This window comes from Mesoplodon mirus (assembly GCF_964341445.2).
Source record: "Mesoplodon mirus genome assembly, chromosome: 12".
Taxonomy (NCBI): Eukaryota; Metazoa; Chordata; class Mammalia; order Artiodactyla; family Ziphiidae; genus Mesoplodon; species Mesoplodon mirus.
Genome location: NC_138988.1, coordinates 38,935,439 through 39,356,985, shown reverse-complemented (window position 1 = coordinate 39,356,985; position 421,547 = coordinate 38,935,439). Strand labels below are relative to the sequence as shown.

At 47.3% G+C, this 421,547-nt stretch overlaps 21 protein-coding genes and 2 pseudogenes across 50 annotated transcripts; 8 read left to right on the top strand and 15 right to left on the bottom strand.

The window, feature by feature from the left end:
* Positions 1 to 10,193: 10,193 nt before the first annotated feature.
* ARIH2 (ariadne RBR E3 ubiquitin protein ligase 2) lies at positions 10,194 to 61,616 on the top strand. Its single transcript, XM_082639249.1, is given in 18 exon segments — positions 10,194 to 12,037; positions 15,363 to 15,421; positions 16,769 to 17,111; positions 31,363 to 31,395; positions 31,397 to 31,408; positions 43,806 to 43,873; positions 46,607 to 46,670; positions 48,150 to 48,300; positions 49,439 to 49,560; positions 50,814 to 50,923; positions 52,295 to 52,412; positions 53,384 to 53,434; positions 53,525 to 53,546; positions 55,951 to 56,102; positions 56,944 to 57,087; positions 57,707 to 57,775; positions 58,918 to 59,001; positions 59,231 to 61,616. Coding segments are annotated over 16 exon segments (1,521 nt in total). The 5' UTR covers positions 10,194 to 12,037; positions 15,363 to 15,421; positions 16,769 to 16,862; the 3' UTR covers positions 59,303 to 61,616.
* Positions 61,617 to 64,650: 3,034 nt separating this feature from the next.
* P4HTM (prolyl 4-hydroxylase, transmembrane) lies at positions 64,651 to 79,696 on the top strand. Its single transcript, XM_082639248.1, has 9 exons — positions 64,651 to 65,365; positions 65,582 to 65,663; positions 74,166 to 74,356; positions 75,189 to 75,285; positions 76,679 to 76,841; positions 77,377 to 77,562; positions 78,304 to 78,394; positions 78,600 to 78,723; positions 79,253 to 79,696. Exons 1-9 carry the CDS (start codon positions 65,000 to 65,002, stop codon positions 79,471 to 79,473), a joined length of 1,521 nt encoding a protein of 506 aa, XP_082495374.1. The 5' UTR covers positions 64,651 to 64,999; the 3' UTR covers positions 79,474 to 79,696.
* A 157-nt stretch (positions 79,697 to 79,853) lies between these two features.
* On the top strand, positions 79,854 to 89,253 carry WDR6 (WD repeat domain 6). The gene is made up of 7 exons (XM_082638819.1): positions 79,854 to 80,077; positions 85,197 to 87,678; positions 87,787 to 87,870; positions 87,963 to 88,079; positions 88,178 to 88,296; positions 88,393 to 88,989; positions 89,121 to 89,253. Exons 1-6 carry the CDS (start codon positions 79,978 to 79,980, stop codon positions 88,851 to 88,853), a joined length of 3,363 nt encoding a protein of 1,120 aa, XP_082494945.1. The 5' UTR covers positions 79,854 to 79,977; the 3' UTR covers positions 88,854 to 88,989; positions 89,121 to 89,253.
* DALRD3 (DALR anticodon binding domain containing 3) lies at positions 89,052 to 92,043 on the bottom strand. Of its 4 annotated transcripts, none has more exons than XM_082638822.1 (12): positions 91,857 to 92,043; positions 91,480 to 91,775; positions 91,099 to 91,355; positions 90,935 to 91,014; positions 90,724 to 90,852; positions 90,343 to 90,413; positions 90,206 to 90,249; positions 89,995 to 90,077; positions 89,721 to 89,903; positions 89,531 to 89,662; positions 89,368 to 89,436; positions 89,052 to 89,285 (listed from the first exon to the last, which is right to left on the bottom strand). In XM_082638822.1, exons 1-12 carry the CDS (start codon positions 92,010 to 92,012, stop codon positions 89,166 to 89,168), a joined length of 1,620 nt encoding a protein of 539 aa, XP_082494948.1. In that variant the 5' UTR covers positions 92,013 to 92,043; the 3' UTR covers positions 89,052 to 89,165. The 4 variants fall into 4 exon arrangements, with proteins under 4 accessions (XP_082494948.1, XP_082494947.1, XP_082494946.1 ...); XM_082638821.1 differs by having other exon boundaries at positions 89,531 to 89,644; positions 90,188 to 90,249; positions 91,857 to 92,042; XM_082638820.1 differs by having other exon boundaries at positions 90,188 to 90,249; positions 90,935 to 91,355.
* A 3,082-nt stretch (positions 92,044 to 95,125) lies between these two features.
* NDUFAF3 (NADH:ubiquinone oxidoreductase complex assembly factor 3) lies at positions 95,126 to 96,303 on the top strand. The gene is made up of 5 exons (XM_082638669.1): positions 95,126 to 95,241; positions 95,328 to 95,520; positions 95,688 to 95,754; positions 95,849 to 95,949; positions 96,028 to 96,303. The coding sequence occupies exons 1-5, from the start codon at positions 95,165 to 95,167 to the stop codon at positions 96,142 to 96,144; spliced, it is 555 nt and encodes a 184-aa protein (XP_082494795.1). The 5' UTR covers positions 95,126 to 95,164; the 3' UTR covers positions 96,145 to 96,303.
* Positions 96,304 to 96,891: 588 nt separating this feature from the next.
* Positions 96,892 to 101,813, bottom strand: IMPDH2 (inosine monophosphate dehydrogenase 2). 3 transcript variants are annotated; one of them, XM_082638666.1, is made up of 15 exons: positions 101,651 to 101,813; positions 101,166 to 101,214; positions 100,848 to 100,949; positions 100,661 to 100,735; positions 100,113 to 100,319; positions 99,521 to 99,608; positions 99,248 to 99,447; positions 99,073 to 99,163; positions 98,878 to 98,973; positions 98,521 to 98,592; positions 97,716 to 97,859; positions 97,485 to 97,629; positions 97,247 to 97,390; positions 97,082 to 97,165; positions 96,892 to 96,979 (listed from the first exon to the last, which is right to left on the bottom strand). In XM_082638666.1, the coding sequence occupies exons 1-15, from the start codon at positions 101,746 to 101,748 to the stop codon at positions 96,958 to 96,960; spliced, it is 1,617 nt and encodes a 538-aa protein (XP_082494792.1). In that variant the 5' UTR covers positions 101,749 to 101,813; the 3' UTR covers positions 96,892 to 96,957. The 3 variants fall into 3 exon arrangements, with proteins under 3 accessions (XP_082494792.1, XP_082494793.1, XP_082494794.1); XM_082638667.1 differs by having other exon boundaries at positions 100,848 to 100,922; XM_082638668.1 differs by lacking the exon at positions 98,521 to 98,592.
* A 485-nt stretch (positions 101,814 to 102,298) lies between these two features.
* Positions 102,299 to 158,468, bottom strand: QRICH1 (glutamine rich 1). 2 transcript variants are annotated; one of them, XM_082638354.1, is made up of 10 exons: positions 158,326 to 158,468; positions 145,818 to 146,147; positions 119,757 to 120,794; positions 113,405 to 113,582; positions 112,640 to 112,794; positions 110,864 to 110,978; positions 105,361 to 105,469; positions 104,850 to 105,001; positions 104,422 to 104,512; positions 102,299 to 103,008 (listed from the first exon to the last, which is right to left on the bottom strand). In XM_082638354.1, the coding sequence occupies exons 2-10, from the start codon at positions 146,124 to 146,126 to the stop codon at positions 102,816 to 102,818; spliced, it is 2,340 nt and encodes a 779-aa protein (XP_082494480.1). In that variant the 5' UTR covers positions 146,127 to 146,147; positions 158,326 to 158,468; the 3' UTR covers positions 102,299 to 102,815. The 2 variants fall into 2 exon arrangements, with proteins under 2 accessions (XP_082494480.1, XP_082494481.1); XM_082638355.1 differs by lacking the exon at positions 158,326 to 158,468 and adding an exon at positions 157,648 to 157,950.
* Positions 158,469 to 159,671: 1,203 nt separating this feature from the next.
* QARS1 (glutaminyl-tRNA synthetase 1) lies at positions 159,672 to 167,392 on the bottom strand. Its single transcript, XM_082639817.1, has 24 exons — positions 167,240 to 167,392; positions 166,947 to 167,094; positions 166,463 to 166,572; positions 166,231 to 166,306; positions 165,729 to 165,793; positions 165,118 to 165,171; positions 164,932 to 164,992; positions 164,523 to 164,594; positions 163,573 to 163,658; positions 163,323 to 163,409; positions 162,796 to 162,895; positions 162,603 to 162,681; positions 162,413 to 162,521; positions 162,185 to 162,315; positions 161,986 to 162,078; positions 161,735 to 161,872; positions 161,561 to 161,648; positions 161,328 to 161,471; positions 161,113 to 161,217; positions 160,828 to 160,920; positions 160,586 to 160,713; positions 160,426 to 160,492; positions 160,226 to 160,351; positions 159,672 to 159,810 (listed from the first exon to the last, which is right to left on the bottom strand). The coding sequence occupies exons 1-24, from the start codon at positions 167,354 to 167,356 to the stop codon at positions 159,760 to 159,762; spliced, it is 2,328 nt and encodes a 775-aa protein (XP_082495943.1). The 5' UTR covers positions 167,357 to 167,392; the 3' UTR covers positions 159,672 to 159,759.
* A 3,312-nt stretch (positions 167,393 to 170,704) lies between these two features.
* USP19 (ubiquitin specific peptidase 19) lies at positions 170,705 to 182,692 on the bottom strand. 6 transcript variants are annotated; one of them, XM_082638817.1, is made up of 27 exons: positions 182,537 to 182,692; positions 180,759 to 181,021; positions 180,457 to 180,495; positions 179,941 to 180,069; positions 179,721 to 179,854; positions 179,345 to 179,647; positions 179,012 to 179,228; positions 178,725 to 178,881; positions 178,539 to 178,610; positions 178,308 to 178,423; positions 177,985 to 178,205; positions 177,708 to 177,903; positions 177,496 to 177,629; positions 177,228 to 177,386; positions 177,033 to 177,143; positions 176,437 to 176,547; positions 176,251 to 176,352; positions 175,346 to 175,486; positions 175,132 to 175,250; positions 174,776 to 174,913; positions 174,356 to 174,663; positions 174,140 to 174,250; positions 173,835 to 174,051; positions 173,599 to 173,751; positions 173,337 to 173,497; positions 173,077 to 173,255; positions 170,705 to 171,196 (listed from the first exon to the last, which is right to left on the bottom strand). In XM_082638817.1, the coding sequence occupies exons 2-27, from the start codon at positions 180,883 to 180,885 to the stop codon at positions 171,080 to 171,082; spliced, it is 3,972 nt and encodes a 1,323-aa protein (XP_082494943.1). In that variant the 5' UTR covers positions 180,886 to 181,021; positions 182,537 to 182,692; the 3' UTR covers positions 170,705 to 171,079. The 6 variants fall into 6 exon arrangements, with proteins under 6 accessions (XP_082494943.1, XP_082494944.1, XP_082494940.1 ...); XM_082638818.1 differs by having other exon boundaries at positions 177,985 to 178,199; XM_082638814.1 differs by lacking the exon at positions 170,705 to 171,196 and adding an exon at positions 171,343 to 171,852 and having other exon boundaries at positions 182,247 to 182,692.
* A 180-nt stretch (positions 182,693 to 182,872) lies between these two features.
* LOC309813621 (laminin subunit beta-2) lies at positions 182,873 to 194,539 on the bottom strand. 2 transcript variants are annotated; one of them, XM_082638664.1, is made up of 33 exons: positions 194,456 to 194,539; positions 194,279 to 194,364; positions 193,989 to 194,161; positions 193,762 to 193,897; positions 193,607 to 193,680; positions 193,013 to 193,201; positions 192,859 to 192,922; positions 192,422 to 192,624; positions 192,212 to 192,332; positions 191,686 to 191,874; positions 191,304 to 191,483; positions 191,070 to 191,182; positions 190,724 to 190,803; positions 190,502 to 190,634; positions 190,147 to 190,305; positions 189,942 to 190,069; positions 188,064 to 188,196; positions 187,704 to 187,896; positions 187,483 to 187,626; positions 187,005 to 187,236; positions 186,758 to 186,921; positions 186,453 to 186,677; positions 186,149 to 186,366; positions 185,949 to 186,045; positions 185,486 to 185,858; positions 185,202 to 185,386; positions 184,887 to 185,128; positions 184,459 to 184,807; positions 183,921 to 184,128; positions 183,702 to 183,843; positions 183,442 to 183,618; positions 183,191 to 183,350; positions 182,873 to 183,120 (listed from the first exon to the last, which is right to left on the bottom strand). In XM_082638664.1, the coding sequence occupies exons 2-33, from the start codon at positions 194,361 to 194,363 to the stop codon at positions 182,984 to 182,986; spliced, it is 5,406 nt and encodes a 1,801-aa protein (XP_082494790.1). In that variant the 5' UTR covers position 194,364; positions 194,456 to 194,539; the 3' UTR covers positions 182,873 to 182,983. The 2 variants fall into 2 exon arrangements, with proteins under 2 accessions (XP_082494790.1, XP_082494791.1); XM_082638665.1 differs by having other exon boundaries at positions 194,451 to 194,511.
* A 1,328-nt stretch (positions 194,540 to 195,867) lies between these two features.
* On the bottom strand, positions 195,868 to 209,767 carry LOC309813106 (laminin subunit beta-2-like; annotated as a pseudogene). Its single transcript has 31 exons — positions 209,762 to 209,767; positions 208,561 to 208,669; positions 208,252 to 208,433; positions 207,942 to 208,068; positions 207,805 to 207,866; positions 207,519 to 207,701; positions 205,776 to 205,968; positions 205,341 to 205,687; positions 205,062 to 205,240; positions 204,819 to 204,931; positions 204,009 to 204,088; positions 203,767 to 203,923; positions 203,286 to 203,400; positions 202,927 to 203,129; positions 202,720 to 202,839; positions 202,302 to 202,424; positions 201,587 to 201,779; positions 201,351 to 201,494; positions 201,034 to 201,265; positions 200,792 to 200,955; positions 200,213 to 200,472; positions 199,098 to 199,468; positions 198,754 to 198,917; positions 198,325 to 198,581; positions 198,040 to 198,117; positions 197,792 to 197,923; positions 197,191 to 197,368; positions 196,967 to 197,107; positions 196,617 to 196,790; positions 196,252 to 196,408; positions 195,868 to 196,001 (listed from the first exon to the last, which is right to left on the bottom strand). The product of its transcript is annotated as a laminin subunit beta-2-like (transcript).
* A 140-nt stretch (positions 209,768 to 209,907) lies between these two features.
* CCDC71 (coiled-coil domain containing 71) lies at positions 209,908 to 213,698 on the bottom strand. The gene is made up of 2 exons (XM_082639141.1): positions 213,630 to 213,698; positions 209,908 to 211,645 (listed from the first exon to the last, which is right to left on the bottom strand). The coding sequence occupies exon 2, from the start codon at positions 211,591 to 211,593 to the stop codon at positions 210,169 to 210,171; it is 1,425 nt and encodes a 474-aa protein (XP_082495267.1). The 5' UTR covers positions 211,594 to 211,645; positions 213,630 to 213,698; the 3' UTR covers positions 209,908 to 210,168.
* A 3,782-nt stretch (positions 213,699 to 217,480) lies between these two features.
* On the top strand, positions 217,481 to 222,908 carry KLHDC8B (kelch domain containing 8B). The gene is made up of 6 exons (XM_082637149.1): positions 217,481 to 218,178; positions 219,122 to 219,631; positions 220,693 to 220,857; positions 221,195 to 221,419; positions 221,518 to 221,619; positions 222,057 to 222,908. The coding sequence occupies exons 2-6, from the start codon at positions 219,256 to 219,258 to the stop codon at positions 222,251 to 222,253; spliced, it is 1,065 nt and encodes a 354-aa protein (XP_082493275.1). The 5' UTR covers positions 217,481 to 218,178; positions 219,122 to 219,255; the 3' UTR covers positions 222,254 to 222,908.
* Positions 222,909 to 223,715: 807 nt separating this feature from the next.
* On the bottom strand, positions 223,716 to 234,947 carry CIMIP7 (ciliary microtubule inner protein 7; the record flags this gene model as incomplete). The annotated part of the gene is given in 7 exon segments (XM_082638285.1): positions 223,716 to 223,839; positions 223,841 to 223,922; positions 223,925 to 223,975; positions 223,978 to 224,128; positions 224,555 to 224,611; positions 232,392 to 232,505; positions 234,921 to 234,947. Coding segments are annotated over 7 exon segments (606 nt in total).
* Positions 234,948 to 247,795: 12,848 nt separating this feature from the next.
* On the top strand, positions 247,796 to 274,966 carry IHO1 (interactor of HORMAD1 1; the record flags this gene model as incomplete). Its single annotated transcript, XM_082638550.1, has 7 exons — positions 247,796 to 247,851; positions 250,362 to 250,536; positions 251,797 to 251,960; positions 266,423 to 266,471; positions 266,665 to 266,752; positions 273,373 to 273,476; positions 273,821 to 274,966. 7 exons carry the CDS (start codon positions 247,796 to 247,798, stop codon positions 274,964 to 274,966), a joined length of 1,782 nt encoding a protein of 593 aa, XP_082494676.1.
* Positions 270,099 to 270,843, top strand: LOC309813566 (ferritin light chain-like; annotated as a pseudogene). Its single transcript has one exon. The product of its transcript is annotated as a ferritin light chain-like (transcript).
* A 4,392-nt stretch (positions 274,967 to 279,358) lies between the features above and the next one.
* On the bottom strand, positions 279,359 to 285,906 carry LOC309813721 (uncharacterized protein C3orf62). Of its 2 annotated transcripts, XM_082638806.1 has the most exons (4): positions 285,198 to 285,906; positions 283,864 to 283,955; positions 282,611 to 282,870; positions 279,359 to 279,524 (listed from the first exon to the last, which is right to left on the bottom strand). In XM_082638806.1, exons 1-3 carry the CDS (start codon positions 285,887 to 285,889, stop codon positions 282,623 to 282,625), a joined length of 1,032 nt encoding a protein of 343 aa, XP_082494932.1. In that variant the 5' UTR covers positions 285,890 to 285,906; the 3' UTR covers positions 279,359 to 279,524; positions 282,611 to 282,622. The 2 variants fall into 2 exon arrangements, with proteins under 2 accessions (XP_082494932.1, XP_082494931.1); XM_082638805.1 differs by lacking the exon at positions 279,359 to 279,524 and having other exon boundaries at positions 282,295 to 282,870.
* A 96-nt stretch (positions 285,907 to 286,002) lies between these two features.
* Positions 286,003 to 337,514, bottom strand: USP4 (ubiquitin specific peptidase 4). 5 transcript variants are annotated; one of them, XM_082638800.1, is made up of 22 exons: positions 337,361 to 337,514; positions 335,402 to 335,529; positions 331,620 to 331,750; positions 330,086 to 330,212; positions 329,314 to 329,459; positions 329,122 to 329,183; positions 310,421 to 310,561; positions 309,474 to 309,591; positions 307,449 to 307,622; positions 305,396 to 305,554; positions 304,315 to 304,539; positions 303,464 to 303,547; positions 301,532 to 301,626; positions 298,983 to 299,174; positions 298,261 to 298,349; positions 294,171 to 294,398; positions 292,464 to 292,534; positions 292,092 to 292,210; positions 291,613 to 291,762; positions 290,495 to 290,598; positions 287,642 to 287,730; positions 286,006 to 287,241 (listed from the first exon to the last, which is right to left on the bottom strand). In XM_082638800.1, exons 1-22 carry the CDS (start codon positions 337,459 to 337,461, stop codon positions 287,083 to 287,085), a joined length of 2,892 nt encoding a protein of 963 aa, XP_082494926.1. In that variant the 5' UTR covers positions 337,462 to 337,514; the 3' UTR covers positions 286,006 to 287,082. The 5 variants fall into 5 exon arrangements, with proteins under 5 accessions (XP_082494930.1, XP_082494928.1, XP_082494926.1 ...); XM_082638802.1 differs by lacking the exon at positions 294,171 to 294,398 and having other exon boundaries at positions 286,004 to 287,241; XM_082638801.1 differs by lacking the exon at positions 310,421 to 310,561.
* A 9,809-nt stretch (positions 337,515 to 347,323) lies between these two features.
* Positions 347,324 to 348,585, bottom strand: GPX1 (glutathione peroxidase 1). 2 transcript variants are annotated; one of them, XM_082637686.1, is made up of 2 exons: positions 348,168 to 348,572; positions 347,324 to 347,888 (listed from the first exon to the last, which is right to left on the bottom strand). In XM_082637686.1, exons 1-2 carry the CDS (start codon positions 348,522 to 348,524, stop codon positions 347,529 to 347,531), a joined length of 717 nt encoding a protein of 238 aa, XP_082493812.1. In that variant the 5' UTR covers positions 348,525 to 348,572; the 3' UTR covers positions 347,324 to 347,528. The 2 variants fall into 2 exon arrangements, with proteins under 2 accessions (XP_082493812.1, XP_082493813.1); XM_082637687.1 differs by having other exon boundaries at positions 347,581 to 347,946; positions 348,168 to 348,585.
* Positions 348,586 to 349,624: 1,039 nt separating this feature from the next.
* RHOA (ras homolog family member A) lies at positions 349,625 to 402,819 on the bottom strand. 3 transcript variants are annotated; one of them, XM_082638110.1, is made up of 6 exons: positions 402,612 to 402,819; positions 398,253 to 398,331; positions 360,140 to 360,297; positions 356,069 to 356,189; positions 351,806 to 351,936; positions 349,625 to 350,887 (listed from the first exon to the last, which is right to left on the bottom strand). In XM_082638110.1, the coding sequence occupies exons 3-6, from the start codon at positions 360,293 to 360,295 to the stop codon at positions 350,714 to 350,716; spliced, it is 582 nt and encodes a 193-aa protein (XP_082494236.1). In that variant the 5' UTR covers positions 360,296 to 360,297; positions 398,253 to 398,331; positions 402,612 to 402,819; the 3' UTR covers positions 349,625 to 350,713. The 3 variants fall into 3 exon arrangements, with proteins under 3 accessions (XP_082494236.1, XP_082494237.1, XP_082494238.1); XM_082638111.1 differs by lacking the exon at positions 398,253 to 398,331; XM_082638112.1 differs by lacking the exons at positions 398,253 to 398,331; positions 402,612 to 402,819 and having other exon boundaries at positions 360,140 to 360,310.
* A 138-nt stretch (positions 402,820 to 402,957) lies between these two features.
* Positions 402,958 to 406,828, top strand: TCTA (T cell leukemia translocation altered). Of its 3 annotated transcripts, none has more exons than XM_082638113.1 (4): positions 402,958 to 403,435; positions 403,742 to 403,844; positions 405,510 to 405,589; positions 406,622 to 406,828. In XM_082638113.1, exons 1-3 carry the CDS (start codon positions 403,213 to 403,215, stop codon positions 405,550 to 405,552), a joined length of 369 nt encoding a protein of 122 aa, XP_082494239.1. In that variant the 5' UTR covers positions 402,958 to 403,212; the 3' UTR covers positions 405,553 to 405,589; positions 406,622 to 406,828. The 3 variants fall into 3 exon arrangements, with proteins under 3 accessions (XP_082494239.1, XP_082494241.1, XP_082494240.1); XM_082638115.1 differs by having other exon boundaries at positions 402,962 to 403,435; positions 406,207 to 406,828; XM_082638114.1 differs by having other exon boundaries at positions 402,972 to 403,435; positions 403,790 to 403,844; positions 406,207 to 406,828.
* A 302-nt stretch (positions 406,829 to 407,130) lies between these two features.
* On the bottom strand, positions 407,131 to 412,194 carry AMT (aminomethyltransferase). Its single transcript, XM_082638708.1, has 9 exons — positions 412,090 to 412,194; positions 411,820 to 411,987; positions 411,222 to 411,302; positions 409,909 to 410,040; positions 409,408 to 409,486; positions 408,973 to 409,118; positions 408,708 to 408,888; positions 408,163 to 408,318; positions 407,131 to 408,060 (listed from the first exon to the last, which is right to left on the bottom strand). Exons 1-9 carry the CDS (start codon positions 412,177 to 412,179, stop codon positions 407,882 to 407,884), a joined length of 1,212 nt encoding a protein of 403 aa, XP_082494834.1. The 5' UTR covers positions 412,180 to 412,194; the 3' UTR covers positions 407,131 to 407,881.
* Positions 412,195 to 412,711: 517 nt separating this feature from the next.
* Positions 412,712 to 417,220, bottom strand: NICN1 (nicolin 1, tubulin polyglutamylase complex subunit). Of its 6 annotated transcripts, none has more exons than XM_082639241.1 (6): positions 416,888 to 417,220; positions 415,419 to 415,510; positions 415,031 to 415,232; positions 414,511 to 414,582; positions 414,091 to 414,195; positions 412,712 to 414,016 (listed from the first exon to the last, which is right to left on the bottom strand). In XM_082639241.1, the coding sequence occupies exons 1-6, from the start codon at positions 417,017 to 417,019 to the stop codon at positions 413,975 to 413,977; spliced, it is 645 nt and encodes a 214-aa protein (XP_082495367.1). In that variant the 5' UTR covers positions 417,020 to 417,220; the 3' UTR covers positions 412,712 to 413,974. The 6 variants fall into 6 exon arrangements, with proteins under 6 accessions (XP_082495367.1, XP_082495364.1, XP_082495366.1 ...); XM_082639238.1 differs by having other exon boundaries at positions 415,419 to 415,570; positions 416,888 to 417,215; XM_082639240.1 differs by having other exon boundaries at positions 415,031 to 415,184; positions 415,419 to 415,570; positions 416,888 to 417,212.
* Between the last annotated feature and the right edge of the window lie 4,327 nt (positions 417,221 to 421,547).

Genomic DNA, 421,547 nt, shown 5'->3' with positions numbered 1-421,547 from the left:
ATTCTGTGGAGCAACTAAACCTGTGCACCACAGCTACTGAGCCTGTGCTCTAGAGCCCGCAAGCCACAACTACTGAGCCCAACTACGTGCCACAACTGCTGAAGCCTGCGCACCTAGAGCCCATGAAGCCACTGCAATGAGAAGCCCGCACACCACAATGAAGAGTAGCCTCCACTCGCTGCAACTAGAGAAAGCCCGTGGCTAGCAATGAAGACCCAACGCAGCCAAAAATAAATAAGTAAATAAATTTATTTTTTTTAAAAAGCTGTGAACAATAAACATACCCCTATCTACAGCAGGAACCTCACTGCCAAGCTAACCTAACAATAGTCCTCCTCTGTAGGCACTCCCAGGCTAGCAGGAAGCCTAGAATAGGGAGAATGGACCATGTATGCTAGGGGTGGAAATATTAGTGACAGGATCGGGATTGGGATCAGGAAGTGAGCGGGCCTGACTGGTGCAGAAGGCACCAGGGGAGTGGAAGGGAAGTGGAAGGGGAGTGGAAGGGGAGTGGAAGGCAAGGAGGCTGGGGCAAGGCCCAAAAGCCTGTTTACTCTGTGTTACAGGCTTTTTCTAGATGGGGATGGGGAACCATGGAAGAATTTTAAGCACAGTGTTGACATGATCAGGTTTGTTTTAGAAAATCTATTTTGGATGGATGAATGTGTCTTGGGAGAGAATGGAAGCAGGGAGACCAGTTAAGGGAAAATTACAGTGGTACAACGAGAGGCAGTAAAGGCATTAACTGAGCCTGGTGCTCATCGCTGGATTGGCGATGGTAATGGGACCATGTTTATTTCACTTGTGACTTGTAGCACTCCGGCTGCAGAAGAGGATCTAATTTAGAGTCAATCTGCAGCTTCAGGAAGAGATGGTGTTTGTTATAGAACCGCCCTCCTGTTAAACCCTCCTGGGAAACCTGATAAATCCTCCTGGTAAACCTCGACACACCTGAATGTGGACTCCACTGAAGCTCACCAGCTTCTATTAAATCCTCATGGGGTAACTGATAATCCACTAAACAAATGGTCTTCCTGCTTCTTCATCTGATAAGCCTTACACACAGCTAGAAAAGTCATTGGAATGGGCTTCCCTGGTGGCTCAGTGGTTGAGAGTCCGCTTGCTGCTGCAGGGGACGTGGGTTCGTGCCCCGGTCCGGGAAGATCCCACATGCCGCAGAGCGGCTAGGCCCATGAACCATGGCCACTGAGCCTGCGCGTCCGGAGCCTGTGCTCTGCAACGAAAGAGGCCACAACAGTGAGAGACCCGCGCACCGCAAAAAAAAAAAAAAAAAGAAAATTCATCTGAAATTTAATCTGACTGTGTCATTCCCTGGCCAAAAAACCTTCTTCAGCTCCTCATTGCATCAGAATAAAATATAAGTGGTTCAGGGGCAGTCAAGGTTTTTCACAATTTCATGCTAGCTTACTTCTTCAAACTTATTTTTCCCTAGACTGTATCTTCCTCTCTGAGCAAACTGAGCTTCTACTGGTTTACCACACAGACCTGTTACTTAACTGACCTCACCTCCCACTGCCGACAGCCAGGCTTTTACATATCCTGTCTCCTTCAGCACAGAGTATCCTTCCTCTCACCACTCCATAACACACTGATGCAGGAGATGGATACCAAGTTGCCCATATGCTAGACATTGTCCAACCTGTGGTTCTTAGTAATTTTGGGGGTGGAGAATTCCTGGCACCCTCTCCCCAGAAAAACGTACGCATGCATATGCACCTCCAGGTTTGCTATCAATTTCATGAGAACCTGAAGCTATCCTTGGACCTCATATAAGAAGCCTTGTTCCTAGACCCTGGGAATCAAACATGAATGAGAGGGGCCTCCCCTTAGGTCACACCCTTCCCAAGACAGCCCACACCCAGTGACTGAGCAAGGTAGGGATTTAATGCCTGACCAGTCTGGTCTGGTATCAGATACTCTGACAGGCAATATTCACTCCAGGGCTTCCCTGGTGGTGCAGTGGTTGAGAGTCCACCTGCCGATGCAGGGGACACGGGTTCGTGCCCCGGTCCAGGAGGATCCCACATGCCGCGGAGCGGCTAGGCCCGTGGGCCATGGCCGCTGAGCCTGCGTATCCGGAGCCTGTGCTCCGCAACGGAAGAGGCCACAGCAGTGAGAGGCCCGCGTACCGCAAAAAAAAAAAAAAAAAAAAAAATTCACTCCAGTGTTCTCTGCTAGGTTGGTGGCAGCTCATTGGGTCTGCAACACAGTTTAACTTCTGCCTTTGCCTAATTCTGCTTCCCAGGCTTCCCTGGTGGCACAGTGGCTAAGAATCCACCTGCCAGCGCAGGGGACACGGGTTCAAGCCCTGGTCTGGGAAGATCCCACACGCTGCGGAGCAACTAAGCCCGTGCGCCACAACTACTGAGCCTGCACTCTAGAGCCTGTGAGCCACAACTACTGAAGCCCATGTGCCACAACTACTGAAGCCCGTGCGCCTAGAGCCCGTGCTCCACAACAAGAGAAGCCACCGCAATGAGAAGCCCGCACACTGCAACAAAGAGTAGCCCCCACTCATCACAACTAAAGAAAGCCCGCACACAGCAGCGAAGATCCAACACACCCAAAAAATAAATAAACAAAATAAATATATGATTCTGCTTCGCTTTACGTATGTTGGTCCCTAATAAATATCTTGCTCCCCAAACTCCATCTCAATATTTGCTTCCAGAAAGTCCAACCTGCAACAGTAGTATTCAACATCATTCCTTACCAAAAACAAAATAAAACCAAAAGCAAAAGAACATAAAACTGTAAACTTAAGATTTGAAGTAGTCCGCTCGGCTACCTACAGCAGAGAATTGAAGAGAAAACTCCCCAGGGCGCTCCTTTGTCTTCTCCGGGAGTGACAACGCTGCTTTCCCAGTTGAACCCCGTCCTCCTTTGCGATCCGCTGAGGGCTGCAGTGAGCATCGCTTATCCTTTGGAGCCCTCTGCCAGGAAGAGCCAGTTGTGTGTGGCCCCTGGTGCCTGGCCATTCCCATCCAGGCTGGATTCTCCAGAGTTCCCCAACCAGGGATCAAACCTGGGCCCTCCACAGTGAAAGCGTGGAGTCCTAACTATTGGACTGCCAGGGAATTCCCCACACATGCACAGATTCTTGTAAGCTCCACACAAACAGGATATGGAACAATCCCCAAACTCCTGCCAAATTCCCTCTTACTGTGCAGGAGGTAGTCACTTTCCTCTCACAAGTAAGCCTGAGTAAGTACCTAGGAACCAGATGTGATAGGTGTATGTTTAACTGCTAAATGTTTCCAGAAGAGCTGTTCTAGTCTGCATTACCACTAGATACAATGTTAGAGCCGTGTGGCTGACAGGGTCTTGGTGCTCCGGCTGGGTGTCAGGCCTGAGCCTCAGAGGTGGGAGAGCTGAGTTCAGGACACTGGACCACCAGACACCTCCCGGCCCCACGTAATATCAACTGGCGAGAGCTCTCCCAGAGATCTCCGTCTCAACGCTAAGACCCAGCTCCACTCAACGACCAGCAAGCTCCAGTGCTGGATACCCCATGCCAAACAACTAGCAAGACAGGAACACAACCCCACCCATTAGCAGAGAGGCGCCTAAAATCATAATAAGCTTACAGACACCCCCAAACTCACCACCAGACTTGATCCTGGCCACCAGAAAGACAAGATCCAGCCTCATCCACCAGAACATAGGCACCAGTCTCCTCCACCAGGAAGCCTACACAAGCCACTGAACCAAATTCACCCACTGGGGGCAGATACCAAAAACAATGGAAACTATGAACGAGCAGCCTGTGAGAAGGAGACCCCAAACACAATAAGTTACACAGCAGATGAAGGAGCAAGGTAAAAACCCACCAGACCTAACAAATGAAGAGGAAATAGGCAGTCTACCTGAAAAAGAATTCAGAGTAATGATAGTAAAGACAATCCAAAATCTTGGAAATAGAATGGAGAAAATACAAGAAATGTTTAACAAAGACCTAGAAGAACTAAAGAGGAAACAAACAATGATGAACACCACAATAAATGAAATTAAAAATTCTCTAGAAGGAATCAATAGCAGAATAACTGAGGCAGAAGAACGGGTAAGTGACCTGGAAGATAAAATAGTGGAAATAACTACTGCAGAGCAAAATAAAGAAAAAAGAATGAAAATAATTGAGAACAGTCTCAGAGACCTCTGGGACAACATTAAGCCCACCAATATTCAAATTATAGGGGTCCAAGAAGAAGAAGAGAAAAAGAAAGGGATTGAGAAAGTATTTGAAGAGATTATAGTTGAAAACTTCCCTAATATGGGAAAGGAAATAGTCAATCAAGTCCAGGAAGCACAGAGAATCCCATACAGGATAAATCCAAGGAGAAAATCGCCAAGACACATATTAATCAAACTATCAAAAATTAAATGCAAAGAAAAAATATTAAAAGCAGCAAGGGAAAAACAACAAATAACATACAAGGGAATACCCATAAGGTTAACAGCTGATCTTTCAGCAGAAACTGTGCAAGCCAGAAGGGAGTGGCAGGACATATTTATTTATTTATTATTTATTATTTATTTTTATTAGCAATTCCTTTTTTTTTGAATTTTTGAATTTTATTTATTTTTTTATACAGCAGGTTCTTATTAGTTATCCATGTTATACATATTAGAGTATACATGTCAATCCCAATCTCCCAATTCATCACCCCCTCACCCCCACCCCCCCGCCACTTTCCCTCCTTGGTGTCCATATGTTTGTTCTCTACATCTGTGTCTCTATTTCTGCCCTGCAAACCAGTTCATCTGTACCATTTTTCTAGGTTCCACATACATGCATTAACATACGATATTTGTTTTTCTCCTTCTGACTTACTTCACTCTGTATGACAGTCTCTAGATCCATCCACGTCTCTACAAATGACCCAATTTTGTTCCTTTTTTTTTTTGCAGTATGAGGGCCTCTCACTGTTGTGGCCTCTCGTGCTGCGGAGCACAGACTCCAGACGCGCAAGCTCAGCGGCCATGGCTCACGGGCCCAGCCGCTCCACAGCACACGGGATCCTCCCAGACTGGGGCACAAACCCGCGTCCCCTGCATTGGCAGGCGAACTCTCAACCACTGTGCCACCAGGGAATCCCCACTTTTGTTCCTTTTTATGGCTAATATTCCATTGTATATATGTACTACATCTTTATCGATTCATCTGTCAATGGGCATTTAGGTTGCTTCCGCTATTGTAAACAGTGCTGCAATGAACATTGGGGTGCATGTGTCTTTTTGAATTATGGTTTTCTTTGGGTAGATGCCCAGTAGTGGGATTGTTGAGTCATATGGTAATTCTATTTTTAGTTTTTTAAGGAACCTCCATACTGCTCTCCATAGTGGCTGTATCAATTTACATTCCCATCAACAGTGCAAGAGGGTTCCCTTTTCTCCACACCCTCTCCAGCATTTGTTTGTAGATTTTCTGATGATGCCCATTCTAACTGGTGTGAGGTGATACCTCATTGTAGTTTTGATTTGCATTTCTCTAATAATTAGTGACGTTGAGCAGCTTTTCATGTACTTCTTGGCCATCTGCATGTCTTCTTCTTCTTTTTTTTTTTTTTCAGGGAAAAGAAAGTAGAGTTTATTGGTGGGCATGGGTAGGGAGGGGGCAGCACCAAGGCTCTCACGAGTGCAGGGCCCGCCATTTGTCCAGGGGGCCACGATAAGGGATGTACTTGACCCCACAGCCAACTGGAATGGGCCGCTTTTCTGCCACCGTTTTCAAATTCATCTGCATTAAACTTAGTAAATCCCCACTTCTTGGAGATGTGGATCTTCTGGCGGCCAGGGAACTTGAACTTGGCCCTGTGGAGGGCCTCAATCACATGCTCTTTGTTCTGCAGCTTGGTGCGGATGGACATTATGACCTGGCCAATGTGGACCCTGGCCACTGTTCCCTGGGGCTTTCTAAAGGCACCACGCATACCTGTCTGGAGCCTAGATTGGGGACAGCATGCCAGTCATTAATGTCCACTGGAAGGGCTGTCTCCAAGGTCCCTTAGGGCAACCCATACAGGCAACAGGCTGCATACACTACCGAGGAGGCTGCTGTTTGCAGCCATTGCGCACCGGGCCCCTGTATGTCTTCTTTGGAGAAATGTCTATTTAGGCCTTCTGCCCATTTTTGGATTGGGTTGTTTGTTTTTTTAATATTGAGCTGCATGAGCTGTTTATATATTTTGGAGATTAATCCTTTGTCTGTTGATTCATTTGCAAATATTTTCTCCATTCTGAGGGTTGTCTTTTCATTTTGTTTGTAGCTTCCTTTGCTTTGCAAAAGCTTTTAAGTTTCATTAGGTCCCATTTGTTTATTTCCATTACTCTAGGAGGTAGATCAAAAAAGATCTTGCTGTGATTTATGTCAAAGAGTGTTCTTCCTATGTTTTCCTCTAACAGTTTTATAGTGTCCGGTCTTACATTTAGGTCTCTAATCCATTTTGAGTTTATTTTTGTGTATGGTGTTAGGGAGTGTTCTAATTTCATTCTTTTACATGTAGCTGTCCAGTTTTCCCAGCACCACTTATTGAAGAGACTGTCTTTTCTCCATTGTGTATCCTTGCCTCCTTTGTCATAGATTAGTTGACCATAGCTGCGTGGGTTTATCTCTGGGCTTTCTATGCTGTTCCATTGATCTATATTTCCATTTTTGTGCCAGTACCATATTGTCTTGATTATTGTAGCTTTGTAGTATCATCTGAAGTCAGGAAGTCTGATCCTTCAGCTCCGTTTTTTTCCCTCAAGACTTCTTTGGCTATTCGGGGTCTTTTGTGTCTCCATACAAATTTAAAAATTTTTTGTTCTAGTTCTGTAAAAAATGTCACTGGTGGGCTTCCCTGGTGGCGCAGTGGTTGAGAGCCCGCCTGCCGATGCAGGGGACACGGGTTCGTGCCCCGGTCCGGGAAGATCCCACATGCCGCAGAGCGGCTGGGCCCGTGAGCCATGGCCGTTGAGCCTGCGCGTCCAGAGCCTGTGCTCCGCAACGGGAGAGGCCACAACAGCGCGAGGCCCACGTACCGCAAAAAAAAAAAAAAAAAAAAAATGTCACTGGTAATTTGATAGGAATTGCATTGAATCTGTAGATTGCTTTGGGTAGTATAGTCACTTTCACAATATTGAGTCTTCCAACAGTGGCAGGACATATTTAAAGTGATGAAAGGGAAGAAACTACAACCAAGATTACTCTACCCAGCAAGGATCTCATTCAGATTTGATGGAGAAATTAAAACCTTTACAGAAAAGCAAATGCTAAGAGAGTTCAGCACCAAACCAGCTTTACAACAAATGCTAAAGGAACTTCTCTAGGCAGGAAACACAAGAGAAGGAAAAGACCTACAATAACAAACCCCAAACAATTAAGAAGATGGTTATAGGAACATACATATTGATAACTACCTTAAGTGTGAATGGATTAAATGCTCCAACCAAAGACACAGGCTTGCTGAATGGATACAAAAACAAGATCCATATATATGCTGTCTACAAGAGACCCACTTCAGACCTAGGGACACATACAGACTGAAAGTGAGGGGATGGAAAAAGATATTCCATGCAAATGGAAATCAAAAGAAGGCTGGAGTAGCAATACTCATATCAGATAAAACAGACTTTAAAATAAAGAATGTTACAAGAGACAAGGAAGGACACTACGTAATGATGAAAGGATCAATCCAAGAAGAAGATATAACAATCATAAATATATATGCACCCAACATAGGAGTTGGTGCATAAGGCATAAGGCAACTGCTAACAGCCATAATACATAAGGCAACTGCTAACAGCCGTAAAAGGGGAAATTGACAGTAACACAATAATAGTAGGGGACTTTAACACCCTACTTTCACCAATGGACAGATCAACTAAAATGAAAATAAATAAGGAAACACAAGCTTTAAATGACACATTAAACAAGATGGACTTAATTGATGTTTATAGGACATTCCATCCAAAAACAACAGAATACACTTTCTTTTCAAGTGTATTTCTTCTCAAGCTCATGGAACATTCTCCAGGATAGATCATATCTTGGGTCACAAATCAAGCCTTGGTAAATTTAAGAAAATTGAAATCGTATCAAGTATCTTTTCCAACCATAACCCTATGAGACTAGATATCAATTACAGGAAACAAAACTGTAAAAAATATAAACACATGGACGCTAAACAATATGCTACTAAATAACCAAGAGATCACTGAAGAAATCAAAGAGGAAATCAAAAAATACCTAGAAACAAATGACAATGAAAACACAGTGGCCCAAAACCTATGGGATGCAGCAAAAGCAGTTTTGACAGGGAAGTTTATAGCAATACAATCCTACCTCAAGAAACAAGAAAAATCTCAAATAAACAACCTAAACTTACACCTAAAGCAATCAGAGAAAGAAGAACAACAAAAAAACCCCCAAAGTTAGCAGAAGGAAAGCAATCATAAAGATCAGATCAGAAATAAATGAAAAAGAAATGAAGGAAACGATAGCAAAGATCAATAAAACTAAAAGCTGGTCCTTTGAGATGATAAACAAAATTGATAAACCATTAGCCAGACTCATCAAGAAAAAAAAAGGAGAAGACTCAGATCAACAGAATTAGAAATGAAAAAGAAGTAACAAGTGACACTGCAGAAATACAAAGGATCATGAGAGATTACTACAAGTAACTATATGCCAATAAAATGTACAACCTAGAAGAAATGGACAAATTCTTAGGCTTACAGCAACCAGAAGTTTAGTCTAGGAGGGAATAAAGTTCTGTTGTTTTAAGCTACTAGGTTTATAGTAATTTGTTATGGCCGTCCTAGGAAACTAATGCAGATATTTATCATTCCAATTTCTCTTCCTTAATTTGTAAAGTTCCAGATTTCACTGTTATCATTTTCCTTTTACTTGAAAAAAAATTAGCATTTATTTTAAAGGCAGTAAATTCTCTTCGTTTTCCTTCACCTAAAAAAAAAAAAAGGGGGCCTCCCTGGGGGCGCAGGGGTTGAGAGTCCGCCTGCCGATGCAGGGGACACAGGTTCATGCCCCGGTCCGGGAAGATTCCACGTGCCGCGGTGCGGCTGGGCCCGTGAGCCATGGCTGCTTAGCCTGCGCGTCCGGAGCCTGTGCTCCACAACGGGAGAGGCCGCAACAGTGAGAGGCTCGCGTACTGCAAAAAAAAAAAAAAAAAAAAAAAAAAGATTTGAAGTAAACACCCTTGTAATAGACAAAAAGTAACTACCTTTTTTTTTAAAAGCAAACTAGTAACTACTATATTTTTCTTTGCAAAATTATTTATTGGTGAAATATTAGAAACTTTCCTATTCATGACAGGAACAAAGGTAAAGATGTTTTTTAATCATGATTACTGCTTAACGTTTTACTGGACATGGTAGCTAATGCAAAAATACCAATAGGGAGGGAGGGAGGGAAGGAAGTAGGAAAGCAAGGAAGAAAAAAAAAAAGAGAAAAGAGGGAGGGGATTAAAGAGGGAGGTGAAAAAAGAGGGAGAAAAGAAAAGGAAGAAAATAAATTTAAAAATTAAAAATTAAGAGTCCAAAATATCCCTATTTTCAAATGATCCAAATGCTCACTTTGAAAATTGAAGACAATCAGTTGAAAATCCACTAAAACTAATAAGCAAGCTAAGTAAGGAGACAGACACAAAAACAATGTTGGAAAGCAATAACGTTTTGATATGTTAACAATCACCAATTAGAAAACATGAAGAAAAAATCCTATTCAGAATAATAGCAAAACCCACAATGTATGCAAGACTAAACCAAAGATCCATGTGAATAAAACTATAACAATTCAAATACATAAAAGAAAAACAAAATAACTGTAAAGAAATACTATATTCCTTGGATGCAAAGACTCAATATTGAGGATATCAGTACTACCCTTAAGTTATTCTTAGAAATTCAACACTCTCCAGTGAATTTTCAAAAGTGAAAACACGTCATTTTGAATCTAAGATTTATACAAAAGAAAAATTGTATGATATTGGCTAGGAAATTTTAGTCTTCTAGCTGAGGCCCCAGACATCAAGGGGCTAAAACAAATCATTCCCACTGTAGCCTGTCCAGATTCCCGTGCCACAGAAACCAAGAGAGACATTATATTTTATATTTATATATCTTATGTGCAAATTTATTTTGAAAACAGAATACTACACACATCATTTCATATCCTATTCATATCACAGATACCTTTCCTTGTTAATAGATGCCTCAGTACAGCCTAATTGTTAATGGTTTTCTTTATTGTATATTTTACCATAATTTAACAAACCTTTACTTTTGGACATATGGGATGCTGCAAACTTTTTCCTATAGAATCACCATTCTAAAGCACATATATGTGCACATAATTTTATCTGTATTTTTAAATGTTTTGGCCAAATTTTTAAATCTTTATTTCCTGGGGAGAAATTGTCACTAGTTAAAAATAATGGTATTAGCGTCAGCCCAATAAACGTCTATTTAATAGAGTAATATTGAAAACAAGGTTGGATCTGTGCCCTTAAGAAACTCAGCTTTAAGAGGGGCAAGACAGGAGAACAAATAAGGATTGTACACTGGATTCCAATATATTGTACATACACCTGTGTACTTGATATGTGAATGACCTCATTCTCTATTTTGCAAAGCAATAATTATACAGAAAAACAGATTGTTCCCTTTTATTCACTGGAGAGGATTTATTACCATTGACCCAAAGTGAAGGCTTCCAATTAAAGAGATTTCATTAGCAGAAGATATATTTTGGGTCCTTTGCTAGTGTCATGATGTAAAGGGATTATATGTTTTGTCATAACAAGTAAGTACATTGGATTATAGATAAGCTTTTACATTGTTAATGCATAAAATTCACAACCCTACAATATGTTACTCATTACTATTAATTTTCACTCCAAATTAATATGGGGCTTTCTAGTATTTGAATGCACCTGACTTGGGTACAGGCTCTGAATTAAACAGGAAGCTGAAAATCAGGTATAAGAAATACACAAATACATGCAAGAAGCAAGAACTAAAAAAAAGAGAGCCCATTACACATCGGTATCTTGAATATCTTGAATATCAGTGTATACATGACTCATGTATGGGTGGAAGTGGTTTGGGTTATCTACGGACTTGCACAGCGAGGAGGCTCCCTAACGTCACTGGCTTCACACAGGCGTTTCCACGTTGTGCAGCAGCAACTTGAGTGGGACTTCACGGCTCTATCTATCCATAATACTTGACAAAAGCCCTAGAAGGTACTGAAAGTCATAATGGCACTTCCTATACTGTTTGAAGAAACTGTGCAACAAGGCAGTTAAGATTCAATCTTGGGTGAATGAGAAGCCAAAGAATTAGGCAGCGAACTAGGCCGCGGAGAGAGCAGCGGAATCCTGGCGTGGTCCTGTGAATCGGCGGCCACCAGGCGACGGCCTCAGAACGTACGCAGAAATTCCCGGCCCTGCGCGCTGACCCGAAGACCTAGCTCTTCTTCGATTAGTTAGCGGCCGGGAAACAACAGTCCTTTATCCACTCCACGAACGTCTGGATGTCTTTTCGGTGCCAGACACCGATTACAAACAGAGAAGTGAGGAGTCCGACAGAAGAACCCTGGTTTAAAGTATCCCGGCGGGCGGCGCTGGTAAGCAAAAGCCGGAAGAGATGCCGTGACCACTCTCCAATAAGTCGAATCCTCTCCTCTGCTGCCTCTCGCAGCCGTCGGCACCGGCTGTGCTCTGGGCCCACTCTGGGTCGCAGCGCTGGGCTGTAGTGAAGTGTCCGCTGAGAGGCGTTACTGCCCAGCGCCTGCCGCGACCCCGGCGACCGCGGGTCGACCCCGGGCCGGAAGTGACGGAACTGCTCTGAGCACTTCCGGAGCTGCTGAGACGGCTTCGCCGGAGGAAGCAGCGCGGGCCTTGACCGGCGTTGGCTTGCCGCCTCCGCCGCCGCCGCTCCTGGACCCGGTTCTTCTGGCCCGGCCCGACCCGGTCTGGCCCGCCCGGGCTCATCGGCCGCGGGGCCACGGCTCCCGGTAAGTGCGCGGTGCGAGTCTAGGCCTTGTTTACCCCGGCGGGCCGGGGGAGGGGGTGGGCTCTCCGCGCGCCTCCCTAGCCCGGCCGGGGCTCCGCCTTCGTCGCTGCCCGCGAGGTCCCGGCGCCCTTGGCAGCTCTTACACTGTTTCAGCGCACTCCGCCACCCGCCGAGGGGCGGCTGAAGGCTGAGGCCAGGGCGAACCGGCGCCTGGCGTCTCTCCGTTATTCCTCCTCCCGTCGTCTGCTCAGCTCGCAGTGAGGTCGGAGGCCAGCGCCTCTGATCGACTGGCGCCGGCGCATCTGGGCCCTCCCCGCCGGGTGCGCCGGCAGACGCGCTGCCTTCGGGGCTCCCCACTCGAGTCATCGTTGGGAGCTTTAGCAGTGCCGCCCGCGCGGTTAGTTAACGCCCGTTGGTGAAGGGTCCCGCAGCGCGTGGGCTCCGTGTCCTCGCGGATATCCCGGCGCCTCGGACGGGACAGGCGGCCCAGGAGCTGCGTCGACGCCTCGCCCGACGCTGCTGTGCTAGCGGCGGCAGAGGCAACCGTGTTCTGGGATGACTTCACCTCAGTACTGACCCTGTCCCATAGAACTTTCTGCCACAATGGTCATATTCTGTATCTTTGCTGTAAGTAGAGTAGCCACTATCCACACGTGGACATTGAGCATTTGACTTACGGTTCGTGCAACTGAAAAAGCAAATGTTAAATTTTATTTAATTTTTAAGTTAAGTTAAATTTAAATAACGACATGTGGTTAGTGGCTACCGTATTAGACAGAGTTCATATTTTTGTATCAAGTAATTTTCTTCGGACTTGTAGACTTAGTAACTGACCCTACAGTGCTAAATATTACGTCTGGAGTAAACGTTGTCAAACCCACAAAAAAGTCTGTGTTTTGTTCTTGTCATCTTTAAACTGAGAAGTCTTCCATTTGAATTCTTTAGCCCAGGGTGGGTGGCAGGTCTTCTGAACACGTGACTTTGGGGGAAGGGGGAGGAGTAATTTCTGTTACTCCTTTTCTGTTTGGGATGTAAGGATAATATTTAATATCCAAAGGAAATCAAAGCGTTATCATCAGTTCTGTTAATATAGTAATAACATACTGGCCCCTTTAAGCAATGTCAGCACTCTTTCAAATAGAATAGGGATATTTAACTTGGAAAAGATTTAAAATTAAGGTTTTATTTAAATTTGGACCTAGAACACCCAGTAAGTATGAAATGACATTCTCCTTTTTGGAAGGCAGCCTGAAGTTTTCCCCTGTTTCTTGAATATTTGGTTGGTGAGAAGGCTATGGGCAACCTGTAAGCCCAAATCCTGGAGAAAAATCTAGAGAAAGTGAAAACGGTGCTTTTTTTTTCTTTTTGCGGTACGCGGGCCTCTCACTGTTGTGGCCTCTCCCGTTGCGGAGCACAGGCTCCGGACGCGCAGGCTCAGCGGCCATGGCTCACGGGCCCAGCCGCTCCGCGGCATGTGGGATCTTCCCGGACCGGGGCACGAACCCGTGTCCCCTGCATCGGCAGGCGGACTCTCAACCACTGCGCCGCCAGGGAAGCCCAAAACGGTGCTTTTTTTATTGTGATTCTGGAGGTAGCTTTGTAGATAGTATTAGGCTCTCTAGGGGGTTGATGGGGCGTTATGAGTCCTCATAGGCCCTGGATCTGGTGAAAGTATTACGCTGGACTCTACTGGTTGGCAGCAGTGTGGTCCTGGGCAAGTTGCTTAATCTTTTTGAACTCTTAGTTTCCTCATTTGTAAGAAGGGGATGATAGCCACTTTGTAGGGTTATAAACATTTAATGAGAATGAGTCTGGCCTGAAGTTGGCTCTCATTAAATGAAAGCTATTATTGGTAGTGATATTTTGTAGATGGGAGCAATATTTATAATGCTCTTTATGCAGATTTGCCTAATAAGCAGTATCGTACATAAAAATGCAGATAAAAGAAAACAATAAAAAAATCAATTATTCGTCTTCTATTTTGGAAATCATCTTCCACAATCATTGTTTGGACTTTGATTTTCATTTAGTTTAAATTTGCCTGTTTGTGTTTGAAGTATTTCTTTGAAAGTTATAAGCTCTGGTTTTCCAAGAAATTCAAAAGTATAAAGAAGTGGACATAAAATTTCTAATTAAGTAAGCAAATAGTACTTATTTAGTCTTGGATAGTGGGATCTGTAGTTCTGAGAAAGTCAGGTAGCCCTTGAGCACGTCAGAAGAGAGGTGGGAAATGGGTGTTAATATTGCCTAGTGGGTATTCTACTGGAGACATTTTTTTTTTCTTTATTGAGCCCAAACCACTGGACCGCCAGGGAATTCCCTCTGTTTTCTCTCTCTCTTTTTTTTTTTTTTTGTTTTTTGTTTTTTGTTTTCTTTTCTTTTGGGGACTTTTTTATTTGAAAATATTTTTTTCATGAATAAAGTGAGATCTGAAATATTGGCAGTATTCTATAAGTGTTAGCGGAGATGACTTCATGGCAAAAGTCCAGTTTAAGTCAGTTATGATTTGCTTTGTCAACCTCTATGTAACATTTAAGATTGAAATTGTGGTAGTTAACTTAGGAAATCTTAACAATAAGAGTGAGGTGTGCCCAACATTGTAAATCAACTGTACTCCAATAAAAATTAAAAAAAAAAATTGAGGTGTGGTGGGCTTTCAAACTGAGGGAGGGAACTGGGTATCCATTTCTCTCACAAGTACCCCAGGTTGAATTATTGTTAGCTGTGTATTTATTTATTTATTTAAGTCTATTTGTTTAAGTCTATTTATTTAAGTCTATTTATTTATTTATGGCTGCGTTGGGTCTTCATTGCTGCCCGCAGGCTTTTCTCTAGTTGCGGTGAGCAGGGGCTACTCTTCATTGCGGCGCACGGGCTTCTCATTACAGTGGCTTCTCTTGTTGTGGAGCACGGGCTCTAGGCACGTGAGCCTCAGCAGTTGTGGCATGCAGGCTCAGTAGCTGTGGCATGTGGGCTTTAGGGTGCAGGCTCAGTAGTTATGGTGCTCGGGCTTAGTTGCTCTGTGGCGTATGGGATCTTACTGGACCAGGGATTGAACCCGTGTCCCCTGCATTGGCAGGTGGATTTTTAACCACTGTGCAACCCGGGAAGTTGTGCTGTTTACTTTCAGTACTTTCTTTTTTTAGAAGGCCATGTAACTCTTGTCAGTATATAATTATGACATATAGATTTCTGTGGGACTTATAAGAAAATAATTTCTGGTCCCTTGCTGCTTGTCGTTTTAAATGTCTTTTTAAAAAATAAATTTGCAAACTCAGGGTACCAATTTTAAAATATATAAATAGAACTATCTCTTTTCATTTTAGATGGAAATTATATAGACTATTTGGGTAACATCTTCCTGAAAGATCTTCAAGAATTACAGGTATTTTTAATTTAATTTAAAGATTAATTTTTTCTCCTAAAGGAAAAATACCATAGTTAAGTTCAGTTGTGATGAGGTGGTTCTAGCATACAAAACAATTTTGTTAAAAGTCAAACTGCAAGTATTACGTTACTGCCCTCTCATTAATGTGACTTATTTTTTAATTTGAGCATTTATAGGTAACATATCAGAGGTAGATTCACTGATATTTTTATAATATCATTAAAATGTGGCTCTATAATCCCTTAGACTGGTTACATATTCAGCACACATTGATTTTTAATCTTTGTTTTAATTTTTTTTTGGGAGAGATTATCTACTTCAAATAGGTTTTAAATTTACCTTAGTATTTAATCCAGATTTGGTTATGTAAATTATTTACATACTGTTCAATCCAAATGCTCTTGCATTTTAAGGTCCTATTATTTTTAGATTTAAATCACTATTTGATACTGTTCCTTGGAAATGATCACTTGAAATAGTTCTTGTGCAGAGAAGTTAATGGGTATTTGCCAAAGTCCTCTCTGAGAAGACGTTAAGACTTGTGACTGTTTTGCTTTCTCAACTAGTATTCTCTTTTCATTTATATGTAATTGAGTAATATTTTGATCTGTGAGGATTTTTCAGTAGCTGGTTACATTTGATCTCTTGTTTCTTTACCCTAAGTAGATTCTAGCCTTGATCCTGCTAAGGCAGAATATCTATAGTTTTCCTTCACTATTGTGTCAGTTTCTTTACCTCTTAAGTTCCTCTTTTAAAGGACTAGTAGAACCCTTTAAAATGGAAAAATCAGTTAACTTTGCAGACTAGAGGAGGATGTTGAAGAGCTATGTGGTTTTTATTTTTTCTTTACTATACTTTACTATTTTTTCTTTTTCCCTAGATATTAGGGAAAGAACTGTGTCCCTATTTATGTACTGTCTGTGTCACCACTCAGTGGAGCATAATTAGCTAAGAGATTTTAAACTTTGGTTGTTTAGCCTTTAGGATGCTCCTTCTGTGGGCAGCCAGCTGTGGGAATGTGCTCCTCTCTTAAGGACCCTGGCAGGAAGGACAAATCTATGGGAATTTAACTCCTTGACATAGAGCAGATAGCCTTACTCTTTCATGCCAGACCCTTCATGTGAAGTTACATTGTTAACTGCTTCTGCCCCTCCAGGAAAGGGTTTCCCTTTGAGAGTCCTGGGCATAGAGATGGTGGTGAGGTTTCTTGTATGAGGGGAGAGTTGGAATAAGCCATAGTGGGGGTAGGACCAGGGCTATGCCATTTTGGTTCTTGAATGGTTTCTGTTACAGCTTCTCATGGTGAAAGTAAGTAACACTTATTTTTTTGTTTTCTTCCCTTAGAAGACAAAAACACTAATGCATTTGAGAAAGTGGTAAAGTTTGTGGGGAGGGGAAAAAACTGCTTTCCTGATCTGCAACTCGTCTGGATGTTAAGATGTCTGTGGACATGAATAGCCAGGGGTCTGACAGCAATGAAGAGGACTATGACCCGAATTGTGAGGAAGAGGAAGAGGATGAGGACCCTGGGGACATAGAGGACTATTATGTGGGCGTAGCAAGCGATGTGGAGCAGCAGGGGGCCGATGCCTTTGATCCTGAGGAGTACCAGTTCACCTGCTTGACCTACAAGGAGTCCGAGGGTGCCCTCAATGAGCACATGACCAGCTTAGCCTCTGTCTTAAAGGTGAGCAGTGTTGTCAATTCCCAAGTGTAATTCCTGCAATTAAATATGAGCTGCTGCTAACGTCTCCTCCAGACTGATCGAATGGCCTGTAGCTTGAAACCAAATATAAGTGTATGTTGCATCATCTGGACACATTTGATGCATTTACTTTGTTTGCTAATATGTGCATATCTACGGTCCTCAGCTTCCCAGACTACTAGGAATTAGAAAGGAAGGGTGGGGTGGATTCAGGAAAAATAGACCAGAAGTACATAGAAAGCAGAACTGCATAGATTAACACTTGTTTCAGAAAGTCTTATGAAACTTCATGAGGTAAGATAGGATAAGCATCAGAATCACCATCTTCAACACAACAGTGTGTGGGTGACTGATAAATGTCTTAAGAGAGGTACCTAGATCTCCTGGTTTGCTGTGAATAATCAGTGCTTCTGGGCTAATGAGCTCATTTGTTTCATATACTGATGACTAATGTCTGATGTTGAAAGAGATTTTAGCAATAACTAAGAATAAACCAAGTTCTCATAGCTTATATTTCATTGATTTTTGGGGGGTGTTAAATTGAAATTTTAAGTAATTAACAAAATTGGTTATTCTAGCAAGCACCTTATTTTTAACACTTAAACTAGCTTACTTTTCAATATCTTGCACCTCAGGCCAGTTACTGTCCTCACTATGTACCTTTTGTACTACGTAATATTACACTAGTACGTAGCATAGCCACGTAGAACACCATGTACTGTGAATGTGAATATTATTATAGTCACTTAGACAATTTCCCAGCATGTTTCTCCTCTAATATTGGCCATTATGTGAAAGTGGGGAAATTTCTCCTACTTTACTGTTTTCCCTGACCTTCCTTTCAGGAACTGTTACATGGATTTCATTGTTTGCTAAAATTGAAGATCAAGAGCACATTGGAATGATTTCAACCAAATAATTTTCATGTTGGTATTTAATGGAAATAACTAAGGTGTGCCATGGGTCATCACTATAAAAGTTGCTTTATCTACTAGTTCAGGCAATTTTTTTTTCCAGGTGATCGGCAAAGGCTAACTAATACCTTGGATTTGGACACTCAGGGCTTTATTAGCAACTAGCTAGAAGCTGAAAGCTAAAGCTTTTTGTGTGACTCACTCCTAGAAGTGTGCACATTTCCTCTCTTGTGCTCAGCATAAAACTCTGAAGAATGGAGACCCATTGGAACCTCTGGGTTTGGGATTTCTCCACCATAACGATAACAAAGCTGCTGGGACCTCTGCTTTCCAAGGGCATTTCCTTCCTCATTATTCATACCTCTCCCTATCTGGTCAACTAGTTTCTTTTACTTTAACCATATTATACATAGTCTTGGTATTTAAAATTACAAAAAAAATTGTCAGGTGTGTGGTTCTGGACGGTATCAATTGACTAAGTTCATCAGGATGTTCCCATCTATGCGTAGGAATTCTCAGTTTGTCCAGCCCCTTGCGCTGACTTCCTGACCTGCTAGAGCGGGGCACAGCTGAGGGGCACAGGCCCTTTCCTCCTTTTTAAATTGTAGTAAAATCCATAAAATTTACCATTTTACGTCCTTCCTTTTTATTAGGCTGTCATATTGTCGGCCCCCTGGAAAACCTTCCCTTCATCTCCTCACCTTTTAGTACCCTCAGGACTCCTTCAGAGTCTACCTTGTGATTTCCCTGAGTGAGCCTCCTCAAGACCGTCTAGAACACAGTGGTTGTTTCTTTTGGTCCCAGTGTCCAAATGTTACAGCCCATTTTTTTTTTTAACATCTTTATTGGAGTATAAGTGCTTTACAATGGTGTCAGCCCATGTTTATTACATCGTATAGTGCAGTCTTCTGACTGCTTCATGTTGTTTTACCTTTTCACATGTTTTTGCATGTTCTCTCCAACTAGATTGTTACTTCCTGGAGGGCAGAAACTACATTTTACCTTCTCGCTCCCATCATCTCTATCACAGTGTTTCATCCATAATAGGTATTGAATAATTTTGAGATACTTGTGGATTTTGTCAAATTTTGATGATGTAGCTGATGTTATTGGTGTGAGCTAGATTCCCTAGTCCCTGCTGTACATTCTCTACTGTCGTAAAAGGGCATTATTCTGTCCCTCAAGATCATGAAGAGTAGAACAAAAAGAACTTGGAACAGAGATGAAGGAACAAAGAGAAATGGAAGAAAGTTGAAACCCCAGGAATTGGTTAAAGAGAAAATGAAGCAAAGAGGAAAATAATCCATGAAATTTTAGATGATGGTAGAAGTAGAAGATGGATTTTTTTTCCCTCCCTCACTGAGGAGCATGTTAACACCATTTCCTTTCTGGGGCTGGGCAGCAAAGGTTCTGGCTTATTTGGTGGCTTGGCTGCACATAAAGGGGCTCACTGCTGTTTTAAGTGGTTCAGGAATTTGACCAAAGACGACAGGCAGAAATAGCTTGGTTAAGAGTAAGGGAGAAGGAATCACACACAGTCTTCCTCTCTCAGGCTGACTAAAAACTAGCATTGGTTTTATTTCTGTATTTAAAATTTTTTTGAGACAGGAGGAAATAATTTAAGTGCTGAGTGTACAGAATGGTGTTCCCAGGTGCTTTGGCTACTGTCACTCCCCTGTTGCATGTGTCTCTGAGAATGGAGCTCAGTAGTCATCACCCAGGTCAGTACTGATTTCCCTCATTGGTCATGGTGCTGTTTGCACAACTCTGTGACTTATTGAGATATTTAATTCTTTCATATGATTTAGGTGTTATTCAACTAGTAGGAAATGTGATATGTACGTAGTTTAAAATTAGAGCCTTATGAGCAGCTGTGTCCATGAACAAAAGCTAAGTTTGAGGAGTGGCATCAGTTTTCCACTGATCTGTGTTACTCATTTTGTTGTGTTCTGGCAGTTGCCTATGGGTGAGCTGTAGCCTAACAAAATTAAGCCTTCTGTTACCTTTTGGGATTTGAAGTCTTTTAAGTAGAAAATTGCCAGTTGCCTGGGACACTGGGCTTTTGGTTTAGTGAGGGCCCTTGGTGTCAGAGGGTCTTCCTGTATGTATTCTGGGACCAGTCCTTGAGTAAGATCATTAATTGAGAAAGGAAAGTGCCCAGAAAATCAGATCCTGGACTGAGGATAGACAACAGAGAAAATGCTTATCTGCTATGGGGTGGTGGCGGGGGGGACTGCTGATGTTCAAATAACGGCAAAACAGAAGCATTGTTTAGAGAATGAGCTATCATCCTATACAAATGGAATAGTCATGAAAGATGAAATGATTGCCAAGTGAGGTGGATTGTGTTTTAAGAGGGGGGAAATCTCTGACGAATATTTTAGTGATATTTCAGTCTTTAAAGAAAACAAAGTTACCTTAGAAATTTTTTTTAAATTTAATTTTATTTATTTTTGGCTGTGTTGAGTCTTCGTTGCTGCGCACAGGCTTTCTCTAGTTGCGGTGAGTGGGGGCTACTCTTCGGTGCGGTGTGCGGGATTCTCATTGTGGTGGCTTCTATTGTTGTGGAGCACGGGCTCTAGGTGTGTGGGCTTCAGTAGTTGAGGCGTGTGGGCTCAGTAGTTGTGGCTCGCAGGCTCTAGAGCGCAGGCTCAGTAGTTGTGGTGCATGGGCTTAGTTGCTCCACAGCATGTGGGATCTTCCTGGACCAGGGCTCAAACCCATATCCCCTGCATTGGCAGGTGGTTTCTTAACCACTGTGCCACCAGGGAAACCCTACATGCTGTATTTTTATATGAAACTTACACAAAGATTATTATTGCTGCTATAGATGAGGGGAGGCCTTTTCTAGTAATAACAGGCATTTTTATTGCAAAATGTGCTATAGTTAACTTAGAATAATTTTGTCATTCAGTGAATCCTGTTGGTACTGTTCCCTGAATTGCATGAGGCATTTGCTGTCAGGCTGCCTAAGAAGGAGATTAGGCATGGTTGAGCCCCAGAGAGAGCCCAGGCTGGGTCTCATTGGTGATGGGCTGGAAGTGTCTCCCACGTTGTGTGCGCCTTCTCTCAGCAGCATGTCAGGGCTGTGGGCGGGAGAGGCAGAGTGTTGCTGCTCAGAGTCCCGCTCATGCTTCAGAAAGGAGAAGAAATAGTACATTTTGGGCTAGATCTAGTCCATGGAGCTACTGTGAGCTATCTGAGCTTTCTGCTGATAGGATAAACTTCAAGATAGGGTGCAACAGCAGTGCAAGTAACCAAAGTCCACGGGTCGGTTAAGCATGGGGATGGGGAAGTTACCTTCTGGGCTGGAGTGGGAGACTAAGATGTATAGGTAAAAAGGAATAAAACGTAGAGGATCATGAATGCAGCCTAAGGTGTCTTTACTGTTGGAGGGAAGAATTTGATTTTTTAAACTTCATTGCTGAACTGTGCTGCTCATTTTCTCAAGCCTGGTTTTCCTCAAATAGGGTTAGAGAAGTAAACTGGTTATTAATGAGTGTTTTTACTACAGTTCTTGCTTTACGAATTGCTGTATTAACTGTAGTAGAGCTGGGAAAATGTTCCCTAGAACACTCTATTCTGCCACCCTCTTGCTTGAATTTGTTTTAAGATCTAGTGCTTGCTATTCAGCAAAATGTGGCTGGAAAATCTCTCAGAGTTCTTTTTCTGTGGATCATTTTTCCCTTTTGTGGATGAATCATGAGTTTTCAGGATTTCTGACTTTAAGTGCAGAAGTCTTTATAGTCCCTTGTTCAAAACAACCTGGTTTCTATGCATTTGTCATTTGTAACATAAGCAGTTAATATTCTTAACAACAAATACCTTATATTTATCCTTTCTCTCAAGTGGCACTAAGTTTTTGTATAATATCTGGAAAAGACTAACTTTATTTATTAAATCAACTTTCTTGTATTCTGGTATAGCTGAATTTTAAGAACATTTACTTTTATTTATACATTCATTAATTAACCAAGTAATGGTTGTTTTCTTGTTACTACTCATGGAAAAGTATCTTTAAGCTGAGCCTAGTAACACTGAATGTTTGTGTGCTGAACAGCCATCTGATTTCTATTTTTATGATCTGATGTCAGGTTTCTTTGCATGCCTGTATCTCAGAATCTAGATTAAATTCCTGTGTTTCAGATAGTTCGTTGTTAGTGGATGTGTTGACGTAATCCACCATGCTTTAGTCTGGAAGTCTGATTTGTGTTTTACTGGTATATAAATTTATTTTTTAAAGGGAGATGAGAAATGTCCAGAGTGACATTGAGAATTGCCTAAGTATAGCTAGTGCTAGAGTTGTCCCTGTCTTGCCAGCTTAGAAAGGTTATTGTTATCATTGACTTTGTGTCCTCACTGTGTACCTGGCATCACACACAACATGCTCACTGCCTTCCAGAAAAGAAGCTCTTCATCAGATTCAAGGCCAGCTTTCATTCTGGTCTTTTCTTGTACTTTCACACTACTTTAGGAACCGTGTAAACCATTTGTAATCAAGGGGTGATTCTAATTCCACAGTTGTCCTAAACCTGAACTTATTTATATTTAAATGTTTATTGTTGAGATGTTACTACAGTTGAAGAATATCATTCATAATTCCATTAATGTAAAATAAAAGTTTTCTTCCTTGCTTATTATCCTTAGGTCTTGTCCCTATTCATAGATAATGTTACTGTGCTGCAATTCATTCATTCATTCAACCAATATTTATTGAGCACCTACTATGTTCCAGGCACTGGGAAAATAGCTGTGAACAAAATAGACAAGAATCCTTGATCTGGGCAACAGTACATTCTAGTAATCATTGTGTACATATATTTATATATTCTATTTTTTTGTGTAAACTTCAAACATTTCCTCTTGTTTATACTTCATCCTCATTAGTTATTTTAGGGATAACATACCATCTTTTTCTTGAACCATAATTTGCTCAAGCTTTCCACATTGGGCATTTAGGTGAGTACTTATGTGTTACAGTTATGGGGACTGGTTATATTGCTGTGAGTATTTTCATGGATGTGGCCTTTGTGTTGTTGAGCCTGGGCTAGTGTCAGATAACTAGGTTCCAGTTCTTTTTCTGCCATTTAATATAACATGACCATGGGCAAGTTTCTCAACATCTCTAAGCTTCAATTTCCTCATCTATAAAATAATGATAATTAATACCTTCTTCACAGCATTAAGTGAGATGATGCATATAAAGTGCCTGGCACATGAGTGTTCAAACATGGTCATGGTAGAAGCAGGGCAAGAGTTGAATGAGGAGAATATTGCTTTCACATGTTTGCTGTGGTTCCTTAAAACATTCTCAGGATTGTGCATTTTGAGTCATAGGGTAGGAGCCACATTGTGGAAGGTTCTGGGTGACGTATTACTGACTGATGCTTCTGAGCGTGCGTGTGGTAGTTGGATCATGTACCTTGGACTCTTTTGCCTTCATCCAAAGCTTCTAGTGTCCTTCTCCTGGGGCCTACTGATAAGAAAAGTAAAAATAACACAAATTGAATTTTGAATTGGGACTAGGAAAAGATTATAGGGGAATGTAGCCTGTCTTGTTCCTACATTTCTGATGAACTGCAGCGGTTGGTCTTGTGCCTGCATTGACAACACTCCTTAATGAAGTGCTTAGCTTAGTTGATTTTGGGATCCTTGTTACTAAGGCACCTCCTTACCTTTTTTTTTCTTCCCATGCCACATGGCATGCAGGAATCTTAGTTCCCCAACCAGGGATCGAACCCTTGCCTCCTGCAGTGGAAGTGTGGAGGCTTAACCACTGGACCGCCAGGGAATTCCCAAGCACCTCCTTACTTTAACTTTTACTCTGTCCCAATATCACTCCCCTGCTGCTCTAGGAAAAATTTAAAGGATTAGAGTTCTCTGCTCGAAAGAGTTGTAGGGGACTTCCCTGGTGGTGCAGTGGTTGAGAGTCCGCCTGCCAATGCAGGGGACATGGGTTCATGCCCCGGTCCGGGAGGATCCCACATGCCGCGGAGCGGCTGGGCCCGTGGGCCATGGCCGCTGAGCCTGCACGTCCGGAGCCTGTGCTCCGCGGCGGGAGAGGCCACAGCAGTGAGAGGCCTGTGTACCGCAAAAAAAAAAAAAAAAAAAAAAAAGAGTTGTAGGAAAGATTTGAGAAAGGTACAGACTGAGATAACAGGAAGCTTCTCATCTTGCTCGTCCTGAAATGTGTCTGGCTGTAGCTTGATTAATTAAACTGTCATGAATTGTCAGAATTTGAAGCTTACGTTGTATTCTCTTTAAACTATCACGAGCCTTTATAAACATGAAATGGTTTTACTGTGATAACCACAAGTTATCAATTATAAATAGAGGAAAGTACAGGCAGGAAGAGTGAGAGGTTTGTTTGGAGATTTTAACAGGAGAACAGAGCTGTTCTTATAATCATGAACAAAGAGTGGTCTCTATCTGAGAATGTTGCTCTCTGTGACGAGCAGTTTCTTTCCTGGCCAGTACATGCTCTACCCACTCATTTCCTTTTTCCGTTGTTTTAGACTTTTACTGGTTTCTTCAATGCTCTCACCATCATTTTCCAGTCTGTATATAGCCTTGCCACGTTTTACAAGAAATATTCCAATGCCATCAAACGTGGCTTTCTGGATTCTCTATCTTAATTGGTGATACCACCATCTACCAAGCTGGAAACTGAGGATTTACCCTTGACTCCCTTCTCCCATGAAGCCCTCTCTGATCTCCACAGTCAGACACTCTTGCCTCTATACAACTTTGTGGTACATGTTTCCTTCTTTTTTAAGTTTATTTATTTATTTTTGCCTGCATTGGGTCTTCGTCATTGAGTCTTTGTTGCTGCGCGTGGGCTTTCTCTAGTTGCGTGAGCAGGGGCTACTCTTCATTGTGGTGTGCGGGCTTCTCATTGCAATGGCTTCTCGTTGTGGAGCACAGGCTCTAGGCGCGCAGGTTTCAGTAGTTGTGACACATGGGCTCAGAAGTTGTGGCATGCGGGCTCTAGAGCTCAGGCTCAGTACTTGTGTCGCACGGGCTTAGTTGCTCCATGGCATGTGGGATTTTCCTGGACCAGGGCTCGAACCCATGTCCCCTGCATTGGCAGGTGGATTCTCAACCACTGCGCCACCAGGGAAGTCCCTGTGCATGTTTCTTGGTATGTACTTATGCTATTTGGAAAATTAGTTGTTTGTAAGCCAGGGATTGAACTCTTTGAGATAGAGGTCCATGTTTTTTCTTTGTATAACAGCACCTAGCAAAAAATGCCAGGTTATGTTTTGTTCTCAGTAAGTGTTGCTTGTTGATCTGACTGTCTGAGCCCAGGCCAATAATTGGAAAAGTTGAGAATCTAGCCCCAAGGCTCTACTCTGTATGCTCATGTTTGTAAATAGAAGACATGCTTGTTGAAGGGCTTCCATGAAGCCAGCTGATTTTTGAGTTCAGATAATATATACCTAGTGGACGTGTGGTTCCCAGCTTGGTGTGCATGTCAGAATTAGTTTTGGCAGTTCTCATACAGAAGACTGAACTTCGTGCAGATGTAATAAAACAGAATCTTCAGAGGTGAGGTGAGGTATTTTACATTATATTCATGTGGAAGTACAAAAAAGTACAAAAAATTATGAAATGATTCAGGTTATCAAAATGAGGAAAGAGGAGTGCATCCTTTCTTTGGCTGCTGAAAAGATATGTCCAACGTTCAGAGTGTACTGTTTTTTTTAACTAGAATGAGAGTAGGATGTAAACTGCCCACCTATACTCACAAATTGGGTAGGTTTCCTGTAATATTTTTGATGTCTAAACATTACTTCATATTTCCTTACCAAAATAAAAGTGGGTTCTTATGTCCATGTTGATAATGAGTAGCTATAAAACTGATTAATAGTATCTGCAATCATAAATACAATGTGAATGTTTTAAAGGGTTTTTATTTTGTGACACTAGTAGAACACCTGAAGTCTTTGCTTCAAGATGATTGGCTGCCCTCACATATGTTTGTCCCTTTTCCATTTGTTTTTGCTTGTTTAGTATTCAAATGTCTGTAACAGTTCATTTACAATAGCCAAAAACTGGAAACAACCCAAATATCCACAAACAGATGAATGAACAAATAGTGGCATACCCATAGAACAGCGTACTGTCATCAATATAAAAAGAGTGGGCTGCTCATATAAACATCATTGATAAATCTCAAAATATGCTGCATGAAGAAACTTGGGAAAAAATAAACAATTTATTATTTTAATCATATACAATGCTAGAAAATGCAAACTTATCTATCGTAAAGGAAAGTGAATTAATGGTTGCCTGGAGAGCTGGGGGGAGGGCAGGAAGAGAGATTATTAAAGAGCATGAGGTAAATATGGAGGTGCTCCTCCATTTTTAAATAACCATGAAGATGAAAGTAAAGGCATATATATGTTATAAACACAGATTAACAAAGAGAACATGTGGGGGGAGCATGTGGGACATCATTGAACATGGGAGCCAGTTTGTCCAACATGTCTTTGAAGAGGTTGTGGGCTCTGATTTGACTGACAAAGACTGGGAAAGATAAGTGTGCTGCAGATGGGGGATTAATTAAAGGTCTCTATGTAGAACAGTCAGCCCTGCTCTCACTTGGTCTCTCGGCAAAATAATCTGGATAATCTGGGGAGAAATAGGGCATTTAGAGAATGTAAGATTTGGTTCTCTTCATTTGTCATTTTGGGAGCCTTTGAGTCTTGAATAATTGCTGCCCTTGATCAGTCACCCTAAAGAAAAGCCTGTCATTTGGCAGGTCTGTTCATATACACAGAGCTAGGATTCATTTCCTAAGGCCCCCTTTTTGAAAATTGTAACATTCACATAAAATTCACCATTTTAAAAGTATACAATTCAGTGGCATTTAGTACACTTACAGTGTTGTGCAACCATCTTCTCCATCTAGTTCCAAAACATTTTCATCACCCCAAAAGGAAACTTGGTACCCATTAAGCAGTTACTTTCCATTCCCCCCATCTCTGGCAGCTGCTAACCTGCTTTCTGTGTCTCTGGATTTACCTATATATGCTATATAAATGGAATCATGCAATATGTGACCTTTTGTGTTGCTTTCTCTTAGCATAATGTTTTTGAGGTTCATCCAAGCTGTAGCATGTATCAGTACTTCATCCCCCTTTTTGGGTGACTCTTCATTTTTTAATGTGAATGGCTAACCAAGAATTACCAGACATTTCAGGAAAGATGCAAAATGAAAGAGAAACAGAAAAATTGACCTTAGCTGAAACAGACCAGCAGGTAATTTTGCTTGTTTTTAAAAGTGCACTATTTAGTATTTGCCAAGATACTCAAGAAGATGTGACATCTATAAAACAGTCAGAGATGCCATCAGGAAGAAAATCAAAGCAAAAAGAACTTGTGGAGGTGAATTATGGGTTTGTCAAGTTAAAAAATATTCTGTAGATAGATCAGAAGATAAAATCAAGAAAATCTCTCAATGTAAAGCCAACATGCAGGCAAAAAATGTATGTGAAAAAACAGACATGAAGGTTCAATCCAGAGATCCAGCATTTACTAGGATTTGTGGGAAGTGAGAACAAAAAATTGAAGGAAAGAAAATATTAAAAAGTATAAGAAGGAAATTTCCAGGAGCCAAAGAGAGGCGAGTCTTCATATTGAAAGGGTCTATTAATTGCCCAGAAGAATAAAGAAAGACCCATTGCCAGAGCTGTCCCTGTGAAATTTCAGAAAAACAAGGATAGACAGAAAACTCTAATAAAAGTTTCCATAAAGATATATCAGGTCTTCTAAAAGAAATGGGAATCAGGTGTCTCAGCAGCAGCAGTGACAACCAGAAGACAATGGAGCAATGGCCTTCAAAGTCCTGAGGGAAAATAGTTTTGAATCTAGAATTCTTTCCTTGAAAAATAAACTCGTTTTCAGATGTGTAAGGACTCCCAAAATTTACATCCCTTGTACCTTTTCTGAAGTAGTTACTTCAAGATGAAAATCAAAAAAGAGAAAAATAAAATTCAAGAAATGATTGAGGACTTATCTGGTGGTGCAGTAGTTAAGAATCCACCTGCCAGTGCAGGGGACACAGGTTCAAGCCCTGGTCTGGGAAGATCCCACATGCCGCAGAGCTACTAAGCCCGTGTGCCACAACTACTGAGCCTGCGCTCTAGAGCCCACGAGCCACAACTACTGAAGCCCGTGCTCCTAGAGCCTGTGCTCCACAACAAAGAGAAGCCACCACAATGAGAAGCCTGTGGGCCGCAAAGAAGAGTAGCCCCTGCCTGCTTCAACTAGAGAAAGCCTGCGTGCAGCAACGAAAGCCCAAAGCAGCCAAAAAATAATTAATTAATTAATTTTAAAAAAGAAAAGAAATGATTGAACTAACCTAGTAGTCCAGTGAAAAGTCTCATGTTCAGCTGTGTAACAGGCCTGGAAAATGGTCAGCCCAGATTGGAACAGAAACTTGGTGCAATCCAAGAAAAATTTCTTCAGGAATAGGAGTGAGGTGGATTCCAGCAATAGATAGAATGAAGAAACCGGAAGATGGTTGGGATGTGGTGAAGAAACCATAGGTCTCTTCACAAGGGGCAAGGGAATTAGAATTCCCATGCAAAGCAGAAAAACTACACACAAAAAAATCACAAGCCAAATAAATATAAAGCAAACCCTCCGTATGGCACAAGTATGAGTGATTGGCAGTGACTAATAATGATAATGTATTTGTGCGTGATGTACGAACATTCTTCTTCGAGTGGGCCAAGGATCATGACATTGGAAGCTCAGAGTAGAAAATGTAATTCTGGTCCTGTAAACAATGTCTTAAAATTACAAAGGCTACATACAGATAGAGGAACTGAAAATAGTGATTTTAATATCAAAAAGTTGGGGCTTGGATGGGAGTGGGTAGGGAGTGGTATAAGTAAGCTAAGTCTGGTAGAGAATTATGGGCCCACTTAGTGATGTTGGTAACAACCAGAAGAACCCAGAGGAATGACTGGGAGAGATTTCTCCTGGATGGGAAGACTGGGAGGATGGGGGTGGGGCGGGACAGAGGGGCAGGTGTTGTTCCTTTTCATCAAAGTGCTTTTTATGAACCATTTGATTTATTTTTTGTTCAGTGGTAATTGGGATAGGTAAAGAATTTGTTGATTCCCAATAAAAGAAGTGTTTCTGAGTGTCTTCTGTTGTCTTAACTTTTAGATAGATGCTAGGAAAGATGGGGAAAGAATAGTTCAACCTCTACCATAAAATAACTTAAAGATCTCTTTGCCTTTAGTTTCTGCCCCCTTCTTTTTTAGAATGGTGAGAAAGAAAGGGGGTATAAACAAATAAAACCTTTTCTACTTCTATTTCATATTTTCTGATATACCCACTAAAAGCACCATTTTATTTTGCTCTCTTGAAAAACTTGAAGTGGTTTCTCCAGATTCCAGCCTGAACTCTTCTTTCCTGTTGCTCCTCTCCCTAATGTTTGATTTTTGCTTCCTCAAACCTCCTGTCAGCATCTCTGCCATTCCTGTCACCCCCAGAAGGCTTCTCAGCCCGCCATTCTTTTTCTTTTTTTTTTAAACCCTTCTGGAGCTGTATCTGGCCTCTCCTGCTAGATTGTGCACCCCCTAAGGGCTTGGAAGGCTTTGGTGCCTGCCTGGGCTCTGGAGGAGCCTGTGGATTTGCAGTGGCTTGAGATTAGACCATAGGAGACTGGCAGAGGGTAGCGTTAGCATATAGGACCTAGTACTGGCACAGGCATTGTTCTAGGTGCTTAGGTATGACAGAGAAGGAAAGTGTTCTTAAAAACCTCTTCCCTCAGAGAGGAGCTTCTATTCTGATGGAGGTTTACATAAACATAAAAGTTATAAAAATGTGATGTATGTTCTGAGCATAGCTAACAACAGCAGGCAGTGGCTCTGTCTCTGAAACATGCTGTTGGTGTTTGTGGCTTTGTCACTAAGATATGCTAGCCTATGAGGTGTCCTCTGGAGAAGAGAGGTGACCTAGCTGGAACTGCCTAGAGGTATTTGGTATTCCCTCTTCTTTGTCTCCTCACAGTAGCAGTAGCTGGAGAAGACAGCATTGTTTGAAATCACTTATGGACAAGATGGGCTTATAGCTGCGGGAATATGGTAGGAGACTTGGCTTTTAGTCCTACTATGTGTAGTTCATTGGCTATCAGCTCCTGTCTGCATTTCTTTTGGTTGTGGTTACTGGATATGACCTTGGTTCACTGAAGTTACAATCATCCTGCCTATGTATGGCCATCCCCCTAGAAAACTGTTAGAATTCTAGAAGGGGCTGTAATCAGCCTTTTGTACTAAGTATTTCCCAGAAGATTGTCATTGAAATGCAAACCTAAAAGATATGCTGGCTGGGGTTTACTTCACAATAATCTAGAGGGTAGGGGATAGGTAGGGTGCAGATACAGTGGACCTGGCCATGAGTTGATGTTGGAGCTGGGTGATGGGTACATGGGTTTCATTAGAGTCTTCACTTATATAGATGCTTGGAATTTTTCATAATAAAAAAATTACCCTCATGGTCAAGAAATGGATGACTTTCGTATGTTTGCTTTATTGTATTTTTCATAAATAACTTTAGTAAGGTCTTTAGGTGTTTTTGGTATTGATTTTAATGATCAGAGACCATAACAGGACTAAATTAAGGATAGACTGGAGAGAAATCTTCAAATTTGTGTTTATTAATCAGAGTTTTTAAAACACTTGTAATACATGGGTGCCTCAATTACAAGTCAGCCCTCCCTCCATGGAGAGAAAGAAAAGGAAGCAAAGTTACAATCAGGTGCCTGAGAGCTGACCTTTTAGAGGCTGAGAGTATGAAGGTGTGAAGTATGGGAGAAGTGAAGGCCCACCACTTAAATTAGACTTTAGGGGTGGGTCTTGGCTAAGGTCAGAGGCACTCTGGGACCCTACTACGACCACCACCACTGCTGATTTTGCCCCATTCTAGGCTGGTGTTCACCTACTCCTTTGTCTCTGTGCTTTAACCTTACTTCTTTCTCTTATTCCTTCAGTACTTTCTTGCCTCACCCTCTACCCTCCAAGACCAAAATCCATCCATCTTGATCTCCTTAGGCTAGTTTTCCTGTATCATGTCCCTTTCTACCCCAGGCCCAGAAGCTAGCCAACAATTCACTCTTTTCCTTCATCTCTGCCTTTTAGTGAATGACCACTAGTGTTTGTTAACAAATGTGATTGGACCATGAAGTGGCTTAACAACAGGCTGAGGCATGGAGACCCATTCATGTAGCCTTAAAAGATTTCAGGCAGTTGGCAAGTAAGAATTCTAAATAAAAATTGAAACTACCACCTGTATTTTTTCAGGCCGTTGATGCTCACTGCCATCAGCTGCATCCTCCCTATGGCACTGGTAAGTGTGGGAAGGGCTGGTGACAGTTTTGGTGGGCTGCTGAATTTCTTTTTTCTGGGGGAAAAAAATCTATCTGCAAGCTGTGTTATTAACTTGTCCCCAAGGGCTGGACAGCTTGAACCAGCTATAGGAGACTAAAAAGATGAAGAAGCAACTGACCATGCTCAGGGGTTTCCTTGGGGAACTGTTGTCAGGAATGGAGGCTATTCAGTATGTGCTTTAATCCTTACATAAAATTAGCATGTCCTGTGCATTATTTTGAATAATAAATATACTGTCCAGGTTCTCTGGGATGTCAAGTAATGACTGTTAAATTTCCTGAAATTCTGAAGACATTTTTCCCAAAGATAGATGTTGGCGATGTATTGAAAGAGTCCAGAATATTGTATGTACTTATCGTTCCCTTCAGTAGCAGGATTTATCTCCCTCTGGTATTTTAAGTTCTTTGTGGTCAGGGGATCAAAAATGTTTGTTCCAATGATTAAGTTATAAAATTCTGATAAAGACTTACTTGAATTTTTATTGGGGAAGGGTTTGGTGGAAACCAGAAAAGAAATGTGTGGCTCTCATTTACTAACAGACTTCAGGTGGACTTGGGGTCCTGTGATTTGAAAAATAATTTCACCACAGTCAGCTTTCTGCTCAGGGACCTAACAGGGAAAATACATACAATGAAATTGAAACATAGAGTGGGGCAGCAAGTCATAGGAATGCTAAAAGAATGCTAAAATATAACCCAATAACCAGATTGCTGCTGGAGTTGCCTTATCTAAGCTCCTGTAATCCTGCATCTGTCTCCTTGTAATGAGTGGGTCAGAGGCCACATAGACCCAGAAGTTTTATCTTATCAAGGTAGTCTCCATTCCAAGTTGACAGGGTGATGTTTACACTATTTCATTTCTCTAGTCTCTCAAGCCCTTAGATCATGGAATAAAAGTGCCTCCAGACAGAATATCTAATGAAATGCTGAGGTTGTAGACTTGTGTGCTGTTAACCATGTCAGGAACTGCTTGCTGATAACAGCAGTTAAAATATTCGTGTATACTTCATTACATCTCTGTGAGAAAATCTTAGCATCATTGGCTCATATCCTGGATTTTCCCCCTCAGGTCTAACTCCTACCCACCCACCCTCCAAAGCCCTGCTTATGAAGCCAGAATAGAATTGTGTGCACGCTTTATATATTCTTTGTTAAAAAACAGAAAGGAGAACTTAACTCCCCAGCAGCTGTCTAGTCCTTTAGGTATCTGTGAACAGGTGGTAACTGCTGAACATGTTTTGAGGGCCTCTATCTGGGAAATACCTTCTTAAGTGTCTCTCCAAACATTATGGAGGATGACAGAAGAAGTTTGCCTGCAACCTTTGGGAAATAGTGATGTCCAGCAGCAAAGTCCTTTTTGACATGCATGTAGCCAAGTGCTTCCTGAAATAAAGATCAGAAAACCATCTAAGGGTGTTGAGATTGTAAATGTAATGGCAAAACAAAGCCAAATAGAATTGGCAATACAGAGCAGTGTCCAGGGTGGATGACAAGAGAGGTGACCCCACAGTCCTTTCAAGCTGGAGAGAAAGCTCCTCAGAGTCTTCTGACCCATTGTGGGTCAGGTTTGAGGGCACAGGGAATGAGGGAAAAAAGGCAGGGAAGATGGGCTACACTTGGCCTCTGTTCTGACCCCATCTTTGACTCTGTGAAAACCTTCTCTACACCACCCAGGGACGTGAGGGCACCCTTCAGTCTTTGATGAACTTTATACCACTACTTGCCCTCCCTTCCCCACTTTGATCAGTCACACTCCCTTCCCCAGCTCCCTGGGGAAAATGAGAGAGACGTTCTTATCTTTGGGGCTTATGTTCACAATGACCAAGGCATAGGCACAAATGCAGTTGCTCAGAGACAGGCCAAGGAGTGAGAGGAAGGCAGGCCTGAGAGCTGTGCCCTGTGGAACAGCAACAGTTTGAGCTGACAGACCGGGAGAAGAGCATCCAATGGAACACTAAGAAGGCTGGGTGTGGAAGGTTTAGAGGGAGCCATAGTGTTGTGAAGTTATTGGCATTACAGACCTATTTATGCTAAAATTCACATTGCCTAATTGGTTAACCTTTGGTCAGAACTATGTTAAAAACTCTGAAGGGAAATTTTTCTGAAGGGAAGTTTTTCATTTCGAAGAGTAAGTAGAAGATCAAAATGAACTATTTGATAAAGTAGTATAAGGGTCAACCCTCCGTTTATTGTGACATTTGTTTATGCAGATGATTACCATTGAATTAAATTTGGCAAACTTTCCCTCCAACTTCATGAAAAATTTAAAATATACAAAGAAGTTTAAAGAATTGTATAGTGGGCATCCATTTACATGCCATCTAGATTATATAGTTGCTAACTTTTTGCTGCATTTATTATATATCTGTATCAATTTTATTTTTAAACAGCTTTATTGAAGTATTACTGACATTCCATTAAATTCATCCATTTTAAAGTGTACCATTAGAAGAGTTTTAGTAAATGTAAACAAATATACAGCCATCACCACAATCCAAGTTATAGAACATTTTCATCACCCAGAAAGTTCCCTTGTATCCATTTGTAGTTGGTCCCCACTCCCAGTCCCACCAAACTACTGATCATCTTACTGTCTGCATAGTTTTGCCTTTTCTAGAAATTTAATATAAACTGAATCATACAATATGTAGTCTTTTGTGCCTGGCTTCTTTCACTTAGCGTAATGTTTTCAAGGTTCATCCATGTTGTATCACATGTCAGTAATGCTTTCCTTTTATTGCCCAATGATGATTTTCCATTGCATAGATATATACCACATTTTGTTTATCCATTCATTCATCAGTTGATGAACATATGGGTTGATTCCAGTTTTTGGCTATTACGAAATATGATGCTGTGATTGTTTATATCCAGGGTTTTATGTGGACATGTTCTCATTTCTCTTGGATAGATATCTAGCAGTGGGATTGCTAGGTCATATGGTAAATGTATGTTTAACATTTTAAGAAAATGCCAAACTATTTTCTGAGATGACTCTACTATTTTACATTCCCACCAGCATTATATAAGTGTTCCAGGTTCTCCACATGCTTGCTAGCACTTAGTATCGTCAGTCTTCTGGATTATAATCATTCTAGTGAGTGTGAAGTAGTATCTTGTAGTTTTAATTTGCATTTCATTTCCCTAATGACTAATAATATTGAGGATCTCTTCTTGTGTGTATCTGCTATTCATACTTTCTTTTGTAAAGTGTCTGTTCAAATCTTTTGCCTATTCTTGAAAAATTGGGGTGTTTGTCTTATTATTGAGTTGTATGAGTTCTTTATATGTTCTGAAATAAGTTCTTTATCAGGTACATGATTTGCAATTATTTTTTCTCCCATTTTGTGGCCCGTCTCTTCCATTTTCTTAATAACATCCTTTGAAGAGTAAACGTTTAATTTTCATGAAGTCCAGTTTCTCAGATTTTTCTTTTAAGGATTGTGCTTTCAGTATCATATCTAAGAAATCTTTGCCTAAAACTAAGGTTGCAAAGATTTTCTTCTGTGTTTTCTTCTAGAAGTTTTATAGTTTTCAGTTTCATTTAAATCTGTGAACTATTTTGAGTTAATTTTTGTGTGACATGAACTAAACATCTACGTTCTGTGTTTTGTATAATGATGTTCAGTTATTCCGGAATCGTTTGTTGAAGACTATCCTATCCTCCAATGAATTACATTGTGGAAATTAACCATAAGTGTATGAGTTTACTTCTGGACTTTATTCTGTTCCATTGATCTATATGTCTGTCCTTAAGCCAGTACCCCACTGTCTTGATTATTGTAGCTTTATAGTAAGTCTTGAAGTCAGATGGTATAAGTCCTCCAACTTTGCTCTTTCAAGATTGCTTTGGGGACTACCTGGCTGTCCAGTGGTTAAACCCCCTGCTTTGATTTTGATTAATTTTTTAAAATAAATTTATTTATTTATTTTTGGCTGTGTTGGGTCTTCTTTGCTGCAGTGGGCCTTCTCTAGTTGTGGTGAGTGGGGGCTACTCTTCGTTGTGGTGCACGTGGTTCTTATTGCGGTGGCTTCTCTTGTTGCGAAGCATAGGCCCTAGAGTGCATGGGCTTCAGTAGTTGTGGCTCACGGGCTCTAGAGCACAGGCTCAGTAGTTGTGGCACATGGGCTTAGTTGCTCTGTGGCATGTGGGATCTTCCTGGACCAGGGCTCGAACCCGTGTCCCTGCATTTAGGCAGATTCTTAACCACTGTGCCACCAGGGAAGTCCCTGATTTTGATTAATTTTTTTTTTTTCGGTACGCAGGCCTCTCACTGTTGTGGCCTCTCCCGTTGCGGAGCACAGGCTCCAGACGCGCAGGCTCAGTGGCCATGGCTCACGGGCCTAGCCACTCCGTGGCATGTGGGATCTTACCGGACTGGGGCATGAACCCATGTCCCCTGCATCGGTAGGCGGACTCTCAACCACTGCGTCACCAGGGAAGCCCTGATTTTGATTAATTTTGATTGCTGTGTTCAGTCTATAGCTATGTTGTCCAGTATGGTAGCTGTGACCACATGTAGCCATTGGGCATTGGATATATGGCTAGTTTGGATTGGTATGTACTATAATTCTGAATACAATGGACTTTGAAGATTTAGATGGAAAAAAGATGTAAAATATAGTTCATTGGTTTCTATGGATTAACATGTTGAAATAATATTTTAGATATATTGGGTTAAATAAAGTATATTTATAAATAAATTTTAGTTTTCATTTGTTTGCTATATAGAAATACTTTTGATTTTTATATATTGGCATTCTATTTTTTTATCTTACTAAATTTATTAGTTCTACTAGTTTTGTAGATTCTTTTAGGATTTTCTGTGTAAATAGTCATTTTATTTAGGAATAGAGACAGATTTGCTGCTTCTTTTTTTAATCTTTTATGTCTTTTTTGTGTCTTTTTTTTTTTTTTTTTTTCCTTTCCTTATTGCCCTGGGTAGGGCTTTCATAATGTTAAGTGAAATGATGAGAGTGGTCATCCCTGCGATGTTCCTGATCTTAACATTCACTATTTCATTATTGAGTATAATGTTTTCCATAGATGCCCTATATTAGATTCAGGCAGTTCCATTTTTCTTCCTAATTTGTAAGAATTTTTGTCTTGAATGGTTATTGAATTTTGTCAGGTGGGTTTTCTTGCATCTACTGAAATGGTCATTTGGGTTTTTTCTGCCTTTATTTTGTTAATTCAGTGAATTGTCTTAGGAGTTTTCACATGTTAAATCAGCCTTTTCTATATTGCTGGATTTAATTTGTTAAAATATTTGGATTGATTTTTGTGTTTTTGTTCATAAGGCTTATTTGTAATTTTCTTTTTATATTTTTGTTAGGTTTTTATATCAGGGTTGTGTTAGTCTCATAAAGTGAGTTTGGAAGAAGTATTCCTTCCTGCTCTAGTTTCTGAAAGTGTTTATTTAAGATTAGTTGTTTTTGGGGGGTTTTTTGCGCTACGCAGGCCTCCCACTGTTGTGGCCTCTTCCATTGCGGAGCAGGCTCCGGAGGCGCAGGCTCAGCGGCCATGGCTCACGGGCCTAGCCGCTCCGCGGCATGTGGGATCTTCCCAGACCGGGGCACGAACCCGTGTCCCCTGCATCGGCAGGTGGACTCTCAACCACTGTGCCACCAGGGAAGCCCTAAGATTAGTTTTGATAGAATTCACCAGTAAAAACTTCTGGGTCTGGCATTTTGTGAGAAAATTTTTTATCATGAATTCAATGTCTTTAATAGATATAGAGCTATTCAGTTTTTCTTTTTGTGTGTGTCAGTTTTGGTAAGTTTTTCAAGGAACTTGTCAATCTCATCTAAGATATCAAATTTATTAGCATTTGATCATTCATATTTTCTTATTTTCCTTTTAATACCTGTAAGATTTGTAGGGATAGTCCCTCTTATCACCCTTGTTATTGGCAATTTGTATTCTCTTTTTTTTCTTAATTGTTCTAGCTAAAGTCTTTATCAACTTTATTGATTTTTTTAAAGAATCAACTTTTGGGGCTTCCCTGGTGGCGCTGTGGTTGAGAGTCCGCCTGCCGATGCAGGGGACACGGGTTCATGCCCCGGTCCAGGAAGATCCCACATGCCGCGGAGCGGCTAGGCCCATGAGCCATGGCTGCTGAGCCTGCGCGTCCAGAGCCTGTGCTCCGCAATGGGAGAGGCCACAACAGTGAGAGGGCTGCATACCGCAAAAAAAAAAAAGAATCAACTTTTGGACTTTATTGATTTTCACTGTTTGTTTTGGATTTTATTTCTGTTTTAATCTTTTTTCTTCTTTTAACTTTGAGTTTTGTCATCTTTTTCTAGCTTCTTAAGGTAGGCCCTTATGTCATTGATTTTTGGACCTTTTATAGTATAAATAATTACGTTTGTAAATTTCCCTCTTGGCATTATATTAGTTGCATCTCACAACTTTTATTATGTGGTATTTTCATTATCATTCGTTCAAAACATTTTCTAATTTTTCTTGTGATTTCTTCCTTGACACGCAGGTTTTATAGAGGTATGTTCTTTAATTTCCAAATATTTGCTGTATAAGAACGACATGCTTGGCAGAGAACAGTCAGGGAGCCTCTTGGGGTTGCTGGAATCATTTGGTCTGTTGCTGGACTCCTCAGGGCAGTGGTTCTGCAGTGGGTCCTAATGACTCTTGACTAACGCTTAAGGTTCATCTTGTCAGTACTGGAGAGCAATGATGGGTTTTAAACAGGTTGGGACTGATCCTGGTAAGACGTGAAAGCTCTAAGAATAGTCTGTTATTGTAATTGTTACATACAGGCTTTAGGAAACTCATCCTGGGGGCTATGGGTGGCGGGGGTGGGGGGTGGCGGGCAGACAATAGACACTGGCATATCAGTATGTAAGATACCTTTCCTTTGTCCAGGTGATAGTGAAGCCCTTCTGATGGAAGTGTTTAGGAGAGGCAGGACTAGAGATTGTGCAGTGGAATGGTGGTGATGGAAGAGCGTGGAGTGGAAAGGAAGAGCGAGACATAGAGGAAAATGCTGATGCAGGTGTAGGAGTGTGATGTCTCCAGTGACAAGATGGGCATTCAGGAGGAAGAGCACATTTAGTGTACCTGAACAGGTTCTGCGAGACTCATCACAGAGACCAAGAGGGGTGTTAGGTTTGTTGAATTTGTCGACAAGGGAGTTTATATTGCCTGGTACATGTTTATAAAGAATAGTATATCCACTATCGGCAATTCTGAATAGATTGAAATTCAGCAATTAAAATCAACATTTTGTCAAACTGTGAACCAAAATTGAATACATATTGGCAGTTATACCCACTGAACTTTCAAAGTATTATATATATTTTCAAGCATGATTCTTGAGAATAGCTCTAACATTTTGGGGAGGAGGTGGGGGGATAGGAAAACATCTTATTTCTGCTCTTGAGAGTCTTTGTTTAAATTCATCCTAACTATTCTTGCCTCATGGTCTTGTGAGTATCCAAAGTGGACACATTCCACCAGCTAAGGGTTTTCAGTTTAGACAGGGGTAATAGTCCCAGGCATGCTGGAAATAGTGACCTATTACTATCGAGAAGGGCCCTCTTTGACCCCTGAGATGGAGAGAATGGTGGACTCTATCTTTGTGGGGAGAAGCTCAGATTAATCTGTAATTACCTTGGGGTTCCAAATTTTGGGGCAAGAACTTCCTAGTTCTTAGTTTCTAGTCTTTTCCTCGATTAGACTCATAAATAAATAAGACTTTTCATCTTCTTATTACATATTGATCTAATAGAACCGCAAATTTGTCTTGAACATGACATGGTCATGTGTGTTCCTTCCTAAGTCATTAGTTTTTTTGGCTGTCAGTGGTTATCACCTTGGACCCATTTTTCTTTTGGAAAAGATTTGACCTTCTCATTGTGAGTCCTTTTTGGGGGAGTTCCCTCGTGGCCTAGTGGTTAGGATTTTGGGCTTTCACCGCCATGGCCTGGGTTCAGTCCCTGGTCAGGGAACTGAGATCTCACAAGCTGTGCGGTGCAGCAAAAAATAAATAAATAAAAGAAAGCTTTAAGTCGTTCTTGATAATATGTAATCCTAACTACTAACAGGTTGTTAGTTGCTTGTCAAAACAGTCCAGCAAGGGTTCGTCTTGGTTCTGCTGGAAGACTTTTGTTCTCCACAATCGGACATATAAGAAGAGTGGAAGACTTTCCCCAGTTGTTAAGTGGTTTTTTTTTAATATATATATAAATTTATTTATTTTATTTATTTTTATTTATGGCTGTGTTGTGTCTTTGTTTCTGCATGCAGGCTTTCTCTAGTTGCGTCTAGCGGGGGCTACTCTTCATTGTGGTGCGCAGGCTTCTCGTTGGAGTGGCTTTCTTGTTGCGGACATGGGCTCTAGGTGCTCAGGCTCAGTAGTTGAGGCACACGGGCTTAGTTGCACCGTGGCATGTGGGGTCTTCCCGAACCAGGGCTCGAACCCATGTGGCCTGCATTGGCAGGCGGATTCTTAACCACTGTGCTACCAGGGAAGTCCTCAGCTGTTAAGTGTTGACTTTAATAGATTCAGGATGGATTGCCAAGCTCTTTGAGCATAACTCAGTAATGCTGTGAATACTCAGGTAGTTCGTTCCTGAGAAAGCTCAGCTGTTTGCACTCTGAGAATGACAGATTTTTATCTTTAATGTTTTAATATCATGCATGAGGTTTGTCTTGGCCCTCTTGCTGAAGGTGGCTTAAGTATTGCCCCACCCCCCTACAATCACCTGATGTCTCTTCCTCTGGGAGACTGCTGGGGGGGCAATGGTGAAGTCAGTTGTCTCTTGTGACCCAAATCAGGGAGGACGTGGCCTGTCTTCCGAGACTACCTTTTAGCATAAATTCTAGGTACTCTTCCTTTTTTTTTTTTTGCGCTACGCAGGCCTCTCACTGTTGTGGCCTCTCCCGTTGCCGAGCACAGGCTCCAGATGCGCAGGCTCAGCGGCCATGGCTCATGGGCCCAGCCACTCCGCGGCATGTGGGATATTCACGGACCGGGGCACGAACCTGTGTCCCCTGCATCGGCAGGCGGACTCTCAACCACTGTGCCACCAGCGAAGCCCCTAGGTACTCTTCCTTTAACCCTGTGCTGCTCTTGCTCAGAGGGCCCTTTGGAACCTGATTTCCCTGTAGATCTTACCTGGTGTTCATTAGTGGGCAAGGTGCCGTCATTCTGCATTTTCCTTCAGGTTCATAATGGATTAATTGAGGAAGAGCCCCTAATAGTTTATGATATACTATGAACATAATATGGGCAATCACAGCGCCTCCTGCAGAAGGCTGGTGGGAGGTGCATACAGCTGATGCATGTGCCTACTGCCTTGTATATATTGATGTATTCTTGGCTGTTGGCTTTAAAGCATAGATTCACATCTCTTCAGTTTTATAAAGTGCTAGATGCATCCTCTCTTCACATTATCAGTCCTCACCAGAGCTCAACTCTACTGGAATATTCTGAGTTGGTCATTAGTGGACTTGTGGTCATCAATAAAGTTTTCAGTTTCAGCACGTAGCTGTGTTGTGTTCATGGATGGATGGGCTGCATCTGGTGCGCCAATTCGGAGACTTTGTTGCTGCTTCTAGTGCTGTTGAGATCAAGGGATCAGACCAGGTATGGTGTGAAAATTCTGTTTCTTTAGGAAGACCAAGAAATTTCATTTTGGGACTTCCCTGGTTGTCCCGTGGTTAGGACTCTGTTTCCACTGCAGGTGGCACAGGTTCGATCCCTGGTCAGGGAACTAAGGTCCCGCGTGCTGTGCGGCCAAAAAAAGAAAAAGAAAAAGAGAAGAAATTTAATTTTGAAAATCCATAAATTAAAGACATAATGTCATTTAATGATCAGCATGTTTCCAGTCCAGTTCTGGGCTCTGTGGATCTGTGAGAGGCAGCCTGATCCCTGTTCTTAGCCAACAGGTTCCTCTAAGCCATCTGTGGTGATAAGAGAAGGTGGCTGCTGGACATAGCCAGGACTCCTCTGGATTTCCTGAGTGGCTCAGTGCCTTTGAGATGACTTGGTAGCCACTTCACAATGAGACATTTAGAAGTCAGGACAGAAAACAGTGGGTGCGTGGCCGACTGGGCCCCACTGGATAAGAGACGACAGAAAAGGTTCCAGCGAGGAGCTCATTTAAACCAGTATCATTTTGTGAATTTCCTGGCGGTCCAGTGGTTAAGATTCAGTGCTCTCACTTCCGAGGGCCCAGGTTCAGTCCCTGGTTGGGGAACTAAGATCCCATGAGCTGCGCGGTGCGGCCAAAAACATTAAAAAATAAAAAAAAAATTAAAACAGTATCATTTTCAGGTTTTAAAAATATATTTGTAGCCAAAAGCTACATTCAAGCAAATTTTAACATTTTAATATTAACATCATTTTTAATAATAATATTTTAAACGAAATGTTTTTTCTCTGTTTTCATTCTGTGACAGTGGTCTCTGTGGATGCATAGTTTTTTTTTTTTTAAGGAACTAATTTTTTAATTTATTTATTTTTGGCTGCATTGGGTCTGCGCATGGGCTTTATCTCTAGTTGCAGCGAGCGGGGGCTACTCTTCTTTGCGGTGTGCAGGCTTCTTACTGCGGTAGCTTCTCTTGTTGCAGAGCACGGGCTCTAGGCACCCTGGCTTCAGTAGTTGTGGCACGTGGGCTCAGTAGTTGTGGCTCGTGGGCTCTAGAGCACAGGCTCAGTAGTTGTGGCACACAGGCTTAGTTGCTCCGTGGCATGTGGGATCTTCCCCGACTAGGGCTCGAACCCGTGTCCCCTGCATTGGCAGGCGGATTCTTAACCACTGCGCCAACAGTTTTTTTATAGAATCATTTAGAAGACATGTCAGCTATAACTAAGGAATCCTAGGCCTGAAGTCTCCATGAGCCTTAATAAGAAAATACTACAGCAACGTGCATGGGTCACATGCCTCTTACCTTGCATGGAAGAAAGTGGGGACCCCCACCCTTAGTGAAGTAAGCTGTCTTGAGTCCTTGGTTTTCTCCAGATGTACCTGGGTTGTAGGACAGGAAAGCACTCACTCACTGATGGTGCACTGAGACATGCTATTGTTTAATAGGGATGTATGTGTCTCCTTTCAGGAGTGATTTGAGCTCTAGGGAGCAGGGACCACATGTTGGTCACTGTGTGTCTTCCCTCCTGCAGTTCTTATTTGTGCACCAGGCATGTACCACGTTATAGGTCCTTGGTTGCTCCTGTATGAAAACTCAGTCCAGTGAGCAGAGTACCAAGGTTCTGTGTGTTCTCTTGGCTCCCTAGGTTGAAGTGTGCTCCTTGTTTTTCCTTGATTCAGTAGCACCCTTGTGTTTTGCAGTACTCTCTCCAAACACATCCTAATCTTCTGACCCCCGAGCCGGACTAGAAGATTAGGCCCCCTGGTGGTCCAGTGGTTAAGATTCTGTGTTTCACTGCTGGAGGCCTGGGTTCAATTCCTGGTCAGGGAACTAAGATCTCACAAGCCTCACGGCCAAAAAGAAAAAGATTGGGAACAGATGTATATGTATGACTGATTCACTTTGTTATAAAGCAGAAACTAATAAAAAAAATATTAAAAAAAAAAAAGAAAAAGATTAGGCCCCCACCCAAGTCTTGATGTTCAGGGTTCTGTTTTGTAACTAGCTTACTTTCCTATTTACATTAAAATTAATATACAAACTGCTTTCTGCGTCAGTAAACTTAGCTATGCAACATCCTTTTCAGGGACTGCGTATTCTGTATCATTTCCTCAGAAAAAATTTACAGAGGTAGAATTGCTAGTTCAGTGCACCTTCTGAGGCTCTTTGATAGCCATGACCGTTGTGCTTTAAAGGAGAATGTAGGGGCCAGAAAGGCTGCCCACGGACTTCTAAATTCTCCTTGCAATTAGGGCTCATTAGTTGCCGGGAATTCAGAGATTTTAAACAGGGGTGTTTTATGTTTGTTTTGTTTTTCTGGGTTTATACAAAGTCCAAGCCTGAGGTTTTCTGCAAGTAACAGGCCTAACTAGAGGTGCACTTACCATGTATAGCCTCCTACAGCAGCTTGAGGAAACAAATCACATTAGGGAACCTAACAGCTCTTTTGCTTAAATTGGATGCTGGGTCGTTATTTACTGTAGATAGGATGGTTTCGCATAAGTTTCAAATCAAACTAATTTCTTTGAAGGGTCATTAATGAAAACAAAGATCGAAAAATCAAGAGATCCAGGAAATCACTAAGACTATGAGAGTCTGAACTTAAAAGATGAAACAGAGAACCAAGAGGAAGAATTTGAAAGTCAAGCCTGGGCCTGCAATAGAGATGAATGTCTGCATTTCTCAACATGCAGAGCACTCTGAAGGGAACTACGTGATAATTTGATCTTTTTCTTTCTTTCTAGGTATCTCATTCAGTTGCTAAACTTATATTAGTTAATTTCCACTGGCAAGTCGCAGAGATAATGGACAGGTAAGGTGTTTGGGGGAGGAAGAAGAGATGGCATTGCCCATAGCTCCTCTCTCTGCCTACCCGCCCAGTGATGATGATTGTTTATGTTTTGGAGAATATCCTTACAGTGTGCAGATTATATTTTTAAAACACTGGATCATAGTGTATAGCCTTTTTTCTCTCAGTATATGGTGAACATTTTCCCATGTTTTCAGCATATTCTTTCTACCCCAGTTTTAATGCTGGCACAGTATTTTATTATATAGATGTTCCATACTTTTCCAAACCCCTGTTGTTGTACAGTGAAGTTAGGTCAAATTTTTATGCCATTGTTAATTTTTAATCAGTACCCTCCTAGATAACACTTGACAGTATCTCCAGTTATTTCTTTCAGACACATAAGTGAGGAATAATACATCATGACATAGTGCGTATTACCTTCAGAGAAAAGGTCAGCTAGTTTACCCCACACCTCCAGAACCAGAGCCCTTGGGGCACACAGCTTGGAGTCTCAGGCGTCCTGGAAGTTGTCAGGAGGAGGGGCTCCTCCTCCTCATGCATCCTCTAGGGGGGTTCCTCTAAGAGGCATGTGCTTCTGTCTAGCTCAGGGTTTCTCATACTAAGAACTGTTGATGTGTTGGGCTAGATAACTCTTTGTTGTGAAGGGACTGTTCTGTGAATTATAGGAGGTTTGGAAGAATCTCCGGGGTCTACCTACTAGAAGTCCTTAAATCAAAAATGCCTCCGGACTGCCAGATAACTCCTGGAGAACAAAACTGCCCCTGCTGAGCAGTGCACTGGTCACTGCCCCTGCTCTTTCACACCACAGTGAGTCTTCTTTCTCTGTATGGTGTGATTCTGTTCATCGGCAGAGGAAGATCATTATGCCTTTCCTTCTCTAGGCTAAGAAGGCCAAACTAGAGCAGCTCAGCCTGATCAGGAAAGAGCAAATGCATTCCTGGTTCACTAACTGCACTCTCACTCTCTATACTGAAGAGCTGAATACAGTTAGGTAGACTTCCAGATGAACTTCCCTGTCTGCACTGCTATCCAAAACTCTGGAACCACATAGGTTCCGGTAATGGGTATCTAGCACTGTCCAAACTCTCTAGCCTAACTTGGGGATGGAGACAATTTGGATAGCTATAAAGATATTAAGAATAGTAGTGTGAGAACTAGGAATAAAAATTGAAGTAGGCATTCTGACTAGGCGGTGTAAGGAAATCATGTATATGAGATGTAATTCTTCCCTGCTCAGATTCCTGGTGTCTTGGTAATGTGATTACCTGGACTTCGTGTGGCACTTTTATTGCCACATGATAACTGTTTTTATTTTTAAATGTATTTATGCCACACCTCATTCCAGAAAGGAATTAAATTTTTATTATGAAATTTTTTTCCCAAAAATGTGTGAGTGCGCACTCACATGCATATGTGTGATGTATATAGGTTTTAAAGACAAATAAAGCAAACAAAGAAACCCTCTGACCTTTACTCAGAGGCCTCTGATGGCAATCCCTGCCTGGCTACAATCTCTTCCTTCTCCAGGGCGACCAGTACCTTGAATTCGGTATTGATCATTTTCTTATTTATTCTTAAATTATATATCTTTTAGTTTTGTATGTTTTTAGAACTTTATAGACATGGAATCATATCATATGTATTCTTCAACTTTTTAAATTAACAAGGTTGAACATCATGACATCTTATCCATCCTCCTGTCAAAAACTATTTGTGAGTTTTTCATTTTTTGCTGTTAAAAATAATGCAACTCTGAAAACTGTTGTACATGACTTCCAGTGTCACATAATTTTTCTAGGGTTAAGTACAGAAAGTGAATTGCTGGGCTGTAGAGTATGTGTTACTTCAGCTTTACTAGATAATGCCAAAATGTTTTCCAAAGTGATTGTACCATGTTATATACCCACTAGTGGTGTATGAGTGTCAGAATTAAAGTTTTACAGTCTGGTGGGTGTAAATGGCATCTGGTTGTTTTTAATTTCAATGGTCAAGTTATTAAGGAGGTTGATCATTTTTTCCTATGTGAGTTGTGCTTCCTCTTCTGTGAAATGCCTGTTATGTCTTTTGCCCATTTTTCTAATTGTTGTTTTTTATTTCAAATGGACGTTTAGGAGTTTTTGTTTTGTTTATTCTGAATATCAGTTCTTTACCAGTTGTATATGTATTGAATTATCTTTCAGTTTATAGCTTGGCTTTTCACTTTACCTTGTCTTCTGATGAACTGAAGTTCTTTTGGCTTGCGGAATCTCAGTTTCCTGACCAGGGATTGAACCTGGGCTACAGCAGTGAAAGCCCAGAATCCTGACCACTAGGCTACCAGGGAATTCCCTGAACTGAAGTTCTTAAATGTAGCATACAGAGTTTTCCTTTATGTTTTGCTTTTTCTGTGTCTTGAAGATATCCTTTCCTATTCTGAAGACATAGAGATATTTGCTTGTAATTCCAGAAAGGGACTTAAAGCAGATATGGTCCTTCATAAGTATTTTTCTTATAGTTCAGTGCCTTTAAGACAGAGTTGTTATTCTTATACCAATTGAGAGCTAAAAAAATTGAAAAAGCAGAAAGTATTTGTAGTAAGGTAAAAAGCAAGCTTGGTTTTGCAAGAAGGTAGTTAAAAGACAAAGACACTTTAGTGTGACTACAACACATGTTGGTCTATCCTGTTTTTGTTCAGAAGTAAAATTATTTGTCTTCAGGTTCTGATTCCCTTTATTTCTGTTTTTTGTTTTGTAGATACAAGTCTAATTCTGCTCAACTGCTCGTTGAGGCTCGAGTTCAGCCCAATCCGTCGAAACATGTGAGTGTCTCCTCCTTGAATAAGGCTTCTCCTGTTGCCCGTGGCTCTTTCTGTGGCTCACATTGTTATTGAGAACCATCTTGCCTTGTTTATAGTGCAATATGCCCATGATATTTGTTCCAGCATAGGCCTAAATCTTCCATTTCCATTATAGTTTGGAAATTTTCCTCATAGATGAGTGAATCATTGCCTGCCCTCTCCAGCCTCACCTTTTTCCTTGCACTTACATACAGCCTGTACTCTATTCCTGCTGTGTTCTTGGTGTTCCCACTCACCATATGCCTCTTTGACTCTGCTTGTGCCTTCCCTGGTCTGGAATGTCCAGATTCTGTCCCCATCTCTGCTTGTGGAAATGGAACTCATCTTTAGAGACCCACATCCAAGCCATCTCTCACAAAACCTATCTCCTGGGACCACTCCCCTCCAAACATCTCTAATTATATCTTTAAACCTTTACGTGTATGTTGTAGTAATTCACTCATATCTTTTCAGCTCCCCTACTAGACTGTAAGTGCTTTTTAAGTTTAGGAGTCAATGTGTAGCAATTTCCTCTGTATCTGGGAGTTCAGTCAGCATTTGTCAAATGAATGAGGGCCATGTTAAAAGCACTGTCAGGAGGGAGAATTGGGGCTCAGATCACCACATAACTTCTGCAATCTCCTAGGAGAAAATTTCTAGGAGAATACTGGACAAACATGAGAATACGGTCCTTTTCCTCAAGTTATTTTTTGTATTCCCAGTAAACTAACAAGAACCTAATGTTAAACATGTAGTGGACTTTTTCATTGGTTAGTGTTTTTGGCTGGGGTTCCCAGATTGTCTTTGCCAGTTTGTGTAGCATGGTATGGATTCTGGAGTTTAAGCTTTACAGTTATTTGCCCACAAACTAGAAGAGTTTCTTCCCTTGTAGAAGCCTTCCTCATCTCTCTAAATTAATGTATGTGACATCTCCTTGGTATGTTAAGGATGAGTTGTAACTTGGTAAAAACTGTAATACTGTGTGTTTTGGACATACTGATATGGGAAAACCACTGTCTTTGACAAGTAAAACTGCATTGTGGGATGTTAGAGGCTCACACTCAGCCTCTAAGCACCTATATGGCTGGGTTTGTAGTACTTGTTGAGAAGCAACTCTGTGCTGTGCTGAATGAGGGCAGTTTTCAAAAGAAACCCAATAGTCTCTGAAAGAAGGTGGATTGAATGACCTCTAAGGACCTTGGCAGTTCTGAAATCCTGGTCTTTTCAGCCTGATGTTATAAACTACTGTTAGTTCTCATTTCCATCTTCTCTCTGCCTCTCTAAATCCTAGTGATTCATCAAGCCTAGTTCAGTTACCACCTCCTTCAGAAAGCCTCCCTGATAATATGCTTTCTGCTCAAAACTGGAACTGGCAGAGTGCACGCATTGCAGTTGAGTTCTGACACTTGTTGCAGGGTCAGAATTGCCTCCCGTGGCTCATACCACTCTGCCTCTCCCCAGGTCCCCACAACCCATCCCCCTCACCACTGCGCAGTGTGTATGCAGTTTGTGCGGAAGGAAAACCTGCTGTCTCTGGCCTGTCAGCACCAGTTTTGCCGCAGCTGCTGGGAGCAACACTGCTCAGTACTTGTCAAGGACGGCGTGGGTGTGGGTGAGTCTGCCATAGGATTTATAAAAGGCTGGCATGAAGTATTTAGCTTTAGCTCTGCCCTTTCAGGTTCTCAGGTCAACTGAGTGTTTTCTTGTGAGCCTAATTGAAGTTTTTATTGTCAGAACCATTGGTTTCCAAACACATCTGTCTGAACAATGGCAAAGTTTAGACCTGAGCAAAATGAGAGAGTTAAGGCTAATGTTTGGGCATATATGTAGACGTTGGTGTGAATGCAAGGCTACCTTCTCTTACCTTTTGGGAGAACTGTCCTTTAAGCTGCCTACTGTATCTATCTTGATTATCAAAGTGGCAGCCATAACTCAGAAACACCTAGAGAGTTAGCTGTTATTTAGGAAATATAAGCACAAATCAAACTTGATGATCAGTTAAAGGACTATTTAACTATGACTTGATATTTGAAACTAAATTAGCATTACTTTAATTGTGTCTGCAAAATCTCATTGTATTGACGGTAATCACATGCATGTAATATTAAACATCACAAAACTAAATTGTTAGTTGATAACCCTATAGGATTTTTTGTGTGTGTGTGGTACGCGGGCCTCTCACTGTTGTGGCCTTTCCCGTTGCGGAGCACAGGCCCCGGACACGCAGGCTCAGCAGCCATGGCTCACGGGCCCAGCCGCTCCGTGGCATGTGGGATCTTCCCAGTCCAGGGCACGCACCCCTGTTCCCTGCATCGGCAGGCAGACTCTCAACCACTGCTCCACCAGGGAAGCCCACCCTATAGGATTTTTTAAACAGTTTTGTTTTTTATTGGTGCTATTTGTGATATATATGATTTAATTTGTTTTGTTTTTGTTGGGGTTTTTTTAGTGGCTCTGTGCGGCTTATGGGATCTTAGTTCCCCGACCAGGGATTGAACCTGGGGCTCTGGCAGTGAGAATGCCCAGTCCTGACCACTGGACCATCAGGGAATTCCCTATCCTATTTAATTTGGAATAATATTTTAGTTGCATCACTGTGCAAATATATTAATTTCTCTCTTCTTTGAATAAATTCTGATGCTTTAGGAGTTCCTTACGTAGAATCTGAATTTGTTGGTTGAACTCAGCAAATATATTATCGTTATGTCTTCTGTGATACAGTTGTCCATCAGGTTATCTTTGTTCAACAGGTGTATCTTGCATGGCTCAGGACTGCCCGCTTCGAACACCAGAGGACTTCGTGTTTCCATTGCTGCCCAATGAAGAATTGAGAGACAAATACAGACGCTACCTCTTCAGGGACTATGTGGAGGTATGCCCAGCCCCTGTTGTGCCCTCTGTCTTCCCAGGCCTGCTTTTCATCAGATGCTCACCAGTTACTTTATAGACTGGGCTGCCAGTAGATGCTTTCATTTGAAGAAAGAGCTCCACGGCTTTAAAACAGTTTGAAAACTACTAGAGTGCTAGTGAATCCCAGGTCTCTTGCTTCCTTGTTATGTATCCCTTGACCCATTGTTTCACCTCTCTGAGCCTTGGTTTTCTCTTGTAGAATGGTCAGGCATCCCCGCCTTATACAAAGTTGCTTAAACAAGCTATTGTATGTCAGGGGATAAACACAAGTCGGGCATATCTCAGGAGTTGCTGTTCTGTTCAGTTCACTGTATGGTTCAGCACAAAGAAGAGGTGTTGCTTTTTGGGCAATTTGAAAACTTGTTCAGGTTTTCAGCATGGTCAGTTTTGGAGTCCTTCCCCTCTATTGCGCTACCTGTTCAGGCTTGTTGGTTCCATGCAGCATAATTTTCATCTTTGTCTTTCATGCCCAAGCTTATTGGATTGATTGATGGTCTGGGTCGTCTCATGCACATGCCACAGGAAAAGCAAAGCCTTGTTCCTTGTGCTGTTTGCTGCCTTTGGCAGATGCCTGAGGGTCGTTGAGCCCCTCAGAGTCTTACGCACAGCTGAGTGGTCTGTGTTCCTTTCCAGCCCTGGTCCCTATGCCCTTTAATTTCAGAGACACACTTCTGTATTCCATTTTGTCATCTAATCTTAGAGCATTCTAGTGAGTTGCTACCTAGTTTAAGCTAAGCATTCAAAGGTCATTTTCAGGGATCTCCCTGGTGGTCCAGTGGTTAAGAATCTGCCTTCCAATGTAGGGGGTTCGGGTTCGATCCCTGATTGGGGAACTAAGATCCCACATGCCGCGGGGCAACTAAGCCTGTTTGCTCTGGAGCCTGTGCTCCACAACTAGAGAAGCCCGCACGCTGCAACGAAGAGCCCACGCACTGCAATGAAAGATCCCGCATGCCACAGCGAAGATCCCATGTGCCGCAACTAAGACCCGACACAGCCAAATAAATAAATATTAAAAACAAGCAAACAAACGAAGGTCATTTGCACTACCTGCCTAATGTCTGGTCTTCACAACATCCATCTTGAATTCCTGTAGCCCCTTGATATAAGTCATCAGCTGGAAGAACAGAAGATGTTTGAGTACTCAGGGAGGTCTAGTTTGGAGGCACCAACTAGGGGATGTCCTCATTATTCCCCCGCTTGGTGTGTTCACAGAGTCACTACCAGCTCCAACTGTGCCCTGGTGCAGACTGCCCCATGGTTATCCGGGTACAGGAGCCCAGAGCTCGCCGAGTACAGTGCAGTCGGTGCAACGAGGTCTTCTGGTAAGAGTGAGTGTGGGTGCTGAGCAGCCCTGGGCTTGTGCCTTCTCCTGCTCTAAAGCACCACTGCTGTTGCTCTTGTGAGGGTGGGGCTGGGAGAGGCAGGGTCGTTGAGCCAGAAGAGCAGCTCTGTTCCACGTGGGCAGGGTTTGTACCTAGCATCTCATGTTCCATGAGATGTTTGATAATAGTCAGCCTGGAGACAAGAAAGGGGCACAGGTTCTTGGGGAATGTGCTGTGGTTTATGCTACTGAGACTCATGGCCCAGAGACTGCATGTCTTTATGGGTGTGTATCTACCTGCACAGATAATTCACATACTACTGTACTTGAAAGCAACAACCATCAACGTTTTAATCTTTCTCTTGGCCTTTCTGCTAATTTTAAAACACTATAATCCATAAATGTGTTTATATTTACCTGGGGTTTACTCTACTCAGTAGACATTATGGGAATAGCTAAAGTATACTGAAGGCTTACCAGAGGAAATGCTCTGTCCTGATCATTTTACCTTCATTATCACAACAACTGTGTATGATTGTACTGTTGTTACTCTTATGTTATAGGTGAGGAAATTCAAGTGCAAGGTAATGGCAGAGCCATAATTTAGGTCCAGACCTGTCCCCAATTCATGCCTCCCTGGAAAATTCATGGTGGGGCTTCAGAGAAAGTATGTAGAAAATGTGGTATGTGTGCATATGTGCCTGCCTTTCAAGATGTTGTTGAGGGAGTCTGTGATTCACCAAAGGTTAAGAACCACTAATGTGGTTGCTTTCCATCCTTTGTGTCCTGCATTATGAACTTCTTTTCCATGGGACATGTATTAGGCTACCTGCCTGAGAGCTTTTATCCATAAAGTTGTGTTGGCTTGGACAAAAGGGAAATTAAAAACATGGGAGCCTGGCCTGATGAATGTTGGAGTGTTTTTCTTTTCTGATTTTAAGTTTCAAGCATTGTCAGATGTGTCATGCCCCCTACAGATAGCATAAGTGTTGGCATTGTGCATCCTGTGTGCACATCTGACTTGGAGATAAGCCAAGGCTCCCAGAACTGGATCTCATTCCTGCCTTGGGCCTGAATTGAGGTATCTTCTCAGAATGCATCCCCGTGCCCTTTGGGAAGCTGAATTCTGAATTTGATATCCTGTCAGGAAGGATTGACACCACATAAGATATTTAAAACAAACATTCATTTGAGTTTATTGAGAGAAATTCACACAGTACTTCAGTATAATCCTGGGTAAGAAAAGGTCTCAGATGCCTTGATAGGTGACGTTACCTCTTTGAAAAGCTCTAATTCAGGATCTGTTGGCTTGGACAGAAGGAAAATGAAGAACACAGGATCTGACCTAACGATTATCTTTTCTGGTTTTAAGTTTCAAGTGTCGTCAGATGTATCACGCCCCCACAGACTGCGCCACAATTCGGAAATGGCTCACGAAGTGTGCAGACGACTCTGAAACAGCCAACTACATTAGTGCTCACACTAAAGACGTAAGGACTGTATCTTACCTGTCATGGATCTGCCCTCCTTAGTGCTGCCCAGGGCCTTGCCCAGGAGATGTACCATCTGAGAGCAGAACAGGGCTCTTGATGGAGGCTCTTGATGGAGGCTGCCCAGACCTGGCAGAGTTTGTAGCAATTTATCATAGTATGCACCAAGTGCATTTATTTTAATAAATTGCTGAAATGCTTGGAGAAGTTTGACCCTTAGGAAAACTAATTAGAAGAAGACTAGGTTTTATTGAATGCCTCCCAAACTTTAACAGCCCTGGGAGGGAGGTAGTTGATAGCCACACCTAATAAATAGCAGAACTCTAATGCAAGCCCAGGCCTGCCCAATTCTCATCCTGGAAACTTCCCATGGGAAAGCATGGCCTGTAGCCCCTTGAGTTCTGCATGACTCAGCACTCAAGGCTGTACCCTGTGCCGGTCACACGCTGAGTTGATGCACCCACAAGCACAGCTGTGACCATGACATCATTAAGCATAGTCCTTTTCATGGCGATGGAAGAGCACAGCATCAGACTGATCTCTGCATTGCTGCCTGGGGTTGCTGGCGTCTCTCAAATGAGAGCGAGCTTTAGAGGTTATTTCCTTGGCCTCTCCTGGAAGCAGAAGTTCAGGCAAGCTGATGAGGACTTAGTCCAGTGTGGCAGCTCTTATGCTGCTTTGGCATTCCTCCCAAGCAGGCAAGCTCTCTACTGACTCAGCTTGTGCTTAATCTGAGCGGCCTCGTGGCAGGGACAGATGGTGCTTGGAGTGTTTCAGAGCCAAACATGCTGACCTCATTTCCTTGAATTGCTGTTCCAGCCTCAGCGACCCGCCACATTTAAGTGAGATGCTCCTCCCCAGAAGTGCTCGCACGATGAGCTACTGGGCACGGGTGCCGGGAGCTTTGTGTAATTTGTCTTAGAACCGGCCTGATGGTGCGTGAGCCTAATGGCACCCTTCTGTCTCCTCAGTGTCCCAAGTGCAACATCTGCATTGAGAAGAATGGAGGCTGCAATCACATGGTGAGCAGACGCCTGTACGTTTTGCTTATGTGACATGGAGCCTTTGGTCAGCATGCTCTTAACATGTTCTCTTCTGTTTCCCTCTGACAGCAATGCTCCAAGTGTAAACACGGTGAGTCCCAGGCTTGATGTACAAGGCCCAGTGGCACAGTCTCTGTTTCTTGTGCACGCGTCTCCACTGCTTGTTTAGTGAGTGCTTTTGTGGTGAAGTGATAAAACAGAGGGCAGCCTCAGTCACTTACAGTCATGATAACCAGATTAAAGCATTTCTTGATTTCTTGATTTATTATTTTTCGGTCCCTTTTATAATCCCACTGCCGTCTCGCTGACACATGTAGTCAGAAGTCAAGTTTGGGGTGACTGTTAGACCCTCATGAATCCTCTGTCATCCAAGAAGAAGGTTTCAGTGTGTTCTTTTTATTTTTGCCAAGGCAGGTAAGTAGCATGGGGCTTATCTGTGCTGCCTTACAGATACCTTTTAAGCAGGCTGTACATGGTTTTACTGGAGGCAGTAAAATGGTAGTTTTCCTCTGAGGTTTTTTTTTTATATACATATAAATTTATTTACTTATTTATTTTTGGCTGCATTGGGTCTTCGTTGCTGTGCGTGTGCTTTCTCTAGTTGTGGCGAGTGGGGGCTACTCTTCGTTGCAGTGCGCGGGCTTCTCATTGCAGTGGCTTCTCCTGTTGTGGAGCACGGCCTCTAGGTGCGCAGGCCTCAGTAATTGTGGCTCGCGGGCTCTAGAGCGCAGGCTCAGTAGTTGTGGCGCACGGGCTTAGTTGCTCCATGGCACGTGGGAACTTGCCGGACCAGGGCTCAAACCCATGTCCCCCTGCATTGGCAGGCGGATTCTTAACCACTGTGCCACCAGGGAAGTCCTCCTCTGAGGTTTTATAAAGTTTTCAGAGGGGGTTTTGGCCTTTCAGGCCTCCGTCATCTATGAGGTGTAGGTTACATAGAACCTGTTGGTTTTGCTTTCCTTTCCTGCCAGATCAAGTAAAGAAATAAAATTCCTTCAGGTAGAAAATATGTCTAGATAGGTTTCTTACACAGCTGCTTAGATGGCGACCAGGAGGCCATGAGAGTTTCTCTTTGTAAGAGCCTGACTAATGCTATTCCTGTGTTCTCCCAGGAGCACACTGTAATCAGAGAAGACGAGGCAAGGTTTTAGACTGGAGTGGTGACCCTGAAGTGTAGAATGAAGATAGGCCAAGTAGTGGCATATTTCCTCAGTGATATCCCACCCTAGCTTTTCTGCATGTTTGAATGAGAGGGACATGTATCATCCACTTAGAACAGTGCACAAGACATACGTACAGTTTAAAGAGAAATGACAAAGTGAACACTTGAGTACCCACCACATTCCTAGTACTGAGAAAGTCCTCTGTGTGTCCCTCCTCAGTCATAGTCTCCCCATCCCTTACTGCCCAGAGTTAACTTCCATCCCTCACATTGCTGTATAGTTTTACTACCTGTACAGGCAACCCTAAGCAATGTAGTAGTATTTAAAACAGTAGCAAACACAACCTAGCTGACTGAGGAGAAAGCAATATTGCCACTGTTCAATGAAGCCTCCTAGGAGAAGAGAAGTGAACGACCTCTGGGTATCTTGATTTGGCTTTAGCTTTAGCTTCTCCAGATTTTACAGAAGTCCCTTTTGGGAAGTCATATGGAGTGATTCCTAGGAAACAGGGTTTACCACTGTCGGGGTCTGTGGCAGAGACAGAACATAGAACTGTGGTTGGCCCCTCTCCATTAGGCCACAATAATTGTTCGGATGTATAGCATCCATAGGGGATCTTTATTTTTCCCTCTTTGCTTCCTCAGTATGGAAACAGAGTCATAATTCTGGGTATGCACTATTGGGTGGGTTTTATGAAAATGTGCTTTTTCTTTTTTTCTTTTTTTTGGCCGCACTCTGTGGATTGTGGGATCTTAGATCCCCCACCAGGGGTTGAACCCGGGCCATGGCAGTGAAAGCACCGAGGCCTAACCAGTGGACCGCCAGGGAATTCCCATAAAAATGTGCTGTTTACGAAAGAAGAAAAGGGGGAAAAGTCTTTCTTTCCAGTTTCATGTACAATACCTAGGACAGGTGTTGAGAGTGGGAGATAGTCAGGAGGGCAGATGTGTTTTCTGAATGACCAGGTGGGCTTCAGTTGGACAAGTTACTGCTTGTCACAAAGGCATTGACACAGCAAACCAGTGGCCTTGTACAGTCAGCATCTGCTTGTGTTGGATTAAACAGCACAAAGCATATGTATTCATGAAACTGAGATTATCCGTAGGCTGTTGTTCAGATCAGCAAGGACAGGCTTACAGGGATAGTGGGATGTGACAGGGATGAGAGGTATACATTCCCTCTGTAAAGAGGCACCCCTGGAGAGTTCTGGATAGGCGACCCCCCCACCCCCCACCCAGAGCAGGATCTGTCTGTTTTCCTGCTTTGCCGAAGACTTTGGAGGAATGTGGGCTTGTCTCGCGTGCGTCAATACTTCTTTCTTGCTCTGTGTAGACTTCTGCTGGATGTGTCTAGGAGACTGGAAGACCCACGGCAGCGAGTACTATGAGTGCAGTCGGTACAAGGAGAACCCCGACATTGTCAACCAGAGCCAGCAAGCCCAGGCCAGGGAGGCCCTCAAGAAGTACTTGTTCTACTTTGAGAGGGTAGGCATCCAGAAGCCCGGAGGGTGGGCTGCTTCCATTTGGCCTGCTGGGTGAAATTCCCAGTGACTGGTAGCCACAGCCAGCACGTGCACGCAGAAGTCAGGAAGTGGAACTCCTGCAGTGGCCTGTGTGGTGCCTCCATAGATACGGCTTTCAGGCTCCACAGGGCGGCCACAGCCAACAAGGAAGGACATGCTGACCTTGTTTGGATGATGAATTGAAGGATAATGAAGGATCATCAGACAGTCTTTTCCATCCAGTGCCATGTTTGTTGTTTGTTTTTAATTGAGGTGTAACTGACTGACAGCGTTATATAATTTTCAGGTGTACAACATAGTGATTCATAATTTTTAAGGGTTATACTCCCTTTATAGATATTATAAAATGTTGGTTATATTCCCTGTGCTGTATAGTATATCCTTGTAGCTTATTTTACACATAGTAGTTTGTATCTCTTAATCCCCTACCCCTATCTTGCCCCTCCCCGTAATCCAGTGCCATTTTAATAGTCAGATTCAGAGGGCAGTTCATCCCAGGAAGACCCTTCAGAAGCCCACAGAGCATGGGACATTTGGTTTCTAAGCACAAGAGACCTGTAGTTACCTAGCTTTGCTTCATCCTCAGGGCTCGAGTCCTATTGCCGCAGGGGGGTAGAGTGATTTGGCAGGCAGACAGCTGCTCTGGACAGGGTTGGTAGCATGGACTGAGGAAGTCCCCCTCCTGCGATCCCAAGGACACACAGTCCCCATCAGCTAGATGAGGCTGTGGCCATTCTGAACTCCTTTTGGATCTCCACCTTCCTGGGGCTCCTGCAGCTTTCTCCCTCCTCTGAACCCTGTAGTGGGAGAACCACAACAAGAGCTTGCAGCTGGAGGCACAGACATACCAGCGGATTCACGAGAAGATTCAGGAGAGGGTCATGAATAATCTGGGGACGTGGATCGACTGGCAGTACCTACAGAATGCTGCCAAGCTCTTGGCCAAGGTTTGTAGCCCCTCACTCTTCCAGTCCATGGTTTGATGCCCAGCCCTGTCAGGCCCAGACCTCTGAGGGTGGGAGGCACTGTAGGGGGCAGGGGGCTCAGCAGTCCTGTAGTCCTGCATGCTCCTGCTTATGGGTCCAAATTTTGCTGGGCTGTGCCCACTGAGGACCCAGCCCTCTGTGGATGTCCAGGGGATTTTAAGAAGAGTATTCCAGTGCCTCTGCCTGCAGGGAAAGAACTGCAGGGAAAACTAGAGCCCTTTTCTTCTTTTGTCCCATCCATGCATCACTCAAAGGAAAATAAGAGATTGTCTTTGGACAAGTATTGAGATAGATGTGTGGACTCTGATGTCCGACTCAAGAGGGAAGAGCCATTGAGGCAGCTGCTGGTAATAAATCACAGTGTGAAAAAGGAACTGTGGGTGTTCTGTGACCATTTTTGTTTCAGTTTTTGCCATGTTGTCCCCCAGTTCATCTTTTATTTGCCTTGGCCTCATTTCTTTCAGGCCCATACCCGTTGAGCCAGGCTAATTTGCATGGTGGGGTAAGAACTGTAAAAGCCACCTGAGATCCATGTAGTTAGGGTCATAGATACAGGTCCCTTCTCTTCTCTCTATTGCAGTGTCGATACACCCTGCAGTACACGTACCCATATGCATACTACATGGAGTCTGGACCCAGGAAGAAGCTGGTAAGTCAAAGCGATTCTTCTCTGCTCTCTTAGCTTCAGAGGTGCCCTTCTCTACCTGCAGTTTGCAGGAGAGCAAGGACCAGATGCCTGGTTATTGGGAGGGCAAAATCAAAACTGGCAATTGTAAAATTTTATTTCTCCCCTAGGCATTTCCAAAGTAGATCTCAGGTGCTGGTATTTTGTGTAATAGGAAGGCAGATATACTGAAGCCCGTGAACAACTATATTTTTGGGGTGACTGGCTGAAAATGTCTGTTGCCACTTGGGAGCCAGTGCCCATGCTTTGGGAGGATATGCAGCTTGCATGTTCGTAAATATAGTGGACTTTTTTTGCATCTTGGTTTAATTTTCATTTAGATGTTGGGTTGTTTCCCCCCAGTTATAAAGTAATTCACACTTACTGTTTAAATGTTGAAAAACTTAGAAAAACATTAACATTATTCATCATCCCACCAGAAAGAAATGACCGCTGTTAGCGTTTTCTAGCCTTTTAAAATTAATATTATTTCTATAATCAAGGTTATATATATAACATTTTTTTGTTACAACTAATTGTTTTTGCAGCTGTCGTTATTTACCAGGCTGGGAAATGCCATTTTGTAATAGTTGCATAAATGTTCCAGTATATGGTTGTACCAACATTTGGGGCATTTATTGTTTCTGTTTTTCACTATCATAAATAAGACATTGGGAAACCTCTTTGTGCAACTGATTTGTGCAGTGGGTATATAATTACTAAGTCAAATGGTTTGAAAATTTTTAAGACTCTTGATTTTCAGAAGGGCTGAAAAAACGAAGTATTCAGTGAATACAGTGTCTGTGAATATCCACTTTGACTTGTTTTTGCAGCATCCATTTCCCTGTATGTTGGGAGCATTCTCTTCAGTGGTTTAAGTTCTTCCCTTTTCTTTGGGGGCAGAGGGTGAGTGTGGCCTTGCCACATGGCTGTGCTCCATAGGTAGCCTTTTGATTGGATTCTGGCTCTGGGTACAGGAAGTAGCACTGCTCTCTGAGGACAGTATCAGAGACAGGGTTGTCTATAGCTCATGCGAGCCTGAGGTGCTGCATCTGCCCCTCCCATCTGCAGGCCCTGCCCCGGCTACAGCCCCTTCTCCTTTTGACCCTCCTGCTCTACCCATACAGTTTGAATACCAGCAGGCTCAGCTGGAGGCTGAGATCGAAAACCTGTCATGGAAGGTGGAGCGTGCAGACAGCTATGACAGAGGGGTAAGTGCTGTCCTCTTGGATCCTCTGGCAGGCAAAGGAGGGCTGGTGTGGTAATAGGTAACATGGTGGTTGGCATGTGGACTGGAGGCTGCTGCTGAGAAGGGTGGGAAGATCAGTGCTTTTGACTTCTTGGAGTCCGTGGCAGGGGGGGCAGGGGTCGGGTGGCTTTAGCTCCTCCCTGCTCACGGGACTGGGCCATGCAAGCACCTGTCTTGCTTCCTTGATGCAGGACTTAGAGAACCAGATGCACATAGCAGAGCAGCGGAGGAGAACCCTGCTGAAGGATTTCCATGACACCTAGGTTGGGACATGGACGTGCCAGAGTGAGGAAGATGTGGCTGCAAGGTCTCCCGGCTGCTGTACTGCATGCTGCAGGCTCTGCCTTTCACAACCCCAGGCAACAGCCAGGGCCCCACTCCTGAGAGACACTGGCCACACACCTCTTAGTCGATTTCTGTGTTTTTTTTTTTCCCTCATCTTTTTGCTTTTTGTTTTTCCCAGGGTAGAGGCCATGTTGAATTGGGCTCTTCTCAGGACCTTTAATTCCCCCTGGATGGTTGTTGGGAGGGAGGGAAAGTTTTTTCTGAATGACTATTAATAGGATTAGATCATTACAACTTATAATTTTCAAAGGTTGTACAATTATACAAAAAGAGGGGGCAAACCATAGAATTACACAGAACCCTTTTTAAAAAATAAATTGGCATTGGAGTGTTTTAACTTCTAGCTATTTTACTTAGAATGTAACATATGCTGCCCGCTCACCTTGCCTCAGAATCTCTACTGCAAGAGGGCCCCGGTGGTCTTTGCTTGCCAGATTCATATGTGTTTGGCCACAGCTAGAATCCCAAGGGAAGAGCATGGGTGGCAGATGGTGGAAAATTGAGTTGGCCTGAGTTATAGGCATGGAGTGCAGGGAATCACATCGTGCCTCCTGCCTGGTCCTTGTAGACCCTTTTGTGGTCAGGTGCACTGCCTTACGTTGGCAGTGAGGAGACAATACAGAACGGAGTCTTGCCATGGGGTGTCATCCTGTCTGATGGCACTGTGTGTCTGTGGACTCATCTTAATTCTTGAAAGTGAGCTTTACCTGGGTCTGGCTACTCAGGCCAGAGCCCACAGCAGAACACGTAGGTGGGCTTGTGGCCCTCCAGACCAGGGGATGTGAGTTCAGCACAGTTTTCTTTTGTTTTCTAAAGATAGAGATCCACTTTTAAAGGGAATTGTTCCCCCAAATAAATTTGTTTTACCTTGGTTCCTTCTTTTGTGCCAGTGTTCCCGTGGTGTGACTCTGACCAGGTTCACACACAGCCATACCTGATACTGTCCTGCGACACTTTCCTCTGGTGAACGTTAGGGTCAGAGTTCAGCATGGTCCTCCCAAGGACTCTGGTCTGCCTGGCTCAGGGACCTTGTTTGCACAAATTGTTTTCATGTTAACCTGGAGTGTATGTCTCCATTACCCACTCTAGGGGTTGGTTGCACTCCCCCTTGCCTGGTTTCAGCTATTGGAGGACAGCACCTCTAGGGTCTGGGAGTCTGAGGCCAGCACGGTTCTTGATTTGTGGTCCCAGCTCCTGTACCACAAGGGGCGGGCCAGGGAAAAGGGCCAGCTTTTTCACAGTGCAGAGGAACAAGTGGTTTGCATGGTGTCCTACCTGTCCTGAACCTGGTCCTGTGGGCCTCTCAGAAGTTACATCTGTGATTCCTGGGGTTTCTATGGCTTTTTTCAGTGCCTCCACTCTGAGGCTGGCAGAGTTGTCCATACTCAATAGGGCCTCCTTGACCTCCTGGAAGAGTTGCTTGGGAGATCTGTGAATAAATATTGTGTTGGAAATTCTTTGATATTCAAACATTTTCACCTCAGTCGGTAATTTCCCAGGTATCATGTAAGCTGTAAACTGAATCACTCTTGAAGGCAGAGGACAGCTGTAACTCTTGGAGTCATGGGGTACATAGCCGGCTGCAGGCTCCCTTTCTCCCCGATCAGGTTTTGCCTCTTACTGTCATCTCCTGCAAGGAAGGGACCACGGGGTGGAGCGGTAGGACAAGTTAGGAGTATAGCAGATGAACCCAGAGTTGGACAGTGCTGAGCTAACTGAAGGAGGAGTGTGCCTGCTGTGGGACCTAGGGGTGGGGTGTGACTGTGGTGCATTGGCCCATAGAAGATCCTGGTGTCTGGAGCTTCTACCTGTGCATTGAATCCTTTCTGTGTCACTGCCATGGCAGCGGCAGGAGCTGAGTTGCAGCTCTTCACCTTAAGTCACACCCTCGGCGCCCTGGGCATTTTTTGGACTGCACAGCTACCACATAGTGCATTTGCATCCAGCTGTGGCCCCAACCACTGGAGCTGCAGGAGGTTCTGTGCCCAGACTGCAGCCTGCAGCCCTTGATCTGCAGAGAGCTTTCTTTTGTGCCTCAAGTGGCTGTCTCTTGTTAACATCAGGAAGATGGAAAAGGTCAGGCAGAATTTTTCTGCCCTGCAAAGGAAGGCACAGTGTTTTCATGAATTTACCATATATCTTTGTTTTCTTCAAAGAAAAAGTTGAGGTGATGTCATCTGCTCAACCTTGAGTGGTTTATTCAAAATAAACTGCAAGTTTCTGATTATAAAAGTGTGTGCAGAGTCATTCTTCAAAGGACCCAAGTAGCCTTCTGAGCCAATGCCCCCGGGGGTTCAGGCCAGTGAGCACCAAATAGGGGCCTTCCTGTTGGCCGGTCCCCTCTTCCAGAGGGCTGTGAAGGCCCCACTGGCCTGACTGCTCTGCCTTTCTTCCCTTTCTGGGGAGAGGTCATCTGTGGAGGGAAGTGGAATATCCTGGTACTTTTGGCTTTCCTTTCCCTCCTTTGGTGCAGGCCAAATGATTCCCCACCAAACACAGATCCCAGGATGTGGTAATGAACTGATTCCAATGCCCTACAGCCCTGCTGAGTCCCTGAGCTGCTTATTCAGAAGATCCTTGGGTCCCTCCAAAGCAGATGTGGGAGCAAAGGGCCATGGAGTATGGAAGTGGGACTTGTGGCTTCACAGGGGCCCTGGGCTTAGGAAGAGAGGACTCTCGACAGGAACTGGAAATGTTTGGAGTTTAATCCCAAAGGCCGAGGACAGGAAACAGAGCTTGGATTCTGAACAAGGGGGTCAGCACTTGTGTCAGGAGTGGCGGCAACTTCACTGATAGGGGTGAAGGCTCCAGCGCTGTGGGCAGCACAGCATGCACAGGGCAGCCAAGGCCGGGGAGATCCCAGACACTGCTAGTCAATTCCACAACTGCTCCTCTTTGGACCTCAGATGTGCCAAGCCCCATGCTCAGCACCTGGGCATACAGTAGTGTGCAAAAGATACATGGTCTCTACCCTCTAGGAGCCTCCAGAACATGGAGGACACAGACAGAACTGGTCACTAGTGAATGTTTTCACTGAGGCAGCAAGGCCAGGGGCTGAAGAGCTACTCCTGAAGATCAGTGGGCAGGATACCAGTGGCCTTGGCACCATACCCTTGGTGATCTTAGAACAAGAGAAGATAGCAAATTCTAGCAAAATCTGGAGGAGGGGTTTTCCACGTACTCTTCAGGGCTTCCTGCAACAATCTGAGCATTACCTATATACTGAGCTCTGTTTTGGGCACAGAGGACATAGCCATTTAACTTGTTAGACCAGTTCCTGTCCCCAGAAGATAATCACACTAATGGTCACTGAGCACATATCCACTTAGTCGTCACAGCAGCCCGTCCAAAATGAGTCATTTGCCCAAGGTCATCATTCTAGTAAGTGGCAAAACAAAAAACATTCACTGTTAGAAACTGGAAAGTAAATCCAACTTTTGTAATAGAGATTAAAACACAGCTCAGCACAAGACCCAGATTTGACTATGTATCATGATTGAGATGGGACTGCCACCCCCATGAGGTGAGCCAGCCTGGGTGGTGAGAGGTTTAGATATCAAAAAGGCCATAGCTTTTAAAAGGCCATGAAATTGTAGTTTATGCTGTGGTTGTGAAATTCCCATAGCCAACAACAGGCAGAGCAGAAATAGGGGGTGAGGCGCCCCCCACTTCCCACCCAACCTGCTTGCCCTCTGGTGATGTTAGCTGTGCATAGCAGTAAGCATAACTCAAGTGGATACAGGTAATAGGAACTTAGGAGAATGGAGTTCAGGAAAATAGTTTAAGGAACATGAGCATTTTGTGGTGATCTAATTATAGGTTTTAAAAAGCTAAAAAGGAAATGGTCTCAACATTCATTCATGGATACCAGAAAACCATGACATCTGGAATTCATTTCAGGAAGAAGGGCCAGGTCCGCGCTGCCTCTGTCTTTGCCTTCATGTTGGGAGAGTCCAGACTTGCCAGTTGCCTACAGAGCTCAGTTCCTACTCCATCTGAAGCAGGATGCTGGACCACTGGAGGTGTTTGGTCAGCATCCCAGCTTTGGCTGAGCCCCAAAGTTTCCCATTGCCATCTGCCCCGCCCCCCCCCTTGAAAACATCCAGAACTTCTCCTTTTATTGGACAGTGCTTCTCTAGTTTCCTAAGGAGATTGACAAGATAGTCCCTAAAGGTGACTGGATGAACCCATGTATTGGGTTGGCCAAAAAGTTCAGCAACATCTTATGGAAAAACCTGAACAAACTTTTTGGCCAACCCAATACTTGGGCACTGATGAAACCTGCCATTGTGTGTAGAATCTCCAAGAGAAGAAGATGAGGCTGCCCTACTGAGGAGACCAGAAAATGCACACTCTACTTGTCTGGGAGGAAGTTGGAGGGGGAGGGGGTCTTAACAGTGTAAAGACAAACCACCGGTGGGACCTGCCTCAATGATGTTGCCTTTGTCTGCATGTCCACCTCGCGGGGCGGGGCGGGGGGGCGAGCAGAGAACGAAAAAGACCAGGCTTGGGCCTCCCTGGTGGCGCAGTGGTTGAGAGTCCGCCTGCCGATGCAGGGGATACGGGTTCGTGCCCCGGTCTGGGAGGATCCCATATGCCGCGGAGCGGCTGGGCCCGTGAGCCATGGCCGCTGGGCCTGCGCATCCGGAGCCTGTGCTCCGCAACGGGAGAGGCCACAACAGTGAGAGGCCCGCATACCGCAAAAAAAAAAAAAAAAAAAAAAAAAAAAAGAAAAAGACCAGGCTTTGGCACTTGGCCACTGGTATGTCCTCCCACCTCCATATTTGGGGATAATCTGGGTTTAACTTTCCTCTGAGGCGGTGTCTCAATTATGGAAAAGTCCCTTTCTCCCTTTTCATATGTGCCAGCGCTGAGGCAAGGAGTGTTCCTGTGAACCTGAGCACCTGCAGCATTCCTGCAGGTTACTGTTAGGGTGTCAGGGCTCCTCCAGGAAGCCCTCTCTGACCACTCCGACTGGGTCACCCGTCTATGCGACCCCGCACATCAGGCAGTTGCTTCCTAAGACCTGACTCCTGCAGCCCTCCCCGGGAGGTTCAGACCGACCGCAGAGCAGACCTCCAAGGCGTTTCTTGGCTGCCTACACTGGCGAGTGTCAGTGCCGAATGCCTTGGGTCCGATGCCACCACAATGTGCGCAGTCATCGGATTCCGCGGCGCCCCAACCCGCCGCAGTATTGAATCATCTTTTGGCACTGCCTCCTCCTTGTTGCCATCCCACTCCTGGGAGCGAGAAAATGCAGACCATACAGTTCCGGGAAGAGGGAAGTGCGTCTCAACCGGGGAACGGAGGAAATACCATTGGGGTTTCCTGTAACTGTGCTGCTCTTGTCTGCATCTACATTTGGGGGGCGGCTTCTGCCCTGGGGAGTGTGTATCTCCTCCTAACGATAACCCAGCTCGGGAAGAGAAACTTCAGTGTGGGCCGGGGTTCAAGGCGCGGAGATCTAGAGTGCAGCGCGGGCGCGGGATCCCCAGGAACCCCCTGCTGGTGACCACCGCGCGCGCTGGCTCGGCGGCGGTGGTTCTGGCTACGGCGCGGCGCGGCGCTGGCAACCCCGCGGCCCCTCCCCTGGGTGCGCGCGCAACCTGGGCTCCATGGCGGCGGCTGCGGCTGCGGCGGCAGCGGCTGCGGCGGTGGCGGCGGCAGGCCGGCGGCCTGAGGCTGTGAGTCCGCAGTGGGCGCCGCCCCAGCACGACCCGGCCGGGGCAGCGGCGGGGCTGGGTGACTGTGAGGACACACCGGTCCGGCCGCTGTGCAAACCTCGCGGCATCTGCTCGCGCGCTTACTTCCTGGTGCTGATGGTGTTCGTGCACCTGTACCTGGGCAACGTGCTGGCGCTGCTGCTCTTCGTACACTACAGCAACGGCGACGACAGCAGCGACCCCGGGCCCCAGCGCCGGGCCCAGGACCCCGGGCCCGCGCCAACCTTGGCTCCCCTCGCGCGGCTAGAGGGCATCAAGGTGAGGCCCCCGCCGCGGCGCGCTCCAGGCCCTGCACCGCCGAGCCCGGGACGGCCGGTAGTCAGCCCGGGGCTCCACGCTGCTCCCTGCGCCGTCCCGGCCTGCCGCGCGCACCCCCTCACTCGCCCGCCGCCGCCCACCGGGCCGGGGCGTCTTTTCCTTTCTCGCACGTAGGGGCCTGGCGCCCGAGCTGCCCGCTGTGCCGCTTTCCCTTAGGTGGGGTATGAGCGCAAGGTCCAGCTGGTCGCCGACAGGGATCACTTCATCCGAACCCTCAGCCTCAAGCCGCTGCTCTTCGGTAAGTTCGCTGGGCACCCCCAGGAAGGGTCAGGGGCTACGATTTGGTGGCTGCCTTGAGGCTCATTTGACCACGTGACTTCTGTTTTGAAAATGGCTGCTTCAAAGTAGCCCTTTCTTTTCCACCCAGAGGTTGCCCCAAGTGAGGTACCCGCCCCATCTCCAATATAGGGTGACAGGCTGACCTTTCCACACTCCCCTCTGTGACCCCTACTCTCTGCAGCTGATCCTTCCATCACGGGGCTGGGCAATGTGATCTAGAAGCTAGTGTCTAAACATTTCATTGAAACTGTCTTTGGAGGCTCCCTGCCATGGTTAATTCTGTCACATTCTAGAATGGGGGGAGGGTCGGACAGACTGATAACCAGGTCCTAGCTGATTTCAGGGCCTGTGAGGGGAAATTCCACTCCCAAAGTGGGTCTGATAAGCAGGCTGTCCAAATGTGGGTAAGCTGGTGCCCCCAAACCTGCCCCACAAGGGCACCAGCCTTTGCTACCAGCACTCTGGGATTCTTCTTAGGATGGAGTTTTGTGTTCAGCCATTACAGTAGGCAGAGCCTTCCAGGGTGACCTCATTTGGAACCAGCATCATAGCTCACATTTTCTGAGCTCTTGTTATGTGCTAGACTTCTGTGATCGTTCCATTTAATTCTCACAACCCCTCTATGAGGTGGGTGTAGATCCCGCTGTCAGGCTAGTGGGTGAGAAAGTGAGGCACAGAGAGCCCCCATTCCTTGGCCAGGCTCACACAGCTAGTTCAGGGTGAAGCTAGGATTAGAACAAGGCAGCCTTTCTCTACGGCCTGCACTCTAAAGCCAACATGCTAGTTGTGAAGACCCTGAAGTCCTTCAAAGACTACCAGTACCAACAAGATGGGGGTCCCCAGACCCATGACCTTGCCCAGGATAGGTTTTCCCACCCCAGTCCTGGGTACCCAGCCTCAGTGACACACTTACCTGCAGACCTGAGGTGTTCCTGGCTGCTGGGGGATGGAAGGGGTAAGGGGCTTTCAGGAGGGGACTGGGAACCAAAGCAGAGCATCTGAGCGCATGCTGTTAACCCTAGGGCGGAGGGCCCTGGTTGGGGATTATGCCTAGACCTGTGAGAATGATTTCACATAGGTTAGGATGTCAGTCCTGTTGTGGGAAGGCACTAAAAGATTATTATTATTATTGCCTAATGTTGAAGTCTGAGCAAAGCACTAGTTCAGGTGCTGGGAATACAGAATTGGACAAAATAGGAAAACAAAAAACACCTGAAGCTGACAGTCGAATGAGGTTACAGACAAATAAACACACATCATGTGTCAGATGGTGATAAGTGATCACAGACAAGTAAGGCAGAATTTCAACTGGGGTTGAAACTGAGTAAGGTGGTCAGGGTGGGCCTCCCTGAGAAGGATATTTGAGCAAAGACCCGCAGGAGCTGTGGGATGAAGCCAGGTGGCTGTCAAGGAACAGGTGACCCAGGCAAGGGGACAACTCTCCCCATTACTACTCCACTGTTGTGAGACAGACACATTGATGTGGGTGTACTTTCTCTCATCAGCCTTTTTGGACCCGTATATACTTAATTCAGACATATGTTAAGTTAAGTGAGCCATGAGGCATAACCCCTAACCCTAACCCCCTAACATGCAGCTTGTTGCGTCAAAGTCCTACAAAGCAGAGAATGAGAAACCCAGACCCGAAGTCACCAAGAGTACATTACGGGAAGCAGAAGAGATTTGACAAAAGGTAAACTGATTCCAGTTAAGCCATCAGATGGGTTTCTGTTTGTGCAGATAAATTACAAAGGGCATGATTAGGAGAACTGGGCAGTTGCAGCAAGACCTTCCTAATTGTTGTTCTCATTTCCTCCAAAACTCTTACACTACCTTTGAGTCTGTTGGTGAAGGATGTCCCAGGTTTTACTCAGAAAGTCCTGGGGCTTGCTGCTTGGTGAAATGATGTGAGACAAATGAGGAGGAGGTCAGTGATTATAAGAAGTCCAGTTGTGAGACAGGCTAACCACAGGGGAGAGGGTGTCCAAGGAGGGGCAGTTCCTGAATGTGGTGTTGGATGAATCCAAAGAAGGAAGCCTCACCCCAATAAGGAGCAGTGTCTCTGTTTTCTGTGCCGGCCTGTCCATCCACCTACTGTCGCCCTAAAGAGGCAGGCAGGGCCCAAGGAGAATGGGCCCGCTATGGGCTCTGCCACCTTGCCCTACTGTGACCCACCATCAGGGACCCAAGATGCCAGGGCTCAAGGGGTAGGTGTTCAGGGTGTCAGCTGGGGCAAGGGGACTGTGTTTTACCCTAGGGTGCCTCCATCTCTGTGGAAGGGAGCCCCACCACTTCACAGGGAAATCCGCACGTAACCTTCAGCCTCTCCCTTTGGGGGAAATTTCCTGTTTCCCACCTTTGTTCCTAGAGACATTTGGTAAGTGGGACCTGGGCCACAAAAGGGCCCCCCTGAGTTCCTGGCAGATACCTGCTTGACTGTGGTAGGCATTTCCCAAGGATTTGGACCGTTGTCCTGTTAAGTTCAGAAGGGAGGTGTTCCAGTTCTGACTCACTGTCGCCTCTCTAGGGACATTGCTTTCTCTCATGTGGCTCACTTCTCCCTCCACCTCACACTCATTCTGTATTTAAACAGCAAATCAGATCTCATCACTCCCTTCCTTAAAAGCCTCCATGATTTCCCATTCCGCTTCTACGTCTCATTTGGTGCCCCAAGACCCTCTCATCTCTCAGACCTCATCTCCCACCACCCTTCCCTCACTCACCCCCTGTTGATTCTCAGACACCAAGCTCATTGCTGCCTTGGCGCCTTTTTTTTTTTAATTAATTAATTTATTTTTGGCTGTGTTGGGTCTTCGTTGCTGCGTGTGGGCTTTCTCTAGTTGCGGTGAGCAGGGGCTACCCCTCGGGGTGCACGGGCTTCTCATTGCAGTGGCCTCTCGCTGTGGAGCACGGGCTCTAGACGCGCGGGCTTCAGTAGTTGCAGCACGTGGGCTCAGTCATTGTAGCTTGCAGGCTCTAGAGCTCAGGCTCAGTAGTTGTGGCACACGGGCCCAGTTGCTCCGCGGCATGTGGAGTCCTCCCAGACCAGGGTTCGAACCCGTGTCCCCTGCATGGGGACAGGCGGGCTCTTAACCATTGTGCCACCAGGGAAGTCCTGCCTTGGCGCCTTTGTATGCACAGTTCCCTCCACCAAAAGGCTCAGACTTGGCTCTCACCGAGGGTGCCTTCCCCCGCATCAGGGCTCTGCTCAAATCTCCCCTCCTCAGAGACCTCTCTCCACCTCAGACTGGTCTCAAGAGGTTTCCAGGCTCTCTGTTGTGTCTCTGCTTGGTTTTCTTTTCAGCGTTTAGCATCATTGGAAACTATCTTCTGTATTTATTTGGCAATTGTGTCTTTGCCCCTAAAGGTTAGCTGCATGTGTGGGAGGCCTGATTTGATATGGCTGTGTGTCCAGCGGCCAGAGTCTACTGCTGACAATTATTGGCCAGCTGGAGGGGTTTACTAGATACTCTCAGCCAGTCCAGCACCTGTCTTTGTGTGCAGGGTGGCCTCCACCATCACCCTGGGCAGGTGCCTCCTGATTTGGCACCCTCTTCAAGAGCAGCAGGGGACACTTCCAGTGGGCCAGCAAGAGTTTTAGTCCACTTTCTTAACTATTTAAGGTAAATGAGTAATTGATACCAGTACACAAAACAATGTATATTAAAACCATAACTGCTTTATTATAGGATTTCCAGACCTATTCTTTTTCAGCTTAAAAAAAACAATAAAGCAGTTACATAAGACCACTGTGCTCTCTTGACAAACACTGGAAGCGCAGAAGTAGGGAAAGAATTGTAGTATGCATATTAGTTCAGGTTTGTAAGCAGCTTAATGCAGTTTTCTGTATGAACCCCCCTGCTGTTCCACAGGCCCGCTGCTTGGCAGAATTATGGACTCAGTAAAGGTCAGGAAGATATAATTGAGTCTGTCTGGGGCTTGACAAGCAGCATAGTGCCTGCGTGAGCATAGCCTGAGGCTGTGTGCCTGCCCTGAGGCTCAGCTTGGGATGCTGGGGCTTGTGGGCAGGAGCAGGGCATCAGCCAGGCTGGCATCCCAGGTCTGGGAAGTTCAGAAAGGTAGTCTTGCCTGCCCAGCACACAAGGCTAGCTGCCTTTTTCCAGGAGAAAGGACCACAGAAGTGGACTTCTGCCCGGCTTGTGCTGGTCCTAGGGGAGCCTTGGAGTTACTCTGGACTCTGGTCTGCAAATATCCATGGAGGGCAGCAGAAAGAGGGTTTTATGTGTGTCCAGGGGAGCACATGGTCTGCGTGGCCAGTGCAGAGGCTGTGGCTATAAAGTCCCAGGCTCTCCCCACCTGGATTGACTCTATTCTGGGCACTGGTGACGATGCCACCTGCGCATGGCCAGCTGCACATTTCGGTGGCCCTGGCTCCAACCGTAGGCCGTGGTTACCAGCAGACGGTGACCCTGCACCTCCCCACTCAGCATGTAGGTCCCAGCATACCTTCCACGCAGGAGCTTGTATCCAGCTGCAGCCAGCGTCACAGAGTAGGTGCCAGCTCCCCAGGGGGCAGTGGGCCCGCCTTCAGCACCTCTAGCTGTTAGTCCCGGTCTCAGTCTGAGGGTCCGGAGGATGACCCATTGCGCCAGGAGAGCCTAAGCTTCACTGCTGAATGGGATCAGAGGGCCGAGATGATGAGCCTGGCCCCTCTGAGTATCCCCATCCTCCCCTCCATCTGGTAAACCAAACCCTCTTGTCTGATGTTCTGCTCTTGGAATCAGGGTCCTAGAGAAGGCCTGTCCTCCTGGGATGTTGTTTTTATTAGCAATTATTAAAGGAACTTATTTTTTAGTTCTGTTCAGGCATAATGTTTGGGTATCCCCTCTTTCTTTTGTCTTAGCACCAAGCCAGGAGTTGTAATGAACCCACTTGTAAGGGGGTGTAAGGGGTGCTGGGCACCAGGGGCTGACCAAAATCGCCAGCGCAGAGCGTGTCCAGGACCTCCTTGGACGAGCTGGTGTCCTGCAACTCACAGTCCCTGCAGCTGGCACGGGGCACTGGTGGGAGGAGCTGAGTGAGGCTTCCCCTGGGCCCCGGGTGGAGGAGGGGAGCCATCAGCAGGGGTTTCTCCCACTTTTCCCTTGTTCTTTACCCTTTTTGAGATGGATGGCTGCTGTGGGTTGTTCCTCTTCTTTCCCGCCAGAGAGACCCAGTTACCTGATCCCCAAGAGTTGTGATTTGAAAGGGTGGGGTGCAGCCTGTGGGGCTGAGAAAGGGTTAGACCAGCCTAGAAGCTGTGCAGAGACTCACGTGGGCGGCTCGGGCGGGAGCCGTTGGAGATGGCAGCCACGCAGAGGCCGTGGCTGGCGGGGAAGCATCCGCAGTGCAGGATGGCTGGCCAGGGGTAGCCGTAGCAGGCCATGTGGGGGCGCAGCTGGCCTGCACGGCCTCGCACAGGCTGCGGCACGGGTAGATGACCCTGCAGGGCAGGGAAAGTGTCAGGGGCAGCGGGTGCTCAGGACCAGGGTTCCTGGATTTCAGCCTGGGGCCTCTGGGTGCTTCTAGCGCGAGGCCTGGCCAGAAACTCCACGGTTGCTGGGCAATGACACCCTGGTCACCTAGCAACAGCCCTGCAGCTGGGCTTCTTGCTCCTTTGCTTGCTGAAATCTTAGCCCTCAGCCCTGGGTCTCCCAGCCCTTCTGTCTTGTATCCCCAGCCCCACCCCTGCTGTGGCCCAGGCTGCTTTCCACCTTTGCAGTGCACCTCCCCCTACAGCTCCGGTGGATGCCTAGTGCCTGGGAGAGGGCTGTGGGAGGGGCCCTGCACTCTGGGCCTTCACTCCCCATCTTGGAGGGAGAAAACAGGGCCCTCCCTCTTGTCCTGAAAGCCCTGCAGGACACTGCAGTTTCTAGCCAGGACTGGGGTTGGCCAAGAGCAAAGGGGCCCGATCCTCAGTTTCTGAAAGAGCCCATTCTTGCTGCTACAGGCATGGTCACCCTGAGGCTCTAGGAAGGGCCCTGGCTCTGCAAAGAAGAAACTGAGGGAGCTGTTGTTCACGGGGTAGGTTAGGCTGGGGAAGAGGAATCAGCCTTGCAATCTCTGGGCTCTGAGAGAAAAAGCCACCAGATGAGCCGTGGCTCCATCTCTGGCCAGGATCCTTTGGGCAGACAGAATTGCCACACCTCACTGGAGAGGGGTTCTCAGCCCCTAGCCTAGAGCAGGCTGCTCACTTGCCCTACCTTGACATTTAAGAGCCCTTGTTGATTTGTGGATCCAGACCAAGGGTGTGCACCATTGATAGTCCCCTGCCTATGTCTCCTGTGTCCCATGGGCATCTGCGCTCTCTGCCAGCAATACCCTGACAAAACAATCCTTCATCCTCCGGTCACTGATAGGTACACAGCAATGATTAGTGAAGAGCTTCCAGAGCAGGCCCCTGGCTGAGGAGAGGCCCCCACCCTTACCTGGGAGCCCCTGCCCTACCTGTCGAGGCACACCGGGGCAAAGAGGGAGCAGAGGAAGAGGCGCGCATCAGGGTGGCACTCCCTGGCCAGCAGGGGCAACCAGCCGACTGACTGCTGAATGGCCTGGGCTGTTGTGTCATGGTCCAGCAAGTTGGGTAGCCGCATCTCTGTGTAGCCAATGTCGTGGCACAGCGCCATGGCTTGCGGAATGGGCATGCACCGCGTGGGGCCCCAGCGAGCCCCTGCCCCGCCGTCACCCGACAGCGCCACCAGTGCCGCCAGCAGCCACAGCCCTTGACCCATCGCCTGCTTTCTCCGCCCTGGTCTCAGTGGACTGAGGTTGGGCGCTTTATAGGGCTATACCCACACCCCAGGAGCCAATGATTGCCCAGCTCCCGTGTGCTCAGACCCACCTGGTTAGGCCCCAGAGTGCTGGCCTGGGCTGTTTGCATTTGATTAGCACATGGCAGGGGGCTGTAGAGAGGGTGGCATCTCCTTTGGGCCTGTGAATGACTGGCACCTAATAAACTGAAGAAACCTGGGCCTGTGTTTTCTTTTTCTGGTTTACTTTTCTTGTTTGTTTATCTTTTTAAATGATCAGGAGGTGACTGGTGATTAGCAATTTGGTCTAACCCATTGTCCAGCAGCGCTGCCTCCCCAGTGGATGGCTCACACCCTTTCTGGGTTTGACAGGTTGAGGGGATCAGGCAGGCTGGAGGTGGGGGTGGGATGGGGTGGCTTTTGTCCTGTCCTCAGTGTCGTCACATCTGGGTCACCTACCTGTGGAAGCTGAATCTGGCTGTGAGCCTGGGTTCTGGAGTACAACAGCCTGTGTGACCCTGGCCAAGTTGCTGATGTCTCTGTGCTTGGGGGCTCCTCAGGGAGAGGAAGGGTGAATTAATGGGGCCTGGTTTTCTAGGATGAGTATACGGATTATGGAGTTGATGATATGCTTAGGACAGGACACAGAGTCTGTGCTCCCTAAGCGCGATCTGCTGTGATTACTATTAAAAACTGCTCCAATCCTGGCTCCGAGTGGCCATTTTCCTTCCTCTTAGCAATGACTGGAACTTCATGCTGAGAGAATAACCCAGAAAAGTGGCAGACCACTCTGCAGGAGTTCTGAGGGGTCACAGTGGCGGCATGGCCCTTCCTCCGGTCAGTTCCTGTGTGGGCCTCTTGTGCGCCGTCAAAGGAAGTCCTCTCTCCCAGGAACAAGAGAATGAAGCAAGGCCCAGGCTCCAGCCCTGGAAGTGCCTGGAGTCACTGGGATGTGGGGCTCGCCAGGTGTGAGCTTCGCGTTCCAGCTCCACTGAGCTGCTTATGGAGCTGGTGTGGGGTCATCCAGCCACTGGAGCTAAGCCCCAGGCCTGACTGGCTTTTACTTGGGCTTAGAGGCAATGGAGTAGGCGTTCAGTGTACATTTGTTCCCAAAGCAAAGGACACTGGGTCATCTTCTCAGAGCATCTGCTAAAAACCTGAGTGACCCCCACTGATCTCCCAGTGCTGGGCAACTCAGTAGTGGACGGATGACCAGCACCCACTTGTGCAGGGGAATGGAGGGCAAGGCCTAGAATGCTGGATGCATTCACTTTGTTTTTATTTGAACAATGCTGAAAAGCAATAATGAAAGCAAAAACCTGCCAACATCCCCCCGCCCTTTTAAAATATATACCCAGTAAGGAGTGGAGGTCAACCCTCCACTCCTCAGGTCCACCCCCTGGCCTTTGGTCCCACTCCAAGGTGGGTTAGCCCATCCCCAGCTTTGCTCTGGCTCACCTCCCAGGACTCCCCTGGAAATTGTGTGCTCTCAGCGTCAAAAAGAGAGGCCCCATGTTCCAAACGCTGGCTAACCTTTGCAGGACAATTTGACCTCGGGGTCACAGTCTAGAGCAGATGTGAAGTCCTCCTGACTTGGTGACCAGCAGGGTACAGGGACTACCCCAAGAACCCTGCAGAGAGGAAGGTATTTATTTGGTGCATCAGCGTCCTGGTCCGGTCCTTGGCCTTACCCCCCGTCCCTCTTCTGGCAGAAATCCCTGGCTTCTTGAGTGATGAGGAGTGTCGGCTCATCATCCACCTGGCACAGATGAAGGGGTTACAACGCAGCCAGATCCTGCCCACCGAAGAGTATGAGGAAGCAATGGGCACAATGCAAATCAGCCAGCTGGACCTCTTCCAGCTGCTGGACCAAAACCATGATGGTCGCCTGCAGCTCCATGAGGTTGGGATCCTGGGGCCTGGAGTAGGCACCAGGGTGGGAATGCCCAAAATTGTTTCTGGTGTCCAGGTCACTTGTACTGCTCAGCCCTGGCCCCAAGAGTCAGATGCCACCTCAGATCAACTTGGGCATGCCCAGGGTAGAGAGCCCCTTGCTGCCCTGGGAACCCCAGAGGATGGCAGGAGAATCTACCTGGAGGTGATGGCATTTATTGCCACAGTTCCCAGGTGGTGTGCTGTCTGTGGTCTGGATTCCTTGCTGCCGTTGCTGGGAGCCCCACAGAATTCATGGTGGATGGAGTGGCAGCTCAGAGGAAGCCAGGAGTCTGCATCTCTCTGCATGCCCCTCACACCCAGGCTTCTGAGACAGGTCTTGGTGGGGTGCAGGGTCCCTTGCCTATATAGAGTGCCTCACTGAGCCCGACCTTCCTAAGGGGCCTGGTGGTCATTCACTGGCCAGGCCTCCCCGTGGTGCCTCTTCCCTTTCGCGCCCGGGCCCTGGCCTCCTGGGGTGTCTGGGTGGGACACAGGCCTGTCCTCTGCTCTGCCTCCAACAGGCTGACAGTGCTCCCCGTGGAAGCCACAGTCCCACCAGGGCTGAGAATGGTCATGGCCCACAGGTCTTCTGACTATCTTTCTGGCCTCCTCCCCAGATGCCTCTAGACCTCCCTGCCTAGCCTCACTTCAGCTCAGGGAGCTTGGGCTCTGTCCTTTGTCCTCATCCATGCCCTATCACCTGAACCCTCAGCCCTACAGAAGGAACTAGGCAGCTGTCTGTGCTCTGGTGACTCTCCATCACTGGGGCCACCCCACTGAGGCACCATCTTGTGCTTTAGGTCCTGGCCCAGACTCGCCTGGGAAATGGACGGTGGATGACTCCAGAGAACATTCAGGAGATGTACTCTGCGATCAAGGCTGACCCTGATGGTGATGGTGAGCTCATACCTTGCCACAGTTCTGTCGCTGTGAGCCTCCTGCCCCCCAAGCCAGGCAGCCTCTATGCCCAGCTTCTAGAGTAGCCAGAGATGAGGAGGTGAGGATCCAGCCTTGCCCTTACCCCTGGGAAGTAGGCAGGAGCTAGACTCTCCCATTCCCTTTGGTGACAGTCTAGAGGGCAGTTCTTGGAGGTTCTTTTGACCTCACCAGGCAGAATCTGGGGTACAGGAGGTATGGTTGCTGGCTGGCAGAGGGCAGAGTGGTACAGCGGGAGCAAAGGAGCAGTGAGGTCAGCTTCACATCTGCCTCTCTCCAGCCAGGCACACGGTCTTGCCCCAGCAGTCGGCCTCTCTGGTCTAACCAAGGTCCCCCTTGCCTTCCTCTTGTCCATGTGGAGTCATACTAACTGCTTGGGGTCATGTGGGCAGGAGTGCTGTCCTGTAAGCACCCTCGCCTTTGGTAATAACCCCCAGGAAGTTTCTGAGGTGTAGTCATTACCCTCATGCCCAAGTTCTGGACCAGTTGAGGAAATAGGATTTGGAAGAATGGCTTTGTGGCTGGTGAGCCCACAGTGAAGAATCTGACTGGGACCTGTGGCTGGAGGGGCATCATGCTGCTACTGCCCCTATGTGCAGAGCTCGTGACAGACTCACAGCCCTCGAGTGCCCCCACCCTCAGAGAAATCTGGGCCAAAGCATGGAAGTGTGTCAGTTGGGTCAGCCAGGATAACATGTAGCAAAGACACCAGCTGTTCTTCCAGAACCCTAAGAGGATACAGCCCAGCTTTGTGGGTTGAGCAGGAACAGGGGAGAGTGTTCTCATTTGGGAGAGTGGCCTGGCTTTCTCTGCTGAGGTAGACTGGTTTACCCAGTGGACAGGACTGGCCAGGTGTATTCCACTCAGGATGAGACCCGAGGTCACAAGGGAACTCCTGGGGACTGATCCCAGCTTACACCCTACAGTGTGGAAGGCCCTGGACAAAACCCAACACTGAATGCTCTCTTTCTTCGCCCTCTACAGGACCAGAGGGTGGCCATCATGCTCTACAGAGCCAGGCTGGAGGGCCAAGGGCAGTCCTTGGCCTAGGGTCCTGGCCATATGGCTTAAGCTTACTTTGGAGACCCTGCTCTCTGGCCAGTCTAATAGGGGTTGGGCTTCATCCTTTTGGGGGCCAAATCAGGGCTTAAACTGAGGAAATGAGCTTCTCTGGGTCTTCCCGTAGGGCCTAATGTGACAGAAGCCAATTTCATCTGACCCGAGTCCAGGTTGAGGGACAGGTGCACATGGCCCCCCAGTGCCTGAGGCCAGGGGTAGGTAGGAAGGTGCAGCCTCCCCACTATGCCCTCCCCACATGGGCTTGGTGGGCATTAATGGTGGGTGCCCTGTGCAGGAGTGCTGAGCCGGCAGGAGTTCTCCAACATGGACCTTCGCGACTTTCACAAGTATATGAGAAGCCACAAGGCAGAGTCCAGCCAGCTGGTGCGGAACAGCCACCACACGTGGCTCTACCAGGGCGAAGGTGCCCACCACGTTATGCGCGCCATCCGCCAGAGGTGAGCACCTGAGGCTGTCCTCCCTGGTGCAGGGCCCCCATAGAAGTCCTTGGCTGAGACTGAGAAAACGGAATTGATTAGCCAATTCAGGATTAAGTTCCAGTTGTTAGACCAGGATTGGGACTCATTAGGAGACAGACAATTAACAAAAGCAAATTAGCCCTGATTGTGGGAAACAGTAGACATTTGGGATTAGAAACAGAGTGAATGTTTGTTTTCTGCTAATTAGAGAAGTGATCTCTTATCTCTGTCCACAGGACCCCCTGCCCCTGAGCAGCCAGGGGTTTTAGATAAACAGCCTCCTTCCTGGACGGAGTGTCTCCCCGTCCCCCAACTTAATGTCTCTGGCATCCAGGGAGAAGGGCTCATCATGAGTAACCCCTTCCTGCTCTTACAGGGCCAGTCTGGGGTGGCTTAAGGGGCTTCCAGGGGAAATAGGGGCAGAGCTTGTGGCAGGCCCAGGGTCCACCTTGCCAGCTCCCTCAGGGTGCCACCTGGCATTGGGCTGCCCAGCTGAATGCCTGCTGCCCACCAGGGTACTGCGCCTCACCCGCCTGTCACCTGAGATCGTGGAGCTCAGCGAGCCACTGCAGGTCGTGCGATATGGCGAGGGAGGCCACTACCATGCCCACGTGGACAGCGGGCCTGTGTACCCAGAGACCATCTGCTCCCATACCAAGCTGGTAGCCAATGAGTCTGTACCCTTCGAGACATCCTGCCGGCAAGTACCTCCCACCTGAGGGCTGCCTTCAACTCCCAGACCAGGCACCCCGATGACACAAGCACAGCCCTGCCCTGTGGGCTTGCCCCTTGGTATGCGGCCAGGAGAGTGCTGGGCCATCCTGGTCGAGGATACCCCCATCTCTCCCCTCAGGTTGTTTACAAAGTGGCCCAAAAGGGGTGGTCATCTTGTCTCAGTGGCCAGACTGAGGTACCCACAGACACTGAAACCCGCCCCCAGAGTTCTCAGGCAAGGGGCAAGTTTGGACCCCTGATTCTTTCCACTCCCTCCCTGGTTGTTGATCCTGCTGGCACTGCTGGGGACCTCAGCTTCTCCCTTTGAAGCTATGCTCCCCTCCCCTGCCAAGGCATGGTGGCAGGTCTCTCCTCTTCATGTGGCTGCTCTGGCTCAGCCCCTTCTAGTCACAACCAGCCCTCTGCATGATCTTGCTGCTTCTGCTAGCCTACCTTTCCCAGCTGGCCCTTGCTCAGGGCCATGTAATTTAGCTAAGTGCACCTGTGATCTTGGCCATAAAAAAAACATTGTGACTGACAGAAAGAGACTGGGTTTGTGGGAAGAAGAATGGGCTAGGGACATCTTGGTACTGACCTGCCCTGTTGTCACTGATCCCAGCCTGCCCCTCTGGCCCTTGGGGGCCTGGGCAGCTTATCCTGCCCACAGGTAAGCCCCTGGGAAGCATCCACAGCTGGGAACCTGCTCAACAGCCCCCCTGCCTTACAGCTACATGACAGTGCTGTTTTATTTGAACAACGTCACCGGTGGGGGCGAGACTGTCTTTCCTGTAGCAGACAACAGAACCTATGACGAAATGGTAAGGGCCAACCGGGCTGTTACTCTGGTGGGATGGCAGGGCCTTGGGCAAACAGTACATACCCCTCCAGACCTGGGATGAGGCTTAAACAGTCCCCTGGGGACATCTGACTGGTTTCCCTCTGGCCACCTTTGACTGCCTGTCCTTAGGCTCCTGGCCATATAGTCAGGGCAGCTTGAAAACCCCACCACTCTGCTGCCCACAGAGTCTGATTCAGGATGATGTTGACCTCCGTGACACTCGGAGGCACTGTGACAAGGGGAACCTGCGTGTCAAGCCCCGCCAGGGCACAGCAGTCTTCTGGTACAACTACCTGCCTGATGGGCAAGGTGAGGACCTGTGGCCAGGCCAGGGCTGCCTTGAAGGACGCTTCCCTTTACCCAGCCCTGATTGCCATCCTGGTGAGCTGTTTCTGGCTGCCCTTCAAATGGTTTTTTTTGCCCCTAGTGCCTCCCAAAGACCATCCTCAGTGACTTCAGCAGCCTGTACCTGTGCAGCCTCCTGGGCTCTCTGGAACCCTGTCATTCCTTGATGCCCCAGCCTTCCAGCTGACTGGGGCGGGGGACACGTGCACCTTAGTAGCCCAGACTGGGAAGGGCTGTGGACAGGCCTAGCAGCAAGAAAGCTGATTTCGCAGAGCCAGTGGTGTTGATAAGGCATTCGCTGAAGAAAGATGCTGAGCCCCCAAGGAGGCCTTGTGGCCAGATGTTTGCCACGGAAGGCGTGCACAGCTGGGCCTACCCTTGCCATGCACTTGGGCAATATGAGGCCAAGCTCAGGTCAGCCCACAAGCTCAGCTCAGTCCTGCCTAGATTCCCTCTGGTTCCCTCCCTTGCTCACACCATCCTCCTCTCCTAGGTTGGGTGGGCGACGTGGACGACTACTCGCTGCACGGGGGCTGCCTGGTCACGCGCGGCACTAAGTGGATCGCCAACAACTGGATCAACGTGGACCCCAGCCGGGCGCGGCAGGCGCTGTTCCAGCAGGAGATGGCGCGCCTGGCCCGCGAAGGTGGCGCCGACTCGCAGCCGGAGTGGGCCCTGGACCGGGCCTACCGCGACACTCGCGTGGAACTCTGAGGGGAGTGTCCGTCGCGGTCCCCAGCCGCAGGTCGCCTGCTGCCCGAGGTTGGGGGCCCTACCCTTGTCCAGCTGCAGGCCAAAGGCCTGGCCGGTGTCTTGCCCCATCCCCACCTCCAGCCGCGATTAGGGCACAGTTCCTATATCCATGTTATTTATTGTGTACAGCCCCGTGCTTCCCCAACAAATAAAACTACGCGGCTTGGAGCTGCAAGGCCGAGAACCTCGGAATAGGCTGTAGGCATAATGGGCGGGGCGGGGCGCCGCGGCCGGGGGCATGCTGCGACGTCACGTGAGGGGGAGGGCGATTCGGCTCCGCCAATCCCAGCCGGACGGCGTGGGGCGGAGGGCGGTAGTCATTGGGCCTCGGCGGCAGGCGCCCTTGCCTCTGCTACCTGTTGCTACGGGCGCTGTAGCGCTGCAGCGAGGCGCGCGGGAAGGCTCGTCTCGCGAGAGCTCGGCTCCCTTCTTGACCGCGGCAGCTGCAGCGGTTCTGGGACTGACATGGACGCTCACGAGGACTACGTTTGGCCGAGGGCAACCTCGGAGCTCATTCTCCTCCCGGTCACGGGTCTGGAGTGCGTGGGGGAGCGGCTTTTGGCGGGTGAGTTTTGGTTTGAGGCGCGCGCTAGCGGAGAAGAAACTGAACGCTCGCCTGGGGAGCGGCCTTAAGAACAAAGGGATGCCCCGAGGAGGAGGACGGGCGGCGGGCGGGAGCCCGGAGATGGCGGGGCTGAAGCGCGGCCCGAGGAGCCCAGGAAACAAAGAACTGAGGTGGCTCCCGAGGCCTTTCATAAACTGCAGGTGACGCGGAGAGGGCGGGTGGGACGGCAAAAAGGAGCGGGGAAACTCGGTCGGCAGGGGCAGGGGAAGGGAATGAGAGACGCCTGTGACCGCCTCGATGGGTTGGGCGGGGCCTTGGCCTCTCCCGAGGGGGCTCGGCGAATAGGTCAGCGATGAGGACCCCCCCGTGGGCGGGTCCAGAGCCCGGGGCGTGGCCTTTCGGGGATGGGCAAGGCCCAGAAGGGGGTGTGGCCTCTCCGGTGTGAGGGTGCTGCGGGTGAGGCTCTTACCTAGAAGGTGGGGATGAAGAGCCTCTGACCAGGATGGGGTCGCGGGAAGCCGAGGACGAGACCTTTCTGAGTAGGCCAGTGCGGAGGCTGAGGTCTCTCCCGAGATGGTTGGGTTCCAGGAAGTCCGATGTCGATGCCCCTCCGAGGAAGGTCGGCTCCGGTAGCAGAGGCCAGGGATCTGAGGCGGCAGAGACCTGGGGAGCGGTGAGGCTCGACTGGAAGCCACTAGTGACCGATGATGGTGCTGCTGAGTTTGATAAGGGTCCCAAGGCAGAGCGCTGGCTGTCAAGCCTTGAGTGAGCTGCTACCAATCCTAACGGGAATGGATGTATGGGGGTGGGGGATGGGGCGAGGGATGGCCCAATTTTGATGTCGTGTGGGGGCTCTGGGAGCCCAAGGTTCCTACACTGAGCTAAACTCCTAAGGCTCCTGGAGGAGAGGATAGCTAAGCAGAAAGCTGAAGAACCGCAAAAGTAAACTAGAAGAGAAGGTTCCTGGCAGAGGGTGAGCAAGCCAAAGGCCTTAAGACTGAGTTTGTCACTTTGTGTGAAAGAGGGAATTCTTATGAGGCTTCAGTAGGAGGGGAGGGTGGTCTAGGAGAAGACGCTGGAGAAATGAACAGAGGCCAGACCATTTTAGGCCTAGATTTGACTTTATCCCTAAGGGCATAAGGTCCCAGTGGTGAAGCCCCATTGTAAGGTATTAAGCGTGGGAATGGCTTGGGAAGTTCAGATCAGAAAGCTTTTAAAGTGAATTCACCTATTCCTGTGACTTCCAAAGTGACTTTTATGTTGACAGTTCTCAAATCCCACCCATGTGTACTAATAATCTAAATGTGTGTCTACAATCTGAATTCCCAGCCCTTGTTGTCAAGTGTACAGGTGCCTACAAATTGAAATACTGCTCAGCAGAGGGAACACCAGCCACTCAGGTGCCCAAGCCCAAGAATCTACCTTGTTCCCTAGGCCAGTCTGGTTGATTTGCACTTCATACATGTGGCATCTGTCTATTTTTTCTACCTTTATTGCCATCAAATTTGAGGCCATGCACCTATGCCTCCCTGACCCCCTCAGTAGTGTTCTGTCTAGCCCATCCTTGAGCCCTTTGTTTCCTGTTCTAGCCACACTACCCAAAGCTCTTGCTCACCTCAGGGCCATCAGAATTGCTGTTTCCTCTGCTAGGAAAGGTTCACCCCCTCTCACTCCTGCCTGCTCTTCCTTTGGTTAACTGCTGCTGATCCCTGATTCCTCAGCCTAAATGTTTTGTCCTCCAGTTGGCCTCCCCAGACACTCACCCAGTCTGGTTAGATCAGACCAGGGTTTCTTAGTCTCAGCACTATTGATATATTGGAACAGATCATTCTTTGTGTGAGGGGCTGTCTAAATTGTAGGATGTATAGCACCATCATTTAGCCTCCACTCCTAGATGCAAGTAGCACACACAACTCCCAGTTGTAACAACCAAAAATGTCTTCAGACATTACCAAATGTCTTCTGGGGTGGGGGTGGGGAATTGCCCCTCTGTTGAGAACCACTGGAGTAGACTTTCCCATTTTATATCCTTTTTTTTCCCCCCTCATTTTATATTTTTAAAGCAACCTATATAGTTCTTTCTTGGAACTTACCAAAATTATAACTATGTAGTTTACTTGTGTGATATTGTTTGTTTGTTTTTAATATTTATTTATTTGGCTGTTTCGGGTCTTCGTTGCTGCATGTGGTATCTTCAGTTGCGGCATGCAGGATCTTTTAGTTGCAGCATGAGAACTCTTAGTTGCTGCATGTGGGATCTAGTTCCCTGACCAGGGATGGAACCTGGGACCCCGGATTGAGAGCGTGGAGTCTTAGCCACTGGACCACCAGGGAAGTCCCTATTTATTTTTTAATTTTTATTTTATATTGGAGTATAGTTGATTAACAATGTTGTGTTAGTTTCAGGTGTACAGCAGAGTGATTCAGTTATACATATACATGTATGTATTCTTTTTCAAATTCTTTTCCCATTTAGGTTATTACAGAGTACTGAGCAGAGTTCCCTGTGCTATACAGTAGGTCCTTGTTGGTTATTTTATTACTTTTTAGAATATTTATTTATATATTTTTTTGTTATCTGTTTTTATTTGTTTGGTTTTTAAAAAATATTTATTTATTTGGTTGCGTTGGGTCTTAGTTGCAGCTCCAGGGCCCCTTAGTTGTGGCTTGCCAGCTCCTTAGTTCTGGCATGTGAACTCTTAGCAGCGGCATGCATGTGGGATCCAGTTCCCCGACCAGGGATCAAACCCGGGTCCCCTGCATTGGGAGTGTGCAACCTTATCCATAGTGCCACCTGGGAAGTCCCCTAGTTATCTATTTTATTTATTTATTTATTGGCTGTGTTGGGTCTTTGTTGCTGTGCATGGGCTTTCTCTAGTTGCGGTGAGTGGGGGCTACTCTTTGTTGCGGTGCGAGGGCTTCTCATTGCGGTTTCTCGTTGCGGAGCACGGGCTCTAGGTGTGCGGGCTTCAGTAGTTGTAGCACATGGGCTCAGTAATTGTGGCTCGTGGGCTCTAGAGCACAGGCTCAGTAGTTGTGGTGCACAGGCTTAGTTGCTCCGTGGCATGTGGGATCTTCCTGGACCAGGGCTCAAACCCGTGTCCCCTGCATTGGCAGGCAGACTCTTAACCACTGCGCCACCAGGGAAGCCCCTGGTTATCTATTTTAAATATGTGTGTGTACATGTCAATCCCAGATTCCCAATCTATCCCTCCCCCCACTCTTTCCCCAACCCTGTAACCATAGTTTTATTTTTAATTTTATTGGAGTATAGTTGATTTACAATATTGTGTTAGTTTCAGGTGTACAGCAAAGTGATTAGGTTATACGTATACATATATTCATTCTTTCTCAGATTCTTTACCGATATAGGTGATCACAGAATACTGAGTAGAGTTCCCCGTGCTATACAGTAGGTCCTTGTTGGTTATCTGTTTTTTAGATAGTAATGTGTGTATGTTAATCCCAAACTCCTAATTTATCCCTCCCTGCCACGTTTCCCCTTTGGTAACCATAAGTTGTTTTTTTTGTTGTTGTTGTTGTTTTTGCGGTACACGGGGCTCTCACTGTTGTGGCGTCTCCCGTTGCGGAGCACAGGCTCTGGACACGCAGGCTCAGCGGCCATGGCTCACAGGCCCAGCCGCTCCACGGCATGTGGGATCTTCCCGGACCGGGGCACGAACCCGTGTCCCCTGCATCAGCAGGCGGACTCTCAACCACTGCGCCACCAGGGAAGCCCCATAAGTTTGTTTTTGAAATCTGTGAGTCTGTTTCTGTTTTGTAAATACGTTCATTTGTATCTTTTTTTTTTTTCTGGCCGTGCCTCGCAGCTTGTGGGACCTTAGTTCCCCCACCAGGGATCAAACCCGGGCCCTCAGCAGTGAGAGCGTGGAGTCATAACCACGACCGACAGGGAATTCCCTGTTTGTAGACTTTTTGATGATGGCCATTCTGACCGGTGTGAGGTGATACCTCATTGTACTTTTGATTTGCATTTCTCTGATAATTAGTGATGTTGAGCATCTTTTCATGTATTTTTTGGCCATCTGTTGTGTGATATTGTTTAATGTCTTCCTAATCCACAGGAGCAGGGTCTTTATTCATTACTCCAGCATATAGTTCATTGTCTGGTTTATAATCGATGTTCTGCAATTTTTTTTTTTTTTTTTACCGCACTACAGGGCTTTCGGCATCTTAGTTCCCCAACCAGGGATCGAACCCGAGCCCCAGCAGTGAAAGCCAAGTCCTAACCACTGGACCGCCAGGGAATTCCCAAATAAATGTTTATTGAATGTCAAAAGATTGAGATCACAGGCTGGGAATAGCATGAGGGATTGCTGTTGTCATCTCAGGTTAAGAGGTGATGTCCTGGATCAAAGTCACTGCGGGGGATTGGATTTACAAATTCTTTAGAAAATGAAATCTGCAGAACTTGGAGACAAGATGTGGGAAGTTAAAAGGAATGGGCTTCACAGTTTGGGGCTGGGGTTGGGCAAAAGACGGTAATGGTCATTGGGGTGGGGAGCATGGAGCGAACTTGAGGATGAGCTAGTAGAGTAGGACATGCCTGCAGGTCAGCCAGGGGGCAGCTGAGGGTCACAGCAGCATCTGCTGCCAAAGTGTGGGCTGCCTTTCCCCATTGATATTGAACATACTCATATCTTCTGAGATACAGAGAAGAAGCTCCTGGAAATCAGGAGGGGTTTCTGCTGTGGACCCAAGGTGGAAAGATTGACTTACTGGGTCTGCCTCTCCCCTGGGGGAGGTGGGAGTGGGAAGAATGCATGTAGAGGTAAATGAGGCCAAGGATTTGGGGACTAAAGCTGAGAGTGTTCCTGTCGGAAGCATGAGAAGTTAGGTGGGGTGAGGAGGAGACTGAGTTTGAGGAATTCATGGTTGAATTGAATGTGATGGGTGACTGATGAGCAGATCAGAAAGTCAGCACTGAAGGTACAGCAGAAGGTGAGACCAAGGATTTTCCAAGGTTTAAGCCTGCAGGACTGAGTGACCTAATATATTCATAAGCTACATACTGAGAATTTCCCTGCTCCCTGTCTCTTCTTCATGGCTCATCAGAGTTAGGTGAGGGGTTCTGATGCAGCTCTTTGCCTCTGTCCAGGTGAGGGGCCAGATGTCCTGGTGTACACCTTGGATTTTGGTGGACATCTGCGGATGATGAAACGAGTGCAGAACCTGCTTGGCCACTATCTTATCCATGGGTTCCGAGTGCGACCAGAGCCCAATGGAGACCTTGACTCGGAGGCCATGGTGGCGGTGTTTGGGAGCAAGGGACTCCGAATTGTGAAAATTGGCTGGGGACAGGGCCGCTTCCGGGAGCTCTGGCGTTCTGGCCTGTGGAACATGTCTGACTGGATCTGGGATGCCCGTTGGCTTGAGGGGAACATGGCCTTGGCCCTGGGCCACAACTCAGTGGTGCTGTATGACCCTGTGGTAGGGTGCATGCTGCAGGATGTGCCCTGCACGGACAGGTGCACCCTCTCCTCAGCCTGTCTGATTGGAGATACCTGGAAGGAGCTGACCATAGTGGCGGGTGCCGTTTCCAACCAGCTCCTGGTCTGGTACCCAGCAGCTGCTTTAATAGACAATAAGCCAGTAGCCCCCGACCGACGGGTTAGTGGGCACGTGGGTGTCATCTTCAGCATGTCGTACCTGGAAAGCAAGGGCTTGTTGGCCACAGCTTCAGAAGACCGAAGTGTTCGCATCTGGAAGGTGGGTGACCTGCGGGTGCCTGGGGGTCGGGTGCAGAATATTGGGCACTGCTTCGGGCACAGTGCCCGTGTATGGCAGGTCAAGCTCCTAGAAAATTACCTTATCAGTGCAGGAGAAGACTGCGTCTGCTTGGTATGGAGCCATGAAGGCGAAATCCTCCAGGCCTTTCGGGGCCACCAGGGCCGTGGGATCCGGGCCATAGCTGCTCATGAGAGACAGGCCTGGGTGATCACTGGGGGTGATGACTCAGGCATCCGGCTATGGCACCTGGTGGGGCGTGGGCACCCGGGTTCGGGGGTCTCCGCCCTCTGCTTCAAGTCCCGTAGCAGGCCAGGTGCCCTCAAGGCTGTGACGCTGGCTGGCTCATGGCGAGTACTGGCAGTGACTGATACAGGGGCCCTGTACCTTTATGACCTCGAGGTCAAGTGCTGGGAGCAGCTGCTGGAGGACAAGTGCTTCCAGTCCTACTGCCTCCTGGAGGCAGCCCCTGGTCCTGAGGGCTTCGGACTGTGTGCCATGGCCAATGGGGAAGGTCATGTCAAGGTTGTCCCCATCAACACTCCAACTGCAGCTGTGGACCTGACCCTGTTCCATGGGAAGGTGCACAGCCTGAGCTGGGCCTTGCGTGGCTACGAGGAGCTTCTGTTGCTAGCATCGGGCCCTGGTGGTGTGGTGGCTTGCCTAGAGATCTCTGCTGCGCCCTCTGGCAAGGCCATCTTCGTCAAGGAACGTTGCCGGTACCTCCTACCTCCAAGCAAGCAGAGATGGCACACATGCAGTGCCTTCCTACCCCCGGGCGACTTCCTGGTGTGCGGGGACCGCCGGGGCTCCGTGTTGCTGTTCCCTTCCCGACCAGATTTGCTCAAGGATCTTGGGGTCGGAGGCAAAGTTGGGGCTGGTACTGGAGCACTTGGAACGGGTAGTGGCAGTGGTGGGAGTGAGAACGCCTTGGCTGAGTGGGGCCCTGTGTCCACCCTCCCTTCTCTGCATGGGAAACAGGGTGTGACCTCGGTCACCTGCCATGGTGGCTATGTGTACACTACAGGGCGTGATGGTGCCTACTACCAGCTCTTGGTGCGAGGTGGCCAACTCCAGCCAGTCCTAAGGCAAAAATCCTGTCGTGGTATGAACTGGGTGGCTGGGCTCCGAATGGTGGCTGATGGGAGCATGGTCATCCTGGGTTTCCACGCCAACGAGTTTGTGGTGTGGAGCCCCCGGTCGCATGAGAAGCTGCACATTATCAACTGTGGTGGAGGGCATCGCTCCTGGGCCTTCTCTGATACCGAGGCAGCTATGGCTTTTGCCTACCTCAAGGATGGGGATGTCATGCTGTACCGAGCTCTTGGTGGCTGCACGCGGCCACATGTGATTCTCCGGGAGAGCCTGCATGGCCGTGAGATCACTTGTGTAAAGCGTGTGGGCACCATCACCCTGGGGCCTGAATTTGGGGTGCCCAGCTTCATGCAGCCTGACCACCTGGAGCCCGGTAGTGAGGGCCCTGGCCTGATCGACATTGTGATAACGTGCAGCGAGGACACCACCGTCTGTATCCTGGCACTCCCCACAGCCACAGGTTCAGCCCATGCGCTTACAGCTGTCTGTAACCACATCTCCTCGGTGCGTGCAGTGGCTGTGTGGGGCACTGGCACCCCAGGTGGCCCTCAGGATCCTCGGCCGGGCCTGACTGCCCATGTGGTATCTGCGGGGGGCAGGGCTGAGATGCACTGCTTCACAATCATGGTCAGCCCAGACCCCAGCACCCCAAGCCGCCTTGCCTGCCACGTCATGCACCTTTCATCTCACCGGCTGGATGAGTACTGGGACCGGCAGCGCAATCGGCACCGGATGATCAAGGTGGACCCAGAGACCAGGTGAGGTGCACTGTCAGACAGGAGCAGCATGGGGTGGGGGGGCATGCAGGGCAAGCCCTGTGCCGCTGCTCCCAGGCTCTGCCTGATGGCTGTGTACTGTCCTTGCAGGTACATGTCCCTAGCTGTGTGTGAGCTCGACCGGCCTGGCCTTGGGCCCCTTGTGGCTGCAGCCTGTAGCGATGGAGCAGTGAGGTGAGCATATAGGACCCAGGGGGCCTGGAGACAAAAGGATGTAAGGATGTTTAGAATGGGTTCTGAGCTGGGCCATCCTCTGCACCCCCCAGGCTCTTTCTCTTGCAGGACTCTGGGCAGCGGCTACAGCTCCTGGCTGAAACCTTCCACCACAAGCGCTGTGTACTCAAGGTCCACTCCTTCACACATGAGGCAACCAATCAGCGGCGGTGAGAGGGGCTGCATGGTGGTCCTGCATGGGCTTGGTGGGGGCTCCTATTGCTTTCCATCCCCCTCATTGATCCAGCTGCCTTTTCCTGGCTACCAGGAGACTGTTCCTGTGCAGTGCAGCCACGGATGGCAGCCTGGCCTTCTGGGATCTCACCACTGTGCTGGACCATGGCTCTCCTGCCCTGGAGCCTCCAGCGGACCCTGGGCTTCCCTACCGTGAGTAGCTAGAGTGCCACTGTGGCTGTCCCCCCACCTCCCAGTGCACTCAGCCAAGTGTTGAGCTGGGTAGTGACAACCATCTTCTTCCTCCAGGGCTGGGCAGCCCCTGCCTGACCCTCCAGGCTCACAGCTGTGGTGTCAACAGCCTGCACACCTTGCCCACACATGAGGGCCATCTTGTGGCCAGTGGCAGTGAGGATGGCTCCCTCCATGTCTTTGTGCTTACTGTCGAGGTGCCAGAGCTGGAAGAGGCTGTGGGGGGCGCTGAGCTGGTGCCCCAGCTGCAAGTGCTGGAAGAATACTCTCTCCCGTGTGCACATGCTGCCCATGTGACAGGCCTCAAGATCTTAAGCCCAAGCCTCATGGTCTCAGCCTCCATCGACCAACGGCTTACCTTCTGGCGTCTGGGGCATGGTGAGCCCACCTTTATGAACAGTACAGTGTACCATGTAGCAGATGTGGCCGACATGGACTGCTGGCCCGTGAGTCCTGAGTTTGGCCACCGCTGTGCTCTTGGGGGCCAGGGCCTTGAGGTTTACAACTGGTATGACTGAGATGTCCCGCGGTGGCCGGCATGCTGGGCATGGGGCCTGCTCACAGACAAGAGTGACTGTCTGTGCCCATGCCCAGTGTGCTTTGAGGGGAGGAAGAGGCAGCCGCGGGTTCCTGACTCAAGAGCAGGAGCTGGAGGTGAGTTGAAAGCCACTTGGGCAGACCAAGAATATGCCCCACTCCCCACAATGGGACAAAACTTTGTCACAGAAGCAATTTATTTTGGCTCCGGGTCTCTTAACAAAATCTGTGGGTTTTTTCCCTTTCAGTTGGTGACTTTGTGGACATTCCCAGATATTGGGGCCTCTGTGGCCTTAGATGTGACTCAGTGGAGGGAGACCCAGCATGGCCAGCCCGGTGTGGAGCACTTCACGCACAGCCCGCAGAAGCTGCAGACGGGCAAACATTTGACCAAACAAGTGTGGTCGAGGCTCCTGGAGGAGAGAAAGGGGCCTGCTGGTCTCATCCTTTGCTTCCCCTGTACCCCCCACATATGCCCTTTTGCTGTGCACTTACCCCTAGGATGTGTACCCGGTTATAGTATGAGCTGAAATCCATGCTGAGTTGTACCAGGAACTTGCACACCTAGAGACAGAGATTGAGTCACTGGCCTGTCTCTCTTTGTGCCCCAGAATAAAGAATAGTGTGCGCAGCCCATCCCAGTCTCCTCTGCCTTTACCATCTCTGTGCGTGCAGTGATGTGGAGCCCTGGGGCTGTGCAGGGCAGGGCTGCTGTCTGGCTCAGCAGGTCTGGGAAGGGGAGGACGCTGTTGAAGAGCAGCAACCACTCACCCTGTGGGGGAGAAGGGTGCTGGGAGGGAAAGGCCTGAACTTCCCACACATGACAGCTACCCAAGAGGAGCACTCACCTCATCACGTAGCAGGGAGAAATCCAGAGTGCTCACAGGTGGGAAAGTGGGGTACAGACCTTGTTCCATGCTGCACTTGTAACTCTCAAAGAGTGTGGCAAGACGTGCACAATTATACATGACAAAGGTGCCACTTTTGGTGCCCTTTGTGGAAATGCTGCTGTCGGCCAGGGCCAAGAGAAGCTGAGGAATGAGGGCACAGCTGCAGAGGGAGGACAGCCACTGCACACCCTGTCCCCCCCCAGCCCTGGCCCAGCAAGGCGCCCAGGCTCACCTGACTTTGTGGGGCTGTGCTGAGCATCTCAAACTTAATGGTTGCCACAGAGAGAACCCTGAAGATTTCCATCCAGGCTGAGTCTGAAGGAGTACAGATCAGTTAATCAGTCTCTACAGGCAGGGAACAAGGGGGGCAGGGGTGCAAATGACCTTCCCCTACCCAAAGCACAGCCAGAGTCTCCCAGGCGCACCTTGTGCCAGGTCCCTACCGTGCTTCAGTGCTGAGGCCTTGCAAACCTGGGCATGCCGGAGCCTGCATTTTGAAAAGAGTGAGAGGAGGACCAGTGGGCAGAGTCCCCCACCGCAACTACCCTGGCTTGGTGGCCTTCCTTCCAGCCTCACTCACTCGTAGTACTCGGGGGCAGTCAGGGTGCCAGGTGCACCAGCTACTTTCACTGGGCCACAGACCAGGTGCTTCTGTCAGGAAGATAGCAGGGGCTCAGCCAGCTGGCGATACCCTCCAGGAACCTAAATTTGGTTCCTGGACTCTCCCAGCTTTTTACCTTAAGATCTCCATCCCCTCAGGGTAGCCTCCTCAACCTATTCTTCAATATTCTCTGGGCTATGATGCCTCCAGAGACCCCTCTCCCAGCACCTGCTGCATGTGCCCATTTACCAAGCCTAACATCTCCCCAAGGTCAAGTATCACCTTCTGGACCCATCAACTAACAAGCGGGTTTCAAGGGCCCTCTGAGGTTGGTGTGGGGAGCCACCATCACTAACCTACCTGTCTGAGAGGAGCCTGGTCATCCAACTTCCACCAAAGCAGGTCCAGCTTCTGTTGCTGGAACTCCTCCTCACAGCTCACCACGTGTACAACCATGCAGCTATCTGCACCAGCATCTGGGGCCGCAGCCTATAGGGTAGGACAGTCACTGCCGGGGATACAAGACACCTGGTTTGCCAGAGGCCTGCAGGGTGGGGTGTCAGTCACTAACCAGGCCTAGGGAGCTGTCCTCAGCCCAATCCTGCACAGCCTGCTGTAGCTCCGCCAGCACAGCGAGCAGATCCTCCGTCACTGCGAAGAGAACACACAGGGCTGAGGCAGGCGGGGAGTGCGGGGCCCGACTACTTTCTGGCCCTGTTAGGCTCCGGGTCCTACCCAGACAGCTGTCCAGGCTGGGGTCATAGCCAGTTGTGCGTCCCCGTTCGTCCACCAGCTCCTTCAGGCACACTCGGCCCAGGGCACCAGGGGGCAGGGCTTCCGCGTTACGGGCAGGGGTGAGCTCTGCAAGCGCGTGGCTCCTCAGGGCTTCGGTCGCGGCTCTCTCTGAGGCCGCGGGCCAGTCCACCCGCAGCTGCTGCAGAAAGGTCGCCATGTGCGGGTCCCGCACGGCGGGCACTAGGCGCACACTCACCCTGCGAAGCGAGGCGGCCGCCTCAGCTCGAGCACCGGGCTCAGCTATGCCCCCCTTTCCACCCGCAGCGGCTCTCGGGCCCCCATCACGCGCTTTCTCCTTTGTGGGCCCGCGCCCCAGCTCACCTGTGAGCGTGCAAAGCTCGCGCCAGGTGGTCGGCCATGAGCACGGCACGCAGCTGGCTCAGGCGGAGGTCGCAGGGGCTGCCGCGCAGCGCCGGGCAGTGCAGGACGACGCGCGGGCCCGGGGCGGCGGGGACGGTGGGCGCGGCATAGGCGGCCACGGCGCCGAGGACGCGCTCGAAGACGGCGGACCGCCGCAGCTGGAGCGCCAGCCCCGCGGGGGTTGGCGCGCAGCTCAGTACCGGGGCCACGCCAGGACCCTGCAGGCCGACAATGGCATGAACCACGCGCTCGGGCACCTGCGGGAAGACAAGCTGGTGAGCGGGTCGCCGCGCTCCCAGCTACCTCGGGCCGCACGTCCCCGCCCTGCTCGCGCCCACCTGGTCATCCCCGAAGCGCGCTTGCAGCGCGCGCCGCGGTGCCAAGAAGTCTCGGACACGCAGGTGGCGGGCGCGTGTCTCCTTGAACCATACTGGGCCGCCCGGCCCCAGGGCCGCGTTCAGGGCTCCCAGCGTCTCCTCTACCCCAAGGCGCATGGCGACCGGAAGGAGTAGGCAGAACCGGAAGCAAGGAACCGGAAGCAAATTTTCGAGGTCGAACTTCCAGGAGAGCCAATTGGTTGGGGCGGGGATCTGGCTGCGGCCCGTGAGTGGACAGGTGCGCTCGACCTACGACTCCAGTGCTACCTCCGCGTGGCCCACCAGCCTTGCTCGGCTCCGGGTCCGAAATCTCTGGGTACGCTACGGGCCTAGGATTCTCTCGCCGTCGCCCGCAGTAGCAACCAGGGAAAGAACCTAAGTCTTACATTTATGTATTTGTGATAACGTTTCATTTCCTCCATTTACACATGATCAAAACGGCAAAAGTCCCAAGTGGATTCTCACTGAAATAGGGCGGCTAACATTAAAGCCACTTTCATGACCTACTGAAAAAGTCACATTTTTAAGAGAATTTGTGTTCTCCAGTTTCGGGTTATTTGCAAGCATTCCCTCCTTTGACATATGGGTTGTCTTTATTCCTAATAAATGCCCACTGATAGAATTGACGGTTTTCTCCTCTTGAATCTTGAGTAATTAGAACCATCATGATGGTTTCCAGAAGCTCTTAATGCTTCTCCTTGAACCTGGTGTACTTTAACAAGGATCCTCCCACTTCCTGGTTTAGGCAACCAGCCATTGTGGGTCAAATAAACAATGTGACCACGAGAAGACCCAGCTTAAGAACAGTTCTCTGAGCACCCCACTCCTCTACCAGTGAGAATGCACTTTCCTCTGTCCCACCAGGGCTCCTGAATGTCTTCACTTCACTGTAACTTAGATAACCCTTTCCTCTTTTCTTTTTTTTTTTTTTTTTTCTTTTTGCGGTATGCGGGCCTCTCACTGCTGTGGCCTCCCCCGTTGCGGAGCACAGGCTCCGGACGCGCAGGCCCAGCGGCCATGGCTCACGGGCCCAGCCGCTCCGCGGCATATGGGATCCTCCCAGACCGGGGCACGAACCCGTATCCCCTGCATCGGCAGGCGGACTCTCAACCACTGCGCCACCAGGGAGGCCCTCCTCTTTTCTTTAATGGGGATTGAACCTAACGCAGTAGAGCGCTGTGCAGCAGATCACTGGCAAACCCCTGATCTCCGCCCTGGAGCAGTGAGAATAACCAGAGCTCAGAAGGGAGAGAAGCCTAGGCGCAGGAAGAGCTTGGCAAGGCCCCTTTCTGGGCTAGGGCTGCAAGGCCCTGCTGGGAAGTGCCGAAAGAGCACTGGGCGGACACGACATTCCCGATGGCTTCTTGGGTGCCCACTCAACGGGAGTGATCGTGTCATTCCAAAGCGCTTTCCATGCGTCACGCGCACGACCCGGGGACAGCTGCTAACAGGGTTGGGGGCCCGGAGGCGGAGCTGGGGACTTCAGCTACTCTGGGTGCATGAAGATGGTTGGGGGTGGTTTTACCCCAGGAAGTGAAAGGCTATCTTTAGCGAGCTGCGGGCTGGGGCTGCCCTGTGGGACTCACCGCCATTTGCAGCCCTATCCGGAGGCCCTGGGTCCTCCCTCCCTTGCCAGTGGTACCTCGGGCTCCAGAGATGGCCACCGCCTCGGCTCTCCGACGTCTACGCCTGTCACTTCTAGCCTGAGGGCGCACCTGAGAGAGGGACGGAAACCAGAGCGACCCAATAAAGTATGTCTGGGGATCAGGGGCTAGCCCATTCCATCTGGGTCAGGACGCTGCTCAGGCAGGAGAGCAGGGAACGAAATCCAAGTGCAGCTGGAATGCTCTGGAGACAACAGCTGCTTTTGGGATTCCGTTGCCCGCTGTCCAGCCGTGGGGGGGGGGGTTGAGGGGGTTATCCCTAGCCCTAGGGCCAGATCAAAACCCCCCACTCCCAGTCAGCGGACTCAGGAGGTGAAACCAAGTCTAGTGGGAACGAGCCGCTCACCTAGGCCCCCAAACAATATGGGTGGTGGGGGCCTTCCCCGGGACCAGGTCCCGATCGGATTAGATCCGCGGGGTAGGATTAGTCCTGTTGGTCTCATGCAGTCAGGGCCACTGCAGTGACGGTGGCGGGGCGGGCTTCGGGATCAGCCAAGAGGGAAGCGCGCCCGTGGGATCGGAGGGGAAGTAAACCCTCCTCGGGGACACCCCGGCACCCGGGACCCTTTGTCCGGTGACGCTGCCAGTGCCCGGAGCGCTAGGGGCCCAGTGGGCCCGCACGGCAGCGACGGAACTCCCGGAAATCCATTGCGACCGTCCTCGGTTGTGTCGAGCCTCCCGCCAGCCCGGTCCCGAGGGTGGCAGACGCGGCAACGTGCCCCTGAGGCCAACACACGGTGGGCACGCGGAGATGCCAGAACCTGCGCGGGCGCCAGCGATTCTCATGCCAGTAGGCCTTCTGATTCGGCTCAAGACGGGGCGCAAGGAATTCTCGGGACGTAAGCGAAGTGAGCGAGGACAGGGCGATGCTCCAGCCGCTGTCTAGTTCAACGTCTGGTCCGGTTTAGGCCCGGTCGGCCACAGAGCACCTAGAAATACCCTACCAAGGCGTCCCCTTCCGCTTGCTCTGGCCGCAGATTTGGAGCCATTTTAAGGCGAAACCAACCAGCCACGCCCCCTCGCGCTCTGGAGAGGCCAATCCATGCTCAACCACGCCCCGTGCGACTCGCGGCCGCGGCGCCAACGGTCGCGCTTGTGACGGTTAGGGAGGGGCGGGACTCGGGGGATAACCGAGGGAAACTTGAGCTGCCCACCCCGCCCTCGGAACCCGACTCTCTAAAGCCGGGATTAGCGGCTTGGGGCTGACGCCACGCCCTGGCCAGGTGTGCGGGAGTCGAACAGGTGCTCGGCCGCCCCGCCCCGGGCCCCGGGAGGCCGGAGTAATGGCTGAGAGCCGGGGGCCAGGCCGCGGCTGGGGCCCAGGCAGTGTCCTGAGGCCAGCCACGCCACCAGGTGTCCGGCTCCCCCAGGACAGCCTGTGGGGGTCTGGGGAGGGGCGGACGGCAGGTGCTGACACCGGAGCCGCGCTGGGGGACGCGCCCTCATGGGACCGAGGCCCCTGGCCCGCTCCCTCCTCTCTCCCGCGCTGGGCCGGCCGAGCTGCGCGGTGCCCTCCGCGACGCTGGGGGCGCTGTAGCCGCGCTAGGCTTGGTGACGCCACGACCCCGCTGTGCCTGCGCCAGCTTCCCTGCACGTCGGTCCGCAATGGCCGCCGCGTTCGTGCTACGGAGTCTGTACCGAGCGCGGCTCGCCCTTCGCTGTCCGCCCGCGCAGCTGCCATGGTGAGCCCGGACCCAGCGTCCCGGACCACCCGCTCCTACGGCCGGCGATTCCCGGCCCCCTAGACCCTGACCATACATCTCCGCAGGGCCCCGCGGCGTGGGCATCGGCTCACGCCGGCGGATGACGAACTGTACCAGCGGACGCGCATCTCTCTGCTGCAGCGCGAGTCCCCGCACGATATGTACATCGACAGCTACAACAGCCGCGGCTTCACGGTCAACGGAAATCGCGTACTTGGGCCCTGTGCGCTACTCCCACACTCGGTGGTGCAGTGGAACGTGAGCCTTTCCCTGCAGTGAGGAAACCGAGGGCCAGAGTCACAGGCCTGCCCCCTGATTCCGTCCCTGGCACACCTGGCTTTTCTTTTGCCCCGCACTGGAGCAAGTAGAGGGTCTCTGGGGAAACCTAGGTGGACTTGTATTTAACTTGTCTCCTCCCCACACAGGTAGGTTCTCACCAGGACATCACCGAGGAAAGCTTCTCTCTCTTTTGGATGCTGGAGCCCCGAATAGGTATTGGAGGAGGGGAGGGCTGAACTGCTGAGCCCCAGAAAGCCACCCTCTAGACAGACCTGGTTGTAGACTAGCCATGTCTGTCCTTCCCTAGAGATTGTTGTGGTGGGCACTGGAGACCGGACTGAGCGGCTGCACTCCCACTTGCTGCGAGCCATGAGGCAGCGGGGCATCGCTGTGGAAGTGCAGGACACAGTATGTCTGGGACTTGGGAATGCGGAGGGGAGCCCAAGCCTAGCACTAGCCCAGCTGATGCTGGCTTTCTCTTTGCAGCCCAATGCCTGTGCCACTTTCAACTTCCTGTGTCATGAAGGCCGAGTGACAGGAGCTGCTCTCATTCCCCCACCTGGTGGGGCTGCACTCACATCTCTGGCCCAAGCTGCAGAATGAACCACCAGGAACTTACCTGACCCGTCCAGGAGGGCCCTAGCACCTTTTGCAGAATGCAGTGGTTCCCAAAGCTTTCGCTAACCCCTCCCCCTTTGTCACTGTAACACTTGTCTTGTTTGCCAGCAAATTAATAATTTAACCCACTCCTCTGATTTTGTACTAGGTGTGTTGCTGGCCAGGAGTTGCTGGCTCAGTGAGTTCTTGGAGGGGGTTGTGAAGGAACCAAGGGGTCATCTATTTGTCTACACTGCTTGGCCTCAGAGGCCAGGAGACAGTATAGGCACCTGTTCTAAGCCATATATCTATCTACTTGCTGACATGCAGATTTGAGGGAACCTCTGTGTTTTCTCCACGAGGTCCTTTTAGAGATTCAAGTTAGAGGATATGTATGTGGGCCTCAACCTGATCCCATGGTGGCCAAACTTTGGGCTAGCAGGAGGCCCCGATCCCATGGTGGCCAAACTTTGGGCTAGCAGGAGGCCCCTTGGATGCCAGTCCAAAGCCCCATGGACTGTTCTGTGACCCTTCCTAAGCAGCCACAGGCAATTTCTGAGACCAAACCCTTGGGTCTGAGCTGCCTTTTGAGATGCCTCAGGAGGGGCTTTTTGAATCTAGTACTACCCCCCACTTCCAGTTCCTTGAAGCATCCTTATCTCGGGGCATGAGGCTTTCTCTGGAAATGAAGGTGCTTTGTTTTTGTGTATCTGTGATGGTGGCAGCTGCAGAGCCCCACCTACTTGTTGACCTCAAAGATCAGGCAACACTTTTTTTTCAAACTTTTATTGAAAAACCGAGGGTGTGCTGTATCCCTTTTCAGAAAAGACGCTTCTCATACCTGTTGGCAGAAGGACCAGCTGTGAGGTGAGGGCAGGAGCATGGAGGCATGGAAGAGACCTCCACCCCAAGGACAGAGGAGTGGAGAGGGCTGGTCACTTACGAATGGAGGCTGTGGACACCACCTTCCACCTGAGCTGAGGATGTTCTCTTCTCAAACTTGAGCTCTCCAGAATACATCATGGCTCTGAAGAGAGGCAGAAGTCAGATGTGGGTAGCTGGCCCTGGACCAGGCCCTCTACCCAATGTCCCAGCTCCCTAAGCTTACCGGACTTGGGTCAAACTCTTGGCACCAATGTCCTGGCAGGAGTGCTGGATGCCGGCAATCAGGTAGGGAACAAATTTGTGGATGGATCCTTTATCCTGCACAGCCCCAGACACCCCCTGGGCCACTTTGATTTTATCAGCTTCACTGCAGGGAGAGGCAGGAAATACAGGCAAAGTCGAAACATGGATGCCGCTGCCAGTGCAGGGTTAGCGTAGGGCAACTGACCTGCCTGTCCCACCTGAAATATCGGTTCTGGCTGCTGAGATGCTTGTCCATGGCATCGAGAGAACCCATACCACGATATTTCTTTAGCCGGATCCCATCAGAGAAGAAATACTCGCCAGGGGCTTCAGTGGTAGCAGCCAGGAGGGAGCCCATCATAACTATGGACAGAAGGAATGCTGGGGGAAGACCCTGAGTGGCATTAGGGAAGGAGACCCCCCTAGGCTCCCCGAATGTTGGGCCTCACCTGTGGAGGCCCCAAGGGCCAAAGCTTTGGCAATATGGCCCACATTTTGGATTCCTCCATCAGCGATGACAGGAACACCAAAGCGCCGTGCATATTCTGACACCTTGTACACTGCTGTTGCTTGGGGCCGCCCACAGGCTAGCACTGTTGAGACATGGAGGAACACATTGGGGTGGCGTTAGTGGGGACAGGCAAGAGGCTCTGTGGCCACAAATCAGCACCCAGGAGCTCTCAGTTACACCTGCACCAGGACTGCAGCCTGGTAGAGAAAGAGTCTTGTCTGGGATGGCTGCTGCCCCATCAGCCTTAAACAGTACAAATAGCTGTGATGGCCCCCACTCACCCTTGGCATGTGCGCGTGCATTATGTGCATGGCCCAGGGCAGCCTCAGGCACATGCAGTCAGCAGCCGGGATAGCCCCGCCCAATTGATATCAGGTGGGGTAGGGGTCACCGTGCAGTTAGTACCCAGAGACCCACCCCTTGCTCCCTGCATGGTGGGCAGCTCAGGCAAGATCAGGGCAGTGGTGTGGAAGGAAGAGAGGACCCCAGAGTTGGGTCCTTAAGCTGTGCCTACTGCAGGAGATGTGGGCAGAGCAGGGCCTACCTGGTGGAGGTCCTGCCCTACAAACACCCCAGGAAGAGGAGGGAGCTGTGTTCTTGAGCAGCTCCCAAAACCATGGTCTGTCATTCAGTTTGCCCTGCCCACCCGTCAGCACCACAAACCCCGGGAGCTACAGCTACAGTCAACCAAGCAGCCGGGCAGTGGGCAGCTGGGCCGGGCCAGTGGACCGGGCCGGACTTACTATAGCAGCCCGTGACAGTAGAAGGGCATTTGGGGCTGTGGGACTTTATGTCTGGAGGGATCTTGGGAGCCGCTAAATAAAACAAACAGACCAGAGTTTAGAGAGGGCAGGGAGCAGGAGCGGGGAGGCCAGGCTAGGCGAGGGGTGGGGTGGGGGGAGTGGCAGGTGAAGACTGACGAGAGCTCGTCTTACTTCCAGCATGTTGCCCGTCCAAGAGGCCTGTTTGGCCCTGGGGCTGCCCCTACTGGAGGACTCAATGTAGTTCCCGTAAGAGAGCTTGGCTCCAGGGCATGTGGGGCTAAGGGCCCTGCTAAAGCCAGGTCTCTGAGGGCCTTGCCAAAACGTCTTTGTAATTACCTTCTTGAGTGATGCAGATGGAGCCACTGCCCATTCCCACCCGCAGGGCATCTACACCAGCATCTATGAGGTTCTTGGCCTGAGCAGCTGTGACCACTGCAGAGAGGAGCAGGAAAAGGCTCACGTGAAGGTCTATGTGGGAGCCTAGCTCCCCCACTCTCGCCCCACATCCTTCAGTGCCCAGTCTTGTCTCACCATTGCCTCCAATGACTTGGAGACTGGGGTATTTCTCTTTGATGTACTTGATCATGTTGATCTGGAAGATGGAGTTTCCCTGGGAAGAGTCCTGAGACAGGAAGGTAGTCCCAATGAGACTGTGGTATGACAGCTGCTCCTACCACCACCCCACCTTGCCTGTGCAGCAGCTCACCAAAACCACCACGTCCACACCAGCCTGGGCTAGCAAGTCCAGCCGATACTTGTCATCCTCATGAGTGCCAATGGCTGCTCCACACAGCAGCTGCTTCTTGGCATCTTTGGAGGCCAGTGGGTAATCTCGGTTTTTCTTCAGGTCTGTCCGGGCAATGATGGCCACCAGCTCATCATCTTCATTTACAATGGGTAACTTTCCTGGGGGCAGGGCAGGACATAAATCAGGACCTTGGTCTTTGGTTCCAGAACCCTTCCTACCTCTAGGACTCACCCTTCTTGCTGCGCTGCAGAATTTCATTTGCTTCCTTCAATGTGATGCCTGCAGGGGCTACCACCAAGTCTTCCCTCTTTGTCATGATCTAGAAGAGAGGGGAGTTGTGAGGAATGGCAGTAGGAGATCAGGCCTCCCAACAGACCCTGCCCTAACTCAGGGGTGAGGTTCCAAAGACCACCATGTTTACACACCTGCACCCAGACTACCCTCAAGTAAACCCAACAGTCTGCAACAATCTAGTGGCAAGAGTGAGAATTTAGTAGAAAGGACATCAGGTACATGGAGCACGTTGTGGAGAAAGAGCCACACTGGAGAAATGACAAGAGGAAGCTGAAGTTGGTCCTTGAGCACAGCCCCCACTCTGGGTGTGGCAAAAAGTTTGGGTATGCTGGCAAACATTTGGGCAGATTGAAAGCCTTTGGTGGGGAAGGGATGCAGGAACCCCATGAAAGGGTCAGAAACTTAGCCGGGTGTTCATCTTTCCTGGACAGCAGAGGCCCTCAGAGTTGCCATTCAGACAACAGAACAGAAGCTTTTATCTTTAGCCTGGGCTGTCAGAGTTTGCCTGTGCTCTGTCAGTGGCACCCACCTCTCCCAAAAACCGGTCATGCTCCTCCTCCTTGAGAAAATCAATGTCCCTCGAGGAGATGATGCCCACCAGGCGGCTCCCCATCCGGCCTGTGTCAGTGATGGGGATACCACAGAAGCCATGCCGGGCCTTGGCTTCAAAGACATCCCGCACTCGATCCTTGGGACTGAGGACAACAGGGTCCGTGATGAATCCCTGTTCATATTTCTGGAAGGGATGGTGAGAAAGGGCACTTCTGAACCACTTTCATCAGACTTTTGGTCTGAAGCCTGGGATCCGTTGCAACTCCCCCTTTGGCAGTGCCACAGGATCAAATCACACAAACACTTCAAACCCAGAGCTAGGAGACATGAGTGAACTGCAGGCACTGTCCACCTGGCCCTCTTCTGTTGCTTTAAGACACAGGGTCTCAGGCTCTTCTCAGGAATTGAACCCCCACAGTGGGAAAGAAAGGATCCTAAATCAGGAGAATAATTCCCCCACTCCCACCCCACTCCACCTCAGTGCAATTCCCAGGAGCTCTTGACAGTGATCTTTTCCCTTCTGACCTTCACTTTACGAACTTCATTGGCCTGGAATTCTGGTGTACAGTTGTGGTGGATGAAGCCAATACCACCTGTAAGCTGCAGGATACACAGAAAATGGGAAAAGTGACAAGAAGAGTGGCATGATTGTATGCCTGTGGGAAACAGAGATGGGGCCCCTGCTTCTGCCCTCACATGCCACAGTGCTCACCGCCATTGCTATGGCCATCCCAGCCTCTGTGACTGTGTCCATGGGTGAGGAAACAAGTGGGGTCTTCAGAGTGATCTTTTTAGTCAGAGCAGAGGTCAGGTCCTAAAGAAATAAAGCCAACTAATGTGCAAAAGCACCTCATATACCTCAGGGCGGTGCCATGTTCCCCGCAAAATAGGTGCTCTGTATGACCTGCATGCCAGTAAGACCATTCCATAGCATCCACCCCCAAAAGCAATCTACTGAGATAGCCGAGAGGGGACAGCAGCACTTTTATCCAACCTTGATACTTAGGATCCAATTCCTGTCCATACTCACCACTTGGTCTGCAGTGAAATCGATGTACCCGGGGAGAATGAGAAAGTCACTAGAGGGGAGGGGAATTGGGAGTAAGGATCAGGCTTATGGCAGCCTGAGACGCCATCCTCATAAATCATCTCTTAAGGCGTTCCGGCAGAGAGGGAAATGACCTAGCCCGAGTATCACAGGAAAGGCAGAGAACAAGGTAGAGATGGAGACAGCGGACCTTTTCTGCCACCTAGCTGTCATCAGCGCCTCTGGCATCCTGACAACTCCATGTGCCCAGAGAACGGAGTTTCTAACCTGGAAATCTCAGGCACTACCAAGATGCCTCCTCCATCCCGCCCGCTTCAGACCTGTCAAACTGAACCTGAGATGGGTGGGGAGTTTCCGGAACCTGTCCCCCACACCCGAGCCAAGCGGGCTCAATGGAAGCCCCACCCGGCCTCCCAACCCTGCGCGCCGCTCCTCTCCTGGCCCAGGTGAGCCCGCTAGGCCCGCACTTGTAGGTGAGGCCGTCCCCACAGTTGAACAGCTGCTGTGCCGTGAGCCCGTCGTCCGGCACGTAGGACGTGCCCCCGCTAATCAGGTAGTCGGCCATGGCTAGCGCGGGGCAAGGCCGCGCGTCTCCGAAGACGTCGCCGCAGAGGCCTCCGCCTTCTGGGCCGCGCCAATATAAACCCGCCGATATCGTCACCGCGCCCAGCGCGTCGCCGACGTCAGGACGCAGCACGCACGTACAGAGCTCGTAAGCCTCTAGGGCGGGGCTGGCTGGAGGGAACGCAGGCGCATAGCACGCCCTAGGGCTGTTTCCTGTTGCTACCCCCTCCCGCAGGACCTCGCCCCGTCCAACGAACAGGCAAGGCTTTGCTGCCACTGTCCCGCCTGGCTCCTCCCAAATGAAGAGGCGTTGTTCACTAGCATGTTGAAAAGACGTGCTTGTCATTCTTAATAAACAACTATATTAAGAATACATAAGAGAAACAGAGTGGTATCTTTATATGATACACAAGTGTATGTTACAAGAATTCCATCAGGCACAGAAGCCTCAGGTTTAAGGCCTCAATGTTAGGCCAAAAAAAAAAAAAAAAAAAAAGACATGGTAAAGTTTTTACTTTAACATCTAAAATGTCACTTGTCATAAAGGAAGGTGTAATAGAAATTGTCTTTAATAAATCATAATTGAAGTTCCCCTCATTTTCCTTCCATTAAGATGCTAGGTTTATGTCTGAGCATGAAGAAAGAAAAGACCATGGCTCCCCTGTGGTCAGCGAAGTCTGCCAGTCAGAGTGGAAGCCAGCTGGGGAGATTCCCTGGAGGGTCCATCCATCATTAATTCCATCTTTCTGGAGGAAGGGAAGGGGCGACATTTCTCCTAACAGTCCAAGCCCTTTCCTCAGGCCCCACACAAAAAAAGTCAGCCAGCAACTGTCTAGGACATCTGGCTCTCAGAAAACCCAGAGCCCCCATGGGCTGAGAAGTCTGCCACAGCAGGTTTATGAAGATGCACAGGGGGGCAAAGTTTCCTTTTACATTTGAAATAGAAGCAGTCTGAAAGGGTTCATAACTACACCAATAAAAAAAGAAAGAAAAATGGAGGCCTCTTCTTTAGTGTGAAAGTGTCCATTTTTTCCTGGATGGTCTCCCTTGCACCATGGCTGAGGGATCTCAGTGCATGGTGCTTGCGTTGGCCACCGCAATGGCCTCTTGAATTTCTCGTATCACCAGGATCCGAGTCAGCATCTGTCCCATCTGCTCTCTGCTGATAGGCTGGACTGAGTACCAGATTGGGCTGTTGGGGGCCACCACCGGCTCGGGCGTCAGGTAAAAGGTGTCATTCCGGCCTTTCACACTCTGGGGGCTGAAGAATACATGGGTAAAAGCTGGGTAAAACCACCATGATCTCAACCCTCCCACCATGAACCTCCTGAACAGATGCTATCTGCAAAAGATGGGGAGCTCTGGAAAGCATGGTGGCACAGCTCCTAAATTCCATGCAGTCAACACACACTACCTCTAGGACGTCCCTTTGGAGTTACTGCAAATGCCAGTGTTAGGCTGCCCATCTTCTGCTCCTCCCTCACACACTGCGAGGTGTGATTCCTCTGACTAGGGCTCCTGGGGCTCATCTACTTGAGTCCAACCATATCCCACTCTGAATCAATTTCAGCACCCAGAAAGTCTATCTCCAAGTCTTTGTTTATGTTGTTTCCTCTACTCCATCCATTGATAATTCCTCAACTTGATCTGAGGGACTCTGACTTCTCAGCTTGGCTATGATGCTGGGGCCTTTACCTGGACTCACACCCCCTCAATGTTGTGCTGTACTTCTCTTAAGTACTGAGCACATGCCATCCTCTAACAGTTATTCATCCACTGATTCAAGATTTATCAAAGGGCTACTGTGTGCCAGGCCTGCACCAGGTGCTGATATTAAAAGAAATGAATAAGACCCAAGAGTCCCTATATTATGAAGTTTACAGGTAAGAGGGGAGACAGACAGCAATTAAACAGTTACATAAAGACAAAGAAAATAACAAACAGTGGTAAGGGTTACAGAAGAAACAGCCGGAGGGAACAGGCAGGGAATTTGGAAATGCTTCCCTAATAAAGCTCTTTTAAGGATGGATAGGAGCTAACTAGCTAAACAGGCAGGGGGTGGCAGGGTTTGCCCAACAGCGAAAAGTTCTGTGCAGAGGTCTTGAGGAAAGGAGAGCATGATGCCCTTCAGTGGAGAAGAGCCAGTGTGGCTAGAGCGCCAAGAGCTACACGGACATGAGGTTAACAAGGGAGAGTACATGAAAGGCCCTGCTGGCCACATCAGGATTACGGTCTTTCTCTGTAGAGTAAAAGGAAACCACTAAAGGTTTTAATCTAAGTAACACGATGAGACCTACAATGTAGAAAGATCTTCTGGCATTGCTGTTAAGATGATATACTAAACTGCAGGGGCAAGAGAGAACGAAAGCCAAGGAAAGGAGTTCCCCTTAGATTGACAGTGGTGGTGAAAAAAGGTCAAGGCCAGGAAGATGAAGGGCTATGCTCAATATGTGACAGAGGCAGCCTCTCTGTACCGTCCTCCCTCTACCTTCATCCTCTCTCCATGAACGTGGACCATCAGGGAGCAGTGCTGGGCACATGCTTTGGGAAAACCAATAAGGTTGCTTCTATATTTAGCTTTTCAGAAGTGTGTTTTTACTCTGCCTGTGACTAGAGAATGCTTTGGCGCGCGCGCACACACACACGTCACCCAGTCACAATAAAGCCTCCTCACCATTTAAAGAGGTAGAAATCGTAGAGCTTGATAGGACATCTCAGTGGATTCTCTGGATTTTCCGTCTGTTCTGCATACATGTCATCTGTAACTATAAAACATACCCCCCCCACCACCACAGACATGGCATCAGACTGTCTTTACTCAGGCTCAGATTAGAAACCTTAGGCTTCCAGCCATCCCAACTAGGAAATACTCGGAAGGAAAAGGGTGCGAGGCATGGGCAGTGAGTATGAAAGGAAAAGGCAGCTATCATTTCTGGGGCGTCTCTGCTTCTAGAAGAGTTTGAAGTTGCTGGCTGGGAGAAGGGAATGGAAAATTCCTATCCAGCAAATCCCAATCTTCACACTCATTACTAGCCCCCCAGGCACAAGGGCAGGGCAGGACTAGTAGCAGCTGTTTCTGCAACCCCTACCTCTTTCCCCTACCTTTCTGGCCAGTCTGGTGTATCCCAAGTGCCTTCAGGTACCGAATACTCGTGCTTTTATCCTTAGGATTAGAGGGGTTCTTCTTTGTCTGTCGTAAGACCTTGGAGAAGGCCAGCTTCATGTGCTGGTCCACTGTCTTCAACAGGAAGTATCTGCACCACAAGTGAAAGCAAGGCAAAGGGAGGGGTGCCAGGAGGAGACCGTGACTTACCCTCTGCCATCGGGGCTTCAGAGGAGCCACTGCCCACACTCCCAGAATCTGGGCAGGCCCACACCCAAACACACTGTCTAGTGGAGGAATCTTATCAAGACTGATGGTAGGGATCTGGCAAGGCTGTCTGCCTCACTGGTCAGCACACAAAATGTAGCCAAGTGGGGCTGAGGGCTTTCAGTAGCTCAAAGGCTCTCAAGTATATGTCAAAGGTATTCAGAAGTCCATCTGGATAGTTTCTACCCTCTTCACTGGGCAGATGCCAGCAGTGGCTAAGCATGGAGCCTCTAGAACACTTACTTGGTGTTAAAGAACATGAGGGTGGTCAGCAGGGTGGAAGGGGAGTGAGCGCCGAGCTGCTTGCACTCCCACAGCATCTCCTCAGTCACGTGGCTGGGCAGGACATAGCCTAGGAGGAACAAAGTACTGCTACAACAAGAGGATGGCAGGCAGTCCCTCAAAGGTGCAGGATGGGAGGTGTGACAAGGACCACACAGGAGTACGAGCTTAACTGGAGAAGTCTTCCTGGGACACGGCAGAATCATCTGGAAAGCTTGTTAAAACACAAACAGCTGAGTCCCAACCCAAGTTTCTGGGCAGGACCTGAAAATGTGTGTTTTCAACAAGTTCCTAACACCACACTTTGAGAACCACTGCCCTACATGATCACTCCCACCTGATGTTAATTCTTCTCTAATTGCAGATTAATGTGGGGTAGAAGGACATCTCTCAGAGAAACATCCAAAAGTACAAGCCAACCTCTCTGCATATATGCAAACTTCTCTGAAAAGAGGGTACAGAGCTTTCATTATACTTTCAAAGGTATCCAGGCCAGGTCCCAAAGAACTGGTATACATGCCCGTTTGCCCTTGTTAAACTTCTCATGTCTTCCATCTCTGGAAAGCAAACCCATTCTCATCCCCTTTGCAAAAAGGGGAGAATGATATTCAGATCTATTATAGGTTTCCTCCATAGGGCAAGTTTTACTGTAAGACCCTGGTTCATAAGCTAACTGAAAGCTGGACGGGGCTAAGGCAGTGGTTTGGTCAAGAGCCCTGGGCAGGCAGGTCTACACCAAAGGAAGATGACGCTTGGACTGATCATCAAGCCCCCTTCATATGTTCATTCAACAGTCAATGTCCAAGTGTATGTGTGCCAGGGACTGAGGGCATGGTGAAACAGCAGCAGACACCAGCATTCTCCTGCAGGAGTTTCAGGATTCTCCAGGCAGGGAGTGAGGGTGGCACTTCTTAGAAGCAGGGGAATGTTCTGCCCAATACATTCCTTTTCTCTGTTCTTGCCAAAGCTGGCCCTCTGACTCCATTAGTGCACTTCCATCTCTTTAGGGAATGTCTGCCTCTACTATTCTATTTTGTGGCCCAATGGCAATGAGATAAACTTCCTTGCTCTCAGACAAATCTTAAGCAGGATGAGTGACAGAAGATAGCCCTTCTCAGGGAGGAGGGAAGGCCAGCCCTAAGAGTGGCCCCAGGCATACGGTGGCATGCCCTATTTTCCCTGGGTTCACTCTGCCACCTGGTGTCACTTCCCTATAATCACTTCTTTTTTTTTTTTTTTTTTTTTTCTTTTTGCTGTATGCGGGCCTCTCACTGTTGTGGCCTCTCCCGTTGCGGAGCACAGGCTCCGGATGCGCAGGCCCAGCGGCCATGGCTCACGGGCCCAGCCGCTCCGCGGCATATGGGATCCTCCCAGACCGGGGCACGAACCCGTATCCCCTGCATCGGCAGGCGGACTCTCAACCACTGCGCCACCAGGGAGGCCCCCCTATAATCACTTCTTAACAACACAACTTAAAGTGAACTTTAATGCCTGAAAACCAGAACTCCTGGCACGGGCAACAGGAGATACAGATGGAACAACATATAAAAGTCTCATAGTTCTGAATCTGAACTGCAAAGCATCAAAATGATCTATTTTATATTATTTTTTTAGTTAGGCCTAGAAACCCAAGGAGCAATCAGCACTCCTACCATCCAGACTGTGATAACGAAATACCATTTAACACTGAAAAGCACCAGGCTCCATGGAGAACTGATCAATTCCACATGGGGAGACAGAAAATGTCCAGGATAAGCCCAGAATATTCTGGCAAACCAGAAATCAAGGAAGTAGGGTCATGTCAAATGAACTCAAGAGCCAATTTAAAGAGGCTCCAAATGGCCAAAGATGGGACAATTTGTGCATCATTAAAGATAACAAGTGCAATGAATTGAATCATATTAAATATATTTAAATTAATTAGCTCACAATGATTCTTTAAACAAACAAAAAAAACCCAGCTGGAGGAAGCTGGTGAACCAACTCATTACTGTGAAAACTACTAAACAAAGAAGAAGAAACAAGCCCTTATCCTGTCTCTTCTATACAATCTATATTGCTAGGAATTCAAAGAGTTGATGAGGGAAAGTTTCTCTTTGTATTTTTGTATTTCAGCTAATAATGAAGTAATAACATTAGAATACCACTGCTTGCAACTCCTCATGAATTAATGGATCCAGACATTATGGGCACCTGATGGAAGTAAGTAACCCATCTATGATGTAACCTTGCCAAAAAGAAAACACACAAAAAAAACAAAACTTGATTAATCAAGTCTTTATATGCAACTACCAATTAACTGTAAATACAGGGGACAGAAGAATACGTTAAATTACAGCATGGAGATAAAATAGCAAAAATTAAGACTTTTTAAAAGGCTAGTTTCTTCCATAAATAAATTGCAAGAAAAATAATCAAGGGGGAAATTAAAGATTAAAGCTAAACATTAAAAGGTATATAACACCAATTTCAACGTGCAGACCTTATCTGCAACTTGACTCAAACAAATAAAATTCTGATATTTATGGGACAATTAGAAATCCCAACAAAGGGTAGAATTTGATGACATTATGGACTTATCTTTTTTTTAAAAAAGTATAATAATGGCATTGTGGAATGTCAATAACATTAAAATATTTATGGATAAAGTGTCTGGGATTTACTTCAAAATAACACGGTGCGGGGAACAGGCAGTGTATATATGGAACAAGATTTGCCACGGGTACATGGGAGTATCATTAATTTATTGTTTATTTTGTATGTGCTTGAAATTTCCATAATAAAAAGTTTTAAAAAGCAAACTTTATATAGCTACACTTGGTTTGAAATTTTGCAAATCATGTACAGTGATTCACTTACTCAGGTGTCTGTTCTAATGACATTCCCTCAGAGAGGCCTCCCTCCTAATGTACCTGTAATACTTTCCATTCTCTGTGCTTTGTTCTTCAAAGCACTTAATTATCATAAATTAATGTGATTATTTATACAGTCTCCCCCGTTAGACTGTAAGCTTCATTTTGTTCACTACTGAATTATGTACACCTGGAACTGCCTGGCACATAGTAGGCACTCAAAAAATATTTGTTTAAACAATATTTTTTTAAAAGGTTAAGCATGTAACTATGACGACAAATGTTAACTAGATTAAATCACTTTGCAATATATATATATATACTGTATCAAATCATTGTTGTACACCTGAAACTAATATAATGTTATATGTCAATTATATCTCAATTTTAAAAAAAGATTAAGAAAAAGTTAAACAACATACATTAAATCCAGAGCCAGGATTAAAACTCAGATATTCGTGTGGACATAAGGTTTTCAACTCATTTGGGTAAATACAAAGAAGCATGACTGCTGGATCCTAAGGTAAGAGAATGCTTGGGAATTCAGCCATTCTAATAGGTATACAGTGGTACATCACTGTATGTATGTATGTATGTATTTATGCATGCTGTGCCACGTGGCTTGCATAATCTCAGTTCCCCGACCAGGCACTGAACCCGAGGCACGGCAGTGAAAGCACCAAATCCTAATCAGTAGGCCACCAGGGAACTCCCATCACTGTTGTTTTAATTTGCCATTTCCTGATGATATATGATAAATATCTTTTCATATACTTATCTGCCAGCTTCTTTGGTGAGGCATCTGTTCAGATCCTTGATCCATTTTTTAATTGGGTTCTTTGTTTTGTTATTGTTGACTGTTAAGGGTTTTTTTATATATTTTGGATCCCAGTCCTTTATCAGTTATGTGTTTTGCAAAGATTTCCTCCCAGTCTGTGGCTTGTCTTTTCACTCTCTTAACAATGTCTTTCACAGAGAATAAGTTTTTGTTTGTTTGTTTTTTAAATTTTAATAAAGTCCAACTTACCAATTTTTTCGTTTCACAGATTGTGCTTTTTGTGTTGTATCTAAAAAGTTACCAACAAACCTGAGGTCACCTAGATTTTCTCCTATTTTATCTTCTAGGAGTTTTATAGCTTTACATTTAGGTCTATGATTCATTTTTTTAAAAAATATGTGCATGTCCAGTTGTTCCAGCAGCATTAGTTGAAAAGACTATCCTGGGAATCCCTGGCGGTCCAGTGGTTAGGACTTGGCGCTTTTCACTGCATGGCCCAGGTTCAATCCGTGGTCAGGGAACTAAGATCCCGCAAGCCACATGGCGAGGCCAAAAAAAATAAAAGAAAACAAAACAGAAGACTATCCTTTCTCCATTTAACTGCCTTTGCCCCCGGTCAAAGATAAATTGGTTATATTCGTGTGGTTCTACTTCTGGACTCTCTATTCTGTTCCACAGATGTGTCTATTCTTTCACCAAAGACCTACACACAATGTTTACAGCAGCTTTATTCATAATTACCGAAACGTGGAAACAACCAAAATGTCCTTTAATAGGTGAATGGATAAACAAACTGTGGCACATTCATAAAACGGAATATTATTCAGCAAAAAAAAGAAATGAGCTATCAAGCCATGAAAAGACATGCAGGAACATTAAATGAAGTTACTGAAAGAAATTAACACTAAATTATTCTAACTATATGACATTCTGGAAAAGGCAAGATTATGGAGACAGTAAAAAAGATCAGAGATTGCCAGAGAGTCAGGGGAACGGAGGGAGGGATGAATAAGTGGAACATGGGGGATTTTAGAGCAGTGAAACTTCTGTTTGATACTGAATTGTAGATACATGTCATTATCCATTTGTCAAAACCCACAGAATATACAACCCAAGGAGTGAACTCTAATGTAAGCTTCAGACTTTAGTTAATAATAATGTACCAAACATTGGCTCATCGATTTTAACAAATACACTACACTAATACAAGATACTAATAATAGGGGAAACGCTGTGTGAGGGAGTATATGGGATTCTCTGTATCTCCTGCTCAGTTTTCCTGTAAACCTAAAACTGCTCTTAAAAATAGTTTATTTAAAAAAAAAAAAAAAAAAAAACACCTCAAACATTCTACTGCGAAACTCATGTTCTTTCCAACGCAACATGCTGCCCAGGTTATCCATGGGTAAAGCAAAAATTATGTTCTATATATGTAGAACATATGTTTAAACATAAGGGGAAAAAAACTCAATATGTAATATAATTAACCTACAGATGAAATAGTTCATAATTCTTAATTTTTGCAAGGATTCTAATTTGAATCAATAAATTTTAATAGGGAAAAAAAATAGAGTAACTACCTCACACTCTGCATGCCCCTGTGTCCTTGCCACACTGGGACCAGCCAGATTCTCTGTCTGGTGAGCCGTGGCCCTTCCACATCAGGCCAAGCAGCACAGAGACTGATGTTTGGTGCCTGGGATTTATAGCCTCCTCACCCACATGCTATATCACAGCTAGCCACACAAGTAGCTCATCTTTCCCCCCCACCCCTCCAGCTGATCTTTTTAAAACCCAGGTGCTAAAGACATCCAAGAATGAGGAAGATTCTTACCAAGTGGAGTGACTCGGGGCTGAACGTCCTTCAGAACTTCATGCAGCCACTCCGTGAATCGAACATAATAAAGATCGGAGAAAATGTCATCAACCCGTCCATTTTCAAAAAGATACTAAAAGAAAAATAATCAATAAAAGATGTTGGTAGTCTCTTGGGCAAGTTGTTGTGGGGAAGCAAACATTTTTCTACCAGTACCCTCACCTCTCCCTACCCATTCCTCCCCCATTAACAAACCAACACACCAAGTCAAAACTGTCCAGCAGGGACTTCCCTGGTGGTCCAGTGGTTAAGAATCTGTCTTCCGGGCTTCCCTGGTGGTGCAGTAGTTGAGAATCTGCCTGCCAATGCAGGGGACATGGGTTCGAGCCCTGGTCTGGGAAGATCCCACATGCTGCGGAGCAACTAGGCTGGTGAGCCACAACTGCTGAGCCTGCGCGTCTGGAGCCTGTGCTCCGCAACAAGAGAGGGCGCGACAGTGAGAGGCCCACACACTGCGATGAAGAGTGGCTCCCGCTTGCCACAACCAGAGAAAGCCCTCGCACAGAAACGAATACCCAATATAACAAAAATAAATAAATAAATAAATAAAAAAGAAAAAAAAAGAATCTGTCTTCCAACACAGGGGACTTGGGTTCGATCCCTGGTTGAGGAACTAAGATCCCACATGCTGCGGGGCTACTGAGCCCATGCACCACAACTAGAGAGAAGCCCACACACTGCAACGAAAATCCTACGTGCCGCAACAAAGAGCCAACGCAGCCACATAAATTAAAAAAAAAACTGTCCAGTGTGTGGCACTTTCACAGTATACTTCAGCATGTGAACTGACTCTCACAACACTCTTAAGAGTTGGGTCAATGGGGCAGATTTTGGGAATGCTATTTCACCCAAGCAAGGCATTGTCTTGTGGTAGCAAAAATCATGATGTGGGCTCCAGGGCCAGCCTCTTATTAGCTATGGTGTAAGTTTAGTAACTCATGCGAGTCTTTTAACTTTGGGGGCTCAGTTTCCTTGTTTGTAAATGGAGATGACTGTGCCTGCCTTTCACGAGTGAGAGAGCATGGAATGAGACAAAGCATGTAGAGCAATTCACCCAGTGCTCTGGGTGACTGGTTAAGAAAGAGGAACAAAGTGGCAGATGGGCTTTTCTCAGGCCTAAGCAACAGGGTGAGTCCTAGTTAGCAAGTATTCTGTGAGTCCTAGTTAGCAAGTATCATACTGTGGGCTTCTCCACAATAGCATTCAAACACTAAGAAATCCACCTCTGCTCTCCTAAACTGCCAGTCCTAAAATGAATTTCTCTGTTAATCTTCATCTTAGATGTCCTGAAAACCTAACTACAGTTGTATATTCTAGCTAGACACTTCCAAATAATTATTTCGCATTAATGCAGGAAACAATGAGAAGACAAGCTACATGTCAGCACGAGACTTTGTTCTGGATAAACTGCTTTTCTGCAAACTACATGTTTACTTTAATGAAAAGTGTTATATAAATGTTCCATGATAAGAAAAGGCTCTAAGGTAATATATCAAATATTTTAATAGATGTTTCTCTAGATAGTGGGATTATGATGATGTTTATTTTATTTTTTAAAGTGAATATGTAGATCTTTTCCAATTTTAAAAAATATACATTTAAAAATTCACTATATAGTTGAAAGAGAATGTCTTTATTGTAACCACTTGCTTGTCATTTTACTAATTTGACTACCCAGCAAACACCCAATGGGAACACAGCTCAAACATGTTCCTGTGAAGTTCTGTTTCCTACCTTTTGAATACACAGGAAAATATAGTACAGCACATCTGGGTCATAGGGTTCACCTTCTCCATTTCGAGCTTCCCGTGTCATTAGACAGAGCCCATAATTCAACTCGGCCACAGCAGAAGAGATGAGATCTTCCTGGAATCGCAGCAATTGACGCCCTGCAACACAAGCCCCAGAGGTGAGTGAGGGTCCTGGCAACAGCCGTCTCTTTACTGGTTGTTCATATCCCTGGAAGGAGGTTTCAGAGCAGACACCACCCATGAAGGTGCTGGGATGAAAATGGTCACTTGTATCTACGATCAGAACTAGCCTACAAAGACAATTATCCTGTTTGCCCTATTACACAAAGGGTTTCCTTACCACAATCCTTCCTACCTCACGTATCCCCCCAATTATTAGGACCAAGACATGAAAGCAAAAACACAAAATCCACCCTCTGTAATATGAGGAAGTATGTAAGGATAATGCTAAGGAAGAGGGCCCCTGAGTGCACTCACTAATCCATATCTCCTCCCAGAAGTCTCTCTGTCCCAGAAATCCATGTGTACAGAAATGCCTGATCTTGGGCAAACCCCACAAATTCTGCTCATTTATAGTAGGTCCAGCCTGTTTGTTGCTTGTCTTGAATTCAGCATACTATTTCAGATGGTGCTCCCTAGTGCCCAGAGAGCCAAGGGACACCACTTTCCTGCCATTCTGTCCTCCTGCTGCTTAAGTACCACTGCATTTTTGACAGAGTCCAACCCCCTTTCCCTCCCAAACACTTACTCCCAATGGGCGCCAGTCTGTTCTGAGCATCCTTCTCTAGCTCAGCGTTCTTGGTCTGTGCCCAGTTTTTCCATACTTCAAGCCCTTCTTCTGGCTTCAGAGAATTTGGAAGCAGAAGTTCTGGGGAAGGCTGTGGCTGTGACTGTGGTTCAACTTCAGCAACTTGGACAGTTTGAGCCTATGAGAGAGAAACCAAAAAATGTGTCAAAAGGCCTTTTGGCAAAACTGCTAGAAAAATGTTATTATAGTAAAAAACAAAAACAAAAAACAAATGTACCATACTAATGTTAGATGTTAATAACTGCAGAAATTGGGTGTGGGGTTTATGGAAATTCTGCAGTTTTTCTGTAAGTCTAAAACTGTTCTAAAAATTTTTTTAAAAACTCAAAAAAATGTTACTTATAGTTCTTTTAATTAAAAAACCTCTCTTCTCCTTGCTGTCCTACTTTCAAGAACCTCTGGAGTTCTATTCTTTACTCCAGAGACAGCAAAGACTAGTGCAAAGCTCCTTAGTCTTGGCTGTACTTTTGAATCTCTGATTTTGCAGTACGCGGTCCTCTCACTATTGTGGCCTCTCCCGTTGTGGAGCACAGGCTCTGGACGCGCAGGCTCAGCGGCCATGGCTCACGGGCCCAACTGCTCCGCGGCATGCAGGATCTTCCCGGACCGGGGCACAAACCCGTGTCCCCTGCATCGGCAGGCAGACTCTCAACCACTGCGCCACCAGGGAAGCCCTGAATCTCTGATTTAAAAACACCAATACCTCAGCTCCACCCCAGAATCTCTTTTTAAAGAGGTATCAGTCTTTTTAAAACCTTCCCATGTAAAAAGGCAATTCTAACGTTTAGTCACTGCTCAGAACTAATGGCACAAAGCACTGCTCATCAAACTACAATGTGCAAATAAACCCCTTGGGGATTTTATTAAAATGCAGATTCTGATTAGAAAGATCTCAGGTGGGACCTGAGAGTCCGCATTTCTAACAAGCTCCCAAATAAGGGAGCTGGTCTGCAGACTATACTTTGAGTACCAAGTGTCCAAACTGTTAAACTTGGTTGCACCTTAAAATCATCTGGCTGATTTTAAAAAACACCCATGCCTGGGCCTTATCCACAGAGATTCTGATTTAATTGGTCGAGGCAGAAGCCTGCCAGCAGTAGTTTTAAAAGCTCTCCAGGTGATTCTAATGTCCAGTCATGGTTGAGAATCATCCTTCATGTTCCTTCTCAATAATACTGCTTTGGCTTATAAGAACATTTTCTAGAGACAGGAGGCACTGTTTTATCTTCCTGCCTCCAAAGGAAGAGTAGTCCCATCCTCAATGGTCTGACAGCCAAACCATGCAGCCAAAGGGGCAGAGAATGTCCATGACCTTCAATCACAATCCCCATCAGGCAGGATAGACACCAACACAGATACAAAGCACAGGTTCTTGGGTCTCACACAACTATCTACATTGTGAACAAATTCCCTTGAGCAATTTTCCATGCCAGGGCCTACTAAAGGGCTGAAGAATGCCAAATCATTCAAATTGAAGGCAAAATAATTTATTCATGACACAAATTTGCTTATCAATAAATAAAAATAAAAACTACCCTACTAGCTTTGATATAAGGTACATGATCAAACAAGGAAATAAAGAAATACCAGTGCTAGGCCCTTAAATGTCTGTCAACCCTGGAGCTCCCCTCTAGACACACTTCTCAGTTCAACTACCATTCTCCTTGGTGAGTCTCAACCACCTTCCCAGTTTAGATCTCCATGTTTGTGGAAATGACTGCTAACTCTGTGACTCTAAGCTAGACGGTCCCTTAATATACCCAGTGGGTACTGTACATCTCCAGCTGAACATCTGAAAGCCACCTCACATTAACATCTATGGAGAGAATTCATCACTTTGCCCATCCAGAAGTATTCTCCTGAGTTCCCTCTCTTACCTTGTTCAATGGCAACACCATCTACCCAAGCTAGAATTCTAGTAGGAGTCTGTCTGGGTAAGTAGGTGGGGGCCAGAGGATGTGGGGCAGTGCTTCTCTGTTTTATTAGCCAGAGTCCCTTCACTGTGTGCCTCCACCCACTACATGTAACTCTCCTAATCATCCTGACAACGAAAATTCTTCTACCCATGTTCAAATGTCTATCAGTGGGTAGGGGAAGTAAAAGTCTCATCCAGGTTGAAAACTACTGATTCAAGTAAGGCCTTCTACACTTGGTGCAGAGTTTTTCCTATTTGTAATGGAGACCTTAAAAGAGTTTTAAGTTGGGAAGTGACATAATCTTACATTTTAAGGAAATTATTCTTGAGCTGTAGAAAATGGATTAAAGAGCAAAAGTGGAAGTAGGTGCTGGTGGCCAAGACCAGGATGGTGGCAGTGAAATGATTTAAGAGATTCTGAGAAGTTTGGTGGTAGAATCAATGTGGCTTGTTGATGAATTGACTGTGAGGAGTACGGTAAAGCAGACTCAAGAATCTCAAGGATGACTCCTGGGTTTCTGGCTTAAACAAATGGGTGGATGATGGTATCACTTTTTGAGATGGGATAGTTTTTGATAGTAGTAGAGGGGATGCTAATGAAGCACTGAGATATGTTTAACAAATGCAAGTAAATAAATAAGTAGGTTGCTGAATGTATGGGAAAGGTCCTAAGGGGAAAGGTACAGTCTAGGGATAAAGATCTGTGTGTCAATGCAGTACATGGTTTAAGACATGGGCTCTAGAGCCAGCCTGTCCAAGGTTGAATGCCAACTCTGCCACTTACTAAAAGGTGGCTTTGGCCTTGTTGTTTAATCTCTCTGTGCCTCAGTTTCTTCATTTATAAAATGGAGATAGTAGTACACACCTCTTAAGGTTGGTGTGAGAATTAAATGAGTTAATATATGCAACACTAAGGACAGTGCTTGGCAGATAGTGTCAGTGATTATCACCTTCTGCAGCAGACATCTAGAGGATTCTGAAAATCATGACAATGGAGAGAAATCCCTTAGGGAGAAAAGAGGGTTAGTACAGAGGTTTGAGAAACAACATGTATGGCTCAGAGAGAAGAGAAGGAGGCTTCAGCAAAGTCTCCTGAGAAGGAAAAATAACCAGTGGGGCAGGAGGAAGACCAGGAGTGCATAATAACATGGAAATCCAAAGGAGAGTTTCAAGAAGACAGGCATGGTCTGTTGTGCTGTGTGTTGCTATAAGTGAGATAAAAACAGACACGTCTGTTGGATCTGGCCACAGGGAGGTAGGTCACTGATGACCTTGACAAGAGCAGACCCAGTCATGAGTTGAAGGGAAAATTGGTTAGCAAGTAGAATCAACCTGTGCAGATAATCCTTTTGAGAACTCTGGGAATAAAGTAAAGTGGAGAAATAGGGGAACAGATGGAGGTGGGTGTGAGGTCAAGGGAGGGAGGTTTAGCCACAGATCTGGTTTTAAAGACAGGATATAAAAGAGCTTTCAAAAAGGGTATGCCAGGTGAAGGAACACATCAGCTCTCCTTAGGGTTCAACTCACATCACAGCACAATTATCTTCCCATGGGCTACGAGGACTCCAAGGGCAGACTGTCTTATTCACCTCTGTTTCCCAGCACCTAGAACAGAGCCTGATAAGGAAGGCAGAGGGATATTTGTGGTGTAAATGGACAAACTCATCTTTCCTGCATGATGGGTATTCTTCCCAATTTTTCTTTTTCTGGTAATAACCCTTGACATATGTCCCTATAAGACTTTGCCAAAGGAGACACAGCCTCTGAAAAACATGAAGAACACTAAAATGAACTTACTAAAATGAACTCTAGAAAAGATTTTCCCGCTGAAGGGTCCAGATGTGCAAATTACAAGCAGAGCCCAATGAGCAACAAGAGTCCTGAACTGCAAATTGGAACATCAGGCCCAGGAGAGCAGAGAAGAGGCTTGATGTGCTCCATCCCTGTGAGCAAAAGCTCAGCACAGAGCACCATTACAAGTCTCCTGTCTGGTCTCTCCTACATGCAATCAGTTCTACACACCAGTAATTGATTCTTCTTATTACCACGACTCTTAGGATTCTGGAAAATTTTCCTACCACAGATCATATCAACTCTTCACTTCGGGAAGATAGCCCTTTTGCCCCCTGTACTAACTCCTCTCCCATGGTTCTCCTCCTCTCATGTTAACCTAGGCCACATCACTTGTGTCCACCCCCGGCTCTTATTCATCCTGCTCCATCCTTCTGTCAATCTAAGCTATAAACTAGAGATCAAATGCCATTTTTTCCACAAAGATGCCTCTACTGACATTTAACCTAGATTGATTTCTGAATTCCCAGCCTGACTCTGTGTGTGTAGCACACGTTGTCACACTTGATTATGTTGCTTTATACTTTACAGAAACAAATCATATGTTCTCACTTCCACTAGACTATAAGCTACCCGAAGCAATGACACTGTCTTGTTCTACTTCTAGACCTGACAGCTGGATATTGAAGAGGTCCTTAACAAAGTCACTTAAGATTAACATACTGTTACCTCTATGAAACCACTCGGCCAGCTTTTGCTTACCCAATCATTTACGTCTTGAGTTTCTGAGTGTGGTCCCTGGTCTAACAGTGCTTTGTTTGTGCCAGCTCCCTCGCGTGCATTCCCAGAGCTCCTGTGCTGAGGCACACTACCTTCATCAGTCCCATCCACTCTAAATGTCTGCTAGACAAGGGACCAGAAACTTTACTAACAGTCTTAAAAGGTGGATCTGTGATAGCCTTAAGAAGATTAACAATTAGAAAAGAAAAAAGAGCCAAGCAATTTTAAAGTTAAAATTTCAACAGTTCTGGGCTTTCCTGGTGACACAGTGGTTGAGAATCCACCTGCCAATGCAGGGGACACGGGTTCGACCTCTGGTCCGGGAAGATTCCCACATGCCGTGGAGCAACTAAGCCTGTGTGCCACAACTACTGGGCCTGTGCTCTAGAGCCCACGAGCCACAACTACTGAGCCCACGTGCCACAAATACTGAAGCCTGTGCGCCTAGAGCCAGTGCTTCGCAACAAGAGAAGCCACCACAATGAGTAGCCCCCACTCACTGCAACTAGAGAAAGCCCGTGCACAGCAATGAAGACCCAACACAGACAAAAAATAAATTTCTAAAAAGTGCCTCTTTAAAAAAAATTTTCAACAGTTTTATTTTTGCAACTTTTCTACAAATCTAAAATCATTTCAAAATAAAAAGTTAAAAAATTTAGCTCAGGGCTTCCCTGGTGGCGCAGTGGCTGGGAGTCTGCCTGCCAAAGTAGGGGACATGGGTTCTAGCCCTCGTCCGGGAGGATGCCACATGCCATGGAGCGGCTGAGCTGTGTGCCACAACTACTGAGTCTGCGCTCTAGAGCCCATGAGCCACAACTGCTGAGGCCTGCACGCCTAGAGCCCGTGCTCTGCAACAGGAGAAGCCACCACAGTGAGGCATACGCACCGCAATGAAGAGTAGCCCCTGCTCGCCACAACTAGAGAAAGCCCGCGTGCAGCAATGAAGACCCAACGCAGCCAAAAATAAAATAAATTTATTAAAAAAAAAAAAAAACTTAGCTCAGCATAGCTGCCATGACAGAAAACTCAATTAACCATGACTTGTCTTAACTATTTTTTAAGGAGCATAAAAACACAGTTGGGAAGTCCCACTGCATAGGGGGCTTATTCAAGACTCCCAAGATGATCACTTTTTTTTTTTTTTTTTTTGGCCATGTTACATGCCTTGAGGGAATCTTAATTCCCCGACCAGGGATCGAATCCATGCCCCCTGCAGTGGCAGTGTGGAGTCCTAACCACTGGATCACCAGGGAATTCCCCAAAGATGATCACTTTTAACAGGCCCACTGGAAGGTATTTTAGATCTCATAATTCACCTATACTGTGTCCAGTGTAGTCCATCTTTAGATGACAACTAAAGGAGGAACAATTTAACACCCTCTCAACTGTGATGAGTTTAGAGCTTGTGTGCTAAACTACAGGGGTTCCACTATATCTGTTCATTTGTGATGCAGAAAGCAGCTTCTGGGACAGAGATAACACTTGGGGTGACCCATTAGTCTCCACCTAGAAGTTTACCCTTCCTAAAGAGATCACAAAAAAGCACTCCAGGCATCTACCCCCAAAGCAGTTACTGGTCATTTCATTTACCTCCCGATGACAGGCTAGAACTCCTGCCTGTTCCACAGCTTCACTTGCCATTCCTGTCCCATCTCCCCAGCTCTAATTAAAATACTAAATACTGCATTACTACAAGACCAACATCATTCCTGTGAACAAGCCAGAGGTGCCACAGGTTACCAGGCAAGTTCTGTGTTGCACTGGGCCCTGAGGGAGCAGGCTGCCCTACAGATAAGTCTCACTTACTGAACAAGTAACCTGGAGCTGCTGCTGCTGCTGTTGCTGTGGTGGCGGTGGCGTCTGTTCCTGGGGGGTTTGTTGTTGTGGCTGCTGCTGAGGGTCCCATATATGGACAGTCTGAGCTGTATTCTGGTATGTGCCTGCGACGGCCTGCACAGCCACTGGAATGTGGATGTTGCCATTCATGAACTGTGCTGGAAAGAGAGAGTTTGCAAGGGTCTGCACTACCTCTTCATGGGAGTTTTTCACTACAGACGTGGTGCCCACCATCTTCTCCTTGTCATCCTCCAGCTTTACAGCTGCCAGGGCTGTGGGTGAGCCACTGACGTGAACTGCGTTGTAGGCTTCCTGGGGAATGGCAATGTGAGTAATGCTCTGCTGCTGAGGGTCCCCCCGGGGCTGGGCAGAGTAAACAGGTATGGTCCAAGTTTCTCCTGTAGGGCTAGTAATGGTCCCAGTGGCACTGTACAGGTGGGCACTGTCTACTGTTAGTAAGTCGGGCCTCAAAGACACATAACTCTGCTGCTGGCCCTGTGGAATGGCCAGCACGGTGGCCACCGGCTGCCCTGAGATGGCGTAGGACACAGTGATGGGCATGTCCACTTTGCGCTTCTTCACCGGCTGGAGGACACTGGCCGTGCCAACCCGCCGCTCCCCTTCCCGAGGTGAGCCCTGCTGGGACGGTGGTGGGGAAAGGGCACCCACAGTCTGGATTTGGATCTGCTGACCCCCAGCAAGAGACTGGCCAGCCACCAGCTGAGCCTGGATCTGTTGATGTGGGATGTGCTCCTCTGGGATCTCTGCAGCCTGGATCTGCTGGGCCGCCTGCATGTGCTGCACCTGGATCTGGGCCGCCTGCAGCTGCGAAGGGCTGGGGCTCTGCAGAGATGGGGTCTGGATGGAGGGGGCTGTCGGCTGTGCTGCTTGGCCTTGGATCTGCACCTGGACATGGATGGGCTGCTCAGCAGGCTGGTGAACGGTGAGCTGCGGGGAGAGCTGCTGAGCCGAGACCTGCTGCGGAGACTGCTGTACCTGCACCTGTACCTGCAGCGACAAGATTCACCAGTGAGTGAATAGGGCAACATCAAGAATCCAGCCCCGAAGGGAAGAAGAGATCTCAGACGGGAACCCTGGGTAACGTGAAGAGGAGGGGCCGCCATACCCAAGGCTTCTGAGGAGGCCATAATCTCCAAAACCATAGGCAAAATTCTCCAGCCTCACACTCTGAATGTGTTGCATTCAGAGCAACACATATCCACCTGAGAGCAAGCAAGACTATCAAGTGGGAAATATCAAAACTTTTGCTCATTTCTTGACTTCCTTTTTAAAAGTAAGCCCTTTTGTTTTTGCATACTGACATAGTAGTACAAGTATACAATTTATAAATATATATTAGGTGTATGTTCAAAAAATAGTTTATCCATGTGGTTAGTAATAAAAAGTGTGGAGATCTTGTTCTAAAAGGTCAGAAGGCATTCAATTCCCAACTCAGGATCAAAACTAGCCCCACCACAGACAAGTAGTAAAAAAAACACAGTAGAGACAAAACGTTTGAAATCTCTTTTGGAGATATCTCCAACTTTGCTGCTAAAATATGGGCACTGTTGAATGATTCTTTAGAGTGCTTATTTAGGATAGCATTGTTTTAATAGAGAAGCCACAGATTCCTGATAATTTAATCTAAGGTTACTATATCCTGAACCATGCATTTCTGATAATAATGCAGCTCATGTCTTATTGCCGCTACTTCAGCATACAAAACAGCATGAAAAGATGCTATGTATAGTATGTAATTTTAAAAAAAGAGAAGATTTTTCCATCAGACACACATACCTAAATTACTCTGAACTCAGACTTCCCTGGTGGTCCAGTGGGTAAGAATCCACGCTCCCAATACAGGAGGCCTGGGTTCAATCCCTGGTTGGGGAACTAGATCTCATATGCATGTCGCAACTGAGTTTGCATGCCACAACTAAGAAGCCCACATGTCGCAACTAAAAGTCCGCATGCCACAACTAAAAACACGCCACAACGAAGATGCCATGTGCAGCAACTAAGACCCAGTGCGGCCTACATAAATAAATTAAAAAAAAAATTACTCTGAACTCATGTAGAATGAGGAAGGTATAAAATAAGAAGGTAGATCAGTTATTATATATATCACAAAAGATAACCAAAGATGGTGCTGGGACAACTGGCTATCTATGTAAAAAGAATGAAGTTGGACCTCATCCTCACATCATACACAAAAAATGGGAGAGGATCTGAACAGACACTTCTCCCAAGAAGATAAGCAAATGGCCGGTAAGCACATGAAAAGTTGCTCAACATCGTTAGCCGTCAGGGAAATGCAAATCAAAAGCAAAATGAGATATGATTTAAACCCAGGAGGATGACTATAATAAAAAAAAAGATAACAGGGACTTCCCTGGAAGTCCAGTGCTTAAGACTCCGTGCTTCGAATGCAGGGGCATGGGTTCCATCCCTGGTCGGAGAACCAAGACCCCACATGTCGTGTGGCACAGCCAAAACATACAGTTAAAAAAAAATTTTTTTTAAATAATAAAAGATAACAGGGACTTCCCTGGTGGCACAGTGGTTAACAATCCGCCTGCCAATGCAGAGGATGCGTGTTCGAGCCCTGGTCCAGGAAGATCCCACATGCCACGGAGCAACTAAGCCCATGTGCCACAACTGCTGAGCCTGCGCTCTACAGCCTGTGAGCCACAGCGACAGAAGCCCACACAACTACAGCCTGAGCTATGCTCTGCAACAAGAGAAGCCACCCCAATGAGAAACCTGAGCACCACAACAAAGAGTTAGCCCCCACTCGCTGCAACTAGAGAAAGCCCGCGCACAGCAACGAAGACCCAACACAACCAAAAATAAATAAATTAAAAATAAAAAGATAACAAATGTTGGCAAGGATGTGAAAAAATTGGAATTCTCATACACTGCTGGTGGGAATGTAAAATGGTGTAGCTGCTTTGGAAAAAAGTCTGCAGGGACTTCCTTGGTGGTCCAGTGGTTAAGAATCTGCCTGCCAATGCAGGGGACACAGGTTCGAGCCCTGGTCCAGGAAGATCCCACATGACGTGGAGCAACTAAGCCCATGTACCACAACTACTGAGCCCGCGAGCCACAACTAGAGAACGGCCACACGCAGCAACAAAAACCCAATTCAGCCAAAAATAAAAATAAATTTATAAAATACTTTAAAAAACAAACAAAAGTCTGGCAGATCATCAAAAGGTTAAACATATGAAAACCACACCATATGACCCAGCAGTTTCACTCCTAGTTATATACTCAAGAGAAATAGAAACTATACTCACATAAAAACTTGGACATGAGGGACTTCCCTGATGGTCCAGTGGTTAAGAATCTGCCTTCCAATGCAGGGGACTTGGGTTCGATCCCTGGTCAGGGAACTAAGACCCCACATGTGGCGAGGCAACCGAGCCCATGAGCTCGAGATCCCACGTGCTGCAACTACTGAGCCCAGGTGCCACAACGATGAGCCCGCACACCGCAACAAAAGATACCATATGCGCAACTAAGACCCGACATGGCCAAATAAAGAAATTAATAGATAAATATTTTAAAGAAGAACGTGGACATGAATGTTCATAACAGCATTATTTAAAATAACCAAAAAGTGGAAACAACCTAAATATCCATCAACTGATGGATAAATAAAATGTAGTACTTCCATACAACAGAATGTTGTTTAGTAAGAAAAACATAAAATTTTGATAAAATGCTACAACACAGATGAACCCTGAAAACATTATGCTAAATGAAGTCAGTCACAAAAGACTACATATTGTATGATTCCATTAATATGAATGTCCAAAATAGGCAAATCTATAGAAATAGAAAGTAGATTAATGGTTGTCCAGGAGACAGGGATTGGGGGAAATATGAAGTAACTGCTAATGGCTACAGGGTTTCTTTCTGGAGGTGATGAGAATGTTCTAAAATTGATGTGGTAATGGTTGCACAACTCTGTGAATAGACTAAAAACTACTAAGTGGTACGCTTTACATGGAAATGAGTGAATTATTTGATATGAGAATTGTATTTCATTAAAGCCACTACTGATTTTAAAAAAAAAAAAAAAAAGCAAGGAGGAGGCTGTGTAAAGACCATAGGCCTTGGGATCTCCCTGGTGGTCCAGTGGCTAAAACACCATGCTCCCAATGCAGGGGGTCTGGGCTCATTCCCTGGTCAGGGAACTAGATACCACATGCCACGACGAAGAGTTCGCATGCCGCAACTAAAGAGCCTGCATGCCACAACTAAAAGATTCCATGTGCTGCAATGAAGATCCCACATGGTGCAATGAAGATCCCACATGGTGCAATGAAGATCCCGTGTGCCGCAACTAAGACTCAGCACAGTCAAATAAACAAATAAATAAATATTTTTAAAAAAAATAGCATAGGCCTTAAGAACAGACTTCAAGTGAACAGACTTGAAGTCATGATGTACTTTCCTGGCTGTGAGTCCTCTAAGTTTAGTTTCCTGAGGTACAATAAAAAGGGGGAGAATGCCTACCTCCTTACAGTTGTCATGAGCATAAAATAATATTTACTGACACATAGTAGATGTTAAAAAAGTAGGTTTTCTTCCTCATAAGCAATATTTCTTTACACCAGTGAGTCTCAAAATGTAGTTTCCAGGCCATCATCATCATCACACTGGCAATTATCAGAAATACAAACTTTCAGGTCCCAGCTCAGAACCATTATACCAGAAACTCTAGGGAATGGGCCCAGCAATTTGTATCTTAACAAGTCTTCCAGGTGACTGATGCATGCTCAAGTTTGAGAATCAGCGCTTTACACCAAGGACTAAAGGAAACGATGAAGCCAATTACTACAAAAAAGCAGTTTTTGGGCTTCCCTGGTGGCGCAGTGGTTGAGAGTCCGCCTGTTGATGCAGGGGACACGGGTTCGTGCCCCGGTCTGGGAAGATCCCACATGCCGCAGAGTGCCTAGGCCCGTGAGCCATGGCGCTGAGCCTGCGCGTCCGGAGCCTGTGCTCCGCAAGGGGAGAGGCCACAACAGTGAGAGGCCCGCCTACCGCCAAAAAAAAAAAAAAAGCAGTTTTCAAGCCCTTTGGTTTCAGCACCCTTTCAAAAAATGACTGAGGACCAACCCCAAAGAGCTTTTGTTTACACAAGCACAGATAACAATTCTTACTGTATTAGAAAATTAAACTAGGAAACTTAGAAAAATATTAATTCATTAAAAATCACCACACAGAGCAGAAGCAAGAAGAACTACAATTCTGCAGCCTGTGGAAGGAAAACCACATTCACAGAAAGACAGACAAAATGAAAAGACAGAGGACTTTGTACCAGACGAAGGAACAAGATAAAACCCCACAAAAACAACTAAATGAAGTGGAGATGGAAACCTTCCAGAGAAAGAATTCAGAATAATGATAGTGAAGTGAACATGATCCAGGACCTTGAAAAAAGAATGGAGGCAAAGATCGAGAAGATAGAAGAAATGTTCAACAAAGACCTAGAAGAATTAAAGAACAAACAAACAGAGATGAACAATAACTGAAATGAAAAATACACTAAAAGGAATCAATAGCAAAATAACTGAGGCAGAACAACAGATAAGTGACCTGGAAGACAGAATGGTGGAATCCACTGCCAAAGAACAGAATAAAGAAAAAAGAATGAAAAGAAATGAAGACAGCCTAAGAGACCTTTGGGACAACATTAAACACAATAACATTCACATTATAGGGGTCCCAGAAGGAGAGGAGAGAGAGAAAGGACCTGAGAAAATATTTGAAGAGATTATAGTCGAAAACTTCCCTAACACAGGAAAGGAAATATCCACCCAAGTCTAGGAAGTGCAGAGAGTCTCAGGCAGGATAAACCCAAAGAGAAACACGCCAGGATACATAGTAATCAAATTGGTAAAAATTAAAGACAAAGAAAAATTATTGAAAGCAACAAGGCAAAAACGGCAAATAACACACAAGGGAACTTCCAAAAGGTTAACAGCTGATTTCTCAGCAGAAACTCTGTAAGCCAGAAGGGAGTGGCATGACATATTTAAGGTGATGAAAAAGAAGAACCTACAACCAAGATTACTCTACCCGGCAAGGATCTCATTCAAATTTGATGGAGAAATCAAAAGCTTTACAGACAAGCAAAAGCTAAGAGAATTCAGCACCACCAAACCAGCTCTACAGCAAATGCTAAAGGAACTTCTCTAAGTGGGAAACACAAGAGAATAAAAGGACCTACAAAAACAAACCCAAAACAATTAAGAAAACGGTAATAGGAACATACATATTGATAATTACCTTAGATGTGAATGGATTAAATGCTCCAACCAAAAGACACAGGCTCGTTGAATGGATGCAAAAACAAGACCCATATATATGCTGTCTACAAAAGACCCACTTCAGACCTAGGGACACATACAGACTGAAAGCGAGGGGATGGAAAAAGATATTCCATGCAAATGGAAATCAAAAGAAAGCTGCAGTAGCAATACTCATATCAGATAAAATAGACTTTAAAATAAAGAATGTTACAAGAGACAAGGAAGGATACTACATAATGATCAAGGGATCAATCCAAGAAGAATATATAACAATTATAAATATATATGCACCCAACATAGGAGCACCTCAATACATAAGGCAACTGCTAACAGCTATAAAAGAGGAAATCGACAGTAACACAATAACAGTGGGGGACTTTAACACCTCACACCAATGGACAGATCATCCAGACAGAAAATTAATAAGGAAACATAAGCTTTAAATGACACAACAGACCAGATAGATTTAATTGATATTTACAGGACATTCCATCCAAAAACCACAGATTACACCTTCTTCTCAAGGGCACATGGAACATTCTCCAGGATAGATCACATCTTGCATCAAAAATCAAGCCTTGGTAAATTTAAGAAAATTGAAATCATATCAAGCATCTTTTCTGACCACAATGCTATGAGATTAGAAATCCATTACAGGGGAAAAAATGTAAAAAACACAAACATATGGAGGCTAAAGAATACATTACTACTAATAAAAGAAAAAAGAAAAAGAATACATTACTAAATAACCAAGAGATCACTGAAGAAATCAAAGAGGAAATCAAAAAATACCTAGAGACAAATGACAGTGAAAACATGATGATCCAAAATCTATGGGATGCAGCAAAAGCAGGTCTAAGAGGGAAGTTTATAGCAATACAAGCCTACCTCAAGAAACAAGAAAAATCTCAAATAAACAATCTAACCTTTCACCTAAAGGAACTAGAGAAAGAAGAAAAAACAAAACCCAAAGTTAGTAGAAGGAAGGAAATCATAGAGATCAGAGCAGAAATAAATGAAATAGAAACAAAGAAAACAATAGCAAAGATCAATAAAACCAAAAGCTGGTTCTTTGAGAAGATAAAGAAAATTGATAAACCTTTAGCCAGACTCATCAAGAAAAAGAGGGAGAGGACTCAAATCAATAAAATTAGAAATGAAAAACAAGTTACAACGGACACGGCAGAAATACAAAGCATCATAAGAGACTACTATAAGCAACTCTATGTCAATAAAATGGACAACCTGGAAGAAATGGACAAATTCTTAGAAAGGTATAACCTTCCAAGACTGAAGCAGGAAGAAACAGAAAATATGAACAGACCAGTCACAAGTAATGAAATTGAAACTGTGATTAAAAATCTTCCAACAAACAAAAGTCCAGGACTAGATGGCTTCACCGGTGAATTCCATCAAACATTTATAGAAGAGCTAACACTCATCCTTCTCAAACTCTTCAAACTCTTCCAAAAAATTGCAGAGGGGCTTCCCTGGTGGCACAGTGGTTGAGAGTCCGCCTGCCGATGCAGGGGACACGGGTCCGTGCCCCGGTCCAGGAAGATCCCACATGCCGCGGAGCGGATGGGCCCGTGAGCCATAGCTGCTGAGCCTGCACATCCGGAGCCTGTGCTCTGCAACGGGAGAGGCCACAACAGTGAGAGGCCTGCATATCGCAGAAAAAAAAAAAAAAAAAAAAAAAAAATTGCAGAGGAAGGAACACTCCCAAACTCATTCCATGAGGCCACCACCACCCCTGATATGAAAACCAGACAAAGATACTACATAAAAAGAAAATTAGAGGGCCTCCCTGGTGGCGCAGTGGTTGAGAGTCCGCCTGCCGATGCAGGGGATACGGGTTCGTGCCCCGGTCTGGGAGGATCCCATATGCCGCGGAGCGGCTGGGCCCGTGAGCCATGGCCGCTGGGCCTGCGCGTCCGGAGCCTGTGCTCCGCAACGGGAGAGGCCACAACAGTGAGAGGCCCGCATACCGCAAAAAGAAAAAAATAAAAATAAAAATAAAAATAAAAAGAAAATTAGAGACCAATATCACTGATGAATATAGATGCAAAAATCCTCAACAAAATACTAGCAAACAGAATCCAACAACACATTAAAAGGATCATACACCATAATCAAGTGGGATTTATCCCAGGGATGCAAGGATTCTTCAATATATGCAAATCAATCAATGTGATACACCATATTAACAAATTAAAGAATAAAAACCATAAGATCATGTCAATAGATGCAGAAAAAGCTTCTGACAAAATTCAACACCCATTTATGACAAACACTCTCCAGAAAGTGAGCACAGAGGGAACCTACCTCAACATCATAAAGGCCATATACGACAAACCCACAGCAAACATCATTCTCAATGGTGAAAAACTGAAAGCATTTCCTCTAAGATCAGGAACAAGACAAGGATGTCCACTCTCACCACTATTATTCAACACAGTTTTGGAAGTCCTAGCCACAGCAATCAGAGAAGAAAAAGAAATAAAAGGAATACAAATGGGAAAAGAAGTAAAACGGTCTCTGTTTGCAGATGACATGATGCTATACATAGAGAATCCTAAAGATGCCACCAGAAAGCTACTAGAGCTAATCAATGAATTTGGTAAAGCTGCAGGATACAAAATTAATGCACAAAAATCTCTTGCATTCCTATACACTAACAACGAAAGATCAGGAAGAGAAATTAAGGAAACAATCCCATTCACCACTGCAACAAAAAGAATAAAATATTTAGGAAAAAACCTACCTAAGGAGGTAAAAGACCTGTATTCAGAAAACTATAAGACACTGATGAAAGAAATCAAAGATGAGGCTTCCCCGGTGGTGCAGTGGTTAAGAATCCACCTGCCAATGCAGGGGATGTGGGCTCGAGCCCTGGTCCAGGAAGATACCACATGCCACAGAGCAACTAAGCCCATGCACTACAACTACTGAGCCAGCGCTCTAGAGCCTGTGAGCCACAACTACTGAAGCCCGTGCGACTAGAGCCCATGCTCTGCAACAAAGAAGAGCCACCGCAATAAGAAACTAGCGCACCGCATCAGAGTAGCCCCCACTTGCTGCAACGAGAGAGAAAGCCTGTGCTCAGCAACGAAGACCCAACACAACCAAAAATAAAAAAAAAAAAAGAAATCAAAGATGACACAAACAGATGGAGAGATATACCATGTTCTTCGATTGGAAGAATCAATATTGTGAAAGTGACTATACTACCCAAAGCAATCTGCAGATTCAATGCAATCCCTATCAAATTACCAGTGGCATTTTTTACAAAACTAGAACAAAAAATCTTAAAATTTGTATGGAGACACAAAAGACCCCGAATAGCCAAAGCAGTCTTGAGGGGAAAAAAACAGAGCTGGAGGAATCAGACTCCCTGACTTCAGACTATACTACAAGGCTACAGTAATCAAGACAATATGGTACTGGCACAAAAACAGAAATATAGATCAATGGAACAGGACAGAAAGCCCAGAGATAAACTCACACATCTATGGTCAACTTATCTATGACAAAGGAGGCAAGGATATACAATGGAGAAAAGACAGTCTCTTCAATAAGTGGTGCTGGGAAAACTGGACAGCTACATGTAAAAGAATGAAATTAGAACACTCCCTAACACCATGCACAAAAATAAACTCAAAATGGATTAGAGACCTAAATGTAAGACTGGATACTATAAAACTCTTAGAGGAAAACATAGGAAGAACACTCTTTGACATAAACCACAGCAAGATCTTTTTTGATCCACCTCCTAGAGTAATGGAAATAAAAACAAAAATAAACAAATGGGACCTAATGAAACTTAAAAGCTTTTGCACAGCAAAGGAAACTACAAACAAGACGAAATGGGAGAAAATATTTGCAAACGAATCAATGGACAAAGGATTAATCTCCAAAAACTGCTCATGCAGCTCAATATTAAAAAAAAAAAAAAACCCAATCCACAAATGGACAGAAGACATAAATAGACATTTCTCCAAAGAAGACATACAGATGGCCAAGAAGCACATGAAAAGCTGTTCAACATCACTAATTATTAGAGAAATGCAAATCAAAACTACAATGAGGTATCACCTCACACCAGTTAGAATGGGCATCATCAGAAAATCTACAAACAACAAATGCTGGAGAGAGTGTGGAGAAAAGGGAACCCTCTTGCACTGTTGGTGGGAATGTAAATTGATAGAGTCACTATGGAGAACAGTATGGAGGTTCCTTAAAAAACTAAAAATACAATTACCGTATGAACCAGCAATCTCACTACTGGGCATCTACCCAGAGAAAACCATAATTCAAAAAGACACATGCACCCAATGTTCATTGCAGCACTATTTACAATAGCTAGGACATGGAAGCAACCTAAATGTCCATCGACAGACTAATAGATAAAGAAGATGTGGTATACATATACAATGGAATATTACTCAGCCATAAAAAGGAATGAAATTGGGTCATTTGTAGAGACGTGGATGGATCTAGAGACTGTCATACAGAGTGAAGTAAGTCAGAAAGAGAAAAACAAATATCGTATATTAACGCATATATGTGGAACCTAGAAAAATGGTACAGATGAACCGGTTTGCAGGTCAGAAATAAAGACACAGATGTAGAGAACAAACGTATAGACACCAAGGGGGGAAAGTGGTGTCGGGGGTGGGGGGTTGGGGGGGGTGGTGTGATGAATTGGGAGATTGGGATTGACATATATACAGTAATATGTATAAAATGGATAACTGATAAGAACCTGCTGTATAAAAAAATAAAATTCCAAAATTCCAAAAAAATCACCACATAAACCAATATAAATGTCAACATAAATAACATATTCTTATGAAAAATAACTTTATTTGCCAAAACAAAAAATTTATAATAAAAGCTGCATTATTTTACATCTTTGCAAATCTCTTTAATGGATGACTTAACTGAAGACAACTGCATTCTCATACTTGCTTCTGCATTCAATCTGTTGTGACACATCATACATGGCCTCTGCAAAACTCCACTGTACACTCATGAGAGAATGAGAGTGAAAAAGGCAAATAAACATCTTCATATTATAATAAAAAGAGCCTTGGACTTCCCTGGTGGCACAATGGTTAAGAATCCGCCTGCCAACGGAAGGGACACGGGTTCGAGCCCTAGTCCAGGAAGATTCCACATGCTGTGGAGCAACTAAGTCTGTGCACCACAACTACTGAGCCTGCACTCTAGAGCCCGTGAGCCACAACTACTGAGCCCAAGTGCCTTAGAGCCTGTGCTCCGCAGCAAAGAGAAGGCACTGCAATGAGAAGCCCACGCACCGCAACAAAGAGTAGCCCCTGTCCACCACAACTAGAGAAAGCCCACACAGCAACAAAGACCCAACGCAGCCAATCAATCAATCAATCAATCAATTAATTAATTAAAAAAACCAGCCTTAACTCTGAGGAACCCTGAAAGGGAGCTGGGGACTACCAGTCCCTGAACTACTCTTTAAGAACCACTGTTGTAGAGTTAAACACACAGTATGGGTTTTGTTTGTTTGTTTTGTTTTTTGGACTGCGTGGGGTCTTTATCGTTGTGCGCGGCCTTTTCTCTAGTTGCAGAGAGCGGGGGCTACTCTTTGTTGAGGTGCGCGGGCTTCTCATTGCAGTGGCTTCTCTTGTTGCAGAGCACAGGCTCTAGGCGCGCGGGCTTCATTCATTGTGGCACACGGGGTCAGTAGTTGCGGCTTGTGGACTCTAGAGCGCAGGCTCAGCAGTTGTGGTGCACGGGCTTAGTTGCTCTGAGGCATGCGGGATCTTCCCGGACAGGGCTCGAACCCGTGGTCCCCCGGACTAGCAGGCAGATTCTTAACCACTGCGCCACCAGGGAAGTCCCAACACAATATGTTTTTAAACTATATTATTACTTGCTTAAAAACAAGATGTCAAAAATCTTATTGTAGTTATTGTAGTTCATTCATTTACTGTATCTCTTTAAATTGACTTTTCTTAGAAACAATTTATCAAAATTCAATCTTCCAAAAGAAACAAGTTAGCAAAAATACTAAGGAATCAGAACTGAAGGCATTTACCCCTCACTACACAACAAACAGGCACAAATAATCTGATGCCACTTTATATCCAAAGTAGTTAGAAATTAAAATTAAGGGAGTAAAAGTTAAAGCACTTTCTGACATTTCCTTACCAATGTCAAGATATTGGATAAGGTATCAATTATGTGTTTATAACCTTTCCCCATAAGGATAAGTCAATAAGAAATTGAACGTTATTTGTATTAACCTCCTTCATATTTTTTATTTATATAAAAAAATAACTTTTTATCTGGTTAGATAATTACTGCATAGTCATAGTGAAAATCTGTAACCTCAGTGGAGTCAAAAAAAAATTTTTTTTTTAAATTTTACTTGAACTTAGGAGGACAGAAAATTAAAAGTGAATTGAAGGGGGCTTCCCTGGTGGCGCAGTGATTACGAATCCGCCTGACAATGCAGGGGACATGGGTTTGAGCCCTGGTCCAGGAAGATCCCACGTGCCGCAGAGCAACTAAGCCCGTGCGCCACAACTGCCGAACCTGTGCTCTAGAGCCCACGTGCCAAGAGCCCGTGCTCGGCAACAAGAGAAGCCACCGCAATGAGAAGCCCACACACCACAACGAAGAGTTGCCCCTGCTCACCGCACCTACACAAAGCCCGCATGCAGCAACGAAGACCCAACACAGCCAAAAATAAATAAATTAAATAAATTAGTTTTTTTTTAAAGTGAATTGACGGAATAGCTGAACTTTGAGTATTTCTTCACACTAAGAAAGCTCCTAAGGACTTCCCTGGTGGTGCAGTGGTTAATAATCCACCTGCCAATGCAGGGGACACGGGTTCGAGCCCTGGTCTGGGAAGATCCCACGTGCTGCGGAGCAACTAAGCCCGTGCACCACAACTGCTGAGCCTGCGCTGTAGAGCCCGCAAGCCACAACTACTGAAGCCTGTGTGCCAAAACTACAGAAGCTCGCGCGCCTACAACCCGTGCTCCACAACAGGAGAAGCCTGCACACTGCAACGAAGAGCAGCCCCCTGCTCGCCAAAACTAGAGAAAGCCTGTGCACAGCAATGAAAACCCAATGCAGCCATAAATAAATAAATTTATTTTTAAAAAAAAAAAAAAAGCTCCTACAAGATTCCTCTTTAAAAAAAAAAAGAAAAGACAAAAATCTAAGAAAGGCATTCAGAGGTTGGTATTGTGCTTTATTAACTGTTTAATTTTCAAGGTTAAAACACCTAGGTAAATTGTCACAGAAAACAAACTGATAACTAAACAAAAAATTAAAGAAAAAAGGCAGTTTGAAACTTAAGCCTAGATCTAAAAGGATTCTAAAGAAATACAAAAAGGAAAAAGATCATCCCAAAGACATGTATATGCTAGAAAAGTGATACATCAATGGAGGAGGGGGACATTTCTGGGGGAATGAATTTGGTTTCACTGTTTCCAAAAGCACTGTTTCTTACCTTCTATCAATCCCTCATAAATCACATTATATTTCAAGTTCCTTTCACATTTGAATCGTTACTTCTCATTCAGCTCTCTCCACCACCTTTTCCAGAGTTTTTAACTGCTTTCCCCCCAACCCGTTGATCAGAAGAGATATACTTTAAATAACTATACTTCTGCGTTCTTGATCACATAGTATGTACAGTGCTAATTAATTTCTTCTTGAGCATTCTAACTTCCTATTTCAACCTGGAGAGACTGCATTCTGGGTCTTCTGTACAGACTGGAATTTCGATCTCACCTCTGAGCTGGTTCTGTTTCTTTTGTTCTCATGACTTCTTTCCTAGATTCTTTATTTAACTGAGTACATAAGTTTTTCAGAAAGTATGTCTGAATGTGGTCCACAGCTCAGGAGCATCAGCATCAACCTGAAATTTGTTAAAAATGCACATTCTCTGGAAATGAAAAGACTGTTGAAGAGATATCTGCATCCCCATATTCAAAGCAGCATTATTTACAATGGCCAGGACATGGGAACAATCTAAGCATCCATCAATGGATGAATGGATAAAGAAGTTCTGGAATATATATATACCATGGATATTATTCAGCCATAAAAAGGGAGGAAATTCTGCCATTTGTGACAACGTGGATGGATGCTGAGGGCACGATCCTAAGTGAAATAAATCAGACAGAGAAAGACAAGTACCACATGATCTCGTTTACAATATATGTAAAATGTAAAAAACAAACAAAACCCCAACCAAACTCAGAAAAAGAGATCAGATTTGTGGCTACAAAAGGTAGGGGGCAGAGGGAGGAGGAATTGGATGAAGGTGGTCAGAAGGTACAAACTTCCAGTCATAAGATAACTAAGTACTAGGGATATAAAGCACAACATGTTAACTATAGTTAAGATTGCCTTATGGTGAACATGAAAGTTAAAAGAGAGTAAATCCTTGGGCTTCCCTGGTGGCGCAGTGGTTGAGAGTCTGCCTGCCCATGCAGGGGACATGGGTTCGAGCCCTGGTCTGGGAAGATCCCACATGCCACGGAGCAACTAGGCCCGTGAGCCACAACTACTGAGCCTGCCCGTCTCCTGTGCTCCGCAACGAGAGGCCGCGATAGTGAGAGGCCTGCGCACCACAATGAAGAGTGGCCCCCGCTTGCTGCAACTAGAGAAAGCCCTCGCACAGAAACGAAGACCCAACACAGCCAAAAATAAATTTAAAAATAAATAAATAAATATATTTTTTTAAAAAAGAGTAAATCCTTGCGTTCTCACCACAAAGGAAAAAATACTCTTTTCTTTTTCTGTATATGAGATGACAGATATTAACTAAACTTGCTGTGGTTACCATTTCACAATATATGTAAATAAAATCATTGAGCTCTACACCTTAAACTTACACAGTGCTGCATGTCAATTATATCTCAGTAAAACTGGAGGGCAGGGGGGATGCAAATTCTCAGGAGTGACCCCAGACCTACTGAATCAGAATTGGGGGGGATAGCCATTTTTGTTTTAAGAAACCTTCAAGATGATTCTAATGTACCCTAAAGTTTGATAACCATTCGTGTATAAGTTCTATTGGACCTCACTTGTCTAGGTTCTTAACCTGTTTGCAGATGAATAATCTATTTCCTTTTCCTCTGTCATTCAGTACCTAAGCAATACAGAGCTCAAGGGCCTCCCTGGTGGCGCAGTGGTTGAGAGTCCGCCTGCCGATGCAGGGGATACGGGTTCGTGCCCCGGTCTGGGAGGATCCCATATGCCGCGGAGCGGCTGGGCCCGTGAGCCATGGCCGCTGGGCCTGTGCATCCGGAGCCTGTGCTCCGCAACGGGGGAGGCCACAGCAGTGAGAGGCCCGCATACCGCAAAAAAAAAAAAAAAAAAAAAAAAAAAAAAAAATACAGAGCTCAACACAACAGAAGGACTAAGTACTCCAGCTAAGGAACAATGAGAAACCATGAAGTAACATATATATTACCCCTCTTAGGAATCTTTTCTTCCAATCACTGACACTAAAAAAAAATACATATCTAATACCATTTTTGGATTTTTTTTGTTTTATTTTGTTTTTGGCTACTTTGAGTATAAAACCAGTATTTTATTTAAACAAGAATAAACTGGGTCGGGCTTCCCTGGTGGCGCAGTGGTTGAGAATCTGCCTGCCAGTGCAGGGGACACGGGTTCGAGCCCTGGTCTGGGAGGATCCCACATGCCGCGGAGCAGCTAGGCCCGTGAGCCACAACTACTAAGCCTGCGCGTCTGGAGCCTGTGCTCCGCAGCGAGAGGCTGCGATAGTGAGAGGCCCACGCACCGCGATGAAGAGTGGCCCCCACTTGCCACAACTAGAGAAAGCCCTCGCACAGAAACGAAGACCCAACACAGTCAAAATAAATAAATTAATTAATAAACTCCTACCCCCAAAAAACTCCTACCCCCAACATCTTCTAAAAAAAAAAAAAAAAAAAGTGAAAAAAAAGAATAAACTGGGTCAGTGTGTTGGGTCAATTTCTGAATTCCACCTCAGAAACAATTTTGGTCCAACATCCATTAGTTACATGTACTTAGCAATCACTTAAAATGTGGCTAGTCCAAATTACAATGTGCTTACAAGTTCAAAGCACAATCAGATTTCAAAGATTTGTGCCAAAAAAAATGGTAAAATAGTTCATCAATAATGTAAGACTGAGTACATGTTGAAATACATCAGTTTAAATAAAATGTGATTTTAAAAAGTCAATTTCACCTCATTCTTTCCCCCCTTCTATAAAAGAGGCTACTAGAAAATTTAGAATAACATATGTAGCTTACATTCTATTTCATATTCTGAGTCTCACTGAGGAGGAACTACTGAGAACAGTGCTCAATGTGCCAGAAGACCCCACTAAGTGAGGAATCACAGCACTTGGGATCCAAACATATCTGTGCCTTTTAATAACTAGTCAGCAAAACGTTGGTAGAATTTCACTGTTCAAAAAATGCTCTTCTGAAAGTGGTGAAATCTTTATCCAACTATCAAACATTTACCAAACTCTTATTATACAAATGAATGTAGATATGGTGAGGGAAGAGATTTAAACATGGGTAGAAGACTGGATGTGTCCACTGACAGATAAATGGATAAAAAAGATATGGTGTATACACACACACACACACACCCCACACACAAAATAGAATACTACTCAGCCATTAAAAAGAATGAAATAATGCCATTTGCAGCAACATGGATGGACCTAGAGATGATCATACTAAGGGAAGTAAATCAAGAAAGAGGAAGACAAATACAATATACAGCACTTATATGTGGAATCTAAAGTATGACACAAATGAACCTATCTACAAAACAGAAACAGACTCACAGACATAGAGAACAGACTGTGGTTGCCAAGGGGGAGGAGGGGTGGGAGAGGGAAGTATTGGGAGTTTGGGATTAGCAGATATGAACTATTATATATAGGACGGGTAAACAACAAGGTCCTACTGTACAGCACAGGGAAATACTCAATATTCTGTGACAAACCATAATGGAAAAAAATACGGGAACTTCCCTGGTGGCACAGTGGTTAAGAATCCGCCTGCCAATGGAGGGGACACAGTTTCGATCCCTGGTCCGGGAAGATCCCACATGCCACGGGGCAACTAAGCCTGTGCGCCACAACTACTGAGCCTGCGTTCTAGAGCCCATGAGCCACAACTACTGAGCCCACGCGTCTAGAGCCCATGCTCTGCAACAAGAGAAGCCACCAGAATGAGAAGCCTGTGCACTGCAACGAAGAGTAGCCCCCGCTCACTGTAACTAGAGAAAGCCAGCACATGGCAACAAAGACCCAACGCAACCAAAGAAAAAATATGAGAAAGAATATATATATGTATAACGGAGTCACTCTGCTGTATAGCAGAAATTAACACATTGTAAATTAACTATACTTCAATAAAATTAAAAAAAAAAAGACTGGACATGAAGGGCCAGAAAAGGCAGCAATAAACAGTCTACCAATCTGAAGTGATGATCAGGACCCCAATCAGCCCACAAAGTGCCAGTGAGAGAATAGCTGATTTCAGTCCTGTTTTTGGCTGCAAACCCTTGTTTGCAGAATACACCACATTATGACTTCTGCCTCCCCAAGGCAGAAGCTGGAATCACTGTCCCAACCTCTCCTGCAGCTAGAGTGCAGGCGTGTGACCAAGGCTTCCCAAATTAGACACACTGCATGAAATCTGGACTCAAAATGGAGCTACATGAGGCAGCAGGAACCACAACCTCCATTTTCTCGTGAGAGTGGAAGATTGCGGCAGAAATGGAACAGGAACAGGATGGCATAAATCCCAATGAGAGACTATGCTAGGACAAGGACCTGTGCCCAGGGGTGTGGCTGAAGGTCTTTGCCAAGGCAGGCTAGCAATGTGACCTGAGTCCTGTTCCTGGCTGTGCAGCCTCCAAGACACATTCTCTAAAAACCAAAACTCAGATTGATACAAAAGATATCAAAACAAGTTGAAAACTTTAAAATAGTATTTACCTTGGGAGAGAAAGATGTACAGAGGGGTATTAGAGATTTGAACTGCATCTGTAACATTATGGTTTTTTTTAAAAAACAAAAAAAAGCAAAAATGGAAAACTGCCAACACAGTAGGAATACTTGTTCTAAATATTTGTCTGGATACTTACTTTTCAAATGTCTGAAAAGCAACTGGGGCCCTAGGTAGGAATGGCACTAATGAGGAGAAGGAGAGGAAGAAGAAAACAACAGTGGCTGTTATTTATTTATTGAGGGCTTACTACGTGCCAGGCAGTGTACTTAGGACTTAGCATTTTATGGAATCCTCAAAGTAACTACAACATAAATTCTTTTATTTCCATGATGTAGATAAGGAAACGGACTCAAAGTGGTTAAGTCACTTGTCTATAACCATATATCTAAAGAATCAGAGGCAGATCGAACTCATGTTTGTCTAAGGGCAGTCTGGGTCTTGATTACCTCCTTCCTCACTCTCAGCAATTCTAAACTGAGGTAAGGGGTTAGGGACTGACTGCCCCAGCACAGAGGGAATGTGCAACAGCAAAAAGAGGAAGAAGGACAGAAGTTGAGATGACAAATGAGGAAGAACTATACTTTGATCCACTGAAGGCTTGAGATCTTTACTTCTAGCAACAAAAGAATCAAGTGCTGAGAAATCTCCTTCCCCAAAGCATCCTTCACTTAGCAGGACCAGACTGACCAACCAGCCTTGTAAGAAAAGCCTCAGTTTCTGCCCTATAGAAGTACAGAGAAGAAACAAGAAATTCTATGGGTGCAAAGTGAAACCGGACTCCTAGAATTCACCATCAGAGAGTCTTCTCTCTGGCATACACATTTAACTCCATGTGGATGCTTTAGGAAGTACCCAACTCAAGAGGGCTCTTGAAAGTGAAGTTCCAAATGAACCACCTTCACCTAGCTCAGGCAGACCTATCAACAACAGGAAACTTAGGCCTTCCTGGTATTGTACAAACTGTGAAGGTATTTACATGACAGCTCTTCCTTTTGCCTTAAGAAAGTGCCTCCCTATCTTAAATAAACATATGCTACTGTGATACTGTAATATAATTTTTGGTCTTTTCTCTGCTTCTTGATCTGAGCTCTTAAGACCTTTGTAATTTCCTAAGTGATAATATAAATGCTAGGACCATATTATTTTCTAATGAGGCAACTTTGGTGGGCACCTGGATGAGGGCTGGTCACCTCAAAGACCAAGCCATAATTAGAAACTTGGTACTTTCAGCCCCACCCTCCATTCTCTGGAAAGGGAAGAAGGGCTAGAAATTGAGTTACTAATCGATCATACCTATATGATGTAGCCTCCATAAAAATCCCAAAAGTTTGGGGTTTAGGGAGTTCCTGGGTTGGTGAATACATTCACGTGCTGGGAGGGTGGTACACCCCAACTCCATGAGGACAGAGGCTACTGTATTCACGACCCTTCAGAACCTCGCCCCATGTATCTCTTTATTTGGTTGTTCAACCATATCCTTTATCATTTCCTTAATTATATAATAAACTGGTAAATGTGTTTCCCTGAGTTCTGTGAGCTTTTCTCACAAATCATCAAACCCAAGGAGGGGTAGTGAGAACCACAATTTATAGCCAGTTAGTCAGAAGTACAGGTGAGATAACCTGGGACTTGCAACTAGTGTCAGAAGTGGGGGGCAGTCTTGTGAAACTGATCCCTTAACTTGCGGGGACCTGACGCTAACTCCAAGCAGATAGTGTCAGAACTGAATTGAATTATAGGCCAGCCAGCTGGTGTGAAGAATTGGTCATTGTGGGGAAAAAACACACATTTGGGGGCCAAAAGTGTGAGTGTGGTAGTAGCAGAGAGTAAACGGACACAGTGAGTTTTATTCAGACAGCTACTCTAATTAACTTTTTTTTTTTTTTTTTTTTTTCTTTTTGCGGTATGCGGGCCTCTCACTGTTGTGGCCTCCCCCGTTGCGGAGCACAGGCTCCGGATGCGCAGGCCCAGCGGCCATGGCTCACGGGCCCAGCCGCTCCGCGGCATATGGGATCCTCCCAGACCGGGGCACGAACCCGTATCCCCTGCATCGGCAGGCGGACTCTCAACCACTGCGCCACCAGGGAGGCCCTCTAATTAACTTTTGACACAGACCTTTGTCTCCCATCAATTCACTAACATTGTTCTAAGGATATTATTACTTTGTCAAATCTAACAGGCTATGTGGCTGCTTCTAGGCTGGAAAGATGAGAAATTCTTGGGGACAGAACAAACTCTCTGGGATGGCGACAGATGGTTTTAAAAAAGCAATCTAATTTTACTGTAATTTTTTAAAAAAGCAACTTAGAAAACTCTCTGCCTTCAAGGTAATAAATTGTTTTGAAATTTCAAATAACATTAATATAGGCCTAATTTTACATTCTTATCAAAAGGGTTAGGTTGAGACACAATACTATGAGCCAAAGAGCCTTTTAACATTTGAATTGAGAAGGCAGGTCTGTTCAGCTCCATATTTCAGTGTACACGTCACCTCTCTAGTCTGATCCTTTCACTCAGTGCACTCTAGTTACACAGCCATTCTGCCATTTTTCAAATAAGCAGGCTCCCACCTTAGGGCTTTCTGATTTGGAATGCTCTTTCCTCAGATAACCATATGGCTCATTCACCAGCTCTCTTTGGTCTTAACTCAAAAGTCACCAGCATTTTAAGGCTTACCCTGGCCACCCCCATCTGCTTTGTTTTTCTCCTTTGCATTTACCACTATATAACAAGATTTTTAAAAATCTTATATATCATCTAACCCCTCCCAGCTATAATGTATGTTCCACAAGGTCGGAGCTTTCTGTCTTGTTCAATGCTGTACCTAAACATCTAGCAAAGGGCTTCATACATAAACACAAACATATGGAGATGTCTGGGATAGGGGAAAAAAGGTTAAGAATCATTGTCCTATACAAGTTCAAAGCAAAATATTCCCAAGCAACACTTTTTTTTTTATTACAAAAGTAGTTCATGTTTAATAAAAAAAAAAATTCAAGCACTCCTCCTTAGTACCCCACTACCCCACCCAATTACTGTTTTGGGCTTTATTACTACTATTTAAGGACCACTACATTCTACACACGTTAAAAGCCAGTGATACTAAACTGGTTTTGACACTCCATAATCTGTGAAACATCCTGCTCTATCAATATACATAGATCTACCTCATTCTTCTGGCTGCACAGGACAATATACTACAGTTGTATCATTATTTGCTATTTCCCTTACTGAAAGAGTGACTTGTTTCCAGTGTTACTACTATAAGCAATGTGGCAGTGAATATCCTTATATACACATTTATCTGTGAACACAAATGCAAGACCAAAGGTACGCACATTTAAACATTTGCAAGTATTGCCAAATTCACTCTCAAGAAAATCACACTAATTTACCCTCTTATACGCTTGCTACCCTGGGTGAAATCTTTATAACTGTTTTCCTATCTAATAAATAAAACATATTTCATTTTTAAAACTTACACTTCCATAATCACCAGAAGCATGAAGCATCTTCTGACATACTTACTAGCACAATCTGTATTTCCTCCCCCATGAACTATCTATTTATATCCTTTGTTCATTTTTCCACTAGATCATTTTTTTTTCCTATTTTGTAAGTTCCTTGTGTATTAGAAACACTAGTTAGGAGCACAGGCTCGAGTTAAAACAGCTTGGGTGTAAATGCTAGCTATCAGAAGATGAGTTAACCTCCCTATACCTCATGTGCTATTTTTAGTTTCAAAAATTATAACTTTAGGGCTTCCCTCGTGGTGCAGTGGTTAAGAATCCGTCTGCCAATGCAGGGGACATGGGTTCAAGCCCTGGTCCGGGAAGATCCCACATGCCATGGAGCAACTAAGCCCGTGTGCCACAACTACTGAGCCTGCGCTCTAGAGCCCGCGCACCATAACTACTGAAGCCTGCACGCCCTACAGCCCGTGCTCCACAAGACAAGCCACCGCAATGAGAAGCCCGCGCACTGCAATGAAGAGTAGCCCTCACTCACCGCAACTAGAGAAAGCCCGCGCGCAGCAACAAAGACCCAATGCAGCCACAAATAAATTAATTAAATTTAAAAAATTTTTAAATTATACCTTTAAAGAAAGAATATACAGACCTATAAAACAGATCAAGAAACATGTGTATAAAATAATTTTGTAACTGCTAGGCCCATAATTTCTGTCACTCAAAATGTTTTTCCGAAGTCTTATATAAAGTTGTATCTTTAGCCATATATTTATTGATATTGTCTGGCTTATGATTTTTTTTAAAACAAGTTTTTATTGTATTTAAGACACTTAGGTTTTTGTTTTTGGCCACGCTGCGCAACTTGCAGGATCCCCACCAGGGATTGAACCTGGGTCCCCTGCACTGGAAGTGCCAAGTCCGAACCACTGGACTGCCAGGGAATTTCCTGGCTTATGATTTTGATAGCTTTAGATTTATCAACATTGTCAACTTTCATGTAACATTAATAACAACTTACAATCTTTCTTTAAATTAAATCTACAAAGCCAACTTTTAGAAAAATTAAATTCCGTTTGGCTTAAGCCAGTTATTAATGAAAATATATTTGTCTTAAAAATTTTTTTAATTTATGAAAAGGAAAGAAAGATTAGTCTCAGGAAAGGTAAGCTAGGCTTAACTAACCTTTGGTCCAAGAATGCTCAGCTAAAAGGTCTTTTTTTTTTTTTCTCCAGCAAGTCTTTTTTTTTTTTCCAGCCACGCTACGCGGCTTGTGGGAGCTTAGTTCCCTGACCAGGGAGCAAACCTGGGCCCTTGGCAGTGAAAGTATGGAGTCCTAACCACTGGACCACCAGGCAATTCCCTAAAAAGTCATTTTTAATTTTAAATAAAGGAGATAAAAACTACTCTTGCACATATCATATACCACAAACGATATCTCGGCAACTTGTACGGTAGAAATTTGTAGTAAGATTTTTAGAACTACTTGAATAAAGCAAAAAAAAAACCCTCAACTAGGGAATTTTTTTTTTAAAGGAAAAAATGAGGTTTCCTCTACCTACACAAATAACTTGAATTAAAATTGATAACTTGTATGGGAAAGGGAACCACACATAAAAAGTAGCCTATTCCCTGGTGGCGCAGTGGTTGAGAGTCCGCCTGCCGACTCAGGGGACGCGGGTTCGTGCCCTGGTCCGGGAAGATCCCACATGCCGCGGAGCAGCTGGGCCCGTGAGCCATGGCCCCTGAGCCTGCGCGTCCGGAGCCTGTGATCTGCAACGGGAGAGGCCACAACAGTGAGAGGCCCACGTACCGCAAAAGCAAAAAAAAACAAAACAAAAAAAACAAACAAACAAAAGTAGCCTAACAGGTTGGCTAAAATGTAGACCTGTAGAAAAAAAATATGATTCTTACCAAAAGAGCACTGATAATTATTATTCAATTATTATATCACTTGCTGATCAAGCTAACATTCCATGGGCTGTAAATATAGTAATTTTTATGCAGGGGTCCCCTGAGACCTGAAAATTAGTTCAAAGATTCTTTCAGGGTAAAAAAAGATTGGGAAAAGCTATCTCAGAGTTTACTTCTTTCCTTAGGAAGGCTTTCCACAACCTAAAATTACAAAAACTTTCTATACTGCCTTTTCATAGTTCACTGTTTTCTTGTTTTCTGACTCTTTAACCCATCTGGACCTTATTTGTATTATGAGAGGTATCTGACTATTTCCAAAAGAGGAGTAGACTGCCTTACTCCACTAATGGAATACATCCTTTCCTCACTGATCAGCAGAGCCACTTTCATCCTATACCTGGTACCTATTCATAATGTATGCAGACACATGAGTGTGTATATGTTTTAAAGTCCTTGGTCAACTCCCAACACATGGGTCCCCAGAGGAGCCTTCTACTCTTTGTATTCTTTACTTCTTGGATTAGGGGACCCTGAGAACTGCTCCACCTTTCCTAAAAGTTTCTCTCTTAGATGAATTCCTCTATCACCTGATTCTGTTTGCTTCCTCTCTTGCAGCAATTCCTCAGATTTAGTGGAATTCGGGTTTAAAAAAAAAAAATCAGGGCTTCCCTGGTGGCGCAGTGGTTGAGAGTCCGCCTGCCGATGCAGGGGACACGGGTTCGCGCCGTGGTCCAGGAAGATCCCACATGCCGCGGAGCGGCTGGGCCTGTGAGCCATGGCCGCTGAGCCTGCGCTCCGCAATGGGAGAGGCCACAACAGTGAGAGGCCCGCGTACCACAAAAAAAAAAAAAAAAAATCATTCCCTATTTATTATTTTTAGTGAAGTTTAGTTGCTGTACAATTTTATAAGTTACAGGTGTACAATATAGTGATTCACAATTTTTAAAGGTTAAGATTTAGTGGGTTTTTGATGGCATTTTTTTTTTCCCAGCACTGCTAGAAAAAAAGTTTTTTAAGTATCTTTTCAGTCACTGAGGATGGGAAAATATGTGTTCTTATGAGTCCACCATATTGAACCTATCTCATGGATTTATTATTTTATTTCTTCTTCCATTTACAAGGGGTTTGGGAAAATAGGCGATCTCAATTAGCTATCTTGAACATAAAGTCTCAAAAAACACTTTAAACTCAATTCCCAAACTATTTTAATCTTACGAAAAAGAAGATTCAAGCAGTAAAAAGCAGAATAATTTCTTCAACTGAAAAGTCAGGCCTTCTCTTTTTACCTTTCCTGTACCCTTCCTTCCTTATAGAGACTAGAATAAACAACTGCATCCCTCCATGTGCCAGATGCTTTCTTGTTATCTCATTCAGTCTCAATAAATAGTATTATCCCTACTGACAGATGAAAAAACTAGCACTAAAAAGATTAAGAAAATATCAACAAATAAGAAGTCAGGTCAAATTTAAACCCAGGAATGCAACTCCAAAGCCCAGGTCCTTCCAATATACTCACCTACACTGCTAAGGGGCAAAACCTTCTATCTCACCAAACATACCTCTTCACACTCTTCCCTCTCCATCATGTTCTACTCCCTTTCCTATTCTCTTGGTGGAAGTCATGGAGGGCAAAGTGAAATGCAACCACAATAGACAGTAGCAAGAAAGCAGCATTTGTAACTATAGGAGAGTTTTAGTTTCACATAAGGACCCCTAAAGAGGAAAACTTACCTTCTCGGCAAATATAATAAGTTTCTCTTCTTTCAGTAAGCATATTATCAATTAGCATTATTTCTTGAGGCTTATAAATATCAAATGCAGGCCTAGAAATTTACAGGTGACGTTGAGTCATGGAACCATACAACTACATGAATAAGAGCCTTTCCATTAAAAAAAAAAAGTTCCAAATATGCTTTTAGTAATGAGCTAAGACTAGCCCTCCTATGTTCTTGATCTGCTCAGGGTGACACAGAAAGAAGGGGAGCTTCAGTCACACACAGTGTGACACATCCAAATCCAGTCCCAAAAGACCTCTTAATTTCTATACTGCTCAGTTCTCCAAGGCAAATGGCAAGTATCTGTAGCCTGTTAAGTTTACAGTAGTTGCAAATATTTTTAGTCTATGTTAACTATGAAAGCCCTTGTGTAAGATAAAATGTTTCAAAAACACCAGAATATTCCCCTTGGTGAAAATAATCTCTGACATCTGTCTATAGACATGATGCTCTACTAACCAAAACCCTGATGGCAAAAAAAGTCTATTCAATAGCATGCACCAACATTTATCTCCCTTCTACCTGAACCTGCTGTGGCTGTTGAACCTGGATCTGCTGTTCTTGCTGGGTTTGTGGCTGAACACTGGTGGTGACTGGACAGGCAAGTTCAAGCAAAGACCCGGCCACTTCGGTGCTGTCTGTGTAAATGCAGTTCCCACCCTGTTGGTACACCATGGTAGTGGTGGCCGTCTGCTGGAACTCCTGAAGGGCTTCTGGCCCCTTAGAGGCTAGTGAGTCCAGAAATTCCTTCATCCTGTGTTGCGGGACAGACCGCGCCTTCACTCGGATGTACTCTTCAAAGGAGATGGTGTTCTCCAGAGAATTATTCATATTGCAGAGTCCTTAGGGTTCCTAGAAATAAAATAAATGGACAGAAGTCAAAACTATGCCACTGTTTTAACATACTGAAATGCACAGCGCAATCACTCTTGCATCAGTGTGGAATATTCAGGGCAGCTGTATACATCTGGAATCCAAAGTAAGATTTTATTAAATAACCTTTTTTTTTTTCAGTTAATGGCATCTGAAAATTGTTTCCATAAACATTTCTTAAATCAAACTATCACACTGAAAACAAAAAACAAAAGCATGTGTCACAGTACTGGATGAAACGGGCTGCAGATACACTCTCCACCCAGCACTAGGCCAATCCCATCTTCTCTGCAGAGCCAAGCAATGGACAATAAAAGTCACATGCAACACTGCTCTGTGACCATCAGAGAGGACTACCAAGGAAGGTAGGAGCCAGGATTCCTACCAACATGTTCTATTTCCACTGCCAACTATGTTTTACAGTGAAGGGACATGTATGCCACCTAGCTGTGGCAAGACCCTGGAGACAAGGGATGTGTTCATTTCCCACCAGAAACACCAAAAACCCCATTTTGCTATATACTGCTCACATTCTTTTGCTGCATAGCTTACTGGTTAAAAGCATGGATTTTTGAGCCAGCCTTCCTGGGTTTAAAACCCAGCTCAAGGGCTTCCCTGGTGGCACAGTGGTTAAGAATCTGCCTGCCAATGCAGGAGACACAGGTTCGAGCCCTGGTCTCGGAAGATCCCACATGCCGTGGAGCAACTAGGCTCGGGCACTACAGCTGCTGAGCCTGCACTCTAGAGCCCGTGAGCCACAACTACTGAGGCCCGCATGCCTGGAGCCTGTGCTCTGCAACAAGGGAAGCCACCGCAATGAGAAGCCCGCACACCACAACAAAGAGTAGCCCCCACTTGCCGCAACTAGCGAAAGCCGGCATGCAGCAACAAAGACCCAACGCAGCCAAAAATTAAAATCAATAAAATAAATTTATTAAAAAAAAAAAAAACAGGGCCTCCCTGGTGGCGCAGTGGTTGAGAGTCCGCCTGCCGATGCAGGGGATACGGGTTCGTGCCCCGGTCTGGGAGGATCCCGTGTGCCGCGGAGCGGCTGGGCCCGTGAGCCATGGCCGCTGAGCCTGTGCGTCCGGAGCCTGTGCTCCGCAACGGGAGAGGCCACAACAGTGAGAGGCCCGCGTACAGCAAAAAAAAAAAAAAAAAAAAAAACAGCTGGAACTCTCCTTTGCTGTGTTACCCTGGACAAGTCAGTTAACTTTAGTTTTGTCTATAAAATAGGAATTAAAATAGCATTTACGTCGAAAAGTTGACTTGAGAATTAAATATATGTAAAGCACTTAGAAAAGTACCTGACATATATACAGTGCCACGTAATTATTAACTAATTCTATTAAAGGTTAAGTGGGGAGAGAAAATTGAATAGTACCTTAAACAACTAGGTCACTTCGAAAATCAATTCTGCAAGTTTTTCATCAGGGTATTTACCTTAAGAATTAATCTGGGGACTTCCCTGGTGGCACAGTGGTTAAGGATCCTCCTGCTAATGCAAGGGACAGGGGTTCGAGCCCTGGTCTGGGAAGATCCCACATGCCTTGGAGCAAATAAGCCCATGAGCCACAACTACTGAGCCTGCGCTCTAGAGCCTGAGAGCTACAACTACCGAGCCCACGTGCTGCAACTACTGAAGCCCCTGTGCCTAGAGTCCGTGCTCCGCAACAAGAGAAGCCATCGCAATGAGAAGCCCGTGCACCGCAACGAAGAATAGCCCCCGCAACCAGAGAAAGCCCACGCGCAGCAATGAAGACGCAACGCGGCCGAAAAAAGATAAATAAAATAAAAAATAAATAAAAATTTTAAAAAAAGAATTTATCTGCAAGGGTGGATTGTAGCTCTCAATCACCTGGGAGACAACCATTCAATCTATCCATGAACTGCTGAGTGCCCTGTCGCTGCTGCTTTCATACCATACTCCCTTTACCAGTACCACCTCCAGGACAAAAGCAATGGCAGGATATGAAAGTAACACAAACCAAGTGAATCTCTTTGCCAAAAAAAGACTCTCAGTCAATCTCAAATGTCTAGAAAAGTGATTTGTTTCCTTGAGCCATCCGACTAGAAATATCAGTCTCTCTTTTACTGCCCAGATGTTGTCTTTTGTTAACAGATATAAGGTGTGTGGGTAATCATATATCTTCCACCTGGCTCTAAACTCTAGTAGACAGGACTGTGTCCTGGTCCTCTCTGAATGGCTCATACATGTAGGTACTTTGTATATATCTGTTGCACTTGGAATTCAATGTGGAACAAAAAGGATTATGACTCTGTTCCTGTAACATCTATAACTTACAACCATAAAATGTTATGCTTTTCCCTAGTAAATGGTTAATCTATACCTTGGGGGGGGGGGAAGCCCTATATATCCAGGGCAAGAGACTAAAGGAAAAATATGATCCTTACTGCTATTAATTTACTAACACCGGCAATATTTCTGTGGGAGGCTGTTTAAGTATAGTATACAAATTATATTCAGGTACTTTCAAACAGAATAGACCCAGCAATAAACCTTTTATTATGATGCCCATAATATATTATAAATATATTTTTCCATAAATAAAGAATACTACATATACCTTATCCTGTCTAAAATGCCTAGAGCACTACTCTCAGGAAAGCCTCCACCTGTTAGGAAACCCCAAGTACAAGAGAGTACAGAAAACGGCAAGTACAGGTCAGGGGAGTGAGTGCAAGGTGAAGCTGCTGCTGATGGCCTCTTGTCTTTGGAAATTTAACACTTGTTTGTCCCTTTGTCACCTCTCTTCTAACCATCTCCCTTGCCCAGTTCTCCCTTCTCTCCATTGCAGAGGCTCTCAGTTATCTTTCTCAGGACAGAAAATTAGAAGGTCTTCTATGAGACTTCAAGATTAAGCTATCAATGATATCCATGGCACATAGAGTAGGAGGAGCATCAAGGACAAGCACTTCATACTCAGAGCAGGCCACTCCAGTATAGGTGACCCACAAACAGTCACTAACCACATTGGCATAGAATGTGTCAAAGCTTCCCTCTGATAACAGCATCACAAATGAAATTTCCCTCTTAAGGAAGGAAGCATCTCTCATAATATAGACCCACTAATATTACAAAGTTCACAATATGTGATTCTAATATCAATTACATACACCCTTCTGCTCATAAGGGACAAAGGAGAGATCGTGTGAACAACCATTAACCAGTTCTCTACCATGTTGGCACATATTTCAGTTTTTCACCTCCATTATAGAAGAACAGCAGAGGGCAACTGAAATTTATACTTCCCCAAATTAATTTTCTTCAGTAATTAGTTGTATTCATGTAAAATACTTAGAGATTGCTTGAATTTTCTCTGTGCTAGAATCGTAGCTACTGTATCAAAGCAATTTTTTTTTAAGTATAGAGAACCATGCAAATCATGCAAAAAAAAAAAAACCAAAAAACTTTTTCTGCTTCAAATCTGGGAGAAGATAAATATGACCAAGCACAAAGAAACACTGAAAGTTAAGTTTACAGAACCAGAAAAACTTCACACAAATATTGCTCAGTAAAAGCAGTCCACAGAATCTTCCTAGTGACCTTATTTCCCTTCACTCTTTTAAGTTTCAGTAATCAAGGAGGCTTAAGCCTCATCTGAAGTCTGATATTAAGTACAAAGCAGAATTATACCAATTTTTCTTCCTAGAAACAAGTTTTCTTCAGTTTTCAGTGTAGAATTTCACCTAGTTGGGTTTTTTTGGGGGGTGTCTTTGTTTTTTTGGTGGGGAGGGTAAAAGTAACACATTTACTTTTTTAGAAAAATTGTTCAAATAATATAGCAAGGTATAAAATGAAAAGTAAAAACAGCTAAGTAGGGGCTTCCCTGGTGGCGCAGTGGTTAAGAATCTGCCTGCCAGTGCAAGGGACACAGTTTCGAGCCCTGGCCCGGGAAGATCCCACATGCCGTGGAGCAACTAAGCCCGTGCGCCACAACTACTGAGCCTGAGCTCTAGAGCCCGCAAGCCACAACTACTGAGCCCATGTGACACAACTACTGAAACCTGCGCGCCTAGAGCCCATGCTCCGCAACAAGACAAGACACGACAATGAGAAGCCCACGCACCACAACAAAGAGTAGCCCCCGCTCACCGCAACTAGAGAAAGCCCGTGCACAGCAACAAAGACCCAACACAGCCAAAAATAAATAATAAATAAATAAATAAAATAAAATAAAAAACAGCTAAGTATGCTGTGACCTCTGGTTCTTTTTCTTTTTAGGAAGGAGGGGGTTTTATAAGTGGCCAAAAATTGTGAAAGACTGCAAGACAACTCTTATTTTTTTCTTATAGCACAGTTCAGAATGTTAATGTTTAAATCAAAAGTTAAATGTTTAAAAAATTCCTCTCTAAAATTTTAAACCGCTTTCTCCAAATTAAGAATATAAGTGAACCATAAATAGAGGGAAAATCCTGCTCTATTAAAAGAAGGCTTCATATGTTCTAACAGAAAAACCACAATTTAATTGACTTTTAAAAATCTACCTAAATATTTCAAAATAACTGTTTATGCTTTCCTGAATTAACTAACTCCCAGTTTTAAGTACTACTTTTATTTTATTTTATTTTAACATCTTTATTGGAGTATAACTGCTTTACAATGGTGTGTTAGTTTCTGCTTTATAACAAAGTGAATCAGTTATACATATACATATGTCCCCACATCTCTTCCCTCTTGCATCTTCCTCCCTCCCACCCTCCCTATCCCACCCCTCCAGGTGGTCACAAAGCACCGAGCTGATCTCCCTGTGCTATGCAGCTGCTTCCCACTAGCTATCTATTTTACGTTTGGTAGTGTATATATGTCCATGCCACTCTCTCACTTTGTCCCAGCTTACCCTTCCCCCTCCCTGTATCCTCAAGTCCATTCTCTAGTAGGTCTGTCTGCATCTTTATTCCTGTCTTGCCCCTAGGTTCTTCTGATCATTTTTTTTTTTTTTTTTTTTAGATTCCATATATATGTGTTAGCATACGGTATTTGTTTTTCTCTTTCTGATCTACCAATTTTAAATATTGGTCTGTCCTCTAGGAAAGGTGTTAGGGCATTTTAATCACCTTCCTCTCACTAACCCCTGCCAATCATATTTTAATTTTTGTCATGATCAGTTTCATAGCTTTAAACCTCTAGTTGTAGGCACACTAATTTTATAGTATCTCTGGACTTCCCATCATGTAAGATAAGGAAATTAAAGTTCCATGCCCTCTATTTTTGACAAGCATTTAGCTAAGTGAGTATAGCTTCTGTTTAATCAATCTTTTAGTTTTAACAACACAGCATTTCATACCAAATCAAACTCAGAACTTTTATTTTTTTTTTTAAATCAAGGTTCCAGGACTTCCCTGGTTAAGTCCAGTGGGTAAGACTCTGCGCTCCCAATGCAGGGGGACGGTGATCGACCCCTGGTCGGGGAACTAGATCACACATGCATGCCGCAACTAAACAACTAAGAGTCCGCGTGCTGCAACTAAGACCTGGCACAGCCAAAAAAAATAATAATCTTTAAAAAATCAAGGTTCCAGGGCTTCCCTGGTGGCGCAGTGGTTGAGAGTCCGCCTGCCGATGCAGGGGACACGGGTTCATACCCCGGTCCGGGAAGATCCCACATGCCGTGGAGCGGCTGGGCCCGTGAGCCATGGCCGCTGAGCCTGCGCGTCCGGAGCCTGTGCTCCACAACGGGAGAGGCCACAACAGTGAGAGGCCCGCATACCGCAAAAAAAAAAAAAAAAAAAAATCAAGGTTCCAAAGATGATAAAAACCATTCTGCTCCAAATAAATCCTACCTGTCAGTACTTCTAGAATACTACATTCAAAACAGTCACTACAAGAATAGTCCAAATATAAATTTATTTCCTGAGCAGAATGGCAAATAAGGTGGATATTCAGTTCTCAGAAAGAATGGAATAAAAGCTTGGAAAAGTATCTGCTATAAAGCCCCAAAGTTCATTCTTTAAGTTTTCATCAAAAAAAGAAAAGACCACACACCTTTAAGTAGGGAAAATTCTATAAAACTTAGAAAACGTTGATAAAGGTTCATACACAGGTTCACTATATTCTCCTCTGTTCTTATGAAAATATCTGAAATATCCTATGACAAAATCACCTTTTGGTTTATAGCTAGCCATGTATTTTAAGTAGTTGAGACTCCAAAGTTATAAAACGTTCTGCAGTGCTCCAACCTTACAGTCTACTATTGGCTCTAAGCAGAAGCTACTACTTCCCAATTCCCATTGCTTTTTCCTTTCACTAAGCCCCTAAGAGGTTCTTTCACTGCCTGTACAAGTCCACAGAATCATCTGAGAACCACTAAATCAGAGGAGGCTAAATATTAACAAATAATAAATTCAATGGAGAACTTAAAAAAATATATAACAGAAAAGGCCAATTTGAAAGAATATTCCAATCTGCTCATTTATACACAAGGCTTCATTTCTTGTCCTTTTAACCTGCTCACTTGGCAGTATCTACCAGACTGACACATCCCAATAATGAAAGTACACTAAGTCAGCATTTGACCTGACACAAAAGTGCTGCTTGGCGGGGGGGGGGGGGGAGGGCGGCTTCAGAAATACATTTAAATATTTGAGTCCAGTCAGTGAGTAAAAAACAACACTGAGAAAAATTAAACATATTCTCAATAGTGGTGATAGGTTCTTCCTTTGCTTTTATGCTCAGAAAAAGTATGCCTTTACCATAAACTCATTCACTTACAATTTTTAAATTTACAGTGTAATTATTTATACTATGCTTTGATCCATTTAGAATTTATTTTGCATAGTGTGAGGTAAAAGCCTAATTTTATTTCCAAAGACCCAACAACCCTGTATCATTTACTGAATTACTGAAATTTCTTTGCCCGCTGATTTAAAATGCCACTGTGATTGCATATCAAATTCATATAAAGAAGGTCTGCTTCCAAGCTTTTTGTGTGATTCCACAGATCCTTCTGTAACACAGTAACTTAAAAAAAAAAAAAAGCATGTTAATACCTAGAAGATCCACCTTCCCCCAACAAAACGTTTGGTTTTAAATTAAAAAAATTTAGTGACACAGAAGACACATTACGTGGGAAAAGGGAGGCCAATACAATTGTATTTATCTATCCCAGTATGGTTTAATTATGTACCCAAGAAGAAAAACTGGCATAACAGCAGTTATGCCTGGGTAGTATGGAATAACAGAGGACTTAAATTTCGTCCTGTTTAATACACTCCTGTATTTTCCGCAATTTGTATTAAACCAAAAAGACAGTTAAAAAGTAATCCTTTTTGCATAGTGGTTATACCACAATAACAGTCAGTAACAGACACACAAACAATTCTGGTTGTTCATAGTTTGATTTTTCCCTCAAAATCTGAAACTGTGAAAGACAAAACCATCAAGCAACAGAAGCTTGCATAATAATGAAGACTGTTAGATTCAAGATGTTGCTCACCAGATACTTAAGGCTGAGCCTTGGTAACAGTGAAAGAAAAATGTATAAACTTCATGAAACTACACTCTATAACCCCAAAAGAAAGAAGATTCTTAATTAGCCCCAAGTCAAAGACTCAATGAGGAGCATTAAGTAAACTGATGAACTAAAATACTTCTCAAAAACATGAAGCTGGAGGGATAGTTGAGTACTCCCAATTTCTGGGAGTCAGAAATGGAGGGGAAAACACTCTGGGACTCTTTAGGGTGGAGTCTGTAGCCAAGTATTTGCTTCTGAATACTTCAAGCATAGCTGCTTTGCAAAGCAATAGACAAACCAACTGCCCCACCAACAGACCCAGGAAATTTTCACTACAACTGCACACATTTTTACTGGTTATTTCCCCTGTACTTCCTTCTACTGGAGCTTAGCACAGTGCCTGACAAAGAGCAGGCCCTCAGTATACCAAAGTTATCATTATTCTAATTATTTTATCTCTAGTACACAAGAGGAAAAGGTTACTCCAAAACAACAATCTATTACATTTCTGTTTGCTAATTTTTTTCTATTTCAGTACTAAGGGAAGGCCTAAGTACTCAGGGGAGTCATCCCTTCTTGGGTCCCCTTGAATCTGGTACCTCTTCCCGGCCCCCATGCAACTCTGCAGGGTGGGTCTTGAATATGTGATGAACTAAGAGAAGACATTCGGAGCTGCCTCAGAGCCCTGCCTCTTCCTGTTTACCCAATGGTCATGCTCTTGGGCCCCTCTTAAGGCTCACATCTACTAGCAATAGTTCCTCATAGCTTAGTTCTGGTTTGAAGAACACATTCACATGAAAAAAACATCAATTTCCATTTTAAGGAGTCACAGTCACATTTGTCCTAATTAACATAAGGAGTCATTTCAAAGAAGCAGATGGGGAGAACACAGTTCTATTCTTAAAGATACTAACCCACCACACGGTTTGTGATAGAAATTATCCCATTAGGACATCCACCTGCCCCATGCCTTCACCAGACAGAGAAATCCCTGATATAGGGGCATTTTCACCATGGTTCTAGTTCTGGACAACACACTTTCAACCAGAAACTTAAACTCATATTCCTACCAATGACTGATGAGCTGTAACCTGGCACAACTGTTTGCATTATCTAGTGAAGTTTGAAAACGTCCATTCCATATGACCCAGCAAATTCTATCCCTATATGTACATGACACACACCTATACAAATGTACTTAACCAAGAATGTTCATAGTAGCATTGTTAATGGCCCCAAAATGGAAGGAATCTAGATGTCTATCAATAATAGAGTGAATAAATTATGGTTTGTTCAAACAGCAGACTACTATACAGAAATTGGAATGAATGAACTACAGCTGCACACAGCGTGGATGAATGTCACAAGCACAATGCTAGAATAAGATACAAAACAGCATGACTCCATTTATATAAAATTCAAAATTAAATAAAACTAGGTTGTTGAGGGATACGAAGGTAGTAAAAAGAAAAACAAAGAACATGATTATCACAGAATTCAGAATAGTCATTGTCTCTAGGGAATGAGAAGCTGTAACCAGGAAGGGACCCATGAAGGGTTCAGAAGTGCTGGCATTGTTCTATTTCTTGAAGGTGCTAGTTACACAGTGGTTCACTTTATAATTTTTCATTAAATTGTATACAGATCTACTGAATTAATATGTATAGACAGATATTTCAAACGCACATGCAAAAAAGAGCTTTCTGACACAGTCCACCAGCTTTACCTACAGTTTTGCCCTAGCCTAAAGTGTGACAACAAAGGACCATTCTTTTCCCCTTTTCAGCAAAGCAAGGGGTTAATCTATCATTCTTCATGCAGCTACAATTAGAAATCACAATCCAATGTGACAATTAGGAAAAAACTAGTGGAGCATTTAAGTGAAGCCTGGAAAGGACTTAAAACCTCTGGAACAAAATGCAGGGCAACTACCTACAAAGAAATTGAAAAGAACAGGTGTTCATATAACACTTCATTCTGAGGCTGAGAAATAAAAAACCATTATAGATAAAGGGTGGCCATTTAAAAAGTACACTAGCGGGCTTCCCTGGTGGCGCAGTGGTTAAGAATCCACCTGCCAATGCAGGAGACATGGGTTCGAGCCCTGGTCCGGGAAGATTCCCACATGTCGTGGAGCAACTAAGCCTGTGCGCCACAACTACTGAGCCTGCGCTCTAAAGCCCAGGAACCACAACTACTGAAGCCCACATGCCTAGAGCCCGTGCTCCACAACAAGAGAAGACACTGCAATGAGAAGCCCGCTCACCGCAACGCAGAGTAGCCCCCACTCGCCGCAACTAGAGAAAGCCCGCGCACAGCAACAAAGACCCAACGCAATCAAAAATAAATTAATTAATTAATAAAAAATATAAATTAAATTAAAATAAAAAGTACACAAGCAAGAAGCATGGCATATCAAAGACAAACTTGTACTTGATTAAATTAAAAGGCGGCACGCAAGCTTGAAGGAAGAAATCCCTGATTCTGAAGCTGTCATGATGGAGGATAGCCACACCCAGAGCCCCTAACTTTGGTTACCTTTTGGAGCAATTCAAATTTACATAAAACTTCAACCACAATTTGATCTTTCCTTTAAAATGGCAACATAAGTGGAAAGGGGTTGTGGAAAGGCAGAGGTTCATGGAGAGGTACACAAATTATTCATCACAGAGGACTGGAAGCAGGACATCTTTTAATAGGGAAATCTTAGTTAATGAGCTTATGAAAAAATATTATCTACAGACACCAATTTAAAAGGCAGAACTCAAACGTAAGGATTAAAAATTCCAGAAAAAGCAGGCCTAAATGGTGTATTAATATTTTAAGTGTATCCTAGATAAACTTGACTGCTTGTCTTTGAACCATTTGGATCCTTAGAAAAGCTGATGCCTAGTCATGCTAAAACCTGAAAGTTGCACTGACTTACATTTTAAGAGGAAAAAACTGTTCAAGCAGCAAACTGGCTGGCTTCAAAGATGCAGTTCTCCCACATATTCAATTTTCCAGCACCTACTAATTTCTGGCAGCCAGCACCCAGAATGACTGGCAGGATTTCTAACGTTTCAGTATTACCAGGAAAAAAACTGCACACATATTTCCAGCATATGAATAATTCTAACTCACCAGTCACCATGTTGCATGCATTTCTGGTGCTTGTCCTGAGTTCTAAAGATCTGTAACATTCTAAAGAAGACAGAACAAAGAAGTTCCTTCCATCCTCAGCCTCTTTTTAAATTTTAAACTTGTTCTTAAAATAATACAGTATATTAGGAGTTTTCAAATAATACAATATTTTTAGGTAGTTTTCTACCCCCACAATTTTCAAATTTAATTGCTAATTTTAGTTCCACTTAGTTTCTTTTTCCTTAAATTTAATGAAGCAAGACTGTAAAACGTAAACTAGCACATATTTTGTCTTAGAAAAAAGAAGTACCTATTTCTCTGGACAAACCTAGAACTCCCCTGGCACCAGAACACAGTGCTGGGATTTAAAAAAATAAAAAAGCTGAAAAGGATTGAAATCCTGTATCAAAAGTGACTTTTGCAGGCAGATTTCAGATCTGCTGGGGATCTTCGGACTTACAAAAGAAGGCAAAGCACTGTTTATCAGATTGTCCAATTTCGTTCTGAGCAACTTTTTGGCTGAGCAATAGCGGGCCCTTTAACCTAACAGAGTACAAGTAAGCCCCTCCCAACCAAACAGAGGAAAAGGCTGCATTTCAGGATTTAAAGTGGCAATTTACAGCTTGGGTAGTTTCACAGCGTCCATAGCAGTGGATCCCCTTACGGAGCGCACAGATGTGACGTCTAAGAACTGCGCTTTAATGAAGAATTACTTTCTAATGACAAGAAAACAAATACCACTGAAGGGCCTTTTAGGATTTGCCTTCTCTCTCCAGCACAAAGCATCAAAACAAGGTGCGTTAAGTCGAGGGGGTTCGCTGCCCTCACAGACGAACAGAGCTCGGTTTCAGAATCAGGGTAGCACCCTCCCAAGTACCCACCCTGCACATGGGCCTCGGGACACCTCATTCTCATAGAACCAGCAATCTCGCCCACTTCGCAGAGGAGCGGGGCCGCAAGCCAGACCGCAAAGCAGGTTGGTTTCTCCTCAGGCCTAGGCCCCGTTGGTCCGGGGACGTCACCTGAGCAGGAAGGGTCCAACCCACAACCTTCTCCAAATTGCAAGTTGCCCGCCCGCCGCCCCTCCTCGCAGCAGGGGTGTCCTGCGCGCCCGCGCAGCGGTGCCGCCACCCAACAGCAGGCCGCGCGCCTGCCCGCGACCCCCGACTTCAGGGCGCGCGCCCCAGAAAGCCGCTCTGGCCGACGGGCTGCAGCTCCAGGAGCCGAGATATCCGGGTCGGGAACGCGCACGTCAGCGGCCACGAGCACCGGGAGGGCCGCACAGCGCGCGCGCCCCCGAGCACATAAACAGCCCCGGCCGCGCGCGCCCACCAGCGCGCATTCGCGCGCCGTGCCCACCCGAATCCCCGAACCGCCCCTCCCCCACCCAGGGGGCGGGGGCGTGAGAGCCCTGGGTCGTTCTCGGCTCCGGAGCCGCCCCGAGGTCTCCTGGGCCCAGCGGCAGCGGCCCGCCCGCCCCCGCCCGCCGTTGTGTGGGGTGGGCCCGCTGTCTCAGGCCCGCAACCCCGCCACATCCCTGCCCCCACTGGAGCCCTCACCCGGCGACGTCGCCGCCGCCGCCGCCGCCGCCGTTCTACCCGCCGGCCCCGCCGCACCGCTCGGGGCCCCGGTTCTGCCGTCGCCGCTCCAAGACCGACAGGATTTTCCCCTCACAGCTCCCTGGGCGCCATCTTACATTCAACCCTCACAGCCAATGAGTGCCGAAAGCCTCTCTCGCGATGATTGGAGCGTCGAATCCCGCGAGAACTAAGGCTGCCTCCTGGCCAGACTTAAAGGGAACGCTTCTGCAGAGGAGAGAGGCCGATCCTAGGGCTGCAGTAGCGGCAGGAGCCCGGGGTGTAGGGCGGAGCGTACCGCCCTCAGACGCCCCTCCATATGGGGCGGAGCCAGGGCCGGAGATCGGCCTAGCCCTGGAGCCTGGGCAGGCCTGGGCTTGAAGCTCACTCTCAGGACCCTTCTGCCGCCTGCCGGGGCCTCCTTCTCGCAGCCTCACGCGGTGCGGAGACCAGCCTCTTACTTAAGGTGGCCCCCACAGCCTCTGACCTAGGCCCGGCGCTTCCAGCCGCACCCCACCTGGGAAGCCCCGGGTCACTCTCCTCCAGGAGTCCCTAGCATCTGGGACCAACCCCTCACCCTCTATCTGCTGTCATCCTAATTCAGCCTTCCGCAGTCCAGTCCACCTTAAAGCGGGCCTCGGTAGCCTGGTGTTTGTATACAGGGAAAATGTGGAGGGTGTTAAAGCTGCAGGCACACGCGGGCTTCACCAGTAGCCCACACTGCCCCAGAGGAACATAGACTATCATACTGTTTCTTTAAAATGCCTTTGGACCTTTGCACTTGTTCATCCTTCCCTGGCAAACTCCTAGTCCTCTGGTGTTCCCCTCAGGAGTCACTTCTGAGAGTAGTCTTCAGAGGACCAGGCTGGGTCAGAAACCTCCAGCCTCACACAGGCCCCAAGGAGACATCTGCACAATACCTGGTCACCCTCTGTCTCCCCAACTAGGTGGTGGACTTAGAAGGCCACCACACAGGTCTTCATCTCACTGTGCCTGGCACATAGTAGGTACTCAATAATTATTTTTTAATGACTGGACTAGGAGCCAGGCCTCTCCATCTGCCTAGGCATGCAGGCAGACACAAACCTTCCAGGTTCCTCTGACACAGGGCTCCTAACAGTGGAGCAGCATCCCAAGACCCACCATTCCCTCAGACCAGGTGCAGAAGATAACGAATCAGGCCCAGGCCTCAGCCCTCGAGCATCAAGAACTGCACCAGTGGTTTCAAAGCTGTCACTACTGCTCTGTGTGTAGTGTACCTTCCCCCTCCCCCAGCATGACTCTAAGGCCCTTGGGTGCTAGGAGACCAGAGAGAGATAACACAGACCCCAGGGGGATTTAGCTGTTCTTTATTGACATGGAGTCTGGGTACCCCTCGCCTCCAGAAGGATGAGGCAGGTCCACAGGACTTCCAGTTTACACTTTTCCTGGGTCCTCCTTCAGTGTGACGGTCCGGTTGAAGACAAGCTGGAGGGCAGAGGGAGAGGAATGACCACCAAGCCAGAACCAGGCCAGAAGGCCTAAGTGGGTCTCACCAGACACCCCACTCCAACCCTCACTTCATCCCAGAGGAGCTGAGGGCCAAGAAACTCTAGTTATCGATAACTTTTTGACTTTGGCTAAAGGACTGGATGGCTCTGGGTCTCCATTTTATAAGAATTATAACAATCCCTATGCCTGCCCCCTACCTTGAGGAATAAGAAAGGAAGGGTTCATACAAAATTTTATGCACGGACTTAACCTCTGAGCCTGCTTCCTCATCGGTAGAACATGAACCCCACCTCAGGTGGTGAAGATTAAGTAAGGAAAATGTCAGCAAAGTGCTTGGCACAGAGAATGGCAGACACCACCATCATTGTTGCAGAAAGGTAAATTCAAGCACCTGTCCCTGGCGGCTGTCTGGGTCCACAGAAAAGTAACCAAGCCGCTCAAACTGGAACTTGTCGAAGGGCTTTGCCAGGGCCACAGAACAGTCCACTAATGCTGCCTCGACTACTTGTAGTGATGCCTGTGGGCAGAGAACTCAGGTGGCCATCCAGCCAGAAAGGCCCATCACCCTCACCCCATACCCCATGAGCCTACCGGGTTCAAGTCATTTAAGAATCCACCAGGCACCTCAGCAGGATCCTCAGGGTTCTTGTGCTGAAATCTGCAGCCAGAGTGAAGGTCAGACTCCAGCTGGGCAGCCACAGCAAGCAATGCCCATCTTGTACCTGCCCCAACACCAGCTCTGTTCACTCACAGTCGCTCGTAGAGGCGAATCTCACACGTCAGAGGCTGTGATACCCAGTGAATAAATGCCTTGGGCTTTTCTCCGGCATCTGCCCGTCTGCAGGTCACCTCAAGGCTTTCCACACAGCCACTGGGGCCCTGGAAGTCAAGGGGCCTGCAATCAGACTTGGACACCACTACCAGGACTGCAAGCTGCACCCAGATCCTCACCCCAGCAGGCACTGTGGTAGGAAGGCTGCAGCTGGCTCTCACCTTGACAACATGCTGCAGCTCGATGATGTAGCCTGTATGCCTCAGGCCCACGGGCTGGCCCCATGCCAGGCGCTTATAGCCTGGCTCTGGCTCCTAGAGGTAGGAAGTGGGGTGGACACAAGAGGCTGCAAGGGTCAGGCAGGTACAAGAGGCTTCTCCCACCCCTATGTCTGGCAAGGATTGGTTTGACTGAAGCAGGGAGTAGGTGGACTGATAGAAGAAGAGATGAAGGGCCCTCAGGACTGGGCTCAGGAACAAACAGGACCCTTCACCACCCCCATTCACCTCTTTGAAGTCAGTCCTTTCAATGAAGACAATGGGTCCAAAGGGAATCTGATGGAAGCCCTTGGTCTCATCAGCTGGGAAGCTGGGTACCTGAATGTCCAAGGACTATAGTAGGAGATAAGTGTCTGAGTCACACTAGGCACTGGGATTCCCACACCCAAACCCAGGTGCAACCCCCAACACACACACACACGCACACTCTGAAGGAGACTTACCTTGGCAGCAGGAAAATTGGTGATGACCACCTGTAATGGCTCCAGCACAGCCATGGCCCGAGGGGCTGTGTCATTCAGCACATCACGCACACAGGCTTCTAGCAGATGTGGTTCCATCGTGGTCTGTGCCACTGTCACTCCCACCTAGCAGGAAAGGACAGCATCAGTGACAGCCACAACCACATACTACTGTGCTCAGCCCCCACCTGCCCACTCAGCCCACTCAGCTATACCCGAGCACAGAAGTTGTTGATGGCCTCAGGAGGGAAGCCCCGCCGACGTAAGGCTGTGAGCGTGAAGAGCCGTGGGTCATCCCAGTCCCTGTGGGCGAGATGGTGGTGAGAAGACCTTTGGCAGCACATGCTACTAGTACCACCAACCTTCATTAGTCAAAAAGCCACACCTACCGCACAGCGCCAGCTGCCACAAGCTGGAGGATCTTCCTCTTAGAGACGACAGCATAGTGCAGATTGAGGCGGCCATACTCCCACTGCACAGGACAATAGACGTCCAGTGCATTGCACAGCCAGAAGTAGGAAGAGCGTCTGGGGTGGGAGGGCAGAGTCAGGACTGGCCACCTCCAACCAGGGAGAGACCGGCAGGAAGGGCTGCTGGAATCACTGGCCCTCCCCTCCCCACGGGCCCGAGGCTCCCTCACCGGGCCTGGAATTCCTTGGTGCAGAGTGAGTGGGTGATATGCTCGATGGAGTCACAGAGGCAGTGTGTGTAGTCATAGGTTGGGTAGATGCACCTGCAGGGCATAGGCAGTGGGCCCCACCATCCGGCCCCACTCTGCCCTACCCATGGCCCACCCACCACTCTACAACTCCGCAACCCCACCCCAAGCTCACACCCACCAGGTGTCCCCTGTGCGGTGGTGCGGTGTATACTTGACTCGATAGGCCACAGGGTCCATCTTGCCATCCTCCATCACCAGCTTCATCCGCAGAGTTGCCTCACCCTCTGCAAACTTGCCCTTGCGCATTGCCTGAGGGAGCAAGGGCTCAGGCTGCCACTCAGCACAAGGGAATCTCATTCTCAGTATCTTGGCCCACCTAGACCCAATTGCAACCCCAGAGCCCCACCTTGAAGAGCAGCAGGGACTCCTCTGTGGGACGGTCTCTCCAGGGTGAGGGCAGTGGGTTGTGGCCTTTGAGCTCCTCTCCTCGCTGGTGGCACACATAGGCCTGACCCCTATGAGAAAGGGGTGTGAATGCCCAGCATGGATGTGCCCTGGTCAGTCTGCCTGGCTCCACGTAATGGCCCTGGCCTCACCTGCGGATGAGCTCCTCGGCCCACGCATACAGCTGGTCAAAATAGTTGGAGGCATATGTCACCTTGTAAGGTGTGTAACCTGGGGCAGAATGAGAAGGTATTAGCAACCAATCAGGGACACCCAATGGCAGGCCATGGCCCAGGGAGAGGCCCACTGATAAGCAGTTTTGCCCAGGCCTTCCCCAACCCATACCCAGCCAGGCCACCATGTCGCAGATGGCAGTGAAGAACTTTGCTTCCTCCTTCTCAGGGTTGGTGTCATCAAAGCGCAGGAAACAGATCCCATTGTTGGCCTAGGAGAGTTGCAGTATCTGTGAGCTCCCACATCATCAGCTCCTACAATCCATCTCATCAAACTGGGACATTCTCAGAGCTCTCCCACGTCAGAATTGAAAATATCTTTCACTCACCTTCCTATATCTAAATGCCCTAAACAAGGTATCTCATACTAACGTGGGACACAGCATAGCCTCTTCCTAAGCCCAAGAGGTTGCACTGGGAATTTCCCCAAATGTCCCTCACCAAGAGTTTTTCCTCAATGAGCCCAATTAGGTGGATTCCTAGGTATCTATCACACATTTCTAGGTATCCCCTCCAAGGCCTCTGTCTGCTCTGGGACACTTTATGGGAGCAGCAGGAAAAGTAGGGATACCTCTCTGGTACCTAGTCATGGGAGCAGCAAGCAGTTACCCTGCTTGCCAAGTCCCCAGACACACTCACCTTGGCATAGCCAAAGTTGAAGTTGATGGCTTTGGCATGTCCAATGTGCAGTATTCCATTGGGTTCTGGCGGGAACCGGGTACGTACCTGAGATAAGAGGAATGGGAGCAGAGGAATCAGGTCAGAACTGATGACCTGAAAGGATGACCCTTCCCAGGGAGGCCATGGTGATAGGTAAGGTGGGGTAGTATGGAGGCAGCCCCAGGCAAGTGATGATGGCACTAGCTAGCCTGCCAATATTCCCACACACCTGTCCTCCAGTGATCTCCAGGTGCTGCTTCAGTAGATCCATGGTATGTGGAGTGGTCACATAGCCCGAGGTCTTGTAGTTCTCACCTGCCAGGGCCAGAACAAGCCTGATGATACCAGGCTGCAGCCCAGCGCTCCCTATCCCAGGGACCTGACTACAGGAATTGCTATTAAGATCCAGCCCTCCACAAGAAAAGGAAACCCTCTTACACTGTTGGTGGGAATGTAAATTGGTGAAGCCATACAGAAAACAGTATGGAGTTTCCTCAAAAAACTAAAAATAGAGTTGCCATGTGATCTAGCAATCCCACTAATGGGCATATACCCAGACAAAACTATAATTCAAAAAGATACATGCACCACTACCTTCACAGCAGCACTATTTATAATAGCCAAGACATGGAAACAACCTAAATGTCCACCATTAGATGAATGGATAAAGATGTGGAACATATATACAATGGAATATTACTTAGCCATTAAAAAGAATGAAATAATGCCATTTGCAGCATCATGGATGGACCTAGAGATTATCATACTACGCAAAGTAAGTCAGAAAGACAAATACAATATGATATTACTTATAGGTGGAATCTAAAATACGACATAAACGAACATATCTACAAAACAGACAGACTCACTGACATAGAGAACAGACTTGTGGTTGCCAACGTGGGGAGGAGGGATAAGGGAGAAAAGTACTGGGAGTTTGGGATTAGCAGATGTAAACTATTATATATAGGATGAATAAACGACAAGTTCCTACTGTATAGCACAGGGAACTATATTCAGTATCCTGTGATAAACCATAATGGAAAAGAATATATATATGTATAACTGAGTCATTTTACTGTACAGCAGAAATTAAACACAACATTACAAATCAATTATACTTCAATAAAATTAAAAAAAAGATCCAGCCCTCCACAGAGTTTCAACCTGCCTGCTCACCAGGCTTGTGGAACTTAAGCGCCTCGCCTCGGAGCTGCTCCATCAGAGACAGGGTCTGAACAACAGCCTCACCTGCAGAGAACCGACCAAGGAAAACTTACTCTCTGGATACAGCTACCACATCCAGCTCAGGGAGGTGCCTGTCGATACTACCCATATCCTGCAACCAGAATAGAACCAAGCAGTCCCCTCTTTCCCCAACCCCAGAGACAAGAGATACAGAGCCAGACTTCTCAGGCCTCCTCTGACTAGTTTCTGGGTAAAGGAAACACCAGAAATTCCAGTCTTGCAGCAGAAGACAGAGTGTTGACTAAGCCAACGGCCTGAGGAATCTGGGCTATAATGACCCATCAGGTGGAAAACCCAGAAATCAGGGAGTTGAATGTGACAGGAGCCTCAAGCCTCTCACCATTCTCCACCACATCCTTTGCTGTCCTTCGGTCTGTTTCTTCTGGCCGAGACTTTGCCACCTGGGAGAAGTTCAAAAGTTGGGTCAAGGTCTCGGGATCACTGGGGTCAGATACTCCCTTCCCCAGCCTGAAGTTTCACCCTACCCCACCTCATCCCCAGGACCCAAGACCATGCTCAGTCCCACCTTGGGCTTCTTCTCCAGATCAGTCTCTGTCTTGGGACCCAGGAGGTGGAGGACCTGAGCAGAGACCAGAGTCAGAGCTGGGACAGGAGCCCATGACTGACCCCCCCCCCACCCATCTAGCTAAGGGCTTCTTGGTTCTGTCTACTGGCACCACCTTGAAAAACCTACCCAGCCCATCCCACCTCTGCTCCTCACATGGTTCTGCAGCCTCAAATGCTTTTTCCCTCCTGAGGGTCCTAGGCTCAGGTAACAAAAACAGCCATTTACAGAAAGGAACTGTGGGCCCAGCATCAAGATATGCCATCTACTTCAACCATCACCCTCTTGTGATTCTCTGCCAGCACGCTGAGATGAAGGCCACATCACCCTTATTTACAAGATGAGGAAACTGAGGTTCAGAGTAAAGCAACTCACCCCAAATTAGGGAGAACCCAGAGGCCCAAGTCTTTCACTGTCCAACCGGGTGCTGCTCCCTCTACCCCAAGCTTTACTATCCACCATCAGAATAGGAATAGGCTTTCCTCCCCTCCCACCACCATTTATCCCTCAGTGGACTCTAGACACTGTCTCTGGCAGGGTCTTTGCCTGCTTCAGATCAAGGAGGCACCCACCTGCATGTCTACTTCGTGCTTGATCATTTTGCCATCTGCCCACTTGAGCGCGGCCCGAGCCTCTCCTAGAAATATGGGCAGAGGGAGCTGCAGAAAGGCAAAGCAGGACATTGCCCACCCTCTTTCCCAAGAAAAGAACCTGGCTGACCTCAAAAACCATAGCCAGACCACTTTTAAGATGTTCCTATTCCGGGCCTCCCTGGTGGCGCAGTGGTTGAGAGTCCGCCTGCCGATGCAGGGGATACGGGTTCGTGCCCCGGTCTGGGAGGATCCCATATGCCGCGGAGCGGCTGGGCCCGTGAGCCATGGCCGCTGGGCCTGTGCGTCCGGAGCCTGTGCTCCGCAACGGGAGAGGCCACAACAGTGAGAGGCCCGCGTACAGCAAAAAAAAAAAAAAAAAAAAAGATGTTCCTATTCCTCTTCCCACCTCCCTCTCACCCATGCAGAAGAGAAGGCATGACTAGAGAGAATAACATAGTCCCCTGCCCCAGGCCCTGCTCACCCATCAGCAGCCCCATATTGAAATGGTAACGCTCTACTAGGAGCTGAGGTCGGTGGCGATTTATGGCAGCCTCCACCTACAGAAAGCCAAACCATGTGGTTCAGGAAAGTGTCCTTCAGAAATGCTCTAAGAACCCACACCCTCACCCTGGGTCTTCCTGGTTGGAAAGGCTGAGCCACCCCTTTTCAGGGTCAGTACTAAGGAGGCAACCGATGCCTGGGGAAAGACTCACAGCCTCCTCAATCTGCTCTGGGGTCACCACAACGCCCACACCGCATTCTTGCTCAAAGACCATGGTGTTGATGGGGTCCAGGGGATGACTCCGCACATACTCAAGGGCAGCTGAAAAAAGAGAGCCAATTAATTTGTGGCACCTCAGCTCCAAGAAGTAGGAAGACAGAGCCCTAATCCGATCCATGAAACCCCAATTAGTTTGGCCTCCTGGGAAATTAAGTCTTGCACCCCTAGAGAAGCCCTGAGGTCACAGGAAAGAAGCATGTGCTCTGAGGGAAACTCTCCCTCAGACCTACAGTTCTCTAGTCAGTCTCACCAGAGGTGGCCCTCTCCATCCCTCAGTGCCAGGGCCTGGGTTTAGAGAGGAATGCAGAACTAGTAATGCAGAGAGACGCTGAGGGACTTCGCAGAATGGGCAGATAGGGATCTTGGCTGAGAGGAGGAGTTGGAGGTGGAAGCGGCAGGACAGGCAGGGGTCTCACCGCTCAGCTGGGTCTCCGTATGGATCTTCCTATTGGCTATGTAGCTCACGAGGAAAGAGAGACGCCGCGGATCCCGGAGTCGGGAGGCCAAGCCATAGAGCAGGGTCCCGGTAGCCTTGTCGATGGTGCAGCCCATTGTTTGTTGCGCCTGAGGTCAGAGGAGTCAGGAGATAAGCCCCATGCCCAGTAAGAAAGGCCTGAACAAGACAAGGTAGGTTGGTTGGGGTCAGGACCCGGCCTGGCGCTGCGTTGGGGAACAGTCGGCAGCCAGGACCAGGGACTTGGGTTCGCACCTGGGTCGCCGCCTCGCGCAGCTGCGCGCTCAGAGCCGTGTTCTTGAGCGTCTCGCGGGCCTTGTGTTCGCTCAGGCCGAGGCCGGTGAAGAGCGACAGGGAGTCCAGAGCTGCCATTGCTGGGACGCCGGAAACCGAAAGAAAACTTTGGGGCCAATCTGCACATTGGCATTAGCTCACTGGCCAATAGGAGAGCGACGCCGTCAGGGAGAGCCAATGGTGTCCTTTCTTGGCGGGAGGGGGCGGGGCTCTCCAGGGTTGTCAGCGCCATTGAAAGGGCAGAGGGCGGCCTTTCCTGCCTTTCAAGGCGCTTCACTTCCGTCTTTGTGCTCCAGGTCACTAGAAGGGGTCGTGGCGACGGCTCTTCAGGGGATGTTTTGCCGCGGACCTGGAGGGAAGGTGTTCAGCACCAAGGCAGGAGGCAAACATGAGCATGGCCCTTTGCTCTTCGACTTTTCTCCTTCAGCCCTGGAAACCTCGGGACCATCCCAATTCTGTTCTTGGGAACAAATGTGAGTCCCTATCGCGTTTCTGACGTCAAAGCTTTGGAGTTGTCACGGAAACATTTGAACAAAATGAAGCCCGGGAAATTCTGTCAAGACTCGAGCACAGAGAATGTCTGAAATGGCCTATCGATGGGCCCCAAAAGTCTGGCATTTTTGAGCACCCACCTGGACACACACCTGGCCAGGAAGGGCCTCGCTTAAGTTCTGTGATGATTTGGTTTAAACTCTCCTGTCTGGGAATTCCCTGGTTGTCCAGTGGTTAGGACTGTGCGCTCTCACTGCTGAGGGCCTGGGTTCAATCCCTGGTCAGGGAACTAAGATCCCACAAGCCACGTGGTGTGGCCAAAAAAAGTCTCCTGTTATACTTACCCCACTTACCAACGCATGCATATGTCAGGAAAACCACAAGCAGATTAGACCTTGAAATCCACATGCAGGTGTTTGACAGGATATTTTATTGAAGTTGGGATAGGGTGGGACAGAGGAGGTAGAATAATCATGATGATGTTCTCGGGGGTCTCCCCAGTCTCTCATTGGACTTCCAGGACCTGCTGAGAATTATTAGGCTGAAACTGAACATACAACCTGTTTTCTTTATGGAACTGGAGCTGCTGGTGGTGACATGATGAGGAGATGCCCAAATTTGGGATGGGAACTCAGGCTCTTAGAGGCCTTGTCATCACTGATACTACCAGACCTTCAAGCACTGGGCAGGATCCTGACTGCAGTCTGTATCCATAGTGTATCCTTGTTTGTTACTATATCCTACTAATGAGCAAGTCCATTTCTGGGCCCCACATGATGACCACATGCCAGGTTCTGCCCAGTGCCACACTCCACATCAGTATCCAGAGCCAGTCCTGTGTCTTGGCTCCCCATGGCGCCTTGGCCCCAGCCTGATGCCCAGCCCAGCCAAGGCCAGGAGCAGGCATTAAGCAGGAGTTGCAGTGCAGTGGTGCCACAGACAGGCACTAAGAAGCAGAACCGTAGCCACGCCAGCCCTGTGCTGAGTCCACAGCTGCAGGTGTCTAGCTCACCACAAAGATGCCTAAGATGAGCAGAGTACCTGATGCCACCCAAAGACTCATTACAGCACCATGACCACCAACACTAAGTCCTGCAGGTCTAGTGATGGCCCCCTCAGTGGGGTCAGGGCCTGTACCCTCTTTCCTGGTTCCCTCATAGTGCTGACCTGTGGCTCCATGTCACAGGATGAGGCAGTTGCCCCTACCAAGAATGCCACAAGTAGCAGTGGCAGGCTAGCCAGTCCTCTGGAGCCCTTTGACTTGCACAGAGCAGAACCATCAAGTTGGATGGGTGCATGCCCAGGGGACTGGCTTGCTCGCATAAGCCTCTGGCTTCAAGGAAAATCAAGAAAACAATGAACGAGGAGAAAAGCCAGGGAGCAGCCAGCAAGGCCCAGCTGCGGCATGGGAAGAGGCAGGGTCCAGTAGCCAGACCTATGGACAAGTCCCTGTGGCACAGGCTGATGCACAGAAGCAGCAGTGGCCACAGTGCTGAGGGCCATGGCAGCCTTGTGCAAATGGCCCAGAAGGGTAATGTGGCAGGCTCAGCAGCAGCAGGGCTATGGTCAGAGGTGGACAGAGCCCCTTGAGTAGTGCATCCAGCACATGCAGATCACCAGTGGCCAGACAATTGGGGCTGCACACAGTGAAGCCCCAGCACGATCCTGATGCAGCCCATGCCTAGCAGCCCCTCCAGCAGTGTGCCAGCACCAACACCCAGCTTGGCAATTCCATTACCGCAGGGCCTCACAGCCAGCAGTCCAGGCCCCTCTCCATGGCCAGCAACCCCACGTGGCCTTTGTGCTGTTGTCCCAATAGAAGAAACCAACACTGGTCACAAGGCTAGCTTTCTCCAGGAGCTCCTTCTGCTCTCCATCACCCTTAACTCCCTAACTCCAGCCAAGGAGTACTAGCAGGGCCCACATGCTGAGCTTTTTGTAATACTGACCCCTCAGGCTTGGGGGCAGAATGGACCTGCCGGAATCCTGCCCCACCCCTGCCTGCCTTACACTCTTTCTGGCTTACCTGAACACCTGCCTCAGGAGTACCTTTGCTCCCCATCTCCCCCCAGCTGGAGATGCCCAGTCCTAACCTCAAGCAGCTGAAGAGAAGAGGAGGCAGCATTATCCATGAAGAGAGGCATGGAGGCTCCTCACAAGACTTGCCCTTGCGGTATGTGTACACAAGGCAAGCCTGCTGGGACAAGCCTGCAAACCCACTGTGGGTAAACAGCCTGGGGCAGCTGCCAGAAGCCAAAGTTTCAGGGAATCAAGGGAAGAAATGGCCTGGCAGGACCCCGCACCCTCCCTCCCACAGGAAGCCAGCTAAGATTAGCTCTGGTCCTCTCTTCCTGTCCTTTTGGAGCAGGGTCTCCTTTCCCAAAGCAGTTTTTTTCCTGCTCTGTTCTCCCAAGGGATCCAGGTGGTTTTCAAACTACAGCAAAGAAAGACCTGAGAATAGAAAAGAGACTTCTCTCCACCCCCAAGTACTTCCTGTTCCCCAAAAAGTCCTTCCTGACCTGCTGTCTGATTGTCAGCCCCAGGCTGCTCCAATGCCTGCACCTTTTACCCCATGCTGTCAGCTTCTGGAGCTTCATGGGGTACACTCCACCCCTTAGGTGTGAGGTACCAACAATGTTACCAACCATAGCTGCCTCCATGTGGGACCCAGAACCAGTGGGATCAAAGGGCAGGGGTCAGGCCCCAAAGAGCTGATGGCAGTGGGGGCTTCAAGACTCAAAGGGCCTGAACTGGAACCTCATCATCTCTCCTCAGACCAGAGCACTTCCAGGGTCTTTAACACACTGAGAGAGAGAGAGAGAGAGAGAGAGAGAGAGACAGACAGACAGACAGACAGACAGACAGACACACACACACACACACACACACGTTGGGAAGGGGAGGTAGTCACAGCACCTGATGTATCACAGTGACTAAGTCTGCTTATTTGTCATTTATTTTTAAAATATATTTAAACAGCAGCAGCAATCACTTCCGAAATGCAAAAAAAAAAAATTACAATTTTTAGAATAAAATTATAATGTTTATAATGCAAGTCAGAAAGAATTGAAGGTACAACTGAGAATCAAATCACGCAGCACTGGGCGTGGCTGGAGAAGCCAAGGCCCACTGGCTGGGGGGTCAAGTTGACAAGAGGTCCCAACCAGTGAGGTTTCCACCCTCAAATCACACCCCCCCCAACTCCCCATTGACGAAGCCAGTGTCCTCTAGGTTAGAGAAGAAGCGTCAAAGAGCTGGCCCTTTGTGGGGGATCCCCCAAACCCAGTCCCCCCACCAGCCAGGGACCTGCTAATCGACCTCCTCCATGTTGCTGTAGGTGGGGGCTGGGCGGTCCACAGGGGGGGCGAAGCGTTCAGGGGCTGTCCGCGTGGGGGCCACGTCGGGGGCCTGGCCAGGGCCTAGTCCCTGCAACAGAATATGAGGACAGGGGTTGGGGGCTGCCCAGTATGCCGCCTGGCATCCCGGGGGTGCTGGCTTGGAGCCCTGGCACCCAAGGGAGGGCCCCAAGGCAGGCGCAGACAGCAGCGGCGTTGAGACAGAGAGACGAGATCGGCCTGAACAGTCTCACTTTATTAACACTTTAAATACAGGAAGCTGCTTGGGCAGGGCTAAGCCCCAGGCCAAGGGTAGGAGCAGCAGGACAAACAGACAAGACAGCTGGACGGGATACCCACCCTAGGATGCTCTGCCCCTGGAGGAGCCACAGTCCCCACCCTCTCCCCTCAGATGCACACACTGAGGCCCAAGCCCAGAGTTGGTCCCCACCACAGCGGCAGGCATGGCCTGGTGGGCAGGTAGGTAGGCCAGCTCATAGCAGCTGCCTGCAGGCAAGCTCATCTCCAGGGACTCTGGGATACCAGAGGATAGAACATGTTGAGCACGAGGGCCACCAAAGCTGCCACGGTGCCCAGAACAAAGTATCGGAGACAGCCCTCGTCTGGTGTGGTAGGGCCACGTGGCAGGGGGCCCACCCAGTCCTGGGGCCCCCAGGGACCCAGGGGCGCAGGCCCCTCGGGTACCGGCTCCTCCTCGGCCTCCAGCTCCTGCCAAATCCGGGAAGCCTACGGTGTGCGGAAACGGCCATCAGCACCCAGGGCGGGGGGTGAGGGGGTAGGGGGACCCAGTGTCCCCAAGACCCCTGGCCATGACAGTCCCGCCCAATGTAACCGGCGCTAACCCCCTACATCCCTGGTGAAGCGGCAGAGAGGTGGGCAGGCAGGAGCCAAGTGGGCCATTCGCAGGGTTGTCTAGATGGAGAGCACCACAGTGGGCGAATCTTGATAGCATTTTGGCCTCAAGAAGCTCCCCAATCGACATGCAACTTCCCCGCGGGGGTTGGGTTGGGGTGGGGGTGAGGGTTAGCTGGTCAGTTTTTTAGCCCAGGCTTCCCACAGAGGAGACTGGCTCATGGAGGACAGAGCTGCCAACCCCAGAGTCATCTCCTGGCTCCCTCCCACCTACATCCAGATCCTGATCACTGTCTGAGTCTGAGCATAGCGGGCTCAAGGGAGGAGAGGACAGCAAGGAGACAAGTCCAGAAAAGAGTTGCGATGTGCCCACCAACCAGGCCTATGGCATCCCATGTCAGTAAGAGACAGAAGATCCCGAAGGCAGTGGGGACAAAAGCTCACCTCAGAGCGGGTGATGGCCACACTAGGCTATGGCCTGCTGGATAGGCCCTGTCCTGAGTGCACATCAGAACACAGGGACGATCACAAGTGAGGGTCTGTGGGCTAGCATGTGGGGAGCGTGCAGAGGGAAAGTTGGGAGGTGTCAGGTACAGTCTGTTCACACCACTGTACCCAGTGAAATTTGGAGCAGCTACTTGGCCCGTAGCCTATGCACACACCAATGGCAGTGTGTTGCTGTGTGTGTACCTCTGTAAGTGTCCCTGCAGCCTGGGAATCGCTCTGGCTAAGGCTTTCATGTAAGGGAACCCTGTCTGTGACTCTTAAAAATCCCAAGGTTCGGGCTTCCCTGGTGGCACAGTGGTTGAGAGTCCGCCTGCCGATGCAGGGGACACGGGTTCGTGCCCTGGACCGGGAAGATCCCACATGCCACGGAGCTGGGCCCGTGAGCCATGGCCGCTGAGCCTGCGCATCCGAAGCCTGTGCTCCGCAACAGGAGAGGCCACAACAGTGAGAGGCCCACATACCACAAAAAAAAAAAAAAAAAAAAATCCCAAGGTTCCAGGGGCCTAGGGCTGTAGGAGAGGAAGCTGTGCCCTACCCCCACCCATCTGTGAGTTGGGCCCCACTAGCCTGAGCAGCCTCCCCGTGCCTCACCTGGCTGGCAGCAGACTCGGCTGCAGGGCCTAGGTCTGGGTGGTGTTCAGAGTGACCTGCCCGGGGGGGCCTCTCCACAGGAGAGTTCCGCCGGCGGTAGAAGAGTACATAGGCATAACGCGTCACGACCTGGCTCTCGTCTACCGTTGTCACCGTGCTGTCATCAAACAAGCGCCAGCCTATGGCAAGGTGGGAAGAGTGTGAACATACCCTGCACCAACACCCCTACCATCTATCCTGCTGGCTGCGTGTGCCCTCACCCACGTCGCTGCGCTGGCTGCTGCGATCATTGGGCAGGCGCGCACAGGCAGTGTAGTGGCCACCGATCATGCCTCCATAGTGGTTGATGACAGCATACAGGTCATAGCTGGGCAGCTGCTCCTCTTTCTGACCGATACAGAACTTGCTCAGGTCCAGGTTCCTGTGGTACCAGCCAGAGAGAGGTGAGACAGTCAACAGGTGCCCTGGATGCCAACGTTGGCCCCCATGCCCTGACTACAGTCACAAGGGCCCACTGCTCACCGAACAGGGAACTCCACCAAGTCATTGATCTTGTCACGCCAGATGAAACTGCGAAAGGAGAAGCGCTTGAGCTGCACGATGAGCACATTCGGCAGGCGCCACAGCAACAGCTGCTTGGAGGCCTCGCGGTGCTGTTTGCACTGCGGGCAGTACCTGACAGGGGACAGAGGCGGAGTCAAGACCAACAGACCTCCACTCCACTCTTCCCCACTACCTGCCTGCTGCCCTGTCCTCACCAAGCCTCCTCAGGTGCCAGCACCTCAGGCCGCGTAAAGAGGTTCAGACACTGGTCCAGAGTGAAGTGGCCAGCACGGGCAGCCTCACCAGCAGAGCCTGGATCCTCAGCACATTCCAGCTCCTTGGAGGCTACCAACACAAACTCCTGCAGGCGCTCATTGTTCCGCCAGACTAGAGCCAGGCTGCAGTCATCACCCAGTTCTAGTGGAGTGTCTCCTGGAAACAGGCAGGGAAGAGAATCATGCAGCTGTGGAGAGCAGCCAGCCCAACCCATGCCAGGGGTCCCTCCCACGGCCTCAGACACCTTTGTCCTCTAGCCGCTGCTCTCGGTTGGATGCATCAATTCTATAGATAAAGAACTGGGGTGTGTGGGAATTCATGGCTTCACTTGGGTGTTGGTACCCGGGCACAGCAGCTGTGAAAGAACATGATAATCAGAGCTTTCCTGTCTACCAGAGCCTAAACAAGCTTCCTCCAACCTCCCCCACCCCAGCTCCGGAGCCTTTCACCAGACTTTTACCTTCAGGCCGGGACACCCTCTCACCAGCAGGCAAGGAGCCAACTTCAATGGGCCCACTGGCCAGCATCTCAGATCCACTGGTGCTGGGCACAGGGCCCCGATCAGGGGATGCCCAGGCCCGGGGAACCCCTGTGTCCCCCTCAGCCACAGGGGTCACCATCTGGAGCTCTGGTGGCTGCACAGGGTCCCTGTCATTGTCCCCAGCCTCCAGGGAGCTAGTGGACAGCAGTGTGTTGCAGCCAGGGCCCTGGGACTCCAAGGCCATGCGGCCAGGCTGGAAGGGTGGCTGGAACACGCTCACAGAGTACCTGGTAACAGGCAGCAAAAGCAAGTAAGAATCCAGACCAACGTGTCCGGCACCTCTGCACTCCACCCCCACCCCCCACCTACACCACCTTAATCCAACCACTGGGCACTTACCGGGCATAGCCCTCTAGCAGCTGAGCAAGACGGGCATAAGTGAGGCGTGAGGCAGGTACACTGACCAGGAAGGGGTAGCCAATGTTCTCAGGGCGGCAGAGGCCCTTATGGTCAGGCCAATGGGTTTTCTGACAGAGCCTGGAGAGAAGGAGGAGGTAAGACTAGGGCCTTAGCCCCACCTCTACACTAGGGCTAGACCAAGGAACTGGGTATGCCAGCCCCGCCTCCCCCAGGGTCTGGTAGAGTGGGGTGGCAGGTAGAGGGCTTAAAATATATGTGCCTTTATGTGGAGAAGAGGTAGGGCAGCAAGTGGAAGGTGGAGAGGAGGGACGGGGGGAGACCACGGGAGTCCTCACTGGTTGCAGTAGCCCACGCGGTAGCAACGGGTACAGCGCTTCAGCTTCTCATCCTCTGACTGCTGCTTCCGCTGGCAGGCCGCACACTTGGAGATGGGGATGCTGGGCACCTGGGGGCGCTAGGGTGGGTCATTTGCCTCAGTGAGGCCAGGCCAGGCAGGAATGCCCACGTCCCCCATCAGGGCCCTGTGCCCTCAGGTCGGCCTCCGCTCACCTGCTGCACCTCTAGCACCACCACCCGCTCCTTAGCCAACTCCGGGGACAGCAGCTCGAAGCAGAGGAGCGTGTCGGAGGGGGACACAGTGTCCAGCGAGTGGGAGGGCAAAAACACACGGTGGAAGCGATTCTTAACCACCTGGGGACAGAGAACACACAGATCCTGTGTGAGGACAAGCCCTTTCCCTGGCCCTGCCCCAGAGCACAAGAAGAAGATCTGACCTTGGTCTTGGGTCACTGGGGGCAGGGTTGGGGATTGTAGCCCACGAGAAGTATATGCCTCTGCTGGCCCCAGCCTCAGTGCCCAGTGGAATAAGGAGCCTGGTGCATCACAGAGCGTGAAAAGACCAGGATTGGGGCAGGTCATCAACCATACCAGCTCTCCACACCAAGGGCCTCTGCCCGGCTGCCAACCAGTGGGCCCTGCTGAGACTGCACCACGGCTACTATGAAGGGGCCACATTCAAGGAGGCATCTCCCTACCTCTACCCCCGAGGTAAAGGACACTACCAGGCAGCAGGCTAGGAACCTTTGGGGAAAACCGGCACACAGATCTGGGAAAACAGGAGGGAGAAGCAGAATGGATGGAGAACGTCTATAGCTGGTGGATGGCTAGTCCTGCAGCTCAAGCTCCTTGTCTGAAGAAGGAAGAGCAGCTGAGGGCCAACAACAAAAGGGGAAATAAATCCAGATGATGGCTGGGAACTGAGGACACCTCAGTTACATAGCCCAAATGCCTGGTTTCAACCATGTCTCAACCAATAGCACCCCACCTGTCTCTGTGCAGTCACATGCAAGTTTGTGTGTACACGTACAGATGCTAATGATCGTACACACGTATCTGCACGCTGCAAACACGGACACGTGTCCATGCGCGTAAGAGCCTTGGAAAGACAGACACACCTCAGCCAGACGCAGGTTCTCAGGCTTCACGTGGACACTCTGAGACAGGGAGTCCAACACTTCACTTGCACTGGAGTTCTCCTTGCTGATGCTCACCAGAAACTGTGGTGACAAGAGTACAGAGTCCATGGTGGGAGGTAGGCCAGGGTCTCTGCAAAAGCCCAGCAATACAGGCTTACTTCTCACCTTGACGGGCTTGCTGTGGGGCTCCCGGGCAAAATAGAAGATGGGGAGAACCTTTTGCTTCTGTGGCAAGGGCACCGGCAGGTACAGGAACGGGTCAAAAGTGATGGAAACCTGCAAATGTACAGTTGCCACTGGGTGGCCACAGAGGGAGTGGGGGGCAGGATGCTTGTGCCCTGAGAGCCCAATCCACGCCCTTGGATGGCTCTCAGGGTCTCACAGCCAACCAGCAAATTCTCAGGCTTGACAACACTAGATGGACCAGGAGAACCATCAGGAGAGAACAATCCCTGTTTCTGGTAGTTGAGGCCTTCCTCAGCCAGGCCGCTTTAACCATTTGCCCCTCACTTGCACACCTTGTGCCTTTCCAATCTTAGCCATCCCCACCCCACCTTACATCACCCAAACATCACTTTTAACTCAGTCAGGAAGCTTACCAAGCCTGACCTCTGCAGCCCACACAGGGCCTAAGGCCTCCCCCTCACCGTCTTTGCCCAAATCTTGCCCTGCAACACCTAAAGATGCACATGCCTCTGACCCCATTCTGACCAGGCTAGCTAGGACAAGCTGGGGTGTCTTTCTAGGAGAGTCCGTCACACCTTTGCGCACACGGGGCACACCAGCTTCGACTTGTACTGGCCCTGAAATAGGTCCACGATGAAAGAGTCATTCCTCATCTTGTGCCGCTGCCAGGCTTCCTCAGCTACCACCTGAGGAGCAGAGTGGTGAGAACTGAGGAGACCTGGGGACTGGGACGTGCATGAGACATGTCCACCTCTGCCCCCAACTCTGACCTCATCAGGTCGCCCATCTGAGTCCACGGTCTCCGTGTAGGGCTTATTCTGAATACGGTTCAAGTCCTCGTGCAGCCCATCCAGCAGGAAAGCCATGAACTCCTGGGCATCGTGCTGTGCATAGCCTGTGAACTGGCTGGCCTTGCTCGCCACAATGGCCTGGAAGCAGGGGCAAGATGTGAGCGTGGAGCCCCAGCACCTACCATGCACCCAGCTGGCTGGCCCTTCCCACCCTCTCCAGCCCAGGGTAGGAGTGGCCACAGATCACCTTCAACTTGGAGGGCTGGAAGGCATGGTGGGTTCCCTTCCACAGTGCCCGGAGCAGCACAGCAAAGCCGATGGCCAGACGCCCACCAGTCCCCAGTGGGTTGTTGTAGTTGATCTCGGCCTCAAAGGAGCGGTCTAGGGACAGCAACCAAGTAGAGGTATGAGCAGGGGAAGATATCCCCCATCCCCGGGGCTCCAAGCCCCCATTCTCACCGTGGAAGAAGTCCCGCAGCTCCCGAGTATTGGATAGAGACTGGATGACGCTGTTCATGAAACAGGTGTTGCCTAGATTGACAAGGCCAGTGAAGCCTGGCAGACACACCTTCTTCTCTTCCTCCTCCTCTTCCTCCACGCTGTCTCCACTCACCGGGCTGTGGGGCATTGGAGGCACCATACATGTGGGCTTGGGCTGTGGGAGCAAGACGGCATGAGAGAGCAGCCCTGGGCTCTCCAGCCTTCATCCTTGGCCCTCCCCACCCAGGATTCTCACCGATGCCAGGTGTGGCTCTGGCTTTGGGGCTACATGCTCCATGGGGGTGCGGGCTGCCACACCATCTAGGCCTGTGTCCTCAGATCGAGCCTTGGATTTCTCCTTCTCCACAGCTCGGGCTTCCTCCTGGCCTGTCAGAGGGTGGGGGGTACCTCCCGGTGGGGTTGAATCCAGAGGGGTTGGACCTGTCGGCACGGCTACCTTTGCACCACCCACTGCACCTTAAAAAGGGGGAATGGTGGGGCTGGTGGTTAGCAGCATGTGGCACGGGGTGGGGCTCTGGGTCATGAGGACTGGGCAATGAAGGGAGCTCGTGTGCAGACCTCGTGCAGCTGGGGCCTCCAGGCCCCCCCAGCGCTGACTCTGCCGCTTACGGAGGCAGATGTCGATGCGAGAGGCTGTGAAGCAGAAGGTGCACTGCTCTGGCTCAATCAGGTTCCTGCAGGAAGAGGCTAAACTCAGAAACTTAGGTGGAGGGGATGCAGGGCTAGATGGGTCAGGGGGATGGAGCCCAGGGTGGGACAGGCACAGTGGCGCGGCCGGGCACCACCCACCTGAGCTTCACCTGCCAACGGAAGATGGTGTGGGGCCCACAGCCCGGGTGCAGTCTCAGGAAGTTTCCGTCCCTGTAGAGGCAGAGCAGGGGCAGAGGGCAGGAGAAGAGGCAGGAGAAAGAACATGAGACGCACTGTCCTGCCTAAAGCACACTGTCTGCCCTGTGTGTCTGCCCACCCACCCACCTGGTCTGGAAGATAAGCGTGAAGTCCTGCTCGCGGAAGAGCACTCGAGATGTGTCCCTGCAGATTTCCTTCACGTACACGTGCACCACCACTGAGTCCGGCCCCTTCTCATACGAGTCATTCTTGACAAATGCCAGGTTCACCATGGACTTGGGCTCTACGTTGAGACCACATCTCAGCACCACCCAGGACAGGTTCCAGCCTGTTCCTACTCTACTTCCTACCCACCCACCAACCTTGCAACCCAAACTAGAGCTCTGCCGGCCCACCCCCAGCCCCACCTTTACCATCCACCAAGGCTGCAGCGTCTGCTGCCACTGCCATCTCCTCTTTGGAACGATCATCTTTCTCAGGGTCTCTGCTCCGGGCCGTGACTGGGGACACTGGGTCATTCCTGGGGGCTACTGCTTTCTTTCCTGTCAAAAGTGCTAGATTCTCCTCTGAGCCCAGGAGGCAGGTCTGGGGGTTCAGTGGTGGTACACGGAGCTGTTCCTCAGCCTCAGCCTGTTCATGGCGAGATTGTGGGCAGGATCAGCCCTGGGTCTCGCAGGCGGCCCCCCACTGCAGTCCACACCCTTCCTCCTCACCTCCCAACTCCCAAGCAGGCATCCCACTCTCACCTGGGTGGCCGGCTCAGCCAGGAATTGGGGGGCATCACCCCGGGGTCCAGGGCCATCTCTGGACCCTTCCCCCTCTGGCCCTCTGTGGAGATGCACAGCCCTCTTGGCGCTGGGCCCTGCCTGGGCCCCAGGGCCAGCCCCTGCGCCTACCTCACCACGGCCCTGGGCCCGCTTCTGGTTCCGGGCCTCCTGCTTAGCCCGGCGGGGCTCAGGGCTTGGCTCCAGGGCAACAGGAGACGGCTCCTGCCCATTCTCCTGGCACCGCAGCCCTGGCACCAACTCCTGGGTCCCAAGAGGTTTCTTCTGCCAAAGATACAGCAGTCAGGCCCTGTTAACTACACTGAGTATCCCTACCCTACTCTGCTCTGGAACTTACCAGGAGAGAGGGCCACGTGAGCAGAGGTACCTTCTTGGGCAGTGACAGCTGCAGGAGGCCGCCTTTGCGAGCCTGCACTTTGGTGCAAGAACTTTCTATCTCAGCATAGAAAACACCACCCCACTGCCGACCACCTGGCAACAGAGTGGGAGGAGTGAGCTGGGGTAGGGGATATCAAAGGATTCAAGTATACTGCTGGGCTCAAAGCAGATGGACATACCTGGAAGCCGCACCACACAGTCTGTGTCTGTGAAAGCAGCATCTACCTCCTCCAGCCGCAGGGGACCGGCTCCCACACGCAGCTTGACAAGCACCTCATCAGCACTCTGCCTCCAATCGAGCAACAACTCTACAAAGGGAGTGTCAAAAAGATTGTGAAGGTCTCCATGAAATTATTTTTTTTCATTGCAGTACACGGGCCTCTCACTGTTGTGGCCTCTCCCGCTGCGGAGCACAGGCTCTGGACGCGCAGGCTCAGAGGCCATGGCTCACGGGCCCAGCCGCTCCGCAGCACGTGGGATCTTCCCGGACCGGGGCACGAACCCGTGTCCCCTGCATCGGCAGGCGGACTCTCAACCACTGCACCACCAGGGAAGCCCTCCATGAAATTTTGATGGGGGTAAGCAGGTACCAGACACCCAGCCCTAATGCAACTGCTCTAGATAAGGGCTATATCCCCAGTGCCCCCTCCTCTCCCCTAGCACTCTATCATCCAAAAGGCTTATTCATTACTCACCCTCTTTGGTTGGCTCCTCCCGAGAAGTGAATGCTGACCCTGACAACAAAGGAAAGAACAGGGAAAGGATGATGGACAGGCAGCCTCCAAGACTCTAACATCCCACCAAACACCATCTTTAGGACTTCAGCCAAGTACCCCAACTTCAAAACTGAGGCTCTACCCAGCCTGCCATTGGTCCTTCTCTCAGCATCAGACCAGGATGGAAGGAACAGCAAAAACGTCATCTCCCAATCCCCAATCTGTATGCTCAACAGGAAGGGAGGAGGGGAAGGCCACAAACACTCCAGGAATGCCACTACCACCTCTCCTAGGATCTCCATCCTTGCTCTCCTGGTTTGCTCGATCCTTCTGCTTCTTCTTACTGGTGGCCTCCTCCAGTCCTGGGGGCCCTCTCCTTGGACCTGTGGTGCTGGCCCCACCAGACATCTTGAGCCGCTTGGGTGACAGCCAGAGTGCCCCGGGGTCGGCAACGGTGTCTGGGTCAGGGCTACGGCGCTTTCTTCCTGGCCCAGCTATCTTGGCAACTCTTTGTGGACAAATTCTCCAGCAAGGAAGTGACAGCCTAACGAGAAGGGGACAAGTGATCACTACCAAAGCCCCAAATTTGCTCCTTGGTTACACCCAGGGCTCAGCAACCTGGGACACTTCTAAGCCTATGGAGCAATATCTCTCTACTACCTGATGTGGCCCTGGATACTTTCAGACTATTCCTAAGGGGGAATAAATAATGCAAGTAGAAGCAACCACTTCTGGCTGAGCCTCCTAGATGCCTGCCATACAGACCCACAAAGAGAGAAGCCTCACTGAGGAGGTGTCAGGTCAAGGCAGCCATGGCCTGGGACCAGGCTCCTCCAATCTGGAGAGGAGCCATAGCTCCAGCCCACAGGGCTGGCGCACTGGGCAGGGTGTTCACTTTTCCTTCACTCTCACTGGCTGCTTAGTCACCACCCGAGAAGTAGGAGGAAGGCAGGAAAGGAGGAGACAGACAATTAAACAGCAGGAGGGCCAGGCTCTGTGGCTGAAAACAGGCCCAGCCCAGGTGCTACCACTACCCAGACATCATCTTGAGGTTAAGGAGCCCCACCTGCCACCTGCCAGGTCCCACCCTCCTCTGAACCTGCTTCTGTGCACTGCTTGGTTTTTGTTTTTGTTTTTGTTTCCTTATATCTGGAGAGATTCCTCTCTCCAGCCGTTCTCCTATGCAAAGAGGAGCCTGCAGAAGCTAAGGTGAAAAGGGTATTCAGATGTCACATTTCCCTTTCAGCAGCATCTCTGCCTCAGGGTGGGCATGCAGTCTGAGACTGAAACAGACATTATCCCCCTCCTTCCCATGTCCACCCCCTCATCAGCTCTTAGCCAGTTTCCCACAGACCCATCAGTGGATTCTGGGCTGTTTCTCCATCCAAAATAAAGTTCTCAAAATTGAGATAAGGGTGGGGATGAACGAACCATGGATCCAGGACCCCTGGCCGCCTCAAGCATGGCCTGAGACAGTAGTAGAACAGACAGTGACTAGTCTGTGTTCCCCAGAGTGTGAGTGTGTGGGTGTGGGTAGCGGAGGTTTGGCGGGGGACGGGGGGATTCTTCTACGGGTCAGATGTGGGACTGGTGGGCTGGATCTTCAGTGACGACAGGTCCAGAATCGAGGGGTGGACATCTGCCGCCTCTTTGCTCCCAGGCCCCAGCTGAAGGTCGCGTCCCTACCCTCTCCTCCTGGGACGTTGAGGAGGGAAAGGGGCTGCCGAGAGACCCAAGGTGGCCTAATACGGCCGCGCGGGGTTACTGACCACAGACCAGCGCCCCGGCCGGGCTGCGACCCAGCTCCAGCCTCCGAACCCTGGGCCCGCCACCACCTCCTCCAGGAAGCCGCCCTCGCTCGCCGCCAACCCTCTCCGAGACGGCAGGCCGGCCACAGGCTTTAGTGTAACCGCCCCGCCTGCATCAGTGGGCCCGGCACGCCGCAGGGCTCGAGGGGTGGAGACTGGTACGGCCCGTGACCTTGAACAGGTCGCCGCAGGCCCGCGTCTCGGCCTCCCCGCTCCGGCGAGACAGGCGAGCAGCGGCCAGCCCCACTCACCGAGCGAGGCCGCTGCAGCCAGCCCTCTTCGGGCCCTGGCAACCCGCTCTCGATTCCGGTTCCGGCGTCAAGTCGGTTCCGGTTCCGGCGCGCCCCTCCCCCGTCCCGGCGCCGCCACCACCGCCTCAGCTGCTTGTTTTGTTTCCACTTCCAGTTACGGCCGCGGGTGCCTGAACGCAGAGCTGGTGACGCACTTCCGGCGGGAGCAGCTCCGGGGCGGGCCGAACGGAGGAGGCGGGGCTCCGGTGCCTTGGCCTCGGTGGGGCCCTGATGGTGGCAGCTTCTAGGTTCCGCCCAGAGACTCCGCCCTCCCCAAATCAGAGTCGGTCACACAGAGGGGATTCACACTGGTTTATTGGGGGCCTTTTCAGGCTCGGGACTGTTCCATGCACAGGCAGTAATGCGTGCGGGGCGAGGCTGGGGACTGGGGTAGGCCTCGGGTAGGGGTCACTGGCAGGTGTTGTAGATCTGGACCTGCAAGTTGATGGCTTGAAGCACACTGCGCATCCTGGCCTCCAGCCCGTCCAGCTGAGCCGCTTTGCCCTCCAGCGCCCGCTCGTTCTCCTCATAAGTGCCTTCCAGCTCTAGGAGAGAGAGGTCTCAGATGAAGGGTCCTTCTCCCAGAGTCCCACATCTCTGGCATCCCATCCTCACCTTGCAGCCGCTGCAGCTTGTCTTGAGCAGCCTGCAACAAGCCGCGAGCCTCATCCCGCAGTTGTTCTGCCCGTGCCTGCGCAGCCAGCACACCCTGGGCCTTGCGCTCAGCCAGGGCCTTCACTGTCTGGTACTGGTCACCTAGTGGGCCCTTCAGCAGCTGCAGATATAGAGGTCCGGGGCAGGGTGGTGGCCCAGTGGAGGCCCAGCCTATAGCCCCACCCCTTCCAACTGGCTCTGCCTCAACCCACCTGTTCAGCTTCCCGGGCACGACTCTGGGCACTGCCAGCTGTTTCTTCAGCACTAGAGGCTGCCAGGCTATTCCCTGCTCGCTTCAATTTCAGAGCCTCCAGGAGACCATCCAGTTGCTGAGCCCGCTCACCTGCAGAGCTCAATGCCTTCTCTGTACCTGCCATCCTCTCCTGCACCTGCCATGGGTGGGCCTAGGGTTAAACAGGTTTATGCAGCATGCTCACAACCTTGCCCCACTGATGTCCCAGGGAGACCACACCTGGTGCAGGGTCTGCTCTGTGTCCTGTGTGTCAACCACTGCCCCCTGGATGGCACCCTGAGCAGCACCCTGTGCCCGCTGGGCCTCCTCCAGCGCTGCCTGTACTGTCTCTGCCTTCTGTTTCTCACCCTCAGCCCGGCTCCTGGAGAAGAGAGGGAATCAGGACCTGCAAGTATCAGAACCAGGTGTCAAGGATGGGGTCCAAGGTTGGGGTCAGACCGTGCCCGCTGTGCATCCTTCCGTAGCTGCTCTGCCCGATGCACGTCTCCCACAGTACGCGCTAGGATCGTGTCCACATCTGCCAGGCTCCGGACCCGCTCTGCAATCTCGCCCGCCAAGTGCCGGATCTGCTCAGGTGACGCTGGGATGGAGAGCTCTAGCACCCGTGTGGCCACCATCTCAATGCTGTCAGGATCAGCCCCCTCCTCTATGGGGACACAGGCAAGGGCTTAAGGACACAGATTCCCCAGCATGGGCATGGGGACACAGTCTTAGGGTATGGACTCAGGGACCACACATGGGGTATGGATTTGCTAATAGGCATAAGGATGTAACCACAATGACAGGGACTATACATGGGACATAGATTCAGGGTTGTGGACTTGGGGACTACATATGGGCACGGGCTCAGGGTCCAGACACCCTGAGCCCTTGCCCATCTGTGGTCACAAGCACAGGTACAGTGCAGGCCCTGACCCAAGTAGGAACACAGACACGGGGGAAACACAACATGGCCTGGGCCACAAGGGAGGCTCACGGCTGAGGAAGTCCTTCACACTCTGGATTAGTTCCCGCAGTTCCTGGTTGGCCTGTTCCACCTGTCCCCTGGAAGCATTAGCCTTGTCCAGGGCTGCCTGGGCCCGCTGCTGTGCCTCGCCTGCCTGCCGACGGGTCTCAGCTACCTGGCTGAGGATGCCACCACCTTCTGCCAATGCCCGCTGCAGTTCTGCCTGTGTGTGGCGGGCCCGACCCAGCGCCAGATCCGCCATGGCTGCTGCCCCACTGCAGCTGAGGCCCCCACAACGGGGCTGCCCATCCTCGTCCCGACAGCCGGCACCCCCGCAAGGGCTCGTAGCACAGGGTGCATCTCCCGGGGACCCACACACCTGCCAGGCACAGAACAAGTCAGGGCCTGGGGGAAGGAACAGCTACACCCATATGTCCCACCCGACACTTGTGCCTCACCAGTTCATTTATGCCTGTCAGGCTCAGGGCATGGGTATGGGCAGAGAGCTCGCCCAGTGCCTGCTGGTTGGCCATGTGCTTGCGGTTGAAGTCCTTCCTTCGGGCACCCATCAGCACCTCTGTCCGGTGCCGTGTGCCTGCTGAGTTGCTCACAGGGCTGGGCACTGTCAGGGCTGACATGTTGGCACGACGTTCTGCCTCTGCAGACAGGCTGTGGGCATGGCGGATGCTGTCATAGGCACCTAAGTCGGGCAGAGGCAGGCAGTCAGCTGAAGATCAACCCTGATCCACCCGCCTAGTTGGCCAACAACTCACCCAGGAAGTTTGAATGCTTGAGCAGGTCCAGATGCTGGTCAAGCTGCCGCAGTGTGAGATTAAGTGCAAGCCCGTCTCGCTCTAGACTGCTTAGTGCATGGTTGGCATTGAAATTCTTGTCCTGCACATCTGTGAGCTCTGCTTCCAGCTGGGTCAGGTGCTCAGTGGCCTCCCCAATTTCACGCCTACGTGGGGTGATGGGGAGATGTTATTTATAGAGACTTCAGCCCTAATGCATCGGGCCTCTGCCCCATCCCACCATGTATCCTCAAGCCCGTCCGCACCGCAACTCCTCTGTGGCCTCCACGAGCTGTGCAGTGGAGGCAGCTGAGGCGTTACGGGCACCCACAATCCCCTGCACAGTGCCCAGCTTCTCCTGCATGTGCCAGAAGCTGCTCTCAAAGGCACCCAGCACACCCGTCTGCTGCAGCTCCTGCGCCCACTGCTCCAGGCGCCGTGTACGAGCAGCCAGGTCCTGTACCACACGGTCCCAGTCCCCGAAGCACGCGTGGCAGGGGTGGCAGTCAGGAAAGACGCCTGAGAAGCCACGGGCACACTGGTCACAGCGCACGCCGGACATGCCCAGGCGGCAGCTGCAGTGACCTGTGGAACGGTGACACTGAGGTGTGTCTATCCCACGAGGGTCACAATCACAGGCTGCAGGAAAAGGGCAGACCACAGAGTTAGGGTGCCAATGGGGCATCCTGGGAAGTCCCCCATCCACCCTGGCCCCACGAGCCCCCTTACCACGGCACTGCAACCCAGGGTCTCCCCAGTGGAGCTCCTGGCACTCAGAACAGGTTCGCCCACCGAAGCCAGCATGGCAGTGGCACTGTCCTGTGAACTAGAGTGGGAACAGGGCAGAGGTCAGTCAGAGGCTGAACCCTCAAGACGTGAGGCAGGCAGCTGGCCCCATCTCCCCAGGGATCCACAGGAAGGTCCCATACCTCATTGCAGGTGGGGCCTCTGGCTCGGCTTGGGTGGCAGGCACAGGGCTGGCAGCCATGGCCACTTGTAAGGTTCCAGAAGTTGGGGGCACAGCGGTCACAGCTAGGGCCCTGGACATTGGGGAGGCATGGGCACTGCCCACTGCTTGGGTCACAGTTGCACCGGTCAGTGGATGGGCACTGCTGGGGATCTGTGCCCAGCAGGTTGCAGGTACAGCCTGTGCCAGCCAAGATGAGCACACTGGTTAAGGGGAGCTGGAGCAGGGAGCCCCACCTCAGCCATCCCCTCCATACCCACACTCACGGTGACAGCTCTGTCGGGCAGCCTGCCCATGGAAGCCAGGCTTGCAGTGGGCACAGTGCGGCCCCTCTGTGTGGTGTAAGCAGCGCAGGCATTGCCCCGAGTGGGGGTCACAGGCATCAGGGTCCGTGGGGTCAATGTTACCACTGCATTCGCATGGTTGGCACTGGCCGCCTGGCCTTGATGGGTCCCCAAAGTGCCCAGGGGCACAAGTTTCGCACCGCAGCCCTGCCCACGGTCGGGGGAAGGTGTGAGTGCTCAGCCCAGCTGCCCCACCCTGATCCCACTCCTGCACCTTACCCACTCACCTGTGTAGCCTGCCCTGCAGTGGCACATGATCTGCTGGGAGTACCCATCCCGATGGCAAGAAGTAGCAAAGTGCCGCCGGCTCCCGGGGCCTTCAGGGCAGGGACAGGGCCGGCACTGGCCCCCATATGGCAGCCGTGGGTCCCCGTGGAAGCCAGCAATACACCTGCAGGGAGAAGGAGGAAGAGCTGTGTCATCCCTGAGCAGCCCGCCCACCCACCAGCTCACTCACAGCTGCTTCAGGCTCACCTTTCACAGTGCTCACCCCCTGTGTGGTCACGGCAGCCCAGGCAAGCGCCTGTGTGGGGGTCACATTCGTCTGCATGCCCATTGCAGACACACGGCCGGCAGTTAGGGAATCCCCACTGGCCACGCTGGCAGCGGTCGCAGCGAAGCCCAAATGCACCAGTTTGGCAGGGGCATTGCCCATTGGTTGCTTCACACAGGCCGCTGAGTGCCCCCTCAGGGCTGCACTGGCAGGCTGGGGGCAAGGCAGAGACTGAGCCAGGGAGAGGGTTTGAGGGGAGTTTGGGTGAGGTCACGGTAGAAGGTCAGGGAATGGAAGAGAACTGCAAGTGACCAGGGCTGAGAGTATGGGGTCCAAAGCAGAGTTGGAAGAAGGAAGAAGCAGAGCCAGAGGAAGGAGGGAGAACAGTAGTGGCAGCGGGGCAGAGGTGGGGGCGGTGTGTGGAGAGAAGAACAGGAGGGACAAAGGGGCAGGTGATACCTTGACAGCCCGTGGGGCCAAAGCCATAGTAGCCAGGGGCACAGAGGTCACAGCGGCGCCCAACCACTGCAGGTTTGCACAGGCACTGACCACCATGGGGGTTGCACTCAGAGCTCAGTGAGCCCTGGGGGTCACACCGACAGGCTGTGGGAAGAGAGGACAGGGCAGGTCAAGCTGAGCCCACACACCTCCACCCCACCAGCCAAACCACAGGCACTCACGCAGGGCTCCATTGTAGACCAGTGTGGACAGGCTGATGAGGAGGGGGGCGCAGGCCTCAGAGAGAAGGGTCTTGCTGGGCACCAGACCCTCCTCGTGGCAGCGGTAGTGTTCAAAGGTGGCACGGCGCTCCAGAGAAGCCGCATCACCCCCACTAAACATCTCCAACACCAGGACACGGGGCAGCAGCACCAGCTTAAGAGGTGAGCAAGGAAGAATGAAGTTCAGACCCAGGACCACGTTGGAACTGCCAGGACACTAAGCTTAGCACTGCCACGGACCCCTTCTATACAGTCACCGCTATAGGACCCATCCCACAGGCCCTGCCATCTTGGTTGGTGTGGGAAGAGGGAACTAGTCACCGAGTCAATGAGTAGGCTGGGTCCAGAATAGGGGGCCTCAGGCTGGGCACCTCCTCCTGTTCGCACCAGCTTGAGACGCAGCTTGTAGGAGATGCCAGGCTCAAGGCAGACAGGTCTGGGAAACACCATGTACCTGAGGTAGGCAAGGACAGGTATGGGGTCACCCAGGGTTCCCGTATCAATCATCTTGGGCCTCCCCACCCCACACACAGCAACCAAATCATTGGCCAAGAAAGATACTAGGGCTGGGCCAGGCCAAAAACAGCTGGACAGCCAGACGGAGAATCTCTACAGAAGATTCCCATAAATGTGCCGTCACTGGAATCATCACCTGTGCAGACAGTCTTGCTGTGAACACTCCATACAGCCTTGCAACCCCAGAGCATTTCCCTGGCACAAATGCTTGCCAATTTTCCCTCAATGCCCTTTTTACGCTTCCTCCAACCTCAACCTCCAGCCTCCATTCACGGCTCCTCTTCACCAAGACTGCATCACCTCCCCTCACCCCAGGTCATTCCCATCAACCTGCAAACCCATGCTAGGGTTCTTTTATCCCCCCTGAAAAAAACCTTTGCTCAAGATTCGAGTCTCTCCCTGGCTGCTGCTTTGTCTTTGCTCTCCTGACCAACAAAACCCTAAAATCTAGCTGTAGTCACTGCCTCCACTGTCTAGCCTCCCACTCCAGGGGAGCTTTTGCCCCCTCCAGCCTGCCATAGAGTCAGCCTGTCCCAAGGTCACCAGTGACCTCCATTTAGCCAAACCCAGCGGCCACTCCTCTATTCTTATCTGCTCCAGCGTCCAGCAGCATGCGGTGAGGTCAGTGCGCCTTCCTTCCTGAGACGCTCTTCTCTTGGCTTCTGGGACCTTGTGCAGACTCCTGATTTCTCCCCATCCCCCAGCTACTCCCTCTCTACTGGGCTCTAACACTAAAGTACCCCAAAGCTTGGTTCTGCTCCTCCTTCCTTTCTCTGGTCATTTAATCTAGATCCACCTCTTTAGGGACAAGTCTCAAACTTACATCTCCAACCTGAGCCCTCCAGTAATTCCAGACACAGAAATCCAACCACCCACTGGCCTTGTCCCCCATGTCTAAGCATCTCAGAACTGCTCCTTCCTATGTCTCCATCTCAGCGAAGAACACATGCCATCCAGATGCCCAAGCCCAAAACCCTAGAGTCACCTTTCCACTTTTTCTCCCTTTCCTAAGCCATCAGCTCTGCCACTGGAACACTCTGGAAATTTCCTTTTCTCGCCACCTCAACTGCCACACCTGTGTCCAGCCCACTGTCACTCAGCTAACTCAATAGCTGCCAGCAGATCTCCCAGCTTCCACCTTGGCCCTTTAGGTCTATTCTCCTCTCAGAAACTAGAGGAATCTTTGCTAAACATAAGTCACAGTTGGCAAAATGTCTATAATGGGTACAGCCAGGTTCATTATGCTATTCTCTGCTTCTATGTATTTTTATTTTTACATGATAAAAAGTTAAGAAAAAAGTGATGAAAAAAGATACATGAAACAAATACTACCCAAAATATAATAAAGCCTTAGTCAGACCAGTTACGTCCCCACTCAGAGTACTCTGACACCCTCCCTTCCCCCCAAGGGTACTACGTATCCTGACAATCAATGGGCTCCCCTTATTTCCTGCCTTGGCCTCTGGAACTTAGACCCCTGAAGGAGCAGGTCTTGTTCTGTCTACTTCCTTCCTCTGACCAGTGCCATGCCCAGCAGCAGCTGGCAAACAGTACACAGGAGGAGGAGGCACTTGAAGGAAGGAACAGATGAATGAGCAGGGGGGTCTTCCAAGTGCCCTGCAGGGAGCTTAGGGCTGACCCACAACCCCCTACAGTTGTAGGTGCTACCATTAGTGTCCTCACCTGGTGCCTGGTCGCAGAGTCCCTGGGATGTGGTCATCCTTGGGTAGCACGTGCCCACATGGGCTGTGGGCAGATACAGGCCCTGGGCGCTGCACAGTCAGTTCCATCTCTGCCCATTGCTCAGGTACCTGGGGGAATGGGGTGATGGATGAGATGCTCCCACACCCAGAGGGTCAGCTCTGGGTTAGGTGTCACAAGGTCTGACCTGGGGCTCCAAGCGCAGTAGCAGGTCATAGTCCATGGCTCTTGGTACAGAGGCCACCAGGAACTCCAGTGCCTGGCCTTCCCGCAGCCTAACAAAGCCTGGGCCAGTCCACGATGGAATCCCCCCAGGGGTCACCAGGCGCGCCACCACATCAGGTACCTGGGAAGCAATGAGGCTGGGGGTGCGGGCTCAGGCAAGGCACTGCCTCTTTTGCCACAGCCTGTCCCCAAACCCCAGCTCTCTAGTTGAGGCCCTGCCCGAGGCAGACACCCTCCCTACACCAGGCACCACCCATAACCCTGCCTCTCCAGCCATAGTATCACCCATGCCCTGTCCTTCAACAATGCCCCCCTACCTGCCCCCGAGCTTCCTCAGCCTCCCAAGTTAGGTGGTCAAGGAAGGGTCGGAAGTAACCAGGCTGCACCTGCTCACAGCGTCGCCCCACCATGTTCTGGCGGCAGTGGCACTGACCTGTGGCCTCGTTGCACCTGGGGAACACATGGTTACTCAAGAAGGATCCCCTTTCCCGCCCAGGATCTTTTCCCACCCCTCCCAGGGCCCCTTATACAGTACTCACTGGGGATCCAGGGCACCACCGACATCGCAGTCACATGGACGGCAGCCAAGTAGGTCATGGCTCAGGCCCCAGTGGCCAGGCTGGGGGAGAAGAGGTTGCTGAGGGCCAGAAATAGACCCCCCCTCTCTGCCCAGCAGGGAATCCAATGATGGCTCTCAGCCTCTACCACCCCTTGGGGAAAGGATGGCCCCCTGACCACTGGCTCCCACCCTTGGCCTCCCAGACCTGAGGCCTCTCAACCAGGATTGGACCCGAAGCCCTCAGCGCCCACCCAGTGGGGCAGGGACACCACTCCCAGCCCTATCCTCTGAGGATAAGTGCAGAACCCCAGCCCCTCCAGTCGCACCAGGCAGCGGTTACAGCCACGTCCAGTGACTAGACGCTTGCAGAAACAGGCTCCACTGTTGCGGTCACAAGGGGTGCCCCCCGGCACTGTGCCCCGTGTATCACACTGACATTCTGCGGAGAAGGAGACCCATCAGCACTTTGGGGAGCTGGGGCAGTGTTCGTGTCCAGTTGGGTCCAGAGTAAGAGGTCAAGGGTTAAGGTCAGCACAGGAGTTAGGACAGGAAGCACATACGCTGGCAGCCTAGAGGGTCACTGGCACTGAGCCCAAAGAAGCCATCACGGCACTGCTGGCAGCGAGAGCCCACCACATGTTCTTTGCAGCGACACTGGCCCGAGACCAGCCCCAGTGCAGGATCATCATGGGGATCACAGCGACCACCGTCTTGGGAACCCATGGGGTCACAGTCACAGGCTGAGAGCACAAAGAAGTGCAGGGTTACCCTATGCCAACTAGCCCAGCACCAGTCATCTCTCAAGCCCCCACCCTAGATTCCCAGTCTGGCTCCACCCTCCATCCCCCCACCCCAAATCCCTGCAACCTGGACAGCAGTCTGGCACTTCAGCTCATACCCCAGGATCAGCCTTCCCTCTCCCATGTCCAATTCCAGCCTTACAGCGGCACACGGCTGGGTCTCGCAGGTCCTTGGTTGGGTCACGGTAGAAGAAGGGTCGGCAGAGCTCACACTGGCGCCCAGCTGTGTTGTGCTGACACCCATCACACACACCTCCACTCACGTTGCCAGATGCCAGGTACATGGCCATATCGAAGTGGCAGCTGTAGGTATGCCCGTGACACTCACACTCTTGGGAGAGGGGAGGGAAGAGCAGGGTAAAGGCCACTTGAGGGACCATGTCCTGAGGGTAAGGGACTTAGGGGCCCCCAGTGCCACCTTAGGTCCCTGCCACAGGCCAGAATTCGTGGGTGGGGGTTCAGGGACTTTAAGGCTTCAGCATCATACTGGGCCCCTAACCAGAGCAGACTGTGGCAGAGGGTTGAGGGAGTCCCCAGGGGCATCAAGACCAGGATACACTTCAGGCACAGCCTAGGTGTTTGGGGCTTAACCAACCAGCTCTAGGTTCTGCCCAGGGCACAGCCAGGCCACAGAGTCCTGGGGCTATGAGGGCCGGGGTCTCACTCACTCCTGCAGGCGTGACTGTGGCCGTCCTCAGCCGGATGCCAGGGCAGATCATGATAGAAATCCTGACACTGCTCACAGTTGAAGCCACGAGTGTTGTGTTTGCAGATGCAGGCCCCATGAACCTAGCAGAGTGGGTAGGCAAGTGGTCAGCACTGTCCAGCCATGCCTGCCCCTGTCCCCAGCCCTACTCCAGCCAGCTGAAGACCCTCACCATGCCCTCAGCATGGGCTGGTGCCCCTGGGGCGGGTGCACACTGTGAGGCATGTCCATAGCAGAAGCAGTTGCCACGCACAACCAGCTCGTACAGGGCATAATAGTACTTCTCGCGGATCTCCCGCCGTGGGTCAAGCAGGTTGTCCCCGAGCGTGTGTAGCCGTGTCAGGTTCACCCGTAGGTTGGTGATCTTTAGCAGGTCTAAGTGGGGGAAAGGGGTTGGGGGCCAGCTGTCCAGGCAGACTCTTGCTGCCCCATGCCCACCCAGGAGCTGAAGCTGCCAAAGTCACCTTGGGAGACCTTCTGTCTACAGCTATATGAGCTAAATTGGACTTGGCATCTGCCCTAGGAAGCACCCAGAATAGCTACTGAGGCCCCAGATAGTCACCAGCCGGACGCTGGGACTGCGCCAGCCTCAAAGAATGGAACACTCACTCTGGATCCATGGGCTATAGGGGTCTGGAATAGGGATTGCAGGGTCCAGCACACGATAGATGACCTGGAAGGGCATAGAGTCATTAGAGACACTGGACCTGCCTCATGCCCGTCGTGCCCCCTTTCTGCCCCAAGCCCAGATCCCAGCCCTCACCTCGCCTTCAGTGGATGGCTCAATCTCTGAATAGCGTGACTCACAGACTACGTCATCCCAGTGCCGTGGCGGGGCCAGTGGGACTCCTGGGAAGTCAGCCCCACAGTCATAGGAGAAATATCGGTACACGTGCCAGGTGCGTCCAAAGTCTGCTGAGCGCTCCACCAGCATGGCAGCAGGGCGAAACGTCTGGGTGGGGAGCATGGCTGATCAGCGGGCACTAGGACCCAAGTCCAGCCCAGGCCCATCAAGAGCCCTGCCTAGCTGGGGCCTGCCCTCAAGCAGCTCACAGACAGGTAGAGGTGACCAGGGGAAGCCAAGCAAGGATCAGGAAGGGAAGCCACCTCTAGTGGGGAGACTCAGCGGTCACGGGGCCCAGGGAGGCAGCGCCTGACCCAGCCTGGGATTGAGGCAGCGTGTACAAAGGCCTGGAGGGGGGAGGCAACAGAAGGTGTGGGAGGTGAAAGAGCCTCCCATCCAGCCAGGGCACAGCATATGAGCACAGGGAGGCTGGGCTGAAGAGCTGGGACTCTGTTCAGGGGCAATGGGGAGCCAAGCAGGGTGCTTCAAGCAGGCTCCCAGACACGCGGGCACCTTGAAGGTCATAATGAGGTGCGTGAAATGGAACTCAGCCTCCAAGTCCAGCTGGATGGTGACCACGGGGACACCTGGGGCAGGAGTCGGAGGTCAGGGACTTGAGGCTACTTGGTGGACAGCCCTGCTCACCCATACCTCATCCACAGCCTCACCATTCTCTGACTGCCACCAGGCTGCCCGGCGCTGTGGTGCAAAGCTGGTAACTACATTCTGGATGCGATGGCTGTTTGGGTTGTCTCTAGCAGAGAAGGGGCGCCGGGAGTCACACAGGAAGCACTTCTTCTCGTCCTGGGTAGGGTCAGGGTCAGGATCAGCGTTAGTGCCTCAGCCAGTGCCGGCACCACCCTGACTCAGCCCCCCACCTCAACTCCAACCACACCTGCAGGTGACTGACGATGCAGTAGGGCTGGGGCCCGTGCAAGCCACAGGTGGATGAGGCGGTCAGTCTGTCAGCACGGCCCACCAGCAGGTCCCCTGTGGCGGGGTAGCAGCTTCCCCGTGAACAGCCTGGCACATCCGGGGCCAGGGCCTGGGCCAGGGCGGTGGCCGGCACTGGGAACAGGGGGTCAGCTGGTTCTGCTGCACTCCCACCCCGTAGCCCCAGAGCCAGCTACCCCAGGACCCACCATCACATCCCGCAACCCCCAGGCCTTCACCAGGCCCTCTCACCACTCAGCAGCAGGCCCAGTAGAAGCTGCCAGGGCCCAGGCTGTCCCCGCAGATCCCTCCCTTGTTCCCCTGCGGCCCGCTCCATCCTGAAGAGGAGAGGAATCAGGATGAGGGGGATGAGAGGTCTGGGGCCCACGCCCATCTATCCCCTCCCTTGGGGTCCCGTGTTGACTCTGCCTGCGTGGGTCCTTGGCCGATTCCCCACTCGGTCCTCTGTCTGTCCAGCGGTCCCTCCACTAGCTCGGAGTCCGGCGACTTTGAGCAAAGTTGGAAAGTACGGCAGGAAGCAAAGCACGGAGTGGATCTCAGGCAGGAGCACAACATCGTGCAGAAACCTCCACCTCTCTGGAAACGACCCTCACTCTAGAAACTAGACACAGGCTGGCTCACCTGCAAATCTTTATTGTGCCCCCATGCCCAGGTCTGCACAGAGCCAGGGGAACACAGGGTTTTGGGCCCTTAGGCCACTATAGTTAGGGGGCGCACCAAGCAGGGGCTATGGCATAAACAAAGGAGAGGAGTCTGATCGTTGAGACCTCAAGTGGCCTGTGGAAACTAGCCTTTGTCCCCAGTGTCGTTGGTGCTGTGGAAGTCACCATCAATTAGGCTTTTCAGTCCCAGGGCTCCAGCATCAGTGCGGAGGTGGAAGGGTGCACTCAGGGTGTCAAGCTCCCCTATTCAGGGATGTGGGATGGACAGCCAGGCTGGAAGGCCAGGACAACATAGGGGTAGGGGGGGAGATGGAGAAAGGCCATCTCCTGACCAGGGTCTCCGCTTCCCCCAATCACTACAACAAGTAGGCATGAGAAGAGCTCAGTTTCCCACTATGAAAATGAGTGCTGGTTACCGACAACAGACCAGAGCAGCAGCGAGCAAATCCAGATCTTATGGCTCTTCATCCACTCCGGGCCTTCTGGCCCACCGAGAGCGCCTGAGCCCGGGCTTGGAATGCGCGCTGCCCAGAGTCCATGCCCCACCCAGGCCCCTGGGACTGCGGTAGGGACCACGGATTCTGGGGGTCTGTAGGGCCCTGTCGGAGTGACTTTGAGCTGCCACAGCTGCGCCCACTGTCTGGGGTCAGGTGGAGAGTACCCCTGAGGTGTAGGCCCAGGGGAGAAAGCTGGGGTTCTTCAGGGGAATCACTAGGCTTCACAGGGAGAGTCTGGGCAGGGGGGCAGTCAATCTGCTGGACTTTAAGGGTTGCTGGGAGTTGCACCAGTTATGTGGAGTAGGGGTCTCCAGACACCTGGGGGGTCAGGTAGTCAATCTGAGGGGCTCAGGGATACTAGAGGGGGCTCAGAATTTGAGCTCACTCAGAGATAAGGATCTATCAGGATCTCAGGGGCACTTGATGGTCTCAGGAAGTTTTACTTGACGCCCTCCCCCCGACACCCGCCGCCTCCCAGTTTCTCAAGGTCAGAGGGCCACTGGAAAACAACATGGTGTCACATAGAGGTCACTCAGGATCAGCAGGCACTCAGTGGTGCCTCTGGTCTCTCAAGGTCAGGAGATTCCTGGGTCACTCTGGGGTCACTCTGAGTCACCTAGGTAGTCCCAGGGTCCCTCTTACTGGCATCCACAGACAGCAGTCAGCAGGTGGTGTACGCAATGGCCCACAGCTGCATGTGATCAAGCAGCTCTGCTGCCTGCTGCTCCAGGGCCCACAGGGTGGTCACTTTCTTGCCCAGTGCCTGCGCATTCTGAGCCAGGTGGCGCTCCAACCCTGGGGATCAGGGTCATCTGAGCCAGGCTCTGACTTCTGGTCCTAATCTCTGACCCTGACTCTGACCCCAGCCCTAAATAAGCTCTAACCCTAATTAACGTTTGGCCTCCTGTTCTGGACTTTGACCCCAGCCTGAGCCCTATATGAATCTGGACCTGACCTGCACCCTTCCCTGACCCTCCCACACCATCCCTATAACTCTGACCCTCCCTACCCCCCATACCCACCCCACCATGGCCCAGCCATGTACCCTCTAGGCAGCTCCAGCTGTTCTGTGCCAGCTTTAGAAACTCTTGGGCCTCAGCTCATGCCCACTGTACCCGCTCTTCTGCATCTTGCACCGTGGCCACCGGGCTATGCGTGCCCTCCTGCAACTCCACCACACCTAACTGGGCCACCTGCAATTCCTAGAGCAAGACTAGATCTGAAACCCCACCCCACGTAGACTCTACAGTCCCAAACACATTGCTACCCAAAGTTCCTGGGGTGGGGGGCAGGGGCTTTTAGAACTGAGACCCTGCCTCAGCCCAGCATAGCCCAGTCCCAGCCTAAACCCCATTTCACACTATTCCAGAGGTGCCCCTGAGACCCTAATGTCCACTTTTCCCATCTCACCTTGCCCAGGCTCCCAGCCACACCCAAGGCATGTGCTGCTCACTCTTCCGCCTCCTGGGCCTGCCGCTGACTCAGGGCCAAACAGGTCCTGAGAGCCATAGCTGCACTGGACAGATGCCCCAGGACTGGGGTCACATCCACTGCCAGTGCCACCCAGGCCAGGTGGCCCGCCACCTGAGGCAAAGATTGGGGAATCACAGAGAGGTCACAGCAGGGTAGAGCATTACAGGGTCAGGGTATTTAGCACCGTGGTATCACAATTGGTCAAGGATCTCAGGGAAAGAATGGGGACCACAGCAGCCTCTGAGCAAGAGATGTGAGGGAGCTGAGGGGTATGGGTGGGGTATCACCTCCTGTACACTGGCTTCCAGACCTTGAAGTCTCTGTTTCACCACCTGCAGCCCTTGCTCTGCAGCCCTTGCATGAGTTCCCGCCTCAGCCAGCACTCCTAAACATCCAGAGCTTGGTCCAGGGCCCTGGCTGTACCCTCCCTGAAGGACACAGATGATAGTCAGTCCAGCATTCCTTTCCTCCCCAACCTCTGACCTCTACCTCCAGCCTCCTGGCCCTTCACATGGTCTGCTGTGCCTGATGGGGAACACCTTCAGCTTTGGGCAGCTCCTGGCCTATGGCATCTGGCACAGGAAGGGCATCCTGGATCTGATCCAGCAGGAGGGCAATGCCTGCTGCCCCACCTTGGGGGAGGGGCACAGCCAGCGCATGGCATGCCACCAGCTCCACACTCACAGCATCTGTGAGGATGGAGGTAGGGATCCTGGATGTGACCTCTGATCCCTGATCCAACGAGCTTTGACCCTAATCTCTCACTGACCCTGCCTCTGACATGACTACATGGTGTGCTAGAGGCTTCCAAGAGCCAATTGTTAAATTTTCAGGAATTCTGTGAATCAGTTGTTAAATGACAGGTAGACTGAAATCAGTCACAGTGGGGATTACTGATGCCATAGAAATTGACAAACACTACAAATCAGTTACTCCTGACCCCCAGGCCCCACTTGTTAAACATTTACGAGCACACTAGTGCTCCCACCTGACCCCTAGCCCTGATGAGTATTCCTCATTCTAGAAGGAGTATCATAGCAGTGTCCTGGATGCACACCTGCCCCTGCCCCTGACCTCAGCTGTGAACAGACACACAACAAGCAGACATGTACCCAAGAGAAAATGCTGGATGGGCTGCACAGTTGCTTGCATGTGAGCCATGGTGGCCACACCCCAGACCCCCTTGCATGACGCCACATCTCCCAGGCCTGGATTCCCGTGGAGCTTGCAGTGGCCTGGATTTGCTATTGCTGGTAGGGGTGGGTCAGATGTGGAATATGTCTCTTGCAACCCCATGGCCAAGCCATGGTACCCTGTGACTCCCACCATGCTCTCCTCCACAGCCCCCATGGCTCTGTACCAGTTGCTGACACTGCTCCAAGGCTGTGACCGCCATGTCCAGGCTATAGGAGGAGTTATGGGAGGTAACCAGAGCCCACTGGGAGGTAGGCAGGGTCCCAGGACAAGAGGGAACACCACAGGGCACAGGAACATAGACCAACCGAGGTCCCCGACCCCTACATTCCTAGGGGATCCAGTGAGGAATGCATGTCCCAGCTCTCCCATTGCCCTACACCCAGTTTACCCCTAGGAGAGAGTCCTCGCCTTGGCAAAGCCTCCCACAGTGACCCATATCTCCACCTACCACTTCAGCTTTGACTAGGAGCTGTAGAAGCTGAGGGTGCAGCCTCTGGACCCTGTGGACCAGCCCCTTCAATTTCAGCTGCCACACAGCTGTCCCTCTGGGCCGGCCCATCCCCCACAGCAGCTTCTCTGTCCACCGCCAGGCCTCCTGGGCCTGTCCCAGGATGCTGTCTGGTCCTCCAACTGTGGCCACGACCTGGGCTGTAAGCATGGCCTCTTGAGAAAGCAGGGCAGCTGAGGAGGCCTGGGCCTCAGCACCTGCAGGGGATAGGAACAATAGACACAGGGTTGGCTCAGGGCTCCACTGGCAGGGTCAGTCAGACTCTTGGGTCCCCCAGATATGTAAGCAAAGGCACCTGGTCCCTTCCTCGTGCCCCAGCCTAGACCCCACCATCACCTGCGGCCCACCTACCTGCCTACTTGGCCTCACTTTGGGCTCCTGTGGCCTTCTTGAGCCAGGCCAAGCCCTTGACACAGTCTAGCTCCTGGGATAATTCTTCCAGATGTTCACACTGCCCCCTAACCCATGGCTCTCTTTCTGCTACAACCTGTCCTTTGGCCCACAGTGCCTGGGTCAATGCGGTTGTTTCTGGCCTGTGGGAGGATGGAGTGTCAGCCTGGCCAGAGATGCTCTTTCCTCCCTGATTCCTCACTCAAGAAAACTCACCTCACTCCCAGACCCAGGTCTCAGACAGGCCAACCCAAGACCCTCTGAATCCCTGACCCTGGGAAGCTAGCTGGAGACCTCCTTCCTACTGACCCCAGACCCCTTGCCTGAGTCCAGCTATCCATTCCGTAAGTTGTCGTTGGGGCCCCACAGCAGAGGAAGGAGATTCCAGGAGTGTCTGGGCCTGCTGGAGTACCCCCTCCAGGCCTGAAGTTGCCCCTAGCACCCCAGCCAGGCATCCCCTGTCGTAAGGCAGCCACTTCGTGGGCCACAGTGTCCAGCTGGAGCTGGAGCAGAGCCAGGTGTTGGTCCCAGGAGGTGAAACAGGGAGGGCAGGACGTGCAATGTGGGAATCCACCTCTGGAGCCACAGGCACATGCCTGGCACCTCAGCCCTGAGATGCCCTCTCTGCAGCGGCAGGTGCCTGTGTGTGGGTCACAGCTGGGCGAGACGGAGCCCTGGGGGTCACAGGCACAGGCTGTGGGGGAGAGAGAGGGTCAGGGTAGGGAGCAAGCAGCACTCACCCTAGCCTTGCCACCAAGAAGCCTGAGGAGGAGAATGACCCTGTGTGAGTATGAGAGCCTCACCTAAGCCACTGCTCAGAGCAACCATGGGGGAACTTCCCTGGTGGTCCAGTGGGTAAGACTCCGCGCTCCCAACGCAGGGAGCCCGGATTCAATCCCTGGTTGGGGAACTAGATCTCGCATGCATGCCGCAACTAAGATCCCACACGCCACAACTAAAAAGATCCCACATGCTGCAACTAAGACCCAGCACAGTCAAAATAAATAAATAAATATTAAAAAAAAAAAAAAAGAGAACGGGGGCTTCCCTGGTGGCGCAGTGGTTGAGAGTCCGCCTGCCGATGCAGGGGACACGGGTTCGTGCCCTGGTCTGGGAGGATCCCACATGCCGCGGAGCGGCTGGGCCCATGAGCCATGGCTGCTGAGCCTGCGTGTCCGGAGCCTGTGCTCCGCAACGGGAGAGGCCACAACAGTGAGAGGCCTGCGTACCGCAAAAAAAAAAAAAAAGAGAACGGTCTTGGGTACTGGCAGCTACCCAAGCCAGAGAGGCCATACTGCATGGCAGCCTTTGGGCAAGAAAATGGCACAGGGCTCCAGGTGTTCTACAGCCAGCGGTCACAGCCACAGCCCGGGGAGAGGAAGGGCTTGACGGGGTCTGAGGAAAGAGAACGCACCCCCCCACCTTGGGATACCCTCACCCATCCCACTCACACGCTCATGCTGGCAGACCCCTTGGTGCAGGGCACTGCCTTGGAAGCCAGGCCCGCAGTGGGCACAGCCAGGGCCATGGCTGTGGTGCAGACAGCGCTGGCAGTGTCCACTGTGGGGGTCACAGGCGGCTGGATCACAGGATCAATATTGTTGTTGCACTGGCAGGGCTGGCACGGACTCCTTCTGGGGTCATCTCCTGGCCAAGGGTGCCCAAAGTAGCCCGAGGAGCAGCGGTCGCAGCGGGGGCCTGGAGTGGATTGGGGTATGTGTGGGTTGTCTCAGTAGTTTTCCGGTACCTTTGGGGCCTCTGGGTCCCACTTAACCAGCCAAAAGGTCTGAGGTCCAGCCAGGAGGGCAGAGGACACAATAGCTATATTATGACCCATCTTCTTGGCTTACAAGTTCCATGACTATAATTCCTCAAGAATGGGAACTTCTTGAGGAGAGGAGCGCACCCTGCAGCTCAAACACACAGGTGACACTGGCAAAGATTTGCTTTGTGGACCTGATGGGATTGTGAACAAGTGAGCAGGGCCATGGGTTTGTCGCTGCCAACCATGCCTCACCTGCATAGCCAGGTGCACAGAGACACAGGACACACCCACTGGTGCTGTCCACATGGCACGAAGTCCCATGATAGATGCCTGAGCCAGGGTGTCCGGGACAGAGGCAGGGCCGGCACTGCTGGCCTGAGCCCAGGGTGGGGTCTCCGTAGTAGCCATCCAAGCACCTGCAGGCAGTAGCACATGGAATGGGGCCTAGCCCACTCATCATGATCCTTCCCCAACCCTTCCAGTGGCAGCCTCACCTCTCACAGTGCTGGCCCATTGTGGCCTCGTGGCAGTCCCGGCAGACTCCTGTGAGTGGATGGCACAACTCAGCAGCTCCATTGCAGGCACAGGGTTGGCAGCGTGGGAAGCCCCACCAGCCATAGAGACAGTGGTCACAGCAGCGACCAGCAAGGCCTGCCCGACATGGGCACTGCCCGTTCACAGCGTTACAAATGGCGTTGGTGGCACCGCTGGTGTGGCAGCAGCACTCTGTGGGAAATGACAGGGCAACCAAGCCCTAGAGAAAGGAGATGGCTGGTCCCAGACCCCACACCCACTGGCCCTGAGGGCTCACCACGGCAGCCAGTGGGCCGGGAGCCATATGTTCCAGGCCTGCAGTGGTCACAGGTAAGACCATCAATGTTAGGGTGGCAGCGGCACTGCCCACCCAGCAGGGCACACTCGGCGGTCAGTGAACCCTGGGGGTGGCACTCACATGCTGCCAGGAGAAAGGGTAAGATCAGATGAACCTCATGGTGCCTCCTGCAACCCCTATCCTTCAGCCCCCTGAAGCCAGGGCCACACACTCACCAAGGCCACCCCCCTGGAACAGGGCAGAGATGCTGAAGGCAGGGCGGGCACAGGCCTCAGGCATAGTGCTGGAGAGGCTCATCCTCGCTGCCTCCATGCAGCCCGCCTTGTGGAACTCCTGCAAGTGCCCCGTGGCCCCAGGGTCCACAGATCTCAGTCCAGGCAACCCTTTCACCTGTGGCAGGAGCACAACCTAGTAGGAAGGTAGAGAGTGGAGGGCAGGGGGTAGTGAACCCAGCCCCACTCACTAACACCTACAATGGAACTTCTGTATGTTGCCCCTCACAGCCCCTTCCCGCCCCTTTCCTGTTTCTCTTTTGATTCTGTTTCTCCTTCCTCTCCAATAGCCCTGATCTAGTCCAGGCAATGCCACCTCTCACTCAGAATCATTGAAGTAGCTTCCCCCTAACAATCCATCCTCCCCATGTCTCTTCCCTGCTCAAATCCCTTCCAGGGCTCCCCATTTCCCCAGGATAAGCCCTTCGCCTGGCCCACAAGTTCCTGTGAGGTCTGGCACCTGCCAGTCTCACCTTCTGTCCTTGGCATGTGCTTTTCCCCTGCCTGATTCCCCCTCCCTACGCTCTCTACCTGTCTCAATCCTCTTGGTGCAACTCTAGGTCTCCACAACCCCCTGTCCCCTGAGCCCACTGTATCCATATTGTCCTGCTAATTTGTGTCTCCACCCAGATGTGGGGTGGAATCCCTAGGATCTCACTGAATCCAGAAGGATGGTGCCCCCCTCCCAGGTCTCCGCACCCCCTTGGTCTGCCATAGCTGCAGGGTCATGGAGCAGTGTGTTCCAGGTTCAAAGCAGAAAAGTCTGGATAGAAACACAGCTCTGCAGGGACAGGGGAGAGGAGTCAGGGTGGGGTAAGGAGGTCATGATCATGTGGTCCCAGGAATGCCCCATTTCCACTGTGCAGATATGGGGTCCAACATTTCATCATACAACCAATGGAAAAAGACCAACTTCTTAAACCCTGCCCTGTTTTAAATTAGGTCCCTGTTTTGATTGTTCTATGACATGATGGTATTCCATATTGGGAGGTTTCTACTTTGTTTGGGTATTGCTTTGAATGTGTTGGCTACATAACAGGGTCTTGGTATTTTGGGGGTTATGGGGTCTAGCCTACCTGTGTACCTGGGTCAAGGCCACCTGGAACAGCTGCTGAGGGCAGCAGATGGGCACAGCGGGTACTGCTGGGCTGGGATTGAGCACGGACCCTGACCAATGCCTGCCACTCTTCAGGTGCCTAGGGTTAGGGGTCAGCGGTCATAGAGCTGCCCCTACCCACCACCCGGCACCACCCATCCACCTGCCTGGCACCCAAGCTACTGACCTGGGTCTCATAGCATAGGACAATGTCACACTCCAGGGCAGAAGGCGCTATGGGTGCCAGAAGAGAGAGGCCAGCCCCATCAACCACATGTGCAAAGTCTGAGCCAGTCCACAGTGTACAGCCAGCTCCCTGATGCAGGGGCAGGGGCTCCTTTGCAGCCTGGATGTGAGACACTGACTCCCAGGTCCAGACCACTCCACGACCTAGGACCCTCAGGATTTAGATTCCCATTCCTCTAAGACCCGAGGGACTCATAGCCCCAGGGCTTGGGCCCATCCCTACTAAGACCTAGTGGCCTGTGACCCAACCCTGTTCCTCACACTCCTTACCTTGGCAGCTGGTATTTGTAACGGGCTCACCTGGCAGGGTGGAGGCATATCGAGGGACACGCTGTCTCTGAAGTCGGGGCCTGAGCCAACCACGGGAGGTCCCTGGGGCTTGTGTACAGTGGGGAGGAGCAGGCTCGGGGGCTCCCTGGGGGCAAGTCAGGTGTCAGTGTCCTCACACACTGTCCTGGGTGAGGATTTTTTTTGTCTGCGCCGTGCAGCTTGTGGGATGCTACTTCCCCCGAGCAGGGATCAAACCCTCGCCCGAGGCAGTGAGAGCTGGGAGTCCTAACCACAGGACTGCCAGGGAATTCCCTGTCCTGGGAATATGGACTCCATCCAAGACACCAAACTTCTGACCGTGCTGATGCTGCCTCCCTTGGACCTGCCTCACCTTCCTAACCCTGTCTGGCCTCTTCTTCCAACTAGCTCTCTCTGGACACTCTCTCCCTCCCCTGAGCACCAAGGTGTGAGCCTTGATTTCCTCCTGCCTCTGCCCTTCCTGGACACTCACAAGCAGCTGGGGGTCAGGAGGCTGGAGGCCCAGACCAAGCTCACCTTCAGCAGTGGCCTGGTCGAGGGCAGCACAGAAGTACCCAGACCAGCGTTCACGGCAGTGGCGGAGACAGAGGTGGGGACGGCAGAGGCCGAGGCCCTCCCCTGCAGAACACCTGAGCCAGCGTAGGGGTGGGGACGGGACAGAGTCAACTCCCAATTCTTGTCCCTTGACCTGGACCCCCAGTCCCTGCCTTGTACCTGTTGCTGTAGGCACCCCCAAAGTTACAGTCACAGGGCCGACAGCCTAGAGAGTCACTACTCAGACCCCAGAAGTTGGGCTATAAGAGAGAGTAGGTGGGTGGAGGAAGGACAGGAAGACCTGGGCAAGGAGAGGACGGTCAGGAGCTTGGAAGGCCATATGCTGGGACTGCTCATTGCAGGAAGAAGCAAGGGTGAGCTCAGGGCTTGAATGCTCTTCTGCCTCTGGCTGAGAAGTGGAGAGAAGACCCTGGTGTACTCCTGCACGGCTTCATGGAGGGGAGGTAAGAGGTAAGAAGATGAGGTCACAGCCAGGGGTAAAATAAAAGTTAAACATATGTTTGGACCAAATGTTATTTTTTTTCCCTATTGCAAAATCAAAACACGTCATGTGTTTGCCAAGGTCTTCCAGCAAAAGAACAATGTAAACATTCAAATAAACCATTTGCATACCTCTAAAAAAAAAAGTTAAACAAAGCATTTGTAATGTTCAAGGAGAGGCAAGCAGGGGATACACTGAGTGTCCCTTCAAACACTTTTGCTGTGAAACACCTTTAAATTCAGTGCATAATACTGTTGTAACTCTTTTAAATACTTTTCTTTCTTTTGTTCCCAAAGCTCCCACCTGAGGGCATGTGCTGGTTCAGCTAGCCAAGGTGGCACTGACTCTAGTGACCAGGTCATGAAGTGGCACCAACCCACCAGCAAGGCTTAGTCTGCAGTCACACTGATTATAGCCTTGTACTTGTCAGCTTCTAGAAGCTCAGCACCCAAAATCAAGGTCAAATCAGAAGGTGGGTCAAGCCTCACCAGACAACAGCTGCAGTCCCATCCAGAGACAAAGCGTTTGCAGTGATAGGCACCACTGGAGAGATCACAGGCATGAGTGCCAGGGATGCAGCCCCGGGGATCGCATCCGCAGGCTAAGGCACAGGGCTGTCAGGGTGCTAATGAGTGCTGCAGGGGTAGGTAGGTGCATGCGTTATTAGGGCAGTAATTGCAGGCACAGCAAGGAGGACCTGGGGGTGGGGGTCCACTCTGAGGGTCACTCACACTGGCAGCCCTTTGACTGCGAGAGGCTCAGGCCGTAGTGACCAGGCCAGAGGAGTCACAGCACTGGCCCCACACGTGAACTTTGCAGCGATACTGCCCAGAGAGGAGGCCCGAGGTTTCATCTGTGTGGGCATCACACAAACCCCTTTCCAGGGCACCCAAAGGGTTGCAGTCACAGGCTAGATCAGGGGTCAGAAGTGCGGACAGAGTCAGGTCAGAGGTCACCATTGAAACTGAAGGAACAGGGTCAGAATTAGGATTGGGGGTTGGAGGGCTCACGTTTGCAGGAGTGAAGGGAGCAGGGAGCCTCCCTGGGATCTCGGTGGAAGAAGGGCTGGCAGAGCTCACAGTGGCACCCAGGTGTCTTGTGTTGACATGCATCACACACACCTCCACTCACATTGCCAGATGTGAGATACAGGGCCATGTCAAAGTGACAATTGCGGGCATGCCCATGACACTCATTCTGGAGCAGAACAAGGAAGGTGGATATGGAGTGGGCTGGCCTGGCAGGCATGGGGGTGCCCAGGCTCTCCTGCCTGCCATGGGTGGTCCTGGTGCAGGTCCTGGCAGCATTCACGGTGGGTACCAGCTCTGTGGTGGCAGCAGACACAAAGGCCATGCACGTGGCAGGGAGGAAGGCAAGACAAGCCTGCCCCAGTCCCCCAGCTTGCCCTCCCACCAGCCACAGGATGCCCCTCCTATGGTACTCACCATGCCTTCCACGTTGGGTGGGACCCTGGGTGCAGGCCTGTACTCAGAGGCATGGCCATGGCATAGGCAGCTGCGTTGGACCACAAGCTCAGAGGGCATAGTAGTAGAAGGGGTGTCCCTTGAGGCCCCCTTGGGGCCTGTCACCCAGTGTGTGCAGTTTGAAGTTCGCACGGAGGTTAGTCACACGCAGGAGCTCTGGAGACAGATCGAGAGCCCTCAGGTACACTGGTTGTTACCCCTCTATGGCTGAGATAGAGAAGGAATTGGGGGGGGGTCTCTCCCCTCTCTACATCATTGCAGCCACTTCCTCCAGCACCCATGCTGTAGGACTCTTCCATCCCTGCTCCCCTGATTATACCATTTTAGGATGACCACAGCCTAATGGTGATTATCCCACCTCTGCACTGCTCCAGACCTGATATCACTCCTGAGCTGAGACCTACACATCCCACTGCTTCCTGGACACCCCTTTCTGGTATCTCTAGATATTGGAAACCTGCTTTCCCAAGGCAGTAAAGGATTCCAGTCCCTTTAGCCCTTCATTAGAAATCAGCTTATCATCCAGCCAAACTACATAAAGTATGTTTATTTATTGACTGCCTTTCTCATTTTCATGTCAACTCCAAGACAGATAACTTGTCTATCTGCTCCCCACTGAGCAAGGCCCAGAAGATGCCTGGCACACAGTGGGGCTCCATGGGCACTTGTTAAATGTACACATGGATGGAAAGATGGGGCCATGGCTCCTCTTGCTCCTCACAGCTTAAGTCAGCTACCAAGCCGAGGCCACCTCCTGTATCTCTTTGCCAGAGCTCCCCTTTCTCTTGATCAGAGGAACACGCAACAGCTGCTCTAGGCCCTAGTAAGGCGGGTGTGTGTGTGCGTGTGCGTGTGTGTGTGTGCGCGCATGCTCAGGGTAAGTAGTTGGTAATAATCGAAGTCAAGGTGGGTGGAGAACGTAAAATGTAGAGAAAAAGCTACTTTGGAGTTTGTCCTCCTGCTCTGGTACTCTCCTGGCCTGGCTCTGGGCTGCCCTGCTGGGTTATGATTATGTCTCTTGTCCTTTAACAAGACTTCTCTTTTACAAGAAAGAGGTCACACCCAGAGACGCCCTGGCGCCACCTGCAGGCAGCTTCAGGAACGCAGGGTACCAATCAAGGCCAGGGTGATGAATCAAAGTGGGGAGGGCAGACAGGGGACCGTGATGGGGAACAGTGACGGTGGCTCACAAAGGGGAGAGTTATGAGGTACAGTGTGATAGGAGCAGAGGTGGGGGACAAAGATTGGGCTGGCATGGCCAGCAGTGATGAGGACCACAATGGGGCCTCACAAAGGAATTCAGTGATGGGGCAGAGATAAGGGACAGAGATGAAAACTGCTACCCATGCCAGTCCCTATGCACTGGGCACAGGTATGGGGAACATGGGACAGGAATGGGGAGCCGTAACAGGGACCATAATGCAGCAGAGCTGGGAAACAATCCGTGGGGGACTGGACTGGCTTGCCTGCCACCCTGCCCTGCGTGTGCGCATACCCAGGCAGGACCTCACCTCCCACCGGTGAGTATCTGGTTTTCCCAACAAAGGAGTACAGGACTGGCTGTGGGGATAATTACCCTGAACCTTGGTAGTATTTGGGTTCTCCACCAGAATGGGTGGATCCAGAACTTTGAAATTACCTAAGAAGCAAGCCTGAGCTTCTGGCTTCATCCCAGGGCCTAACCCCCCTTCCTCTGGGCCTGACCTCTCCCTCAGTGGAAGTCGCAATGTCTTGAGTAACGCTGCTCACAGATGAGGTCACTGACTCTGCGGCCAGGGGCAAGAGGAATCCCAGGAAAGAGGCCTAAGCAGTTGTGGGCAAAGTAGCGGTACATGTGCCAGAAGTGGCCATGGTCCACTGAGCACTCAAGGAGCAGAGCCAGAATGTCTGGGGACAGGAGGGGGTCCTTGGGTCACCAGGGGCAAACATCACCAGTGGCCAGCAGGTCAGGAGGCAGAGAATAAGCTTTCAGTCTCGGGCACTGGGTCACCTTGAAAGTCATGATGAGGTGGGTAAAGTAAAAGGCATCTTCTAGGTCTAGCTGGTGACATTCTCAACACCTGTAACCACAAGGGCTGGTCAGTGGCCAGGCCCTGACCCTGATCCGACCTGCACACATGGGCACACAAGGACCCTCACCACGTTCTGCTTGCCACCAGGTCCTTTTGCCGCCAGGACCACTCTGGGAGATCACATTCTCAATGCCATGGCTTTTCCAGTCCCGAGAGTCACAAAAGCAGCAATTCTCAGCATCCTGGAGGAGTGCCCAATGAGACTGACTAGGCAGGAGGTGCCTGGTTGGCCACAACCCCCTCCAAAATTTCACAGCACAGGCCTCTCCCTCTGGCCCTTGTCAATGACCTCAACTCCCACAGGTGCTGAACCTGCCCAAGAAAATCCAAGATGCCATCTCCAGAGCCCGTACCCTCCTCCCTACCTGTAGGTTACTGACAATGCAGTAGAGTTCAGGGCCATGGAGGCCACAGGTGGATGAGGTTCGAAGGCTCTGGCCACAGCCAATAATCAGGTTGCTGGTAGGCGGGTAGCAGCTGCCGCCTGAGCAGCCGGGTGGAGGAAGTTTGTCTGGCACCTCCTGGGCAGTTGTTCTGGGAGCCTGGACTGGGAGGAGCAGGGTCTGAATACAGAAATCCTAGGGGTACGCCCCCCACCTCACCCCATCCCACAGGGAGGCCCGATGATTTCCTCTCCCCCTCCAGATGGCTCTCAGGTAGAGACCAACTCTCACCCATTGGTGGCAGCAGCAGCAGAGCTGAGAGGAGGGGGCCGGTCCGCGGCTGGGGGTCCTGGGCGGTTGGAACTAGAATCAGGCCCGAGAGAGAGAATAGAGTGTGCCCCTAGCTGGGCTGCCCTTGAGGATCTGAGTGTGGCCCTCAGGTCCTTCCCCATACATGGTAGATGAATTCAAGGATGCCAGAGGCAAGGAGCATGCAGTGTTGTGGAGTCATGGTGCAGCTGGGAGAAGGGGGGGGGTGTCCCCAGAGCCTGGGAAACCGAGAGAGGCCGTGCCCAGGGAAAGGATATTAATAACAGTCACCAGATGCAGAAGAAAGGTGGGGAGGGGGGCACCAAGAAGCAGAGTTTCTCTACAGGTCCGCCATCCAACGCAGCTGCTGCTAGTGCGGCCAGGGTTCAGACTAACCCTCAGAGAAAAGATCCAATTCTCATTCAAATGAGGCTTCCACCCCTAGCTCTGAAAGGCTGTTCGCCTCCAGGAGCCTCTGGGGAATGTATCCCCCTCCCCGCCAGCCCCAGCCACTGCCTTTCGGGCTGGGCAGACAGTGAAGGACTGGCAGATGGGCAGGGAGCTAGTTCTGTTCAGGGCTCAGGGTTCTGTCCCCTCTCCAAAGCAGGAAGAACCAATCATGTCTGAACATACAGGCCCCTGTTGGAAGACATGCTGAGGCTGGACCTGGGAGTGGAGCACTTGGAACCCAGGCAGAAAGCACCGAGAGGCAGTGTGGAAGCTCCCCAGGCTCAGAGACTGCAGCACTCCACCCATCCAATATAATTCCTTGGTCAGTGAGGGGACTTGCGGCCCTACAACCCAGAACCAACCTGGCCCCTGACTCAAGCCCCAACCCCTTGCCACCAACTGGGGAAGTCGACGATAGTCCCTCTCCTGAAACAAGCAGAGGAAAGAATAGGCAGAAGTACTTCAGCCGATTTAGGCCCCGCCCTGCCCCAGACAAGCCCACACAAAGCTCCAAGGTTTCAGCCAGAGTAGACTGGAAGACAAGGCCAGGCGGTCTGCACCACCCCTTCCCTGGCCTAAAAACCTGCAGGCTGTGTTTCCCCACAGAGCCACCTATTGTCCTCCTCCAAGGGAGCATCTGTATAACAAAGCAGGGCAGCCCCAAGGGGAGGTGTCCCACCTTAGAGTGGCTCTGCCCCTGCCCTCAGGGGCCCGGAGGCTGCCCTTCACTCACATCCATGACCTTCCCTGGGCTACCAGGACCCTCTCTGGCATTCCTGTTCCTGGGGCTACCTTTCCTAAACACTCAAGTTGGCCTACCAGCAGTCACACACACAAAAAAAGACCATGGAGTATGGGCAGGGAGACTGGAAGGTGGAAAGGTATAAAACGTGATAGATGGAAGTGGACATACAACTTGAATAACAACAAGTCACAGTGCATCGCGCCATGAGACCACCCCTCCCACCCGCCCACCCCACCCCACATCCTCCAGTCTCTGAAAGGAGGCCGGTGGCTCTCAGGGCCCTGGAGAGGCACCCAGAGTCCTTAGGGTTGTGGAATCCATGGGCATTGCACACTGTGCCACTGGCCACACAGACAACTGGGCTCAGTTTCCCCGAACGTTGCTACGTGAAGGAATCAGGGTGCTGAGTATGGCAGCAATGGCTGAAGTCGTATTACAGGGGAAAGGTTCACACGAAGGATTCGTTGAGCCTGCTGCCGCACCTCATCATCTGAAGACTGCCTGTCCACCTTGATGGCCCGGAATTTCAGCAGCTTTGCCGTTCCAGGTCCTAGCCATACCTTAGGGGATTGGGGCCCAAGCCGTGTTCTCTTCCGGGGAGGAAGATCCTTTGCCTCTTCAGTCCTTTTCCTCTTCTGTCCCACAGTCTCAGGGCAGCTTTTCCGGCTCCTCCTTGCAGTCCTGGCCTGAACAGACCTTTTTGGCCTGCCCCTGCCCCTGGGCTGGGTCCGAGACACCTTGGCCTTAGCCCGCAGTGCCTTGGCCTTGGCCCTGGCCCGCAGTGCCTTGGCCTTGGCTCTGGCCTGCACTGCCTTGGCCCTGGCCCTGGCCCGCACTGCCTTGGCCTTAGCCTTGGCCCGCACTGCCTTGGCCTTGGCCTTGGCCTTGATCTGTGCTGCCTTGGCTTTTGCCCGGGCCTTGGCAGCTTTGGCTTGTGTTCGAGCCACCTTGGCCCGGGCACGGGCAGCTTTGGCCTGGGCTGTTTTGGTGCCCAGAGCACAGCCACCTTTTATTCGTGGGCCACTGAGGGAACCAGAGGCTTTGTAGGTCTTGCTCTGGGGCCCAGTGCCTTGTCGGGGTCCAGCCCTGGGGCCTCTTCGAGTCAGACACTTGGGGCCCTTGCTTGTGGCTTTTCTGGGAGCTTTGGGCTGGGAATTCCCCAGCCTCTTCCCTGGACCTTTCCGCAGCTTCAGGGGAGAGTCTGCAAGTGAGAGCTGCAGTGACTGTGCCTTGTGCTTGGCACCCAAGCAGGGCATGGGAGTCTTGAGTGGAACCAGGGCCTCAAGGACAACAGAGAGCCGCATGGCAGGGTAGACACCTGGATAGAGGTGGGTGGGAAAGCCCACTGCTGCACCCCGGGCACGGCTGGCACTTGACTGCTTCAGGGAGCTCAGTAGCAGGTTGGTGGTGGCATGCTTGGAGAGGGCTGGTGTGGATGCTTTGGCCAGCCTGCCAGACAGTGGCATGGGGAGCAGTGTGGCCCGGCCTGCAGGCAGCCGCATGGCAGTTCGGGGAGCACTGGCTGGAGGTGATGTGGCAGCTGGGGTGGGGGCACGAGCTTGAAGCTTTGTCTGGCTTGGGGGGTTGGCTGTGCACGAACTATAGCCATAGACATCACCGCTGCGCAGGATGGTAGGCTGGAAGCCATCATCCCGCAGGCCCTGCAGGAAGGCCACAAGCTGGGCCTCAGTGGCACTGAGATCCTGGCTCATGGGGTTAAAGACAAGCAGCGCTTCCTCCAGGGCCTTCTTCCCTGCCGTGGAGATCCGCGACCAGGAGTGCACAGCTTTCTCCTCCACATGCTGCACCACCACGCTCATGGCATTAGGCACTGCAGATCTGCCTGGGTATCCGCAAACCAGCGCTTGGCACCTCCAAGGCAAAAGGAAAAGAGTCAATAAGAAAGGCACCGAGACAGGGGCCAGGACCGGTAGATAGGTCAATCAGGGCCAGCATTCTTCACAGTAACATCTATTGACACAGAGGGGCCTGGCCAGAGTGAGCCACTCCTTGGGGCAAAACCCTGGTCTTCTCCACCTATCACGGTGGAGGGTGGGGGGTAGAGGTGGGGGACTCATATGGGTCAGAGGCAGTTTCTTCAGGATAGATGCCCTTAAGCTCATCAGAACCATCCAACCTGCTGACGGGCCCCTGGAAAGATCTGGGCTTGGCCAAATTCCTAGTATTAGACTCAACACTGGGAATACAGGCAAATATCTCTGTCTTCCAGGAGCCCTGTACAGAAGGCAAGATAAAGATACCCTCAAGGTTCTTGGGAATGCACACTGGCACACAGCTCAGCTTGCCAATGGGTAAGGGAAGGATTCCCGGGAGAGGAATACTCATGTGGGACATGAATGATGAATAGGAAAGGACCAGATGGAGATGGAGCAAAAAGGGCAACAGCCAATGCAATGGCTCCAAAGTGAGAAAGGGTAAGGCAAACTTGGTGTGACTGGAATCTGTGGTCAGGGCTGGGAGGTCTAGCTGGAAAAACAGGGGACAGCAGGGCAGTACAAGCTTTGAATGTTCCTTGAATGCTGGCCAAAGGGCTCAGACTTACATCCAAAGTCCATGACCATCTCTGTTCCTACAGCTGCTGCTGTTCAGGTGCCCAGGGGTGGACCTCCCTGCCCACCAGAAGTTCTGCTTTCAGAGTTCCCAGACAGTCCACTCAGAGGTCCAATTCCTAGCACTAGAGCCATGGAGACCAGCCCCAGGGAAAAAGCCAGACTCTCCTTCAACAGAAACTAAAAAGATGAGTAGCAGGCACTAATAACATATCTCTAGGCAATCAGGCAGCCTGGGGCCAGGCAGCCAGGCAGCCAGACCAAGAGCCCAAGGTCTGGGAGCCAATGACTCCGAGTAAGATGGTTAATAAAGTGGACCCTAGAGATTTGAACTGTCCTAACTAGGGCTTGGAAGAAGACTTTGGTACAGCCCATTTAGAGCTGTCTGGGAAGACCCAAGTTGTCCCAGGCTTCTCTTTAAAAGCTGTAGGCCGTCAATCATGACTAACATCTAGTCTAACCCATCACTGAGGGGTCCCAGAGACAGCTCCGCAGCTGCACAGAATTAAAGATCAGCTGGGATCAGGCAAGTCCCTGGGGCCAAGAGGTGAGTCTGTGCAGCTTTTTCCTCCCCCTAGTGGAGCAGAAGTTTTCAGATTTCCCTGGAGGAAGTGCCCTGGGGCTCTTTGTTTGGAAACATTCTTGGATCCTCAGGTGTCTCGGGCACTTCCCCTCTCCAGAGGCCATTCTCCAAGTACAGTCCTTACACATGACTTTAGTTCTTTTTTTCCCCAAGGGGTGTAGTTCCCAGGGCTGTGAACTGTACAATAAGGAGGGACCTGTTACCTCCAGGCACAGATATTGGGGGTGAACCGGGGGCTCTTCCGCTCAGGTCGGCCTGGGCCCTTGGTAGGGGTCTCCTGGGCTTTCCAAGAGGCTCCGGAAAACAGAGACTGCAGACCGACCCCTGACTTCCCTTCACAAGTGTCCCCGGGGCCGGCCGGGGAAGCTGATGAAAGATGCGGGACGGGAGCGGCCCTAACCAAGCGGAAATGGGGTGGGGGCAGATCAGGGCCCTCAGGCTAGGAGTCCGCATCCCTGAGACCCAAGCCGACGGTAGGAGCGGGGGGCCTTAGAGGAAGCGAAATGCACGGGGCAGGCGGTGGGAGCGCGACCGGGTCGCACAGCCCCAGGGTGGGGTCTTTGGGCACGGGGTGGGGGTTGGGGGTCTCGGCCGGGCCGGCGGAGGGCGCTGGTCCCGAAGGAGCCGGCCGCCCGGCCCATCCGCCCTGCCGCCTCGCGGACGACCCCTCCGCGGCGTGGCTAGGCCCACGGCCCCAACCTACCGGCGCCGCCGCGGGGACCCAGGACGCGCCTCTGCGCCGCCTCCGCTGCTCCAACATGGCCGCCCGCTGCGCACCGGAAGTGCGCCGCGCTTCCGCTTCCGGGATCTGGCCCGCCCTAGTGACCCTTGACCCCCCGAGACCCCGTTTCCCCCAAAGTCTGGGGGCTGGACAAGCGGGAACCAGAGAAGACTTCCTGGAGGAGGTGGCAGAGGGGACCGATCTAAACGCTTGTGGGCCTGTGCAGGAGTGTGAGGGGGCAGAGGCGCTTTTGGCCGCTGCCCCAGGCAGGACTGCATCAGACTAGCATTGGATTAGGGGCCCGTCTGACACCTTCTCTGAGGGGCTTGATGGTGGAACGACATGTGGAGGGATTTGAGGCAAGGTCCAAGCTATCCTTCACCCTTTTAGACCTCCCGCAGCCACTGACAAGGCCCGCCTCTGTCCCAGGTGCCTGAACAGAGGGTGAAAGAGGAGTGCGCCCTGCCTGAGAGTGTCCCTCGGGAGCCTCTTTGTACCTCCTCTGAGGGCAGCAGGCCTTCCCCTATTCCTGAGAGTGGGCCCACTGCATGTGGTATGAAAGGCTGGTTTGCACACATTTGTTGCAAATAAGCCCAAAGCTGGGCATGTCCAATCTGAGAGTCCCAGCATACCAGTGTGGGCCTGAGTGTACTTGCTTAGGAGCACGCCCACAGGTGTGGTGGGAGGACCCTGGTCCAGCCTTAGCTCCCTCAGAGGCAGGAAGCCCTCCCTAAAGTCTTAACTCTTCCCCAAATCCCTGCTCTTTGGCCTAAGAGATTGGGACTTCTTTCCACCTGTACAGTCTTTCCACATGTACCCTGGGGCCAGCAGAGGGGTGGTGGTTACAGGGCTCACTACCCAAGCAGCATCAGATTAGAGGACATAGGTAAAAATTAACCCTAGGAGTCTAAAGGGCCAGAATGGTCTCTATTGCTCTGACCAAAGGCACTTCTTGGTCAAGGGCCCCCAACTCCAGGTTGGGAGTCAACCTGGAAGTCCTGGTTTCAGGGATGAGATGGTGGGGGCATCTGTACTTGGGTCAGAGCCTGAGCTAAGAGGCAAAAATATTGTCATAACTCTTGGACCTGACATGTACAGTGGTGCAAATCTGGTAGCTGTGGGGGGGGGGCAGGTGGAAGCCTATGGGCAGTCACAGAGTGTGACTGAATGCTTCATTTGGGGACTGGTTGATAGCCCTCCTCACTCCCCATAAAACCCCAGGATCCTCTACCTGATCTATGCTTCCCTGCCTCTACAGAGGGGTCTGGGCACCCCTAGAGAGAAACACTCACCCCACCCTAGGCCTCACCTTGTGCACCTGAGCTTCTCAGGGCCTCAGCCCTGATGGTGGGGTCCTCAGTGACTTTAAGCATAGCCAAGATGTCCAGCAGGAAATGCAAACTCTCCTGCTCCTCTGGGGTCAATGCTTCTGGCCCCTTGTATTGGTAGAGAGAAGGGAAGGATGGGGTCTCAAGGGCCAGGGTCTCGGGGTTGCAATCAGGAAGTCCCACCTTAGCACTCCCAGTCCCCAACTGTGGGTGAGCCCCATCTCTGCCCCATCCATGGTTGAGGATTAGTTGTTCACTCTTAGGACCAATCCAGCCTCATCTTCTGCCCAAGGTATCTTCTACAGCTTCTCTAAAGCCAGTAGTGTTGGCCCCCTGTGTGCAGCTGGGGCCAGGCCTGTGTAAACAGAAGCCACTTCCATGAAGAAGCAGAGCCCAGCTTCCAGGGATGACATGGGCCTAGGTGTGTCCTGGAAAGAGGATACCTCTCTGGTGATGTCCAGCCTAGAGGTCAGCGCAAAGTGGAGGACAAAAAAAGGTAGGTCCATCCCTAGTCTGTGTCCCTTCCACACATTAGAACTGTGGGGATGATATGGGTTCAGGGAAATGGTCTGGGGTACCTAGCTTCCTGAGGGGAGGATGATCCTTTTGCCTCTTGGTACCCAGTATGTCCCAGATGGAACACTCTGGGATCATTCATCAGGGCCAGGTCTGACTTGACCTGGACTTTGGTGGATGCTGACCATCCCAGGCATAACTGGGATCAGATGAGATGAGGTTGGAGAGACCACAGGGCCATCCCAGGATCCAGCCCTTCCTCTCCATTTGGCATCTTTTGTATCCCTTAGTGATGGACCCTAGACCCATATCCACCTGAGCAGAGAGATCTGGTGAAGATCTAGATGTGAGTGAGGCCAGTGGTCTTGGAGGGATCACCCCAGGAGGGAGTCTGTGTGCCAGGGAGAAAAGCCAAGGCTGGGTCTTGAGGAGCCACTTCCTGGGGAGGGAGAGGAAGCAGGGCCTGTAAAAGCCTCCGAGGGGCAGGACAAGCAGCAGGAGGAAGCCAAGGTCACAAGGGTGGGTGAGGCTTTGAAGAGGCCAGAAAGATTTCAGTTGAGAAAAAGACCAAGCGCCACCCCCGCCCCGTTTTAGCTATATGGTATTCCATGGTGACTTTGGCAATACCAAGTTTTGGGGAGCAGTGGTAGCAGATATAAGATGGTAGCAGATATAAGATGACTTCAAGAGTTTGACTGGAAGGAAGGGGACAATGGAAGGACTTGGGGTGCTGGGAGGTATCTAAAGGCAGGAGGATTTATGTGCTTAATTACTGGAAAGGAGAGGGGAAGGGGCCTGGAAAGGGAATAGTGGGAAATGTGAGGGGGTCTGCAGGACAATGTGAATACCCTGTGGAGGAAGGTACCAGTGACTGGCCTAAGTGAGGAGCATGTTGGGGGCAGAGTGGAGTGGGAGGATGGAAGCCTTCTAGCCAGGATCTGCAACCAGCCTTGGCACCATTTCCATGCGGGCTGTCCAACTCCATCTGCCAGCCCCTGAAAGGGACTGAAGACTCTCTCTCTGGTCAGAAGGCTCTGCCCACACTCTAGGCTGGCCAGAAGTCAGGCAGGCTAGGGTATTCATGTCTCCAATTTTCTCTCAACCCATGACTGATGGAGATTTGAGAATGAATACCTTAGCATTCCCTTGCTCTGATGGGAACAATAACGTGAGGCCCACGTTCTACAATGGCTCCCAGAGTCCCCAGCAGGATTTGGTCCTTGTTGCCCACAGTGGGAACTTGTTTGATGACACACCCCTTTATTGGCTGCTTTCCCTGTCTCCTTGCCACTCCTCTACTGGTGCTTCCTGTCCTCATCTCCCACATCAACTATATGCACTTGTATCTCAGTCTCCAGGTGTGCTTCTGGAGAAAGTGAGGCAGATGCTGTCCATGAAAGAGGGACAAATGGTAGCAAGCACAAACAATCACGAGGACTTCTTCTCATAGGTGACCACTGACCTGTACAAATGGGCCCCTAGCTCACAGACTTAGCCAGTACTCTTTTTTTTTTTTGCGGTACGCGGGCCTCTCACTGTTGTGGCCTCTCCCATTGTGGAGCACAGGCTCCGGACACGCAGGCTCAGCGGCCATGGCTCACGGGCCCAGCTGCTCCACGGCATGTGGGATCTTCCCGGACCGGGGCACGAACCCGTGTCCCCTGCATCGGCAGGCGGACTCTCTACCACTGCGCCACCAAGGAAGCCCAGCCAGTACTCTTAATGCTCAGAAGATAGGATGGGCCAGGGTCTGGGTCTGAGGTAGGTCTGCCTGTGTCACACCAACTTGTTCTCGCCTGACCCCGGAGTTGGCTAGAGGCAGGCCCAGGACCCTGAAGATGGACAGTCACAAAGTGCCTTGGGTCCCAGAGTAGCCCAGGCCTCAGGCCCTGCAGAATAAGCCCAGAGTGACCTGCCTGGGAGGTCCCCTGGCCTCTGACTCTTCATCACCTGCTCTGTTACCCTCCCCCACAAAAATTGCCCCCACCCATGCCTGTGGAAGGGCTTGTCAAGTACGGAGGCTGGCACTTTCTGCTCCTCCACCCCCTGCTATCCTCAGTGTGCTCCACAGAATCTGGTCTGTGCCCTCATCCGTGCTTGGGGAAGGGCGACCGAGCCATTGCCCCCACCAAAGGCCCAGGACATACCCTAAGAGGCCTCCAGGGGGCGCCGCCGCGAAGCCTGTCGTGGGCTCTTCGGAGCGCAGCGGTGGTGGGCAGGCGCCCGCTTCTCAAGCCCCCAGGTTCTGCTGGCCCGCCCCTTCGCCGGTGCTCCCAGGCTGGGTCCTGCTGAGAACGGCCCCCACCATACACGTGTCGTGCGGCCCACCGCTGCTTCCTTTCTCCCCCAGTGCGAGGTCGGACCCCAAATCCTGGGCAGGCCCAGCGTCCACATGTCCGTCTGTCTGTTCACCGGTTTGCGTGTGACCATGGGTCGGCGCGCCCTGCTCCGGCCACGGCAGGTGCGGGGTTAAAGCAGGGGGGAGGTTTTCCCGAGTCGGGAGGGGGGACGAGAGGCGGACCCTGTCCAGCCCCGCCCCGCGCCGGAGAAGAGCCGGAGCCCCGCCAGAGCCCCACCGGAGCCCCGCCGGAGCCCCGCCGGAGCCCGGCCTCAGACCCAGCCAGAGCAGGCACCAGCGGAACCGGAACCGCGGACCCTGCGCCCCGGCGGCGCCGGAGCCCCGGCCGGTGAGTCCCGCGGGAGCCGCGCTCAGGGGAAGTTTAGGGCGCGGGGTGTAGAGCCCCAAGCGCGCTCGCCCGGACCCGCCCCCCCTTCCACGAGCTGGAAGTTTGGGGCCGAGAGGCCCTCGCGCCAGGGGTCCCAGGAGCGTGGTCCCCCGCGGGAAAGGAGAAGCCAGGGAACTTGGAATCTCTGAAGTCCAGCTGCCCATTCCTGCTGGCAACGCCCTGGACTCTGGGAACCTAGAGTCCAGTGCTCGTGGGTTCCCAAAAATCATCCCCCTCCCCGTTCCAGACACCAAGAAGGCGGGCCTCTGGGGACTTGGCATGGGCAAACCCCTGAGGGTAGATCTTGAGGGGAAATGTGGGACTCCAGCCCCTCCCCTCCCAGTCTCAAACACCCTGATCTTGGCCTTTGCTGGTGGGAATGGATGCAGTCTATGGAATGGCTCCCAAAGGGGTTTTAAGGATACCCTGGACTCTGATCCTTGGCAGCAGGTTGGAGACCCTGATGGCTGCCCAGAGCACACTGGAAGCCAGTAAGGGGGAGGGTACAGTAAAACTCCACTGATGCAGAGCACCAGGGTGAGGATTGTTGAGGGAAAGGGAAGGGGGCTAGGGTGGAAAGTCCTATCCTAGTCACCTTACCTCCCACCTAGACCTAGATTCAACCGGGGAGCAACTAGGTGAGGGCAAGGTATGGGAGGAGAATCCCTCAAGCCCCATATGGGAGGAGAATCCCTCAAGCCCCATAGGAAGTCGGGAAGTTGCCTGGGTAACTGGGAGACTGCCCTCCTTCCCACTCCAGGAGGGCCTCCACATCAATGTGCTAGGCAGTGGAGGTGTGTCCTCCCTCTGCTCTTCCCACCAGCAATTTTGGGCCAGGCTGCACATCTGTACCCTGAGGGGCTGGTCAGTGGCTCTGACCCTTTGTTTTCCCTCTTTTCTCTAGGTGAAAGCAAAGTCCTTGGACTGGCCCCACACTCCCCTGTAGCCCCGGTAGAGTCAAGATGCAGCCCCATCATGCCCTTCATTGAGGCCTGCAGCCTGAGCAGATAACATGGCCTGCCACTGGAGGTGAACACCATGGCTACAGGAGGCGGCCGGGCCTTTGCTTGGCAGGTGTTCCCACCCATGCCCACCTGCCGGGTATATGGTACAGTGGCATACCAGGATGGGCACCTGCTAGTGTTGGGGGGCTGTGGCCGAGCTGGACTGCCTCTGGACACTGCCGAGACATTGGACACAGCCTCACATACGTGGCTGGCACTGGCGCCCCTGCCCACTGCCCGGGCTGGTGCGGCTGCTGTGGTACTGGGCAAGCAGGTGCTAGTGGTGGGCGGTGTGGATGAGGGCCAGAGCCCGGTAGCTGCTGTGGAGGCCTTCCTGGCTGACGAGGGCCGCTGGGAGCGTCGGGCCACTCTCCCTCAGGCAGCCATGGGGGTTGCAACTGTGGAGAGAGGTGAGTGGCCTCCCAAGGAAGGTCCCTCAGGTGCCCCAACACCCTCCATTCTTTCCTGACTTGGTCCCTTACCTTCAGAGATTGGGCAAGAGCTGTAAATTTTGCCTGGGTGCCCTGGACATGGCTTTGTTTCTTGTACCCTTCCCTACCTAGCTCTGAGCTGGGCTAGCAGCAGCCTAAACTGCCTTTTCCAGCTGTGAGGTGGGAGTCAGAGCCCAGGCTAGCCACCAGCATGATGGGAGGCCCAAGCCACCTCCCTGCCCCATTCCTCCTCTCTAAGAGACAAGGAGGGGTGGCCCAATGACTCCCACAGTTATAAATAGTCTGGGAGAGGGGGATGGGAGCAGGGCCTTGGCTCAGAGCCCAGCAAGTGCTTAAATTCCTCACACCACACAAACAAACCAGGGAGACTGAGATGGACAAAAGCCAAGCTGGCCTGGAGGCAGTTGCCATGGAAGCCCCTAGCTGACTGGTTGTCTGCCCAAGGCCCCCAGACATGCCCCCAGCTGACCCTGAGGGTACAACAGGGCCAGAACCTACTCTAGTGAAAGGGCAGGGTACAGAAGTGCTGGCAGAAGGCTTGTGGAGAGCACCCCCATCCTGCAGGCCCAAGCTCCTCTCCCAGCCCCCCAGCTGATCCCCAGAGCCCCCTCCCCAGTCTGAGCTCCATGCTGAACAGATCTCCATAGGGCCCCCACCCCTGGCTTAAACCATCCCCCACCCTCTTTCCCCCATGAGAGTCCCCACATTGTGGCCTCCAGGTCTGACCACCGGTCCTGCTTGGATGCCAGACTTGGTTGCCATAGCATCTCCAGGGAGACAGAGACGGCTTATAATTAGATTGGCTGCCTCTTGCTCTTCACTTGAAGGGGCCCTGGTCAGAGTAGGAATCCTAGCTCTCCCAGCCCCCACTCCAGGCAGGCAGGAGGGTTTCTGCTGCCAGGGAGGGGTACCATAAATAGGTGTGTCCTAAGCCACCTCCAGGCCTGACCAGGGCAGTTGTCAGGGTGGAGTGCTGTGGCCAGGCCCAGGGATAGTCTGTATTACTCTTTTCTCTGCAGATGGTATGGTGTATGCACTGGGGGGAATGGGCCCTGACACAACCCCCCAGGCCCAGGTTCGGGTGTATGAACCCCGCCGGGACTGCTGGCTTTCGCTGCCCTCGATGCCCACACCCTGCTACGGGGCCTCCACCTTCCTGAACGGGAACAAGATCTATGTCCTGGGTAAGGACCTGGGGATGTGGAAAATTGGCTTGAAGTCCAAATGCACTTATCCGTATAGGTTGGCTGGGATCAAGCTTAGTCTGGGATGGTGGGACAAGAGAAGTTTTGTTGGTTTGAGCCAGGGTTGCTCTAAGGCTCTGACCTCTGGTGGTCCTGCTGAGGCTGGAAAACCAAACCCCAGTGCCTAAGGATCTTTGGGGTTGATCTGTGCTCTGGTGTGCACACAGCTGGGTATGGGTAGCTGGGGTGGGCAGTGGTAAAGGCTCAGCAACCTGGTAAAGGAAGAGCCTGCCAGGCCTCCTGGGCTGCCTCCCAGGTGCCCCAATTCCATTGGCAGGGGGCCGCCAGGGCAAGCTCCCAGTGACTGCTTTTGAGGCCTTTGATCTGGAGGCCCGTACCTGGACCCGACACCCAAGCCTGCCCAGCCGCCGGGCCTTTGCCGGCTGCGCGATGGCCGAAGGCAGCGTCTTTAGCCTGGGTGGCCTGCAGCAGCCCGGGCCCCACAATTTCTACTCCCGCCCACACTTTGTCAACACTGTGGAGATGTTCGACCTGGAGCATGGTGAGCAGTGGCTGGTCTGGGCTATTCTCCCACTCTCCATGGGATGGAGGGGTGCAGTGTGTGTGAGGGGGCTAGATCTGACCTCCCTTCCCCTGCAGGGTCCTGGACCAAGCTGCCCCGCAGCCTGCGCATGAGAGACAAGAGGGCCGACTTTGTGGTTGGCTCACTTGGGGACCACATCGTGGCCATTGGGGGCCTTGGTGAGTCTCTGTGGGGCTAGGGATAGGAGGGGAGCCCAAGAGAGGAAAGAGTAGCCCCCTGCGTGAGCACCACCTCCTGCCCTTCTCTAGGTACTCCAGGGGTCAGGGCTTTGTGAGCTTCCCTTTCCTAATCTGTAAAACAGTCAGTGGGTGGTCTGCCTGGCTCAGCTTTTGGGGTGTCTCTCAGCACCTAACTGTGGGTTCTGTACCAGCAGGGGCCTAGAAGATAAAAACAGGACAAATGACCACTGAGTGAATGGAGAAATAGAAATGTGAATGAATAAATGAATGAATGATGAAATGGGGGCAATGAGTAGCAATGCATGGATAGCCCATCCTGGGGTAATGCATGCTGGGCCATGCTCTGAGCTCAGGGAGCAAAAGAGCTGGAGCCCCTGGAGCCTGTGCCCTTTACAACATCTGTCTTCTTCCTGTAGGAAACCAGCCGTGCCCTCTGGGCTCTGTGGAGGGCTTCAGCCTTGCACGGCGGCGCTGGGAGGCACTGCCTGCCATGCCCACGGCCCGCTGCTCCTGTTCTAGTCTGCAGGCTGGGCCCTGGCTGTTTGCCATCGGGGGTGTGGCCCAGGGTCCCAGTCAAGCTGTGGAGGCACTGTGTCTGTGTGATGGGGTCTGAATGCCTGATGGGACCTGTCCACTGGAGCAGTTCAGTGCCAGAAGCAGTTGTCTGTGGTTCCTTTCGCTGCTGAGAAAGCTCACTGTGGCTCTGTGGGATGAGGGAGGTACAGGGTGGGACACTTGAGACACTGTGTCTGGGACTTGGGGGTGGCCTTCATCTTTAGCAAAGGACACACATACCTTTATACCCACCTTTACTCCCATTCATTCATGGACCATGCCCAGCTCCACCCTTGCTCTGGAACCTACTGGGCCCTCTGTCCAACTGGGAAGTGGGGGAGGGCAGAGCTGGCCTCCTGCCCCACAGGTCAGTGCCTACCTGGAGTTGATCAGCCCCTCCCCAATGGCTGTTCCTGGAAAATCCTAGCTGTCAGCCTGCCTTGAAGGCCCTTGTGGACTCAGAAGAGGTCAGAGAGGGTGGGAACACAGAGGGGTACAGGAGTGGATGTGGGGACCTCCAGAGGGCCAGAAAAATGGTGGCTTTTGGGCCCTTTACATTGCTGGCTGTGTGACCTTGGGAAAGTCATTTCACCTCTCTGTGCCTCAGCATCCTCATCTATAAATGAGGATCTCTGAAACCTTCCTACCCTACCTACCTCACAGGGCTGTTGTGAGGATCCAGGGAGTTCAGATGTGGAAGTAAAAGTGCTGCTAAATCTGGCTTATGGCCTCTGGTGTGGACTCCTGCATTGCCCCTGAGCCCCTGGCCCTCAACTTTCTTAGGGGATGAGGGTCTAGAGGAGCCTTTAGGATCTGGCCTCTGCCCCCAAAGTGTCCTGGTGTCTTAGCCCCACTTAAGCCTCAGTTCTCTGTTGGTGACATAGGATGACCCCCATCCCCTATTGCCCTGGCTGTTAGAGGGCACTCACAGCAAGACCATAGAAGAGCTCAGAAAACTGCAACAAAATACCATAGGATCTGGATGACCACAAGATTCACATCACACAGCATCCTCAAAGCCTTTGCTCACCTCCGGCGGCAGGGGCGGGGCGGGTGTCCAGTGGGGGCTGTCCCTCTGTCCCAGCTGTGGTGAAGCTGTCTCTTAGGCATGACTGTTGCCACTCACCAGACCCTAGAGGCAGTAGCCTCCCAGAAGAAGCAAAGCTGCCAGCCCCTGCCTCCTCCTCCAGTCTTTGCTGCCCACTAGTAGGGACTATTGACTCTGCTTTCCCTGCAGCTGTACTGATTGCAAGGGGTTCACAGTTGAGTTTGTGGCAAGAACAGATTTGGGGTCCTGGAACCCACCTGCTGTGGCCAAGGTAACCCTCCTGGACCATTAGCCTCCTGCAGGCCTTACCTCTTCTCACTCACTGGCAAGACTCCCCAGGCAGCACCTCCCCCAACCAGCACAAGGCTCCATGGCACAAGCAACATAGGAGCCAGGTGCAGGGCCTGGCTGTGCCTTACTGTTCTCCAGCCTCTGAGATCTCTTGGGCTGCAAGCACAGACAGGCCACTGAGTTAGCTGTCCTTGTTTAATGTTCTGGACCAGTTTAGACACTCAGAGACCCCAGCATGAAGGTAATGCTGCAGCAGCTTGGGTCTTGGGATCCCTGGGAGGTCAGGCAGTGTGTTGGTGACGGGCCTGGGGCCCCATGTTGTCACTGCCACAATGGCCACCACGGGATGCCTGGCAGAAGTTCTGCTGGTAGGTGGTGCTGGCACGGGAGGCTGGATCTGCACAAAGTGGACAAGGCGCTGGGGGAGGTCACTGAGTCCTGCCCCGGCCGGAAATCAGCCTGGTAGGAGGATTCAAGGGGCCGCGGCTGGCGCAACTCCAGTTCACAGAGTGCCCAGCACAGGAAGGTGTGCTGCGGCCACAGGCGCTCCAGGTCTTTCCGCCTTCCGATTCCCTGTAGCAGGCGGTAGGGGCCCTCCTCAACGGTACGGGCCCTTGGCCCACAGTCCTGGCACCAGGCAATTCCTTGGGCCCCTCCTATACCCAAGCTGGCCTGGTGATGCCTGGCCTGTGCCTGGCCTCCCTGGCCTGTACCCCAGCCTCTTTGGCCTGCATCCCTAGTCATGCCTTCCATTCCAGAGTGAATGAAGCCCCCAGAAAGTCAGTGGCTCCTAAGATATTTGCACATTGTCAGGCAAGCTGGTGGGGGAAACCAAAGCAGAGGTACATCTGTTTGTAGAATGGGCTGTTTCCCAGAAGAAAGAGGTTGTCAGGAAGACAGACACTCCTCTGTCTGTATAAAGAGCCCTCTCTCCCTGCAATGTCTTATCCCCTCCACCCTACCTCAACTTCCACCTAGGCTGGGAGTCTGCCCATTTTCCTTCCTCTCTCTAGCACTCACTTTGTCAAAGGAAGTGTGGTTGTCATGCTTGGAGAAGAAATGTTGCTGCGCTGACTCCTTGAAAGACAGTGAAAAAGAAGGTGAACGGGGAAAGAAGATGCCTACCTGTCCCCAAGATGCTAACTCAGGGCCCCATAATGGAGGGAAGTTGCCAGGAGCTACCACCCTTAAACTGCTAAACTGCCAACACACTGAAAGGGCAGATACAAATTAAAGCAACACCTCATTCCTGGGACATCTCATCCCAGCACTTGCTCTCAAAGCAGAAGCCTCTGGGGCCACTGATTGAGGAAGGGGCTGAGGCATTTTCCAGGACATCCTGCCGTTAGTGGGGCAGTGGTTTAAGTTTCACACTGGGTCCTTTAGATCATCCAGGACTAGGCTCCAGCTCTCTCCTCCTCTCTCACTCTCTCATCAGCAACCCAGCCTCTTGGCCCTAAATACCACCTGGAAACTGAAATTTCTCTTTAGAGCTTGAGCTCTCTCCCGAACTCCAGACTCACTAGCCAACCACCTGCTCCATATTCCCATGTAAATGTCTAACGGGCATCTGCAAACACATGGCTGAGCTCTGGATCATTCCCCAAAACCACCTATAGCCTCCCCCAGCTCAGGTCATGGCAGCTAGATCTTGCCAAACATCTCGGAGTCCCCTTGATTCTTTTCTTTCACACCCTACATCCAGTGTGCCAGGAAATCCTGCTGATACTTCCTTCAGTATGTACCCAGGATCAGACCACTTCTCAGCATGGCCGCTGCTTTCTCTGGTCTAAGCCACCTTCCCCTCATGCCTCAATTACTGCAAGAGCTTCCCACTTGGTGTCCCTACTTCCAAGCTTGCCTCTCCAGTCTACTGTCCTCTTAGCAGGCAGAATAACTCTTTTAATATGTAAATCAGATCACACTCCTTGTTTGCCAAAAATCCACAACAGTTCCTCATGTTCATAAAAGTCAAAGTCATCATAGTGGTCCATGAGACCCACATGATATTGATTCCTCCATTACCTCCAGCCACACTGGCATCCTCACCGTTCCTCAAATACACTAGCTACTTCCACCTTGGACCTTTGTACTACCAGTTACTTCTGCCTGGGACTCTTTTCCCAGCTGGCCATGACTCCCTCTCACCTACCTCTTGGGAGGCCTTCCTTGACCACTACTACACCAGCAGTCCCATCACCCCAACCCAGCATTTTTCACCTTCTAACATACTGTATTACTATGTATTATGTTGCTGTTTACCATCCGATGCCCCTGACTAGAACACAAGCACCTCATGGGCAAGGTTACTGTCTGTTTTACTCACATCCATAACTCCAACACTGAGCCTGGCACTGTGCTCAATATATATTTGCTGTTAAATCAATGAACAGGAACAGAAGGTACCCAGGGCATTTGCTTTAGCCCAGTTGGGGCCAGAGAGACATGCCCCATCCCCAGGCAGAGAGACCACCTCTCAGGCCCCTAGACCTCAGCAGGAATCTCTCCCAAGACTGTCCACCTTGCCTTTGTGCCTGATCTCTGCCCCCAGGGTCCCTCCACCTCAGCCACTCAGCTTCTCCTGCTGTAGACCAGAATGAAATACCTGATCTGGTGAGTCCAATCTTGGCTGGGTTGGGGTATGAGCAATGGCTGACAATAAGTTCCTAGATAAAAGTCAGGGGCTAGCTCCATCCCAGATCTCTGAACCAGAATCTTCGGGGTGGAGCCTTTAACAAGCTCCCCTATTGGGACCTCCCGCCTTAGACAGCCGGTGTTCTCCAAATCGAATGAAAGCTCCATGAAGGTAGGAAGCCAGCTGGCCTTACCTTTCATTCCTCACAAAGCAAACTGACACAAGAGATTAAAAACCCAGAGCCCTTTTAGGAAAAAAATAGAAAATCTTCAGAATCTAGAGCTAGGCAAAGAGTTCTTAGATGTGACACCAAAAGCAAGAGCCATAAAAGAAAAAAAAAATCAATAAATTGGACCTCAACAAATTTTTTTTAAGTTTTGCTCTATGAAAGTCCACGTGAAAAGGATGAAAAGACAAGTTACATACTGAGAGAAAATATTTGCAAATCACATAACCAATAAAGGACTAGTATCTAGAATGTATAAAGAACTCTCACAACTGAACAGCAAAATAAACAATCCAATTAGAAAATGGTCAAACGACATGAAGACATTTCTTCAAAGAGGATATACAGGTGGCAAATAACACATGAAAAGATGTTCACCATCACTGAACATTAGGGAAATGCAAATTAAAACCACAGTGAGAGGGCTTCCCTGGTGGTGCAGTGGTTAGGAGTCTGCCTGCCAATGCAGGGGACACGGGTTCGAGCCCTGGCCCTGGAGGATCCCACATGCCATGGAGCATCTAGGCCCGTTTGCCACAACTACTGAGACTGCACTCTAGAGCCTGCAAGCCACAACTACTGAGCCCACGTGCCACAACTACTGAAGCCTGCGTGCCTAGAGCCTGTGCTCCGCAACAAGAGAAGCCACAACGAGAAACCCGCACACCACAACGAAGAGTAGCCCCTGCTCACCACAACTAGAGAAAACCTGCGCACAGCAATGACGACCCAACACAGCCAAAAAAAAACACAAAAAACAAACAAAAAAACCCCACAGTGAGCTATCATGACACATCAATCAGAATGGCTAAAATAAAAAATAGAGACAACACCAAATGCAGAGAATGTGAGAATGCAGAGAAATACAATCATTTGCTCATTGCAGGTGGGAATGTAAAATGTAAAACAGCCACTCTGGAAAACGTTTTGACAATTAAAAAAAAAAAAACTTAACATGCAGGAGGTACAATATAGGGGTAGGGGAAAAAAAGAGTTATTATGGGATTATATGAAATCATGTGTATGAAACTTTTGAAAATTGTAAAGTGCTATAGAATTTAAAGAATCTTTTCTTCAATTAAAAAAAATTTCCATCCACATTAAAAAACCAAACAACTTAAATGCAACTATGGGGACTTCCCTGGTGGTCCAATGGCTAAGACTCTGAGTTCCCATTGCAGGGGGCCAGGTTCTATCCCTGGTCAGGGAACAAGATCCTACATGCCGCAACTAAGAGTCCGCATGCCTGCAACTAAAAGATTCTGCATGTTGCAACTACAAAAAGTTCCCGCATGCCACAACTAAAAAAAGGTCCTGCATGCTGCAACTAAAGATCCCTCACGTGGCAAAGAAGATCCCGTGTGCCGAAACTAAGACCCGGTGCAGCCAAATAAATAAATAAATAAAATATTAAAAATAAATAAATGCAACTATCATATGACCCAGCAATTGCACTCCTACGTATTTATTCCAAAGAAATGAAAATTTATGTTCACCCAAAAACCTGTATACAAATGTTCATAGCAACTTTATTTGTAAGAGGTAAAAACTGGAATCAGCCCAGATACATTTTAATAGATGGATGGTTAAGTAAACTGCTATATACATACCACAGAATACTACTCAGTAATGGAAATTAAACCATTGATACACACAACTTGGAGGAATCTTCAGGAAATTATGCTGAGCGAGAAAAGCCATTCCCCAAAGGTTGCATGCTGTATCATTACATCCACATAACGTTTTTGAAGTCACAAAATTTTAGAAATGGAGGAAAAATAGCAGTTAGGGACAGTGGAAGGGTTGAGGAATGAGAGGATGATGGGTATAAAAGGTCAGGATCAGGGATCCTTGTGATGTTGGTCAGTGTCTTGACTGTGATGGTGGATGCATAAACCTACACGGGTGATAAGATTTTATAGATCTTTTTTTTTCTTTTGCAAATGAAGTGATCAACAAGGGATTAATCTCCAAAATATACAAACAGCTCATGCAGCTCAATATCAAAAAAACAAACAACCCAATCAAAAAATGGGCAGAAGATATAAATAGACATTTCTCCAAAGAAGACATACAGATGGCCAGGAGGCACATGAAAAGATGCTCAACATCATTAATTGTTAGAGAAATTCAAATCACAACTACAATGAGGCATCACCTCACACCAGTCAGAATGGCCATCATGAAAAAATCTATAAACAATAAATGCTGGAGAGGATGTGGAGAAAAGGGAACCCTCCTACATTGTTGGTGGGAATTTAAATTGGTAACAGCCACTATGGAGAACAGTATGGAGATTACTTAAAAAGCTAAAAATAGAGCTAGCATATGACCCAACAAGCCCACTCCTGGGCATATATCTGGAGAAAACCATAATTCAAAAAGATACATGTACCCCAATGTTCATTGCAGTACTATTTATAATAGCCAGGACATGGAAGCAACCTAAATACCCATCGATAGAGAAATGGATAAAGAAGATGTGGTACATATATATAATGGAATACTACTCAGCCATAAAAAAGAAAGAAAGAATGCCATTTGCAGCAACATGGATGGACCTAGAACTTGTCATACAGAGTGAAGTAAGTCAGACAGAGAACAACAAATATCATGTGATATCACTTATATGTGGAATCTAAAAAAATTGTACAAATGAACCTATTTACAGAACAGAAATAGAGTCACAGATATAGAAAGCAAACTTATGGTTACCAAGGGAGAAAGCAGGGGGATGGATAAATTGGGAGATTGGGATTGACATATACACACTACTATATATAAAATAGATAACTAATAAGAACCTACTGTATAGAACAGGGAACTCTACTCAATATTCTTTAACGACCTATATGGGAGTAGCATCTAAAAAAGAGTGGATATATGTATATGTATAATTGATTCACTTTGCATTGTAAATCAGCTATACTGTTATTAAAATTAATTTTTAAAAGATTTTATAGATTTTTATGGGTTTTTATGGCCATGCCATGTGGCTTGTGGGGTCTTAGTTCCCTGACCAGGGATCAAACACAGGCCCTCAGCAGTGAGAGCGTGGAGTCCTAACCACTGGACCACCAGAGAATTCCAAGATTTTATAGATCTTAATACACACACACAAATGAGGAAATCTGAATGAAATAGGTAGATTGCAGCAATGTCAACGTCCTGGTTGTGATATTTTACCATAGATATGCAAAATGTTACCATTGGGGGAAACTGGGCAAAGCGTAAAAGGGATCTCTCTTTACTAATTCTTACAACTGTTTCTGAATCTACAACCATCTCAATAAAAATTTCAATTAAAAAATCTGGAGGTCTGGGGCATGTTCCAGTTGCCCCCCCAATCCCTCCCCCATCTCTCTACCCTTAGCTATAAAATTGTACACAGCCGTAGAATGTGGATGCCTCTGCTGTTGGAGGCAGGTCTGAATTTGGAAACTCACTATTCTTACAGTGACAGGATAATCTATCGACTCCCACTGACTTGAGTTTTATTCTCACAACTGTGGGAGTCTAGTGAAAAGTGCAGTCATTTCCTCTCCACCCAGGCAGTTCTAAGTATTCTTGTCCCTGAGGAGAATTTCACCTGCATCTTTGCTTCTAAACCATCTAAAGCTCCTTTTCCACTCAGGTGGTAAAATCCGTGGTCTCTGAGCAGGTAGGGCTTGGGCTAGGGTTCAAGCTAAAGAGGCCTTGGAAGAGAAGTAGGTTTCCTGGGATGGGTCAGTGTTTGCCTGTGGGAGGACTAAGGGCCTCTCTGGAGGCTGGGCAGTGTGCAATTAGTGGGGTACTGAGTTAGGAGTCCCTGTGGCAGACTGAGGCATGGTGGGGGGTGGGGCAGAGGCAGAGACACAGCAATCACGGCACCACCAAAGAAGGACCTGCCTCCAACCATGAGCCCTGGCACTCTGGCCTGACCTTAAGAACAGACAAGACCAGGATTACATTTCCCAAGAGTCAGACAGGTGAAGGCTAGAAATAAACTAATCTGGTTTAGAAGAAAAAAAGAAAAAGAAGAATAAAAAGAAAAAAGAATCTTCTTGCATCTGGATGACAAAATTTCTACCTGCCCCAAACTAAAGGTTAAGTGGCTGCCACATCTTGGAAAGGTTTTCAACAAGAATAGCTGCAGTCAGCCAGCTGACACTTGGTATCTCTCAGCAAATAAGAAAAAAGAATGTGCACCTTCCCTGAGTAGTCCCACTAATTAAAACACCTTTAGATCTAGAAAGAGTCAGGAGACTTGGCATTTGTACAATCTAAGCCCAAGATACACAGACCATGCTATTTTGGGGTTGCTGATAATGCCAACATGTAACAAGACTTCACTTCAAACAAAACATGCCCCCAGGGCTTCTCTGGTGGCGCAGTGGTTGAGAGTCCGCCTGCCGATGCAGGGGACGCGGGTTCGTGCCCTGGTCTGGGAGGATCCCACGTGCCATGGAGCGGCTGGGCCCGTGAGCCATGGCCACTGGGCCTGCGCATCCGGAGCCTGTGTTCCGCAACGGGAGAGGCTGCAGCGGTGAGAGGCCCGTGTACCGCCAAAAAAAAAAGTCCCCAAATATGTCCTCTACTCTGTTCCTGGGGACAGACTAAGAGGACATTCAGGTCTTTAGGATGAGAGCTGCCACTGAGGACTACTACAGACACCCAGCAGGAAGTGCCCAGGTTACCTCTGTCCCTGCACTATGCAGACCTCATCACTCTCTCAAGGGAGGTGGCCCCAGATGAGCAGTCTGGAGTTGCATTTGGGCCTGGCTCAGTAGGCAGTACCAGGTAGCCATTCCAACTGGGCTTGCTAAGGAAGTTCAGGCGCTGTAGCATGGCAGACTCCAAGACCCTGCTCTTGGCCTGGGAAAGCAATTTGTAGAGAATCCAGATGGCCAGTCAAGTAGGACCTGGCTAGAGGCTGGGAAACAAGAAGCTGCAGTGGGCGGAGCATGTTCCAGGCACACCTCCAGGTCCCTCTCAGCCCTCCTCCACCCTGATCTTTCCCAGGAGTCTGATGTGAGCACACTTCTCACCAGGTTGACTTCTCTCTGACCTGAAAGGAAGCCTGGAAAGGAGATGGAGGGAAGGAGGGAGGAGGTGTTTCTTCTCCTGGCTCCCTTCCAGGCCCGCCCCTACCTGGCTGTGTCTCTCCACCCGAAATCACCACTTCTCTCAGGAAAGCCCTCTCCATATGACTCTCTCCTTCTGGGTTCTAGGAGCCATGCCTTCCCCTTGTTCCTTCAGGCCCAGTAGTACTGACCACTTGGTTGTTACCATCCTGTGAGAATGCCTTTCCCTGAAGCTCCCACACCTACTCCTTTATATGTATACCCTCCTGAGTTCTCCTGTTTTGAGTGGGCTTTTTACTTTTGGGACCCTGACTCTACTCAGTGTCCCCTCCTTGTCTCCAGGCCTGGAAGCAGTGGAGGGCCTGCAGCCCTGCGTCCCTCTCCTGTTATCTGGAAGCCTTTTACAGCCACCCTATGCTGGTTCTGCCATCACTCCTTTCCAGCCCTCCTTGGTTAGGCATGGGGGTGGACACCTGCCACTTTCTATGCTGTTTTACTGACCAGAGGAGGCCTCCTACTCACTCCTGAGCCCCTGGACTACGAGGCTGACTGTGAGCTAGACCATTGACTTTCATGGCATCAAGGAATCTGTGCTAAAGGACAGCCGTCTGCAAAACCCAAGGCTTACTTCTTGGGTTCTGGAGGCTCTCTCTCCATGGCCACCCACCCCACTTGGGCCCTGACTCTTCCTCCATCTAGAAGGAGCAGTGAGCAAAACTTTCCAGCCTGGTACTGGCTCTTCTCCACCCACGTATCTATAGGGGGAGGACCTGACATTTCAGGGAAGAGGGGCCAGGCCTCATGCAAGTCCTGGGGATAGGCTGGCCTCAAGTGTCAGTCCAGTTGGGGTAGGGTTGAGGATATTGCTCTTGGGGCCTGAGAGAAGCAGAATCTGGCCCAGCCGCGGCAGCTGCACCCAGGGCTGCCTCGTACCTGACAGCGCTGCAGGAACACTGCTGGGGGCTGGGGCTTGGCTGCAAGGTGATATTCTCGAGCACTTTCACTCTTGAATTGGCCTCTGTAGTGCCCATAGAAGCCACTGTTGTGCTGTAACAAGGCAGGCTTGAGGGTGAATCCCACCCCAACCCCCACCCTGAGTCTTAGACCTCAGAGCCCCCAGGCTAGAAGCCTCTCCTGGGAGTTCCTGACAGAATAAAAAGAATCAGAGGAGGAGGGACACCCTGGAGGGGGGCCAACAGAGGGGTGTCTCCATCCATCATTAGAACAGTTGGCCTCAGCTGTGCTGGCCCATCTGGGAGGGTTATGTCTGTAAGGAAAGGGTGCCTTCCTTCCTCCCTCCCCTTCCTTCCTTCCTTCCTCCCTCCCTCCCTCCCTCCCCCCCCTTCCTTCCTTTCTCTCTCTCTCTTTCTTTCTTCATAGGGTCCTAATATGGGCTGGGGACACACACAGCAGTGGAAAGACAGAAAGACCCTGCCCCTATCAACCTTCCTTCTGGTGAGGGAGTAAGACAAGTGAACAGAGTCAGGAAAGAAAGAACCTGATGACTAGATCAAGAGTGACGGGGCGGGGGGGGCTTCCCTGGTGGCGCAGTGATTGGGAGGCCGCCTGCCGATGCAGGGGACATGGGTTCGTGCCCCAGTCCGGGAGGATCCCACGTGCCGAGGAGCGGCTGAGCCCGTGAGCCATGGCCGCTGGGCCTGCGCGTCCGGAGCGTGCGCTCCGCAACGGGAGGGAGAGGCCACAGCAGTGAGAGGCCCGCGTACCACAAAGAAAAAAAAAAAGAGTGACAGGGGGCTTCCCTGGTGGCGCAGTGGTTGAGAATCTGCCTGCTAATGCAGGGGACACAGGTTCGAGCCCTGGGCTGGGAGGATCCCACATGCCGCGGAGCAACTAGGCCCGTGAGCCACAACTACTGAGCCTGCGCATCTGGAGCCTGTGCTCCACAACAAGAGAGGCCGCCATAGTGAGAGGCCCGCGCACTGCGATGAAGAGTGGCCCCCGCTTGCCACAACTAGAGAAAGCCCTCGCACAGAAACAAAGATGCAACACAGCAAAAATAAATAAATTAATTAATAAACTCCTACCCCCAACATCTAAAAAAAAAAAAGAGTGACAGGGAGCAGGGACAGCATCTCATGACAACGGGCGTGGTACTTGAAGGAGTCAGCCATGTGAGGGGCAGCAGAAGAGCATTCTGTGTGGTGAGAACTGCAAGTGCAAAGATTCAGAGGCTAGAGAGAAAGTTGTGTTGGAAGAACCGAAAAAAAAAAAGAGGCCTTATTGACTAAAAGACTGTGAGCAAGATGAGAAGTAAGGTGAGGTCAGGGAGGGACAGGACCTAGACTGGGTTAGGAATATGGATTCTCTTCCAAGAGCAAGGGAAGACTTCAGCAGGGAAGGGGACCAGACAGGTTCTGAGTTGGGGTGACTTAGGAAGCACTGAGCAGAGTTTTGAGAACAGGGACACCATCTAGTAGCGTGGTCCTTCCCTGGGGGATCTGAGAGGACGTCCCCTTCATTGTCTTCCCTGCATTGTTATAGAGGTCAAAGGTCACTGAAAAGCCAGGATTAAATGGACACATATTCTGCATCTATTGACAAAGTCATGAACACTTGTTTGCTGTACACTTTGTTTTTCTGGGGCAAGTAGGGCACCCTCTGAAACTGGAGCACTTAAGCAAAGGATGAACTTTCCCAAAGAAGTACTTCATCAACAGTGGATACCTTCTGGAGAGAATTTCAGAGACAAGGACTGGCAGAAGACAGAAATGAGCACCTATTGGGGGTATAAGAAGCTGTACTGTGCTGACGTCATTAGGCTGACAACATGGATGACCATGTCTGGCCAGGGAACTCTTATGGCCCAACCTCACTGTCCTGAATACCCCCTGGAGAGGACAGTGTGTCTGGTCCACACCATGATCATAGTCCTAAGCAGAAAGAACCTGTTCCCAGCTGTCCTCTGGCCATCAAAGTGGGCTCCTAAGCATGCCTGGGAAGTCCTTTATCTTTTCATCCCACTGAGGGCTTGGATCATCCAACTCATCTGTCCATCCTTCTACTATTGTCAAACACTCCTTTCTCTCTATTCAGTTTATTTCAACAGTATTTACTGGGCCTTTACTGTATTCCAGGCATGGGACATACAGATAGAAGAAAGCAGTCTTTAGCCTCAAGATGTTCCCAGTCTAGAGAACAGTCAAACTACAGAAGTTTGGGGGGATCAAACAAAGGACTGGGAATAAATGGGGTGGCTAGAGGACTAAGAGGATCAGCTAATCCAGGCACGAGACCAGGACACATGGAAGAGGGCATGGTGTCAGGAAGAATAGATAAGCTGTAGGGAGACCTCAGAATGGCAGAGGGGGAGTGGGCAGTTTGGGGTCCTCCTCTAGCCTGGATGCTGGATGAAACCATTCTCACTTTACTCTCATGAGTAATTCATATTTCAGGTACTACCCCAGGGCCAGGGGCTAGGATTAATGTAAAGTACACTCTTACCCAGGAGCCTACTAAAGCACTTTGCATCTTTCTGGGAAAGGAGCAGGAAAGGCAAACTTTCCTCTTATCTTTTTGAGGGTACTTCTGGAGAAAGACCATCTCAGCAGGTCAACTTCTTGTTGCTTAGTGACAAAGGGATGTTGTGACTACACAATGCTCCTGATTGTTGAGGCAGTGCCCAGCCTGCTATCCCTTTGTGCTTCGTTCTTACTTCTTTCTGAGAGAAATCTGTCCCTCAGCATTAACAGCTTGGGAGAGTTCTTATATAAACATATAAGGCTCCACAGTGGAGTCTGATGAACTCACAGTCAATGAAATAGCGAACATTTTAAAGGCAAATCCTGCATTTTAAAAACTGCAGCCATACTGCCAGGGATATAAATTTATAACACATTTCATGGAGTTAGAAGAAATGCTAAAGGGGCTGGTAGCTCTTAGGATAAAAATGCTGCTTCGGAGTAAGGCTCTATCAACTTCTCAGGAGTTTGCGGTGACTGAGAACACTAATTGGTGGCAAATGTTGGTGAATGTTACAAGGGCCCAAGTGAAGGAGGAGAGAGCATAACAGAGGAGCAAAAGAAGCAGCATGAAAGTATCTGACACCATGGTTCCATCCCAAGCTAGCCTTGGGCAGATTATTGTCTCTCTCATTTATAACACAGGGACATGAACAGTTCACTCCTTTTACTAACCCAAAGAAGCTGGCGATTAGCCTCTAAAACTGTGCCAACGAAAAGTTCAAAAACAGGAAACACTCAGTAGGGCTTTGTCACTGGCACAAGCCCTACTAGCCGGAAAGTCCACCCTATTAGTATAGTAACCCTGGAGATCACCTCTCACATGTATTCACAACTACAAAAATGTTCATTGCTGTATCTGTATAGGGGAAAAACTATAAACAGCCTGAATGTTTAACAAGAGGACAGTGAGAAAATTGGCCAATAATCAAACAATGAAATAATGGAGTTACTATATATATAGTTACTATATATATATATATTGGCTACAGATACTTGAATCCACAGAGATAAATCTTAAAAATGGTAAGTCAAAAAGTTGTAGAAGGAATTACCTGGCAGTTCAGTGGTTAGGCCTCTGTACTTCCACTGCTGAGGGCCCAAGTTCAATCCCTGGTCAGGTAACTAAGATCCCACAAGCTGCGAGGCACTGCCAAAAAACAAAAAAAAATTGTACAACTTGACACATTTTGATCTATGTATACATCTATGAAACATAACCACAATCTAGGTAGTAAACATATCCATCACCCCGAAGTTTCTTTCTGCCCATTAGTATTCCTTCTCTATGGCACTCATTGGCCTCAGGCAACTGCTATTTGGCTTTCTGTCACTATAATTTGCATTTTCTAGAACTTTATGTAAGTGGAATCATTCAGTATGTATTCTTTTGTGTGTCTGTCTTCTCTCACTCAGCATAATTATTTTGAGAATTATCCATGCCACTGTGCCTATCAGTTGTTCATTCCTTTTATTGCTTAGTAGTTTTCCATTGTATGGATATGCCAAATCTCTCCTCTTGCTCTTTTTAAATTAATTAATTAATTAATTTTATTTATTTATTTATTTATTTATTTGCTGTACGCGGGCCTCTCACTGTTGTGGCCTCTCCCGCTGTGGAGCACAGGCTCCAGACGCGCAGGCTCAGCGGCCATGGCTCACGGGCCCAGCCGCTCCGCGGCATGTGGGATCCTCCCAGACCGGGGCACGAACCTGTGTCCCCTGCATCGGCAGGCGGACTCTCAACCACTGCGCCACCAGGGAAGCCCTAATTTATTTTTTTAATAGACTTTTTTTAATAGTTTTTGGTTCAAAGCAAAATGGAGTGGAAGGTCCATAGATTTCTCATATACCTCCTGCTCCCACACATACAGAATAGTACATTTATTATAAATGCTGACCCTAAATCGACACAGAATTATCACCCAAAGTCCATAGATTACCTTAGAGTTCACTCTTGGTGTTGTTCCTTCTATGGGATTGGACAAATGTATAATGACATGTATGCACCATTATAGTATCAAAAAGAATAGTTTCACTGCCCTAAAAATCCTCTGTGCTCCACTTATTCAGCCCACCCTCCCCCTCTAACCCCTGACAACTACTGATCTTTTTACTATCTCCATAGTTTTGCCTTTTCCAGAATGTCATACTGTTAGAATCCTGCAGTATGTAGCCTTTTCAAGATTGGCTTCTTTCACTTAGTAAAATGCATTTAAGTTCCCTCCATGTCTTTTCATAGCTTGATAGATATTTTAGTCCTGAATAATAGTCCATTGTCTGGATGTACCACAGTTTATCCATTCACCTACTGAAGATGACATCTTGATTGCTTCCAAGTTTTGGCAATTATGAAAAAAGCTGCTATAAACATCCATGTGCAGGTTTTTGTGTGGGCATAAGTTTTCAACTCCTTTGGGTAAATACCAAAGAGCATGACTGCTGGATCATATGGTAAGAGTATATTTAATTTTATAAGAAACTGCCAGAGCATCTTCCAAAGTGGCTGTACCATTCAGCTTTCCCATCAGCAACAAATGAGAGTTCCTGTTGCTCCACAGCCTCACCAGCATTTTGTGTTGCCAGCATTCTGGGATTTTGGCAATTCTTAAAGTTGCATAGTGCTATCTGTTTTATTTTGCATTTCCCTAATGCATATAATGTTGAGCATTTTTCATATGTTTATTTGCCATTTGTGTATCTTCTCTGGAGAGGTGTCTAGATCTTCGGCCAACTTAATTTTTTTATTGTTGAGTTTTTTAATAGATTTTGGATACCAGTCCTTTATCAGAGATGTCTTTTTTTTTTTTTTTTTTTTTTTGCGGTATGCGGGCCTCTCACTGCTGTGGCCTCTCCTGTTGCAGAGCACAGGCTCCAGACGCGCAGGCTCAGCGGCCATGGCTCACGGGCCCAGCCGCTCCGCGGCATGTGGGATCCTCCCGGACCGGGGCACGAACCCGTGTCCCCTGCATCGGCAGGCGGACTCCCAACCACTTCGCCACCAGGGAAGCCCCAGAGATGTCTTTTGAAACCAAACACCAATCATGTTTTTGTCCCCACTACATCACTAAAACTGCTCCCTACAAGGTCACCAATAATTAATTCTCACTCCTCATTTTCCTTGACTCATCAGCAGCATTTGACACAGCTAACCTCCTCCTCTTTGAAGGATGGTCCAGGTGGCTTCCACAGCACCTCACTCTCCTGGGGTTCCTCCCCTATCCCTAACCACTCCCACTCTGGCTCCTTTGCTGCTTTTTCTTCATCTAAGCCTCTAAACGTTGTGTGTCCTAGGACTCAATACAATCTGTTTTCCATCCATGCTCCTTCATTGGTGATATCCCATTTCATGACTTAGCCAGCCATCTATAACTACTGTGCATTAAGTTGACTACTGAGAGGGTCTGCATCGGCTAAGGATGCCTGGTGAGGTGTGGGTCGACGGCAGGGTTTGAGTGTGGAGGTGGGAGGGTCCATCTCGTGAGGTGCGCGTGAGTGGGTATGTTGCACACCGGTGCCTGGTGAAATGTAGGTCAGCAGGCCAGGCCCACGATTAAATGGTTAACGGTTGAAACCGTTAGGACCGTTAAAACCGTTAGTAGCCTGCCGCAGCAGGGGCGGGGCCCAGGGGGCGAGGAGTAACTCTCATTGGTCAGAGCGCGCCCTGGGGGCGTGGCCACGCAGCTTAGGCTGCCTCCGCGGGACCAAGTGGCCTCGAGGCAGATCCAGCAAACCCAGGTCGGGCGCGAGCCGGCCCTCAGAGGTGGAGGCCGGAGGGGTTTGGACAGGGCGGGCTGGAGCTGGGTGGGGTGAAGGTCGGGGTGGGGGGTGTTGGGGAGCCGTTGGGTCCTCGCGGATGGGTTCGGGATTCCCGGGGATCTCGAGGAGTTTCCCAGGGCGCTGGCTTCTCCACTTGTCTTACCTTTGAGTGCCTAGTCGCCCTTCCTTTCCCTGTGATGAAAGACCACTCTAGGGGCCTCCCTGGTGGCGCAGTGGTTGAGAGTCCGCCTGCCGATGCAGGGGATACGGGTTCGTGCCCCGGTCTGGGAGGATCCCATATGCCGCGGAGCGGCTGGGCCCGTGAGCCATGGCCGCTGAGCCTGCGCATCCGGAGCCTGTGCTCCGCAACGGGAGAGGCCACAACAGTGAGAGGCCCGCGTACGGGAAAAAAAAAAAAAAAAAAAAAAAAAAAAAAAAAAAAAAAGACCACTCTGGCTCTTCAAGGGACTTGACTACTGTGCTTATCCTTGGAGAGCTATTTTCGCCAGATGCGCTGGGGACCACGGCCTCCTGGCCTGCCTCGGAGACGAGAGAAAGAGAGTACGCCCCGGAAGTCAAGGTGAACCGGAACCCAGGGAAACCCACTGGGATTGGTCCTTGATTTTTTTTTTTTTTTTTAAATTTATTTATTTATTTATGGCTGTGTTGGGTCTTTGTTTCTGTGCGAAGGCTTTCTCTAGTTGTGGCAAGCGGGGGCCACTCTTCATTGCAGTGCACAGGCCTCTCACTATTGCGGCCTCTCTTGTTGCGGAGCACAGGCTCCAGACACACAGGCTCAGTAATTGTGGCTCACGGGCCTAGTTGCTCCGCGGCATGTGGGATCTTCCCAGACCAGGGCTCGAACCCGTGTCCCCTGCATTGGCAGGCAGATTCTCAACCACTGCGCCACCAGGGAAGCCCTGGTCCTTGATTTTTATGACGGAAAATCCCTTGGAGGTCTCTGGAAACGACAGGGAATGATTTACTCTGGGAGTCCAGAGCGTGTCTCCTGGTAGAAAAGAAGAGACAAAATGAGAGAGAGTGACTGTACGAGGTTGAGGCGGGCCTGGTGGAGGCCAGAGGGGCCACAAAGTCTGAGGGAGAGACTAGTTTAACCTGTGGCCAAATGGAGGAGGCGTAGGGGCCCTTGGAGGGCCTTGCACCGTGGCCTCAGGATTCTCAGAGTTGAAGACCGGGTCAGATGGGAGGGCTCTGTGCCCCTTAGGACACCCTCTTCAGCCCACATACTCCTCCCTGCCCATCACTGTGCCAAGGCCCTTCTTGTGGAAATAGTCGCGTGCACTGAAACCTTTCTCTTCCTTTTATGCTTCCTTTAATGGGATTGGGGAATAAGAGAGAGAGGGAACTCTGCCCTTGAAAGTTTTTAATGTGTGCATTTCAGTTTTCATTTACCTTAGAATGGCTAAGGTCCTACCTAAGAATGACTACCTCTTCATTACTGGTGTTGTACTAGCATCTGCAAGGAGCGTTGCCCTCTGAGAATATAAAAGCATGTATACAGATAGCATGGTGACAGGTGAATGCAGAGGGGACAGGTAAACCTGAGACTGAGCACATCAAGCCCCAGGTGGTCGTTAAGCATAGTCGCTGTAACCATGGAATTTCTTCAACCACATTTAAGAAACCTCTTAAGAGTAAGTTAGGTCTGGAACCTGGGGAGTAGTCATTCTAAACCCCAAACCACATGCTATATAAATTACTCTCCTCTGTCAGCATAAACAGAAATGGAAGACAATAGAGGATTTATTATCTATATGTAGATATAATGGCCTTATAGTGATATGTATAAAATTGTCTAGATTCTTTTACTTTAAAATAAATTTATTTATTTATTTATTTATTTATTTTTGGCTGCGTTGGGTCATCGCTGTGCATGGGTCTTCCCTGGTTGCGTCAAGCGGGGACTATTCTTTGTTGCTGTGCACTGGCTTCTCATTGTGGTGGCTTCTCTTGTCGTGGAGCACAAGCTCTAGGTGCGTGGGCTTCAGTAGTTATGGCACGCAGGCTTCAGTAATTGTGGCTCGTGGGCTCTAGAGTGCAGGTTCAGTAGTTGTGGCACAGGGGCTTAGTTGCTCCCCGGCATGTGGGATCTTCCCAGACCAGGGCTCAAACCCGTGTCCCCTGCATTGGCAGGCGGATTCTTAACCACTGCGCCACCAGGGAAGTCCAAAAATTGTCTGGATTCTAAATCTAGACTTTAGATGGAGGAAATTCTACTAGTGTGAATGGAAGAAAAAAACTCGACTATCAAAGAAATAAGTAAACATGGGACTCAGGAATCCCATATTTACTTCATCTCCTTTATTAAAATATATAATAAAATTTGTGATTATCTAGGGACTTGAAACGCAATAACTGAAAACAAATCATATATATATTTTAAAATATTTATTTATTTATTTATTTTGATTGTGCCGGGTGTTAGTTACAGCATGAGGAATCTTCAGTTGCGGCATGCAGACTTCTTAGTTGCAGCACGCATGCAGGATCTAGTTCTCCGACCAGGAATCGAACAGGGGACCCCTTCATTGGGAGCGCAGAGTCTTACCTACTGGACCACCAGGGAAGTCTCCATATGTTTTAAATTTGTGGATACTTGGAAAGTTTTGCTCCATTGTCGTAATTTAGTTCCCATTTAGTTACTCATTTAACAATAAATATTTTCTGAGCACCTATTATTTGCCAGCACAATTTCTAGATTTTGAGGATATAGCAGTGTACAAAACAGACAAAAATTCCTATCCTCAAAGAGCTTAAAATTACATTCTGGTAGGCATGGGTGTGCATGCTGAGACAGGCAAAATAAGATAAATTCATAAAATATGTAGTGTATTAGAATGATAGGGTGGAGAAAAAGCAGGGGAGAGACATAGTGATTATTATTTTTTTGGGGGGGTTGTGCCACGTGGCATGCAGCATCCTAGTTCCCTGACCAGGGATCCAACCCATGCCCCCCTGCAGTGGAAGTACGGAGTCCTAACCACTGGACCGCCAGGGTATTCCCCATAGTGATTATTGAGGTTTTACAATTTTGAATAATTTGAGAGAATACCTGAAGGAGGTGGGGTAGCCTATTATGCTGATATCTGAGGAAGGAGTAAACCAAGAAGGAACAGAATGGGCAAGGGATCTGAAGCTGGTGTGTATCAAGTAAGGGAGAGCAATAGTGAGGAGCCCCATAAAGGTATGGAATGGAGCGTAAATGGGAGAGAGGCAAGGTTAAGGGAAGACTGCAGAGGACACAGAAGAAAACCATGAGAACCCTGGCTGCAGTGAAGAGTTTGAACAAAGGGGTAATAAGATCTGACTTATGGTTAGAGTAACTTCCATCCTTTCCTAGAGAAGAGACTATAACTTGGAACAAGGGTGAAATCGGGGAGACCAGTTTGGATTGTGGTAATCCAAGCTTGTGGCAGTGGAATGAGGTTGTCAGATATAGAAAATAAAAATACAGGATACCCAGTTAAATTTCTGGATATGTTTTGTAGGAATTACCTTAGTATTTGCTTAAAGATTGGATTTGAGAAAGAGGAGTCAAGGAGGACTCTTCGGTTTTGGCCTGAGCAACTGGAAAGATGAAGTTGCCATTAACTAGAATGGGAAGACTAGTGGGGAATGTTTGAGAGGAAAGATAATGATCTCGGTTTTGGACCTGTTAAGTTTTAGGTGCATATCAGTCATCCAAGTAGAGATGTCAAGTCAGCAGTTGAATATAGGAGTCTGAAGTTCAGGAGGGCTAGAGGTAGCAACTTTGGGAGTTGTCAGCTAACACAAGGTATTTATTCATTTATTCACTTTTTATTGTGGGAAATTTCAAATATATAAAAGTAGAGATTGTTGATGAATGAACTCCAATGTACCTGTCACCTAGCTTCAACAATTATCAACCCAAGGCCAGTCTGTACCCCTCCCCAGCTGCCCAAGCCCATCTCCATTGTTTTAAAGCAAAGCACAAAAAAATTAGATTATTTCATCCATTTAAAACTTAGGTATATATAAAGACTCTGTTTTTATCATAACCAAAATATCATGATCATACTTAAAATGACAATTTCTTAATATCATTAAGTAACTAGTCAATGTTTAAATTTCCTTGATTGTTTTCCTACAATTCAGGATCCAGAATAAGTGGACCTGTACAGTTGACCCTTGAACAACACAGGTTTGAACATCACAGGTCCACTTATACATGGATTTTTTTCAATAGTAAATACTACAGTACTACACAAGCAGTTGGTTGAGTCCTATGATGTGGAACTGCAGATGTAGAGGAACCACGTATACGGAGAGCCAGTTATAAGTTATACCTGGATTTTCAACTGCACTGAGGGTTGGTGCCCTTAACCCCTGCAATGTTCAAGGTCAAGTGTACTTGGTTGATGTGACTTATAAATCTCTTCTTTTTTAATTAAAAAAATATTTTTTGGGGGGTTTTTTTTGGGCTACATTGGGTCTTTGTTACTGCATGTGGGCTTTCTCTAGTTGCGGCAAGCAGGGGCTACTCTTTGTTGTGGTGAGTTGGCTTCTCATTGCGATGGCTTCTCTTGCTGTGCAGCACAGGCTCTAGGCGCACGAGCTTTAGTAGTTGCAGCACATGGGCTCAGTAGTTGAGGCACGTGGGCCCTAGAACGCGTGGGCTCAGTAGTTGCAGCTGGGCTGCGGGCTCTAGGGCATGTGGGCTTCAGTAGTTGTGGCACTCGGGCTCAGTAGTTGTGGCTTGGGGGCTCTAGGGTGCAGGCTCAGTAGTTGTCGTGCACGGGCTTAGTTGCTTCAGGGCATGTGGGATCTTCCCAGACCAGGGATCGAACCCTTGTCCCCTGCATTGGCAGGCAGATTCTTAACCACTGTGCAACCAAGGAAGTCCCCATACATCTCTTTAAATCTATAGTCTTTCACACCTTCTTTCCTCTTGCCTTTTATGGGTTGAAAGAATAGGGTCATTTAAACTGTAGAATTTCCCACTCTCTGGATTTTGCTGATTGCATTCATTTTGTGCCACTTAAGCCCTGTATTTTCTGTAAACTGGTCCTTACATCTAGAAGCTTAATCAAATTAAGGCTCAATTTTTTTGGTATGTATACTTCTTTGTTAATGCTGGGAACCTCCTGTTGAACCTCATCAGGAGCTGCATACTAAGTCTGGATCTTTCTTTGTGATGAAAAGATCAATCCAGAGGTTTAGGTGTTGCCAGCCTGATCTATCCATTATCAAGTACCCTTATCAGCCCTTCACGTCTTGGTTTTAGCAGCCATTAATGATCATTTACTAGATCCTTTATTTTCATTAGGGCTCCAAAATGATGATTATCTAATTCTACCATTCATTCTATGTTTATTAGCAGGAATACTTCTATAAAGAAGACCTTTTTCTCATCTATATATTGGTTACCCCAAGATACAGTTTAGAAAGGTAAGGTAAATTATAGATTCTTTCCCTACCAGTTTTCAGAATAATGAGTTGGTTACCTATCCTCCAAAGTGACTGATGAGGGTTTTTAAAAATATAATTATAAATTTAACAGAGAAAGCCCCTTTAAGTTAGCTCTCTTGTAGTCTTTGGCCCTAGTAATCTTTGATAACTTCATTGTTGTCTGGTACAACGCAATGTCTCAGACTCATCTTGCACATTTCCTGCCCCAGACCTGGTTCCTTTTAGTGAGGAATGGTATTTCAAGACCCGAATCTGGGTAATAAGGTTGGTCATTATTTCATGGCATTTTCAGTGGATGGAGCTATGAAACATATTTTTAAAGAGAATAATACATCAAGAGTTAATGATTTTTCAATTTATTTGAAACAGGATTATAGGGTTTTTGTTTAACTTTGTCATTGATTTTATATTTGTATCTCTTTTATCATACACTGAAAATTTTGATTCCCAATGACATTAATATAATTATTTATTTGCAATATACATATATATGAAAACAGATACACAGATTCCTGTGTTGCTCATTTTTTCCTTAGGATACGCTCCACCAGGGATGTGGAGTCACATCACCATATTTAGAGGCATAAGAAATAAACTCTCTCTGTGGGGGTCAATCACCACCTTGCTTGCTTCACTTTGCTTCTTTGCTGGGATTACTTTTTCCCCCATTTTGATTTAATTTTAATTGTGTGACTGCATGTAATGATACTTACATAATTCTAAAGTTGAAACTGAAAACTGCTACATTTGGAGAGGTCTAGCTTAGCTTCCATCTCTAGCCTCTTCACCTTATTGCCACCCTCCCCCTAAAGATAAACATTTTTATTGGTTTTCAGTTTATCTATCTTCTCTATATGTCCCTCCCTCACTCACTCCCTTCTTTCCTCCCTTTTTAAGAAAAATATAAGCACATTTTTGTGTGTGTATGTATTTATATTCATATTACCCTGCCTTTTCTTGGATGAAATAACTGCATACCACACACACTGTTCTTCACCTTGCTTTTTTTAACTTAGCAATATATCCTGGAGGTCACTGCCAGAGTATATAGAAGCAATCTTCCTTACTCCTTTTAACAGCTCCATAAAACTCCATTGTGTGAGTGTACCCTAGTTTGTTCAACTATTCCCCAGTTGATGGACACTGGGTTGTTTCTGGTCTTGCTATAATAAGATAGTGTTGCACTGAAAAGTCATGTGTATATACAATTTTGTGTTTTTGCCATAGTATTATTGGGATAGATCCCTAGAAGTAGGATTGCTGGATTAAACGCTAAATACATATATATGTCCTAGATAATGCCAAATTCTCCTCCACAGAGAAATACCATTTGCCCTTCCCACCAGAGGTACATGACTGTGCTTCTTTCCTCACAGCCTCAGTAACAGAATACATCGTCATACTTGGATTTCTACCAATTTCATAGGAAAGAAAATAGTCTCAGTATGATTTAATTTGTATCTCTTTTAATGTGAGTGAGATTGCCCATATTTTCACATATATATAAAGGCCTTTGTGTGTTGTTTTGTTTTGTTTTGTTTGTTTCTTTGTTTGGCTGTGCCACTCGGCTGCAGGGTCTTAGTTCCCCAACCAGGGATTGAACCCGCACCTGCAGCAGTGAAAGCAAGGAGTTCTATCCACTGGACCACCAGGGAATTCCCATATAAGGGCCTTTGTGTTTCTTTTACTGTGAATTGTTGGCTCATATGTCCTGACCATTTTCTATAACTTTTATGTGATACAAAATTTTCTTTTTAAAATTTTTATGTAGTTAAATTTGTCAGTGATTTTTTTGTTCTGGACTTTGAGTCAAAGTTTTCCCCACTTCCAGGCTATAGAGGAATTTATCAGTTCCCCACCCCAGTGCTTTTATGGTTTCATTATTATTTTATCTTTGATCCATTTGGAATATTTTGTAGTATGTGGTGAAAGGACTAGATCCGATTTTTTTTCATATAGCCATTCAGTTGTCCCAACTCTACTTTTTTTTTTTTTTTTTCTTTTTGCGGTATGCGGGCCTCTCACTGTTGTGGCCTCTCCCGTTGCGGAGCACAGGCTCCGGATGCGCAGGCCCAGCGGCCATGGCTCACGGGCCCAGCCGCTCCGCGGCATATGGGATCCTCCCAGACCGGGGCACGAACCCGTATCCCCTGCATCGGCAGGCGGACTCTCAACCACTGCGCCACCAGGGAGGCCCCCAACTCTACTTTTTAAAATGTTTATCTCTCCCCAATATATTTGAGATACTCCTTTATCATATGCATACTACATTCCCATTTTCAAATAGATCTATTGCTATATTATAATAGACTGTTACATTTTCAAATAGATCTATTGCTGTTCTACTGGTTTGTCTAACTGATCATGTGCCAATATGATGTGTTGAGAGGTGAGGAGACATCCTTGCCTTGCCCTGTTCCTGATCCTAGTGGGAAAGCTTTTGGTTTCTCACCATTAAGTATGATGTTAACACAACATTGTAAATTAACTATACTCCAATGAAAATGAAAAAAAAAAGTATGATGTTAGCTTTGGGTTTTGAGATAGATGTTTTCTATCAAGTTGAGGAAGTTCTCCTCTATTTTTTACTTTGTTGAGAGTTTTTATCATGAATGGATGTTGGATTTTATCAAACACTTTTTTTTGTATTTATTGATATGGTTATATGATTTTTCTTCTTTAGCCTGTTGATGTGATGGATTATATTAATTGATTTTTCAAATGTTGAACTAGCCTTGCATGACTTGGTTGTTGTGTATAATTCTTTCTATACATTGTTGGATTCAATTTGCTAATAATTTGTTGAGGACTTTGCATCTATGTTTATGAGACATACTGGTCTGTAGTTTTTTTGTAATGTCTTTGTCTGGTTATATTATTAGGGTAATGTTGGGCTCATAGAATGAGCTAGAAAGTGTTCCCTCTGCTTCTATCTCTTGGATGAGATTATAGAGAATTAGTATAATTTCTTCCATAAATGTTTGGTAAAATTTACCGGTGAACCAAGCTGGACAATATTGCCAGTTTTTTTTCTCTTACTGCCAGTTTTTTTTTAAAATAAATTAATTTATTTATTTTGGGCTGTGTTGGGTCTTTGTTGCAGGGCACGGGCTTTTTATTGTGGTGGCATCTCTCGTTGTGGAGCACGGGCTGTAGGCGCGTGGGTTTCAGTAGTTGTGGCACACGGGCTTAGTTGCTCTGCAACATGTGGGATCTTCCCGGACCAGGGATCAAAGCCGTATCCCCTGCATTGGCAGGCGGATTCTCAACCACTGCACCACCAGGGAAGCCCTATTAGTCTTTTTCTAAAAGCAGGTTATTAGTAGGGTGGCAGAACAAGAAACAAGAGAGCAAAGGATAGAAGGCAAATTTACTGTTTCACAGGTGGCTGGGCTCTCTCTGGTATTAAGGAGGGGAATTTGTATGCAATTTAACTGCAAAAAAAAACCCAAAACAAACAAACCACAAAACCTATTTCTGGCACATAGGTAATGGGAATTTTCACCAGTTGGATGCAAATATAACTGCTGAGATGTCCTCGTCTACATATAATAGTCACCAGTAAAGTAATCTTCGGAAAAAATTATAGTATATTAACCTTTTAAATTAATGTTCCTCTCTTCTTTTTAAAAGGAATAATTATAAGACATGAATTTTAATGTCTGGAATATCAAAGAGATGCTCAGTATTCCCTCAGGCTCTGGGTAAGTTTTCTGGTTATATACTCTGATACTTAAGAGGATCTTATAGTTGCACTGACTTCATAGAAACAGGCTCCCCTTCCTATTAGTTTATAGTAATAGGGTTACCCGATATAGCTTCTTCCCTTTCTCTTCCCCTCTCTTGTCACCACTGCACCCTCCCATATTTGTCTTTTTCCTTTTGCCTATTTTCTGATTATAAAAGCAGTATCAATGGCTATGTGTGTTAATTGAGTAATGACTCTGTCCAGCACTGGACCTAGAGGGACTATAAGAGTTAGACATGGTCCAACATCTGGAAACTCTCACCTCATTTGGAGCAATTGCTATTGAAACAGCAAGGATCAAACTCAAGACAATGTTCAGATAAGTGTTCAATTGTGTAGTACAACTTGTAGGCACCATGAAATCAAGAACCACTCCAACTGTTGACAGGGCTCATTGAGATACTGCCCCCACTACTACTCCACTGAGGTACTTAGATGGGTGTCCACTAGCCATGCAGTAGGCCTGCCATTGCTAACTTGGTGGGCGTACCCCAGAAGTAGTATATATTAAGGGATTTCCAATTGTTTTGGTATGCTTTTATCATTGGATAGTTTCTTTTCTTCCTAACACCTTCCTAAAGACAGCAGAAAACCTAAAACGTTGTTGTTGTTGTTTTTCTTAAAAAGAAAAAAAGAGCTTACAGTTGATACAGAATAGGGGGAAAAAAATCTATGCTTAATTCCAGATCGTAGCTTTAAGATGTAAATCCTACAGGACTTCTGTAGGCTTACAGAGCTGTTTCTTTTCCAGCCCAGCTAATTATTCTCTTTGACCTAAGAGGGGAGACACAGAGAGCTATTTAGCTATTTTGAGCAGTGATTATGCAAACCGTATTATATGTGTGCAGCCTATTACCTTAGCTAATCTTAGAAAATGATTCTATGAGTCAAAATAATTTCTCTGTTCTGAGCAAGTAGGGTTTCTTTTTGTCTTGTATTAATAAATAATGATTCGTTTAGCTTAGAATATGTACTTATAGGCTATCTATTTTAAATCTAACATTTGGAAAAGGAATGATCTGCATGTGCATGTTTTAATGAAAAGCATGTTTTCTTGGGTTACACAACAGCATTAAGTAACACAAATTGTTACTGAGGTGTCTTTCAAGTAAAAACTTGAAGACTATATGTTTTATTTGTCTGTGCACTTATGTGCTGTCTCTGTAGTAGGCTTAGTACACTGTGTTCAAGTGTGATTGTATCATTATCAATATCATTATCCCCTTCATATGTGAGATTTAGACTGGCATAGGTATCCATGGGAAGCAAGTTGGAAGTCCACAGCTGGAAGTATTTAGAACAAGCAAGGATACGACACTAAAAGTGTGAAAGGGAATAACACAATGTTTAATGGATCTTTCTGTGTGCAAACCTGAGTTGATCATATTCTTCAGTCTGGATGAGGCCTATTTTAGTCTGCTTGGGCTGCCATAACAGAGTACAATAAACTGGATGGCTTAAACAACAGAAATTTATTTTCTCACAGTTCTAGAGATTGAAAGTCCTAGAACCCTATGCCAGCATGATGGGTTTTGGGTGAGGACTCCCTTCTTGGCTTACAGACAGCTGCCTTTTTCTGTGTCCTCACATGGTGAGAGAGAAAGAATGAGGGCAAGCTCTTTGGTGTCTCTTCTTAAAACGACACTAATCCTCTCATGAGGGTCCCACTCTCCTCACCTCATCGAACCCTAATTACCTTCTAAAGGCCCCACTTCCAAAAACTGTCAAAATAGAGCTTAGGGCTTCAACACATGAATTTTTGGGAGGACACAAACATTCAGTCCATATCTAGGTCTATCTTGTGTTTGTTGTATTATAGCTCCTTCTCTCCCTCCAGTCCTGCTCCTTTCCTTCCCTATAGACACACAATCTAGGAGAGTTAATATGTATCCTTCCAATTAACCTTCTACATACTCAGTTACATACTTGTTTGGTGTGTATGATATAGCCTTATAAATTACATTAATGTATGAGAGAGTTCATTAAATTTTTACTTTTTCTGCACTCAAAAATTATATTTTTGAGACTTATCCATATGGTTTATGTAAATCTAGCTTATTGCTTCTGACTACTGCATCAGTTATACACATAAGCCATATTTTATTTTTAATCTATTCCCTTAGTGATGAACCAATTCAACCTTTTAAAAGATAATGTTCTCTTAATCCCTAAAGGTTTTGTGAACTTTGATATCCAAAATGGTGTTATAGTCCATAATGTTACAGTACAAGGAATAATGGTGTTAGTCCTTAATGTTTGAAATTCCATCTGATTGTTCCCAGGTTGTTGTAATCGAAATGTCTGGCATTCAAAATTTCCTTGTTTCTTTACAGGTAGTACTGGCAGTGTGCAGGGGACTAGGAGGTCAAAAAACCCTAGCATTCTGCCCAGAATATTCTAAAATAGTTTTGAATTATGGTTTCATTTGCCCAATTGATGTACTTGTATTTTCTTGCTTAATTTCAGGGCCACTAAGTCATCTAACTGGAATAATAATCAGACTGATTACTCTAGTCTCAGTGATTCCCAGTTCCTTTTTGGATCCCAGTTCTGTCCAGAAAGTTCAGAGACCCCGTCAACACCCTTGGACTTTGGTGTCCACTTGAGACATCCAAAAGAGTCACAACAGAATTCTCTGGATGTAAGTCTGAATCCCAGAATTTCTCTGCACATGTTTCACAGTCATTATGGACATAAACTGTAAAGAAGACTTATTCTGCTGAGTTCTATTTTAGAGTTGTACATCTCTAAGAATTACTGTCCTAAATAGATTTGTGCTTGATTGGTGACTCATTTGACTTGGTATTGTGAAATGGAAAACATATTTATATTTGCATTTTCTTCCATTACTAAAACAATATATTAGAATAGTGCAAGTACTTTGACTACTCCTAGGGAGTGCCAAATATTGCATGACACTTAACTCCTTGAAGAAGGAGATGAGGATATTGAGGCCTAAGCTGATGAATAAGGGCCAGAATGAGGAACAAAATCTCTTGATTTTTTGAGACTAGCCTACCTTATTTTGTGAGTCAGAAATATTTTTATATATTTACTTATTTTGATGTAGAACCAGATTTAACTTTATACACAGACTTAACTGCATCATATAGGGACTTAATTAATAAGATTAGGTTGAGGGCCTCCCTGGTGGCGCAGTGGTTGAGAGTCCGCCTGCCGATGCAGGGGATACGGGTTCGTGCCCCGGTCTGGGAGGATCCCATATGCCGCGGAGCGGCTGGGCCCGTGAGCCATGGCCGCTGAGCCTGTGCGTCCGGAGCCTGTGCTCCGCAACGGGAGAGGCCACAACAGTGAGAGGCCCGCGTACAGCAAAAAAAAAAAAAAAAAAAAAAAAAGATTAGGTTGATACTTTAAGTTAGTGAGGTATGAGCTGAGATAAATATTTTAGTACAAAAATTGGTACCCAGTGATATGAAGGAGTAAATGTACTGCCTGAATGTTCCAGAGTAAGTTTTGCCTCAGAATGCAGGAAATGGCTCACCATATGCCTGCATCACATGTCAAATTTATCAACAAGTCTAGTTCATCAGCAACTAAGCAACAGCAATTTGAGTTAAACTTATTAATATAAAAACTTTAACATATCATCTCAAGACAGCATAATTTTCTGTTGCTGCCTTTAAATTTATGCAATTGATTTTAAGCCATTTTAGCTGACATTTTAAATACCTCTGGTCTGATAAGGCAGAAATTATATTAGTAAAAAGAGTTGCTTTGTTTTAATATAATTTTCTGGTACATATGAAATTAAAAGGAAATACTACATGCTATATTGTATTTTATGGTTTGCACTTAAGTGTGACTCTGCTTTGTATAGAAAATAGTGCATGCTATAAATATTTTTGTGTGAAATGCTATAATTTTTTTTTCCATTGAACAGAGTGAACCTAGTATTTTCATAAAGTACCAAACAAAACCCCAGCTGTTTGGAAGAGATACAAAAGATGGAGGCTTATTTCCTCTTCCTTTGCCAGTTGGAAAATCAAAAGGCCTCTTGGAACAGTTTGAGGAGAAAAAGAAAAGTGCAAAAGACAAATGTGACAGGTACACAAACCTTTCAAGTGGATGAGACAGCTCCTCTCTTCTGAGCGAAACAGAAAATGGAATGTCAGTAGTCGAAAAATTCAGTTTCAGCATGATAGCATTCTTGCCTTTACAGCTCATCTAATAATTACTCTTTATTTGCTTTCTTGTCACTGTGACTTATGGCTGCCACAGTTTTGGCCTCTCTGAATATTAAGCTAAAGAACTTCTCAGAGAAATGCAATATTCAAGTAATGTTATATTTATCCTGCCTAAAATTCTTCCCTTTAATTTTTTTTTTCAGATCATCAGAATTAGGAAATCAGTTAACATTTGTTTTAGGGTCAAAAATATAGCACATGAATTCTTAAGTTATAGTTCAGGCTGATTTTCTCACTTTGAAATGGTATTTTTAAAGATATACCCTAGGGCTTCCCTGGTGGCGCAGTGGTTGAGAATCCACCTGCCGATGCAGGGGACACAGGTTCGTGCCCTGGTCCAGGAAGATCCCGCATGCCGCGAAGCGGCTGGGCCTGTGAGCCATGGCCGCTGAGCCTGCGCGTCCAGAGCCTGTGCTCCGCAACGGGAGAGGCCACAAGAGTGAGAGGCCCGCATACTGCCAAAAAAAAAAAAAAAGATATACCCTAAATTTTATACATATTCTTATTTGCTACATATATGTGTGTGTATATATATAAGCAAATATTAGGGCTACTATATTAATTTGTAAATGAATAAGTGGCAGTCACTGAGGAAATTAACTTGTTCATTTCTTGGTAGTGAGTTATTAACAGGACATCTTTAGGTATCATAGAAATCATAAGACCCAAGCAGAAATATACTTTATTATTTCTGTAACAGTAAAGATGTATCACTTAGCATCACCACTAGTACTTTCATGTCGAAAGAGCCAGAATTTCTTTAAAAATTCTAGATTAGGAATTCTTTAAAATTAGGAATTCTTTAAAAGATTAGGTATCTTTTCCACTGTATACTTACATTCCTTTAGTGAGAAAAGCAAAATGCTCTATACGAAGTGTTTGATTCTGCTGATAAATAAACATTTCCCAGCTGCTGACAGACTTCTTTCCCCTAGGAATCTAAGGTCTGGGACTCATAACGATGGTAGTGTACTGAAGATGATCAGGCTCCTCTCATCTTACTGCTTCAGATAAATTAGTCTTAATTTTTTTGTTCTCTGGGCTTTTGGATTACATTTTGTTTGATCAAGATTTCTGTAGCTAAGGCACTTCCCTGGTGGTCCAGTGGCTAAGACACCATGCTCCCAATGCAGGGGGCCCAGGTTTGATCCCTGGTAGGGGAACTAGATCCCACATGCCGCAACTAAAAAAAAAAAGATCCAGCATACCACAACTAAGACCCAGTGCAGCCAAACAAATAAACAAAAAAATAAGATTTCTGTAGCTAAAAAAAAGCTTTTTTTGAAACATTGTCCTTCTTGATATTTCCTTCCTCCCTCCCTCTCTCCCTCCCTTCCTTTCTTTATTTCATTTTTCATTTCCTTCTTTTTTTTGTAGTGAAATGAGTTTCTTTTTTTTTTTTGGCCATGCGGCTTGTGGGATCTTACTTCCCAGACCAGGGATTGAACCCAGGCCCTCGGCAGTGAGAGCATGGAGTCCTAACCACTGGACCACCAGGGAATTCCCAGAAATGAGTTTCTGTTAATGATTATTTACAAGATGGCTGGCAAAAAATAAATAGTATTTATATAGAGAGAACAGATGATAAGGACACTGAAGAATCTCTTCTCTATTTAAAAAATTTCAAGCTTACAATATTGATTTAAATGCTAAGCAGAAAATCATAATTTTAATAAATTCTGGCAAAAACAAACCCCAAGGGCTTCCCTGGTGGCACAGTGGTTGAGAGTCCGCCTGCCGATGCAGGGGACACGAGTTCGTGCCCTGGTCCAGGAAGATCCCACATGCCGCGGAGCGGCTGGGCCCGTGAGCCATGGCCGCTGAGCCTGCGCGTCCGGAGCCTGTGCTCCGCAACGGGAGAGGCCACAGCAGTGAGAGGCCCGCGTACCGCAAAAAAAAAAAAAAAAAAAAAAAAGCCCAAGATTTTAGATTCCTTGTTTACTGTCAATAAGTGCTTATCAGAAATGTGGTGCGGAATAAGAAATTTTTAAATGAGAAAGAGAAAGCATACCGCTGTAAATTTGGAAGCAAGAAAATGATAAGGCATGGTACAGAGTTCAAACATAAAGAGATGCTACAAATCAATAAGACATGGATTTACATATTGTGTTTTGAAAGTACATGTTTTCCCAAATGTATAGAAAGGGCATATGAGGTTAACATATCTCAAAAGAAGCCTTAATCATTCAGATTGCATTTGTTATGACTCAAATAAAAACCCACCTCAAACTAGCCTGGACAAAAAGGAGGATATATTAGCTCTCTTAACCAATCTGGGAAGGACAGGGAATGAAATGAAATCAGAATCTGTCTCTTTTCTGTGCTTCTCTCTCCATCTATACTTCATTCTCTCCTACTAGAGACCAGCTTTCTATTAACGCAGAAAAAGAGACTCTCATCCCTTAGTTACAATTTGAAAATCCTAGTGAAAGCTTCTGATGGGCTTGTTTATTAGGTTGTGGGGGGGTGAGGGGAGGGGGCTGTGACTGGAAGTCCTCACCAGAATCACTTTGTGGATGCAGAAAGAAGCAATTCCCCCATTAGAGCTGGGTGCTGGGCACACCAGACAATGGATATCCATTACACAGATTCTTATTTTTTAATCAGTCATATTTGAGAAAACAGATCAGTCTCATAACCAATGAATAACCTAAGGACCACAAGTAGATTATAAAATGAACCATGGGGACTTCTCTGGTGACGCAGTGGTTAAGAATCCGCCTGCCAATGCAGGGGACACGGGTTCAAGCCCTGGTCCGGGAAGATCCCACATGCCATGGAGCAACTAAGCCCATGCACTGCAACTACTGAGCCTGCACTCTAGAGCCCGTGAGTCACAACTACTGAGCCTGCATGCCACAACTACTGAAGCCCACATGCCTAGAGTCCGTGCTCCTCAACAAGAGAAGCCACTGCAATGAGAAACCCGCCTACCACAAGGAAGAGCAGCCCCCACTCGCTGCAACTAGAGAAAGCCCACATGCAGCAACAAACACCCAAAGCAGCCAAAAATAAATAAATATTTTTTTAAAAAAGAAAACATATGGATGGCAAATAAATACATGAAAAGTTTCTCAACACCATTAGCCATTTTGGAAATAAAACTTGAAATCATAATGAGATATTACTGCTTATCTGTTAGCGTGGCTAAAATTAAAACAAACAAAAACTGACAATACCAAGTGCCAAGCAAGGATATAGACCAAATGGAAATCTTGCTGGTGGAAATGCAAAATGATACAGCCCCTTTGGAAAAGTTTGACAGTTTCTTATAAAATTAAACATAATTTACTATATGGCTCTGCAGTTCTACTCCTAGGTATTTATCCTGGATAAATGAAAATTTATGTTTACACAGAAGCCTATGCAATAACGTTTATAGTAGCCTTGTTCATAATCACCAAAAACTGGGCACAACCCAAATGTCCTTCTATGTATGAATGGATAAACAAACAATGGTATGTCCATACGATGGAATACTACTCAGCAATGAAAAGGAATAAACTATTGCTATACAACAACGTGGCTGAATCTCAAAAGCACTATGCTAAGTGAAAGAAATCCCAAAGGTTACATACTCTATGATTCCATTTAAATGACATTCTGAGAAAAGCAAAACTATAGGGATGGGTATCAGATCAGTGATTACCAAGGGTTATGGGTGTGGGCTGGACTTTACCACAAAGAGACAGCATGAAGGATTTTTTTTGGATACTGTCTTATATCCTGGTTGTGATGGTGGTTACATGAATCCTAATTTTGTGTTAAAACTCATAGAACTGTGTATACACACACACACATACAAATTAATTTCATATGTTAATTTAAAATTTTTAAAGTGTTAAAAATTATTAAAAGATATTGGGTGGTTCATTTTATTAGTTAGGATTATGTTCAGCTGCATTGACATATATACACTCACTCTTATTATAATAATAGAAGTTTTTAAAAGATGTTTATTTTTCTTTAATGCAAAAATCATCCTGAAGTGTGTGGTCCAGGGCTAGAATGATGGCTCCATGGACCTCAAGGATCTGGCTCCTTCCAGCAGTGTGGCCTGCCATCCCTAAAATATGACCACCCCTGTCCCTGCCATCCTCACAGTGCTTGGAGGCTGCTGCAATTCCAGCTGTTACATCAGAGTTCCAGACAGCTGATGGATGAGCAAAGGAAGAAGGGTATCTTCCCATCCCTTTAGGATTCTTTATTTTTTATTTATTTTTTTAATATTTTATTTTATTTTATATTTATTTTAATTCTTTATTTTATATTTATTTTTTATTTTATATTTATTTATTTTATATTTATTTATTTTATATTTATTATATATAATTCTTTATTTTATATTTATTTTTTATTCTTTATTCTTTATTTTTCCTTGGCCACACCATGTAGCTTGCAGGATCTCCGTTCCCCGACCAGGGATTGAACCCAGGCCCACGGCAGTGAAAGCACAGAGTCCTAACTGGACTGCCAGGGAATTCCCTAGGATTCTTCTTGGAAGTTGCATGCAACCCTTTTGCTTATATCTCACAGTGGCTAAAATTTACTCACATGGCCACACCTAGATGCAAGGGAGTCTGGGAATGTCATCTATCTGAGTGGCAGTGCATGGAGGGTGAGGATCAGGAATCTAATTTCCAAGGAAGAAAATTAGGCCAATTTAAGTTTCTGCCACAGTCGTACAATTGCCAACAACTACCTGCCATGGACAACTTCCCAAACAAAGTCTCAAAATTAGTCCAGGGCAGATTCTGCTGCCCACTACCCCCTGCCCAGAGTGCACTAGATCCTTCCCTGCATTGTAGTCAGTGTAGTCCTGGACACTCTTCTTTTTTTTTTTTTTTTTTTTTTGATGTGGTCCCTTTTTAAGATCTTTATTGAATTTGTCACAGAATTGTTTCTGTTTTATGTTTTTTGGTGATTGTTTTATTGCTTTTTGGCTGTGAGGCATGTGGGATCTTAGCTCCCCGACCAGGGATCGAACCTGCACCCACTGCACTGGAAGGCGAAGTCTTAACCACTGGACCACCAGGGAAGTCCCGAGTCCTGGACAATTTTATCAGTCCCATGGCGCTCCATCTTTCTACTACTATTGCCACAACGACCAGAAAAGAGAGCTCACAGTCTTTTTCTCCTGACTCCCAATCTGGCAAGGCATGTGTGAGGAGAGAGCTCAGGGTTCAGGAAAAGCTCAGAAAGCAAGCCTCTGGCACCCTCAGCCTCAAGAGGAGGAAAGAGACTCTGCTCCTCCCCGAGATCCCTAACCTGAGGAACTCCTCAAACAGGAAAGAGGGTCAGATGCAGAACAAACTAAAATAAAGACTCTAGACTTTTCACTCTCAGTATAAATTTGTAGATTCTGTAGTAGAGGTTTCATCCAATGCTTTGGGAGCCCTGAGGATAGGCTTCCAGCTCTGACTGGGGGCGTCAGGAAAGACTCCATCCAAGGGAGCACATCTAAACTGAGTGGGAGTTTTGGGCAGAGATCTTGGGTCTGTCAGATTTTCAAGTCTGCCTCTGAATCAACTTACTCTGTGAACCACCACTAACACTGTTTTATGTAACTCTGCTCTATTTTTGAGTATTTTTTTCTTTCTTTTTAAATTTATTTATTTAATTTATTTATTATTTTTGGCTGCGTTGGGTCTTTGTTGCTGCGCGTGGGCTTTCTCTAGTTGCGGCGAGCAGGGGCTACTCTTTGTTGCGATGCACAGGCTTCTCATTGCAGTGGCTTCTCTTGTTGTGGAGCATGGGCTCTAGGCGCACAGGCTTCAGTAGCTGTGGCTTGTGGGCTCTAGAGTGCAGGCTCAGTAGTTGTGGTGCACGAGCTTAGTTGCTCTGCTGCATGTGGGATCTTCCCGGACCAGGGCTCGAACCCATGTCCCCTGCATTGGCATGCGGATTCTTAAACATTGCACCACCAGGGAAGCCCTATTTTTGTGTATTTTCAAAAATAAAAATAGGATTGTTTCCTATGGACTATTTTTCAATCTGTTTTTTAAATTTAATAATATTTAATGATTATATTTGTTTCATCTACAAAATCATTTCTGTGGTTGCATTGTACTCCATTATACAGACCATTTAGGGGGTTATGTGTTTTTGTTTGTTTGTTTGTTTTGTGTGTGTGTGTGGTACGCGGGCCTCTCACTGTTGTGGCCTCTCCCATTGCAGAGCACAGGCTCCGGACGCGCAGGCTCCGGACACACAGGCCCAGCGACCGTGGCTCACGGGCCTAGCTGCTCCGTGGCATGTGGGATCTTACCAGACCAGGGCATGAACCCATGTCCCCTGCATCGGCAGGCGGACTCTCAAGCACTGCGCCACCAGGGAAGCCCGGGGGTTATGTTTTAAATGTTTAATACAGCATGAGACATGCCAAGAATACACAATGAGATAATGATAATCTTTTCAACAAATGATACTGGGAAAACTGGGTCCTTATGCAAAAGAATGGAAAAGGACCCTTATCTTATACCATACACAAAAGTCAACTCAAAATGGATTAAAGACTTAAACATGAGACTTGAAACCGTAGAACACCTAGAAGAAAACAAGGGGAAAAGCTTCTTGACGTTGGTCCTGGCAATGATGTCTTGGATATGACACCAAAAGCACAGGCAACAAAAGGAAAAATAGACAAGTGGGATTACATCAAACTACAGGCGTCCCTCAGTATCCAAAAGAGATTGGTTCCAGGAGACGCTACATATACCAAAATCCACTGATGCTCAAGTCCCATAGTCAGCCCTCTATATCTTCAAGTTTTGAATCCACAAACTCAACCAACTGCAGATGGAAATTTCTGTCCATGGTTGGATGAATCTGCACATGCAAAACCCTCGAACACAAAGGGCGAACTATATTTATTGAAAAACTGCACATAAGTGGACCCGTGAATATCAAACCTATGTTGTTTAAGGGTCAACTGTAAAAAGTTTCTGCACAGCAAACGAAACAAAGAAAATGAAAAGGCAGACTTGCCTGGTGGCGCAGTGATTAAGAATCTGCCTGCCAATGCAGGGGACACAGGTTTGATCCCTGGTCTGGGAAGATCCCACATGCTGTGGAGCAACTAAGCCCGTGTGCCACAACTACTGAGCCTGTGCTCTAGAGCGCACGAGCCACAACTACTGAGCCCATGTGCCACAACTACTGAAGCCCACACACCTAGAGCCTGTGCTCTGCAACAAGAGAAGCCACCACAGTGAGAAGCCTATGCACCTCAATGAACAGTAACCCTGGCTCACCGCAACTAGAGAAAGCCCACATGCAGCAATGAAGATCCAATGCAGCCAAAAGAAAAAAAGAAAAAAAAGAAAATGAAAAGGCAACCCATGGGATAGAAAATACTTGCAAACCATATATCTGATAAAGGGTTAATATAAAACATATAAGGAACACCTACAACCCAATAGCAAAAACAAACAAACAAAAACAAAAAAACAAAATATCCAGATTAAAAGACACGCAAAGGAATTGAATAGACAGTTCTCCAAAGAAGACATACTAATGGCCATCAGGTATATGAAAAGTGCTCAACTTTGCTAATTATCAGGGAAATGCTTATCAAAACCATAATTAGATATCATCTCACACCTGTCAGAATGGCTATCATTAAAAAAATTAATAACAGGGGCTTCACTGGTGGCGCAGTGGTTGAGAGTCTGCCTGCCGATGCAGGGGACACGGGTTCATGCCCCGGTCTGGGAAGATCCCACATGCTGCGGAGCGGCTGGGCCCGTGAGCCATGGCCGCTGAGCCTGCGCGTCCGGAGCCTGTGCTCCGCAACGGGAGCGGCCACAACAGTGAGAGGCCCATGTACTGCAAAAAAAAAAAAAAAAAAAAAAATGCTGGCAAGTATATGGAGAAAAGGGAACTCTTGTACACTGTTGGTGTGAGTGGAAATTGGTGCAACCATTTTATTTTTTCTAATTTAAAAGAAAAAAAATTTTTTTGGCCATACTGCGTGGCTTACAGGACCTCAGTTCCCCGACCAGGGATCAAACCTGCATCCTTGGCAGTGAAAGCGCGGAGTCCTAACCACTGGACTGCCAGGGAATTCCTTGGTGCTGCCACTTTAGAAAACAGTATGGAGGTTCCACAAAAAATTATAAATAGAACTACCATATGATCCAGTAATTCCACTTCTAAGTATATACTCAAAGGAATTGAAATCAGGATCTTGAAGAGATATCTGCACTCTCATGTCCATCGCAGCATTATTTACAATAGCCAAGACATGGAAATAACCTAAATATCTATCAGTGGATGAATGGAAAAGAAAATGTGGTATGTACATACAATGAAATATTCTTCAGCCTTAAAAAAGAAGGAAATCCTTCCAGTTGTGACAACATGAATGAACCTGGAGGACATTATGCTAAATGAAATAAGCCAGACATAGAAGGACAAATACTAACTATATGATACCACTTATATGAGGAGTGTAAAATAATCAAACTCACAGGAGCAGAGAGTAGAATGGTGGTTGTTGGTGGGGGAGTTGTGGGGGAAACAGGCAGAATTAGTCAAAGGGTACAAAGTTTCAGTTTATACAAGATGAATAAATCCTAGAGACCTGTACAGCATAGTGCCTATACTTGACAATGCTCTGTTGTATACTTTAAAATTTGGTAAGAGGGTAGATCTTTTTTAAGTGTTCTTATCCCTACTACTAATAAATAAAGAGGGTGGAAGGAAACTTTTGGAGGTGATGGATATATTTATGGCATAGATTGTGGAGATGGTTTCACAGTTGTATACTTATCTCCAAACTTGTATACATTAAATATCTACAGCTTTTTGTGTGTTAATCATACCTCAATAAAGTAATTAAAAAAAAAACCCAACTTGAGTACTGACCACTCAGAACAGATGATGACTACAAGCAATTGGCACAGCTATGTCCTTGTACAAGACTGGAAGTTCTTTTTGTTCAAAATTTCTAAAGCATTGCTCCACTGTCTTATAGCTCTCTGTGTGCTTTTAAGAGGTCTGCTGCCATTCTGATTCCTGATCCTGTGTATGTCACTTGCTTTTTTATTTCTGGAAATTTTTAGGATCTTCTCATTATCCTTAGAGTTTGGAAATTTTACAGCAATGTGGTTTGATGTGGCTTGTCATAGCCCTGGGCATTGGGGAATTACTTTTGACCTACAACTTGTGTCTTTCGGTTTTGGGAATTTTTCTTTATTATATCTTTGAAAACCTCCTTTTCACTCTTCTTTTTTCATGGATCTGCAATTTTGGGCATGCACTGAATCTCCTGCATTGATCCTCTAATTTTTTTTTTTTACTACCTACTTATTTTTCATCTCTTTGTCTTTTGCTCTATTTTCCATCATATTTCCATACTGTATCTTCTAGTTATTCTATTTGTTTAATTTCTGCTATTTTTAATTTATAAGTTCCCTTTCTTAGTCTCTGCTTTTATACTTTAATAGCATTCTGTTCTCATCCTTAATTTTTTCATTTTAATATTTTTATTGTTTTCAGGTAATGTCTTAATCTTATTCATAAAACCATAAGGTTTGTAGATTTCCAAATGGTTCTATCAAATTCTTCTTTTAAAGTCAGTCTTTTGGACAATCCTGCAGCCTGTGGAATGAAAACCACATTCACAGAAAGATAGACAAGATGAAAAGGCAGAGGACTATGTACCAGATGAAGGAACAAGATAAAACTCCAGAAAAACAACTAAATGAAGTGGAGATAGGCAACCTTCCAGAAAAAGAATTCAGAATAATGATAGTGAAGGTGATCCAGGACCTCAGGAAAAGAATGGAGGCAAGGACCGAGAAGATGGAAGAAACGTTTAACAAAGACCTAGAAGAATTAAAGAACAAACACCTAGAAGAATTAAAGAACAAACAAACAGAGATGAACAATACAATAACTGAAATGAAAAATACACTAGAAGGAATCAATAGCAGAATAATTGAGGCAGAAGAATGGATAAGTGACCTGGAAGACAGAATGGGTGGAATTCACTGCCATGAAACAGAATAAAGAAAAAAGAATGAAAAGAAAGAAAACAGCCTAAAAGACCTCTGGGACAACATTAAGTGCACCAACATTCACATTACAGGGGTCCCAGGAGAAGAAGAGAGAGAGAAAGGACCCGAGAAAATATTTGAAGAGATTATGGTCGAAAACTTCCCTAACATGGGAAAGGAAATAGCCACCCAAGTCCAGGAAGTGCAGAGAGTCCCAGGCAAGATAAACCCAAGGAGAAACATGCTAAGGCACATAGTAATCAAATTGACAAAAATTAAAGACAAAGAAAAATTATTAAAAGCAACAGGGAAAAAAAGACAAATAACATACAAGGGAACTCCCATAAGGTTAACAGCTGATTTCTCAGCAGAAACTCTACAAGTCAGAAGGGAGTGGCATGATATATTTAAAATGATGAAAGGGAAGAACCTACAACCAAGATTACTCTACCTGGCAAGGATCTCATTCACATTTGATGGAGAAATCAAAGCTTTACAGACAAGCAAAAGCTAAGAGAATTCAGCACTACCAAACCAGATCTACAACAAATGCTAAAGGAACTTCTCTAAGTGGGAAACACAAGAGAATAAAAGGACCTACAAAAACAAACACAAAACAATTAAGAAAATGGTAATAGGAACATACATAATGATAACTACCCTAAACGTGAATGGATTAAATGCTCCAACCAAAAGACACAGGCTTGCTGAATGGATACAAAAACAAGACCCACATATATGCTGTCTACAAGAGACCCACTTCAGACCTAGGGACACATACAGACTGGAAGCGAGGGGATGGAAAAAGATATTCCATGCAAATGGAAATCAAAAGAAAGCTGCAGTAGCAATACTCATATCAGATAAAATAGACTTTAAAATAAAGAATGTTACAAGAGACAAGGAAGGATACTACAATGATGAGGGAATCGGTCCAAGAAAAAGATATAACAATTATAAATATATATGCACCCAACATAGGAGCACCTCAATACACAAGGCAACTGCTAACAGCTATAAAAGAGGAAATTGACAGTAACACAATAATAGTGGGGCAGTTTAACACCTCACTTACACCAATGGACAGGTCATCCAGACAGAAAATTAATAAGGAAACACAAGCTTTAAATGACACAATACCAGATAAATTTAATTGATATTTATAGGACATTCCATCCAAAAACAGCAGATTACACTTTCTTCTCAAGTGCATGTGGAACATTCTCCAGAATAGATCACATCTTGGGTCACAAATCAAGCCTCGGTAAATTTAAGAAAATTGAAATCATATCAAGCATCTTTTCTGACCACAACGCTATGAGCTTAGAAATAAATTACAGGGAAAAAAACGTAAAAAACACAAACACATGGAGGCTAAACAATACATTATTAAATAACCAAGAGATCACTGAAAAAATCAAAGAGGAAATCAAAAAATACCTAGAGACAAATGACAATGAAAACACAATGATCCAAAACCTATGGGATGCAGCAAAAGCAGTTCTAAGAAGGAAGTTTATAGCAATACAATCCTACCTCAAGAAACAAGAGGGACTTCCCTGGTAGCGCAGTGGTTAAGAATCCACCTGCCAATGCAGGGGACATGGGTTCCAGCCCTGGTCCAGGAAGATCCCACATGCTGCGGAGCAACTAAGTCCGTGTGCCACAATTACTGAGCCTGAGCTCTAGAGCCTGCAAGCCACAACTACTGAGCCCACGTGCCACAGCTACTGAAGCCTATGCACCTAGAGCCCGTGCTCCACAACAAGAAAAGCCACTGCAATGAGAAGCCCGTGTACCACAACGAAGAGTAGCCCCCGTCTGCCACAACTAGAGAAAGCCCATGTACAGCAATGAAGACCCAAAGCAGCCAAAAATAAATAAATAAATTAATTAAAAAAAAGAAACAAGAAAAATCTCAAATAAACAATCTAACCTTACACCTAAAGGAGCTAGAGAAAGAAGAACAAACAAAACCCAAAGTTAGTAGAAGGAAAGCAATCATAAAGATCAGAGCAGAAATAAATGAAATAGAAACAAAGAAAACAATAACAAAGACTCAATAAAACTAAAAGCTGGTTCTTTGAGAAGATAAACAAAATTGATAAACGTTTAGCCAGACTCATCAAAAAAAAAAGAGGGAGAGGGCCTCCCTGGTGGCGCAGTGGTTGAGAGTCCGCCTGCCGATGCAGGGGATACGGGTTCGTGCCCCGGTCTGGGAGGATCCCATATGCCGCGGAGCGGCTGGGCCCGTGAGCCATGGCCGCTGGGCCTGCGCGTCCGGAGCCTGTGCTCCACAACGGGGGAGGCCACAACAGTGAGAGGCCCGCATACCGCAAAAAAAAAAAAAAAAAAAAAAAAAAAAGAGGGAGAGTACTCAAATCAATAAAATCAGAAATAAAAAAGAAGTTACGATGGACACTACAGAAATACAAAGCATCATAAGAGACTACTACAAGCAACTCTACACCAATAAAATGGACAACCTGGAAGAAATGGACAAATTCTTAGAAAGGTATAACCTTCCAAGACTGAACCAGGAAGAAATAGAAAATATGAACAGACCAATCACAAGTAATGAAATTGAAACTGTGATTAAAAATCTTCCAACAAACAAAAGTTCAGGACCAGATGGCTTCACAGGTGAATTCTATCAAACATTTAAAGAAGAGCTAACACCCATCCTCCTCAAACTCCTCCAAAAAATTGCAGAGGAAGGAACACTCCCAAACTCATTCTACAAGGCCACCATCACCCTGATACCAAAGCCAAAGATACTACAAAAAAAGAAAATTATTGACAAATATCACTGATGAATATAGATGCAAAAATCCTCAACAAAATACTAGCAAACAGAATCCAACAACACATTAAAAGGATCATACACCATGATCAAGTAGGATTTATCGCAGGGATGCAAGGATTCTTTAGTATACGCAAATCAATCAATGTAATATACCATATTAACAAATTGAAGAATAAAAACCATATGATCATCTCAATAGATGCAGAAAAAGCTTTTGACAAAATTCAACACCCATTTATGAGAAGAACTCTCCAGAAAGTGGGCACAGAGGGTACCTACCTCAACATAATAAAGGCCATATACGACAAACCCACAGCAAACATCATTCTGAATGGTGAAAAACTGAAAGCATTTCCTCTAAGATCAGGAACAAGACAAGGATGTCCACTCTCGCCACTATTATTCAACATAGTTTTGGAAGTCCTAGCCACGGCAATCAGAGAAGAAAAAGAAATAACAAGAATACAAATTGGAAAAGAAGTAAAACTGTCACTCTTTGCATATGACATGATACTATACATAGATTTAAAAAATTAAAAAATAAAGTCAGTCATTTGGAGCATCCATAAGACTTTGGTATGAAGAGTTGTCCTGGGCTTCCCTGGTGGTGCAGTGGTTGAGAATCTGCCTGCCAATGCAGGGGACATGGGTTCGAGCCCTGGTCTGGGAGGATCCCACATGCCGCGGAGCAGCTAGCCCCATGAGCCACAATTACTGAGCCTGCGCGTCTGGAGCCTGTGCTCTGCAACAAGAGAGGCCGCGATAATGAGAGGCCCGCGCACCGTGATGAGGAGTGGCCCCCACTTGCCGCAACTAGAGGAAGCCCTCACACAGAAACGAAGACCCAACACAGCCATAAATAAATAAATTAAATTTAAAAAAAAACAAATTGTTTAAAAAAAAAAAAAAAGAGTTGTCCTATTGGGGTTCAAAAATTGATATTTGCATTTGTATAGATTAAAGAAACAAAAATCTGTAAAAAATTTTAATGACGACCCTTGTCTGATTTTTTTCAAAAGAGGGATATTTATTTGAGGAATAATTGTGAAAATTTCTTTTTCATTAGAAATTAATATTGTTCCCAGAACTGTCTCTATATTATCTCATTCTTACTGTCAAAATAATAGTCATTATATTAAGATGTATCCAGGAATTTGGGGCTATCAGAAAGAAGTCACTATCCTCTGAAGCCATGTTTGCCATAAAAATGAAAGCTGGTCTGTTCTACTGTAGTAACCACTTGAATTGCTAAAATGCAACCTCATTTAAGATCCATGTAGAGTAAATTTTAAAAAACAAAAAAGTGTTTTGCTTTGGAAATGATCAGGAAAAGTCAGTGTTCTCCTTTTTTCCATCTGGGCACTAAGGTTTCTCAGAGTTGAGTCTTCAACTCTGATCAAGCACCATTTTGATGCTGCACTAGGTAGAGTCCAGCCATGTTCATGGAATCAATTCTGTTACATAATGTTTCAATATTTCGCAAAGATTTACTTTCTTTTTTCTCTCCTATTTTAGTGAGACTCTATACAATTTCATTTCCCATATCCAAGAAAGCATTAACAGGGTAAGTATGCCACATTTCAAGGCATTAGAACATCTTGCATTTTAAGAAGTTTAATAATTATATTGTATTGACTTCTGTTCGTGTAGAATAGCAATATTTTAACTACCCTTTTTTATCATTAAATGACAGTTCACCAAGTTAATAAAATAAGGCAACAGTCTGTGAATTATTTCCTAATTTTTGATTTCTTAAGTTACAGACATCTGTGGAAAAATTTGAGGAACATCTCAGTTCCAGAAGCCAATCTATTTTGGACTCTTTGGAAACTGTGGCCAAGACATGTGAGTGTCTAGAGTTTCAGGTTATCAGCAGGGGGCACTGGTGAGCAGTGAATGTGAACTTTCTGACCCTAGCCAGATTTCTGCCAGTGGTGAGGTTCCATACAGTGTTTCAGATGAGAGAATGGGTACATAAGATTAGCCCTGAAGAGATGTGGAGCTGAACTAGGTAGTGGGCTCCACCTCTATATGGGATTGCCCTGGTCCCTCTATGCCTTTTCGGAAGCATCAATCCTCCACCCAGTAACCCTGCTGCCTCAGGACAGATAGTTCTACCAGGTTTCTCATCTCACTGCCTGAAGTGAATCAAGGGCATCCCTGGTTCTCAAATGAATTGCTGGCTGTGTTGTCTATAAAGGCTCCCTTGCTCCCTTAGGACTTAGAAATAAAGACAGTGCTCCTTTAGGTGTTAGAAATACTCTAGTCACCTACTGTTCTTCTTGCGTCCTTCATTTCAATGAGAGCTGTTTTGTAGTGAATCACAGCATCTTTCTCAATTTCAGTTACAGTCTGTGGTTTGTAAAGTCCTCTGCTCTGCCAATTAGTGATTTACATTTAGGTGAAACCATGGTTCAGGCCCTTATTTAACCATTACACAGGTCTCCTTAGGTGAACACTTCCCTGGAACCAACAGCTTCTCAGCTAAACAGCAAGATGATGACTGCATCTGCACTTGTTTGCATTTGTCTGTGTGTTTATTTTTTATTTTAAACAAATTGAAGTCAACTTATTCAAATGCCATGGGATGGATTGCTCATGATTTACAAAAATTAATGCCTTTGTGTAACTTAGAAATTAATCCCCATCTGTCTACAAAGAAGCACTGTACTGTCTGCTGGCTTCCAACCTGAATATCCCACACACAGGGCAACTGTGCATCTGCTTGGAAACCAGTTCTGGAAGCCTAGGACTGTTACCCTCACAAGAAGAAGCAAGACAAAGAGCAGAAGGAAAAGGGATGCTTTCTTTGTTTCACATGATAAAATAACTCATTTTAAGTGTGCAAGGAAAGCACTCTCTTTACTTGTTATGTTTAAAACTGGGTGAAGTACAAAAAGGAGAACTGCAGCAAATGTGTGGCATTTAAGGCCCAGAATAGGGAATGGAAGTGCTCAAGGCCCCAACACAGGATGAAGACAGAGAGAGGAGTAGAACTGAGTCTGGCTTATAGTAGGCATGGGGATCCTGATCCTTCACCCCTGACGGTTTCTTAACTTTCAGAGCTTAAGACTCAAGAGAGCCACATTGATAAGGCAAACAGTAACAAACACTGTGGCACTACATTAATTAAAAGCCAGGTTGTTCTTAAAAATAGGCACAAGGAGCCTGTCCAGAATCATTCCCTTTCTTGGTAGGTAGTGATCAGGAGCAGGAAGTTAGTCATTGAGAGAGGAACCAGGCAAATCCCCCGTCATATAGCTAGGCCCAGTCCAGCTAGCCTAGAGCACTGAACTTGCCAGTCAGTGCATTCTGCAGGCTTTCAGTATGCACTCACTGTGCTTGTAAGGGAAGGGGGAAGATACTATGTGAAAGCACTGTCTTGGGTTATTATGTCATTCATACCTTCACAGAATGAGGTCATGAAATCTTTCCCCAGTCACATTCTGCCTGTACAACGAGAAGGATCACTCAGGGCCATCTAATCTAACTCTTCTTCTTCAGCTGAGGACACCAAGGACCAGAGTAATAGAATAAATTACCAAGGCCATCCACATCTCACTTTATCTTGGGTTTAGGTGGGGTAATTAGTAGAAAGCAGTACTTTCACCTAATACATATAAGTTCTATTGAAAAATATGGTCATTAGGAGAATAAAAAGGAGGGGCCACTATCAAAATCAGAGAATGAGTCTTTTGGAAAATAGATAACTCCATACGTCAAAATTAATTCCATATGAATCAATATATTGTGTGGTGATTAAATCATTAAAAGAACTGTAAGAAGCATGAGCAACATTTTTATAATTTTAGAATGAGAAATGCCTTTCTGAGCAAGGCACATATAATTGTTGAGCAGAATGAGGTCCATTTATATGAACCATGTTGGAATGGAAATATTTATTAATTGTTAAATGAAAACAGCAAGGTGCTGCTTATGTGCACATAGTTTGCTCCAGGACACATCTTGTGGAGGAGTGAGATCTGTCAGTGAAAATTGGGAAGGGTATCCTGAGAAAAAGGGGGACTAAGCAAACTCCTCTTGTACATGGAGGCTTCCAGACCCTTTCTCAGGCAGCTTTCATTAGCACATCAGGGAGAGCAAAACTAGAGTTAAAGGAAAATCACTGGCCATCAGTGGAAAAGCATCAGAATATGACCTCATCTCAATGGAGCCCTTGTCAAATCACTAAAATAGAAATAAACAAAATCATCTTCGAGGACAGAGACAAAGTGGCGGCGAGCAGGAGGACTTTGAGCTCACCTCCTCTCACGAGCACACCAGAATCACAACTACTGAACAACCATCGATAAAAAAAGACTGGAATCTACCAAAAAAAGACATAAAGAAGAAACCACGAGATGGTAGGAGTGGCGCACTCACAATATAATCAAATCCCATACCACCCGGGTGGGTGACCCACAAACTGGAGGGTAATTATATCACAGAAGTTCTCTCACAGGAGTGAGAGCTCCAAGCCCTGCACCAGGCTCCCCAGCCTAGGGGTCTGGCATGGGGAGGAAGAGCCCCCAGAGCATTTGGCTTTGAAGGACAGCAGGGCTTGATTGCAGGAGCGCCACAGGACTGGGGAAAACAGAGACTCCACGCTTCGAGGGTGTGCACAAGGTCCTGCACGCACTGGGGTCCCAGGGCAAAAGCAGTGACTCCACAGAAGTCGGGGCCAGACCTACCTGCTGGTCTTGGAGGGTCTCCTGGGGAGGCAGGGGGCGGGGGTGGCTATGGCTCTCTCTGGGGTCATAAAAGCTGGTGGTGGACATAGCAGGGATGTGAACTCTGTTTGGAGGCAGACATTTTGCGGCCATGGCACCAAGACCTGGCCCCACTCAACAGCCTGTAAGCTCCAGTGCTGGGACGCCTCAGGCAAAACAAAATCATCTTTTTTCTAAAAAATACTAATTAATGAATTTATTTTGGCTGCCCCGGGTCTTAGTTGTGGCAGGCCTGATCTTTAGTTGTGGCACGCAGGCTCTTAGTTGCGGCATGCATGCAGGAACTAGTTCCCTGACCAGGGATCGAAACTGGGTCCCCTGCATTGGGAGTGCGGAGTCCTACCCACTGGACCACCAGGGAAGTCCCTAAACAAAATCATCGTCACAAGAAAATAGAGATATTGGCAGTGCGCTCGGCGGTCCCTCAGATCTGTCTCTTACTTCAACAGTGTTTGGATGGAACAGACGCAGGGATGCCCCTTGCTCCAAACTCTGACCAACCCCCATCCTTTTTTCCAGTCACACCCTTCGCAATCAGCCACTCAGCTATCCTCGGCCACCGAGACCAGCCAACACCATTATTTGAGCTTAACTCCTTATTACCCATCAACCATGAGCTTCCGGATTCGTCAGAATTATTCCACCAAGGTGGAGGCTACCGTCAACTGCCTGGTCAACATGCATCTGCAGGCCTCTTACACCTACCTCTCTCTGGTAGTGATGATGCGGCTCTGGAGGGCATGGGCCACTTTTTCTGTGAATTGGCTGAGGAGAATCGTGAGGGCGCCGAGTGTCTCTTGAAAATGCAAAACCAGCACAGCGGCCGAAGCTATCTCAAGATGAGTGGGGTAAAACCCAGGACGCTATGGAAGCCGCCGTGCTCAGGGAGAAGAACCTGAACCAGGTCCTTGTGGACCTGCACACCCTGGGTTCTGCCCGCACAGACCCTCACCTCTGTGACTTCCGGGAGAGCTGCTTTCTGGAGGAGCAGGTGAAGCTCATCATCAAAATGGCGACCACCTGACTAATCGCCCCAGGCTGGCTGGTCCCCAGGCTGGGCTAGGCCAGTATCTCTTCGAAAGGCTCACCTTCAAGCATGACTAAGAGCCCCCAGAGCCCAGCGGCCTCTGAGGGCCCCTCTGGTGTCAGAGCTTCTGCCTGAAGCCCCTCTCTGCAGCCACTAGGCAGCTTTTTTTTTTTTTTTTTTTTTTTGCGGTACGCGGGCCTCTCACTGTTGTGGCCTCTCCCGTTCCGGACGCGCAGGCTCAGCAGCCATGGCTCCCGGACCAGGGCACGAACCCGTGTCCCTTGCATCAGCAGGCGGACTCTCAACCACTGCGCCACCAGGGAAGCCCACTAGGCAGCTTTTTAACCACCCTGGACCCCTCTCCCAAGCCTTGGACTAAATAGAAACAATAAAGCTTTTTGCAGAAAAAAAAAAAAAAAGAAAGGAAGGAAGGGAGGGAGGGAGAAAGAAACTAGAGATATTGTTCAGAATATGGAAGTGGATTTTAAATGGCATTTTTATTAAAAAGCTAAATATCTGTTTATAGACAAAGCAGAAATGAAATGAGTCTCCTTCTAGAGAAGACACACGCACACACACACACGCACGCTTGCACGTGCACACACACACAGGATCTATAACCTAAACGTGGATATGCACACGTATTGATACAAAATTCCAGAAACTGCTCATAACGTTAAATCTAGGAAGCGGGACCAAAGTCTTCATGGGAGAGATTCGATCATTTTTCATTGTATGCCTGTTTATACTGTTATAGTTTTGTTTTGTTTTTGGCTGCGCCATGCAGCATGCAGGATCTTAGATTCCCCACCAGGAATCGAATCTGTGCCCCCTGCATTGAGAGCGCAAAGTCTTAACCACTGGACCGCCAGGGAAGTCCCTATACTGTTATAGTTTTTAAAAGAAAAAAATTCAGTAGACTTTGGAAGTAATACCTCAATACAAAAGCTCTTTAAAGGAGAAGACCCTGAACATATGTTTCCCAAGGACAAAGAAAAAAATATGTGGGACCACAGACTGATGCTTACTGAGTACTGAATCTAGAATTGAACACTTTGCTTGCCTTCCTCATTTTCTGTTCCTAAGAAACATTGATATTTAGGAACTCAACTAGGGTAGGATAATTACATTTGCTTTCTACTACAAATATCAACATGGATGTCTGGAAAAATATTTCACTAATTGAGTTTAGGGGCAGGAATCCAGTACTTGAAATATAAGTAAACAGTCTTTTTCTAATTGGTTGACACATGGAATTTAACTTGTGTTGAGTAATAGAAAATTTGCTTTCTAAAAAAATTCTTACATTTTTTATTGTGGTAAAATACACATAACATAAAATTTATCACATTTTACTTTTTTTCCCCCAAGACCACACTGGCTTGTCTATTCCTAGTCATCATAGGCTCTTATTTGCCTCAGAATTTTTGCACTTGCTGTTTCCTCTAGCTGAATAACCTCTCCCTAATCTTTGCAGGGCTAGCTGCTCCTTATCTTTCTGGTTTCACCTTACATGACTCTTATCTCTGATGACCTTATCTAAAGTAGGTGCCCTCACCCTCTTATTTTTATTATATTTCCTATCAGAGCACTTATCACAATTTTCATTTATTAATGTGCACATTTGTTTACTTGTTATTTTTTTCTTCTTCAAGACTGCAAAGTTCATGTAAGTAGTTTTGTTCAAGATTGTTTCCATGCACCTAGCACAGTGTCTGATAATAAACTTTCAGATAAAACTGTAAATCTCCAATTAATATGTTCAAACACATTGGGGAGTCTTTCTGTTTCACTTTTTCATTAGAGATGTCCTGCCTGGAGCTCAGCCTCCAGCTCCAGATTGGGCAGGCTATGCTTTATGTCCTCTTCTTAGGACTTCACCATCATTTTTTTTTCTCCCATTCCTGAGGAATGGAAGCAGGAGTATTGTAAACCAAGGGAACGGCATGTTCAAAGCCAGTGGTGGGGCTTCCCTGGTAGCGCAGTGGTTGAGAGTCCGCCTGCCGATGCAGGGGACACGGGTTCGTGCCCGGTCCGGGAAGATCCCACATGCCGCGGAGCAGCTGGGCCCGTGAGCCATGGCCGCTGAGCCTGCGCGTCCGGAGCCTGTGCTCCGCAACGGGAGAGGCCACAACAGTGAGAGGCCCGCGTACTGCAAAAAAAAAAAAAAAAAAAGCCAGTGGTGGAAGAGAGATTGCCTAGGCAGAGCTCAGAGATGCAGAGGATGGTGAGTTAAAGGGAAGTGAGCCTGGGTCTTGTTAGCCAATTTATTGAAAGACCTGGACTTCATCCAGTGGCCTGTGGGGTACCATTGAAAGTTCCAGTGACCGTTTCAGAGGAGGCACAATCATATCTACATTCTAGAAAGATCACTCTGATGACAGGGCCAAGAAGGCTGGCCAAAGAGGACGTTGGTGCCATCATCTGGGCAGCAGGTTTCAGAGTCCCCAGCAAGTGCTAAGGTTGAGTCTGCTTTGGCCAGGATGTTCTCAGGGAGGGAGGGAAAAAGAGACAGTGGAGGAACCACCCTGTTCTTGCTTTCTTTCCTCACCAGGGCTGATCTGGATGGTTAGAGTTCTGGGTGTTGGCAGAGCAGGCTCTGGTAGCCCGTGCTGGGTTCCAGCTTCTCCCTCTCCACGACTGTGGCCTGGGCAGGGTGGGGCATACCATAGTCTTCATGTGGTGAATTGTCATTGTTTTGTATTTAGTGCAAGAGACCACGAAGGCCCAGAGTGATCTGGTGTTGGAAACAGTGTGGGACAAATGCAACATGGAACAGGCCATCCTTGAGCTGCAAAAGAGATTTGAAGGTGTAAGTGTGGACCCTGACCCCTTTCCTCAAGTGTGTTTATGGCTTTGTTACTAAGACCTAGAGAGACACCTTTAAAATTGCAAATTTCAGCCAAGAACAGAGGCCACCACAGGCCCCTTGGTAACAGGCCAGGGTAGGGGCCAGCTTCCTTTCCCAAGGTTCTCTGGCATGATGTGGACCCTAGGGACCCTGCTCCAGAGTGTAGCCATGTACCCCCTGTAGAGTACCCAGCAAGGGACAAGGTTTTGATCTGCTGGCCCATCCTTTGTTTTGTTCACACATTATATTGTGCATTCTGAGTTGCACTGTCCGTAACTCCCTTCTTTCTCACTGCCTTTCTTTAGAGACAAGCAGAGTTTATAGAAATGAAGTCCGACCTGAAGCACCTTGAAGTTTTAGTTGCTCGGCAGAGTAAGGACTTCCAGCAGCTGTGTGAGCAGCTAGGCCAGCTGAATATGCCCAGTGTCCTAGCAGAGCTAAATCAATTGATCTCTGTCCCTCGGATACCCAGACATGTGAAGGACAGTGCTTCTCAGACTTCACCACCTCTGGCCCAGAGCCTCAGTTTCACCAGGCAGGAGAAATATGCCTCTGAGGAACCAGTTATGTGGCAGGCCCAGGCCCTCCCTGCTGCATGCAATCTTAGTGTGGGCTCCTTGAGGCCTGGGGAGTCTGGTGTCTGGGGTGAGGGAGCAAAGAGTAGTGCTCTCCAAGAAGAGGCTGTGCCACTGGCACTTGGAACTGGCAAAAGAAACAGGCAAATCAAGGACAAGGCAGTGCAGGGTAACTGCCAGAATTGTGCTATTACTAAAACAGGCTCTGAGAACCATGGCTCTGGCATCCTGGGCCACAAGATTCCTGAAGACAGGGAGCTGGTTTCCCAAGGAGCTTCGCGGCTTATATCCCTGGATTTAAACAACTTTGCAACCAGCATTAAGAACACCTTCCAAAAATGTCAAGCCAAAGGCATGTTTTCATGTAACCCTTGTGAACAAAGGTTGGTGACTGAACAGAAAGGCAGAACTGTAGAAAGAGGGGGGAAAGGCAAGAAACAGCATCCCAGGAAAGCCCTCAGAAGCAGGCTCCTAGCCAGGAAGCAAGAACAAACCCCAATCAAACCCTGTGCTTCCAAGTCTAAATATCCTCACCCTCCAGTTTCCATCCCACAAAGGCCCCCCCAGGGGCGGCAGGAACCCCTCGCTCAGCCCCTGCATCTTCAGGGCCCCAGGAGCCCCACAAAACCAGTCTGCTCTGCTCTGAGAGGAACAGTCATGCCCAGTAAGACAGCAAGGGCAGTGCAAGGGAATCTCTTGCAGTACAGTGGGCATGCTTCCCAAGACAACAACCTGCTTTCTCACAGTTCCCAGGGGGACCAACAGATGAGCTGGTTCAGTGACCTCAACGTCAGAAAAGAGCCCCCTCAGTGCAAGGAGCCAGAGAAGAGTATACTCTATGACCTGGGTTTTGATAGCAGTGATGAAGGCTTCTGACCAGCCCATAGTGAATTCAGCTGATGGTTTATTGGTCTCAGCTGGAAAGACAAATCACAGAACACTTTGGGCTGGCTAACAGCAGAAAGTTCCCAAAGGCCTGCCTGGAACCCTCAGGGTCAGAGGCTATGCTTTGGAAGGGGTGGTGGTCAGTGCAGGGCTAGGGAGCAGATCCGGCACTCTGGGTACCAGGTGCTGCCCATGACAGAGCATAGGGATAAATACACCCTTATTTAGGGGAATGAAATGTGTGCAGAGGTGGTGATGAGAGCTGGGGCAGCAGCCTGGGTGTGGGGCATAAGGAGGAGGGTGTTGTGTTTGGTAGAAGGAGGGCTGCCTTCCATATGGAATATCCAGTAGCAGAAGGGCTCTCACAAAACTGTTGGTGTGGCAGCATGTCTCCCAAACACAACATTTTTGGTCTTCAAACATTTCCTTCACATGACCAATATCTTTCTGGGCCTCAGGATTTTTTTTTTAATTATTATTTTTATCCAGTTTTGCTGCGCGAGCATCTGCATTTTTTGGTCAGTGGAAATATTATAGGGCAGACACAAAGTCAGACTTCCTGTGAACAGAGAAATATAAAGCCACCAAGGAAAGAGAGGTGACATGCGCCGAACAAATGCCGGGAACCACACTCTTCACAGGCACACGGTTCCATTTTTCTTTCTAGCCGTTTTCCCCTGTCCTGTTTTCAACCACTCTTTTAAAGCTAATGAGAGCGGCTGTGGGCCCTGTATCATTTCTGGAGAGCAGTGCGCTTATATGAGACTTTGGCTTTCCAATTATATCTTGTTGAAGTTTTTGAATTTTTGCAATATATATGTACTTCTTTTGTAATACAAAAAAATCAAAAAATAAAGATAAAACTTTTAAGGTGCGTACCATCTTTTTATTCCTTACGCTTCTCATAAGATGATTTTGAATAAACCACACCCTACTCAAACTGATTTTTCTTTTCTTTTTTTAAAATTTTATTTATTTACTTTTGGCTGCGTGGGGTCTTCGTTGCAGTGCGTGGGCTTCTCATTGCGGTGGCTTATCTAGGCACGCGGGCTTCAGTAGTTGTGGCTCGTGGGCTCAGTAGTTGTGGCTTGTGGGCTCTAGAGCACAGGCTCAGTAGTTGTGGCTCACGGGCTGAGTTGCTCCATGGCATGTGGGATCTTCCCGGACCAGGGCTCGAACCCGTGTCCCCTGCATTGGCAGGCAGATTCTTAACCACTGTGTCACCAGGGAAGCCCTGATTTTTCTTTTTTTTATGAAAGTAAAAATCCTCGTGGATGGACAGCTTCCAGAATCTGCCTATTATCAAGCCAGTACAGGGTTGAAAATGGAGCTTTTTTTATTTGGCCGTGCCACACAGCTTGCAGGGGATCTTAGTTCCCTGGCCAGGGATTGAAACTGGGCCACGGCAGTGAAAGTGCTGAGTCCTACCCACTGGACTGCCAGGGAATTCCTGAAAATGGGGCTTCTGAGTGGGCCGTTATAGAAAGTAATGGTTCCTGATTTCTCATTTTTTTTATTCTTTATTTTCAGGGTTATGTATCCCACAAAAATCTGGGAGAGTTTAATTTGCCTGTGACACCTTTGGCAGGGCTACCAGGAACCAGCCTAAGGTGCTTTCACTCTCATTTCCAGACCAAGGGCGTCCTGCTGTCTACAGCCACAGGCAATGGCAGCAGCCTTCTCTCTTCAAGGCCTAGGAAGTACAGACTTGGGCTCTGCCTTAGGGTGCCCTGGCCTCTACTCTCCCTGTGGGTCTCACTGGATATCTGTTCACCCTGCCCTCTGCCAGCCTCCACTGCCTTCCCTGCTGGTTTTCTCTGCCTGTGCAAGGATGGCACGGGAGGAAGCAGCCCAGCCCTTCCCAAACTGGCTACAGGTGGCTGTGGAGCAGTTAGCATGAGGCTTGTAGATCAGAGGGGTCTGTATTTGGAAATGTTTTATTACTCTAAGTTGAAAGGTTTAGTCATTTTACTTCACAGTTGAGACCCTGTTGAGAGAACTCCACCAGTATTTATGACTGTGGCCTTCTCATTGAAGGGTCTTGTCCAACTTTGAAATGCCAAAGCAGGACCCTCTGTTCTTTGATTCTGCTGTGAGTTATGAAATCCTGTATTTCTTCAAAAGTATTTCATTTTGCTTAAAGTCAAAGATCAGAGTGACTCAGAGCTGGGTGTTTTTGTAGAATGAGCAGTAAATTTTTTGCCTAACAAGGCTGGGTTAATTAAAATTATGCTGCCTGTCTCTGGCAATCATCGGAAAGGATATTCTGTTTCTTATTTTATTCCTAAGGCTTTTTTTTTTTTTTTTAACTATTGTGTTCCTGCCAAATTTGGTGAGCATGACGCAGCCCAGGCACGTCCCTGGGGCACACAACATTTTTGGCTCTTCGGATGCTGATAGAGATGTATGTAGCCACACGGGTGAATGTGGTGGGAGGTCTACCGGCCTAGGGCCCACCTAGGGGTTCCTCCCTCTATACAACTCCAGCTACAGTCCGAGGATGGAAGTGAAGTCACTTGCAGCACCTAATTGTCTTGACATTCAAGTATCAATTTAAATGTCACCTACAGAGAGGCCTTTTCCTGACCTCTCCTCTTCTGAAGGGGCTCACCCTACTCACTGCCCATTCCCTTACCCTGTTTTAATTTCTCTCATACAGTTCCATCTGAAATGATATATTAAATCAGTATTTTTGTGTTTTTGCCCACATTGCACAGTAGAATATAAACTCCAGAAGCAAGAGCAGCATCTGCCTTGTCCCTACTGTATCCTCAGCATCCAGGAGAGTGTCTGGCACTAGTAGACAATTGATAAATACTTACTGAGAGCAGGTATTTCTTGCTTATCTTTCAAACAGCTCCTGGCAGCCTGTCCTGAAAGTTGGGTCTCTCTGGTATTCCTTTGCAACTTCCCTTCTTTGTCTCAGACGTTTCAAAGGGGTCCTGATGACGGATCTCCTATAAGATGCCCATTCCTCTCTCCCAGGCCAGCTCCCACCCAAAGTGCCCAGAAAACAAGACTTTTTGCCCTCAAAAAAGATAGTGGTTTCCTACAAGAGCTGAACGTAGTTCTGCAATTGTTTTTCATGCCAGGCCTTAGGCCAAAACTCTTCATCAAATCAGGCATTTTCCAGCTGGCCTAGCAAGGAAAGTCCTCCCCACTAGGGCTGGAATCCACTGTCAAACAGATTTCCTGAGTAAAACTTTGTTCCCTCTAAATATTTAGCTGGAATCTAAAATATTAATGTTCTCCCACATACTCCAGGGAGAAAGCAAATTACCAGAGCCTCAGATTGTCTCTAGATGACAGCCTTTCCAAAAGCTACCCATAACCAGGTGCAGTGGCCTCCCTGGCTTGCCTAGTTCACTGGCCTTCACTGCCATGTTAAACGTCTTGTGCCTCAGTTAGAGGGAGGAGGGAGATTGGCCTCTTTTGCAAATCCTTTTCATCAATTTCTTTGATCATTAATAGCTCACAACTCCTCCAGTGGCAGGATGGTGTTGCTGCCCTATCAGCACATTCCTGAGTGCAAAGGTGAGGGGCAAAGGTCCCCCAGGTTATCTGTCTCCCTCCTCCTTGTCTCCTGAGCCCCTTGGAGTCTTCCCTGGGATTGGAAGTGCAGGGTCCAGGAGAATGCAAAGGAGCCAGGGCAGGTGGGCCAGGAGGTACCTCCCCCATTCCCCTGGTGAGGGGAGCAGGAGGTAGGGGGAGGGAACCCTAAGACTCAGAGATGAGAAGGTAGGCTTTCATGCCTGATTGTGCTGGCTGGAGCTACACAGAGGCAGGCACTTACTGACCACAAGTGCCCCCAGAGCTTACCTGGCAAGAATCCAGACTCCAGTCTAGACCTGTGTTGCTAGACAGGAATGTGGGGAACATTGCAATCCAGATGGGGCTGAGAATAGGGTCACTGTTTCCAGCCCTTGGCCACCCTTGAATTGTCTTTTTTTTTTTTTTTTTTTTGCCACACTGCATGGCATGTGGGATGTTAGTTCCCTGACCAGGGATCAAACCTGCGCCCTCTGCAGTAGAAGCTTGGAGTCCCAACCACTGGACCACTGGGGAAGTCCCTTGAATTGTCCTCTTGAAAGAACTGTTGCTGTACTCTCAGGCCTCAGCTGTGGTCTCTGCTCCTTGCTGGAACTTCACTCGGCATTCACTCATCTCTCCTTTTTCCTGTCCCTTCTCCCCACCCACCCCACCTTTCCCTCCAGACCCCCAGCCTCTCCTAGCTTTACAGACCAGCTCCTACCTTAAGTATTGTTACAAGTCTACCAGTATGCAGACAGAGATGGTTTCTAGTGACTTTGGCATTGACCCGGCAGCACGTAGCCAGGGGACCTGGAAACCCCTCCTTATAGAACTGGATGGGCCCAGCTTCTCACATGCCTTGTGCTGTAGCTTGAACTGGCAGTTGGTGACTAGCAGGTTCCAAAGCTCCTATTTATTCTTGAAGCTGCCTTGTTTCTATTTTGATTCTGCTAATCCAAATTGCAGTTTGGTGTTTCCACGGAAACAATTCAGGGATTGTTTGGCTTTCCAAGATGAACTGTGGGGGAGAGAACCGAATGACGTAAAACATTTTTAGTTTCTCAAATATCAATGTCTCCCCAATAACTCTTTGGTCCCAAGTTTATTAAAATGTTCTAGGCAAAAAATGTTCCAGGCTCCTTTTATTCCTCCAGCTAAATCCCTAGAGACTTACTCCCCAAACCCCTGCTCCGTGCAGAGCACCACACATCTGCCCGCCACCCTGAAGCAGGTGACAAAGGCAGGAAAGTGTCCTTTGGGCACCTTGGGGAGCCAGGGATGCAGAGACAAGAGTAGATGTCACCAGGGAAATGACCACATGGCCACCCCAGCTACTCTGGGACTGGCATGCCAGAGGCTGAGGGCTCACCTGCTTTACTAAATAGCTGTGCTTCTACAGTGAGGAAAAGCTCCTCATTTAAGGATTCCAGGATGAATTAGCCCTTTTGGTAAATCTGAATTTTCACATAAAGGCTTTGCTAAAGCAGAGGTATATTTGTCTATCCAGCCAGGGAAAACCTGACCCCTCCCTCCTACCCCACCCCTACCCCAGGCTCTGCCCTCATTCCCAAGGGCCACAGTCTCTGCTGCAGGCAGAAGAAAAATCCTCTCATTTCAGTCTTGCAGGGTTAGGGCTAGATCCGCATTCCCAGCACTGAGTGCTGAGAAACAGCTCTGTGAGACCGACTGAGGGTCCAGCACCCTCAGGGAAGGGCGAGCCCCTTGTCAGGGTCCTGCTGAGCACCCCCTTGCAAGCCCTGGACCTGCACCAGTTCCTGCAAACTGTGAAGGTCACCTCTGGGCAGGTTTCTGGTGAGGGATGCCCATGGTTGGTTGGTGAAGATGAGGGTTTTAAAAAACAACTATAATTTCTTTTTTCTACAGAAGTGATACATGTCCACTGCAGATAAATTTAAAAATACAGACAAGAAAAAGACCTAAACCCTCCTTGTTCCTCCATAACAGTTCTCTGCATGTGTGCTCATACACACATTTCACAAACTTGGGATCAACTGCATTTAAAAAAAAAAAATACATCTTAAATTTTGCAATAAATTCAGATTTACGGGAAAGTTGCAGACAATAAGTTCAAATATATCCTTCACCCAGCTTCTCTTAAAGTTAACATCTTGCATAACTGTGGCGTACTTGTCAAAACTAAGAAACTAATAACCATATTAGTAACTAAACTTGAGCCTGTATTTAGATTTGATCCGTTTTTCCATTAATGTCCTCTCTCTGTTCCAGGACACAATCCAGGACAACGCACTGCATTTAGTCATTGTGTCTCCTCAGTGTCCGCTGCTCTGTGACAGATTTTGAGTCTTTCCTTGCTTTTAATGACCTTGACAGTCTTGAGTCCTGGCCAGGTATCCTGTAGAATATGCCCCAAACTGGGTTCATCTGATGTTTGTCTCATGATTAGATTGGGGCTGGGAGGTTTTGGTAGGAATACCATGGAAATGAAGCACCCTTCTCATCGTATCCTGTCAGGGGTGGGTGACGTGCACAGGACAGCATGGGTGGTGCTCATCTTCATCACTTGGTTAAGTGGTGTCTGCCAGGCTTCTCCATGTAATCTACTATCTTTCCCTTTCCCAGCCCTATTCCTTGGAAGTGAGTCACTAAGTTCAGCTCACCCTCAAGGGGTGGTGACAGGCAGGGGTTGGGGGAGATGAGGATTTAGCCCCACATCCTCTGTGGGAGAGTATCCACATCAAGGCATATTATTTGGAACTCACTGTTGGGAGACCTGGTTTTCTGAATATCAAGTAGCCTGACAACTCTCCCTCCAGATGGCCCCATTCCCCGTGGAGTGGGGCAGGCAAGAAGCTGTGAGCATTTCTTCTTATTTGCTCCTGTCTCTCCTATTCAGGGAATAGAAAGTGAACCCCAATTCCATAATCTGTGATGTTTATTATCTGCTGCAGGGCGTGACTGTACGGTGGCTTGGAAGGAGCCTCTGGTTAGCCCATCCTGCCCTCTATCCCCCAGCGGAGGCCTGTCCCATGAAGTGGCTGGAGGCTAGTTCTCAGGGTCAGGCAAGTGCCCAGTCTCATACAGCTACGGAGTAGATGCAAGGTCTCTACCTAGGGGCCCAGAGGAATCTCCAGGCCTGTAGTAAAGGGGTGATGCCAGCTCTGCAGCCTGCCCTATGCTGGGTCACTAGCCTAAAATATGGACTGGTGTGGGGGGGCCCTCGGCCCCTGGGACTTCCTCCCAGCTCCTTGGTTTGAGTTTTGGGTCTTACAACAGCTTTGCACCAGACTCCTTACCCCCATACTCCCCTATGCCTAGGAGGCGGGCACTTCCCTGAGACTCAGCTTCTGGGAGGCATGATATCTTGCCCAACAGCTTATTGGGTTTCCTGAAAGAACATCATGGCTTTGAGAGATCTGTCCAAATAATTTCTGATGATGTCCTTTCTCTCAAGCCGTGGTGGAGGGTTGGCTCCAGCCCAGGAAACCTAATAAGGGATGCTACCAGCCCTGCCGACACAAGTAGGAGGCCTTTGCAGAGGGCTTTGAGCTGGGCAGGGGAAAGGATGGAGGGATTGAGGGTCTGGACATGAAGAGGGCATGAGGCCCGTGCGGGGGACAGGCAGCCTTGTGTGCAAAGTGCGCAAATGTGGCAGAGGGCCTGGGGCCAAGGTCCATCTTGATGCCAGTTCCTCCATACAGGCTGAGCTGGCCTGGGATGGGCTGGTCCCAGGGGTACAGAAAGCCCATGCTGGTTGTGGCCCCCGTACTTTTTCAGGGGTCCATGGAAAAGAACATGAAGACACAGAGCAGAGGCCCAAGACCTGCACCTGCCTTGGGTTCTGGGTATATTGAACATCAATCAAAAAAACAGTCAAGATGTTAAATAAAAAAGGTGAAAAAAAAAGAAACACTTCAAAGCAACAGAATTAAACAAACAAACAAACAAACTGGGCTCTCAGCTCAAAAAGGGACACAACTGGAAGTTAAAAAGGTTGGGGTAATTCAGATTCTTCCAAGCCTCTGAAGAATGTGGCCCCTGATAACAACTGTGACTGCCCTGCACAGATGCCCTAACATCAGACTCCTGCTGTAAAGAATCAAAGCTGAAGTCAACTGTCCTTACTCAATTCGGTATTTAAAAGGTCAGTAAATTGTAGTCCTCTTCCAAGTCCAGAACAGTCTCCACGATACTGTGATCATAGAAAGCCTGCCTGAGGCCACCAGGGTCTGCATCCGAGGCTTCCTGAGGGCTCTCGTCCACCAGCAGGGCCCAGGCTTCCTCCTTGAAGGGCAAATCTTCACAGCAACCACACACACGGTTCAACTCGCTTTCAAATTCTAGTTTTCCAGCCACTTCTTCAATAGTTTGGATGCCTGTATGGTCTTAAAAATAAAAACATTCAGCATTACAATTCCAGTGAGAGATTTCTTAAGACACTTCAGGCACAAGTTAAAAACCACAAATGGGCGGCCATCTCCAGGGACTCTGCAAAGCCGGTGTTCCTACCCCCGGGGCTGGCAGGCTGCCACATTCTAACATGGGCTTGGTGCCCCCCTTCCTAGCTCAGGTATTTATTGAGCCCCAACCATCTCCTTGGTTTCCAAGGAGGGTTTAAGTGGGAGGATACAGAGATGCATGTGTTTGTTCCAGCTCTCAAGAAACTACTCCCTGACCTGCGGGCAGAAGACACAGTGTGAGAAAAATGGGATCTTTTGGGTAATCAAAATGCTGCCTGCTGGGACTTCCCTGGCGGTCCAGTGGTTAAGACTCTGAGCTTCCAGTTCAGGGAGCATGGGTTCGATCCCTGATCGCGGAACTAAGATCCCACATGCTGTGCGGCGTGGCCAAAAAATGAGGGAAAAAAAGCTAAAAATAAGTTTTTTAAAAAAAATAGTCCACACACAGAATACACAGATGTGTGTGTAGAAAAAGTATCTATGACAGGATATACAGCACTGTATTAACAGTGGCTGCCTTTGTGGTGGATGGTGGAATTATAGGGGAGTTTTTGGCTTCTAAATTTTCTTCTCATCTTGTATTAATGCCCCCCCAGCTGGACTACTCTCCTCTACCCCTACCCCCATCTCTGCCTATGTCCTGTTTCCTTCACATCTAAGCTCATCCACCAACAGGGGCTGCTGTCCCTGGCCTCCAAAGATTCACTCTAACTGTACATTTATGAAATGACTTGACTGATGTGTAACCCTCCCAGGTTATCAGCTCCATGAAGGCTCTCTGCTGTGAGCAAAACAAATCTAACAAGCCAGTGGAAAAGAGATAAGAATTTTTTTTTTTATAAGATGCTTGCTGACTCAGGGGCCTGTGTGAAGAACCTATCCTTCTAGGGAAAGGATGGACCAGCTCTCTGTACTCACCGATCATGTCAGGCAAATCCTTTGTGATCTCTTGGCTAGAACTGCTGAGTGGCATGTTTGACTCAACCTTCAAATCTTTCTCCATATCTTTCCTGCAGCCCCCAGGTGAAAAGAAAAAGGTGGGGGATTAGATCCTCTTTCAAGAAAATATTGGAGGGGAATTCAGTGTTAGATAATCTTAAAGACAAACACTGGTACTTTAAATTGTCATTTATGCTGTGATTAGAGGATGACTGGGAACCACTGAATCAGTGAAGTTGACTAAAAGCATCATAATGCCCATTAATGTTTGTGAATACGAGCACAAATATTTGTAGAACTGAAATGATTAAATGGCTTCTTCAGTCTCTGACTACAGAGCAACCAAGATGGCAGGACCTTGAAGTTTCAGCCCATATGGTCCTCCTTGCTTCAAATCAAGGTGCCTAGGATGAGGCAGTTTGCAGCTACCTGGGAGAAGAAAAGGTCTAGGGAAGACCTTATCCCAGGGAAAGCCTAAAAAGCTCTGGGGTGAGGAAGGGGAGCAGAAGCAAGGATGGAGTCAGGGCCCAGCCATCGATCCGCCTCCCCCCCAGCGTGGGGAAAAAAACACTGGAATTAAGATGTGTGTTTCTGCAGTACAAAAAATAAGATGACTTTTAAAATTAGGTTCTTTAACATTCACTACCCCTTTTGGTACTGCAGAGTGGTTTCCATGACTGGTTATACATCCAAGACCCCTCACCCCCTCAAGCCACACACACACACACACACACACACACACACACACACACACACACACACACACACACACACACACACACACACACACACACACACACACACACACACACACACACACACACACACACACACACACACACACACACACACACACACACACACACACACACACACACACACACACACGTTTCCATGACTGGTTATACATCCAAGACCCCTCACCCCCTCAAACCCCCCCCCCCACACGTTTCCATGACTGGTTATACATCCAAGACCCCTCACCCCCTCAAACCACACCCCCCCACACACACACACTGGTTTCCATGACTGGTTATACATCCAAGACCCCTCACCCCCTCAAACCACACACACACACACACACACACACACACACGCTTCCATGACTGGTTAGACATCCAAGACCCCTCACCCCCTCAAACCACACATACACACACATTCTGAAGAATGTTTACAAACTTCCCAAATAAAGTCTTAGAGCTCCAGAGGGGAGGCAAGAGTAGCGTTATGGACTCAATTTAGGATTTTCAACAATTTTTTCAGATATGAGATACCCCTAATTATAGCTATTAAACTATTCAGATTGGAATCACCTTAGACTGTCTTTTCTCCAGTTCTCCCCATCTCCTGCCGCTCTCCAAAACTGTCTTTCAGGTGCCAAAATGGAGGAATGCATCGATATGTTTTCCTTGCTGGTCAGAGGTTTTCTTTTGGGGCATAGAGCGCGTGTCTTTGCACTCACGGGTTCGTGGTTTGGTGCAATGGCAGGGCTCTCATTCCCAGGAGCAAACGGGACAGGAGAGAAAAGAGCCGCAGAGGAGCAGGCTGCCAGCGGGTGCCTCCTGCAGAGGAGCCTGTGCATGGGGAAGGGGAAGGAAAGCGGCGCAGCGTCCAGCTCCAGACTCTGCATGCCTGAGCACTCCTGGGAATGACTGACTCCTTCAAAGGCCCGGTCAATGGCTGCAGTCAGCTCCTTTCTGCATCTTCTCAGTTTTTCAGACATCTCCCCTAAAAGCGACCATGTCTTTATTATACAATACACTGGAAATGCACACAGCAACGTGAAAATAATGTTACAGATGAGGTTGTAAACCACCCCCAAATGGAGTATTTGCCACAATTTCCTTAAGTTTGATCCACGCCATGGGTCGGAGAGCAGGGAAACCCACACTCCCGGCGCTTTTTTCTCTGTGGGGTCAGGTGCGGCCCGCGGTTCTCCGGGAGGGAGGAACCGGCGATGGAGACGGAACCATCCCCCCTCCTCCTCCGGCTCCGGGCCCCTCATCCCAGCCCGCAGCCCCTTCGGTCGCAGGCTCCGGCCCGGCCCCACCCAGTGGCCAGCCCCCGAGCGGAGACCCACAGCCGGGTCCTCACCGAGCAGCCGGCGCTCCCGCACTACCGCCCCTACCAACGGTCGTCCCGCACGCCCTCATCGATCCGTCGCGTATGCCCGCGACTGGCAGGCCCAACCCCCACGGCTCAGGTTAAAGGTCAGACAAGAAAAGCCCGGATGACCTTGTTCTTTGAACCAACGCAAAGGGAAACAAGGGCCCCACCCACGGAGGGGAAAGAGGTCTCAGGCCTCCCCGCGACAAAGACAACGGCCCTGGGAGTGCGGCCCGGGCAGGCCTAAGGAGGCCAGACCGCCGAAAGAAAATCGGCTGGAGGGGCGGGGATCTCACTTCTAACCGAAATCAGCGAGAATAGGAGCCCTTTCCAAGCCCAGGAAGGTTCCCATTCTTGAGCCAACAGGGAGAGAAACTACTAGACGTGACCCAGTACCCAGCGGTTTAGTGTACCAACTTCCAAGGGATATCTAATAAAAGTGCCAGAGGGGTATCCAACTGTCTCAATTCATCAAGGATGCTGGGGGACATAACAGAACTGCTAGGTTCCACAGGAGACGGAGGGGCAGGAAACCCCAACACCAAGCATCTTCATTTCATTAGGGAGGAGAAAGCTGGATATTCCAAGATGACACAAAGGGAAACAGAAATGGGCTTTGGTGGCTAATTTTTAGGGTATTATAAACCCATCTCACTGCACAGCAAGGGAGAAGGGGACGACATCATTTACTCGAGGCTTCATTTACTGTGGGCAGACTACTGGGGGGAACAGTAATCATCACCAGAATCAAAAATCCAGGAACTCAGGGCAGCCTGTGGCAGGTCTTCATGGCCACACCAAACTCAATGAACAGTGTGTTCCTCTCCGTTCTCTGGAATCCATCAGACATACTGCATTATGTGCCCCCATCCCAACCCCTACTTTGCAGCTCCACAGGTTTTACAGAAATTTCTCACCACCTGTATAAAAAGAAAACTAATTCAGCCTCCTAACATAACCTTTTTTTTTTTTTTTCTCATAAAAGAATTTCCTCATCCGGTTTTTAGACGGAACACTAGCAAGTCTTCAGTGTCAAAGGTGTTCTCCTGAGGGATTGCACCGGTGCTGGGGTGCAGGGTCACTGAGGCAGCATCAGTTGGTGTCCATGCTGCAAGTCTCATCATCCCCCATGCCTTGCTGTAAGCTGCCTGGTCTCGTCCCTCCATCAGAGGATCCAGGAAAACTGAGTGAAGTCGTCTTATACAACTCATCATCTCGCCGCTGGTAAAACAGCACATAAGCTGCTTTCGTCTAAAACACAAGAGGGGCAACATCCATTCACTGGTTGGAAAAATCACCCATTTCCCCCCCAGCTTTTCTCTGTTCAGAACACACGACTCTCAGGGATCCACCGTCTTGCCCTGTGCAGCCACACACTGAAGTGACTGTGAAAACCCTTCTACCTGAGGCTGGCTCATGCTGACCCTCCCCAGGGAGTGGGGAAAGGCAGGGGCCTTGTGACAGACCCCGAGGAGAGTTGAGCATCTCATTTAGGAAGGGTCCCAGAAGGAATAGCAGCCAACTCTTTCTCCACCACACCTTGCTTCCACTGTCCCAGCAGGATGACTAAATAACCAACTAGCCCAGAAGACTCTTCCCAGCTCTAATCCCTAAAGGTAAGAGTAGGAACCTGGCATTAGGGCCTACTCACCACTATTTGATCCTCGGAGGCCAGGGACACACTGCTATCATCAAAGTAATACCATTTCCCGTTCAGTTTGTTCTTTGCGTACGCAGTGTCTGCCAAAGCAAGAGAATACTCTAGCCGGTCACCAAGAGAGCTAATCTGGCTAGCTCATTACAGTGGCACTCAACAGCAACACAATTCCAAAACATGAAACAAACAGAGTCTGAAATTAAAAGTAATTTATAGGGCCTCCCTGGTGGCGCAGTGGTTGGGAGTCCGCCTGCCGATGCAGGGGATGCGGGTTCGTTCCCCGGTCTGGGAGGATCCCATATGCCGCGGAGCGGCTGGGCCCGTGAGCCATGGCCGCTGAGCCTGCGCGTCCGGAGCCTGTGCTCCGCAACGGGAAAGGCCACAGCAGTGAGAGGCCCGCATACGGAAAAAAAAAAAAAAAAAAAAAAAAAAAGTAATTTATAGCTTGTGTCCTACCAACCCAAAGATAACTCATCTTTTTAAAAAAGACCTGTTCCTAGGGAGGGTGGGAGGGAGGGAGGCGCAAGAGGGAAGAGATATGGGGATATATATGTATATGTATAGCCGATTCACTGTTATAAAGCAGAAACTAACACAACACCATTGTAAAGCAATTATACTCCAATAAAGATGTTAAAAAAAAAAATCTGTTCCTTCTCAAAAAGGCACTAAAAGAGTAAAAATGGAGCGACCAAGGCTTTAAACTGTAATTTTGGAAAACTAATCCAAAAAAGAGAGGAATCCAGTGTCAATCTTCAGGATGGCTATGAGCAATAACCCAGAGTCAGGGGACCATTAAAAGGAGCTGATACTTTAAGATTTAAACAAAACAACAGTTCTCAGAAACATGCCAAGTCCAACTCCCCCACTTCATCCAGGCGGATGGTTGGCTACTACCGCCTCTCACCGCCTCTGGAGCCTGTGGGGTAACCCCAAAGAGGGACACACTGGGTGTTCGGGTTTGCAAAGCTGGGATGTGAACAAGAAAACGTAAATATATCTGCCTTTGAAATTGTGAGTCAAGAATCTGTGGCTGGATAACAATTCCTCACACTGGGCCAAGCATTTCCCACACTGGGCAAGCATTTCCCACAGCCAACACTTCCGGTTTTGATTTTACACTATTTCGAAGCAGGATGTGTTTACAACAGGAATCCCAGCAGCAATACCCAATTCCTGCTCCACCCAGACTCTCAGAAACAACAGAATCTGATGGAGATCTGGTTTCCAGTCTCAACCTGCTGTGTGGCTTTGGCAAGCTGGTTTTTTTTTTTTTTTTCTTAAGCTGTTTAACCATTACTCACTGCAGTGCCTACTGCACCAAGTGGTGGTGAAGGACATGGGACAGTGACAGAGAAGGTGCCAAGGGCGTGTCCCCGCTGTCCATGCTTGGCGTAACAACAGCAATGGTGGTTCTCAATCTTGGCATTCCAACTGTGGACCCACTGTGGACCTGCACATAACCAGCCTAACCTGGATGAGGAAACTGAAGCCTAACCTGGATGAGGAAACTGAAGCATAAAGAGGCTAAGTAACCTGCCCCTAGCAGTGTTTATATGCTAAAATGGAAGTTAAAAATGAATACGTGTGTCCAGTATGCATGAATATAGATAGTGAAATTACTTTGGGGAGAAAAAAGTTAGAGAAGAGTAAGTGCTGCAGGATATGATATGATCAGAGATTGCTAATAGCCACTCCAGTAGAGCCCCAATTTTCAAACAGGCACAATTTTTATTTCCCATCCTCTCCTACAGCTAGATGGTAGCCCTGTGACCAAGTGATAGCCAATGAGATGTATGTAGAGGAGTTGAGGGGGACTTCTGGGAGATCTGCTTAAAAGGGAAGGTCATGCCCTTTTTTCCTCTTCTTCTAATGGCCTGGAATGTAGACCTGAGGGCTGGAGACTGAGCAGCCATCTAAAGGCAAGAGGTGATATGGTAAGAGCAGAGAGGCAGGAGAACAGACTGTTGGGCCAACAGAAAAAGCTTACCAGTATAGAAGAGAAGACTGGGGTTTAGGGCAGTTCCATAATCCACTGTAAGTGTAAATGGAACTGACACCTCCCATGGTGTCATCTCTTGGGGTCCTGACACTGGGTGCAGTGGCAGTTATCATGGTGCAGATGCAATAGAAGAGAGATGAGGAAACCCAGCTCCTCACTTCAACATCACTAACACCTTTCCATAAACAAGTAACAAAATAAACTAGTAAAAGTATAAAAGTGAAGGTAAACCTACACATTATAGAAATTTTGGAAAATAAAGTAGAATAAAGAAAAAATAGTAAAATTAACATTTTGGTCTCTCTCCTCCTAGGCTTTCCCCCCTCCTATCATAGCTTCTCTGTCTTTTGTTTCAATGTAGTTGTGATACTACTTTCCGTAATGATGCAATTTTGTGTAGCTGTTTTCCCTTAACATACCATGGGTATTTCCCCATGTTATTATTAATTTTATTTTGCAATGACTGCGTACTCTTCCATGAAATCGATGGACAGAAGTGCCAACGGTTGATCACCAATGCTAATATTAATTTTCCACTCTTATAAATAATACTAATTTTTCACTATTATAAGTAGGTGAATATCTTTGCACATGAAGCTTTTCCCCAAAGTCAAGTAATTTCCTTAGGTTTCCCAGAGGTGGATTATTGCGTTAAAGAATAAGAACCACCATCCTACCACAAAAATTGAAGGGCAGCAATATGGAAAAAGCCCGCAACCTGAGGCCCGTGGAGCTGTGTAAGTTAAGTGCTTAGGGCAATGCCTGGCACACAGGGAGAGGCTGGTGAAAGGTGACTGGCCATGGGCATGTCAACATCTCAGAAGGAAGCAGATGCCAGTACTTACAGTGGCCAACCCCCATGGCTCCATAATGATTGGACACGGCAATGAGGTCGTACACATAAGGCCTTGCTGACGGGTCACAGACAAACTCAGACATGTTCAGAGCTCTGAGCACAGAAAACAAAAATAACCCTTCAATACATTAAACTCAGAGAAAGAAGTCAGAGCAACCCAGCAACCCCTTTCATGCAACAGGCTATAACACAGGGAGGCCCTCAGAAACTAAGTGCAGAAGGAACGAATGAACAGTCCAGACAGAAGGGGTCCTGGGGTCTTGTTCTGACCACTGACATGTTCAGACTGGAAAAGAGAAGCCTTACCCGAGACCAAATGTCAAAGAAGGGCTCTGGGCACAGACACGAGGGCTGCAGCAACTTTGTAAAAATGGTTTTTACTATCAGATTTACAACTAGTGCCATAAAAATTTAAGCTAAATACCAAAATAGGCCCCCAAAAGCTTTTTTCCCTAATGTTTTATTTTGAAAATTTCAAACATACAGAAAAAAGAATTTTACAACAAACATGTATATACCCGCCACCTAGGTCCTCCTGTTGACATGTCTATCTTCATGTAACTATCTACCCATCCCCCATCCCCCAAAAAGCATTTTTAAATCTGCACATTGTGGGGGGACTCCTACCTTGTTGACTGACTTGCCTGTGTCACTTATACTCTGTACCCTGGGACCTAAGAGGACACTAGTAGACAGCCAGTCCCAGTCCCTGCCCCAGGGACAGGACTGTGGTGGATCTGCACCCCCAAAAATCCAACTCTCCCCAGCAGATTACTCTCTGGTTCCTTGTGCCCCTGCATTAATGAGGTACAGCATGTCCCTGTGCTGCCCTACTAAGCCTGGGCTCCCTGGGACCAATGACAGATGGGAAGACCAGTTCAGTTAGGCTGCGTAAGGGACTCGAGAGAGGAAGTGCTTCTACTGGAGAGCCCTTTCCCTACAGACACGGAGGGGAAGTGAGCCAAAGTCTAACTTCTCAGAGCCTAGCAACACACACACCTTAACGCAGAAAAGTCTTTGGCAGCAAAACACTCTGCCAATCAGTGCCCAGATTGTCTGCCTGTTTTTTAATTTTCCCAAAAATAACACTGCAGCCCAGGGACCCACCTGACTGGGAATTCCACAACTGTATCAAGCTTGTCCCTCCAGTATCTATTGTAGGAGAAACGTTTGAGGTGGACCACCAGAATCTTCGGCAAGGACCACAGGTCAAACTTCTTTGTGGCCTGTTGATGCTTCTTACAGTTGGGACAGTACCTGAAAAGAGAAACCTCCACTTAGTGGGGAGGCAGGGGGCCAGTGCCACCTGGGCTCTCAAGCATGGAGGCAATCCCATAACATCCTTTCTTGTACTCAGCATGACTGCTTCAGGGCAGGGAGGTCTCTAAGCCACCTTCCAAAAGAGGGTGATGGCTTTCCTAGTCTGGAAAACACAATTCACACAGAAAAACCTGTGTTGTAGGGTCAGCCATGTAAAAAAGTGACAAGTCCAAATACAAAGGGTTTTTGTGTACACAGATGGACCCAGCAGATCTCAGAGTCCCAGGGTACCTGGGTGCCCCTGCCCAGAGGTGGGAGCTGCATACCAGGGGTCATGCTCCCCAAGGGTCTCCATGGTAGTGAAGAGCTCGATGCAGTCTCTCAGGGCCACTGCTGTCTTCTTTTTCTTCTGAGGCTGCAACATGCTGACGTGCTTCTCGTAGGTCTGTGAGGAACAAAGTGCTGAGGTCTGCTGAGGAAACAAAATCTTACCAGGCTCAGCCACAGCCTCACGAGCTCTCACGCCTGGAATATAATGTACTTTCTGGAGCCTCTGAACATGTAATGACAAAATCTTTAAGTGCTTTTCATTCTCGGTCTAAAACATACCTTGCTAAACTCCTGGGGAACTGGTGAGAGAGACCCACCCGAAGAAGAAACCAGCACATACCCCTGACCAAGAATGCCGAGTGACCTACCTCAGATTCCTGCTCATCGTAATAACGGCTCCGGGTCTCACTATCCCAATCGATGGCTAGTGTGGATCGAGCTGTGGAGGAGGACCAAAGTGTCACTCACTACTGAATGGCCAGCAACAGTAGAGGCTCCTCAGGTGACAAGAGTGAGAAGGACCACACTCAGGCTATGCCATCAACACCTGCTCACCCATCAACAGCCACTGCCAAGAGTAATGCTCTGCCTTGAGCCAGCCAACTCTGAATCCCTGGGCCCCCAAATCCTTTGGCAAAGATTTCCTCAATGCTACAGACACTTTAAAGGCACTAACTACATAGAATTCTGAAAGGGCACAGGTCAAGATGGAGTAACAGTGGCCAGATTTCTCCTCTTGCCTTAAACGACAAGAAAAACTGACAAAATAGAGGAAATAACTGTTTTCAGACACTGAATATTAGGCAGAGCAAGAATGAGATCCCTGAGAGAAGGCAAAAAATAAGGTGATGCCTACATGGCCCCAGCTTATCGCCTGGAGGCATTTTCCAGGCCATAGCGTGAGGGGGCAGGGGAGGAGAACAAAAGACTGAGTTGAGGAGTCAAAGACCGGTGTCCAAAATGGGGCTAGGGACTTCCCCTGGTGTCGCAGTGGTTAAGAATCTGCCTGCCAATGCAGGGGACACGGGTTCAAGCCCTGGTCCGGGAAGATCCCACATGATGTGGAGCTACTAAGCCTGTGTGCCACAACTACTGAGCCTGCGCTCTAGGGCCTGTGAGCCACAACTACTGGAGCCCATGCTCCGCAACAAGAGAAGCCACCGCAATGAGAAGCCCACACACCACAACGAAGAGTAGCCCCTGTTCGCTGCAACTAGAGAAAGCCCAGCAATGAAGACCCAAAGCAGCCAAAAATAAATAAATTCAAATAAATAAATTAAAAAAAAAAGAAGGGGGCTAGAATTTGCAAGGCATTACACTAAAGACAAGAAGCCGCACAGAGGGAATGGAGCTGCAAAAAGACAAGAAAGATCCAAAACCATCTCAATAAAGCTGTTTAAAAAACTATTTTTAGGTAATTATTTAAAAAGGGAAGCAAGCTAGCAAACTAGAGGACATCTAGCAAATCTCTTCTCCAATGAAGGAAGCAAAAAGACACAAGAGATGCTTTTGCAGCTCCCCTCCCGACCCAGGGTAGGCATCTTCACTATCCACGTGTTGCTTTTCACGCACAACACACATCCCGTGTGGATGCCCCTTCCCATCCGTACAGCAGTCTCCATTACAGGCTCCAGGTAACAGCCTGTGAAATCCATGATCATTCTCTAGATGGGTCACATTTCATGAGTATTCTCATGGAACAAAAGAAATATGCATTTATTCTCATAAGTTTGGGGAAATGCTGCCACCTAGGAGGGCTACAAGAAGTGTTATCAACCCGAACAGAAGTCCTGAAGGATGGTGGGAGTGGAGGGAGAGCTCGTTTCCTTCTGAAGTCATCAAGGACGGAAGAGAAAAGCCTGACAAGAAGGCTAAGGGAAAGTGCGGAGGGGTGTCATGTCTCTGAAACAGTCTTTAGGGAGCTTTAAGCCAAGAATCACACAAGTGTCTGTTCCTGGAGCCATACTATGAGATGATGAAAGCTCAGTGCAGTCAGTGAGTGCTAAGTGCAAGGATTTTCCAGTAGATCCTAAGTCCCCAAAAGCCCAGTTTGAAAGGTCAGAGAAAGTGCTTACAGTTGAGTTTAAGCAGTTTCCCATCAGCTCCAAGTGAATTTAGGTCGGCTGTGCCATAGGAGTTCACAAGGCAGAAGGTAAAAAGCTTTTTTGGGCAGGGCCGGCCTTTGAGCTTTTTTTGGGTGGTCTCGCCATGGTCACTTCCCAGCTCATCCTCCCCACTGTCCTCTGTTTCTGAAAGCTGCTCTCTGCCTTCTTCCTGATGCTCCATTTCTTCTTCGTCTTCTCCTAGCATACAAATGAAAAATAACATGTATGTAATTTGCCACCATTTCAATGCTGCAATTTTTATTTCATACCTGTGGTGCTTCCTTCCAGATTCAGTCCTGTGTGTGTGAAACTACATCTACCCCTTTGCATCTACAAGGCACTTAAATTCACATGTGACACCCCCACAACCTGGTAAGCAGGCAAGTGGGCACAGCTATTCCACGATGAGGACGCAGAGGCCCAGAGAGGTTCAAGGAGTCACCAGAAGGTAAAAGTGAGTCAGCAGTCCTGCCAGCCCTAAATCTGGGGCCCTCACCACTTGGTACTTTACTGGGCTTCATCCCACATAGTCTGACTCTTTCAACTTGATCATTAGGCACAGAGAGAAAAGGACCAAAATTAAACCCATACTCAATACTTAAGAAGACCGGCTGGTAAGAAACAATTTAAAAGTAAAACTTTAAATATGATAATGAACACAAATACTAAGTAAAGGTCTTCAGTTCCTCCACAAGAAACATGATGACTGCCCCTTCAACAAGTATTTACTGCATGTCTCTCAGGTGCAGGCACCATGATGGGCCCCAAGGAACACAGCACACAGGATCCTCCCCTCCTTTTTTCTCTTTATTCATTTGAGATTGCCGGGTTTCAAGAGTTTGAAGGGGGGGAGTTCCCTGGCGGTCCAGTGGTTAGGACTCAGCACTTTCACTGCCATGGACGTGGCTTCAATCCCTGGTTGGGGAACTAAGATCCTGCAAGCCGCGCAGCCAGGGGAAAAAAAAAAAAGTTTTAAGAGGCATTCTAGGGACTTCCCTGGTGGCACAGTGGTTAAGAATCCGCCTGCCAATGCAGGGGACACGGGTTTGATCCCTGGTCCGGGAAGATCCCACACGCCACGGAGCAACTAAGCCCGTGCGCCACAGCTACTGAGCCTGTGTGCCACAACTACTGAAGCCCATGTGCCTAGAGCCCATGCTCCTCAACAAGAGAAGCCACTGCAATGAGAAGCCTGTGCACCACAACAAAGAGTAGCCCCCGCTCGCCGCAACTAGAGAAAACCTGCATGCAGCAGCAAAGACCCAATGCAGCCAAAAATAAATAAATAAATAAATAAAATTTATATTAAAAAAAGAAATTTAAAGAGGCATTCTAGAGACATATGGTGATGAGTAAATTTCCCAGGTGTTTCCAGAGAACTGGTTGGTATATGTGGCTGCAATAAAAAAACCCATGATCATGCTCATCATAATTTTTGTTGTTGGGCAGTCAAAGGGGAAAGTTAAGGTATCAAATAAGTAATTTCAACAAAGATGGGGGCAACTCCAAAAGGTGATGTAAAAGTAACAGGGGAAGAGAATTCCCTGGCAGTCCAGTGGTGAGGACTTGGTGCTTCCACTGCCGGGGCCCCAGGTTCAATATCTGGTCAGGGAACTAAGATCCCACAAGGTGCGTGGTGCAGTCAAAAAAAAAAAAAAAAAGTAATGGGGGAAGAAAAGATTCAAAATATGAAGTTTATATGTTTGGGGAAATAGCAATAGAAATGGAAACTGAGGAAAGGAAGACGTATATTCTACATAAGAATCCTCTTTCAGGGACTTCACTGGTGGCATAGTGGTTAAGAATCCACCTGCCAATGCAAGGGACACAGGTTTGATCCCTGGTCCGGGAAGACCCCACGTCACGGAGCAACTAAGCTCATGCGCCACAACTACTAATCCTGCGCTCTAGAGCCTGTGCTCCACAATAAGAGAAGCCACTGCGATGAAAAGCATGCATATTGCAACGAAGAGTAGCACCCACTCGCTGCAACTAGAGAAAGCCCATGCACAGCAACGAAGACCCAATGCAGCCAAAAAATAAGTTAAAAAAAAAATCCTCTTTCAAAGACTGTGTCTCAGGAGTTCTCACGAGGAAGGACAAGTTGGGCCCAGGACAATGCAACACGGTTTCCTGTCAGGCCACAGGATCATCACAGCCATGGATGACAGTGTGACATGAGTCCCCATGAGCAGGACTCTGAAACAGCCAGTGTGCATGAGACTGCCAGCCTCAGCTCTCACAGAGGTTCCTTTCTCAATTAGCTCACTTCACTCCTGAAGCAGTGGCACAGCCCCTTTTACGCCCAGGTAAGCCTGCTCTGCTCTCAGACTGGCAAGTGAAACATTGTCCTGCCCAAGACACTCAGAATCAGCAGGAGACAGCCACCACAGGCCTAACAAGGAGCCATGGCAGTAAAGAGGTTAGAATTATTTTAACATTAAACACGATTTGAAGTCTACGCACCAAGGCTCACTTATGGAATTCAAAAGAAGGCAGTGAGAACAAGAGACTGAACAAGAGACTGACAGATGGAATGTCTAAGAAACTAGGCTAATTGTAACAAGAGCAAATACTGACTTGATGCTGTTATTAACTGAGCATTTATTATGTGCCAGATACTCTAACCACACTATCTCATTAAACAGTAACCTCAACTCTGTGAAGCCGTTATCATCATCCCATTTTGCAGATGGGTAAACCAAGGTTAAGAGAGATGAAGTGACTTTTTGAGGTCTGCCCCACACCTCAAGCTGGGAATCACAGTGCCTCAACTTCCAGAGCACTAAGAACCCATAGGTCACCCAAGGTCTGCTCAGAGACTACCACTATAGCTCCAACATGTCTGCTTGTGGGACCTGTGCACAAAATACACTCCTGTTCATCCCTTGTGGGAGGAGAACATGATATTCTGGGCAAGAACAGGAGTACGACTATAATAAATACTCAACCTAAAATACCAACAATTTGGAATATCCCTTCAGGACAGAGCCTTCTGGTCATTATTATTATTTTTTTTTGCAGTACGCGGGCCTCTCACTGTTGTGGCCTCTCCCGTTGCGGAGCACAGGCTCCGGACGTGCAGGCTCAGCGGCCATGGCTCATGGGCCTAGCTGCTCCGTGGCATGTGGGATCTTCCCGGACCGGGGCACGAACCTGTGTCCCCTGCATCGGCAGGTGGACTCTCAACCACTGCGCCACCAGGGAAGCCCCTGGTCATTATTTTTAATGTCGATTCTCACTTTCCAGGACCAGGCATGTCTTGCAGAAATCTGGGCATTTGAATTTTCAACTGAGAATATATATTCAGCTATTCACAAAGCATAGGAACTGGAGGACATTGGTTTTATAGGAATAAAGCCACCTAGTCAGTCACGCAGGCCCCCAAAAGAAGGACGACAGCCACAGTGCAGGTCAGACACAGCTCCACGGTCACAAATGAGCTTGTGAGCACTAGGGCACAGAAGGATGGTGAGGGCTCTGGGTTTCTTGCAACAAGTCTATCCTACTGCTTTTCCAACTGTGGCTCGTCACTCCCACATCAGGAGCTGCCCAGAGCCAGCTACCACTTGTGGCTTCCTGGGTAGAAAGAAAGAAAGACCCAAGAGAACCTGTCTCTGCCTTCTGACTGGCTGGGCAGGACATCTGTCCTCCCCAGGGGCGGCTGCTGACCATGGTGATGGGTAAGGGCCAAGACAAAAGCTCTACAGACACAAGCCAGCTTGTGAAGGCAGCCAAGTGTACTAAGCAATCCCAACAGGTCAGAATCAAATCCTGACTCTGCTACATGACCCTGGGCAAGTCACTCAGTCCTATTATGCTTAGTCTCCCTGAGGTGAAACCCAGCCTCCACGCCTAAGATTACATGAGGTGTCAAAGTTGGACAATGGGCTCTGGCAGAGTGAAGTGGTGCAGACAGGGCTTCCAGGTCTGCTCTCTAGGCAGAGCCCCCAACCCCGCCTCAGAGCCTCCCTCACCCATGTATACAACACCTTTGGAAGAAGAGGGAAGTCGGGAGGGATTTGGTCAGTCACAGCCCCACAGCGTGGCATACGCTCACCTTCACAGCTGCCCCTGGAGCCATTGCAGGCCCCCAGCTCCAAGGGCGAGCTGCCAGACTCATCAGGCAAAGGTTGTTTTATATAGCGGCTTGAAAAGAAGAAAGAAAGAAATTGTTTGTTAGTTGTAGCCTTTACCTGTTTTTCTCCACTACTCAGCGTGAAGTAGTTCTTAATTTATATATTCAGCTATTCACAAAGCAATTTATGTAAATAAAAGGGCCTTAAAATTCATGTGATGGCTTAACACTTCAAGAAATTGAGAGGAACCTATGAGATAAGAAGTTTAACTACCAGGGCACTGAAAACTCTGAGAAAGTCTGTTTCTAATCTTTGATAAACATTGCGTGGCACCATCATTTAAAAAAATATTTCCCAGTAATGTTAATTATCAGGTTCAGAATGATAGTGGAGTAGTTCAGAAATTACATTCAAATACAAAATGCCATCAAAGCACTATACTCCCTCAAGCAGGTGACTGACAGGTGTGAAGACATGATTCCAGGGACTTGAAGAGGCTTAGGTGTTCACTGTCATGGTGCTTCAGATGTGCCAGATGTTCTGTCCCAATAGAACCTGCCCTGGCCCTCCCAGGGGCCGACACAACTACATTTCTAACAGAAGTGAGCACACGGGGTCAACACTGGCACTCCGCAGCGGGTAGTCACTCTTACTGGGCCTATCTTATTTTAGATAACAAGCAAATCACATTCCTACCACCAACCTGATACGCTCACAAACAGCCTGGTACAAAGACTCGAGGGTGAGCTTGTGCTTGGGGACAGAAACCAGCAGTGGCTGCCCATATAGCACTGCCCCAGTGGAAGTGCTCGACGGCCTGGATTTCCTTTCCCTGAAGTACACTGGAAGCGTGACACATTCAGAGCCGTCTGTGGAGGTGCTGCAGACCTCGTACCTGTGTCAATCACACGAGAAAGCATCTTCAGCGGCAGGTCTCTGTGAGAGATGGATTTCTGAGCTGCAGCTACATGGTGGCCAGGACTACAGTTACTAGGACAGAGCACACTTCGGTACAAAAGGTGGATAAACCATTTCCAAGACGATGCTAGAGGATGGGTCAGGAATCCCAAAGAGGGTCAACTGTTAACACAAGGTGAACCTACACAACCCAGGACCTGGGGCTAATGTGATCCTCCTTCCCCCAACCATGGCCTCAAACTCTGTAGTCCTTCAACTGGGACTCAACACAGATGACACCTGTCATCCAGACGACCACTTCAGACACAAAGGCACACAGGGGGGCCCAGCCACCAAGTTCACCTTTTGTCACCCATCAAGGAGCTTAACTTTTAGAAAAAGGCATTCTCAATGCCCTGCCCTTTAGTAAAACCAAATACTGTACAGCGACGTATACCTAGAATATAAGCCAAAGACTCTTTATTTCAAATGAGGAAGCAAATTTATAAAACTGTTTGCCATCTTTCTTCAAAAACATTGAAGTAAAAGAATCATATTTAATTTTTTTTTAAAAATCAGAGATAACCAAAGAAACTGCTAAATACAAATCAATGATTTTGAAAAATGTGTCTTACTTAGTGAATACATAGGATTGAGGAGATTTATAGATGTTTTATCCTGGAATAGATGTTACCAAAATTGCTGGCAACCAACTGTAGTCTTTCCCTCTTCCTACAGGGGGAGACACAAACTTACTGATTCAATTTTTGAAAACTATAAACACAAACACACACACATACACACACACACCTCTCCCCACGTGCCTGGCAAACAGTCCTGACTATAGTATATGCAGGAGGAGTTCAAAGAAAAACTCACAAAAACATCCAAGGTATGCTCTAGCGTAAGGACCCTGGTGTCCAGCATAATGGTCAAGAACCAAGCCTTGGAGTGAGGTTGGCCCAGGTTCCAGATCCATCATTGCCACTTTCTGGCTGCTGTAACCAGGCCAAGTGCCTTAATTTCTAAGTCTGTTTATCCAGCGGACAATGGGATCACTCACCTTCCAGTGTAGTGGTGAGGATTAAGTAACTCAGTAGCACAGTACATCACATGCTCAAAAAGTATTAGATGCTACAATTGTGTTTTCATAAGACAATTATCAATTCATCATAAAACAATTTGCTTTCCAACTGGCTGGCCCTCCAGCCCTCTGAAGAATCCTCCGTTGGTGGTTTGCCAACCTCCCGACAAGGTGATGTCCCAGGTCTTCTCAGCGCAGGTATGTGCGAACACTAGTTTCCAGAACTGAGGGAGACTGTGTTAAGGTCTTGGGGTAAGAAGTGGACAGTCCCAGCCCTGTGCCCCAGCATGAGCCTTGGCACCCTCCATTAGTAAAGTAAGGGAACACGGCTGCGAGTGGGGAGGCAGCCTATGCAAGTGTGAACAGAACTAGGATCTTGGGTGTGGTTAAGAATTCTTCCTTTTAGAGTGACCTAGAAGTCAATGGCCACAAAAATGTAAAGGGAAGGAAATGCCTCCTTTGTGTACTACATTCCTCAGCCAAAACCAAAAACCAAAACAAAATCCTGAAAACCTTTCTCGGCAGAGGCAAGTTTCTGGCTGAGAGGGAATGAGGGAGGGACAACATGGTTGTGCTCCACACGCAAGCCTCCCTGAGCAAGTGGCTGCTGGGGGCTCAGGCAAGCTCACACTCCACCCCCCCACCCCACCCCCACTTGGAAGAGGGACACACACACAATCACACAAAGCAGCCTTGAAGCAAGAGGATTTGGGAGGAGCTGAGGAGACGAGCTGCAGTTGGAGTGTACTGTCCCCACAGGGATGAGAAAACCGAGTCTCAGAGCTTGCAGATGTTAGTGCTGGAAAAGGCTGCTTAAATCAACCTTCCCTGTCATCTGGGATGGCACCTGCCTGAGAAGCCACTACCTGTGGCTGGGAGAAAGGACGAGACCCTCCCTGTACTGCGTCCCTTCTCCTGTCTTCCCATGGCCCCTCACAAAGCTGTGACTCTTCTTGAGAAAAGCATTTCTGACAGCAGGACCATCTGCAGAACCACTGAACAGGCCTTCTTAACAGGGAGCAACTGTTGACAAAAGCCTTGTTCATGCTGAGGAGAGCTATCTGGAATGTCTAGCTCTGAAGTGCTAGTAGGCGCTTAGCACTGACGGCTACCCAAAATTCCCTGAACATCCATCTCTTGCACCCAGGGGTTGGGGTGAATCCACATGAGCACCAACTGCCAGATCTTCTGCTCTGCAGACACTGACAGACACTGGCAAAGCCTCTAGAATGTTTCCTTTGACCCTGCAGCAGAAACCACTGAGTACTCACACGAAAATGTCATCCCGAGGCATGATGTGGTTTAAACCTTCATCCATTTGGAAAATTTTGTGGAACCGGTGATTATACACATCTGTGACCACCATCTAAGAATCAATAGTAAGAGAAAGATTACAGGATGGATAAGAGTACACCCACCACATGCCGCAACTAAAGATCCCACATGCCGCAACTAAAAAGATGCTGCATGCTGCAACGAAGATCCCGCGTGCTGCAACTAAGACCCGGCACAGCCAAATAAATAAATAAATATTTTTTAAAAAAGAGTACACCTACTTTAACCCAGGCACAAATGAAAAAATATGTGCTGCCCCCTGTGAGATCACGATGCAACCAGCCCCAGAGCTCAGGGGCCAAGGGCCAAAAGAGAGCAGCATGGCTGTCACCACCAGAAAACATGCTGTATCTGTCCCAAGGTTTACGACGGGATTTGCCCTCCAGTGGCAGGAATGGTGGGGAGTGAGTGCTGACCAGAGACCAGCAGTCATCCAGAATCCTCTGGGGTGTTCCCTGGGGCCGGAATTCCCCAAGCCATCCTCAGCACATAGCAGAAAAGACCAAACCCCAACCACCAAGACCTATCACCTGAAACCAGCAGGGGTGCAAGGAGAGCGGGGAGGAGAAGGGCACTGACCAGGACTGGGACAAGGGAGGGGCTGCGGGCATCTAGGAGGATGGATCCTCGTGCAGCAAGAGGTCTTCACTTTCCCCACCTTCACACAGGGCCAGGCTCAGCAGAAAGGCCAGCGTGAGCAATTGTTTTTATTTTTCTATTTTATTTTTATTTTTTAATATATTTATTTATTTATTTATTGGCTGCGTTGGGTCTTCGTTGCTGTGTGTGGGCTTTCTCTAGTTACGGCAAGCGGGGGCTACTCTTCGTTGTGCTGCGCGTGCTCCTCTTGTTACGGAGCACCGGCTCTAGGTGTGGGCTTCAGTAGTGGCACGTGGTCTCTGTGGTTGTGGCTCGCCGGCTCTGGAGCGCAGGCTCAAGTAGTTGTGGCACACAGGCTTAGTTGCTCCGCGGCATGTGGGCTCTTCCTGGACCAGGGATTGAATCCGTGTCCCCTGCATTGGCAGGTGGGTTCTTTTTTATTGCAGTACGCGGGCCTCTCACTGTTGTGGCCTCTTCCGTTGCGGAGCACAGGCTCTGGACGTGCAGGCTCAGCAGCCATGGCTCACGGGCCCAGCCACTCCGCGGCATGTGGGATCTTCCTGGACTGGGGCACGAACCCGCATCCCCTGCATCGGCAGGCGGACTCTCAACCACTGCGCCACCAGGGAAGTCCCAGCAATTGTTTTGTTTGTTTGTTTGTTTTGTTGTTGTTGTTGTTTTTTGCGGTACGCGGGCCTCTCACCGCTGCGGCCTCTCCCGTTGCGGAGCACAGGCCCCAGACGCACAGACTCAGCGGCCATGGCTCACGGGCCCAGCCGTTCTGCGGCATGTGGGATCCCCCCGGACCGGGGCACGAACCCGTGTCCCCTGCATCGGCAGGCGGACTCCCAACCACTGTGCCACCAGGGAAGCCCCCAGCAATTGTTTTTAAATAAAGATTTCTATCAAGTCACTCCACAGACTTACAGAGTTTGGGACAGGAAAGAACTTCCCACTTCTCGCATTACAGATGAGGTCAGGTAGGAAGGGGAGGCAAAGCGAGAGCAAATCCCCAGTCCTGGCCCTCTGACCATAGCTAGTGTGTCCTCAATGGAGGAAAGACAGTGCTTCCAGGGCTGGAAGGGACAGTTTCAGGCACAGTGTGCAAAATGAACAAGGGCCAGGAGGTCTGAGGCATCCAGATATAATCACGTGTGTGCTGGCCGATAAGACCTACCCCACAAAAGTGGCTACAAGGTTGAAACTTAACTCCAAAGGACTATGAACTGCCCCCAATAGGCTTAGTGCCACTGAACACCTCGCCTTACGTTTTCCGCAGCAATGCCAGACAGCCTGGAGAGAGCCTCACACAGGTCAGACACGGCCCCCATCAGCGGCACAATCACACGGTACTGCAAAGGAGAGATGGGAGGCGTGACAAGGGTGCTCTGGAAAGGGTGGGAGATGAGTTGGGAGGAGCAGGCATCATGGAGGGCAGAGGTGTCCCACCAGAAACAGTGTGTGGTGAGGTCAGGGCCCAGATGAGTGGCCAGCAGAGCAAATAGGCAAGGCTTCTGCATCAACACCTGCCTCTCTATTCAGGTAGCACCACAGAAGCGGAACCACCTCTTTCCCTCCTACATATTGCTTTATTTTTTTCTTAACTTTTTAGAGTCATTCACTACTTCCTTTAAAGAAATGTTACAATTATACAAACTGCCAACCAGTCCTTGTCATAAAGCCAGAAGCAGCATGCAGTGAGCCATCAGCAGGGCTGGACACTAAGACCGGCCTGTCACACCTTTCATTTGGCCTTTTGTTCTGGCCAGGCTCTCCTAGCTGATTTAGGGGTGAACATAACCAAGGGAAGTACTGTTTCTAGTCCCCTAACATTCAGATTCAAGGATCTCTTAGCAGATCAGCCAGGTTCCTTTAGTCAAATGAATGGAGCATAGGGGAAAAGGTGACAGAGAAGCCCAGAGAACCTTCACAATATGCCTGAATGACATGGGATTACACAAAGGTCTGAGGGAGGACAAGGGCACACACTCAAGGCAAGTGCCAAGGGGTTTCAGAGGCAGCTGATGGAGCTGCTGCTGCAACAGATGGAAGCAGCCCCACTCTGGGTCTGGAGGCCACTCACAACAAGGGGGACCATGAGGGTGCCGAGTTCTCTTACCTGGGTAGGTCTGCAGCGAGGGTCAGCGGGAACCAGGAAGATCTCCATAACTCGATCTTTCTTCAAGGGCAGTGGGAGAGTTAGATAGCAAAATGGGTCAAAGGTCACAGAAACCTTAGCACATTCTGGGCAAACCAAGGTAGATTTGAAGAGGCCATGGAACGTGTCCACAATCACAGAGTCATTCCTCAACCTATGATTCTCCCAGGCTTCCTTTGCCACCACCTGGAAGAAAGCAAAGGGTATAAGACATTCTCAACATCCCCCAGTTCTTAGCCTCTGCATCCAGAATGATTCACAGCAAAATCTGAAATAGACTGTGAGGCAGTCTGTGCAGCCAAGAACTTGGTCCAGGCCAGTGAGGGCCAGGACTGCTCTTAGCATACCAAACTCATTCCACATGCCAGCTCCATGCCCAATCCTACACTTAACAAAGTGCTGATGCAGGATCTACGGGACAGAGACGAACTGAGAGCACTGTGGACACATGGACCTGACCGGAGAAGGACTGCCTCCTATAGGGCTTCCAATGATCCAAAGTCCCTTCAGTGAGCTTTTAATTTATGCTATAGTTCAGCTAGCTCATGGTTTTTCCTTTAAGATGTGAAAGCTACTTTGAAGTATTCATATTGCTCATCCCAATGTGATAGGTAGCTTAAATACTAAATTCCCTCTTCATAGATCTAAAAATCAAGGCAAAAAAATGTAAGTACCCTAATAACATTAATAACAAACTATTTCAATCATCATAGATGGATTTTAATAATCCCAAGAGCCCACACTACAGGCACTTTACAGTTTTCAGGGTGCCCTAGTCTCTGGTTCACCAATGTAATTATATTAAACAAACTGACTCTAACTTGAAGAAGCCCAAGAGGGAGCATCAGGGGTAACTAGAGTTAGCCCCTTTGTAACGTGCAGTACATTTCCATATTAGACCTCACGTCCACATCACAAACAACAGTGAGAGGCAACCAGAGCCCTGGCACCAATACTCCAAGACCAGAAGAATGCCCTTGCACCTCCCAGTAGGAGGCAGCTTCTCTGGAATACTTTTCTTCAAAAGTCTTCAATATCATACCGCATCTGGCCGCCCATTGGCATCCTTCAGCTCCAGGTACGGTTTTTTCTTCACTCGGTTCAGATCTTCGTGCAATCCGTCTAGAAGAAAGGCTAACAGCTCCTGAGAGTCTTGTTGTTGGTAGCCAGAAAACTGAGGGGCAAAACGTCCCACCTGAGTCTACAACAAAAGCAACCACATCAGAAGGCAGAAGTTATAAAGAACCAGTGAAGTCAGATAGGAAATTGTCATCAAAAATAACTTTGGGCTTCCCTGGTGGCACAGTGGTTAAGAATCCGCCTGCCAATGCAGAAGACAGGGGTCTGAGCCCTGGTCCGGGAAGATCCCACATGCCGCTGAGCAACTAAGCCCGTGCGCCACAACTCCTGAGCCTGTGCTCTAGAGCCTGAGAGCCACAACTACTGAGCCCATGTGCCACAACTACTGAAGCCCGTGTGCCTAGAGCCCATGCTCTGCAACAAGAGAAGCCACAGCAATAAGCCCGCACACCACAACGAAGAGTAGCCCCCGCTCACCACTAGAGAAAGCCCACGTGCAGCAACGAAGACTCGACACAGCCAAAAATAAATTAAATAAATAAATTTATTTTATAAATAAATAAATAAATAAATTTGCAGTCTGCTGGTACCGTAAGGGAGAACACCCTTGCTCCAGTAGCCTGATTAACTCCTCAAGGGCCTAAGGGTCAGCAGTTCCTACCACAGAGAAGAGGGCTAAGATCTGAAATCCAGGACAACTACAGACTTGGAACCTGGGCCACTACCCTAAGAGAGGAGTAAAGAGTGACTCCCTCAGTAGCCACATCTCCTAAGTACAGACACGAATCCCTCTCCAACCACCTTCTTTGGTTCAGAGTCTCCCTAAGAAGTTTACAAATGGTACCTGCATCAGCCAGAGGAATCCTCCTAGCCCTAAATAAGAGCACTGTACATAAGAGCCCTCCTAGCCCTATTTAAGTGTCTGCCTTGTATTGCTCTACACTACTGATCCTCAGAGTGCAGTGCCCAACTTGTGGCATTAGCATCATCTGAGAGCTTGACAGAAATGCACCTTCTCAGGCCCCACCCTAGATCTTCAGAAACAGAAACTCTGGGAATAGTAATTTGCATATACTTCCCAGGGATTAATGTGACCATGGGAATGAAAAGAATTTGTTTTCAATTTCAATAAACAATCTAAGATTTTAATTTTCTCATTGAGCTTAGGTGCTATATTTTTTTTCCTCTGTGAATCATATGCTTCATGAAGGCTCCTTGAACCAAACAGGATTTCCAGATTTCAACACATGGAGGCAAGGCACTTCCCCCTCAGCAGCAAAAAACATTCAGGGCAATGGAAGGTTGAGGTGCTTCAAGTGCCCAGTGCAGTTCACCCATCTTCCCATCTTCCTAGCTGAGGGACCCAAGTGAGAACTGCCCCTCACACCAACATCCGACAATGTCAGCCCAATTCCTAACTTCGGGGACCCAACTCAAACCACAGTTGCTATACATTCCAGTCTCAGAGAACCTGGGAGCACTTTTCAGATGATACTGGAAATTAGACTGAATTTTTATGGTCTGGCTTAGGGTGTCAACCATTTAAAGAATGCCACTGTAGGGACTTCCCTGATGGTCCAGTGGTTAAGACTTCACCTTCCAACGTAGGGGGTGTGGGTTCGATCCTGGTCAGGGAGCTAAGATCCCACATGCCTCGCAGCCAAAAAACCAAAACATAAAACAGAAGCAATATTGTAACAAATTCAGTAGACTTTAAACATGGTCCACATCAAAAAAACTTAGAAAGAAAAAAAAAGAATGCCGCTGTAGAATACAGCATTCTGAACAAGCAGCTTACAATACAAATGATTATCTGAAGTATCCTCGGCCCAGAGGTGGGGGCTGAGTCACTTAAGTGTGTGCTAAATGACTGAACAGAAAAGAAGGATCTGATCACGCAGTGCTTTTAGTCTTGGAGCCCATCTTAATCCCAAAATGCAGTAAAGGAATGCTTCATTACAACACGAAACCACTCTCCCCAAAATAGGAAAAAGGAAGTATATATGTCAACCTACTTTGAACATGCGAGGTGCCACATGAGCATCCCTTCCAGACCACATCTGCTTAATGAGCTCTGCATAGGCCTCTGCAATTTCCCCTTTCATTCCCAGAGGGTTGTCCCTGTTGATTTCAGCCTCATACTCATCTTTGAGAAAGTAGTCGGTCAGTGGTGCAGTGTTGCTTAAGCACTGAAAGAGAACACGATCACAGCTTACACAACTTCTGGAAAGCACACAGAGACACAAGATAAACCCAGTTCTAAACGACCAGTGAGGGTCACGCCAACAAAATGAAGTGCTCAGCAGATTCTCTGAAGGGCTCATAACAGTAAGGCACAGCCTCCTAGAGGCTGATGGCCACATTGTGACTAGCCTCCCAGGGACACTGTTTTGGAGGGAGCTCAGCCTAAGAACTGTTTCTGAGACAAGCTCTCTGAGGGCAAAGGCTATATATCCCAAATGCCTGACACACAGTAATTTTTAATTCAGTGGAAGAAAATAATTTTAAGATGATATTTTTTTTTTATTGGAAGTGACTGCGACATTCCACTATTTCATGAGAAGACAAAATATAAGTAAGCCGAAGGCAAAATGTTTTACTAGAGCCAAAACACTATGGGTGGGGAAAATCAGGATAATTAGAGAAAACAATAAATAATATTGTACCTGTGTATATTAATTTTAACTCCTTAAATTAAAAAATGAAGGTGGGTATTGGATTTTATCAAATGAGTTTTCCTACATCTATAGAGATGATCACATGGTTTTCTCCTTCATTCTGTTACTATGTTAAAAGACTGATTAATTTTTCAGGTGTTAAACCAACTTGGTTTTCCTAGCACAAACCACACCTACTTGTTATGTGTTACCACTTTTATTTAGATATCATTGATTTTGATTTGCTAAAATTTTATCTACATTATTTGTGTCAACAGTTATGAGATACGATAGTCTAAAATTTTTGTTTTTAGAAATTCCTTGTCATATTTTGGTATCAGAGCATCCTGCCTTGTAAAATGATTTGGGGTGCTGAAAGAAGATAGGCATGATTGGTATTTCTGCCTTAAATCTTTGAATACATTCACCAATTCACAAGAATTTTCTCTTTAACCACTGGACAACCAATCAGTCATGCCATATAATAAAGCCCCAATAAAAATTCTGGACACCAAAACTCAAGTGAGTTTTCATACCTGGCAATGCTCCATGCCTACTGTTACACATCAATGCCAGGAAAGTAAAGCATCCTGACTCCACTGGAAGAGGGCAACAGAAGCTCTGCACTGAGAACCCTCCTAGACTCTGCCCTACTCCCTTCTTAACCTTGCCTAATTTTAAATCTGTATCCTTTCCCTATAACATACCTTAACTGTGAGTATAATTTCTTTAAAGTGAGTCTACAAGTCTTTCTAGCAAATTAACAAAACTGAGGGTGGTCTTAGGGAGCCCCAAACTTGCAGCTGGTGTCAGAAGTGAAGGCAGTACTAAGGACTGTGCCCTCCTAACTTTGCAGTTGGACCCAAACTCCAGCCCATGCCCAAAACAGTACCATCACATAGTATGTGCCCCCAAAATATTTGATGGATGAATAAATGAGGTTTCAAAGGGAGGATTTTAGGATTTTCTCCAAGCAGGGGCATAAGGTGAGACAGCTCACTGGTGAAAAGATGGTCAACTTCAAGCAGGAATAATTTGCCTTAGTACCAGCTGCTGTGAGTTCTCATCCCATTAGAGATCAACCAGGCAAGTATTCCAGTACTCTCTGAGATCATTCCCTAATGGTCAACAAAATTCAACATACTTTCACTGTAAAACCAAACCTATAACTGATTAAGAAGACATTTTGAGGCCAGGAACCCTGATGAGGCCATTCTGTACTACCCAGTGGGACGTGCCTTGGCAGGGATCCCTGAAGTACTAACAAAGGGTCGTTAGGGACCCCTGGGAGAGGATCCTCCCAACACCTTAGAGGCCACACCTACTTGAGCCTCAAGTACTGTGAAGACACAGTGTTATTGAGATGGCAGCTCTGCCCTCTACCTGCAAGGCCGAGTTCATGAAGCAGGTGTTTCCCAGGTTTCCAAGTCCACAGAGCCCAGGTTGTACATGAGTTGATGGAGACTCCTGACAATTATACGAAGCAGAGAAGCCAGATCCACTGGAAAACATAACCCACATCAGCAATAAAAGTGAGTGCTGCTCACATGCCCTCAGGATGCCTTTTGGGGCTCCGCTGGGGCCTCTAGAATTCTCACTTGATAATAACCCCATGAGACAAGGTCTCTTTACTCCCCTCCCCAGCCCTCCAGCCCCCCCAACTCCCTGCCTTGATTTGACATGATAACGGGTGGTGAGCACATCCTGAAGGGAAGAAATGCTGTTTGAATCCTCTGCTCTCAGGCTTTGGCAAATGCTAATTTTGTATCCCTCCAGAAGGCTAACTGCCAGGTGACTTCGGGGAAGAACACTGGTTACCAAGATCAAAGCTTGCACCTGCCACCACCCACCAGGCCACACTCAGTCTTGACTGTGCCTGAGTGTGCATGCACTCTCTCTCTCGCCTGACCTTCCTCTTCCACCCTTTCCGTGCTATATGGCAGGTGCTCCTGAAACACTCGGAGAAAGGATCACAGCCATGCAGAGGGGAAACAGGCAGGGTCTTCCCACAGCCAACAATCATCCCCGCATAGCTATTCTGCCAGACAACCAGCCCATTCCTTCACAGACAAATGCATTGACCCCCATGACCACCAACTGACTTAGGCTGTGGGGAAAACACCAGCTCGCAGGAAGAAAAGCAATGTACATCAGAACTAGGAGGCACAATTTACTGTGGGTATGAAATGGAGCAAGACACCACATGCAGCATGTTCCCATGGGGAGCCCTAATCCCACTATGCTTAGTGTAGCAGCAGAGGAGCTGTCCAGGTACGGCCTGGGAAAGGACTCAGAGGGAAGGGAAGCAAAGTGAAAGGACCTGCTCTTACCCCCTGCTGACACCGGAACTGTGCATCCCAGAGGTGTTAGTGCTATCACCATTTGAAATGGGAGAGGCAGATACTGAGGAATAGGGACTTGCTGATGATGTTGGAGAGGTAGTAAAATTTCTGCTAGGCGCAGTGCTTGATCTGGGAGAGAGAAGCAGAAACAATGCTACTGACATTTTGCAAAAAGCAAGCCCTATTTAATGCCTTAAGTCTCTTCTCAAGAAATAAATGTTCTCCATATTCAGTTATTTAACATTAATTGCAAAAAGCCCATTTTCATGCTAATTTATTTAAGTGAGAGTAAAGAAATTAATTGAGCTTCCTGTCTCATTCATCCACGTGGTCATGTTTATGAATATTTCAGTAGGATAAAGCACAAGGTTGATCTTCAGGGCATCCTGGTTTGATTTACAAATGATAAGCTTCCCTAAATTTTAAGAGTTACCAGTGAAAAGACAAAGAAAAATGGTAATAAGAGATGAATTTCCCCCAAAGTACTTGACCCAGATTAAACAGGTGGCTATAACAGAATAGGAAAATGGCAATTTAGTTTCACTGTGCTATTTGACGAAATTCCTTTTGTTTCCTTAAATTTACCAAATGTGAATAACCTCTGTTTCAAACTCATGTTTCAATATTTTTCATAGCACCTCATTTTAGATTTATTCCTACTTTCAGACTAATTAATTCAAGGGCTAATTGCCCCAAATCTTAAATTGATATCAAATGGGACTTCCCTGTCGGTCCAGTGGTTAAGACCCCGCGCTTCCACTGCAGGGGGCACGGGTTCGATCCCTGGTTGGAGAACTAGGATCCCACATGCCGCATGGTGCGGCTCCCCCCGCAAAAAAACTGACATCAATTTTATCAAATTTTCTACTAAAATTCATATAGGCCCATGCAGAAGAAAGTGAGTTGTCTGCATTGTTTCAAATATGTACAACTGTGATTTTCCTTCTAGATTTGGGGTTATTTTTAGAATAGAGAAAATAAATAAGATGCATTGTCCCTGCAGAGTGCCCAACCTCATGTGATCTGATGTCAACCAGGGTTCCCCTTGAGAAGACAGTGGGACGTGGCAACAAAGATGAGTGATCCTGTACCCACACTGTAGGCAGATGTCAGGGAACTATCCAGGGGCCTAAATGGGTGTCAGGAACTGAGTTCTGCTTCACATTCTGTGGTCACAGCAAGTGAGGGGGAAAGAGGGCTCCCCAGCCTCTCACCCACCCATAAGGAAATGCACCTTCTCCAATCCTGAAGAGCATCTGCTTCACTGAGCCTCATCTCAGCTGCAAAGGAGTCCAAGAACTCAGGCAGCTCCTTAAGTGAGGCTTGTCAGAGCCAAGGGCACTCTCTTCTGCCACACAGGTGACTTAAACATACACTTGAGGCCTGTCCACTGTGATGCCGGTATGCCCAGCCTCCTATGCAGGCAGGAAAGTCACTACCCAAGACTGGTATGATATGGCAGACTCAGTTATCTCAGGTCTGGAGATACTACAAGATAGCGAAATTAAATTTCTGACATACAGAACCTCAAGGCACATGGCTTAACACTCCCCTTTTTAGTAACTGTTCACTGGTAACTTATTTTTTATTTTTATTTTTTTTTGTGGTACGCGGGCCTCTCACTGTTGTGGCCTCTCCCGTTGCGGAGCACAGGCTCCGGATGCGCAGGCTCAGCGGCCGTGGCTCACGGGCCCAGCCGCTCCGCGGCATGTGGGATCCTCCCAGACCGGGGCACGAACCCGTGTCCCCTGCATCGGCAGGCGGACTCTCAACCACTGCGTCACCAGGGAAGCCCTGGTAACTTATTTTATTCCCTGAACTTAAAAGGGCAAAAATCCATATAAAGCCACTACAAATATCCAAGACGTATCAACTTCTTGAACAGACAACATTCTGGTTGAAATGAAAGAAAACAGGGAATTCCCTGTGGTCCAGTGGTTAGGACTCTGCACCTTCACTGCCAAGGGCGTGGGTTTGATCCCTGGTCAGCAAACTGGGATCCTGCAGGCCGCATGGAGTGGCCAAAAAAATAAATTAATTTAAAAAAACAAAAAAAAGAAAAAAAAAATTTTTTTTTTTTGACATTCGTTTAAAATGTTCTAGAAGATGACAGTGAGATGTGTCCAGGGAGTCAGGACCTGGTTGGCGGTGGGGAGAGAAGGAGGCAGGTGCCAGGGACAGGGTGTTGGAAAAATCACAGGATCAATGGGGAGAGAAGAGGTTGAGGCTAAGGGAGGTTGAGGGAGGTGCGCTGGGGTTCTGGAACTTCAGTGGGGGCAATTAGGAAGCGTGTGGGCTTGGGGCTGAGTTCAGCCTTGAGGCACCCACAGGGCACCCAGCAGATGTTCTGGCAGCTGGGTCTGTGGATCTGGGACCAGGCTGGAGATGGCACCTGCAGCTGTGGTCTCATCAGAAGACAGTGTGGAATTGACAAGTCCTCACTGATAGGACCCCCAAGAACCCCACCCCAGAGTCTGGGGCTCCCTGATCTGCTTCCTGCCGGGTGGGTGCAGCTCCAGTTCAAAGCAGCCCCAGACACCTCTCCCGGGGCTTAGCCACCTCTCTAGAGGCTGGCAGGGGGCCCAGGCAGGGGGCCCAGGCAGGGGTGAAGAACAATCACCCTGGGCTTCCCAGCTCTTCCTCCGCAGACCAACTTCTACCCTCTCCATGGGCAGCCACATGCTGCCTTAGTGCCAATTCCCCTTCTGCTCCAGGAGCCTGAGGGTGCCTGGCTTTCGGTGTCTGCCACCTCCCATCCAGAAAAAAAAAAAAAAAAAATGTTCTAGAAAATACTGCCAGTAGTTTACAGAGTAAATTCGGTCAAAAACAAATCCAACAGTGATTACATAAGGATATTTTTTATATGCTTGAAAACTTATATAATACAAAGTTTTTGTTTGTTTTTTTACTCTACCTTTGACAGACAAATCAAAAAGCAAGACCTCTGTGCAGAAGTGACTTGTATCTGAGAAACGCTTGGGCATTGGTACTTGTCACCAGGCAACTTCAGAGCACACCCTAGGGCACTGCAAGCCAGGAAGTAGGCAACGGTAGGAAACACCTGACATGAAGCAAGACCTCATTCTCAAACATGACCAAGTCTCATGCAACAAACTTTCTGAAAACAGAGGCTACATCTCCAAATAAGGATCCCTCTGCTCCTAAAAGATACTCTGGTTAAGCCTCTGGTCTCCTGGCACCTTTCTACTGAGATATTTCCTGATCCTAGGCATGTCCGGTCATTATCATCACAACAAAAACATGCCCTGACCTATGGCTGAGGCTCTGTAACATATTCATGCCTGCCCTCCTTGCTCCATTGCTCTCTGTTTGCCTCTCAGATGTTCTCCAGGCCAAATGCCACTCTGAGGATGAGTCTACTCTTTAAGCCCACCCCCTGACCTCAGGTATTCAGAGGCCAGCATCTGGCATTATCATTAAGACAACAATCAACTCTTAGGCAGAATCCTCACTGCCTTCACAACATCCTAAGCTGTGATCTCTCCCTCCACCAACAGTGTTAACCCTCATATGCATGCAACTCAAATCTCTATTTCAGAAACACTGGCTTCTTCCAGCTCTGGGCAAGCAGCCTTTAAAGGGGACCACGGTGTAGAGCTAACCAGGCCTTATAGACATCAGGCAAGTAAAGTTAGAGAGAATTAAAGAGTTAGAGAGGGGCTTCCCTGGTGGCTCAGTGGTTGAAAATCCGTCTGCCAATGCAGGGGATGCAGGTTCAAGCCCTGGTCCAGGAAGATCTCACATGCCATGGAGCAACTAAACCCGTGCGCCACAACTACTGAGCCTGAGCTCTAGAGCTCGCGTGCCACAACTACTGAAGCCTGCGTGCCTAGAGCCCGTGCTCCACAACAAGAGAAGCCACCGCAATGCGAAGCCGGTGCACCACAACAAAGAGTAGCCCCTGCACCGCAACAAAGAGTAGCCCCCACTCACCACAACTAGAGAAAGCCTGTCTGCAACAACGAAGACCCAACGAAGCCAAAATTAAATAAATAAAGTTATTTAAAAAAAAAATAAAGAGTTCGACAAACAGAAAAAATGAGGTCAGATCTATAGAGAACCTTGGAAGCACTAATACAGAGGTTGGAGCAATCCACAGGAAGGAAAAAACCACCTGAAAATGCTCAGAGTTTACCAGGTGGCTCTCACTAGTGAATAAAGGAGCTGAATGAAAACAATTTCATTATGCTGTTCTCCTGTCAGGATATATGTAAAATTGATTCTACAAGTGGGTTAAAAAAAAAAAAAGGATTAAGCCAATCATTGTCTTTCCCTGGATGACATACTCACTTGATGTACTTTCCCATTCCCTCAATTTTATCCTGTGTCATCTCTGACAGACAACATACTACTGAACAGGGCTAGTTTAAACAAAAAAAAAAGTCTGATTTGAGAGCTTCTCTTTTTAATGAGTTGAACCCATCTACAGTTATTCTAATTACTGTTATAGTTGGACTTAATTCAATCTCCCTTGTTTTCTAATAATCATACTTTTCAGTTGTTTTTTCCCTTCTTTCTTGCCTTCCACCTGAGTTTCCCTTATTTTATTTTATTCATTTATTTTATTTTTAATTTTTTTATTTATTTGGTTTTATTTTTGGCTGTGTTGGGTCTTTGTTGCAGCACGGAAGGAAAACCACATTCACAGACAGACAAAATGAAAAGCCAGAGAACTTTGTACCAGATGAAGGAACAAGATAAAACCGTAGAAAAACAACTAAATGAAGTGGAGCTAGGCAACCTTCCAGAAAAAGAATTCAGAATAATGATAGTGAAGATGATCCAGGACCTTGGAAAAAGAACGGAGGCAAAGATCGAGAAGATGCAAGAAATATTTAAGAAAGACCTAGAAGGATTAAGGAATGAACAAAGATGAACATTACAATAACTGAAATGAAAAATACACTAGAAGGAATCAACAGCAGAATAACTAAGGCAGAAGAACGGATAAGTGACCTGGAAGACAGAATGGTGGAATTCACTGCCACAGAACAGAATAAAGAAAAAAGAATGAAAAGAAATGAAGACAGCCTAAGAGACCTCTAGGACAACATTAAATGCAACAACATTCGCATTATAGGGGTCCAGGAAGGAGAAGAGAGAGAGAGAAAGGACCAGAGAAAATATTTGAAGAGATTATAGTCTAAAACTTCCCTAACATGGGAAAGGAAATAGCCACCCAAGTCCAGGAAGTGCAGAGAGTCCCAGGCAGGATAAACCCAAGGAGAAACACACCAAGACACATAGTAATCAAATTGACAAAAATTAAAGACAAAGAAAAATTACTGAAAGCAACAAGGGAAAAATGACAAATAACATACAAGGGAACTCCCATAAGGTTAACAGCTGATTTCTCAGCAGAAACTCTACAAGCCAGAAGGGAATGGCATGATATATTTAAAGCGATGAAAAGGAAGAACCTACAACCAAGATTACTCTACCCGGCAAGGATCTCATTCAGATTCAATGGAGAAATCAAAAGCTTTACAGACAAGCAAAAGCTAAGAGAATTCAGCACCACCAAACCAGCTCTACAACAAATGCTAAAGGAACTTCCCTAAGTGGGAAACACAAGAGAAGAAAAGGACCTACAAAAAGAAGCCCGTAACAATTAAGAAAATGGTAAGGGGCTTTCCTGGTGGCACAGTGGTTAAGAATCCGCCTGCCAATGCAGGGGACATGGGTTCGAGCCCTGGTCCGGGAAGATCCCACATCCTGTGGAGCACCTGGGCCTGTGTGCCACAACTACTGAGCCTGTGCTCTAGAGCCCGCAAGTCACAACTACTGAGCCAATGAGCCACAACTACTGAGCCCGTGAGCCACAACTACTGAGCCCACAAACCACAACTACTGAGCCCGCACACCTAGAGCCCATGCTTCGCAACGAAGAGTAGTCCCTGCTTGCCGCAACTAGAGAAAGCCCGTGTGCCGCAACGAAGACCCAAAGTAGCCAAAAATAAATAAATTAAATAAATAAAATATCATTTAAAAAAAAAAAGAAAGAAAATGGTAATAGGAACATACATATCAATAATTACCTTAAATGTGAATGGATTAAATGCTCCAACCAAAAGACACAGGCTTGCTGAATGGATATAAAAACAAGACCCAGGGCTTCCCTGGTGGCACAGTGGTTGAGAGTTCGCCTGCCTATGCAGGGGACATGGGTTCGTGCCCCGGTCTGGGAGGATCCCACATGCCCTGGAGCGGCTGGGCCCGTGGGCCATGGCCATTGAGCCTGCGCGTCCGGAGCCTGTGCTCCGCAATGGGAGAGGCCACAACAGTGAGAGGCCCACGTACTGCAAAAAAAAAAAAAAAAAAAAAAAAAACAAGACCCATATATATGCTGTCTGCAAGAGACCCACTTCAGACCTAGGGACACATACAGACTGAAAGCGAGGGGATGGAAAAAGATATTCCATGCAAATGTAAATCAAAAGAGAGCTGGAGTAGCAATACTCATATCAGATAAAATCGACTTTAAAATAAAGAATGTTACAAGAGACAAGGAAGGACACTACATAATTATCAAGGGATCAATCCAAGAAGAAGATATAACAATTATAAATATATATGCACCCAACATAGGAGCAATTCAATACATAAGGCAACTGCTAACAGCTATGAAAGACGAAATCGACAGTAACACAATAATAGTGGGGGACTTTAACACCTCACTTACACCAATGGACAGATCACTGAGACATAAAATTAATAAGGAAACACAAGCTTTAAATGACACAATAGACCAGATAGATTTAATTGATATTTATAGGACATTCCATCCAAAAACAGCAGATTACACTTCTTTTTTTTAAATTTCTTTAAGGCTAAGTTTTGTGTTTTTTAAAAATAAATTTATTTATTTATTTATTTTTAGCTGTGTTGGGTTCTTCATTGCTCTGCATGTGCGTTCTCTAGTTGCAGCGAGTGGGGGCTTCTCATTGCGGGGGCTTCTCTTGTTGCGGAGCATGGGCTCCAGGCACGCATGCTTCAGTAGTTGTGGCACACGGGCTCAGTAGCTGTGACTCTCAAGCTCTAGAGCACAGGCTCAATAGCTGTGGTACACTGGTTTACTTGCTCCGCGGCATGTGGGATTTTCCCGGACCAGAGCTCAAACCAGTGTCCCCTGCATTGGCAGGTGGATTCTTAACCACTGCGCCACCAGGGAAGTCCTACACTTTCTTCTCAAGTGTGCACAGAACATTCTCCAGGATAGATCATATATTGGGTCACAAAGCAAGCCTCAGTGAATTTAAGAAAATTGAAATCATATCAAGCATCTTTTCCGACCACACCACTATGAGCTTAGAAACAAATAACAGGGAAAAAAACATAAAAAACACGAAGACATAGAGGCTAAACAATACATTACTAAATAACCAAGAGATCACTGAAGAAATCAAAGAGGAAATCAAAAAATACCTAGAGACAAATGACAATGAAAACACGACGATCCAAAACCTATGGGAGGCAGCAAAAGCAGTTCTAAGAGGGAAGTTTATATCAATACAAGCCCACCTCAAGAAACAAGAAAAATCTCAAATAAACAACCTAAACTTACACCTAAAGGAACTAGAGACAGAAGAACAAACAAAACCCAAAGTTAGCAGAACGAAAGAAATCATAAAGATCAGAGCAGAAATAAATGAAATAGGAACAAAGAAAACAAGAGCAAAGATCAATAAAACTAAAAGCTGGTTCTTTGAAAAGATAAACAAAACTGAAAAACCTTTAGCCAGACTCATTAAGAAAAAGAGGGAGAGCACTCAAATCAATAAAATTAAAAATGAAAAAGGAGAAGTTACAACGGACACCGCAGAAATACAAAGCATCCTAACAGACTACTACAAGCAACTCCATGCCAATAAAATGGACAACCTGAAAGAAATGGACAAATTCTTAGAAAGGTATAACCTTCCAAGACAAGACCAGGAAGAAATAGAAAATATGGACAGACCAATCACAAGTAATGAAATTATAACTGTGATTAACTATCTTCCAACAAACAAAAGTTCAGGACCAGATGGCTTCACAGGTGAATTCTATCAAACATTTAAAGAAGAGCTAACACCCATCCTTCTCAAACTTCCAAAAAATTGCAGAGGAAGGAACACTCTCAAACCCATTCTATGAGGTCACCATCACCCTGATACCAAAACCAGACAAAGATACTACAAAAAAAGAAAATTACAGACCAGTATCACTGATGAATATAGATGCAAAAATCCTCAACAACACATTAGCAAACAGAATCCAACAACACATTAAAAGGATCATACAGCATGATCAAGTGGGATTTATCCCAGGGATGCAAGGATTCTTCAGTATACGCAAATCAATTAATGTGATACACCATATTAACAAATTGAAGAATAAAAACCATATAATCATCTCAACAGATGCAGAAAAAGCTTTTGACAAAATTCAGCAACGATTTATGATAAAAACTCTCCAGAGGGGCTTCCCTGGTGGGGCAGTGGTTAAGAGTCCGCCTGCTGATGCAGGGGACACGGGTTCGTGCCCCGATCCAGGAGGATCCCACATGCCGCAGAGCGGCTGGGCCCATGAGCCATGGCCGCTGAGCCTGCACATCCGGAGCCTGTGCTCCGCAACGGGAGGGACCACAACAGTGAAAGGCCCATGTACCACAAAAAAAAAAAAAAAAAAAAAAAACTCTCCAGAAAGTGGGCACAGAGGGAACCTACCTCAACATTATAAAGGCCATATACAACAAACCCACAGCAAACATCATTCTCAATGGTGAAAAAACTGAAAGCATTTCCTCTAAGATCAGGAAAAAGACAAGGATGTCCACTCTCGCCACTATTATTCAACACAGTTTTGGAAGTCCTAGCCACAGCGATCAGAGAAGAAAAAGAAATAAAAGGAATACAAACTGGAAAAGAAGAAGTAAAACTGTCACTGTTTGCAGATGACATGATACTATACACAGAGAATCCTAAAGATGCCACCAGAGAAATACTAGAGCTAACCAATGAATTTGGTAAAGTTGCAGGATACAAAATTAATGCACAGAAATCTCTTGCATTCCTATACACTAACAACAAAAGATCAGAAAGAGAAATTAAGGAAACAATCCCATTCACATTGCAACAAAAAGAATAAAATACCTAGGAATAAACCTACCTAAGGAGGTAAAAGACCTGTACTCAGAAAACTAGAAGACACTCATGAAAGAAGTCAAAGATGACACAAACAGATGGAGAGATATACCATGTTCTTGGACTGGAAGAATCAATATTGTGAAAATGACTATACTACCCAAAGCAATCTACAGATTCAATGCGATCCCTATCAAATTACCAGTGGCATTTTTTTACAGAACTAGAACAAAAAATATTAAAATTTGTATGGAGACACAAAAGACCCCGAACAGCCAAAGTAGTCTTGAGGGAAAAAAACGGAGCTGAAGGATCAGACTTCCTGACTTCAGACGATACTACAAAGCTACAGTAATCAAGACAATATGGTACTGGCACAGAAATGGAAATATACATCAATGGAACAGCATAGAAAGCCCAGAGATAAACCCACGCACCTATGGTCAACTAATCTATGACAAAGTAGGCAAGGATATACAATGGAGAAATCACAGCCTCTTCAATAAGTGGTGCTGGGAAAACTGGACAGCTACATGTAAAAGAATGAAATCGAACACTCCCTAACACCATACACAAAAATAAACTCAAAATGGATTAGAGACCTAAATGTAAGACCGGACACTATAAAACTCTCAGAGGAAAACATAGGAAGAACATTCTTTGACATAAATCACAGCAAGATCTTTTTTGATCCACCTCCTAGAGTAATGGAAATAAAAACAAAAATAAACAAATGGGACCTAATGAAACTTAAAAGCTTTTGCACAGCAAAGGAAACTACAAACATGACGAAAAGACAACCCTCAGAATGGGAGAAAATATTTACAAATGAATCAACCGACAAAGGATTAATCTCCAAAATATATAACAGTTCATGCAGCTCAACATTAAAAAAGCAAACAACCCAATCCAAAAATGGTCAGAAGACCTAAATAGACATTTCTCCAAAGAAGACTTATAGATGGCCAAGAAGCACATGAAAAGCTGTTCAACATCACTAATTATTAGAGAAATGCAAGTCAAAACTACAATGAGGTATCACCTCACACAAGTCAGAATGGGCATCATCAGAAAACCTACAAACAACAAATGCTGGAGAGGGTGTGGAGAAAAGGGAACCCTCTTGCACTGTTGGTGGGAAAGTAAATTGATACAGCCACTATGGAGAACAGTATGGAGGTTCTTTAAAAAACTAAAAATAGAATTACCATATGACCCAGCAATCCCACTACTGGGCAAATACCCAGAGAAAGCCATAATTTAAAAAGACACACGCATGGGCTTCCCTGGTGGCGCAGTGGTTAAGAATCCACCTGCCAATGCAGGGAACACAGGTTCAAGCCCTGTTCCGCGAAGATTCCACATGCCACGGAGCAACTAAGCCCATGCGCCACAGCTACTGAGCCTGCGTTCTAGAGCCCTCAAGCCACAACTATGGAGCCCGAGTGCCACAACTACTGAAGCCCGCACGCCTAGAGCCTGTGCTCTGCAACAAGAGAAGCCACCCAATGAGAAGCCCGCGCACCGCAAGGAAGGGTAGCTCCTGCTCACCACAACTAGAGAAAAGCCCGCACGCAGCAACAAACACCCAATGCAGCCAAAAATAAAAATAAAAATGAATAAATAAATAAGTAAGTAAGACACATGCACCCCAATGTTCACTGCAGCACTATTTACAATACCCAGGTCATGGAAGCAACCTAAATGCCCATCGACAGACGAATGGATAAATAAGATGTGGTACATATATACAATGGAATATTACTCAGCCATAAAAAGGAACGAAATTGGGTCATTTGTAGAGACGTGCATGGATCTAGAGACTGTCATAAAGAGTGAAGTAAGTCAGAAAGAGAAAAACAAGTATCATATATTAACGCACATATGTGGAAACTTGAAAAATGATATAAATGAACTGGTATGCAGGGCAGAAACAGACACACAGATGTAGAGAACGAACGTATGAACACCAAAGGGGGAAAGTGGTGGGGGTGGTGGTGGGGGGGTGGGATGAACTGGGAGATTGGGATTGACATGTATACACTAATATGTATAAAATGGATAACTAATAAGAACCTGCTATATAAAAAAATAAATTAAATTAAAAAAATTTTTTTTAAAAAGGTTTGGTTTTTTTTCCCTTTCACCTCCCCATGGCTATTCTTCTGTTCTTCTTTAGTTTACAAATCCCAAGTTTTAGTTAGAGCCCTTCCAACTGCTAAAAGGCACTTCCCAGCCTCCTTTGAAGCCAGGTGTGGTCATATAATCGGCGAGAGATGTAAAGGCAGATCTTGTATGTGATTTCTGGGAAATTTCTTTAAAAGGAAGGGGCATGTCCTTCTTCCCGATTCCTCCTCAGCTACTTGAATGCAGGTATGATTGGTTCAGCTCCAGTGGTCATCATGGACCGAGTCGACCACCTTTAAAGTTGAAGCCACGCACAGTAGAGCAACATGACAAAACAGCTGGATTTCTAATAACAGCAGCATTGAACTGCCCACCTCAGAAATTCTTTTTGGAAAGATATAACCATCTACATTGCTCGACATGCTAATTTTCAGGTCTTTCTTCATTGCCACCAGGGCTTTCCTAATCAATACACCATGTTATATAAAAGATGTAAATTCTACTTTTGTATTTCTGGTAGTTACTCCACTAACTTACTAGGATCTATAACTGTTTTTATTTTTCCCCATCAATTACTTCAACTTATTAACTACATTTCCCTGCAAAAGTAGTTCAGGACATTCTCATCTCTCTTTACTGCTTCCTGTCTCCTCACCTGTCTTCCATGTTGGGATTACCCAGTATTTACTTCTGGATTGTTATTGATAAAGGCTGCTTTCTTTTTCTTTTAATTAATTAATTTATTTATTTATTTTTGGCTGTGTTGGGTCTTTGTTGCTGTGCACAAGCTTTCTTTTTAGTTGTGGTGAGTGGGGGCTACTCTTCGTTGCAGTGTGCGGGCCTCTCACTGTCGTGGCTTCTCGTTGTGAAGCACAGGCTCTAGGCACGCAGGCTTCAGTAGTTGTGGCATGTGGGCTCAGTAGTTGTGGCTTGCGGGCTCTAGAGCTCAGGCTCATTAGTTGTAGCGCACGGGCTTAGTTGCTCCATGGCATGTGGGATCTTCCCAGGCCAGGGCTCGAACCCATGTCCCTTGCATTGGCAGGCAGATTCTTAACCACTGCGCCACCAGGGAAGCCCCTAAAGGCTGCTTTCTTAAACTTTTCTTCTTACTATTACTAAACATTTTTTAAAACTTTTTATTGAAGTATATTACATAGAGAAATATATACATTATGAGAGTACAAAAATCAAGACATTCCTGGGAATTCCCTGGTGGTCCAGTGGTTAGGACTTGGCAATTTCATAGCCATGGCCTGGGTTCAATCCCTAGTTGGGGAACTAAAATCCCAAGAGGCATGGCACAGCCAAAAAAAAAATCAAGACATTCTCACCAAGCGAATATCCCTATATAACCAGTACCCTCAGACCAAAAAACAGGACAGCACCATCCCCCAGGTGTCTTCCTCATGCTCCCTGCAGTCATGATTCTTCCCTAAGCTAAGCTCCATCAAGACCTGGACACCCATAGATCAGTTTTGCCAATTCTTAAGCTTTATATCAAGGGACTCAAACAGTATGCCACATTTTGTGTCTGGCTTCTCATTCACATGGTTTATGAGATTCAATGTTGCTGTGGCTGGAGAGAATTCTATTGTGTGCATACACCACAATTTATCTATCCATTCTATTTTTGGTGGACATTTGGGTTAGCTCCAGTTTGTGACTATGACAAGCTGTGCTGTCGTGAACATCTTTGAATGTATCTTTAAGTGAATGTGAGATGTATTTCTGTATGCCTAAGAGTGGATTGCTGGGTTGTAGAATATGCACACAATTCGTCATTTAGTACTTGTTGTTAAACCTTCTAAAGTCACTATACCAGTTTATATGCCCCATCAGTAGGGTCCAACACCTCTACAACACTTGACACTATCTGTCTTTTTCATGTAACCATTCTGGGGGATGTGCAGAAGCACTGCATTATGGTTTTAATTTGCCATTTCTGGATGACTGCTGAAGTTGAGCACCTCTCTATATGCTCGCTAGCCACGAGGTAGCCTCTTTTTTTTTTTTTTTTAATTTTATTTATTTTTGGCTGTGTTGGGTCTTTGTTGCTGCGCGTGGGCTTTCTCTGGTTGTGGAGAGTGGGGGCTACCCTTTGTTGCAGTGTGCAGCCTTCTCATTGCGATGGCTTCTCTTTTTGCAGAGCATGGGCTCTAGGTACACGGGCTTCAGCAGTTATGGCATGAGGGCTCAGTAGTTGTGGCTTGCTAGCTCTAGAGTGCAGGCTCAGTAGTTGTGGCGCACAGGCTCAGCTGCTCCGCGGCATGTGGGATCTTCCCGGACCAGGGCTCAAACCCATGTCCCCTGCACTGGCTGGCAGATTCTTAACCACTGTGCCACCAGGGAAGTCTGGTAGCCTCTTTCTTAAAGTGACTGTTATAGGTTTTCTTGCCCTTTTTTCTAGAAGGGGTGTCTGACTTTTTCTTACTGACATTAAGGGGTTTCTTTGAAATTCTGGATATAAACAATCTGTCAGACATACGTATTGCAAATACCTTTCTCACTCTGTGGCTTGCCTTTTCACTCTTTTAGAACAGTCCTGAATTTAAAAGTCATCCACTCGGGCTTCCCTGGTAGCGCAGTGGTTGAGAATCCACCTGCCAATGCAGGGGACACGGGTTGGAGCCCTTGTCCAGGAAGATCCCACATGCCGCAGAGCAACTAAGCCCATGAGCCACGACTGCAGCCCGCGCGCCTAGAGCCCTTGCTCCGCAACAAGAGAAGCCACTGCAATGAGAAGCCTGTGCACCACAATGAAGAGTAGCCCCTGCTCACCACTAGATAGAAGCCCGCACACTGCAACAAAGACCCAACGCATCCAAAAATAAAAATAAATAAATTTATTTTAAAAAAAAAACCTTAAGAAAAAAAAGTTATCCACTCTATTCAAGTCCCCCTCTATGGTTTGTGGTGCTGTGTCTTGTGTAAAAAATCTTTGCTTACTCCAAAGTCATAAAGTCCTTGCTTTTCTGGTCAACAGAACACTTCACTAGTTGTATACTCTCCCTTGCACCTTCTGGATTTTACTGCCTGCTCCTGGACGCTAACACTACTTCCCCCAAGAGGTTTTCAAAGAGGAGCTCTGTGTAGAAAACTTTCTAAAGTCATCTATGCCAGAGAAAATTATCTTTACATTCAGATAACAGTTTAGTAGGTTTTAAAATTCTAGTTTTAAAGTTATCTGCCTTTGGGACTTCCTTGGTGGTCCAGTAAGACTCCGCACTCCCAATGCAGGGGCCCGGGTCTGATCCCTGGTTGGGGAACTAGATCCCGCACGCATGCCACAACTAAGAGCCTGCGTGCCGCAACTAAGAGCCTGTGTGCTGCAACTAAAGATCCTGTGTGTTTGGGCTTCCCTGGTGGCACAGTGGTTAAGAATCCACCTGCCACAAAGCACCGAGCTGATCTGCCTGGGCTATGCAACTGTTTCCCACTAGCTATCTGTTTTACATTTGGTAGTATATATAAGTTCATACCACTCTCTCACTTCGTCCCAGCTTACCCGTCCCCCTACCCGTGTCCTCAAGTCCATTCTCTACGTCTGTGTCTTTATTCCTGTCCTGCCTTAGGTTCTGCAGAACCTTTTTTTTTTTTTTTTTTTTAAGATTCCATATATGTGTGTTAGCTTACGGTATTTGTTTTTCTCTTTCTGACTTACTTCACTCTGTATGACAGACTCTAGGTCTTTCCACCTCATTACAAATATCTCAATTTCATTTCTTTTTATGGCTGAGAAATATTCCATTGTATATATATGCCACATCTTTATCCATTCATCTGTCGATGGAAACTTAGTTTGATTCCATGTCCTGGCTATTGTAAATAGAGCTGCAATGAACACTGTGGTACATGACTCTTTTTGACTTATGGTTTTCTCAGGTTATATGACCAGTGGTGGGATTGCTGGGTCATATGGTAGTTCTATTTTTAGCTTTTTAAGGAAGCTCCGTACTGTTCCCCATAGTGGCTGTACCAATTTACATTCCCACCAACAGTGTGGGAGCATTCCCTTTACTCCACACCCTCTCCTGCATTTATTGTTTGTAGATTTTTTGATGATGGCCATTCTGACCGGTGTGAGGTGATACCTCGTAAATCTGATTTGCATTTCTCTAATGATTAGTGATGTTGAGCATCCTTTCATGTGTTTGTTGGCAATCTGTATATCTTCTTTGGAGAAATGTCTATTTAGGTCTTCTGCAAAAAAAAAAAAAAAAAAAAAAGAATCCACCTGCCAATGCAGGAGACATGTGTTTGAGCCCTGGTCCGGGAAGATCCCACATGCCACAGAGCAACTGAGCCCGTGCGCCACAACTACTGAACCCAGCGCACCCTAGAGCCCGTGCTCTGCAACAAGAGGCCACTGCAGTGAGAAGCCCGCATGCCGCAAAGAAGAGTAGCCTCCACTCGCTGCAACTAGCGTGCTGCAACGAAGACCCAACACAGCCAAAAATAAATAAATAAATTTAAATAAATAAATAATAAAGATCCCATATGTCACAGCTAAGATCTGGCACAGCCTAAATAAATATTTAAAGTTTTCTTACTTTGATACTGAAAAAGTATCTCCTAGGTCCATTGTGGCTGTTGGGAAGTTTGATATTAGCTGCTTCTCACCGTGACTTTCTCTTTCAAACAGATTTGACATTTTCCCTGCATCTTTGTTGTTAAATTTCAATCTAACGTGTCTTGGTGTGGGCTTTGTTTTTTCTGTCGTGTTTAGCATTCTTTACATTTAAGATGTATCCTCTTTTATGATTTCTGAGAAACTCTTGGTCATTATTTCTTCTAACATTTTCTTCCCCTTGTCCCTCATTTCCTCTCTGCTTCTGAGATTCCTATTATCTGGACAGTGACATTTCTACTCCCACCCTCCACAGCACTTTTCTTCTATTATCTTCCACCTCCTTATCCCCTAGCATTCTTCAACCTGACCTTCCGACTTCTACACTCAAGTCTTGAGCTACACCCATTCTGCTACTCAACCCAGCCCCCGAATTCTCTGTTCCCACATAGGTATCTCCTTGTTCCTGTTTCATGTACCCATTTCCTCTTTTTCCATTATGCTTCTTCCGTCCTCCTAAGCAGCTGGGAATATGAATTCTGCTCCAACTAGCACAACCTGTCAATTTGTCACTTTCCTTTCATTCTCACTATACTTGTCAGCTTCCCGTTGTGGCTCCCTGTGAGCCGTTCACCAGGTGAGATCACCCCGCTCCTCACTCACCACACCCCTCAAATGAGCTCCCCACCTCACAGCAAGGCAAAGACGGAAGCTAGAGTCTCACAAGGATCACAGGCCGACCGCCGCAGCATCTCTTGGGCCTCATCCCCTCAGCTCTCCTGTCATCCCTACAAGCACCAGCCGTAACAAACTCCTGCTGGCCTTCAACCGGGCCTGCTCTGCCTCAGGATTTCTCCATCTGCTGTCCCCTCTGCCTCACAAAGCTGTTCTCCACACCACTCACTGCTGATTCCCTCGCCTTCTTCATGACCATGTTCAAATGGTACCTCAGCGGGGCCTCCCCATCGGCCTGTTTAAATATGCCCAAAGCCTTAGCACTTGCTTATTTTCTTCCCTGATTTTTTCCCACAGTACTTGTAAATCTTCAGACGTGTATTTTTTAAATTTATCTATTTTCTGCTCCTTGAGGATAGAAACTTTGTTTATTGCTGTATCCTTGGCAACTAGAACAGCGTCCGGCGCTACTGAGGGAGTAGGGAGGCGAATGTGCCTTAGGACTTCTGCTCTGAGCTCATTCACCATTGGACACCCTCTACCAGGAGACTCAAACCTTCAGGGCATCTCAATGAGGCACTCCTCTTTTCCAAAAGCTGTTTCCCTTCACTGGAATCTCTTAGGCCTGAGGGTGTGGAAGGGATGGGGAAAAGCAACAGTAGGAAGAGAAAAAGGCACAACTGAAAACAGTCTCCCTTGGCCAGTACACACAGGCTCTTCCACTCCAAGCTGTCAACCCGACCTCACAGACTAGAATCCAAGCACCTTCTCCCAAGGGGGTTGTCGCAGTTTTTATGTTATTTTCTCTTGGTTCTGTGGCATTTCCATTCCAAGAAGGGAGTCAGCAGGCTGGGCTAGGACATTTGTTTCCTATGGCTGTCACAAATTACCGCAAACTTAGTGGCTTAAACAACACAAAGTTATTATCTTACGGTTTTGGAGGTCCAAAGTCCAAAATTCTTCTCACTGAGCTAAATCAAGGTGTGGGCGGAGCTGTGTTCCTTGGTGGGGGCTCTAGGGACTTCTAGAGGCTGCCCACCTGCCCTGGCTCATGGCCAGTCGAGTCTTTCTCACACTTCACTGCTCTGACTCTGCTTCTGCCCTCACATCTGACTCTCCTGTCTCCCTCTTTCATTTATAAGGACCCTCATGATTATACTGGGCCTACCCAGATAATCAAGGATAATCTCCCCATCTCAAGATCCTTAATCACATCAGCAAAGTCCCTTTTGCCATGTAACCTAACATATTTACAGGTTCTGGGGATTAGGACATGGACTCTGGGGAGGGACATGATTATTATTCTGCCTACCATAGCTATTTTGTCATCTTCTCAGGCACTGGTGACCAGAGTTTCTTAAACTGAAGTCCATGGCTAGGCTTCAGGGTGTCTGTAAAACCCTTGAGATTATTGTCAAAATGCTGCGTCTTCCTGCATGTTTCTTGAGAGAGAGCTCAGAGCTTTCATAATTTTCAAAAGAGCTAAGAGCCCATTACTACAAAACAGTCACTGTCCAGGGCCTGACTGAGGGAAGAAAGCAAAGACCAACACTGTCCCCATTAACTACTGGAACACAGACATGATTCCCTCATCTTATACCATAAGAAATATTCAACACTTCTGTCCCCTGCTCAGAACATGCATTAACTTCACACCACACATGAACATCTCCTGAGACAGAGGTGCCTGGAGCCCCAGTTAAGGAGCAGAGTAAGTCCCCCAGCGAATGACGAGAACAACGAGAAACAGGCCCCTGGGTAAAGAGTGGGATGGGATCAAACTATTACCTTTAAGTCATTCAAGACCCCATGCCTGAGCCCTCTTCTCTTCCATCAAAGCCTCTAACTATAGGTGGAGAAAATAAATGCCCTTGACAGAGACAAAGCCACCTCTTGGCAGAGCAGATCCTGGCCCAGATCCCGGCCTCTTCTCTTCTCCTTTCATTCTCAACAAGCAGAGGCTCACTGCCTTGTTCACACACCTGACAGCTTCCCCTGAGATGGCTGCCCAGCATGCTGCTTACCAAAAGCCAGGATTATAGACTCCAGATACATAATCGAATATGTTTTCATCTGATTTAGAATTTTATTTTCTTAGCACAAGTAACTGCCTTAGCAAATAGTGTCTCTCTTACACCTGTGTGCCCAGCTGCAGGGAGAAAAAGTCCACTTACTTTGACTGCAGGGTCTGCCTTGGCCACGTGCCATCTTCATTTTGGGGCTCAATTACTAGCACCTGAGTGAAAGGGGAAACCGTATTAGGAATGTGCAAACCATCTCACTGTTGACATGCTCAGAACCAAAAGATACCTGTCCACACACCCTGGGCAGAGCTGTCTGCTGGGGCATGGCTTGGGCCCTCCTACCTGACCCTGGTACAGCCCAGCATCCTGCACAGTGTTGTCTAGCTTGTTTAACTGCTCGTAGGTGTTGCTCACGTATTTGTTCCACAGCCGTGTCTCACGGTCCGCAGGGATGTTGAACAGCTTCCGCATTTCCTTCTCAATGGTTGCTGGGGACAGGCAGAAACATCACTCAGGGCTTTCTCCAGAAGCAAGGCCAGCAACAGCTATGGCAAGCTAATGGTCATCCTCCGTCCTTTTCAGATGGTCACTGGATGCTCTGGATCAAAACTTCTGACCGACCTTAGCCCCTTGGTGACTCCCAAGGCAAACATCTTCCATGGGCATCCTCTTGCACTCATACAACCAAAAATTGTCCCTATGCTTCCCATTCTTTAATGATGTGGGTCCCCATTTTTAGCACAGAAGCAACATGGAAAAGTCAGAAAACTTATCTTTGGAGTTAAGATAGATTTGGTTTCAAATGCTAGCTCTGCCATTTTCTCACTGAGATTTCTGAATAAGTGACATTAATCTCTCTGAATCTGCATTTCTTTCCCCTTATTACCATACGTTAAGTGGGCAGAGACCATGCCCAGTGTTTTATACAATATGATTCCCAGGCTTAGCTGTCCACAAGAATGCCCTGGGGAGCAGGCTCCCAGGTCAGGACTGGTAACCACAACCCGAGATTATCTGGGTAACAAGTCTGAAGAGGGTGCCCCAGCTTCCCTCTCATTAGCCACAATGCCCTGCACTCTCACTGGATACCTGGAACTCCAGCCCAGCTACTCACCGATGGTATCTGACTTGCTGAAATGGCAACTCAGGACATTGGTGGGGTCACTGTTCTCACAAAGCTTCAATTCCAGCAAATACACCTCCACCTTGCAGTGCTTGACAAATAAGCCATGCTCTACAACCTGTGAACAAGAGGCACGGGTAAAGGAGCAGTGGTTCCACACCAGGGCAGTCTTGGAAGCAACATGTCTCATCAGTGGCAAAAAGCAGAATCCACATGATAATCAGTTTCCTTAAGTGATCAGGGGATCAGAAGTACAGATTTTTAAAGCCACTGGTATCTGTCCTGGTTTAAAAACCTTACTTCCACTCATTAGGACCAACCAAGTGCATCTGGATGGAACCAGGGCTGGCAACAACAGTGCACAACAGGAAAGTCATTGTTCATCTCTTAGTGGGGATCATGATGCCTCCCTTGCAGGGTCTGTGGAATCAGAGGCCTAGAGAATACAGTTAAAGCCCTTGGCAGCACGCTTGCCACACGGCAGGACTGTGGGCAGGAGCGGACATCTGTGGGAGGCTGGCATGCCCCTAACCATTTGATACCTAACCCCTCTTGGAGTCCCAGGTTTCAAGCTGGAGAAAGAAGGTAGTTCTGGCCCTGAAGAGCGACTCTTAGAAGCTTGGCCTCAGGACTGCAGCCTTTTCCTACTCTGCTAAGAAAGGAAACTAAACACCAGGCAGAGTAAGAAATTTACCCAATGCCTACGTATCAGCAGTCATGTGGACTCCTGTGATGTCCTCCTCCAGTGGGATATGCGAACAACTGTGGGAATCAGGCTGGTGGTATTCTCACCAGTCCTGTCTACCAGAGGGGCTAACAATCTGGGTTTCTCTCTCAGGGCCTGCCTTCCCTCAAGAGACTGTTCTCTCGGATATAAACAGCTGTTTTCCGGGTACTCAACAGTGTGACCAGAGATTCTTAAGCACAGGGGGAGGGACTTCGCGGGTGGGGCAGTGGTTAAGAATCTGCCTACTAATGCAGGGGACACGGGTTTGATCTCTGGTCTGGAAAGATCCCACATGCCGCGGAGCAACTAAGCCTACACACCACAACTACTGAGCCCGCGAGCCACAACTACTGAAGCCCACACACCTAGAGCCTGTGTTCCACAACCAGAGAAGCCACCACAATGAGAAGCCTGCGCTCCTCAACGAAGAGTAGCCCCTGCTCACCGCAACTAGAGAAAAGCCCACGCACAGCAATGAAGACCCAACACAGCCAAAAATAAACAAAAACAAACAAAAAAGCACAGGGGGAAAAGCAATATCAGAAAGCTTAAGTTAAACAAGAAGCAGTACATTACTGTATATCCATATGACCCCAAGTGAACTTTCTCTCACAGAACCTTCCAGAATGTGCTCTCACTGCACCGCTGGACATATCCCAAGCCACTGGGCAGCTGTGATGTCTGGAGGCCTCCATTCAACTTCTTAGGTATGGCCAGTACCCCAGGAAACCAATACCAGTCAGCGTCAGGGAGCACTCACAGACACTAACCAGCAGGTGTAATAATTCACGTACTCACTTTTCTGACAATGGGCTGCTGGCCTTCTACACAGCCATACCAGTTTAGTAACTTATTCCAGGCCTCGGCTGGGACCAATACATAGTCCAATTCGTCAATTAAATGTTCTTTCAAGGTCTGACTCTCAGGATCTGAAAAAGGAAAACAGCACATAGCTCACTGCTCTTCTCCCCAGAAATGTTTGTTTTACATGATTCTTATGTACTTTTCAGAAACACGAAAAGCATTTATAGGAACAAGCACAAAATTCCAAAATTCTGTCACTGGCCATAACACAGAGCAGACCTGGAGTCTTTAGCCATGCTTTCTGAACATTTTATGAGGAACTTGTATTTCTTCCATAGTTGGAGGGAGAAGGAAAGAGAAAAGAGAAAAACTTCAATTTACACTTTCAAAGTGCTTCCAGATTCCACAATTAAAATTGTTTACTATGAATATTTAACGTAATATTCTGCTTAGTGAAACTGCATTAAGGTCAGATATCATCTTCCTTTGAAAGATTTACTAAGAAAGCAAACAAACAAATCATTGAAGTTAAATTTATTTTACCAAGAGTCATTTAGCATTCTTAGTTTTCAACACTCCAAGTGAAAATTCAGCTGGACATCGGCCATGTGGAGGGAGAACACCTTTAACATGTTAAGCATCCATCTTATACCCCACACGGAGGCAACATGACTGAGAGTCAGAAAAGGACATCCATGGTCTGAAACATACTCTCTCAATGGAGGATCAAGGGACTGGATCAAGGGAAGACTAATCATCTCCCATCAAGGAAGCCTCCCTGCTAAGCCTGTGCCCATCTACACCCACTCCCGCAGTAGTGGAAGCCACTATTCTCTAGACAAATGAAGCCATGAAGCCAGGGAAGCAAAAAGTACCCACAATGGTGCAACTCATCTGTAATTCAAGGCAGACAATGTTAAAAACAAAAACCAAAAAAAAACCCCCCAAAAAACCAAAACAAAAAACAAAGAATGGCATGCACAAGGTGACCAGGGCTTCCTATCACCTCTCCCACCAGTTTACACCCTACCCCATGAGGTCTTCTGCCCTTCCTCAAGGCGAGCTTCAGATCTGATCCACCTCTGCCTTTTTAATTTCCAAGGAAAAAGGAAAGGAATTAAACAGCCTTGGAGAACAGGAATACAAGGGTGAGAAGGATGAATGGAAAAACAAAATGTGGTATATACACACAGTGGGATATCATTCAGCCTTTAAAAAAAAGAAATTCTGACATGCCGTTAACATGGATAAACCTTGAGGACATTATGCTAAATGAAATAAGCCAGTCACAGAAAAACAAATACTGTATGATTCCACTTACATTAGGTACCTAGAATAGTCACACTCAGAGACAGAAAGTAGAATGGTGGTTGCCAGGGGCTTGGGGGGAAAGGAGATTGGAGATACTGTTTAACGAGTATGGAGTTTCAGTTTTGTGAGATAAAAAAGTTCTGGAGATGGGTTGTGCAACAACGTGAATATACTTTACACTACTGAACACTTAAAAATATGCAGATGGTAAATTTTATGTGTATTTTACCGTAATTTAAAAGAAAAAAAAAAGTGGCTCCTTCTCACTGATGAGCCAACCACATTCCACAGCAGCTCTGGCATGATTAATACTGACCAACCACCCCTTTTCTATTCAGCAATAGAAGGATGGCACAGGGGTATAACTTATCAGTCTACTTGAAACAAGAGCTTCTGAAAAAAACTGACACCTAAACTCCAAGGTTTTCTCTGATTTGCAAATTAAAACTCATAAAGGTTATTCACTTGTCTTACTTGGAGACATACACCTTCACTTCTAACACTAAGCACTATGCAGATCTGGCCACGCATACTGTGTCAAACAGCAGCCAGAAACCTTTAAATGTGGGAAAGGAACCGAGAGCTTTTAGCATCATCAACCCCAAGTACATCAATTCTTACAAGGCTTTCTCCTCTGGGGCTCAGTGACAATCTTCTCAAAATGTCATTCTTATGACACTATATGGCAAACACAGGAACTTAACTGGAATTTTCAGTGCAGTTCACTATTTTCACTTAAAACTGGATCAGTCCAAGGGCAGCATGCTAAAAATCACACATGAGTTTTACAAAAAGGATTTAGGCTCTGCAGATTTCTCCAACAGAGGCAAATCAAGGCAAAAAAGGGAGAGCACAGTTTGGTCTAAGCATTGGGATTCCAGATATACAGCAGGGGCACAGGTGGAAATAAGAGAGGGGTGCTCTGCAGACAACATTAGCAAGTTGCCCTACCCCCTCCTTCCTACGTTTAAGAGCCCCTTCTAGGTCATTCCCATAACCCTAGGCAGAAGGCAGCCACACTGGGACTGGCAGGTGACTGGAGAGCCCAAGATCTAAGAGGGTAGCCCTCACTGGCCAGAGATAGACCGTTCCCACACTGTCAATGTTCCAGGGTCTGAACGGAATGTACTTCTCACTTCCCAAGCACACAACAAATGTTTTGAGCCTCAGCCAGGTGACATCAAATTGGAAGACCGCAGAAGGAATGCTTGTCCTTAGCTGAAGGTCAGGCAAAATTACTTCAGAGGGTCGCTCCAGCTCTAGCATTCTCATCACCAATACTATTAAAAGCCTTAAGAATTCTCCTTTTCAAAAAAAAAAGAGGGAAAAGGACAAAGTGCAAACACAATGCAATTATCCTTTGGGGTAACTTCATGGTATACAGCCACCATCTGACTTACATCAGTAAACAAAGCCTATGACATTATTGTCATTCAGACCTCCCCTAAAACAAGGTATATGCTGAAGCACTGCTCACTTTTAAAAACACTCAGGTAGTGTTATGTACTTGAATCAAGCCTCAAAAGCCTCATGCACTGTCTGCCTTCCTGCTGCCCTGATTGTGGGCCCAGGCAACAGATCACCTCTGTCGTGGTTGCAAGGGAGTCTAATGCCAGGCAGAACAAAGCCTACGAAAGGCCAATTGCCATTTCTGTGCATCTAAAGGTGCAAGCCAAGTTCAGGTGTGTCATACATCACTTTTTCAGTCACTTCTTCTATTGGGAGCTGACAGTGATCATAACTCTACTAACCTTCCACCTCCCCTTACACTACTTCTATGGCAAACACGGCCATCACAGGAATGCTTGATGAATGTTGACAGGTCTACAATTTACTTTACTGCAAAGGTAACACAGAAAATTCTGGTTCCCAAATTTCAGATTCCAGATGCCGTTTCAAAATGATATCCTAGGGCTTCCCTGGTGGCGCAGTGGTTGAGAGTCTGCCTGCCAATTCAGGGGACACAGGTTCGTGCCCCGGTCCGGGAAGATCCCACATGCTGCGGAGCGGCTGGGCCCGTGAGCCATGGCCACTGAGCCTGCGCGTCTGGAGCCTGTACTCCGCAATGGGAGAGGCCACAACAGTGAGAGGCCCGCGTACCGAAAAAAAAAAAAAAAAAAAAAAAAATGATATCCTATTTCTTTCCATTCAATACACTAATCTAAAATCTGAAATCTCTAGCAGAACTAATTTGAAAAAAAAGAGAAAAAGAGACAGGCAGACAGAAATTGAAAATGCTAGAAGCATGCTCTTACCAAGAGCAGTTAATTTAGGGGAAAAAAAGCAGCTTAACTTCTCCATGAGGGTCTGCATAGACTTCTGCTATAGACACAAGTCAAGGACACTTGTTTCTATCCCCTCACAGTAGGAAAGTCAGGTTCACGATATCTATGTTACAGATACACATGACCTCAGGCCACCACCCAGGTGGACATTTCAGTTAGATAAGCAACAAGATACTGCACCTGAAAAGAGTCCGGAGTTATCTATCGGGCCAGGAAACAGATTATGTTCACCCACACTGTACATATCCCAGCTGTCGAAGCCCACATACTTCTTCCACTGCTTGAACCACCGGCTGTCAATAAGATACCTAGAGACAGACAAAAATTTACTGTACCAGACAAGCAGAGCTTGTAAGTTTCTGCAGCTGCTCCCTCAATTTTTTTATGGTCCTTCCACTTGGGGAGCAAGCAACCCCCACTAAAAAACACACTTTCAAGAGCAGGAGCAGGACCAGGCCCTGCATGGCACAGTGAGCCTGGCCCAAGGCAGGCATCCATTAAGTGAAATGATTGTTGGAAGAATCCATAAATGAAAGGAAGGAAATGACTGGCTTCAAAATGCTTGTTTAAAGAAATTCTTTCTATGGGGAAAACCTTGTTTGCTAATGACCATGTCATTAATTTCATAATGATCTTTGTAGAGGTCCTTGTCCAGGCAGACAGTTTGGTTACAGTGCTGTGCTTGATGTGAACAGCAGTAAAACAATTTTCTTTCTAAAAATGAGATAATAACATCACACACTTCAGTTTTCCTCTGAGGACCAAACAAGATATCAAAAAATGTGTTTGTGTGTGTATATATATATATGTGTGTATACACACACACATACATGTACACATGTATACATATATACACACACATATATACATATAATATTGTCTTGGTGTGTTTATCTTGTCAAAAAAGCATTAAGTTGATCTGGTTATATTTTAGAAGTATCACCATGCTGTTTTACAATTAAGACAGAAGGAGGGGAAAACCTCTGTAGGGGGAACAAAGCACAACAATTATACTGGTGAGTCCTTCAAATTTTACAACCAACACACTTCAGTGGAGATCAGGCAGCTTCCCCAAGGCCACAAGGATCCATAAATATATCCAAATCTCTAAAATGCTCTTTCCCCTCCAAACACTTTTAGTGTGTGATTTTAGTCTATGTGAAACTTCCTCTGCTTCTGCTGAGTATTTTTCATGTGCCACCACTACTCAGGATATCATCTAAAAGTACTCCTGCCTGCCCTGCCTTTCACAGCCTGGCTAGCTCAAGAACACTGTAGAGACTGAATTCTTCCTAATCTCAATGCTTCTCTTCCCTGCTCAATTCCTCTGTCACTATACGGGGCATTATCACCACTACCACAGTTTCCTAAAGAGGGTTGATCAATCATATTCAATGCAAAGACAAGCCCCAGTTTTCTGCTCCCACACAATAATACCACCCAGGAATCTCTTCACTAGTGGAAGTCCTGTCCCTTCTACTAGACAATTTATTAAGAAAAACTTCCTGACTCAGACTTGCTCTTCTAAATCCTGGTCTTTTAATCCTCTTTTTAGTTAGGCTCTAGGCTACCCGCCTGTCCCACTCCGAAATGCTGCCGCCACAATTATTTTTGACATCTGCTACCAAAATAACCTGGGGCTCTCAGACATTTGTTCAGCCTCTGACCTTGACGTCTGTTCGGCAGTTTACAGGTATCTACTTCGGATCTACGCCTCAACCAACTGAAGGCAGGGGCGCCAAATATCGCTACCCTGGTTTTAACAGTAAGGAATCAGGGTCTGTGAGGTGTGGACGCCTTCGCCCAAAGTCACAAAGCGAATCCTCAAAGGTAAAGAACTCTCCTCAGCCTTAAGGTCCCCGTGAGCGTTCCGCTTCTGTCCATCCCGTAGCCCTAGCCTCCGCCGGATCCGCCCCCCGGGGCTCCGAATGGACCGGGACGACCCTCAGCTCCACCCACGCTTTCCCAGAGGTAATCTAGGGCTCCCTCCCCTAAGGGGCAGGGGTCAAGCCACTCTCTCAGGGTCACTAACATCGCCCCCGCCTGGCCCCTGCCCAAGCCGGGAAAGAGGGGCCGGACCTGAGCGTCCGAGCGCCGGCCCCTGGCCCTGTGGGGCGGAAAGGCGGGCCCAGCGCTCACCACTGCGCCCCTCGTTGGAGCGTGGTCCTCATCAAGGCCCCGAGCTCGGACTTCTGGGTCTCCGCATCCGGTCGCTCACGGCAGCCCCCGCCTTCCGCCATCTCGTCCGTGTCTCCGGCCCTACCGGCCCGGACATCCGCCTCGCGCACAGCGTGCTGTGGTCCCCGCCCACGTAGACACGCACGCACGCACACACGCATGTACGCGCGCCCAAGCCCCTCCCTTCGCCGCGGCCTGCAGCGCCTGCCAGCCTCTGCCTTTCCAACAGGCGGGATGCGTGCCCCCTCTCCTGCCAGTGCGCGGTGGAGCCGGGAGGGGGGCCGAAGGGGAGGCGGCGCGGAGATGAAGCCGGCGCTTCCTCCGCCCAGCAGGTCTCGCCGCCTGGTGGCCGTCCGGCACCTCTTTACCTGTCCAGCCCGACGATCTCAAGGAGTCAGACCGCAGGCCCCACGACCCTTCCGGCACCCCCTTCCGGCCAGCGGCGTTATCCTGGTCTTAAATAAACGCAGCGCCAGATGCGAGGAGGCCTGGAACTAGATTTTCTTGTTTTCACTCCGGCCAGTCCACTTTCAGCAGAGACCTTAGGCAAGTCTTTAGCTGCCCAAACGTGGGCTCCAGGTCCCTGTACGGGAGACCCTACAGGGATTTTGGAGAGTGCCAGGTGCACCAGCGCTTTGGGACCGGGACTCGACGGTGTGGCCTAGTCATTAGCAATCGTGTCCGTCTGGACGCCAGAATCACCTGGCCCAGGCTGAATTCCACAAGCCCTCCACTGAGCTAGCTGCTTACTTTGTCAGGGGGGCAGGCAGCCACAGAGGGGCGATAGCAACGGGGGTGGGAGGAGAGGACTAGGTGTATTCTCCACATTAGATGTCCAGGCTGCTGGTTTGTTGCTGCAGCAAGATACAGTGTCCTCAACACCGTATGTTTCCCACTCGACCTTGCATACAAAAAACACAGCCCTCCTCCTGGAGGAGGAAGTACGCCCAGAGCAAGGAGGAGACCAGGCAGCTGGCTTATGTGAGTCTAGCAGTTCCCGCCCTCAGAGAAAAATAAATAAGACCCAGTACCTGCCCTTATACGATCTAATAGAGGAGAGGGGGTCTTCCACAAATAGCCCCAGCGCCAAGAAGTGCGTGATAAGCACCGTTACAGGGTATGAACCAAAGACTACACCCCGAGCTGTGAAAGGGAGCCTTTGACTTAAGTACCTTTTGAGTGTAATTTTTTTTTTTTTTTTTGGTCTGCGTTGGGTCTTCATTTCTCTGTGCAGGCGTTCTCTAGTTGCGGAGAGCAGGAGCTACTCTTCGTTGAGGTGCACGGGCTTCTCATTGCGGTGGCTTCTCTTGTTGCAGAGCACAGGCTCTAGCCACGTGAGCTTCGGTAGTTGTGGCATGCAGGCTCAGTAGTTGTGGCCCACGGACTTAGTTGCTCTGCAGCATGTGGGATGTTCCCGGACCAGGGCTCAAACCCATGTCCCCTGCATTGTCAGGCTGATTCTTTTTTTTTTTGCGGTACGTGGGCCTCTCACTGTTGTGGCCTCTCTCGTTGCGGAGCACAGGCTCCGGACGCGCAGGCTCAGCGGCCATGGCTCACGGGCCCAGCCGCTCCGCGGCATGTGGGATCTTCCCAGACCGGGGCATGAACCAGTGTCCCCTGCATCGGCAGGCGGATTCTCAACCACTGCGACAGGCTGATTCTTAACCACTGCGCCACCAGGGAAGTCCCGAGTGTGGTCTTGAAGAAAGCATAGAAATGATGGTGCATGTTAAAGGAGAAGAGACTAGAGGGGTCAAAGAGAATTTCTGGAGCAAGCAAGGAAGGATCAAAGAGTGAAGATTAGGCCAGTTGAGCTGGGCACAGACTGAAAGGACCTGAGAGCTAAAGCTAGAAGGGAGGCCAGAGGGACCATATGTCCTGCCTTAAATGGCCCACAGATATTGTAGAATAACCACATAGCAGTTAATCCCCTGCAGATAAGAGTTACCATCATGTGATAATTCTACATCTGGGGAGCCAACCCTGACACCCCAAGTGCCCTTCTGTGAAAGTTCTTTGAAATTGTTAAAAATGTTATCAAATGAGAAACACTGCCTTTAGTCCTATTTATGGAAGAAGAAAGTTGGGTTACTGACATGACTTCAGAACCTACATTACAATGTCTTCTTCACTCTTCTTTTTTTAGCAGTTTCTCCTATACCATTTATGGCATGGGTCAGAGTCTTAAGCAAGTAGGACAAGTCGTCAGCACCACTAGAAAGGGGGACAAAACCTAATTATAAAAATGAAAACTTTGGAAAATCTTTTTAAGCCTGGATCTCTTCAGTGCTATTAAATAGCTGTAAAAATAGTACACTAATTATGGGTAGTCCCTAAAAATTTATATTAAAATTATCAAGTGCCAGTAGTTAAAATGCAAGGAATAAAGTGAAAGTTCATAATCAGAAGATCACCATTATTTCCAGTTTTAAAACTTTCTTAGTGAGTTTGATTATATGTTAAAAACTGAGAACTAGAAACAATGAACATCTGCTTGTGTGTTCCTGATGTTGTGAGAGTGACCCGCGGATTTGGGAGGAAAGGAGTTGAGTGATTCAACTCAGGAGACACCCTGGCCCCAGGACTGTGTTCTCTATTGGGCCATTTCCCCTAGGGAGAGGTATGGGCCTAGTAGGCCCCTCTCTTGGCCCCACAACCAAACCCCAGAACTGAACAACTCACCCGTTGCCAAGGGAGCTTGGAGCACAACAACAGGAAGGAAAGCAGGAAGAGAGCTGGAGGCAACAGGTCTGGCTGATTGGTTACATACTACGATCTTGGACTGTGATGATCTATCTAATTGTGGGTTTGTAATGTCTGGGTGTGTGAACTTTAAGTTTTATTTGGTTCCAAATCATAAAGTTCTTGCCTTGGCTGGTACTATGGCTTGCTCTAAACCTACCTGGAGTTGGCCCTCCCCAGTCACCCTTGGTCCACACTTGGCCGGCAATCACAGAGCACATGTGGCTGTATTCACAAATACTGGGTACCTCTTTTTTTTTTTGGCTGCATTGGGTCTTCATTGCTGCGTGTGGGCTTTCTCTAGTTGCGGTGAGCGGGGGCTACTTTTCGTTGCGGGGCGTGGGCTTCTCACTGCAGTGGCTTCTCATGTTGCAGAGCATGGGCACTAGGTGCATGGGCTTCAGTAGTTGCAGCACGTGGGCTCAGTAGTTGTGGCACGCGGACCCTAGCGAGTGCGGGCTTCAGTAGTTGTGGCACACGGACTCAGTAGTTGTGGCGCACGGTCTTAGTTGCTCTGTGGCATGTGGGATCTTCCCGGACCAGGGATCGAACCCATGTCCCCTGCATTGGCAGGTGGATTCTTAACCACTGCACCACCAGGGAAGTCCCTTGGGCACCTTTTGATTAGAGGTGGCATCAGGAGAGAAATACTTTTTTTTCCTTCTTGCCTGTGCTTCCTTACCTTGCCCAGGGGACTGTGAAAAAGTGAAAGGCTCTAGAGGTACATTTTAGAAGAATTAAATGTCTTACCAGTGACACTTTCACCTCTGTTACATAAGGGTTGGGTTACTGGGGAAGGTGACAGAGGCAAAAAACTGAATGAATCTCACAGAAAGGATGTGGGATCATTTTTCCCATGTTGGAGATTCCATTCTGGTTATGCCACTGTGGTAGCTAGCCCTGATTGGGTGGGGAAGGTGTTGTGTCCTGGGCCCATGTGTGGTCATGTCTCCTCTTCCTGCTCTAATTTTGTTACCATCAATGTCTTAACCTTAAATAAGCATTTAGATATTAATTGTATGTGTCATTTTCCCTTTGCACAGAGCAAATTCTCCATAAGCATTTCTTGGGTGAATGAATGAAAGAATTATCCAGATAGTAGTCATTTTTTTCATTTGACTGATTATCTGTTATGTCCTCACAGTCCCTACCGTCCAGGGGTTCCCAGCCAGTGAGGTTGGGGAAGATGTTTTCACATGTAATTATAGTGTGTTGTGTGATAAAAGTGCTAGAGGAACATGGAGGGTGATGCTGTAGACACTTTGCTAGGAAGGAAACATAAGCAACTGGTGTAGGAAGCAGAGGTATGCTTAACATTAAAGATGAAAAAAAATTAAAGATAAAAAAAGGGAGGGACTTCCCTGGTGGTCCAGTAGTTAAGACTCCGCACTTCCAGTGCAGGGGTTGAGGGTTCGATCCCTAGTCGGGGAACTAAGATCCCACATGCTGTGCAGCGGTGAGGCCCCCCCCCAAAAAAACAGTATGCTTAACATCCCCCCTGACCTTTGAGGATGCATGATGAGTCTGCCAAGGAATCCTGACGGGACCAGGGCTTCTTTAGATTCACACACATGTACACAGGTATAGCCATGTGCTGGTGACAGAGGAGGCTGGGGTAATAGGTGCTTCTTCTGCAGGGAGGCTCAGATTTCCTCCACTCGCCTCCCTGTGGAGTCAGGTAGCCTGCAGGACTGTAGGACACCACCCAAGGTGGGCTGCACCTGCCCCTGGATACTGCCCCTACTCTGGGCATTTGGATTAAGTGAGCCTGTTCTGTGGTCTTCTACCTTGGCCTTGCTGGCCACGGCTACACTGGACCTGGGAGGGGTGCTGGGAGTGGGGTTTCTGTCTGCAGGATGAATGATAGAAGGACTACTGGGCCTCTGCCCAGCACATCACTGTCATGTTCTGTCAGTTTCAATGCTTCTGATCCAGAAGCAACTAACAGAATACCCACCAGCAAGTGGCCCACCTAGTTAGTGATTTTATTTTTGTTTTTTCATGTGACACGTCTGGATTTGAGTTCTTGGGTAGGTCAAAGCTGAAGGATGGGGCTTCCCTGGTGGCGCAGTGGTTGAGAGTCCGCCTGCCGATGCAGGGGACACGGGTTCGTGCCCCGATCCCGGAAGATCCCACATGCCGCGGAGCGGCTGGGCCCGCGAGCCATGGCCGCGGAGCCTGTGTGTCCGGAGCCTGTGCTCCGCAACGGGGGAGAGGCCACAGCAGTGAGAGGCCCGCGTACAGCAAAAAAAAAAAAAAAAAAAGCTGAAGGATGTCAGATCTCAAGTTGGCTTCTCTGTTACCCCCAGGGCCAGTGCCCATGAGCCCTCACTCCTTGGGCAAGAACTTCTCTCATCTGAGCTCCTGCTTCCCAATCCAGCAGTGCCTGATGCCCGGTAACTTATTGACCAGCTCCAGCTGGGCTTTATTTTAGTGCCAGCCCAGGTGTGTCACACCTCTATGAAAGCATGCTTATCTAGCCTATTTGGTGATTGTAATAACAAAAACCTGCCAAATTCAGAGTACTCTGACAGGGATCCCTGCCCATTCTTTAAAAATCCATGCTGTGGGGCTTCCCTGGTGGCGCAGTGGTTGAGAGTCCGCCCCCTGATGCAGGGGACGCAGGTTCGTGCCCCGGTCCGGGCAGATCCCACATGCCGCGGAGCAGCTGGGCCCGTGAGCCTTGGCCGCTGAGCCTGCGCGTCCGGAGCCTGTACTCCGCAACGGGAGAGGCCACAACACTGAGAGGCCCGCGTACCGCAAAAAAAAAAAAAAATCCATGCTGTGGGTGGATTTATTTCTCTTGTGGAAAGCTTTAGCAAGTATTTTTTACTCAGTATTACCCCAAAGTTAAAACTTATGAGAAAAGGCTGATCAGGCCAGGAACGCCTCTCTGAAAATTAGCTTATTTTAAATGTTGTTTGTGGAACTACATCGAGACAGAATGAGGAAGTCATCTGATAAAAGAACTAATTGTGCAAGAAATGCCTGACCAAATGAATTTTATCAGATTTTTTTTCAGCTTTGTTGAGGTAATAGTTGACAAATAAATTTTAGTGTGTACATTGTGATTTAATATACATATACATATTTTATCAGATTTAATGTTTAAAAAAAATTTAAAACCAGCATTTCTGAACTGCTAAAATGGAGGCTTCTGAACCTACTGAGTAACAGCACAGCCCATCCCCTTCTCAGAAGACCTGTGGCCTAAATGCTGCTGCCTGCTCCCAGATCAGGCAGTGTCCCGGAGGCACTGCTACCAAAGTCCAGGACCTCAGGCAGGTTCACTGGGATTCCTTCACTTTTACTTGTTAATTTGAGCTGCTGATTCACAATGGGGTGGAGTGGGTGCAGGTCAGAGCCAGTAGCAGTTGCATGGTTGAATGAGAAAGAATGTGTGTGTGTTTTGGGGGAAGATGTCCAGTTTCTTGGGGAGGAAGATAAAGCATTAACCGGCTTTAGTCTGAGTGTTCCCAGAAAAAGAGAGAGTTGAAAAGGACAGTTAAAGGAGGCATGCAGCTTCAAGTCTGAGGAGGAGTATTCACCAGCCAGTGTCAGCCACATAGGGATCTCAGAATTTCCTTTCTCTTGCAGCCCAAGGCATAAACTGAAGAAAAAAAAAAAAAAAAAGTGGGCAAGGAGGGGTGAGTCACCAGGTACTCAGAGGGGAAGAAGTTGGAGTCAGTTTGGAGAGCCCTGGATTCCCATCCCAGAGCCTAACCAGAGAGTGTGGCCCGGGCCGCGCTGACCCTTCACAGGAAAGGGGAGAGTTGGAGCAGGAAGTCTCTCCTCATGGGTTCAGCTGTAGGATATTGAATGGGACCCTAAATCCCCAGGCTATCCACATCAGCATCTCTGGAAGGGGGCCGTGGACATAGCTTTTAACAAGCACCCAGGTGATTTTTGGGCACTGTGTATTAGCTCCCAGAATAGGACCTGGTAGATCTCGGGCACTTGCTGTCTGGTTACAGCTCTAGCTCTCCCCAACACTGCACTTGCTGAGGAACCCTCAGTTCACAAGCACTCATCCCAGCTAACTATTCTTTTTATTTTTTTTATTTTGGCCACGCCATGAGGAATGCGGGATCTTAGTTCCCTGACCAGGGATTGAACATGTGCCCTCTGCAATGGAAGTGCAGAATCCTAACCACTGGACCACCAGGGAAGTCCCCCCAGCTAATAATTCTTTATGAAATGTCCCTTCCCTCGGCTCTTTGATTCCATCCATCACTGTTCCAGCTGTGCCTCTCTGCCATCTGATCCAGAAGCACTGTGAATTCATAAGCCTCAAGTTTAGGCCACCTGATCTTCTTCTTGCCACTCTCCCCAGGTGAGACCGTATCCTCTCCAATGCCTACTTACTGGCCCCTTGACTAGACCTTTGCCTCCAACCCAGATTCCTTTTCTGAGCCTCTTGTAAGCACCTGCTCCAGATATCTCCATCTGGATGTCTCATGCGCCAAATCTGAATCTAAACACTTTTCTTCTCCCTATACTTGCTCCTCCTTGTGTTACCTGATTGTCAGTGATGCCACCTTTCCACCTCAGACCTTCACACACTGAACTCCCTGCCTGTCCACCCTCCATCAGCTTGTTCCTCAGCTAACTGCTCCTTAACCTCTCTTCAGCTTCACTGTCACTCCCTCCAAGAGACAAAAGCGTGATCCTCCCCACTGGGCCAGGCCCTCTAATTTATTCTCAAAGTACCCCATACTACTCTCATAGAACTAAACATGCATTTAGTAATTATAGAGTCTTTCTGCTTTCCTGAGGACTGTATCCTGGCACCCAGCAGAGTATATGGCACAGGGCTGAATGATGAGTGTTGCAATAAAGGAGTAAAGGGCTTTTAGAGAAGAGATGTGGGGTTTAAGGAGGTCAAAGATGGCCTAGGTATACCCAGATATACCGAGGTGTATGGGTTGTTAGTTTCCATTCCAGCAGTCAGATTTGGAGTCTACAAATAATCCTCAAAAATCCCTGACCCTGTTTTTTTGTTTGTTTAATTTTATTATTTTCTTTACTTTTGGCTGTGTTGGGTTTTTGTTGCTGCACGCGGGCTTTCTCTAGTTGTGGCGAGTGGGGGCTACTCTTCATTGTGGTGCGTGGTCTTCTTATTGCGGTGGCTTCCGGAGCACAGGGTCTAGTCACGCAGGCTTCAGTAGTTGCAGTGCGTGGGCTCAGTAGTTGCAGCGTGCGGGCTCAGTAGTTGTGGCACACGGGCCTAGTTGCTCCATGGCATGTGGGATCTTCCCAGACCAGGGATCGAACCTGCGTCCCCTGCCTTGACACGCGGATTCTTAACCACTGTGCCACCAGGGAAGTCCCCCTGACTCTGTTTTGAGTGGAAAGTTATTCTCTTTATATTAATTGACAAACACTGGCTGCTTCATGCTATACACCAGGCCCTATGGACCCTGAGGAGATGACCAACCCCTTTCCACCTCCCAGACTTTCACCCTCTGGGGAAGCAGACCAGTCACTCACAGATCTAATCAAGACTTTTGGTTCTGAGAGGAGCACAGATAGAGTGGGGGGTCTCAATGGGGAACAGAGCTCTGCCCTGTTACCTCAGAGGGGACTCAAAAGCGAGGTGGAGAGGCCTTGCAGCCAGAGGGAGGTGGGCCTGTTTTGATGATGGAGAGAGAGGGAGCCAGAACAAATACAGCCCTTAATGACCTAAGGGCAGGCAGAAGGGGAGGGCAGCAGCAAAGATGCCTGCTTAGGGTTGGAAGAAAAGTTCTTGAGAGTTGGTTCAGACACAGAAGGGACTTGAGCCACCAATTTGAGCATAAACATTGGGACCCCAGAACCTCTGGACCGTGTTCTGGACTGATAACACATATCTCAGTGCTTGTCTGTCCCAACAGAAGCTTCATTGCATACAAGCCCGGCAGAGTCCCTTGTATTGTGATAGGAAGTGGCTCTAGGTCTGTCTCAAGAGATTACTGACAATACGAACAACACATGGAGAAGTTGGACCTGAGCCATACCTGAGAAGCAGCGCTGGCCTCCAAGATACGCACCTACCCTAAGCCTGACCATGCAATTGCAACTGCAGGGCATGGTCAGAACCACCAGTTGTATACTCTTCTGAGTACCTGAGAGGCAGCAGCCAGTAAGCACAGCATCAGAGCAGATAGAAGCACTGGGTAGCCCTATGCAAAGATCTAGCAAAGTAATGGGGAAAGAAAGTTATGTTGCATAAGCTGCCAACTGTGTAAAGTGGGCGTGTATGGCCCTAACACTTGAGGAGGCTGTTACCAAGTAAGGACTTGCTGCCCAACACACATAGAAGCCAATACTATGGCACCCACTTTTGAGCAAAGAGCTTTATTGCGAGATTGACCGGCAAGGAGACAGGAGGCAAGGGTGTCAAATTTATCTCCCTAATCTGGGGTTTGGTCAAACTTTTTTGAGTTAGGGAAGGATGGGTTCAGATGTGGAAGCACTGGTGGGGCAGGTTTTGACCGGAGGGCTTTGGAACTTGGCCATTTATGGTAAGGTATGGTAAAGGGGACTTCAGCACTGGGTCTTCCTGGACAATGGATCTTTCACTTCTGAAAGGGTTCCAGCATTCAGGTTCTGGTCATGTCCGGGTTCTTTTGGTTCTGTGTGGGGGAGGAGGGGTGGAGGTGGAAAAACTTGGTTCCAGGCATTATTAGAATTCAAAATTTCTCCTCTGCTGCATGACTTGTGGTTTTGTTCTGCTATCTCTGAAGAACAGCTCAGTATCTCGTTATCAACAGAGCAGGGCCAGTTTGGGCTGGTTCTGCAGTTACAAAGCCACGGACTCTAAACATGAGTGGGAGCCCATGGTGTTATTTTTTGTGAAGGTCATTTTGAGCAGAGCAAATACTCAGGAAGGAGAGGCCTAACTACTGAGGATAGGCAGTCAGCCTTTGAAATTTCTTCCTCTTTTTGAAATAAAGACTTTCTCTTGTAACAGGGCCTCAGGATGGCCCTGTTGCATGTCCTGGCAGAGGGAGAAACGCTGAGACAGGAGCTAGGATTTCCACATAGGAAAGAGGGAATTCCACTGCAGACGAAATTTTGGGATGTTCAGGCTTGCCTAGGTAATGCCAGCCAAGGAATGAGGGCTTAAGCTCCCAGCCCTATGACAATGAGGTTAGTAGGAAAGGTGTCCCCATCTGACAATGATACAGAACATACACACAATTATGCTCACACTCAGCACTTTATTAATGAGAAAGCTGTGGTCTAGGAAAGGGGAGGCTGGGATGGACAGGACCAGTGCCCATCTCGGGGGATTTTCCTGGACATCTGGCATTCCTCCATGCAGGTTTAGAGGAAACACCTTCATGGATAAAATCCCCAGAGGGCAACGCTGTGACTGCCAAGCAGCAGGGGTCAGAGGGGAACCCTAGGCATAGCTGGGCCCCTGGGACAGCAGGGCTTCGATGTCAGGCTCGATGTCGATGGTCAGAAAGCGGCGGCTGTACCTGCGTACAGGCACACCGTCTGGGCCCACCAGAAACTTCTCGAAGTTCCAGGAAACGTCGTTGCGGCACACCGGAGACCAGGTGATGAACTTGGGGTCTGTCATGAGGGCAGTGGCGTCGTCACTGGGCGTGGGCAGAGCCTCCCGAAGGAAGGTGAAGAGCGGATGCGCCTTCTCGCCATTCACGTCGCACTTCTCGAAGAGCATGAAGTTGGGCTCGAACCCGCCGCCTGGTCGTACGTACTTGAGGCAATTCAGGATCTCCTCGTTCTTGGCATTTTCCTGCGGAAGGGGAGAGCAGCTGGGACCCGGGGCTGCGAGGGAAAGGGAAGTCTTCTAACTGCAAACATGAAGTTTCTCCATGAGTCACTAGACTGTGGCCTTTCTTGCATAACCCCAGGATGGACCTCAACCCCAGCCGGGACAAGCGCCGGAGGGAAGCGAGCCGGTGGCCCGCCTCTCCGCCCCCAGGGCGTGCGGCTGCTGGGCCCCGGGGGGTCGTCCACCGGCGTTCCTAACCGCTGTCGCACGCCCACCTCCGCTCCGCCCAGCCCGACGCACCTGATGCCCAAACTGGTTGCAGGGGAAGCCGAGGACGACCAGGCCCCGGGGCCCCAGGCGCCGCTGCAGGTCATTCATCTGGGTGTAGTCCCGGACAGTTGTGCCTCAGAGCGACGCCACATTCTCAATGAGCAGCACCTTGCCCCGCAGGGACCCCAAGTTCACGGGCTCCCCGCCGGCCAGCGGGCGCGCAGAGAAGGCGTACACCGAGCGCGGGGCCGCTGCCGCCAGGGCGGACGCCGAGCGCTGAGCGGCGGACATGGCGTGGGTGCCCAAAAAGACAGGGGAGAACCGCGGACTAGACGAACAGGTGGTCCGGGAAGTGCCTCCTTTTAACAGGCGGGCGACCGGGGTCATGTGGCTCGGGCACTTTTCCGGCCGCTCCTACGCCCACCCTCCCCCGCTCGGTCCCGCCTCATCCGGCCTCTGTCCTACGGCTGTGGTCCCGCGAGGCTGGAGGGTGCGGTCGGGCCGGAAGCGGACACCGCCCAGACCGTGCCGAGGCGCGGACGCGTTTGGTCCCGCCCCGGGAGCGCAGCGCCGGCACTGTGGCAGTCGCTCGGATTATCCAGCCCAGAGCCCAGGCCTTAGAGGGCTCCGGATTCTTTCTCAATGGTTCTTCAGGGATTGGGGCCCGGCACAGGGAGACTCGCCAGCAACAGGATCTTTTGCTGCCTGTGGCCACACAGCCCTCCCAGCCTATGCCATATTACTACTCCCCGAGAACGTGCCCTATTGTCAGGCGCAGAGGGAGTTATGACTTGTGATGATGGTGCAGTTAGCAGCAGCTGCCAAGGCAAGTCCTCTGTGTTGACACTTCCTGGTTCTAGGAAGGTTAAGTTGGAGGAGGGTGGGCAATGCTGGGGAGAAAGGGGGCGGGCAGCCAGGGCTGGACTCCAAGAGCCAGCTCTTTCTAACCCATTTTCTTGCATTCTGGAGCTGCCCTAGACTGTGTTCTCCTCCTGGCCTCTGGTTTCCCTCCTACTTTTACACCCCCAGTGTGGCACTACCCTTACACAGGTTTTATGGGGTCACTACTCAGGCCCTGCTCCAGGCCCCTGGAGGGGAGCCCAAAAGCATGCAGGGCCAAGGGGACTCAGTCGACTTCAGACAATCCTCAACTTCATCTGGAGCTCAGGCAAGGAAGTAAAAGACACTGAAAATGGACAGGTAGTAAGAAGAGGAAAATATCACACTAAGATTTGTCTAGAAGAACGACTGCTTGGAGTACCCCTCAGTCGGCTGCATTCCCTACCCACCCCCCTCTGAACTTGAATGTGACACAAGATAATCATTTCCACCTCTTTGGGAGAAGCCAGGTTAGTGCCAGCTTTGGGGTGGGGGTGGGCAAGCCGGTACTTTGCCCCCTGAAGGAACCTTCCACGGTGAGCTAGGCAGAATTCATCCTCCATTCCCAGCCCTGGAGAGAGCCAACACAAACACCAGGATACAGGAAATTTAGAAAACTGCCTTTATTCTATTAGTAGTTGGAAAACTTAACTGGTACAGAAAAAAAGTTTAGTCAGCTGGAGAAGACAGAGAAACTGTGGGCCACCCAAGAGAAGTGGTGGCTCCTCTGGGAGGGAACCTGGATACAGTGAGAAGAAAGAGCACTGTGAACTAGAGCCAGACCCTGCAGTCCAGGTGAGACAGGTTATGCCACCTTCTGAAGTATCTAAGTGCCTCAGGCGTAAAACCAAATTCCTATTTACTTAGCCCAGCTCTGGGGAAGGGGGTACTGGAATAAGCGGGGCCGAAAAGGGGAGACATGGCCATCTTTTATCAGAGAAACTGACAAAACAGGAATTTAAAAAATGAATTTTCCATCTGACTTTATTTTCAAATACACTTTCTTTTTTTTTAAAAAAAAAAACCAATACACTTTCTGTGAGGATGACAAATATCAGTATTAGGAAATCCAATTATACAAAAAATACTACATCTAGTCTGGGGTAGATATATTTATTTTTGGTAACATACATTAAGCGGCACTAATTACACAGTAACTATAAGGTAACTAACATGAAACCACAGAACTGTAACTTTGCCACAGCTGCGTGGACTTGGGCCTTTCTGGCTGAGCACATTTTCAAAAAACTGGATTGCCACCCAGAGCTATGCCAATGAAATGTTAAAATGAGTAAAGCTCTGAAGTGGTGACTCACCAGAGTACCTTGCAGCTGAAAGAGGATAGGCAGGACATGTTAGTTATAAAGTAGTTACAGCCTAATTCACAAAAGTTACCAACTGTTTCTCTTTCTAGAAAGAAGCAAGAAGTTAGGAAATTCCTTGAATTAGCGCCTAGTGTGTCAGGTGGGAGTGCAGAGGAGGGCTGTTAGAGCAGTGTCAGAAGGACCCTGGTGGATCAGGTGGGTTGGACATCATTAATAATCATGGTTGGCTTCTAAATACTGGTAGCAAGACGACTTCTGATTTGTAATCTTAGGTAAATTATAGATAAACGAAAAAGGCCAGTAATCATACACTAAGATTAATAAACAGCACTTCAAAATTAACCGCATGAGGGCTGTGCTTGCAGCAGGGTTTCACAAGACAAGGCACCCAGATTTTTTCTTCCCACGTCTGGCTTGCAGAGCAGCTCTCGTGGCCATTTCAAAAACCTCCCTCACTCCATCTTTGGTCTTTGCTGAACACTCCATGTACCCAAAAGCGCCAATCCTGTTTGCCATATCTCTGCCTTCTTCCGGTTTCACTGGCTCCTAGCAAAGAGAAGAGAGCACTTTTAGTTAACAGCGTTACATACATATAGTAAGTAGGTGTAGAGTATTCAAATTCAGCTAAAAGACTGCTTTTAAAAAGCTGCCCAACTCCCAGATTTGAGTTCTGTCTTATGACACTCATATGGGGCGACCCCCACCTCCAATATATAAAAAATCCCTGTCAAACAGGCTCTTCTCTGGGAAGTAGAGAGAAAAGGAGAGGCCAGAGAAGCCCTAGAGGGTTGAGGGAATCAAGGGCAAAATTACTCAAGCTGTTGATCCAGGGTAAGCCCTTGGGTCTTCCTGTAGTTAGCTTCACAGAGGACTGAATGCTCAGGGAAGGAAACAGATCCTGACCTTCACATTCAGACAGAGAAACCTCAGAAGAACCCGTGCAAAAGACCTCAAGGCACTCCTCCTGCAGTGGGGAAGTCCTATCATTGGGCCACCTGGTTTCTCAGAAGCCAAGATGTCACCTCCACCATCATTTTTATAAAGGCATTAGGGCTCTCTGTTTGGACTCCCTGCCATCAGGATTTCCTGATCCTTCAGTTGCCACCAATTTATCTTTAGCCTCACATATACGAAAGTAATAACTGGAGAGGGAAATCAAGAGCCTGATAAAGTTCCTGCATCTGAAGCACTGACTACTGCTGTGATGGTCCTTTCTCAGGCAGGCAATCTTTAGGGCACAGCACTACCTCACAGAGAGGTTCCATCTTACAGGACTAGGGAGTTTTAGGGACCCCCTCTGTGCAGGCCCGAGTCAGTGAGGGCCGGATGGACAGAGAGAGGCTTCTGGGACTTTCTCTGAAACAGCCTGGCCTTTGAGGGTTTCTGCTGGGTTCCCTGTACCTCGAACCCAGGCCCCGAGTTTAAGAATGCTACAGGAAGACAGAGCCCTGCCCTAGACCATACCTGCTTCATCTTGGCTAGCTCCCGCCTTGTGTGCTCATCATTTCGAAGATCCTTCTTGTTCCCAACCAGGATGATGGGCACGTTGGGACAGAAATGCTTGACTTCTGGAGTCCATTTTTCTGGGATGTTTTCTGAAAGAAGCAAAATGCACATAATTTGGGGATACATATAATTCTATCTTGAAGAATCTCCAAAAACCCTAGTTAAATTGCAAAGAAATTTCTTGAGAAGTATGCCGGACATTTAATGGAATTTCACTAGTTTCAAAACCATGAAAAAGGTAAAATCTAACCCCCCTTGTCTTAAGCACAGAATCACCAGCTTTTCTCAGTCCCACCAAGGAGCTCAGCTCCTCTGGAGGTAGCACCAGGTAAAGGCTCTGGAGGAGCAAAGGATGGCTCCACAATGGTGCCACCTGCCCCAAGAAGGAAGGCTCCCCACCAGCCGTCCATGTCACTGCTGGCAGATAGATGATTCTCACCACAGCTTACAGAAGGAGTCCCCATTCTGGGGCTATAGCTGGCTCAGGGTTCACATGTTTTCTCTACATCTTACTCATGGGCCCTCAGCATGACCTACCCTTGGATTACTGGTATTTCAAATGGCTTGAGTGGCTTTTGAAAATGAGTAATAACCAGCTGTAGCTTCTTGCCAATACTGTAGTAATTTAGTGGACAAGTGGCCTGGGTTCAACCTCACACACCCACCACCTTGAGCATCTCAGTGTCAGGGATGACACTATAAAATGGGGATAACAGTAATACCTTACATGAGGTTATTCTGAGTCAATGCATACAGAATACTTAGTATGATGATCATTTACATGGTACTGATTGTAATATAAGACTATATTTTAGGAGTAAACTGTTCACTCTCTGACTTCAAGACCAAAAGGCAGGAGTTGGAAAATAAAAGATGCTCTGCCTTCTGGCTAGAAGGTACAGAAGTACATGAATAAGGTCAGGAAAACTCATAACTCAACGCTCCACTCTTCAGCACACAAGACAGACACTTGTCTGCTTCCTTCCTCTTTTGCTACAGCAGCTAGAGTCAATCACTAATGTGACAACTTAAAACTCAAAGCCTTATCCTAGAACAAAGGGGTTCCCAGAGAAGTGCAGAGCAATAAAGAGACAAGGGCCAGCATATCTAACAGTGAAGCCAAACAGCCTCAGCACTGAATCTTGCTCTTATCTCTGCACCCTGTGGTCAGTTTTCAGTTCAGGTGCAACAGTGATCACTTTAAAGAGAAGGTGAGATCACATCACTCCTTTGTTCAAACCATCCAGGAGCTCCCATCTCACTCATGATGAAAGGAGAGGTCCACACCATTAACCACACGGCTCTGCAACCCTCGCTCCACTCCCTCTGCTACAGCTACACTGGACTCCTTTCTTCTGCCTGGGAAGCTCTTTTGTTGGCTATCTGTGTTGGCCTCCCTCACCTACTTCAGGTCTCTGCTCAGAGGTTTCCTTTTCAGTGAGGTTGCTGACCATCCTATGGTCATCTTCTAAAACAGCATACTACCATGGCCTATTCCATACACACCTCTATGAATGTTATTTGTAACATTTCTTGCTATCAGATTTACCGTGGTTTTTGCTCTTCTGTCTCCCTTCATCTAGAATATAGGTTCCATAAGTAAGCACTCAGTAATTATTTGCTGAATATATAAAATTATTACTCCAATAGTCGCCACCCCCACCCCCCGGAATTCAGGACATGTAAACTGAAATGAATTGCCTGTCTTATCTTCACTTTTCATAAATGATTTTAAAACTTAATTTTTTACTTTTTTTTTTTTTTTTGGTTTTTTTTGCGGTACGCGGGCCTCTTATTGTTGTGGCCTCTCCCGTTGTGGAGCACAGGCTCCGGACGCGCAGGCCCAGTGACCATGGCTCGCAGGCCCAGCCGCTCCGCAGCATGTGGGATCTTCCCGGACCGGGGCACGAACCCATGTCCCCTGCATCGGCAGGCAGACTCTCAACCACTGTGCTAACAGGGAAGCCCTAATTTTTTACTTTTTAATTCAGTGATGGCAATCGCCTATGATTGCTCCCACCTCCAAAGTAATCTGATCATATCAGGACACATCACTTTACATGGATTTACACTGGGGTGCTTTAGGGGCCATTGGGAATTCCATAAAGCCAGAGAAAAGGAATCCTTACCTAGATCAAGGGTCAGCAAGTGAAATTTTGCCCAGAGTCTACTTTTATACGTGAAGTTTTACTGGAACAGAGCCAAGCTCTGTTGTGCTACAACAGCAGACTTGAGTAGTTGTGGCAAAGTTCAGGAGATGCAACAGAAAACACACGGCCAACAAAGCCTAAACTATTTACTATTTGGCCTTTTACATAAGTTTGTTGACCCCAGGCCTCAACTAGAATCTGGCCTCTAGACCGACTGCCAGTGAGACAGCAGAGGTTCCAAAACGTAGACTACTGTCACAGGGTCGGCCAGCAACAGGGCTGAGACCTGCACACCAACATTCTGATTGCTGATCAAACTTGTTGTCCTACACCTAGACTCAGGGCCGTGGTCTAACATCCAACCAGGTAAAAACAAAGTCCAGCACTAGGTTCACATTAGCTTTTCAGTTGCTTGATATAGACGTTTGAGTTCCCAAGACACGTTTTACTGGGGCAAACTACCGGTGGACTTCTCTCCTACTCCCTAGCCAAGATAAGAGAACTTTTAAAAGGCCCTTGGCAAAACCAAGCTAATTCAGTCAGCTCAGCAAAGGGGTGCTACCTACCTATCATACTACTGCAGTGACCAGCAGTCTCTCTAGGTATGTTTGTATTTCAGAGAGGGAGATCAATCTCTCTTTGCCTCTTTACTTTCTACCTCTGCTCTCCTCCTTAGGACCTGCCCTCTGGGGGAGGGGATACCAAGAAACAACTCATAGTAAACAAACAGAGGTCAAAAGCTGACACAGAGACCAGCAGACAAAGTCTTAAAAGAAAAATGTGAGACTGAAGAAGAGTAACTTTTTTGCTCTGAAGGTTCTTTTGTCCCTAAAGGATTATACCTTGGATGAGGCGGCAAAGGGCACACAATCCTCCTCATTCCTATAGGATTTAGGCAAAATCCATGATGTGTGTGTCTGAGGGGAAGGTGTCACATGGCTCCATTTTCTCTCTAAAGCTCAGCCTCTAGGGGCTTCTAACAGTCCCCCCAAAAGAAGGCAGATTAATTTGAAAACCGAAACTAAAATACAACTGTTAAAAATGAACCAAAGTGAAACAATGGCAGACAGCACCCACTCTGTCTCAGTTCTGGGAGATATTGCACAGGGGACTCAATTTCAGCTTGGCTCCTTAGGCTGCATGACCTTGAGCAAGTGGTTCAAAGTCTCAGAGCACCTCCCCCAGTACTGTCATTAAAGTGAGTACAAGCATGACACAGAAAGGGTCACTCTAACCCTAACTCCCCAGCAACAGCCCAGGCCACCGGCAAGCCCCTCAACAGTCATCTGTGTTAATGATAATCTCCTGGGCCCACATGCTGCCCTGTAAAAACAGAGCACTGCAGCACCAAGCAAGACATTTCGTCATCTTCAGTACAAACCAAAAGCACGTTCTGTTTCAGGCCTTGCTGCCTTGTTTTGCAAAGCGTGAGGTCAGCATCATTCCCTCTTTTTTTGAAGGAAAGCAGCTTCTGAAACATGTGGCCAACTGAGCTAGTGGAATGTCAGGTTCAAGTCTCTATTAGCTAAGACACTTTATAAAACGGCTAAAATAGGGCTTAAAAACATTACCAGGAATCACGAAGTCATCAGTCGGTCTAGATTTTGGGAAGCAGCAGGCTCAATATCAAGTACTGAAAAAAGGTGTGGTCACCCAAAAAAACCCTTCCCCAAATCTCAGTCCAAAAAATAGCTTTGGGGAATGCCCTGGTGGTCCAGTGGTTAGGACTCCATGCTTTCACTGCTGAGGGTGCGAGTTCAATGCCCTGGTCGGGGCAAGCTGTGCAGCGCAGCCCCCCCACCCCCAACCAAAAAAAGACAAAAAATAGCTTTGTATTCGGAACCCAACTACTTTACAAGGTGGACATGGCAGTCATGGGAGACCTAGGCTGAAAAGGGACTCAGGGCTCAGGCTCTACAGTCCCAAGGCTCTAGGACTCTGGCCTCTGATGATTCTTTCTCTGAAACTCCTGTCTGCTTTCCAGTCACTTGATGCCCAGAAAGGACCTGAGAAACCAAAGGTCGGCCAGGCACACAGGCAGTGACAAACATCAGGCTGCAGGGCTACTCACCTAAACTATCAGGGCTGTCAATGGAGAAACACATCAGTATAACATCAGTATCCGGGTAGGAGAGAGGCCTCAAGCGATCATAATCTTCCTGCCCAGCTGTGTCCCACAAAGCCAACTCTACCTATGATAGGAAAAATAAACATAAGAGTGCAGGTTAATCCCACCACTTACTTTCAGAAGAAGTGACACTTAACACAGTACCTTCAAATGATAGACTGTCCAAAATAGTAAAATACAGGAGTGTTCACTTTTATTAGAATCAAGCCTGAAGGTGGGAAGGGGTATTTAAATTGTTTTAGGTTGAAATTTCTCAAAATTGCAAATTTTATAAACAGATGCTAGAATTGAATAAAGTACCTAATTCAAAATGTCAAGTTAAAAATAACTTTGTAGGGACTTCTCTGGTGGCGCAGTGGTTAAGAATCCACCTGCCAATGCAGGGGGACACGGGTTCGATCCCTGGTCTGGGAAGATCCCACATGCCGTGGAGCAGCTGAGCCCATGTGCTGCAACTACTGAGCCTGCGCACTAGAGCCCGTGAGCCACAACTACTGAAGCCCGTGTGCCTAGAGCCCGTGCTCTGCAACAAGAGAAGTCACTGCAACGGGAAACCCGCATACTGCAACGAAGCACAGCGCCCGCTCGACGCAACTAGAGAAAGCCTGCGCACAGAACGAAGACCCAATGCAACCAACCAAATAAACAAACAAACAAACAAAAAACTTGGTAGCTTATAAGTACTTAATTACAAATAACATCCTACATAGGAAAGAAAGTGAATGAACAAGAGGGGAAATCAACGGTAAACAACATGCTACTAGGTATACAAGGCAAGCGAGGGAAAAACCAGAACAAGTAACTTTTCCTAATACATTCTCACTCAACCATTTCCTTACTTTGTCTCATCATTCTGCTCCAATGTGGAAACGTGGAAACAAGACTGTATCTGAGTTGATGGGTAAGAAAAGACACCATCCTGGGTGTTAGGCAAGGTCTGAGCTGACAAGAAAGGCCTATGGCTCTGCCTTTACTGCTCAAAAAAATGTCTGAATGAAAGCATCACATAGGTAGGAGGGTACTCCTTTCACACCTGGGAACCTACTACTCACTTTCCAGTGGTAGGAGGGCAAACTGATGTCTGGGCTCTGGACATAGCCCCGCTTCCACATAGTCCAGCACTGCAGTCAGCCCTGTCACTTCTTCTTACAGTCACAGTGGATTTTTAACACCCTTTGCTCAGGAGCCCTTTGGGGCCCAAGGAGTTCTCCCTCCAAAGCCTAGGATAGCCTTCTATTCCTAACACTTTCAGAGCCCATATTTCAGAGTTTCTAAATATTATTCCTACCTTAAAGTTGATGGCTAATTATCTCTTCCACCTTGAACCTCTGTCCCAGGATATGTCACTCACAACTTCCACATGTCCCATTGTGCTTCTGTCACACACACATACCATCAGCTTGGTATAGGAATCTGTGACATACTGATGCCCAATCCTCACAGCTGGTCTGATCTCAGGATGGTACAGCACATTCATTCTCTGCCAAATCCCACTCCTCTGGCTCCTCCACACCTCATGGGTATTCAGTCAGACACAACAGCCAACTCTGATTGTCTCCTGATAAATGATTTCAGGGTGTCAGGACTGTCTCATGTCAGAATGGGCCTTTCTATTTTTGGTAGGCCTATTTCTTGAACCATGATCACCTAGAATTTTGGATGGTTCCCTAGGCTCTGTTAGAGCATACTTTTATGAGAACATTTGCAGGAGGTGCCCTCTCCCACCCTGGGGCTACCGACTTGCTCTAAGGTAGGTAGCTAGACTGTGATACCCTCTTCCAGATCAAGTACCTTTCTTTCAGGGTTTCTCTCCCTGGGTGAAGGGCTCCCCTATTTTGCCAGCGTCAGGCATGTTCAAGGTTGGCAGAGCAAGAAAGATATTCATAGGCCATTCCTCAAAGTTTGTAAGTCAAAGTTCCTAAATCTCCTTTAAAAAATTTTATTTATTTATTTGGCTGCACCAGGTCTCAAGTTTTATAAGTCCCTACATTTCTTTTTATTTCTTAAAAAGTTATTTATTCGTTTGTTTATTTGGCTGTGCTGGGTCTTAGTTGTGGCACACGGAATCTTCGTTGCCATGTGCAAGATCTTCGTTGGGGCACGTAGGATCTTTTAGTTGCGGCACGTAGGATCTTTTGGTTGTGGCATGCGGGATCTAGTTCCCTGACTAGGGATCGAACCTGGGCCCCCTGCACTGGGAGCACAGAGTCTTAACCACTGGACCATCAAGGAAGTCCCAAAGTCCCTAAATTTCTTAAAGGTAAGATCGTGGTCATTCCAAGACACCAAGGCACAGATGATGTTTCAAAGACGACAGAAGAGTCATTACTACCCTCAAAACATATATACTGCCACAGGCGGAAAAGACTCTCCCAAATGATGGTCACAGACACATAGCAACCAACAGCTGTCATTCTCTGAATGACAAGATAAAACCAGAAATACACATTCAAGTAGGCTTTTGAGAAATGTGCTATGAAAATACCAACCTAATCCTGTTTTCCTCAAGCCACTGGGTCTTTCTGTGTATGCATGGCAATCTAAATTAGCTGAGAGTGCTGTTATGTGACCGCAGGCCCAAAGATCTCAGCACATCCACCCAGCTTGTCACAACTGGGCCCTGTCTCTACACAAAACCAATCTTCCTATCAGGCCCCCAGAAACCCTGTATTCAAGCATCATGCAGAGAACTGACTGAAAGTTGAATTGGCAACACAGTACTGATGGGCCACCTGCAGGGTAGGACCCAGACAAAGTTCTGTTACGCTGGAATTCATGTGTTTTCATCCATTCTTGACAAGGGTGCCTTGTGGTGCCTAATGGCATGAGAGCAATCATTGTGGCCCACACGGCAACTGGATAAACTATAAAAGACAGTTCTGAGTATGCTCTTGTTCAGCCCAACTTGTCAAGTGCTTTGGTGCTTCCAAATGCCTTCAGTCACTTCACAGACCCACGATGTCAACCGTAAAATAGCTTAAACCACTTTACAAATGCAAGTGGCTCAAAGATTAGGCAGCTTCCTCACGGTCACAGAAGTACCAAGATACCCTATGAGGGACCCTAGAATTCTAAGCAGCTGGCCTAATGCGCTTTCCATACACAGTCCCACAAAATGAGGCTAGGTAATACTGGGACAGAAAGGGGTAACAGGTAAAGCAAGAATGTAAGAAGGAAGAAAGGAGACAGAATTGTGGAAGCCAATAAATTAGGTGCTAGCAGCATGAGACATGTGACTGAATGCCTTAAGAGGACTGAGTGTGTTGGAAAAGAGCCCCTTGTTCTAGTTTTCTTTTCAGCTAACCCACTTGCAATGAGAATTTCATTCCTCTTCAAAAGATGTATAGGAATCCGGATAAAATATTATTTTGACAACAAAAGGGAGCAGAAGAGGAAAAAAAAAAATCTAATTCCAGAAGAGCCTTGCTCCAGTCTTGCTGGTGGGCTTTCAGGGCAGACAGGAGGAAACACTGTCCTCACCACCAGTGACACGTAATTGAAGCAAATGTAGCAGCCTTTTTATGTTAAAGTAAAAAAACATTAAAAAAAATTAAATGTGACGATGTTGTTTAAGTGTCACACTGCTGGTGGTATATATCAGTACAGCCCTTTAGAAGCATAATCAATAAGGACCCGTTGACCTAGTAATCTCAAACTTCAGCATTTAATGAAATACTATGACAGAAAAAAAAAATCCATCCATACAAAGAGGTTCATTTTAGTATGATCCATTTGGCAACGAACTAAATTTCAAATATAAATAAAGCTGGAAAGAACACATATTCTAAGGCTTCCCCGTGTGAAATACATATGAATGTGGACAAAGTCTAGATGGTAACAGTTAAAAATGAACAAAATTGAGCTAAAAGGCAGGATGAGAACGGATTTCTCATTCTAACATTTTTGTTATTGTTATACTGTGTACTGAAGAGACAAAAAGGCCTAATTCTCTCCACGCTCTATGAATAGCCTAACATGCAAAATAGTACCAGTTGTTATGAAAAGTATACTCACCTGCTTTCCGTCCACTTCAATATCTGCCACATAGTTCTCAAACACCGTAGGTACATACACCTCTGGGAACTGGTCCTTGCTAAAGACAATGAGCAAGCAAGTCTTGCCACAGGCTCCATCTCCAACAATCACCAGTTTCTTCCGGATGGCAGCCATTGCTGAAACACAAGACAAAAGTGTTGTCTAAAATGAACAAGAAGCTGTAATAGCTTCAGTCTATGGCACACACTTTTCTGACCATGGAGCACAAGCCTCTAGTAGCACACCAAAATATAAAATGCTAGTACACCTTTCCACTTGGCACCAAAAAGTCATACCAAAAACCCATAACTAGGGGGCTTCCCTGGTGGCGCAGTGGTTAAGAACCTGCCTGCCAATGCAGGGTACAAGGGTTCAAGCCCTGGTCCGGGAAGATCCCACATGCCGCAAACCAAGTAAGCCTGTGTGCCACAACCACTGAGCCTGCACTCTAGAGCCCGTGAGCCACAACTACTGAGCCAGCGTGCCACAGCTACTGAAGCCCGCACACCTAGAGCCCACCTGTGCTCTGCAGCAAACAGAAGCCACCGCAATGAGAAGCCCACGCACCGCAACGAAGAGTAGCCCCCGCTCACCTCAACTAGAGAAAGCCTGCGTGCAGCAAGACCCAACGCAGACAAAAAAAAAAGAAAGAAAAAAAATGCAGTAAAATATACATAAAATCTACCACTTAAACAAATCTTAAGTAATAACTTTGGTGACATTACTTACATTCAACACTGTTGTGCAACCATCACCACCATCCATTTCCAGAACTTTTTTCACCTTCCAAAACCTAAGTTCTATATTCATTAAACAATAACTCCCCATTTCCCCTACCTCCCCTCTGGCAACCACCATTCTACTTTCTGCCTCTATGAATTTTACTACTCTAGCTACCTCTTGTAAGTGGAATCAAACAGTATTTGTCCTTTTGTGACTGGCTTATTTCACTAAGCATAATTAATGTCTTCGAGGTTTCTTCACTTTGTAGCATGTGTCAGAATTTCCTTTAAGACTGAATAATATTCCATTGTATCAATATGTATATACCACATCTTATTTACTCATTCATCTGCTGGTGGGTTGCTTCCACCTTTTGGTTATTGTGAATAATACATTTATCACAATATACTGTGGATAGTATATTCACAAATATATCCATCACCAGGAACCAAAGAAAAAAGATAAATTGGACTTCATAAAAATTTTTAAAACTTTTGTGGTTAAAGAGACAGCATCAAGAAAATGAGAAGACAACCCACAGAATGGGAGCAATGTTTGCAAATAACGTATCTGATAAGGGACTTGTATCTAGAATACATAAAAAACTCTTAAAACTGAAGAAAAAAGCAGCTTAGGTTGGTAGTCTGGCTCAGGGTCTCTCGTTGCAGTCAAGGTTGATTTGGACCCAGAATATATAAAGAACTCCTACAACTCAATAATAACTAGACAAACAATCCAATTTAAAAATGGGCAAAGGGGACTTTCCTAGTGGCACACTGGTTAAGAATCCGCCTGCCAATGCAGGGGACACGGGTTCAAACCCTGGTCCAGGAAGATCCCATGTGCCTCAGAGCAACTAAGCCCGCACATCACAACTACTGAAGCCCGCATGCCTAGAGCCCATGCTCCGGAACAAGAAAAGCCACTGCAACGAGAAGCCCACACACCACAATGAAGAGCAGCTTGACGCAACTAGAGAAAGCCTGCACGCAGCAACGAAGACCCAACGCAGAAATTAATTAATTAATTAATTTTTTAAAATGGGAAAAGGATCCGACTAGATCTATGACCCAGCAATTCTACTCCAAGAGAAATGGAAACATGTGTCCACACAAAAACTTTACATGAATGTTCACAGCAGTATTATTCATCATCATCAAACAAATGTCTAACAACTGATGAATGGATAAAATGTAGTTTATCTACACAATGGAATATTATTCAGCAATAAAGTGTGTATGGGGGGAATACTAATTAATACATGCTACAACATGGATGAACCTTGAAAACATTACAATTTGTGAAAGAAGCTAGCTAAAACGAACCACATATTGTGTAATTCCATTTATTTGAAATGTCCAGAATGGGCAAATGCAGAGATAGAAAGTAGATTGGTGATTGCCAGGGGAAGGGAGTTGGAGGAGGGAGGAATAGGGAATGACTACCAAGGGAATAGAGGGGTTTCTTTATAGGGTGATGAAATTTTTCTAAAATCATTCTCAGATGATTGCACAACGCTATGAATATTCTATATACAACTGAACCGTACACTTTAAATGGGTGAATTGTAAGGTATGTGGATATTTAATAAAGCTGTTAATAAAAAAGAAAAGCAAAGCAAAGCATAAAGACTCCCTCCACAGACGAGTGGTCAACCCCAATTCCCACCACTACCTCTTAGAACAGCACTCCAATTTTTAGTTGTGCACTTTGTTGCCCAGCTAAAAGACTACATTTCTTAGTTTCCCTTATTAGGTATGGCCATGTACAAAGTTCTAGCCCCTGAGATGTAATCAGTATTTTGTGGGACTTCCAGGAAGTCTTCCTTAAAGTTGAAGTCTCATGCCCTTCTCACCCCCTTCCTCCTTCCTGCTGCTTAAATCTGGAGTCAGGGCTGTTTAGAAAAAGTCGTCCTAGAATATGAAGATGAGTGCCACACCCTGGAGTTGGAGGAATAAAGGGTAGAAGGAGCCTAGGGCCCAGATATCTTGAGAGCCACCATCTCAGCCCAACTGCCTACTTCCACACTTCTTTTATGTGAAGGAAAAATAACTGTCTTGTTTAAGGTAGTATTTTTCACGTCCCCATTACCTATAGTCAAACTAATCCTCAACAATACATACTCACTGACAAAATCATGTTGTCTGAAGGGAATGTTTCTTAAACTGGAGTGGATGAGACAATCCATTGGGGTACATGAAGGAAACATTAGAAACTAATTTTTTTTTTTTTTTTTTTTTGCGGTACGCGGGCCTCTCACTGTTGTGGCCTCTCCCATTGCGGAGCACAGGCTCCGGACACGCAGGCTCAGCGGCCATGGCTCACGGGCCCAGCCGCTCCGCAGCATGTGGGATCTTCCTGGACCGGGGCACGAACCCGTGTCCCCTGCATCGACAGGTGGACTCTCAACCACTGCGCCACCAGGGAAGCCCAGAAACTAAAATTTTTAGTCTAGAAAACATAAGAAATTTAGCTTTAAAATTAAATACACATAAACTCATAAGCATAAGGTTCCATAATGGGAAGGGCTGACGTTGTCATCATTCGTGAGTTCTCAGAACATCTGCAATATACTGTAGTCAATATGAGCCTGGCTAAGAATATACACAGATTATTATGAAATTTTAACCAACACACAATAATCTAGTAATTTTTAAAGATTTTTTTATTTTCTGCAAAAAAGCAAATTGAGGATTATGGATAATACTAATAATGAAAGCACAATAATTAGCATACACGTAAAGGGAAAACGTGCCCAATACAATTCTTTAAACAACAGGACCACGCAATCAGACAGTCCTGTATAGAGACCAGCCCTTTAAGTTATAGCTCAGCACTTTGGCCATCCATTCAGCTTCTGTATCCCTCCCTCGATTTTTGCTTTGGATTCCTAATAAATATGGGACCCACTTCAAGGCCCTATACTTGGTTCACCTGTGTTTTGTCTTCCAACCAGACTGCAAGTCACCTCAGAGAAAACGACATATCTTAAATTTCTTTGCAGCCCTATGTGGTTCAGTACCTTAGTGGACATGTAGTAGGTATTAAGTAAATCCAAAAACAAAACAAAACAAAATTTTTTAATGAGAAAGGAGAGATAGATTACCTCATTTTCAGTCTCCTATGACATAATCCAGGGCATAGACACTAATGAATTTACCTCTTTAAAAGTCCTTCCTCTATGTTCAGTCTGACTGCTAACATCTTGAAAGGATTCACAAACCATTTTCTACTTTTTCTCATGCTCTCAAATTCATGCCAAGACTTTATATACTTTACCCATATCCTCAGGCCTAACTTGGTACTGGTTTATGCCCAAAGTCAAGGAACCAGGACTTTCCAGGATGCAAACAAAATGCATTAGGAATTTCCCTGGTTCAAAAAAATGCTGCTATCTTTGAATAGCATCCTTCCTAGAAAGCACTCAATTCTCAAGAAATAATTCCTCTAAATCTAATGTGGTTAAGGACACACAAAATGAAAATGCCAGGGAGCGGGCTTCCCTGGTGGTGCAGTGGTTGAGAGTCCGCCTGCCGATGCAGGGGACACGGGTTCGTGCCCCGGTCCGAGAAGACCCCACATGCCGCGGAGCTGCTAGGCCCGTGAGCCATGGCCGCTGAGCCTGCACGTCCAGAGCCTGTGCTCCGCAACAGGAGAGGCCACAACAGTGAGAGGCCCACGTACCGCAAAAAAAAAAAAAAAAAGCCAGGGAGCAACCAAAAAGTCTCCTGAAAATTTTCCCTGGGGAACATTTTGCCCAGGAAAAGTATAAAACCATTCAACTTCTACTGATGACAAGGACAGAAATCCCAAGTGATTATGGGACAAAATGAAAATGAAAGCCTACAATTACAGGGTAATTTCTGGGATGCTAGGAGTCTGGCAATACAACCAGAGCTGTTGACAAGATGTGAAAAGTACAAACATCAGAAAATGAAACTCGCTAGTTTTTCCTGAAATGACCCAGGAATTTTTTTACTCTAGTATCTTTCCTTTCCACTTTGTTATAATCCAATATCTTTTAAAGTAATGGCTTGCCAGCTTGAGAAAGGAAATCACACTGAGCTCTCTGCAGTCTATCTGCCAGATGTATCATTTTCTATTTCTAGACTCTGAATTGTTTCAGATATAATTCTTAAGAGCTTTGAGTAGAGGTTTATTTTTCCAGTAACAGTCAGTTATATCTATTTAAGTTACCTGTAATAGTATGCAAGTGACTGTATATTTCTTTTAAAAGTTCTTTATTATTTTCCTCAGTTCAAAACCTTCAGCATAAGTTACTGGGCTACCCTCACTCAAGTCAAAAGGAGCTCTCTCGTGGTGCTAAAAGGGCACAGAAAGTACCCAACTCCAAGTTTCTGTTCTCTGCATCACAAAACCAGCCTTTCCTCAAATCTCAAAAAACAATGTGTTCTGGCTGTGAACCAAATATCAGCAAATTACATTAAGCAGTTACTGTTAACAAAGAAAACAAGACAACAAATATTGCAATATATTTCCCATCCATATGTAAATAGAAATGCGTGCCCAAGAAAAGCAACTGAGAGGCTACATGCAGTGTCCCATGTAATCCCACAATTGGTACTCAGCAATCACAAGAGCAGATAGTTCAGCGACTCTCAGGAGCCCACACCATAGCCCTCCAGTGCAGCACCCCTTTAGAGGAGGTATGTGGAATCTCTGCCATCTCTTACAGGGTCTGGCACTATGAGAGGCACTCAGTGACGAGCAGTTACTACTACTAGGGTCCCTCTCCTGCCCAGGCCTAACCTTAGGTCCTCTAGCACCTTTCAATTCATACACTATTGCCACCTGTGGTATCCCACATCACTTTCATCTCTCCTGTCTACTGGCTCCCCTTCTTTCAGTCTACAATAAAGTGCAGGGTGCCCTATTCTAAAACAAGAAATCTCCACATCTGTGCTTTCCTCTACTAACCTTCCTCTCTCTGATTTGTTTCAAAGAAAAGGTACAAATTTCTGCTTGCTTCATACCTAACTCACTTGCTTAAATTCTTCCAATCTGCATTCTGCCCAAATTTCTACTGAAACTTTCTCAAAAGTCACTAATGACCTACCTTCACAAAATCCAGTCCTCATTCGCCTTGATATTTTTTTACCACCTTACCTTCCTATCCTTGGACCTCCTTGACAAAATATGCTGATGTGCTGATCTCTTAAGTCTTCCGTCTCCCTAGCTACAGCCTCCACACGTAACGACTCCCTTCAAGATTGTTTTTTTCCCTTGCTCTCCTAATACTCTACCTATCTCTGGGGGTTTCAGTTCTATCAAATATTACTTTTATGCACATGATTCTCAAGTCTCTATCTCTGACTCAGTCCTTGTTCTCAAACTCCAGACACACCTGAACTCTGTGCTCTGCTTGAGTATCAAATTCAACATCTCCAAGACATCATCCCAACTTCTGTCAAGTCTCTTCCCAGTTCCCCCAATCTTGGTGACAAAAACAAAATTACACTCCTAACACACTCAACTCACTGCAGAAACCCTGAGGTTAAAAGACTCTTTTACTTCCTTTGTTCTTCACAGTATGACTCTGTCAAGTTCTGGAGAATTCTACCCCTTCACAGGTCTCACTTCCACCACTAACACTTCCCCTTGCATTCCTATAGTCACTGTTTTCAGTTCAAGTCCTCAGTACTCCCTACCTGGAAAAAAGCAAAAATCCAACTGGTTTCCTCACTTCCCTTCTATCCTGCCTGTTGCAGGCAAATCCTCCATTCCTATGCCTGGGCTTCAGCCCATCAGTCTTTGCTCAAAGGCCTTTAGAAGGTCAATGCCAAAATCAGGTCAAGACACATCAGCCTTAACCTCTACGACTCTGAAATTCTAACAGCAACCTATTTTATCTTCACAACTTCTCTCCATTCCTTATATACCTGGTTCTGTTAACTGGCCTTGTAAAATTCTTCCACCTCAGCTCAAAGCAATGCCTTGTTTGAAAAATGTTTCCCTTTCCCCAGAAAAGAGCAACTCACCTGTCCATCTCAACTACCACCTTCTGCTTCAAAGCCTATTTCTGGTCCTACGGCTTCCACTCCCAAAAATGAGATGCTACTTAAAAGTGGGGCTTTGGACTGCTCTTGGTTCTTATACAGATCAGTTCAACCACTTTTATCAAGCATCCTACTCTATGTGAGAGATGTGACAGTTTATTTCTCTGTGCTTGACTCATATCCACTCCTGGGGTTTAAGTTCCTCCACGACAGGGACTATGCTTCTGGCTTGGCCTATCCCTTGGAACTGTATTCCCAGCTGCATTAATGTAGCAAGGAAACACTGAATGGGATCCATGTACAGAGCAATAAAAGTCTAAAGAAGGAGTATTTTTCCCCAAAATACTGATGAAAAACCTATAGTCTCAGAAAACTGAAATTCCACTCAAACTACCACAGGTCAAGCACTAAAATACTGAAAAAGACTTAGTGTGTAATACTAACTGGACCTGGATATGTGCTGTACTCAGTAGAGAGTTTCAATGACATTCCTTTGAAAAACAGACTACCAAAGTATATCAACTGAAGCTACTTCTGCCTGACTTACCACGGATGTTTTTGGAGTCTCAATATTGCAGCTTCCCCTCTGGTCTGATATACCATATATAATGTTTGCTATCTGCCTTTCAAAAGCCCCCAATTTTAAGTACATACTTCCTACCATCACTGTATTGCAACTGGATCCTTCACATCTGAAAACACCCCTGTAAAATGCTGCTAGAAAGCCAGGTAGCACCACAGCAAAGATACACGCTCTTAGTGACTACTCTTCACAGGTGGACAGTGTGCCAAGTATACTGGGCCCAGCCCTGCCCCCTGATTTTCAAGGCCAAGAAAATTCCCAGGATGGGAACAATGGCATTAGCAGTGGCTGCTGCAACCTCTCAAAATCACTCACAACAATGACAAATTAAGGTGCCCTGACTTAGATGTGGATGGAGCCTACCTTGCCCCTGTTGCTTTACTTTTGGGGTTTTTTGGCCACGCCGCACAGCTTGCAGGATTTTAGCTCCCCGACCAGGGATCGAACCCGGGGCCCTGGCAGTGACAGCGCTAAGTTCTAACCACTGGACTGCCAGGGAACTCCCCTGTTGCTTTGCTCTGATGTCAGTTACTATTCTATAGGCAACATGAAAGCCCCACAGTCTTCCTGGTATAGTCTCATTCACAAAGTTACTGACGACCACACCAAAAAAGTTAGAAAGACCTTCTAACTCTGTGTCCAGAATGCTTTAAGCTACAGCAATAGGGTGAACTCAACAAGGTCACATAGGTGGCTGTCTGTGGCTGGCATTCAATGATCTAGTGGTTAAAGCATAAAATACAATAAAGAATTACTAATTGCTATTTAAAGGTTTCTATTAGAAAGCAGGAACTTTTATTTGTTCAAAGACTCAAAACTTATCAAAGGTTGGAACTCAGTACAGGACTGGCCCTGCTGCTGAGAAGCAGTGCTGGGAGTGAATGGCAAGAGGTCACCCTTCTGGAAACCACCACCTTCCTTCCATAAGAGGAAATAAGGGCTGTCTGGACATAAACATCCTCCCTGAACAGCACTGAGGACAGAGGGGAGGGGAGAAGGCAAGAACATCTTTTTTATGATGTGCAAATCCTGGTTGACATAGTCATAAGTACTTGGAGCAATGCCCCTTTCAAGGGTGATTCTTCTGCTGGCATTGATGATGAAGCACTTTCCGAGGCATATACCTCACCAGCCCCATCAAAGGCTTGGGTTTTTGGAGGACAACCACTGATACACTTCACTGCCACATCTGATAGTGATGCCTACTGCTAATCACAGGCTACTTGTGGCTCTCGACTCCATTTCTGCCTCACCCTATTACCTGACATACAACTTCTTCAAAAAACACACTATCCTAATCATTCTTCTGGTTCTCTCTTTAATGATAAAAATGGTGTCATAAGTTTCAAAATATGCTATACTACAACAGATCTTAAACTGCGTGGACCTTGATCAGCCACCATGACAACTTACACTGGTATATCACAATGTAACTGTTACACATTTGATAGGAACTGATTTGATCCTGAACTTCTCCAAAGGCAGGTTTAATTATCATTCATTTTACTAATGAGAAAAGAAGCTTAGAGTTACTATATTTTACTGAGTATAAGGCCAGTATGTTATTAAAATACATTTTCAAACTGAAAAACTGTTCTAGCATATAAGGTACACAGTTCTAAAACTTCCATTTTTAGAGAGGATGCTGAAATGTAACTTGTGCAATTGGGATAGACAACAAAGGATTTACTCATTGCCAAAGAGCCCTACAAATCAACCAAACTCCATTAGCCTAAATTTCTGCCAGTAAACAGATAAAATAGGCCAGGTCTACTAGGCAAACATGTCATGGAAGCCCTGTGCCCACTGACACACAATGAAAGGCATGTGATGTCCAATTGGTCAGGGGGCAAGGGGATGGGGGAACATGACACATATGAAAAGACGTTATTCTACAGTGTGTTGTATGTGTATTATACAGTGGATGTATACACACATATAGAATCTTTCTTAAAAAATATTTCAATTGAAGTATAATTCATAGGACTTCCCTGGTGGCCCAGTGGTTAAGAATCCACCTGCCAATGCAGGGGACACAGGTTCGAGCCCTAGTCCCGAAGATCCCACATGCTGTGAAGCAACTAAGCCCGTGTGCCACAGCTACTGAGCCTGCGCTCTAGAGCCCGCAAGCCACAACTACTGAGCCCGTGAGCCACAGCTACTGAATCCCGCGCACCTAGAGCCTGTGCTCTGCAACAAGAGAAGCTACCACAATGAGAAGCCCACGTACCGCAACGAAGAGTAGCCCCCACTCGCAGCAACTAGACAAAGCCCACGCACAGCAATGAAGACCCAACGCAGCCAATTTTTTTTTTTTTTTTTTTTTGCGGTACGCAGGCCTCCCACTGTTGTGGCCTCTCCCGTTGCGGAGCACAGGCTCCAGACACGCAGGCTCAGTGGTCATGGCTCACGGACCCAGCCACTCTGCGGCAACGTGGGATCTTCCCAGACCGGGGCACGAACCCGTGTCCCCTGCATCGGCAGGCGGATTCTCAACCACTGCGCCACCAGGGAAGCCTCCCAAAATTTTTTTAAATAAATAAATTAATTAAAAAAAGAATCTGCCTTCCAATGTATGGGATGTGGGTTCGAGCCCTGGTTGGGGAACTAAGATCCCACATGCTGCGGGGCAACTAAGCCTGCGTGCTCTAGAGCCCACACACCACAACGGAAGATTCCACACACCACAACGGAAGATTCCACATGCCACAACTAAAGACCCAATGCAGCCAAATAAATAAATAAATATTTTTAAAAAAGAAATATAATTCACATACTATACAATTTATCCATTTAAAGTATACAATTCTGGGGATCTCAGTAAAGCATAATGATTATAGTTAATGATACTATATCATATACTTGAAAGTTGCTAAGGAAGTAAATCTTAAAATGTTCTCACCACAAAAAAAAGAAATGGTAATTATGTGACGCGATGCAGGTGTTAGCTAACGCTTTGGTGGTAATCACTTTGCAATATAAGTGTATCTAACACTTTGTACATACTTACACAATACTATATGTCAATTATATCTCAATAAAGCTGGGAAAAGAGGTATACAATTCAATGGTTTTTGGCATACTGCATTATTTTTAGAAGTTGTGATAATATATAACAAAATTTGGCATTTTAACCATTTTTGTGTATAACCGTGATATTATTATATATATTTATAATAAGAAATATACATATATTTCTTATTTGGTCTTCATCCCAGCTCCTGGCACACAGCTCCTAAAACCTTAGTAATTTCCTAAGCGATATGTGCAATGGAGAGTTATTTGTTATAATATTTGGTCTTTTGGCCTCAAATAGCTCCAGCGTAATCAGGGTGAAGAGTGTCTTGTTATTTATAACAAGCTCTTTTCAACCATACCTGAGTTTAAGTTAATGAGGTGACTTTTGGAAAATCCCCAAGGATGGGGACTGGTTGCCAGGGGAACCAACCATGTGATTAGAGGGTTGGAACTTTCAGTCTACCCCCCACCCCCAAACAGGAAAGAGGGGCTGGAGGTTGAATTAATAGCCATTGGCTGGTGATTTAATCAATCATACCTGCATAATGAAGCTCCTCCCAAACCCAAAAGGGTTCAGAGGGCTTCCAGGTTGGTGTTGTGAGAGTGACACACCAGAAGAGCTCTGTGCCCCTTCCCACATACCTTGCCCTATGCATCTGGCTGTTTCTTTTATAAGAAACTGGTAATCTAGAAAGTTAAATATTTTCCTGAGTTCTGTGAGTCACTCTAGCAAATTAATTGAACTCCAGGAGGGGGCTGTGGGAACCTAGGGATTATAAAGCAATAAAAGCAGAGCTCTTTGGGTCTTAAATGACAGATTCACAAAATTAAAAGTTGACTTGATTCAGATATAAAATTTGAAACTTTATTTAACCCAAACTCTGCTTGCTTTGGTAACTAAGCCAAATTTCTTTCAAATGAAATTACTCACCTAACAAAATTCTGTTACTGTATCTTTAACCTCAAAACATTAGGGACCCAAGTCAAACTAAGGAGCTTCACATCCATGTGTCTTACAGAGTGATTTACATTGCTCTAAAGAGGTGAGACCTATACTTGGCCCAGGTTAAGGTCTCTGTAAGAATCTACTTATAAAGAGAAAACATGCAACTTAAACCATCTCCATCTACACAAGCCAAGAGCTACTGAAGGGTAATGGGAGACTAATTTGGCAACAATCATTTAATATTATTAGTAGCCTTTAAGCAGAAAAAAGGCTTTCTTGAAATTCATTTCAGGACACAATCTATATAGAGTTCTCCCAAAATAAAGTAGCATAAGGTCTTATTGCAAAGGACATCTAGCCCAGGATCTAGCATTCCAACTTTTTTTCTAAAAAATTCCTTAGGCAGTCATCAAAGTACCAGCAAGATAATCAGCTTACTCAAGCCACAAGCTAGAATTTTTCAAGCTCCCAATGAGAGCCCAGATATGGTAGCAGCAGATCTGAAGTGATGCCCAGTACTATCTCTGGCAGATGCATTCTGCTCAAGCCCTCGCAGTAAGCCAAAGAACTCTGATCTCAACACAGGCAAAGCACTTCTGAGATATGGAGAGCTTTAGTCTGTGGCTCATGTTCCTATCTAGTCTCATAGTTATGTTCTCTCAACCCTGTCTGTCCCAGTATTATTAATGGTGGAGGTTGTGTTCCAAAATGATTATTTCCAGCCACTATGAGCTGATCTGTAAGCTTTTTTTTTTTTTTTTTTTTTTGTGGTACGCAGGCCTCTCACTGTTGTGGCCTCTCCCGTTGCGGAGCACAGGCTCCGGACGCGCAGGCTCAGAGGCCATGGCTCACGGGCCCAGCCACTCCGCGGCATGTGGGATCTTCCCGGACCGGGGCACGAACCCGTGTCCCCTGCATCGGCAGGCGGACTCTCAGCCACTGCGCCAGCAGGGAAGCCCTGCCTTATTCTTAATTCTAAAAATTTTATTTTCTAATAATGAAGTGAGACCTCATTTGCAAAAGGGAAAAGGCATTTTCTTAGATGGCATGAAAGCAAACAAGCCAGCACCTATTCTGGCTTTTCTAAAAGTGCCCCTTCTTCCCCAAATCAATTCTTCTAATACAACTTTCAATTCCTTAAGTCATGCTCTCACGTAGGTGTGAGGAAAACCAATAGAGTACAGTAATAATATAGAAAGTGTAAATGATAGGCTCAACTCTTTCAGCTACATCTGCATTTTATAAGAGCCTATAAAACCCAAATAAACACCTAGTAGACGATTACTTCATGAGATGAACCTTCCTTGATTATTCCTCAATCACTCTCAACTTACACTGCATATGTAAAAAAAAAAAAAAAGATAGGGGAGGTTTTACAAAAAAAAGAGAACAAAGACTAAATCTCAAAAGTCTTAAGATGTCAGAGGGAAGCAATAAAGAAAACCATGATACAAAGCACAAGGAAAGAAGTCTTAAAAGAACTGATTAATACCCCAGGAGTTAATCTTTTGGGGTAAACAACAACAACAAAAAAATTTTTTAAGGTATTTCACGAAGTGAGCACATCCATGTAACTACCACCAAGATCAAGAAACAACACCATCAGCATCCCAGAAGGTCCCATGTCCCCTTCCTCCTAAGTCATTCCTGGACTAGTCTGATTTCTTTCACTGTGGATTGGTTTTGCCTGGGTTTAAATTTCTTGGCTGATCTTGAACTTTGTTTGGGGCTACTTTATTTTAACAGTCTTTCAGAGATTCATCCAGGTTGCTTCAAATAGCCCTTGGTTTACTTTCATAGCTGTGTTTATTCTGCTCTTGACTGATTATTTGGGCCTTTTAGGAATACTGTTATGACAAATCTTGCACGTGTTTGGTATACTTATTTACTAAACAATTTTGTGGGTTTATACCTAAGAGAATGTTTTGCTTTAGTACATACTACTAAACAGTTTTGCAAAGTAGTTATATACTCCCAAAAGCAGTAAATGCTTCCCACTCAACAATACTTTTCAAATTTTAGTCAAGTTGGTGGGTGTGTAGTGATATCTCGTTATGGCTTTAATTTGCATGTCTCTGATGACTAGTGGTGTTGAACACCTTTTTCCTGTGTTTACTGGCCATTTTGGAAATCTGCTTTTGTGAAAAAGGATTACTTTGAACTAAGAAATTCAATCCTACTGGGGAAATAAGATACCTATGAAACATACTAAGATGTAGATTGAGATTTTTTTAACAGAAGCCAAAAGAGTAACAGAGTAGGTTAGACTATCAATCACTAAGAAGCAGATAAACAGATTTCAGAGAAACTGTTAAGACTCACTGAAAATTATTCTGGGGTACCTGGTAGGTGGTGGGTGCTTCATTTTACCCCTATAGTGCATACACTGATTAAGAGGTTCTCAAAGTTTAACATGCATCAGAATCACCTGGAGAGAGGGCTTGTTTAAGCCCAGATTAATTGAGCCACCCCCAGAAGTTCTGATTCAGTAGTTCTGTGGTAAGGACTGAGAATCTGCATTTCTATCAAGTTCTCAAGTGATGCTAACACCACTAATCTAGGGACCACTTTGAGAACCACTAAAGTGTCCTAGATAGTCACCTTAATAGGACTATTTCATTAACTGAAAACTAAAGACTAAAGGATTAAAAATACAGGGAATTAAGTCAATTAGTGCAGTATTTGCTTTTTGGTTCAGTGAGTTATTATTAATTTCCAACCCAATTTAATCTAGGAAGACTCTAGAATGTTGTACACTAAACTCTAGGTGCTAAACAGTTCCAGAAAGCCTTCAGGAAGCTATTCAGACAAATGTGAGTCAACATCATGGTTACACAAACATGAGGAAATCACCAGACTGCTGTGTGAAATGGAGAGAACTGAATGTTAATGCATCATTGTAGTTTACCTACCCAAGTGCAGGAAGCAGCCACTCTAACAGTTGAAAGGTGTCTGAAGGACAGACCACTGCCACACTGTGCAACCACGTAAGCAAGACAGGCAGGAGTGCAAACAGGCTGTAGTCACCAGAGGGAATCATTAAGACTTGTAAAAAGAAGTGTGAAAAGAGCTGGCCACCACTTATAAGTCTTACTGTAGCAGAGCTTCCTGAAACTCAGAAAGCTACTACCCTTGCTTGACAGATGATGATCTGAACCCCTCCATGAGAGTAAACAGACTTAAGACACACTAGAACCAATTCGATGACTTCACAGCAACTCAAACATACTCGACAAATTTGGCAGCTCTCTTCCCCTGGAATGCAAAGGACATTCTGGAAAGAATGTGTACAAAAAAATCATAAAAGGATAGAAAGCTAGGGAAAACGTGAAATATAATTTTTACAACCACAGGACTTTTGATCAAATATATGGAAAACTCAGTTAAGGAGAAATAATTCAGAGTACTCAATCACCATAAGTTACATATTAATTGAATCCACCCTTCCTTCCCTTCCTTTCTTTCATTCTAAAATATCTATCTGGCTGCGCCGGGGTGGCTGCGGCATGCGGGATCTTTTTAGTTGCGGCATGCGGGATCTAGTTCACTGACCAGGGTTTGAACCTGGACCCCCTGCATTGGGAGTGCAGAGTCTTAATCACTGGACCACCAGGAAAGACCCTTAACTGAATGTTTCACAATGTCACCAAGATTTGCTTGGATAGGCAAAAGAGAAAAGGACACTAAAACCTGCAGGACTGCTTCTTGATGTTTGCAGGGGAGAGAAGGGTGAGAGTAGTGTTTAGGGATATGGACTCTGGAACAAATTGTTTATTAGTTCAGGGCATTTTTCTGCCCCTTACTGGTTAGCTGCGTGACCTTGGACAAGTTAGCCATTCTGTGCTTCAATTTCTTTATCTGTAAAATGAGAATACTAGGCGATCCCATAGGGCAGTTATGAGAATTAGACATGTTCATATAAAGGAAAAAGTCTATAACGGCATTATTCAAGTGTTTGCTATTTCTGGCAATTTCCCTTTTATTTTCTACAAAGTGGTGGGAGACAAGGCTTCTTCACCTTTAAATGCCTAAGGTTCTAGGTACAAGTAAGGACAAAAAGGAAGTTGGGGAGGGGTGGTTGCAAAAAAAGAAAGATGATCTAAATAAATGGAAAGACATCTGTGTTCATGGATCGGAAGATTTAATATTGTAAAGGTGGCAATACTCCTCAAATTGATCTATATATTCAATGCATTCCTTACCAAAATCCTAGCTAGCTTCTTTGCCAGAAATTAAGAAGCTGCTCCTAAAATTCATATGGAAATCCAAGGGACCCAGAATAGCCAAAACAATCTTGGAAAAGAAAAATTAAATTGGAGGACTTCCTAATTTCAAAACTCACTACAAAGCTAGTAGTAAACCAAAAAGCAATGTGGTACTAGTATAAACACAGACATATAGACAAATGGAATAGGACAGAGAACAGAAATAAACCTTCACATATATGGTCAACTGATTTTTGACAAGAGGCCAAGACCATTCTATGAGGAAAGGACAGTCTTTCCAATAAACAGTGCTGGGGAAACTGGATATTCACATGCAAAAGTTTAGACTCTGACCTTATACAATAAACAAAGTTAACTCAAAATAGATACAAGAGGAAAACTATAAAAACCTTAAAATACTGGGGAAAAATCTTCCTGTCATTGGGTTTAGCAAAGATTTCTTGGATATGACACTACAAGCAAAGTCAATGAAAGAAAACTTAAATTGAACCTTATCAAAATTAAAAAGTTTTGTGTCTCGAAGGGCACCATCAGGAAAGTGAAAAGACAACCCACTTTTTTTTTTTTTTTTTTTTTTTTTTGCGGTATGTGGGCCTCTCACTGTTGTGGCCCCTCCCGTTGCGGAGCACAGGCTCCAGACGCACAGGCTCAGCAGCCATGGCTCACGGGCACGAACCCGTTTCCCCTGCATCGGCAGGCGGACTCCCAACCACTGCGCCACCAGGGAAGCCCAACCCACTTTTGAGGAGAAAAGATTTGCAAATCACCTATCTGATATGGGATTAATATCCAGAATATTTAGAGAACTCCTAAAACTCAACAGCAAAAAAAGAAACAATCCAATTCAAAACTGGGCAACGGAATATATACAAACAGCCAATAAGCACATGAAAAAGATAGTCAACATCACAAATTATGATGGAAATGCAAATCAAAATCACAAATACCACCTCACACCTATTCAGGTGGTTAAGATTAAAACACCCCCCAAAACCCCAGAAAACAGAAAGTGTTGACAGGAATGTAAAATGGTACAGCCACTATGGAAAACAGAATAGAGGCTCCTCAAAAAATTAAAAATAGAATTACCATATAACCCAGCATTCCACTTCTGGGCATATACTCCAAAGCAGCAGACCCCAACCTTTTTGGCATGAGGGACCACTTTTGTGGAAGACAATTTTTCCACAGAGCAGGGGTAGGAGTGGGGTGGGGAATAATTCAGGTGGTAATGCGAGTGATGGGGAGCGACAAATGAAGCTTCGGTCGCTCGCCCGCCACTCACCTCCTGCTGTTCCTAACAGGCCGCGACACAGAGTTTGGGGACCCCTGCTCCAAAGAACTGAAAGCAGGATCTTGAAGAGATATTTAAAAAAAAAAAAAGATATATTTGTACATCCATGTTCATAGCAGCATTATTCACAATAGCTAAAACATGAAAGCAACCCAAGTGTCCATCAACCAAGGAGTGGATAAGCAAAATGTGTTATATACATACAAAAAATTATTCAGCTTTAAAAAGGAAGGAAATTCTGCAATGTGTTACAACATGAATGAATCTTGAGGACATTATGCCAACTGAAATAAGCAAGTCACAAAAAGACAAATACCGTATAATTCCACTTATGTTTTAGAGTAGTCAAATCATAAAAATAGAAAGGGGAATGGTGTTTGCCAGGGGCTGGGACGAGGGAACAATGGGGGATTAATGTTCAATGGGTACAGAGTTTCAGATTTACAAGATGAAAATAATTATGGGAATAGATGGTGGTGATGGTTGCACAACAATGTGAATTTTTTTTTTTTTGGCTGTGCCACGTGTGGCTTGCAAGATCTCAGTTCTCCGACTGGAGACTGAACCTGGGCAACAGCAGTGAAAGCCTGGAACCCTAACCACTAAGCCACCAGGGAAATCCTGATGTGAATGTATTTAATAACCCTGAACTGTACACTTAAAAATGGCTAGGATGGGGCTTCCCTGGTGGCGCCGTGGTTGAGAGTCCGCCTGCCGATGCAGGGGACACGGGTTCGTGCCCCGGTCCGGGAAGATCCCACATGCCGCAGAGCGGCTAGGCCCGTGAGCCATGGCCGCTGAGCCTGCGCGTCCGGAGCCTGTGCTCCGCAATGGGAGAGGCCACAACAGTGAGAGGCCCGCGTACCGCTAAAAAAAAAAAAAAAAAAAAAAGGCTAAGATGGTAAATTTTACATTATGTGTATTTTAACTAAAAAAAAATAAAAATAAAAAAATAAAAAAATTAAAAAAGTGATTAGTGGGCCCAAGTCTTCACACTGATTTAGAAGACAGAACAAATCAGTTTTACAAAAGAAAAGGAGGTTTCCCTTCTTTTGCTGGCTGGTGCCTGTATTATGCCTATAGTGGCCACAGGCTGGCTGTCAAAGGCAATCAGCCTGACAGCCCATGTCAGGATTTAGGAAACGGTATCTGTTTCACTTTGGAAAAGGCAACATGTAACGAAAAATATAGATCAAACAAAATTTATGGCCTGTCCTAGGCCCAGGATTCCAAGGAAAATTTACAAATTTTAATGGTGGCATTAGAGAAACTAAATAAAACTCAGGAATAAGTAAAAGAAGTCATGGTTATTAATATGAAAGAAGAGATAATCAAAGGGAAAAATGGGGAATCAAAGTGAAAATTTTACTTAATGAAGAACAGTGAAAAAGTCACCTAACAGTTCTTCAAAGAGTCCAGAGTGACAAGTGCAGCTAGCAAGTTGTTGCAAATACCGTTGTGATCTGGGATTTTAAGAAACATAGCTTAATTACAGTTTATCTGGAAGGCAAGTAGAAAGATGCTTAAACTAAAGTACCCGCAGGATTCATGAGACATTTCAATGACAATATAGCAAACACCTAGTACATGTTTATACACCAACCATTAATAACTACATAACTGCCTACAAAGTTGGCTTTACTAAGCAATTAAGTTAATATAACAAACAACTTCACCTAGAATTAGGTAAGAAGGGTGTAGGATAGAAAAATCAGCTCAAGGATCGAAGTTCAGAAATTTAAGCCTGGATCATGAGGCCACCCACAAGCAGACACCTAGGTTTTAAGGACTGCACTGCAGAAGCAATGTTTTCCAACAATCTTCTCTGAAATTAAGGGTTGTCTCCAGGTAAAGGGTCCAATTCACTCTAGATCTATTCCATTAACATCTGTACCACAATACAATTGTGTAAAAAGTAAAAGCATATTTTGGTCCTATATACACTTTCCTTCTGTCCAAAAAGCCTCCCCACCTCTTCTCTCTCTACCAAATATTTACCTTTCAAGGCGACGCAGTTACTTCTTTCCTGATCTCCTCTTCCATTTCCTTTTCCTTCCCCACACAACCTCCTTTATAAATATCCTTATACCTATTTATCATTCCTATTTAAACAAGACTCCCTCTACCGACTGAAAGCTAACTTAAGGCAGGGACAGTTCTATTCATTTTTATATCACCAATGCCAAGCATGTAGTGCCAGACACCAGTAGGCTCTCCACATGTGTTTGCTGAATGAATGAACGAAAGCTACTGTGTAATTTACCACTGGCTGCTATTTGACTTCAATCCACCTTTGAAAGGAAGCACTTGTGAAGCTCTCCTCAACACACTTAAGATGTCACTCACACCTAAATTATGCATAAGCAGGAAGGAAGCCAAAGACTTCAACAATAGTTATCAATTGGAATATAAAAATAATGAAAAAATATATTCAGGGAAGCAGAGTCATTGCTTGAAGCATGAACACAAGAGACAGCATGTCTGGGTTGTATTTACTCCCAAAGCTGGTACTGTTACAGTTTCAATACCCAACATGGTAGCCACAAATCACATGTGACTAATTTTTTAATATTTTAATTAATTCAAATTCAAAAATTCACTTCTTTGATCACACTGGCCACATTTCAAATGCTCAACAGCCACATATGACCATTGTATTGGATAAGCAGATATAGAACATGTCCACCATCACAGAAAGTCTACCAGACAGGACCATTCTAAACAATACTCCCATGGCTATTTGGCAGACACAGGATTCTTATTCAATGTCCTGGTTTTTTGCATGCTACAAGGATCTGCCAAAGGAGACATATCCATAATTTCATGGTATAGATTTTTCTGGAAAACATTACAGCAAATATCAGGTCATTTAAAGATAAATTCTAGAAGGCACTCTCATCCATTACCCAGTCAGTCACTCTTACACCCTTTAGTACCTACACTCTTTTTTTTTTTTTTTTTTTTTGTGGTACGCAGGCCTCTCACTGTTGTGGCCTCTCCCGCTGTGGAGCACAGGCTCTGGACGCGCGGGCTCAGCGGCCATGGCTCACGGGCCTAGCTGCTCCGTGGCATGTGGGATCTTCCCGGACTGGGGCACGAACCCGTGTCCCCTGCATCGGCAGGCGGACTCTCAACAACTGCGCCACCAGGGAAGCCCCAGTACCTACGCTCTTAATACTTAAGTACAATGGTGATCACCGCCTTGCCAGGTCCAGTGGCCTTGTCTCAATTCTTCTCTCCCTTACCCCTCATCAGTCTAACCCAAACCAACAGTTTTCTATGGGCCATTCTCTGTTCTAGGTGCTAGAGAACAGCCTTATATGAAAGACACCTGTTTTCTGTACAGAAAACAAAACAATGTAATTAAGAGCTATAAGAGAAGCTTATGCTCTCTGGTTTGAATGGAGAGAAAAGCAAGCAATTCTGCCAGAGGGCTTCACAGAAGATAACATCTGACCTGGACCTAGAAGAATGAGGACTAGTCGAGGAGTTGAAAAGAGTGGTGGTGGCTCAGGAATACTTTCTAACATGAGGGGACAGCCTGAGCAAATGACCTTAAATACAAGAATTCAGAGAGGAGACAATGAAGCTGGAAAAATGAGTGATAGTTAGGCTGGAGGATCTAGAATGTCATGCATAGCAACCTGTATTCTATTCTGTAAACAAGAGAAAACCAATGGAACAGCACCATCAGATCTGTGATTAACAAAGAGAGCCGGGACTTCCCTGGTGCTGCAGTGGTTAAGAATCCACCTGCCAATGCAGGGGACATGGGTTCGATTCCTGGTCCGGGAAGATCCCACATGCCACAGAGCAACTAAGCCCATGCACCACAACTACTGAGCCTGCACTCTAGAGCCCGTGAGCCACAACTACTGAGCCCATGTGCCACAACTATTTAAGCCCGCGTGCCTAGAGCCCATGCTCTGCAACGAGAAGCCACCACAATGAGAAGCCCGCGCACCGCAATGAAGAGCAGCCCCTACTCGCCACAACTAAGGAAAGCACACGTGCAGCAACGAAGACCCAAAGCAGCCAAAAATAAATAAATATAAATTAAAAAAAAAAAAAAAAAAAAACAGAGAGCCTTGGCAGCAGCATGAAAGATGGCTGGGAGGTGAACCGGACAGAAATGAGAAGACCATGGTGAAAGTGCCCACGAAGAGAGAGAAGCCTAATGAGAGGGTGAGATGGAATGAGCACAATCTAAGAGGCTTTTTTCTAACCCTACATACATTTCCTCCAAATCAGATGAAAAAGGCTAGTGCTGAGACTAAGTTCTTATTACAGGTAAAAAAAAAGGATATAGTGTGTGGAATATGGAGAGATTGTGATCTATACACAGAGACCGCTAGCAACATGAAAGAGGTGGACATGAGGGAGCCAGAGATTTTTGAGCAGAATAGTCAGAAAGCTATGATGAGAATTAGCACCAAGAGAAAGAGCATTTCAAGGAAAGGGCCCATATTATACGACTAGCAAAAAGGGCACAGACATAACAATCAGAAGGTCTCTAGCAGCACAGGGGAAAAAACCTTTCAGTTGGCCACAGGGGAGGATTACACGGCAGTGGATGGAGATGAGGGCATGAGGAAGGTGGGATATAATGTTCTTTCAAGAAGTTAGAAAATATGGGGCTTCCCTGGTGGCGCAGTGGTTGAGAGTCTGCCTGCCGGTGCGGGGGACACGGGTTCGAGCCCTGGTCTGGGAAGATCCCACATGCTGCGGAGCAACTAAGCCTGTGCACCACAGCTACTGAGCCTGCGCGTCTGGAGCCTGTGCTCCGCAACGAGAGGCCGCCACGGTGAGAGGCCCGCGCACCGCAATGAGGAGTGGTCCCCGCTTGCCGCAGCTAGAGAGAGCCCTCGCACAGAAACGAGGCCCCAACACAGCCAAAAATGAATAAATTAAAAAAAAAAGAAAAATCTTTAAAAAAAGAAAATACATGTTGCAATATGGATAAACCTTGAAAACTTTATGCTAAGTAAAAGAAGCCAGTCACTAAAGACCAAATATTACATGGTTCCATTTATATGAAATGTCCAGAACAGGCAAACCTACAGCCTAAGGCTGGGGGGACGTGGTGGGAGAGACTGGAGGATGACAGCTGGAGAATACAGGAGTTTCTTTTCGGGGTTGATGAAAGTGTTCCAAAAAAAAAATTTTTTTTTTGGCTGCACTGGGTCTTCGTTGCGTCATGTGGGCCTCTCTAGTTGTGGCACGCAGGCTCTAGAGCGCATGGGCTCAGCAGTTGTGGCACGCAGGCTTAGCTGCGGTATGTGGGATCTTATTTCCCTGACCAGGGATGAATCCCTGCATTGGGAGCGTGGAGTCTTAACCAATGGACCACCAGGGAAGTCCCTGAAAGTGTTCTAAAGTTGACTGCACAAATGAGTGAATATACTAAAACGCAGTGAATTATACACTTTAAAAAAAATATTTATTTATTTGGCTGCATCAGGTCTTAGTTGTGGAACTCGGGATCTTCGTTGCAGTATGCAGGATCTTTCGCTGTGGTGCGTGGGCTTCTCTCTAGTTGTGGTGCACGGGCTGAGTTGCCCCGCAGCATGTGGGATCTTAGTTCCCCAACAAGGGATCGAACCCGCGTCCCCTGCACTGGAAAGCAGATTCTTAACACTGGACCACCAGGGAAGTCCCAAGTTATACACTTTTAATGAGTGGACTGTATGGTATGAGAATTACATCTCAATAAAACTGTTACCAGAAAGTTTTTTTTTAATTAAAAAAAAGTCTGGAAAGTGTGGCAGAGACTCCTCACTGCCTGCCTCAGATCAATCATTCCCCTTCCTGGTCAAATGGCTGCCAATAATAAAGACTACATCCCCCACCTCTGTGGCAGATAGGTGGGGTATTAAGGTCTAGCCAATGGACTGAATGTAGAATTGATGCAGGGGAGGGGAAAACTGCTAGAGTAGAGTTCTGAGGAGATTAGAGGGGACTAGCATCTAGCACACAAGTGGAGAGGCTAACCCTGGATGTGAACTATGGACTCCCAAAGGACCACGCCATGATAATAGAGGAGGAAGCAGACCATAACAGCCAAATGTAGATGAGTAAGCAGATGTAGTGGTGGACTCTTCTAATGGCTTCCATTTTCTCAGTTAATTAAGAGAGATCATCAGTTGACAGGGAAGCTGGGGAAGGGAAACAGAAGGTTTGAGCGAAGGAGGTACTGCCATATTGTCCTAAAAATAGAATAAATAGACTAAGGAATCTTAGTGGGACTGCTGGGCAGTGCTTAACTTAGGAAAGGGCCACCTTTGAGGTTAGGGGTCATGAGTTCCAAGTGAGACCAATCAGCATACTTTTTTCCTTCTCCAGACAATCAGTTACAGGGTAGAATAAGTTAAAAGTTGGATTTAACCAGGGCCGACCTTTTGCCAGATAAGATGAAGTGAGAAAAGAGTTAAAAATATATAGAAGGGGGTGATTACAGTGATGAACTATGAACACTGAGGAGGAAAGTGGGAACTGAAGAAGATTGAGGGGCAGGAGAAGGGTAATAAGATCAATGGATTGTAAGCGCCAGTGTGACTGAAGAATTTCAGTGTCTGCGTATTAAAGGGATTAAGTCATAAAAAGAGCACGCTATTAATGTAGGGAGCAACTTCCCTGAAGGGCTATTGACAACGTTAGAATTTAAACAGCATATATTGGGAATTCCCTGGCAGTCCAGTGGTTAGAACTCTGTGCTTCCACTGCAGGGGGCACAGGTTCGATCCCTGGTCAAGGAACTAAGATCCTACATGCCTCGGGGTGCGGCATACATACATACATACATACATAAATGCGTACATCGTTTGAACCAGCAATTCTACTTATAAGCATTTATCCTATAAATATATTCATATGGATGTAAATATTTATGTTCAAGAACACTCACTCCAGCAACAGTTTTATTATTATAGTAACAAAAGATTAGAAACAACCTAGGTGTCCCTTTTGAGGACTGGTTAAGTATCCATACAATGGTACATTATGCAACCATTAAAAGAAAAAAGATCTGTGTTAATAAATGATCTCCAAGACAGATTAAATTTAAAAAAATAAGGTGCTGGGACTTCCCTGGTGGTCCAGTGGTTAAGAATCTGCCTTCCAATGCAGAGGACGCAGGATCGATCCCTGGTTGTGGAACTAAGATCCCACATGCTGCAGGGCAACTAAGCCTGCATGCCACAACTAGAGAGAAGCCCGTGCACCTCAACGAAAGATCCCGCAGTGCCTCAACTAAGACCAAAAATAAATTAATTAATTAAAAGAAAAAAATAATAAGGTGCTGAGTATTTACGCTCTCATACCATTGTGTAACAGTGGAATGTACAGATATATAGAACAGGGCCCGGCAGAGGTACACAATTAACATTCACTGAAGAACAATGAACACTGGTATATACACAGACTCTCTCTCAAAAAATTCACAAGAAACTCTTAACAATGGTTGCTTCTAGGAGCCATATATCCTTTTGCATTGTCTCAATCTATAAGATGTATGTATTATGTTTTTGAAAATGATTAATAAATTTTATTTTATTTATTTTTATAATTTTATTTTTTTACTTATTTTTGGCTGTGTTGGATCTTCGTTGCTGTGCGCGGGCTTTCTCTAGTAGCGGGGAGCAGCAGCGTGCGGGCTTCTCATTGTGGTGGCTTCTCTTGTTGTGGAGCTCAGGCTCTAGGCGTGGGCTTCAGTAGTTGTGGCACGCAGGCTTAGTAGTTGTGGCGCACAGGCTTAGTTGCTCCGCAGCATGTAGGATCTTCCCAGACCAGGGATTGAACCCGTGTCCCCTGCATTGGCAGGCGGATTCTTAACCACTGCACCACCAGGGAAGTCCCTTAATATGACTGACTTGTAAAGGTCTACATAGTATATTAAGCCAAAAAAAAAAAAAAAAAAAAAAAGGGAAGAAACAAAGCAGTACATACGCAAGACTCCATCCTGGACTCTGATCTCCTCTTTATTGAATCTGACAGATGCGTATTGCCCCCTCTCTCCCACATAACTTCCCTAGGCTAACCAACACTGTCCACCCTCTCTTCCCTATAAGGAGGTAAAACAAGATTATCTGTGTTCAAGCAGTTTAACACTGCAAAGGGCCGATTCGAACCACTCATAATACTCCCCTTTATCTCCTTTTGGGCAAAGAGTTACGCCCTCCCCAGAGACGATTCCCTGGCTACCCCAGCACAAATTCTTCTTTATCCCTGAACTCTTATAGCTGTTTCCCAAATGACTGTGTAAGCTTGCCATCACTTGATACTCTGCACTGGTAGACAGAAGGCTCTTGAAATCAGGTGCTAGGGTTCAAAGCAGCTGTGAATCTTTGGATAAGTTACTCAACTCCTCTGTGCTTCTACTTCCTCATCTGTACCAATGGGGAAAATAATGGTTCCTACTCTCATTGGATAGTGGTAATTATTGAGTTAACACAAGAAGGCACTTAGAATAAACAATACCTAGCACATAAAGGCTAATGTTTTATTGCTGGATACTATTGTCTGTAAGCTCCAGTAAAAAAGACTATACAACAGTCCCCTGAATCCACAGGTTCTGCATCTACAGATCAAAAATATTCAGGAAAAAAAAATTCCAGAAAGTTCCAAAAAGCAAAACTTGAATTTGTCACATGCCTACAACTATTTACATATAATTTACATTGAGTTTACAACTACAGCTTACCCTTGAACAACACAGGTTTGAACTCCACAAGCCCACTTATACTCGGTTCTTTAATAAGTACTATAGGGCTTCCCTGGTGGCACAGTGGTTAAGAATCCGCCTGCCAATCCAGGGGACTTGGGTTCGAGCCCCGGTCCGGGAAGATTCCACATGCTGCAGAGCAACTAAGCCCATGCACCACAACTACTGAGCCTGCGCTCTAGAGCCCACGAGCCACAACTACTGTAGCCCGTGCTCCGCAACAAGAGAAGCCCGCGCACCGCAATGAAGAGTAGCCCCCGCTCACCGCAACTAGAGAAAGCCTGCGCGCAGCAATGAAGACCCAACGCAGCCAAAAATAAATTAAACAAGTTAAAGAAAAAAAGTATCCTCTAATAAATAAATAAATAAACACTATACTATACTATACTATCACACAATCCTGGTTGGCAGAATCCAACTGAATATGGGACTTGAGTATACAGATTTTGGTATCCAGGGCAGGTCCTGAAACTAATCCCCGTGTAAACCAAGGGACAACAGTATTTATGTTGTATTAGGTATTATAAGTAATCTAGAGATGACTTAAAGTATATGGAAGGATGTGCACAAGTTATATGCAAATACTACACCATTTTATATAAGGGATGTAAGGAGCTACAGGTTTTGATATCTGTGAGGATCCTGGAGCCAATCCCCTGAGGGATAACTATCTTCATTTCTATACTCCCTACAATGCCTAGCAAGGTCATAGGTATCACTGAATGTAAGTATGTGTTTGCCAATTGAATTAATAAGAAACCTAGCTTTTCCTAAGTTAATGGATAAAAATGTGTTGGTGTAAGAAAGAGTTAATTTTCTAACTTATGAAAGGAAACTTTCAAAAGCTCAAGTTACTAAAAATAGACATTAGCCTTCAAATTTACTTCCTCTTAGTTACTTCCCTTCTTTTCTGAATTGGCCTTAAGTCTCATTCTTCAAGTAGGAAGGTATTTCTTTTCAAACAACACTTACAACTAACAAACCATTGTATATAAAACTCCCTAACCCCAATATTCACGTATGAAACAACATCGAAAGGGGAGAAAAAAAAAAAGACTAAATGTCTATCTTGTCACCTTAGACATGGCAAAAAGCCTTGAGGAAAAGACCAGTACTCTGGGAATATTTTAGAGGGCAGCAGTTTTCAACCATGATGAAGAGATTCATTACAGGGGATCAAAAACAATTCGTTAATAGCTAAAGTACTGAAGATTGCAAGCAATTTATTTTTTCCATAAATTAGAACAGATTCAAAGTTACCCGAATACAGTGGTATTTTTTCCTAAAATGAAAATTTCCGCAATCTAGTAAATATGTTTTAAGGCCACGAGTTTTTTTGTTTGTTTGTTTGTTTTTGCGGTACGCGGGCCTCTCACTATTGTGGCCTTTCCCGTTGCAGAGGACAGGTTCTGGACGCGCAGGCTCAGCGGCCACTGCTCAAGGGCCCAGCCGCTCCGTGGCATGCGGGATCTTCCCAGACCGGGGCACGAACCTGTGTCCCCTGCATCGGCAGGTGGACTCTCAACCACTGCGCCACCAGGTAAGCCCAGGCCAAGAGTTTTTAAGGCCTATAAGCATTCATTTTTTGCATTCTATTAAGTCTTCCCAAGCAGAAAAGAAAAGGCCTGGAAATTGTGCATTACCACTGTTACCTTAACTTGTGAATAATCTTGATTATTCACTGTAGTTGGAGGAAGGTGTAATCACATGCACTCTAACCCCTGCACCATCCAGATTCAGGAAGGGGACAGCTGACACAAGTTCTCAGAGTTCCAGGTGATTCTTATCCACCAACCCTCCCAACCCAAAACACTACCACCAACCTTACTTGACCAAATGTTACTTTTGGGTTTCAAAATCTGAGTCCCATCCTGAGTGTGTCTGATGAGCATACAGCATCTACTATATGGACTACCCCATAAAATCAGAAATATTCATTACATGGATAGGTCCCAAATAGACTAGCCAAAGAAAAGATTCTATGAGAAATTAACTTCAGTTTTAGGTAGCAACAGAGTAGAAAGAAGGCAGTTTACAGTAGCAGTAAAGGAGCTATTGATACATTACCTGAAAGTTATCTTACTAGCTTTGTACCCCTTTACAGTTTCCTTATCTGTCAGGGCTGGCATGAAGATTAAATAAGGTATTACACAAAAAGAGCTTACTTATTCTGAAAATAGGTCAATGTTCAATAAATGTGTGTCATCATTATTTAGGTCTTATTTTGTACAAATGGCAACTCCTTCCTTCAAATTCCAACTGTCCAGAATTGAAGACTAGTTTATAATATGGCCTGATCTGAAAGGAATGTTTTTCCTAAAATGAAACTTTTACCAGTCCAGCAAATAATTATTTTTCCAAAGTGCATATGCCATCCATACCTCTTTCCACCCTCTTCTTTCCCATTAAAGAAAAAGACTTAGCTTTTCTCTCACTGCCTAGAAGTACAGGCCCACAATTCTTCATCCAAAAGCCTTGGGGTCAGATGTTTCTAAATTAAGAATTTTTCAGATTTAGAAAGGTAATATGGTGCAAATGCCAAATATTCTGTAACACACCCAATGGGTTAATAGTTCTTCAGTAAAATAAGTAAATATTCGCACTAAGTAGGATAAAGACTACACAACTTCTCATTAGTTCAGGTTTTGCCATCAAATGAGTCTGTGGTTTTTAGAACTTTCTGAATGGCAAGTATGAAATCCTTAGTCCAATGTCAATCTGTTTTAAACACACAATCATATTCCTCTTAATACTTTCTAAGCACCTTTTGTAATGCCCTCAAGTCTGATTTTTCCATGACCAATAGCAATGCTGTTATCTCAGAGAAATGGATTGAGCCCCTCCTGACATTAAAACAAAATAGGCTTTAAATTAGGTGAGTTGGGGTTTGGGTGTGTTAATTTTGATAACTTGTTTAGGGACCACACATTTTACAATACTTATTTTCTTAGACTCACAGCTAATCTGCCTCTGAGCACAATTTTAAGCTTATTTTTTGGCAGATAAAGAGCCACCAAAGACTTTTGAGATGGTGCTACTAAGTTATAATGAATGCATTATATATACAGACATTTATTAGCCAAACATTCATTTTAAGCAGGCACAAAAAAGTTCTCAAGCCAAGAAACAGAAGTAGAAATAATTCAACTGATTAACTGTACTGTTTGTTTCTGCTAGATCAAGATCTTTACAATATTTTGGAAAGATAATGAATAAATTTCCATGCAGAGAAAATAATCACAGCTTGAAAAATTACTAATTCAGCATACTTGAGATAATTATAATTCTACCTCATAATTCTTCCATGGGACTAGTTACACAAAAGAAATAGTGATGACTACGGCAAGCTTTCTACTGTTTCTCAACCACCCAAGAAATAAAAGCATTTAACACCAGCATAGCTTTGGACATGACTTAATTTTTACTTTTTTACTGCATTCATTATTTTAAACACAGGGGACACAACAGATTAGAAGTTGAGTTCATAAGACTTGTTAACATCCATATGCTTCAATTATGTAATACAGTTGAAACTTCTTATTGTTTATTTCTCTCCCTAAAGAAGTTGTTACAAATCAGTATTGTATATATGACTATTACAAAAGCAAAAATTGTCTAGTCTTTTGGAAACTAAACTTGACAATTTAAAAGGAAAATTTAAGATACATAAAAATCCTGTGAATTTCATTATGAAGAGTGATGATCCTAGTGTACATAATAACTTACCCCCAACCCTAGGTTTTGTCAATGTTAGTTTCTGTGGAAGGGAGTAGTGTCAATGCAAGAGGTGCAAAAAATATTTTGGATGAAATGTGGGTACAAAATGTCATATTGCAGATAAGGAAATGACTATAAATCCCAAGCCACTAACTTATAAAATCATAAAACCCAAGGCAAACAACCACCCTTGGCCAAAACAACAAAATATCCTATAGCTGAGGATATTAAGCCATCTTTCTTCAGTCTTTCCTCTGCCCCGAATGAACGTCATCCACCCTTCCCCCACTTAGATAACTCATACTTAAAAGGCTAAGTCACTTTCTCTCAAGGCCTTCCCTGAGCCAACTCAGATCAGGTCCCTTAAGTACTCTGAGCATGTAACATTTCTCTCGGGACTTCCCTGGTGGTGAAGTGGTTAAGAATCTACCTGCTAATGCAGGGGACACGGGTTCAATCCCTGGTCCGGGAAGATCCCACATGCCGCGGAGCAACTAAGCCCGTGTGTCACAGCTACTGAGCCTGCGCTCTAGATCCCACGAGCTACTACTACTGAGTCCACGTGCCGCAACTACTGAAGCCCGCGCGCCTAGAGCCCGTGCTCTGCAACAAGAGAAGCCACCACAATAAGAAGTCCGTGCACCGCAACGAAGAGTAGCCCCCACTCGCCGCAACTAGAGAAAACCCGCGCACAGCAACGTGGACCCAACGCAGCCAAAAATAAATACATAAAATAAATTAATTTTTTTTAAAATTAGCATTAAAAAAAATTTATCTCTACTTCACTCGTCACACCCCCTCCAAACTTTCTTCCTGCCAAACTCCAATTAGTGTAAGAATCACCTTTTATTCACCATTGTTGGACAAGCACAGGCGCAAGCAAGTAACAGTTAAGTGTTCAAGTAACCAATTCCAAAAAATACATTTCCCAGAGCAAAGAAGCTTATATAACCAACTTGCTGCATGCAAATTTTTAAAAGAAAACAAGTTACAAGATTAGCTGTGTACACCAATGGTGAGCTACCTCCTAAGACACAGTTGTAGTAGTTTAAGAATTCATCCTCATAAAAAAAAAAAAAGAATTCACCCTCATAGAATTACAGAAACCCCTCATATAATCAGGAACTTCAATCATCTGTAACAATGAGTGTTAAAACTCAGATCCTATGAACTTATTTGCTCTAATTTTACACAACTCTGCAAGTCTAACTGGCCAGTAGCTCAGTTCACAGTAGTTTAGAAAAATGCATGTTTGGCTGAGAAAGAGGTGTAGCGTATGACATGAAAGTAGAAAACCCTGTAAATCAGGCTTGGAAACGTAAAATGGGGAGGGAGAGAAGTGCCATTCAGGCCAGGCCAGAGTCCTAAAGCAGTGCAACATACTCCAAGGACAGACCTTAAAAATCCTCTAGGAGGGGACTTCCCTGGTGGTCCAGTGGGTAAGACTCCAAGCTCCCAATGCAGGGGGCCCGGGTTCCATCCCTGGTCGGGGAACTAGATCCTGCATGCATGACACAACTAAGAAGTCCGCATGCCGCAACTAGACCCGGCACAACCAAAATAAATATTTAAATAAATATTTTAAAAAAAATCCTTTAGTTGGAAAGACCTCAATCATTATGCAGGGAAGCTTAAGGCCCAGATACTATAAGAGAAAAAGAAGACATTCACTACAGGAATAAAACAAGTTTTAAACCTTAAAGATGCAAATTTCAGTTATCCAGAACACAAAGACACTATTTCAGTGGTTTAGGATCTCAAATTTTCTACAGGAGCCATACTTCCTGTACCTAAATACACATGAATGAAAGTTTACAGGATGCCCTACAATGCACCCTCCTGAAGCAAAGCTATCAGGACTATAAAACTGAAAATAAAAGTCAAAATTCAGCCTTTTCTTCAGATAGTCCTAAAAGTAACAACCAAACCAGAATCCGATTTTTGTTCAAATAATAAACCTGGTTGAAAGGAAGTGTAGATTTTTCATAAGCACTCCCTTCTCCAGTACCCTCCTCCATTCCACTGCTTTGGTCCTTTGTTAAAATACACATACAAATGAACAGAATACCTACTACTTTCTTAAGTCAGAGGAAGAAACTGTGTTTCAGTGCAATGGGCAGAAATCTGTCCTATCAACTCCAGGTTCACCCATACCTAGGACTGTGACTAGCACAATGGAAACACCATTAAACACTTGGGAAAGTAAGTTGAAAACATAAAGCCATTTATCTTGTTTATGGACTACATTGGAAACCTCTGGCAAGGAGGCACAAACTACCATCTGTCCATTTGCTCATAATAAGCTTGAGCCTGGTACTATCAACATTATTTGGCCATCCTGATCAAGCAGTTGCCAAGGGTCAATGTCAGTTCAAAGGCCCTTGGAGACCAAGAGCAGCAGGCCTAAGGTACATAATAAGGGCAGGCAGAGGAGAACAAGAAAGCCTCCAATATACTGCCAAGTGGGAATCATCCCAGACTGAAATTCTTCTTTGCGGGGTAGGGGGGAAAGAAACACTCCTGAGGGAACATACCTTCTGGCTTCCTAAATAGGAGCATCATATCACTGACCTCAAAATGTAAAAATTTCAGGGTGAAACTTAAATATTGGGTCGACAAAAAAGTTCGTTCGGGTTTTCCTGTAAGATGTTATGGAAAACCCGAACGAACTTTTTGTCCAACCAATAGATGCACAGAATCAGGGTTTGAACTTGTGCAACCTAATTCTCCACTTACACTGTCCCCAAGACAATGCTTGTCTGGAGAACTGACACATAGAGTAGAATGAACCAAAAGCCCCAAGCTGCCTAATGTCCTGTTGAGCTGTTTCAGCAATGACAGTGCACAGCCAGGCACTGTATTTTGGCATAAAAATCGCTACTCCTCTCAAGGTTCCACAACTAACAGACTGAAAACTCTTTAGGGTGGGGCCTGAACATCCATTTAAAAACCATTTTTTTTTAAATTGAGGTGAAAGTCAGAATATAAAGTTAACCTTTTAAAAGTGTATAATTCAGTGATATTTAGTACGTTCACAATGTTGTGCGACCACCAATTCTATCAAGTTCCAAAACATGTTCATCACCACCAAAGAAAACCCCACACCCACATTAAGCAGTCAGTCCTCAGTTTCCCCTGCCCCCAACACCTGGCAACCATCAATTTGCTTTGTCTCTACAGATTTACCTATTCTAGATACTTCATATAAATGAAATCATACAACATGTGGCCTTTTGTGTCTGGCTTCTTTTACTTAGCATAATGCTTTCAAGGTTCATCCATACAGTAGCATGTATCAGTGCTTCATTTTAAAAAAATAGCTGAATAATATTCCATTGTATGTACATACCATATTTGTTTATCCATGCAGCTGTTGATGGACATTTTGATTATTTCCACTCTTGGGTATTTGAATAGTACTGCTATGAACTTTTTTTTTTTTTTTTTTTTTTTTTTTTAGCGGTACACGGGCCTCTCACTGTTGTGGCCTCTCCCGCTGCGGAGCACAGGTTCCGGACACGCAGGCTCAGCGGCCATGGCTCACAGGCCCAGCCACTCCGCGGCATGTGGGATCTTCCCGGACCGGGGCACGAACCTGTGTTCCCTGCATCGGCAGGCGGACTCTCAACCACTGCGCCACCAGGGAAACCCTACTATGAACATTTACGTGCAAGCATTTGTCTGAGTACCCGCTTTCAATTCTTTTAGGTATGTACCTAGGAGTCGTAAGGTAATTCTGTATTTAGCTATTTGAGGAACAGCCAAACTATTTTCCACAGTGTATACTTTTAACTATCTTGCCAAATAATCAACAAGACCTATTGTTAAGAGGAAAGAATAGATGTATAACAGTGTGATGTGCATTAAGTTTGTACATAAAAAAGGGACACAGTATCTCTAGAAGGATACATATGAAACAGTTACTTGGTTTATACACAGGAAACAGGTACAAGGTTTTCTCTGAAGCAAGAACCTTGGGAGGCAGAGATGTGAGAAAGGCTTGTTTTCATGCTCTACCCCTTTTGCCTTGCACTGAATATACATGCTTTACCAACCCCTTGCTCTAAAATACCTTTAAAGCTCCAAAGGAAGCAATACACTGAGAGAAGGACTGCACTCTAGGACAGGAAGAATATACACTTTTTATTATAAACATTACTGTATGATTTTATTTTTAGCTAGTGCATTTTCCCCCTTTTATTGTGGTAAAATATATACAACAAAATTTACTATCCTAACCATTTTTAAGCATACAGTTCAGTGGTATTAAATACAGTCACACTGTTGTGCAACTATCACCACCATCTATCCCCGTAACTCTTTTCATCTTGTAATCTGAAACTCTATACCCACTGTACATTAACAACTGCCCCCCGGTATTCTTCTTCCCCCGCCAGACCCTGGCAACCACCATTCCACTTTGTCTCTATGGTTTTGACTACTCTAAGTATCTCGTATAAGTGGAATCATATAGTATTTGCCGTTTTGTGACTGGCTTACTTCAGTTAGCATAATGGCCTCAAGATTCATCATGTTGTAGCACATTGCAGAATTTCCTTCCTTTTTAAGGCTAAATAACATTCCATTGTATGTATATTCCATATTTTGCTTATCCATTCATTGGATGGTAGACACTTGGGTTGCTTCCTTGTTATAGCTAATGGGAATAATGCTGCTATGAACATAGGTGTACAAATATCTCTTCAAGACCCTGCTTTTAATTATTTGGGATGTAAACCCAGAAGTGAAATTTCTGGATCAGATAGTAATTCTATTTTTAATTTCTTGAGGAGCCTCTATATTGTTTTCCATAGTGGCTGTACCATTTTACATTCCTGAGAACACTTGGTGTTTTCTGTTTTTTTGATACTTGCAGCCATCCTAATGGGCGTGAGGTGGCACCTCACTGTAGTTCTGACTTGTAATTCACAATCCCAACAAGAATAAAGTACATATATTGTTTTAAATAAAAAACTAGTTAAAAATAGAAAATTTTTTTTTTAAATTTTTATTGGAGTATAGTTGCTTTACAATGTTGTACAGCAAAGTGAATCAGCTATACGTATACATATATCCCCTCTTTTTTGGATTTCCTTCCTTATTTAGGTCACCACAGAGCACTGAGTAGAGTCCCCTGTGCTATACAGTAGGTTCTCATTAGTTATCTATTTTATACATAGTATCAGCAGTGTATATAAGTCAATCCCAATCTCCCAATTCATCCAACCCCCTCTAAAAATAGAAAATCTTAAAGCCTCCCAAGGAAATGTTCTGTATCTTCACTGGGTGGCAATTACACAGGTGTATGTATTTACCAAAACTTACTAAACTGTTATTTAAATAAGTACATTTTATTTATGCAAGTTACACCTCAACAAAGGTGATTTTTAAAAAAGCCTCCTCAAGTAATTCCAACTTTAGGAACTGGATCCCATGTTTAGGAATAGCCAGGTTTGCGAACCACTGTTCCTAAGCAACAGGGATCCAGTAGAGAGGCCTGTTTTTATTTCCCCCAAAATTAATTCTTAGGGTCCTATCCTCCCTCCAAAAAAATTACCTTCCAAATCAGATTAAAGTGTGATTACTAGGTACTACAAACTGTAACTTGAATAGTGAAAGTTAAAGAACTGCACCTGCATGTCTGGCACTGGGGCTAAGTGCTTCTCTCTCACTGAACCCTCACAGCACTCTGTTATCCCCATTTTACAGAGGAGGAACTGAGTTACAAAGGGATAATATTACTATCCAGAGTCATAAGCTGTCAAGTATAAGAGCTAGTACTTAACTGTCAGTTCTCTCCAGAGAGCCCATGCTCTTACCTAAGATATTCTATTGCCTTCCTTTTCTGAACTTAAGACCTTCAAAAGATAAACAGTTTCCTTTGAATAACTTTAAAAGTTAAACAAAAGACTTCATCCAGAAAAGAACTTTCCCACAAAAAACTCCAAATGCCACAGTGTTTCCAACCAAACTGCCAAATCATGTAATAAAATTATCTCATGACAAAAAACTGTACTGTTACAACATTAAATATCCACCTTAAACGTACTTCCTTCCTTAGGCCTCAAAACCTAAATAACAAATAATAGGGTTACCTAAAGGTACACCGGAAGAGTGGCCGAACATTTGCTCTCTGGGCCCATGGAAGAGGCACCAGAGGACAACTCATCTGCACTATATCAACTGAGACACAACTGCCATGGGAATAAGGTAAAAATAGCAGTGTACATACAACAAAAGTAGAACTTTCAACCATATGCTTAAAATCAAAGCACAAACAATTTTTTACAGTAATGGAATTGGATCTCTGTATTTTACAGCAGCTAGGAACTTCAGAAAATAAAGACCTATCTTCTTTTGTCCCTCTTCTTGCAAAAAACACATCAGTTTTTATGTGGGAACTGCTTTTGGGGCCTACTATTAAACTGACGAAGTGGTTCAAAACATTTTCCCTTTAAGTTTTAGGGACTTCTGTCTTAGGGACTATGGTAAGGATGCAAGCTTAGTAAAATTGGAAAACTTAATTAATGGAAAATATAATTTCTAAAGAATAAGCCTGAAAGATAAATGAAGTCTGCATATAGCTGGTACAGGATAAATGCATGCTTCTAACTTCATGATCGAAGATTCTTCAACTACAATTAGACACATGAATGTACATGAGAGTTGCCATGGATTAGATATTGTTCAAAACTCCTTCAGTTATAAAAGGTAGTGGCGGCAAATAACAGTAGAAAAAAATCTCCACCTCACGGATCTACTTTTCTGTCCACTTGTTGGAGAGTGCCATCTCTGCTGCTACTATTTACTGATGCTTAAGGGTAGAACTAAATGATCCCAGTGTCAGATAAAGGCAGAATCACTACTACAACCCAAGAATGAATCTGTACAACTTGTGATTTACATGGTCTCATGTTATCGAACTATTATTCATGATGTCAGTAAACATTTATAAAAATGACGGTAAAATCTAAGCCCAACATACTAACTCCTATAGTTAAACAAACAAAAGACAAGAAAATAAAATGAAAACAACAAACACGTGTTTCTCCTATTCAGTCAGGTGGCAGTAAAGAAATTCATGTAACTTTAAGCTTCCTATTAAAATCTTCATCACTCTGAAAGCAAACGGTCACTATATAAATACAATGTATTGATATCCTGAAAGAAAAATATACTTGAAGAATCTACCAGAGTTAGAACAAGTATTTCCACCAAGGGAGAAAACTAATATGCATTGAGCATTGTGCTCTTCACATATTATTTCATCTAAAATTCCTATGAAATGGAAATCTTCATTTCACAGATGTAGGTGCTGAGGCTCAAAGAAATAAAATAACTTGCTTAAAGACAGACAGACAAATAGACAGATACATAGACAGACAGACAGGCAGGCAGGCACACCGTCTATGGCAGAATTCTTTTGTAATTACAGGGCCATCAACCTCTCTGGTAAAAGAAATCTGATTTAAGCAAACTTACAGAGCAAAAGCATAACCTTATTTTTGTTTTTAACTCAGTAATGTCAAAAATGAACAACTGAGAAAACAACTTTGAAATATAGCCTGCCCTCTTTTAAGAGAGGCCATCAATCAAACCACCCTAACGCATCACTCGAATCTGCTGAAAGGAGAATTTCAAGCCTCATGGAACTGCAACAGAGTCTCACGCCCAGTGGTGCTAGCCTAGTTGCTGTCCTATGCCCAGCAGTTGCACTGGGCTAATCTCTTGCCATGGATCATCAGTATTCCCTATTAGAATAAAAATGAGCAGCGCTATTAATGTTTTTGTGATTATTAACCCCTGATGTGCTTTCCACTTTCTCGTCAGTGATACTGAGAAAAGCAGATGAAATGATTCAAAATGTTCATGTTTTTAGGAATAAAGACATTGTAAAACAAAGAAAAAACTACCTGAGGGCAGGGACCTTCTTTGTTTTCTTCAAATGTGTCCCAGGACAGCACCTGCATACAGTAACTATTTGTTCAATGAATGAATAATGACAAGCTAGCTTGGCCATTCCTTTTACCATGCCAACCGTAAGTTCAAAGCCAACCATAAGTTCAAAGCCAACCAAAACCACTACCATTATATGACTTCCTTGCCAGGTAGCCTATCTCATCAAATGAGAATATTCATACTCTTAACAGCTCACTTCTTTATATACAGAGTTCCCTCAGACCCAAGGAGAACAAGAAGAAGTAGTCAAAATGGTACCAAACCAGGATACTTACATGGTATCAATTAAATTAAGATGATTCTATTTCCTTTATTTGTAATCGGTTTAAAATATCTGAATAGCCCCTGGATGGGCTATTACACCTGCTGTTAACATTCCTCTCAATGCTGACTCCTCTGGTAAGAAGGACTGTCCTCCAATCCTCATCCTCTGGTTGAATTATTTTCTACTGATAATTAGACATACCCAAAGCACAGGCTGTGCACAAACTGTAAGATGACCAAACTACTCTACAGAAAAAAACAAAAACTTAAAGAAATTTAAAAACAGAAGAATTAAGATGGGAGTGATCCAGAAGCCAGAGAAGTATGTGTATAATATGGTAAATACATCTCCTTAAAGATTAAGAGGTTAGGAAATATATCTTCATCTAAGAAGAAAAATATTGTTTAGAATAGAAATAGGAAGTTAGAGGAGTATCTTATAGAGAGAGGTTGGAAAATAAGAGCAGAGAGAAAAGTTATGGAGTAAGATAACGATCTCAAGTTGGGTGGAGAAGAAAATCATTAATAGTATTGCACACACATTTCCTTAGAACTTACATTAATATATAATATATAATAATTATTTCTCTTCCATGGAGGAAGGGGAATGAAAGCTATTTACATACCTTACAAATGTGCTGCAAGACCCACAGCCTGTGTGGCAGAAGTTCTACAAAGTGCCTTGAACTTCTCAGATGAAAGGTACTATAAACACATTAAAAAAAAAGTCAGGAATTATGTCTATTCATTTCGCAAAGAAAAAAACAAAAGCACAGGATGTAAAATGGGCTTGCCCAAAGTTCTGTTAAGTAATTCAGAATCCAGAAGGGGGAAAAGCACAGAATTTAATTTTTACTGACACAGCATAAAATTTACCACTTTTAAACATTTTGGCCTCCTTCACTTAACAAAATGCACACTATCAACTTTATTTTCTGAGTATTACAAATTAATGTTGCCCTTTTTTTTTTTTTTTTTTTTTTTTTGCAGTACGCGGGCCTCTCACTGTTGTGGCCTCTCCCGCTGCGGAGCACAGGCTCCGGACGCGCAAGCTCAGCGGCCATGGCTCACGGGCCCAGCCGCTCCGCGGCATGCGGGATCCTCCCGGACTGGGGCACGAACCGGTGTCCCCTGCATCGGCAGGCGGACTCTCAACCACTGCGCCACCAGGGAAGCCCCTAATGTTGCCCTTTTAAAAGCAAAAATCAAAAGTAGATGAATCCTATGTAAATTAATTTCCCAACATTATAAACATTTAACACACAGCATTACAAACACACAGCAAAGTTAAAAGAATTTTACAGTGAACACCTGTATGCCTACCACCCAGCCTACCACGAACATCTGAATGACCTGCTTTATCAAATTACATTTCCTTTTTAATACAGGCATTACAGAGAAATTAAAGACAACTGTCAGAAAATCAATGGATTCAAAAAAACAGGTTGAAGTCATTAGGTTAAGGACATGAATAATATTAGGAAATCCTTCTGATACCTCTGTCAGAAATGGTCAGTATTAGTTTACTGTTTAAAGTCAAAATGGACTCAGATCTACCCCCTACTCTTGGTGAATGATTCTAATTGTTTAATATCAGATCGGATCATTATCCTGATTTTTTTTAAAAAAATCTGATGATTAAAGAAAATAAATCCAAAGAACTTCCCGTGTCCTAAAAGGTCCTACATGATGTGGTCCCTGCCCACCTCTCTAATTTCATTTTACCTCCCACTTTTCCCTTCACTCCACTCCAAACTTAGTTCATTGGCTGCTTATGTTCTCCTCTTTCCCTTTACTTGAATATTAAATAAGATGCTATGATAAATATGCTTAAGCACATTTACTTTACCCACCCTCTTTAAAAAAAAATCAAGCTCAATCTGGTATCAACTGCAAACTGGCTCCAATTTAACAGAGTATCTCATATTTTGATGATTATTAGCTATAAAAATGTATTCATGGGCTTCCCTGGTGGCGCAGTGGCTGAGAGTCCACCTGCTGATGCAGGAGACACGGGTTCGTGCCCCGGTCCAGGAAGATACCACATGCCGCAGAGCTGCTAGGCCTGTAAGCCATGGCCGCTGAGCCTGCGCGTCTGGAGCCTGTGCTCCGCAACGGGAGAGGCCACAACAGTGAGAGAGGCCCGCGTACCGCAAAAAAAAAAAAAAAAAAAAAGTATTCATAATCATCTGGAGGAAGCACCAATAAACTCAGACCAACACCCAGAATAAGCAGCTTCAATGTCTATCTGATTTTCAGTCACATGACTACCATAATTATGAGTATACAAGGACTTAATACTTCAGCACCAGATTAAAAATGAGTCACTTGAAATAAACACTTGAAATAGGAATTTTACAGTAATTACTAACTTTAATCTGTCTTGAGAATTTTAATTTATTAATCTCACAAGTACTTAACAATGAGCATGTCCCCAAAGAGCAGACTATAGTGAGACACATTAACACAAGTTTAAAATTTGGTTATCTTAATGTGAAGGTACAAGCAAATAGTTCTACAGTCCAGGTGCATAAAGGAATAAACTTAAGTCGTAAGGGAAGACGAAATACCTTTAGGGACCTTTTAAAACTACAAATATATGTGATTAAAATCCAGTGATTATGTACCATTTATCATTATCACTAGTAGCCACAATGCAATTAAACCGGAGGTGCTGTCTATAGAAGCCCAGCAAGCCCAAATTTGTGCTCTTAAAAGTTGAAAATCAGTCTTCCAGCAAAGTTAACGTGACTCTCTCAGCTCCAGGACAATAAGAAGGCCCAAAGTAGCAACCCACCTTCTCCAGTCACAGCGTGGACTCCACCCTATGGGCAAGAAACACCTGAAGATCTACCTGTTTTTACTCTAATAACTTACGCCCCCACATGACCAGGTTAAACTTTTAAAAGGAGTTAACTGACAAACAAGGAATCAGGACTGAAAATACTCCAGCAAAACCACCACCACATACATATACACAGGAAACTATATTCTCTATATATACTGTTTCTCTCCATCCCACCTCAAATCAATAGTCAAAAGAGCCCACAGTTGCCCGGTAACATCTTATCAGGGCCTAACTATGTTGGATTTGGAGCAGGGGAGTCTAGGCCTGCCTCTGGAAGAAGCTGGGTCCCTCAAGAAGACCAAAACACCTCACGCCAAAAACTAGACCAAGCAGAGAGCCTGTATATTCATTTATCTATTTCAATCAACTGCTGTAGGACCATCCAAATTACAGAAAGGAGAGTAAAAGCTTAAGAACTGAAATTTGCTTGGAAAAATTTTCAGATTCTCCCAATACATAAAAAATCAGCAATACATAAATGAAGAAACAGTTGGAATAAGTTGAAAGTCCTGAATTTTAGCTGACTCTAAGCAAGCTGTTTGGGAGTACATGGAGAAGATCTTACAGTGAAAATAGTTCTGGCTGGCACCTGACTAGACATATGACCTTGGGAAATTTACTTAAGTCTCTGGGACTCAGTTTCTCATCTGCAAATGGGGTTGGACTACAAGTCCTAAAGATTGCTTTCAGGTCTAAAATTCTTGATCAGTGAAAAAGTCAGTGGATTCCTACTCTCTTCTTCCCTCTAGTACAGATATTTATGAGAACAGAGGCTGTAAGTCTAGAACTAGACTTTGACTAAAACCAAGTTCCATCTTATATGTATATTTCTTCATCTTATATATTTTATGTCCCCAAGAGCCACCAGTGCTCTAAAAAAGTAGATAGAATTACTCAAGACAATTTATCAAAAGAGATCCTTCAAGTTATCTTTACAATTAAGAATTAATCTTCTATTTCAGTCCAAACAATGTCACTTGTGCCAAATGCTCAAAACAGCATCTCTCCCAATTTAGCCATGTCTAAAGTGACAATCAGGCAATGGTACATAAGCATTACACATCTGGGTGTGTGACACTAAGTGGCGGAAAAAATCTCACCACATACAACATTTAAAAGAATTTTTAAAGTATTTTTCCCCCTTCAGATCTGGCAGGAGTATAATCTGATCACACATCTGCGAGAAACATTTACTTCAATGAACTCTCTTAAACACAAAAAGAATCAAACGAGTTACCAACAGAGGTAAAAAATTTAAATCAGGATCATTAAGAAACACAAGTGAAAACAACTCTGGGAAAAAGAATGCCAATTTTCTATCATAAACTACTAAACATGGTTTTGACCAAATCAATTTGAGTGCAAACAGTACTATTTAATGAACGTGTAACTGGATCCAACAGGTAACTAAGGACAGATGTCCAGGTGATTCCTAATCAAGGCAGTAATTGAGACTAAGCAAAATTGCAAATTAATACTTTATTTTGATGACACATAGTTTAAATCATGAAAAAATGTTCCTTTCAACTGGAAAATTCCCTTCTTTTAAATACCGAAGAATCCTAACCCTTAAGATTTCAACACTATATTTTACTTAGACAATCTCAAAGCATACTGCATTAAAAAATAAAATACCCAAAACATAACTGGACTTCACGCAGTATAAAACGGTGATTCATGTTTCATGTTAAAAAAGCCAAAATGGAGTTGTAAAGAGTTTCTTTCCCATTTCAACTCCAACAGCCACGCGCACTTCACAGGGGCCGGCTGCCCAGCGGCTCGTGGGGCCCAGCTTAGAGCCCCCGCCCTGCCCGGCACGGCCCTAGGAGAGGAAGCGACGGGGACCGCGAGCTGGCGGGCGGCTTGGGCTCCAGCAGGCCTGGCCGGGCGGGGGAAGGGGCGCGGGAGGCCGCGGGGCGCGCTTCCGGGGACTGCGCGGGCGGGGCTGCCGCTTCGGGAAGCGGGGCCTGGGTCCCCGGCCTGGGGTCAGGGTCAGGGGCTAGGGTTCTGGTGCTGCCTGCCGAGAGCAGCAGGTGGGGCGCGGCCGCGGCGGGGCGGCGGCTGGCGGGCGGCCGGAAGAGTGCCGGGCGGGCGGGCCCGGGGCACCGCGGAGCCAGGAGGGAACCCTCTCGCTCACCTCAGGCGACGACTCCGAGTCCGGCCTCTCCGCGCCGAGGACTCCTGTCCGCGAGTCGCAAGCTCAAAGACTACGGCGGGTGGCTAAGGAAGCTGCGGCGGACTAACGAGAGAACCGACGGAGAGCAACGGGCGGGGAGCGCGAGAAAGCAAGAGCGGGCGGCGACGGCGGCGGGAGGGCGGGGAGAGACGTGCGCGCCCCCGTGTGCCCAGCGGGCTCGAGCCGGCCCCAGTCGCGGCCCCGCGTGCGCGCGCGCGCTCCCTGCTCAGCCACGATTGCTTAGGAGCGTGTCCACACCCTAAAGGCAAGACTCTTAACCAATCATTGCAGCCGCGTGGGGCATCATGGGAACTCCTGGGCTATAAAAGACCTGGTTGCTATTTTATACTCCTCGAGTCACTCATCCTTTAAGCAGGGTGGGGCTAGGTGCGCGTGCGCGGTTTTAACACTCCTCCCCAAACTGCCAACTCTTCGCGCAAGCGGGGTAGACGCGCCTTCCGTGGGTTTACGCGTGCGCACTAGCGGGCCTGGCTCCGGAAGACCAGACGCCTGCGCAGCGGGGACTACGGTGACAGTACCCTGGCTGGGACGCCGGCCAGTCATGGCGGAGTCTTGGTCTGGGCAGTCCTTGCAGGCTCTGCCGGCCACGGTGCTGGGCGCTCTGGGCGCCCTCGGCAGCGAGTTCCTGCTGGAGTGGGAGGCGCAGGACATGCGCGTGACCCTCTTCAAGCTGCTGCTGCTTTGGTTGGTGTTAAGTCTCCTGAGCATCCAGCTGGCGTGGGGGTTCTACGGGAGTACGGTGACCGGGCTGTATCACCGGCCAGGTGAGACGATCCACCAACTTCCGTGGGCCGGCCACCCCCTCCCCCACCGACTGTACCTTTGGGCTCCCCAGAACCCGCCCCCAGACTACCAGTGGGTCCCCTGAGAACCTCATCATAACTTAACGCTGTACCCTGACCCGTGTCAACATACCATTTCACGCCAGAAACCCCACCAGTCCACCCGTCACATATAAATTCCTTTCATCCCCCATCAGACAATACCACTAGTCCCTTAGGGCTTCCACTACACTCTCCATCAAACAATACCACTGGCCTCTAACCTGACCTGGGCTGATGCCTGCTCAGATACCCACCCCCAGCTTGCTGCAGCTCTGGATGTGTTCCTGCCCCCAGGTCTGGGCGGCCAGAACGGATCCACACCTGATGGCTCCACGCATTTCCCTTCCTGGTGAGTAAATCTACTCCTATGTCTACCCCATGCTTAGCAGGCAGAGGCCACTCCTGAGCTGAGGACAGGGGAAGGGAGTTCTCAGGGTAGGAGGCCACCAACTTTGCAGCAAACCCCAGGGTCTGCACTAAAGCTCAGGCTTCAAGTGACATCGATGTCTGAGCAGCCCATCTGTATGCTGTTCAGTAACCTGTGGGGTGGGTGGCATTATTGTCACAATTTCAGAGATGTAGTGGCAACTGCACTGTAAGAGATGTAGAGATTCCACTGCACTGTAAGCCCCTCAGTTGGAAAGGCAGGAGCCTCTGTCCTTAGTGCACTGACTGAACATCAGGATCAGCCTTCTAATCTGTAAAACATGAACTCACTAATCAGAGCGTTCATTCAGTTGATCTCTGAGCTCCTACCACATGGCAGGGGCCACACTAGGTCCAGAGAACAAGAAAAACCCAGGCCCTGCTCACAGGTGGAACCAGAGATTTAAAAGGGGAGGGCAGAACCTAGTGGCAGGGCAGGAATAAAGACGCAGATGTAGAGAACGGACTTGAGGAATGGCGGGGAAGGGGAAGCAGGGATGAAGTGAGAGAGTAGCATTGACATATATACACTACCAAATGTAGAATGGATGGCTAGCGGGAAGCCGCTGCATAGCACAGGGAGATCAGCTCAATGCTTTGTGACCACCTAGAGGGGTGGGATAGGGAGGGTGGGAGGGAGGCTCAAGAGGGAGGGGATATGGGGATATAAGTATACATATAGCTGATTCACTTTGTTGTACAGCAGAAACTAACACAACATTGTAAAGCAATTATACTCCAATAAAGATGTTAAAAAAATTGTTTTAATAAATAAAAGGGGAGGGCAGCAGTGCAGAGGCAAGGGTCATCAGAGCTGGTATCTTCCAAGTCAGACACCTAAGCTGAGGGCAAAGGCTAGGGGTGTACCAAGCAAAGAGAATGGACAGAACAAGGCCTAGAGGCAAGAACAAGGGTGACATATTGGAAGGATAGACAAGGCTGTGACGCTGGAGCTCAAACATAAAGGCATGAAGGGACCCGGAATACCCTATCCCAAGTCTCAAGGAGCTATTGGACTCAGCAGAGCCATGGCCTGACCGAATTTGCTTTTATAACTGCCTGCTTCATGGCAAATACGTAAAGGAGTCCAATAGAGAGGGCAAGAGGCCAATTAGGAGGCCTGCCACTGCACAGGTTTCTGTCCTTGGCAACTGGCGAAGGATGGGAGCACCATTCACAAAGTGGAGAAGTAGGGCCTCCCTGGTGGCGCAGTGGTTGAGAGTCCGCCTGCCGATGCAGGGGATACGGGTTCGTGCCCCGGTCTGGGAGGATCCCATATGCCGCGGAGCGGCTGGGCCCGTGAGCCATGGCCGCTGGGCCTGCGCATCCGGAGCCTGTGCTCCGCAACGGGAGAGGCCACAACAGTGAGAGGCCCGCATACCGCAAAAAGAAAAAAAAAAAAAAAAAAAGTGGAGAAGCAGGAGGAAGAATAAGTCTGCAGGGGAAAGTGGTGGACCCAGTGAGGGCTGTGGAAGCTCAGCAGAGAGGTCTAGGTTATAGTGTGGCCTTACTGAGCCCAGCTCAGCCCCCACAAGGGGACTGTTGTGCTGTCCGTGGAATAACCCCTCTTCTCTTCTATCACTTTCAGGGAAACGACAGCAAACGAACCTCTTAAAACCCACAGAGAATAAGGGAAGGCAGCAGAGGGGTCTCCAGGAACATCACCAGGTCTGCTGGCTCCCATACTGGGTTCTGCTGCTGCCCAGACCCCAGGGACGACTGCAGCGGGGGTAGAGGTTGGGGGCAGGGAGTATGCCAGTGCTTGCTGGGCTGGGCCTCCACTGCCCTTGGTCTTGCCTCCAGCAGCCCCAGGCATTGGGCCAGTAAAGAGTTTGCCTGTACCCTGATCTGGGTGGCTTAAGGAGAGAAGGCATGCTTCTCCTTTCAGGGGTCAGCTCAGAAGCCTCTGGGTTGGGGACGGCAACAGTCCATTTTCTCTCTTGGCTTTTTCCTATTCCTCTTCCCATCCCCTTGGGATGTGACCCTGTAGAGATTTGTCCCTGGGAGGAAGCCTGAGGTTGACCAGCTCTGAGATTTGTAAGGCAGGTCTGTTTTCCCCTAAGCCTCGGGTTTCCTTTATTTGGTTTTGCTTTGTTGGCAGGGACCCAGGGAATCCTGGCCTGGACACAGCCTTATATTTTATGGTTACTTAGCTGGCCATTCAAGTATAAGACAGTGGACACCAAACACCCACCTCCTTTGGCTCATCCTGAGCTCTCCAGGTGTGAGTCAGGCTATATAAGTTGTCTTTTCATTGTACTCATATTCCTCTTAACCCCTCCCAGAAGGAAGCTGGGTACCTAAAAGTGGCTGAGTCCCGGGGGTGACCTCCCATCTCCACTGCTTAAGTGCCTGTGGGATTGTGGATCTGTACTCCGCCCCTCAATGGGACATACTGAGCTGTTTAGTGCAAAGCGGCCCCATCGTGCCCTGCAGCCTCACCACTTCCCATCTTGACCTGGAACCAGAGGAGCTTCGTTCTAAGAGCCCACAGGCTAGGCAGGCCTGCCACTTCCACAGTGAGCCAAGGGAACTTCTAAAGGTATAAGTGGCAAATACCAGTTCCTGAAAGCAGTGTGGCCCTAGACCTGCCTCCTTCCCTGATGGACATACTTCTGCCTGCTTCTGCTGGGCCAGCAGCTACCTCAGTGTCCCACTGCTTCCTTCCTCTCTGTTAAATGTCACATTTCCATCTGGCAGCCTTTGCCTAGGCTGTCTTTGCAGAGTGCACTGGAGTAGGACTATGCTGAGCTCATGCACGAGTACTCCGGAGTATCTTCTGGCTGGTGGGATGATGGTTCTGCAGCCCCAGGCCTACCCACTGACAACAAACACCACACTCAGAATTGGTCCCACATTTCACCCCAGGCTCAACTGAGGATGTGGCTTATTAAACATGGAAGTGCATCAGCTGTGTGGTTATTGACAGGACAGTGTGCACGCACAGGGGAAACGGGAGAGGGAACACCTGGGGGCTGTTGCCCCTGAGCACCCAGAATACAACTTGCAGAGGTGGAGAGGTGATGCCAGCTCCCTGGAGGAGCAGTGGTGGTGCCCAGTAGGGGCACTCTCCCCTTTAATTCCTATAGACCTGCCCCTCTCAAGCAGAACCCACTCTGAGTCTGAGCCAGGAAGGCAGGCATTGGACTGGCACCCTAGGAACCCTGTGGACAGAGAACAATGAAGCTAGAACTCTAGCAAGCAAGAAGGAAGGAAGCTCATTTAATGTTTTATTTTTTTTAGGAGTCAGTGGAGTCCAGTAATAAGTCCCAGGGACGAAGGTCAGCCCAGGATAAGGCAAGTCTGGGAGGAGGCCCAGCCTGCCCTACAGCAGCCCTGGGGCTCAGAACAGGTGGTGAGCCTGGCATGGCTGGCTGCTGGGCAGCAGGCTGGGCCAACTGGAGAATGTGGAAGAATGAGTCCATGCCCCCCTCAGCCATCCCCAAATTTACACACGGGCACCACAGCCCTACTAGGCCAACCCTCTGTGAGTCAGGAATCATCCCTGCCCAGGAAGAGGCAACAGTTTGAATTCATGGAAAGTGAACCAGAGGAGGTAGCCGGCACTGCCCAAGGTAATGACCCTTTGCAGTGTGAGAAACCGTGGTGAGGTAGGTTGGGCAGGCTTTCTCCTCCCCCTAAAGGTGAGCCTTTGCTGCACAGGCAGCACCTGGCAGAGTGGAAGGGCGAGGTGCCAGAACTGATGTTTCTCCAGCAGGCAAGAGTGGGGTCAATGGGACCGTGGGCTGGTCCGTCACTCAGAAATGGGGTCTTGAAGTTGCAAGTGGCACAGGATGAAATGGGAATAGGTGGTGTGACCCCGTCACCCAGACAACCAGTACCAGCCTCCACCTAGCCACCTATCCCAAGTGTGTTCTGTCTCAGCTTCCTGACTAACCCCTTGTAGAATGCCCTCCAGGGTAAGGCTCCTAGAGGAGAGGGCCCTGCTCCAAGTCATCCTCACTTAAGGGTATAATAGTTTGTGGGCACAAAGGGCATCTTGCTGACCATGGCCATCTGCTGCTTTCGCCGCACCTCTACCAGCAGCAGGGTACCTGGCTGACTGTACTCATAGGGCACATAACCCATCGCCACATTCTTCTTCAGGCAGGGTGAGGGGCAGCCACTGGTCACAGCACCTGTCCAGGCAGACGCCATGTGTCAACACCACCCTGCCAGCCCAGGGTCCCCACCTTCCTAGGGAAGAGACAAGGGCTCTCCAACTTCCCTGGTCAACCTACCAAGCACGGTACCCTCCATACTCAGGATGGGGTTGTGCGCCCGCACAGGAGCCCCCTCACATGTTAACCCCACACGCCTCCGCTGCACCTTGCCCTTCAGCTGGGGAACAATGACCGAGGCTCCTGGGAAGTCCATAGCAGCTCGGCGGCGCTTCCCTGGAACATGACACATCAGATTTAAGCCACAGTCCGTAGGACCCCTGACCACAGGAGGTCCTAGTGACAAGGAACCCAAGTGACATCTATCCAGCATCAAGGCCCCTTCACTCAGGCTGCCCCCAGACCCCATTCCTCCCCTGCAGTGCAGTCAGCCATCCACCTACTGACCCCTGGTCTTGGAGGCCATGCTGCCCACCTCAGCCTGCTGAGGGTCTTCAATATCTACTGGGCAAAGCCACTGTGGTACCTTCAGGAAATGAAGGCTCAGGGAGGCTGTGCCACTTGCTCCAGGCTACACAACCTTGGAAGCAGTCCTGGGTTGGCTGGTCTCATCAAGGGTCACTCCAGCCTTCAGGATCCCCTCCCTGAGCGCTAGCCCAGCTCACCCAATGTCCAACTGAGGTTGCCTTCCACAGGTGTGGTGTGTTCATCAATGTCGTTCCCATACAGGCAGAGGCCTGCCTCCAGGCGCAGGCTGTCCCGGGCCGCCAGCCCTGCCAGCTTCACCTCTGGGTTTTCCAACAGAGCTGTTGCTAGGCGGACTGCCTCCGCTGCCAGCACCGAGATCTGCAAGGGACACCAGGGAGCAGATGGGCTGCTGGCCCCAGAGTCCTATGCCCTGCACTACCCTGTGCCCACTTCTTGACAAACCTCCACACCATCCTCTCCTGTGTAGCCACAGCGGGTCACACGGCAGCCAGACACGCCAAACACCTCCATCACAGCACTGGTCATGAAGGGCAGTTTCCTCAGATCATATGCCACGCCAGCCTGTAGCACCTGGGCCGCAGTGGGGCCTGGGCCCAGGGAGCCAATAACCAAGTGTCCAGGTCCTGGTGCCCCAGAAAGCTGGATCACAGCCCTTAGGGACCAGAACAAGCCCTGAGCAAGCCCCACTCTGTAGGTGGGAGAAGATGCTCTTGCCCACAGCCCATGGAGCCTTGTGGCAGGTAGAAGGAGGGCATGATACCAAACTTAGAATTATGGTGCACCATCCTCACCTTCCCCCGGCACGGCCTCTCTGCCAAGCAGTAGAGGAAACCTGGAAGGCAAAGGTCAGCTCCAAACCCAGCCTGGCCCACTTACCTTGCAGGGCTAGCAAGGCATTATCCATCACCTCCAGGCCCACATCGCTGCCCATGTTCTGAAGCTCCCTAACCTTGTCCTGAAAGGAAAGAAATACCACATTTGCTTTGGGACCCCTTACTGAGCACCTGCCATGGGCCAGATGATGCAGAGCTCAGCAGAGTAGGCTGGTTCCCATCTTAACAAGGTCATATAACTACTAAGTGGTAGGGATGACTCAAGCCCAGGTCTGCCAGCTCTAACACCAGGCTCCAGCCTTCCATCCTCACCAGAGGATCCTCACTTAGGGGCCAGGATCAGCTTCACCTCCCCACCTCCCCACCTCCCCCACTTCCCCACCACTGAAACTTAGCATGCTCCAGGGAGGGCCCGCTCTGGCCCACTGTTCTTTCAAAGAGCCATTGTCTGAGCTCCTTATCCATTCCAGGTCTGTCCTGGAAAACAAGGGTGCTGCTCTGTGAACGAGGAGGACAGGGTACCTGGGACACAGAGGGGCTATACCTGCATGAGGGTCAGGTCCTTTTCCCAGCAGCCAGCATTGGACACCACATACAGGTGTCCCTCAGAGGTGTTGGTCACAATCAAGTCATCTAAGATGCCGCCAGCCTCATTGGTAAACAGCGACAGTGTTCCCTAGCATGAAAGTGGAGCATCACTGCCTCCAAGTCCAAGAGGCCAAAGTCAAGTGTGAGTCAAACATGCCCCTGGGCCCACTCAGCCACCACAAACTCATGAACCCTTGTGAATAGGGCTGAGGGGTGGCAGTGCAAGAAGCAAGGCTGGGTCAGCCTAGGCCCCTGCACAAGCCCAGGGTTTTTGATCCTCATACACTGAGAAAGGTTTCACCTCTTCCCCACCTTGGGGGACACCTCCCTGATCTGGTGGGGCCTCTGCACCCCTCCCCATTCAGTACAGAGAGCCCCTCTCACACTTAACCCACCATACCTAGGACTTGATGCTTCGTCCCACCCAGACCTAGGACAACTGAGTCTGTGCCCCAAACCCCAGGACAGAAGCTTCAAAGTCTATGGGAATTCCTTGGTGGTCCAGTGGTTAGGACTCGGCGCTTTCACTACTGAGGGTGAGGGTTCAATCCCTGGTTGGGGAACTAAGATCCAGCATGGCCAAAAAAAAAAAAAGCAGCAGCAGCTTCAAAGTCTATCTTGATGATCCCATGTGTTCCACAACAACCCTCCAAAACACTGAGGCTGGCTGGCCTCAGCCTCCCCACTGGATGGACAGTATAAGAGCCTGAGGTTAAGAGGTCACATGAATCACCTGGGGATCTTGTTAAAATGCAGGTTCTGATTCAGCAGGTCTGAAGAACTGGCCTGAGAGTGTATCCTAACAAGCTCCTATGTGACGATGAGGCTGCTGGTTTACGGACTACGCTTTCGTTTTTCTTTTTTTTTTGGCCGCGCAGCTTGTGGGATCTTAGTTCCCCAACCAGGGACTGAACCCAGGCCCTCGGCAGTGAGAGCACAGAGTCCTAATCCTAATCACTGGACCGCCAGGGAATTCCCAGGACTACAATTTAAATTGCAAGGGGTTAAGCAGCATGGAAGGTCACAGAACAGGATGTGAACCTGGGTTTCTGGACTCCCAGCTTGATGTGGTGGGGATGGGATAGGACCCTCCCTGCAGATGGCTGGGTGTCTGGACATGACTCAGGGACTCCATCCCCCAAGAACGAAAGCCCTGAGAAACTGTGTCTGATCCATCTCTGTGCCCCCAGGCCCGAAGCAGGGACTCAGGCTGGTTTGCTGGCTTATGACTAAGAACACTCATAGAGCAAAAATAAAAGAAAGGCCCACCTGGTTTGGCTTTAGCTCTGCAATATCTCCAACCACTAGACTTTCCATCAGCTTCACCCGGTCATGGCCAAATATCTTGGTCTGGGAAAGAGATCAAAAAGCCTCTGGAAAGCCACGGGGCTAGGAGGCATCCTCCCTGCCACCCACAGCACAGTCCAATCCAGCCAAAGTGCCTGACTAGTCTTTTCGTTCTGCAAGTGGCAGAAGCCCTACTTTCTGACTCCCCCACACCCACCAATACAGAAGAGATGCACTCAGGGAGGTTAAGGAACTTGAAAGGGCCCAGCACCTTCCTGAAATACCCCCTTTTCCAAACCAATACCTAGGACAGTGGATGACAATGAGTGGCAGCCCTGGAAAACCCAGGACGTTGAGGCACTCCACTAAGTGGGAGCAGGCTAGAGAGATGAGACAGATGATCAGGAGACCCTCTGAGTCAGTTTACTGGGGACCATAGTACATTACACCCTTGAGACCTCCAACCCTTCTGAGAGGGCTGCCCTTGGAATCCAGCTCCCAGCAAAGAAAGCCGAGGGTTGCACCATTGTGGAAGGAGAGGAAGCCCTGGCCTGGCAATCAGCGCACTCCCCTGGCTCACCTGCAGCATGTGGGACACGTCAAAGAGCGAGCAGTGCCGGCGTGTATGCAGGTGTGAGTCAACGTGGCTGTCCCGGTACTGCACAGGCAGATTCCAGCCTGCGAATGCCACCATCTTCCCGCCATGGGCCAGATGGAAGTCATAGAGTGGTGTCCTGCGGAGCACGTCCTGCGGGCGGCCGGGCTCAGTGCCACCAAGGCCCCAGACCCCAGCCCTCTTCCTCCCCCACCCTCCAAGATTGGCACTACAACCCAGCACCCTCTGTCCCACCTGTGCACTACTGAGAGAACGGCGCAGGGCCGAGGGGAGCGCCTGGAGACACGAGCCCAGACGGGACATCATGCTCCCAGCCCGCTGCATTGTTGCCTGCAACGGGTGCAGCCGACGCACAGAGGCCACCACTCTGACAGGCACGCTGGGAGATGTAGTCCAGGCCCTGCTTAGATAGGTCTCCCCCCCCCCCCCCCCCCCCCCGCCCGGGGGATCAGAAGAGGGAGTGGGCAGCCCCAAGGGCAGACGCAGCTTTAGAGCACACAGTGCATTGACTCCCAGCTGCAGGGAAATAGCCCCGGGCGCTTCCATCTGATCAGGGCAGATTGGGCGGTTGGAGCCAGTTAAGCCACTCAGAAATAGAGCTGGGGGCTAGACCTCCCCCTGCTGACTGCCCTCCCTCCAAAGGGCCAAAGTTCTGCAAAGGGCTGAAAGGCCTGAATCACCAGTTTAGGACAATAGGAGTGTAAGGTCACATGGGGGGAGGGGAAGGGGTGGAGAGGGCACAGGAGGGTGGAGTCAGCCCGGCAGGCAGAGTGCCACAGTAACCTGGCCTCATGTGAGGGTCTCCAGCTCTCTCGCTGGGCAAACATAGGCAGCGAACACAGTGATGCATTCCACAAGTATTTATTGATCTTGCTGCACACGAGGCCCTGTGCTGGGGACAGAGCTGTGCAGGAAGCAGGGTCCCTGCCATCCCAGGGACCTCCCCCCTCACTCACATACACACTGAGGGCTGCTACTCCCTGAGCACAAGACTGATCATTACCCTCTTAGCAAAAGCTGAATGGGGCTAAGTAAATGACCCTGCAGGCAGATACCACCTGCAAGAACTGATAGGTGACATCAGAAGGTGCCCACCAAAAAGTGGCTGCCCTTCCCCTAGAAAGCTGTTGAGCCACACAAACATCCAATTTTCCAGGTCCAACACATGTTGCAGTACTGCCTCATAACAGCCCCCGGAAGAAAGCCAGGAAAAAAACAGAGAAGCAGGATTTTCTCATAAGGAGCAGCAGCCTGTCTTATTCAGCTGCTGGCCTGGGGCTGTAGAGAACCTCAGCCTCTTAAAAGACACCAATGAGAACCCTCACCTGGCCCCCACCACCACCACTGAGGTTGATCTCTCATCACACTGAGCGTGGCTCTTACATGGGGGCAACTGGAAGAGGGACAAGAATACGCTTTGGGCTCTGTCAGATGGCAGACAGGTCCCAGGACTCATTTTCAGGCCCCAGCCTTGCCCAGACCCGATGGATGGGGGAAGACCCATTTGAACACACATCTAGGAGCCAACTCAGGGACCAAGGGACTCAGGCTGCCCAAATTCCCAGCTTTGTGTGGCTCCCTAGGCAAGCAGCAGAAGAGTTTAGATAGGAATTTTCTTTTTGTGGGCATAATACAAAGGGAAAGAAGACCATTAGGGGGCGCAGAAGGAAGAATGTGGCTCCTGTTTCTCCCCCAAGCTTCCAAACTACGACTGCCAAGCTATAGCAGTCTTCCAAGGCTAGACAGAGCAGGTTCTAGTAGGTTACCCCAGCCCACTGCACTCAGGGTGAGGGAGCAGGCAGAAGACAGGAATGTGCATGTTGGCAGGGGAGACAGAGGGCACAGGGGGATTCTTAGTAATAGAACTGGAGTGTTTTTAGGGAGGGCGAAGGAGGAGTTTTGGGTTGCAGTCAGGTGAGGACAGAGAGTATCCCCTCCAGGAGTTCATGCTAAAGCAACACAGTGAGCCCCCAAGAATCTTGACTCTGTGAACGTGGTCCCAACAGAATGCGCATGCAGGCAACACTCGGAATGTACAGGGACAGCACTTCGGCCTCTGATGGCCTAAGCCAGGACTGGATGGGCACGGAAGGCCAACGTCTTGACTAAGGGCCACAGCTCAAGTGTAGGAGAGCAAGTTCAGGTCATAACAGCCATCCACCTGCAACACAAAAGACCATCAGATCTGACCCATTCAGGCCAACGGGAGCCAAGCAGGGGGAAGCGATCACTCACATCAAAGCGGCCGATCCTTGTGGAGGTGTGACTGGCCCGGATCATCTCTGTCAGCGCCCACATCTGCTGTACCTCGGAGGATACCCTGCTGGGGTCTGGGAGACCCTGCTCCAGAAGGAGGGGTCATTGGCCATGGGTCTCTCCCCAGCAGTGCCCTTAGAACTCCAGATAGGCCAAATTGGGCTATGGGGCCCTCCAGCTGACATTCCCAGATGACTTGTGAAACATGAGAATGGGGCCTGATGTGGAGTAGGTGGCCCGGCCCCACACAGAGATGCCTCAAATCCCAGGAGGAAGGTGCACAGAGTGAACCAACGTCCTTGGGTCCAGCCCCAGATTCTTGCAGAAAGGGGTCCCCTTGGGCCTGTGCTGGACACCAGAGCTGTTCGCACATGGTTCTTAGCCAGGGTGAGGGCTTACCTCAAGAAGGGGAGCAGGCTGCTCACAAGGCACTGGGTGCGAGAGCCACTTGGGGAAGGTCATGGAAGGGCTCTGCAAAGCAAAGGCATACCGCCCTGAGGCGGGCAGAGTAGGAGAGACCTGGAACCAGATCCCAAGGTCCTGAAGGCAGAGAGAAGGGCCCCTGAGCCCCAGAAACTGGGAAAATCCTGTTTAGGTCCCAGGGGCAGAAGACTACCTAAGCTCTTCTGCTATGCAGAAGGAAGCCCCACAGAGACAAGGAACAGAAGTATATCTGGGTACCTGAATGTTCCAGATCTGAAAAAGGCAGGTAGCCCCAAAGGTCAGGGGATATGGGGACATGGCCTCACCTCTTATCATGAGCTTCCAGCATTCCCACCTGGCTAACTTCCATGAAGCACTCCTTCTGAGTCTCCCCATCCTTACCCATCCACTCCCACCTGCACCCCCAGGCCTCCCAGCCATAGCTAGGAGCCTCCTGGAGAAAGGGCCAGCAAACAGCTCTGAGCTAGTCACTTACCTTTGGTCCCTGCTGGTAGATCTGCAGCTCCTCCACCGTGAAAGACAACCACAGCGGTGATGGCTGTCGCAGAATCAGGCGTAGTTCCAGTACTTTGCCCATGTCACACAGCATCTGACACATACGCACAAGGACCCACCGAGGCCCCAGCTCACTGCCCAGGAGCCAACCAGCAATGAGCCAAGGTGCTTCCTCCCCAGGCCTTTGAGAAGGAAACAGTAGTTCCTCCAAGGCACTTGCCCAAGAACCACAACTCAGGCCAACCTTGCCCGCCCTTCTTCCCTCATGGTATCCTGGCCCAATCCCCAGGCCTCTTGTGAGCCCTCATCTGGGCTGCCCTGGCCATGCTGAGTCCCAGCTGACCTGGTGCTTGAACAGCGATACATACTCCTGAGCTCCCTCCTCACTGTGTGGGTCAGGCATCAGGCAGTAGTCCCGAAGGCAGGTCACCCACTTGGCTGGAGTGTGTGTTGAGGTGTGCTGGCGAACACGGATGGTCAGAAAGGCTGTGTAGTAATTCTTAAACATGATCTCCTGCAACTAGGGCACACACAACCCACCATAACAAATCAGACCTAGGCCCCAGGCCTGAGGGGTTCAAAAGCACCATCTCTTCCTCCACTTAGGAATGTACTCTTCTACCAATCTAACAATATCAACAAGAATCCACTGGGGCCCAAAGAGATTTTGCCTTCCTAGAACTCACAGTCTAAATGAGCATGTCATGCAAACAAACCATGACCTCAGATCTTGCTGCATGTCCAAGATGCTGCGAGTGGTCAGAGCCCTAACTCTAGAGAAATCAGAAAATGTACAGATGAGTTCATCAAGTGGACCATGAAAGGTAGAAACTGTAAAGTAGCATAAACAAAGGAGCACCAAGGGGTGACAGGACCTGGCATACCCCTGGAACAGAGAGTGGTTTAGCCTAGCTAAAGCAGTTCTCATCACTGGATACTCATCAGAATTACTCAAGGAGGGAATTCCCTGGTGGTCCAGTGGTTAGGACTCGGTGCTTCACTGCCAGGACCCGGGGTTCGATCCCTGGTCGGGGAACTAAGATCCCACGGTGGTGAGGCCAAAAAAAACAAAAACAACAGCAACAACAAAAAAATGCAACAAAACAGAATTACTCAAGAAAAAAAAATTTTTTTAAATATAAGTGTACAGGCTCCACCCCAGACCTACTGAATCAGATTTCCAGGGTTGGGCCCTGTAATGAAGTCTCCCAGCTTAGAGTAAGCAACAGCTTGGGGGAGAACCACACACTACAGGACAAAATGCCTGGGGCCGAGAGGCAAGTAGGGCAAAGACACAGAGTGGCTCTGAATGCCAGGCCATTAGAAAGTGGACTCTGTCCTCTGTGTTGAGGTCTTGCAGTGTCCAGTCACTCTGCCAGCAGATGTGGAAGGGCAACTGGAGACTGGAAACTGGAGCCACTGGGAAGATCCTGATGAGGGATGATTTGAACCTGACCTCCGGCAGGGACTGTAGGAATGGGCAGGAGGCAGGTTTGGGGGTAACTCATTGTCTAATGATACCCAGCCAGTGGCCAGGGACAAAACGACCTCTCACCTCTATTAGGTTCAAAACTGTATTTCCAGCACCTAGCCTACTATCTCGGCACTTCCGTGTCAGCGCCATTCTGGACACTGGGGAGAGACGTTGAAGAGAACAGAAGAAGAAGCTGCATTCTAGTAACTGTGTGTTAACTGAAGGAATAAATAAATGGTTAACTGATTCGTACGGGCGAGGTACTGCAGAGGCTTTCGGTAAACGATTAAATGGCTGGGACACGCCCTAGTTCCCAGATAAGCCCCGCCCAGGAGCCCCGGTCGCGCCCACTTGCTTGCTCACCTCGAAGGGCGCGACGCTGGGGAAGGTGACATCGATGACCAGCACGCCAGGCCGGCCTTGGGAGGTCCGCACGTCGCCCACCTGCAGGGCCACGGTACCTTTCACATGACAAGGGACCGACACGCGGGACATGGTGGCAGCGGCCGCGACCAACTAAGACCAATAGTCCTTCCCGGCGTCCCCAACTGGGCCCCAAGAACTACAACTCCCGAGAGGCCTCGCGCTCGGCCAGCCCAGCCAATCACCAATGCTCGGGGCGGGCCCGGATTCGGAAGTGCCTGCGGAAGTGCTCCTTCAGCCAATCAACGAGCGTGCCTTAGAGAGCCACCAGGGACCCCGCCCAGAAACGGCCTAGCCATTCTGGATCCAGTTAGTGCTGAGCCTTCTAGGTACGCTGAAGTGTCACTCGGTTACTGCCTCTGTGCAGGTTGGGCGTCCGTTAAAGCGCATAAAGCCATGAGCATGAATGAGCATAGTGTCTGGACGACACTGGTTGCAAAAATAGATATTAACCCTTTTTTTACGTGCGCGAAGGATTTGAGGAGATAACTCACAAGAAAAGATAAATAGCCAATATGCCCATGAAAAGATGCTTAACATTATTATTCATCAGGGAAATACAAATCAGAACCCCACACACCCACTAAACAGACTAAAATTAAAAACTGACAAAACTGTGGAACCCTCATGCATTGATAATTTCCTGCCACTTTGAAAAGCAGTTCGGCCATTCTTTAAGAACTAAATTTATACTTAAAACATGATCCAGCCATTGCACTCCTAAGTATTTACCCAAGAGAAATGAAAGCATATGTCCATCCAAGGACTTTATTCATAATAGCCAAAATTTGGAAATAATCTAGGTGTCCAACAAGATGAACAAATGAACAGATTAGCTAGTTGTGGTGTATCCACACAATGAAATACTACTCAACAATAAAAAGAAATGAATGAATCCACAGGCTATCAATAGATGAATGGGTAAACAAAGTGTGATTACACAAAATGAAATTATTCAGCCTTAAAAAGGAATGAAATTCTGGCACATGCTTCAACAAGGATAAACATTGAAAATATTACACTTAGTGAAAAAAGCCAGATATAGAAGAACAAATATTATATGATTCCACTAATGTGAGGTACCTAGAAGAGGCAAATTCATTGAGACAGAAAGTTGAATAGAGGTTGCCAGGGGCTGGGGAGGGGGAAGTAGAGAGTTATTGTTTGACAAGTACAGAGTTTCAGTTCAGGATGGATGAAAAAAAAAATCTGGAAATAGTGGTGATGATTACAAAGCACTATGAATGTACTTAAGGCCAATGAATGATATATACACTTAAAATGAGTAAATGGTAAATTTTATGTCATGTATGTTTTACCACAATAAAAAACAAACAAATGAACAACTGACATACACAATACCAACACTGGATTTCAAATGCACTATGGTAAGCAAAAGAAGTCAGACCCAAGTGAGTTCATATGGTATGGTTCCACTTACATGAAATTCTAGAAAAGTCAAAACTAATATAGAGTAATATAAATCAGAACAGTTTTCCCTGGTGCCAAGGGTGACTGTGAAGAAGTACAGGGGAATATTTTGGGGTGACAGAAAGGTTCTATGATGTGATAGGCTGGTAGTTATATTTGTCTAGACATTTGTCAAAATTCATTAAACAATGCTTAAGATATATGCATTTTATTGTATCTAAATTATACCACAATTGGAAATTCCCTGGCAGTCCAGTGGTTAGGACTCTGTGCTTTCATTGCCGTGGGCACGGGTTCAATCCCTGGTCAGGGAATTAGGATCTCACAGGCTTCACAGAGTGGGCAAAATAAATAAATAAGTAAATAAAAGTTGGTAAAAAATATATATATATATACACACATACCTCAATAAAGAAATTAAAAAATAATAAAACAAAAATAAATTATACCTCAATAAACATGATTTTTAAAGAAAAAATTAAACATCATATTTATTATCATCATCTTCCTTCCAGATACTTGTGGAAACAATGCCTCAGAAATTGTCAGTTAAGCCTGTTTTATGGATAACAAAGCTGAGGCCAGATGTGGGCCAGTGATTTCCCAAGCCAAGAAAGCAATATGAAATAGAGCTGGAAACAGAGCCTCTTTTGGACTCCTACCTCATAGGTCAGAACCCTCCAGGCAACAGTCATCTTTGGTGACCTGTGCCTTCTCTGTGTGAGGGGCTCCAGAGACACAGGCCCAGTGTAGCTCATAGGATTCTCATAATGGGGCATCAAACATACACAAAACCAGGATTCCAAGCCAGCCCAAGGAACAGCCTGGAGGAGCTGAGCCTTCCCAGCCCAGACCTGGAGACCTCCAGTGACAGAAAACTTTCCCTGCCTCATCATAATTTGTAACCTGTGGCTTTTGGACTGGTCATTGTTATCTCCATTTTGTTTTTTGCTTTTTGTTTTTTAATAAATTTATTTATTTATTTATTTATTTATGGCTGCATTGGGTCTTCATTACTGCATGTAGGCTTTTCTCTAGTTGTGGCGAGCGGGGACTACTCTTCATTGCAACGCATGGGCTTCTCACTGCGGTGGCTTCTCTTGTTGCGGAGCATGGGCTCTAGGCGCACAGGCTCCAGTAGTTGCAGCACACGGGCTCAGTAGTTGTGGCGCATGGGCTTAGTTGCTCCGCGGCATGTGGGATTGTCCTGGACCAGGGCTCAAACCCGTGTCTCCTGCACTGGCAGGCAGATTCTTTTTTTTTTTTTTTTCTGACATCTTTATTGGAGTATAATTGCTTTACAACGTTGTGTTAGTTTCTGATGTATAGCAAAGTGAATCAGCTATACATATACATATATCCCCATATCCCCTCCCTCTTGCATCTCCCTCCCAGCCTCCCTATCCCACCCCTCTAGGTGGTCACAAAGCACCGAGCTGATTTCCCTGTGCTATGTGGCTGCTTCCCATTAGCTATCTATTTTACATTTAGTAGTGTATATATGTCAATGCCACTCTTTCACTTCATCCCAGTTTACTTCCCCCTCACCATGTTCTCAAGGGCAGGAGGATTCTTAACCACTGTGCCACCAGGGAAGCCTGCTATCTCCATTTTGACTCAGACTAATGATTCATTGCCTGGGTCCCTCCAGATTCCTGAGGGTTTCCCTTTTAGTGAGCCACCCCCCCATACTGGAGAAGAGATTTCCCTAAATCCCAGAGGACTATAGCCCTCCTGAGAATCAAGTGGATTCAGACAGTCTTTGCTCTTCAGGTCTCAGCTCTGAGAGCAGACACAGACCCATGTGGCCCCTCATTGAAGATGAGTCTCAATATTGAAACAGAAGGGAAGGGTGCAGGGCACAACCTTTGAAAGAATGACATAGCCCGAGGACATGACATAAACTGATTAGAACCAAATGGGTCCAAGATGGAAGACAAGTCAACTTCCACTAGACCTTGAGCCTCAGTATACAGCTCATTGTAACACATCAGTAAGCTAACTGACACACCAAGAGAGCCATGACAGTTCCAAGGCCGACCATAAGTATCAAAAAGTGGGTGGTGGCCCAATTCCTGGAAATCCCCACCCTTTCTCAAAATAGCTGGAATACTCCTCCCACTCATTAGCCTATGAAATTACCTACCCCTATAAAAATTGATAACCCATACCCTGGTGCTCCTCTCACCTTCTGAGATGGCCCACTGTCTGTCTGTGGAGTGTGTTTCTCCCTAAATAAATCCACTTCTTACCTATCACTTTGTCTCTCACTGAATTCTTTCTGCAATGAGACATCAAGAACCTGAGCTTCATTAAATCCTGAAACCAGATGTGTGATCTCAGTTGGAAGACTGTGAGTTTTGGCCGGCTGCATGGATTCGAGTACCAATCAGGGTTTTGGCTGAGTTTGAGTCCCAGCACTTGGGTTCCAAGTCCCAATCTGAGGTTTCAATATCTCTCTGGTGGACAGCCACCTCCACTCCATATATATATGGGGAGAGAGAGAGATCAATTGAGAGATTGAGATTATAAATTTATAAACTGTTTGCTCATGTGATTATAGAGGCTGAGAACTCCCAAGATCTGCCATTGGCAAACTTGAAACCCAGGAGAGCCAATGTGTAGTTCTAGTTCAAGTCTGAAGGCATAAAAACCAAGACAGCTGATGGTATAAATTCCAGTCCAAAATCTGGCAGTCTCAGAGACCCTAAAAGAGTTGATGCTTTGGTCATACCCCAAAGGCTGGAAAAAGAACAATATTCCAGCTCAAGCAATCAGACAGGAGGGGTTTCCTTTTACTCAGCTTTTTTGTTCTATTCAGAACTTCAACTGATTGGATGAGGCCTACCCATATTAGGGAGGGTAATCTGCTTTACTCAGTCTATTCAAATATTAATCTCAAAAACTAAAAGAAAGAAAAAGAAAAAATAAACAAATGTTAATCTGACACAGAAACACCCTCAGACACACACCCAGAATAATGTTTGGCTAAATGTCTAGATACTCCATCATTTCAAGTTGACACATAAAATTAACCATCACACAGTGTGTTGTTAAATTTCCACGTATTTGTGATTTTTGTTTTCAGTTTTCCTTATCTTATTCATGTCTAGTTTCATTCCATTGTGACCAGAAAGGAAAAGATACTCAGTGTGATCTCAATCTTTTT

Bases quoted from the DNA above. Each gene is read 5' to 3' on its own strand.
- P4HTM (XM_082639248.1), top strand. From the start codon at position 65,000: ATGGCGGCGGCTGCGGCTGCGGCGGCAGCGGCTGCGGCGGTGGCGGCG. The intron at 74,357-75,188 runs GTTGGGATCCTG...CTTGTGCTTTAG, and splicing joins GTCGCCTGCAGCTCCATGAG to GTCCTGGCCCAGACTCGCCT. The intron at 78,395-78,599 runs GTAAGGGCCAAC...TGCTGCCCACAG, and splicing joins ACAGAACCTATGACGAAATG to AGTCTGATTCAGGATGATGT.
- WDR6 (XM_082638819.1), top strand. From the start codon at position 79,978: ATGGACGCTCACGAGGACTACGTTTGGCCGAGGGCAACCTCGGAGCTC. The intron at 80,078-85,196 runs GTGAGTTTTGGT...GCCTCTGTCCAG, and splicing joins GGGGGAGCGGCTTTTGGCGG to GTGAGGGGCCAGATGTCCTG. The intron at 88,297-88,392 runs GTGAGTAGCTAG...TTCTTCCTCCAG, and splicing joins GGACCCTGGGCTTCCCTACC to GGCTGGGCAGCCCCTGCCTG.
- DALRD3 (XM_082638820.1), bottom strand. From the start codon at position 92,012: ATGCGCCTTGGGGTAGAGGAGACGCTGGGAGCCCTGAACGCGGCCCTG. The intron at 90,414-90,723 runs GTAGGTTAGTGA...TCTTCCTGACAG, and splicing joins ACCAGGCTCCTCTCAGACAG to AAGCACCTGGTCTGTGGCCC. The intron at 89,437-89,530 runs GTAAAGGCAGAG...CTCTGTCTCTAG, and splicing joins TCACTGCACGCACAGAGATG to GTGTGCAAGTTCCTGGTACA.
- NDUFAF3 (XM_082638669.1), top strand. From the start codon at position 95,165: ATGGCCGCCGCGTTCGTGCTACGGAGTCTGTACCGAGCGCGGCTCGCC. The intron at 95,242-95,327 runs GTGAGCCCGGAC...ACATCTCCGCAG, and splicing joins CCGCCCGCGCAGCTGCCATG to GGCCCCGCGGCGTGGGCATC. The intron at 95,521-95,687 runs GTGAGCCTTTCC...CTCCCCACACAG, and splicing joins ACTCGGTGGTGCAGTGGAAC to GTAGGTTCTCACCAGGACAT.
- IMPDH2 (XM_082638666.1), bottom strand. From the start codon at position 101,748: ATGGCCGACTACCTGATTAGCGGGGGCACGTCCTACGTGCCGGACGAC. The intron at 101,215-101,650 runs GTGCGGGCCTAG...CCTCCCCTCTAG, and splicing joins GGGGACGGCCTCACCTACAA to TGACTTTCTCATTCTCCCCG. The intron at 97,860-98,520 runs GTAAGTCCGGCC...ATGTCTCAACAG, and splicing joins TACTGTCACGGGCTGCTATA to TGCTAGCCTGTGGGCGGCCC.
- QRICH1 (XM_082638354.1), bottom strand. From the start codon at position 146,126: ATGAATAATTCTCTGGAGAACACCATCTCCTTTGAAGAGTACATCCGA. The intron at 120,795-145,817 runs GTAGAAGGGAGA...TTGTCGCTGCAG, and splicing joins AACAGCCACAGCAGGTTCAG to GTACAGGTGCAGGTACAGCA. The intron at 113,583-119,756 runs GTAAGTGAGACT...TCTCTCTCATAG, and splicing joins AGCTCCAGGTTACTTGTTCA to GCTCAAACTGTCCAAGTTGC.
- QARS1 (XM_082639817.1), bottom strand. From the start codon at position 167,356: ATGGCAGCTCTGGACTCCCTGTCGCTCTTCACCGGCCTCGGCCTGAGC. The intron at 163,659-164,522 runs GTGAGCAGGCAG...TGGCCCTGGCAG, and splicing joins GCTTAAGTTCCACAAGCCTG to GTGAGAACTACAAGACCTCG. The intron at 162,682-162,795 runs GTATGGGTTGGG...ATTCTGCCCCAG, and splicing joins CGACATGGTGGCCTGGCTGG to GTTACACACCTTACAAGGTG.
- USP19 (XM_082638814.1), bottom strand. From the start codon at position 180,885: ATGTCTGGTGGGGCCAGCACCACAGGTCCAAGGAGAGGGCCCCCAGGA. The intron at 178,882-179,011 runs GTAAAGGTGGGG...GTCTCAACGTAG, and splicing joins CGCTGCAGCCTTGGTGGATG to AGCCCAAGTCCATGGTGAAC. The intron at 177,630-177,707 runs GTGAGAATGGGG...TGCTGTCCCTAG, and splicing joins GCTGCGGGACTTCTTCCACG to ACCGCTCCTTTGAGGCCGAG.
- LOC309813621 (XM_082638664.1), bottom strand. From the start codon at position 194,363: ATGGAGCGGGCCGCAGGGGAACAAGGGAGGGATCTGCGGGGACAGCCT. The intron at 190,635-190,723 runs GTGAGTACTGTA...TGTGTTCCCCAG, and splicing joins GGTGGTGCCCTGGATCCCCA to GTGCAACGAGGCCACAGGTC. The intron at 183,121-183,190 runs GTGAGGATGGGA...TCTCTCTCCTAG, and splicing joins CAAGCTGCAGCGGCTGCAAG to AGCTGGAAGGCACTTATGAG.
- CCDC71 (XM_082639141.1), bottom strand. From the start codon at position 211,593: ATGAGCGTGGTGGTGCAGCATGTGGAGGAGAAAGCTGTGCACTCCTGG.
- KLHDC8B (XM_082637149.1), top strand. From the start codon at position 219,256: ATGGCTACAGGAGGCGGCCGGGCCTTTGCTTGGCAGGTGTTCCCACCC. The intron at 219,632-220,692 runs GTGAGTGGCCTC...TTTTCTCTGCAG, and splicing joins GGTTGCAACTGTGGAGAGAG to ATGGTATGGTGTATGCACTG. The intron at 221,420-221,517 runs GTGAGCAGTGGC...CTTCCCCTGCAG, and splicing joins GATGTTCGACCTGGAGCATG to GGTCCTGGACCAAGCTGCCC.
- LOC309813721 (XM_082638806.1), bottom strand. From the start codon at position 285,889: ATGAGGGGCCCGGAGCCGGAGGAGGAGGGGGGATGGTTCCGTCTCCAT. The intron at 283,956-285,197 runs GTGATTCCAATC...TGGGGGCTGCAG, and splicing joins TGGAGAAAAGACAGTCTAAG to GAAAGATATGGAGAAAGATT. The intron at 282,871-283,863 runs GTGAGTACAGAG...TTTATTTTTAAG, and splicing joins GGATTTGCCTGACATGATCG to ACCATACAGGCATCCAAACT.
- USP4 (XM_082638800.1), bottom strand. From the start codon at position 337,461: ATGGCGGAAGGCGGGGGCTGCCGTGAGCGACCGGATGCGGAGACCCAG. The intron at 329,460-330,085 runs GTGAGTAGCTGG...GCCTGTCCCCAG, and splicing joins CAGCAAGTCAGATACCATCG to CAACCATTGAGAAGGAAATG. The intron at 290,599-291,612 runs GTGGGTCCCTGG...TTCTGTGCTCAG, and splicing joins GTTGTGGAATTCCCAGTCAG to AGCTCTGAACATGTCTGAGT.
- RHOA (XM_082638110.1), bottom strand. From the start codon at position 360,295: ATGGCTGCCATCCGGAAGAAACTGGTGATTGTTGGAGATGGAGCCTGT. The intron at 356,190-360,139 runs GTGAGTATACTT...TTCCTATCATAG, and splicing joins TTGAAGTGGACGGAAAGCAG to GTAGAGTTGGCTTTGTGGGA. The intron at 351,937-356,068 runs GTGAGTAGCCCT...TGCTTCTTTCAG, and splicing joins TGACAGCCCTGATAGTTTAG to AAAACATCCCAGAAAAATGG.
- TCTA (XM_082638113.1), top strand. From the start codon at position 403,213: ATGGCGGAGTCTTGGTCTGGGCAGTCCTTGCAGGCTCTGCCGGCCACG. The intron at 403,436-403,741 runs GTGAGACGATCC...ATGCCTGCTCAG, and splicing joins CGGGCTGTATCACCGGCCAG to ATACCCACCCCCAGCTTGCT. The intron at 403,845-405,509 runs GTGAGTAAATCT...TATCACTTTCAG, and splicing joins TCCACGCATTTCCCTTCCTG to GGAAACGACAGCAAACGAAC.
- AMT (XM_082638708.1), bottom strand. From the start codon at position 412,179: ATGCAGCGGGCTGGGAGCATGATGTCCCGTCTGGGCTCGTGTCTCCAG. The intron at 411,303-411,819 runs GTGAGCCAGGGG...TCTCTTTCCCAG, and splicing joins ACGTGTCCCACATGCTGCAG to ACCAAGATATTTGGCCATGA. The intron at 408,889-408,972 runs GTTTGTCAAGAA...TGTCCCTTGCAG, and splicing joins CAGGAGAGGATGGTGTGGAG to ATCTCGGTGCTGGCAGCGGA.
- NICN1 (XM_082639238.1), bottom strand. From the start codon at position 417,019: ATGTCCCGCGTGTCGGTCCCTTGTCATGTGAAAGGTACCGTGGCCCTG. The intron at 415,233-415,418 runs GTATGTATCGCT...TCCTTCTCAAAG, and splicing joins AGTGAGGAGGGAGCTCAGGA to GCCTGGGGAGGAAGCACCTT. The intron at 414,017-414,090 runs GTGAGTGATCGC...TTTGTGTTGCAG, and splicing joins CAAGGATCGGCCGCTTTGAT to GTGGATGGCTGTTATGACCT.